Source organism: Neofelis nebulosa, chromosome 2, assembly GCF_028018385.1.
Source record: "Neofelis nebulosa isolate mNeoNeb1 chromosome 2, mNeoNeb1.pri, whole genome shotgun sequence".
Taxonomy (NCBI): Eukaryota; Metazoa; Chordata; class Mammalia; order Carnivora; family Felidae; genus Neofelis; species Neofelis nebulosa.
The window spans coordinates 143,948,281-144,524,996 of NC_080783.1; the positions used below are offsets into that span (position 1 = coordinate 143,948,281).

The 576,716-nt window shown below is 39.0% G+C and overlaps 4 protein-coding genes, 2 long non-coding RNA genes and 4 pseudogenes across 18 annotated transcripts; 5 read left to right on the forward strand and 5 right to left on the reverse strand.

Annotated features, from left to right (window-relative positions):
• Positions 1-15,841: 15,841 nt before the first annotated feature.
• On the reverse strand, positions 15,842-134,378 carry BTBD8 (BTB domain containing 8). Of its 6 annotated transcripts, none has more exons than XM_058716575.1 (18): positions 134,035-134,372; positions 128,830-129,027; positions 109,036-109,256; positions 106,018-106,156; positions 73,641-73,730; positions 64,937-65,017; positions 63,624-63,720; positions 56,544-56,632; positions 56,001-56,103; positions 45,755-45,937; positions 44,898-45,035; positions 43,883-44,012; positions 41,408-41,469; positions 36,713-37,424; positions 36,374-36,458; positions 35,367-35,506; positions 30,738-33,053; positions 15,842-16,124 (listed from the first exon to the last, which is right to left on the reverse strand). In XM_058716575.1, exons 1-18 carry the CDS (start codon positions 134,181-134,183, stop codon positions 16,099-16,101), a joined length of 4,959 nt encoding a protein of 1,652 aa, XP_058572558.1. In that variant the 5' UTR covers positions 134,184-134,372; the 3' UTR covers positions 15,842-16,098. The 6 variants fall into 6 exon arrangements, with proteins under 6 accessions (XP_058572558.1, XP_058572560.1, XP_058572556.1 ...); XM_058716577.1 differs by lacking the exon at positions 15,842-16,124 and adding an exon at positions 16,396-16,608; XM_058716573.1 differs by lacking the exon at positions 15,842-16,124 and adding an exon at positions 28,591-29,455 and having other exon boundaries at positions 134,035-134,378.
• Positions 134,379-147,434: 13,056 nt separating this feature from the next.
• Positions 147,435-149,661, reverse strand: LOC131491061 (lysophosphatidylcholine acyltransferase 2B-like; annotated as a pseudogene).
• A 757-nt stretch (positions 149,662-150,418) lies between these two features.
• On the reverse strand, positions 150,419-198,598 carry EPHX4 (epoxide hydrolase 4). Its single transcript, XM_058716598.1, has 7 exons — positions 198,254-198,598; positions 195,900-195,985; positions 182,646-182,803; positions 180,727-180,855; positions 170,663-170,766; positions 166,383-166,531; positions 150,419-151,937 (listed from the first exon to the last, which is right to left on the reverse strand). Exons 1-7 carry the CDS (start codon positions 198,482-198,484, stop codon positions 151,706-151,708), a joined length of 1,089 nt encoding a protein of 362 aa, XP_058572581.1. The 5' UTR covers positions 198,485-198,598; the 3' UTR covers positions 150,419-151,705.
• LOC131504381 (tigger transposable element-derived protein 1-like) lies at positions 185,796-187,916 on the reverse strand (annotated as a pseudogene).
• A 17,200-nt stretch (positions 198,599-215,798) lies between the features above and the next one.
• On the reverse strand, positions 215,799-296,994 carry BRDT (bromodomain testis associated). Of its 6 annotated transcripts, none has more exons than XM_058716591.1 (21): positions 296,756-296,994; positions 295,135-295,236; positions 285,141-285,281; positions 284,738-284,977; positions 283,808-283,945; positions 279,372-279,486; positions 274,068-274,240; positions 273,100-273,453; positions 267,966-268,094; positions 261,197-261,385; positions 260,437-260,606; positions 260,065-260,354; positions 259,865-259,978; positions 259,624-259,788; positions 251,639-251,697; positions 249,136-249,307; positions 245,616-245,657; positions 241,474-241,574; positions 221,906-222,111; positions 221,089-221,263; positions 215,799-216,012 (listed from the first exon to the last, which is right to left on the reverse strand). In XM_058716591.1, exons 4-21 carry the CDS (start codon positions 284,924-284,926, stop codon positions 215,944-215,946), a joined length of 2,850 nt encoding a protein of 949 aa, XP_058572574.1. In that variant the 5' UTR covers positions 284,927-284,977; positions 285,141-285,281; positions 295,135-295,236; positions 296,756-296,994; the 3' UTR covers positions 215,799-215,943. The 6 variants fall into 6 exon arrangements, with proteins under 6 accessions (XP_058572574.1, XP_058572575.1, XP_058572576.1 ...); XM_058716592.1 differs by lacking the exon at positions 296,756-296,994 and adding an exon at positions 295,331-295,441; XM_058716593.1 differs by lacking the exon at positions 285,141-285,281.
• On the forward strand, positions 243,633-244,010 carry LOC131504383 (protein S100-A11-like; annotated as a pseudogene).
• A 94-nt stretch (positions 296,995-297,088) lies between the features above and the next one.
• Positions 297,089-331,080, forward strand: LOC131504384 (uncharacterized). The gene is made up of 2 exons (XR_009257953.1): positions 297,089-297,233; positions 330,849-331,080. It is a non-coding gene; the product is annotated as an uncharacterized LOC131504384 (long non-coding RNA).
• A 21,538-nt stretch (positions 331,081-352,618) lies between these two features.
• Positions 352,619-559,698, forward strand: TGFBR3 (transforming growth factor beta receptor 3). 3 transcript variants are annotated; one of them, XM_058716600.1, is made up of 18 exons: positions 352,622-352,756; positions 366,939-366,992; positions 379,506-379,688; positions 439,250-439,434; positions 482,764-482,901; positions 505,732-505,915; positions 510,636-510,804; positions 512,544-512,691; positions 517,384-517,573; positions 519,718-520,052; positions 520,454-520,606; positions 523,188-523,328; positions 523,512-523,670; positions 528,644-528,943; positions 532,131-532,251; positions 542,028-542,069; positions 544,289-544,396; positions 556,237-559,698. In XM_058716600.1, the coding sequence occupies exons 3-18, from the start codon at positions 379,601-379,603 to the stop codon at positions 556,353-556,355; spliced, it is 2,580 nt and encodes an 859-aa protein (XP_058572583.1). In that variant the 5' UTR covers positions 352,622-352,756; positions 366,939-366,992; positions 379,506-379,600; the 3' UTR covers positions 556,356-559,698. The 3 variants fall into 3 exon arrangements, with proteins under 3 accessions (XP_058572582.1, XP_058572584.1, XP_058572583.1); XM_058716599.1 differs by lacking the exon at positions 366,939-366,992 and having other exon boundaries at positions 352,619-352,756; XM_058716601.1 differs by lacking the exons at positions 366,939-366,992; positions 556,237-559,698 and adding an exon at positions 556,057-556,171 and having other exon boundaries at positions 352,619-352,756.
• On the forward strand, positions 390,798-400,726 carry LOC131504387 (uncharacterized). The gene is made up of 2 exons (XR_009257954.1): positions 390,798-398,058; positions 398,305-400,726. It is a non-coding gene; the product is annotated as an uncharacterized LOC131504387 (long non-coding RNA).
• On the forward strand, positions 463,333-463,826 carry LOC131504386 (large ribosomal subunit protein uL22-like; annotated as a pseudogene).
• Positions 559,699-576,716: the final 17,018 nt, after the last annotated feature.

A 576,716-nucleotide genomic window follows, 5' to 3' on the forward strand; every position in this document is an offset into this window, starting at 1 on the left:
AGGCTCAATTCTTTTACTCTTATTATTGACAACATAAGGTCACAGTGACCTCAGGTATATCCAAATTATGAAAAAATGCTCACTTTTTCTTTTTTTTTTTTTTAATTTTTTTTTAACGTTTATTTATTTTTGAGACAGAGAGAGACAGAGCATGAACGGGGGAGGAGCAGAGAGAGAGGGAGGCACAGAATCAGAAGCAGGCTCCAGGCTCTGAGCCATCAGCCCAGAGCCCGACACGGGGCTCGAACTCACGGACCGGGAGATGGTGACCTGAGCTGAAGTCGGACGCTTAACCGACTGCGCCACCCAGGCGCCCCCTCACTTTTTCATTAGTAGCTGTAACTGTAACATATAGAAGCCTGTGTGTTTGCTCTTTTGGAATCCATTGTTTTCAACCTAACTGAAACTCAGCAAATTATTATGCGCTGGTGTTCACAATTGTAAAAATTGAAAAAGAAAAAGCCACCACTTGTCTAGAGCTTAATGGTTAGGATGCAAAACTATTTATGTCTTCCTTAGTAAAATATGTATTGCTGGGAAGAAAAATAGTGCTCCAGAAAAAATCCTTTGGAGCACACTTATAATACGGATTCATTATTCCCTACAGTAACTATTTTGTAAATTTTGACTTGTATACCTGATATTATTAAAATTAGGGGCACTCTTTTGCTGCCCCTGTTGGACAGTTTGTTAAAGCCAGGACAGGGCAGGTCAGATTAATCAAGACCTGACTCCAGCCACACCTGTGGATTTGGGCACTCAAGGAATTGACTCAGCTGCTGGTGGGGGCAGGAAGGTTAGCTTGCCAGAGGACCCTTCTTGGAAGGCCCTCATGTTTCTAGCTGGCTGATTGTAAAGGGGTAGGAGAGACATCCAAGAGTAAACTGCCGAGGCTCCCAACAAGTAAGAGTACAGGATAGCCTTCCCTTTCTACCTGTAATACCACAAGGAGATTTAGCTGGAATGAGAGCAGAGACTCTAGTTCTGGTAGTGAAACTGGCAAGTGCAAAGAAGGGTCCATTCTGGGAGGATACTGAAGTTCTGGGCAACTGACAAGAACAGAGAGGGAAAAGCAAACTAATCTTACTGAAAACCTGCATTGTACCAAGTACTATACCAGATACTTTGCATACATGATTCTATTAATCTTCTCCATAAATGCTATAAAGTATACGTTATTCTCATTTTAAAGATGAGGGAGCTAGGGCTCAGAGTGATTTAGTTGGCCAAAGTGATATAGCTAGTAAAAAAAGAGCTGAAATTCAAACCTAAATCTATCAGATGTCTGGGCCACATCCCTACTACTACAGTTCCTTCTCTGCACAAAGATCCAGTTATAAGATCTGGAAAACGTCATTTAGGTTACATAAGTATAAAAATGAGTTAGCAAAAAGCCACAGACTGTGGAGATAGCGTTGATAGTTCATCCTTCCTTCCTTTAATTTATCCTTCATCTTTTCAATCAACAAATATTTGATTGTGAAGAAAAATAGCCTAGTGTCTGGAGTCAAACAGCCTGGCTTCCTATCATGCCTCCACCATTAACTTAGCTATGTGAACACAGATAAGTGACAGCTTCTTGGTTTTCTTATTTTTTTTCTTTTTTTAAATTTTCCGTACCAATCTCTTTTTTAAATGTCTTTTAACATGTATTCATTTTTGAGAGAAAGAGACAGTGTGAGTGGGGGAGGAACAGAGAGAGAAGGGGAGGGGCAGAGAAAGAGGGAGACACAGGATCTGAAGCAGCCTTCAGGCTCCAAGCTGTCAGCACAGAGCCCTATGTGGGGCTCGAACTCACGGACTGAGAGATCATGACCTGAGCCGAAGTTGGATGCTTAACCAAGTGAACCACCCAGGCACCCCTCTCGGTTTTCTTATCTTAAACTAAGAATAATAATTGTGCTAGTTCATAGATCAATATATGTAAGCCTTCTAAAGCAGTGCCTAAAACAAGCACTCAATATGTTTAACATGCTATCGTTATTCAAATGTTCCTTTAGTGTCATCTGGCAGCTGTACAGTATCTGCCCAGTCCATTCCTTCTCCCACTCTCCTGCATAACTGTTTCATACCTTCTCCTTTCCTTAATTCTCTAGCACCTTTTCCTCATCCCTACTTTCAGCTGAAGGTCTTCCTTACTATTTAAATGAGAGAAATCAAAGCATCCAAAAGTAAACTTTCCACTGAGGCTCATGAGCACATCTACCCATCAATCATCATCTCTACCCACAGATTTTGTTTTCCTCCCAGTCTTGGTAGATTAACTGTGCATGCTCTTAAATAAGGTCAACCCTGCAGATGGACACTAGATCTCATCTCTTCTTGTTTACTCAAGAACATAGTTCCAACAATTTTCTCCTGTCTCTCTTACAACATCAGTTTTCTAGTCTGTACTGGAGCATTCCCATTAGGAAATAAATATGTCATTATTTCTCCCATCTTAAAATCTTTTGTTTTCTCTTTGCATTCTAGCTAACCATCCATTCTTCTACTCTCTTTTATAGTAAAACTCAAAAGGATTGTCTATAATTTCTGTTTCTAATACCTCTTCTCTAATTCTTTCTTACATTTACTATAAGGAGGCTGCCTTTTTCATTTCCACCATGCCAAAGAAATTGCTCTTGTCATGGTCATTGTTAAATCCAGCAATTTTCAATACCAATTTTACTTAACCATTTGTCACAGTTGACCCCTTTCTCCTCTTGGAAATACTTCTTACCCCATACCATGGTTTTCCTGTACCTCACTGGCCACTTTTTTTTTTCTTCAATACCCAACCTTGCAGGAGAACCCCCAATACAGTCCTTAGACCTCTTTTCTTCTCTGGCTATATTCACTCCCTTGGTGATCTCATCAATTCATGGCTTTAGATATAATCCATATGCTGACAAATCCCAAATTTGTATCTTCAGCTTTAGCCTTTCCCCTGGACTCCAGCTGGTATAAGGAGCTTCCTATTTAATATTTCCACTAAAAGACATCTTAAATTTCACACTTCTAAAGCTGAACTAATTTCACTCTGCAAACCTATACCACCCCTAGTCTTCCCCATCGCAACTAATAACTCACACTTTCATGTTGTTAAATATAAATACCTTGCTTGTTTCTTATATGCCTCACCTCATCCATCAGGATATCTTGTGGCCTGAACCTTCAAAATATATCCATATCCTCACCACCTCCCTAGTCTGAACCACCATCACCAATCACCTGGATTATTGCTATCACCTCCTAACAGATCTTCCTATTTATGCCTTGCCCCTTACAGTCCTTTTTCAACATAGCAGCCAGGGTAATCTTATTAAAATAGAAGTCAGAATTAAACCTTAAGTCCTTCTGATGACTGACAATGGCCTAAGTCAGCCAGTTACCCTATTACCTATCTAAACCCCTTCTACTACTAATTTTCTAACTTACTTTTTCTGTCCCAGATACATTCTGTTTCAGACCTTCCTGTCCTCATATCTAGGCATGCTTCTGCTTCAGGGCTTTTGAACCAGATATATTCATAGTTTACTCTCTGTTTCCCCTCCTTCAAATCTTACTTAGCTCAACCGTCGTCTTCCCAATAAAGCCCACCTTGACTTCCTCATTTAAAATTAGAATCACTCCTGATCTCTCTTAACCTGCTGGGTTTGTTTGTTTTTCATGTCATTTGCTACCTTCTAACATATTACATATTATGTTTTTTTGTTTGTTTGTTTATAGCCTTTCTTCTCTCACTAGAATGTAAACTCCACAAGAGCATGGACTTTTGTCTGTTTGCTGATAAATCCCTAGCACCTAGAACAATGTCTGGTACCTAATAAGCACTAATAAATCTAGTTAAATGTTGAAGTATCATTCACCCTGACATATAAAGCACCTTCTAGTTTGTGTCTCAGTGGTAACATATCAGACTTCATTGAATGTTAGTAGCCATAATATGAACAGTACCAAAGGGTCTTCTATTTTTATTAAGATTCTTAGCCTTATTACTGTTAGGCTTGAACTAATTTATTTCAAGCTTTGGTCTTCTGGTTCAGGCTAATTTGTCTGAGAGGTGTTTACTTGAAATAAATGTTCAGCAGCTAACCCTGCTAACAAGTTTTCATTTGGGAGTCTTATGTATTACTGTGATTCATTTATTAACAGAATAAATAAGCCTGTTTGAGTTGTGCTTTTAAAGGTCATCTACACAATTCAGGTCCAAATATATTGAAACTGACTACACAGATATATTTGGCAGTTCTATAACAGCTCAACTCTATGATTCACTACTCCCTAGAATTCCTACACAGAAATATGTTCAATTTACATTCATGTTTAGTTTCAGAACATCCCTAATTCAGCAGCTGTGAGAAAGTTATAATGAAAAATTAATTCTGTAAATTATTTATTCCTGAATGGAAAATGTAAGCTTGAACTTGAAAGCATAGAATCAATAAAAATATATATATTTCATAAACCTTGCAATGCCATATTTCCACATTAGTTGTAGAATGACAAGCTGTTATGAGACAGTGCAAAGAATAGCTTAATGTTTTTTGTGAGATGTCTCAGTTTCATAAGCAGCAGCAAACCTTCTAATCTACTTAGTGGCTTGAATGCTTTGATAGATCTATGATAGTCAATGTACTTCAATATTTTTCCCTTTTAGTCAGTTGCAAATATTGAACAAGCATTTTCTTTTGAGGCTCTACTGGATGTTCTTTTTGTTATCTGCTTCATTCCTGACATTCTGACCTTGATGTTCTAAACTGTCAAAAGGAAACACACACATACACAAAGACTAAGGGAACGTAGAGGAAATCTGATGAAAGAAAAGTGGCTGTTTTCAAATCTAGCCTTTCCCCAATTGTCGTTGATACAGGAACTGATACAGTACTATATTCTCAAAACTCACCATGTATATAAATTCCTATTTTTAAATGACTGGATGTGAACAGTTTATTGCCTGAAGCCTGCTTTGGATTCTGTGTCTACCTCTCTCTGTTCTTCCCCTGCTTGCACTCTGTCTCTCTCTCTCTCAAAAATAAATAAACATTACAAAAACACTTTAAAAATTTTTTTTTCAACGTTTTTTATTTATTTTTGCGACAGAGAGAGACAGAGCATGAACGGGGGAGGGGCAGAGAGAGAGGGAGATACAGAATCGGAAACAGGCTCCAGGCTCCGAGCCATCAGCCCAGAGCCTGACGCGGGGCTCGAACTCACGGACCGTGAGATCGTGACCTGGCTGAAGTCGGACGCTCAACCGACTGCGCCACCCAGGCGCCCACAAAAACACTTTTAAATAAAAGTAGCTGGTTGTTTGGCTTTAAAAGCTTTTTAAAAATAGGTTTGGGCATGTATGTATATGGTTTAGATAAAGCAAAATATATTCAGTTCTTTATTCAGACATTAAGAAAGAATTTTTGCACTCCTACCACACTGGTTCTATTCATCCTCTGATTTAAATCTCTCCTGAGCTCTCAACTGTCAGTGATAATCCCTTGTGTTGTAGCTACTGTTGGTTTAATGTGATTATTGAGTGTAGCTGTAATTTAATGGTTAATTCCTCAAAGTTTAGACACTTCGACAGATTCTTGTTTTTAGGCAAGGGAAATTGCCTTCAGTTCTCAGTCGTAATATAAAAGCAACCTAGAGGAAAATTCAACACAGCAGCAAAAACTACGTCTGAGAACATAAAAATTCCTGAATTTAAGGCATTTTGAACTGGATAAAGAAATTCCTACCCTTCAAAGCATAATCAAGTTTTATCATATAAAAAGGGATTTAAAAAATACATAATATCTATCTCTATCCCTGCATCAGATCAAGTGTATGTGCCAATTATAAATTTTGTGGTTACCACTTTTACCAGGTATGCACTGCTTTTTGAGGCAGCCAGAGCTCTTTTTTTTAAATTGAGGTATAGTTGACAATGCAATATTATATTAATTTCAGGTTTAAAACATAGTGATTTGACAATTATATACATTATGAAATGCTCACCACAATAAGTATAATTATCATCTGTCACCATACAAAGCTATTATGATATTACTGACTATATTTCCTATTGCTGTACTTCCCATCCCCGTGACTTACTTATTTTATAACTAGGAGCCTGTACATCTTACTCTTCTTCACCTATTTCACCCATCCCCACAACCCTCTCTCCTCTGGTAACCACCACTTTGAGTTTGTTCCCTGTATTTATGAGTTTCTGAGTCTGGCTTTTTGTTTGTTCATTTGTTTTTTAGATTCCACATATAAGTGAAATCTTATGCTAGTTATCTATTTCTGTCTGACTTATTTCACCTAGCATAATATATTCTAGGTCCATCCATGTTATTGTGAATGGCAAGATTTCACTCTTTTTATGGCTGAGTAATATTCATATATATATATGAATATATATATATATATATATATATGAATATATATATATATATATATATATATATATATATATATATATGGTGGACATTTGTCTCTCTTGATGGACAATTAGGGTGCTTCCATATCTTGGCTATTATAAATAATACTGCAATAAACTTAGGGGTGCATGTATCTTTTTGAATTAGTGTTTTCATTTTCTTCTGGTAAATACCCACCATTAGAATTACTGAATCATGTGATTGTTATTTTAATCTTTTTGAGGAACCCCCCATACTTTTTCCCATTGTGTCTGTACCAATTTACATTCCCACCAACAGGGGATAAGGGTTTCCTTTTCTCCACATCCTTGCCAACATTTTCTATTTCTTGTCTTTTTGATACTAGCCATTCTGACTGGTGTGAGGGAATAACTCATTGTGGTTTTGATTTTCATTTCCCTGATGGCAAGTGCTACTGAACAGCATTTCATGTGTCTGTTAGCCGCCTGTACATCTTTTGTGGAAAAATGACTATTCAGCTCTTCTGCTCATTTTTTAATTAGGGTTTTTTTTGTTTTTGTTTTTTTGGTGTTAAGTTGTATAGGTTCTTTATATATTTTGGATGTTTTTTTAACATTTATTTATTTTTGAGAGACAGAGCACGAGTGGGAAAGGGGCAGAGAGAGGCGGGACACAGAATCCAAAGCAGGCTCCAGGCTCTGAGCTGTCAGCACAGAGCCCGACGTGGGGCTCTAACTCAACAGACTGCAAGATCATGACCTGAGCGACTGAGCCACCCAGGTGACCCAATGTATATTTTGGATATTAACCCCTTGTCAGATATATCATTTGCGAATACCTTCTCCCATTCAGTAGGTTTCCTTTTTGTTTTGTTGGTAGTTTCTTTCACTGCACCAAATTTTTTTTAGTTTAATGTAATCCCAATTGTTTATTTTTGCTTTTATTCCCCTTGCCTTAGGAAATAGCCAGAGTTATATTAATTACCTCTTTATTTCTTCTTCCCTTTACCTCTACTATCTCTCTCTTGTACTACATCCATAGAGAGCTAGAAGGAAACAGTTGAGCAGGAAGGAGGGAGCAGGCTGCATGTTGGGAAGTGTATTGTCCCAATATATAGCATTGTAGGGAGGAGCAGAAAGACGACCCAAGAGCAGTGCAAACTGAGAATTTTGTAGTTTTTTATGTACTCTGTCATTTCAAAATCTTCTAACAGAAAATTAGACAATAGTATAAGAACAGCCAGTACAGGGAAAGTTCAACAGGTCAATGATTAGTAGACATAGAAATTGAAATAAGATCTGACACATATACAAGTGGAAAGGGAACAGGACCAAAAGAAACATACAATTCTATCTGTTGATAAACACTTAAGTCTGAGGAGTCTTACAGAAAAGTGAGTAAAAGAAGAGAAAAAATCAACATGGAACCTATGAAAAAATATTTCAGAACAAGGGAAAGGAAATGGCACCATAAAGATTGAAAGGAAAAGCATAAAAATGATCTACTGCATTATCCAAAAGAAAGCTTCCAGAGACTATTTGCATCCTTAATAGAGTACAAAAAGCCATGTGTGTTCTAAAAACATGCATCCATAAAGTGTGAGAAGAAAGATATAAACAGGATTAAATGGAAACTCAAGAAAAGGTTATGAATAAAATAAAGGACAGGGAATTATACAAAAATAACGCAACCACAGAATTAAAATCCCCACTGGCAATGAAGAAAGACTTGACTCTGCAAGAATATTGAATAAATAATGAGGGTTACTTGAGACACTCCTGGTGAACAGATAAAGATAAGAGGTAGGTGGAACAGATAAAAGTAGGGAAACAGAAAAGACAATTGGTATTCATGAAGAAGAGACTAAAACAAGTGGAAGAAAATCAAATATATGATGGGAAGGACACTTTCCTGATGAGAATAAAAAGCCCATAGATGCAGACAGAAAGAAATAGCCATGTTTTTGGCAAAAATAAATGACAAAGACCTACATGTAGACAAGCCTGAGAATGTTTTTAAATTACAAGGCTCCAGAAAAAAAATCTACAAAGATCTGTGAAGGAAATAAAAGATGTTTCCTAGAAAGCACAAGAAAACCATGTTCACTTCAGACTTCTGTGCTGCCACACTAAATTATAGGAGATAATTATTACAAGCTATTTTCAACTAACTGAGAGGTAAGGACAGGCAATGAGCACTCAAATGGGTTAAATGAAGACATACATATAAAGACTTATTAATATAGTCACAAAAGCTAAACACAGATGTAATGCATTAATTTATGCACCTCTTCAGATCCTTTTGACCCTTTGTTTCCCTGGTTTCAGTATTTGCTCAGCTTCCCAGCCCAAGCAGCCCATTCAAAGGCTCTTGCCATTCCTACAATAATAACTCCTGATTCCTCCAACTGGATTTTGTCTTCTGACACCACCAGCTGGATCAGCTTTCACAGGCAGGAAGGCTATTTTTGGCATGGGCTCCATCATATATGCTACAGTGGAAGCTGTATTGGCCCAATGAGATCCATGGAGGGAGGCCCTGGCTTCTCCAGTAGCTGCCAATAGGTGCCCAGGTCACAGTCTGTAAGTACGGAGGAATTAACTCCTATGGTGCAATGAAGAGAAAATAGGGAAGAGCAAGCACATAAATTTTCACCCTTCTTCCCCCTTATTGTTCTAAGATTCAGAAGCACCATTAGCCTCTCCAAAGGTGTCCTGTGTGACTAAGCAAGCAACTATTTCTCATGAAGCTGAGCATAGCTTGCCTCCTTGTATTTGCTTCCCTCCTTCCCTTTTTACTTTACTTTCTTCCTCACTGTTGCTTCCCTAGGATTGAACCCTCTGATAAAACATGAGTTCCACAAGCTTTGCCTTAGGTTCTATTTTCTGGAGAACTGGGCTAAAACAAAAGTCAAAATTACTCTTAAAAGGGAAGATATATCATGTAAAAATTCTGAATGATAATCTGGATCCAAACACTCAAAACATCTAAACAGTATCAGAGAGAGGAGTAAACAAAGGACATTAGGTAAGAGGAAAGTGGTGGAGAGAGAGGTGTGCTAATTTCTCATTTCCAATAGTGGAAACTCAAAAGATGTCATTACACATTGGATTCTTGTGGACTGGAGAAATATAAGGTAAAAAATGTTTTAGGGAAAATAGTGTTAACTGCATGGGGGAGTTAGAATACTAATTTTCTAAACATTAGAGAAAAGCAAATGAAATCTGATTTGTAGAAAAAAAGACACAAAAGAAGGACGGTTAAAACATAAAAATCTAAAACAAAATGAGAAAATTAACAAATTTAATCTTATAAATGATGTTGAAGATATTTAAAGAAAAAAAAAGATATTTAAAGAAAAATAAAAAGTATACACCATGAAATAAAAAAGAGAATGGTAGAGGTCATAAAACAATTTTGGAAGCTGGAAGCAAAAGAAGGAGTGACAATTAACCTAATAAATCCAAGATTAACCTAATAAATCAAATAAAGGTAAAGCCTAACTCAGCAGTGGGGGGAGTCAGAAAGCAACTCCGAACTCCCAGAGGCTTAGAAATTTGTTTCAGAGTTTCTGGTGTATCAGAGGTGTGACTTAGAGGCAGAATTATTGAAAGCCTGTTTTTTTTTTTTTTTTAATGTTTATTTACTTTTGAGACAGAGAGAGACAGAGCATGAACGGGGGAGGGCCAGAGAGAGAGAGGGAGACACAGAATCTGAAACAGGCTCCAGGCTCTGAGCTGTCAGCACAGAGCCCGACGCGGGGCTCGAACTCACGAGTTGTGAGATAATGACCTGAGCCGAAGTCGGACGCTTAACCGACTGAGCCACCCAGGCGCCCCTTGAAAGCCTGTTTAAGAAGCATTCAGAATCCAAGATGCCCTACTCATAGCCAGGTGACTCCTCCTCCCTGACTTCAGCAAATCAGAGGTTATTTCTCTGGAGAGGGTAGTCTGATAATCTTTGACGGGGGGACTACAGGTGCAACTGAAAGCGGATTTTGCTAAAAACGGGAGGATAAGAGAATACATACACACAGAAAGTGATACCCTCTTCCATAATGTACCATAATTGCTCTTAGAATGTTGGTATCAAGGTCATTTCTTCCAGGCAGGAGATAGGAAGATTTTTATTATATGAGGAATCTAAATAGATTAGATGAAAAGACCTCAAGATGCTGACAGTGGTGTTTCACAAAAAATGGGCCCAATCAGATTATTCTGCCAAGAAGACTACCATCAACAAGCCCAACTCACTTGCATATAATTTCCAAAAAATATTTGAGTCCCTCAAATATGAGAAAAAAGCCAAAGAATGCCTCTAATTTCAGTCTCTAAAAATAGACACTAAAACAAATAGAAAAAAGCAAATTGGGAGAAACTCACTGTGCAGAGTATGAAACTGTAAAAAAAATAATTTATACCCTCAGATGAGGAAAATACTGCATCCAAGGAACAAGAAGAAAATACTATTAAGAAAAATTTCAATGAACAAAATAAAAAATAAAATAGCAATAATGAAAATTCAAAGCTGAATGGAAGCACTGGGAGACAAAGTTAAGGAAATTCCTCAAGAACTAAAGGACAAAGAGATTAATTTGAGGGAAAAGGTATTAGTGTTCCCATATCTAATAACAGGAGTTTCAAAAAGACAGAACAGAGAAAACAGAGGAGGACAAAATCATTGAATCAATAATCTAAGAAAACTTTCTACCATGGAAGGACATGAGTTTCCAAACTGAAAGGGCCTCCCACATGTGTAGGACAATGGATGAAAATATACCCATGTCAGGTACATGGTCATACTATTTTATAATATCAAGGACAAAGAGAAAGTCCTAAAATTCTTCACACTACTTACAAAAATAAAAACAAACAAACAAAAAAACAAGAATCAGAATAGCATCAGACTTAACAACAACACTGGAAATAACATATTCAAAAATTGGAAATAAAATTATTCCCATTCAAGAATGTTATATTCAGTTAAGCTATCTTCTAAGTGCATGGGTAGAATAAAGGTGTTTTCTGGCTTTCAAGTTCTTAAAAATTGTGCCTCTCATGGATCCCTTTGGAGGAAGTACTCCACCAAAACTAGAATATAAAACAAAGAGGAAGATGTGGGACATAGTTAATGGGGAGTTTAATGAGGAAAGAAGTGAAGGAATCCTCATGTTGAACATGAAGGGAGATCCAGGGAGACAGCTTTACAGAACTCCTAGAGAATAAACTATCCAGACTGGAGGAGGATAAGTTGAAATGAATGAGTCCTTTTTTAGTTAGTTCTGTGCTTTTAAACTCATTTGACTTGGTGTGCAAAAACTTTTAATAATATTAAAGACTCATCTATGTTTTACCTATTTATCTTTTTTTAAATTTAAATCCAGTGTAGTTAATATATACTGTTATATTGCTTTCAGGTGTACAATATAGTGATTCAACAATTCTATACATTACTCAGTGCTCATCATGATAAGTGTACTCTAAATACCCTTCACCTATTTCACTCATTCTCCCCCTACCCATCTCTCCTCTGGTAGACATCAATTTGTTCTCTTTAGTTAAGGGCCTGCTTTTTGGTTGGTTTGTCTCTTTTTTTTTGTACATTTATTTTGTTTCTTAAATTCCACATTTGAGTGAAATCATATGGTGTTTTTCTCTGACTGATTTATTTCATTTAGCATTATACCCTTTACTAGATCCATCCATGTTGCTGCAAATGGCAAGATTTCTTTTTTTATGGCTGAGTAATATTCCACTGTGTGTGTGTATAGTCACACACACACACACACACACACACATATACACACCATATCTTTTTCCATTCATCTATTGATCAATACTTGGACTGCTTCCATAACTTGGCTCTTGTAAATAATGCTGTAACAAACATAGGGGTCCGTATATCTTTTCAAATTAGTGTTTTTGTTTTCTCTGGGTAAATACCCAGTAGTGAAATCACTGGATCATGTGATATTTCTATTTTTAAGTTTTTGAGGAACTTCTGTAATGTTTTCCATAGTGGCTGCACCAGTTTGCATTCCCACCTACAGTGCATGAGGATTCCTTTTTCCCCACATCCTTGCCAACGCGTGTTGCTGATGTTTTTTATTTTATTTTATCCATTCTGACAGGTATGGCATTGATAGCTCATTGTGGTTTTGATTTGCATTTCCTTGATGATGAGTACTGTTGAGCATCTTTTCATGTGTCTGTTGGTCATCTGTATGTCTTTGTAGAAATGTCTGTTCATGTCTTCTGCCTACTTTGAATTGTTTTGGTTTTTTTTGGCATTGAGTTTTGTAAGTCTTTATATATTTTGTATACATATCAGACATGTCATTTTCAAATATCTTCTCCTATTAAATAGGTTGTCTTAGTTTTGTTGATTATTTCCTTTGCTGTGCAGAAGGTTTTTATTTTGATGTAGTTCCAATAGTTTATTTTTGCCTTTGTTTTCCTTGTATGTAACTGTTTTCATTTCTCTTGCTGCTTTTAAAATTCTCTCTTTATAACCACTTTTAACCATTTTCATTACTACGTGTTGGTGTGGGCCTTCTCGGTTGATTTTGTTCAGGGTTCTTTGTGCCTCCTGGATCTGGATTTCTGGTTCCTCCCTCACATTTGGGAAGTTTTCAGCCATTATTTCTTCAAATAAATTTTCCACCCCTTTTTCTCTTTTCTTCTTCTGGGATCCCTATAATGAGAATGTTAGTATGCTTGATGGTGTTACTGAGTTCCCTAAGTCTCATTTCATTTATTATTATTATTATTATTATTATTATTATTATTATTTTCCCTTCTCTCCTTTTCAGCCTGATTGCTTTCATTACTCTGTCCTCCAGTTTACTGATCTGTTCTTGTGCTTCCTCTAGTCTATTTATTCCATCTAGTTTATTGTTTATTTCCTTTATTGAGTGCTTCATCTCTGATTGGTTTATGTTTTCTCTCTTTGTTAATGGTCTCACTGAAGTCTCCATCAGATATATTACTCATCTCTGTTTCATTTAGGTCTCTTGCTGTGATTTTGTCCTGTTCTTTCATTTGAGACATGTTCCTCTGTGTTCTCATTTTGTCTAATTCTCTGTGTCTGCTTATATGTGTTAGGAAAGCCAACTATGTCTCCTGTTCTTGAAGATACTGGGTTTATGAAGAAGAGGTCCTGTAGTGCTCTGCAGTGCAGTATCTCCTGTTCACCAGAATCTGCTGCTTCAGAGGTGTCTTCTATGTGTGTTGCACGTGCCCTGCTGTTATTGCCATGCTGCTTGTGCCTTCAGTCCAGTCATCTGCCTTGGTTCTCTGTGCCTGTTGTGGGCAGGGTTTGGTTCCTGTGTTGTCATTGGGCCATTCTGGGGCCATCTTGGGCTTGAGTTGAGTCAGACTAGGTATTTGCCTAGATGCAGTAGCATGGAACTTCAGGGTGATTTCCCTGTATTGTCCCCTGTGAAGCTTTTTTAGGTGGGCAGGGCCTGCAGTCAGACCTGAGGTCTACCCCCAGTACACTGCTGGGGCTGCAGTTGGACTGGTATATGTAGTTATCTTCCCCTCTCTCTGGGACAGGAGTCACTTTGGAGTGGTACTGGCCCCTGTTGGGACTGCTTATACACTGCCAGACCCGTGACACCACTTTGGATGGTCTCTTGCCAAGGACATATTGAAGGGGGCAGGTCTGTAGGAGCACATGAACGCAGGGTGCACTGTGCCAGCAAGGTCCACAAGGGACCTGCATCTGCTTGGGACTACTTCTCTGAGGCTGGCCAGGTTGGAGGGAGTAGACCTGCAGAAGTGCAAAGGGGTGCTGTTAGCAAGCTAGGTGGAGAGTGATGGCTCCGTGCTGGTTCCTGAAGGTGTTTTTGTATTTAGGCTGTGGGGCAGGGGAGGGAAATGGCACCTACTAGTTCTTTTGTTCTTGGGGAAAGTTCCCAAAGATCCCTGCCCCTCCACCACATGCTCAGTGATTAGTAAATGAATCTTCCTGTATACCTCAAGTGTTTTGTTTTGTTTTTTAAATTATATTTATTTTGAGAGAGAGATGCAGGAGGGGCAGAGAGGGAGGGAGGGAGAGAGAGAGAGAGAGAGAGAGAGAATCACAAGCAGGCTCTGCACTGTCAGCACAGAGCCCAGTGCACGGCTCAAACCCACGAACTGTGAGATCATGACCTGAGCTGAAACCACAAGTTGGACACTTAAGTGACTGACACCCAGGAGCCCCTACATCAGGTTTTAACTACTGCTTCTATGCTGTATCTCCATGTGGCTCTTTGCTGTGTTATCTCTTTAAAGGTGGGGACTCCACCCTCCTAGCTCTCCCAGAGCCCAGCCTGCTGATTTTTCAAGTTCCAGATGTTAAGCCCCACTGATTCTTAGGCCCTCTGTTTTTCAAAGCCAAATGTTATGGGAATTTGTCTTCTCCATGTGGGTTCTCCATGACTGGGGTGCCTGGTGTGGAGATCTGGTCTTCTCCCTTCTCCACACCTGCTATGTCCCTCCCTCCCACTTATAGTTCCACCGGACCGTTCAGCTCCTGATCGAGTCTCTGCCCTTCCTGCCCTCTTTGATGTGGCCTCTTCTGAACATTTGGCTGTGGAGAGTTGGTTCTGCCAGTCTTTGGGTCATTTTCTGGGTAATTACACTGACATGGGTGTTATCTAGTTGTATCCATGGGACAAAGTGAGCTTAGGATCCTCCTACTCTGACATCTCCCCTGAAGTCCCTATCATCTGTCTTTTTTTTTTTAAGTTTATTTATTTTAAGAGAAAGGGGGGGGTGGGTAGTGTGCAGTGGTGGGACCATGGGAGATGGAGAGAGAGAGAATCCCAAGCAAGCTCTGTGCTGAGATCATGACCTGAGCTGAAATCAAGAGTCAGACACTTAACTGACTGAACCACCCAGGTGTTCCCCTATCATCATCTTTTTTTTTTTTTTTTAATGTTGATTTGAGAGACAGGGAGAGAGAGAGCATAAGCAGGGGAGGGGCAGAGAGAAAACGAGAGAAGGGGAGACAGAGAATTCGAAGCAGGCTCCAAGCTGTCAGTGCAGAACCCAATACAGGGCTCAAAACCATGACTGTGAGATCACAAACTGAGCCAAAGTCAGACACCTAACTCACTGAGCCACCCAGGTGCCCCCTTATCATCTATCTTTTAAAGACACAAAATGAGATTCATCTTATGTGTCAATTATGTGTCAATTACACATATGTGTACCTTATGTGTCAATTACAATAGCTACAATTATGATCAAAATTGTTAGGAAAAATAATTCCCACCATTTTAAGTTTTATTAAAAAATTTTAGTATACCAGTAATTAATATATTTTAATTTCAATTTTATTTTTCTTAAGTAAATGCTACATCCAATGTGGGGCTCAAACTCATGACCCCAAGATCAAGACTTGCATTCTCTATGTACTGAGCCAGACAGGCACCCCAATACATTCCTAATGTAAAAAGCAGAAAAAAAGAGTATAACAAGAACACATTGGTATAGTTATCTTTAGTTATATATTCATATGTATGATAAATAGGATTAGGTCTGACTGCATAGAAGAGAACATTCAGTTAATAGTAGTTGAAAATGCTAAGTTTAATATACAAAATCCTCTTCCCTCATGTAATAGCAGTCCAGGGTTGGTCTGTAGGTAGTCCAGGGTTGATACAGTGGTTTCATGAGGTATTTAGGGACCCAGATTCCTGGTAGCTTTCCATTGTGCTATCACCAGGGTGTGGCACTCACCCTTATGGCACATTTATGCTCCAGGCAGCTTGACAGGGAAGAAGAGAAGGAAAACCCAACCTCTTTAGATAAACTTTTAGAAAGTGCTACTCAACACTGTTATTTCTATTTCATTGGTCAGAACCTGGTCACAAGGTTATAATTAGCTGCAAGTAAGGCAGGGAAATGTAGTATTTATTCCGAGTAGCCAAGTTCCCAGCTATAAATTCAGGGTTCTACAAGGAAAAAAAAGGAGAATAGATACTAGGGTAGGATATTAGTAGTTGCACCAGTCAGGTTGTCCAGAGACAGAGAACCAATTGGAGATACATAGTAAGAGATTTATTTTAAGGAATCAACCCACAGGATTGTGGGGGCTGCCAAGTCTGAAATTTGTACATCAGGTTGGGAACTCAGACATGAGTTGATGCTTCAGTCTTGAGGCAGAATTTCTTCTCCAGAAAACTTCAGTTTGTGCTTGTAAGGTCTTCAACTGATGGATGTGGCCCAGTCACATTATCAAGGATAATCTCCTATACTTGGTCAAGTGATTATAGAGGATAAATACATTTACAAAATACCTCACAGCAGCACCTAGGTTAGTGTTTGATTAAATTACTCAGTACTAGAGCCTAGCTGAACTGACACAAGAGACTATCATAGCAGTCTTTATCATAAATAGATTATACTATATATACATATATATACACACACACACATTAATATCTCCTTCATTTTACTGTGAGCATTTTGCAAATCAGATGTTCTTATAAAATACTTATTAGTGGTTTAATATCCCTATATACTGAAATAAAATAACTTATTTATTCCTTTATGTCAAGACTTTAAAAATATACACATATGAGTACGTGTATGTTTTCAACTATTTCTGATTATTCATTAAGTTTCTAGAAATGAGATTACCAAGTCAATGATTATAAAGATTTTTATGGCTCATATTCCTATTGCCAAAGTGCTTTCCAGAAAGTCTGCACCAATTTACACTTACACCAACAATACATGAATGTAATGCCTATGTCACTGTACTCTAGATATCATAGGTTTCATAATTTTGTTTATCAATTAGGCAGATGAACATGTTTTGTTTTGTACCTCTTTACTACTATATAAAAAATTTTATCATTCACTGTATTTTTATTGATCCTTTCTATTTTCTTTAATTAATTTTGTTTGTACCTTTTGCCTAGTTTTCTGCTAGGCATTCTTCTGATTGATATATAAGGTATTTATATATTAAGAATATAAATCTTGGTCAAATTTCCTGCAAATATGACTCCTAATTGCTTCTCTAGTTTTCTATTATGAAATATTTGGAATATAAATTATGTAAAGGAAGAAACTATATATACTTCAACTTTTCATTTAGGGTAAACAGTTGAAATATGAATAAAGATATAATATTATTGGTGATTAAAATAAAGGGAACTGAAACATGAAAATGAGATTATTTTCACATACAAATGAAGCATCACTCCCACAGATGACTCAGGTAACTAGTCAGTCACATCTTTACAAAAATGTACTTGGTAAAACTGACATTTTTTTTCCCTGAGAATTCTTACACATGTAATATTTTTCATTTAGTAGTATTACTAATTTTAGAATCTACTGACAGAATTGTTGTTTCTAAGATGTCACGTCAACATTATGTTCAAGTAAGTTTTGAAATGATCAGTAATTTTTAAGCAACAATTTATGGAAGATGAAACTAACCAATGAACTTATGATTTTTTCCTGCTTCTAAATAAATTTAAAAATTTAAAAGGCAAATAAGGGTGTTATATCTCTGATGGTAATAATAGCTGCTTGACAATGACATGGTACAAATAAATCTGTGTGGTAATATAAATTGACTCAGGTATTTGTGCTACATATGACAGCCCAAAATATTTTCATTTCCTCCTTAGTAATTTTTAGATTTTCTTATCTCATTGACTATGAAAAGCATAATCATCCCACACACTGTTCTTGAATTGAATTTAACGTAATCTTCCCAGAATTCTAGCTTGATTTTCAAAATTAAGTTGAAATTGAATTCCAAGCAGTTATCTGATTTGACCAATAATTTAAACTTGTATAGTATAGTAATACTTGGAATTATTTTTCTACTTTCATATATTTCAATTGGTTAATTGAATCCAATTAGTTCCAATAATTTTTTAAGCATCTAATTTGTTTTCATTTGTAATTTGTAATTAAAACGGGTTAGTGGATATTCACTTATTTTACTTATAATATTCTCACTTATTAAATATGTTACTGAATCTATATTTTCAAAAACTTTTATGGTTTTCTAGTGCTTTCATTTATTTGTTTATTTTTGAGAGAGAGAGAGAGAGTGAGTGAGTTCAGGAGAGGGGCAGAGGGAGAAGGAGAGAGAATGTTAAGCAAGCTTTACACCCAGCACAGAGCCCAACGTGGGGCTCGATCACATGACCATGAGATCATGACCTGAGCTGAAATCAAGAATCAGACGCTTAACCTAATGAACCATCCAGGTGGCTCTCTATGCTTCTTAATCATGAGTCTGGTTAAATACCTTTTTTTTTTTTTTAAAGTTTATTCATTTATTTTTGAGATAAGAGCACATGCATGCACAAGCAGGGGAGGGGCTGAGAGAGAGAGAGAGAGAGAGAGAGAATCTGAAGCAGGCTCTCCACTGTTAGCACAGAGCCTGATGTGCGGCTCAAACCCACAAACTGTGAGTGAGATCATGACCCTCAGGTCATGAGGCCAAAGTCAGAGCCTTAACCAACTGAGCCGCCCAGGTGCCCAAACATCTTTTCATTGTTTACCAGCTGTTTGCATTTTAATTTTTGTTAAAATGAAAAAATTTCCCCCCACTTTTATGTTTTGCTTTTCATTCTGTCTGTAGTATTTTGGGCATATATTAGTTCTAAATTTTATTTTATTTTATTTTATTTTTTTAATTTTTGTTTTTATTTTTTTTATTTATTTTTGGGACAGAGAGAGACAGAGCATGAACGGGGGAGGGGCAGAGAGAGAGGGAGACACAGAATCGGAAACAGGCTCCAGGCTCCGAGCCATCAGCCCAGAGCTTGACGCGGGGCTCGAACTCACAGACCGCGAGATCGTGACCTGGCTGAAGTCAGATGCCTAACCGACTGCGCCACCCAGGCGCCCCTACATTTTATTTTTTTTAATGTGTATTTATTTTTGAGAGAGCGAGCAGGAGAGGGTCAGAGAGAGGGGGAGACACAGAATCTGAAGCAGGCTCCAGGCTCTGAGCTGTAAGCACAGAGCTTGACATGGGACTCGAACTCACAAACTGTGAGATCATGACCTGAGCTGAAGTTGGACGCTTAACCGACTGAGCCACTCAGGCGCCCCTAGTTCTAAATTTTAAATAGCCAAATTATCAATCTTAAATTTTTTCAGAGTTTCATATTTTTGAGGTTCATGTGCTTTCTTATTTTAGGTTATATTAAGGGTGCCTCAGTGGCTCAGTCAGTTAAGCATCTGACTCTTGATTTAGGTTCAGGTCATGATCCCAGGGTTGTGGGATTGAGCCCCATGTCAGGTTCCAAGATGAGTGGAGCCTGCTTAAGATTCTCTCTCCCTCTGCTCCTCTCCCCTGCTTACATGCTCTCTCTTAAAAAAAAAAAAAAAAAAAGTTGTTATTTAAAAGAGAAAAGATTATATGAAAACCCTATGTATGTTTTCTTATAGTACTCTTTTGGTTTCATTGTTTCAAATTATTGGTACCATCATTATGGAGACAATGATATTATTTTTCTATATTTAATCTATTAATATGGATGTACTATACGAATAGGTTTCCTAACATTAAATCATCTTGCATTACTTAAATAAATTTCCACATATTCTATATTTCTGAACCTTTTAGGAATTTTGCATTCATTATTATAAGTGATACTATTCCATAATTTTCTGATTTATGCTATCTTTAGTCAGCTTTTGGTGATCACACTACGGTGGCTTCTTTAATTGCATCTGAGGGCTTTTCTTTTTTCTCCATATTCCAAAATGAAAGATTCTGAATGTGTCCTCAGTTTCTTCCAAGGCATATATTTTCTCTTTTTAAGCCTATTTTGGTAATTTAGATTTCTCTAGAAGTTGTCCATTTCATCCAGGTTTTCAACTCTTTTGTATGTAGTTGCACAAAACAGTGCTTTATCATTTTATGTCATTTCATCTCTAATATTGTGTATTTATGCTTTTCTCTCCATTAAGCTAGTGTGTGTTTTTAAAGAATCAGCTCTTAGAGTTGTCAGTTTCAACTCTTTCTCTGATTTCTTTTTAAGTTTATTTTGAGAGAAGAGAGAGAGCATGCATGTGTGAGCTGGGGAGGGGCAGAGAGAGAGAGGGAGAGAGAAATCCCAAGAGGCTCAGCTCTGTTGGCATGGAGCCTGATGCTGGGCTCAATCTCACAAACCGTGAGATCATGCCTGCGCCAAAATCAAGAGTCAGGCACTTAACCGACTGAACTACCCAGGCACCCCTCTCTGATTTCTAATTAAGTTCCACTATTGTTTGTATTAATTCCTTTCTTTTGGATTCTATTTGAAATTGTTTTTCTAACTTCTTAAACTTGAGTATTGTTCTTTATAATTCACTCTAAATCAGAAACTATAAGAAAGTACTTTATTTACCTTCTTGACTTTAAAGTAGCTTATGCATGTTTTGAGAGTTGCATGGATCTAAGTAAAAGGATAATTTTGTAAGGATGTTAGGGATCTTCTTTCCTAAACACGTAATAGTTTAAATGTAGATATAAATTCAGGGTGTGTGGGTGGCTCAGTTGGTTGAGCATCTGATTTCAACTCAGGTCATGATCTCACACTTCGTGGGTTTGAGCCCCTTGTCGGCTCTGTACTGACAGCTCGGAGTCTGCTTAAGATTCTGTGTCTCCCTCTCTGCCTCTTCCTGCTTGTGTTCTCTCTCAAAAATAAATAAATAAACATTAAAAAAATGTAGGTATATTTCTATTTCAATTTTTTATATAATTCTCTTGTCAGGCTAAAACTGAGCTTAAATAGGAAGAAAAGGGATAAACTTCAGTACATTTTATATGAAAACTCTTTTAGGGAAAAATATGTCATTGTGTGAAGGTATTTTTCTTAGTATTTTTCTGACTTGGAAATTACTTAATTTGTTGGGACATAAAAAAAATATATATATATATATAAAAAATATATATATATATATATATATATATATATATATATATATATATATAAATGTAGAATCAGAATTGAATTGAAATTCTCAGAATTAAAATTCTTATGCTAATGTTGGCTAAATTTGGAAGTGGTTAAGGAACCACTCTGAAAAATGGATCATGGACACTAAAAGTAACTCATGCCTTATTAACATGATAGAAATGTATACTTCTCATATCTAACTAAGCCAGATTCAAAGTACTCTTGGTATAAGAATTTACAATAAATTCTTGGTGGCTCAGTCGGGTAAGCGTCCAACTTCAGCTCGGGTCATGATCTCACAGTCCGTGGGTTTGAGCCCTGCATCGGGCTCTGTGCTGACAGCCCGGAGCCTCGAGTCTGCTTTGGATTCTCTGTCTCCCCTCTCTCTGTGCCCGTCCCCTGCTCTCTCTCTCTCTCTCTAAAAAATAAACATTAAAAAAATAAAAAAAAATTTACAATATGAAAATAATATAAATATCACTGGAGAAGAGTGTATAAGTAATTCTAAATTGAAAATAGCTCCTGCAATAGATCATTAAACTAAGCCAAACCAAGTTCCCACTTCCACCTGCCCAAATTCCCCCCCAAACTAGCAGAAGATGGGGTAGGAGTAGAAAGGTCATAGTTTGTTGGGTTTCTGAATTTTCAAAGACATTATATTGTGTCTCAGTTGTATCTCAAATGCAACATGTCAAAATTGAACATTTTGTGTGTATGTGTGTGTGTTTATTTGAGACAGAGACAGAACCTGAATGGGGGAGAGGCAGAGAGGGAGACAGAATCTAAAGCCGGCTCCAGGCTCTGAGCTGTCAGCACAGAGCCTGACGTGGGGCTTGAACTCACGAACAATGAGATCAAGACCTGAGCCAAAGTCAGATGCTTAACTGACTGGGGCACCCAGGCGCCCCTGACATTATCTTTTTTCTAATCAGGAACCATCAGCCTTCCATTATTTTACTTGTTAGAATTATGGAATATGGGGAGGGAATCAGTTTTATCCCTTTTCCCAAGTCTTTACTCTCACTTGACAACCACATTTTGTTCATTCTGCCTCCAGTTATCTCTCAAATCCATCCTCTCATTTCTATCCTTGCTATTACCTCCTAAGCTTGGGCCTCATTTTTTTCTTTAATTGTTCCAATGACCCCCTTACAGGTCTTCCTTTCTCCAGTCTCTTCTTGCCCCAAAATATTTTCACACTATACAGCTAAAGTAATCTTAATAAAGGTCCTATAATGTATTTGCCTTTTAAACAAAATTTAAATATTTTTGCCTAACTGGCTTGCTTATAGTCCTTAGCATGGCTTACAGGGTTCTTCGTGTTTTGGCTTGCCTGTACTTTTCCAGCTTTATTTTCCACTGCTGTACCACATGAATTCAATGCTTCAGTTATATTAAATACCCGAGGTTCTTTGAAGTGCCCTGTGTCAGCACTCTTTGTGCTTGATCCCACTGCCTCCTGCCTCTTCCTTGATGGTCCTAATTCATTATTTCCAGCTTCTTAGTTTCAAAGTGCTTAAGTTACTTCTATCTTAAAAACAAACTACCACTGTCTTCATTTTAGTCAGCTTCCTTGAAAGAATAAGTTTTACTTCTTTACCTTCTGCTCACATTTCTGCCCTTCCTTCTACTCTAAAAAACACCAACGGACAAAAGCTACCAGTAAAATCATAATGTCCAAATATAATGAACTAGTCTAGGTGTGCACCTTGACATCGCAAACAGCAACACTGTTAACTACTATTACTCACCCCAAAACAAACAAACAAACCTACTTATTTTTCTGTGCTTTGTAGAACACATGGAAAATATATGAGTTAAAAGGTAAAAATAATCAGTATCACTTAACCATAACCACCATTAACATTTTTATTTATTTCCTTCCAGTCCCTTTTTCCATATACCTGTAAGTATGGAAAACTGGGATATTACAAATATATATCCTGGGTTTTTTCTTTTGAGCATCTTCCCTTGGCATTAAACAGATGTTTTGCAAACAGTTGTAATCATTGCATAATGTGTTATAGATGTACCATAATTTATTTAGCCTTCCACTACTGTTAACATTTAGCTAGTTTTCAATTTTCACTATTGTATCTAGGTCTCAGATTCTTATTCTTTAAAAAAAAATTTTTTTTATGTTTATTTAGTTTTTGAGAGAGAGCACAAGTGGTGGAGGGGCAGAGAGACACAGAATCAGAAGCAGGCTCCAGGCTCTGAGCTGTCAGCACAGAGCCCAATGCAGGGCTTGAACTCACAGACCAGGAGATCATGACCTGAGCCGAAGGTGGACGCTCAACCAACTGAGCCACCCAGGCGCCCCTCAGGTTCTTATTCTTAATGGGAGAGCCCTAAAAGGGAAAGGACTAGGTTCAGATAGGAAGTTATAAACATTCATGATACAGATTGCCTAATTACTTACAGGAAAGGTAATTTATATTCCTGTAGCAACATACGATTATCCCAAATTTATCATTCTCTTGCTAACACTGAATTTTTTAAAAAATCCTTTCAGTTTGATCAGTAAAAATAGAATGATTTCCTTGATTTGCCCTTCTCTGGTTAGTGGTGAGATTATACATTCACCACTCTCCCCTCCTCACCTTAGCTTCCTAATTCTTTTACTTCAGAATATTCCTTTTCAGTCTCCTTCTCAGGCTTTTCTTTTTTCTATTCCACAGTGTTTTGTCCTCAGCCCTTTGAATGTCCCACAGGCAGATCAAATTCAGTATGTCCAAAATTAAACTCATCCTAAGATTACTTCAGTTTTTGGCTAATGACATCATCAACTACCCAGGCACCCCAGTCAGAGACCGGAGTCTTTTAAGATGACTCCCTCCTCTCATCCCCATGTCAGTCACTAAGTTTTTCCAACCCACATCTTAAATCTCTCAAATATGTCCACACCTCTCTATCTCCACAGCCATTCCTCTCGTTCAAGCCTTGGTTACTGTAATACTCATCACTGGTCTTCCTGCCTTGTCACCTGCTCCCTTCCATTCTACATACTGCTTCCAGAGTGATCTTTCTAAAGTGCAAATCTGATTGTGTTACTCCCTGGACTCTACATCCCCATCCAACTTTATCCCGTGTCCTTACCATCTGTTCCCTTCTCTCCAGCCATATGGAACAACCAGAATTTCCCATTGCCTCTCAACTCTTTCTGCCAAGAGTATGCCTCTTCTTTTGCCTTGTGAACTCCCACTAATCCTAAAATAGTACAGGAGCCTATCCAATTATCTTCCCATTATTTCCCTTTCCTTTATGCACTGACTACACTTTATACAGAACCTTATTATGACATTTAACATTACAATTTCATAATTTTTGTTCAATCTCTCCCTCACTAAACTGAGATGCTCTAGGACGGATACTATGCTATTCATCTTTTTATCCTCAGCACTAGCATAGTTCTCGGAATATCGTAGGCCCTCAAATATGTGTGGAATAAATGCTATTTTTGATAGCAATTATAAAATTCCTTTCCATATTCTCCCACCATCTTAATTACCTACCAAGTTCTATAGCCACAATCTGTAATGTCTTTGTTACCAAATCCTCCTCCGTTCCCCATTTCTAAGGTTGACAAAACTATTTTAATTGCAACCTGGGATTTGGGCGCTTCTCCAAACCAGGCCGTCTTCACTAGTGCTGACAGTTATCTTTCTGAAACACACCTGGCTTTGTTGCCTAACTCCTTAAAAAACAACGTTGATAACTACCCATTGTGATTGTAGGTGGTTATTTCCTCAAAACATGGAAAGCTTTTCTATTTAGAGTCAAAAATAAATAAAACGGGATGCCTGGGTGGCTCAGTGGTTAAGCGTCTGACTCTTGATTTCAGTTCAGGTCATGATTTCACTCTTCATGCGTTAGAGCCCCACATCTGGATCCAAGCTGACAGTGCTAAGCCTGGTTGGGATTCTCTCTTTCTCTGTGTCTCTCTCTCAAAATAAATAAACTTGAAGGAAAAAAAAAAAAAGAAATCGTTGTTAGAAAAATAAGTAAATAAAGGAATGCACCATGGAAGGAGACATAATGTCTACTAAATCCAGGGTTTGGACTAATCAAACACAATAGCATAGTTTTTTAATAACTTTAAGAATCTAACTCCAGCTCAGCCTTTCCTACCACTCTTCCTCCCCATCCTCAACACACATCATGGTCACCATTCCTTAATGCACTGTTGTGTCCAGAATGCCCTATCACCAAGCAAATTCTTACTCATCCTTGAAAGCCAGCATCTGGTTACTTGATTGCTCCAAGAGATGGTATAAAGGGGCTTTAAATTGTTTACATAATCTTTACCAGTCCTCCAAAGCAAGCCAAATCAAAATAAAAATAAGATTTTCTTGTTTTTGGCATGGACAATTGGGACTTTTTACAATTTCCAACTATGTACAAAGGCATCCTTTAAGAACATACCTATTTTTATCAATATATAACATACAATCTAAGTACAAGCGAAGTACTTTCTATACAAGTGCAGCTTCAAGCTAAGTCCCCTGGCCTACACTTCCAACTAGATTGCAGTCACTAAGCCCTTTATAGAAATTCTGAAGGAGTCACGGAATATTAGTTGCTCTAAGAAGCTTTCTCTAATCTCTTCCTCACAAGCTGTTGTGTTCATGGCTTCTCCCTCTAGGCTCACACAGCTCTGACCATATACAACTGTTATCTTACCAAACAATAGTATAGTGTATTATTTCTCTTTTAGTTTCTTCTATTAGGGTAGTTAATCCAGAGTAAGGACTCTATATTAGTTTCTTCATGTGAAAAATAAAGATGATAAGACAAATCTCATAGAACTGCTGTGAGAATTAAATGTGTTAGTGCATATTTAAAACACTTAGCACGGTATCTAACATATAATAGGAGCTAAATAAATGTTAGCATCATTTTTCGCTTTGTGTTTGTTAAATCATGAAGTACTAGCCCGAAGAGTCCCACAGTAAACAGACTGGTAGAGATATCAGACACAAAAGAGCATGATAAGAAAACACACATGTCCTGAAATTACCTAAGAGGTCACTACTTAAGCAAAATGCCTTCCCTATTACCTATTTGCAGATGTTACATGAAATCGAATGGCTTTTTAATGTCTAGTAGTTTAAGAACAAAGTTTTAAAGACCTTATAACTGAGAAAGAAGTTTCATTTATAAATTGTTGAACTTCTGAGGTATTTATTAAAAATAACACATAAAAGTAATTTCTCATTTGGAGAAAAGGAAAATAACATAATGTCTTGGGAATTTGCATGGTTTCTGACTCTATCATACATTACTTCTTTATGTATACGTAAAGAAGTACAAACTTCGTATAGATATACATCCTCTATTTGTAGAAATACAAACTACGTATAGATATACATCCTCTCAGGCTTTATGATAAAAATCAAATGTCTATGTTGTGTGGCAGAAATAACATCAAATTAAAATTAAGGAATATTAGATTGTAGCCACAAATCAGCTGTGGGACCTTGGGCAATCTTTTAATTCCTCTGGACTTCAGAGTCCTTTTTGGAATCTGAAGGGATTAGACTAATCTCTAAATTCTCATCCAGCTTGAAAATACAGCGTTCTTATAATACTACTATATTTTAATCTTTCTCTTACATGGTTTTTCTCCTCACTAGAAACTGAACTCTCTTTTTTTGGGTGGGGAGCAGGAATTGAACCCTATTTATCTTTGTACCTCAGTGCATAGAACCAATGCCTATTTCTTGACTGTTGGAATGAATGAGTGCCTCCTGCAGAACTTGTAGTTTAAAAAGGCATAGCAGGGGCGCCTGGGTGGCGCAGTCGGTTAAGCATCCGACTTCAGCCAGGTCACGATCTCGCGGTCCGTGAGTTCGAGCCCCGCGTCAGGCTCTGGGCTGATGGCTCGGAGCCTGGAGCCTGTTTCCGATTCTGTGTCTCCCTCTCTCTCTGCCCCTCCCCCGTTCATGCTCTGTCTCTCTCTGTCCCAAAAAATAAAAATAAAAAAAAAATAAAAAGGCATAGCAAATTTATGGTATAACAGGTTAGTGGCTAACGTTAACATAGTCATGTTATTATATAAGAATAACAAATGACTGTGCATTCATATGATTGTTGATATTCAATATATTCACTCTATGTTTAATAATTTGTTGAAAACCATTATTTAGAAAAGGAATTAGAAACAAAAACTAAGTTTTTCCTACTTTTGACATATTTTAGAGAAATTATGAGTTAGTTACATAGCTTTGAGAGAAGTTAACTCCACTAAATTTCATCATCCTAAAGGCAGTGTCTACTAATATCAAGTAGGTATCCAAGTGTTCATTCTCCAGTACCATTTTGTAGAAGATATTTTTATCTTTGTCTTGCTACCAGAATTACAGACTGAAAGACAATCTAATCAAGGAAGTAAGAATCTAGAATATATAGACACGTGGAGAAAACATACATGCGTGTATGTGCCCATATACACACACATGCAGTTTAACTCAGTACTCAATTGCCTCGTGTACCTGTTTTATTTTTTTTTAAGTTTATTTATTAAAAAAAAATTTTTTTAAACGTTTATTTATTTTTGAGACAGAGAGAGACAGAGTATGAACGGGGGAGGGTCAGAGAGAGAGGGAGTCACAGAATCTGAAACAGGCTCCAGGCTCTGAGCTGTCAGCACAGAACCCGACGCGGGGCTCGAACTCACGGACCGCAAGATCATGACCTGAGCCGAAGTCGGCCGCTTAACCAACTGAGCCACCCAGGCGCCCTTAAGTTTATTTATTTTGAGAGAGAAGAGAGAGACAGAGTGGGGGAGGGGCAGAGAGGGAGAGACAGAATCCCAAGCAGGCTCTTCACTCATGCACAGATCCCAACAAAGGCTTCACAAACTGTGAGATCATGACCTGAGCTGAAATCAAGAGTCGGATGCTAAACCGACTGAGACAAGCAGGCGTCCCCCTCATGTACCCATTTTAAAATTAATATTTAGTGCACGTTTATTGCTGGGACAGTCCCAAAATATCTCTAAGTGGAATGGAAAATGAAGAGCGATTAACTATAAAGAAAGTCTATCTAGGTAAAACAAATGGACAGTTTTCCCACCTCTTTTGAACGAGGGCAGATATCTCTTTTTGGATATACCTCAAAAAGAGTTACAAGGGATTCCATTTCTCGGTTTTAGTAACAATGTGATTGAAATTTGAGGTACATGTATTTCACAATTTCCTGGATCTGCACTGTTGGGAAAATGAAGGGTTTTTCTAATATTCACCTGTCAGGGTCAATCACACAAACCTGAGTTTGACTGTTACTCACTGATTAACTCTACATAAATTGAACACAAGCACAGTATGTTTTTTATTGTTAAATTACTGTTACCATATGCAGAGCAAAAAGTAAATGGACTGATCTACTTGTGCATTTACATTTTAAATTCTTGAATTATAAACAAGTGAACAAATGATCAGTTAGGAAAGGACAACTGAAGGGCTCGTTGTAAGTCCACTAATTTCTCTAATAATTAATAAAACATGCTAAAAAATTTTAGAAAACCATCTTTTTTCTACATGTGATATCATATTAATAAACAAACTATGTTACCTTAATAAATTAGAAAGACTCCTTCATTATTAAAGACAGTCTATCTCTGGCTAATGCAATTATTATTAGGATATAAGCATCAAAAATAAAGGGGGGGGCATTGTTAAAAATTTTCCAAAGTGTTAATACTCTTAATGCTGAGTTTCCAGTTCTAGAATTGTCCATTCCCCTTGGGGTGAACAATCTTCAGAGGAAAAACTAGCCATGGTGATACTTGCTGAGGAATCAAGTGGAGAGGTTAGTTCACTCCATCTGTTCAAAGTGTCAACATGTGCTTTACCCTGAGGTTTTGAGCTGTCTCGTGCTAAAAGTAATGTCTGATTGATTAGATACTGTGCTAAATTTAAGTCTTCAGGAACAGAATTCGTAATATTTAAGTTTGAATCCTGTTCAGACAGCAGTTGCTTTAAGAGTGTCCAATCTTGTTCTGCAAAGTGCTGATCATCTTCAAAATCCATGTCTGTAACATGTGTTTCTGATTCCATTTTCTGCTCAAATGCTTCTACTACATCCATCTCATATATTGGAGAGAGGGTTTTTGAAGGCCGATGGTCATACATGTAGGTTTGTGCCAGTGTGTCACAATCATCTATGTATCCTGAAATAATTCATAATACTATACAATGTAAAAATTGCACATGTTGGTACCCCCAGATTTTGTAGAACAATATTAAAACAATATAATAGTTATAGTCCAAAAAAACATAGAATGGGAAAAATAACATTTATACAAAATTGACAGGATTACTGAGGCATTTCTTTTTCTAAATTAAAAAAAAATAAAACAATTGAAGGATGTTTAGCAGCAAAATCAACATAGGCAACTAACAATAATTCTCCATACTTTAATTTGAAACTTGTGATACAAAAAAACCAACAAAAATTACTTAAACATAAACATAGAATGTGCACATGTGTCTAATTCACTACAATAGAAACATAAAGAGAAAAAAAGACATGGTAATTTGATGGTGACTTTTAAGGTAAGTCAGTTCCAAAAGGGGAATAAATACATTTTATCTAAAGCCTTATTTGTATATTGCACATGCAAAGGAGGATACAAGCAAGGACAAACAAAAAAGTACAACTTTAAAGAGTTCCCTCCCTATTGTTATGATTTTGCTGAACAAGGCTATTGATCAGTATTTTTCTTAGTTCTGATATATAATAGCTACTCTGTCAGCCACTATTGCATATTTTAAATGTGAGTCATTAGTTCAAATTACTATAATAAGACAAACACACAAAACAATTAGACAGGAAATCATCTATACATATGAAATAAGCCTGGGCTTTTTTCATATATTATCATTGCTTCTAAATATAATCTCTTTTAGGAAATTTATCTTTTTACTTGAAACTTTTAGAAGTATAGTGATCCTGAAAGTCTTAATCTCTGTAAAATGTATATAAATTATAATAATTAATCTAGTTAAAATAGTTCAGTGCTTTTAGTTACATATTACTATAATTATTGCACAGCCCTCTTAGATATATACTAGCATAGTCCATAAATCATATTCAATGTATAATAAAATTTCTAATAGTCAAGAATTCTATGTTAAATTAGACATAAATAACTCAATAATAGCAAACTAAGTTTTTCTCTTTATTCTTTCATGTAAAATCTCTTAATAGATTAGTTCTAATAATCAAATTTTTACTAGATCTTAATTCCACACTAAGATTTTAAGTGAACAATAAAGAGTAACTAGCTAATTTCATATTATTAAGAAATGTAGGTTTTCATTTGAAATTTGAATCTGCTGCTTAAGTAATTACTCTGTCTAAATAAAATACAACACTCAGGGCTACATCCAAGTTAAAATTCTATAAACTCATTTTCTTATGTATTTAGCATTTCTATTTCTGTACATTACCTGCAGATAAAGCAATATTAGCTCTTTTGGTAGCTGTAGAATGGTTCTCTTTTACTTGACCTTCCTGAGGCAGAAGATGACTCCGACAGGAGTCCAGAAATTTTGTAGAGCTGTTCTTTGGTATGTCAGAATTGGGTTCTCTTTGATGAAGCTCCAAATGACATGGTCTTTCTTGAGATTTTATATCACTATCTGAGAGTTTGCTGCGTTGCTGAAAGTCATTATCCACATCGCTTTTGCAATTTACCTTTCTATCTTCTGGAAGAAGCTGTCTACCTCCTTTGGACAGGACATCTACTGTGTACTTTTTTCCTGTGGCTGAAGTACTCTGTTTATCTCTTCTCAATGAGTCAGTACTACTGCGACCCAAGAGAGAGCTTTCGTTTCTGTATACACTATTGCCTTTATCTTGTTTACATTCTGAAATACTACCCTCACTTCCTTGTGAGTACCTGGAATAGCAGGTCCTTCCATGATGTTCATGAGAAATGCCATCAAAAACATCAGGTGACAGAGAATCTATAGAAGGCTGAAAAGGAGTATGGACTTCCCCTTCATCAGATCCTAGTTCTTCACATTCATCTACTGAAAGTAAAACGGATCTTTTAAAATTTTTAGTTGCAGAAAACTCGTGACTTTCATTTTCTGTTGCATCTTCAAAAGCTAAATTAATTATTCCCTGAAACTGCTGAGGAGCTGAGTTAGATGTAGAGAAATTTTCTCCAACATTTTCAGCTTCGGATCTTTCATCTTCTGTTTCATCTGCCGAGGAAGAAACCTGATCTACTTCCTGAGCAAACTGGACACTGCCTCGTAGAACATTTTCTTTTTCCCTAGGGTAGACTACTGTAGATCTAGACCAAATTTCTGGCCTTTTCCTAGGAATCTCATCATCGCTTGTTGAATTAATTTGGAAAAGATCATTACTACTTTGCTTTTTCATTTTCACTTCAATTCTTAAGTTACTATCGTATATTTTTAATTCTTCAGGAGTACTGGTATCACTGCTACTTCTCCCAAGAAAATCATGGCACAGCATTGTGCCACATTTAGAAATACCTCTGTCATTGGACCCGTCATCATCCTGAGACCCTCCAGCATCATAGTCTTCAGATCTGGGCTTTATGTCATCAGAGGATGTGGTAGCACTGCCAGTGTCAGATTCAGGACTCTCTCTCTGATGCATACCACTGGTACTCAAATTCCAATGACTCATGAATGGAACTTCCGGAGTTTCATGGCTCTCTGGAGTTTCTGTTGTTTCCATATCTTTAGGAGAAGTTTTTCCTGATATTTGTTCCAAAACAGACTTGGAGGAAATATCTGACTCTGCTGTAGCATGTTTGATTTCACTCATAGCAGAGTCATCAGACAAGTGACTAGGAACTGTCTGTTCTTCAACAAGAATTTTAGATTTCCTGTCATCTTGGACAGAATTTAAGGTACCATTTGTCCTTTCAGGAACACACGGTAAAACATCTTTGTCACATTTAATGTTTAATTTTTTGTTTGTATCTTTTCTCACTTCTTGCTTCTCTCTATCTGATACTGAAGGCCTTTGCTCTGCATCTGCAGAGTCTAAATCACAAACTGGATGAGAGTTCAGGGAGTTTACACTGGGATCTGAAATCGTGGATTTTAGGGCAGTGGTGTTATAAAATTTTGGATCTACATTATCACTCCCATCAGAATGACAATATATTTTAGCTGTCTTGTGCTGATGTGTTTCTTTGCTGGAAAATTTTGTTTCACTTTTATCTGAACATATCTGTTTTGATTCCAGTTCACATTTTGATTTTTCCAAATCTGAAATACTTTGGCATTCTAATTTCTCTTTCCCTTGATTGTTTAATGGCTTTTGTGGGTCAGGTATGCATGATGACTGGAATGCTTCTGTACTGCTGATTTCTAATGCGAGATTAATTAGCGGTTCATGAGGCTTCTGTTCAGAAATATTGTCCTTGTTTTTACTATCATGTACATCATGAAGCATGCTTTTTTGGATAACACATGTTTCACTTTTTAAAGGTCTTTGAGAAGAAGGCTGAGTTTTCAATGTAATCTGTCCAGGAAGCATTTTCTGTTTTGCATCTTTATTATTCAAAGCTTCACCTTTCTTAGACTGATTTAAGTTTTTAGGCATTGCCACTATTTTTGCATTAACCTTAGGCAAAGGTGTGTGTCCTTGCTTGACAATTTTTTTCTTAGGTGTTTGTTTATCTGTAGTTGTACTGTGGTCCAATTTTGTCACATTTTCATCAGACTGCCTTGAAGAGACTGAAGATTTTACTGAAGTTGGTGACTCTCCTTGAGATCCTAAGAAAAAAAAAATTAAAAATATATAATACACTTTCAATTTGTGAATAAAATGCAATACTTGTTTTTAAATTACTTTAGAAAAAATAAAATTAACAATGAAATGATGAAATATCTATGATAATGGACAATAAAAGATTAGGAGTAACATGATAAAATAAAAAATAAAATATTTTTTATTACAAATACAGGAGGAATAGTCCAGCCTCTTAGCAAAATTATTTAAATAGGATCTCTCTTCCTCAAGAGCCTTGATCCTCATGTCAGAACTGGACTTGCATAAATATATGAGGGTGGAAAAACTTGATTTTCTTATATTAAAAGAGCAGGAAGGGTCTTCCCCTTTAAGTTTTTTGGGGAAAAAAAGACTTGTGTTCCACACAGCTGAAAGAAGAATCAAGCTAAATATAAAATAGAAATGTTTAAGTTACTGCAGTTTGTTCCATCAAACACAAACAAAATTAATTTATTTCTCATAGCAAGATCGTGATTATTATAGATCACTTGGGTTAACAACTTAGCTGTGCAGTGGCAACTAAAATTGGTAACTGGAGAGAAAGGGTTAATTTGGAGATCCATTTGTTTACACTGGTTAAGTCCTAGTGATGACATTCTCAACATTTAAATCTACCAAACAGAACTGCCAAATCTTTTTAAATGTGTAATTTTTAGTTATTACTAGAACATGAATAATTTTTCTCTGGTTTGTTTGTTTATTTATTTAGGCAGCTCAAATGCATTTTTATTTATTTATTTATTTATTTATTTATTTATTTATTTAATTTTTTATTTTTTTAAGTTTACATCCAAATTAGTTAGCATATAGTGCAACAATGATTTCAGGAGTAGATTCCTTAGTGCCCTTTACCCATTTAGCCCACCCCCCCTCCCAGAATCCCTCCTGTAACCCTCAGTTTGTTCTCCATATTTATGAGTCTCTTCTGTTGTCCCCCTCCCTATTTTTATATTATTTTTGTTTCCCTTCCCTTATGTTCATCTGTTTTGTCTCTTAAAGTCCTCATATTAGTGAAGTCATATGATTTTCGTCTTTCTCTGACTAATTTCACTTAGCGTAATACCCTCCAGTTCCATCCACGTAGTTGCAAACAGCAAGATTTCATTCTTTTTCTTTATCCATCCACTGATGGATATTTGGGCTCTTTCCATACTTTGGCTATTGTTGATAGTGCTGCTATAAACATGGGGGTGCATGTGTCCCTTCGAAACAGCACACCTGTATCCCATGGATAAATGCCTAGTAGTGCAATTGCTGGGTCGTAGGGTAGTTCTACTTTTAGTTTTTTGAGGAACCTCCATACTGTTTTCCAGAGTGGCTGCACCAGCTTGCATTCCCATCTCCAGTTTATTTTTAAATTTACTTTCAGTATTAATTATCTAGCTCAAAATTGTTTTTAGGCTTTTACGAGCTCTTATCTACATGAATGCTTAATACATAAAGCAAATTAATTTTTTTTTAATGTTTATTTATTTTTGAGACAGAGAGAGACAGAGCATGAATGGGGGAGGGTCAGAGAGAGAGGGAGACACAGAATCTGAAACAGGCTCCAGGATCTGAGCTGTCAGCACAGAGCCCGACGCGGGGCTCGAACTCACGGACCGCAAGATCATGACCTGAGCTGAAGTCAGATGTTTAACCGACTGAGCCACCCAGGCGTCCCTTAATTTTTTTTTTAAAGTAGGTTTCATGCCCACCGCAGAGCCCAGTGCAGGGCTTGAACTCACAACCCCGAGATCACGACCTAAGCTGATATCAAGAGCAGGGTGCTCAACCAACTGAGCCACCAAGGCACCCCAAAACAAATTAATTTTTAAAATCAGTTATTAGCTTAGCAAATCATACAATCTGATCAGTATCCTTTCTTTCTTAGAACATAGCAAAACAATAGGCAACAGGAGGGAAAATTCTTCTTCCCTACATATCACAGCTTTCAAGACTGTACCATTACTATTTAAAGGGCTTATTAGTGCCTGTTTTGCACATGGAATTCCTACAGTTAACAATGAAACTGAAGAAACCTGGGCATAATATATAAAAGGACCAAAAGTACAGATAAACCAGTGACTCCCTTAATTATTTCTCATAAAAGACAATAAAAACCAAACCCACACCCTGGTAATACCAAAATACTTGTCAAAAAGTAAAGTGTAAAATCTCATCTTTATAGTATGACACACATATAAAATGAGTGAAACTATGTTATATTTTGTTTATTTGTTGTGAAAGTTCCAAATCAGAGTTCTGCTTATTCAATTTAAACACAGAAGTAATACCCAGGACTATTTCAGCTTTACCTTGAGTTTTAGCAAGATTAGATGAGGCATTTTTTATTCTCTGTTGAGCTGTAGTACATCCACTGCCATTTCCTCTTTTCTTTAAAATTGCCTGTGGTACTGGATCACTGTATCCTTTGTTAGTGACCTTCTTTAGCGCACTAAGACAAATGATTTGCATTCAGTATTGCACTCAGATTCCAACACATGAACTTTTATTTTTTATTTTATTATTTTTTTAAGTTTATGTATTTATTTTGAGAGAGAGATAGAGAGCTCATGAGCAGGGGAAGGGCAGAGAGATAGAGAAAGAGAGAGAATCTCAAGCAGGGTTTGTTTTGCACTGTTAGTGCAGAGCCTGATGCAGGGCTGCAACCCATGAACTGTGAGGTCATGACCTGAGCCAAAATCAAGAGTTGGATGCTTAACTGACTGAGCCACACAGATGCCCCCAACACATGAACTTTCAAAAGACCCATATATGAAATATATTTTTTCCCAAATTAAAAAATATATCTTTTGTTCTAAAAATCGAAAAATCGTATGTTCAGAAGTCTTTAAGTTCATAAGCTTGTGGGTCAAGTATGATAAAGCAATGCATAATCAAGTGCCACAAGTGTAATCTATCATTTTGCATCCATAGTCATTCTGTGTAAATATACTATTTCCTTTTAAGAAATAGTTTTAAAATATCATTGTATAAATACATTAAATTTTCTAACAAAAAAGAAAAGATATATTTCAAAAATATTTTTAATGTTTATTTATTTATTTTTAGAGACAGTGTGTGAGCAGGGGAGGGGCAGAGAGAGAGGGAAAGAGACAATCTGGCAGTGCAGATCCCAATGAGGGGCTTGAATTCATGGACCTTGAGATCATGACCTGAGTGAAATCAAGAGTCAGCTGCTTAACTGACTGAGCCACCCAAGTGCCCCGAAAAGATATTTTTAAAATATTTAGCTAGAAGTCAGTATACAATTAACTTAGAAAAAGCTAACGTATAGGTAAAATAATGAAGGGAGACTTACCTGTTATTTATACTAGTTTCTTCGTGAATGCTTTTTTTATTTGAAGTTCCATTGGTAACTTTTGAAACAGGTCGAGATTTTACTGCTGTAAATTAAGAAACAGTGAGTCATGAAACAGAGAACTGAATATGTAAAAGTCATGCATAAATTCAGTGGTCAGACACTATATCCAAAATTAAATGTTAATGTGGGATGAAGTATGGTTTCTCAGTTTGCATGAACACACATAAATAAGTGTTTTTTGGCATTTCAAACTAAATAAACATCCAAACACAGAATCATTTTTTGTAGGAACTTTAACTGTCAGGAGCTATTAAAAGTGAGGGTACTAAAACCCACCTACAGTAGAAGTTTTGATACTTTCCACACTGTTTTTCATGGTCTGTCCTGGAGATTCACAACAGGACAGTTTATCCCTAGAAGGCTTCTCTTCTCCTACTGATCCATTTTCTTTTGGTTCATCCAGACATTCAGTGGAATTCAATAATTCCATACTTGAATTTGTAGATCTGCTGGAGGGCCCTGTGATGCTGAGGCATGGAGAATCCTTTCCTGTCACTTTCTTCAGAGGCTTTGCTTTGGCTTGCGCATTTAAGTTTCCAGTGAGTACCTTGGGTCTGGCGCCGGTAATGTGCCCTTCCTGATTTCTTACTCCTTTCCCATTTAATGAATTTTTCTGTCCATTTGCTGCCACTGCTGCTGATCTTTCCACAGCTTGTCTAGGCGACATGTTTGCTGACTTTGCATTATCACCGTTTTCTGTTTGGGACTTTATTATAGTTTTGGGCTTTCCAGAAACATTTTTTCCCCCAGTTTTAAGTTCTTTTGTAACCTTGGATGCTGTTTTTGTACCACCCTTTTCCTTTAAATCATCATGCTTCAAAGTTTTATTTATAGTATTTCTGTTAGAACTTGATGAATGTCCAGATGCTCCTAATCCATCAGATTTCATCTTTTGCTTACTAGAGGGATAACTCCAACACTCCTTCTTGGTATTTCCTCTCCACGATTTGTTACTTATAACATCAGAGTCAGAAGCTTGTCTCCTTTGCTACAAAGAAGAAAAAATACTTTATAACTTGACTGATGTCTTTGACTTATAATACTTTGTTTCAATAAGCCAGTTTTTCAAAGAGAAAAAAGTAAAAATCACATTATGATATAAGACAGTTCAAAATTTGAATTATCTTTGATCATTTGAATGTGTCTTTGGTCACATTACCTTAATCAAATCTGAAATACAGCATAAAAAAATTAAAAGGCAATGTTATTTTAAAAAGGCATACTATTTAACTTTGTGAAGTTATACTATAGTAGAGATTAATACTGAAAGGTGTCACGATGCCTTTGGTCAATGATAACAATGTCCAACATTTTTTGAGGGTCCACTTCCAGGCTGTATGCTAAAATCCTTTTCATAGGTCATCTCACTTAATACTTACAACACTCCTGTGAGAGAGCTCCTGTTGTTAACTCCGTTTCTTAGACAGGAAATTGGGGATTAAGGCAGGTATGTGATTTACCAAGGTCAAATGCTGATAAGGACGGAAGTAGGACTTGAGTTCATGATTAACTGCTTTAAGCCGGCAGTCATCTATATGGTATAATTTGAGGGCCATGATAAAGGTTTTCACAAAAACTCTCTTCAATCCTATCCCAAATGCCAGAAATTTTATCACTAAAGACTTAATCTTTGGGGGGTTGGGGTTTGGAAGCCCCTGGGAAACAAGACAGTACATATGAAAAGTTTGGCTTTTGGAAGAAACAAGATAGTAATACAGCTCTGGCTATATGGACAAAGTGGAAGAAAAGGGATCCTAAAGACAGGTGAAGTAGGTAAAAAGAGGAAAATAGCAAGACAAAACACTGAAGACAAGGCACCTACATCATTTTGGTTAGAATCAACCTTGCTATGGAAGGAATAACAACATTTAAAAAATTGGTAGGAACTGGAAATAAAATTTTAAGATTATAGTTGCTACTCTTATGCCCTCCCCCGCCTTGAAAAGCTGTATGAAATTGCACAGGTCTGAGGAAGAGCCTGTGTTGTCTTCATCTTTGTATCCCTTAGCACTATGTTCATAACATACTGAATACTCAGAAAAATGTGATACATGTTGTTAGGGGCGCTTGGGTGGCTTGGTTGGTTAAGCATCCATCTCCTGCTTTCAGTTCAGGTCATGATTTCATGGTTCATGGGCTTAAGCCCTGTGCAGTGGGCTCTGCGCTGACAGTGCAGAGTCTGCTTCTGATTCTCTGTCTCTCCCTCTCCCTCGCCCCCGCCTGCATGCGCACTCTCTCTCTCTCTCTCCAAATAAACATTTTTTAAAAATGTGAAGCATGTTGTTAAATCTGAGCATATATTAATATACAGTTCAAGGACTAACTATTCCAAATGTGTCCAAGATAAAGATAACATATACATACATGTATGTATGTATGTAAACACACACACACACACACACACACACACACACACACACACACACACACACAATAAATCACCTAACTAAGTTTAGGGAAAAGCTAGGTGTAGTACTAATAAAAGAATCATTGGACTCTTGTCATAGCTTTACCTGTAACTGACTTAGGATATTTAAGAAGTCATTAACATCATTGAGCCTCATATTATTAATATTTAATTTTAGAGAGGGTTGGAGACTGGTCCTATTCAGTGTAGTATTCTAAGATTCTATGTAATATTTATAAAGTTCAAATATGTTTGGTCCTTAGTTTTTGTTTTCTTGATCAAATCTTAGCTCAAAAAATAACCTTTGTCTATTTTTATTTGTTTTTTTTTGGTGCAAAAAGGTGTTTTTGTTAAAGCATGGGGACAGGACCTATGGGCAGAAAAGAGCCACCTCTATTTTTAATACCTAAAACTAGGTAGACTTCTGATTTTAGATTTCTTCTCACCCTTGAAACTGACCCTACTTAATTTACTATATTGTTAAATCTATCTATTTTAAAGCACCATGTTATGGGTGAGATCTATGTAGTACATGGGGTAACCACACTCTTTTAGAAACTTCATATTAACATAGTATAGCATGATGAGGATTCAGAGTATACACACACCTAGGCATTCTCTAACTTACATCTGCAAAATTTACATAGATTTATTGTATACAAATGGCCAACTGGAAAGGTCACCACATGCTATTGACAAAAATGAGAAAAAGAAGGCAACCCTCCTTTTTGTTTAAATTTTTATTATAGTAAAGGTTACACACAATCAAAAGAAAATAGAATAGTATTATGAATCCCCACGTACCTATTACCCAACTTTAACAATAATCAGCTCTTGGCCAATTTTGTTTCATATATAACTACTACCATTCTATTTTGAAGTAAATTCCAGACATCATTACCTTAAGTATTCTGGTACCAGCACTCCTCTTAAATCTTTCTCTTTGTCTTATCCCATTAACTTTTCTCCTATCCCAGAAGAATCCACCTCTTTTTGGAAAACACATTTATTCATTCCACACTTATTGAGCACTTACATGCCAAATAATTGCACATAAATTATTTCACTTATTTTTCACAATAACTCTGCTAGGTTTTATTATTTCATTTTACAGACAAGCAAACTAAGACTCAGATATGGCAGAGATAATAAATGTGAAGTCAAGATTTTAACTCTTATTCTATGCCCAGCACCCATTTCAGTATACCACTGCCCTTTTTAAGGAAACATATTACCCTGTTTCCTTCCCACTGTGGTTAACAGTATAAATCCTTGGACAACCTAAAAGTCACGATGGTAAGGAAGAATAATGAGACTTTGTTCTATTTTACTATAAGACAAGGAAAGAGCAATAGCCTAGTTGGTAATAGTCAGTAGAACAGGAGAAAGCAAAGCAGGTAGGCTAATTCTTTGGGGGCCTAAAAAACCAACCAAACCAACCACCCACCCACTGGGGATAGCAGGGAACTAGTACATAGAGAAAAATGTCCTAAGGTACCACTTCCTAAAGTATGTTCTATGGAACTCTATAATATACTTAAGAATGGTCAAGGGGGAGTCTAGCAGTGTTTGGTGCTTAGGGAAAGAAAAATGTTTCAACATTGGTGTATAACAAATGCATCTTAACCATTTTTAAGTGGAAAGTACAGTAATATTAACAACAAATCTCTGGAACTTTTTCATCTTGTAGAACTAAAATTCTATACCCACTGAAAAACTGCCCTTTTCCTTATACCCCCAAGCCCCTGGCAACCACTCTTCTCCCTATTTCTAGGAGTTTGACTACTTTAGATACCTCATAAAAATATAGCAAGTAACTTTTAAAGTAAAACACAACTATACTCTTGATACTAAGTGCCTTTTTTCACACCAAAAATGTATTATGTGAATTAAAATCTTAGTATAGAGAAAACTGGGACAACTAAAATCTTTTGTAAGAAGTAGGTTAATTAGAAAATTAGACATTGAATTAGGTCTAGAATTTTAGACAATTTCTGATCTATTGGAATAGCTCCAATATGTTAGTTGCCAAAAAAGGTTTTCAAGGAAATAAAAAAGACAGACAATATTTCACTTTCTAAGACAGATACCATATGTTTTCACTCTTATGTGGATCCTGAGAAACTTAACAGAAACCCATGGGGGAGGGGAAGAAAAAAAAAAAAAGAGGTTAGAGTGGGAGAGAGCCAAAGCATAAGAGACTCTTAAAAACTGAGAACAAACTGAGGGTTGATGGGGGGTGGGAGGGAGGGGAGGGTGGGTGATGGGTATTGAGGAGGGCACCTTTTGGGATGAGCACTGGGTGTTGTATGTAAACCAATTTGACAATAAATTTCACATATTGAAAAAAAAATTTCACTTTCTATGCCAGCTGGACATCAAAAATTCACATAATTTAAAAATATATGGAATATTCACTTGATTAAAAAGTCAAAATTATTTTCATCAAGAAACAACTATAATTATGAAAAATACATTTTAAAAATCAATGAAATATAAATTAATACAATTTAAATTATTTAGTATCTTTTTTCATTTGGACCTATAAAATTTTTAAAGTTTACCTGAGAGCTACTGAAAACAGGCTTTTTGCCAAGTCTTCGATCATCACCTTTGTCAAATGCAGCTGTAGGAAAAACAACAATTTATTTTTATAGGAAACACTATTATTACCATAAAAATAGAAAAAGGTTATGTTTTAATGAAAGTAACTTAAAACAGGCTTAAAAACAAACTAGTACACATAAATAATTCCATATTATATTTTAGAACTTTTTTTTTAAAGAACCCTATTTTCAGTCTTATTTTCTGGTCTGCATTGAGTTTATGTTATTAAAATTAATAAGAAATGTAAAAAAAAGAAATGTAAAATCTCATGAGAGGACTTCATACATTTATAAAAAAAGGAATTTTCTCAAGCTGTGAAATTTTAGAGATAATTGGTTTCATTTAGTTTTACAAATTTACAAAACATTACAGGTTGTGGCAAATGTGGTAATTTAAAAACCATTAAATATGAGAAAATGTCCATCCTAAAAAATGTAAAAATACTCTGTTGAAATTAACTACAAATTTTTCCTGGTTTTGCAGGTATATCATAAGGAAGAAAAAAAGAGAAGGGGAAAAAATAAGGTTCTGTTGAAAATAAAACAAGAAAGAATCCTCAAACCCATATCATTCTTTTTAGAATTACATAAAAATTTATTTTGTAGTTTATTATATGGGAGTTATTGGAGAACTCATGTTTATATTCTGCAAATAAGAATTTGAATGACGTCAGGAAAATATACAGAAATAATGGGACGAGAGCTATAAATATAGTTCAGCTAATGTATTTCTTTCTTTTGAAGGTTACAGGGTTTGAAAACGTAGTTTGAAAAAATATATATAATCTCCAAAATTTATGTGATATTAAAATAGCTGATGAAAAAATATATTAAATTATTTGCAACACTACCATGCATCTTCTATTTGTATTCCATAGGATCTGTGGTATAAGACAAAGCAGGATCCTATAAATGGTATTATAAGAACTGATTTGTAGTAAGCAGATGACTCTGCACAGTCCTATACAAAAAGAAATTAATATAAGATTTCTCCCAAAGGTCAGTAACTCAATTAAAATATAAGAAATGTTATAACAAAAGACAACCTAGAACCACCCCTTTATATGGGGTTTCCCAATGCAGTAACTATGCATTCAACATGCTGAAGATTAAAAAAAATATATTATTACATTGATAGAATAGATTGAAAAGTTCTTTTTGACAATTTGTACAATTACCAATAATTTTGTTTTACATATGTATATGTTTATGTATGTATTTCCATGTATTTATAATTATCACTTTGTAGAATTAAGAAAAAGAACATTATTTAAGGCCCAACTTAACTATGAAATTCTTTAAAATGAAGAAAAACAAAGTTTACTACCAATCAGAAAAGAGTTGAATGACACCTACTCATGGAATGCTGATCTTTTTCTTCACATTGAATACATTTTGTAGTAAAAATAAACTGTTATCTAAAAATCACTACACAAATAGTCACAAGGAAAAAATTTCAAATTCCTGAAGACCTTGAGATTTTCGTTGTTTCATGATTTTGTTGGAATTTCTTTGAAAAGTGCTCTTGAGATCACATCTAGCTACACTATCATGTTATGCTCATAATGCAAGACAGAGCAAATCATATTCTGACTATTCCATTAAAGAATTTAACATATCTATGCACTATCAAGAATATATCACATATGGCTTTCATGTTTTATAGTACAAAAATGTTCACTTCCTAAAATACAGTTTCTTAAAATGTTTTTAAAAGTATACTTGCTGAATCTGCAAATATTTTTTCTAAGGCACCTGCTTTAACCCAAAAATAGTCATGAAGCCATTTTTAGTTCCACACCCTCAAAATTGTTTCTTAGTATTTTTGAAACAAACATATTCTGAGCAATATACATCTTTTTTTTAATGCTAATGTTTCAAATGGTACCTATTAAATGTCAGAGACCACTGTGCGGCTCCTGAGGGACACTCCGCAATAGCACACACCATATCACTGAACCAATCAATTGTGAAATAAAGCCATCTAATTTATACAAAACCACAAGAAATGATACCTTATGCAAAAGACAGAAAAGCTTTATGGCGAAATATATTTAAAAAGGAAGAGAAAGTAGGTTTGGTAATATGTTCTATGTGAATTACATTTTCCTATACTTCTAATCTCTTCATAAGAATGCTTTTAAGCAAATTTGGCTGGAACACTGCTGCTAATACAGAATACAGAATAGGATTAAAAACTGACATATATACATACATATATATATACATACACATATAAAGGAAATGAGTCATCTTCTAAGAACAGCAAAGCATGATTTGTTAAAACTGCCTAAACATACTATCACTAGTTTCAATTAGCAAGCTATTACTGAACAGAAGCAAACAATGTTAATCCTACTACTTACTAGAATCCCCTCAAGATATCTCTTGTTACAAAGATCATAAGAATAAGAAATCTCAAGGCTACCATACCTGCTTGAATTTTCTGTTGATCATCTGTGCTCATCAGCTTCCAGCTTTCTGTATGACGAACAGCATAGAAAGACTGAACCAGGAAGATCCACAGCTTATCACGCAGAGCCTGGATCTTGCACGTAAAACCCTGTGTTCAAGCAACAAATCAGCAGCTGGTGAGAGCCACATTGTCATAGCAACCAGTCATTATTCCTTTCCGAATCTACTTACTCCTAAGCTAGATCAATGATGTCATCACTTAGATTTTTAAAATCGTCGGGTCCATGTTATTTATGAAGGCTTACTCTTCAAAAACAGAATTTTATAGTGAACATGAAGCTAAACCTTATCCTTTCAAACAAACATTATTTTAAAACACCAATGGCCTTTACATGAATACCTTCTACAGCCTTTTCAAATCAACTATGACATTACAAGGTCAAATACTCTATCCAATAGTAATAAATATGATAAAATCTTTTTTATCATTCTTGTTGAACAAAAACAAAAGGTTAACAATTTGCAATAAGCTTACTATTATCATTGATTAATTGCATTTAAAAACAAATATTTTCATTTTGCTTTTTCCTAGTCAATCCAATTTCAAATGTTTTTTTTTCCTGAAGGCAAAAAGGAATTAACATATTCTGAAAATAAAAGACACTGATTATTAAAAATTCTAAAAAATTACTTAAAATTTTCAGTAAGTTTTACATTTAAGAAATTTAATATAGTAACATGGGAGAAATACCAGAGTTACGCCGTACCAATTAATATTGTTAAGCACCAAACTATGTTTAGAATTAGCAAGTCAAACTGCCAAATTTTGAACTTTTATAGTAAGTCTTCTTGGAGGTAAATGAAATTAAATTTTTATTTAGGAAAAATTCCAACAGACACAAAATTAGGGACTATAACCAACCACCCATCACCAAGTTTTAATGAATGCTACAACATTTAAAATGTGCATATATTTTAAAAACTTAAAGCAATTCAAATATATCATTTAAATGAATTCCATCACTTTCAATACCATTTCCTTTGTACTGTCAGAGTTCAGTAACATGTCCAGAGCCATAAGAAGAGAGCAGCTATTCTCAGTGGTAATGTTTTCTTCAATTGCTTTTAAAATTTTGTCCAACAGATCAGCTGTGCTGCTCATTGCTTGTGACTACAAAACACAGAAATTATATTTAATAGGAATACATGTAAAATGTGTAAGAAATGTGAAAGTCTGGCTTAACAACAAAACATTCATCATAACTGACCATCGGAAATCAGCCAGAAATCTTATTTCCTCTGATAATAATATAATAATTATATTTTATAATATATATTACAATTATGTAATTATAATAATAAGCATTATAAAAATCTTTCCTTTAAAAAAAAGACACACACACACACACACACACACACACACACACACACACACACACACACACAGAGTTCCTAGGAACCAAAATAGTCCTAAAAACAGAATTAGAAATAAATAATCAAAGTTCTTTATTTACTAACTAAATTTAGAGCAAGTGGGTCCCCAATAAGACAGAATTTTGCATGGACTGTAATGGTATTACTGACAAAACAATACATTAATGACTGGTTTCTAAAATATGGCTTATGCTGATAGAGGGCTATTGCTGGCCAGAGTTACATTACGTCTTACCAGTGCATTCAAACCTGTCCCCTTACTGCCTTCACTATCTTATAAGCCAAAAATCCTGTCCACCACTGCTGTAAATCCTATGCAAGCATGCCATCTGTTATGGAATTTATTTAAGTCATACTAATTTAATCAAAGGCAACCTGCATTTAAAAACTCTTACGTAACTATAATCAGAACACAAAGATGGGGCTAAATATAGGAAATACTTTTAGACATAGTACCTGTAAGAGAAGAGAAAAATTTTCACTGTGAATGATCTTGGAGAAGTTTTCTATAATAAATGCAATACATTCTTCTTGCAGCTGAGATGCCATAGTCAGGGCTACTTCTGTCCACTTCACTCTGGGTAAACTGATGATTAGCCTGTCACTTTCCATCAGAAGAAAAGCAGCATTCTTATCATTCTTATAATTTAAAAAATATTGGGAAAAAAGTTACTATTTATAAAATAACTTTTTAAACAAATCAAATACTTTTGTTTTCTTATGATGTTTCCTGCAAAAAACCAAAACTCCAGGTTGCTAATATCTTTGTCATGACATAAAATATTTTTTTATTTCCTCATTCTGAATTATCCAAAAAGGCAAATTTTGAACTGGGAACAAATCATCTCTAAAAGATAGCTAAAAGAAACCTGAGAGAAGAGCTATAATAGAACTACAAAGAAAAACTTGACCTCTCTGAGATTTTCCCTACTGAATTAGTTTTTGTGCTTATAGATATCATTCATAACTGTATAGCTACACTGACATAACCTTAATTCTTTCCTGACTATAAAATACATGCTCTTTATTACAAATTTAGAAAGTCTAAAAATTGCTTATATTCTCCAGTGATTTTCTTCCTCCACTCTAGTCAGGTAAAACTCTTTATATTTTATTCACCTAATGATGATTTATTGTTATTCCACAGGAAAAAAATATTCACAATACTGATCTCTATGGAAAGTGGAATGATAATTCACAAATACCATGTGCTCCAATGAAAAAGAAAAAATGGCAACATATAAATTATCATATTTGGCTTCTAGTTCTTAAAACAATGCTTAGTAAATAACTATTTGATGTGTAAAGAGTTACCTGATGGATTGTAGTAGACTGAAAAACATGGCCACCAGTTCTTTCTAGCTCCATCCATCAAGAGGTAGAATTTATTTACTCACCCCTTGAACCTAGGCACTTTTCACTTGCTTGCGCAAATATTGGTACTGTGCAAGTTCCAGAGCCAAGGTCTCAAAAAGCCCTGCAACTTGCAATTCTGGGATCACAAGGCCATGAAGAAGCTGGGTAAGGAAGACCACATGGAGTGGGAACCCAAGCTCCAACTGAGCCACCAGGTGAAAGCACCTGCAGGATGGAACTCAGGAAACAACCAGAATTACCCAGTCAACCCACAAAATTATGAGAAATAATAAATTGTAGTTTTAAGCCACTTCGTTTTAGGGTAGTTTGTTATAGAGCAATAGACAACTGATAAATCTGGAAGTGATAGACTGACATCCTTAACATAGGCTGCATGATGTAAACTTTGCACACCCTCTCTATGTTTCAGATCTCAACTCAAACTCTATCTGACCCTGATCTCTATCCCTATATTAGATTTCTTTTATATATGCCACCAGAGAACCTGTCCCTTTTTTTTAGAGTACTTAATTCATTTCTAATTATTCTATCATGAACATAACTACTGGATTAATATCCATCTTTCTCACTGGGCTGTATGTTTACTGAGCATGAAACCATGTCTATTTTGGCACACCATTGCATCCCAGGGCCTAGTACAGAACTGGGTCATAGTAGACCCTGAAATATTTGTTCATCTCTTAGCATCATCAGAGAGTGAGAATCCGTATGTGAATTCCTAAATTGTTTAATCCTTGAACAAAATTTTTAACATTTTATATTTTTAATGTTTATTTTGAGAGGTGTAGAGAGCATGTTTGCACAAGTGTGAATGGGGAGGGGAAGAGAGAAAAAAGGAGAGACAGAATCCCAACAGCCCCCAATGAGGGGTCTCAGTCTCAAGAACTGAAATCAAGAGTCAGGTACTTAACTGACTGAGCCACCCATGCATGCCGCCCCCCCCCCCCTCCCCTGCTTAACCAAGAATTTTTAAAAAATGTATTATATGTTTCCCTTGCTTTATTAGAGTAAAAAAAATCATGTAATGCTATAATTCTTTTGGGGGGGTACCATCACCCTTTCCCCCTCTGACAACATCCTGAGTAACTGTGCTTTTAGGCACTAAGCCCGATTTGTTCTACTCTAATGATTGTTCTGGTGGTGAAGACAAATGTAGGATATTCAAATAAACTTGGCAGATATCTACAAAGTGCTTACTACACATGTTATGTGATATGACAATAATTTTCTTAAAAATATAGATATAAAGTATAGTTATAATTTTGATTGGAAACTATTAAAATATGGACTAAATGATAACATAGGTGGTATGTAATCTATTCCATACTGATCTGAATATATAACATTAAATGTTAGATTTCAAAGAAGGTTGAAGCTCAAAGAAGGAAGAAAACATAATAATGCATTTCTAGACAAAACACATAAAATTGTAATCCAATAGTTAACATATTCTTCAAATTTCAACAACATATAAATGGCAGTACTAAGAAAAGTCTCCTTCCCTTTCCTGTCCCCAAGCCACTCATTTTCTCTCCTCCAAACCAATATTTATTTTCTGGGGTCCCCTAGGTGGCTAAGTCGGTTAAGCATCTGACTCTTGGTTTCAGCTCAGGTCATGATCTCATGCTTCATGAGTTTGAGCCCCACATCAGGCTTTGCACTGACAGTGCAGAGCCAGCTTGGGATTCTCTCTCCCTCCCTCCCTCTCTCTCTCTGCCCCTCCTGCACTAAGTAAATACACTTAAAAAAATATATAATTTTTCTATATCTTTCTAGAGTTATTTTATACATACACAGACAAAAAATATATGCAATAACCTTTATTTTACTCAAATGGAAGCATTAATGTGAATAATTCTCAGTATCTTGTCCTTTACACTTAGCATACATCTTAAATATTTTTATCAGAATATAAAGAGCCTTGTTATTGTTTTAATAGCTATATAATAGCCCACAATATGGGTAAGTCATTTAATCCTCTACTTATGTTTACATTGTTTCCAAATTTTTGCTGTTACAATGTTGTAATGAAAGATCTTGTAAATAATATTTCATACGTGTGTGTGAACATATCTATAGGATAAACTCCCAGAAACAGAATTGCTGGGTCAAAACTACTTGTCTTAACCTGGGTTCTGCCTAAACCCTGAGCCTGAGAAATAGGCTTGTATGCAGACAGTTTATTTTGGGATGTGATCCCAAGAGAATCTGAGGCATAATGAGAGTGAAACAGGGAAGGCAGAAAAGCCAATGGAAGGATATGTTTTCTAGCTTCTTGCTACTCAGTGTGACCCACAGCATCAGCATCCATTGGAGCTTGTTAGAAACATAGACTCTCAAGCTCCACCTCTGACTTACTGAATTAGAATCTAGATTTAACCAAGATCCTGAAATGTTTTGTATATATATTAAAGTTTGAGAAGCACTGATATAGTATTCACTATTACAGGCAAGTGGGACTCAGTCTTGCTGGGGACCCTCTGAAGAGCCACAAAGGATGCACCTTGAATTATTCTGCCCAAGGGACAAAACAGGGAAACATAACCATTGGCTCTAATCTCCCCTTAGTCAAGGCTTGTCCCCTGAGGTGTTAACTTCCTTCTACTTCCAGGTTTGCACAGGTATCAGAATTGCTGAGTCATAGGTACCCTGTGTGGAGTGATAGTGAAGCCTTAGGACAAGAAATGAGAAATAACTGTGATGTGGCTGACGGAAAATGCTGTCAGACTGCATGCCTATGAAGCTGTATGCTGCAGCAATGGTTGGCGCTCACACATTGGCCAAGAGGATATGAGGTGGGGCACCAGAAGTATCCTAAACATCACCAGTATATATTCAATGAAGGGCTGTTTTCCAAACTGTGGATTTTTCTCCTAGCAACCAACAGAAATATTTTTAGTGGCTTACAATCAGCATTAGAAAACAAAACAAAAAAATAGAGAAAAGAGAAAAACAGGAAATATTAGTACATCATGTAATAATGGTAAGCATTCTTTCGTGAAACTTGTTTTAGTTTTCTATGTGTGAGTGTACTGGGTTACAATGTAAAAGAAAATTCTCACTCTCGGTTACAGTTAAAAAAGTTTGAAAAACACAGCAAAAGATGTGCTAATTTATACCCTTCCCAATAATGAATAAAAGTACTTCTTTCCTACATCCTTACTAACCTAGTACACATTCCCTTTTTCTTTTCATTCTAAAAGATAGAAAATGGTTTGATACTGTCATTTTCATGTCCATTTCTCTTAAATGAAGTTGAGGATTTATTCATCAAATGAAGAAGTATCTGTATTGTCTTTGTGAACCATCTAATTTTGTCCTATATTTTTAAATCAACTTGTGAGAATCCTCTATATTAGGAAACCTAGAGTCAAAAGTATGATATAAACTGTCATTTGTCTTTTGACTTTGCTTGGTTGTTTTTACTACATAAAATTTTGTGTTTTTATGTAATCAATTTTTTAAGCCTTCTGAATTTTATATCTCCGCTCTCCTGTCAAGGTTACAATTCTCCCAGGGTGTACTGTAATATTTTAACGGCTTTTTCCCCCCACATTCAAACCTTTGATCTATTTGGAATGTAACCCTTGCATACCAGGATATGAAGTATAGATCCAACTGAAAATTCTTCCAGCCAGCTTCCTGGATAATACCATATATTGAATAAATACTATGAGTCATATTATTTCTTAATCCTTATGATATTGTGTTGATCAAATAGGTCTTAAGCTATCCTTTGGCCTTAGGACTAAATAGCATAATATATACAACTTTGTTTTACCCTACTGACCATCCCTACTTTTGTTTTAACTTCCCTCAATTTAAAAACTCTTCATAATTTGCTTTTATAAGGGCTTAAACATTTTGGCACAGCAAAATTTAATGTTTTGAAACAGTTCAAGTAATTACATTATAAAATTATAATTTTTCTAACACCTTTCTCTCTTGTACTCATGCCTTCACCCTGCTTTCTCTTCTAACCAAAAGCAATGGTTGTACGTGGTAGGAGGGAGCAGCCACATTTTACTGAACTGCTGCATAGACCCAGAAAGGGAAAAAAAACTCAAATCCCCTCACATTAATAAAAGACCAAGAAAATCCTCCAAATATAGTTCAATGTAGCACTTTCTTATCTCCCTTCGTATATGACAGTGTTGGGCATGTCACTGATGCAGTTAAGTGTCCACCATGGCACATGCTGTTGAGCTGAATTAGAACTAAAGAAAACTAAGAAGACTGCTGCTCTTTCACTTTTTGGATAACATATTTCAAATTTTAATTTGAAACAATTAAAAATTTTTCTTAAAAAATTTTTTAGTTGACACATAATGTTACACTAGTTTCAGGTGTACAACATATGTTGTGCTCACTGCAAGTGTAGCTACCATGTGTCAACATACAGTGCTATTACAATAGCATTGACTACACTCCCTATGCTGGGCCTTTTATTCTTGTGACTTATTCTTTCCATAACTGGAAGTTTGTACCCACCACTTCCTTTCACCCATTGTTCCCATCCTCCCACCCCTTTCTTCTAGCAACCCCCCAGTTTGTTCTATTTATAGGTTTGATTCTGCTTTTCGTTTATGCATTTGTTTTTTCAGATTTCACATATAAGTGAATTCATATGGTATTTGTTTTTTGCAGTATGACTTATTTCACTTAGCATAATATCCTCTAGGTCCATTCACATTGTCACAAATGGTAATATTTCATCCTTTGTATGGCTGTATAATACTCCTCTCTGTGTATGTACATCTTCCTCATCCATTTGTCTATCAGTAGAAACTTAGGTTGCTTCCATATCTTGGCTCTAATAAATAATGTAGCAATAGCATGTATCTTTTTGAATTAGTGTTCTCATTTTCTTTAGGTAAATACCCAATGGTGGGATTACTGGACCATATGGTAATTCTATTTTTAATCTTTTGAGGAACCTCCATACTGTTTTCCACAGTGGCTGCACCAGTTTGCATTCCCACCAACAGTGCATGAGGGTTCCTTTTTCTGAATATCCTCTCCAACACTTGTTATTTCTTGTCTTTTTGATAACTATTCTGACTGGTCTGAGATGGTCTCTCATTGTGGTTTTGATTTGTGCTTCCCTTGTAATTAGTGATATTGAGCATCTTTTCATGTATTGTTGGCCATCTGTGTATACGCTTTGGAAAAAATGTCTATTCAGGTCTTCTCCCCATTTTTAATTGGATTTTTTTTTTTTTTAGTATTAAACTGTATAAATTCTTCATGTGTTTTGGATATTAACCCCTTACTGGATGTATCATTTGCAAATGCCTTCTTCCATTCAGTAGGTTGCCTTTTTGTTTTTTTGATGCTTTCCCTCACTGTGCAAACCCCTTTTATTTTGATGGAATCCCAATTTATTTTTGCTTTTGTTTTCCTTGCCTGAGGAGACATATCTAGAAAAATGTTGCTATGGCCATGTCAGGGATATTATTTGCCTATGTTTTCTTCTAGGATTTTTATGGTTACCATTTAGGAAATGGTAATTTTTATGGTTAAAAACGGTTAACATTTTTAAGGTTCCACATTTAGGTCTTTAATCCATTTTGAGTTTATTTTTGTCTATAGTGTTAGCAAGTGGTCCAGTTTCATTCTTTTGCATGTAGTTGTCCAGTTTTCCCAGCACCATTAAAAAATATCTGATTTTTTTAATCAAAAGCGAAATATACTTTATTTATATAATAAAATATGAAAAATATATTAAGCTACTGTTTCTGAAAGCCTGACTATTCACAAAGAAAGACATAATTTCAGGGGCACCTGGGTGGCTCCAATTTTGGCTCAGGTCATGATCTCACAGTTTGTGGGTTCAAGCTCTGCATTGGGCTCGGTGCTGGTGGTGCAGAGCCTGCCTGTGATTCTGTCTCTCCCTCTCTCTCTCTTCCCTTTTCCCACTTGTACTCTCTCTCTCAAAATAAATAAAACCAAAAACTTAAAAAAAGAAAGACATAATTTCAAAATTTCAATTAAACTGCATGTTCAGCTGCTCTGATGTCATCTTTTCATCTGTCTTGAAAGTAAAAAACAAATATTCACAAAGCTTACAAAGACCTGATTAGAGTTATAAAATCAAAATATTGTAACAGAGGGAGAGGCATCACATGAAGGGCTTATTTTTCAATTAAACTCACATACTTACCACTTACTAAAAAATCAAACCTTTTTTTTTTTAATGTTTATTTCTGAGAGAGAGAGAGTGTTCACATGAGCGGGGTAGGGGTAGAAAGAGAGGGGGACAGAGGATCTGAAATGGGCTCTGCACTGACAGAAGAGAGCCCCATGCAGGGCTTGAACTGAGGAACTGTGAGATCATGCCCTGAGCTGAAGTTGGATGCTTAACTAACCAATTAAGCCACCCAGTGCCCCCCAAAATCAAACTTCTTAACAAGACAGTTAAGATCCCTCCCAATCTGGCCTTAGCCTCTCCCCAGACTTATCTCTTCTCATTCCAGTTATAGCAGAATATTGGAACTGTCTGTCTCCAGGTCTCTGGTCACAATTTAACAGTCTGTCAGGAATATCCTAATGTACTTGTTTTATTCTGAAATTTTCCTCTAGCTTCAGGTTCATCTCAAATTACTTCTCTCATCCTTCTAATCAGAATCAATTGTTTTAACCTCTGTGATCCCATGTACACACCTGAATTTTAACTTATTCTTTCATGTATTTACCTATTTGAAAATATATACTGAGTTGCAAATATGAGTCAGGCACTGTAAGGCTGAGGCTACCAGGGTAAATTAGACTGACAAGGAACTTAATATTAGTACTCATCATAGTCTAACTTGTATTATACTTAGTTATTTAAATGCCCATTCTTCCACCAATTTGTGAGATGATAAAGTCAAGGTCCACATTTCTTTAAAGAAAAATTTGCCCACAGTGAGCACCTATCATATTATCTTCAGAATGGCAGCAATTGGTTTCAAGATCTGTCTTTGGGGGTGCCTGGGTGGTTCAGTCAGTTAAGCGTCTGACTCTTGATTTCAGCTCAGGTCATGATCTCACTCACAGTTCATGATCTCTGCACTGACAGCACGAAGCCTGCTTAAGATTCTCTGTCTTCCTTTCTCTCTGCTCCTCCTCTGCTTGTACTCTCTCTCTCTCTCAAAATAAATAAATTAACAACAAAAAAAGATATGGCTTTGTCATTTACTGACATTTTGAATTTGAATAAAGCACTTCTGATTCTCTTTTCTCATATGTGAAATAGAGGTTAGAGTACCTGTCTTACATAAAATTTTAAAAATGCCAAGTATTTTTTAACTATAAAGGTCTAAAAACACCCACTAAATAATAATAATAATAATAATAATAACAACAACAACAACAACAACAGCAATAGTAGTAAATGATGTTTCTACTTCTATGAAGCTGAAGTATAGCTGGGACATGGTTTGCCTTCATGAACAGGGAGTAGCTATTCACTGACCAAAGAAACAAATGCAAAATATTAAGAAACTAAGCCACAAAGTCCTTCATTAGCATAAATATAGATTGAGATTTATTTTTTGCTGGTAGTATTTCACCAGCTGATGGCCTACACTTATTTTCCCAGTTAGGTTTAGATGTATCTTCTCTGTAACCCAGTGTGACGTATCATTTAGGGCTCAGAGAAAGAGAACCACTAGGAGTTAATTGTATATATATAAAGGAATTTGTTACAGAGATTTGACCTTATGTAATCGTGGGAGCTGGTTAAATGGTATTTGTAAATGAAGATATAGTTTGAAGACCACAGGGAAGGTAGCTGATATGAGAAGACAGGACAGCAAGGACATACTAACACCAAGAACACAAGCTGTAATCCACAAGGATGGACTCATTTCAGTTTTCACTGCCTACAACCTGGATGAAATAGGTGTCCTTCAGGCGATGCTGGTACTCTTCATCATGGAGGTAAACATATCTCTGGCACAGAGGTAAGAGCAGCCAAAAAAGGACACAGGGCATGGTGGAGTAGATATGGCCTGGCTGCTGTTTCACGTCCACAAGGTGAGCCAGTAAAGAAGCAACACGTATGAGATAAAAGTGCCTGCCCCAATAGTCCTGGTGTTATAAAAAAAAAAAAAAAAAAAAAAAAAAAAGGCTGCTGCTTCACTTTTACCCTCCAAATCTCATGCCAAATTGTCCCTTGTGGCCACTCCAAGTGGAAACATTCAAAGAGGGAAATTCTGGGAAACAGTTTATCTGAGCCAAGCTGACAATGTTACAAAATCACTGCAGTCCACCCCTGTGGGCTTGGCACCCATACACATCTCTTTAAACAATACTTAATTTCAAATGGAGACAATAACAAAGTTATGCTTTTGCCTGACATGGTGTAAGTATCCTGTATACAACAAACATGCTAGCCCTTCCCTGTAAGAGGATATAAAGTCTTTATTTTGTCTTTGGGAAATATTTATTGTTCTTCAGACTGATTCCCACTCCCCTTTGCTATCCTGTAACTTAAATATGGAGATATAAAGTTAACCATTATTAACAGGTCTTATATTAGATGGCAGAGATATGAAACAGTGGAAGGAGTACACATAAACAGTGGTTTATGTAAACAAATATTCATATAAAAAGGGGGAATTAATGTTTATATCATAACTACTAGAACCTCATTTCTGTAACTGGTAACTTGGTCATGGCTGGTATTTATCAAGCCAGTTGTTTCAGGATGACAGAAAACATGGTAAGACCAGTGAAATCATGAGCCAGACTTGATTTGCTGTGAAGTGAGTTCATTAGTCATAAGTGATGCTGTGTGAAACACCATGATTATGGGAAAGGCATTCTGTAAGACCACGGATAGTGGTTTTAGCAGAAATACTGGAAGCAAGGAAGGCATATCTGTATTTAGAGCAAATGTCTACTCCAATGAGAACACAGCACTGCCTTTTCCATGATGAAGTGGTCCAATATAATTAACTGGCCTCCAAGTAAATGGCTGGTTCTCGTGGGGAATGTTGCCACAGAGAAGTTTCAGCGCTGTACCAAATCTACCTTAGAGAGTAGAAATCTATGTTGTTGATACCAATGCATAACCTCCATCTGTGGCACCAGGCCCCCTTTGTTCATGAACCAAAATAGTGGTTCTGCTTCTCTGAACCCTAACTAATGAATTTGGTAGAGGGGAACAAAATCTTGAGGACAGGTTCTCAACTGGTTCTGGGTTATCTGAAATCGGTTCTCTCATCTTGCTTTTACCATAGAATTCTACATTTATGTTTAAAACGTTGAAAGTACCTACACAAAACTGAATAAACTTTTTGATGACAAATACAAACAAGGGTATTCAGTTTATACTTACTAAAGACTGAATCAACATGTTAAGACAACTTTTCTGAATCTCAGGAGGTACATTTGCAAAACTTCTCTCAGACCAAAACCTTGCAAAATGCTTTACAATCCACCTGTTAAAAAAAATAAAAGAATCTCAAGTTAGAGAAATGAAAATATTTTGGATTATAGTATTCAAATAACACTTTTATTTTCAATGATATAAGTTGTACATAAATATATGATGACTAACTCTTACCGTTAATTTTGTGAACTCTATGATGGACTTAATTGTCCTCCCTTTTCTGTAAACAAATATTTTAATTCTACTTTAAGTTTCATGCATAGCTTTTGACATAAATAACCATGGCTAGGCCAAAATAAAATAGATCCCAAGCATCTTGAGTAATATCTAAGTCAATAATACTTCTCAATTGTTACAACTAGTTAAGCATTAAGCTCCCTACAGTGTACCCCAGAAAACAGGCCAATTCCAAAATCTCCCAGAAAATTACAAGAATAGAAGAACAAAATCTTTATATTAATAGTATTGACACTACTTCAAATCACTTACTTCATGCAGTCAGCAAAAAGACTGTCTACTCCAACTGAATGAGCAATAATCAGGCATTCTAATACAGACGCCAACGTTCTGGGAATAGGCTAAAATTAATAGAAAACACCACATGTATTTTTTTTCAACTTTCAGAGGCTAAAAGTATTTGGTTCATAAACATGATCTGATTTGTATACCTAAACTGCAGAATAAATGTGCATAATTCAAAAGTCTATTCTTGTAAAACAGAGTATCACTAACAACCTTTAGTTTTATAGAATAGCATTTGAACTCTCTCAGCTATCAGAATGAACACAAGTTTTATTTTAATTTCATTTAGCTTATTTTTTACATTAAAATGGTGTAATTTCTAGCACATCACACTGCAATGCAACCATATGATCTAATCTGCTTCCTGAAGTATAAATATAACTCTAAGTGCATGTGCAATGGGAAGTCCTACTCTGACCTCAGACAAAATGACAGAAATTAGATCATAATTATATAATGTATTTTAAAAGTTCATATATGGAAGGAATTAAAACAAAAAATGTAGATATAAGTAGTGACAACAACTCATTGCTCTTGGTGTTAAGCCTCTTTGCTACATATTGCCCATATCACTTATTTTCAGGTTTTGGATTATTTTCTAAGCATATCTATTGCCTATTAGGGTGAATAGAGTTCAACTTCTCTTGGTACACATTCATTTGTTGTAATGTGGGGTTTATATACTAAATAAAGATCATCAATCAGCCAATTTGTGTATGTGGTCTCTAAGTGTATCTTTCTGAAGATCCCTTGCTCTCAGAGAAGAGCAAAGCTTCTTTAGAATTACACCCAGGGTAATCTTTCTAATAAGGTTAGTGATTTGCAACTTTTAAAATTATGAACTGCTATTAATTTGAGTTTCTAATACACTTCTCCTAAAAGTATTACATTAGTGTTCAATAAATTGAATGTAAATATTCTGCTTTGTATATGAACAAACTGGTTATTCCCTTTGCAATAACTGGAGGTACTCTAGGCTATTCTAAAATAAAAAAATGGTCAGTTGGTTAAGAGTCCAAGTCTTGATTTCGGCTCAGGTCATAATCTCATGGTTTGTGAGTTCGAGCCCCACACTGGGTTCTGCACTGATGGTGTGGAGCCTGCTTGAGATTCTGTCTCTCCTTCTCTCTGTCCCTCCCCAGCTTGTGCATTCTCTTTCTCTCTCTCAAAATAACAAAAAAAAGAAATAAAATAAAAAAATAAAATAAAATAAAAATGGCTGTCACTATATAGACGATACAGTGATAATTCTACCAAGTTAAATAATTTGGTTTTCTGAACCACTTCAGACAAGAGTATCAAACTCTTGGGAAGAAACTACTGGTATAAACATAAAAACACTCAGAAGTCTAAAAAATTATAAAAGTAAACACAAGAGTTAAAACGTCCAGGAATGTGGGGCACCTGGGTAGCTCAGTTTGTTCAGCATCCAACTCTTGATTTCAGCTCATGTCATGATCCCAGGGCTGTGCTCAAGTCCTGTGTCAGCATGGACCCAGCTTAAGATTCTCTCTCTCCCTCTGCCCCTCACCTTAGCTCATGCTCTCTCTAAAATAAAAATAAATACAAAAGTAAAAAATTTAAAGATTCTCTCTTCCCTCACTCTCGCTCAAAAAAAAAAAAAGAGGTCCAGCAATCTAATTTAGAATAACCAGCTCTTTACAACACAAAGTCCACCAATTGATGTATAAGAATAATTTCCACAAAAAAATTAAAATACAAAGTAATTTGCTGCTTAAAGCAGAGACTAGGGAACTATACTTGTGGGCCAATGTAGCCCATCACTGTTTTTGTGAATAAACTTTTATTGGAATACTACTATGATGTTCCTTTACATGTTGTCTGTAGTTGCTTCTGTTCCACAACAGCAGAGCTGAGTAGATGTGATAGAGAATGTATGGCCCACAAAGCCTACAATATTTGCTATCTGGCCTTTTACAGAAAAGGTTTACTGACCACTGGCTTAAAAGGTTACTTTAACTCTCTGAGAATTTCACTTATATAAAAATGCTAATTTCCAAGTATTTTGTAACAGGATGACAGACCTTTAGTCATTTTCAAAATCTGCTTGCAGAATTTGGGAAGAGATATATTTAAATCACTATCCAAGATATGTTTTTAAAGAAGTGGCAAAAAAGGGGCATCTAGGTGGCTCAGTTGGCTAAGAGTCCAACTCTTGGTTTCCACTCAGGTCATGATTTCATGGTTGTGTGAGCTCAAGCCCCACATCAGGCTCTGCACTACCAGTGCAGAGCCTGCTTGGGATTCTCTCTCTCTCTCTCTCTCTCTCTCTCTCTCTCTCTCTTTCTCTCTCTCTCTCTCTCTCTCTCTCTCTCTCTCTCTCCTGCTTGCTCTGTCTCTGTCTCTCTGAAAAATAAACTTAAAAAAAAAAGAAGGGATGAAAAATATATAATGTAAAGTTCACTGTAATTCTATAAATGAAGTCCAAAAAATTTAATTGTGTAAAAGGTAAAATTGTGAAGTTAATGAAATGACTAAAGCTTGTCAGGAGTTTCAGGGTCAGTTACCCATTACTTTCTAGACAAATTTGTATTACTGTGCAGTGTGTTACAATAGGCTTATCACATGCAAGTAAGTCACTGGCAAGAAACTACATAATTAAGATCTAGAAGTTAAAACTTTTTTAAATGTTTATTTCTTTTTGAGGGAGAGTCAGAGCATGAGCAGGGGAGGGCAAAGAGAGAGGCAGACATAGAATTCAAAGCAGACTCCAGATTCTGAGCTGCCAGCACAGAGCCGTATGCAGGGCTCAAACTCATGGATGGCGAGACCATGACCTGAGCCAAAGTCAGATGCTTAACCGAGCCACCCAGATACCCCTGAGATCTAGAAGTTAAAAATTATACTTTCAAAGATATATTTATAAAGTTATATATTATAAAAATATGTAAAGCAAAAGTTTAAAGATCAAGCAATAAAAGCAAAAATTATTCTCTCAAATATCTGTTACCACAATAAAATATATTAAAGCAAGTAAAATAAAGTGAAAAAAGTTTTCAACAAAGTATCATATTGATAATCTATTTAAAATTTCATTTTCTGTTGTTTTACAATGTTAACAAATATGCCTTCTGTGTTTTAAAAATCAAGTGAATTATTGTAAGTAAAATGCAAGAAGCTGCATACAACCTATGTATACTTACAAACATACTAAAAACTAGAGGCAATGGTCCAAAGACTATCCATAAAAGAGATTATTTTTAAAATGTTAGATGTATTGTATAGACTCCAAGTCTAAAGTTCTCTTTTGTCCCACAAGAGAGCGGACGCAGGATTAAAAGTGAGAGATGGCTAATGTCCAAGAAAAGACAAAAGCCCCGAATGAGGGTCCTTGCCCCATTTGTATTAGGATCAGAAGGCTTACAAACATGGTGATGGATGTGCACAAAGAGGCAATGAAACTATGAACACTAACTTATGGATGCGAAGGAAAGGGGGTCTTGAAGATATTTGGGGTTAGGGGTTTGGATTAATACAAAACAAAATCCTGGCCCCAGGCGGATGGTCAGATGATTGTTAATGGCAGACAGGAAGCACCATGTCTGTTTATCTTAGCCAGCGTAGGGGATAAGACAGATACAGCAAGTAACCTCAGGGTTAACAAGACACCTTTCTTTTGTTAATCAGCTCTGCTCTGGACAGCTTCACTGCAGCGCAGAGGTCTATAGCCCTATTTACCTACGTTGGTCCTTCCTTCCTGTGAAAGCAGCTTTCTGCTATAGTACTAAATTGGGGGGGTGCTTTCACCCTGAATACCTAATCTTGCTTACCTCATATACCTTTGTATTGGGGACATTTGCCCCCCTCTATTCTGGGGGCCTTTGCCCCCTACTTTATTCTGGGGGCCTTAGCCCCCCTTCTCTACCTTTATTCACCTAATCTTGTTTACCCAAACTTGGGTGTGAGCATCCTATGGCTTTGTAATTCTTTATGCCTTGTTAACCCATTGGTGCAAGCCCAGGGAATTTCTAAGCTTATTCCCCACAATGTATGAAAATGTATGATACCAGTCCTTCTCTAACTTATTTCACTCAGCATAATACCTTCCAGTTCCATCCATGTTGCTGCAAATGGCATGATTTCATTCTTTCTCATTGCCAAGTGGTATTCCATTATATATATAAACCACATATGTTTTCATTCATATGTGGATCTTGAGAAACTTAACAGAAGACCAAGGAGGAAGGGAAAGGGAAAAAGATATAGTTACAGAGAGGGAGGGAGGCAAACCACAAGAGACTCTTAAATACAGAGAACAAACTGAGGGTGGATGGGGGTGGGTGGGAGAAGAGGGAAAATAGGTGATGGGCATTGAGGAAGGAACTTGGGATGAGCACTGGGTGTTGTATGCAAGCCAATTTGACAATAAATCATTTTCAAAAAAGGAAAATAAAAAATAAAAAATAAAAATAAAACATTTTTTTAAAATAAAAAATAAATAAAATGTTAGATGTAATTCATTTATTGAGGAGTCTCAGTTCAGAGGAGATACTAACATAAAACTTTTTTCCCAGATAATGCTGCCAACTATGCTGTGTCAAATTCTCCTTTTTTCCATCCCTTCATGACATTAGGGGCAAATTCCAGTATTTTCTGGTTATTTTTTGGAATTGAAATCAGCACAGTACTATTTAGACACCTATCTTATATCTGGCTTTACATCTTTCTCTCCCCATCACTGATTACATTTATAGTTGGGGAAATATGGAATCAGGAGTAGAGCATGGTGTGGTCTCCTCTTGCTCCTCCATTTTCTAGGTCTAACTCCTGTGAAAGAGGGCTATGAATGGCCATATAAATAACCAGACACAGCATGGAAATAGGTTGATGTCACTGAGTTTGCTCTAATTAAGATGTTGATGGCCTTTGGGTCACCTGGGTGGCTCATTTGGTTAAGCGTCTGGCTTCGGCTCAGGTCATGATCTCACAGTTTCTGAGTTCGAGCCCTACGTCAGGCTCTGTGCTGACAGCTCAGAGCCTGGAGCCTGTTTCGGATTCTGTGCCTCCCTCTCTCTCCGCTCCTCCCCCGCTCATGCTCTGTTTCTCTCTCTCAAAAATAAATAAACATTAAAAAAAAAAAAAAAAGATGTTGAAGGCCTTTGCCAATGACTCTTTAGGAGCAGATTATATGTAACCCTAGCCCCTCAGTGGATAAAGATTCTTCTAGTGGTTCATGATGCGCAGTGATCCCTAGGTGGGACACAGCATCATTTGGCCCTGTACCAGCAACCTCTAATCTTCAAAGAACCACTAAGGTCTTCTTCCCTCCCCACGAACCAGGTGTAACGGGTGTGGAGTGGACTCCCCATACTTTTTTCTTTTCTTCTTTTTAAGATTTTACTTTTAAGTAATCTCTACACCCAATGTGGGGCTTGAACTCACAACACTGAAATCACGAGTTGCACACTCTACCAACTGAGCCAGACAGGAGCCCCTACTTTTTTCTACACATGACAACAGCTATTGTCCCTAATGGCCAAACTAGTACTGGCTTCTCCCTTTAGAAATCTCCACATATGAGGGTACTCTTACTGGCTTCTGAGGCATATTCCAAGAAATTCAGGCTCTCCCAAGAAATCTCTTACCATTTTCTTTTATTCTTTAATGGCAGCTCCAAAGTGGGCTGGTTTTACAGATGTGGCATATGTCCATCTGAAGGATAAGACATATCTCCTCATTGCAGATACCCTCTATCTTTAATTTTTATTCAGATATGCTTGGATCTCCCTCCTAACTTTCACTTGGCTGGGAAGATGAGGGAAGCAGACAAAAGAGAAGGAAAATCTTTCATCAGAATTATTCACTTTCTACAAAGTTCAGGATACCACAGACCACCCTCCTTCTAATTTCCTTACTTCTAGAGGCTGGAATAAATGATTGATTAAAGGTAGCTGAGGAGTTTAATGTTTCTCAGTAAACTCTGGGTGGTAGTGGAGATGGTGCTATAGGCAACTGTTCATGGCTCTCTTTTAGTACATGGGGTGCTTCTTCAGCTGCAACTTATACAGAGATAGGAAAGTCCTACCCAACACAAAAATATAAATTTACATGTTACTAAAATTATTAAAATTACCTAATTAAAATGCATACAATACATACTGTTGCCTCAAGTACCCAATAAGAAGGGAATATCGATGTAAAACAACTATTTTAAGATTTGCTTTTTTGTTGATTATAAAAGTAATAATATATGAGCACTGTAGAGAATTTAGAAAATGATTAAGTACATAAAAAATAACCTATAGTCACAGAGTAAGTTAAAACATTAGATAATCTAAGAATAATGTACAAAATGGCATCTGTACAAATGTGTAGTAGGAGATCTTTCTTTAGACAATAAATTTATGTTTATATTAACTAAAGTTAAAAGTTAGTATTCATACTCCACTTGATGAGAAGAGAAATATATTCCATCTCAAGTAGATGCTATAAAGAGAAGTGACAGGAAGGAAGAGCGTACTTTCAGGGAAAAGAACAAATGAAACACTTGTGATAAATGTGGTTTTTTTTCTCTGTTTATTTATTTTGAGAGAGAGAGAGAGAGAGAGAGAACGCATGGACACAAGCAGGGGAGGGAGGGACAGAGAGGCACACAGAGAGAGAGAGTATCCCAGGCAGCTCTGCAATGTCAGTGCAGAGCCCAATGTGGGGCTCGATCTCACAAACTACAAGATCATGACCTGAACCAAGATTAAGAGTTGGACGCTTAACTGACTGAGCCACCCACCCTGACTCAGTCCCAGCTGCACACTCCACCTTTGAATTATAAAGGATACTCCTATATCCTTTCAATAAACTCCATGTCAATTTTATTTTACTTAAATGATCTGAATTAATTTCTGTTTGTTTTTTTTTTTTTTGTAAGCATATCATATAAGCTATTTCTCAACTAGAGTTCCCATTAGTTAAATTGACTGAATATTTTTAAGATTCAAAGCACTATTGACTATCAGAGTTAAAAATCTAGTAGATAATAATGGGTGACTTTAAGCACTGGGTAAAAGATTTCTGAGACTCAATAATTACCTTCTGAAAGAAATTACAGTAATCTCTTCTTAAAATATAGATTGCTACTTCTTTTAATCCTTCTAGTCCATACATATCAGCCATATTGAGTATCTGACTAAAATAAAAACAGATAGACTGTTAATTCTCCAATTTAAAAACTAAGGACTAATACACAGTAATGTCTTAATAATAGCCTATTTAAAAAAATAATAATAATCTGAATTATTTTAACTCTAACTTTCTGTCCTACATAATAGATATCCTTTATGGATAATAAAAAGGACACAGGTCAAAGTTAGAAAGTACTGTCAGATGACTTGGTTAGTGGAGAATAACATGAAGTAAATTGGAGATGTTTCAAATTCCCCTCATATTGTCAGTGACATATTCAGCAAAGTCCTGGAAGCTGCTTCAAAGGCTGTAAAAGTTATAAAACTCTTTGCAAGAAATCTGTATAATAAAAACTTGGGAGGAGGGCAATTAATTGATGTTTATCATACTGAAAATACCTACAAATGACTCTAAGACTGAAAACAGTATCCAATGCCTCAGCGAGTTTCCACTGCTTCTTTCATTTGGCAAGAATTTCCAAGTACCACACTCACTTTAGGTACTTAGGAAACCTACAAGCCTTGAGGGCATGATAAAATTTCCTATAGGTTTCCAGGGGGATAAATTTCAATACTTAATCCCTGTGACTCATGACATTTTCCCTCCAAAATCACTCAGTTTGTAATTTAAAAAACCAATGAATATTTAAATTAAAAAGCAGCTTTCATTTGTTTGGTATGAAAACAGCAACAGAAGAAGAACACATCCAAAAAATTGGAAGAGCAAGGTAGATTTCACTCTCCACTACAGTTTCAGCGCTTACATGGCATTTCACTAAACAGCACTTAAGAACCATTGTTGTTCTTTAGGATGTCTATAAAGTAATTTTAAGGTTTTTCTTTTTACTTTTCTCTTGCTGTTTAAAAGAGTAATCCTAAAATTTGAAAACAAAATAGTAAGATAATTGTTCAAAATTTGATATTCAATTTTACTTTATAAAAACCTGTCGTTTATTTTCCAAAACAAATATAAGGTCTTTCTAACAAAATCTGAGTCAAATAAAGACTTTTCTTAATCTTATTACTGTGAGTTGCTAGATCATCTTTTCTTCTAAATAAGGCGACCTCCTGTTTTTAGATACTCCCCAAATACACATGATATGGCAAAATAATGAAAGTGAAGCTTCTACTGTATTGACACTTTAAAACAAAGCTCAACAAAGCAGACAACACAAAGTATTAATACTTTTATACTTAAAATGATTTAAAAATAATACATACCCAACATTAGTTTTCTCTGGAAAGTCCAAAGTTCCTCCATATATAAAATGCATCATAACATTCATTTCTACATGGTTTATACTGAAATATAAAAGAAAACCAAATTCAAATCCAGAAATAATTAAAGTGTAACTGATACCAACAATACACTCTATTTTCTCATAAAATTTTAGCTAAGATAAAGTTTTAATCTCACTTTTATCTGAAGAATATGTTCTTCAAATAACATCCATGCAGTTATTCCATTAATTTAAAATGAAGTATAACTACAGTTATAGATTTTTATATGTTATAAAATATTATTGGTATGTTAGCAAATCACTAATTATTTGTTGAGCATCTTCTTTAATGAACTTTTAGAGTTAGAAGGGATCTGAGAGGTCCCAGTCCAACCTCTGGCTCATTAGGAAATCCTCTCCTCAGCATCACTGACAAATGGCCTCTGGTCTTCTTAAAGCCTCTGATGAACAACTCTATTCACTAAAAAGATTCTTGTTATGCTGCACAGATTTCTTAATTTGTAATACCTATCCAGCACCTCTAGCTTGGCCAACATCCTTATTACAGATGAAAAGAAAAGATATGACTTAAAGAAGTAGTCTGGAGTGGTAACTTTTACGTCCTACTGACTACTAGATCTCAAACTGAGTTCATGGCCTCCTTCCTCTTTCCTACCTCTCCCAGCACCCCAGATTCAGTCTTTATTTATTTATTTTTTTGCTGTTCCTATTTTGTTCATAGCACTGTTACAGGGCTTCTTGCATCTGGTTCATGGACAATAACCACTTATCAATGGTCCAGAGAGACCCAAGATGAGAGGTAATGTAATTTCTTTTTTCCTTTCTTCTCTGCTGAACGAGTCTGAAGATGTGATTGGGAAAAAGTGCATCTGCTATCCAATTTCAGACTTTATTTCAGGTGGGTAGTCATAGAGGAGACACAGTAAGCAAGTCAACTTTGGCTCTTACCTTAATACATGTTTTACTACTTGAAGTGTTTTTATCAATAACAAAGAAAATGTTTTCTTACTTAATCTACTGACTCTTTCATATTATTTTGAACCCCGCCCAAAAATCTCAGCATCTAGATTATCATCTAGATACCTAAATTTTTTTTCTTAATTTTTTCAATGTTTATTTATTTTTGACAGAAAGAGAAAGAGACAGAATGAGTTGGGGAGGGGCAGAGAGAGAGGGAGACACAGAATCTGAAGCAGGCTCCAGGCTCTGAGCTGTCAGCACAGAGCCTGACACAGGGCTCCAACTCACAGACTGCGAGATCATGACCTGAGCCGAAGTCAGACGCTCAACCGACTGAGCCACCCAGGCACCCCTAGATACCTAAATTAGAGCATGAAATTCATCTTAATCCTCTCCCTCATTATATCTCATCACTTATAGCTTCAAAAATTTCTGGAAGTTAGCCTCTGCTGTCTGTTTCTCCTCTGACTGCTCTGGGAGAGGTGAAATTTTTTCTCTTATCTGTACTATGACTGTATCTTCTCTCTCATGTAAGTTTCCTACCTGAAATAATCTCTTTGCATCCCATTTCTCACACTGCTATTAGAGTGAAAACCCTTCAACAATTCTCTATTGCCCATAGGAAAAAAGTTCAAATTCCTTAGACTGGTGTATAGTGTTCTTTATCATCTGACCTCTAGTTCACCCTCTCTAGCAGCTGTTCCAAGATAAATGAACTACTCATTTCCTGCACCTGAACTACTTATAATTCCTTATACATCTATGCCTTAGTACATCCATATACTCTGTTTAAAATATTCTCCCTCTCTACTTACTTCATCTTTCAGAAACCAGACACGTGGCTCTTTATCTCTGATTGTTTCCTTAATGTTTCCAAGGGAAAAAAAAAATCACTGAATGGTAAACATAGTAATAACTAACATTTATTGAGCACTTATGAACCAGTCACTGAGCTAATAAGCATTTTGAGTGCCACTGGCTCATTTAATAATCGTAACAACTCAATAGGAGATACTATTATTACTCTTGTTTTATAAATGAAAAACTGAAATCAAGTAACTTGCCCAAGGCCAAATGGCTAGTGATACACTATCATTTAAATCTAGGCCTATTGACTCCAAAGTATGGGCTCTTAAGCAGTACACTATACTATATACTTCCATTATCACATTTATCAGACTGACTTGTGATATCTTTATTTACACATTTGTTTCTCCTTCTAGACTGAGTCCTGCTAGGGCAGGCTGTATCTTATTTATCCTTGTAGTTCTAGTAGCAACCGGATGTCAGCATTGATTCGGTACCCCCAGGATGAGAAGAATTTTCTTCCCCCACACAATATTGGAGCTCTGCAGTGGAAATCAGGGTGGGAACAGTGCTGATATTGTTAAGCTAGCTTAATAATATTATACAATCTTAAGATATTACAGTATCTGATCTGCTAAAAGCAAGAAAGAAGGAAAGAGAGAAGAAAAGAAATAGAGTTCCACAGGGTAGGACTCAGGTGTTTGATTCTATGGTCTTATATAACATATGCTCAAGACATGTTTGAAGAATGTTTAATGAATGGCTTACTTGGGCACTTACAGCATTGCCTTCAGAGGAATACTAAGTTGAAAATATGTAAGTATTTTTTAATTAATTTAATTAATTTAAATATGTATTAATTAATTTAATACATATTTACTGGCCCCCCACTATGGCTAAGTACTGGTTTATGCTGGTTCAAAAACTCCACATCTTTAATACTTAGGAAAAAAAGTCAAATCTCTTCTAATTTACATACTATGGATATGGCAAGATTTAATCTCAGAATAATCATGCCACATTATCTGCAGTCTGCTAATCTAAAACACTAGTGTAATTACTAGAATATATACTATCCCATGCACTTTCCATCAAAATTTCAAGAGCTATTCTTCTTACTGTTAATGAGGATTGGTCATTTATGGTTAAATAATAGTTTCTTTCCAGACCTGACTTTTCAAGCAAAAGATAATAATGACTAAAGAAAAACAATAGTTTTATTAAACTAGATAGGAACATCCAGACATTTGGGCCTATATATCAATATATGGTTATAAAAACAGCAAGAAAACATTTTCCCTCAGTTTTACAGATGTTTTACTAAACTGTATTTTCATCACAGTATTGTAACTCGTTTGTATTTTTACTAAAAGTATTTATAAAAACATGATCAAATGACCTAGAAAAACAACAAATCACTTCAATAGCCCACAGTTTAAATGGAAAGACTGAAAGCACTATCCCCATTTAAATGTAATCAGAATAGGGGTGCCTGGGTGGCTCAGTCAGTTAGGCGTATGACTTCGGCTCAGGTCATGATCTCACGGTTCATGGGTTCGACCCCTGCATCGGGCTCTGTGCTGACAGCTTAGAGCCTGGAGCCTGCTTCGAATTCTGTGTCTCCCTCTCTCTCTGCTCCTCCCCCCTGCTCATGCTCTGTCTCTCTCTCTCTCCTTCAAAAATAAATAAAACCATTAAAAAAATTTTTTTTTAAACAAATAAATGTAATCAGAAAAGCTTTTAGGAGATGAAAACATTACATATATTTAGGGAAGAAAGACCTATGAGAGGACAGAGCTCTAAGATCAGAGAATAAACATACATCTAGTCTACTAAAATCTCTGTGCTTTATGTGTGCTTCCTAAAGTTTCAGGGTCCTGTGTCTGTGGGCTAAGGTAACATAGGGACTCATTCATTCGTTCGTTCATTCACATTAAATTATTTATTGAATAATAGGCTCTATTCTAGACCTCGAAGATACAAGAAGCTTTCATTGTAGAGGGAGGCCATGGACAGTAAATATGTAAACAAATATATATAAAAAAGGTACTTTTAATAGTGAAAAGTGCCATGAAAACAACATAACAAGATAATATAAAAGAGGGTAACTGGAGAGTTGGGCTGAAGTTAATTTAGGTGGGATGGTCTGGAAAAACCCAGGAGCCAGATCATACAGGGTCTTATAGGTTGGTGGTAAAGATTTCAGTTTCATTCTCACTGTGATGAGATGGCATTGAGCAATTTTAGTCAGAAGAGAAATACATATATCTAATTTATATTTCGAAAGATCATTCTGAAAATTTAGTGTAATCCCAGGAATCTCCCAAGGGAGATGAGAAAATCCAGATTTATGTTCTAAATCCCCAAGCCACCAATGGAAGACTTTTGTTTATATAAAAATTGAAATGTGTGCAGTTATATAAATACTGGCTGTGGTTCAATGTCCAGTATAGGATGTTGAGAATTTCCACCTTTGTCCATGAAAACTGGACAACTTCCTACCACCTCCCAATACTGGGGCACAGGTAGAACTAGGATTACAGGACTCTACTATTCCTACCTCCATTTACTGAAGGCTATCCCTTTTGAAAAATATCATATGCATTATAGGTCTATGAGTTACCACCTCATTAAAAACACTGTAATTCTTTTCTGTGAGGACAGATAGGATTTCGTTCTAATGCAGGACAGGAAACATCCTGCAGACATACAACAGTGGCACAGTTCCAAAAAAGGCTGCTGATCAAGCAAAAGCAGGCAATGCTGTCCTGGTATTGGTAATGGACCTTGCTTGAACCCATTTCTCTCTAGAAAATGAGAACAATCTAATCTAGGGAAAAAAGAAAAGACAAATATTAATAAGCACTATATATTACATACCAAGCACTATATCTCATTTAATCCTTTCAACAACTTTAGGAAACTCAGGGAAGATACACAATGACCCTAAAGTCATGTAGCAAGTTAGGATTGGATACTGGACTACCTATAATGACACCGACGTCCATGATCTTTTTACTGTACTATATTACCCACACAAACATCTACCCAAGTACACAATACAAGCTAATGTGAATGTGAAAAAAGAATTTGTTTTGTAGATTGTTATAATATAAAAAAAAATTTTAAGGTGCAGTTTTTTAAAAAGCAAAATTTCTAAATCCTTTTTAGCCTCAATTTTCTTAAATTCCCTTTAGCCTTCCTATAGCTTTATATCCTATGATACTAATACCATTGTAGGTGGTAATTTGACACAGTCAATTTGATACGTGGTACAAGAGGGAAAAGCAAAAAATATTGTGTGATGATAATAAAGGATATGGATAAAACCCAGTATCTGTCAGGAGAAACTTTCTTCCTTCATTTTAGTATTAGAAAACTTTGCTTTACCAAACAAAACAGTTGAGCCAAAAAGAAATGTATCCTTATTTCCAATGTGAGATTTCCAGCAGTAAGCCACCACTGCTGACCTAGTAGCTATAGGAAAGATGAACCAGTGAGAAACAGAGCCTTGCTTACCACAACCGAAGAGAGAGGAAAATACTATAAGGGGAGTGAGGCTGATCATTGCTGTCACTACTACAACATACTTTTATTTCAATGACATTTTTTTTAGTATAGTTGACACACGACGTTACTTAAGTTTCAAGAATACAACACGGTGATTCAACCACTCTATATGTTATGCTATGCTCACCTCAAGTGTAGCTACCATCTGTCACCATGCAACACTATTACAATACCATTGACTATATTCCCTATGCTGTACCTTTTATTCCTGTGGCTTATTCTTTCTACAACTGGAAGCCTATATCTCCCACTCTCTTTTACCCATTTTGCCCACACCCACACCCTCCCCCTCTGTCAGTCATTAGTTCTCTGTATTTATGGGTTTGTTTCTGCCTTTTGTTTGTTTATTCATTTGTTTTGCTTTTTAGATTTCACATTTAAGTAAAATCATATGATATCTGTCTCTGCCTACCATTCATCAACTTTAGTAGCTTGCTCAAGGGAAAGCCAAACAGAACTCTAAAACAAGTTTGGCTACTTCTATTTGGCTTTCCCTTGAGCAAGCTACTAAAGTTGGTCAGTGGTAGTCAGGCCATATTATAACAGGAGATATTCATCCATCACATCCATCATAATAAAGGATGGAAAATTATAGGTTAAGAGAGTAGAGACCAGCAGTTGATGCTACTACTTCCTTCTTGCCTACTAACCTCTAAATAAACTGCATCTTTAAAAGCCTGTGTGTTTTGAATGTTTAATCTGATCACTCATGAGGGCTGATTAAGGACTCCCTTTATTCCTATAGCTAAACTCAGAGGTCATCTTAAACAATATAAAAGAGATAAAAGTAAAGCAGTTCTGGTTGAAGGGGCAGCCCTTCCTATATAGTTTTCCCCTCAGATCCCAATCCCATGCCATGTGTTTCCTAACATACTACCAAGAACTTTAGGGTTCTATGGGATAAAACTTGAAAATCAAGGATTTAAACAGTGGAGGAGACGAGTATGCACTAGCTCAAGAATACATGCCAACAGGAAACTTTTAAACTCTTTAGTGACTGTGGTGGAATCGACACTGAAGTACTTATCAAAATCATGTGATTTATATTCAGCATAAGCACTTATTTACCAGGTGACTCCAGGAAGACATTTAACTTAACTGATCTTGTTTTTACTCATCTGCAATATATGAATACACCTGCTCTCTCAAAGAGTGATTCTAAAAATCAAAGTGCATAGTAAATGTGGAAGAAGCCTAGAAAAAACATGGCATTACTATTACTCCTGAGGACAAAATCTATTTGGAGAAAGGAAGAAAGAAATAGCTACCTAATAGACATCAGATAGTAAAAACTGTCACTAAACCTACAAGGAACTAAGATTTCTTCTAGGAAAAAATCAGACATGTGCTTTCTGTAAATTACTTTCCCTTGCTGTAGAATGAGATCCCATAATCACACTCTTCTTTTGACTTTTTTCTCACTACACAGAATCACGTGATTTTTTAATGACTGTCAGAAGTTGCATTTTGAGTCAAACTAGTGTTCTCTCTCCATTTAAATTTCTGTTGAATTCATTTCTAAGGAGAGTGGATTGACAGTTTTTTAAAATGATGTCTAAAACGTCTAAAATTTTCCAAAATTACACCAATATAATTATCCCTAGGATTGGCACACTTAGAAAGATTCTAGCCTCTACTAGCACTATTTATTCAGCAGATATTTTAAATTCATCATAAAGGAAGAGATCTTATCAGTAGGATACGTATACTTTTCAGACTGTTTTCAATCGTGATAACAGAATGTCACCAACTGCTCTATCTATACATCCCTTTTACCCAGGATAATAAACTCTTTAGCTTGGCATATAAAATCCATTTTTTTATAGAGTGAAAAATTACAAAATGACAGGCATTTGGAGATTTGTTCTACTTAGTAAGAGAACCAGATGATTATAACCAAGAAGAACAAAAATTATAGGTCAGGGTGACAAATAAATGGTTAAGAATTTATCAGTAATTTCCATGCATCCATTTTCATGGAATTGCCACTATCACTATTCCGTACCCAAGATTCTGGCCAAGATGCAGGGCTGAGAGGTTCCCTCAGAACTCCCAGGCATTTTTCCTGATGAGAAAGCCCTTCCCCATACTGTACACTACAGAATCTCACAGTGATTATCTGTGACCAAAAAAGGGTCCTTCTTGGGGCACCTGGGTGGCTTAGTCGGTTAAGCGTCTGACTTCAGCTCAGGTCATGATCTCACAGTTTGTGGGTTAGAGCCCCATATTGGGCTCTGTGCTGACAGCTCATAGCCTGGAGCCTACTTTGGATTCTATGTCTCGCTCTCTCTGCTGCTTCCCCACACACACTCTGTCTTTCTCTCTCTCAAAAATGAATAAACACTAAAAAAACAAAGGGTCCTTTTTATCATTTAAGGTACTAGTTTATCTCTTAATAACTATCTTAGCAGTTTATATAAACTGCCACAAATTGTGTAGATACACCATTGCCTCATAAGTCAATGAAATCCACACCTATCCAAATTATTCTTTAAAAGATAAAAAAGGGGCGCCTGGGTGGCGCAGTCGGTTAAGCGGCCGACTTCAGCCAGGTCACGATCTCGCGGTCCGTGAGTTCGAGCCCCGCGTCGGGCTCTGTGCTGACAGCTCGGAGCCTGGAGCCTGTTTCCGATTCTGTGTCTCCCTCTCTCTCTGCCCCTCCCCCGTTCATGCTCTGTCTCTCTCTGTCCCAAAAATAAATAAAAAAACGTTGAAAAAAAAAAAATTTAAAAAAAAATAAAATAAAAAAATAAAAGATAAAAAAGAAACTACCTTTTACATACTGAATATTTGTGTTTCCCCACGCACCCAAATTTATATACTGAGGCCTAACTCCACAATGTGGCTATATTTGGAGATGGGGCTTATAAGGAATTGAGGTTAAGTTAGATAATAAGATGGGGCCCTGCCCTGAGGGGCTAAAATAGAAGAAACCAGAGAGCTCTCTCTGTCTCTCTCCCTCTACCTTCTTTTCACCTCCCCTTGCCCCCATGCACTAAGGGAAGGCCATTAAGCACACACAGAGAATAAGCTGTCTGCAACCCAAGGTAAGAGCTCTCATAAGACAAACCTTGCTGGTACTCTGATCTTGCCAAATTCTGAGAAAATAAATTTCTGTTGTTTAAGCCACTCAGTAGTGATATTTTATTTTAACAGTCTGGGAAGACTAACATGCTACCTCTATTACTAAATGTTCCCTACTATCTCTCATTTTCAGAAGATGTACTTCATTGAATCCCACAACATGAGAAACATTTCAATGAATATATGGAGAAAACAGATTCATTAGAAGTGTTTTGTATGAAGTATTATTTGCAGTCAAGCTGCCTTGTAAAAATTATGCTTACCCTTGAAGAGTAATACACTTTTGGGAGCTTTCAGCCCAGCAGCCACTCAGCATTGCAGCAAAATAACTGGATCTGGCACTTAAAATGGCTCTAAAGGAAAGGGAGAAAAACACAGGTAGACATTTATGTACTATGCAAAATGTAATTTTTAATGAAATTCTTCATCTTTACCTCTTAAAACATGATAACAAGCTATTTGCCTTGATTGTATTCACTGGAAGAATTATAACCATCATAAAAATTACAAACCTATATTTATACTTAAATATTTTGATTAGTTAATTAGAACATTAATTCCAATGTCCTTTTTATCTTTTTTTATTTTTTCCCTTGAAAACTCTTTAGCTTTATAATAACAGTTGAAACTATTTCCATGAATAAGAGAGTAATAAATAATTTACAAATGGATAAAGAAAAGATGTTATTTAACATTTTGAGGGAATATCAATTAAAAAGGCACTAGAACTATAAAGGTCCTGAATTCAAGTTCAGAACTCACCCTATTATGCTAAAGAACAGCTATATCTTAGCTATGAGAAATAACAGGGAAGATACTTTCTTCTGAATTTCCATTCTATCTTTTCACAGAAAATGTCAATGTATTATTCATTCTTTAATTTGACAAATATCTATTGACTAGGTATTTTTGTGCTATTTTGTGCTAGGCAGTATACTAAGTGCTAGGAATACAGCAGTAAATGAAATACAGAGAACAATATTATATTCTAGTGGAGAATGAGATGGAAGAGTGGAGGGGACAAGAAGAAAAATATACTTCTGGCAATGACTTACTAGGGTGTCTCAGAGCAACACTCCTGAAAATAGCTAAGAAAAAAAGGCAGACACATATAGATATAGACATGCACACAGATTTTTTTTAAGACAGCAGTTATGATTTGAAGGCCTCAGAAAGATACCATGGTCACAGATTTTGAGATAAGTTATAAGAAAGAAGACAAAAGAGCTGACTTAAGTATTTTAGGAAACTTTTTCCATTGAGTTGATTGCCAAATGAAAGCCAAAAAAAAATGATTGAGAGATAAGAAGCTGAGTATAGCTTTTGGCAATCTTTATAAGCTTGGAGGCATACAAACTGAAATTCGGGTCAATCAAAGAGGGGAGGCTTTGGTGGAGATCTCAAAATTTCAGTTGGATTCTGAAGGGCTATACCCTAAATGAAGAATGAACAGGAAATAGAAAAGCCCTTTTTAGCACTGAAGTACCACTTTGAATCTGCTCAATCCCTAACTGGATTAAAGTGATCTGCATCTAGCCTAACATCTGGACAGAAGCAGAAGGAAATTCAGTCTTCGTTAAAATAACATCGCCCAGAGTGTCAAATTATTTCTATAAATATTTGATAACATTTCTAGCAATCATCCAAAGATAGTCAGGTGTAATAGTGAACAACTAGAAAATGAAGGAAAGGACTTCATTTACACTAGTATCAAAAGAGGTCAAATAAATAGGGAAAAAAATGTAACAAAAGAGTGCAGAACCTCCACATTAAAAGCTATAAAACATTGCTGAAATAAATTTTAAAAGACCTAAGAAAGGGCTAAACTTTGCTCATAATTTGAAGATCCAAAATTGTTAACATATTCACTTTGCCTAAATTAATTTCTCATTTCAACACAATCTCAATCAAGTTTTTTAAGTGGCAACTGATAAGTTGATTTAAAAGGTACATGGAAAAACAAAGGAACTACAATAGCCAAATAAGCATCAGAAAGGAGAAAAAAAGTTGGAAGACATGATTTTCAGACTTACTATAAAGTGACAGTAATCAAGATAATATGGTATTTATGTAGGGACAGACACACAGATTATGGAACAGAGCTGAAAATCCAAAAACCGACCACACATATATGGCCAACTGCTTTTCAACAAAGTTGTTAAGGTAATTTGATGGGGGGAAAGACAGTGTTATCAACAAAAGGTACTGGAAGTGGAGATTTGAAGGGAAAGAAATGAACCTTAACAATTAACCTCACACCATACACAAAAACCTACTCAAAATGAACCAAAACCTAAATATAAAAGCTAATGCTATAAAATCTCTAGAAGAAAAAAGATGAAAATCTTTGCAACTCTGGGGTAGGCAAAGATTTCTTAGGGCAATAAAAAGCATGAACCAGTTTGTTAAAAAAACAAAAATTTTAGGGGCGCCTGGGTGGCTCAGTCGGTTGAGTGTCCGACTTCAGCTCAGGTCATGATCTCACAGTTCATGGGTTCGAGCCCCGTGTCAGGCTCTGTGCTGACTGCTTACTCAGAGCCTGGAGGCTGCTTCAGATTCTGTGTCTCCTCTCTCTGGCTCTCCCTGCTCGTGCTCTGTCTCACTCTGTCTCTCAAAAATAAATAAATGTAGAATTTAAAAAAAAGTTTTTTTAACATAAAAATTTTAAATTTAACAAAATTAAAAACTTTAGTCCTTTAAAAATCATTTGTAGGAAAATGGAAAGATAAGCAAAATATTCAGAGAAAATACCTGTAAAACATATATCTACCAAATAACTTGAATCCAGAGTGTGTAGAGAACTATCACAACCAAATACAAGCACATAAATAATCCAGGTAAAAAATGGGCATACACAAAAAATTGATCAGATAATATATTGACAGAAACTATCTTCCTTCAAAAAACAAGTTTATGCTCAGTTGTATAGCAAGATAGCACATCAAGTTTTGAGCATTAGATTAGGACTGAAAAAGCTATGGTCAGAACAGGACATGATTCCTGTTAAGGGGGGAAAAGATACATATCTGTTTCTCAATAGTTTACTTATATTAAAATTTGTGCCAAATCAGTTCCTTTAAGAATGCTTTAAAGGGGCGCCTGGGTGGCTCAGTCGGCTGAGCGTCCGACTTCGGCTCAGGTCATGATCTCGCAGTTCGTGGGTTTGAGCCCTGCATCAGGCTCTGTGCTGATGGCTCAGAGCCTGTAGCCTGCTTCGGATTCTGTGTCTCCCTCTCTCCCTGCCCCTTCCCCACTCATGCTCTGTCTCTCTCTGTCTCTCAAAAATGAATAAATGTTAAAAAAAATTTTTTTTTTAAAAAATGGGCAAAAGACCAGAAAAATCACAAGATATGCAAATGGCCAATAAGCTTATGAAATGATAATCAACATTACTATGTAGATTAGGGGAATGCAAATAAAAACCACAGTGTGATACCACTACACATCTACTAGAGTGGCAAAAATTAAAAAGACTGACAAATGTCAACTGGTGGTGAAGATGCAGAACAACTATAACACTTCCTAGCATGCAGTAAAATGGCACCACCTCTTTGAAGAAATGTTTGTCAATTTCACAAAAAGCTAACACTCACTTACCATAAACCTAGAAATTATCCCTAGGAATTTACCCAAGAGAAATGAAAATATATATTTACACAAAGACTTGCACAGAAAATCCACCTTTCTTAGTAAAAGCTAAATGCGAGAAACCAATATATCTAAAAACAGGAGAAAGAACTAATGTGGCATATCCAAAAATACTGCAAAACTTTTCACCAGTAAAAACTGAATAAAATACTGATATGTATAATATTCAAATATAAAGCTCAAAAACATTATACCAAACAAATGAAACCGGACATAGTATGTCTAAGTTCATTTACATGAAATTCTAAGACAGGCAAAATAACCTATGATTAAAAACACACAAAAATAGGAAAAGAACCCAATTTAAAAATGAGCAAAAGATATGAACACACATGCACCAAAGAAGATATACATATGGCAAATAAGCATATGAAACTTAATTTGTGGAGCTAGGGAGAGGGGAGGTAAACGGACACGGGAGAACTTTCAGATGATGAAAATTCTCTATCTTGATTGCAGAAGTTCCACAGGTTTATACATTAGTAACAACCCATCAGGACTTCCAGGTAGATGGCAATGTGCTAGGCTTCAATGTCTACCTCATCCCATGGATACAGCTAGGTAATACCCACGTCAGTATAATATCTCAGAAATGATACAAAGACTGGCAGAACAGTCTCTCCACAGCTAAAAGTAGAGAAGAGGCCATGTTGAAAGGCAGAGATGCCTTTCAGAGATGCCTTTCAGATGATGGCAGAGATGCCATCAGGAGCCAAACAGATCAGTGGGATTATGTGTGGTGGGAGGGGCACCACCAGTGCAGAGAGGGGCAGACCCCCTAACCAGACACCCAGGTAAGGAGGAACCTGCACAGGGAAGCCAATCCCCACAAAATTTGGCTTTAAATATCAGAAGGGCCTAATCATCAGTGGGACTTAACACCTGGAACTCTAAAAATTAGCCTCAGCTCTGCAAGAGCCAGGAACACAGAATCCCTGCCCTTAAGAGAAAGCACAACAAACAGCCCTGCTGAGATATAGCATAGAAGCACCAGTTTCAAAGACACCTGGGGTATATAGGTGGAGATTTATTTACTAAGCTCAGAGTATATGCTGGAGAGGCAGTGATAATTGGGAGACTTCTCCAAGAACAAAAGAGCCGGTAGGCGCCATTATCCTCCCCCACCCCCTAGCATACATACATGGACACCTGTGAGAACCAGTGAAACATGTACACTCTCCACCTAGCTTTGAATAGCATGTCCCACCCCCCAAATTCTCCTGGGGACCCATCTCCTTCATCCCAGCCTGCATAGGTGTTTTCCTGGGCAGCTGCAGGTCCCCTCCTGCAGTACAGTAGCTCAGACCTTCCTGACAAAGAGCATCCCACCTCCATGTTCTCCTGCGAACATGCCCTCTCCAATATGCCCTTGACAGGAGATTATCCAAAGCAGTGCCACAGGCATGGCAATGTGCAAGCACCCCTATAAGGGGCCAGCACCACTCCAAAACGCCTCCTGCCATCAGTGAGAGAGGAAAATAACTACACATACTGGTCTAACTCCAGCCCCACAAGTGGGCTAGGGGCAGATACTGGGTCTGAGAATGTGACCTAATAACCAAAAAAAACCTTCTCAGGGGACAACAGAGGGAAAGGGCCCTACAGTTCCATGCTACTGCATCTCTGGCAAATGCCTGGTCTGACTCAGTTAAGCCCAAGGTGGCCCCAGACTGGCCCACTAAGAACACAGGGAGCAACGCCTACCCACGACAGGTAAAGAGAGCCAAATGGACTGAGGCAAAAGTGGCTCAGCAACAACAGTAGGTCACATGAACACATATAGGAGACACCACTGAAGTACGAGGTTCTGATGAATAGGGCACCGCAAAGCAGAGCACTATAGAATCTCTTCTTCATAAGGGCACTACTTTCAAGACCATGAGATGTAGATGACTTTCCTACTACACATACACAGAGAGAGTTAGAAAAAATGAAGAGAAAGAGGAGTATGTCCCAAATGAAAGAACAAGACAAAATCACAAGAGATGTAAATAAAATGGAGAATTTTAAGTAATGGTCATAAAGACACTTACTGGACTTGAGAAAAGAGTGGAGGACCTCTCAACAAAGAGATAGGAAACATAAAAGAACCAATCACAGATGAAGAACACAATAACTAAAAGTAAAAATACATTAAAGAGAATAAATTGTAGACTAGAAGAAGCAGAAAGGATTGAGACCTGGAGGATAGAGTAATGGAAAGCAATCAACCTGAACAGGGGAGAGAAAAAAGAATTAAAAATAGACTTAGGGAACTCAGCAACACCATCAAGCACAATAATATTCACATAACAGGGACACAGGAAGAAGAGAGAGAAAAGGGGAGAGAAAAGAGAGAGAAAATTTATTTGAACAAATAATAGCTAAAAACTTCCCAAACCTGGGGAAGCAAACAGAAATCCAGATCCAGGAAACACAGAGTGCCACCAACAAAATCAACCCAAAGAAGTCCATACCAAGACACATAGCAATTAAAATTGAAAAAAGTAATGATAAAGAGAAAAATTTTAAAGCAGCAAGAAAGAAAAGAAAAGAAAAGAAAAGAAAAGAAAAGAAAAAAGAAAAGAAAAGAAAAGAAAAGTTACATACAAAGGAAATCCCATAAAGCTATCAGCAAACTTTTCAGCAGAAAATTTCCAGGACAGAAGGGAGTAGCATGACATATTCAAACTGCTGAAAGAAAAAACCCTGCAGCCAAGAACTCTATCCAGCAAGGCTATCATTCAGAATTGAAGGAGAGATAAAGAGGTTGCCAGTCAAACAAAAGTTAAAGGAATTCATCACCACTAAACTAGCCATACAAGAAATGTTAAAAGGAATTTTTGAAATGAAAGGAAAGACCATAAGTATGACTAAGAAAAGCAGGAAGCAGAAAAGCAGTGAAATAAAGTACATATATAAATATTGGTCAAGGGATTCACAAAATAAAAGGATGTAAAGTATGACACTTATATACCTAAAACGTGGGGGGAAGGGTGGCAGGGAGAAGTATAAAGAATGCATTGGAACTTAAAGCGATCATCAACTTAATACAGACTGCTATATGCAAAAGATGTTACATATAAACTTAACGACAACCATAAATCAAAACCAGTAACAGATATGCAAAAAAATAAAGAGAAAGGAATCCAATTATATCACTAAAGATAGCCAGCAAACCATGAGAGAAGAGAGTAAGAAAGGAACAGAGAAGAAATACAAAAACAACCATAACAAGTAACAAAATGGCAGTAAGTCCATATATATCAATAGTTACTTTAATGTAAATGGACTAAATGTTCCAATAAAAAGACATAGGGTGATGGAATGGATAAAAAAGCAAGACCCATCTATATACTGCCTACAAGAGACTCATTTCATACTAAAGACACATGCAGATTGAAAGTGAAGAAACATCATGCAAATGGAAGTGAAAAGAAAGCCAAGGGAGCAATATTTATATTGGACAAAATAAACTTTAAAACAAAGACTATAACAAGAGACAGAGAAGGACACTATATAATCATAAAGGGAACAATCCAACAAGAAGATGTAGCAACTGTACATGTTAATGCACCCAACACTGAGGCACCCAAATACAAAAAGCAGTTAATAACAAACATAATGGAAGTAATTGACAGTAATACAACAATACTAGGGGATTTTAACACCGATTTACATCAGTAGATAGATCATCCAAACAGAAAATCATTTAAGTAAACAGTGGCTTTAAATGACACATTGGAGGAGATGGATCTAACAAATATATTTAGAATATTCCATCATAAAGTATCAGAACACACATTCTTTTCAAGTGCACATGGAGTATTCATGTATGGATCAGTATTAATATACAGATCACATTAGGTCACAAAACAAGTCTCAACAAATTCAAAAAGATGGAAATTAAGCCATAGAGCTTTTCTGACCACAACGCTATGATATCAGAAATCAACCACAAGAAAAAAATCTGGAAAGAACACAAATAAGTGCTACTTCCAATGAAGGAGTCAACCAAGAAATCAAAGAGGAAATAAAAAAAATACATGGAGACAAATGAAAGTAACACAACAGTCCAAAATCTTTGGGATGCAACAAAAACCATTTTAAGAATAAAGTTTATAGTAATATAAGCCTACCTCAAGAAGAAAAATCTCAAATTAACAACCTAACCTTACTCCTTAAGGAGCTAGGAAGAAAAAAACCCTCAAAACCAGTAGCAGGAAAGAAATAATAAAAATTAGGACAGAAATAAACAAAACAGAAACTAAGAACAATAGAACAGATTAATGAAACCAGAAGGTGAATCTTTGAAAAGATCAACAAAATTGGTAAATATTCAACCATTCACAAAAAAAAAAAAAAAAAAAAAAAAAAAAGGTGGAGAGAGAGGACTCAAATAACATCAGAAATGAAAGAGGAGAAATAGTAACAGACACCACAGAAATACAAAGGATTATAAGAAAATATTTTGAAAAATTATATGCCAACAAATTGAACAATCTATAAGAAATCCATAAATTCCTAGAAATGTATAAATACCCAAAACTGAATCAGATGAAATAGAAAATTTGAACAGGCCAATTACCAGCAATGAAATTAAATCATTAATCAAAAATCTACCAACAAACAGAAATCCAGGACCAGATGACCCTGACTGAAGTCCAAAAAACATTCAAAGAAGAAGAGTTAATACCTATTCTTCTCAAACTATTCCAAAACATAAAAGAGGAAGAGCAGCTTCCAAATTCTTTCTATGAGGCCAGTACTGCCCTTACTCCAAAAGCAGTTAAAAAGCCCACAAAAAAAGAAAACTACAGGTCCATACCTCTGATGAATTTAGATGCAAAATCACCAACAAAATATTAGCAAACCAGATCCAACATGTATTTTTAAAAAAATCATTCACAATCAAGTGGGATTCATTACTGACATGCAAATATAAGTGTGGTTCAATATTCACAAATCAATCAACATAAAACATCAACACAAGAAAGGTTAAAAACCATACCATCATTCCAAGAGATGCAGAAAAAGCATTTGACAAAGTAAAACATTCATTCATGATTTAAAAAAAAACCCTCAACAAAGTAGGTTTAAAGGGAACATACCTCAAAATAATAAGACGTATTATTATTTACATAAAAATGTAAAAAACACACAGCTATCATCAAATTCAATGGTGAAAAACTGAGAGTTTTCCCCTAAGATCAGGAATAAGACAAGAATGTCCATTCTCATCACTTTTTATTCAACACAGTATTGAAAGTCAGACACAGCAATCAGACATCAAAAAGAAATAAAAGGTATCCATATCAATGAGGATAAGTAAAAGTGTCACTCTTTGCAGATGACATGATATATATATATATATAGCAAACCCTAAAGACTCCAAAAAAACCCTACTAGAATTGGTAAATGAATGCAACAGGGACAGAGGACACATAATCAACATACAGAAATCTGTTGCATTTCTATACACTAGAAGTAGCAGAAAGAGAAAGAGCAGAAAGTAGCAGAAAGAGAAATTAATTTACAATTGCACCAAAAATAAGAAGATACCCAGAAATAAACCTAACCAAGGAGGCGAGAGACCTGTACTCTATTACAAAACGTGATACAGAAAATGAAGATGACACGGACAAATAGAAAGATGTTCCATGCTCGTGTATTGGAAGAACAAGTATTGTTAAAAGTCTATACTGCCCAAAGCAATCTGCAGATTTAATGTAATCCTTATCAAAATACCAATAGCATTTTTCAGTAAATTCAAATAATCTTAAAATCTGTATGGAACCACAAAATAGCCAAAGCAATTTTGAAAAAGAAGAAAACTGGAGGTATCACAATCCAGGGTTTTAAGATATACTCTAAAGCTATTGTAATCAAAACAGTAAGGTAATGACACAAAATAGACACATAGATCAATGGAACAGAACAGAGAGCCTGGAAATAAACCATGATTAACATCTCACATGGATTAATTTTCAACAAAGGAAGTAAGAATATGCAATGGGAAAAAAGTCCCTTCAACAAATGGTATTGGGGAAATAGGACAGTTACAAGCAAAAGAATGAAACTGGATCACTTTCTCAGACCATATACAAAAATTAACTTAAAATGGATTAAAGACCTAACGTGAGACCTGAAAACATAAAAACCCTAGAAGACGGCACAGGCAATGATTCTGACATTGTCCATAGCTACATTTTTCTAGATATGTCTCCTGACACAAGGTAAACAAAAGCAAAATAAACTATTGGGACTACATCAAGATAAAAAGCTTGAGAAAGCAAAGGAAATAATTGACAAAACTAAAAGACAACCTACAGAATGGGAGAAGATATTTGCAAAAGACATATCCAATAAATAGAATCAAAAATATATAAGGAACTTATACAATTCAACACCAAAAAGCAAACAATCCAAGTTAAAAATGGGCAGAAGACATAAACAGACATTTCTACAAAGAAGACATACAGACATACATGAAAAGATGCTCAACAGCACTCATCATCAGAGAAATGCAAATCAAAACCACTATGAGATATCACATTATACCTGTCAGAATGGCTAAAGCAAGCAACAACCTCTTTGACCACAGCTGCAGTAACTTATTTGACATGTCTCCAGAGGCAAAGGAAACAAAAGCAAAAATGAACTATTGGCACCTCATCAAAATAAAAATCTTCTGCACAGTGAAGGAAACAATCAGCAAAACTAAAAGGCAGTCTACAGAATGGAAGAAGATATTTGTAAATGACATATCTGATAAATAGTATCCAAAATCTATAAAGAGCTTATCAAATTCAACACCCAAAAAACAAATAATCCATTGAAGAACTGCGCAGAAGACATGAACACTTTTCCAAAGACATCCAGATGGCTAACAGACACACAGAAGATGCTCAGCCTCACTCATCATCAAGGAAACACAATAAAACCACAATGAGATACCACCTCACACCTGTCAGAATGGCTAAAATTAACAACTCAGGAAACAACAGATGTTCACAAGGATGCAGAGAAAGAGGATCTCTTTTGCACTACTGGTGAAAATGCAAGCTGGTGCTTGCATTTGGAAATCAGTATGGAGGTTCCTCAAAAAATTAAAAATAGAACTACCCTATGACCCAGCAACTGCACTACTAGGTATATATCCAAAGGATACAGAAGTGCTGTCTCAAAGGGGCACAGGCACCCTGTTTATAGCAGTGCTATTGACAACAAAGTATGGAAAGAGCCCAAATGTCCATCAACGGATCAATGGATAAAGAAAATGTGGTGTATACACACACACACACACACACACACACACACACACACACACACACACACACTGGAATATTACTTGGTGATTAAAAAGAATGAAATCTTGCCACTTGCAACAATGTGAACAGAACTAGATGGTATTATGCTAAGCGAAATAAGTCAGTCAGAGAAAGACAAATATCATATGACATCACTCCTATGTGGAATTTAAGATACAAACAGATGAACATAAGGGAAGGGAAGCAAAAATAATATAGAAACAGGGAGGGGGACAAAACTTAAGAGACTCTTAAATACAGAGAACTGAGGGTTGCTGGAGGGGTTTTGGATGGGGGAATGGACTAAATGGGCAAGGGGCACTAAAGAGGACACTTGCTGGGATAAGCACTGGGTGTTATATGTAAGTGATAAATCACTAAATTCTATTCCTGAAATCATTATTACACTATATGTTAACTAACTTGGATGTAAATTAAAAATTAAAATAATAAAATAAAATAAAATAAAATAATAAACTCTTAAGGCTTAAAAAAGAAAAAAGTAAAAAAGAGACAAACCAAATAGTGGACTCTTAAATTATAAAGAACAAACACATGTTACGAGAAGGGAAGTGGGGGGGGGGGTGAAATAGGTGAGGGGGATTAAAGTACACTTATCAATTATGAGCACTGAGTAATGTATAGAATTATCAAATCACTGTATTGTACATCTGAAACTAATATAACACCATACGATAACTATAGAAGTAAATTTTTTAATTAAAAAATTTAAAAAACTCATTAAATTGGACTTTAAACTGTCTGCATTTGATTATGTGAATTCTAACCTAATAAACTTAACTGTAAAAAAAAAGAATAAAAATAAAAGCTACTTAATACAGAAAATTACAGGCCAAGATGACTTCTCTAGTAAAGTCAAATAAACATTTAAGGAAGATATAATATCAATCTTATCCAAATAAATTTAAAAAATAAATAAATAGAAAAAAAAAGAAGAAATACTTCCTAACTCATTTTATGAAGTTAACATGATCTTGAGATCTAAACATAACAAGGACACTACAAACAAAGAAAAAATTATACGGCAACTTCTCTCAGAAATATAGTTGCAAAAATATTCAACAAAATACCAGGTAACTTATCTAGCTATAAACAGATTGAGTAAAACATCACGTTGAAATTATTATAGGAATGCAAGATTGCTTTAACATTTCAAAATCAAGTAATATACTTCAGCACATTAAAAAAATTAAGGAGAAAACTGTGATCATTAAAAACAGATGCAGAAAAGCATTTGACAAAATTCAACACCACTTTATTATTTTAAAAATTTAGGTAAGTCTCATCAAAATCTCAGAAAGCTATTTTGTAGATATTGAAAAAGTGATTCTAAAACTTATATGGAAAGGCAAAGAACCCAAAATAGCCAACACAATGTTGGAAAAGAAGAACAAAGTTGAAGGACTCAGACTACCTGATTTCAAGAGTAACTATACAGCTACAGTACTCAAGACAGCATGTACTGTTGAAAGAAGAGACACAGAGACCAGTGGAATAGAACAGAGGCCAAAAACAGACCTACAGAAATATAGTCAACTGAGTTTTGACAAAAGCATCATGGCAATTCAATTGTGATAGTCTTTTCAACAAATAGTGCTGGAACAATTGGATATCCACATGCAAAAAAAGTAAACCTAGATACAGACCTTGTACCTTATACAAAAATTAACTCAAAATCGATCAGAGATATAAATTTAAAATACAAAACCCTAAATTTCTAGAAGAAAACATAAGATTTTGGGTTTGGTGATGAATTTAGATACAACACCAAATTACAACTTATAAAAGAAAAAACTGGTAAGCTGGGTTCTATTAAAATTAAAAATTTTAGCATGGCAACTACAGTCAAGAATATTTTATTATGATTATTATTATTACTATTATTATTACTATTATTACTATTTGAATTTGAGAGAGAGAGAGCACGAGTGTGGGAGAGGGGCTAGAAGAAGAGAGAGACAGAATCTCAACAGGTTCCATGTTGAGTGCAGAGCCTGACACAGGGCTCAATCCCATGATCTGAGCAGAAATCCAAGAGATGGATGCTCAACCAACTGAGCCACCCAGGTGTCCCTCAATAATATTTTATAGTATATTTGAATGTTGCCAAAAAGTAAATCTTAAAACTTCTCATCACAAGGGAAAAAACTTTTCGCAACTTTGTATGGTGATAGACGTAATTAGACTTATTGTGGTGACCACTTCACCATGTATACAAGTATCGAATGATTATGTTGAATACCTGAAACAAATACAATATGTCAATTTTAACTCAAAAAAGAAAATGGAAAACTTTTGCTCTGTAAAAGACACTGTTAAGAGAATAAGAAGGCAAGGCACCATCAGGGAGAAAATATTTGTAAATCACATATCAGATAAAGGACTTCCGTCCAAAATATAAAAGAATTCTTAAAATTCAACATTAGATAACAAACAACCGACTTAAAAAATGAGCAGAAGATATGAACAAAAAACTCCCAATGATATACAGAGACGGTAAATAATCCTATAAAAAGATTCTCAAGATCGTCTGTCATTAGAGAAATAAAAAGTAAAATGAGGGGTGCGTGGCTGGCCCAGTGAAGCGTGCAACTCTTGAACACAGGGTTTAAGTTCGAGTCTCACGTTGCGTGTAGAGCCTACTCAAAATAACAAATATTTTTTTTTAAAAGAGTAAAATGAGATACTGGTACACACCTATTAGAACGACTGAAATCCAAAACACTTGACAACATCAATTGCTGATGAGGATGAAGACCAAAAGGAACTACCAGAAATGCAGGTGCTATAGCCACTTTGAAAGAAAGTTTGGCAGTTTCTTAGCAAGTTAAACATAATCTTACCATATGATCTGACGGTCACACTCATGGGTATTTACCCAGTGGATCAGAAAACTATGACCACACGAAAACATGCACACAAATGTTTACAACAACTTTATTCCTAATCACCAAGTCTAAGGTAATCATAATGCCCCTCAACAGGTGAATCAATAAATTGTGGTACATTTGCGGGCGCCTGGGTAGCTCAGTCAGTTAAGTGTCTGACTTCTGTTCAGGTCACACTCTCATGGTCTGTGAGTTCGAGCCCCGGATCAGGCTCTGTGCTAACAGCTCAGAGCCTGGAGCCTGCTTCAGATTCTGTGTCTCCTGCTTTCTCTCTCTGCCCCTCCCCACTAGCGCGCTCTCTCTCGCTCTCTCTCTCACTCAAAACTAAACATTAAAAAAAATTTTTTTTAAATAAGTAAATTGCGGTACATTCTTTACAACAGAATATTACTCAGTGATAAAATAAGAATTAGCTATCAAGACAAACAAAAACATGGATGGATTTTATTTTTTTAATTTAATTTACTTTTTTAGTTTACATCCAAGTTAGTTAGCATACAGTGCAACAATGATTTCAGGAGTAGATTCCTTAATGCCCCTCATCCATTTAGCCCATCCCCCCTCCCACAACCCATCCAGTAACCCTCCATTTGTTCTACATATTTAAGATTCTCTTATGTTTTGTCCCCCTCCCTGTTTTTATGTGATTTTTGCTTCCCTTCTCTTATGTTCATCTGTTTTGTATTTTAAAGTCCTCAAATGAGTGAAGTCATAGATTTGTCTTTCTCTAATTTTGCTTAGAATACCCTCCAGTTTCATCTATGTAGTTGCAAATGGCAAGATTTCATTCTTTTTGATTCCTGAGTAATGCTCCATTGTATATATATAACACATTTTCTTTATCCATTCATCCATCAATGGACATTTGGGCTCTTCATACTTTGGCTATTGTTCATAGTGCTGCTATGAACATTGGGGTGCATGTGCCTCTTCAAAACAGCACACCTGTATCCCCTGGATATATACCTAGTAGTGCAACTGCTGGGTCGTAGGGTAGTTCTATTTTTAATTTTTTGAGGAACCTCCAGACTGTTTTCCAGAGTGGCTGCACCAGTTTGCATTTCCACCAGCAGTGAAAAAGAGATCCTCTTTCTCCGCATCTTCACCAACATCTGTTGTTGCCTGAGTTGTTCATTTTAGCCATTCTGACAGGTGTGAGGTGGTATCTTATTGTGGTTTTAATTTGTATTTCCCTGATGAAGAGTGATGTTGAACATTTTTCATGTATCTGTTCACCATTTGGATGTCTTCTTTGGATATGTGTTTATTCATGTCTTCTGCCCATTTCTTCACTGGATTATTTGTTGTTTGGTGTTGAGTTTGTTAAGTTCTTTATAGATTTTGGATACTAACCCTTTATCCGATACATTGTTTAAAAATATCTTCTCCCATTCTGTCGGTTACCTTTTAGTTTTGCAGATTGTTTCCTTCACTGTGCAAAAGCTTTTGATTTTGATGAGGTCCCAGTAGTTCATTTTTGCTTTTGTTTCCCTTGCCTCTGGAGACGTGTTGAGTGAGAAGTTGTTGCAGTCAAGGTCAAAGAGGTTTTTGCCTGCTTTCTCCTTGAGGATTTTGATGGCTTCCTGTCTTACATTGAGGTCTTTCATCCATTTTGAGTTTATTTTTTGTGTATGGTATAAGAAAGTGGTCCAGATTCATTCTTCTGCATGTTGCTGTCCAGTTTTCCCATCACCACTTGCTGAAGAGACTGTCTTTATTCCACTGAATATTCTTTCCTGCTTTGTCAAAGATTAGTTGGGGGCACCTGGGTGGCTCAGTTGGTTGAGCATCTGACTTTGGCTCAGGTCATGATCTCACAGGTTCATGAGTTTGAGCCCCGCGTCAGGCTCTGTACTAACAGGTCGGAGCTGGAGCCTGCTTCAGATTCTGTGTCTCCTTCTCTCTTCCCCTTCCCTACTCGTGCTCTGTCTCTCTTTGTCTCTCAAAAATGAATAAACGTTAAAAAAATTTTTTTTTTAAAAAAGATTAGTTGGCCATACGTTTGTGGGTCCATTTCTGGGCTCTCTATTCTGTTCCACTGATCTGAGTGTCTGTTTTTGTACCAGAGAACATTTCTACAAAATAGTTGCCCAGAACTCAAACTGTCCAAGTCATTAAAACAAACAAAGTCTATGAAACTGTTACAGCCAAGAGAAGACTAAGGAGACAGGACGACTAAATGTAATATGGCATCTTGAATGGATCCTAGGGGAAAAAAGGACATTAGGCAAAAACTAAATAATTCTGAATAAACTATGGACTTTAGTTAATAGTTTATTAACTAAATAATAGTTTATTAACTCAATGTTGGTTCATTAACTATAACAAATGTACCATACTAAATGTATACATAAGATGTTGATAATACGGGAATTGAGTGTGGGGGCATATGAGAAATCTCTGTACTCTCTACTCAATTTTTTGTAAATTTAAAATTGTTCTAAAAAAACGAAGTATATTGGGGTGCCTCGGTGGCTCAGTCGGTTAAGCATCTGACTTCGGCTCAGGTCAGTTCTCATGGTTTGTGAGTTCGAGCCCCACATTAGGCTCTGTGCTGAGAGCTTGGAGCCTGGAGCTGCTTCAGATTCTGTGTCTCCCTCTCTCTGCCCTTCCCTCACTCACACTCTGCATCTCTCTATCTCTCTCAAAAATGAATAAACGTTTAAAAAGTTAAAAAAAAAAAAACCCAAAGCGTATTAAGAAACTATCAGAGATTCTGCTTCTACTTTTGAAAGATAACTTTTCTACATTAACAAGTAGAAAAGTGAATAAAATAGGACACTGGAAAAAAGAGGCAGTACAGGACTAATCCCCAAGAGAAAGAAAACAATTGAGGTAAGCCCTGCAGTTACGATGTTTATTCCTTGTGGAAACAATTCCTAGATCATGGCACAATGAGGACAAACACAAGCAGAACCTGGTTGTCTTACTGAGTTGAAAAAACATACAGGAGCTTTAGGAAGACGACTCAGCTGGAATTTATGGGGCACAGTACTATGGAAGTGGGAGTTATAAGAAAAAGAGCTCCAGAAATTAAAGGAATGATCCCCTTGAGCTTTTGTCTGAATATAATCTGAACATACTTAGGGTAAATCTCATGAAGTAGGCAAAGAATAAAAGCCAGGAAGTATACACCTGTTTACACAGGACTGGCAGACATTCAAGTTCCTTCCAGTCAGAACTGAATACTTGGAGCACAAAGCTTCCAAAAGGGTCGCATCTCAGTAAAAGAGCTATGCAACATTTAGAGCAAAGCCTACACTAAATCCACCCTAACAAAGTTTAAAAACAAGTCTCATAAACATAAAGTGGATCCACAATAACTAAATTACCTGCTAAAACAAACTTCAACAACTGTCTTTTTAAAGACAGACAACAAAATTCAAATAATAACATAACATCCAGCATCTAATAAAAAATTACTAGGTATGTAAAGAAGCAGCAAAATGTTAACTATAACCACAAGAAAAATCAGTCAATAGAAACAGACCCAGAAATGAAAGAGATGATGGAATTAGCAGACAAAGCATTTTTAAAAACTATCACAGCTGTGCTTAGGTGGCTCAGTTGGTTAAGCTTCTGACTCTGGGTTTTGGCTTGGGTCACAATCTCATGGTTTTGCGAGCTTGAGCCCCGCATCGGGCTCCATGCTGATAAGGAGCCTGCTTGGGATTCTGTCTCCCTCTCTCTCTGCCCCTCCCCAACTCACACTCAGTATGTCTCAAAATAAATAAACTTTAAAAACATTAAAAAAAATAAAAAGCTATCATAGATATGTTCAAGGATTTTCTTAATAAGGAACATAATGAAGAAAAAATGGAAGATTCAAGAAAAAAAACAGAAATTTTAGAGATGAAATATGGAACATTTGAAATGAAGAAATTCATGCATGGGCTTAAAAGAAAATTAGATACTGAAAAAGAAAAGACTACTGTACCTGTGCACATAGCAATACAAATTATCCAAATAAAATTTAGGGAGAAAAGAAACTAAAAAAAAAAAAAAAAAAAGCTTGGGGCTCCTAGGTGGCTCAGTCTTAGGCTCAGGTCATAATCCCACAGTACATGAGTTTGAGCCCCATGTCAGGCTCTGTGCTGATAGCCCAGAGCCTGGAGCCTGCTTTGGATTCTCTGTCTCTCTCTCTCTCTCTCTCTCTCTGCCCCTCCCCTTCTTGCACTCTGTCTTTTCTGTCTGTCTCTCTCAAAAATAAATAAACATTTGGAAAAAAAAAGCTTAAGTGAGCTATGGGACTAACATACGTATTAATTGGAATTCCATGTGTAAAGGAGAGAAAGAAGGGGATTGTAACAAAATTTGAAAAAAAAATGATCCTTGTAAATTTTCCAAATTTCACAAGAAACCACAAACCCATAGATCTAAGAAGCTCAATAAATCATAAGCAGGATAAATATAAATAAAAGCACAAGGTACATTATAATGAAATTGCTGAAAACTAATTCTAGAGAAAAAAGCTTTTAAAGCAGCCAGAGAAAAAAGGCACATGACACAGTGATAAGCAAAACTAGGCATAATCACAGGCTTTTTGTCAGAAACAATAGAAGCCAGATAACAATAAAATTACATCTATAAGCACTGGAAGAAATTAAAAATTGCCAAGTTATAATTCTGTATCCAGCAAAAATATCTTTCAAAAATGAAGTCAAATGAAGACCTTTTCTAGACAAAAGCTGATAAAAGTCACTGGCAACTGACCTGTATTAAAAGAAATTTAAATACAGTTCTTTAAACCTAACAAAAATTTTAAGAGATGGAAACGTGGACTTAAATAAAAGGTTAAAATTGCAAGAAATGGTAATATGTGGGTATATATGAAATACGTTTTCCTCATTTAAAAAATTACCAAAAAGATAATTGTTTTAAAAAATAATTACTATTTATGGTAGGGTTTAGAATACATATAAAAGTGAAATGTATAACAGGAATAGCACAAAGGACAGGTGGAAAAAAATACATACATCTTTATATTAATTGAACATTAAAGGTGGGAAGTTAACAATGCATATGGTAAATAATAGAGCAACCACTAATAAACACACACTAATAAACACAAAGACAATAAACACAAAACATGGCTAATGTGTCAACACTAAAAATAAACTGTAACTTTTTAAAAATTTTTTAATTCAATTAATACAACAGAAAGGAAAAGAGAAAAAAGAGAACAAAGAAAAAATGAAAATAAATAGTAAATAGTAGACTCAAATCCCAACATTACTATAAATGGCCTAAATTATCTAATTAAAAGGAGATTATGAGATCAGATAATGAAAGTAAGACACAACTATATGCTGTCTACAAGAAATAAATTTTAAACCACTTAAAATATAGACACAGAGAAGTTAAAAGTGAAAGGATGGGAAAAGATATGCCACATAAACACTAATCAGAAGAAATCTAGAGTGGAATGGTAACTAGAATTATTGTAGTGATCATTTTGTAATACATACAAATATTGAATCAGTATGTTATATACCTGAAACTAATATAATGTTATATGTCAATTATACTTCAATCAAAAAACAAGATAGCTTCAAAATACATGCAACAATAACCAATAAAACTGAAGGGAGAAATAGGCAAATCATACTTAGAGACATTTTTCTCAGTAACTACCAGAACAAGTAGACAAAAAGTTAGTTTAGGATATGGAAGACTAAGACTTGAACAACACTACCAACTTATTTGACATCTATAGAAACCTTCACCCCAGTGCAGCAGAAGACACATTCTTTTCAAGTACATATGAAACATTCACTAAGATCCACATGCACTTGAAAAGCATACAAATCTCATCACAGCACAAAACACAGTAGTGGCATATACTAAGTGATTAAATAATTCTTAATGAAGAATGCTATTAGAATTATATCCTTCTATCTACTTACTTTACCTGATTATACCTAAAAGATATGCAGGCATACCTAGGAGATATCTAGGGTTAGGTTACAGACCACCACAATAAAAGCGAATATTGTAATTAAGCAAGTCAAATGAATTTTTTGGTTTCCCAGTACATATGATAGTTGTATTTACATGATACTACAGTCTATTAAGTATATATTATGACAATAGTGTGTTCTTATTTTATATGTAATATACATAAAATACATAATGCTATGATGTCTAAAAATGTGTACACCTTAATTTAAAAATACTTCAATGCTAAAAAATGCTAACTATCATCTGAATTTTCAGTGAGTTGTAATCTTTTTTCTGGTGGAGGATCTTGCCTTGATGTTGATGGCTGCTGATAGTGAATCCTTTCCAGAGGTTTTCAATTGACTTTGCCCAGATCCATCAGAGGAATCACTATCTAGGGCAACTACAGCCTTCTGTAATGTATTTCTTAGATAATAAGACTTGAAAGTTGAAATGACTCCTTGATCCATGAGTTGCACAATGGATGGATGTGTTAGCAAACATGAAAACATTTATCTGGTTGTACAACTCCATCAAAGCTCCTGGGTGACCAGGTACACGGTCAATGAGTAGTAATATTTTGAAAGAAAACTCTTCTTCTGAGCAGCTCTCAACAAGAGCATTAGTTTGGGGGTGCATGGATGGCTCAGTCCAGTTTAGCGTCCAACTTCGGCTCAGGTCATGATATCGCAGTTCATTGAATTTGAGCCCCACGTCGGGCTCTGTGCTGACAGCTCAGAGCCTGGAGCCTGCTTCCAAGTCTGTGTCTCCCTCTCTGCTCCTCCCCCACTCACACTCTGTCTCTCTCTAACATAAATTAAAATATTTTAAAAAGACAAAGAGAGAGAGAGAGAGAGAGAGAGAGAGAGAGAGAGAGAGAAATCTTGTCCTTTGAAGTTTTGAAGCCAGGCATTGACTTCTCTCTAGCTAAGAAAGTCCTAGGTTGCATCTTCTTTTTTTTTTTTTAAGTTTCAAGTTTTTATTCATTATCATTATTTTAGAGAGACAGAGCAGGGGAGAGGGGTAAGGAGGAGGGAGAGAAAGATAGAATGAGAGAGGGAGAAACAGAAATCCTAAGGAGCCACACTCAGCGCAGAGCCTAACATGAGGCTCATTTCCACAACCCTGGGATCATGACCCAAGTGTCCAGAGTCAGATGCTTGGGGAGCCTGGGTGGCTCAGTCGGTTAAATGGCTGACTTCAGCTCAGGTCATGATCTCACAGCTCATGGGTTAGAGCCTCACATCGGGCTCTGTGCTGACAGTTTAGAGCCTGGAGCCTGCTTCGGATTCTGTGTCTCTCTCTGCCCCTCTCCCACTCATGATCTGTCTTCCTCTTTCAAAAATAAATAACCATTTAAAATATTTAATAAAAAATTTAAAAATTAAAAAAAAGAGTCAAATGCTCAACGGACTGAGCCACCCAGGCACCCCTTCAAGTTAGTTAACTAGAATTTAATTTAGTAATATTAGTTTCAGGAGAATTTAGTGATTCATCACTTACATATAATACCCAGTGGTCATCCCAAGTGCCCTCCTTAATATCCATCATCCATTTAACCCTCCCCTTCAGTAACCCTCAGTTTGTTCTCTGTAGTTAAAAGTCTGTTTTCTGGTTTGCCTCTCTCTTCCCCTCTTCCACGTTCATCTGTTTCATTTCTTAAATTCCATGTATGAGTTAATTCATATAGTATTTGTCTTTTCTTGGCTTATTTCACTTAGTATAATACACTCTAGCTCCAAATGGCAAGATTTTATTCTTTATTCTCTTATGGCTGAGTAATATTCCAGCCTGTGTGTATACACACACACACACACACACACACACACACACACACACAATCTCTTCTTTATCCATTCGTTAGGCAACAGACATTTGGGCTCTTTCCATAATTTGGCTACTGTTGATAATGCTGCTAAAACATCAGGGTGCATGTATCCCTTCAAATCAGTACTTTTGTATCCTCTGGGTAAATACCTAGTAGTGCGATTGCTGCATAATAGGGTAGTTCTATTTTTAATTTTTTGAGGAAACTCCATACTGTTTTCAGATAGTAGATGCACCAGTTTGCATTCCCACCAACAGTGTAAGAGGATTCCCCTTTCTCTGCATCCTCCCCAAAATCTGTTGTTTCCTATATTGTTAATTTCAGCCATTCCGACAGGTTTGAGGTGCTATCTCATTTTAGTTTTGATGTGTATTTCCCTGATCATGAGTGACGTTGAGCATCTTTTCATGTGTCTGTTAGCCATCTGAATATCTTCTTTAGAGAAATGTCTATTAATTCCTTCTTCCCATAGCTTAACTGGATTATTGGTTTTTGGATACTGAGTTTGATTAAGTTCTTTACAGATTTTAGATACTGACCCTTTATCAGTTATATCATTTACAAATATGATTGCATCTTTTTTCAATAGGCTATTTTGTCTACATTGAAAATCTGTGGTTTAGTATAGTCACCTTCATGAATGAGCTAGATCTTGATAATTTGCTACAGCCTCTACATCAGCATTGGCTGCTTCAGCTTGTACTTTTCCGTTAGGGAGACAGCTTCTTTCCTTAAACTTCATGACCCAATCTCTGGTATCTTCAAAATTCTCTTCTACAGCTTTCTCACCTCTCTCACCCTTCACAGAGTTGAAAAGAGTTAGGGCCTTGCTCTGGATTAGGCTGTGGCTTAAGGGAATGTTGTGGCTGGTTTGATCTTTCATCCAAACCACTAAAACTTTCTCCATATGAGCTATAAGGCTGTTTCACTTTCTTATCATTTGTGTGTTCACTAGAGTAGCACTATTAATTTCCTTCAAGAACATTTCCTTGGCACTCCAGCTTGGCTAGGTGTTTGGCACAAGAAGTCTAGTTTTCAGCCTATTTTGGCTTTCAACATGCCTTCGTTACTAAGCTTAATTATTTCTAGCTTTTGATTTAAAGTGAGAGATGTGCAACTCTTCCCTTCACTTGAATACTTAGAAGCCCTTGTAGGATTATTAATTGGCCTAATTTCAATACTTTTGTGTCTCAGGGAAAAGGGAGGCTCAAGGAGAGGGAGAAAGATGAAGGAATGGTTGACTGGTATAGAAGTAAGAACAAACACAATATGTATCAATTAAGTTCACCATGTTATATTGGTGCAGTTCATGCCAACTCAGCACAATAAAAATAATAACATCAAAGATCACTGATCACAGATCACCACAACAAATATAATAATGAAAAAAATTTTGAAATATTGCAAAAATTACCGAAATGTGACCCAGAGACATGAAGTGAACAAATGCAGTTGGCAAGTGGCACTGACAGACTTGTTTGATGCAGAAATGTTCAATCTGTAAAAAATATATTATTTGCCAAGTGCAATAAAGCCAAGTGCATTAGAAGGAGGAATGCCTGCATAAACAGATAGCATGTCATGACTTACATGTGTGGTGGTCACGAGAATGCATCTCATTGATCTTTGACTGTGTAGTCAATACTACCCAAAGCAATCTACATATTCAATGTGATCCCTATCAAAGTAACACCAGCATTCTTCACAGAGCTAGAACAAATAATCCTAAAATTTGTATGGAACCAGAAAAGACCCGAATAGCCAAAGCAATCTTGAAAAAGAAAACCAAAGCAGGAGGCATCACAATCCCAGACTTCAAACTATACTACAAAGCTGTAATCATCAAGACAGTATGGTACTGGCACAAGAACAGACACTCAGATCAGTGGAACAGAATAGAGAACCCAGAAATGGACCCACAAATGTATGGCCAACTAATCTTTGACAAAGCAGGAATGAATATCCAATGGAATAAAGACAGTCTCTTCAGCAAGTGGTGATGGGAAAACTGGACAGCGACATGTAGAAGAATGAACCTGGACCACTTTCTTACACCATACACAAAAATAAACTCAAAATGGATGAAAGACCTCAATGTAAGACAGGAAGCCATCAAAATCCTCAAGGAGAAAGCAGGCAAAAACCTCTTTGATCTTGGCCGCAGCAACTTCTTACTCAACACATCTCCAGAGGCAAGGGAAACAAAAGCAAAAATGATCTACTGGGACCTCATCAAAATAAAAAGCTTTTGCACAGTGAAGGAAACAATCAGCAAAACTAAAAGGTAACTGACAGAATGGGAGAAGATATTTGCAAATGACATATCAGATAAAGGGTAAGTATCCAAAATCTATAAAGAACTTATCAAACTCAACACCAAAAAACAAATAATCCAGTGAAGAAATGGGCAAAAGACATGAATAGACACTTCTCCAAGGAAGACATCCAGATGGCCAACCAACACATGAAAAAATGCTCAACATCACTCATCATCAGGGAAATACAAATCAAAACCACAATGAGACACCACCTTACACCTGTCAGAATGGCTAGCATTAACAACTCAGGCAACAACAGATGTTGGCGAGGATGCAGAGAAAGACGATCTCTTTTGCATTGTTGGTGGGAATGCAAGCTGGTGCAGCCACTCTGGAAAACAGTATGGAGGTTCCTCAAAAAACTAAAAATAGAACTACTCTACGACCCAGCAATTGCACTACTAGGCATTTATCCTTGGGATACAGGTATGCTGTTTTGAAGGGACACATGCACCCCCATGTTTATAGCAGCACTATCAACAATAGCCAAAGTATGAAGAGCCAAAATGTCCATCAGTGGATGAATGGATAAAGAAAATGTGGTATATATATATACAATGGAGTATTACTCAGCAATCAAAAAGAATGAAATCTTGCCATTTGCAACTACATGGATGGAACTGGAGGGTATTATGCTAAGTGAAATTAGTCAGTCAGAGAAAGACAAAAATGATATGACTTCACTCATATGAGGACTTTAAGAGACAAAACACATGAACATAACGGACGGGAAACAAAAATAATATAAAAACAGGGAGGGGGACAAAACATAAGAGACTCAAATATGGAGAACAAACTGAGGGTTACGGGAGAGGTTATGAAAGGGGGGATGGGCTAAATGGGTAAGGGGCATTAAGGAATCTCCTCCTGAAATCACTGTTTCACTATATGCTAACTAATTTGGATGTAAATTTTAAAAAATAAAAAATGAAATTTTAAAAAAGATGAAAAAAAACTAAATGGGGAAAAAAAAAAAGAATGGTGATCTTTGACTGTGTAAGTAACCTATGGCTCCAGTAGAGTACTCTGTATTCTGTAGTACATGGGTGCCAAGGCCACTTTGTCACAGGCTGTTCCCTGCAAATGACTGAGCACATCAGGGACACAAAACAGGACTATTTCAGAGAGACAGGGCCTTTTCTGATGGGTGATTATGGCCTGGGAACTTTCTAACAGTCTGCCGACTTTCCCTAGAACTGCACCACAGCCTAAGCCATTCCTACCCATGCTTCCATCCTTCCCCTTCTCCTTCCCTCAGGTTCAGATCAACACAACAGTTTAACAGCTCCTCCAGTCACCTCTGGATTCCTTCCCACATTCTCTCATGTGCATTTACCTAATAAATTTCTTGCAAGTCTAACCTCAATCCTCATGTCTGCTTCTCAGAAGACTTGAACTAACACAGCATGCTATTTCCATTTAAGTAAGATTAAATGCATCTGAGACTTACACAATTGGCCTGACTTTAGGATAGAAACTTAGAAAACATTCCTACTTAATTAGGATACAAGCCTCCGTTTCAAAACTAATGCTGTAGATGGCACGGTGTATTAAAAATCCTTGCCAGATTTTTCACTTTCCAAAAAACATGCCGAAAACCATTTTCTCCTTTTGATTAAATTTAATCTCAACTGACAAGGCTGCTTCTGGCTCTGTCAAGATGCCCTAAATTCCCCCTTGCTCTTGCTTTAGTACACTGCTTGCTATTCAATACTTCCTGATGTTAGCTGAACTAGATTCACTACTCCAGGCATAATAGTGGCCTGGATTACTCAGAGAAGCTCTAAAGAAGGACTTTTTTTTACTACAACTTTTTTTTTTTTTTTTTTAAGTAATCTTGCTCCAAGAACACTTTCTAAACTTTTAACTCTACCAAACTAGATAAAGGTTAAGCCCAGGGTAGTGAATCCAAACATTCTGGAGTTGTCACTATTACCTAGTGCACTTCTTTGCAAACATTTTAGAAAACATAAACTATAAAAAAGCCTTCTCTTGAGACATCCATTTTAACATCCACTGACTACAGCTTTCATAGGATTAGGCTTTCCTAAGTTAAAAAATGATTTGTAGGGGTGCCTGGGTGGCACAGTCGGTTAAGCGTCCGACTTCAGCCAGGTCACGATCTTGCGGTCCATGAGTTCAAGCCCCGCGTCAGGCTCTGGGCTGATGGATCGGAGCCTGGAGCCTGTTTCCGATTCTGTGTTTCCCTCTCTCTCTGCCCCTCCCCGTTCATGCTCTGTCTCTCTCTGTCCCAAAAATAAAAATTTAAAAAAAAAAACGTTGGAAAAAAAAAAGAAAAAAAATGATTTGTAAAGTATAATGGATGCCCTATTATCCAACAAAATTAGGACTAATAGTTGTTTGGTTAATCAAAAAATTAAGAGGATTTTAAAAATTACTTGTATATATCATAATCATTTTGTTGTAACTTAAATATGGAAAAAGTATAGCATAGGAAATACAGACAATGATACTATAATAACTGTGTATAGGGACAGTGGTAACTACACTCATCATGGTGAGCATTGCATAATGTGTAAGTTGTTGAGTCACTATGTTATGCACTTGAAATTAATATAATATTACATGTCAACTACAATAAAAAAAATCGTTTTACTGAGTGTTAAAACAACTCCAGAAATTCCAAATTATATGGGTAGAAGTAAGCTAAAAAACTTCTATATTCTTCAAGGAGAGAATACCACCAGCCACTTGATAATGACTCTGACTTCTTGCAGGAAATTAACAGTCTCAAAAAAACTCTTTACCCCTAACACTGAACAATCCTTCCTCCTCTGAAACTCTCCAAACTGTCTGCTTGCTCGCTTACAGCCAACCAATCACTGACAAAAGTACCTGAAGACCAGTTAGAACATCTCTCCCACTTCCAAAAACCACATTTTAATAAAACACCTGCCAATTACTTAAAAAAGTACATATGAATTCACTCACAAATCTTTCACTGTAAGGTCATTCCCTCTTTTCTTTAATGTGAGTTCACTGACTAGAACCTTTTATTTCTTGCAAAAACTAGACGTACACACACCCATAATTTCTAATTCAAACTTCTTTAAGGTGAAGATGATGAGCACTTTGGTGGCTCAGTCGGTTAAGTGTCCGACTCTTGATTTTGGCTCAGGTCATAATCTGTGGGCTCATGAGTTTGAGCCCCGTGTCAGGCTCTGTGCTGTCAGTGTAGATAGCCCCTCTCTGCCCCTTCCCCTCTCTCAAAATAAGTAAATGAACTTCAAAAAAAAAAAAAAAAGTGAAGAATAAAATCTAAAACTTCTGTGAAGCAACTCAAGTATAGAATCATTTTAGATTTTCCTAACTTCCCCTCAAATTTTATATTGCTCACCTATATTAAATTCAACAGCAACTTTTAAAGCATCTCTCCTTTCCTGGATCTTTCCATTCACTTTAGTTTTCACTGGAACAATAACTCTTTTCATCTTCATGTATCATTGGTTTATTTTGTTAAGTTATGCCATGAAAATAATTAAGTTCAAATGGCATTAAATAGATTTGGGAACAACCCAAGTGACTCCTGGAAGACACAAACTCAGTGATAGGAACAGAAAAGTAGAAGCATACTAGAGAATAGCCTCTTACACCTGACAGTCCACCCACTGTGCTACTAGCACGTTCTATAAAGAATATCTGAAGAGCAGTTTTAGTCAAGTGTGGTTAAGGAGCTTCTACTGCAGGTGGTTTGTTTTCTTTCAGGCACCCAGAGCCTTTCGCTTTGGTTCCCTACTGCAACCTCCCTCAAAAGCCTGTGGCACCAAGGAATTTTATCTCTTTTCCCTCTACTGTTTGCACATCAAAAGCCCCAAGTGGACAAGGCTGACCATTTATCACTAACAAAGTAATTAATATTAAGATGTTAGTGACTCATTTTATTGCATGGTAATTTGGAATTTTATTATAATTATTTCATTAAAGGCTGCTGGCAATCTGAACAAGACAGGGGATGGAAAACTTTTTCTGTAAAGGGACAGGTAAAAAATATCAGATATAAGTATCAGGCATTACAGGTTACTGTTGCATATGGTTCTTTGTCTTTGGTTGTTTTATATAAAAAGAGAGCAGTGACCAGATCTGAGCCATGGTTTGCCAACCTCCACTATAAGATAAGGTACAATAGGCAACAATGTGTCCCCCTTCCAGGTACCTAATACACATTTGTAGCAACTAACATTTACTGAAAGCTTAGTGTGCCAGCTATTGGGCTGTTTTGTGTATATCACCTGATTCAATCATCACAGCCATTCTATGCTATAATGACTGTTATTATTCTTTTCACAGATAAAGAAATTGAGACTTGAAGACATTAAGTAACTTCCCAACCATTCTGTAAATGGGGGAGTCAGAATCTAAACACTGAAAGACTGACTTCTGAATAACTAAAATACACACTTCTGAAAAAGCTTTCATGTGAACATATAACTAATACATACCTATGGCACAAACTAGAACACTGATCCGATTCAGTGCTAATTTGCTAAATATTCAGGAAAAAAATTTTTAAAGGGAGAATTGAACACTTTAAATCAATGAATGAAAGTCTAATGGTATAATATCAGGCACTGAGAAGAAAGGTATTTTGGAAATGGTATCAGATCTAGAGTGTCAAAGCTAAAATCAGGACCCACTGCCAAACTTTTTCAATAAAGCAGCACAAGGAAATCTTAATTATGGAACACAGAAGTGCAACAAACAGACTATCTTAAAAATGTAACAGGTTTGGGGTGCCTGGCTGGCTCAGTCAGTAGAAGGTGCAACTCTTTTTTTTTTTTTTTTTTTTAATGTTTATTTATATTTGAGAGAGACAGAGCGTGAACAGGTGAGGGGCAGAAGGAGAGAGAGAGACAGAGACAGAGACAGAATCTGAAGCAGGCTCCAGGCTCTGAACTGCTGGCACAGAACCTGACATGGGGCTTGAACCCACGAACCATGAGATCATGACCTGAGCGAAGTCAGGGGCTTAACCAACTGAGTCACCCAGGTGCCCAGAGGGTGCGACTCTTGATCTTAGGATTGTAAGTTTGAGTCCCACGATGGGTATAGAGATTATTTAAAAATAAAATCTTAAAAAAAAATTATAACATTCAACTTTTCTCAGAAAACGCTACAATAATAAATAATGCCATAACGTAGGAGATCGGCAATAGATTGGATCAGGAACAAACTTAGGGGTGGGCTGAAGATGACAGAAGGAAATACAAGAAGACAGAAATGTACAATTCATCTAGTAATTGAGAGCAATTTGGGCAGGGAAGTAATGTTACAGAGGTCTACAAAAGAGGATAAAGTGTAGTAGTGTCCCAGGAAGCAATATTCAGGAAAGGAGTAACATAACAAACAGGATCAATGAACTCTAATGGGTACTCCTTTTATTATATATAACCTCCCTCCTCTCAAAAAGAACTCTCTTCAGTTCTCCTTTGAGTAGAAGTATTGGAAATAACAAGGACAAATGCGTGTGAAGAGTGAAGAGGATGCTTCAAAGGGCAAAAGACCTATGTAGATGGAGAAGAATACGGTAAATGTGACTTTTCCTGGAGGCCTATTGCTGTTCCACCATTCCTTGGGTTGGGGGGAAATGCAAGTGATCCAAACCATGTTTCTCTGCTTGTCCCACATAAGTAAAGTGCATACAAGCTGTTGCTACCATCTCCACAAAAGCTTGTATCAAAGGCCTACTGCCTGGATGAGAAAAGCAAATACCCATACAGTACTTTAAAGTAATTTAATCCTCATAATCACCTTGTGAGATGAGTACTTTAAGAATCTCCATGTTTGATGAGGATGGTGAAGCACAGAATGGTTAAATGCCCAAATTCACATAGCTAAAAGATAGTAGAGCTAGAATTCAAACCCACAAAGAAAGGTTCTACACACAGTTCACACACTCTTAAACACTGTTATAAAATGACTTCTTTGGCTTAATTGTGCCACCCCAAGCAAGTGAATGGCATAAGACTGTCTTGAAGCATTGCTATGAAGAGCTCCAGGCACTAAGCTGGGGATCAAAATAAAGACTGGACAGAGCAACTAGCAACTTGGAGAGATAATCTTGGAAGAACCAGATATCAGGGATGTTTTTGAGGGAGGACCTTGACCACAAGGGAAAGACAGGGACTCAAGAAAAGAAGAAACTACCTCATTACCACATCAATTTGGACATATTAAACTAGCAAACTAAACTGTTATAAAGACCTAATGAGAATGTAATTCTGATAATAAATCCTGGTATTTGTGAGTACTTGCCTGATATTTTAATATATCAGTACATATAAATTAAAAATTAAAACGGCCATATCACAAATGGATTTTTAGTCACACCACTAAGATAAATGCTGACATTGATTAGCTAGAACAAGAAGTTATTCAGAAAGTTCTGATGTTGGGCTTTAGACTACATGATATGAATATGTGTCTTCTGAACTACTGACATAATATTCCTTAAACTGAATAATAAAATTATTATGTACTAAACAGAGAGTTGTTCAAGTTTGGACTAGAATGGCAATCTTGAGATTGAGAATTTGCCACTGTAACTCACATAAGTGTGCTAACAACAAAGTAGGAAAACTAAAGCCAGATCTTCTTAGAACATATGCTCAGGAAGTTGCCTTTCTAGGGAGTATATATTTTTATTGCTTGGCGAACAAAATAAACCAGAAATGTGAGCAAGAACTCTCCTGGAATACAAACCTAATATTCTGGATCCAGTTCCTAAAACATAGTTCACTGTCAAGCAGCACACAGAGACCAAATACAAACACTGTTTGAGGATATATTGCAAATGATCACAAGGTCTTGCTTTCCCTGTATGAGAGCAATAACCTTAGGGCTCTATAAATAAAACTTTGGTAGAATGTCCATGTGGTTTCAAGAAAAACCTGAACACATCAGGGCGCCTGGGTGGCTCAGTCGGTTGAGCGACTGACTTCGGCTCAGGTCATGATCTCACGGTTTGTGAGTTCGAGCCCCATGTCGGGCTCTGTGCTGACAGCTTGGAGCCTGGAGCCTGCTTCGGATTCTGTGTCTCCCTCTCTCTCTCTCTCTGCCCTTCCCCCACGCATGCTCTGTCTTTCTCTGTCTAGAAATAAACATTAAAAAAAAATTAAAAAAAAAAAAGAAAAACCTAAACACATAATTAATCTTTAAAAAAAATTGCATTGCTTCCCTTCACCAAAAAGAAAGACACAAACACACACATGTACACACACACACACACACACACAATTTGGGAAATACATATACATGATATGGAAAATATTAATAAATCTGTATTGGGGCACCTGGGTGGCTCAGTTGATGAAGCATCTGACTCTTGGTTTTGGGCCAGGTCATGATCTTACGGTTTGTGAGTCCGAGCCTTGTGTTGGGCTCTATGCTGATAGCATGGAGCCTGCTTGGGATTCCTTTTCTCTCTCTCTTTCTCTTTCTTTCTCTCTCTCTCTCTCTCTCTCTCTCTCTCTCTCTCTCTCTCTCTCCCCCCCCCTATTTGTCCCCCACTCACGTTTGCTTTCTCTCTCTCAAAATAAACATTTAAAAGTATATATAATTCTGCATTATACTCTGCATTTTACTATGTATAATGCAGATTTCATAAAAATTTGAAAAAATGTGCATATGTAGTTCTTATAATTACAAAATACATGTTCCCAAGAGAAAAGTCCAAATTTTGAATGGTAAACAGTCTGATAAAAACTGGTAATCCTAGAGTTTAGCAATGTACTCCTGTCAATTAACTGGCAAAGCCAATATGATTTTTAAGAGCACAAACATCACTACTGGCGTCATGGCGGATTCTTATAATCTGAGCCCATTGCTAATTTCATCAAGAATGTGAACCCTTGAACCTAGAAGACTGCTTCTTGCCACTACTAATAGTCTGGTTCTTTCTCTTCAGGAGAACCAGAATAACTTATCAACATTCTATTTGAAACACAAAGAGAGGGAGAAAAAAGAGACCGGGTTCCTCAGTTTTCTGGTTCTGTTTCTAGTCCTTTGAGGTCCATCTGTACTTCTTTCCCTTGAATTCCAAAAGAAAATCTGTATTTCTTATTAAAATTTGTTCTTCTTTTCAGCAGATTTTAGTTACTTGCAAAAAAGAGTAGGCTTTAATTTGAAATCCAAAAGCCTAGAATGTCTAAGCAACCCAATTGTAAAGCACAATAATGGTTTTTAAAAAGTACATTGAAATATTAAACCTCCTAATCAACACTATTCATAAGAATATCTATTCTGAATCAAAGACTTCGAGCCAAAATGCATCCAGAGAAAATACATGTCATTCATGTAGAAGTAATCATTCTCAATACTATAATGCCTGTGAAATTAAAAACTGCATTTAATTACATTTTCTGTGACAGTGGCTTTCAAACCTATTTTAGGCAACAGAGTATTTTTTCCTAATGAAATCTTAGGTTCATGTCCAACGCAAAGCAGACATCTGTTCTGGCTGAAGCACGCACACATATCTGGGTGGGGCGATGCATGCCTGTGTGAGCCTCAGGCAGAATACCCTGCCTGATGTCCAACTTCCTCCCCTGTCAAAGGCCCCCTGCGGCATCACCATGAAACCCCTTTTACTTTTGTGAATAAGAGCTTGAAAACCACTGTGCTAGAGACAGCCACCCTTTTAATCTTTACTTTCACAACCAACACACCAAATCAATCACATGCCTATTTACCTGTGAGCTTTAAAATTTTTTCCATCAACATAAATATCAATATCTGGGCAACAATGTTTCACGTATAGTTTCAATAAATCTTCTCCTAATTCAGATGCAGGATCCAAGTCATAATTATCTTTAAAAGAGAAAAACAAAACTAAAAAATAGTTTATTATAAATATACAAAAATTTTGTGTTTTAATATTAACCTAATGTTTCTCCCCATAATTATCTTGATTAGCTACTAAGAGAGAACAACAGTAACTGAAATACTGAACTGGTAAATTCAAAATAAAACAATTTAAAAATCATCTATATCTTATTTTGAAATATAAACTTCAACTTATATTTAAATACAAACATATCTTTTAAAGTAGGTACATATTTAAATGTACATAATATACAAAACTATACACCAAAATTGAAGCCACTTTATGAACTCTTAATGCTAGAAAATTTTCCAATTTTGATATCCTTTTTCACTACCTAATTCCTTCTTACTCTTCTTCATGAATTTTTGGTGAGAATGACATTTAAACCAACAGATTCTCAACTGTAAGCAATGGGATTTGTTCAGCACTTAAGAAAATAAGTATTTTAAAAAGTATCTCTACTTCAAAAGATTCATCATTCAGAAAGTGAGGAGTGAAATGTAAAACATGTTTACATTTTAAGAAATTACTACACTATATATCATAGCTATATCAATCCAGAAACTTTAGTCAGTACATCTGCTGAGGATCTGTCATTGGGGACAGATTCCCACTAACCAAATTACAAATTTATACATTTATATATTTATAAGCCAGAATGTCATTATTGGTCCTATACCAAAAGACAGCCAGAATCCAACCACAACTCAGTATCTCCATAGCTACCAATGCAGTCCAAGCCACCATCACCTCGCACCTAGATTTCTGCAATAACTTCCCAACACATCTCCCACTCTTGACTCCCACAGTCTATTTTTGACAAAGCATTTAGAGGCATGTTTTAAAATGCAATTCAAATCCTGATCCATCCCAGTTCAAAACCTTATGGCTCTGTCCTTTTTTTTTTTTTTTTTACAGTAAAAGCCAAAGTCTTACAATGGCTTACCAGGCCCCACAACATCTGGCTCCTCACTATGCAGGTGGTTGGGGACTAGTCCGAGCTCTCTCATCCTGGAGGGCAACAGCTGCCCAATGCAGGCTGACAAGGTGCATACTGTGCACCTGACTCTTATCTGCATAACACTATAACCCTTAGTGTCAGAATTGAATTGTTGGATACCCAGTTGATACTGGATAATTGGTTGGTGTGGAGAAAAAAACACCCACATTTTGGTGTCAGAAGTGGTGCCAAGAAAAAAAAAACACAATCACTGAAACCCAAAACTCAATGTTCCTCAAGCTGAAGTCATCGTTCCACTCTATCCTAATCTTCCTCTGCTTATACTCCATAAGCCTGCCAAATAGTACCACCCAAACTCTCTAAAATGGCTTATAAGGAGGGGCGCCTGGGTGGCTCAGTCAGTTAAGCGTCTGACTTCAGCTCAGGTCATGATCTCACAGTCCGTGAGTTCGAACCCCATATCAGACTGTGCTGACAGCTCAGATCCTGCAGCCTGCTTGGGATTCTGTGTCTCCCTCTCTCTCTCTCTGCACCTCTCCTGCTCACACTCTGTCTGTCTCTCTTTCTCTCAAAAATAAATAAACATTAAAAAAATGGTTTATAAGGAAAGTGACTACTAGTCTTGGTTTGCCTGGGACAATCCCAGTTAATGCCTGTTGCCCCAGAGTAATTATGAACTGCAATAATAACTTTGCACTCTTTCAAAAGTATCCAAATTTGGACAATAAGAAATAAGGTCATCCTTTATATAAGGTTTTCAGTGATCTGGCTTCTGCTTGTATCTCCAGGTTCATCTCTTACTGTGACCATTCTTGTCCCCTCTTCCATCCCGGTCCTACAACAAAGTATTACCAGTCTTCAAAATTTGCTCTGTGCCTGGGGTCGTTCTGCCTCTAATAGGCAGGTCATGTTTTTTCCTTTGCCTGTAGTACTTCTCCCCTAAACTCTTTAGCCTAGCTAACTCCTGTTTTTTTCCACTGAGATTCAACTCAGATATCACTCCTTTCTATCTCTCCGTCTTCATCTCTAACTCTATATGCAGAGGAGGATGGGCAGATCTGCCAGAAACCTATGAAAGTCTCCTAATTTTGGTGTTCCTCTCTTGTGGTGCAATGCCACTGCATGTGCAAGGTAACATCAGGTCACATAACCTTGTGGGGACTGGGGGTTGGGAACTGGCACTAAGACACTATGTAAGTAATAAACAGTCAATTTTGTGATCCAGAGATTTCAAGGTTCCTGTTAGAATATCTATTACTATATCAGTATCATTTATACTTTTATCTATCTGTACCTATTCCTGTGCCCTTAACATCCTCCTTCTGCCAATTCACAATAGTTCACAAACTATAACCCTTCTGACACTCACCTCCACAAACTAAAGTTATTTTTCAAGGACAAACACCATATTTACTATACTATTTATGTATTTCTTAACATGTGTAAAACTGTATCATTTTTATTAGATTCCTATCTTTTTAAAACATAGCACAACAAAATTTTCAGTAATTTTTTTGTCATGATAAAATATAATGGTGATTTTTATGCTGCATATTGTTTTTAAGTAGTGCCTGTATTGTGTTATAACAGAACTGACTCTATAGTCTGCTAAAGCTTTCATTGGTATAGATAAGAATAAGGATGGTGACGTGGAGGTTTAAGAGGAGAATTGTGAATTATATGTGTATTTATTCAGATTAATACCATCTCCAATTGTTTGGGAAAACTAGGAGTTTCACTTACCCATAAAAAATTTACTTTCAGTTACTTTTATTACATCTACTTTCATTCTACCTTTATTTCATCTCCTATAAAAAAGAGATCAGAATTGATTTTTGAAATATGTTTTCTCCAACTGTATCAGAATATAATTACTTTCACAGCTATACAATTTTTATAAAAATCCACTAAAAAATAGCTCACCAGTAGAAATTAAATTATGTACTCCAACATCGACATCCTCTGGAACTTCATGCTTCTGAAGAGAACAATCAGATGACTCTACAGATGATCTTCCATCGTTGTCAGTGCAGATTCCAAAGCTGAAGTCACATTTCTTTTGTGGCACTCCCCTCACCACTATCTTTTTCCTAACAATTTCTTCTTCATAGTTTCTTATGTTTCTGTCTGATGAATATACAACCCTAAAAGAATATGTAAAGTATTACTAAAAATGTTAGTGATTCTTAAAAGCTAGTTTACCAAGCACTGCCTTCATATAAAACAACGACATAACTTTATAACTATTTTTATCTGGGCTAACTGGAAAAAAGATCAATCTCAAAGAGCAGAAAGTTTTAAAAGTAGTCTATAAAATATTTTAATGTTCAGAATATATAATACCATCAAACTAGACGACCCAGATGAAATGGACAATTCCTAGAAAGGCACACACTACCAAACCTGACTTAAGAAGAAATAGAATAACCGAACGGTCTGTTCAGGTATAGGTCTTATACCAACTAGAGAGACTGAGTTAGTAATCAAAAACTTCCCACAAAGAGAAATCCAGAACTAGATGGCTCCACAGGTGAACTTAACCAAATGCTTAAAGAATTAACACCAATCCTTCACAAACTTTTCCAAAAAACATAACTCAGAACACACTCTAACTCATTCTGAGGCCATTATTACCTGATACAAAAGCAGACAAAGACATCATAAGAAAACCACAGACTAATATTCCTTATTAATATAGATGAAAAAATTCCTTAGCAAAGTAATAGCAAACTGAATCTAGCAACATATAAAAAGTATTATACATTACAAATGGGGTTTATTTCAGGAATTCAAGGGTAGCTAAGCAAATAAAAATCAATATTATACATCATATGCTATAGTCTGAATATTTGTATACCCTCAAAATTCTCTAAGAGGTAATTAGGTGGAGCCCTCATGAATAGGATTAGTGCCCTTATATAAGAAGCTCCAAAAACATCCCTCTCCTCCTTCCACCATGAGCACAGTGAGAAGTCAGCATCTGCAACCCAGAATAGGGTTTTCACCAGAATCCTACCATACTGGCACTCTGACCTTGAACTTCCAGCCTCTAGAACTAAGAGAAATAAATTTTTTTTGTTTATATGCCACTCAGTCTGTAGTATTTTGTTACAGCAGCCCAAAGACCTCACAAAACCTTTTAAATTTAGTCCTCTTAGCAGCAGGACTAAGACACCATATCAACGGGACAAACACCATATGATCACCTCAATAGATGCAGAGAAAGCATTTGACAAAATCCAATACCCTGTCAAAATAATACACTCAAAAAAACTAGGAATAGAAGGAAAGTCCCCAACCTGATAAAGAACATCTATGAAAAACCCACAGCTAACACTGTATTTAATAGTACAAGACTGAAAGCTTTCCTTCTAAATCAGAAAGGATGCCTGCCTGTTCTTATTACTTCTATTCAACATTTAACTGGAGGTTCTAGCCAGGGGATTAGGCAAGAAAAAGAAGAGGCATCTGGATTGAAGGAACAAGTAAAGCTATCTCTATTTACAAATGGCAAACTTATATACAGAAATCCTTGGAAATCCACTACAAAAACTATTTGTTAACCACGTTCTACAAGGTTGCAGGATACAAAATCAATATGCAATAATCAACCATATTTTTAGATACTAACAATGAACGATCCAAAACAAAATTAGAAAATAATACCATTTATAATAGCATCAAAAAGATAAAACACTTAAGGACATATTTCACCAAAAAGCATAAGACTTGTATGCTGAAAACTATAAAATGATGCTGAAAGCAATTTTATAAATGGAAATACATTCCAGATGATTTAATATTGTTAGAATGGCAGTACTCTCTGGGGCACCTGGGTGGTTCAGTTAGGTTAAGCAACCCACTTCGGCTCAGGTCATGATCTCTCACGGCTTGTGGGTTCAAGCCTTGCATCTCGCTCTCTGCAGTCAGTGCAGAGCCCACTTCAGATCTTCTGTGCACCCCCCCAACCCCTCTCCCAACTAGCTCTTTCTCTCTCTTAAAAATAAACATTTAAAAAAAGATGGCAGTACTCTCTCAATTGATCTACAGATACAAGGTATTATCTATCAAAATTCAACTACTTTTCTGCAGAAATCAAAAAATGAATCCTAAAATTCAAACATAAATGCAAGGGACCCAGAATAGTCAAAACAATCTTGACAAAGAACAAAGTTGGACAATTCGTAAGTTCCCAAATTTCTAAGCTTCCTACAAAGCTACAATCATCCATACTATGTGGTAATGACATGAGAATAAACATATAAATCAGTGGAACAGAACTGACTATTCAGAACTACATATATATGCAACAAATTTTGACAACAGTGTTGTGATTTTGTGATTTATAATATGAAATATATATTTGGTCTTTGCCTACTGTTCTGGGCACATATTTCCTAAAACCCTTATAATTTCCTATGCAAGAGCCATAGAGACATCTTTTGTTATAATATTTAGCTTTGTTCTTAGCTTCTGAAATAAAAGGAATAAAAGTGAAATGGATGGCTTTTCTTGTTCATAACAAGCCCTTTGAACCACAGCAGAGTTTACATTAATGAACTAGGTGACATCTGGAAAGTCACCACGGATGGGCGCTGGTTGGCAAGAGAGAATCATCAATGGCCAATGACTTAATCCATCATGTCTATGCAATAAATCCTCCATATCTAAAGGATGGGATTTGGAGAACCTCTTGGTTGTTGAACACATGGAGGTGCTGGGAGAGTGGTGTACCCACAGAGGGCATGGGAGCTCCACACCCCTTCCCACATCCTAGCCCTTTGAATCTCTTCCATCTGGCTGTTCTTGAGTTATATCATTTTTTAGATAATTGGCAATCTAGCAAGTATAATCTTTTCCTGCATTCTATGAGCTATTCTAGCAAATTAATTGAACCCGAGAAAGGGTTTATGGGAACCTCCAATTCACATCTGGTTGGTCAGAAGCACAGAGAAGGAACAACTTGGACTTGCAACTGGCATCTGAAAAGGTTGGGGACAGTCTTATGGAACTGAACCTTTAATCTGTGGGATCAAATAATATCTCCAAGTAGTGTGAGAATTGAGTTAAATCTGTAGGACACCCAGCTGGTGTCTGGAGAATCTCAGAATTGTTTGGTATGGGGGAAAACTCCCACCCATTTGGTGACCAGAAAGGTCAGAAGTGACATATTCTCTGAGTAGAGTATTAAAAGTAAAGGAGACACACAATAACATGTTCTTCCTTTACAGGTGTCCAGAAAATCCAACAGGAAAAGACTAGGCTCTTCAAAAGTCGGTGCTGAGACAACTGGATATCCAAATGCAAAAAAGCTGGATATGAGCTTCACAGTACATACAAAAATTAATTCAGAATAGGTTAAAGATCTAAATGTAAGAATTTAAAAAGTATACAAAGGTATAAATCTTCATGACTTTGGATTAGGGAATGGTTTCTTACATATAACCCCAAAAACACAAGTAACAAAAAAAAGACAAAATGAAAATCACAGAAATTATAAACTTTTGTACTTTCAAGGACACTATGAACAAAGTTGAAAGACAACTCACAGAATGGGAGAAAATGCTTGCAAATCACATACCTGATAAGAAACTTATAACTAGAATATATAAAGAATTTTAAAAATTCTTTTATATAGAATAAAATTCTTACATAGAGACTATATAACAAATAAAAACAGGGCACCTAGGTAGCTCAGTGAGTTAAGCGGCCAACTCCTGATTTTGGCTCAGGTCGTGATCTCACAGTTTATGGGATGGAACCTCATGTTAACAGCACAGAGCCTGCTTGGAATTCCCTCTCTCCCTCTCTCTCTGCCCCTCCCCTGCTTGTGTGCTCGCTCTCTCTCTCTCAAAATAAATAAACATTAAAAAAAATAAAAACAAAAAATTAATACAGAATATATAAAGAATTAAAAATATAAATCATGTTCAACAATATAAAGATAAATGATTCAACTTACAAATGGGCAAAGAATATGAATAGAGATCAGGATGCCTGGGTGACTGAGTTGTTTAAGAATCTGACTCTTGATTTCAGATCGGGTCATGATCTTGCTGTTCATGAGTTCAAGCCCCACATCGGGCTCTGCTTGGGATTCTCTCTCTCTGTCCCTCCCCAGCTTGTACACATCCTCTCTGTCTCTTTCAAAATAAATAAACTTTAAAAAATTATATATAACAAAAAGAATGTGAATAGAGTTTACCAAAGAAAATATATAATAGCCAATATGCACACAAAAAAGATATTCAACATCATTAGCCATCAGAGAAATGCAAATCAAAACCACAATGAGATACCTTTCACACCTACTAAGGTGGCTATAATCAAAATGACAGATAACAACAAGTGTAGTCAAGAATGTAGAGAAATTGGAATCCTCATACATGCTGGTAGGAATGTAAAATGGTGTAGCCTCTTTGGAAAAGAGTCTGGCATTTCCTCAAAAGTTGAGGAATGATCCAGCAATTTCCCTCCTAGGTATATAACATGAGAGAAATGAAAACATGCTCACACAAAAATGTGCACATCAATGTTCAGAGTGGAATTATTCATAACAGCCAAAAAGTCAAAACAACCCAAATGTCTATCAACTCATGAATGGATAAACAAAATATGGTATATCCATATGCATAGAAGAGATTTAACATAGCAGCCCTGACTACTATCTTTTAAAAGATTTAATTAGGGGCGCCTGGGTGGCTCAGTCGGTTGGGTGGCCGACTTCGGCTCAGGTCACGATCTTGCGGTCCGTGAGTTCGAGCCCCGCGTCGGGCTCTGGGCTGATGGCTCAGAGCCTGGAGCCTGCTTCTGATTCTGTGTCTCCCTCTCTCTCTGCCCCTCCCCCGTTCATGCTCTGTCTCTCTCTGTCTCAAAAATAAGTGTTAAAAAAAAAAATTAAAAAAAAAAAAAGATTTAATTATAAGGTTAGCCCTTGGCTTGTATCTGAGAACATGACTTTAGGAGTTTTCCTGGAATTCTATAAATGACAAGGGTGGCTTGTTATGTTTAAACTATTTACACGAACAATATGGGTTATGTTAAACACCCGCTTGCCTTCCAGGAGTCTGGAATATGGATGCGAAATAGACACAGGGTGCCTACATGACAAATGCTTAGTAAAAACCCTGGGCACTGAGCTTCTAATGAGCTCCCCTGGTTGGCAACATTTCGGAAGTGCTGTCACAACTCATTGCTAGGGGAATTAAGCATGTACTGTGTGACTCCACTGGAAGAAGACTCTTGGAAGCTTGTACCTCGTTTCCCATGGACTTCACATCATGTGCCTTTTCTCTTTATTTCTTTTGTAATAAATCATAGCCTACAATATGACTATGTGCTGAGTCCTAGGAGCCCTCCTAGCAAATCATTAAACCTGAGGATGATCTGGATGATCCTTTATCCATCATACAATGAAATATTCAGCCATGAAAACCAATGAAGTACTGATAAACACCACATCAATGAACCTTGAAAACATCACACCAAGTTTAAAAAGCCAGACATAAAGGGATGTGTACTGTATGATTCCATTTATATGAAATGCCCAGAATAGGCAAAACCATAAAGGGAGAAAGTAGATTATTGGTTGCCAGGAACTGGGAGAAAAGAGAGTGAGGTGTGATTGCCGGGGGCATGGAATTTCCTTTTAGGATGGTGAAAATATTCTGGAATTGGAGACGTGATAGTGGCAAAACACTGTAAATATACTAAAACCACTGAATTTACACAGTTTAAAAGAGTGAATTTTAAGGTGTGTGAATTATAGTTCAATTTTTTACAAGACTGAGAATAGGAGAGGAATTGGAGCAGTGTAGTAAGTAACTCTTGAGCTTTAATATAAAAGGGAAAAGAGCATTAGAATACTCACTGGTAAAGTATTAGTTGGAAAGGAAATGAGGTCAAGAAAGGCTTCTGTTATTTTTAAGGTGGGGATAAAATATCATGTTTATATACCAATGAGAAGATGCAAGAGAAAAGGAACTCTTTTTGGGAAAGTGAAATTGCTGGAGAAATGTCCCTCAATAGGTGGAAAGAAATACGGTGAGATCTGGTAGACAAGTGGAAGGAATGGTTATAGAAGCACTGAAAGTTCTTCAATAGTAACAGGAGAGAAGACAAAATATATGGTACAAATGCAACTAAATGAATAGATGTGGGAACAGTTCGTGAAAGTTCTCTTCTAACTGCTTTGATTTTCTTAGTGAAATAGAAAGAAAGCTCATCAAGTGAGAAGGAAGATGGGGGAAGAGCAACTGAAGGTCAAAAAAAAAAAAAAGGTGGTGTGAAATAGTCTAGGAAAGGAGGAGAGCAAATGGGACTAGGGAAATAAAGTATGACTACATGCAGTATGACTGACTGACAGCACTAAGTGCCTACTTAAGGCATTGATTTAAAGTGAGACCATAGCCAAAGTAATATTGAAGAAGAAAACCAAAGTGGGAGGCATCACAATCCCAGACTTTAGCCTCTACTACAAAGCTGTAATCATTAAGACAGCATGGTATTGGCACAAAAACAGACACATAGACCAATGGAATACAATAGAGACTCCAGAATTGGACCCACAAATATATGGCCAACTAATCTTTGACAAAGCAGAAAAGAATACCTAATGGAAAAAAGACAGTCTCTTTAACAAATGGTGCTGGGAGAACTGGACAGCAACATACAGAAGAATGAAACTAGACCACTTTCTTGCACCATTCACAAACATAAACTCAAAATGGATGAAGGACGTGAATGTGAGACAGGAAACCATCAAAACCCTAGAGGAGAAAGCAGGAAAAAATCTCTCTGACCTCAGCTGCAGCAATTTCTTACTCGACACATCTCCAAAGGCAAGGGAATTAAAAGCAAAAATGAACTATTGGGACTTCATGAAGATAAAAAGCTTCTGCACTGCAAAGGAAACAATAAACAAAACTAAAAGGCAACCGATGGAATAGAAAAAGATATTTGCAAATGACATATCGGACAAAGGGCTAGTATCCAAAATCTATAAAGAACTCACCAAAGTCCACACCCGAAAAACAAATAATCCAGTGCAGAAATGGGCGGAAGACATGAATAGACACTTTTCTTCTAAAGAAGACATCCAGATGGCCAACAGGCACATGAAAAGATGCTCAATGTCACTCCTCATCAGGGAAATACAAATCAAAACCACACTGAGATACTACCTCACGCTGGTCAGAATGGCTAAAATGAACAAATCAGGAGGCTATAGATGCTGGAGAGGATGTGGAGAAATGGGAACCCTCTTGCACTGTTGGTGGGAATGCAAATTGGTGCAGCCGCTCTGGAAAACAGTGTGGAGGTTCCTCAAAAAATTAAAAATAGACCTACCCTATGACACAGCAATAGCACTGCTAGGAATTTACCCAAGGGATACAGGAGTACTGAGGCATAGGGGCACTTGTACCCCAATGTTTACAGCAGCACTTTCAACAATAGCCAAATTATGGAAAGAGCCTAAATATCCATCAACTGATGCATGGATAAAGAAGATGTGGTTTATATATACAATGGAGTACTACTTGGCAATGAGAAAGAATGAAATCTGGCCATTTGTAGCAACGTGGATGGAACTGGAGAGTGTTATGCTAAGTGAAATAAGTCAGGCAGAGAAAGACAGATACCATATGTTTTCACTCATACGTGGATCCTGAGAAACTCAACAAAAGACCAGGGGGGAGGGGGAGGGGGAAAAAGTTACAGAGAGGGAAGGAGGCAAACCATAAGAGACCCTTAAATACTGAGAACAAACTGAGGGTTGATGGGGGGGGGGGTTGGGGGAGAGGGGAAAGTGGGTGATGGGAATTGAGGAAGGCACATGTTGGGATGAGTACTCGTTGTTGTATGGAAACCAATTTGACAATAAATTACATATATATAAAAAAAAAAGTGAGACCAATTAGCATGTGTTTTTCTCCAGCCATTCAAGTGTGTGGATGCAGGAGTGGAAAAGTCAAAGAGCTGGATTTAAGGTTTGGGATTTTGACTTGCAAATAAGACAAATTCAGAGGGGACAAGGGAAGAGAGGCTATATGTAAAGGAAGTGATATAATGACAAAGAAATTTAAGCTAAGTAAGGATAGAACTGAGAACATGAGAAGATAAGAGACAATAAAAGTGTGGTAAAAGTCATTGCAGGCCCTGATGAAGCCATAAATCATTAGAGTTGGGAGTTTTAAAGGAGTAAGCTAGAAAGATAGGTAGAAGTCAGAGGTTGAGATGCTTGGAATCAAGATTACGAAGGGTTGCAGTTATTGGTAACAATACGATTTAGGATTTGACATGGTAGTGAGGTCATGTAGAGAACAGGATTATTGGAAGACAAGAATTAAAAGAATCAAGAGGCACATACTGGAAACAATACCTGTGTGACAACTGTAATAACCAAGAATTACATTACCAGAGAAATTGACAAGAATTTCTTTGAGAAATGAGGAGGACTGACTTCTGGGAAAGATGGTGGAGTAGGAGGATCCTAAACTCACCTTCTCCCATGATATAACTAAATAACACCCACATCAGTGGAAATAACCCAGGAAACGAACTCAAGACTGGCAGGACAGACTCTCCACAGCTAAATGTAGAGAAGAGGCCATATCCAAAAGGGTAGGAAGGGTGGAGATGCTGTCAGGAGGCAAACAGTTCTTGGGACTGTCCTTGGGAGGGAGGGATGCCATGGGTGTGAAAAGGATGCAACGGGTGTGCACTGCTATATGTGTAAGATGCCATATATAAACCTCATGGTAAACATAAATCAAAAACCAGTAATAGATATGCAAAAAATAAAGAGAAAGGAATCCAAGTATATCACTAAAGAAAGCCAGCAAACCATGAGAGGAGAGTAAGAAAGAAACATAAAAAACTACAAAAACAGCCATAACAAGCAACAAAATGGCAATAAGTCCATGCTTATCAATAATTACTTTGAATGTAAATGGACTCAACACTCCAATCAAAAGACATAGGGTGATGGAAATAATAATAATAATAAAAAAAAGCAAGACCCAGGGCACCTGGGTGACCAGGTGGTTAAGTATCTGATTTGATTTTGGCTCAGGTCATGATCTCAGGGTCACAGGATCGAGCTCCACATTGGGCTCCATGATGAGTATGGAACCTGCTTGGGATTCTCTCTCTGCCCCTTTGTCCCTCTCCCCTGCTCATGCTCTCTCTCTCTCTCTCTCTCAAATTAAAAACAAGTTTTTAAAAAAGCAGGACCCATCTATGTGCTGTCTACGAGAGGCTCATTTCAGACCTAAAGACACATGCAGATTGAAAGTGAAGGGATGGAAAAGCATTTATCATGCAAATGGAAGTGAAAAGAATGCCAGGAGCGTAATACTTACCATGGACAAAATAAACATTAAAACAAAGACTGTAACAAGAGACAAAGAAAAACACTATATAATCACAAAGGGAACAATCCAACAAGATATAATAATTGTACATATTTATGCACCCAAATACATAACACAGTTAATAACAAACATAAAGGAAGTAATAATCCATGGTAATATAATAAAAGTAGGCGACTTGAATTCCCCACTTACATCAATGGGCTGATCATCCAAACACAATCAACACAGGAACAGTAGCTTTGAATGGCACATTAGACCAGATGGATCTAACAGATATATTCAGAACATTGCATCCTAAAACAGCAGAATACACACTCTTTTCAAATGCTAATGGAACATTCTCCAGAACAGATCATATATTAGGTCACAAAATAAGCCTCAACAAATTCAAAAAGATCAAAGTCACACCAAGTATCTTTTCCAATCACAATGCTATAAAACTAACCATCAACCATAAGAAAAAATATGGAAAGAACACAAATATACGGAGATTAAATAACATACTACTAAACAATTGAATGGGTTAACCGGAAACCAAAGAGGAAATAAAATGAAGTCACATGAAAACATGATGGTCCAAAATCTTTGGGATGCAGCAAAAATGCCCTAAGAGGCAACTTTATAGCAATTTAGGCCTACAGTCAAGAAGCAAGAAATCTCAAATAAACAACCTAACCTTCCACCTAAAAGGAGCTAGAAAAAGAAGAAACAGAACTCAGAAACAGTAGAATAGTAAAGATCAGAGCAGAAAAAATGATATAGGAACAAAAACAAGCAATAGAATATATCAATGGAACCTGGAGCTGGTTCTCTGAAAAGATCAACAAAAGTGATACCTCTAGCCAGATTCATAAAAAAAGAGAGAGAGAGAGAACTCAAAATCACAAATGAAAGAGGAGTAATAACAACCAACACCACAGAAATACAACCTTTTAAGAGAATATTATGAAAAATTATATGCCAACAAACTGAACAGTCTAGAAGAAATGGATAAATTCCTAGAAACATACAACGGCCCAAAACTGAATCAGGTGACTCCAAAAATTTGAACAGACCAACTACCAGCTATGAAATTAAACCAGTAATCAAAAAAAAACCCCACAAACAAAAGTCCAGGATCAGATGGCTTTACAGGGGAATTCTACCAAACATTTAAAGAACAGTTAATACCTGTTCTTCTCAAACATTTCCAAAAAACAGAAGAGAAAGGAAAACTTCCAAATTCATTCTATGAGGCTAACATTACCCTGATACAAAAACCAGATAAAGACACAAGAAAAGAAAAACTATAGGTCAATATGATTAACATAGACGCAAAAGTCCTTAACAAAATATTAGCAAACCAAATTCAACAATGCATTAAAAAATTATTCATCATGATCAAGAGGGATTTATTCTCGCAACTCAATCAACATGATACATCACATCAACATGAGAAAAAATAAAAAACATTTGATCATTTGAATAGATGCAGAAAAAGCATTTAAAAAAATACAACATCCATTCACAATAAAAACCCTCAACAAAGTAGGAACAGAGGGAACATTACCTCAACATAATAAAGGCCATATATGAAAAATTCACAACTAATATCAACCTCAATGGGAAAAAACTGAGAGCTTTTCCTCTATGGTCAGGAACAAGACAGGGATATACATTCTCACCACTGCTACTTAACATAGTTCTGGAAGTCCTAGCCTCAGCTATCAGACAACAAAAAGAAAAGGCATCCAAATTGGCAAGGAAGAAGTCAAACTTTCAATATTTGCAGATGACATGATACTCTATATAGAAAACCCGAAAGTCTCCACCAAAAAACTACTAACTAATAAATGAATTCAGTAAAGTAGCAGGATACAAAATCAGTGTACAGAAATCTGTTGCATTTCTATACACTAGTAATGAAGCAGCAGAAAGAGAAATTAAGAAAACAATCCAAGGGCGCCTGGGTGGCGCAGTCGGTTGAGCGTCCGACTTCAGCCAGGTCACGATCTCGCGGTCCATGAGTTCGAGCCCCGCGTCAGGCTCTGGGCTGATGGCTCGGAGCCTGGAGCCTGTTTCCGATTCTGTGTCTCCCTCTCTCTCTGCCCCTCCCCCGTTCATGCTCTGTCTCTCTCTGTCCCAAAAATAAAAAACGTTGAAAAAAAATTTAAAAAAAAAAAGAAAACAATCCAATTTACAATTGTACCCAAAATAATAAAATACCTAGGAATAAACTTATCCAAGGTGGTAAAAGACCTGTACACTAAAAACTATAAAACATCGATGAAAGAAACTGAAGATAACACAATGAAATGGAAATATATTCCATGCTCATTGGGGCACGTGGGTGGCTCAACTGAATGTCCAATTCTTGATTTCAGCTCAGGTTGTGATCCCAGGGTCACGGGATCAAGCCCTGCATGAGGGTCTGCACCAAGTGTGGAGCCTGCTAAGAATTGTTTCTCTCCCTCTGCCCCCTCCCCTATTTGTGCGCTCTCTCTCAAAAAAAAAAGTGCATATATACATATGTACATATGTATAACTATGTATATGTATGTATATGTGTGTGTATACACAAACTCAACACCAAAAAAACAAATAATCCCATTAAAAAACGGGCAGAGGAGGGGCGCCTGGGTGGCTCAGTCAGCTGACCGTCTAACTTCAGCTCAGGTCATGACCTTGCAATTCGTGAGTTCGAGTCCCACGTCAGACTCTGTGCTGACAGCTCGGAGCCTGGAGCCTGCTTCAGATTCTATGTCTCCCTGTCTCTCTGCCCCTCCCCTGCTCACGCTCTGTCCCTCCCTCTCTCTCAAAAATAAATAAACGTAAAAAAAAATTAAAACCAAAAAATGGGCAGAGGAATTGAGTAGACATTTTTCCAAAGAAGACCGACAGATGACCAACATATGAAAAGATAGTCAATTGCACTCATCATCAGGGAAATGCAAATCAAAACCATTAATTAGCTATCACCTCACAACTGTCAGAATGGCTATAATCAAATACACAAGAAACAAGTGTTGGCGAGGATATAGAGAAAAAGGAACCCTCGTGCATTGTTGGTAGGAACACAAACTGGTACAGCCACTGTGGAAAATAGTATCAAGGTTCCTCAAAAAATTAAAAATAGAATTACTAAATGATCCAGTAATTCCACTACTGGGTATTTACCCAAAGAATACAAAAACACTAATTGGAAAAGATTATATGCACTCATATGTTAACTGTAGCATTATTTACAAGAGCCAAATTATGGAAGCAACCCAAGTGTCCATCAATAAATGAATGGATAAAGAAGATGTGGTGTATATATATATATATATATATATATATATATATAAAATGAAATATTACTCAGCCATAAAAAAAGAATGAAATCTTGCCAGCTGCAATGACATGGATGGATCTAGAAGATAGAATGCTAAGGGAAGTAAGTCTGCCAGAGAAAGACAAATACCATGATTTCACTCATATGTGGAAATTAAGAAACAAAACAAAAAAGAGACAAACCAAAAAGCAGATTCAACTATAGAGAACAAACAGATGGTTAGCAGAGGGGAGGTGGGTGAGGGAATGGGTGAAATATGTGAAGGGGATTAAGAGTACACCTATCATGATGAACACTGAGTATTGTATAGAATTGCTGAATCACTGTATTGTACACCTGAAACTTATACACTACTGTATGTTAAATATACTAGAATTAAAATTAAAAATTATTAACATATTTTTTTAAGTAAGAAAAAAGAAGAAATGAGGAAGACTGACTTGGGGGGGTGTCTATAGATGACCGACTAGTGATATAGACTGCCAAGATGAGATTCAAAGAAAAGCAGTTTAGGAAGATGGGAGAGAGAAAGATATAAAGGTAGCAATTAAGTATTCAAGTGTTTTAAAATGCACCTGGGAATTGGCTTTATTCAGGTGTGCTGAGGCCAGATGATTAGGAAATGAATGCCATTGAAAAAATAGTTTGTAATTTATAATCCCCAAGCAGAGAGAGACACACCCCAACCAGGAATGGCCACATGGAGAAGCAATAGGGTTGGTCTGGAGGCTGAAGGAGGAAGATGTAAAGGCATAGGCAGAACCCTTTTCTTTTGTTTTCTGAGGGAAGGCATGGGTGACATAAGATAAGCAGCTGAAGGAGCTTAATATTAGATAGTTTGAGTAATCGGAATTGGGGGTGGGGAGGATGGGGGGCTCTGGGCTATAAGGGTGACCTTTCATTTTCTGATACTTTGCCCTGGGAAGATTAGGGCAGAGGAATATTGCCTTTTGGAATATAAGAATCAGATAAAGGAGGTAGGTGTTCAAATGGATTCAGGATTACTTGGTGTGCTCACAGGAATTACCTAACCCTGGGAGGAGCAATCTCTTCCCAGTGAGGCCGCAGATGTCAGAACATCAATAATACAGAAAATATAGTTAAATATGGGTAATACAACAAAACACCTATCCCACCCACTTCCAGCCCTACTAGTATAAGAAATATGAGAGAGAAAATAACCACTACCTGGAAAAGCTGCAGAGGAAATACAGTGTTTTCTTCTGTGCTATTCTATGTGTTTACCTTACTGACAAGTTATCTTAGCATCCCCAAGTTATTGATGGTAAACTGAAAATTCAAAGGTCATGCCTCTTTGAAAAAAAACAACAACAATGGAATAAACAGTTGAAGTGTGAAAAAAGAAAGGTCTTTCCTCTTTTTTTTCCTCACACACACATGCACACACACAAACATATATACACTCTGACAACTATAACAGGGTAAGTCTTGGGAAATCAAAGATTTTTATGACACTAAGTTGAATTTTAACCATGAGGTCATGAAGCAAGAACTATGTTCCACTGCCAATTGTTTGAACCACATATGATGCCACTGTATATAAAACCATATTTCAAAGGCTGCATTTCCCACTCTAAAGTGTATAATACCAAAGGGCTCTACAATGAGTAGCAACATAACAATACTTCAAAAATTTTATTGGTTATCTAAAAAGAAAGAATGTGTGATGAAGTCACTAATAAGGACTGAATTTCATAAGTAAAAATTTTAAAGATTATTTTTCAGAAGTTTTACTAAAAAAAACTAATCTCAATATTTTAAATTATAATCCTCTCCTTACACTTTAATTAATATAGAGAAATTCCAATGCAATCTGCTAAAAAAAAAAAATGGAAGGGGTACATCACAAGCATTTTCTATGTGCAAAATACTATACAAAATACCACTGAGCATGTTCACATCCATGAGATGATCTAATTTCAAGGAGCTTACATAACCACAGACATATATGACTAACCTAATACAAAACAAAATGTGATTAAGTGCTTAAAATAGAGAGGGCTGTGAAGTGCTGTGAAGCACAAAGCCATCTACTCCAACCTCCTTGTTCTAAATATGAGAAAACTAAGGCTCAAAGAAATCATAACATAAGATAATGCACAGCCCAAAGGCAGATCTCTGCTTTGCTGCCAAGTCCGGTGCCTCCTCCACTCTACCCATGCTGTCTCTCAATCTTTTTATCTATCACTTCCAATGACAATAAATACAGGAAAACATTGATGTACTTTCCTCCTTTCTCGATATATAAAAATTTAACAGATCCCATGCATCTCATTTAAACATACACTCAAGGGGCGCCTGGCTGGCACAGTCAGTAGAGCATGCAACTCTCGACCTAGGGATTGTGATTTTAGGCCCCATGCTGGATGCATTTTTTTTAAAAAAGAATAAAATAATAAACTTACACATAAGAAATGTATCATGTCATAGGGCCAACTACTGTAAACACTTATTAAAATATATTCAGTGCTTACTATATGCCAAACCACTATGCTAAGTGCTTTATAAGCATCTCATTTAACCCTCACAATAACACTCTGAGGTAGATATTGTTATGTCCATTTTTCAGATGAGGAAACTAACAGTAAGTGATTAGTCAAAGTTCACACAGTTAGAAGTGGTATACCTGGCTTGACTACAGAGCTTGCTCTTATGACAATACCACTATACCACATACTAGAACAAAAAAAGTATACATTTTAAAACTGATAGTCAAAACTCAATGATGAGCCTATGATCTATGTTAAAAAATGATAATGATTTTTTAAACTGCACTTAAAGTATCTGTTTAAATTATGTCATACTATTCTTACACACACGGTGAGTCAAGGTTAGGCAATTTTCCATTTATGCTTATAGGAGTTTCATATAAGAAACACTGAAATAATAAAAAATCAGATCATTCAAGCATGTCAGAGCATAAAAAGAAAAAAAGTAAGCCAAATCACACAAATACACTTAAAATTTAATTACCCAAAAAGAATTTTCTACACTAAAGTCAATATGATTTGGATCACAGGCAAAATGTATATCAGCAAATAAAGACTAGCATCAAAAAACACTTAGGATCCAGGACATAAAAACACAAAAAATCCAACTTTGATTTCTCACAAAAGTCAAACTGACATTAAGAACAGACATACAGACCAATAGAATGAATCAAGAGACCAGAAATAAACCCTAACATTTACATGTGTTTTATTAGCTCGGGCTACCATGACAAAATATGGTAATGGATTATGGTTTAGGAGCCAGATTGACTTAAACAACACAAATTTATTTCTCACAGTTCTGGTGGCTGGAAATGCAAGATGAGGGAGCCACCATGGTTGGATTCCAGTAAGAATTCCCCTCATAGCTTGTAGACAGTCGCCTTCTTACTGTGTTCTCACACGGTACAGAGAGAAAACAAGCTCTCTGGGGTCTCTTCTTTTAAGGGCACTACTACAGTCTTGAGGTGGGACCTTCATGACCTCACCTAAATCCAATTACCTCCCAAAAGCACAATCTCCAAACACCATCACCTTGGTGGTTAGGGTTTCAATATATGAATTTGAGGGGAAACAATTCAGTCCATAGCAGTGGGCAAGTGATTTTCAACGAGAGTACATAGACAATCTATTAGGGAAAAAATAGTCTCTTTAAAAATGGTGCTGGAACTAGATATCCACACACAAAGGAATGAATTTGGACCCCTTCTTTACATTATACACAAAAATTAACTCAAAATGGATCACAGAACTAATGTAAGAGCTAAAAGCATAAAACCATAAAATTCTTAGAAGAAAATACAAGAATAAATCTTTGTAACCCTGGATTAGGCAATGGTTTCTCATTTATAACATACCAAAAGCACAAGTGACAAACAAAAAATTAGATAAACTAGGCTATATTAAAATCCAAAACAAAAAATAAATAAAAATAAATAAAATAAATAAAATCCAAAACTTCTGTGTTGCAGATGACACCATGAAGAAAGTAAAAAAACCAATACAATGGGAGAAAATGTCTGCAAGTCATGTGTCTGATAAGAGCCTTATAGCCAGAATATATAAAGAATGCTTATAATTCAATAATATAGACAAATAACCCGTTGAAAAAAATGGACAAAGGATGTGAACAGACAGTTCTCTAAAGAACATATAATATGGCAAACAAACACAAGAAATATGCCAACATCATTAGCCATCAGGGATATACAAATGAATATGAGGTACCACTTAATGTTCCCTAGGACGTTTATAATAAAAAAGAAGATAATATGTGTTACAAGGATGTGGAGAAACTGCAATCCTCCACATTGCCGGTCGCGATGTAAAACAGTACGGCCTCTTTAGGAAAAGAATCTAGCAGTTCCTCAAAAAGTTAAACAGAGCTGCCATATGACCTATAATTCCACTCCTAGGTATATACCTAAGAGAAATGAAAACAGGTTCACACAAAAATTGGCATACAAATGTTCACTGCAGCATTAGTCATAATAGTCCCAAAGTAGAATATAAGTATTCACCAACTGATAAATGGATAAACAAAACATGGTAGAGGCATACAATGGAGTATTATTTGGCAATTAAAAAAAATGAGGTAGTGATTCATGCAACTAAGCTGAAACTTGAAAACATCATGGTTAGTGAAATAATCTAGTCACAAAACCCCACAAATTTTATGATTCTATATCTGTGAGAAGTCCAGAATAGGCAAATCCACAGACACAAAAAGTAGATTAGTGGTGCCTCGGGCAGGAGGGTGAGGGAATGGACAGTGATACCTAATGGCTATGGGGTTTCTTTTGGGGATGTTGAAAACACATATGACTGTACAACTCTGTGTGAATACTAAAACCACCGAATTTTACACTTTAAATAGGTGGATTATATCTGTGGTATATGAATTATATCCCAGTAAAGATATTCTTAAAAACTGGTAATTGACAAATTTGTAGTACAATACAATGATGTCATTGCCAGTATTGGCTTTAAACTTAGTTCCACATTTACTTGTCATCATTAAGCACTCAAATCAAGAACCTACTAACCAGTACATACATAGCCCTTTACACAGAGCCCTGCCCATAACCGGGCACAATAAACACCTGCTGAATAAGTATATGTGAGGGGTGGTGTGACAGAAAACCACTAAAATATCATTTAGAACAATACCCAACTTCCATATATTAGAAAAAAGGGAAGAAATGGGAGGGCAGGATTTAAAAAACTGAAATGAAATACAAATAAACACTTCAAGATTTAAAAACATTAAAAACTTAGGGGCGCCTGGGTGGCGCAGTCGGTTAAGCGTCCGACTTCAGCCAGGTCACGATCTTGCGGTCTGTGAGTTTGAGCCCCGCGTCGGGCTCTGGGCTGATGGCTCGGAGCCTGTTTCTGATTCTGTGTCTCCCTCTCTCTGACCCTCCCCCGCTCATGCTCTGTCTCTCTCTGTCCCAAAAATAAATAAAAAACGTTGAAAAAAAATTTAAAAAAAAACATTAAAAACTTAGTGAATTTTTATGGTGCTAATTACGGCCCAGACATTTTACATCTGAGAAAATTCCAGGCACAGAGGGATTAAGTTTGAGGCACACAGCTACCAAATGGCAGAGTAGAGAATTTGAACTCAGGCATTCTAGCCTTAGAGTCCATGTCATTTAAATGTCATGAAGACTAAGAGATATAATTTTGAGGAACTACATTAGAAAATACTTCTCTCCTGGATACATTTAGCAAAAATGAATGTCAAATAATCACACATATGAGCATAAAATAATAAGGCATTAAAATGAAATTCTATTCAATTAGAATGGGGATTAAACTAATTTCTCCCATTATTTAGCTGATGAAATCTCTAAGTTTAGCAAACACAAGTCCCCAAAATTACAAATCAGTTCAATGGACATTCTATTTTCAAAAATTTTGACCATGCACAAGCCATAAGAATAAACAGTTATGGGGAGCCTGGGTGGCTCAGTCGGTTAAGCACCCAAGTTCGGCTCAGGTCATGATTTCGCGGTTCATGAGTACAAGCCCCACTGACAGCTCAGAGCCTGGAGCCTGCTTAAGATTCTGTATCTCCCTCTCTGCTCCTCCCTTGCTCACGTTCTGTCTGTCTCTCTCTCTCTCTCAAAAATAAACATTAAAAAAAAAAAGAATAAAAGGTTATGATCTCATATTTTTACAAACATAATCCATTTAAAGCTTTGCATACCAATAATACAGAAGTCAGTAGGGGAACTTGGGTGGCTCAGTTGGTTAAGTGTCTGACTTCAGCTCAGGTCATGATTTCACAACTCATGAATTCAAGCCCCGTGTCGAGCTCTATGCTGACAGCTCAGAGCCTGGAGCCTGCTTCAGATTCTGAGTCTCCCTCTCTCTCTGCCCCTCCCCCTCTCACACTCTGTCTCCCTCTGTCTCTCTCTCTCTCAAAAATAAACATTAAAAAAAATCAAATAGACATATATATAAATGGTTATATAAATATATATAAATTTATATATTATAAGAATATATAGCAATGGTTCTCAATAGGGGGATAATTCCACCCTCAAGAGGACATTCAGTGATGTCTGGCAGGCATTTTGGTTCTCACAACTTGGGGATAGAGGGAACTCAGGAAGGGTGCTACTGGCATCCAGGGGCCAGAGGACAGGGATGCTGCTAAACATCCTAAACTGCACAGCACAGCCCCCACAAGAGAATTACCCAACCCAAAATGTCAATAGAGCCACTGTCCAAAAACCCTGGCAAGGAGTAACTCACTTGAATTACCAGAGAACACACCATTTCTCCTCTTTCAGGCTCGATCTCAAATTAGTACTTAGTCTTTTCTAATACTAAGGCTCTAATACTCTAATACTAATACTTAGCCTCTACTAATACTAATTACTAAGATAATTTGGAATTTAAATGAATGGATTTTTCTTAGGTTATAAAACAGATATGAAATATGTTTACAAGATAAACAATTATATATTAGACTTAAATATAAGAGAAAAAAGATAAAGAAAGCACTTACTGTAAAAATGTTCTAAATTCTGAAGTTTCAAAGTTCTCTACAACAACAGGCTCATGATTTGTTAAATTATCTGATGTCTGTCCAATAGTATGAAAATAGAAGTCAGGAACCCTTGCTAAAAGGACTGCTTTGTGTGCTTTGAACAAAGTATAACCTATGGAGAAAATAACATCTGTATGGATTTCTTCCGTTAGGAGCCTGTAATGAATAAAAAGAAACCATAGTTTAATTAGTGATACTCAGAAATATATAACATACGCATTTTTATAAAATAACTTTTAAAAATAACTCAAACTAAAAATTAGAGATAAGTAACACAATAAAAATAGGTTAACATGAAAAGGAGTTTGTTCTTAGTTCATTCCAAAGAACACCGTTTAATATTAGCTTTGAATCTAATTTTCTGAAATTTATAGTGAAAACAAAGGTAATTATACCAAAAACAATAGGACTTTTAGAAAATTTCTTTTTAATTCTTTCTGGTAATAATAAAATTTATCTCCTGCTATTTATGTTGATTTTCCTTAAAAATGTACCTCCTTTAGACTTATTTCAGAAAAAGAACACAAAGTAGTATTGTCATTGACTATTGAAAAGAATCAATTTTTAAAAATCTTACTAAAAGAAGCAAAGAAAGTAAAATGTCAACAACACATGCAAACCAAATATAACAATAGACAATCCAGATTAGACACTGGTACATTTTGTTCCAACTATTGTTAAATACCAAGTCTGAAAAGGCAGGCTTGGCCATCAAGAATGTGACATTTAAGCCCTTTTCCATTTTTTTCCTCACACAAATAGAACCGTGCTCTAACCTATTATTAAAATGGGCTCCTGGAGTAACCCACTGAAATCCCTTTATTAACACACAGACATAGTTGTTGTAAAGCCCACTGATTACATGTCAAGTGATGGAAGAACAGAAATCAGCATCATAATACTGTCATAATCTTTTGTCCCTGTGAAAACTATACATTTCTACTCTAAATACTAATACTTCCTATTACTGTATCATTATGCTCAGCAAGGTATGTATTCTCAGGGGATTTCTGTATTGCAGGATATAACTGGCAATCACACCAGTACACTATAGGAGGTACAAGTAATGGATATAGATATCCATTACAGTGAAAGCTTCGAATGTTACCACTGACACTCACATTCCTCCAAGACCAAGTTAATGGCTCCTTCCTCTGATTCCAACACACTTGGTGCATACCTCTATTATAGCACTTGTCACTGCATCATTATTTGTACGTGTCTTTCTCTCTACTAGACGATAAACTCCCCAAAGGCAAAAACTGTATATTTAGTATGTAGAGCTCAGTATCTGCTTGTTGAATTTTGTTGTATTTTACCCTAAACAAAACAAATGCTTCAGAGCACAACTTTCAGAACCTTGGAAACAATGAGCAGACAGAAGCATTTTAGACAATATTTTCGTCAATATATCATTTTCATAAGTGGTTTTTAAAGTTATGCAAAAATAGGGGCACCTGGGTGGCTCAGTCAGTTGGGCATCTGACTTTGGCTCAGGTCATGGTCTTGTGGCTCTTGAGTTCCGGCCCCGTGTCAGGCTCTGTGCTGACAGCTCGGAGCCTGGAGACTGCTTGGATTCTGTGTCTCCCTCTCTCTCTCTCTCTGACCCTCCCCCCACTCACACTCTGTCTCTGTCTCTCGAAAATGAATGTTAAAAAAAAATTTTTAATTAAAAAAAAATAATAAAGTTAGGCGAAAATGTATTTGTCTCTCAAACATTAATTAAAAAAATTGTACAAATACTCAATTTGTTCCTTCCTCCCACCCACCTTCTCTCCATCCTACACTCAACCTCAAGTGAATAAGGAAACAATGCAGCTAGTAGCCATATAACCATCACTAGGGTATCTGCCTTGTTCATAATATATGCTCATAAGTATTTGTTAAATTAAAAAATTTAATGTGTTTAAAAATTGTTAATATGAAAATATAGTGCTTTTTTTTTTATAAAACCATATCAGTTACAAGTATATATTGTGTGTTAAAAGTAACAGAATTATCTGACTCAGACTGGCTTAACCATTAAAGGGGGTTTATTGGCTCATCTAATAGCAAAGTCTAGAGGAAGGACAGGTTGGAACAAAGCTTCAACCATGTCAAGGCCCAGCTTCTTCCTATGTCATTTCTCTGCCAACTATGCATTAACCTATCTAGTGCGTTTTGGACTGCTGATGATCACTAAAAATTTCCTGAACATGTACTATGTATCAAGCACTGTGGACAGATAATGACTAAAACATCGTATGTGCACTCAAGAATTTTATTGAATAGCAGGGAAGACAGGTCTGAAAACTACAGAGTGTGATATATTCAGTAACACAAATAAATAAATTTTTTTCTAAATTTTTTTTTAACGTTTATTTATTTTTGAGACAGAGAGCGACACAGCATGAACAGGTGAGGGTCAGAGAGAGAGGGAGACACAGAATCTGAAACAGGCTCCAGGCTCTGAGCTGTTGGCACAGAGCCTGATGTGGGGCTCAAACTCACAGACCGCGAAATCATGACCTGAGTTGAAGTCGGGCGCTTAACCGACTGAGCCACCCAGGCACCCCAGTAAATTTTTTTCAAAGACAGACATGAAAGAAGACCTTACAGAGGACAAAAAAAAAAAAAAGCATTTTAAAGATCAAGTAAGAGTTGGTCAGGGGAACAAGGCAAGGTCACAGAGAGTTCTTGGCTCCACATTCCTTGCTAAGGTATGTGTGAGTATGGAGTTACAAACTGGTCAGCAGAGAGTACTGAGGGTCTGAGAAGTGACAAATGAAGCTGCAGATAAATAAGAGGCAAAGAGTTTAACTCTGTGTTACAGTTGAAGAGGAGTCAAATGACTTAAAACATAGACAAATTCATATTTATCTATGATGAATCTATGAATCATCTATGAATAGATGATATATAATATCATCTATTAGTTGTGTAGAAGAGGAGTTTATTAGTTGTGAAAAAGAGGAAGTAGGGGGAAATGAGAACGAAGATGAGGAAATTGCTGCACAACAACAGATCCTCAACAGATCACTCAAATGTCACCTTAAAAAGCCTTCCCCAAACTCACCCCAGTCCCCATCACCTTTGTTTGGCTATTATCTCTCTTACTAGAGTGTAAGCACAGCACCAAAGCCCTGTCTTATTAATCTTTAATTCTTCAGGACCTAGTACAAATCTAGGTACATGGTGGGTGCTAGATACTTCATTAATATTTGCCGAATAAATCCATTATACTGCTGTGCTTGAAAAAGATTAATTTGGCACAGCAATTAAGGTGGCTGGGTGTACATATGAAGTTTTTCGTTTAAAAAGTCGGGGGGGGGCACCTGGTTGGCACCATCAGTTAAGTGTCTGACTCTTGATCTCTCGACTTAGGTTATGACCTCACAGTTTGTGAGCTGGAATCCAACATCCAGGGCTGACGGCATAGAGCCTGCTTGGATTTTGTCTCTCCTCTCTGCCCCTCCCCTACTTGTGCTCTTGCATGCGCACGCGCTCTCTCTCTCTCAAAATAAACTTAAAAAAAAAAAAAAAGAATTAAACAAACAAACAAAAGAACTGCTACATCTATTTTTATTTGCCTGTAACAGGAACTTGGGAGTTCAGGGTCCTATCCTTAATTATTCCTAGGATAAGCATAGATTGTTCACTTGCTATACCTTAATTTCATTTTCTTTATATAGACATGTTATCTTCCTTAAATTCCTGACACCTTAAGCCAGGAGAATAAAGCCACTAAAGGGAAGGAATGCCTCATCCTTACAGATTCACCCTAGAAACGGAACAACTTCAACTTCATTTTTCCACCAATTACATTAATCCCCCACTGGTGGAGTCAAAGCAGCATCTTTGGCAGACAGGCCCAAATTAAAAGGGAATTTTCTGTTACTTTATAGAAAGCTCAGCTTATAGCTGCTGGAGCCTTAAGTGTGGGCAACAGAAAGCACTTTTTAAAATGTAGAATGCGGGGCACCTGGGTGGCTCAGTCGGTTGGGCGGCCGACTTCGGCTCAGGTCATGATCTCGCGGTTGGTGAGTTCAAGCCCCGCGTCGGGCTCTGTGCTGATAGCTCGGAGCCTGGAGCCTGTTTCAGATTCTGTGTTTCCCTCTCTCTGACCCTCCCCCATTCATGCTCCGTCTCTCTCTGTCTCAAAAATAAATAAACGTTAAAAAAAAATTTTTTTTTTTAAATAAAAATAAAAAAAATTTAAAAAAATGTAGAATGCTGCACAACAGTTGGTTATTTAGTGGTAATTATGTTTACTCTAGTTCAGTAGTTCTTAAAGTGTAACCTAGGCCAGCAGCATCACCATCACCTGGGACCTCATTAGAAATGCAAAAGCTCTATCCCAGACCAACTGAATGAGTACTAGGGTCTGGGACCTAGTAAATCTAAATTTTAACAAGTCCTCCAGGTGATTCTGCTGCACACTGAAGCTCGGGAATCACTTTCGGTGGAAATGGCAATTGGCTAGGGTACATTCCTAAGCTTCATTTTCTTTATAAACTGAGATGTCAGTACCTGGATTCACCAAAGCCTGAGTTAAGGTTCATAACAACCCACCATTTGCTTGGGCCCTCATGGGAGCTGGGAGTTGCTGGGAGCTGTAGAGTGTTCTAGGCAGAGAGTGGAAGCCGGGTTGCAATCGGGAAGTATTTTGATGTAAGCATTTCTGGTAAACTGTTTAAAGAGAGCTCAGAAGAAAGTGACCTCCGAGACTACACTAATTGTTCTATTTTTCCTTAATCTAAATAAATATTCATTTTCATACAGGATTTTATCATTTTTCTTAAACTGTTTAAGGGTTTTTTTGTTTTGTTTTTTTCAAGTGTACGTTTCAGGACCATGAAACCTGGATCCGACACCACCTTAGCGATAGGTCTTTCAAGAACTAAGCCTGCTCGTGTTATTTCGGCATAGACTGGTGCCGCACGTAACTATGATGATAATTTTGGCTTCCTTTTTGTATCTGTTACATAGTCTCCGAGGTGCTCGGGACTGGTTTTTTAGGGCGAGCCAACGGCTCTGTAGTGAGGAGACTGGTACAAGTCCCTCAAAAGCCTGAGGCGAGGAGAACGAGGAGAGGAGGGATGGAGAGGCAGAGGAGCCACAGCTTCTGGGGCGGAGATGGATGCCTTAACAACTGAGGCAGCCAGGGTTCCCGCCTCCTCCTACCTGAGCAGATCCTGGCTGAGCTGCTCCGATATCACCGCCTTCAGTCGGCGCCGCTCACAGGGCCCCTTCTTTTGCAACCCCTTACTGCAAACTCCAGGGGACCTCAGAAGTACCACGGGCGTCGCGCTCCCCTCCCCACAGTGGGCCATGTCCCACAAAGGTACGGCGGCGCCCCGCAGGCCCAGTACTGGCTCTCAATTCCCGGCTGTGGAAGAAAGGGGCGTTTCCGACCCAACGCTCCTCTCCTACCCGAATCCGCCCCGCAGGGAAAGGTTGACGCCTCTGGTCTGTTTGCACACGGTCCCCTACAGCGGCCGGACAGCTCTCTAGGGCATTCTCAGAGGCCGGCGCCTGCACGTGACCCAGGAAGGGTGTGCGCAGGCGTAGTAGCTCTGTTTACTTCGGCCGACGGGCACCCCGCCCCGATTGCCCAGGGATCAAACCATCTCCCGGGTAACCAATCTGTGCGACTCCTTGTCCTCTTCCTCTTTGCGTTGCGGGTGGTGCTGGCCATTCATTTTAATAGATGTTTCATTACGAGCCGAGTTCAAATGAACCTGCGCGCTTTTCCACATTATGTCTTCCTGGGATGTCAGAGCTTTTTTTTTCCAGGAAAGAACAGGTAGATGAGACCTTTCCTGTAGCGAGTCACGCTCCCTCGCTTTGTTGTTTTGAGCAAGAAAAACGGGATGTGAGGAGTAGGGAAAGAACTTCGTAAAATCAGCAAGAGGTTAGAACATTCATGAATCCCCTGAAAAGGTGTATACAACGTCTAAAAGACCGCCATCGCTTTCTAATCCAAGGAGTGGCTCATATAACCTCTCATGAACTTTAGCTGGGAAATATCAGTATTCCAGCCCTTTGCATATAAAGCCATAATATTTATGACGAGAAAGTGAGGAGGTAAGGCTGAAAGGGCAAGGCCTTTAATTGAATGGGGAAGTGAATGGATTGGTGAGGTATAGAATTTTGGATATTTTGCCCTGAAGAAAATAGCTGGATGGATATCATTTTTAAATCTTTTGGTATTTTTAAAAATTATTTCCTCTAAAGGAAGAAGGCTCAATAGTTCTGCTTCATTCAGGAGCTCTGTACAAAGGTATCCTTTATGGTTGCTTGGTTTAAATCAGTTTTCAACGTTTCAGTGGTAATATTTGGTTCTTATGTCTCCTGAGTCTCTTCTAAACAAATACCAAGTATTTGGAAAATGTATGGACCTCGTACCATAAGATTGCGCAAAAAGTAGTCGTTTCTCCGAATAATGCCCCTTTCAGATATTCAGACACATTAATTATGAAAAGAATAACTGTTTAGCGGATTCTTAATTACACGTGTAGTATGAGGAATGCCAAAGAAAATACAAAAATAGCTAATGTTTATTGAATGCTTATTAGGTGAGGGAACTGCTTTACTTGGTTTATATACATTAACTCAATCTTTGCAACCACACTTAGGTAGGTACTACTATGAGCCTAATCGACAGGTGAGGAAGTTGAGGCATGACAAGATAGGGCAAGGTCACACAGCCAGTATAGTGGTGGTCTAGATGTTAAAACTTAGACTAGCACCCAACTCTTCCCTTCAAAGTCCTGCAAAATTTCTACCATGTCCCTTTACCAGCCAGTGAAGTAATATTCCAGCACTTTTATTATGCACAATTGTGTTTATTATTAACTCACTGGTTGGAAAAGGATGACAGACTGGTTTCCGGTTCATGTAATTTAATTCTCTTAAAACACCTTAGGCAACTGACTACATGAAATGATTAAAGAAAAAGTCCACCTTTAAAAAGCAAAACTCTCATCAATGATGCTTGACATTTCACCATTGGAGAATTTTAAAGCATTATTTTTATTTTAATTAATTCCGGCTCTGAAGTTATTTATACCTTAATGTGAGAGAAATTATCTGATTTTTTTTTTTCCTGAAAGACATTTAGGAAGAAAAGAGGATCCTAAGGAACTAGTAATGGGAGCTTTGAAGGTAGACACAGCTAAACACATAATTTTGGTTAGGGTTGGCCTTAATTATGATTCTCATGTGTGAAAATTTTAGGTAAAATTGCCTTGGAAGGCAAAAGACTCTTCCAAGGACTACAGTTTCATGAAAGAAAAGTGATTTTTTGGGAGCATTATTTTTCTTTCTTTAAAAATGTTTCATGTGAAATATTTCAATTTTTTGTTTTTAATTTTTTGGAGAGAGAGAGCACATATGAGAGGGGGAGAGGGGCAGAGGGAGAGAGAGAATCCCAAGCAGGCTCCACACCCAGTGCAGAGCCCACAAGGGGCTCAATCCCATGACCCTATGATCATGACCTGAGCCAGTATCAAGAGTTGATTGTTCAGCTGAGCCACCCAGGCACCCTTCATATGAAACATTGCAAACATACAAAGTAAAGAAATTTACTTCACTTTACCCATTTACCAATTTACCCATTACCAAGATTCAACAATTATCACGATTTGGGCATATATGCTTTATGGAGTCTTCTTTCCTTTTGGTCCTTTCTTATATTTTTCCTTCTTTCCTTCCTTCCTTCCTTTCTTCCTTCCTTCCTTCTAAAATTTTTTAAAGTAAAGGCACAGACATTAATTTTATTCCTATATACTTCAATATGCACCTCAAAAAAAAATTGGATGTTTCCTAACATAAACACATTATATAGCCACTAACATCATTCCTTACAAATTAATAATAATTCCATTTACTATATAGCCCATTATAAAATTTTCCTAACTGTCCTAAAAAATATCCTTTATAGTTGGATAAAGAATCAGTTTTCAAATGATTCAGAGGTCGCATTTTGTTCTTATGTCTCCTGAGTCTCTTCTGATCTAGAGCAGTTCACTCTCTCATTTTTATCTTCATGCCATTGATGTTGTGGCTGAAGCCTGGCAGACTAAGCTATAGAATATCCCACACTTAAAATTTTACTGTTTGTGTCCTTGTAGTATCACTTGCTATGTCCATTTATACCATACATTTCCTGCAAATATATGTTTCAGAGCCTTGATTAAATTCAGGTTCAATTTTTTAGCAAAAAATAAATTTAATAGATGGTATGTTAGTTTTCTATTGATGCTTTAATTACCGAAAATTTAGTGGCTTAAAAACAATACAAATTTTTTACCTTCAGTTCTGTAGGTTGGAAGTTCCACATGTATCTCACTGGGCTAACATCAAGGTGTAGGCAGGACTGGATTCTCTTATGGAGGCTCTAAGGGAGAGTTTCCTTGGTTTTTCAGCTTCTAGAGGCTGCTTATATTCCTTGGCTATTGGCTTCCTTTCCCCCTTTTTCCGAGCCAGTAGGTTGAGTCTTTCTCACATTGCATTATTCTGACGTTTTCTTCTGCCTACTCCTTTGCTCTTCTAAGCACTCTTTTGATTATGTGCAGTGCAATTGGATAATCCAGGATAATCTCCCTGTTTTAAGGTCAGCTAATTAGCAACCTTAATTCTATTTACAAGCTTAATTCCCCTTTGCCATGTTCTGGGATTAGGACATGGACATCTTTCAGGAGGGTGGGGGCAAGCATAATCCTGCCTACCACAAGTGGTAATTCATTTTGTATCATATCAGGAGTCATATAATGTTTGGTTATCCTCCTTTTAATGTTGCTAAAATGTATCATAGGTTTCATCTGATAATTTTGATAATTCTTGGTTGAACCAACTAAAGATTGCAAAATGATTTTATAATTCTATCATAATCTAAATTTATCTGCTGGACATTTGCTGGAAATCTTCCTTAAAGAAGAACTGTCCCTCATCAGTTAGAAGTATTGGGTATCCAGAAAGACATTTCACACTGTAAGGGCAGGATAAATGCTTAATTCTCTTATTTAAATTATCATTTTTCAAAGTAAGGAGTTGGTACCCTTGTTAATTCCAATATGTTCAGTTCATTTTTGTTATCTTCATGAACTCATTGATTTTTATAAATTTTACAAATTTTTATAAATTTTTATGAATTCATTTGTTATTGTTTTTGATGCTCAAATTGCTTTATCTGGCCCATGGGAGTTCCTTTATATTGGCTCCGATGTCCTTTTGACACATTCTTTAATCTGTGGTAGTATCCTTGCTTTCTGGCACAACCAGATACCAGATACCTTGTTTATTTCCCACTCCAGCTATTCCTCCAAAGAACTACAGTTCCTCCAAAGTGTGGAATGGTAGGTAGAGCCCACAATCTGGGTGCTAAGTGTGCTCACCAATATTGAAGGGCCATGTTGTTTCTAAACAATATAGTTTTATAAGAAAAAAAGTTGCTGGGGCACCTGGGTGACTTAGTTAAACATCTGACTCTTGATTTCATAGCTTAGGTCATGATCTCACGGTCATGAGATGAAGCCCTGCATCAGGGTTGAGCCTGATGGTGCTTGGGATTCTCTCTCTCCCTCTACCCCTCTCCATCTCAAGCATATTCTCTCTCTCTCTCTCTCTCTCTCTCAAAAAAAAAAAAAAAAGTTATATTTAAAGAAATTGCTGAATTTATACTATATCTGATTCAAATTTGACATTATGAGATTTTCAGATACTTTCTTTTTAAATTCCATTCTTTTTTTTTTTCTTGCACTGAAAAACTCTTGGTTCCTAACAACGTTAACAGAATTACTTATCCAAAATTTCCTATAGAAGTTATTAGAGTTTCATAATAATACGAATATTGCTACTAACAGACTGCATTCAATTTAAGGTATTTTGCATTATAATGATGGGAATATCAAGTTGGGTGGTTACTATAGAACTACTATTTGTGTCCTCCCCAAATTCATACATGGAAATCTGATCCCCAATGTGATGGAATTTGGAGTTGGAGCCTTTAAGAGGTGATCAGGTCATAAGGGTAGAGCCCTCATGTATGAGATTAGTTCCATTATAAAAGATACCCCAGAGAACTCCCTTGCTCCTTTCACCATGGGAGGACACAGTGAGAAGACAGCTGTTTACACATCAGGAAGCAAGGTCTTATAAGACACCAAATGTGCCAGTCCATTGATCTTGGACTTTGCAGCTTCTAGAACTATAAGAAATAAATGTTGGTTGTTTAAGCCACCCATAGTATTTTTGTTACAGCACCCTGAACTGACTAAGGCAGTGACGATTATAAAATATCACTTACTCATCTCCTTTCTTCAGTAAGAAATGCATGGAAATTATCTCAAACCAATATTTAGGGGCACCTGGGTGGCTCAGTGGGTTAAGCATCTTACTCTTGATCTCAGCTCAGGTCATGGTCTCACGGTTCATTGGTTTGAGCCCCATGTTGGGCTCCTCGCCAATAGTGCATAGCCTGCTTAGGATTCTGTCTCTCCCTCTCTCTGCCCCTCACCTTCAATCTCTCTCTCTCTCTCTCTCAAAATAAACTTTAAAAAAAATATTTATCTTTTTTTCTTTCTCTTTCCTTAAGCTTTCCTCTTCTGCTCACCTTCCCCTCACCCATCTCTTCTTCCTTCTCAAAATATCAGGAAGCTACCTAATGAAGTTTAAGCTTTAGGGGCCCCACTTGTACAAGCCCCTTCCAAGGCCCCAGTGGGGTCCCTAGAAATGTGTCTACTTTTTGTACTTTTGGGGGTATGTTTTTGTAAATTTAGCGAAGAAATTTTACCACGATTGATCAAGACTTTCCTCTTAGCCAAATGTCCCCCTCCTGTATGGTGGCACTGAGTGGCTACATTTTTGGGAAATGGCCTCAGTGAAACTAAGTTAAGGGTACAGTAGTTTGGGCTAGCAAGGGATGTTTATTGATTTGCAACCATTTCCACATCTAGATAAATTGTTGCTCCCTGTTCTGGTCCAGGAATGGCTTCCAGGAATACTTTGCTGAATCATCCTGCATAGTGACATGAAGGAATAGGGCCCAAGGCCACATCACATCACATCAAATGTGAATGTCTTACAGCAAAGGGTGCTAGAGGTATATCGATAGTAAGGAGGTATACAACATTAAGTAGAAGCTCCAGTTCTTGTCAGTCCCTAGTCAGAACAAGAGGAATATTCTCAATAATGCAGACTACGCAATTATAAACACAAATTTCCCGTTTGATGAGACTCAGACAAAATAGAATTTATCAGAATTCTTGTGTTTATATCTTATGTTTGTGATATTAGTGAGCTTTCCAGAAATTGTAGTCTGTTGTAATTTCTTTACTCATTCTAAATAATCACTTTCATATCTAGAAAAAAACAATTTTAAATAGCAGCGATACCATTGATAATTTTTTCAATGTTATTTCCAATACTATATCTTCCTGATGTTTCTTTTTATTTTGTCTTATAAAATATTCAGGCTATTCTCAGCACTCTCAACAATAGCCAAATTATGGAAAGAGCCTAAATGTCCATCAACTGATGAATGGATAAAGAAATTGTGGTTTATATACACAATGGAGTACTACATGGCAATGAGAAAGAACGAAATATGGCCCTTTGTAGCAACGTGGATGGAACTGGAGAGTGTGATGCTAAGTGAAATAAGCCATACAGAGAAAGACAGATACCATATGTTTTCACTCTTATGTGGATCCTGAGAAACTTAACAGAAACCCATGGAGGAGGGGAAGGAAAAAAAAAAAAAAAAAGAGGTTAGAGTGGGAGAGAGCCAAAGCATAAGAGACTGTTAAAAACTGAGAACAAACTGAGGGTTGATGGGGGGTGGGAGGGAGGGGAGGGTGGGTGATGGGTATTGAGGAGGGCACCTTCTGGGATGAGCACTGGGTGTTGTATGGAAACCAATTTGACGATAAATTGCGTATATTGAAAAAAAAATATTCAGGCTATTCTGAGAAAGAACAAAGAGGCATTTATCCAGAATATACTTTTTGGAGAGAATAAAAATGACAATTTAGTGTACTTATTTATTGCCAGTGAAGCTCTTAATGTGATATTTTCTCTGCAAAACTGAAGGACAGGTGACAAGCTATACTTCCTCTGGCCTTACTTTAGCACTAAACAAAATAAAGGCATTAACTAGAACAAAGTGAACAATGTTTATGAATAGATCTCTCTTTTTTATCTTATTTTTTAAGTTTTTATTTAAATTCCAGTTAACATACAGTGTAATATTAGTTTTAGATGTAGAATTTAGTGATTGGACACTTATATACAGCACACAATACTCATCATAACAGTGCCCTCATAATTCCTATCGCCTATTTAACCCATCCCCCTGCCCACCTCCCTCCATAACCCTCAGTTTGTTGTCTATAGTTAAAAGTCTGTTTCCTAATTTGTTTCTCTTTTCCCCGCTATGTTCATCTGTTTCGTTTCTTAAATTCCACATATGAGTGAAATCATATAGTATCTGTCTTTCGCTAACTGACTTAACTAGTTTAGCATAATACTAACTCCATCTGCATCATTGCAAATGGCAAGATTTCATTCTTTTTTATGTCTGAGTAATATGTCATTGTATGCATATATATATATACCACCTCTTTTTTATCCATCATCAGTCAATGAACACTTTGGCTCTTTCTATAATTTAGCTATTATTGATAATGCTGCTATAAACATCTGGGTCATGTATCCCTTCGAATAAGTATTTTTTTATCCTTTGGGTAAATACCTGGTAGTGCAATTGCTGGATCATAGGGTAGTTCTATTTTTAACCTTTTGAGGAACGTCCCTACTGTTATCCAGAGTGGCTGCACCGGTTTGCATTCCCACTAATGGTACAAGAGGCTTCCCCTTTCTCTGCATCCTCACCAACACCTGTTTTTTCCTGTGTTGTTGATTTTAGCCATTCTGACTGGTGTGAGGTGGTATCTCATTGTGGTTTTGATTTGTATTTCCATGACGATGAGTGATGTTGAACATCTTTTCATGTATCTGTTAGCCATCTGTATGTTTTCCTTAGAAAAACATCTATTCATGTCTTTTGTTCATTTTCTAACAGGATTATTTGTTTTTTGGGTGTTCAGTTTTATAAGTTCTTTATGTATTTTGGAGACTAACCCTTTATCAGATACATCATTTGCAAATATCTTCTCCCATTCCATCAGTTGCCTTTTAGTTTTATTGATTGTTTCCTTCATGGTGCAGATGCTTTTTATTTTGATGACATCTTTGTAGTTCATTTTTGCTTTTGTTTCCTCAGGAGACATATCTGGTAAGAAGTTGCTATAGCCAGTATAACCAAAGAGGTTACTACCTGTGTTCTCCTCTAGGATTGTGATGGTTTCCTGTCTTATATTTATGTTTTTAATCCATTCTGAATTTATTTTTCTCTATGGTGTAAGAAAGTGGTCCAGTTTCATTCTTTTGCATGTTGCTGACCAGTTTTCCCAACACCATTTGTTGAAGAGGCTGTCTTTTTTTTTCCCATTGAATATTCTTTTCCTGCTTTGTCGAGATTAGCTGACCATATAGTTTGGGTTCATTTCTGGGTTTTCCATTCTGTTCTCTTGGTCTGTATGTCTTTTTTGTGCTAGTACCATACTGTCTTGATGGCTTCAGCTTTGTAATACAGCTTAAAGTCTGGAATTGTGATGCCTCTAGCTTTGCTTTTCATTTTCAAGATTTCTTTTGCTGTTCGGGGTCTTTTGTGGACCCATATGAATTTTAGGATTGTTTGTTCTATCTCTGTGAAAAATGCTGGTGTAATTTTGATAGGGATTGCATTAAATGTGTAGATTGCTTTGGGTAGTATAGACATTTTAACAAGATTTGTTCTTCCAATATATGAGCATGGAATGTTTTTCCATTTCTTTGTGTCATCTTCAATTTCTTTCATAAGTGTTTTATAGTTTTCAGAGTACAGAACTTTTACCTTTTTGGTTCAGTTTATTTCTAGGTATCTTATGGGTTTTGGTGCAATTGTAAATGGGATGGATGCCTTGATTTCTCTTTCTGATACCTCATTATTGATGTATAGAAATCCAAAAGATTTGGGGCACCTGGGTGGCTCAGTCGGTTAAGCACCCAACTCTTGATCTCGGCTCAGGATTTGTGAGTTTGGGCCCTACATCAGGCCCTGTGCTGATAGCATAGAGCCTGCTTGGAATTCTCTCTCTTCTCTCTGCCCCTACCCAACTCATGTTCACTTGCTCGCTCTCTCTTTCTCTCTCTCTCTCAAAATAAATAAATAAACATTTAAAAAAATAAGTGCAACAGATTTCTCTGTGTTGATTTTGCATTCTGTGACTTTACTGAATTTGTGGATCAGTTCTAGAAATTTTTTGGTGGAATCTTTTGGGTTTTCTATATAGAGTATCATGTCATCTGCAAACAGTGAAAGTTTGACTTCTTCCTTGCTGGTTTGGATGCCTTTTACTTCTTTTTGTTATCTGATTGTTGAGGCTAGGGTTTATGTTGAGGTATGTTCCCTTTATCCCTACTATGTAGAAGGTTTTTATTATGAATGAATGTTGTACTTTGTCAGATGCTTTTTCTGCATCTATTGAGAGGATCATATGGTTCTTATCCTTTCTTTTTACTAATGTAGTGTATCAAATTAATTGATTTGAGAATATTAAACCACCTTGCAGACCAGGAATAAATCCCACTTGATCATGGTGAATGATTCTTTGAATGTGCTGTTGGATTCAATTTGCCAGTATTTTGTTGAGAATTTTTGCATCCATGTTCATCAGGGATATTGGTCTGTAGTTCTCTTTTTAGTTTGAGTCTTTGTCTTGTTTTGGAATCTGGGTAATGCTGGGCTCATAGAACAAGTTTGGAAGTTTTCTTTCCATTTCTATTTTTTTGGAACAAACTGAGAACAAACTCCCAAACAATACTTTAAATGTTTGGGAGAATTCCTCTGTGAAGCCATTTAGCCCTGGACTTTTGTTTTTAGGAGATTTTTCATTACTGATTCAATTTCTTTGCATCCACCTGGGTGGCTCCATCGGTTAAGCATCCAACTCTTGATTATGTTTCAGGTCATGATCTCATGATTCATGGGTTCAAGCCCTGTGTTGGGCTCTGTGCTGACAGTGCAGAGCCTGCTTGGGTTCTCTCTCTCTCTCTTTCTGTCTCTCTGTCTCTCTCTCCTTCTCTACCCCTTCCCTGCTCACATTCTCTCTCTCTCTCTCTTTCTCAAAATGATTAAACACATAAATAAATAAATAAATAAATAAATAAATAAATAAATAAATAAATAAAACATTAGTCTCTTGGGGCTCCTGGGTGGCTCAGTGAGTTAAGCGTCTGACTTCAACTCAGGTCATGATCTCATGGTTTGTGGGTTTGAGCCCCATGTTGGACTCTATGCTGACAGCTCAGAGCCTGGAGCCTGCTTCAGATTCTGTGTCTTCCTCTCTCTCTGTCCCTCCCCCACTCATTCTCTCTCTCTCTGTCAAAAAGTGAATAAACATTAAAAAAAATAAAATGAGTCTCTCAAGGGGAGCATATAGATGGGTCTTGTTTTTTTGTCCATTCTAATATCCTATGTCTTTTGATTGGAGCATTTAGTCCATTTACATTCAGAGTAATTATTGGTAGATATGTATTTAGTGCCATTTTATTGCTTGTTTTGTCATTGTTTCTGGAGATTTTCTCCGTTCCTTTCTAGTTTTTGTCACTTTTGGTCTTTCTGTCCCACTCAAAGCATCCCCTTAGATATGTCTTGCAGGGATGGTTTAGTGGTCACAAACTCCTTTAATTTTTGTTTGTGTGGGAAACTCTTTTTTTTCTTAATGTTTATTTATTTTCAAGAGAGGGAGACAGAGCAAGCAGGGGAGGGGCAGAAAGAGAGGGAGATACAGGATCCAAAGAAGGCTTCAGGCTCCGAGCTGTCAGCACAGAGCTTGACGTGGGGCTTGAACTCACAAACCGTGAGATCATGACCTGAGCTGAAGTCAGATGCTTAACTGACTGAGCCATCCAGGCACCCTGGGAAACTCTTTATCTCTCCTTCTATTCTGAATGATAGACTTGCTGGATAGAATATTCTTGGCTGATGATTATTTTTCCATTCAGCATTTTGAATATATCATGCCACTCCCTTCTGGCTTGCCAAGTTTCTGTAGAGAGATCTGCAACTAGCTTTACTGGTCTTCCTTTGTAAGTTAGGGACTTCTTTTATCTTGCTGCTATTAGGATTTTTTCTTTATCCCTATATTTTGAAATTTTAACTGCAGTATGTCTTGTTGCCCTGCTTTTGCTGATTTTGATGGGAGTTCTCTGTGCCTCCTGGAAATTAGATGTCTGTTTCCTTCCCCAGATTAGGGAAATTTTCACCTATTATTTCCTCAATTAAACCTTCTGGCCCCTTTCCTCTCTCTTCTTCTGGGACTCCTATAATACAAATGTTATTATGTTTGATGGAGTTACTGAGTTCCTTAACTCTACTCTCATGACCCATAATTCTTCTTTCTCTCTTTTGTTCAGCTTCATTAATTTCCATTATTCTATCTTCTATATCACTTATTCATTCCTCTGCTTCTTTCATCCTTATGGTCATTACATCCAATCTGTTTCAAATCTCCCTTATTATATTTTTCATTTCTGATTTTTTTAACTCTTTTATTTCTGTGGTAAGAGTGTCCCTTATGTCTTCCATGCTTTCCCAAGCCCAGCAAGTATCCTTATGATTGTTGCTTTAATTCTCTCTCAGGCATATTACTTATATCTGTTTCGATTAGATCCCTGGCTATGACTTGTTCTTTCTTTTGAGATAAATTTCTCCATCTTGGCATTTTGTCAATGTCCGTATCTTTTTCTGTGAGTTAGAAAAGCCTATTATACTTCCTGCTCCAGAAAGTAATGGCTTTATGAAGAAGAGGTCATATAGTGTCCAGGTCCTGGCACTTCAGGGAGTGTTTCTGGTGTGTGCTGTGTGCACTCTGCTGCTGTGTTTTGGCTGCTTTATCCCTCAAGTCAGTCATTTGCAAATGGCAGCATTTGGACCTTAGCAAGAGTGTAGTGTATTTTAACTAGGTGTACTCTGGTCTGCTTGTTAAATAAGACCTTGTGTGTGTGGGGGGGGGAGGGGCGTGGGGGGGGGGGTGTGGGTTGTGCTGGTCTTGTAGGAAAGAGGCCCACTGTGCTGGTCCTTGGCACACCTGACCAAGAAAAGTAGCACCAGCAGAGTGCAGGGTGGTGGGACTTGGTATAAGTAGGTTAGGCAGCCACTGTCAGTGCTGTGCTGCTTACTGAAGTTGGTTTTATGCTGAGGGGTGGGGGAGGGAAATGGCACCAGCAGCTCCTTTGTCCCCAGAGAGGGGTCTCCGTGCTTGCTGCTCTTAGGGAAGCACCCCCCCAGAAGATCGAATAATTTTCCCTCAACCACCTCAGGCATTTTTCAGATCACTGTTTTCACACAATCTGTCTCTAGATTGCTTGACTTCCTGGAGCAGTGCAGTGCCTTTCGGGCTCTATCCCAGCCAAGTCTGTTGACATTTAAAACTCCAAACTTTAGGGAATTGCTGTGCAGAGGGTCTGCACTGGTCTTCTGTGGGAGGGTTTTGCCACTCTGGGATGGATACAGGTTTGACGGAGAAGGGCAGTCACAACAGAGCACAGGGGCAAGGGATTTGGAGCAAAACAGACTAAACAGCCAGTGTCTGGGTTAGGCACCTTCAGCAGGTGTTTCTGTGCCTATGCTGAGGGGAGGGGGAGGGAAATGGTGCCTGCCAGCTCTTTTGTCTTCAGAGAGGCAACTCTGCAAATGCCACCTCTCACAGATGTGTTCCAAGAAAAGCAAATAGTCTCTCTCCATGTGCTTAGGTGATCCTCACATCAGGGCCATCTGCCCCAGGATTGCTCACATGTCTTCTCTTCAGTAGGGCAGTGCCTTCAGGGCTCTATCCTAACCAACACCACCTGATCTCTAAAACTCCAGTCTTTGAGCCCCAAAGATTACAAAAACTCATGAAGATCAACTCCTCTTATTTTCCCAGTCAATGACTTTGTGGAAGTGCTCTCCTTGTGTGATCCCCTGTGTGCTCCACTCTCATTTGCCTTTCTCTGCGACCATAGCTCCCTCCCCTCTGTAGCACTCCTGATCCATTTCTCCCCTAAACCAGTCTCTGCACTTCCTACCTTCCTCAGTGTAGTGTCTTATCTCCCTGTAGTTGTGCAGTTTGTCCTGTCAGTTCTCAGGTTGATTTCTTGGCTATTCAGAATGATTTGATAGTTATGTAGGTGTGTTCAGGGGATGAGACAAGCCTAGGGTCCTCCTACTATGTTACCATCTTAGCTCCCCTTATGAATAGACTTCTTGTTCTCCACCTTTAGTCACATTAAAGCAAACATATATTAAGCAACATAGGTACTATAAGATCTAATTGAAATATATATTTCTCAAGCATATTATACATAGCACAGTTAAGTGCTGAAAGTAAAAAACTATTGTGTTTTTCCTCAAAGGATAATTTTATTTCAATCATAGTTTCTCTCTGGAAGGTAACTTCACAATTTTCAGGGCTGACTTTAACATTTGAATTCAGCAATTAAACTGCTACTTGATGTGATAATGAATATATATAGGCTGCGGAGAGGTCCAAGTATGAATTTAGTAACTTGTTATATTCTGGATGCTTCAGGCAAATTTCTTAAAGTTCTTGTATAATATGTATTTTGAATTCTGTCCAGCTATTTTCTGAAAGAGTCTGGAAACATCAAGATCTGGCACTCTAAAGGCTGCCCAAAGTATAGCAGCTAACTAACTCCTGCTGTGTTATGAAACCAACCTCATCAAGATCAAAAAGCTTAAATGACATTTGTATAATTTTTTCAGTGTTGATAGAATTGCACAGGGCAGTCAGTCCTATCACATATTCTCTGAATTCTATGCTACCATCATTATTCCTGTCAAAGGGGGCAAAAAGTTGTTCTAAGGGCTCTGAAATTAGGATTTTTAAATAACTTGCAAACTCTTCAAGTCCTATCTTCTCTCCCTTAGAGGCAACTGTAATTGCAGCATATTCATCCAGATGCTGATGAATATTACACCAATCTCACTTCAATCTCTGGCTAATTTCTGTGAATTCCACCAAACTATCTTCCATGGGTAGTTAAAGGTTACCTGTGAAAATCATTAGTCTACAATCTTCATAACTATGGTCTGTCACAGACACTCAGAGCATTTGCCATGTTGATCCTCACTATATCAGCAAAAGGGATGTGTCTTTTTTTTTTCTTGATTATTTTGTATATAAATAGGCATAAACACCACTTCTCCTCTGGTGAAGAGTAGACTCAAGGTCAATATATAGACCTAAACCTGTTTATAGACCTGTAAACCCCTCCTAGATCTAGGTCACTGTGTCCAGCGTGTTTAGGTACCTAGGTAGCACTGGCTGAACAGGAACACCCAGAGAGAAGTCCCCTAGTTTAAAAGTGACCAGACAGGTACAATTGGTGCACACTCCTTCCAAGAAAATCAGGATCTGTGGCCACTTCCTTTCAGATGTGAATAGCTTCAGGATTTCATTCCATGTATTCTTCCTGGAACTGGGGTCCTATCAGGTTACAAGCAGAGGCTGTGTTGGCATTAGGAGTTTTCCAACCACTGGGGTCTGTGTGTTTTGACTTGCCTAGACCATCTAGGGTAACCCTGCCACCACACAGGCAGTTGGATCAAAGAAAGTGGAGTGCGGCACTGTAACAAAGATGAGAGCCTCATCTCTGGTTGCATTTTCCCCTTTCACTTTAACCAGGAACCCTACTAAACAGAATGTTGCCTGAAACAAGAATTTGAGGACTGGTTGCACCTGCTTCTTCCCCCAACTCGTAGTAGTGTTGGCTGGTTGAGCAGAACCGCCCTTGGTGGAAAGTGTGGCCACTGGCCAGAGGCCAATGAAGAGGAAGGCGATGCAGGACTCACATCCCAGCACCAGCACAGTCCCAGTGAGCATAAGACAGGCCCAGCGCCACCAACTGAGGTGCCTCTGCCGCCTGAAGGGGTTGGCCACTGCAGGTGGGTACGACATGCTCATCCCATGACTCACGGTGGACTCCCACACCTGCACCTCGAATTCCAAGCTTGGCTGAGCCCTGAGGCCAACTTCTCAGTGGTCTCAGGCTGTGGGTAGATTGGATCTGGGGGCAACCCTCAGAGCGCACTCCTTCCCCACATTCAAGTGCTCTTTCTGTTCACACATAATTAGAACTCTCAGATATAATGTGGGTTAATAGGAAATGAGGATGAATTACCTCTAAAATCAGAAAAGTTAAAAATGATAAATGGTGTAATAGAATCAAATCAAGAGTATAATCATTTTTGTTTTTTTTAAATGTTTTCCTTTTGACATATATGTTTAATAAATTATTTTCACATAATTTTTTTTAAAAATTTTTTTTTCAACGTTTTTTATTTATTTTCGGGACAGAGAGAGACAGAGCATGAACGGGGGAGGGGCAGAGAGAGAGGGAGACACAGAATCGGAAACAGGCTCCAGGCTCCGAGCCGTCAGCCCAGAGCCCGACGCGGGGCTCGAACTCACGGACCGCGAGATCGTGACCTGGCTGAAGTCGGACGCTTAACCGACTGCGCCACCCAGGCGCCCCATATTTTCACATAATTTTTGACATTTATATTAAGGACATATTATATACCTACTAGGGATATGTTAATTTAAATAGATGAATATTAATTACAAGTTTTTCATTTAAATGCCATTACCACTAAAGTTTACTTACTGTGAGATGCTTTGGGAGCTGGTAAGTCAAATTCATTTACTCTCCCTACAAATTGATTTCTACAGAGACAGTAATATCACTTCATGCTAAGAGGTTTAACTGATGGCACCCTTGAGCCTTTATATCCGTCACAAGCACTCTTCCACATGAATAGAAAATTAGAATATATCCATTATCATAGGCTGGAATTAGCCATGGCACATTTGATTCATATTCTTAACACGAGTCCACATGAACCAGTCAGCATTCCAAACTGACATTAAGTAACAACAACAAACCCTAAAATCACATTTGTCAGTAACAAGTTTTCAGTAAAATAAGTCAGGACTATTTTACTGGGTCAACATACACTGCCAATGAAGTCCTATTCCTCCCTTTGTTGCTGCCCTTCAGAAAGGATCAAGAGGAAAGCATAATCAAAGTTGGTGTGAACCCGGCTTTCTTCTATACCTTGTAAAATTTGCAACTCTGAAAGTGCTATATAGGATATTCCTATATTTGCTAATTACTAATATAACTTCCTTTTCCCAGGATTAAAAGTCAAATTGTAGGTTTCTGAGAAATGTTTCTATTTATTGGAGCACAGCAGGTTACCAATAAAACAGAAAGAGCAGTGTAGATACAAAGCCTGTTATCTTACTGGAAAGATTAGAGGCTTTATAACCAGATGAATCTAGGTCAGATTCTGGTTCCAACAGTTATGCTGTGGGCATTGGCCAACCTTGTTTTCACATCTATAAATTGGTAATACTCTATACCTTGCAATGTTATTATGAGGCACAAGCACAATGTATACAGAAAATTGGGTTTTTATTAATATATACAAGTTGCTTAGGATACAATGATGAGAATTCTTAGAGACATTCCACTTTCTTCTGTCACTATTAGAACTACACTTAGGAAGACATTTTTTTCACCAACTTAGTCTTGTTTAGGAACACAATTGTAGTTTCTATGGAACCATAATTTGGCGATGTTACTGGTTGTCTCCCATGCTAAAGGAGAGCAACCCAAGAGAATGAGTAGTATTCCCTTGAGCTTGTATCATTCTCTATTTTGTAACTCTTCCCATTCTTATTTGTAATGTTTATTTCTACTCTTGAATCCTTGTTTAATTTAACTGCGTTGTGTGTATGCTTCTTTAAGGGAAAGTTCCATGTTACCATGCCATCTTTCTTTTATATTTCCCTCACGTGCCTAGCAATGTGTCACATATGTTATTTATTCATTAAGCAAATATGTGAGTGCCTACAATGGAGCCAGGCCCTTATTCTAGATGCTGGATATATGCCAGTTAATAGAACAGTAAAAAACTCTGCCTTGTGGAGCTTAGATTCTAGTGCACATAGGAAATACTGAATTCAATTCTGGTTGCCTTAATGGGGCAAAAGGACATTTTGATCCTTTGTCTAAATCTCTCACCAATTTAGCTGGAAGATTTAGACAAGTAATTTGTTGGATGTGCTTTTCTACTTTGCAATGTTTAATACGTATGTATGTATACATGAGAATCTCTACATCACCTGTTATTAGTCTTTCCAGTATAAGTAGTATTATGGCCTGTTTTCAAAATGCATATTCTTCTAGTCATATTTGCCTTCAAACTAATAAATATACTATAAATCCAAGAGATTTGACAATAGAATTTTTTAATGGTTGAAAATAGTAAAAAGAACTTTTGAACAATAAAATGAAAATTTATATACCATTGCAGGTTTACCTTTTTTTTTTTTTAATATGGCACAGCTAATCTTTAATTTACATTTGTAAAAGGCACCAGATGTTAACAGGGCAAAGAATGCAAGAAACCAAAACTGAGCCATTTCCCCCAACTTCCTTTTTGTACTATTGCACACATTTTAAGGCAGCTGCTTTTCTGTGCAAAATTCAACAGAAGAAAATTGATATCATGTTACAAGTTCATACATTCTCAGATTTTTTTCAATATGATTTGTCAGGATACTTATGATAAAGCATATTAAAACAATTTTTTCCTAATAAGCTTAAAGAGGTTGATGAACAATTATTAAAAATTATTTAGAGATTTCATTACAGATCCCTCATAGAAGATATAGAAAAGTCAATCTTTTCTTCTTGTTTCTTCCTTCAGAAATGTCCATATCAATTTGTTCACTATGTCAGGTTGTTCTTGCTGAAGCCAGTGACTGACATCTGACAGTATAGTTAGCCTGAAATAATTTTTAACATAAATCTTTGTGACTTCAGCCATCTCAGCCTCCATAAATGCATCTTTTTCTCCCCACAGTAGGAGTGTTGGAGTGGTCACCATGTGATGCTTGAGAGGCAGGCAGCTATAAAAACAAAACACGTGGATTTGAGATTCATTGTAAAAATTAAAATAACATTTTTCCATTATATTCCTTTAGGCCATACATGCTCACAGGAAGCAATATTGTCACCAATGGGGTGAAATTTGGTTCTCGGGAGAGTGATAACAATATTACTTTCTTTATATATAGATCATGGTTATACACACAGTATATAAACAAATATTAAAATTTCATAGGGTGGGGAGCAATTGGGAAAAAAAACACATCTAAAATGGCTCCTTAAGGAGGTGATGATGAAAGAATGAATGGTTGAGAAACACTGCTTTAGGCAATCAGTCTATACAATAAAAAATTTAAAAGGCTATTTAAGAAAGGGCTCAATAAAATTTTTAATTGGATGAGGCTAACAAAATTTATAATGAAGGATATAAATTAAGTATGAAATTCACCACTATGAGGAATAATTTGCTTTAAAAGGATACCAGAATTTTTGAGTGGTATGATAAAAGAGTTTTAAATGATGTCACTTTAAATATATTCAAAATTGTTTTTTAGATAACATAATGCATTTTATATGAAATTGGAACTGAGAAGACAGAAAATATATATGGACTGAGTTTTACCATTAAATAGTACTGTATTTATTTTGTAAGAAGATTATATATATATATATATATATATATATATATATATATATATGAATGAGAGAGAGAGAGAGAGAGAGAGAGAGAGAGGCAGAGGGAGAGAGAGAGAGAATCCCAAGTGGCATCCATGCCCAGTACAGAGCCTGACATGAGGCTTGATCCCCACAAGTCTGTCACCATGATCTGAGCCAAAATCAATAGTCAGATGTTCAACTGACTGAGCCACCCAGGCACCCCAGAAGATTCTTTTTAAAACAACGTTTTATTGTTTATTTTCTTAAGTAAAGTATAAAGAACAAAATCATGCATAATTCCATCATTAAGAGATAACCTTTTGGCCATTTTCCATGCATACAGTTGAAACCATACTATAAATACAATGCAATAAATATACACAATATATATACAGTATCCATATTCAAATTTCACATTGCATTATAACTTGAGAATTTTCTCATTTCATAATGTTTTATATCAAAAATAATTATAAAAGATACTATTTTATGGTATAATTACCCATAAACAACCCATAAATGACTATTCTCCTATAAATGAATATTTTTAGATTATATCATTAGTTAAAACAAGGGAATGATGTTTTAAGTGATGCTATAATGAGCATTCTGTGCCCAAATCTTTTTTGGCATTTTAGATAATTTCTTTCAGCTAGATCCCTAGAAGTGGAATTCCTGAGCTAAAGACTATAAATATTTTTAAAGCTTTTGACAGCTACTGCTACACTCTTTTTCAGAAAGGTGGGATGGTATTAATTACAATCCTGTTGACTAAGCATGAAAATGAATATCTTACTAGACTACTCTGCAGCACTGACTTCCATTTTTGCTAGTTATCAAAAATCATGACTGTGGCTACTTGGGGTCAATAGGATGCTGCTTGAATGTGCAGGATATCACATATGTCCACTAAGGACTTAACTTTTGACTCTCATGCAGGTGGCCATTGTTTGGTTATAATGCTCCTAAAAATTAAATTCTTTGTGAATGGGTAAACTGATAGAAAATATATTCATTCTATGCATAATTTTGATACATGGATTGCTATACAAACTTGCCAGTCACTCAAATTCTAGGGCTCATAAAATATTCAAAAGTAAAACATTTTCTTTCTTTTTTTTTAACATCTTAAAGTTTATTTATTTTGAGAGAGAGAAGGAGAGAGCAAGCACACATAAGGGTGGAGGGAGAGGCAGAGAGAGAATCTTTAAGCAGGCTCCACTCCTAGCACAGAGCCCGACTTGGGGCTCAATCCCAAGAAGTGTGAGATCATGACCTGAGCCCAAATCAGGAGTCAGAGGCTTAACCGACTTGAGCCACCCAGGCGCACCCGAAAGTAAAACAGTTTCTAACAGTTATCTGCATATTTAACAATATGTGAGCATGTCATAATTGAATCAGTAAGGTAAGAGGAGTTTTAAAAGACAATTAGTTAGAAAAAAAAAAAAAAAAAAAAAAAAAGAAAGCAAAGAAAAATATAAATTCTTGACTCATATGTGAAATTTAAGAAACAAAACGAACAAAGAAAAAAGGAGACAAATCAAAACAAACAAACAAACAAACAAACAAACTCTTAACTATAGAGAACAAACTGGTAGTTGCCAAAGGGGAGGTAGGTGGGGGATGGGTGAAATAGGTGAAAGGGATTAAGAGTGTACTTATTATGATGATCATTGAGTAATGTGTAGAATTGTTGAGTCACCATATTTTACACCTGAAACTAAAATAACACTATATGGTAATTATGGTTGAATTAACAAAATAAACAAATAAATAAAATGAATTTTAAAATTTTAAAACTTTTTAGAAAAGAAAAAAAAATAAAGAAAAATATAAATTATTTACCAGATCAAATTGGACTTAAAAGGGAGAAGTTTCCAGAAAACTAAAAGAAGAGCACATTCTCTGGTCCTGAGGTTTCAAACTGCTAAACTTCACAGGAAGTATGTTACATATAAAAGAAAGTATGTACAGCATGGTGACTATAGTTAGTAATACTCCATTGCATATTTAAAAGTTGCTGGGAGAGTAGATCTTAAAAATTCTGAACACACAAAAACTTTATAACTATGTATACAGATTTTGACTTCTGGTGATTATCTCATAATATATACAAGTATCAAACCATTGTACACCTAAAATTAATGTAATGTTTTAGGTCAATTATACCTCAATATAAATAAAATAAATAAATAAAAAGCAAAACATCATTGTAGAAGAGTATGTTAAGCTGAAGAACTTATTGGGAAAACACTTGATAAAATATTTCTGATTAAAAGTGACTAATCTTAGTAAGTACAGAAGCAATTTGAAAAATCTGAAAACTGTTAACAGGTAGTAACAATTTCTGGTCTATACTGTTAATCATTCAACCTACCAAAATATATCTTAACATACCTATTTCAAATAAGTCTGATTTTACCATGTTACTCTTCCAAACTCTGAGTTATCAGCTAATGTGTAAGTATTAAGGCAGCAGTGTCCAGAATGTTATACATTCCATCCATTAGTTTTGTGTGTGGAAATATTTTATTACTATAAGAAGATAATGTGGAAAATAATCACACCCACACAATCACCACTAGCTTAAGAAGCCAAACATGGCAAACATGATAACATATTTCTGCTGACCTTTCTTTGATACCATTTTTCTTCACCTCACCCTAAGGCAGTGGTTCCCAAAGTGTGGGCAATAGACTAGCAGCATCAGCATCATCTGTGAACTTGGCAGAAATAATGCTTGGGACCCACCCCAGACTGACTGAACGGTAGGGTCCTGCCATCTGTTTTACATGCTATTGTAAAGAACTACTACCATAGGAGGAATGACTAGGTTCAATTTAGTTATTATCATCCCTGTGATGTTTTTCAACTTTTTTTTTTCAACTTTTATGTTTTAAGATAACCTCTCCCCCATTCCTTAAGCCCTCCTGGATTCTTGTCCCACCCCTGAACGATGAGTGACAGTTGTTGGTGCAGAGTACTGGACTAGGTGGGTCTATCAAATAATACGTCCTTAGGGTGACAGATTTAATCTCTTTCTCCTCTCTCTCTACCAGATAACGGAAGGCAATGACCTGAGAGGCAGAGAAAGTCGAGTTTGTTCTGCAAACTCTTCCACAAGAGAACTGATGTAAAGTTTAGACTAGCAATAGGGAATTAGCAAGACCATTCTCATATTAAGCCATAGTCTTCAATCTATCCTTAATCAGTAATGAAGGTGATGTTTTGGTTTTCATTTACTGACCCTTGTTTGATTTCTCAACTCGTTCAGAAATTAGTCAGGAAAAGGGGGTACTATTTGTCAGATATCCCCAAATACAGTACACAGATTTCTACAAACAATATATGGAGGTGTTTTGCATTTCTAGAACTCTATATAAATGGTATAGTACTGTACATATGCTTCCACACCTGTGCCTTAATAGTATATTTTTAAGATTATCTATTAATGATACATTTAGTTCTACTAAATTTTTACTCCTATATAGAATTTCACCTTATGATTATACCGTAATTAATCCATTTTCCTGTTAATGGCCATTTAAGGGGCACCTGGGTAGCTCAGTTGGTTAAGTGTCTGACTTTGGCTCAAGTCATGATCTTACAGTTCGTGAGCTGGGCTCTGTGCTGACAGCTCTGAGCCTAGAGTCAGCTTTGGTTTCTTTGTCTCCCACTCCCTGCCCCTCCCCCACTCATAGGCTTGGGCGCACTCGCGCGCACCCCCACTCTGTCAAAAATAAATAAGCATTACAAAAATTAAAAATAAATAAAAATTTCCAATTATTTTGATAATTCAAATAATATTGAACTTATGCTTGTACATCCCCTTGTGCACATATGAAAGCGTTTTCTTACTGTATATTCCCCAAAACAGAATTGCTTCTTCAGAGAGTATGCACATCTTCAACCTTAGTCAATACTGTCAGGTTGTTTTCCGAGCTGATTGTATGCTCCAAAGAAGCATGTAAGAATTCATTTTGCTCCATATCACTGCCAACACTTTTCTCAAAAGTTTAAATATTTCCAATAGAATGAGAGTGGAATACTTTTCACTTACCTGATGTGGTAGAGACTGCTCCCTAAAACCTCTTCCTTTCTACCACAATGATAGAAAATCTAGTTTTCTATCTGGGAAAATCTGGGACTACCCAGAATAAAGACTGCCTACATTTGCCAGAGTTCTTGCAGCAAGGTGAAGATATGAGAAACAATGTGTGCAACTTCTAAGTTGTGTACACTATGCCTTCCCCTCCCCTCTTCCCACTGACTGAAATGCAGCCATGGTGGTAAACCATCTTGGATCACACGAACAAGGGCGACACCCCAGGGATGGCAGAATAACAAGACATAAAGTGCCTAGGTCTCGGACCAAAGAGACAGTTTTGATGATTTCATGGAGCAAAGCCAACAAACCAACCTAGACTTTTACTTGTGAGAGAAATACATTTCTTTTTTTATGATACTATTATTTTAGGTCTCTATTACAAGTAGTGAAACCTATGTTCTATATCTGACTACTAGTAAGATTTGGCATCTTCAATGTTACTGACCATTAAATTCCTCTTCTGTGAATTGTCTTTTCATATATTTGCCCATTTTTTGATTGGGCTACCTTTTTATCGATTCGGAGGCATTCTTTATAAACTCTAGATATTGTTAGCACATGACTGTGTATTGCAAACAATGTTTCCCCATCTAAACTTGCCTCTCATTCTATGATATCATTTGATATATAAATGTTTTTATTTTCATGCAGTCAAATTTATCAGTCTTCTTCATAGTTTAAGCTGTTTATGTCTTATTTAAGAAATCTTTCCTACCTGAAGTTATGAAAGCATTTTCTTATCTTCCAAACATTTGAAAGTTTTGCTTATGTTTAGGTTTTTTATTTCCCTGAGGTTTATTTCTTGTTTAGTAAGAGATAGGGATCTAATTTCATTTTACTCTATATGGATATCTAATTGTTCCACCAACATGTATAGGATCTTTCACCACAGACTCAAAATGTTCTGTCATAGTAGGTTCCCATATGCGTGGTTCCATTTTTGGGCTTTCTTCTCTGTTTTGTTAGTCAATTTGTCTATCCCAGAGTCAATGCCATATTTTACTAATTTTATAGCCTCATTACAAGCCTTAATATTTAATAGGGTTAGTCATCCATCTATCCTTTCCTTTAAAACTATCTTGGCCATTCTCAGCCTAGGCTCTTTCATACAAATTTCAGAATCAGTTTTTCAAGTTTCAAAAAAGTTTCCTATAGTTTTGATTGAAATTAAATTAAATTAATAGTTTGTGAGAAATCAAGAACTTTATGATATTGAAGTTTTCCAATCATGAACATGATAAACCAGGGCTAATTTTCACTAGTTTATACCAGCATGTCTGTATGGATTGTTAAAATGTTAAAATACTTCTCTACTGATTAGTAAATATCTACTGCCCTGAGCCTATATTCTTGACTACTTCCAATAAGTTTTGACAATCTATAAAGGTGATCTTTTGTTAGAGTCATTCCTATACACCTAATTTTGTTGTTGTTGCTATTGTAGGGGTACCTATTTTTTTTTAATGTTTATTTATTCTGCGAGAAAAAGAGAGAGAGAGAGGGAGGGGCAGAGAGAGAGGGAGAGGGAGAATCCAAAGCAGGCTGTGCTGTCAGTGCAGAGCCCAATGCAGGGCTCAATTTTACGAACCATGAGATCATGATCTGAGCCGAAATCCAGAGTCAGACTGAGCCACCCAGGTGCCCTGAAGTATCTATTTTTAAAATACGTTTTCTAACTGTTCATTTATAAGATCATAATTTTTGTATATTGTATTTATGTATATCAACTTTGCTGAACTATTTTTGTTTAAATAACTTTTCTGTAGATTCTTTTTCTAGATTGTAACCACATTATCTATGAATTATCATGGCTTTGTTTGTTTCTTTCCTAATACTTACACTTTTCTTTTCTTTTTTTTTTCTTATGTGGCTAAAACCTTCAAAACAGTGGTGAATAGAAGCAGTTATAGTTGGCAAGTTTATCTTTAGACTTTATTTTTAGATAAAATGCTTCTAGTGTTTCATCATAAAGTATGATGTTTGCTATAGGTTTCTAAGACCAAAGTTCCCTTCTGCTTTGTTGTCATAATGGAATCATACTGTGATTAATATAAAGATACTAACAGACACAGAGAATATCAAGTGTAATGGCAAAGGGAAAATAAATCTGCAAAGGTGATTTTAAAAGCAAGGGATAACATATCATTCTCTCATATAGAGGAAAGACTTCCCAGATCCCCCAAAGTTTCCCATCCAGATACAGCTATTGGATAGTATCAAAAAGTATTTTCTGCTTTTAATGTGGGTTTTTTATCCTCTTGGTCCTGACTCCTGGAATATCTTTTTATGTGCCTGCCAGCTGTCCAGGTGCAAATAACCACTTCAAAACACTTTGAATACCTTATTTTTTGTCTCTCAGATAATTAAGTAAAGCAAAAGTCAATCTCCTACACTATCCCTTCAGGAGATTCAGGCTAAGTGGCCTAACTGAGCTCCACTCTTACATCCGCTATTCTAGTTCTAGATCACTAAGAACTGTTGCATAAATATGTGTTGAATATTATTAAATGCTCATTCTTTATTTGGATAATCATATTTTTCCTTTTAATCTGTTAATGTGGCTAATTAAAGTAATGAATTTTATTTTTTAAAGTAATGAATTTTAATGCTAACTTTGGCTTAATTTTTAATCTATGCTGGATTCAGGTCAAAAATATTTTATTTTAAATTTATGGATCTACATTTATAATGTAGTTTGAACTATAATTTTCCAGTTTTATACAATCTTTGTCTTCTTTTGGTATTAAAGTTATACCAGCTTCATAATGAGCCGAAGCCTATACCTTCTTTTTATAATGTCTAAAAGTGTCTATTAGAGTGGGAGTTCTGTGTTAGAACTTACACGTAAAGCCACTTCAGCCTATTTGTGTGGGTAGATGTGCTTTAAATTAATAATTCAATTTCTTTAATGGCTATGTCTATTTAGGTTTTCTAATTCTTCATGAGTTAGTTTTGGTTGCTATATTTTTCTAAAAAACTGCCCATTTTGTCAAAGTTCTTAAATTTGTTAACCTAAGTTTTATATTTTATCTCTGTTGTGTTTATAGCTATATCTATTTTCTACTTCCTAATATTGTGTATTCATGCTTTTTAAAAACCAATCTTGGCAGAAGTTTATATTAATAACCTTCAAAGAATCGGCTTTTGATTTTTTGATTCTATTGTGTCTTTGTTTTTGATTGCATTAATTTCTGCTTTTTATCTAATTTAAATTATTTTCCTTCCAATTTATTTTTTTTTACATACTGTTCTTTTCCTAACTTCTCAAATTGTACTCTTAGGTCACTAATCTTCTTTTCTATCTTCTTTTCTAATATATGCATGGAAAACTGAATATATTTCTTCCTACATATTATTTTAACTGTATTCCGCATTTTGATATTATTATTTTTTCTACGTTTTTACTAATTTCCATTATGATTTTTTTTAATGTCTCTTTATTTTGAGTGAGAGTGCACATGCGCACATGTGCAAGTGGGAAAGGGCAGAGAGAGAATCCCAAGCAGGCTCTGTGCTGTCAGCATGGAGCCCAATGCAGAGCTGATCTCACAAAGCGTGAGATCATGGCCTGAGCTGAAATCAAGAGTCAGACATTTAACCAACTGAGCCACCCAGACACTCCTCCATTATGATCTTTTTTGATCCATGAGTAATTTTTTTAAAGTTTCTATTTAAATTCCAGTTAACACATAGTATTATATTATTTTCTGGTGTACAATATAGTGATTCAGCTCTTCCATACAACACCTATGCCCTCACAAGTGTTCTCCTTAATCCCCATCATCTACTTCACCCGGCTCCCCACCCACCTCCCCTTGGGTAACCATCAGTTTGTTCTCTATAGTTAAGAATCTATTTCCTGGTTTGTCTCTCTCCCTATTTTTCCCCTTTGCTCATTTGTTTCTTAAGTTCTGCATATGAGTGAAATCATATGGTATTTGTCTTTCTCTGACTGACTTAATTCACTTAGCATTCTAGCTCCATTCACGTCGTGGCAAATGGTGAGATTTCATTCTTTTTTGGTTGAGTAATATTCCCTTGTATATATATACCACATCTTCTTTATCCACTCATCAATCAATGGACACTTGGGCTATTTCATAATTTGGCTACTGTAGATAATACTGCTATAAACATCAGGGCACATGTATCCCTTTGAATTAGTATTTTTGTATTCTTTGGGTAAATACCAGGATCATAGCCAAGAGTAATTTAGAAGTTTTTTAAATTTCTGAATATATGGAATTTTTTAGAAGTTTGTGTGATTGTTAATTTCTAATTGCATTATGTTCAGAGAACACATCCATATGACACTGATCCCTTGGTATTGGTTAGGATTTACTCTCTATTCCAGTATGTAATCAACCTTTGTAAACATTTCTATGTGCTTAAAAATAGTATATATTTTCTAATTATTGGATGCAGGATACTAGATTTGTTCATCAGATCAAAGATGTTAATTGGGTTGTTCAAATCTTTCACATTTTTATTATTATTTTTTCCCTGCTTGATTAATTTTTGAGAGAGGTGGGTTAAAATCTCTAATAGTGATTATGGATTTGTCATTTTCCCTTGTGTCAGTTTTGCTTTATTACTTGGTGCTTTGTTATAAGTTTAGACTTATTTATCTTTTTGCAGGTTAGATCCTATAACTAATCTAATTCCTAGTTCATTCATTCTGGTGAATGACTTAACTCCAAATTTTGGAGAGTCCTTGGATGAGTCTATGGTCCTGGGAAGGGTGATAAATGACAGTGATTTCCATACCTGAGTATATGTACTATACCTTATGTATAGTCATTATATATCGTATAACCATTTTTAATTATATACTTGGGCTCGATTACCCTAACATAAAGAAGCATTAGAGGGAGTCAAGTGACCTTCCAGAAGATTCCATATGACCTTGACCTGACTAGATTTAACCTATAGCAATCTAGTTTAAAACTTTCACCTTTATATAAAATTGTAAGTTTTGACCTTCACAGGTCTGCTTTTTTTCTCTTTCTCTCTCCATGCTAATTAGCAGGATTCTAGAGCTTACTCTTGAGAATGCAGATCCTCTAATGAACAAATGTTAATAAAATAACTTGAGAAACATCAGAATATTTTCCTCTTTTTCCTTGTAGCTAATTGTTTTGTATCACAAAGCTAGATTTTTGATAAACGGGTAAATCAAGAACATTTAACAACTATTATTTTTATCTCCTGTTCAAAATTTAAGCTTGTATGAAAATATATTGTTCTATTTTCTCTTATAATTCTCTTTACAAATGTTGTTTGTAAAAAACAAACAACAAATGACAAAACATGGACTTGAGACAATGTTGCTATATCCTATGAGATGTAACCTGCAGCCTCTGCAATGTCAGTCATTGCCTTGCTTGATAAATGGGTACCTACAAATACCTTTTAAATTAACATCTCTGTTTTATCGATGATATTTACATTTATATTTGTAAATTTTTTGTTGTTATTGTTAGTCAGAAAAAGGTTTCGGTTTACCTCTTCTCCCCTCATTCATATAATCTCTTGACTGCCCTTGGATTTTGTATTCAAATAATTTGATTTTGTTTTATTTAAAATAACACCTTTGGGGCACCTGGGTAGGCACAGTTGATTAAGTATTCTACTCTTGATTTTGGCTCAGGTCATGATCTCATGGTCATGAGATCAAGCTCCACTTCAGGCTCCATGCTGAGCATAGAGCCTGCTGGGGGTTCTCTCTCTCTCCCTTTCTCTCTGCCCCTCTCCCACCCACACACACTCTCTCTCCAAAATAAATAAACATTAAAAAATAAAATAAAATAAAAACAATTTCTTTAGGTGCACCTGGCTGGCTCAGTCAGTGGAACATGCAACTTTTGATCTTGGCATTGTAAGTTCAAACCCCATGTTGGATGTAAAGATTACTTAAAAATAAAATCAATTAATCAACCAATAAAACACCCACTATAACTTTTTTCTACCTTCCTACTATCAACCTTTTTATGTCCTTATGCTTTGTGACTCAATCCAATCTGATATTTTATTTTTTAACTGGAAAGTTTAATACATTCATATTTATTGTGCTTACTGACATATTTAAATTGATTTTGACATCTTATTTTGTGCTATTGACTGTACTTTGCTTCCCTTTTCTCTTTCCTGCCTTCTTTTGAATTGATAGTTATCTTGTCACCCTCTACTGGTTTGAAAATAATACATTCTATTTGCATTATTTTATTTTACTAGAAAAAAATTCTTAGCATCTATATATATGTATGTGTATCTAATTCTATCTATCACCTATCTATATAATTTTTTTTGGTTTGAGAGAAAGAGAGAGAGCACAAGTGGGGGAGAGTGAGAGAGTGAGAGAGAGAGAGAGAGAGAGAGAGGGAGAGAGAATCCCAAGCAGGCTCTATACTGTCAGCATAGAGCTTAATGTGGGGCTTGAACTCACAAACCATGAAGCAAAGTCAGATGCTTAACCAACTGAGCCACCCAGGCACCCCAATATATGATTTCTAATTTTACCCTCTATGTCAAATATAACGTTTTATATTTTCACTTCTTTATCTCTCTAAGCTATATTCTAAGTAATTTTTTCAGAGCTATCTTCTAATTCATAATTCTTTTTAGCTTGTCTGATCTGCTATTTAACTCACTTATGGAATTTTAGATTTCAATAGCCATATTTTTCATTTTCAGAAGTTCTTTTGTTCTTTTTCAGCTTTTTCCAGTCTGTCTTGATATTTCCTTATTCTTTTCTCATAATTTTTATTCTTTCACATATCTAATGATTTAAACATACTTTATAATCTCTGTTGTAGTATTTGAAATTTGTAAGAGTTCTACTGCAACTGTATTCTGACTCATTAATGGTGGATTAGTATTTTTTGTAATTTGGATTATGAACTCATCTTCAGGGGACTCTACCTGTGGGAATATTGTAAGTCTGAGTTGAGATGTATCCTCCAGAGAAATTCTGTCTTTGTTTCTACCAGGCTTGCTTGGAAGTGTTACCAGCTTATGATGACATTGAAATATATTTCCCTGAGATTCTAGTGTTATGGAGGTAGCATATATTCAAGGCTCTAAACCTTTTCAAGGCAGGCTGTGGTTGCTAATTCCCAAGGAAAATCTTTTTCTCCTGAGTCCAAACCTGAACAGACAAATCTCCATATCTTGTCTTTCGTTCTATACTTTCTCCCTAGACAATATACTCTGAGCAAAAGCTTCGTTTGTGTATATCAGCGACACCAAGATTTTACATAACTTCATCACAGATTCTCTCCTTTGAATTCCAAACCCTTGTATCTATCTGCCTATTTGAATATTTAAGACACCACATCAAACTCAACTAGTTTAAGGTCAATAAAGTTTATGACCTTCTCCTCAAAACCAGTTCTCTTCTAGTGTTTTCTGCCTCAGTGAATGGCATGAGCTATATCCATATAGCTGTTCAAGCCAAAAATTCAGGAGCCATCCTTGATACCCCTCTTCTTCTCATTCCTTCCCTGACCCTCCACCCCCGCCCATCTAACCCATCACCAATCCCTGTCAATTTTCCTCTTAAATATCTCTTAAATCTACCCATTCTCCCCATCTCTACTGCCTTCAGGCTATTTCAGGCTACCATCATCTTTAGCCTGGACCACTGCAGTTTCCTCACATTGAATGAATGTATACAAATACAGATTAGATTGTTACTCTTTCCTGCTTGAAATGCTCATTTACTAGCTTTACATTCATGGGTCTTAAGTACTTAATATGGTCTACATGGCTCTGTAAGACAAGCCACTGCCTTCTCTTGGACCCATTCTCATTTTATTTTCTTTTTCTGTGCTCTAGCTACGATGGCCTTCACTGTATTATTTAAAACCACAACTCTCTTATCTTCCCACACTGCTTTGGTACATGCTGTTTCCTTTTCCTGAAATGCCAATCCCTCTGACCCCAACTTTATTCAGTCAATATGTAACTCATCCTCTATTTCTCTGTTCAAACATCATTTGCTCAGTTCTCATCCCTTTCTATCATGGTCTTTGTTTGTTTATAACTGTATATTCATTACTGGGGTTATACAGTTGATGTCTGTTTTCCCCACTTGGCTAGTGATCAGGGACCTTTGTCTCATTTTGTTCAATACTATATCCTGAGTGTTGGCATAGACTAGAACATACAAAGTACTTAATATGTATTTCTTGAATGAATAATAATCATTAAAAATATGATTACAAACACATCTATTCACAATAATCCAAAGGTAAATAAGAAGTGGATATAGTTATGGATAAAACAAGTGACAACTATATGGGGATTCCATTATATTCTTCTCTCTACTTTTCCAAATGTTTAAAGTTTTCCCTAGAAAAAGACTATGTAACTTACAAAATGAACACTTTTGAGTCTTTGGATAAACTGTGAACTTAATCTTAAAAATAAAATATTGACGGGGCTCCTGAGTGGTTCAGCCAGTTAAGCATCCAACTCTTGGTTTCAGCTCAGGTCATGATCTCATGGTTTGTGAGATTGAGCCCTACATTAGGCTCTGCACTGACAGCTCGGAGCCTGCTTGGGATTCTCTCTCTCCCTCTCTGCTCCTCCCCTGCCTGTGGTCTCTCTCTCAAAACAAGCAAATAAGCTAAAAAAATAATAATAAAATATTGGCTATTGTTTATAATGTTGCTATAAACATCAGGGTGCATGTATCCCTTCAAATTAGTATTTTTGTATCCTTTGGGAAAATACCTAATAGAGCAATTGGTGGATTGTAAAGTAGTTCTATTTTTAACTTTCTGAGGAAACTCCATACTGTTTTCCAGAGTGGCTGAACCAAGTTTGCATTCCTACCAACAGTGTAAGAGGGTTCCCCTTTCTGCACATCCTCACCAACACCTGTTATTAATTTCAACAATAGCCAAATTATGGAAAGAACTGAAACAGTGACTGAACATTCAAACGTTGACTGTTGAATGGATAAAGATGTGGTATATATACATACAATGGAATATTACTCAGCCACAAAAAAGAACAAAATCTTGCCATTTGCAACAATGTGGCTGGAGCTCGAGAGTATTAAGCTAAGCAAAATCAGTCATAGAAAAACAAATGTCATCTGATTTCACTCTTATGTGGAATTTAAGAAACAAAACAAATGAACTTAGAGGGGGAGAAAAGAGAGCCAAACCAAGAAACAGATGCTTAACTATAGAGAACAAACTGAGGGTTACTGGGGGGAAGGTGTGTGGGGGAATGGGTTAAATAGGTGATGGGTATTTAGAAGGGCACTTATAATGAGCACTGGGTGTTGTATGTAAGTGATGAATCACTAAATTCTACACCTGAATCTAATATTGCACTATATGTTAACTAGCTAGAATTTTTTTAATGTTTATTTTGAGAGAGACAGAGAGGGTGTGTGCACATGTGTATACAAGCATGCAACTGAGGGAAGAGGCAGAGAAAGACTAGAAAGAGGACTGAGAGAATCCCAACCAGCATGGATAGCACAGAGGCTGATGCGGGGTTCAATCCCACAAACCCTGAGATCATGACCTGAGCTGAAATCAAGAGTCGAAGGCTTAACCAACTGAGCCACCCAAGTGCCCCTAAATAGCTGGAATTTAAGTAATATTTGGGAAAAATAAATAAATAAAATATTGGCTCCTTAGGGAATGAATATTTTATTTAACTAAAAAGAAATTATACTGACCTGAAGATATTTCGGTAATGGTTAATTGGACCATTTAATGCTCCAGGCTGGGAGAAGACATAAATATAAGCCTCAAGATCTTCTGTTGTTAATCGACATCCTTTTCTTCCAATACCAGTGCTATGACTGGTAAACAGATGTTTCAAAGCCTAATTTAAGTGAAAAGAAAATAATTACAACTTTTTAGTTACCTAACAATAAACCTTTGGCTTTTGAAAGAGAATGATGGTTAGTGTCAGTGACAACTTCCCATTTCTGCTCTAGCCAGGTAGGAGACCTGTTTACACACTATATACATTTTTGCTTTCCTGGCTTTACTTTTGGTATTCTTCCCTTCTAATACCCCATGTACACTTTACACTTATGAAAAGCAACCTATGTTCTTGGTGCCTATTCACATTCTATAAGGCTAAGTTCAGATACCATTGCTACCCTAAAGTCTTCCCTAATATTCTAGCTAATAGTAGTTTATCTGTTTACTGACAATCTACTCCCCCAACAATTGTTTGAACTTTTTTGGACTATAATCCAGAGTAACAAACACATTATATGTCATGATCCAGTTCAGACTCATACACATACTTTTCTGCAACAAAAGTTTAAAGAAATATCTCTTGAGGTCCTGGGTGGCTAGGTCGGTTTAGCATCCAACTTTGGCTTAGGTCGTGATGTCACAGTTTGGGGGTTTGAGCCCCACATTGGGCTCTGTGCTGACAGCTCAGAATCTGGAGCCTGCTTCGGATTCTGTGTCTCCCTCTCTCTCTCTGCCCCTCTCCTGCTTGTGCTGTCTCTCAAAACTAAATAAATGTTAAAAATTTTTAAAAAAAGAAAAAAGAAAACAGGATTTAAAAGTAGAATCTAGAGGGGTGCTTGGGTGATTCAGTCAGTTAAGTGTCTGACTTTGGCTCAGGTCATGATCTCATGGTTCATGAGTTTGAGCCCCGAGTCTGTGCTAACAGCTCAGAGCCTGGAGCCTGCTTGGGATTCTGTGTCTCCCTCTCTCTCTGCCCCTTGCCCATGCACCCTCTGTCTCTCCTTCTCTCAAAAATAAAAAACATGAAAAAAAATTTTTAAAGAAATATCCCTTACTCTTATTATAGTGTGTACTGATAGTTTCAATTCACTTCTGTTCTACTTTATTTTTTAAAAAATTCAAATTCAAGCCACTAAACTGATTTCGTGACTCATTAATGGGTCCCCACCCACAACTGAAAAACACTGCTCTATACTAGTGTTTCTCAACGTGTAGATCTAAATCACCTACATCAGAATCATTAGGATTCTTGTTTAAAATGCAGATCCCTGGGAGCGACTGGGTGGCTCAGTCGGTTAAGCGTCAGGACTTTTGCTCAGGTCATGATAACCTAATTCGTAGTTTGAGACCCACAGCAGGCTCTCTTCTCTGCTCTCAGCACAGAGTCTGCTTAGGAACCTCTGTCTGTCTGTCTCTCTCTCTTTCTGCCCCCCACTCTCTCCCCCACTCTCTCTCTCTCTCAAAAATAAACATTAAAAAATAAAATAAAATGCAGATCCCCGAACCCCCAAACACATCTGCAAAAATATGAAATGATTTATGCAAAAGGTGATTAATTGAAACATTATTTGCAGTAGCAAAAGACAGGAAATAAAAAATGTCCATCAGTGGGGCATTAGTTGAATAAACTATGATATAGCCACACAAGGGTGTATTATGCATTCTAACTACTCCAAGAGAAGATGGAGATGATTATGTGCTAATATAGAGTAGCTGACCCCAATGACATATCTTTAAGTGGGGGAAAAAATAGAAAGGGTGGAAAACAGTGTTTATAGTATGTTACCACCTTTTGTGTAAGAAGGAGTAGACAAATATATACACATGTCCTTATATTTTCAAAAAGAAACAATAAAAAAAATGAAACAAAAATTAACCAGAATAGTTTCTGTGGAAGAGGGAGGAAATAAGATGGTAGGAAACAGAGGCCTAAGCAAGACCTCTCTGTGCCTTGTATTAGAGTTTTGACTTGAACCATATACATGCTTTTTACAAAATATGAAAGTTAAGTAAAATTCTGTGGTCCTAATTTTGCCTGGAAATATGAATAAGAACACATTATTTTTTTCTCTCTAAAAATTATGTATGTATAAATTCTGTCCAACAGAAAGATGTAGAAGCAATAAAAACCCAGTAACAATGATCACCTTGACACCCAGACCATTTCCGACTAATAGGAGCCAGAGTTCCTTCAATAAATGATTGATTCCAGATCTGGGGCAGGGAATAAAATATGACCCGAGGACATTAAGAAACTAAGCTATTACTGACTGAAGGATTTATGTCAAAAGGACATAGGAGCCAACGTGAAGGAGTTTCCACTTGCCTGTTATGCCATATTGCCTAATATGAGACAATCTGAGCATCAAAAAGAATGACTGCAATTGAGTGATACATGTCAAATATATTTTTTAAAACTCATGAGCTCCTAATGATATAGCAAAAAAGAAAACTTCATTGGTTATCATTGGAAATTTCTAGGACACCGAGTCATTGCTCTGGAAGTTGTTTATAAAGATAAAGAATGAAGCATTTATCCTGCCATTCTTTTCTGTGAACTGTATATTTCAGAATAACCAAAGAGTAGATGTGGACCATTCTTCTTTAAGGAAGGATTCCAGTCAATAAAAGCAGGAAAAGATGATAGAAATAGAAAATCACCATTTTGCAGATTCTAATGAAATACAGATGTGGGCAATGATGATCAAGATATGCTAAAATTATTTGGTGGCAGGTTGTTAGGAAATTTAGATAAGCTGACAACTCATGAGCCCACTGGTCACTGTTAGTGTTACTAAAACTGAGACAACTAGACCTTATGTGCTTCCCTGATGTGATGCATTAGGAAATACACAGCACCACCTACGAGTATTCTTGTCAAATGAAAACTCATTTTAACCAAGCCTCTAGATTAGTAGCATCCATGAAGCATGAGAAATAAGAATTAGCAGAAAAAGTTAAATAACACCATGATGAAGTAGTCAGCCAAATCCAAAATGTGGATCATTCCCCAGGACAAATGACCAAATTTCTTCAGGAAAAAAAAAAAGTGTTAAAAAAATAAGAAGGAACTGTTATACACTGAAAAAACTACAATAATCAAATATAATGTGTGGACCTTGTTTGGCTCCTAATTCAAACAAATAAAGTGTACAAAGACAGTTGATCATAACCTGTTCAAAGATTAATAGTACCAGAGACTAATACTTAAATAGCAAATGAAGCTCTCATTTAGCAAATCTCTTGTTGGAAATTTTAACACAGTCTAAAATTTGTGCAGATTTTTTTGTACCCCAAATAAAGTCCAAAATTGGAAAAAAAAATAATTGAGACAGTTAAGGAAATTTGAATAGGTATTAAATGATAGTAAGGAGTAAGTATTCATTTTGTTAGGTTTGATAATGGCATTGGAGTTATGTTTTTAAAAAGTCCTTATCTGCAGAAGTTTTTCCAGGTAAAACAATATTGTCTTTTTTAAGCCTCCTTAAATATCTAATACCGTGTTAGGTACACAAAAAGCATTCAATAAACTTCCAAGAAATAGATACAATATATGACTCCTGGTTGTAGGTGTATAGGGTACACCAAACCCCTCATGTTTACTTTGTTTCAGGGTTTTGTTTGCACTCAAGGGCCTCGACTTCTGCCGTGTCAAATTCTCTCACCTGGTATTCATATTCCTTTGTCTCCCCATGGAATGTTCTCTAAAAAGAGGTTTGCCTATAGGGATACAGGCTCTCAACAAAAATTGAGCAACAACCAGGCACTCAAATATACAGAGACTGTAAAAATAAGTAAGCCTATAGATGAGGTCTTAGAAGCATTTATTAAATCTTAGCATTTGTCTATTTTTCTTTCTGAAGGATGGACTTTAAAATATTTTTCATTAAGAGTAATACATTATTTGCTTGACTTGCCTTTTTTTTTCTTGCAAAAGAGGAAAAGCCTAACAGTGGACAGCAAATAACAATCAATAAATGATTATTTTAAACAAATGACATAAACAGGACCAGTTATTTCTTTTCTTTCCTTCTTTTTCTAGTGCTGCTGTCTATCTTTATTTTATTTTTAACTTCCTAACTATGTCATCCTCTTGGACTCCAGTTTTTCAACTTTATTATTGAGGTATAATTGACACATAACATTATATTAGTTTCAGGTGTGCAACATGATTAAATATTTGTATAATTTCAAAAATGATCACCACAATAAATCTAGTTAACATCCATCACCATGTTTGACTTACCTTGAAATCATTTATTGAGAACATAAATTCTGGGAACCATGGTATTTGGAAGAAGTAATAATGGCTGGATTTGAACAGCTGGGCAGGGTGTCGTAAAATATATTCTGAAATTAAAATGCCATGTTAGACCTTATCCAAGGGGTATAAATTACTTACTATTGAAAGAGCTTCTTTTCAAGGCAGTTTCACCTTTGAGATGATCCCATAAAAGAATCCACAAGTAAGCCTTCTGTATTTTTCTCTTTGGAACAATTTCTATGTTCTTATATTTTATTAGGGACATTTCTAGTATTTAGAAAATTTATAGCACTTTAAATAAAAAGAAAATTTCATTATATAAAGACTTGACTCAGAAGGGAACAGGAAACCCAAATGACATTGCCTTTTCTCCAAGGTTATTATCAGTGACCTCACACTTTCCCTAGGGATAAATGGGGAGGTAATTTTCTGTTGTTTAAAAGATTTTGTTTACAGGTGGATTTGAATACCTTATTAATTTGGCCTCAACAGAAACTAACATGTTTCCTATAAATTCATTTATGGATCTAGAAAATTCCTTCATTCAAGGAATATTTTAATATCTACTGTGTGTGAGGGGGTTTAGCAGTTAATAAGACAGAAGAGGTTCCCATTAATAAGGAATTTATACAGTAAATAACCAATATTTAAAAAGATCACTTTAGATAGCAACAGTAATAAAAAGAAAATTAAAAGAAGGTAATCTGATTGAGAATTATTGGGTGATGTGGAGAGACTATTATTCAGCAGAAGTGGTCATAATAGGCTTCTCTAGGTATACGAAGTGTGGACTGAGTCCTGAAGGGTAAGAGGGAGTCAGCCATGCAAAGATCTAGGAAAAAAAACCCAGGCACAAGGGGCCACCTGGGTGGCTCAGTCGGTTAAGCGTCCGACTTTGGCTCAGGTCATGATCTCTTGGTTTGTGAGTTTGAGCCCCCAGTAGGGCTCTGTGCTGACAGCTCAGAGCCTGAAGCCTGCTTCGGATTCTGTGTCTCCCTCCCTCTCTGCCTCTTCCCTGCTCAAAGTCTGCCTCTCTGTCTCTCAATAATAAATAAATGTTGGATTTCGATAGGAAGATGGCGGCGTAGGAGGACGCTGGGCTCACCGCGTGTCCTGCTGATCACTTAGATTCCACCTACACCTGCCTAAATAACCCAGAAAACCGCCAGAGGATTAGCAGAATGGAGTCTCCAGAGCCAAGCGCAGACGAGAGGCCCATGGAAAAGGGTAGGAAGGGCAGCGAGGCGGTGCGCACTCCACGGACTGGCGGGAGGGAGCCGGGGCGGAGGGGCGGCTCGCCGGCCAAGCAGAGCCCCCGAGTCTGGCTGGCAAAAGCAGAGGGGCCTGACGGAGTGTGTTCCGACAGCAAGCGCGACTTAGCGTCTGGGAGGTCATAAGTTAACAGCTCTGCTCAGAAAGGGGGAAGGCTGGAGGACAAAGGGAGGGAGAGCTGCTGAGCCCCCGGACGGCAGAGCTCAGCTTGGCGGGGAATAAAGGCGCTCGCCAGCGCCATCTCCCCCGCCCATCCCCCAGCCAAAATCCCAAAGAGAACCAGTTCCTGCCAGGGAACTTGCTCGCTCCGCGCAAACACCCAACTCTGTGCTTCTGCGGAGCCAAACCTCCGGCAGCGGATCTGACTCCCTCCCGCTGCCACAGGGCCCCTCCTGAAGTGGATCACCTAAGGAGAAGTGAGCTAAGCCTGCCCCTCCTGCCCCCGTGCACCTTGCCTACCCACCCCAGCTAATACGCCAGATCCCCAGCACCACAAGCCTGGCAGTGTGCAAGTAGCCCAGACGGGCCAGGCCACCCCACAGTGAATCCCGCCCCTAGGAGAGGGGAAGAGAAGGCACACACCAGTCTGACTGTGGCCCCAGCGGTGGGCTGGGGGCAGACATCAGGTCTGACTGCGGCCCCGCCCACCAACTCCAGTTATACACCACAGCACAGGGGAAGTGCCCTGCAGGTCCTCACCACTCCAGGGACTATCCAAAATGACCAAACGGAAGAATTCCCCTCAGAAGAATCTCCAGGAAATAACAACAGCTAATGAACTGATCAAAAAGGATTTATTTTTTTTAAAATTTTTTTTTTTTTCAACGTTTATTTATTTTTGGGACAGAGAGAGACAGAGCATGAACGGGGGAGGGACAGAGAGAGAGGGAGACACAGAATCGGAAGCAGGCTCCAGGCTCTGAGCCATCAGCCCAGAGCCTGACGCGGGGCTCGAACTCACAGACCGTGAGATCGTGACCTGGCTGAAGTCGGACGCTTAACCGACTGCGCCACCCAGGCGCCCCTCAAAAAGGATTTAAATAATGTAACAGAAAGTGAATTTAGAATAATAGTCATAAAATTAATCGCTGGGCTTGAAAACAGTATAGAGGACAGCAGAGAATCTCTTGCCACAGAGATCAAGGGACTAAGGAACAGTCACGAGGAGCTGAAAAGCGCTTTAAACGAAATGCAAAACAAAATGGAAACCACGATGGCTCAGCTTGAAGAGGCAGAGGAGAGAATAGGTGAACTAGAAGATAAAGTTATGGAAAAAGAGGAAGCTGAGAGAAAGAGAGATAAAAAAATCCAGGAGTATGAGGGGAAAATTAGAGAACTAAGTGATACACTAAAAAGAAATAATATATGCATAATTGGTATCCCAGAGGAGGAAGAGAGAGGGAAAGGTGCTGAAGGGGTACTTGAAGAAATAATAGCTGAGAACTTCCCTGAACTGGGGAAGGAAAAAGGCATTGAAATCCAAGAGGCACAGAGAACTCCCTTCAGACGTAACTTGAATCGATCTTCTGCACAACATACCATAGTGAAACTGGCAAAATAAAAGGATAAAGAGAAAATTCTGAAAGCAGCAAGGGATAAACGTGCCCTCACATATAAAGGGAGACCTATAAGACTCGTGACTGATCTCTCTTTTGAAACTTGGCAGGCCAGAAAGGATTGGCACGATATCTTCAGTATGCTAAACAGAAAAAATATGCAGCCGAGAATCCTTTATCCAGCAAGTCTGTCATTTAGAATAGAAGGAGAGATAAAGGTCTTCCCAAACAAACAAAAACTGAAGGAATTTGTCACCACTAAACCAGCCCTACAAGAGATCCTAAGGGGGATCCTGTGAGACAAAGTACCAGAGACATCACCACAAGCATAAAACATACAGACATCACAATGACTCTAAACCCGTATCTTTCTATAATAACACTGAATGTAAATGGATTAAATGCACCAACCAAAAGACATAGGGTATCAGAATGGATAAAAAAAACAAGACCCATCTATCTGCTGTCTACAAGAGACTCATTTTAGATCTGAGGACACCTTTAGATTGAGAGTGAGGGGATGGAGAACTATTTATCATGCTACTGGAAGCCAAAAGAAAGCTGGAGTAGCCATACTTATATCAGACAAACTAGACTTTAAATTAAAGGCTGTAACAAGAGATGAACAAGGGCATTATATAATATTACAGGGTCTATCCATCAGGAAGAGCTAACAATTATAAATGTCTATGCACCAAATACCGGAGCCCCCAAATATATAAAACAATTACTCATAAACATAAGCAACCTTATTGATAAGAATGTGGTCATTGCAGGGGACTTTAACACTCCACTTACAGAAATGGATAGATCATCTAGACACATGGTCAATAAAGAAACAATGGCCCTGAATGATACATTGGATCACATGGACTTGACAGATATATTTAGAACTCTGCATCCCAGAGCAACAGAATATACTTTCTTCTCGAGTGCACATGGAACATTCTCCAAGATAGATCATATACTGGGTCACAAAACAGCCCTTCATAAGTTTACAAGAATTGAAATTATACCATGCATACTTTCAGACCACAATGCTATGAAGCTTGAAATCAACCACAGGAAAAAGTCTGGAAAACCTCCAAAAGCATGGAGGTTAAAGAACACCCTACTAACGAATGAGTGGGTCAACCAGGCAATTAGAGAAGAAATTAAAAAATATATGGAAACAAACGAAAATGAAAATACAACAATCCAAACGCTTTGGGACACAGCGAAGGCAGTCCTGAGAGGAAAATACATACCAATCCAGGCCTGTCTCAAGAAACAAGAAAAATCCCAAATACAAAATCTAACAGCACACCTAAAGGAAATAGAAGCAGAACAGCAAAGGCAGCCTAAACCCAGCAGAAGAAGAGAAATCATAAAGATCAGAGCAGAAATAAACAATATAGAATCTAAAAAAACTGTAGAGCAGATCAACGAAACCAAGAGTTGGTTTTTTGAAAAAATAAACAAAATTGACAAACCTCTAGCCAGGCTTCTCAAAAAGAAAAGGGAGATGACCCAAATAGATAAAATCATGAATGAAAAGGGAATTATTACAACCAATCCCTCAGAGATACAGACAATTATCAGGGAATACTATGAAAAATTATATGCCCACAAATTGGACAACTTGGAAGAAATGGACAAATTCCTAAACACCCACACTCTTCCAAAACTCAATCAGGAGGAAATAGAAAGCTTGAACAGACCCATAACCAGCGAAGAAATTGAATCGGTTATCAAAAATCTCCCAACAAATAAGAGTCCAGGACCAGATGGCTTCCCAGGGGAGTTCTACCAGACGTTTAAAGCAGAGATAATACCTATCCTTCTCAAGCTATTCCAAGAAATAGAAAGGGAAGGAAAACTTCCAGACTCATTCTATGAAGCCAGTATTACTTTGATCCCTAAACCAGACAGAGACCCAGTAAAAAAAGAGAACTACAGGCCAATATCCCTGATGAATATGGATGCAAAAATTCTCAATAAGATACTAGCAAATCGAATTCAACAGCATATAAAAAGAATCATTCACCATGATCAAGTGGGATTCATTCCTGGGATGCAGGGCTGGTTCAACATTCGCAAATCAATCAACGGGATACATCACATTAATAAAAAAAAAGAGAAGAACCATATGATCCTGTCAATCGATGCAGAAAAGGCCTTTGACAAAATCCAGCACCCTTTCTTAATAAAAACCCTTGAGAAAGTCGGGATAGAAGGAACATAAAGATCATAAAAGCCATTTATGAAAAGCCCACAGCTAACATCATCCTCAATGGGGAAAACCTGAGAGCTTTTTCCATGAGATCAGGAACACGACAGGGATGCCCACTCTCACCGCTGTTGTTTAATATAGTGTTGGAAGTTCTAGCATCAGCAATCAGACAACAAAAGGAAATCAAAGGCATCAAAATTGGCAAAGATGAAGTCAAGCTTTCGCTTTTTGCAGATGACGTGATATTATACATGGAAAATCTGATAGACTCCACCAAAAGTCTGCTAGAACTGATACATGAATTCAGCAAAGTTGCAGGATACAAAATCAATGTACAGAAATCAGTTGCATTCTTATACACTAACAATGAAGCAACAGAAAGACAAATAAAGAAACTGATCCCATTCACAATTGCACCAAGAAGCATAAAATACCTAGGAATAAATCTAACCAAAGATGGAAAAGATCTGTATGCTGAAAACTATAGAAAGCTTATGAAGGTAACTGAAGAAGATATAAAGAAATGGAAAGACATTCCCTGCTCATGGATTGGAAGAATAAATATTGTCAAAATGTCAATACTACCCAAAGCTATCTACACATTCAATGCAATCCCAATCAAAATTGCACCAGCATTCTTCTCGAAACTAGAACAAGCAATCCTAAAATTCATATGGAGCCACAAAAGGCCCCGCATAGCCAAAGTAATTTTGAAGAAGAAGACCAAAGCAGGAGGCATCACAATCCCAGACTTTAGCCTCTACTACAAAGCTGTAATCAAGACAGCATGGTATTGGCACAAAAACAGACACATAGACCAATGGAATAGAATAGAAACCCCAGAACTAGACCCACAAATGTATGGCCAACTCATCTTTGACAAAGCAGGAAAGAACATCCAATGGAAAAAAGACAGTCTCTTTAACAAATGGTGCTGGGAGAACTGGACAGCAACATGCAGAAGGTTGAAACTAGACCACTTTCTCACACCATTCACAAAAATAAACTCAAAATGGATAAAGGACCTGAATGTGAGACAGGAAACCATCAAAACCCTAGAGGAGAAAGCAGGAAAAGACCTCTCTGACCTCAGCCGTAGCAATCTCTTACTCGACACATCCCCAAAGGCAAGGGAATTAAAGGCAGGAATGAATTACTGGGACCTTATGAAGATAAAAAGCTTCTGCACAGCAAAGGAAACAACCAACAGAACTAGAAGGCAACCAACGGAATGGGAAAAGATATTTGCAAATGACATATCGGACAAAGGGCTGGTATCCAAAGTCTACGGGGAGCTCACCAAACTCCACAGCCGAAAAACAAATAACCCAGTGAAGAAATGGGCAGAAAACATGAATAGACACTTCTCTAAAGAAGACATCCGGATGGCCAACAGGCACATGAAAAGATGTTCAATGTCGCTCCTTATCAGGGAAATACAAATCAAAACCACACTCAGATATCACCTCACGCCAGTCAGAGTGGCCAAAATGAACAAATCAGGAGACTATAGATGCTGGCGAGGATGTGGAGAAACGGGAACCCTCTTGCACTGTTGGTGGGAATGCAAACTGGTGCAGCCGCTCTGGAAAGCAGTGTGGAGGTTCCTCAGAAAATTAAAAATAGACCTACCCTATGACCCAGCAATAGCAGTGCTAGGAATTTACCCAAGGGATACAGGAGTACTGATGCATAGGGGCACTTGTACCCCAATGTTTATAGCAGCACTCTCAACAATAGCCAAATTATGGAAAGAGCCTAAATGTCCATCAACTGATGAATGGATAAAGAAATTGTGGTTTATATACGCAATGGAATACTACGTGGCAATGAGAAAGAATGAAATCTGGCCCTTTGTAGCAACGTGGATGGAACTGGAGAGTGTGATGCTAAGTGAAATGAGCCATACAGAGAAAGACAGATACCATATGGTTTCACTCTTATGTGGATCCTGAGAACTTAACAGAAACCCAAGGGGGAGGGGAATGAAAAAAAAAAAAGAGGTTAGAGTGGGAGAGAGCCAAAGCATAAGAGACTGTTAAAAACTGAGAACAAACTGAGGGTTGATGGGGGGTGGGAGGGAGGGGAGGGTGGGTGATGGGTATTGAGGAGGGCACCTTTTGGGATGAGCACTGGGTGTTGTATGGAAACCAATTTGACAATAAATTTCATATATTGGGAAAAAAAAAAAAAAACAGGCACAGAAAGGTCCTGCGCTTGGCACATTCAAGAAGCAGAAAGAACATCAGTGTGGATGGTGTAGTGAATGAGGAGAAGGAGGTGGCATGAGATGAATCAGAGAGCAAAGCAGAAGTCCAGTCAAGGAGGGCCAGAGGATATGGACTTTAAGTGCTTTGGGAAGACAATGAATCTTTAAACTGGAGAGTAGTGTAATCATACATATCAAGTGTGCATACTTGTTTCTTGTGCACTGTTTTTTTAAAATTTTCTTTGCTATAGAGGTAATTTTTTCTTATTTCTAATTTTGTAACTATATTTAATAACATGGTTGTAAATTTTAGAACTATAATTCTCAGGTAAGTGGAGCATCGTTATGTTATACTTTTTGTAAAATCATCATTGAACAAAATTTATTCAGCCCTGCATTAAGAGATATCACTATAATTAAGCAGAAAATATAGGCATATTACTTGAAGACTTTGTATTAACCTGACTAGGGTTGAACTTATTATTGATAAAACAGTTCCAGAAATATTCCAAGAATATTCTTGCTGAAATGACCAATTACAACTTGTCCATACAGCAACATCACAATAACATTTATTCAAGGGTCCCGATCAATGGCTTAAGCAGGTAGCACAACTTCTGCTACCTAATGCAACTAAGGACAGTCTAGTGCATCTCAGTGTGATATTTGAAGCCTAAGCATCCATCTTGTCACCTCAACAGACATAGGACAATTGGGTATATCCAAAAATCAACTCCTACATTTATATTGTACAATATTTCAGTAGTCATGTTCCCTTTTCCCTTTTATGTAGTCATTTTTCCAACATAGATATATGTTGTTCTGAGTTTTTTGTTCCCTAGTGGGCTGCTGAGGGTAACAGCAGCACCTGAAGCTCCTGAAGCAGTACCTGAAAACTTGACAAGGGTAAACAGGACAAGATTATAATTTTTTCCAAAACTAAATAAAAATGTGCCTAGTAATGGTTCACAGGTCTTTGCACACTCTGAAGATTTTAAGAGTTCCCTTTATAGCAGAGGTTCTCAAAGTATAGTCCATGTGGACCTCTGGGAATCCCCAAGATTCATTACACTACTCAGACATTATTAGCTTTTCTCATCTGGTTGAGATTTGTGCTCATGGTACCAAAGCAATGGTAGATAAAGCCATTTCTGCCTGAGCACAAACCAAGACAGTGACACTGAACAATACGAGTAGTCATTATATTCTTCACCACCACACATTTGCAGCAAACAAATACAGAAATACATAAAGTTAAGTGCCATTTTCACTTAGGAATGTTCTAGATAAAATAGCAAAAGCTACTAATTTTAAATTTCAACTTTTGTGTACACAGCTTTCAAGTACCAAGATGAAACACAAAGAACACATAAAGCAGTTCTGTTGAACACCCAGATACAATGGTTGTCTCAAGGGATAGCATTTCTGCAGTTCTTTGCGTTGATTAGTTGAATTAGCTGCATTTTTTATGGAATACCATTTTTACATGAATGGATGACTAACAAATTATCATCAGTCAGACTTCAGTATCTGACAGTCTCTTGAAAATGAATGAAGTGAGCCTGTCACTTGAAGGAAAACAATCAACAGTATTTGTTGCCAATGACCAAATTCAAGCTTTCAAATGAAAATTAGAAGTTTGGAAGCATTTATTTGCTACTTTGAGCATGACAGCTTTGCAATACTCAATGACTTTTTGATGAAATTCGGGTGATATTAATGAATGTGGGTTCTTTGGTATAATATTACAAAATACGTCAACTTATGGAAGATCTGCATAACTCAATGAACCAATATCATCCACTGCATGATGATGCAAAATCATGCATGGGTAAAAAATCCATTCAAAGTGCTAAAGAGACTAATGGATTTTAATGTAACAGTACGAAAATCTCATTAATGTGACATTGGATTCTACATTGTTACTAACCTTTAAGAAATCACCAATTTTTGGGTTTGGTGTAGTATTAAAGAAGAAAATCCACAGTTATCTGAAAAGGCTATCAAAATACTCGTCCCTTTTCCAATTACAAATCTGTGAGGCCAGATTTCTTCATATACTTCAATTAAAACAACATATTGCAACAGATTGAATGCAGAAGCAGATGTGAGAATCCAGCTGTCTTCTATTAAGCCAAAAATTAAAGAGGTTTGCAAAAATGTAAAGCAATGACATTCTTCTCACTAAAATTGTGTTTTGGAAGATGTAGTTAGTTTTCATTAAAATGTTATTTATGTTAACAGTTACTGAATTTATTATTTTTTAATGAGTTAATAAAGAATTTTAAATTTTTTCCCATTTTTAATTTCTAATATAGCAAATATTTATATATGTAACCCATATAAACACAAACTAAATGGGTCTTTAATAATTTTTAACAGTATAAAGGAGTCCTGAAACCAAAAATTTGAGAACTGCAGCTTTAAAGAATGCTGTCATTCCTGATAGCCCAAGCAGTCAGGCAAGAGGAGAATTTATGTCTAGGTTGTCAAGATTCATTACTGTCAAAATAGTGTCACTGCATTTTTCCCTTTATCCCTCTCCAAGTTAGCAGTAAAATGTCCTTCAAAAAATTAAAATAAAATTATGCTAGCAAATATGAAGTTACAATTTATCAGGCTCTTGAAGAATATTTAAAGCCAAGGTATCTGACATTGTCATGTGCTAATATCATATTTTAGTCATTTAATGAAAAAAATACTGATATTCAAATTTTGCTGTTTTTAATCCAAAGTGTCAGTGACAATAGTGAATTGTCACATTAACAAAGATGTTTTAATGAAAATTTAAACTCACCTGTAAATACATTTGGATGAGGGAAGTTAATAACAATAAGCTTCATCACCATTTCGGGAAAACAGATGGCAATTAGCCAAGCAATCATTCCCCCCCAGTCGTGGCCAATAAGAACACATTTGCTATATCCTGTAACGGAGAAAAAAATGTTGACATCTTTGAAAAGAAACAGGTGGATGCATTATTACCTCATGTAAAATGGGTACACTTCTGAAAATAATCTTCCCATAACCCGACTGTAATTAGGCACTTAGTGCAGATACTGAGTTTGGTGTTTCCAAAACCTGTATGTACGAACCACCTAAGTAACTTTTTAGAAAATTTAGATGTCCAACCTCCATTCTAGACCTACAGATTTAGAATCTCTCCCAGGAATCTATATGAAAAAAAAAAATCGGAAACAGCTAGCCCAGCTCTTGTCCCACGAAACTGAGTTTGGGAAACCATGGTAAAGATTACACATAATTCGGTCATAAGCAAGATTATGTCATTGATTTGCCTAGAAAATTGCATGAAGATGAATTTAGGCCAACTCTGAATCATCACAAAAGATGAATGAAATATGGCTGTCAGAAATCAATGTCTTTGGGGCGCCTGGGTGGCGCAGTCAGTTAAGCGTCCGACTTCAGCCAGGTCACGATCTCACGGTCCGTGAGTTCGAGCCCCGCGTCAGGCTCTGGGCTGATGGCTCGGAGCCTGGAGCCTGTTTCCGATTCTGTGTCTCCCTCTCTCTCTGCCCCTCCCCCGTTCATGCTCTGTCTCTCTCTGTCCCAAAAATAAATAAAAAACGTTGAAAAAAAAATTAAAAAAAAAAAGAAATCAATGTCTTTGAGTCTATTTTATTGTAATCAGACTAAATGACAACACTGCATTGACACCCCCAGACCTCATTCATTTTTTTTTCTTCTTAGAATATTGGCCTGACCTATGCTCTCATTAGATTACTGTAGAAAGAGCTTTAATTTGATTTCATGACTTTCTCACTATATTGGCTCCATTAACATACCATGGTAGCAGCTGGATTTTAGTCAAAAGAGGTGTAGCAGATTCAATTATTGTTAAAAAGTATTTACTCCTCCCCTCTCCCCACTGCCATAAAAGGAGTATACCTTATGACCCCTTTGATATGAGACTTAGCCGTGTGATTTGCTGTGGTATGGTGGGCATATGACTTGACTTTGGGCTCAGCCATATGATTTGCTTTGACCAATAAGCTGCAAGCAGAAACTTGAAATATGCTTCCGCAGCTGGGCTCATCCTCTTGCCATTTCTGCCATTGCCAGGAGAAGAGAAAGAGCTACCACCAGGTAGCTACTCCCCTTTAGCTTGGGCTCCAGTCTAACTCAGAGGGAGAAGCCAGTCCCAGCAAGACCTGTAACTTGAGGCAAAGACCCAGGGGTCCAGCCTACACTTGACTTGTATATCCATAAGAATATGAATAAATGCCTACGGCTATATGCCACTGAGTTTGGGATGTTTGTTACACAGTAATATTGTGGCACTAGCTAATCAATACAAGAAAGACAGTGCAAGTGCTTCTGTATCTTATAACATTTTTAAATGAGTATTTAGATGTGGGTTCTGAAGAAATAAATTTTCTGAGTACAAGTATCAAATTTCTAATAATTAGTTCTGAAAATAATAAATTGCATACATTAGATCTATTTTTAAAAACAAATTTTAAAGTTATTCTTGGCTGGTGGACTGAATAGTCATTCCATATTGAAATAATAGTATTATTTTCAATTTCCTCTATAAATATTTTCAGCTGTACACTCGAAACCATGGTGACAGGATCCAGACAACAGCTCAGGTAAATGGAAAAGGCTTCCTCCCAAGAAATGAGGTTACCAATTCAGTTTGTTGACTGTTAGTCCCTTAAAAAGGATTAATACTGTGTTTTTTTTTAACTGACCTACCTAAAGAGTCTAAAATATCCTTTACATCTGTAATTAGACAGTCCAATTTATAATTCTCTCGATGAACGGGAGCATCTGTTTCTCCATAGCCTCTCAGATCAAGTGCTACAACTCGATATTCACTTTTAAATTCCCTTAGTTGGTGACGCCAAGAATACCTGCAGGAAATAAGAAACATTAAGAATACCTCAGTAACTAATCCAAAGAGTTACATTACAGCTTTTCTAAGTGGACAACTGTAAGAAACTTTTTATATTAAGAAAGGTTATGTAGGGGCACCTGGGTGGCTCAGTTGGTTAAGCGTCTGACTTGGGCTCAGGTCATGATCTCATGATTCATGAGTTTGAACCCCTGAATTGGGCTCTGTGCGGACGCCTCAGAGCCTGGAGCCTGTTTCAGACTCTGTGTCTCCCTCTTCTGCCCTTCCTCCCTGCTCATTCTCTCTCTCAAGAATAAACATTAAAAAAAATAAAAGAAAGGTTATATAGCTGTGTGTGAGCCAGAGGAAGGGACATGTTTGAGAAGGGCACATTGCTGTTTTTTATTAAAATTTATTGTTTTTTGTTTTTTTTTACCATATCCAGTGGGATATAACAAAGGGCCAATATTTACAGAAACTACAAAATATCTGATATTAAAATCAATATACTTCTTTTTTAAAAAAATTAATGTTTATTTTTGAGAGAGAGAGAGAGAGAGAGTGCAAGTGGAGGAGGGGCAGAGAGAGGGAGATACAGAATTGAAGCAGGCTCCAGGATGCCAGCAGTCAGCACAGAGACAGACACGGGGCTCGAACTCACGGACTGCAAGATCATAACCTGAGCTGAAGTCAGACGCTTAACTGACTGAGTCACCCTGGTGCCCCTAAAACCAATATACTTCCATATGTACTCAAGAAATCAATTTCTAAGCTTTTCTTAAATAATGCTGACAACTATCAGGGAATCTGTACTTACAAATGCTTCTGTATTGCAGAACCATGTAATTCATTAAAAAAAAACATTTATGAGATGAAGATGTATTTCCCTAAAAAGTAGATTTTATTCACTTTACTCCACTGTAAATATGGCTCCACATTTTAGTAATCATAATTTACTTATAGATGAAAAAGTCTGAAGATTTTTAAAAAAGATTATCACTAAAAGAATCCAATATAACAGTTGCTTAAGATAAACCTTTGTTTGCTAAAACCAAACTCTTCTGTGGAGAAGATCCTGAATGAGTACAAACAATGTGATATTAAAAACATTTAACAGGGGCACCTGGGTGGCTCAGTCAGTTAAGCACTTGACTCTTGGTTTTGGCTCAAGTCATGATCTCACGGTTTGTGGAATCGAGCCCTGCGACAGACTCTATGCTGAGAGCAGGGAGCCTGCTTGGGATTCTCTCTCTCTCTCTCTCTCTCTCTCTCTCTCTCTCTGCCCCTCCCCTGGTTGTGTGCATGAGCACTGTCTCCCTTTCTCAAAATAAATAAACTTTAAGGACAAAACAAAACAAAAAAACCATTGAACAGCCAAAATGGCACCAGCACTGACCAATTAGAATGGCCAGAGTGCTCTTGCCAGGTCCTGGAGGCCTCTGCAGGGCCAGGTAACCCCCCTTTGCTTGGTCATGGAACTGCATTATTGAACGAAATATAGAGATCTGTGAGATTTTCTTTTCTTTTCTTTCTTTTGTTTTCTTTTGTTCTTTCTTCCTTTCTTTCCCTTCCTCTTTCTTTCTCTCTCTCTCTCTCTCTCTCTCTCTCTCTTTCTTTCTTTCAGATTTTATTTTTGTGTAATCTCCATACCCAATGTGGGGCTCATACTTACGACCCTGAGATTCAAGAGTTGCATGCTCTACCAACTGAGCCAGCCAAGGCACCCTGGTCAGTGAGATTTTCTTCAAATAAGCAAAATCATTTGGATAACAAACAGATAAAAAAAAAAAAGACATGAATTTTTCAAAGTGACTCACATGTTGTGGAATTTCAAATATGCATTTAAAAAATGGATCTGCATGCATATCTGTTCATGGAAAGAATGTAGAATTATCTGACACAAGCCAACTGCGAGAAAATATTTTTGGAGTGCAATAGGCAAGTGTATACAGGGATCTGAGATTATAAACTAATAGTGAGAGAGACTTCAATGTCAAGGGACACAAAGCAGTAAGATCAATGAAACAAATTATGTATTTTACATCAACAGGTCATCAGGAAGAGTGTCAGACATGGATACAGAATCTATGATCTGTTATTAGAATATCTATGATTTGTGAAAATCTACAAAAGCATTACCAATTAAGACAGATTTGAAAATGTTAAAATAATAAAAAGTGTGTTTCTTAGTGAGGTCATAGCAATGCTATTAATTGTGTCTCTGGGCTGTAACAAATAAAGCAGTTTGTTTCCTTAAAGATACTCATTTGTCAACACATATGATATTATTTTTCTCATTAGCCCTACTTAAAATTTTCAATTGATTTTTTTTATGTCTTTGTAACTGAGGCCCAACTCTCCCCTCTTTAGGGATTATCTCATTCCCAATCAATAAAGTTCTGCAGATTTAACCTTTTAAATATTTATTTAATCACTTTTCCCATCCATCCCTACTATCATTACCTTAATTCAGGCTTCCATTAATGCAGCAACCTATCGATTGATCTACCTGTATTTCATTCCCCTTAGTTCTATCTTCTACAAAACCAGAGGGAGGTTGTAAAAACAAACTCTGCCATGTAATTTCCCTGTTTAACATCTTTTCTTGAATCCCTATTACATGTATATATCAGACATATTGTGGGTTTGGTTCCAGACCACTACAATAAAGCAAAATATCACAATAAAGTAAGTTAAATGAATTTTTGGTTTCCCAGTGCATATAAAAGTTATGTTTACATTGTAGTCTGTTAAGTGTGCAATAGAGTTATGCCTAAGAAACAATGTATATACCTTAATTTAAAAAGTATTGTTTGTGGGTCACCTGGGTGGCTCAGTCAGTTCAGCATCTGACTTCGACTCTGGTCATGATCTCATGGTTTGTGGGATCAAGCCCCGCGTTGGGCTCTGCACTGACAGCTTGGAGCCTGCTGGGGATTTCCACCCCCCCCCCCCCCCCGGCTCTCTCTCTCCTTCTCTCTCTGCCCCTCCCCTTCTCTCTGTCTCTATTAAAAATAAATAAACATTAAAAAAAGAATAAAAGCAAGAATTGCTTGTATATAACTGTTGAATCACTATATTGTACACCTGGAACTAACACAGTGTGTTAACTACACTGGAATTAAAATTAAAAATGTTATAAAAATTAAACAAAAAGAAAAAGAAAAAATACGTTATTGCTAAAAATGTGCTACCCATCATCTCAATTTTCAGTGAGTTGTAATCTTTTTGCTGGAGGGTCTAACCTCAATATTGATGGCTGCTGACTTATCAGGGTGGTGGTTGCTGAAGGCTGGGGTGGCTGTGGCAATTTCTTACAAGAAGACAGCAGTGACGTTTGACATATCAATTGACTCTTCACAAATGATTACTCTGTAGCATGGGATGCTGTTTGATAGCATTTTATACACAGTAGAACTTCTTTCCAAATTGGAGTCAGTCTTCTCAAACCCTGCCTGCTTTATCAACTAAGTTGATGTGATATTCTAAATCCTCTATTGTCATTTCAACAATCTTCACAGCATCTTCACCAGGAGTAGATTCCATCTCAAGAAACCACTGCCTATGCTCATCCATAAGAAGAAATTTCTCATCCATGAAAGTTTTATCATGAGATTTCAGCCATTCAGTCACATGTTCAGGCTCCACTTCCCATTCTAGTTCTCTTGCTGTTTCCACCACACCTGTTACTTCCTCCATTGAAGTCCTGAGCCCCTCCAAGTCATCCATGAGGGTGGGAATCAATTTCTTCCACTCCTGCTCATGTTGACATTTTGACCTCTTCCCATGAATCATGAATGTTTTTAATGGTATCTAGAATGGGACTATTCCAGAAGGTTTTCAATGGACTTTGCCCAGACCCATCAGAGGAATCACTATCTATGGCAACTATAGCCATATGAAATGTATTTCTTAAATAATAAGACTTCAAAGTCTAAGTAACTTCCTGATCCATGGGAAGCACAATGGATATTGTGTTAGCAGGCATACAAACAACATTAATCTGGTTGTACATCTCCATCAGAACTCCTGGGTGACTCCTGCTGCATTGTCAATGAGTAGTAATATTTTGAAAGAAATCCTTTTTTTCTGAGCAAAAGGTCTCAGCAGTGGGTTTAAAATATTCAGTAAACTGTGTTGTAAACAGATGTGCTGTTATCCAGACTTTGCTGTTCCATTTATAGAAAACAGAGTGGATTTACAATTCTTAAGGGTCTTAGGATTTTCAGAATCATCAATGGGCATTGGTTTAAACTTCTTAAGTCACCAGCTATATTAGAAACAAGAGAGTCAGCCTATCCTTTGAAGCTTTGAAGCCAGGCATTGACTTTTCTCTCTAGCTAAGAAAGTCCTAGATGGCATCTTCTACCAATAGAAGGCTACCTGTCTGCATAGAAAACCTATTGTTTATTGTAGCCACATTCATGAATTATCTGAGCTGAATCTTCTCAATAACTTGCTGCAGCTTCTACATCAGCACTTGCTACTTTACCTTGAACTTTTCTGTTACGGAAATGACTTCTTTCCTTAAACCTCATGAACCAAACTCTGCTAGCTTCAAACTTTTCTTCTGCAGCTTCCTCACCTCTCTCATTCTTCAAGGAATTGAAGAGAATTGGGGCCTTGCTTTGAATTAGGCTTTGAATGAAGGGAATGCTGTGGCTGGTTTGATCTTCCATCCAGACCACTACAACTTTCTCCGTACCGAAAACAAGGCTGTTTTGCTTTCTTATCATTTGTGTGCTCACTGGAGTAGCACTTTTAATTTCAAGAACTTTTTCATAGTATTCACAGCTTGGCTAACTGGCACAAGAGGCCTACCTTTTGGCCTATTTTGGCTCATGACATGCCTTCCTCACTAAGCTTAATCATTTCTGGCTTTTGATTTAAAGTGAGAGATGTGCCACTGTTCCCTTCGCTTGAACACTTAGAGGCCTTTGTAGGGTTGTTAATTGGCCTCATTTCAATGTTGTTGTGTCTCAGGAAAGAGAGACCCAGGGAGAGGGAGGAAGATGGGGGAGTGGCTTACTGGTAAAGTAGCCAGAACACATACCACATGTAGCATCAAGTTCACCATCTCATGTGGGTGTGGTTTGTAGCTCTTCCAAGACAATCACAGTAGTAACATCAGAGGTCACTGATCACCGAACACCATAACAAATATGACTATAACAATGAAAAAGTTTGAAATATTGCAAGAATTACCAAAATGTGATACGGAGACACAAAGTGAGAAAATGCTTTTGGAAAAGTGACTCTAACAGACTTGCACAACACAGGGTTGCCACAAACCTTCAATTTGTAAAAACCATGGTAGCTGTGAAGCACTATAAAACAAGGTATACCCATACTCATAACATGCAGCCCAAGCTCGTCATTTCGGCAGACAAAAACCTGTAAGGTTTGACTACTGCCCAATCTTCCAGCCTGGTTACTTTATAGTCTTTGTCGTTTGCTAGCTAACAAAAAGAGCTCACATTTATATCATTCTTACTACATGCCAGGCACAATTCTAAGTGTTTCACATATAGTGATGTTGATCTTCAAAGCGAAACTATGAAGTAGGTATTACCACGTTAGAGCTAAAGAAACAAAAACACAGAGAGGTTAACTGTGTTCCCAAAGGTCACAGAATTAGCAAATAGCAGAGCCAGGATTCAAACCCTGGTAGTCTGGCCTGAGTCCACGGTACACTGCCCTTACTGCTAAGGCACTTGCAGTGAATAAATGCGGTGTTGCGTTTTGCTTTTGACTTTGTTCACCTGATTTCCTTTGTCTGAAACATCATCCTTCTCCACCATTCCCCTCCTCCTCACAATCCTTGCTCTTCCCCTTCACTGAACTCCTTACGCTGAGCATGTCCACTTCCAGGAGACTTCCCAGGCCCCCCACCTTTACAGGCGGGTAGGGTGCCCCTTCACACTATCCCACTTGTACATACACTTTTCAGCATACTGGGCCTGTGTGTTATAATGAACCGGGGGTGTCTGGTGCTTCCACTCAATTGGGAGCTCCCTCAGCTCTCAGAATATTTAGTGTAGGCGCTCAGTAAAGATGTGTTGAATAAGTGAAACAACTAACAAATGAAAGCCCCGACAGTGCTAGAAATACCAGTTGTTCAATAAAGCTTGAACCGTGAGACAATGACAACTAAAGTTCCCAAGCTCCTGCTAGGAAATTTCTATTCAGTGTCCATGAAAATGTGCATTGTTTGAATAAGTATCTGTGTCTTCATTTAGAATTCATTTAATTAGTTGGGGCACCTGGGTGGCTCAGTCAGTTGAGCATCTGACTTTGGCTCAAGTCACGATCTCAAAGTTCGTGGGTTCAAGCCCCACATTGGGCTTTGAGCTGACAGTGCCAAACCTGCTTCAGATTCTCTCTCTCTCTCTCTCTGCCCCTCCCCTGCTCACACACTCTCTCAAAAATAAACATTAAAAAAAAGAATTTTTTTAAATATTTATTTTTGAGAAAGAGAACACAGCGGGGGGCGGGGGGGGTGGTGTGTGCGGGACAGAGGATCCAAAACAGGCTCCACGCTGACAGCAGAAAGCCTGATGCAGGGCTCGAACTCATGAACCATGAGACCACTGTTGAACACTTAACTGACTAAGCCACCCAGACACCCCCCAAAATTTATTTAATTAGAGATTTCAAGGCAGAAATCTGACTCAAAGTAATGTGTAGAATACTGCAATATTTTGCATTTAAAATTTCATTAGAGATTTTGCAAACATAATACCTGTGTATTTCATTCTCTTAATAATTTAAATTGCCTTACAAATAAATTCAACCATTGCTGTTATCCATGAGCAGAACCAAACAATGTCTTAAACATTTCTAAGAAATAGGGCATCTGGTGGGCCACCTGTGTGGCTCAGTCAGTTAAGCCTCTGACTCTTGGTTTCGGCTCAGGTCATGATCTCACAGTTCATGAGTTCAAGCCCCACATCCCGGTCTGTGCTGACAGCGTGGAGCCTGCTTGGGATTCTCTATTTCTCTCTCTCTGCCCCTCTCCTGCTCGCTCTCTCTCTTTCTCTCTCTCTCAAAATAAATAAATACACTTATTTAAAAAAAAGAAATAGGGCGGCTGCTATCTTAATAAATGGCAAGTTAAAAAAAAAGTTATCTTCCCAGAATTCATAAATAAAGCATATTTGATTCACACTTTAAACTGAAAAAGAAATCACCCCAGTGATAGACTGACGGCATTTCATTCATATGATATAAAACAAAAACGACCCCCGACACAGAAATGAAACATACTACAAAATCAGTAACTCCTAAAAATATTACAAATAAAGCTAGCTATTTTCATCCACATTTTTTTTCTAGGGCCTTTAGGTTATAGCAGAAGACACTTTTGAAAAGGCAACCTCTTTCCTAGTGATTACTCTTGACATAAGAGGGCTCCTGGTTTACCAGGCTAGTCACATTCAGATGTAAAATATCCTTTTCCCCTTCACAACAGAAAAAAGGCCACAGTCATCAGCCTCTGCTCAGCTGTGTGTACGAAGAGCCCTCCCTTGCCTCAGCACTTGAGTAATGACGAATGTATTCCATACAGCTGGTGATGAAGACAAATCAAAGAAACTGCCTGCATCAGCTCCAAATATTTTTAAAAGCAATGCAAATTGAGGTGGAGAGAGAGTGGGAGAAAAACCATCTTCTGACAATTTTATTTTGGGATAATTTAGCTAAAAAGTCTCATAGATGTATCTGTTTGATGTTTCCTTCAGCTTTTAAGAAAGAACACCCAGAATTTTTATTGTTTCCATGTAACATCTGATATTAAATGTCACCAATTCTTAATAGCTATTCTTAGATAATAATGATAAATACAGATAATATATTGCATTTGTATAGTGCTTTTCTGTTTAAAATCATTCTGACACACATTGCCAATTTAGGATTATTTTGTTTTCACAGTATCAAATATTCTGATCTACTCGATCTACAGATAAGCTTATAATTTTATGTGTATTTAGGCAAAACTTTATTAATAGAGGAATAATATTTACACTTATTTTAAAAATTATTTTAAGTTTATTTATTTTAAGAAAGTGAGAGAGAAAGAGCAAGTTGGGGAGGGACAGAGAAAGAGGGAGAGAGAGAATCCCAAGCAGGATCCACGCTGTCAGCACAGAGCCCGATGTGGGGCTCAAACCCAGAACTGGAAATCAGACACCTCGGTTTGACTACATCATACCCTAAACCAAGACCTCTATGTTGAGTCTTACTTTGTCTTTCCTTCCAATCAAATTACCACTATTACCTATTAGGAATCTAGTCAATTCCATTCAGTACTCCATTCAGAAAAAAGGCAGATTCAGAGTTTAGGACAAAGCTGTTTTGATTAAGCCACTTCAAGTCTCTCTCTCTTGGTGTTCCCTTCTCTTTTTCCCAAAGCCCCTTCTCTGGCATTTCATCTTTTTTTTTTTTTTTTTTTTAAGTTTATTTATTTGAGAGAGACAGAGACAGTGCTAGTCAGGGAGGGGCAGGAAGAGAGAGAGAAAATCCCAAGCAAGCTCCAAGCTACCAAGTGGGGGATCATGACCTGAGCTGAGATCAAGAGTTGGACACTTAACCAATTGAGCCACCCACGCATCCCTATTTACACTTATAAAGTAAATTTACATTGGCTTGAAATGTCAAAGTTTTTTGTTTTGCTGTTTTGGGCTTTTAAAGAAGACAGAGACATGGGGTGTCTGGGTGGCTCAGTCAGTTAAGTGTCCAACTCTTGGTTTTGTCTCAGGTCATGATCACACGGTTTTGTGGGTTTGAGCCCCGCATCAGACTCTGCACTGGCAGCTTGGAGCTTGCTTGGGATTTTCTCTCTCTCTTCCTGCCCCTCCCTGACTAGCACTGTCTCTGTCTCTCTCAAATAAATAAACTTTAAAAAAAAAAAAAAAGATGAAAATGCCAGAGAAGGGGCTTTGGGAAAAAGAGAAGGGAACGCCAAGAGAGAGAGACTTGAAGTGGCTTAATCAAAACAGCTTTGTCCTAAACTCTGAATCTGCCTTTTTTCTGAATGGAGTACTGAATGGAATTGACTAGATTCCTAATAGGTAATAGTGGTAATTTGATTGGAAGGAAAGACAAAGTAAGACTCAACATAGAGGTCTTGGTTTAGGGTATGATGTAGTCAAACCGAGGTGTCTGATTTCCAGCAATGTCCTTGTAGTTGCTTTAGGACTTTCCCTGAACAAATGGGTAGCTTTCAGATTAACAGCTGGGCAAAGCTCAGTAAATTCAATATGCTCTATTTGAGTAACCAAGTTATCAGGAGTTCATCGTTGTTGTTTTTAAATCTCCTGGAGTAACACATCCAAGACTTGACTTTACTGGAGCAAATGGGACTGGTGTCCAGGGGCCAGTGCCAGGCCTCTTCTAGGCTGTCCCACTCACTGAAGATTAGAGGACATGTACAAGAACCACCAGGCATTTCTCTTTTGCAAAAGAACTCGTATCAAGAGTAAATAATGGGATAATGCTCTGAAATATGTACAAAAAAGTATCATTCTTAAAATATGACAGAATGCATCTACTGTCCTAAATTGAAAGCGTATCACTGCTATTTGCTATTTAGCCCATCCCCCCCCACCCCTCCAGCCACCCTCATTTCTCTGTATTTAAGAGTCTGTGCTAATTGCTCTTTGAAACAATTACCAAATGGTTCAAGAGGCTGTAGGTTTATTTTTATTTTATGTAGGAATAGTTGACTGTTCCACATGTAAGAAGTAAAGTTCCAGGAGAATAAAGAACATGGACAATTACTGGGGTTGGTGTGGGGTGAAGAGACAGAATAGCTTTTAAATCTTTCTCTCTAAAAAGTTAAATATCAACCCCTACCCCAACAGATCATGAATTTTATTTAGAATGATGATCCAAAATGTTAAGGTGAGGTGTTCTAACATTGTTAGCTAACTTTTTAACACCCTCTTGAATGTTTCTATAAAGTGTGAAATTTGAAAGATGAAAATCAGTGTATATTATCAGATAATTATCATTCCTATATACCAAGAACAAGCAGTAGAGGTTAGCTCTGAAGTCCAAAAACAAGGTGTGCCTTAGGTTTAAATGAGATGATCTACACAAAACACTTAGAAGAGTGCCTGGCACACAATAAATGGTCAGTAAATGTTAACTGTCATCATCATCGCCAGAATCAGAAAATTATCTTTTTACAGGTCTGGGACAATGGCCTGTCTCCAAATTTCTTCATTACTATCACTTTTATTTAAAAATTAAATCCAAGTTAGTTAATATATAGTGTAATAATGATTTCAGAAGTAGAATTTAGTGATTCATCACTTACTTATAACACCCAATGCTCATCCCAACATGTGCCCTACTCAATGCCCATCACCTATTTAGCCCATCCTCCCCCACACCCCTCCAGCAACCCTCAGTTCTCTGTATTTAAGAGTCTGTTATGGTTTGTCTTCCTCCCTTTTTTTAATCTTATTTTCCCTTCCCTTCCTTTATGTTCATCTGTTGTGGTTCCGAAATTCCATGTATTAGTGAAATCATGATATTCATCTTTCCCTGACTTATTTCACTTAGCATAATACACTCTAGCTCCATCCACATCATTGCCAATGGCAAGATTTCATTTGTTTTGATCGCCAAGTAATATTCCATTATTTTACTATCACTCTTAAACCTAGAATTCCACTATCACATATTCTTCACCTCCTTTAAAATTTTAAAGATTTTGAAAAAAAAATATTAAAAAAAAAAAGGGATGGCACCTGGGTGGCTCAGTTGGTTAAGCATCTGGCTTTGGCTTAGGTCATGATCTTGTTGGTTCACGAGTTTGAGCCCCACATTGGGCTCTGTGCTCACAGCTCAGAGCCTGGAGCCTGTTCCATATTCTGTGTCTCCCTCTCTCTCTGCCCCTTCCCCACTCACACTCTGTCTCTCTCTCTCAAAAATAAATAAACATTAAAAAATATATTAAGGATTTTGTATCATCCAAAGTCCTGATTGAAAATGCAGCTAGCTCTCAAAGAGGTATGATCTCAAAGCACTTTAGTTAATACTTTATCAGTAAAAGGGACTTTATTAATAAATGCATGGAGGACATTAGTGCTGGCACATGGATCTCCACATTGAGCGAATGGGAATGAGGAAGAAAAGGAAACATTTACAGAATATTCTCTGGGGCTATGTAAAAGGCCTTCTGCATATTTTGCCTTTCTTTATCTTCACAACAGCTCTGCTAGATTTTTGCAGATGATCGTGCAGGATCCTGCAGCAAGTAAGTGATTAAGCCAGAATTCACCGCCCATGTTACTTTATGCAGATTTGACTAAGGCTTCAGACTTACATCTTACTGTGAGCCAATCATATCAAGCACTCCACTAAACGAGTCCACATACATATGGTTAAATTGCACTGGGTTGTTTACCACCTAATTAAGTTGTCTCCAGATGGAAGAACAGATAAAAGTTTAACATGAAAACGACTTATGTTTATTCATGTAGGCAAATCCAAGGGGAGGAAAATCTTTGTGAAGGGAATATCTCAGAAAAAGACATCTATAGCCTTTTTGCTCTGGAAAAATGATGAGGTAAATGGGGTCTTGCCATCCCCCATTCTTTTCTTCAATGCCTAATACTTCCTAGTGTGCTGGCATTCTCAATGTATTTATTAATAAACTCTCTTTCACTGATAAAATGTTAACTGAAGTGTATTAGGGTCAGACCTCTTTCAGAACCACGTACATTTATAATCAGGACTTTGGATAACACAAAGTCTTTAAAACTGCGAAGGAGGTGCAGAATATGTAATGGTGAAATTCTAGGTGTTAAGAGTGATAATAAGGGAGAAATTTGGGGACAGGGCATTGTCCCAGACCTTTAAAAAGATACCATATATTCTGCCTTTCCGTCAGCTCAGAGAATATGATGATTTTTCATCCATTTTTTTATGGTTTGTGAACTGTCTCAAAATCATAGCTCTGTGTTATCAAAAATCCAGTTTTCTTTTACCACCATATGTAGCATCGGTTAAAAAGATATTCTTGTAAATTTTTTAAAATGTTTTTATTTATTTTTGAGAGAGAGAAAGAGACTGAGCGTGAGTGGGGGAGGGGCAGAGAGAGAGAGAGAGAGAGAGAGAGAGAGAGGGAGACACAGAATCCAAAGCAGGCTCCAGGCTCTGAGCTGTCAGCACAGAGCCCGATGCGGGGCTCGAACCCATGGACCGCAAGATCATGACCTGAACCAAAGTCAGACACCCAACCGACTGAGCCACCCAGGCGCCCCCACAGGAAGATATTCATTTAAAAAAAAAAAAAAAAGTTTATTTATTTATTTTTGAGAGAGAGAAAGAAGAGGACAGAGAGAGAGAGAGAGAGAGAGAGAGAGAGAGAGAATCCGAAGCCGACTCCACACTGTCAACGCAGAGCCTGATACAGGGCTGAAACCTACAAACTGTGAGATCAGGACCTGAGCTGAAACCAAGAGTCAGACGCTTAAGCGACTGAGCCACCCAGGCATCCCAAGATATCCATTTTTTAAAAGTTTAATCATATGTTGTTTTCATCTGTACTCAGGTTCAAAGGAGAACAGAATATTTTCTCCTAGGTAACTAACAACTATGTATTTTTGGTTATAGGTTTTTTCCTAATGTGAAATATTCAGGTCTTTCATTTGTCCTGCATTCATATGAGCCTTTTGCTATGTGCTGGGAAATAGTTCATTCTCAATTTCCATGAGCCCTCTCCTCTCTCTCCACCTTCCTCTTACCCCAGGCTTCACCCGAAGCTTCCAGATAAACAGGCACTCTATGCCTTTGGTTTCTTCCAAATCTCCTTTTCCTACCCAATGTTGTATTTTGCTGGCAGCAAATACTATAAAAACTGTTTTGTAGCTAGTTCAGAAATTTGAAACACTAAACCATACTTCTTTTAGTTCTCAAAAAAAAAAAAAAAAAAAAAAAAAAAGGCTAGCACCATGCACTTTCCTTTAGAATACAAGGAAAACCATAGGGAAGGATAACTGGGTAAGTGGGCATAGAGTAAGGTCCATGAAAAGTCATAACAAGACAATGACACTGTGATAAGACAAGTCCTTAATGCACATGAAAAAGTTGGTTGGCGAGTTTACCAGAATTCTGGAAATCCATGAAGCAGCAGCATAAGTGGTTTGCCTCTTTCACCAGTAGCAACATAATGAAATCTTAACCCCGAATCCTGCAGTAGAAAATAGAGGGCATGGAATTTTAGTGATATCTTGTGTTGATTGTCAAAGTAAGTGCATTTAGTATTTCCATTTCATTAAAGAAAAAACTTGCATTATTTTTAATATCAAGAAATAAAATAAATATTATTGAATTTCAAAAAGGAAAAAAGTCCCATGATTTATTAATAGGGCAAATTAGATTTACTTTTCTAAACATTGCTCTTTGTAGTACCTTCCCTCTTCCCGTCTTGTTCTCCTTACAAGGTCAATTTGTATGTTATAAGCTTCTGGAACAGTGTCACAATTTGTGACTTTCATCTTACTGATGTGTCACATTCCATCTCATTCAAATTCTGCAGGACATGTAAATAATTCTGATCTGAATTTATATTCCTGCCGTGTTTACCTCCTAGTCATGTACTTTTCTCAGCTTGCCCGTCAAGAGCTGTGCCATCAGTTATATAATTCACACCTCCTTTCCTTATTTTTAGTTCTCTCCTTCCCACATTATTATTTTAAGTTGAGAGTTGTATGTACCGTTCCCCTTGCCTCCTGCTCCTCATGTCATGTCAATGCATTTCTAACAGCAGGATGCTCTGAGTGCTCAAGACTTTTCTCTGCATGCGGGAGACAAGACTGCCCAAGGAAAATGAAAAGCATAGGGGTGAGACAGGAATACAGCAAATATAAGGCAAGCTGAAAAGAGGAAAATGGAGAAAAAAGCAAGAAAAGAAAACAAAAACTCAGAAAGAAGTGAAGAAAGAAACCAAGAACCAAAAGCTGAGCCCAGAGACTGGGTGTTATATCAGGTAACCCAAGCAAAGGGGTTTTCAGATGTGAAGAAATCTTAAAAGGTCAATTAATTCAACCCCATCATTTTGACAGGTTAGGAAACCGAAGTTCAAAGATGTGAACATGGGTCATAAAGGTGGTTGGGAGCAGGGCTATGAGCAGAACCCCATTTTCTTCTACCTTGCAGGACAATGTTCTTTTCCACTCCATGGTTCTGTCTCTGGGGCAACTCTTTAGGGTGGCCAGAGTCAGGGGAAAAGCATTATGAGGAATTCCAGATGATTCTTTCTCACTGCTTTTCTTCCTCAGATAACAAACCTGACTTTACCCTCAATTGCAAAATGCCTTTCTAGAAGTTCAGTAACTTCTGTTATTGGTGATGAATCTTGGCCACTTGATTGGATTTAGTGAACAAATACTTTATTGCACTTACCATGTACTAGGCGCTGTTCTAAGTTTTTGTTTATTTGTTGTCTTTTAAAGTTTTTTCCCCCCATATATTAATTCCTTTTATTCTCATATCAACCCCAGGCTGAATAAGGGTAAGAAAAATGTGCCCGTGGTCTTTTGAACTCTAGCTGCTGGATACTCTAGCTCCTATTAGGAATCCTCCACTTGGTGACATAAATATCCCCTCATGTGAAGCTAGTTTTGAAAGTCTTGTGAGTCAGACTGCAGGGTGCATCATGAAAAGCTGTATCTCTTCACCACCTGGAGCCTCAGGAAATGGAATATCCATGGGCTGCCAGGAGGCTTGGGACAAGCATGAACAGTTCCAGTCTGAATGCATGGTTGACATTTGCTTTTTATTCCACTCCTTTGGTCTCTGACTTCATAAGTCTGCTTTCTTGCCCACAAACATATACCATTTGTTTATTGTTTCACACTGGTTAGGTCATCTGCGAACGCTCCATTCCGCTACTCTGAATAAAAGTCCTATTTCCAATGACTTACTCTATTTACTCTTTCAATCTCTAAAATTTGGACAAAGACAGCCTCATGAGACAGTAGGGCGCCTAGGAACAATCCCCTACAGCTGATCTGAGTTCTAAAGGGCAAAAAGGTGACACGAGACAGCTTTCCCTTACAGGGAGCAGAATTATTCTGGGTTGCTGTGGTGGAGCAGGAGGGGACAGTAATATATATAGGACCCTGATGAGAGACCCTCCACATAACCTATTCTCAGTTCCTCTCTCTCCCTCTCACTCCCTCCCCCCGCCCCCCACCTCACACACACTCACTCACACACACACACACACACACACGCGCGCGCGCGCGCGCGCGCGCGCGCACGCGCCCGACCCCAGTCCCGCCACACCTCGCCCCGCTTGCTTCCCCTTGGTATCTTCCCTGTCTCCGCCGCGCACTCTGGCGAGACCCAGGAACCCTAAGGGACGCTGGGCGTCATGGAAGGAGCAGCCCCGCGCGCTCTGCTCTCGCGGCGGTCACGTTCCCTCCCGATACCGCCGGGCCGCGCCGGCCTTCACCTTGATCCGCACGTAGCAGTGGGTACCCAAAGAGGGGTCGTTCAAACACGCGGGAGGGTGTTCCCGGGCGACCCTCCGGAAGGTCTGAGCGGGTCCCTTGCCGATGCTCCACAAAAGTTTGAGCAGGTAGATGGAGGCGCAGAGCCCGCAGTAGCAGTAGACCAGGGACCAGAAGAGCAGGGACCGGATCGTGACCGTCAGGCGGAGCAGGCAGTCCCGCAGCCTCGCCATCGGGTGGGGCCGGCGGCGGGGCCCGCTGCCCTTCCGAGGCGCAGGAGCGGCGGCGCTCACTCGGGCTGCGGAGCGAGACAGCCGGCGCGGCGGCGCGCCTCCCTGCGGGGCCCCGTGGTGGCTGCGCTCGGCCGGCGTCCCGTGGCCCGGCCGCGGGCTTCCGCGCTCACTGTGCGCGCTCGGGGCCGCTGCGCCCTGCCCGGGAGCACCGCGGGGCAGACACCCTGCCCTGCGGGTTCCGCCCGGGACTGGGCGAGGGCAGAGCCCGGCCTTCCTCCGCAGAGTGAGACCCCGGTTCGAAATTGCCAAACTGTGGGGAACAAGAAGGTGAGACTTTCCCAAATCATCCTCCGCTCTTACTTTGACCCGTGTTCAAGTCCTCCCATTGCCTGCTTAACTGCTGGCATTTTGTTAGGCCTTTTTCTGGATCAGAGAATTCTGGGGGCGCGCGGCCAAGAGAGGCAGTGAACGATTTCCATACTATATGACAGACGTTATTACTTTATTCATTCCTAACACTCTTCTGAAGGTGTTGATGTTCTCCAACAAGGTTGAGAGTGGTTATCAGCCCAGCTAGGCCTCGCCGGTTCCAACGGCACGCCTCTGGAAACCCCTGGTCTGTTTTCCATCCCTGTAAGTTTTCCTTTGCAAGACTATTATATAAATGCAATCATGAAATATGTAACTTTTTGTCTTTGGCTCCTTTTACCTAGCATAATGCATCTGAGATGCAACTATGCGGCTCCATATATTGTTTCTTTTTTATTGCTTGCTAGTGTTTCATTGAATGGATGTGCCATATTGTTTATCCATTACCCAGTTAAAGGACATTTGAGTTGTTTCCAGTTTTGTGGTTAGGAATAAAACCACTGTAAACATTCGTGTGAAGTTTTTTGGGTGAACTTAAGTTTTTCTTTCACGTGGGTGAGTACTTAGAAGTGGGACTTCTGGGTCAGGTAAAACGTGCATTTAACTTCATGAGAAACTGCCAAACTGGCTTCCAAACTGTACAACTTTGAATTCATACCAGCTACGGGTGGGAGTTATGGTTTGGTTATATTCTTGCAAGAAATTGGTATTGTCAAAAAAAAAATATTTTCAATTGTTGTAATTCCAGGAAGTGTGTAGCATCTCATTGAAATTTTATTTTGCATTTCCCTAGTGACTAATAATGTGTGGGGATCTTTATGTACTTGTGTGCCACTCGAATATATTCTTCTTTGACAACGTGTCTGTTAAAATCTTTTACTCGTTTTTAAAAGATTGTGTTGTTTGTTTTCTTACTATAGAGTTCACGATTTGTCTATATACTTTGGATACAAATCCTTTATCACACATCATGCGATTTGCAAATATTTTCCCAGACTGTCTATGCCTTTTCAGTCTTATAACGGAGACTTTTGAAGAGCAGAATTTAATTTGTATTTTAAATTTCTGTTTATGTATTTATTCTTTTAAAGTAGGATCCACACCCAGTGTGGGGTTCAAACTCATGACCCTGATATTAAGAGTGGTACACTCCACTGAGTCAGCCAGGTGCCGCCCAAAATTTCTTAATTTTGATGCCATCCAATTTATCACTTTTTGTCTTTTATAGATGATACTTTTGGTCTTGTATGTAAGAAATCTTTGCATAACTCATGGTTAACAGGATTTCTTTCTCCTCTGTTTTCTTCTAGAAGTTTTATGGCTTTATTTTTTACATTTAGGTCTATGAATAATTTTTTTCCAAAACTTTTTACTGTTTATGTAAACATTTTTAATTGCACTATAGCTAACATATGGTGTTCTATTAGTTTCAGGTGAATTCACCTGAAACTAATAGTAATTCAACAACTCTCTACCTTACTCAGGGCTCACCATGATAAGTGTTCTCTTAATCCTCTTCACCTGTTTCACCCATTCCCCCCACCTCTTCTTTGCTAATCATCAGTTTGCTTTCTATAATTAAGAGTCTGTTTTTTTTAATATATCTCCTTTTTTATTCATTTGTTTTGTTTCTTACATTCCACATGAGTGAATTCATATGTTACGAATTCAAAAAAATTTGAATTTGTCTTTCTCTGATTGACTTATTTTGCTTGACATTATACCCTCTAGATCCATCCATGTTGTTGCAAATGGCAAGATGTCATTATTTCTTATGGCTGAGTAATATTCCTGTGTGAGACAGAGAGAGAGAGACATCTGTTTTATCCATTCATCTATGGATGGACACTTGGGCTGTTTCCATAATTTGGCTGTTATAAATAATGTTGTAATAACACAGGGGTGCCTATATCTTTTTGAATTGGTGTTTTTGTACTCTTTGGGTATATACCCATTAGTGGAATTACTGGATCATATGGTAATTCTGTTTTTAATTTTTTTTTGAGGAACCAGGTTTATGATCCAGTTTGAGTTAATTTTTGTATAAGGTACAAAGTATGGATTGACATTTATGTGTTGCATGTGGATGTATAATTGTTTTGGTACGATTTGTTGAAAAGAGTGTTCTTTCTCTACTGAATTGCCTTTGTGCCTTTGTTGAAAATCACTTGATGTGCAGGACTATTTCTAAGCTGCTAGTCTGTTTCGTTGAGCTGTGTGTCTGTATTTTCTCCAGTACCACGCTTGTCACTACTTTTGAAAGTAGTACAGTAAGTCTAGAATTCAGATGAGTCCTTAAACTTTGTTCTTCTTTATAAAAATTGTTTTTGGGGGTACCTGGCTGGCTCAGTCAGTGAAGCCTCCAACTCTTGATTTCAGCTCAGGTCATGATCTCATGGTTGTAGGATTGAGCCCTGCAGTGGACTCCACACTGAGCGTGGGGCCTGCTTAGGATATTCTTTTTCCCCACTACCCCCACTCATTCTCTTTTTCTGTGTCTCAAAATAAATAAATAAGCATTGGGAAATAAATAAAAATTGTTTTGGCAACTCTTAAGTTACTTAACCTTTTCCAAAATTTTTTTTTAGTATTTACTATTTTTAGGCAAAAATTGTTAATTGAAATGCATTGTATCTATTGATTTTGGAGAAAAGTGATATTTTAACAATATTATGTTATTCAGTCCATAAACATGACATATCACTCCATTTATTTAGATCTTCTTTGATTTCTTTCATTAGTTTTTTTATTATTTAAAACATGCAAATATTGCATATATTTTGCAAGATTTATACCTTAGTATTTATTTTTTTATATTATTGTAAATGCTACTTTTTTCAATTTCCAGTTGCTTATTACTAGATTTTTGGTTTTTGTCTTGGATCCTGAGACCTTGCTACACTCACTTATTAGTTCTAGGAGCTTTTTGAAAGACTGGGATTTTTTATGTAGATAACCATGTCATCTGTGAATAGAAACAGTTTTATTTCTTCTTTTCCTGTATGTTTGCCTATTATTTCTTTTTCTTGCCATATTGCACTGGCTAGGACGTCCAGCACAATAATGAGCAGGAGTGGTGAGAACGGACATCTTTACCTTATTCCTGATCTTAGGGTTCAGAAAGCATTCAGTCTTTCACTGTCAAACATTATATTAGCTAAATATTTAATTAGATGCCATTTATCATGTTGAGGAAGTTCTTTTCTGTTTCTGGTTTTGGAGAGGTTTTTTTGTTTTGCTTTCTTTTGTTTTTCATAAATGGAGGTAAAATTTTGTCAAAGGCTTTTGCTTCTCTTGAGATAATCATAGTTTTTCCTCTTTAATCTTTTGACTTGGTTAATTACATATAAAATTTTTTAATGTTGAACCAACCTTTCATTCCCAGATTAAACCCTACTTGATCATGAAATATATATTTTTTGTAGCTTGTTGAAATCAACTTAATACTTGGTTGATGATTTTTACATCTATATTTCTTATCTATTTTCTTATATATTCTGGAAGAATTTATATAAAATTAGTATTATTTCTTCCTTAAATGTTTGGTAGAATTATCAAAAAAAAACCACCTAGGCCTTGAGTTGTTTTTTTAATTCTTTTTTCTCAAAGATTTTAAAATACAATTTATTTATTTAAAATATACTTCAATATGTTTAATAGTTATAGAACTATTCAGTGATCTGTTTCTTCTTTGCTATTTTGTCTCAAGAATTTTATCCATTTCATGTAAGTTGTTGAATTTATGGCCATAGCGCTCTTCATGCCCTTATTATCTATTGAATGTCTGTGGATTTGTGATGTCCTCCCTTTTACACTTGGCATTCATAATTTGTGTCTTTTGTTTTTCTTGGTAAGTCTGGTTAGAGGCTTATTTTATTATTTTTTTAGAGAAGAAAGCTTTTGGTTTTATTTTCCTTTTTTTTTTTTTTTTGCTATTAATTTCATTGATTTCTGCTCTAATTTCCTTTCTTCTGCTAGATTTAGGTTTAGTTTGCTTTTCTCTTTTTAGTTTCTTAAGATAGAAGCTTAAATGATTGATTTGAAATCTGTTATGTTTTAATGTAAGCATTTAACGCAAAAAAAAGAAATTTCCTCTTAGTGCTTCTACTGCATCCCATAAATTTGAATATGTTGTGTTTTCATTTTTATAAAATTCAAAGTATTTTCTAATTCTTCATGTGATTACCCTTTTTACAATGTGTTATTTAGAAATGCTTAATTGCCAGATATTTGAGGGGATTTTGTGGATATATTTTTTGTTGTTAATTTCTAGTTTCAATCCAGTATTGTCCAAGAATTTACCTGGGAAACTATCTATTCTTATAAATTTGTCAAAGTTTGCTTTATGTCTCCGAATATGGTCTACTTTGGTGAATGTTCCAACTGCATTTGAAAAGTTGTTGTTACCTGGAGTGTGGTATACATGTTAATTAGGTAAATTGGTTGGCAATGCTGTTCAGGACTGTTAGGATCCTTACTGATATCCTGTCTACTTGTGTCATCAATTGCTGAGAGAAGAATGTTGAAATCTATCAATAATGGGGGATTTGTCTGTCTTTCTACACAATCCTACTGTTTTTGCTTTAGATAGTTATATTTTGGAACATTTATAAATATGATAAAATGAATTTTTATAATTACCTCCATGTATGCCATTCTCAGTGTTCTTCATTCATTATATAGATACAAGTTTCTCTCTGGTATCATTTTCCTTCTATCAGAGAACTTTAACCTTTCTTGTAGAATAGGTCTGCTGGCAATAAATTCTTTCAGGTTTTGTTTATTTGAAAAAGTATTTATTTCTCCTTCAATTTTGAAAATATTTCCAGTGGATATAGAAGTTTAGGTTGACAGAATTTTCATTTCAGAACTTTAAAGATCTCCCTTCATTGTCTTATGGCCTTCACGGTTTCTGATGAGAGGACTGCTGTGTTTTTATCTTTGTTCTTCTGTATTTAATGCCTTTTTTACTTTGAGTTCTCAGTATTTTCTGTTTGTCTTTGCTTTTAGCAGTTTAAATATGATATATCCAAGTGTGTGGGATTAGGGGTGGGTGGGTATTTATCTTGTTTAGCATTTTATAAGCTTCTTGAATTTATGGTTTTGTGTCTTTCATTATGTGAAATAATGGAAAAAAAAATATGCTAGTCTCTGTCCCTAGTTCCTGTCACAGAGCTCCTGAAACCCTTGTAATTTCCTAAGTGATGAGACCATTAGGAGCATCGTTTGTTCTAATATTTGCTCTTTAACCTGTACCTGACACAGGGCTCCTAAGACCTTCATAAACTCATAGTGGTGAGAGCACTAGGAACATCTTTTGTTCTAATGAGGTGACTCTGAGTAGGCTCCTGGATGGCTCCTGGATGGTGACTGGTTACCAGAAAGGCCAAGCCATTATTAGAAGCTTGGACTTTCAGCTCCCTGCCTCCTCCAGAGGGAGAGGGGCTGGAAATAGAGTTAATAATTGATCATGCCTATGTGAGGAAGCCTACATAAAAATCTCAATTCTCTGGGGCTCAGAAAGCTTCCAGGTGGGTGAATATATCCATGTACCAGGATGATGTACCTCAACTTCACAGGGACAGAAGTTCCTAAACTCAGGACCCTTTCACAACTTGTCCTATGTATCTCTCCATCTGACTTTTTATCTCTATCCTTAATTATATCCTTTAATAAACTGGTAAACAGAAGTGTTTCTCTGAGTTCTGTGGGCCACTCTAGCAAATAATTGAATCCAAGGTGAAAGGAGTTCATAGGAACCTGTGAATTGTAGCCAAGTTGGATAGAAGTTGTGAGTAACCTGGTGACATACTACTTGCAATGGACCTCTGAGGTGGGGGTCAGTCTCATGGGATCTGATGCTATCTCCAGGTAGATAGTGTCAGAATTGAGTTAAATCAGAGGACACTGAGATGGTATTGCAGAGAATTGCTTGGTGGCGGGAAAACCCCTACTATGTGAGTAGTAAAAGAGGCACACAGGAGAAAGAACTGAGGGTTTCCCCCTACTTAGAAGGAAAAACTGGAGGCTTTTTCCAATACATAATAATCTTGAAGAATTCTCAGCTATTGTCCTTTCAAATATTTCTCTAATTCCATTATCTCTCTCTTCTCTGAGATTTCGGTTTTATGTTATACTGTTTAATATTGCCCTACAGCTTTTGGACATTCTGTTTTGTTGTTTCCACCACACCTTACTTTTTGTGTTTTTTGCTTTTTTGTTCTGGTGATTTCTTTTGATCAGTATTTAGGTTCACTAATTCTTTCTTTGGCTGTATTGATTCTATTGATAAGCCCATCAAACACTATCTTCATTTCTGTTACCGGGTTTTTCATGTCTAGCATTTCCATTTGATTTTTTTTTTATGGATTTCTATCTTTCTATTTGAATTACCCATTTTTAACTTTTTTTAAGTTTTATTTATTTTGAGAGAGAGAGAGAGAGAGAGAGAGAGAGAGCAAGCATGTGCAAGGATGAGCAGGAGAGGGGCAGAGAGAGAGAGATTGAGAGAGAGAGAGAGAGAGAGAGAGAGAGAGAGAGAGAGAGAGAGAGAGAATTCCAAGCAGGCTCTGCACTGTCAGCACAGAGCCTGATTCAGGGCTTGATTGCACAAACTGTGAGATCATGACCTGAGCCAAAATCAAGAATTGGATGTTCAACTGACTGAGTCACTCAGGCACCCCTGAAATTACACATTTGATCACACATTGTCCATTTTTCCTCTAGAGCTTTTAATACGTTAATCATAGTCATTTAAATTTTTAAAAATATTTTCAGCATGGATCATCCTTTAGTCTTTTTCTTTCTTTTGATTGCTTTACCTTTACCAGTGGGATTTTTGTTTTCCTTGATGTTTTGTATGTCTCAAGCTTTGTTGAAAGACATTGTGTGTAAGACTATAGAGAAAGATATCTATTTTTTGCCTGAAAATTAACACGTGTTTTCTTTTGCTATGCTTTTAGTATGGAGGTTGTCAGTCTAGTCAGATGTTGATTGGATTTGTTGGATTTGTTGCTATGGTTACCCCCAACAATACCATAAATTTCAAATTTCTCTAGTGTTACCCTGTGTTTAGGGTGGAGACTGGTTTGCCAGTGAATTTTTCTCAGTATCTGCTACATGCTCATCTTTAAGTCTTTCTTTATGCTTGGTGATAGAGAGATGGTCTCTCTCCATGCTTTTGCTCCTCTGATAGCAGTGGACTGCTTCTGTTACTGAATGCTTATTACCATGGTGGTAGGAAGTACAGGAGGGAAAAGGGCATTCTCTGCTGTTCTAATTCAACCTCACAGGCAGACACTATGGATATTAGGATATCAGAGCATCTTGGATTTCAAGGTGAGATCTTCTCAATGATCTTTCCTGTCCCCAGTGACAGGGTCTCTCTAATGGTCTAGAGCCATGATACATTTCCTGCCCCTGTCCCAGATTAGGTTTATTTCTGTTTTCTTCTCCCCAGCTGTAGTAGGTCATGATCAGTGTCCTATAGGTGGTAGAGTTTGCTGGGGTCATGATCTCACAGCCTGTGAGTTTGAGTCCCACATCGGGCTCTGTGCTGACAAGCTCAAGCCTGGAACCTGCTTCTGATTCTGTCTCCCTCTGTCTCTGCCCCTCCCCTGCTCACACACACACACTCTCTCTCTCTCTCTCAAAAATAAATAAACATAAAAAAAAAAAGTTGGTCTAAGTTCCTGGATAATATAGTGGTAGATTTCCTTGTGAGGTCCTGCTTTGTCCTTCACAACTTCTAGGATGTGAACAGCACTAGCAAAATCATTTAACCATCTGCATCAATTAACACAGAGTAGCGTCAGTGATTTTGGGTTTTTGAACCAGATCATAGCCAAGAAGTGTGTTCATCCCTTTATGACAATTCCCAGGCATCGATATCTGACTTGTTGAAGCATGTTGCCCAGTGAACATCAAACTCCTCATCTGTCTCATGTGACTCCTGGGAGCAGCAGGGAATTGACTGGAAAGTGGCCATGAGGCTGGAGGACAGAGCAGGGTACAGGAGGCCTCAGGGGCTGGCATTGGGGGGTGGCTGCTGCTGCACTGCAAAGGGGTAGAGTGGGCGCCGAGCATGATGGTGATGGCGGCACACAGTCTAAGGCTAAAGGGAAACTGGGTGAGGCTTTGTATGTTTTATTTATAAGAAAGTGACAACTGGTTTCTAGTGTGGCTAGATACCATTTTACATTCCCACAAGAAATGTATGAATGATCCAGTTTCTCTGCATCCTTGCCAGCATTTTGTGTAGTCACTATTTTTTATTTTAACCTTCCTGATAGGTGTGCAGTGAAAGCTCATTGTGATTTCAATTTACATGTCACTGATGGCTACTAATGATGGTGAACATGCTTTCATATGTGTGTTTGCTATATGTATATGCTGTTTGGTGAAATTTTGTTCATGTCTTTTGCCCATTCTAATTAGTTCTTTTTACTGTTGTATTTTGAGATATATCTATATCTATATCTATATCTATATCTATATCTATATCTATATCTATATCTATATCTATATCTATCTATATAGATAGATATTCTTATATGCCATTCCTTGTCAGACATGTAGTTTGTAAATATTTTCCTAATCTGTAGCTTACCTTTTCACAGAGAAAAATTTCTAATTTTGATGAGATCCAGTTTATCAGTTTTTTCATTTATGGACCATACTTTTGGGATCAAGTCTAAAAACTCTTTGCCTAACCGTAGAACCTAAAGATTTTTTTTTCTAAAATTTTTATAGTTTTCTCTTTTACATCTGAATCCAAGATCCATTGTGTGTTACTTTTTGGATAAGATACAAGTTTTACGTTGAGTTCCCATTCCCATGGATATCCAATTGCTCCAGCACCATTTGTTGAAAAGACTGTCTTTTCTCCATTGAATTGCACCATTGTCAAAAATCACTTGAGCCTATTTGTGTGGGTCTATTTCTGAGTTCTTTGCTCTGGGGTCAACTATTCCACTAATACCACATTTTCTTGATTACTGTAGCTTTATAATAAGTCTTAATATCGTACAGAATTATTCCTCTCACCTTTTTTGTCAATGTTCTTCATTCTAGCGCCTTTGCCATTCTGAGTTTTAGCATAAGCTTGTCTATGTCTGTGAAAAACTTCACTAGGATTTTATAGGATGTGCATTAAAACAGATTAGTTTGAGAACGGAATCTTTCCTGTGTTGAGTCTTCCAATCTATGAACACAATAGGTCTGTTTAATTTTTTCTTCAATTTCTTCCATAAGCATTTTGTAATTTTCAGCATACAGATCCTGTACATTTTGTTAAACATATACCTAAGTATTTCATTTTCTTTGGAGTGATTATAAATGTTACTGTTTTTAAGTTACCATATGCTCATTAGTAAGAGAGATCAGATTTATTTTTGTATGTTGATACTGTATCCTGTGACCTTGCTTATGTCATTTATTGTAAGTTTTTTGTAGATTTCTTGGGATTTACCATGTAGAAAATCATGTGCAAAAATTCAGCTAAATTAATTCAGAAACTGCTTAAATGTTACAATTACAAAAAAAAAATCCCATAGCTTATGGTGAAATCCTGTACTTTTCTTTAAAATTGTAAATAAGAATGATTACTATCGCTTCCATTATTTGATATTATTTTGGGAAAGTATAGCTAATGAAATTGAAAAAAACCCAACTGAGACAATCTGTATGACTTTTCTTTTTCTTGCTTTATTACATTGGGTGGAATTTCTAATTCTATGTTGAATAAGAATGGTTCAGAGTGGATATTCTTGCCATGTTCCCAAATTAGGGGGAAATCATGGAGTCTTAAGTACAACATTAGCTGCAGATTTTTTCTGGATGCTCTTTATACTTAACACCATTAAGTATAACATTAGCTGTGGATTTTTTCTGGATACTCTATCAGATTGAAGAAATTTCCCTGAAAAACTTGCTGAATCCAAACAAGTTGGATTTTGGATTACACTGATTAATTTCAAATGTTGAAACAGCTTTGCATACCTGGAATAAATCAATTTTTCATGGTATATAATTATGTTCATCTATTGTAGCATTTACAAAATTTGCTAATATTTTCTTGAAGATGTTTGTGTATAACTAAATTCATGAGAGATAATACCTGCAGTCTTTTTTTTTTTTTTTTTTTTGTATTTGGTTCTAGTATCAGGGTAATACTGGCCTTATAAAATGAATTGGGAAGTGTTCCTTCTTCCCAATGATAAAATTTGTCCTGTCATGGGACAAGTGGCTGGCTCAGTCAGTACAGCATGTGACTCTTGATCTTGGGGTTGTAAATTTGAGCCCCACATTGGGAATAGAGATTACTTGCAATCAAAATCTTAAAAAAGAAAATTTTTGTCCTGTTGATAAAAATTATATAACCAATTTCTGGAAGAAGAATTTTCTGGAATAGATTTTTCTGGAAGAGACTGTCTTAAATTAGCATTAATTCTTCCCTAAATGTTTGGTGTAATTTTCCAGTGGAACTGTATAGGCTTGGAGATCTCTTTCTCAGGAGCTTTTAAATTATGAATTGAAATTAATGTTACAGGGCTATTCAGATTATTTCATTTTGAATTTTGGTAGTTTATGATTTGAAGAATTGGTCCACTTCAATTTTTTAAATGTAGTTATTGGTAGTATTCCTTTCTTTTTTTTTTTTTTAACAGTTGTAGGATCTTTGGTGATATTCACTACTTCTTTCTTACTGTTGGTAATTTGTGTCTTTTTGTTAGTCTTGCTAGCTGTTTAAACACTTTACCTTTTCTCCCTCAACCACCAGCTTTTTTTGTTTGTTTTTTTCAATTTCATTAATCTCTGCTCTGGTCCTGCTTTGGATGTGCTTTTACTAGGTTGTTGAGTTAGGGAGTTAAGATTATTGATTTAAGACTTTTCCTTGTTTCTAATGCAAGCACTTGGCACTTCTAAATTTTAGTACTCTTTAACAGCATCCTACATATTTTAGTATATTGTATGTTGACATTCATTTCTGTGTTTTTAAAATTTTCTTTTAAGATTTCCTCCTTGGTGGTGCCTAGGCAGCCAGTCAGTTAAGCGTCTGCTTCTTGATTTTGGCTCAGGTCATGATCTCGCAGTTCATGAGTTCGATCCCCACATCAGGCTCTGCACTGGCGGCACAGAGCCTGCTGGGGATTCTCTCTCTCTCCACGCCCCCCTTGCTTGCATTCTCTCTGTCAAAATAAATAAACTTAAAAAGATTTCGTCTTTGACCCATCAATTATTCGTAAGTGGATTGTTTAGTGTTGTGATTTTCCTATTGTCTGTTATTGATTTATGATCTGATACTATTATGATTAAAGAAAATACTCTACATAATTTCAATTGTTTTAAATTTGTTTCATGACCCAGGAGATAGTGTCTTGGTGAACATCCCATGGATGCTTTAAAAAAAAAAAAGGGGGGGGGCATTCTGTTGTTGGTTATAAAATGGCAGTATCTATTTACACTCCCCAATAGCAGCATATGAGTTCCCATTGATCCTCTCCAACATTTTATAATGTTAGAGACCTTATTTTTGCTAATTCAATAGGTAAAAACTGGTATTTCTTATGGCCTCAAATTTTCATATGCTACACATAAGAAGGCTGAGTATCTTTTCGTGTTTATTAACTACACGAATTTCCTCTTAAGTGAAATGCCTGTGTATGACAGAGAATTACTTATATTCATATGTTGCTCTGTAGTCAAGTATGCCCAAGTGGGTTCTGGCCAGAAGGATATGAGTGCAAGAAGTCTAAGTCTCTACCAAGTCTGGCCCTTAAAAACATCCAGTGTGATCCTATCTTGCTCTGCCACATCAATATTAGAGACCATATGTTCCAGGTGGCATAATTACAAGATGGAATAGGGCATCTCACACTGCCATACTTTCCATGAAAATGGAATATCCTTTATACATTTGCTTTAGAGTAAAACATTTTGTAGTAAATTTTTATTTCACTTTCATTTTGATAGTTTTGCTGGGTACAGAATTCCAAGCTGGTAACTTTCTTTTTTATTTAATCAAAGACTAGTGATAAACAGATACAGCACAATTACCTAAGATCATTCTTCATACACACAATGTATATAGATTACATACAATCTGAAAGAAACCTGCATTCAGCAGTGAAATGTTTAGATTTTTCCTTCCCTCCCTAAAGAAATTTTTTTAACCACCCAAATTTAGAATTTCATCAATACACACTCTCCTGTGACAAACAGTTCCGACATAGAGATTGCAAAAATGAGATGCTAACATTATGAAACTTTGTTAATAAAAAAAAAATAAGTAAACAGAAGCAGCCATGATTGAGATACATTGTTACTGACAACTGTGTCCTAAGGGACAGTATCAAAAAGTTGTGATGCGAGGAAAGCTATATATACATACACAATAAGAAAATAAACTTCACAATTAACACATGCATGTTTAATTCTGGAAAAATCATAGCCCTCCAAAATTTCTTCGCATTTCAAGCTGACAGTTATTTTTCTCTCAAAAATTTGAAGATATAATTCCACTCTTTTTGGTGGTCATTGTTGCTAATAACTCATTATTTCTATTTGGTGATCACTCCATTTCTCTGACTGCCTGCTTATGGTATTGTTAAGACTATTGAAAAATAGGTATGGATTTCTTTGGGATGTACTCTACCAATCCCTGCTATAGATCTCTTAATAGCTCTTGCATTTTCTTTCTCCTTGTCTGTGCTATATCCTGGTACATTTACTGTATATAATTTCCAGCTGATTTTCTCTTTATGTGTCTAATTGTTTTAACCCATCCATTGAGTTTTGCTTTTGGTTTACTTCAACACTTTCTTTCCTACAAATCTTTTTCCAAATCTGCCCATTTTCCTCCAAAAATCTTATTTCTTTAAACATTTTACAAATAGCTAGTCTACTGCAGTCCTGGAAAGAGGATGATGAACTCTATTTGTTGTTCATTGTTTCTGCTAACTCTCACCCACTGTGGCTTGCTTTTTGTATCATTCATCTTTGATACAATTTCTTGACCTTAATTTGTGGTGATCCTGCTTGTGTCTCTAGCCAACCTGGGACCACTCCAGCTTCTTGAAGACAACATTTCCTCAACATTGGTGCTGGCATCTGACCTTAAGAGAGCCCTACCATTTCAGTTGCTTACTGCTCTCCTCCCAACTAAATGTGTGTGTGGCAGGGAGGGGGTTGGTCCTCAGAGAGTTTCCCCTGCCTCTGAGACTGGCAATGCCTTAAAAAATGGGTCTCATGCAGGATATATTTGTAATACTAGAAACAAAATTGGTAGGTGTCTAAACTTAATTATAATCTAATCCCAATCAAAATTCTAATTTTTATTTTCACTCAACTTTTACAAATTGGATAAAGTGATTATAAATTTCTTAGAGTGAGAGCTATTGCCATTCAAAGGTTCGCTAAGTAAACTGTGGCAGCATAATTGATAGTTCATTTAGAAAAAAAGAAATCTGGTTCCCTATCTCTTACTATATATAAAAATGTCTTTAATCCACCTGGAATCTTAGTGTAAAATTTAATTGTCTGGATTTTAAGTACAAAATAAAGACTATTTTATCATCTTGACGTGGGGGATACAATCCAAAACAAGGCAGAATAGCCAGACACTATAAAGGAAAATCCAGACATACGGCTATATAAAATTTTAAATTTTAATGGAAGAAAAGGCAATAAATCTCAAAAGACAAGCAGTAGATTGTGAAAAAATGTTTCTAAACCAGAGGGCCAACATTTAAAAAAAAGAAGAAGAAGAAGCAGAAGCAGCAGCCTTGTACACATTGATAAGCTAACCCAAAAGGAGAATGAGTAAAGGATATTATTGGTTACTAGGCAAGTCACATGGCTAACAAATACAAGAGAATCTACTCCACCTGTAGTCTGGGAAATAGAAATTTAAAAAGCCGATTATAATTTTTTCATTCAGATTAGCAAAGAATATGAAGGCAGTAATATCCAATGCTGGTGAGAATAATGGGGAAAATAGTACTTTCAAACTCCTAGGAATGTGACCTGATCTAACATTTTTTGGAAAAGTTATCTGGTACCTCCTATTAAAATAAAAACTACTCCCTTTGATTGTAACTTCTAACCCAGCAATCCCATTTTAAGAACTCTACTCTTTAGAAATAGAAGCACAATTATGCAAGGCTACATAAACAGTATATTTACTTCAGCATTGTTCATGGTAGAAAAAGACTGGAATCAACTGAATCAGTAGGGGATTATATAAATCATGATATGTCTGTTCTTTTAAAAAAAAAATGAAAAAATTTTAACGTTTATTTACCTTTGAGAGAGAGAGAGCGAGCCGAGAAGGGGTAGAGAGAGAGGGAGACACAGAATCTGAAGCAGGCTCCAGGCTGAGCTGTCGACACAGAGCCCCATGTGGAACTTGAACCCACGAACCATGAGATCATGACCTGAGCCGAAGTCTGGCACTTAACCGACCAAGCCACCCAGGCGCCCCATGATATGTCTGTTCTATGGAATGAAATACATACTTTTAAAAAAGAATGAATTAGTCCATGTCCATTTAAAGACCTAGAAAGATGCTCATGATGCATTAAGAAAAACCCAACTGTCAAGTAACATGTGTAAATGATCATGTTTTTGTAAAAACAACCCCCTCAACGTCCTGACATGTCTATATTTGGATGAGCAAAAGAAGACTGAAAAATCTTTGATCTCTCAATAGTTGGGGTGGAGAGGAAAGTGTTTCTTACTATCTCTACATTGGTAGTAAGATTTCTGGGCAGCATTATGGCTAACGAGTTTATGCTCATGAATTTGAAGTGAGACTGGTTATGGTTCCATGTGTTTCTGTAACCACAAACAGCTTCATGGGTGCAGAGCGGGCAGTCAGATTTAATAAAGATTTGAGTTTTGCCAAGTGAATACAACATGAAAGTAAATTATAAGGAACAGAAACTTGCATAAGGAAAGCAGTGAGGGTATGAAGGGGAGAGGTACTGTGAAAATCTATAGGATTAATGGATTTTAAGGTCATGGTGAGGTCTAACAATTGGAGTCAAGGGTTATCTGGAGTAAGCTAGAAAAAGGTATGAGGAAGTAGTAAGAAACTAGCGTGCTTGAAATTGAGATCAAGGAAAGATTTTAGTTATTGGCAATGACAAAGGAGTGGTTAAAGTTAATTAGCTATTTTGATCATTAGCAGGGAGGTCAAGGGACTGAGAAGCGTCCATTAGAGAGAAATATTGAGACAGAGACTAAAATCTCTGGGAAACAAGGAGTGAACCAGGGATGGTAAATGACTATGGGTGGTATAGTCTGATGATCATGACAAACTTAAAGCTGAGGATAAAAAGGAGGAACTGCGAGGGTGTGGGGGGGGAAGATGGTCTGCAAGTGGCACCCCAAAAGTAAGAAAAACACTAGTGAAGAAACGGACTAAATGAGAGCTTGCAAGGGAGAGCCCAGGTTCAGTCAGAGCAGTGGTTCTCCAACTTTAATGTCTATTAGAATCACCGTTCATCTAAGGATTATTGGACCCTGCACCCAGAGTTTCTGACTCAGTAATTCTGAAGTCTGAAAATTTGCATTTCTAAAACATTCTCAGATGATGCTAATGCAGCTGGTCCTGGGACCACATTTCCAGACAAGAAGAAAAAGAGGGAAAAAACAAGCAAAAACTTGATTATATCGGGACTGATCCCGAATCCCAGAAAACAGTATGAAACAGTTTTAGAAGTTGGAGAGTAGTAAGAGATGGGGACAGAAATGGGGTCCTCACAAAACTAGGCTTGAGTTGAAGGCAAATAAGTTACATGCAGTATTTCATGCGTAAAATTAACAGAAATAAACTCCATACAAGAAGTTAAAAAAAAGCGAAACAGTCTTTTACTAAAAAATAATGCCTAATATAGGAAGGATCAGTTAGTTAGTAAGCCGATATTTTCTCTGCTAATCACTACATATATCTGATATATCTTCCTTAAAAAAAAAATACACACACACAGATATATCTAATCTACAGATGATCTTTTAGGAAAATAACAATGCATACTATTCAGTGTATATATATATATATACTAATTTCTTGGTTAAAAAATAGCTATAGTTGAGTGGATATGATTACCACTTTAATTCTAGCTGTTTCCTGAAGGTGTCACCACCATTTTAGCTACTAGTTGATCGTAATTTTAAAAATGGCTGTAAAGTATTTCAAAAAATTATATTGATTATAAAACAAGTGAAGTCAAGAAAACTTTTCCTCTTTCTCTCAATAATACACACAAACTTTGAATTTTTACTTTAGATGGTATCAATACTGCCTGGATCATTTTACACTTCAAGAGTGCAAAATGTTAAAATATATGAAGCAGATACACATGATTGATACATAATTGCAACTTGAGGATGATGAAACAAAAATAATTTACAGATTTAAAATAAATACTATATAGTTAAGTAAAAATGTAAACATTCATTGCTATCATATATTCACATTAAGAAATGTATAAGCTCCTATAGAAACTTACATCATATTTACTATTATTTTGCTCAAATTTAACATCAACCAAACCATAGGTAACATTTTCTTTAAGCTAGATTTCATTATCAACTTTGCATACAGAATCAGCAGAGAATTTTACGTAACCTGATGCTCAAAGAAACCAAGTATTATTTGTTAGAGGTTCTAAATGTTTTTGAAGGCAGATAGATACTTGTTATAAAAGTTAAAAACTCAAGAGGAACTGGTTTTTATATACCTTTATATATTTTTTTCATTTTTAAACAAGGGGCTATCTCATTTGGATTTTCATTGCTTATACAGGCCTATAATACATAGCAGACTATTATTTACAAAATAAATAAAATCTGGGAATTTATTCAATTTTTAGGGATTCAAAATTATAAAATTTCCTGTAAATTACACCATTTAGAAAATGAACATATAGCTATTAAAAAATATAGTGAAAATTGTTTAATCATTTTAGAGCAGTCAAAAATACAATATAAGATTGGTATCCTGGTGTTTGAAAGCAATCATTTTACCATATGCATTTTAATCTTTTAAATCATTCATTTTAAGTTGACGGTTAATTTAAAAAATTTTAATCAAAGTTGTTTTCAAACATTGTCATAATATCGCTTTGAAGAGTCATATCAATGGTACCAGCCATCTGTAGAAAGAAGGAAACAATTCAATGTTACTTTTAAAAAATGTATGCCTTCATTATAACTATATAAAAATGATTACACAACATTTGAAACAAATTATACAAAATGAACACTATTTAACATAATGAGTTTATGCAGTTTTCTATTTCTGTTCAAATACTATCTGATTTTTGTTAAAATATTGCCCATATTTGGGGCACCTGGGTGGTTCAGTCGGTTGAGCATCTGACTTCAGCTCAGGTCATGTTCTTGTGGTCTCTGTAAGTTCAAGCCCCGCATCGGGCTCTGTGCTGACAGCTCAGAGCCTGGAGCCTGCTTCAGATTCTGTGTCTACCTCTCTCTTTGCCCCTGTCCTGCTTGCCCTCTGTCTCTCTCTCAAAAATAAATAAACATTAAAAAAAATATATTGCTCATGTGATAAGTAAAGGTTTTAAAACTTACAAGAACACTGAGAATAAGTTTAACTTCTCTCTTCAACTAAGAGAGTAAAGTCTCAATGTAGGCAAAATATTAATAAGAATGTGAACTGAGATTATATTGTTTCATCTACCTCTGTAATCAACAGTGTGCTAAGACACGTAAAATTATTTTCTGAATAAACCAATATCTTAACTATTAGAGAAAACTATTAACATTAAAGTTACAGGCTTTCCTTGATTCTGCCACTTACTATGTAACCTAGGACAAATTTTGTAACCAAGTTTATTTTATGTATTGTCAAATGTAGGTATTTATGAAGATCGAATCAGATTGCATATGTAACATTTAGCACACTGTTTTTCATTAAATGCTAAAAAGCCATTAAAAATAACAAAGTAAACAAAAAGCAAATTAAGACAAAGGAAATAAATGTTTCCTATATTTGAAGCCTTCTATAAATGCCCATGTGGTACTAGTCTTTGGCATCTGAAATGATACCAACTATGAAATTAAAATAAAATTTTTTTTATCAGTAAATAGTAACAGCCCAGAGTGATGGATAAATGTGCCAATTTGCAATCAATTGGTTAACTTCCTTGATGAGAATCAGTATTCTTATTGGCTATGTGGGAGAAGATTTAGAATTATGATTTAGCTACCAAAAGGATAATATATGTGACTCATAAACTATAAATATTTCTTTAAATATGCCATAGAAACAAAAGAATTTTTTTTTGAGAGAGAGAGTGCATGTGAGCAGGAGAGGGGTGGAGGGAGAAAGAATTGTGGGGCTCGACCTCACAACTATGAGATCATGACCTGAGCCAAAATCAAGAGTTGGATGCTTAACCAACAGAGCCACCCAGACGCCCCCAAAATAAATTCTTAAAATCTTTACCCAGACCACTTTTTTTTAAAAAAGGTTTTATTTTTTAAGCAATCTCTACACGTAACTTAGGGTTGAACTCACAACCTCAAGATCAAGAGCTGCATGCTCAGTTGGTTAAGTATCTGACAGCTCAGAGCCTGAAGCCTGCTTCAGTTTCTAGTCTCCATCTCTCTCTGGCCCTCCCCCACTCACGCTCTATCTCTCTCTCTCTCTCTCAAAAATAAATAATGGGAAAAGAACACTAACCATCTAGAATTCTATATCCAGCAAAAACATATTTAAAAAAATAAAGGCCAGTTTAAAACACATCCACACAAAAACCTGCACACAAATATTTATAGTGGTTTACTGTAAATGCTGTAAGCTGGAAACAACCAATATGTCTGTCAATAGATGAATGGATAAACTGTGGTACATCCATATAATGGAAGTATTTAGTCAGCCAAAAAAAAAAAAAAAAAAAAAGCTATTAAGCTACAAAAAGACATAGAGGAACCTTAAATTCATATTACTAAAATGAAAGAAACCAATCTGAAGCAGCTACATATTATATGATTCCAACTATATGACATTCTGGAAAAGGCAAAACTATGGAGATAGATCAATGGTTGGAAGGCATGAGTAGAACACACACAAGCAATTTTTTTTTTTTTAAGAAAAACAGACTTAAAAAAATGTTTTATTTATTTTTGAGAGAGCACAAGTAGGGTAGGGGCAGAGAGAGAAGGGGACAGAGGATCCAGTGTAGGCTCCATGCTGACAGCAGCAAGCCCTATGTGGGGTTTGAACTCACGAACTGTGAGATCATGATCTGTGCCAAAGTCAGACACTCAACCGACTGAGCTACCCAAGCACCCCCAGGTGACTTTTAAGAAAGGGAAATTACTCTTATTTTTTTAGCAGGCTACACCCCCAGCGTGGAGCCCAATGCAGGGCTCGAACTCACAACCCTGAGATCAAGACCTGAGCTGAGATCAAAAGTCAGATGCTTAACTGACTAAGCCACCCAGGCACCCCAGAAAGGGAAATTACTCCATGGGGCGCCTGGGTGGCTCAGTCAGTTAAGTGGCCGACTTTGGCTCGGGTCATGGTCTCGTGGTCCGTGAGTTCGAGCCCCACGTTAGGCTCTGTGCTGACAGCTCAGAGCCTGGAGCCTGTTTCAGATTCTGTATCTCCCTCTCTCTGGCCCTCCCCCGTTCATGCTCTGTCTCTCTCTGTCTCAAAAATAAATAAACGTTAAAAAAAAAAAAAAATTAAAAAAAAAAAAGGGAAATTACTCTGATGGTACTGTAATTGTTGATCTATGTCATCATACATTTGTCAAACCCATAAGAAGTATAACACTAAGAGTGAATGTTGAAGTAAACTATGGATTTTGCTTGATAAACCAAGGTTGACAGTGATGTGTCAATGTTGGTTCATGGACTGTGGGGTGCTGATGGTGTGGAAAGTTTTGTGTTGATGGGAGGAGGGGAGGAGTATGTGGAAACTCATTGTATTTTAGGCTCAACTTTGCTGTGAATCTAAAATGCTCTAAAATATAAAGTCTATTACTGATATAAAAAGGCCAAATAAAGATATTTTCAGATACACAGAAGCTGAAAGAATTCATTACCAACTGACCTACGCTACAAGAAATGTTAAAAGTCCTTTAGGAAGAAGGAAAATTGTATCATTTGGAAATCTGGAGCTAAATGAATGAAGAGCATTGGAAATGGTAACTACACAGGTAAACATAAAATTTTAACTTATTTAAAACTTTTAAAAAGATTATTTTATGGCTTAAATATTAGCATAAAAGCAGGGAAGGTAGAAATGGAAGTACACTGTTGTAAAGCTATTCTATCAAATGTGAAGTGGTATAGCATAACTCACAGGAACACTGTGCTAAGTTAATGTATGTACTAAAATCCTAAAGCAACCATTAAATAACAAAGTGTTAGTGATAAGTCAATGAAGGAAATAAAATGGGATCATAAAAATGCTTGATTAAAATAATTCAGGAAAAAAAGGAGATAAAAAGAATGGACAAACAGAAAAGAACAAGATGTTGCACTCAAACTTAACCATATCAATAATCATATTGAACGCAGTTGATCTACACACTCCTATAAAAGGCAGAGATTGGATTAAAAAAAAAAAGATCTCAATACATGTTGCCTACATGAAACTCACTTTAAATATAAAAACACAGGTAGGTTAAAAATAAAAGGATGAAAACATTTTTTAAATCATGCCAACACTAGTCATACAAAAGTTGAAGTGGTTAAATTTCAGAGTAAATAATATCAGCAATCAAGTACATAATTTTGTAATGAAAAGGGGGTCAATTAATCAAGAGGCCATAAAAATCCTAAATGTTAGGTCCCTAACAATGCAGCTTCAAAATACATGAAATAAAATAGAATTACAAAGATAAAAAGACAAATCTGCAAATCATACGCTCATAGATGCCAATGCCCCCTCTGGACATTTGGTAAAATGAGCAGGCAGAAAATCAGCAAGAATATAGGAGTCTTGAACAACATGCTCAACCAACTTGGCTACCCAACAGCACCAGAACATACATTCTGCTCATGTGCACACAGAATATTTACCAAGGTAGACCATAATGTGGACCATTAAAAAAGTCTCAATGGGGGCGCCTGAGTGGTGCAGTCAGTTAAGCATCGGTTATGAGATTGAGCCCTAAGTTGGACTCTGCACTGAGCTGAGAGCGGAGCCTGCTTGGGATTTTTACTATCTCCCTCTGCCCCTCCCCCACTCATGCTCCCTCTCTCAAAATAAAAATTAAAAAAAAAAAAGTCTCAATCCAATACATTATATATTCTGATTACACTGGAATTTAATTAGAAATTAATAACAAATTACTAGCCAGATAATTCCCAAATATTTGGAAACTAATATACTTCTAAATAAATAATCCATGGCTGAGGGGCACCTGGGTGGCTCTGTGGGTTAAGCATCCGACTCTTGATTTCAACACAGGTCATGATCTCATGGTTTGCAGACTGAGCCCCACATCAGGCTCTGTGCTGAGCCAGCAGTATGGTGCCTGCTTGGGATTCTTTCTCTCTCCCCCTCTCTCTCTGCCCCCTCTCAAAATAAAAAACAAAACAAAATAAAAATGAAAAAATAATCCATGGATGAAAGAAGAAATCCTAGTTTTTAAAACATCATTTTCTGTATATTAAGACTCCTAAGCAAGTCAGGTTTTTTTTCTTTCCAATCTTATTAAGATATAGTTGACATATAATAGAAGTCAACTTCTTCCTCTAGTGTTGAACTAAGAAACACTGACCTGGGGCAGTTATGCAGATGGCATAACTCTGGGCCACAATTTATAGATAGTTTATTGATTTTTTCAAGAGTAATAACTGTAAGTAGTGAACCACTTTATGTGCCAGGCACTTTCCTATGTGTTTACTACATGTAAATTCATTCCATCTTTAGAATAGGTATTATTTATTACCGACAAGTAGACTGAGGTACAGAGAGGTTAAATAAATTGCCAAGCCCAAAAGTCTAGAAAATGGGAGAACTAGTATTTGAACCACATAGTCTAGTAGCTCTAAGACAATACTCTATGATTATATTCTAGATCTTTGAGTATAAAATTTTTATTTTAGGCTCTGATTTTAAAACTTGATCCTCACTAAAGATGTAACTCCACTGTCACGGAAAATCACCCTGAATATATCTTTGAACATGTAAAAGACAGTACTCTGTTAAATCTTTCCTTAGATGTAATGAACTAAAATTTACTTACTGCTTCTCTCCTCCTCCGCTCTTGTTCTTTCTCCCTTGCTAAATTACGGTCTTGGAGAAGCAAGAGTTTGTGTTTATCTTGAGTTTCCAAAGACTGCTGACGTTCTTTCTGCTCTTTTCCAAGGCACTGGTTTTGCATTTTATTTGAAAAAGATTGTTGAATGCAGCCAAGGTCCCTTAAAGAAACAGTATAGCTCAAAGTGGGTTTCAAAAGTTCCTTAAAAGTTTTTATTACATTACAAAGATATGTCATTAAAGTATAAATATAAAGCAATGTTTTAGATTCCCCTTGTCATGTTGTGATGTCGGTTTTTGTTATAATGCCATTTTTAAGCTTAACTTTTGATGTCAAATTTAACAAAGACAAACTATATTAACAAAGAGAAGTTTACATAGAAACTGTGACCAAGGTTATATAGAACTGTATTACGTTCTTACACATAGAATGGAAACATTAAGACATTTCTGGAAAACAACGTCTTTCTAATTTAGTTACATTAGTATCTTTGATAGTTTAATCACTTGATAAGTTCTATCCTCTTCAAAGTAGATACTACTTGTTAATTAAAAAAATCAATAAAAATTTGCTTTTTGCAGTTATAATTTGCTCTGTATTCTACTAAATAGCTTAATCATGGTCACTTGACAAAAAAGAAATTTAATATATTTAAAATTAAATGTCCATCATAGGGAATGGAGATTGCTACACATAGTCAATGCATGCAGATATGAATGAATACTTGAATAAATAAAAAGGAACTGATAAATGGAAAAAAAAAGTCCGTATCTCCCAAGTTATAATCCAGTAAATTACAGACCTCTGATTTTCTTGCAATACTTTTGGTTCCTTTGTATTTTGTTCCACATGTTTCCGAATTAGTTCCTGTGTTCGAGCTTTTACTTCTTTTTCTATTGCTGCTTTTCTAAATTGGTTGAAGAGCTCATCTGAGGACTTTAGTATACCTGATGTTTTGACTGGTTTGCCTAAACTTTTCCAAGAGTCTGCATTCTTGATCTTTATATCCTAAAACAAATAGTTGATTCAGTCTGTGTCTACAGATGTCAACATTTTGGAAGGAAAACAATAATTTTTGATATAGTAATAGATCACAGTAAGATTCTAAAGAACTTCCTGTAATTTTATTAAACTTAAGTTAAAAGTAACTGATGTCAGAAAAAATATGAAAATATGATTAACAGATAAACTCAATAATCTAAGACCAAATTAAAATAGCATACTTACCAATTATTTCAATTTAATGTAAAACATATACAGTTGACCCTTGAACAACATGGGGATTAGGGGTGCCGATGCCTGCATAGTCAAAAGTCCATGTATAACTTCTGACTCCCCCAAAAAACTACTAATTGCCTACTGTTGACTAGAGGCCTTAACCAGTGACATAAGCAGTCAGTTAACATATATTTTCTATGTTATATGTATTACATACTATATTCTGACCATAAAGTAAGCTAGAAGAGAAAATGTTATTGAGAAAATCACAATGAAGATAAAAATATATTTACAATACTATACTGTATCAAAAACCTGTACAAACTGTATCAAAACCATATCAAACTGTATCAAACTGTATCAAAAACTATAAGGGGACCCACACAGTTCAAAACCTCTGTTGTTCAAGGGTCAACTGTATATTTAAAAAAATATATTTTTTAACATTTATTCATTTTTGAGAGACAGAGACGGAATGTGAGTGGGGGAGGGGCAGAGAGAGAGAGACAGACAGAATCAGAAGCAGACTCCAGGCTCTGAGCTGTTAGCACAGAGCCTGACACAGAGCTCGAACTCACGAACTGCGAGATCATGACCTGAGCTGGTTGGATGCTTAACCGACTGAGCCACCCAGGTGCCCCAAGGGTCAACTGTATATTAAGAGTACGAGAATCTGCAAGGAATATAAAAATAAGTAAACTAGTCACTGTAAATAAAGATATTTTTGGTCCTATAGGGAAAATAAACCAAATATACAAATTATTAATAAGAGGCAAAGAAAGATAATGCCATATTTGTTGGGAACCCTCTGACATGCCTTTGTCTTTCCTTTTTTAATAATTAACTGATTGTGACTGCTGTTCTTAAGGGAGATGTGTCATGATCTAGATCAGTGCAATCCAATAGAAATACATATAGTTTAAAATTTTCCAGTACAGGGATTATATCTGGAAGAAGGTGGAGGAGGAGGATCTTAAGCTTACCTTGTTCCATGGATACAACTAGGTAACAAGCATATAAATGTAAATAACCCAGAAAATCACCAAAGACTGGCAGAGCAGCCTCTACACAGCTAAATACAGAGAAGAGGCCATGTCAAAGAGGGTAGGAAGGGCTAGAGGTGGTGGGGAGCTAAACAGACCCAACAGACTCTCTGTGGGACTGTCTGTGGGAGGGAGGATGCTGAGCACAGGGAGAAGAGAGAAACGGACACCCTAGGCACCAGGAAGATGAAGCTCCATAATATTTGGCTTTGAAAGCCATAGAGGCAAAATTTTGCAAGTTCTTACAATCAGCAGGACTTTAACACTTGAAACATTAAAAATAAGAGGGCTCTGAACTCAGAAACCAGGAAAGCAGAGTCCAAGTCCTTAAATATTCCCTGGGCACTGAGACCATCCAAAGTGATGCCACAAGCCTGGCAGTGTGCAAGCAGCCCTGAAAGGGGCCAGCACCACTCCAAAGTGACCCCTACCATGGGAAGAGAAAAAGATAACCACACACACCAGTTCAAATGCAGCACCAGCAATAGGGTGGGGGCAGACATCTAGTCTGGCTGCAGTACCCAGCCACTAATGAAAGCTTGTCATGGTGGGGATCCTTGGTGGCTCAGTCGGTTAAGCGACTGACTCACTGTTCATGAGATTGAGCCCTGCATTGGGCTTGTGCTAACAGTACAGAGCCTGCTTGAGATTCTGTCTTCCTCTCTCTCTCTCTCTGACCCTCCCCCACCCTCTCCCTCTCTCAAAATAAACATTAAAAAAAAAAGACAGAAAGAAAGCTTGTCAGGGCAAAACACCTATGCTACTGTGTCTCTGGCAAATGCTGGGTCTGAGTCAACTCAAACCCAAGGCAACCAAAGACTGGCTCATTAAGAGCATTGGGACTAAATCCTACCTACAACAGGCAAAGAGAGACATTGCAGATGACTGGGCTGAAGGCAACAGTAAGGCACACACAACACACAACCTCTGAAACTCCAGGTTCTGGTGAACAGGGAGCAACTGCGTTGCAGGGCTCTATAGAACCTCTTTTTCAAAAGGCCATTACTTTCAAGTGTAAGAGGTGTAGCTGACTTTCATAACACACAGACACAGACATACAGAGTTAGACAAAACAAGGAGACAGAAGAATGTGTCCCAAATGAAAGAACAGGAAAAATACACAGCAAGATACCTAAGTGAAACAGATAGGTAATATGCCTGATGGAGAAGTTAAAGTATTGGTCATAATTATACTCACTGGACTTCAGACAAGAGTGGAAGAGACTTCGGTGAGACCATTAAAAAAGAGATAGAAAACATAAAAAAGAACCAATCAGAGATGAGAAACTCAGAAACTGAAATTAAAAATAAAATAGGTGGAAGAAATAGTAGACTAGAGGAAGCACAAGAAGAGATTAGTGACCTGGAGGAAAGAGTAATGGAAAACAATCAAGCTGAAAAGGAGACAAAAATATAAATAAATAAATAAATAAATAAATAATGAAACGACACTTAGGAAAGTCAGCAACACCATCAAAGGTAATAACGTTCACATTATAGGGATCCCAGAAAAAGAAGGGACAAAAGGGGGGCAGAAAATTTGAAGAAATAATAACTGAAAACTTCCAAAATCTGAGGAAGAAACCAGAAATCCAGATCCAGGAGGCACAGAAAGCTCCCAACAAAAATCAATCCAAGGAGGTCTACTCCAAGACATGTAGAAATTAAAATGGCAAACTATAGTTTTAAAAGCAGCAGGAGAAAAAAAAGTTACATACAAGGGAAAACCCCACAAGGCTATCAGCTGATTCTTCAGCAGAAACTTTGTAAGCAAGAAGGGAGAAGACATGATATATTCAAAGTGCTGAAAGAAAAAAAACAATCTGCAATCAAGAATACTCTAGGGGTGTCGGGGTGACTCATTGAGCATTAGATTCTTGATTTTGGTTGAGGTGATGATCTCATGGTTCATGAGGTCAGAGCCTGTGTTGGGCTCTGCGCTGACAGTGCGGAGCCTGCTTGTGATTCTGTCTCCCTCTCTCGGCCCCTCCCCACATGCTGTCTTTCTTTCACTCTCTCTCCCCCAAAATAAATAAATACTTAAAAGAGAGAGAGAATACTCTATCCTGCAAGGCTATCATTTAGAATATAAGGAGATAGAAAGAGTTTCCCAAACAAAAGTTAAAGGAATTCAGCACCACAAAACCAGCCCTACAAGAAATATTAAAAGAGGATTCTTTGAGTGGAAAGAAACATCCTAAGTAGGAATAAGAAAAGTAGGAAACACAGAAGTAGTAAAATTAAGTATAGCTATAAAAATCAGTCAAGGGAGTCACAAAATAAAAGGATGCAAGGTATAATACCACATACCTGAAACATAGGTGGGGAGGACAGGAGTGAAGAATGGGTCCAAACTTAAGGGACCATCATTTTAATATAGACAGCTATATATAGAAGATGTTATATATAAACCTAATAGTAACCAAAAATCAAAAACCAGTAATAGATAAGCAAAAAAATAAATAGAAGAGAATCCAAAGTCTGTCACTAAAGAAAGCTGGCAAACCTTGAGAGAAGGGAGCAAGAGAAGACAGGAACAGGGAAGAACTACAAAGCAAACATAAAACAAGCAATAAAATAGCAATAAATCCATTCCTATCAATAATTACTTTGAATATAAAAGGACCAAATGCTTCAATCAAAAGACATAGGGTTTTGGAGTGGATGCAAAAAAGCAAGACCCATCTATATGCGATCTCCAAGAGACTCATTTCGTACTAAAGATACATGCAGGGGTGCTTGGGTGGCTAAATCAGTTGAGTGTCTGACTCTTGAGTTCAGCTCAGGAGGGTTCCCCAGGGTTGTGGGATTGAACCTTGCATTAGGTGTAGAAACAGAAAAGCAGTTCTCATGCAAATGGAAGTAAAAGGAGAGCCAGGGGAGCAATACTTGTATTAGACAAAATAGATTTTAAAACGAAGACTGTAACAAGAGACAGAGAAGGACACTATATAATCATACAGGGAAAAATCCAACAAGATAGAACAACTGTAAATATTTATGCAGCCAACGTGGGAGTATCCAAATACATAAAACAGCTAATAACATAAAGGAAATAATCAATAGTATTACAATATAGTAGGGGACTTGAACACCCCACTTACACCAATGGATAGATCACCCAAACAAAAAATCAACAAGAAAACAGTGGCTTTGAATGACACATAGCACCAGATGGATCTAATAGGTATATTCAGAACATTCCATCATTAAACAGTAGAATACACATTCTTTTCAAGTGGAAACACAACACTCTCCAGTATAGATTTCATGTTAGGCCACAAAACAAGTCTCAAGAAATTCAAAAAGAAGTCATACTATACATCTTTTTCTGACTACAACACTATGAAACTAGCCATCAACCACAAGAAAAAAAATCTGAAACAACACAAATACATGGAAGTTAAATATCATGCTACTAAACAACAAATGTGTCAACCAAGAAATCAAAGAGGAAATCAAAAAATACATTGAGACAAAAGAAAATGAAAACATAATGGTCCAACTTATTTGGGATGCAGGAGAAGCTGTTCTTTTTTTTTATTCTACAAATTATTTTTTTGTTACATGTAAAAATTTTTTTTAATATACATACTAGTTAGCATATAGTGCTATAATGATTTCAGGAGTAGATTCCAGTGATTCTCCCGAGTATAACACCCAGTGCTCATCCCAACAAGTGTCTTCCTTAGTGCCCCTTACCCTATCCCCCCCACCTGCAAAAGCTCTTCTAAGAGGCAAGTTTTTAGCAATACAGGCCTACTTCAAGATGAAAGAAACATCTGAAATAAGCAACCTAAACTGACACCTACAGGAGCTAGAAAAAGCCTTAAAGCCTAAAATCATCAGAAGGAAGGAAATGATGAAGATTAGAGTAGATATAAATAAAATAGAAACTTTTCCCCTAAGATCAGGAATAAGGTAAGGATGTCTGCTCTCACCACTTTTATTCAACATAGTGTGGGAAGTCCTAGTTACAGCAATCACACGAAAGAAATACAAGGCATCCCAGTTGGTAAGGAAGAAGTAAAACTTTAGCTGTTTGTAGATTACATGATACTATATATAGAAAACCCAAACATTCCACTAAAAAAACTACTAGAACTGATAAATGAATTCAGTGAGGTCACAGGGTTACAAAAAAAAAAAAATCAACTTACATAAATCCATTGCATTTCTTTTTAAAAAAAAAATTTTTTTTAACGTTTTATTTATTTTTGAGACAGAGAGAGAGCATGAACGGGGGAGGGGCAGAGAGAGAGGGAGACACAGAATCTGAAACAGGCTCCAGGCTCTGAGCTGTCAGCCCAAAGCCCGATGCGGGGCTCGAACTCACGAACTGTGAGATCATGACCTGAGCCGAAGTAGGATACTCAACCGACCAAGCCACCCAGGCGCCCCAATCCATTGCATTTCTATATGCTAATAATGTAGTAGCAGAAAGAGAAATTAAGAAAACAATCCCATTTACAATTGCACAAAAAACAGTAAGACACATAAGAATAAACTTAACCAAGGAGGTGAAAGACCTGTACTCTAAGAAGTATAAACTGAAGATGACACAAACAAATGTAAAGGTATTTCATATTCATGGGTTGGAAGAACAAATATTGTTAAAATGTCCACACTACCCAAAGCAATCTACTGATTTAATGCAATCCCTATCAAAATATCTATAGCATTTTTCACAGAGTGAGAAGAAATAATCTTAAAATTTGTACAGAACCACAAAAGACCCCAAATTCCCAAAGCAATATTGGACAAGAATGAAACTGGAGGTATCACAATCCCAGATTTCAAGATATACTACAAAGCTACAGTAACCCAAACAGAATGGTACTGGCACAAAAATAGACACATTGATCAATGGAACAGAATACAGAGCCCAGAAATAAACCCATGATTAATCTTTGACAAAAACAAATCTTTGACAAAGGAGGCAAGAATATGTGCTGGGAAAAAAGACATTCTCTTCAACAAACGGTGTTAGGAAAAGTGAACTACTTTCTTAGACTATACACAAAGATAAACTCAAAATGGATTAAAGATTTAGACGTGAGTCTTGAAACCATAAAAATCCTTGAAGAGAGGAGAGGCAGTGATTTCTCTAACATCAGCCATAGCAACATTTTTCTAGATATGTCTCCTGAGGCAAGGGAAACAAAAGCAAAAATAAACTATTGGGACTACATCAAAATAAAAAGCTTCTGCACAGCAAAAGAAACAATAAAAAGAACTAAAACACAACCTACTGAACGGAAGAAGATATTTGCAAATGTCATATTGGATAAACAGTATCTAAAATATATAAAGAACTTAACACCAAAACCCACAAATAATCCAATTTAAAAATGGGCAGAAGACATGAAAAGGCCATTTCTCCAAAGACAGACAGATGGCCAAAAGATGCATGAACAGATGCTCAACATTACTCATTAGGGAAATGCAAATCAAAACCACAATGAGATCACCTCACACCTGTCAGAATGGCTATAATCAAACACACAAGAAACAAGTGTTGGCAAGGATGTGGAAAAAAACAGACCCTTGTGCAGTGTTGTTGGTGGACATGCAAACTGGTGCAGCCACTGTGGAAAACAGTATGAGGAGTCCTCAAAAAATAAAAAATAGAACTACCCTATTCCACTACTGGGTATTTATCCAAAGAATATGAAACACTGATTCCAAAAGATATATACACCCCTATTTTTATTGTAGCATTATTTACAATAGCCAAGTTATGGAAGCAACCCAAATGTCCATTGATAGATGAGCGGATAAAGAGGTAGTATATATACACAATGGAATATTACTCAGCCACAAAAAGGAACGAAATCTTACCAGTTGCAACAACATGGATGGATCACTTAGCATCTAGCTAAGTGAAATTAGCTATTCAGAGAAAGACAAATAGCATATTATTTCACTCATGTGGAATTTAGGAAACAAAACAAAAAAGACAAACCAAAAAACAGACTCTTAATTGTAGAATACAAATTGATGGTTACTAGAGGGGAGGTGGGTGGGAGGATAGGTGAAAGAAGTGAGAGGGATTAAGAGTACACTTATCATTATGAGCAATGAGTAATGTATGGAATTGTTGAAATCACTTTTTGCACACCTGAAAGTAATATAACACTATGTTAACTACACTGGAATTAAAATTTTTAAAAATATTCTAATACATTAACAAGTTTAAAAAGTGTAAAATTTTACTATTTATCCAAATATACTCAAAGCATTATTATTTCAACATACACTCAGTGTAAAAGTTTGAAGATAATTTTATATTTTTTGTAAGTCCAAATTGGTGTTTATTATATATTTATAGCATATCTCAATTCAAATGCTAAACTGATTGGAAACAATTGATTTGCAACTGCATTTCATGAAACATACAGCTGAAAAAGTAGATATGCACAATCAAGCTGTTCCAAACATACTTAAATGTTCCAAAAAGTGAACAGAGTACCTATTTTGAAATTTAATTAAATAAGGATTAAAACTTAGTTCTTCAGTTGCAGTAGCCACACTTCCAGGTTTCAATAACCATATGTGGATAGTGGCTACCATATCAGACATTGGACAATTCAGGTCTAGATGGCCCTTCTAACAGTTAACGTGCCACATCATCTAGTATAGATCATGTGCTATGCCACAAAACAAGTCTGCATAAATTTAAAAAGATTGAAATTTATCGAGCATCATTCTTTTTTTTTTTTTTTTTTTTTTTTTAATGTTTATTTATTTCTGAGACAGAGACAGAGTATGAACAGGGGAGGTTCCGAGAGAGAGGGAGACACAGAATCGGAAACAGGCTCCAGGCTCCGAGCCGTCAGCCCAGAGCCTGACGCGGGGCTCGAACTCACGGACCGCGAGATCGTGACCTGGCTGAAGTCGGACGCCTAACCGACCGCGCCACCCAGGCGCCCCTATCGAGCATCATTCTTAACCACAACATTATGAAACCAGGAATCAATAACAAGAATAAAACTGGAAAATTCACAAATATGAAGATTAAACAACATTCTACTACTGAACAACCAATGGCTCAAACAAGAAATCAAAAAGTAAAAAATATCTTGAGACAAATGAAAATGGAAATATACCAAAATGTATAGGATGCAGAAAAAGCAGTTCAGGAGGAAAGTTCACAGTGATAAATGCACACACAAAAAACAAGAAAGATCTCACAAAACCTAACTCAAGGTATATACCTCAAGGAACCAGAAAAAGAACAAAGCCCAAGGCTTACAGAAGGAAGAAACAAAGACCAGAGTAGAAATAGATTTTTAGGGGCACCTGGGTGGCTGGGTGGATTAAGCATCCGACTCTTGATTTCAGCTCAGGTCATGATATCATGGTTCGTGGGTTCAAGCCCCACGTTGGGCTCTGTGCTGAGTGTGGAGTCTGCTTGGGTTTCTCTCTCTCCATATCTCTCTGCCCCTTTCCCACTCACACTCACTCTTTCTCAAAATAAACAAACTTAAAAAAAAGAAAGAGTCCTAAAAGACATTAGAAAAGATCAGTGAAACTAAAAGCTGATTTTTTTTTGTAAAGATAAAGGAAATAGACAAACCTTTGACTAGACTCACCAAGAGAAAGAAGACTCAAATAAGCAGAATCATAAATGAAAGAGATATACAACTTATACCACAGCAATACAAAGGAAGATAAGAGTCTACTATAAGCAATTATATGTCAATGACATGGACAACCTGGAAGAAATGTATAAATTTCTAAAAACATAATCCTCCAAGACTAAATGATGATGAAACAGAAAATCTGAACAGAATAATTACTAGTGAGGACACTAAGTAATCAAAACCCTTCAAACAAACAAACAAACAAACAAACAAAATCTAAGACCAGATGGCTTCACATTTAAAGAATTAATACTAATCCTTTTCAAGCTCCCCCCCAAAATTAAAGGGGAAGTCTTTTTTTTTTTTTAAAGTGTATTTATTGTGTATGTGTGTGTGTGTGGGGGGGGGTGAGGGACAGAGAGAAGGAGACAGAGGATCCAAAGCAGGCTCAGTACCAACAGAGAGACCAATATGGGGCTCGAATTCACTAACTGTGAAATCATGTCCTGAGCTGAAGTCAGATGTTTAACTGACTGAGTCACACAGGTGCCTTGAAGGGAAAGTCTTTCAAACTCATTTTATGAGGCCAGCATTACCCTGATACCAAAACCAGATAAGGACACAAGAAAATTATAGGCCAATATCCCTAATGAACATACATACATACAAAAGTCCTCAACAAAATATTAGCAAACCCAATTTAACAGTACATTAAAGGCATCATATATCACAATCAAGTAGGATTTATTCCAGGGATGCAAGGATGGTTCAACATCCACAAATCAATATGATATACTAGATTAACTAAATGAAGAATAAAAATCATATGATTACCTCAATGCAGAAAAGGCATGTAACAAAATTCAACACCTGTTTATGGTAAAAACTCTCAATAAAGTGGGCATCAAAGTAAGATGCCTCAACATAATAAAAGCTGTATCTTACAAGCCCCACAGCTAATATAACAGTGAAAAGATGAATGTTTTTCCTCTAAAATCAAGAACAAAATAAAGATGCCCACTCTTGGCAATTCTATTCAACATGGTATTACAAGTCCTAGCAAGAGCAATTTGGCAGGGTAAAGACAAGGCAGTCAAATCAGAAAGGACGAAGTAAAACTGTCAGTACTTGCAGATTACATGATAGTATATATAGAAAACCCTATAGACTCAACAACAACAAAAACCTGTTATAACTATTAAACAAATTCAGTAGAGTTGCTGGACACAAAATTATATGAAAATCTATGCTGTTTCTATACACTAATAACAAACTGTCAGAGACACTAAGAATACAATGCCATTTACAATTATATCAAAAAAGAAAAAAAATACCTAGGAATAAACTAAGGAAGTCAAAGGCCTATACACTGAAAACTGTAACCATGGTGAAATAAACTGATGAAAGAAATTGAAGAAGACATAAATAAATGAGAAAATATCCCAAGCTCCTGGAATGAAAGAATTAATATTGTTAAAATGTCCATACTACTCAAGGCAATCTACAGATTCAGTGAAATCCCTATCAAAATTGCAATGGCATTTTTCACAGAAATCAATCTTTAAATTTTTATGGAACCACAAAAGACTTCAAATAGCCAAAGCAATCTTGAAAAAGAACAAAATTAGTATCATGCTTCTGAATTTCAAACTACATTATAAAGCTATAGTAATCACAACACTATGGTATTGACGTAAAAACAGACACATAGGTCAACAGAGCCCAGAAATGAAATTATACAAATTTGGTCCATTAGTGTACAACAAAGGAGTAAAGAGTATAGAATGAGCAAAGAACAATCTGTTCAATAAATGGTATTTAAAAAAAAATTTTATTTAGGGGCACCTGGATGGCTCAGTTGGTTAATAAGCATCTGATTTTGACTCAGGTCATGATCTCACAGTTTGTGGGTTCAAGCCACACATCAGGCTCTCTGCAGCCAGCGCAGAGCCTGCTTCAGATCCTTTGTCCCTCTCTGCCCCTCCACTGTTCATGCTGTCTCTCAAAAATAAGCACTTAAAATAAACAAAAATGTTTATTTATTTGAGAGAGAGAAAGAGAGCATGTGCATGCATGAGCACAGGAGGGGCAGAGAGAAAGAGAGAAAATCCCAAGCAGGCTCCATGCTGTCATCACAGAGCCTGACACTGGACTTGATTCCATAAGCCATGAGATCATGACCTGAGCCAAAATCAAGAGTCAGATGCTCAATCAACTGAGTCACCCAGGCACCCTTTCAGTAAATAGCATTGGGAAAACTGGATAGCCACATGCTTTTATAAAACAAAGGAAACCATCTACAAAATGAAAAGGCCATATATTGACTAGAAAAACTGTGCCTGTGTTCATTACAATACCCAAGACATGAAAGCAATCTATGTGTCCACTAATGGATGAGTAGATTAAGAAAATGTGTTACACATACAATAATGGAACATTACAAGTAAGGGACTATTATTCAGGCAACAAAAAGAAGAAAATCTTGCCATTTGTAATGACATAGGTTGACTTTGAGAGTATTGTGCTAAGTGAAATAAGGCAGATAGAGAAAGATAAATACTGTCTAATTTCACTTGTATGTTGAATTAAAACAAACAAAACCAAACTCTTGATAAAATGAATTGGTGGCTGTCAGAGGAGGGTAGTGACAAGTGGGGAAATTGGGTGAAGAGGGTTAAAAGGTAGAAACTTCTGGTTATAAAATAAGTCCTGCAGACGTAGTGTATAGCATGGTCACCATACTTAATAATACTGTATTATATTTGAAAGTTTTAAGAGAATAGATCTTAGAAGTTTGCATCACAAGAAAAACGATTTGTAACTATGTGTGGCACTAGACTTACTGTGACGATCATTTCACAATAAATACAAATATTTAATCCGATGTTGTACATCGGAAAACCAACATGTTGTATGTCAATTATTTCTCAATAAAAACAAAAGATTTAACCTGCCTAGCTATGGTAGGAAAGTATACAATACCTAAACATCCTCTGTTGAAATTTATTTTTTGATAATTTTCTCCTTAATAAGTATGCTTACTTACTCTTTTCACAGATTTCCATGAAATACTAGGAGAACTTGTCAAGAGTCCCAAATAAAGCATAAGAAAATTTATGACTATATATACTCACAGGCCCTTAATTTCTATCCTGAAGTACTAAAGAGAGTCAAACATCACCAGGAGTCACCTAGATATCCTTCACAAGTGCTTCCAAAATTGCCCATGAACCCTATTTTTGTTCTTACCCATGGAATGAGCTAAAAATGAGTTGCAGAATTCCTTTGGCTACTTAAGTGATTTAAAGCATGTCATCTTCAGGGGGAGGGGCCCAAGATGGCGGAGCAGCATGGAAGTTTTTTGCATCTCTGGCCCCTGAAATGCAGCTACATCAACACCAAAACATCTTTCACACCTAGAAAATTGATCTGAGGATTAACACAGTAATTTGCATAACCTGAACCACAGAACTCAGCAGATGCAGCACAGAGAGGTGAACTTGGGGAGAGAAGTTGCAGAGGGTAGGGAGCTGGTTTTGCTTGCAGAGAGAGGACAGAGATAGGAGGGCAGAGTATAGGAAAAGCACCCCCTCCCCCAAAAGCAGCTGAAGACAAAGAGTGCAAACACCCATAAGTGACTTAACAAGAAAGGGAGAAAGAAAAAAGGAGAAAGGAGAGGGTTTGGATACCCCTAAGACTCTATGAACAGGGGAGTGCAGAGTCTGAAATTCTGCAGCTCGATACCTGGTGGAGCGCTGGTGGGAAGGGTGAATCCTGAGGAGCAGACAGCAAGGTCTGAGGGGTCCTCAGGCCACATGGGGAGAGGTGGTTCCCCTGCTAAGAAGACATTTGGTAGAGGCTGTGCAGCCTCCACAGAGGCAAAGGTGCCCACGGACTCCAGCAAACAGCCACATTTGCTAGTGTTGGAATAAGGATGTTAGGGGGTGGTGAAGCTTGGCGCCAGATGTGTGTTGCAATTTACCATAATCCCTGAAACACTGCTACTACACGATTGCACAAACTTTTTTGGGGGTGGGCTGGCATCCAGCCGCAGGCTCTGGGCATTTGCGGCAGCGTGGCTGAGTGACCATTTCTGGGGGCAGGCCAGAACCTGGCCATTGCTCAGAGAGACAGTCCCACAGAGTGTCTGAGTGGGTCAAAGCCACAGGGCTCTCAGAAGTGACGGGTTTGGAAACACAGCCCTATCTGAGATAAAACTTGGGAGGGAGGTACTGCCTGGCAGGCTGATGGCTTGGTAGCAGATGGTGTAGAAGCAAGGAGTGGATAGAAGCTGGAGAAAAAGGAGAGGTGCTTGACTGCCAGTTGGGGAGAACACAGAATTCTGATACAAGAGACAAGGTAGCTGGGTGATGCCATTTTCACCTCTCCCAAGCATGCATATACAAAAATACATGCACCAAAACAATCCACCCCAGTAAACTAAGCAGCACCATTTAGTGGAGAATGGACCTGCTACACAAGCCCTGTCCCACTGTGCCAACCACAGTCTAGAAGAATACCACAAATCTCTCTGCCTGCTTAGTTTACAGACTATAGAGTGCTTCATAGTTTGACTTCTAGGGAAAACTGAATGTAATTCCAATCGTATTCCATTCTGTTCACTGGTCCATCTATTCAATTTTTTTTCTTTTTTTTTTCATGAATACAAAGAGAAAAAAATTATTTTTATTTTCTGTTTTTATAAAAACGAATTTTTTTCTATATTTTTTACTTTTTTGTAAATTTTTATTCTTTTACTTTCATCATTTCATTTTATGCTATTTATTAATTTTTTTTTAATTTTCAAACATTTTCTTTTTTTGTTTCCCTTTTTTCTCAATTCTATCAAATGTCTTTCAACAACCAGACCAAAACACACCTAGGATCTAGCATCCTTTATTTGATTTTTTTGTGTTGTTTTTAATTTTTTAATTTTAATTTTTTATTTTATTCTATTTCTTCCTCCAAAATGACAAGACAAAGGAATTCACCCCAAAAGAAAGAACGGGAAGAAATGACAGCCAGAGCCTTAACACAGATACAAGAAAGATGACTGAACCAGAATTTAGAATCATGATAATAATACTAGCTGAGTTGAAAACACAGAATCCCTTTCTGTGGAGATAAAAAGTAACATCTAGTCAGGATGAAATTTAAAATGCTATAACTAAGATGCAATCTTGAATGGATGCCAGGTGGCAAGGATGGATGAAGCAGAGCAGAGAATCAGTGATATAGAGGACAAACGTATGGAGAATACTGAAGTAGAAAAAAAAGAGGGAAACTAAGGCAAAAGAACACAATATAAGAATTAGAGAACTCAGTGACACATTAAATAGGAGTAACATCTGAATCATAGGTGTCCCAGAAGATGAAGAGAAACAAAAGGGGGTAGAAGGTTTATGTGAGCAAATCATAGCAGAAAACCTTTCTAACCTGGAGAAAGTCACAGACATGAAAATCCAGGAAGCACAGAGAACTCTCATTAGATTCAACAAAAAGTGACCATCAACAAGGCATATCATAGTCAAATTCACAAAATACTCATGAAAGGAGAGAATCATGAAAGCAGCAAGGGAAAAACAGTCCTTAACCAAAAGGGAAGACAGATAAGGTTTGCAGCAGACCTATCCACAGAAACTTGGCAGGCCAGAAAGGAGTGGCAGGATATATTCAATGTGCTGAATTGGAGAAATATGCAGCCAAGAATTCTTTATCCAGCAAGGCTGTCATTCAAAATAGGAAAGATAAAAAAGTTTCCCAGACAAACAAAAAGTAAAGGAGTTCATGGCCACTAAACTGGACCTGCAAGAAATTTTAAAGGGGACTCTCTGAGGGGAGAAAAGATGAAACAGAACAAAAATGACCAAAAGCAGCAGAGACTATAAAGGATCAGAGAATACCACCAGAAATCCAATCTACAGGCAACATATTGGCAATAAATTCATATCTTTCAATACTCACTTTAAATGTCAATGGACTAAATGTTCCAATCAAAACACAAAGGGTAACAGAATGGTTAAGAAAACAAGACCCATCTATATGCTGTTTACAAGAGACCCATTTTAGACCTAAAGACACCTTCAGATTGAAAGTAAGGGGATGGAGAACCATCTATCATGCTAATGGTCACCGGAGTACCCATACTTATATCAGACAAACTAGACTTTAAATAAAATAAAGACTATAACAAGAGATGAAGAAGGGCATTATATCATAATTAAGGGGTCTATCCACCAAGAAGACCTAACAATTATAAACATCTATGCTCCAAATGTGAAAGCACCCCAATATATATATCAATTAATCATCAACATAAAGAAACTTGTTTACAATAATACCATAATAGTAGGGGACTTCAACACCCCATTTACAGCAATGGACAGATCATCTACACAGAAAATCAACAAGGAAACAATGTCTTGAATGACACACTGGACCAGATAAACTTAACAGATATATTCAGAACATTTCATCCTAATGCAGTGGAATATTCATTCTTCTGCAGTGCACATGGAATGTTATCCAGAATAGATAATACTAGCACACAAATCAGCCCTCAACAAATACAAAAATATCAAGATCATACCGTGCATATTTTCAGATCACAACGCTATGAAACTCAAAATCAACCACAAGAAAAAATTTGCAAAGACCACTAATACTTGGAGATGAAAGAAGATCCTACTAAATAATGAATGGAATGAAAAGTACATGGAAGCCAATGACAATGATAACACCACAGTCCAAAAGCTCTGGGACACAGCAAAGGTGGTCATAAGAGGGAAGTATATAACAATCCAGGCCTTCCTAAAGAAGGAAGAAAGGCCTCAGAGACACAACCTAACCTTACACCTTAAAGAGCTGGAAAAAGAACAGCCAATAAAACCCCAAACTAGCAGAAGACAGGAAATAATAAATATTAGAGCAGAAATCAATGGTATTGAAACCAAAAAATCAGTAGAACAGATCAATGAAACCAGGAGCTGTTTCTTTGCAAGAATTAACAGAATTGATAAACCCCTAGACAGTTTGATCAAAAAGAAAAAGGACCCAAATAAATAAAATCAAGAATGAAAGAGGAGAGATCACAACCAACACTGCAGAAATACAAATAATAAGAGAATCATGAGCAAGTATACGCCAATAAATTGGGCAATCTGGAAGAAATGGACAAACTCCTAGAAACATATAAACTACCAAAACTGAAACAGGAAGAAATAGAAAATTTGAACAGACCCATAACCAGTAAGGAAACCAAATTAGTAATCAAAAATCTCCCAAAAAACAAGAGTCCAGGGCCAGACGGCTTTCCAGGGGAATTCTACCAAACATTTAAAGAAGAGTTAACACCTGTTCTTTTGAAGCTGTTCCAAAAAATAGAAATGGAGGGAAAACTTCAAAACTCATTCTATAAAGCCAGCATCACCCTGATTCCAAAACCAGACAAATACCCCACTATGAAGGAGAACTACAGACCAATTTCCCTGATGAATATGGATACAAACATCCTCAACAAGATACTAGCCAACCAGATCCAACAATACATTAAAACAACTATTCACCATGACCAAGTGGGATTTATACCTGGGATGCAGGGCTGGTTCAATATCTGCAAAACAATCAATGTGATACATCATATCAATAAAGGAAAGGACAAGAACCACATTGATCCTCAATAGATGCAGAGAAAGCATTTGGCAAGATAAAGCATCCTATCTTGATAAAAACCCTCAAGAAAGTAGGGATAGAAGGATCATACCTTGAGATCATAAAAGCCATATATGAAAGACCCACCGCTAATATCCTCAATGGGGAAAAACTGAGAGCTTTCCCCCAGGTCAGGAACAAGACAGGCATGTCCACTCTCACCACTGTTATTCAACACAGTATTGGAAGTCCTAGCCTCAGCAATAAAAGTCATCCAAATAGCAAAGAGGAATAAAGCAATAAAAGAATAAAAGGCATCCAAATCAGCAAGGAGGAAGTCAAACTTTCACTCTTCGCAGACGACATGATACTCTATATGGAAAACCCAAACGATTCCACCAAAAAACTGCTAGAAATGATCCATGAATTCAGGAAAGTTGCAGGATATAAAATCAATGCACAGAAATCAATTGCATTTCCATACAGCAATAATGAAGCAACAAAAAGAGAAGTCAAGGAATCTATCTCATTTACAACTGCACCAAAAACCATAAAATATCTAGGAATAAACCTAACCAAAGAGGTGAGAAGTCTATACACTGAAAACTATAGAAAGCTTATGAAAGAAATTAAGACACACAAAAAAGGAAAAATATTCCATGCTCATGGATTGGAAGGACAAATATTGTTAAAATGATGCTACTACCCAAAGCAATCTACACATTCAATGCAGCCCCTATCAAAATAACACCAGCATTGTTTACAGAGCTGGAACAAACAATCCTAAAATATGTATGGAACCAGAAAAGGCCCCGAATAGCCAAAGCAATCCTGAAAAAGAAAGCCAAAGCTGGAGGCATCACAATCCTGGACTTCAAGATGTATTACAAAGCTGTAATCATCAAGACAATATGGTACTGGCACAAATAAGAAAAAAAATAATAGAGATTACAGAGATGGTAGGAGACCTCCACTATAATAAATCTGCTGAATGCAAGAGAATTAAGAACAGAGATGAGTTAGTCTTGGTAACGAAACATCTTTTCCTGAGGCAGAAGAGAAAAACGGCAAAGCTAGGGCTTCCAAGTAAAAAGACAAGAGTCTGAGCGTTTGTTGAAATTCTTTTGGTCTTAGTCCCAGCTCTTATTTGGGCAGGATGCTTGAACCATCTGGGTTGCAGTTTATTCACATAGACTAATTCTCAAAGAGCTCTTCTAGCACCAAAATTCCATAGCCTCTCTTTTCAATAGGAGGTAATACTACTGACAGTGAGGGAGCAATGGTAGGAAATGTCAAGAATGGAAAGTCTGTTGTGGGAGAACAAGCCCCAGAATCCCATTCTTCCTTTAGCTTTCATGTCAACATTTTAGTTCCTGCTACATGCTAGACATTGGAAATAATCAGAGTGGTCTTATGTCACTTTCACCTATGGCACAAACTTCAACTGTATGACATATACTAGATGTTTTGCTGCTTATTTTTGCCCTTTTGGAAATTTTCTTATTGTTTTTAAACTTTATTTTGGCTCAATCAAAATTATAAACAGGGTTGTTAAATTAGAAACATAAAGATTACAGTAAACCAAATATTTAAGAAATTTTGGAGCACTGGGGCACCTGGGTGGCTCAATCAGTTAAATGTCTGTCTTTGGCTTAGGTTATGATCTCATGGTTTGTGGGTTTGGGCCCTACATCGGGCTCTGTGCACTCTCAGCACAGAGCCTGCTTCAGATCCTCTGCGTCCCTCTCTCTCTGCCCCTCTCCTGCTCTCGCTCTCGAAAATAAAATTTTTAAAGTAAATAAATTCTGCAGCACTATTCTTTCCATCGTAAAGGGGATAGGTGACACTTCTGTTATTAAAACAAAAACCAGGGGGCACCTGGGTGGCTCAGTTGGTTAAGCATCTGACTTTTGCTCAGGTCATGATCTCATGGCTCAGGAGTTCGAGCCCCATGTCAGGCTCTGCACTGACAGCTCAGAGTGTGGAGCCTGCTTCGGATTCTGTGTCTCCCTCTCTGCCCTTCCCCTGCTTACTCTCTCTCAAAAATAAATAAACGTTAAAAAAATTGAAAAATTAAATAAAACAAAAACCAGTAAAATAAAAAAATTAATGTTGGATTATCAGAAAAGACACTTTTTTTAAATGGTTCTTATCAATAACAAGACACCCAAATTAAACATAATCTTTGATGATAGTAATTATTAGCACATTATCAAAGAGAATTAAAGATACTAAGAAAACACAAGGACCAAATCAGTGTGTTCCTTATGGTAAAATCATATTCCTAAGTGTGCTGAAACAAAGAAATAATAAGACTTGTCCTCTGACGTATTTGCAAGGAAAAATAAAGGAAAGAAAGGGAGAGAGGGAGGGAGGGAGGGAGGGAGGGAGGGAAAGAAGGAAAAGACAAGGTATATAAACACCTCCTTTACAGTAAGTTTCTGAGAATGACTCAAATGCCTAGAATAGTAGCTGAGCTATTTAATGTATCCCAAACATCTATAATATTTGTCAAAAGGATGATCAATGTGTGGTTTGAGATTAAGTACACAAAAAGACTCCATTAGGAAATCCCCCACCACAAATTCTAAAAGACAGCTTTATGACATGCTTTAAAATCTGGATAGCTGGCAAATGCAGCATTATAAAACTTAAACACAAGCATGGGAACTGATGATAGAGGATGGGGGGCGGTGCTGCTCACAAGTAAATTTTTTAAATTTTATTAGATAGGTAAAATTTTTTTTTATTAAATAGGCTTAGAGATCCAAAATCTCATTAAAGTTAAGGCTTAAAACACCTCTTGTGCCACTTCTATATTCAATTTTAAATCCCTTCAAATTTGTTAGGAAAAAAAGTAACATCACTCTTACCTTCTGCACAGGTACCGGACCTTCAGATTCTAACACCGTTGTGTCATTATCACCAGACTGATGCATCATAGTTAGGCCATTCAAATGTTGCTCACAATCACCTAGATGCACACATTTTTAGAATAGTATAATCAAGATATTTCATCTTGTTTGTCCATAATTTGACTTCTTCTCCCCCCCAACCCAGGTCAGAAACTACGAAAACAAAAGGATTAATTTGTTTATGCTGTTTAACTTTGGAATATTCTTAGTTGAGGAATTGTTCTACTGAAAAATAAACATTTTTTTGCTTGGAACTTATGTCCTCTTGTTTTGTCTTCATAAAGGATAGCTGACACAGTGGCCACCCACCAAAATCTGTTTTTTCTGTCCCCATGGTATAGCAGTCCCCCAGTGTGCAGAATGACCTCTGCTCTAAAGATGGGTTTTCATTAGGCCAAATCAATCATGGTAATCCTACCCCAACACAAGTGAGTCATTTAGTAAAGAGCAGGCCTACACCAATGCAGGGATCCTAGGGAAAGATACTTCTTGGTGGTCAAATTGAAAACAAAGAAAACACAAAGAATGGAAGAACTAAGACACTAAATACCTAGACTAGCTAGTGAGAAGATAACATGTACGAAATGCAAGAGGTTGGCTTGACTCTGAGGTAAAAAGAACAAACTATGCAATTGTATTAGCTGTTAAACTTGCATACAAATGTTTCACTTATCACCAGTAAAGATAACTACAGAAAAATACCTTAAGCTTTGGTCAAACCATGCCTAGACTGACGTACCTTTGGACCAGTGGTTGTATATAACTAACAAAATTACTTACATCATTCATGTCATCTCGAACTGAGTTTTCTGGCATATGCAACCATGAATATCCTAATGCAGAAACTTAGTTGAGTCATTTCTCTTTCACTTCTCCCTAGTTCTTTACTATGGGCCCTAACAAGTAGCAAAAGGTCAGAAGAGACAAATGACAACTAAGTTACTATCTCTGTTAACTGATTCCAAGGTCACAAAATCCGGGCCACTTACATACTATAATGTAGGAACTTACATTTAACCTTCTACCATCCATCAATCCCTTGACTGATTCTCTGGCCAAATCCTACTAGTTGAGGTTGAGGCTTGAAAAAGAGAGGAATGTGAAGAGATGGGAGTGATCATGGAAGGGTGAGAAAAAACTGTTAAACTAGAGGCATGAATGAAAGAACAAAGTTTAAATTTGTATGTCCCTACATGGCCTAACATACCTATGTTTTCTCAGTTCAACAAGGAAGGGAAAAACAGGGAGTATAGCTTTAAGTACATAACTACATCCCTTCTGTGCTTGAGGCCACATATTATTTAAGATGTAGAAAGAGTATGCATGTCAAGAGAATTAAATTCTAAATGACTCAGTTTGCTGAAATAGGTGGTGGCAGTGCTGTTATTAAGAATGAAAGAGGAGCTGGGAATGCAAGCTGGTGCAGCCACTCTGGAAAACATTATGGAGGTACCTCAAAAAACTAAAAATAGAACTACCCTATGACCCAGCAATTGCACTACCAGGTATTTATCCAAGGGATACAGGTGTGCTCTTTCAAAGGGACACATGCACCCCCATGTTTACAGCAGCACTATCAACAATAGCCAAAGTATGAAAAGAGCCCAAATGTCCATTGATGGATGAATAAAGAAAATGTGGTGTATATATATATATATATATATATATATATATATATATATATATACACAATGGAGTATTACTTGGCAATCAAAAAGAATGAAATCTTGCCATTTGCAGCTACGTGGATGGAGCTGGAGGGTATTATGCTAAGTGAAATTAGTCAGAGAAAGACAAACATCATATGACTTCACTCATATGAGGACCTTAAGAGACAAAACTGATGGACATAATGGAAGGGAAACAAAAATAATATAAAAACAGGGAGGGGGACAAAGCAAGAGACTCATAAATATGGAGAACAAACTGAGGGTTACTGGAGGGCTTGTGGGAGGGGGGATGGGCTAAATGGGTAAGGGGCACTAAGGAATCTACTCCTGAAATCACTGTTGCACTATATGCTAACTAACTTGGATGTAAATTAAAAAAAAAAAGAATGAAAGAGGAGCAGTGCTGCCACTGCCTGGTCACAGGCTCCATGCCTGCTTCACATAGACATGGCAAAAATATCCAGCCCTACTGAGACTGAGCAGTGCATTGAGCTTCTGATTGCTGTTTCCCACAAGTATGCAGGAAAGGAGGCTAACAACTGCACCTCTCCAAGAAAGAGTTCCCAGCCTTCATGAATACAGAAGTGGAAGCCTTCCTAAAGAACTGGAAGGACCCTGGTGTCCTAGACTGTATGATGAAAAAACTAGACCTCAACTGTGATGGACAGCTAGATTTCCAAGAATTTCTGCATCTTTCTGGTGGAATGGCCATATCTTGCCATGACTACTTTATTAGGTCTACCCATTTCTAGAAGCAAATGTGAGGTGCTCTTGGGCCTGGCCTCCAGACCACACTCTCTCCTTCAAAAGAGACTCTCAATCATTATCCCCTCCTCACATCCTACATGTACCCTGAGCCCAGAGCATCCACTGCCCCATGTAGGCCAGCTCTATTGATAAAGTAATAGTGTTTTTTATTTCTCATAATTTATTTTTATCTTTTTTTTTTTTTTAATTTTTTTTTTTCCAACGTTTTTTATTTATTTTTTTGGGGACAGAGAGAGACAGAGCATGAACGGGGAGGGGCAGAGAGAGAGGGAGACACAGAAGCGGAAACAGGCTCCAGGCTCCGAGCCATCAGCCCAGAGCCTGACGCGGGGCTCGAACTCACGGACCGCGAGATCGTGACCTGGCTGAAGTCGGACGCTTAACCGACTGCGCCACCCAGGCGCCCCTATTTTTATCTTTTTAAGTTTATTTATTTTTGAGGTGGGGGAGGGGTAGAAAGAGAGGGAGACAGAGAATCCCAAGCAGGCTCTGCACTATCAGCATGGAGCCTGATGTGGGGCTTGAACTCACAAACCAGGAGACCGTGACCTGAACCGAAACCAAAAGTTGGACACTTAACCCACAGAGCCACCCAGGCGCACCAGCCATAGTGTTTTTTAAAGCAAAAAATTAAAAAATTAAAGAGGAAAGATTAAAATCGGGAAATTCAGTTTTGGCATGCTGTGCTTGACATACCTATGAGATGCTGAAGGAAAGATGGTCAGCACAGGTGTATAAACATGCATGGGGCCTCGATGCTTGATTTGTAAAAATGAGACCAGAAGTAACAGACACCAAGATCACTTAGGCACAATGTATAGATCACTGCCTTTCAACCTTTTACATGTTATAATAAGTAGAAAATGATCAATGTATGGAAAATCTGGGTAAATGGGAAGGCTGCTCCAAGCCTATTGCTATGAAAGTGGAGAGGATCACTAGCTCAGTAAACCTAGGCTTTGGAACATGGCTGGAAAGCCCTGAAGTAAAAAGATATTAAGGGCTTAAGGCAGATACAGAGATATCTGTAAGGAATATTCTGAGAGATGGGACGATCAAGAAAATAGTATCACAGAAGCCTAGGAAGTATGTTAAGGTCCAACTTTCTGAAAAACATTTTTATGGGGATTACCCTCTAGTACCCAAAACACTACAGAACTCATCTTTCCTAAGACTTATGTTCTGCAACCCGGACCAGTATCTAGCCCATATTCCCTGAGTCACTGAAGCTTATATTCCTTTGTTCTTAAAACCTAGCATATATTCATCTTTTGCAGACCTGCTTGTTTGACCCTTATAATTTTTTAGCCTTTCCCTTTTCCTTCTTTCCATCACTTTGTTTTTTTTTTTCTGCTACTGCAAAAACACAATTGCTATTTTCTTTCTGTTCCCTATGGCCCATTCCTCCAACTGGCCTACATAATATTGGCATATTAATTACTTTGAAGCACACCCTTTGCTCGAAAAAAACAAAAAAAACAAAAAAAACAAAAAACCTTCACTGGCTCCCCACTGACTATACCATTACCATTAAGTCCAAAGTCTCTAGATATCAAGGTTCTTTATGATCTGAACTGGTCTACCTTCCCAAATTCATTTCCCCATATTCCTGTTCATCCAACCAAAGGTTTAATCACATCCAATTATTGATTGCCTAAATACCTTCATTCATGTTGTTTTCTCCATCCAAAATGCCTTTCAGTCCTAGATATACATAGATAAGTCTTACTTCTTCCTCCAATATCCAGCTCAAATGATAACTTAATCTGTAAAATACACATCTGCCAAAGAGATCAGGTAATTTTGCCTTCCTCACCTCCTTAAATTTCATTTTGATTCTTTTAGGGAACATTATTTTTATTTTGCATACCCAATTGTTTATTTCTCCTACTTGATGGCTAACTCTTTGATTAACCTTTTCATTTGCCATGTTAATTCACAATGATATGACAGCGTAAGTATTTTTTTTAATTCTTAATACAACTGAGTGAAGATTTTTATAAGCTGGGAAATAGATAAGTAATAAGAATAAGACTAATAATCCTTTATAACTAAGAGCTTCAACTTATTTTAAGGGGAAAAAAAAAGAGGCTTCTTCTAGTTCATATGGAGATGATGGCAGTAATTTTGGGAAAAGCTGACAACACTTGATTCAATTTCTTAAAGCTTTTCTGTACTAACATTTTTCAAGCTTTTTTTTGTTAAGAAAACTTAAGTGAAAAAAATCTTTATTGTTTAAAAGACTTAACCAAAAATTTATTTCCATCGAGATTAAACTCCAGAAAAGTAAACTTCTATATATATTTTAGCTTGTATACATTTGTAGTTTCCCTTGGGCATAGTGCCACCTACAGTTAGCAAATGCAAACCACTGGGTTCTGAAAAACCTGGTTAGTGCAACAGAAGAGCATCTGTGGCATCATACAAAATTCCTTTTACACACTATGTTACTCACAATCACATATAAGCCCAAATTGAAGTAAAATACAATAAACTTACCCCAACTGAAGACTTAGATATTGAAAGCCTGACTTTTCATAGATAGGGTGTTTTCTCAAAATAGGAACAAAAGACCATCATGAATGCATTCTTTTGGTTTTCCATTGTCTATTTCTTCTTCAGGGCTATCCCTATCAATTGTTCTACAAAAGTGCTATAATGAAAACAGCAACCTTTCCCTACTATGGCTCTTTCTGATCAACCTTCAAACATGCTCAAATCTGATTCAAAAACTCAAACATAACAAAACAACTTCTCCCAGTCTGAGAAAACAAACAAAAAACAAAACACCAAAACCCCAAAAAACAAAACAAACAAAACCCCCACCTATTTTCCTGTTAAAGTTACAGCTATCCTCTCCAACAAACTTCTTGAAAGACTGGCTACATTCAGATTACTTCTCAATTTACAAAAATCTGGCTTCTACCTCAATCACAATGGCCACTAAAAAAACCTTTTGGGAAAGTAAAAAATCTCAACTGCCAACTTTAAGCCTCACTCCTCATCTTACTTTAATGCACTGTAGTATACTCTTGTGGCGCTTTTGTACTCTGGTGATTTGATAACATCGTCTTTTAACTAATTTTTTAAAATTTTTACTGAGGAAGTTTTGTTTCCTAGAATTTCGTCCTTAACCTTCCTCTTCTTGCTTTGTACATTTTCCTGGATGTTTTCATCCATTCTCACAGCTTCAAGTAGCTTCTATACACTGGTGATTCATAAATTATAGTTCTTGCTATACCCTATTAGTTCTAGAAACCTACTTCTAGTCATATATTTCTAATCAGATACTCTAGTACCTCAAATATGCCCAAAGTGAGCACTGCCTCTTATTTTCAATCTAACTATTGGATGATACCTTGGTGAGACATTCATTCTAACAAAGCCTATGTGCTGTGCCACAAAAATATTCTTCTAATTTATCCACATCTTTCCATGCTTACTGCCTCAGTTATGGTCCTCGTATAATTTCTCTCCTAGACTATATACCACTCAGCTTCCTTACTTGGTTCCACCTACATCAGAGCATCTTCATCTTAAAATCTGTCTGTCCCCTAAACAGTTAAGCAGCAATCAGTTCCGATTATAAAATCTGATTTTGTTAGGCTACTATTTAAAGCTACTTGTTGTTGAGGGACGCCTGGGTGGCTCAGTCGATTAGGTGACTGACTTTGGCTCAGGTCACGATCTCGCGGTTCGTGGGTTTGAGCCCTGCGTCGGGCTCTGTGCTGACAGCTAGAGCCTGAAGCCTGCTTAAGTGTCTGTGTCTCCCTCTCTCTGCCCCTCCCCTGCTTGTGCTTTGTCTCTCAAAAATGAATAAACGTTAAAAAAAAACAAAGCTAGGGGCGCCTGGGTGGCTCAGTCGGTTAAGCGTCCGACTACAGCTCAGGTCACGATCTCGCAGTCTGTGAGTTCGAGCCCCGCGTCGGGCTCTGGGCTGATGGCTCAGAGCCTGGAGCCTGTTTCAGATTCTGTGTCTCCCTCTCTCTCTGCCCCTCCCCCGTTCATGCTCTGTCTCTCTCTGTCCCAAAAATAAATAAACGTTAAAAAAAACAAAAAAAACAAAAGAAAAACAAAGCTACTTGTGTGCAAAATAAAAGACCCAAATGCAACACTTGCATTCAAGATAATTCATGACCTAGAATTAACACATCTTCAGTTATGCTCCTGCATACTTTGAAAACCTTTTTCCACAAAAGGATGGATATAAATATTTTATACTTTGGATCTTTGTTTGTTTTTTTTTTTTTCTTTAATTCCTGGGATGCCTTCCAGTGTTGCTTTAGGTATTTTCTATTTTGATCTCCATTCCCTTCTCCACACTGAAGAGCTATAACTTGAGTAACATACAAAATGAAATACTCAAACACAGAACAGAGAGCTTTCACTGGAAGCACTAAAGGAGGATCAAAACTTCTCTCTTCCTCCTAATCTGTACTGTAGTAAAACAATTTAGAAATTTCGTCTGCTTTGGAGAAACCCCTGCCCTAGGAGGGCCAAATAGAAACTGGTGGGCAGCCTACTAGAGGGAAGGCGACATGGATGAGGAATATTCACACCTGACTCTAGACTAGACCTGAATACTATCTCAAGGTTCAGGTACTCCTTAAGCTGGGCTCATCAGTATCGGAGAATTATTGTTTGTGGCATACACGGCAGGAGAATCAGGACGAGACAGGCAATAACTCCACTTCTGACAAGACTAACAGACAAGATATTTGTAGTCAAATGAATATAACAGTATAAAAATTTAGCCAGGTTTGGAAGATGATTTTGGTAAATGGGAACTACTACTAGGCAAGTATTTTTGTCCTAAGTTTCCTTAGCTGTAAACTACTTCTCATGTATAAAATTTATTTCTCTACCTATAAAACCTCTATCTTTTCCTTATTCCATCCTACCTTTCCAACTCAAATAGGAATCATGGAAATTAGAGCTACATTTCCCAAATCTGCTCAGAACTCAGTAGTATGGGCTCTGGCAGTGAAAGGTTTTAGTATTTGACCCACAAGCCAATGTATATAATCTATATGAAAGTAAATTGCATGTGAACTGTACATATAATTTTCTTATTCAAATGTAATGAATACCTTTAAAAATAAAGCAGATAAATTCTAACTATGTGCTTCAGTGATTATTTCTAACCTGAAATTTAGTAGTTATTAACTAGTTAATTTCTTACCTGAGGGAGGCAGAATTTGTAAAGACGAAATGTTTTGCACACTGTGTAAATGTTCTAATTCTTGATGATTAAATGCTAACTGATGGTGATCTGGTGGTGTTTCACATGAATATGAAGTCTGACAAAAAAGGGTAGTTTTTGCAGAGACTTCATCTTGTACAGAAGACTGTATCTGTTAAGACAAAGATAAAGACAATTGTCTTTCAGAGTTTTAACCACACAAGAAGTTTAACTAAAAAAGGAGAAACAGAGAGGAAAAGAATATAATTTAAAACTACCTTCAACTATGATATAATTATTTAAGTCATACAAACTTATAGGGTATAATTATCCCATTCTTACAGATGAGAAAAATAAGGTGTGGACAGATTAAAAGACTTGGCCATCCTATAGTTTTAGGTATAGTCAAAGCCTATAATCTTAGTTAATAATACATACAAACTTACATATGTTATTAAATAGTGCTGCTTATTTCCAAATGCTTTCCTGTAAGCTTTTATACCAAATCTAGAGACTAATCTGCTTTCTTTTACCCCCTTTACCTTACTGAATTATAGGCATAATGGGAAGGGTGGGTAAAAATCACATGATAGTTGACCTGTAAGACTATCAACAAAATTCTGATTTAGTAAGTAACAACTGTATTATATAGCTAACATTTATTAAATGCTTACAATGTGTGAGGCACCAGGCTAAACCCTTTATATAAAGCTCTTCAATTCTCACAATAATCTCATGAGTTCAATATAACTATTATCCCCGTTTATAGTTTACAATAGGACTCAGATATAATAAAAGCAACTTTCCTAGAATCTCACAATTATTTAGTCACAAGCTAAGTTATAGTACCAAAGCCCAGGTACCTTATCTACTAAGCTTTGAGTTGTAGATAGTACAGAGATCAGTAAGACAGTCTTTCTCCATCTAATAAAGGGGTTAGAGTGAGTAAATAAGGCAAGTGTATGAATACCTATGCTAGCTTGAATAAAACTGATGCCATAGAAATGTTCCAACAATAATATAGACCCAAGCTGCAAAGTTAAAGTCAAATGCTGAGGTTTAAATCAATAAAAAATCACTTTCTGAAACACACAAATATATGCATTTACTCATATTTCTAAAAAAATTCCCTCTTTTATTATCAACGGGCATTTTGTTCCTCAGTGAGTGACACTGAAAAAATTCTGGCCACAAACAGATTAAGAGAGCATTCTAGAGGCGCCTGGGTGGCTCAGTCAGTTGAACATCCAACTTCGGCCCAGGTCATGATCTCAGTCTGTGAGTTCGAGCCTCACATCAGGCTCTGTGCTGACAGCTCAGAGCCTGGAGCCTGCTTCTGATTCTGTGTCTCCCTCTCTCTCTGCTGCCTCCTTTCCTCCCTCCCTCCCTCATAAACATTAAAATAAAAAGACAGCATTTTATATGCTATGTATTGAGGATGCTTTCAAAGTTCATTGATATAATTTTGATTCCACTAAAATCTATGGCAACAATCTGTACCTTTGAGAACTCATTCTTGTCTACCAAATTAATTACCACTTCATCTAGGTGTTCAAAGCCCTCTTTATTATGTCCCCCAAGCCAACTAATCCCTGACAAATACCCTCTGCTGCCATTTTTCCCTGAACACAACTTCTGTGCTTCTTTGCCTCTCTTCGCACTACTACCTCTGTTTAGAAAAAGTAAGTCCCTAATCTGTGTCAATGTACTAACCATTTCTTTCCCTTCCCTGTAGTTTAAAAGCCATTTTAAGCATTTTCTCCTTCAGATAGTATATATATTCCTTCTACATTTTCTCAATTATGAAAATAGACGATCACACTAATCATGCAACCTCTTAACAGGATGATTATATATATCTCTTCTCATAATAGAGAGCTCCCTCAACACACGTATTTATGTTGTACATCTGTAACCTAGTTAGATGATGTTAATTTATAATTTAATAAAGGTATATACCTGTAATTCTATATTCAGGAAGGTATAGAGGATTAAAACTTTAATGAGAATTACAACTTGAATTAGTTTAGTAAGAGATAAAATTACTTCTATCCTTGTCAAAGCATGTCAACTACTAATGATAGATGTGCTAAAATTAGTAGCCGGTAATTATAAGCTTTATCTTTAGAAACCCTGCCTACCATTTTCCTACTTCCTTTAGAAATCCCACCTTACTGTGTGCACCCTACATCCTACTGTGTGCACATAGGGAAAGCAAGGCCTTTCTTCTGTATTTACTCTCAAGACTAACTCAAAACTTCTATCATTTGTTCTTCTAATATGATTTATAGAACAGTTATATCTTATTAGAAAAATGTAGCCAAATACTTCCTGTATTCAATTTTAAGAAGAAATCTTTGAGTATTTAGTTGACAAACTGAAAATGTGACAGCTCTTCGTTATAAACAAAATCAAAACAAATTTTAAAGAAGCTACTACTATACCAGTTGAGTTATAACATACATTTTTAAATTCTAAGGTAAAAAAGGAGGAATTAACTTACCTTTACTTGTTCTTTAGGAGAATCATTCTGTTTTGCTTCAGTAAATTTAGGAAACATTTCTGCAAATGTATATAAATAAATATTTCAATATTTGTTAGCTTAAAACCTTACCATTTAAATTATAAATTGTTTTCATATTAAAAATAAAACGGTCATCTCAGGAAAATGTCTTTAATACCAACCTCTTAAATCAAGAAATTCTTATAGTTACCAGGTTTTTGCCCTTTGAATCAGTCAAAATTCTAAAGAGATACTTGCGTTTTAAAGGGGATATTTTCTTTTCCACATAATTGAATAAATATCCACTCACAAATTTCGATTTGGATCATTTAGGCAAAAAAGAACAGCATAGTAAAGAGCTTGAATAAGCGACAGTTTAAACAGGAACAAGTTACAACACACATAAGGTTTTAAACAAGTAGAATGAATTATAGCAAAATCATCTTTTACCAAGTAGCCATAAATACAGCCACAAGGAACTTAATTAAAATAATTAAGAACTTACTATAAGAGAAGGATATATCACTGATCTGAGAGGATACAGTCTTTTATGAAAAGTGAAGCTATTTGATTTCATGGTAAAGTCTGCTCTGCTTACTAAGCATTATGGGAAGATCCCAAACAATTATTTATTTACTCTCTAGCTATTTGGCAGCCTCAACTATGTTGTAACAAATGGTTTTTATAGTACCTTCTTTACCTTTAGAAATACCTTTACAGCAGACACTGGTGGTACAGTAGATATAAACAGAGATCTCTGACATGCTACTCATAAGTTCCTTTCTTTATCTTACAATATTTTCTGGCGCTGTCCTCCCCAATCATAAGCCTAGGCCAGTGCAATAAAGCACCAAACTGCCAGTTAATGCCTTGACCCATCTCTCCAGGTGGGCATTGATGAGCCACCTTAGCATTATTTGTTTCAGGCTCCAGGGCACCAAAGCTGGTTAATACCAAATTTTATTCAAACTTAAAACGTTCTAATTTTAATAATTACCTTCTGCTTCCTGAAATGCCATCAGTTTCCACTGGATGTGTTACTGTTCTTTCCTCTCCTAAAATGTTTGATGCTGGACATTGTTAAAATTGCTAAATGCCACTCAATGACGTGCTTTAGTTTAAAGAATTCAAGTTTTGAAATGACACGAACCATCTTAATGTCACTCCACTAAGTATTATTTAAGTGTTGGGGGCGAGGTGGAAGGGAAGGGAAGAATATAGACAGGAAAGATTGAGGTATAGATCCAGGTAGCTTTCACATTTAGGGGATAAATTATGGTTTCAGCTTTGAACAAAAAAAACAGACTTCATTAATATGATCATATAATATATGCACATCTACACAGCTATCTTAAATATTCAAATATGCACCTAAACTACATTATTCTACAATTTACATAGACTCTTAAGTATAATAAAATATGACATATATTAGTGTTCTACTAAAAAATTCAAGGGCATTATCTTAGTTTTCTGATATAATAGCTCAGAATTTTAAAAATTCTCTGAATCTGAAGACACTAGGAAAAGGCATCAAAATTTTTTTAACTAGAATGGTAACTAGACTTACTGTAGTCATTATTTTGCAAAGTACACAAATGCCAAATCACTATGTTGTACACCTGAAACTAATATTGTATGTCAGTTATACTGCAATAAAAAAAGGTCAAAACCATCCGATACAGTATGTTTCATAAAAGTCTTAGACTATGGACAGAAGAATAATTAATGACAGCCTAAAACTCAGCATTTTGATTCTCATTCTACTTTTACATAGTTGACTTTCTAGAAACATAAAACATAAAACTGTTTATGAGTTCCTGGCCCTTGTAGTTAAAAGGCAAACATATACATTTTCACTATCGAGTTTAAGATCCCCTTTCAGTTAGTGAAGAAGCTCTTCAGGTCTTGCAAATCTTAATGAAACTGAACACTATAGTGACAACATATATACTGTCAACTAATTTCTCCAGGGAACTGTGATAATATGCATACCCACCTTAAGAGAATCAAATTGGGTAATATATGTGAACTACTAAACAAATGCATATTATGCATGTTATGTAATATGTTCTATTTTCACATCTCCCCCAAAACCTCAACATAAAACTCTGTTGGAAAAGTTTTTATTTTAGGGGCGCCTGGGTGGCTCGGTTGAGCATCTGACTTCAACTCAGGTCATAATCTCGCAGTTCGTTGAGTTAGAGCCCCTGTGTCTGGCTCTGTGCTGACAGCTTAGAGCCTGGAGCCTGCTGTGGATTCTGTGTGTGTCTCTCTCTCTGCCCCCCTCCCCTGCTCGCTCTCTGTCTCTCTCTCAAAAATAAACATTAAAAAAAGTTTTCATTTTAAACTAAGGCAAAAAATTTTAATTATAGAATAAAAGAGAGCTGGAATTGAATATTTGATTAAAGAGTTGGTTTAATATCCATCACCTATCAAAGCACTGAGATAAATGCTCCAGATATAGCAAATGTTATCAGGAAGACAGTATGGACTAAGAAAAGTTTAATAAGCTGAATATGAATATAATACCATAATGCAAAACCAGAACGTTATGCCATATATAGCGGAAAAAAATTACTGAAGAATTTTGAATTAGAAAACTAAATCACACTTCTGTTACACAGAACAGGGTTTAAAAAGGTAGTTGGAATTCACTACCTGGTTCTGTTACCTTATTTTATAGGAAAAAAGCATGTCCAGAGATGTTAAATGATTTGCCCAAACTTATCACCCAAGACATGGTCTGTTGGTTAAAAAACCAAAACCAACCAACCAAACAAACAAACAAACAAAAAAACCCAAATAGGCAATTTGTCTTTGAACTAAAAAAATGTGCTCCCTTTACAGACTGCTTTGGCAATTTTCATTGAAGTGTCTGGTACTTATTTTAATATATAAACACAACCCAAGTACAAAAAGTGGAAACTGGGGCGCCTGAGTGGCTCGATTGGTTTAGCATCAAACTTCAGCTCAGGTTTGTCGGTTCGAGTCCCACATTGGGCTTTGGGCTGACAGCTCAGAGCCTGAGGCCTGCTTCAGATTCTGTGGTCCCCCTTTCCCCAACACTCCCCCATTTGTGCTATCCCTCCCTCTCAAAAATAAATAAACATTTATAACAAAAAAAAAATTTAAAAAGGTAGAAACAAAAAACCCCCTAGGTCAATGGTTCTCAAACATAGCAGCGTATTAAAGTTACTTGGGATACTTAGATATCACATATATCTAGCCCCATTCTATATTTAATTCAGGTTTGGACACTAGTTTAAAAGTTTTGCAGGTGATTCTAACATACTGAGAAAATACTATTCTAGACAGCCTGCTTATTCAGGAAGACCCATTTTTGAACAGATAATTTTTAAATACACAAGACAAAATTTATCACTCTTTTTCAAAGACTCAAGGCTCAAGTGTGGACCTCAATATATATAGGTTTTTAATCAAAGCTGGGTCTTTGAATTTATCTTTCTAGTGCTTTGAAAATACTATAGTTGATGAGAAAGTCATCATAGTTTTAAATTTTTAAGTGATAAACTAATCATTTCTCTTAAATGCCAAAGAGTATTCCCCAACTGTCATTGTGTACTTCCTACATGCACTAAACCATTCTCCGCCTAAAAAAGGTATAACAAAATCTGGACTTGAACCAAGTCCATTTTGTCCTTTTTCCCCTTGCATGAAAAAAAAAAAAAATCATATCCTCATCACTTCTACAGAAAACCTAGGTTGTAAAACTAAAAAGAGAAATTGTTTTAGTCCTGTTTGTAAGTCACCCATAACTAAGGAAGTGTTTTTAAAAAAGAAACTGTTAAAGGGCTTCATAACTTTCCTCCTCTGAATATTACACTGAAGCCAATAAAAGCAAAAAGTCTAATGAATGAAGTGACAAATTTACTTTGTCTTAATCAGGTGAAGAATTGATGCCATAACCACTGAGTTTGAGTGTAACTATTAAACAACTGAAATTATAAACATTCCTGAAAAATATTCCTTTTTTTGTTTTTAATGTTTATTTTATTTTTGAGAGAGAGAGAGAGAGAGATTCAGAGAGAGACAGAGCATGAACAGGGGAGGGGCAGAGAGAGAGAGACACAGAATCTAAAGCTGGCTCCAGGCTCTGAGCTGTCAGCACAGAGCTTGACACAGGGCTCGAACCCACAAACCCTGAAATCATGACCTGAGCTGAAGTCGGACGCTTAACCGACTGAGCCACTCAGCTGCCCCCCCTGAAAAATAATTCTATTCCACACTAATCAAGTATCTGAGCTAACATTTAGACAGTTCCTTAAGTTATTTTCTTTAAGATTTCAATTAAAAGTACTACCACCAATGAGCTGATCCCATTTGATTATCAGTAATATTATCTATGGAATTGAATCTATTAGTTATATTCCTCCCTATTGTATCACTCAAGATAGCCAAAGCTGTGGAGAATTAGAAAACTATCAGTAGGAAAAAAAAAAAAAAAAGAAAAAGAAGAAGAAGAAAACTTTCAATAGGTTTTGTGTACATACTAGCAAAGCCCAGCTAACATAGGATATAAGCATCTGGAATTCATTTTACTGTCAAATCTCATTTACATATTTGATCTGATATTTGATGATATTTTGAAGGTTATGAAAAATCATTTAGAAAAGGGTTACATTTTTACCAATGTTTAATAAATGTTCTTGACTAAGCTACACATGACAATTTGCATACACTGATGTCAGTCAAGAAAATAATTTAAGTGATAAAACCAAAACACAACAAATCTGCAACCAAGTACTGCTTTTACTCCAAAGATATCTCATTTATATTTTTCAAAGATTTGGGATTTCATTCCAATTCCACCTTAGAACTGATTCAATATCTTGTTTGAAATTTTAATTAAAGAATTTTTAAATAAAACTTTCCTTGGAAATCACAGCTTGGCCATTTAATTAATCTTATTTAATAAAGCAGAATTGAGCCTGTATTTTTCAAAAGTGCATAAAATAAGGTTTGAAAATACATGAAATATAATCATTTATTTTATTTTATTTTTTAATTTTTTTTTTCAACGTTTTTTATTTATTTTTGGGACAGAGAGAGACAGAGCATGAACGGGGGAGGGGCAGAGAGAGAGGGAAACACAGAATCGGAAACAGGCTCCAGACTCCGAGCCATCAGCCCAGAGCCTGACGCGGGGCTTGAACTCACGGACCGCGAGATCGTGACCTGGCTGAAGTCGGACGCTTAACTGACTGCGCCACCCAGGCGCCCCGAAATATAATCATTTAAATAATGTGGAATAAACAACTGTAACACAATTTACAACACTTAAATGTTTTTCATAGATGTTACCATTCAAACATTTCACACATCTAAACAGAATGCTACTGCAGTAAAGACAGAGCAGCTCATAATAAGGATAATTAAAGAACTATGAATCAATATTAAGGAACTAATAAAAGTTAATTTAGAGCTCCATCCTTGATAACCAAAATTACAAAAGATTATGATTTTGCTAAGGAAATTGCATATAGCCAAACTGCTATAAAATTCTAGAAGGCAGGTATTAAAAAGATTAAGAAAAATTGCTAAAGATCAATATCTTTCTATCAGAAAAGTTTCCTCTATTCAAGTTTTGAAATGAAAATATATTCTTATCTCCTATCTTGAATAATCAAAAGCCTTATTAACCAGAGTTATGGCAATGAAGATATTCTAACTCTAAGTTTAAGTTCTGAACAAACCACAATAAATTTAAAAGCTACAAAATCTTATATATTTTTTCAGTTAATTTGTACTTATGTAACAGATAAAGTTTTTGCTGACATTCCTAATTTTCACAAATTGTATTTTCTCAGTAAGTAGCTCCATTTCCCTCTACCCTGAGACTTGATTTGGGATTTGTTGTCTGCTCTTTGATAATGTCATATACATAATTAAGAATAGCAGATGCTTTTTACTCTTTTGCATTAAGTATTATTATTGCTATGATATGACTTCATTATTTTTCATAATTTACAATCCTTTCATTTATAGTTTTTGTCAAGAAAGTAAAAAATGTTCTTAGCTTACACACCAGAAGTAAAAAGCCTTATAGTATTTTAATGGGTACAAGTGAAGTTAATATTTAAGACAAAGGTCCTATTGCTTCATTTACTAATTTATTTTGTTAAGCAAATAAAGCAAAAACAAAAACAAAAAAACAGGAGAGAACTTAATGCTCATTTAAGGTAAGCACTGAGTTTGCAATTTATAACATGCATGTAAGTGTGTTTCCAAGTACACAGTTTGAATGTTTATAAAACAATAAAAATTTCAAAGAAATTCACAAATTCATACTATCATGTAAGAAAAACTGACCTTAGTGTCACAAACCTATATACCCTCATAATGTAGGTTGAAACATAACAATGTGCTACTTTGATTTTAACAATGTTTTTAAAAACAGTACTTGTTATAGAAAGATAACATTAAACAAGGACATCAGTCATAAAATAAAAATTCAACACAAATGTGTTAAAAAAATTATAATTCTGAGGCCAAGTTATTCCACTGGAAAGTTAGGAAACCATATATAAGAACCATTCTAAGAACACATAGTAGATGATAAACATCTTTCCTTCAAGCAGTGTGTTGGAAGAATCTATCAGAAACTGAAATTAAGGTATTTTATTGAAGCACTCTGTATATATCACTTTTCCACTAATGCTTAAGGCATCTATTGATCAGTAGCCAATATATAATTAGATAACTCAAACAGCTTTATCTTACAAATAAAAGACAAAGTGCTGTAACTTATTAGGCCACAAATGCTTTATTAGATGAAGTTACAAATGCTAATTATTACAATTTAAAATTCTAAATGCAACTTTAGTTTTTCCAGCATTGTTTTATGCTTTATTGTCAAATATAAGAAAATAATGTATAATTACAGCCCTAAATCAATTTAAAAATTTTCTAGTATGACAAATCCAACAAAAATGTTTACCACTATATACTTTAGAAATGTAAAAACAAAATGCAGCAATCAGCACCACATAAATGCAAACTGAACAGAACCAAAAGTGAAACAAAAGGGACTGCAAGCCAGCAAGCCTTTACTACCACAGTGAAATAAGAGGGGTGTTCTTACAAAAGGTAAGAATCCCTGATGTGACAATATTCTGTGTAGGATTTTTTTTTTTTTTTTTTTGAAGAGAACTGAATCTCATGACAAACAAGAAGCATCTCATTCAAAATAAAGCAAAATTTGGGGTAGAAAAGTGCTCTATATTCTGAACATGCCTTCTGGTGGATAATGATGGAATGCCACTTGGGCATCCTTGGGGCAGTGATTACTTGTCAACTACATGACCATCAGTGAAACAGCACAAACAAAACATGAATGAGTTAAGCTTGATACAGTTGATGAAAATCTACCCAAGGTAATATGGTACTTCAGCATAACTGGAAATCTCAATTTGAAGTACATTTTTCTATGAATGGAAGATAATATTCTACAATGAAGAAAACACAGAAGTGAATAAAATTCTCCTTTAAACATTTTCTGGGATGACTGGCTTAATTCAAAATGATGAAATCATTCAATATATTCAGTCAGAATATATTGTCACAACGGGACATAACTGCAACATTACAGTAGTCTGATACATCACAGAGAGTAAATGTTCTCAAATAATCCTTTACTTTATAAAAAAATGAAGACTGGAATTTTATTATTTGTTATTTTCTCGCATTAAGATCTGGTGTTATATATTAAGAAACTATCCCACCTTTAGTAAACTTATTTTCGATGTTACACACCTCTAAGTCACATATGTGTAATATGAAGTTTCATTTTACACAGCATCTTTTAAAGAAAACAGTAAGATTTTCAACATGCAATTCAATAAGTGTGGCATCCAAACCATAGGTTCTGGGTAAGTGACAGACGTTTCTTAAAAATCGAAGTCTCAATAGTACAAGGAAAAAATTTCCGCACAAACCCAAGTACACTTAAGGGGACAGCTAACCTGATTCAGAATCACTGCTGTCTGAGGAGCCTGAATCACTGCTACTGCTTTCAGTCTCCGAGGAGCTGCTGCTGCTGCTGCTGCTGCTGCTGCTGCTGCTGCTGCTACTGCTTTCGCTTAATCGGGAACCACTTCCAACAGCCTTGGATGACTGCGTCTTCTCAGCTACAAAATAGGGAAGTACATTACAAGGCTACCAGAATTACATCATCAAAGGAACATTTAAAGGACTGCCACCTACATTTTGGTTGACGTTTTCTACAGTTTAACTGATTATTGACCTCTAGTAACCGCTTTTCCAACTCCTGTTTTTTCTGTGAATGAAATTCTTCTCTGGACTTCATTATCTTCTTACCTATAGGATTTAAGAGGAAAAAAGAGTATTCCCAAAAACAAAAACAAATACCAGACTGACCTCTACTGCTACACAGAAATACATACCATGAGGCTTTAGTGGTCTTTTTCTTAGACATGCAGCAACATACTTTTCTAGTTCTCGCAGTGTTGATGCTTTTAGTGTTTCAAAGTCTATCTCTATCTCATCAGGGTTGGAATTTCTCAGTGAAGGCTCTCTTGATTGTATTATATGAACAACCCGCCCAAGTTTATCTCCAGGGAGTTTGTTTATATCCAAGCTTAACTGCCTTTTCTCATCATAGTTCATAGGTTTAGCATTAGCATCATCTTCAGGTTTCAGAGCCAACACCTGCTGTTTCCTCTTCTTTGGCTGACTAAACAAAAATTAAATTTAATCAAAATTATTTGAGATAATATTATGATTTGAATAAGGCATTTTTAATAAAAGATACTTACTTGCTTTTAGACTTTTCCTTTAATTTCATTTGCTTAAACTTTTTCCTTGGATTTTCATCTCTGTTATTAACCTTTTCTTTCTTCTTTTCCCTTTTAGACTTATTCTTTTTCTTTAGCTTATGGAAAGGTACTTGGGATAGAACTTGTAGCTGTTGATGAACAGCTTTCAGCTGATAAAGAAAAAATTCTTTAAACATTCACGGCTCTAAGTAAAGACATCAGAAAAAAAATGAAGGCACTCAAAAGTCAGGACTATGCTGAAATTCATGTCCTTCAGGTTCTTATTTTATTTCACGAATTCATTATTTTGAAGGGCATACACTAAATTAGATACTATCATGTGCTCAACCCATAAACTTAGGTATTCATCTATAACCAGACCATGAAAATTAAATTTCCAGGAATCTTAACTTTTTAATTGTTTTTTTCAGGCTTGAGTTCAGAGAAGGTTAACCTTTTATCACAAAAGGTAGCAATGTTAAAATCTCATCCATAAAATATCTTGGATTACATCATATAAATCATTTCAATGAGAATCCATTCATTGGGGTTAAGAATATAAATAACAGAATTTTAAGATATATAGACCTTTGGGTAAGAAAGACTATTAAACATTATAAATGTGCCAATAAGTAAATAAAGCCACAGTTGCTAAGTGATCTAAATGTAACAGCTTTTAATCTACAAAAAGCATTTTATAATAGATCTGCCATCAAGAGCTCACAAAAATACCAAAACTTTTACCAATACAACCAACTACCTGCTCCTGAAGTTTTGCAAGACGTTGAACTCGTTCATCTTCAGAATCACCAGAAGAGTCATCTTCAGAGGAAGCTTCACTTCTGCTTTCTCTATCATGGACTTCTGTGGTATCTGTTTTGATGTAGCATACAGGCATACTCTCAACAGGTTCATCTGGGATCTTTGCAAAATGCATTTCAAAGACATCCTATAATGGTAAATGAGACTATAAACATTTTCTGTATTTCCAATTTAATGCAGCAATAACACCTTTTAACAAAAGTGTCACATTTTGATAATTCTCTTTTTCCTTGTGGTAATCGTTATATAATATATACATCAAGTCATTATGTTGTATACCTTAAACTTACACAATGTTAATTTACCAAAGAAGAAATATAAGACTTGTGCTTCCTTGCTTGCTAACCTTAGCAACTTTTCTCTTCTCTTCTAGGTCTCTTCTAAGACAGACCTCTCAAGTTGTGTAGAGAATGTTCTTTCAAGGATCTTCTGCCCATGTTTTGATCCATCATTCCACTACCTCCCACTGGGTCAGCCTCAACAGTCCTCGAGCTTTCCCTTCAGGGAGACATGGGCTCCAGTCAATCCTATCTCAGTTATCTACTATCCCCTCTTCGCTAATATTTCTCCAATATCTTCTATGTGCACAGCAGCCTCATAAAAAGATGTGCTAATGTATGCTATACCTCAAAAACAAACAAACAATCTCTACACTTTAATAAATTGTGCTTTATTTTGGGAAGTAGGGTGTTCTTTGTCTTTTCAGTTATGGTTCAAAAATTTCCAAACTGTTCAGAAGAAACTCACTTTCAGGAACACGGAAGATGGCAGCGTAGGAGGACGCTGGGCTCACCTCGTCCTGCTGATCACTTAGATTCCACCCACATCTGCCTAAATAACCCAGAAAACTGCCAGAAGGCTAGCAGAATGGACTCTCCGGGGCCAAGCATAGACGAGAGGCCCACGGAAGAGGGTCGGAAGGGCAGAGAGGCGGTGCGCACTACATGGACTGGCGGAGGGAGCCGGGGCAGTGAAGGGGTGGCCAGCCCACCCGGCAAGGCAGAGCCCCTGAGTCTGGCTTGCAAAGCGGAGGGGCCGGACGGAGTGTGTTCTGACAGCCAGCAGGACTTAACATCTGGAATGTTATAAGTCAACAGCTCTGCTCCGAGAGCGGGAGGGCTAGAGGACAACGGGAGGGAGAGTTGTTGAGCTCCGGAGAACAGAGCTCAGCTTGGTGGGGAACAAAGGCGCTCGCCAGCGCCATCTCCCTCGCCCATCCCCCAGCCAAAATCCCAAAGGGAACCAGATCCCGGCACAGAACTTGCTTGCACCGCAAACACCCAATGCTGTGCTTCTGCGGATCCATCCCTCCGACGGGTCTGCCTCCCTCCCAGTGCTGCAGGGCCTCTCCTGCAGGGGACCACCTACAGCAAAGTAAGCTGAGCCTGCTACTCCTGCCCCTGTGCACCTTGCAGATCCACCCTGGCTAATACGCCAGATCCCATCAGAGCAGCACCACAACTGTACCTGGCAGTGTGCAAGCAGCCCAGAGGGGCCACACCACTCCACAGTGAGTCCTGCCCCTGGGAGAGGGGAAGATAAGATACACACCAGTCTAACTGTGCCCCCAGCGGTGGGCTGGGGACAGACATCAGGTCTGACTATGGCCCTGCCCACCAACACAAGTTACTCCAGACAGCACAGGGGAAGTGCCCTGCAGTTTGGCGCCACCCCAGGAACTACCCAAAATGATGAAACAGAAGAATTCGCCTCAAAAGAAACTACAGGAAGTAGTGACAGCTAACAAACTGATCAAAAATGATTTAGGCTATGTAACGGAACAAGAATTTAGACTAATAGTCATAACATTAATCACTAGGCTTGAAAAAAGCATAGAGGATAGCAGAGAATCTATTGCTACAGAGATCAAGGGATTAAGAAATAGTCATGAGGAGCTAAAAAATGCTATAAATGAGGTACAAAATAAAATGGAGGTGGCCATGTCATGGATTGAAGAAGCAGAAGAGAGAATATGTGAATTAAACGATAAAATTATGGAAAAAGAGGAAGCTGAGAAAAAGATAAAAAAAAAATCCAGGAGTATGAGGGGAGATTTACAGAACTAAGTGATGCAATCAAACAGAACAATATCCGTATCACAGGAATTCCAGAAGAGAGAGAGAAAGGGGCTGAAGGTGTACTTGAACAAATCATAGCTGATAACTTCCCTGATCTGGGGAAGGAAACAGGCATCGAAATCCAAGAGGCACAGAGAACTCCCTTTAGATGTAACTTGAATTGATCTTCTACAAGACATATCATAGTGAAACTGACAAAATACAAGGATAAAGAGGGAATTCTGAAAGCAGCTAGGGATAAACAGGCTCTAACTTATAAAGGGAGACCCATAAGCCTAGTGGCAGACCTATCTACTGAAATTTGTCAGGCCAGAAAGGAATGGCAGGAAATCTTCAATATGATAAACAGAAAAAATATGCAGCCAAGAATCCTTTATCCAGCAAGTCTGTCATTCAGAATAGAAGGAGAGATAAAGGTCTTCCCAAACAAACAAAAACTGAAGGAATTCATCACCACTAAACCAGCCCTACAGGAGATCCTAAGGGGGATTCTGTGAGTGAAATGTTGCAAGGACCACAAAGTATCAGAGACATCACTATAAGCATGAAACCGACAGACATCACAATGACTCTAAACCCGTATCTTTCAAAATAACACTGAATGTAAATGGACTAAATGCTCCAACCAAGACATAGGGTATCAGAATGGATAAAAAAACAAGACCCATCTATTTGCTGTCTACAAGAGACTCATTTTAGACCTGAGGACACCTTCAGATTGAAAGTGAGGGGATGGAGAACTATCTATCATGCTCCTGGAAGTCAAAAGAAAGCTGGAGTAGCCATACGTATATCAGGCAAACTAGACTTTAAATTAAAGGCTGTAACAAGAGATGAATAAGGGCATTATATAATAATCACAGGGTCTATCCATCAGGAAGAGCTAACAAATATAAATGTCTATCAGCCGATTATGGGAGCCCCCAAATATATAAAACAATTAATCACAAACATGAGCTACCTTATTGATGAGAATGTGGTAACTCCAGGGGACTTTAATACTCCACTTACAACAATGGATAGATCATCTAGACACAGGATCAATAAAGAAACAAGGACCCTGAGAGATACATTGGATCAGATGGACTTGACAGATACATTTAGAACTCTGCATCCCAAAGCAACAGAATATACTTTCTTCTCGAGTGCACATGGAACATTCTCCAAGATAGATCACATACTGGGTCACAAGACAGCCCTTCATAAGTATAAAAGAATTGAGATCATACCATGCACACTTTCAGACCACAATGCTATGAAACTTGAAATCAATCACAGGAAAAAGTCTGGAAAACCTCCAAAAGCATGGAGGTTAAAGAACACCCTACTAAAGAATGAGTGGGTCAACCAGGCAATTAGAGAAGAAACTTAACAATAGATGGAAACAAATGAAAATACAACAATCCAAACACCTTGGGTTGCAGCAAAGGCAGTCCTGAGAGGAAAATACATTGCAATCCAGGCCTATCTGAAGAAACAAGAAAAATCCCAAATACAAAATCTAACAGCACACCTAAAGGAACTAGAAGCAGAACAGCAAAGACACCCCACACCCAGCAGAAGAGAAATAATAAAGATCAGAGCAGAAATAAACAATATAGAATCTAAAAAAAACAGTAGAGCAGATGAATGAAATCAAGAATTGGTTTTTGAAAAAATAAACAAAATTGATAAACCTCTAGCCAGGCTTCTCAAAAAGAAAAGGGAAAGGACCCAAATAGATAAAATCATCAATGAAAATGGAATTATTACAACCAATCCCTCAGAAATACAAGCAATTATCAAGGAATACTATGAAAAATTATATGCCAACAAACTGGACAAACTGGAAGAAATGGACAAATTCCTAAGCACCCACACACTTCCAAATCTCAAACAGGAAGAAATAGAAAATTTGAACAGACCCATAACCAGTGAAGAAACTGAATCGGTTATCAAAAACCTCCCAACAAATAAGAGTCCAAGACCAGATGGCTTCCCTGGGGAATTCTACCAGACATTTAAAACAGAGCTAATACTTATCCTTCTCAAGCTGTTCCAAAAAATAGAAAGGGAAGGAAAACTTCCAGACTCATTCTATGAAGCCAGCATTACTTTGTTTCCCAAACCAGACAAAGACCCAGCAAAAAAAGAGAACTACAGGCCAATATCCCTGATGAATATGGATGCAAAAATTCTCAACAAGACACTAGCAAATTGAATTCAACAGCATATAAAAAGAATTATTCACCATGACCAAGTGGGATTCATTCCTGGGCTGCAGGGCTGGTTCAACATTTGCAAATCAATCAACGTGATACATCACATTAATAAAAGAAAAGAAAACCATATGATCCTGTCAATCGATACAGAAAAAGCATTTGACAAAATTCAGCATTCTTTCTTAATAAAAACCCTCAAGAAAGTTGGGATAGAAGGAAAATACTTAAACATCATAAAAGCCATTTATGAAAATCCCACAGCTAATATCATCCTCAATGGGGAAAAACTGAGAGCTTCCCCCCTGAGATCAGGAACACGACAGGGATGTCCACTCTCACCGCTGTTGTTTAACATAGTGTTGGAAGTTCTAGCATCAGCAATCAGACAACAAAAGGAAATCAAAGGCACCAAATTGGCAAAAATGAAGTCAAGCTTTCACATTTTGCAGGTGATGTGATATTATACATGGAAAACCCAACAGACTCCACCAAAAGTCTGCTAGAACATACCTGAACTCAAAGTCACAGGATACAAAATCAATGTACAGAAATCAGTTGCATTTTTATACACTAATAATGAAGCAAAAGAAAGACAAAGAAACTGATCCCATTCACAATTGCACCAAGAATCATAAAATACCTAGGAATAAACCTAACCAAAGATGTAAAAGATCTGTATACTGAAAATTTTAGAAAGCTTATGAAGGAAATTGAAGACGATATATAGAAATGGAAAAACATTCTGTGCTCATTGATTGGAAGAATCAATATTGTTAAAATGTCAATACTACACAAAACTATCTACACACTCAATGCAATCCCAATCAAAATTGCACCAGCATTCTTCTTGAAGCTACAACAAGCAATCCTAAAATTTGTATGGAACCACAAAAGACCACGAATAAACAAAGTAATATTGAAGAAAACCAAAGCAGGAGGCACCACAATCCCAGACTTTAGCCTCTACTACAAAGCTGTAATCATCAAGACAGCATGGTATTGGCACAAAAACAGACACATAGACCAATGGAATAGAATAGAGACTCCAGAATTAGACCCACAAATGTATGGCCAACTCATCTTTGACAAAGCAGGAAAGAATATCCAATGGAAAAAAGACAGTTTCTAACAAATGGTGCAGGGAGAACTGGACAGCAACATGCAGAAGAATGAAACTAGATCACTTTCTTACACCATTCACAAAAATAAATTCAAAATGGATAAAGGACCTGAATGTGAGACAGGAAACCATCAAAACCCTAGAGGAGAATGCAGGAAAAAACCTCTCTGACCTCAGCCGCAGCAATTATTTACTTGACACATCCCCAAAGGCAAGGGAATTAAAAACAAAAATGAACTATTGGGACCTCATGAAGATAAAAAGCTTCTGCACTGCAAAGGAAACAATAAACTAAAAGGCAACCAACGGAATGGGAAAAGATATTTGCAAATGTCATATTGGACAAAGGGCTAGTATACAAAATCTATAAAGAATTCCCCAAACTCAACACCCGAAAAACAAATAATCCAGTGAAGAAATGGGCAGAAGACATGAATAGACACTTCTCTAAAGAAGACATCTGGATGGCCAACAGGCACATGAAAAGATGCTCAATGTCGCTCCTCTTCAGGGAAATACAGATCAAAACCGCACTGAGATACCACCTCACGCCAGTCAGAGTGGCCAAAATGAACAAATCAGGAGACTATAGATACTGGTGAGGATGTGGAGAAACGGGAACCCTCTTGCACTGTTGGTGGGAATGCAAACTGGTACAGCCACTCTGGAAAAAAGTGTGGAGGTTCCTCAAAAAATTAAAAATGGATCTACGCTATAACCCAGCAATAGCACTGCTAGGAATTTACCCAAGGGACACAGGAGTGCTGATGCATAGAGGCACTTGTACCCCAATGTTTAGAGCATCACTTTCAACAATAGCCAAATTATGGAAAGAGCCTAAATGTCCATCAACTGATGAATGGATAAAGAAATTGTGGTTTATATACACAATGGAATACTACGTGGCAATGAGAATGAATGAAATATGGCCTTTTCTAGCAACGTGGATGGAACTGGAGAGTGTGATGCTAAGTGAAATAAGTCATACAGAGAAAGACAGATACCATATGTTTTCACTCTTATGTGGATCCTGAGAAACTTAACAGAAGACCATGGGGGAGGGGAAGGAATAAATAAAGGTTAGAGACGGAGGGAGCCAAACCATAAGAGACTTAAAAACTGAGAACAAACTGAGAGTTGATGGGGGTGGGAGGGAGGGGACAGTGGGTGATGGGTACTGAGGAGGGCACCTGTTGGGATGAGCACTGTGTGTTTTATGGAAACCAATTTGACAATAAATTTCATGTTAAAAAAAAATTTAAAAAAAAAAAGGAGAAATTCACTTTCAGAGCACACCTATCAACTTACCTGGAGTGTTCTTGCCATTGTCACTACTTCATGATCTGGAGGATTGTACTTGTAGCAATTCATGAACATTAATCTAACATCTGCCGCAAATTCATATGCATCTTTATATTCTTGGTTGTCCATTTTTCCCTAAATTAAGGAAAAATTACAGGATTCACAAACAACATAGTTCAAAAATTATTTGAGCACCTACATTACTAAATAGTTCAAATAACAGAAGAATATAGACAATACCAGAAACAGATACCCACCCTCCAAATTTGACATATGTAAAAATTCTGCTATATTTGTTTTGGTATTTTTTGACTTTGAAAATATCCAATGAATTTTGACATGCAGAGATAAGGAAGGAGGACATTCCAAGTAAAAACAAAAACAAAAACAAAAAACAGAAACAAAATCACAAAAGCAGGAAAACAGTGCATTTCCAGGTAATCTTGGATAGACAAGTTTGATCCTAGGAAAGTGGTGAAAAGATAAATTCCTTAAATGAACCCTGAACATCTAAATGAAAGGTTTTTACTAAAATTCTCCTAAAAATGAAAAGACGTAAAAAATTGAACAGAATTGGTAAAAGGAAGGAAATAATAAAGATCAAAGCTGAAATAAATGAAAGACAAAAACAAAAACAAACAAACAAAAATTACAGGTCAATATCCCTGATGAATATAGATGCAAAAATCCTTAACGAAAGATTAGCAAAATTCATTCACCATGAGCAAATGAGATTTACTCCAGGAATGCAAGGATGATTCAATAATCTTATAAAACATGTGAACAAAATGAAGGATAAAAACCATATGGGCATCTCAATAAATGCAGAAAAAAATTGACAAACTTCAACATCTTTTCATGATAAAACTCTCAACAAAGTGGGCTTAAAGAGAACATACCTCAACATAATAAAGACCATATATGAAAAACCCAGTTAACACCATACTCAATGTGAAAAACTCAAAGCTTTCCATTTAAGACCACGAAGACAAGAATGTCCATTCTCACCACTTTTACTCAATATAGTACTGAAAATCCTAACCACAGTAACTAGACAAGAAAAAGTAAAAGACACTCAAAGTGGTACAGAAAAAGTAAAACTCACTTTTTGTATATGACATGATACTATATACAGAAAACCCTAAAAACTCCACCAAAGAACTATAAGAATAAATGAATTCAGTAAAGTTGCAGGATACAAAATTAATATACAGAAACATACTGCCTCTATATGCTAATACTGAAGTAGCAGAAAGAAAAATTAAGAAAAACAATCCTATTTATAACTGCATCAAAAAGCAAAAACAAAAACAAATTCCCTAAAAATAAATTTCACCAAGAGAGTGAAAGACCTTTACTTTGAAAATTATAAGACACTGATGAAAGAAATGTCTTTTCACAAATGAAAAGATAAACCATGCTCAGAAATTTGAAGAATTAATATTGTTAAAATATCCATATCACCCAAAGAAATCCACAGATTCAATACAATCCTGATGAAAATGCTAATCATAGTTTTCATAGAACTAGAACAAACAATCCTAAACCACAAAGACCTTGAATAGCCAAGGCAATCTTAAGAAAGAGGACCGGGAAGACTGGGTGGCTCAGTTGGTTAAGTGTCAGACTCTTGGTTTCAGCTCAAGTCATGATCTCACGATTTTGTGGGTTCGAGCCCTGCATTGGGCTCTGTGCTGACAGTGCAAAGCCTGCTTGGGATTCTCTCTCTCCCTTTCTCTCTGCCCCTCCCCACTCACACTGTCACTATCTCTCTCTCAAAAATATATGTAAAAAAAAAAAGAACAAATCCAGAGGAATCACAATCCCAGATTTCAAAATATACTACCAAGCTATAATAATCAAAATAGTGTGATATTGACACAAAAATAGACCCATAAATCAGTGGAGCAGGACAGAGAGAGCCCAGAAATAAACCCATACTTACATAGTCAATCTATGAGAAAGGAATCAAGAATATACAGTAGGGAATAGACTCTCTTCAAATGGTACTGAGGTAACTGGACCACTACATGCAAAAGAATGAAAATTGAACCGCTTTCGTACACCATACACAAAAATTCAAAAACGGATTAAAGACCTAAATAAAACCATAAAACTCCTAGAAGAAAACATAGGCAGTAATCTCTTGGACATGGGCCTTAGCAACATTTTTTTGGATGTGTCCTCAGGCAAGGGAAACAAAAGCAAAAATAAAGTACATCAGATGAAAAACCTTTTGCACAATGAAGGATATCATCAACAAAACAAAAATGCAACCAACTGAATGGGAGAAGATACTTGCAAATGATTCATCTGATAAGGGGTTAATATCCAAGATATATAAATAATTCATATAAGGAAACAAAAACACTAAATCAAGAAATATATATGCATCTCTGTTTATTGCACTATTATTTACATAGTCAAGGTATGGATGCAACCTCAGTGTTTATCAACAGATGAATGGATAAAGAATATGTCACACAGACAGTCACACACTCACATACACACACATATATCACACACAGCCATAAAAAAGGATGAGATCTTGCCATCTCTAACAACATGGATGGACCTACAAGGTATTATGCTAAGCAAAATAAGACAGAGAGACAAATACCATATCATTTCACTCGTATGTTGCATCTAAAAAACAAAACACACACACACACACACACACTTACTTTTCTCACATGTATAAAGTTGCTCCTTCCCTCCAATAAGACCAAAGTTACTGGGGATTGGATAACATTAGCTAAAATAAAACCAAGAAGTCAGAGGAGGAGTTCAGATATGTCAGCTCCATACAAACCTAGCTTTTGTGTATATTTAAAAACGGTACTGGGGTGCCTGGGTGGCTCAGTCAGTCAGGCGTCCGACTTCGGCTTAGGTCATGATCTCACAGTTCATGGGTTTGAGCCCCATGTCAGGCTCTGTGCTGACAGCTCAGAGCCTGGAGCCTGTTTCAGATTCTGTGTTTCCCTCTCTCTCTGCCCCTCCCCTGTTCACGCTCTGTCTCTGTCTCAAGAATAAATAAACATTAAAAAAAAAAATTTAAAGACGGTACTTACAAGGCACATCCAAAACAATTCCTCTGACTTTCAAAGAGACTAGTATTTGGTTCACATATGAAAACAAAGTCTCAATTAATTCTCAAAGTGCCATTAGTAGGTTTTAAAACTTACCCCTCAGAATAGAAGTAAATGGTGTTAAGACTTCTCAACCCGTGTGCCCATATGAGAACAGAAAATGAAAAGATCAAGAAGCAGCTTTTAGGAGAATTGTTCTATCAAGTGCCGGGGTTATAAAATATTTTAGGAATATTTCTGATACTTCTCAAGCAAACTTACAGGGCTTAAATTATAATAACTTCATTATGTGTTCAAATACACCTAAACATTTTGTTTATAAAGAAAAATGTGGGAAGACAGTGATGTAGAAAGAACAAATATTGTTAAAAGGTCTATACTACCCAAAGCAATCTACACACTCAGTGCAATCCCTATCAAAATAACACCAACATTCTTCACAGAGCTAGAGCAAACAATCCTAAAATTTGTATGGAACCACAAAAGATCCCAAATAGCCAAAGTAATGTTGAAAAGAAAACCAAATCGGGAGGCATCACAATCCCACACTTTAACCTGTATTACAAAGCTAGAATCATCAAGACAGTAGGTATCGGCACAAAACAGACACACAGAACAATGGAATAGAGAACCCAGAAATGGACCCACAAATACATGGCCAACTAATCTTCGACAAAGCAGGAAAGAGTATCCAGTGGAAAGAAGACAGTCTCTTTAGCAAATGGTGCTGGGATAATTAGACAGCAACATGAAGAAGAATGAAACTGGACCACTTTCTTAAACCATACACAAAAGTAAATTCAAAATGGATGAAAGATCTAAATGTGAGACAGGAAACCATCAAAATCGTATAGGAGAAAACAGGTAGCAACCTCTCTGACCTAGCCCACAGCAACTTCTTGCTTGACATGTCTCCAGAGGCAAGGAAAATAAAAGCAAAAATGAACTATTGGGACCTCATAAAGATAAAAGGCTTGTGCACAGCAAAGGAAAGTCAACAAAACTAAAAGGCTACTGATGGAATGGGAGAAGATATTTGCAAATGACATATCAGATAAAGGGTTAGTATCCAAATTGTACAAAGAACTTGCCAAACTCAACAGCCAAAAAACAAATAATCCAGTGAAGAAATGGGCAGAAGATATGAATAGACACTTTTCCAAAGAAGATAACCAGATGGCTAATAGACACATGAAAAGACGCTCAACCTCATCGATAGCACCACACACCAGTCAGAATGGTTAAAATTAACAACTCAGGACACAACAGATATTGGTGAGGATGTGGAGAAAGGGGAACCCTTTTGCACTGTTGTTGGGAATACAAACTGGGGCAGCCACTCTGGAAAACTGTGGAGGTTCCTCAAAAAATTAAATATAGAACTACCCTATGACCCAGCAATAGCACTACTAGGAATTCATCTAAAAGATACAAAAATGCTGATTCAAAGGGGCAGATGCACCCACAATGTTTATAGCAGCACTATCAACAATACCCAAATTATGGAGAAAGCCCAAATTTCCATCAACTGACGGATTAAGAAGATATGGTCTCTCTCTCTCTCTCTACACACACACACACACACACACACACACACACACACACACACACTGGAATACTACTCGGTGACGAAAAAGAATGAAATCTTGCCATTTGCAACAATGTGGATGGCACTGGAGGGTATTATGCTAAGCGAAATTAAGTCAGAGAAAGATATGATTTCACTCATATGTGGAATATGAGAAACAACAGACATAAGGGAAGGGAAGGAAAAATAAGATAAAAACACTGAGGGATTCAAATTATAAAAGACTTACAAACACAGAACAAACTAAGGGCTGCTGGAGTGGGGTGGTGGGTTAAATGGGTGATGGACATTAAGGAGGGCACTTTTTCAGGATGAGCGCTGGATATCATATGTAAGAGATGAATCACGGGTTCTACTCCTGAAGCCAAGACTACCCTCTATGTTAACTAACTTGAAAAAAAAATTTACAATGACAAGAATACTTTTATAATTAAGAAGTTCTTCCTATTAAGAAAACATTTACCTTAATAGTTCCAAGATCCATTGGATTTTTCACAATATCATAGTAGTTATGGAGCCCCAAAGCATTAACATCAACAGGATTATAAAAGGGCCATGCATAGGACAAGTGTTTCTTTGCAAGCATTTCTTTAAGAATCTCACTACAGTGCCTTAATTGTTCGGTCACTTCAACACTCTTTATGACTTTACATAGTTGCTGAGAATCTGGCAGAACAGTCTTCAGCACATTTTCTTTCATAGGTGGCATTTTCACTGATTTTTTTTCTGCAAGTGTTGGGGAAGATTCACCACTTGCGTTAACTACTGAAGTTGTAGGAGTCGTGGTATCTGCTTTCCTCTTCACACCCCTTGTAACCTGAAACAATTCAATAACAACAACTGTAATTAAAGTGACATTCACAGCAACAGTTTTCAAACTTTTTTTGATGGTTACTCCTACAGTTAAAAAAAACAACAAAAAAAAAACAAAAAAAAGGAAAAAATTATCAGTACCATGTCGTCTATATATTAAATATTAGTAAAAGTTAATTTCTTTTCTACAGGTAAATTAATAGCTCAAATATTTTCTTCCTACATCCCAAAGACTGGTCTTATGCAAACCTTTGAGATCAATGAGAGATGGGAAACAATAAAAGTCACTGTTATGCAAAAACAAGTTCTGAATACCTGAAATCGGCTACGGTATACAATTTTAAATTATCAACCCATCAAGTTATGATTCAAAAGAAGTTACATAACACACAGAAAATAGGTAGTTGGGCAACTGATACTAATATAAAAACATATAAGCCAGTTCAAATTCTACCTAAAAATCTCTAAAATTTGGTTCACATTCTAGATCTGTTAAAAAATGTACACAAAGATTGACTGTGGTATACTGAAGACCAATTTTCAGATCAACTTAAAAAAAGGTTTAGTCATTACAACAATCCCTTACACTGAAACATTTTAAAGTCATAGTAAACTTACTTGGGCCACTGTTTGTGAGGTAGTGTTGAATGGAGTACCTTGTGACATGTTTGAAGGAGAAATAGATGTCTTAGGAAATACAGAGGGAATCACTTGCTGCTTAAATACTTTGTCCAGTGCTTTTGGGGATTGTTTTTCTTTACCAGAAGGAACTGCTACATTATGTTGAATCCCTAGTAAAGTGTGAACCAGAGTAAATATGAGTAAAATATAAAACTATTTTTCTATTAGTATTCTATTTTAATTCACTTAGTTCAGCTTTTTAGTAATATAAACACAGGAAACTCCCATTCTCCTTTGAAACCCTCCCACAGGTACTTGCTAACATTTGTTAGACCAATTTAGATATAATATTAGAGACTTCAAACCTGATATTAATGGAAGCCTTATCAATTTTATTCAGAAAGGTGCCTGGCTTAAATTTACACTAATAGAGATCTGTGAGTAGCTTCAGTAAATTTTAGACATCGTGGAGACAAACTACATAATACTATGTGAGGTCTCCAGAATGCTCTGCATAAATATCCAAGAACCTTAAAACTATGACAGAGCCCATCATTGGTTAACACAAAACAATAGATATGAACATAATCTTCTTATCAATATATCCTTCAGATGACTCTGCCGGAGGAACCACTGTGTATGGTCTTCTGCCTTGTATGTTCCCAGAGAACACCAACCCTTAAGACATTTGGATCACATCGCTCTGAAATCTATTATTTCAAAAGTCCATCCTTGTATCCAGGTAACTCCATTCTTCAGACTATGAGACTAATGTGCTGCCCACTACACCAAGAGGGCTGCTACGGTAACTCCACTCTTCTAATCACTCGCACCATAAACCTTGGAGTCATCTTTGACTCCATGGTTGTTCAAACCCAATATCCCCATCCATCAGCAAACTCTTTTGGCTCTATTTTCTTATCCAGAATCTGATTACAATTACAAGTGGTAATCACCCTGGTCCCAGGCATCAATTCTTAACTGGATTTCTACAGTAGTATCCTATGAGCCCTTCCTTCTTCTGCTTTTACATCCTGTAGTCTGTTCTCAAAATAGCCCTCGAACTGATATTTTAAATTCAAATAAGATCATGACACTTCTGTTCAATGCCCAATGACTTCTAATCTTTTCTTTTCAAATAAAAGCCAAAGTCCCTACAATGCCTTGTAGGGACCTGTGTCATCTCTCTACCTATGCTCCTCCCCCATGTCCCCACCTCTGCCCTCCTTCCAACCGCACTTCCTATCACTCCACCCCTTCACTAATTTCACTTAGCCTACTGGCCTACTGTCCTCAAATTTGGTAAGCATAAGCAGACAATTTGCTCTGCCTGTAAGGAGATAGCCTCATCAGCTCACTCCAACATTCCCTTCATGCCTTTGCTGAAATGTTACCTTCTCAAGCTACCCTATATAGAACAGCTTTCTCCTTCCACTCCCACCACTTTCTTATTCTCTTATTCTTATTTTTTTCTTTGCCCTTATCACATTTGACATAGAATATATAGATATCCCTGACCCTCCAAATTCTCAACAAACTCAGGAACCAAATATTTTTGAATATATTTTAAGACAGGGCTGGTATTCCTCAATCTCTTATTTCTCATTACTCACTAACTAAAACTTAGGAACCAAAGAGACTGAGATAACCTCCTATCTTTTGATATTCCAACTGTGGCTCTTTGAACTCAGGAGCTAAACAGATAAGTATAATGAGAAATACTTACATTTACTTAATGTTACCAATTTCCTCAACAAAAACAAAAAGCTCTGTGAGGGGAAAGGAACTTTGTTTTGATCTCTACAATATCCCTTGTGCCTAATACAGTACTTGGGACATAAGAGGACTCAATGGATATTTATTGTATGCTTATTATGTATCAGGCCACCATTCTAGGTGCTCAGGCACAATAATGAACAAGATAGACAGTTTCTGTCCTTGTTGACCATATTGTCTAGTATAAGAAATAGAAAAAAAAAAAGTAATCAAATTGATTACAATTGATGCTATGCACTAGAAAGGAAATAAGTGGGAGTACTGACAAAAGACAGAGACCTACTATAAAGAAGATAGCCAAAGAAGTCTCTTTGAAGAGGTATCAATTCAGATGTTACTGGAAAGAAGTAGCCAGCCAGAGAATGGGGTGGCAGTAAAACTGTATTCCAAGACAATCAGTAGGGAAAACTTCAATGAGTGAGATGAAAGTAGTTCAGGATGAGAATAGAGAAATGGGCAAAGATTTAATCCCAAAAGGCCACGGTAGGAATTCAGACTTCATTTTAATATGAGAAGCTATAGAGGAGGTTTTAAGCAGGTTAATGATGTATTTTTATTTTTTGATGTATAGTTTATTTTTAAAAGACTGCCTTTGCAGGGCACCTGGGTGGCTCAATCAGTCAAGCGTCCGACTCTTGGTTTCAGCTCAGGTCATGATCTCGTGGCTCGTGGGTTCAAGCCCCACATCAGACTCTGTGTTGATGGTGGAGCCTGTTTATGATTCTCTCTCCCCTCCTCTCTACTCCTCCCCTGCTCATGCTCTCTCTCTCAAAATAAATAAACTTAAAAATAAATAAAAATAAAAGACTACTTTTGCTATTGTGTAGGGAACACAGAACAATCGAGATCACAGGGGCTAAGAAGATTGTAGCCCAAGTTAGTATTATTGCAAAAACAATCTTAGGATTGAATTCAAATGATTACTAATGAACAGAAGGGGAGAAAGAATCAAAGAAGGAAGGAATCAAGAACAACTTCTACTATTCTGGCTTGAATAACTGTTTATTAGTACCATTTTCTGTTATACAGAATAACCTAAGAAGTTCAGTGTTTAACTATAAGCAAGGTAAATGAAAGATGTGTATCTCTCATCCAAGTGGAAGACATCCACGTGGAAATGTCCAGTGACTTGAAGATAATAATTGGTTTCTCAGGGAGGACTGTGTTAGAGATATAGATTTGAAGATTAATAGCATACAGATGGAATTTAGAAAAAGGATACTAATATCAAGCCCTGAAAAGAAAACCCCAATACTTTAGAAATCGAATAGAAAAGAATAGGGGCACCAGGGTGGTTCAGTCAGTTAAGCGTCTGACTCTTGATTTCAGCTCAGGACATGATCTCATGGTTTGTGAGTTTGAGTTCCATGTCGAGCCCCATGCACTAAGAGTGCAAAGCCTGCTTGGGATTCTCTTTCTCCTTCTCTCTCTGCCCCTCCCCTACTCTCTCCCTCTCAAAAAAAAAAGTTTGTTTTCAGTATTTAGAAAAGAATGATAATGCCAAGAGGACTACAGAATGGGAAGTAAGCTCACACAACTAGAGTGTGCACAAAGAATAAAGGCATTTCAAGAAAGAGACAGTAGTCTTCTAAAGCAAATACTGATTAAGATCAAGTAAAATGAGAATAGAAAAATATTACTTAAATATTGTCACATGAAGACTGATCCAGCTCATGAAGGCAATGGCCCAAAGTGACAGGGAGGGAAAGGATCCTTTTATAGACCTTTGCTCTAGCTGATCCCCCTGCCTGGAATGTTCTTCTTTGTTCAAATCTTAACTTCTCAATGAGGCCCACTCTAAACCCAACATGCTTGTTTGCCTCTCTTTTCCTACTACAATGTAAACTCCAAGATGGCAAAAGTTTTTGTTTTGTTTGATATATCTCAAGAATGCTGACCAGTGTGGTGGCACCTAAAAGTTACTCAAGTATTTCATCTATCAATTCAGTTTAATGTACTAAATTTAAATTTCTTCTTTGCCATAATGTATCAACACATAACTACATTATTTGGCTGTCATATGACAATTTCCCTACCACTGTGCACAAAAATGACATGACTCTGGCAGTAGAAAACTCCTAAAAAAAGTTATTTGGAAATTCTACCAATCCATCAAGACCAAACTCAGCTTCTATCACCACTAAAGCCTTCCCCAGCTTTGCCAGTGTGAATTTCTTACTCTTTTGGACTATAGCACATACTATGTGTAATTTCATCTGACATCTATTATAATGCATGTCTTATTTTTTTTTAAGTTTTATTTCTAACTAAAATGTGAATTGAAGCTGAGAGTTAGGTTGGTTATACATCTTTGTAACCATCACAATATGTGCATTTTAAGTGACAAACATCCAAATACATAATGACAGAAAAACAAAGTCAAAGAACTTTTGACGGAATCTTATGCTTTTAGCAATAATCTGAGCATCTGAAACAAGTAGCTACAATTTAACCACCAAGAAAGTATTAAATCTTTTTTTAAGGGAAGCATTCTAAAGATAAATAATTTTTACCATGCTTGATAATTTAAGTCAGCAGTAATTATCATTTTGCTTTAACAATTTAAATGGCATACTGATATACTCTTGCAGAACCCTAGGCCATTTACTGTCAGACTTAAGAACAACCTTTTCCAAAAGTGAGAATCAAATAATAACTTTAATAAACAGTGAGTATCTCACAGGATTGGGTAAAGCTTTAAGTCATGACCCATCTTAAAGATCTATCAACAACAAGGAAAAAAGCACACATTATTATCAATTAAAACAATCTTATAGTGGTATAAGTCTCCTATATCCCAGCCACTTAACTATATACTTTACAAACACAAAAGCTAAATATTTTCCTGATATTATACATGAAGAAACTAACATGGAATGGTGATTAAGAAACTTAGCCAAAATGTACACCTGCAGTGATCTAAAAATAAACCAACATTTCATCTATGACAACTTTGGTTAACCTCTACAATAAATCCAACTGAATACCTAAGATTAGTTTTGTAACTCCATATTTAAATATTATGATTATTAGCTGTAAAATATTTCCCTCTAAAGTTTGTTTGTTTGTTTGTTTGTATGTTTTGAATTAAAAGATAGGAGAATCCTCAGACACAACAGTAACATTTCTTTCTTAGCTATGGGATCTTTGGTACAAGGAACATTGAAAAGTTTTGCCCTCTTATTAGTATAGCACAAATACAAGATCCACTAAAAATACTAATAAATTTATGGGGTGCTTACTATGTGAATGGCACTGTGCTATAGGAAATCTCAGACTCCAAGGCCATAAATCGAGACAATCCTCTCTAATCTTATATGATAGCCATCCTTGTTTTCAAAGTTTGCCTTACTGTTTAAATGGACACCTTATACCAATAAATAGGATATAGAAGGACTTCGGATTGCCTATCTCCTTTAAGGGATTTATTTAGTTCTAGTCATTATATTTATACATGCACAAGTACACATGCATATAATATAAAACACAGAGAAAGAAAGAAAACATAAACCTTTTCTGTCTTACCTTTCTTTATTCTTTCCTTACCACCTATAATTTGTTCTTCTTGTGGCATCTGAGATAATTTCTGCCTAAACAACTTCTCTAGAGCTTGTGCCATAAGAACAATGTCATCTCCAGGCTAGAAAATATATAAGATTACAACATGGTCAACAATTCAGGCTACCTTAGAGAAGACAGTGACACAGTACTCTTAGTATTTACTAAACAGTATTTATTGCTTCTAAATTAAGTTTAGAAAATAGTGCAGCGGCTCATATTTTAAATTCTAACAAGTCACGTTAGAATGTAACATGTAACTTCTAAAAATAACCCAGGTAGCCTTTATGAGTAATAGAGGATTACAATCCAACCAATCATACTAATACAGAAAGGTTTTAGAAATTAAAATTTCTACCTCACAAATAAGTTAAAATATATTAATGGCTGTGCAAAGTACATGACTTGACTTGATGTGATTGTTTTCAATTAACTATAAGTGATAAAATGACACTGCAAAGCTAATTTAGTTTTTAAATCTTTTTTTAAAATTTATTCTGAGAGCATGTGTGCATGGGCGCAAGCTGGGAGGGACAAAGAGGCAGGGAGAGAAAGATTCCCAAACAGGCTCCACCCTCAGCAGAATCCCAGGGTGACCTGAGCCTGACCTGAGCCAAAATCAAGAGTTGGTCATTTAAATGACTGAGCCATCCAGCTGCCCCTTTTTTTTTCTTTCAGTTTTTAAATCTTAACTACCTGCTTGGAAGTCTTCCACTTGCTTTACTCACTACTGATAAAAAGCCTAAAGCAGAGAACACTGACTTCGAGTTAGGTATGTCAGGAAAATTACTGAACTTCATTTTAATATGTTAAATGTAAAAATACACTTGACATTGTTAAATTAAAATGAAGTTTCCAATGGCACTTTCAGAATACCATTAGTTCTGATTTTTTTTAAAAATTCATATTGACTAAGAGTCTTAAATTTTTTATTTTTATTATTTTATTTATTTTTAATTTTATTTTTAATTTTTTAAAATTTACATCCAAATTAGTTAACATATAGTGCAACAACGATTTCAGGAGTAGATTCCTTAATGCCCCTTACCTATTTAGCCCATACCCCCCTCCCACAACCCCTCCAGTAACCCTCAGTTTGTTCTCCATATTTAAGATTCTCTTATGTTTTGTCCCCCTCCCTGTTTTCATATTTTTATTTCCCTTCCCTTATGTTCATCTGTTTTGTCTCTTAAAGTCCTCATAGGAGTGAAATCATATGATTTTTGTCTTTCTCTGACTAATTTCACTTAGCATAATACCCTCCAGTTCCATCCACGTAGTTGCAAATGGCAAGATTTCATTCTTTTTGATTGCCGAGTAATACTCCATTGTGTGTGTGTGTGTGTGTGTGTGTGTGTGTGTGTGTATACACACACACATACATATATGCCACATCTTCTTTATCCATTCATCCACCGATGGACATTTGGGCTCTTACCATACTTTGGCTATTGTTGATAGTACTGCTATAAACATGGGATGCATGTGTCCCTTCGAAACAGCATACCTGTATCCCATGGATAAATGCCTAGTAGTGCAATTGCTGGGTCATAGGGTAGTTCTATTTTTAGTTTTTTGAGGAGCCTCCATATTGTTTTCCAGAGTGGCTGCACCAGCTTGCACTGCCACCAACAATGCAAAAGAGATCCTCTTTCTCCGTGTCCTCGCCAACATCTGTTGTTGCCTGAGTTGTTAATGCTAGCCATTCTGGCAGGTGTAAGGTGGTGTCTCATTGTGGTTTTGATTTGTATTTCCCTGATGATGAGTGATGTTGAGCATTTTTTCATGTGTTGGTTGGCCATCTGGATGTCTTCCTTGGAGAAGTGTCTATTCATGTCTTTTGCCCATTTCTTCACTGCATTATTTGTTTCTTGGGTGTTGAGTTTGTTAAGTTCTTTATAGATTTTGGATACTAACCCTTTATCTGATATGTCATTTGCAAATATCTTCTCCCATTCTGTCGGTTGCCTTTTAGTTTTGCTGATTGTTTCCTTTGCTGTGCAGAAGCTTTTTATTTTGATGAGGTCCCAGTAGTTCATTTTTGCTTTTGTTTCCCTTGCCTCCAGAGATGTGTTGAGTAAGAAGTTGCTGTGGCCAAGATCAAAGAGGTTTTTGTCTGCTTTCTCCTTGAGGATTTTGATGGCTTCCTGTCTTACATTGAGGTCTTTCATCCATTTTGAGTTTATTTTTGTGTATGGTGTAAGAAAGTGGTCTAGTTTCATTCTTCTTCATGTTGCCGTCTAATTATCCCAGCACCATTTGCTAAAGAGACTGTTTTTATTCCATTGGATAGTCTTTCCTGCTTTGTCAAAGATTAGTTGGCCATACATTTGTGGGTCCAATTCTGGGTTCTCTATTCTGTTCAATTGATCTGAGTGTCTGTTCTTGTGCCAGTACCATACTGTCTTGATGATTACAGCTTTGTAGTATAGCTTGAAGTCTGGGATTGTGATGCCTCCTGCTTTGGTTTTCTTTTTCAAGATCGCTTTGGCTATTCGGGATCTTTTCTGGTTCCATAAAAATTTTAGGACTATTTGTTCTAGCTCTGTGAAAAATGCTGGTTTGATAGGGATTGCATTGAATATGTAGATTGCTTTGGGTAGTATTGACATTTTAACAATATTTGTTCTTCCTATCCAGGAGCATGGAATCTTTTTCCATTTTTTTGTGACTTCTTCAATTTCTTTCATAAGCTTTCTATAGTTTTCAGTGTATAGATTTTTCATCTCTTTGGTTGGATTTATTCCTAGTATTTTATGGGTTTTGGTGCAACTCTAAATGGGATCGATTCCTTGATTTCTCTTTCTATCGCTTCATTGTTGGTGTATACGAATGCAACTGATTTCTGTGCATTGATTTTATATCTTGCGACTTTGCTGAATTCATGGATCAGTTCTAGCATGTTTTTGGTGGAATCTTTTGGGTTTTCCATATAGAGTATCATGTCATCTGCGAAGAGTGTAAGTTTGACCTCCTCCTGGCCAATTTGGATGCCTTTTATTTGTGTTTTCTGATTGCAGAGACTAAGACTTCCAATACTATGTTGAATAACAGTGGTGAGAGTGGACATCCCTGTCTTGTTCCTGACCTTAGGGGAAAGCTCTTAGTTTTTCCCCATTGAGGATGATATTAGCATTGGGTTATTCATATATGGCTTTTATGATCTCGAGGTATACTCCTTCTATCCCTACTTTCTTGATGGTTTTTATCAAGAAAGGATGCTGTATTTTGTCAAATGTTTTCTCTGCATCTATTGAGAGGATCATATGGTTCTTGTTAAGAGTCTTAAATTTAAGGTGGCACTGATAGTTTGGGAACCAAATTTCTATTACATTTCAGCATCACTAGTGATTTTGAGTAAATGGGATGCAAGTTTTAAAATATTTAGATATGGAACAGTTTAAAAAGGATGCAGTGCTCTAGGAAACAGGAATACTATATGGAGAAAAAGCTTAATACACAAATCCAGTTTTACAGATGAAAGCAAAAGTGAAAATTAGGGTCAAAATGTCCACATACAGTATCAGACAAGCTAATGCATCAACACAAATGCAAACATTTCTACTGGAATAGAACACAGTATCTTTAGGTTAACTTGTCATGTCATGAAGTTTAGATGTACGTAATTTGTTTGAATCCATACCATGAACATTTAACTTAGATTGGTTTATCATTTATAACTGAAATGGCAGAAGTATGGTAAAGAACACATAAATGATACTTTATTCACAGAAACCAGCTATCATTGGCATTTTGGCTCAGGTTATGTTCTCATGGTCTGTGAGATCAAGTCCCACGTTGGGCTCTGCACTGACAAGGTAGAGTCAGCTTGGGAATTTCTCCCTCCCTCTCTGCCCCCCTCCCATTTACACACATGCTCCCTCTCTTTCCAAATAAATAAATAAACATTTCAAAAAATGAAAAAAAAGAAAACAAAAACCATTACAGGTATTCAGGCAAAATTATGGCAAATAGATCGTGAAAAAATATCGATACATGAAAATTATGAAATCAAGCAAAAAAAATACCCCTATCCTTAAAAATATGTAAAATACCCCAGGGGCGCCTGGGTGGCTCAGTCGGTTAAGCGTCCGACTTCGGCTCAGGTCATGATCTCGCGGTCCGTGAGTTCGAGCCCCGCGTCGGGCTCTGTGCTGACAGCTCAGAACCTGGAACCTGTTTCAGATTCTGTGTCTCCCTCTCTCTGACCCTCCCCCATTCATGCTCTGTCTCTCTCTGTTTCAAAAATAAATAAACGTTAAAAAAACATTTTTTTAAATAAAAAAAAAATATGTAAAATACCCCAAATCAAGGTATGAAAACTGAAATCAGCACACTTTTTATGCACATCCTCTATATGTAAGACCAAAAAAATAATCAAGTATAACATAAACCTTACATACCTTGTTGTATAAATAGCAATTTGAGAACATTATGTTGAAGTCTTCTATACACTCTGAAGCCTTCATATAATATTTATGTTCTAAGCGCTTCTTAATTGTATTTAAATCCATTGGGGTTTTTATAATGGTGTAATAATCCTGTGGTTTTCATGAAAAAATTCTAAATGTTAGTAGTAAGAACAAATTCATTACAACTATTGGTACACAAAGAAATTTAAGAAGCTATATACGTGTAACTAGAAAGAGCAATTGATTACCTTTAAAAGGCTATAATCTAGAAAACAAAACTTTTGTGATGAGAAACAAAGCTGACTGCCATGGCATTTTTCTTCAGAGAAAAAAACAAACAACAAATAAGACTAACAAAGACAAGAGCATAAGAGTAGAACTATCCTGGAAAATAAAAAGTGAAAGGCATGAAGAAAAACCTAGAATTTATGAAGTATGACAGACCCAGAGTATAATCCCAGTGCCATGGTTTACTACTTAACAAATTACTTAACTGTTCTGTTACCAGATGGCTAAAAATTCCTAACAGAAGACCTAAAATTGAATTCTATGTATGATGCCTCTAAGTCTTATGTATGATGCTTCTAAGACAAAAGTGTCAAGAGCAACTTCATGGAGAAGGTGACATTCATGACAACCTTGCATCAAAAGGTCAAACGACACATTCAAAAAAAAGTCAAGTGACACATTCTATAACAAGAAAGCATTAACTATAATTTACTACAAACTGTTAAAATAAGAATTAATGCTTAGAAAAATGAGCTTTGTCATTTAAAAAAATGCTCATTCGGAAATTCTTCAGTGGTACGGAATAAATTGTCTTTATTAAAGATATTTTATAATATTAAAGACTAGTTTATTTCTTTTAGAGATTTATGGAATTTTTCTTTTATAGCTAACATAATCATAGGACACACTTACAGGCAACTTTAGTTTCACAGCATCGACAGGCTGCTGAAAAGGCCAGGAAAAATTATGCCTCCATAAAGCCTTCAGGACAACTTTTTGTAGATACTGCAGTTGATTTGTCAATCGCCCATTTTTCTTAGTATTTATATATTCTGGTGGTGGAGGGTTAACAATTGCTGTTTGTCGACTTGACAGAGACATTCTTAACTGCGTCAAACACTGATAGTACAATGTTGTCTACAAATACACGTCCTTAAAACACAAATACAAAACTAAGTTACTTTCAAAGCACATTTAATATAGTTTCTATAGGAACTAAAAAGGGTTAAAGAGTGGTATTATATTTTGCAGTACATCATGATTAAGACAAAAAAAGCCAAATGATAAATGAATCCATTTTTACACAAATACAAACCTTTTTCTATGTAAGTACTAAGAGTTCTTTCATTATGTATGCCTTAGTTTTGGATGATTTAAGGTATTTAAAATTTCACAGTATTTCTTCTGCCTTTCTAAAACACAAACTGAGGTCTTAACAGGAAAAGTCTGTAAGTTCCTGGTAAAAAAGAATTAACAGGAATGTTTATAGTTACTCTACAATTATTAATTCAGTAAAAGAAGAAAGGCAAAATAAAGGATTTTTCTGGCTAATTTAAGTGATTTATTTTTTTTTAAGTAGGCTCCATGCCCAACGTGGGGCTTGAATTCATGACCCTGAGATCAAGAGTCACATGCTCCAACAGAGTGAACCAGCCAGGCACCCCTAAAGTGTGCCTTTTAAAACCTATTAGAAAGAAATATGACACATATTAAAATGCTAGTCTTTAGTGCATATTACTATATCTAAAGTAAAACTTCGTATTTCTGTAAGACAATATCTAAAATTCCTACACAGCATTATTACTTTAAGGATAAAAGAGCAAAGGTACTACGAAGTACATCAATGAAACAAAAAGCGAGTTTAAATAAATTGTCCATTTTTTTAGAACAGTGTTAGATTTAGCCAGTGTATTTGTTTGCACTAAAGCAGTGTTAGTTAGGGGCACCTGGGTGGCTCAGTCGGTTGAGCGTTCGACTTCAGCTCAGGTCATGATCTCACAGTTCATGGGTTCGAGCCCCGCATCAGGCTCTGTGCTGACTGCTTGCTCAGAACCTGGAGCCTGCTTTGGATTCTGTGTCTCCCTCTCTCTCTGCCCCTCCCCCACTCACACTTTGTCTCACTGTTCCTCAAAAATAAATGTAAAAAAAAAAATTAAAGCAGTGTTAGTTCTCAACCACGTATTAATCACTTCTGGATCTTTTAAAAGAAATTATAATAAAATACATAAAATTTACCATTTTAACTATTTTCAAGTGTACAGTTCAGTGGTATTAAGTATATTCATTTTTGAGCAACTAATTTTTAGAACCTTTTCATCTTGCAAAACTGAAACTCTATACCTATTAAATAACTCCTCATTCTCTATTCACCCCAGCCCCTGGCAACCACCATCCTGTTTCTACGAATTTAACTACTCTAGGTATCTAAGTGGAATCATATAATATTTGTCTTAGTATAATGTCCTCAAGATTAATCTATATTGTAGCATGTCAGAACTTCCTTCATTTTATAAAGTTCAATATTTAATTATCTGTATATGTCACATTCTGTGTATCCATTCATTTCATCAACAGACACCTGGTTAGCTTCCACCTCTTGGCTATTATGAATACTGCTGTAAACATGGGTGTATAGTTATCTCTTCAAGACCCTGCCTTCATTTCTTATGGATACACCCCAGAAATGCAGAAGTGAGAATTGCTGGACCACATGGTAACTTTTTTTTTTGAGGAGTCCCATACTGTTTTCCATAGCACCAGCAATATTTTACACTCCCATCAACAGTCTACAGGGTTCCAATTTTCTCCACCTCCTCACAACGCTTTTATTTAATTTTATTTTTTTTACTTAAAAAAAAATTTTTTTTTAACGTTTATTTATTTTTGAGACAGAGAGAGACAGAACATGAATGGGGGAGGGGCAGAGAGAGGGAGACACAGAATCGGAAGCAGGCTCCAGGCTCTGAGCCATCAGCCCAGAGCCCGACACGGGGCTCGAACCCACGGAGTGCGAGATCGTGACCTGAACCGAAGTCGGACGCTCAACCAACTGAGACACCCAGGTGCCCCTAATTTTATTTTTTTAATTACCAGCCATTATAATGGGTGTGAGGTGTTGTGGATCATTTTAAAAATACCAATGACAAATGCCCAGGCCCCTTGGAGACAGGGCTTGCAAATCAGTTTACTCTTTACATATCCCCGGTGCTTGTGATGTATAGCCAGGATTAAGAACCACTACACTGAAGTGAATTAACTTGGAGGCGATTAACAATCTTATAATTTATTTCACTTCATTACACTCTTCTCATGTCATACAAATGTGAACTTTTTTTAAAGTTTTTTATTTATTTTTTTTAATGTTTTTATTTTTGTGAGAGACAGCATAAGCTGGGGAGGGGCAGAGAGGGAGACACAAAATGTGAAGTAGGCTCCAGGCCTACTTCAGCTGAGCTGTCAGCAGAGCCTGACACAGGGCTCGAACTTGTGAACCACGAGATCATACCTGAGCTAAAGTCAGAGGCTTCACTGACTTAGCCACCCGGGTGCCCATGGACTACAACCATTAATGTTATTAACAAAGGGGATAGTCTAGTGTTACAACTGAAACTGGTTCTGTTTTGCAATTATTTAAAGTTAACCTATCTTTGGAGTGTCCCAATTACTAGACCCTCTTCTTCACAAAGATAACCACTAAGATAACTTCTTTCCCATAGATTAAATTGTGACTGCTTTTGACCTTTACATAAATGTAGTATTATTTACTATGTATTACACTGCATATGGCCTTTCATCAATATTATGTTTATAAGATTTATCTGTTATTTGTTCATCTTCATTGCTGTATAGTATATTATGATTGAATTGGACTATACAATCAATCCAACTCATCTTGCAACTTTTGGATTGCTTACAGTGTCTGACATCTTTGTACATGCTATGAACATGCTTGTGGTGAATATGCACATACATTATTTTGGGTATAAACTCAGAAGTGAAAATGTTGGGTCATAAGTTTTGTGTATTCAACTTTAGGAGATACCAGATTTCAAAAACGTACCAATTTATAGGAGCAGCAGTTTGAGAATCCCACTTATTCCATATCCTTGTTAATATGTAGGGTTAGCAGGGTGCCTGGGTGTCTCAGTTGGTTGAGCCTCTTTGACTCTTGTCATGAGCTCATGGTTTGTGGGTTCCAGCCCGCATCTGGTTCTGCATAAGCAGTGAGGAGCCTGCTTGTCTCCCTCTCTCTGCCCCTCCCCTGCGTGCTCTCTCTTTCTCAAAAAATAAATAAAAACACAAAAAAAATTGTTTCAATTAAAAAAAAATTATCAGTGCGTTCCATTTTAGCCATTCTGGTGAGCGTATGATGGGATCTCACTGTGATTTTTATATTTCACTGAGGATTCATGATATGAAAAACCTGTTTAATGTCTATTGACCACATGAATATCTTCTTTGTCAATCACCTGCTGAAGTATCCTACCCATTTTTCTATTCGGTTGTCTGCTATTATCTTACTGATTTTTAGTTCTTCATATTGTCTGAATACAAAACCTTTGTTATGTGTGGTCCAAGTATTTCTCCATGCTTTTCCTTCACAACGTCATTTTAAATAGGCATTTAAAAAAATTCTTTTGTTTTATTTATTTTTGAGAAAGACAGAACATAAGTGGGGGAGGGGCAGAGAGAGAGAGGGAGACACAATCCAAAGCAGGCTCCAGGCTCCAAGGTGTCAGCACACAGCCCGATTCGGGGCTCGAACTCACATACCGTGAGATCATGACCTGAGCCAAAGTCAGACACTTACCCAACTGAGTCACCCAGGCACCCCATAAATAGGCATTCTTGTCTGCAATGTTAATCCATCAGCTATTACTGTTTTGCCACTACCTTGTTTATCTACTGGTTTACTACCTGTCTCCCAAACCCTCTCTCCTGCTTTGTTTGTATTGCTATAGGGCAGACTGAGGTCTTGTTTGACTAATGCCTAGGACAGAGCCTACAGAGGCTGAATTAAAGTGTTCAGATTCAGTTTTATGTTAGAGATAGAGAAGATGTGACTTTTTATATAGGGAGAAATAGGGAAAGAAATCAAGAATGTTTTACTTTTGGGGCACCTAGGTGGCTCAGTCTGTTAAGCATCCAACTTTACCTCAGGTCATGATCTCATGACTTGGGAATTCAGGCCCTGTGTAGGACTCTGTGGACAGCTCAGAGCCTGGAGCCTGCTTCAGATTGTGTCTCCCTGTCTCTCTGTCCCTCCCCTTCCCATGCTCTGTCTCTCTCAAAATAAACATTAAATTAAAAAAAATTTTTTTAAAGAATGTTTTACTTTTAAGTCTTGTTGCTCAGGAATCTGCCTTAAAAAATAGATGAACGGGGCGCCTGGGTGGCGCAGTCGGTTAAGCGTCCGACTTCAGCCAGGTCACGATCTCGCGGTCCGTGAGTTCGAGCCCCGCGTCGGGCTCTGGGCTGATGGCTCGGAGCCTGGAGCCTGTTTCCGATTCTGTGTCTCCCTCTCTCTCTGCCCCTCCCCCGTTCATGCTCTGTCTCTCTCTGTCCAAAAATAAATAAAAAACGTTGAAAAAAAAAAAAAATTAAAAAAAAAAAAAAAAATAGATGAATGAATGACTTAATGAATTCTTATCAGTTAAAAAAATGCCTTTTCCAAACCTGTTCCCCTCATCAAAACCTCAACTCCACTATACCCTTTTGCAAAGGATCTCAGTTTATAAGAGAAACCCTTTATTTAAAAAAAATTTTAACATTTATTTTTGAAAGACAAAGAAAGAGCACTAGTGGGGGAGGGGCCGAGCGAGAGGGAGACAGACAGAATCTGAAGCAGGCTCCAGGCTCTGAGTTATCAGCAGAGCCCGATGTGGGGCTTGAACCCACAAACCGAACCGTTAGATCATGACCTGAGCCGAAGTTGGATGCTTAACCAACTGAACCACCCTGGTGTCCCGAAGAGACACCCTTTAAAAATTAATTTCCCTTGACTTCTTTTACTTCCTGTTCTATTTCCTCTTACTTCATAAGTGCCTCCCCTTTTCCATGAAGATCTTTCCCCTTTTCCAGAATCCTATTATTTCATTAATAATTCCTTCATTTCTGCTATTGTAGGTTCCTTTTTTAATTAGGTTTAAGAAAGTTTTCCTCTAAAGATTATACAATACATAATTATATTTCCTGCTCTTAAGACTATATTTTCTATAGTCTTATTTGTAATTTGCCTTTACAAATTAGTTATTTATAATTAATTTCTGCTAGTATTTGTCTGTAGATATGCTCTAGTCAGCCTTAAATTTTTTCCTTAAAAACACCTTTTCACACAAAAACCTGCACACAGTTGTTTATAGCAGCTTTATTAAAACTTTGCCAAAACTTGGAAGCAACCAAGATGTCCTGCAGAAGGAGAATGGATAAACTGGGAAACATCCAGAAAACGGAAGGTTATTTAGCGCTAAAAATAAAAGAACTATAAAGCCATGAAAAGACATGGAGCAATCTTAAATGCATATTAAGCAAAATAAGCCAATCTGAAAAGGCTACATACATACTGTATGATTCCAGCTATGAGATTCTGTAAAAGGCAAACTATGGAGACAGCAAAAAGATCAATGGTTACCAGGAGTTGGGGAGAGGGAAGGAGAAAAAGATGGAGAGCACAGAGGATTTTTAGGGCAGTGAAAAGACTTCATATTAGATCATAAAGATGGATAAATGCCATTATACATTTGCCCAAACCCTCAGAATGTACAACACCAAGAGTGAACTCTAAAGCAAACAAAGGACTTTGGGTGATAATGAGCTACCATTGTAGGTTCATCTACATATTTTGCCAAAAATATCTAACAATCTTTTAGATTTAATTTTCATGTAACAAAATTAAAGGGTTAGGGCATCTGGGTAGCTTAGTGGGTTGAGCATCTGACTCTGTTTCGGCTCTGGTCAGGATCTCACGGTTTGTGATTTGGAGCCCCATGTCAGGCTCTGCGCTGACAGTGCAGAGCCTGCTTGGGATTCTCTCTCTCCCACTCAAAATGAAATAAATAAACTTAAAAAAAAAAATTAAAGGGCTAGAGCTGCACTGTCCAATATAACAACCTTTAGCCACATGGAAGTATTTAAGTTCAAATTAACCAAAATTTCCTAAGTCAAAAACTCATCCACATTTCAAATGCTCAATAGCCATAAGTTATAAGTCTATTGGCTACTATATGGGACAATGCAGCTATAAAACATTGCTATCACTGCAGGAAAGTTCTGTGGTACAGTGCTAGAAAAAAAATGAAACAAAACCATTAAGAAAACAGACAAATGTAGAATATATAATATTCTATAAGACAAATGACCTAAAACAAATAAAAAAAGACAAATGGTCTATCTTTTATAAAAAGATTATAAAAGAAAATGTCTGAAGACATAACAGAACTCAATTTTATCATCCTAGATCAAATACTGGTTTGAGATCAACTATTAAATATATTTTGGGGACAACTAGGGAAAATTATGGAATTGTTCATTTTGACAGGTTTGAGAATACATTATGATAGATATGAGAATAGTATAGTGATTATGTAAGAAAAGTGTTTAAATGTATGCTCAAAAAATTTGATGTGAATAACAACATTAAAATAGGTTCTAAATGATTTGGGAGAAAAACCTATATACACAAGCAAACAGGGCAAAATATTGACAATTGTTGGTAGATATACAGGTGTTCTTGGTCTATTTTTTCTATATATTAGAAATTTTGGGGCGCCTGGGTGGCGCAGTCGGTTAAGCGTCCGACTTCAGCCAGGTCACGATCTCGCGGTCCGTGAGTTCGAGCCCCGCGTCAGGCTCTGGGCTGATGGCTCAGAGCCTGGAGCCTGTTTCCGCTTCTGTGTCTCCCTCTGTCTCTGCCCCTCCCCCGTTCATGGTCTGTCTCTCTCTGTCCCAAAAATAAATTAAAAACGTTGAAAAAAAAAATTAAAAAAAAAAAAAAAAAAAAAAAAAAAGAAATTTTAAGCAATAAACTTATGGTACACTGTGGCTGAAGGCTGCAGATGGACTGATCATGAACAAGAGCTCTGATTTATCATTGGGCAAAAGAATAGTTAATTATTTCCTTTATAAAATATTCTTTGTAATTACCCCAGTCTTTCTTTTAAATGTATTTTAATCTTCCATTTCTTATTAAAAAATTTTAGTTTTTTAATGTTTATTTATTTTTGAAAGATAGGGAGGGAGGGAGAGAGAGGGAGAAAAAGGGAGAGAGAGGGAGACAGAACCCAAAGCAGGCTCCAGGCTCTGAGCTGTCAGCACAGAGCCTGACATGGGGCTCGAACTGACAAACTGTGAGATCATGACCTGAGCCAAAGTCAGACGCTTGACTGAGCAACCCAGGCACCCCCTTATCTAAAAAAATTTTTAAAGGAGTTGTGGTGGGGGCACCCGGGTGGCTCAGTCGGTTAAGTGTCTGACTTCAGCTCAGGTCATGATCTCACAGTTTGTGAGTTCAAGCCCCGCATTGGGCTCTATGCTGACAGCTTAGAGCCTAGAGCCTGCTTTGGATTCTGTGTCTCCCTCTCTCTCTCTGCCCCTCCCCTGCTCATGCTGTGTGTCTGTCTCAAAAATAAAACATTAAAAAAAATTTTTTTAAGGAGCTGTGGTGTTTTATATTTGGCAAATTTCTGTTCACTGACACGATTCTACTTTCTCTAAAGCCTTTTATTATTAATCCTAATAATTTTATTATTAATTTTTATTAGAAAATGTTCTCAGTAATAGAAAACAAAATGCCAGCATAATAGTTCAGCAACACAAACCCCCAAAAGATTTTCACCTTATTTGATATAATGGTAGGTTCTAATCAGCTGAAAGGTGTCACTTACTTATACTCCAACATGATTAAACTATGGAGTTACAAGTATACTGCCAAATATACATAACCTGTAGCCTCCCTTATCTCTGTGAAAGTTCACTGTTGTTTCCAATGTTCATGGTGAGTTGTCATTTTATTGTTTCTGCTTTCAGACACTTTTTATCCATGGAAAGACAGTGAAGGCAAATGAAATCTTATCTCTTAAGAATTCATCTCTTAAGAATTCAATGTTATGTAACAACCACCACTGACAATTGCACAAAGACAATGTAACAAATTCTGAAAAGTTCTGGTTTACTTTGATGAAGATAATCACATAATTAGTATCACTTTGTCAGATCATTCTATGGTTCCATGAAGAAATTGGCTGAAAATCAGATGTTTATTTTATTTTCTATTTTAGAGAAAGAGCACATGCAAGCAGGGGAGAGGGACAGAGAGAGAGAATCCCAAGCAGGCCCCACACTCAGCACAGAGCCCAATGCAAGGCTTCATCCTATGATCCTGGGACCATGACCTGAGCTGAAATCAAGAGACACTCAACTGAGCCACCCAGCTGCCCTGAAAATCAGACCTGTTTTGTTCACTTAATAGCTCATTATAAAATAATCTTTTGAGTTTTGGGAAAATTCTTAAGGATAATATACTATTTATAGACTTCATTAAAAAATGAGTTTATTTGAATTTTAACATCCATGTGGCATACAAAGTTTCCTTTCCCATTCTTGTTCCTTAGCCAACTAGGACCCCTCCTTACTGTTAGTTTCTTGTGCATCCTTTTAGCAACTTTTTTACACTTAATTCATATTAGAAATGGTCCCAGGGCAGCTCCATTTTTAAGTTTATTTATTTTGAGAAAGAGAGAGAGAGGAAGAGGCAGAAAGAGAGGGAGAGAGAGAATCCCAAGCAGGTTCCGCACTATCAGTGCAGAGCTTGATGTAGGGCTTCACCTCACAAACCATGAGATCATGACCTGAACAGAGATCGAGTCACTTGCTTAACCAAATGAGCCTCCAAGTACCCCCAGCCCCTCTAGTTTTAATGGCTTCCCATTAAATATATATAATGTTGCAATCAATATCCTCATAAATACATCATTGCTTTCATCTGCCAATACCTATTAGAGATATATATATTTTTTTGGCCTGGCCTTTGGATATATTTCTATTAATGATTTTTAGGACAACACTTTTACATATTGCTATATGTTTAATTACCGTTGAGAGATTCTAATTTATATCTCTACCAACATACAAGAATAAAAACTTAAACTTCTAAGAAACAAAAGTCTTTGAAGTGGTTGTGAATATTCCAGTCATTCCTGACAAAAGTTATAAACCAAGCCAAAGGTTTCCTGAAATGCACAAATGAGCTAAAACATGTTTCCAAAATGTTACAAGAAACATACAAGTTCACCTCAAATTCAATGTAGGCACAGACATATCAGGAAGAGTCTGATCTCTTTGGCAAAAACCAACTTCTTGAGTTTGCCAAGAAAAAAATGTTTACAAAATTCTTCAATTATTGCCACCTCAGTGGTGCAAGTATTAAATTGTATTGCGCTATATGCTTACTGAAGTCTCAAGGAATTGAGCTGATTGAAAAACAAAATAATTGGGTGCCTGGGTAGCTCGGTCAGTTAAGCATTCGACTTTGGCTTAGGTCATGATCTCACGGTCTGAGTTCGAGCCCCGTGTCGGGCTCTGTGCTGACCACTCAGACCCTGGAGCCTGTTTCGGATTCTGTGTCTCCCTCTGTCTCTGACCCTCCCCCGTTCATGCTCTGTCTCTCTCTGTCTCAAAAATAAATAAACGTTAAAAAAAAATTTTTTTTTTAAAAAGCAGCCAAACTGTTTAAAAAAAAAAAAGAAAAACAAAATAATGTAAATTAATATATTTTGAGCCTCAATTTTGGATGGAATTGAACTTTGAGGTTTTGAATAAAGATTGTTCAAAAACATCTTCCATCATTTCAATAAATAGCAGAGAATAAGTTATTCTGCTGTGTGGTGGTACTTCTGGTTGAACTTCATGGTAGATTTTACACATGCAGGGAAGCAGTACAGCAAGGAACTCAAGAGTTTGGATTCTGAATACCACGTGGTTCCAGGGCTCAGAAAGGTCAAAGGCAATCCACCCAGTGTGAGCTCACATAGGGACTCCAAATCCTGCCTCATCAAATGAGCAGCCTCCAATTCAAGGGAGAAAATGGTTTCTTCAAATTAAAATCAGGCTTCACTTAAAGTCAAACAAATAATTTCTAGAAAATGTATACTCTTCACAATGATTCAATCTTCTCGTCTACTCCTTTCATTCTAGAAATGGGACACGGACACCTTCCCTGTCTAGAACTTGGTTCCCAGGTACTCTACATAATGAGATAACAACAGTCCTTGATCTCTCTTGCTTGTATCATCAACATTTCTATACTAGCTTACCCTCCATATACACTTTCTCAAGTCTCCTTAAAAATTCTTCTCGATCTTATTGTCTCCTTGAAGCCTCAATCTTCTCTCTTCTGTACCTCACACCGGAGCATCCTAAAAAATGACACTGTTTTTACTCCCCACCTCACACTCAATTCTGTCCCAGCCATGCCTCTAAAATTCCCCCTACACTAAGGCTAATACTTACCATACTTAGTTGTTAAATGGATTCTTTTTGAGTTACATCTTTCTTGACCTCTCAGCAATATCTGTCACTAGACTATCTTGACTCTCTTGAAATTCTTATCTGGTTTCCAGGATACCACTATTTTCTTTTCCAGATTCTATTTGTTCTTTTATTACATACTTATAAAGCACCTACAATGGTGCCAAGCACTGAACTAGGAATTGAGGATACAGTCTCTTTATAGAGACTTACAAATAGGTAATTACAACAGGATACTGATAATTACTGCTTTGACAGAGATAGGAACTGGGTGATATGGGAACAAATGGAGTCAGGCTGGAAATCCAGAGGATGTTATCTCCTTCATTATCTCATTTTCTGCTAACCTATTAATATCCTCCAGGGTTCTTCCCTTGCTCTTTGGGTTTTTGTTTTTGTTTTTTTTTTTAACTCCATCTACACACTCCCTGACTCTGGGATATAAATTTACATATTCTGAGTACATAGGGTATTTCTATTTTCGATCCCCCAAACCACTTTTTTTGTTCAATCACTTGTTACTCCCACCTGAATTGATACAAAAGTGAGGTTTTGATTTTTGTTCAGTAATTTACAACCACACTGTTCAACCCACTGCTGTTCATGATATACACATATATAAACCCCCTTGCCTGTCTCATTAGACTCATGTTGCTACTATCCCAATCCCCAACCTGCATAAGCCACACCCAAAAATTTACACTTCTTCACTGACCCCCGGCCCCCACTTTGTGCTCACACCTGTCCATGGTTTTGAAATTTTTCCCCTGCTTACCAGAGCTCCTCCCATCACTCTTTAGGCTAATTTCTATCTGTCTTTCAAGACCCAGCTCTTTTATCACTTCTACCCAGATACCTCCCCCATCCCCTTCTACCCACTCGGGTCCTTCCCACGGGTCCCAAAGCACCACGTAGATACTTGTAGATACTTCATCTGAATTCTTAACGTAAGCCAGTGCCTTGAGGTTAGGTGAGCCTGACCTGCCGCACTCAACAGGATTAATTAAGCATGTTAAGAGCTTAATAATGTTAAACGAATAAATAAAGGAATAAATCAAGGCTGGGGATCTTCCTGTCCCAAACGATGATACCCAGGATGAACAATAAAATGCCAGCAACAGCTAAAGCTCCGTACTTTCTTCTGGACACCCAAAACTACAGTACATCCAGAGACCCACCAATCCTAGGCCTAAGAGCTGCACAAAGACCAGGAATGTTTTTCAAGAGTTGGGAGTAGGCGGTTGTGTAACCGGAACGTCACCCCCCTCGCCCTAACCTCCTTCTTCCCACCCCTTCCTTGCAAAAAATGCCAAAGCTTTTAAGAGGAAGGTCCCCAGTTTTTAAAAGGGTCCACTGGGGCAACAAGCTTGCAGTTGGTAAGCCAAAGAAAAGCAACTGGCAGCTCACCTGGGCAGCAACGCACGCACGGGTATGGCCTCCCCAACTGCCTCGCCAGTCGCAGTGTTGATGGGGGAGGGGAGAAGAGAAAAAAACGGTTGTTTCCTACTCAGGGTCCCGCCGAGGGCCCGGATCCCAAAGCAATGCTCCAGGTAGAGGCTCTGTCACCTTTGGTGAAAAAGACCTTATCTGATCGTCCCCTCCAGCTTGCACAAGATGAAGCGGTGCGAGGTAGCAGTCCTTCACCGACCGTCGCCGCCAGCTCTCGCCCTAATGGCGGCGGCCACTAGCCGGCAGTGACAGGCGCCTTTATGGGAGACCTGCTGCAGGCGGCCCGCCCATTGGCCTGAGCGTGTCACGTGGCCACGCCTGGAGCCCGGCGGCGGGTAAAGTGCGCGAGGTATCAGCTCCGTAGTCCGGCTTTCGCCGAGGTTCAAGGTCTTTCACCCTGGGAGTGCACGTTTGTTGAGCCTTTACTGAATGCCAGGTATGGTGCAAAGAGCTGGGGGTTTAGGAGAAGGAGTGCCACCCAAGAGTTTATCATTAAAACAATTTAATGCATCAGACCTGTGTTGTTTTGGGGGGAGGGGGTCCTGAGTTTTGGCTTGCATTGTTTTCGTCGTTTTCGTCCTTTTCTCCAGTTCCCCCCAAAGTTCCCATCTCTTGCACGTAGTGAATGCTCAGTATTAGCAGGTGAGGTGGGAGCCCACATGAGCTCATTGGTTTTAAAATGGCACTTAAGAGTATTTTAAAGACAGCTGCGTGAAGAGAGTGATTTAAGATTTTGAGAGTCTTGGCGACTAACTCCGTTTTATTTGTGGACGTGTATTAGAAGAGTGTATTTAACACCGAAGAGTCAATACCGTAGCGTATACTTGGTTTAGATTTGATGTTTGTGTTCTTGTTTTTGTTGTTTAAACCCTTATTAGGTAGGAAAAAGATTGGAACTAGGGTGTGATCTAGGTATAGACCTAGGGTGTGACCTTTATGCTGGGAAAGGCCTAAAGGAAGTCAAAGGAAGTAAAAGCCAGGAATGACCTGTGCAAATCTTGTTCAGCTGTCAACTTTTTGGCTCTCCTCCTGAGAACCAATATAAGGGAGAAGCGCATAGTCCACACTCCAGTGATCTTTTAAAAAGCTAAATCTCATTTTGTTAACACCCTTAAAACCTTTCAATTACTGCCCATTACTTTTAAGATAAATATCAAAACCTTTTAGATGAACTACAAGAGGGGGCACCTGGGTGGCTCAGTGGGTTAAGCATGCGATTCTTGATTTTGCTGCAGGTCATGATCTCACAGGCTCAGGTCCAGATCTCACATTGGAGCCCAGGCATTGGGCTGTGTGCTGATGGCCTCAGGGCCTGCTTGGGATTCTGTCTTTCCTTCTTTCTCTGTCCCCCTCCCCCACCCCATGCACACACGGGCTCTCTTTCAAAATAAATAAACTTAAAAAAGAAATGCTACAAGGCCTACATGAATTCTCTATCTCCAGCTCCAACCACCCCACCAACAGTTCCCGTATTTCCAGCCACACTGACCTTTTAGTTCTTCCCAGTACTCTATTACCCTCTCCTCCCTTCCTTCCCCCTCTCCCCCCAGGGCTTCTACGATGGTTTCTTCTCTCTACTCCCATCCTACCCTCAGGTCTCAGCTCAGTCATTTCCTCAAGGAGGCCTCCACTAGATTGGTCTTCCTATTATACACTCTCATTACAACCATATTACATAGCACCCATTACAATTGTAATTATACAGCCAGGCAAATAGTTAATGTCTATTTTCCCCACTACACAGTAAGCACCATGAATGCAAAGTATCAAAAGTCAGAGTGTATTATCATTAAGTACATTATCCTTTGATCCTGCCAAGTTTTAAGGACTGTGACAAATCAGATTTGAATTAAAGGTGGGGGAGGTAGTGAGGGGGAGAGATTTGAGTTTTTTAAAGAAACTTAAAATGGTTGTAAAATGGAGAATCTGGAGAATGGGTTTATTTGGGAGGTAGACTCCCAAAGATTTGCTGTTAGAGTGGATGTAAAGATGATATGGTGTTTCTGGCTTGAGCATTTGGAGGAAGGCACCATTTACTGGCAAGGGAATTGTAGGAGGGGAGCAAGTTTGGGGGAGGAGGAAGATAATGAGTGCAGTTTTGAACATGAATTTAGGGTGCCCATAAAATATCTGGATAGAGGTTTTGAATGGTGAGTTTATTATACAGCTCAAAATTCAGTCTAAGTTAAAGATGGGAGAGGAAGGCAGGAAAGAAGTTACAAGAGTAAAATAGTTTTGAATATTTTTGAATAGTTTTGAAATAATGTTTATGGAGAACAGGAGACAAAATTGACTGGGAAAATACTTTGAATATTTTTGAATAGTTTTGAAATAATGTTTATGGAGAACAGGAGAAAAAATTGACTGGGAAAATGTCTTAGTAAGACATATCTGAGACAGTTAAGATGGAGAAATTTGTAATTGTTCATGGAGAAGATAATTGCTTTTCCCCAGTATTGAGATTTTCCAAGGAATGTGTGACAGATAATACAGAAAAGTTGCTTCTAAATTATTGGTAAAAAAGTGGCTGAAGACCAGCAACAGTATAATACAGTAAGACTAGGATATCACAAGGCTATTCTGTGACATAAAATAGTTGTACTTATGGGTTTTTTTTAGAAAAACATAAAAAAGTTCCATTTTAGTTTAAATCAATATATCACATGAATATAGATGAAAGACATTTTCAACTTTCCATCTTACATTCTAGCATCACATTCAACAAGAGGAAGCCCATCTTTCTGGGCTCCTATGGATTTACAAGGATCCCCAGATAACTGAGAGAATTTAAATTTACAGGGTGTCTACGTGGCTCAATTGGTTAAGTGTCTGACTCTTGATTATCTGGCTCAGGTCTGAAGTGGGTTGTGTGCTGGGTGTGGAGCCTTGTTGGGATTCTTTCTCCCTCTCTCTCTACCCCTCCCCCACTCTGTCTCTTTCTCTCAAAATAAATAAACATAAAAAAAGAATTTAAATTTGTAAATGGTTTTGTATAGGAATTTGGAAGCAATTTAATACATACAGCTATAGAGGATAATTTGTTACTAAAAATAAAAATATGTTAACTCTGTGTTGCTAAATCTGAAAGTCAGCTCTTGCTAGTTCTTTCTTCTCAATGTTGGAATTATCCAATGCTCACTCCTTGGACCTTCTCCCTACTGAAACACCCTTAGGAACAGCACATCCAGTCTCAAGGCTTATCTGTCCTTGGCTCCCAAATTTACATGTCTATCTTGAACCCTTTTCCTGAACTCCAGACTCATACTTCCAACTGCCTACTGCATATCTCCATGTGGAAAGTCTAATGAGCATCTTAAACTTGGTATTTATGTCCAGACCTGAGTTCCTGATAATCCCCCTTCAAACTGCTCTGCCCACAGTCTTCCACATCTCAGTGTATGGCAGCTCCAGTCTTATAATAGTTACTTAGGCTAAACATTTCGGGACTCCTGGGTGGCTCAGTTGGTTGAGCGTACCACTTCAGCTCAGGTCATGATCTCGTGGTTTGTGAGTTCGAGCCCTGCATCGGGCTTTGTGCTGACAGCTCAGAGCCTGGAGCCTGCTTTGGATGCTTTGGATTCTGTCTCCTTCTCTCTCTGCCCCTCCCCAACTTGTGCTCTGTCTCTCTCTATCAACAATAAATAAACATAATAAAAATTAAAAATTAAAAATTAAAAAAAATTCAGTCACCCCCTGTCTCACATCTTACAGCCAATCAAGTTTAAAAGGATTTGATTCATCAGCAAATCTTTGTGGCTACATTTTCACAACCTATCCAGAATCCAAAGTAGTCCAAGTCCCTATAATGTTTCATCTAGTTTATTGCAGCAGACAGATCGCCAGTGCTTCTGCTTCTCCCTTTGGTCTTCTTCAGTCTAGCCTCAATACAGCAATAGAATGATCTTGGTAATCATCTCATGTCACTCCACTCCTCAGAACTTTTCAATGGCTACCCATGTCCCTCAGTGAAAAAGTCTTGCAGTGATCTCCAAGGCTCTACACCATCTGCCTATTAGTTGACAAAGCATGGAAAAATGTTTTGAGTCAAATAACACATACACTTAACTCAAGGGGAGGTATGGCTTGTAGTCCCAGTCTTGCTTCCTCCCTATTCAATTTCATAGTTGAAAACTTTGACCTTTTACTTGCCTTAGATATCAATATTTTTACCAGCAGACTTTCCATTCTATTTTAAAAGTAAAATTAAACGAGGGGCACCTGAGTGGCTCAGTCAGTTAAGCGGCCGACTTCGGGTCAGGTTGAGAGGCCTGAGAAAACTGAAACTTAAAAGCTTAAGTTACGGGAAACTGAAACCTAACGAAGCCTAACCAGCTTGTTCCGCTTCTGTACAATTGCTTGGCGTGCCCGTGTATTCCTGATCAATCATTGTTGCTTGGCACATCCGTGTATTCCTGATCAATCACTGATACCCGTACCCCCGGTTGTTGTCTGACCTAAAGGCAGGAACCAATCGAATACTGCTAAGTGTCCAACTTTAAACATCAACCAATTGCAGCTCTGTAACTGTGGAAAATCCCTGGTTTCCCAATGACTTATTTGTACCTGTCTATAAAAGGGGTGTAAAAACCTCTCTCGGGGCCTCTTAGCGTCACCGGCAACGAGTGCGCAGAGGTCCAGGTTCGAACCTGCAATAGATGACCCTTGCTGCTTAGCTTTGACTCTGGACTCTGGTGGTTCGTTTTTGGGGGTCTCTTGGACTCTGGGCATTTCAAGGTCATGATCTCAAGTTCAGGCCCCTCATCGGGTTGTGTGCTGACAGCTGGGATCCTAGAGCCTACTTCAGATTCTGTGTCTCCCTCTCTCTCCGTCCCTCCCCTACTTGTACTGTCTCTCAAAAATGAATAAACGTTAAAAAAAATTTTTTTTAAGTAAAATTAAATGAGTTTTTAAATGTTAAACATTTTAACAAAATGTGTAATGTTTTTCCATAGGTATAAGCGTGTAATTTCCTTTATCAAATTTATTTTGGAAATAGCATTAAATATAATTGAATATATATTTCTCAAATGTAACTTAAATGTGTAGAAGATTCAAATTTGGATGTGAATGTACATGTGTAACAAACAATGAGTTATCTTAATATAATCATTTCAAATAAAGATTACAAATAATTTTGGGGAGGTGGGCAGTAATCATGAGCCCCATCTGTGAGAAAAGAGCCACAAATTTTATATAGTAGTACCACAAAGCTTGAGTTTAGTTAATCAGCTTAAGATTTATTTGTAAGATTTTGTCCCATTAACCCTGTCAATCAAGATTTTGTAAATAATAAAATCACAATGGAAAATACTAAAAGTTAATTTTGCATCTACAATGCTGAAACTATATGATATAAAGAATTTCTATCAGCATAAAAAATATAAATCAGGTCCAGTAGGAAGTTACAGAGAATCTGTGAAAAGGCTATAACCTAATCTGGAAGTCCTCAGAAATTCCCAGCCCTCTAGAGTAGCAAGGATGCTTGTCTGTTTGGCTTTGATTGCACTTTCAGGCTCTTTATGAGAAGACCCATTATGAAGTGTCCATTTGTCCAAGTCTAGATTCCTAAAGGGCTGAAGAGGGGTGTTGATGAGCCACATACTCCAAAATAAAAATGGAGGATCAAATTTCAGTGGGGCTTCTGATTTCCGTCCCAGGACAGTATTAGGAACTTAAGGACTGACAATCCTGCACCTCCTCACTTAACCCATTAATCCTATCACCTTTTTGCTATCCTTCCACCTACTGTCCCCTATTCCCTTCTTATCCAGCTTTCATATTACAGCCAATCATGATAATCCCTTCTTGCAATCACTCCTAACTCCTCTACCTCCTCTTCCTTATTTCATGCTTGGGAAGATTACAACGTTTATTAAACCCTTATTAAACCTTAAATTTAATCCTTTTTAGGTCTACATCTACTCTTTGCCTTATAGTTTAGTGTGACTGAAGGAAAAGTCACAACAATGCTTGTCAAGCTGCCTTTTAAAGAAAAGAATAGCTACCACTGCCATCCCCGCACTCCCGAATCATTTTCTGTCCTATAGTTTTCTCCATAGCACATATAACCATCTGATACATTATAGAATCGTTTACTTAATATATCTCTCTCTCCATAGAATGGAAGCTCGGAAAATAAATTTTTGTCTTTTGGGGTGCCTGGGTAGCTCAGTTGATTAAGTGTCCCTTTGGCTCAGGTCATGATCTCACGGTTGCTGAGTTAGAGCCCCGCATCCAACTCTCTGCTGTCAGCACAGAGCCAGCTTCAGATCCTCTGTCCTTGTCTCTCTCTGCCCCACCCCCGCTCCTGCTCGTATGTTTTTTTCTCTTTCAAAAGTAGGTGATGGGCATCGAGGAGGGTACCTGTTGTGATGAGCACTGGATGTTGTATAGAAACCAATTTGACAATAAATTTCATATTAAAATAAATAAAATAAAAAAACATTAGAAGAAATTTTTGTCTGTTTTGTTCACTGCCTTATCCTCAGTACCTATTAGAGTATCTGGCACATAGCACGTATTCAATTAATAGTGGTCTAATAATGAATAAATGATTTATGCCTGAAGACCTACTCTTCACCAAAAGGGACAAATATGTAAAGTGATATATATTTCTCAGTTGAGAAATCCACTGTCCAAAGTGAAAAGTAAGAGATGGTGCCCTGACTTATGCTTGAGAAGAGGCCTGAAGTTCCCTGACATGGCCTGTATTAAGTACAGGAGACTATCTTGTATTGGAGTGGGTTAGGGAGTTCCTAAATATTTGCTGGTGTTGCCCAGCAATTTAAACAGGCTACCAGCTTTCAAATGTCATTGAAATTATGAAAACTCTATGGATCTAAACCCCTACCAATTGGCTGGAAATTGGCACATATATTTTCTATTGTACTGAAAAAGCAAAGAGACCACAGGAAAAATTTACGTGTGTAATAATGACCAGTCTTTTGGCTCCTTTCAACAATTATAATCCATATTAGGAGACTGAAGAAGATCTCTTCAGTGATACAGTGGGTCTTTCCCATATCTGAACTCTTTTATCAGAACTAAAATAAGTTATTCAAAAGGGTGAAATTCCCCTCTGATAGAATCAGAGAAAGAGCCATTAGTAAAATGAGAGCACTTAAATTCAAAGGAAACCAGACCTTTTTGTCAAGATTCTTTTGTTGTCTACTCATTGCTTATTCTTTGTTTCTTAGAAGCCTTTTATGTTAACTTTAGTGAATTCTGACCCCTTGTCCTGACCTAATACATTCTAGGGATTCGTTTCTATTGGAGAATTGCACATTGTAACTCAGCCACTTCCTAAAAATTGTTATTGGCACATAGGTAATTTTTACAGTGTACACAAAGGCTCCTCAGAGAAAAATAAGCAACAGAAGGATTTTATTTTGACAAAGTGGAGTACAGATCATGAAAGGGGAGGAAATTCTTATTCACTCATTTTGGTTAGTTTTCCTTTGAATTTGTTTTACTTTACTTTGAGAGCTAATTATTGACATGTGGATAAATTTTACGTGTTATTAGTGGTTAAAAAAAGGATTTTTGACTATGTTTAAAATGGTAAAATTTTTTATTTAAAAAATTTTTATATAGCTGAATCTATAACTTCTATGTATTCACCTAGAAATGCTGAGGTTTGAAGTCAGAATTAATAATGCCTATATTTCTTTCTTTTTTTTTTTTTAAGATTTTTGTTTGTAAGTAATCTCTATACTCAGTGTTGGGCTTGAACCCACAACTCTGAGATTGAGAGTCACATGCTCCACTGACTGAGCCAGCCAGGCACCCCATTAATGCTTGTATTTAAGAAATTTTTTTGAGTGTAGTTGACACACAGTGTTACACACATTAGTTTCAGGTGTACATGATGTAATGATGCATCTCATCTCTATAGCTTATGCTGGGCTGGCCACGAGTGTAGCTACCAACACTGTTACAGTATCAATGCTTATACTTCTTTATCCTAAGTTCTACCAGAAGATGAAGCAATTCAAATTATAAGTAATGAGATAATGTGTTATAACCTATGATCCCTTAGGCTAATAGAATAAGCAAATTGTCTCTCAAAAGTACAATAAGGTAATATAATTTCAGAGAGATAATGCTACTTATTTAAAAACCGTATATGCCTTTCATTCTATTTTGATCAATGTTGTTACTGTCTCTTTTATAAGCGAAAGTCTCCAATGTGATAATTGTTGAAAATGAACAGTTTTGTTGTTTTTTTTCACTATCATCTATTTAACAAATACTTGAGTATAGAAATCTAATAGGTGTATGCTTTTTATTCTTCTGAATGTCATTCAAAGAACTTATTAAGTTCAATTTTTAAGAAGTCTTAGCATCCCAGATGATAAGTTTCAGCTGTAGGGCTTTGGATTGTGTCTATGGGCTATGCTCACGCCTTATGCTCACGCCTAAGTATGTAAGGAACCTCTAACCAGGCCCTGCGGGGCACTCTGCACAAAAAAAATGAGGTCAGTAGCACGAAGGACTCTGGGCTCTGAAGCATTTGGAACAGGGTTTTACAACCCTTTCCCAATATTAGATCCTTTTTAGGCAAAGGATCAGGGAAAGAGAAACCGGAAATGAGGTCATCCAGCTGGTTTGATAAAAAAGAGAAGGGCAAAGGGACCAGAGTTACAATAGGGAAAAGCAGGTCAACAAACTCAGGTGAAGGGGAAGGAAGAGGGATGTGATCAGAGAAAGGAAACTCCCTTTGAAGCCCTGGAGGTCATGCAGTTCTGAGTGAGGGCTGGGTCCAAGGTGGATGGGTGAAAAACGGTAGAAATGAAAGTCTCTGGAGTTGAGGAGATTGAGAAACAGGGAGGCAAGAGTGTCCTGGAAGGAAAAGCCATCTCTGCTCTTCTCTTTCTAGCTGTATTCACTCATTTCCTTGTATTTGTGTCTTCTCTACCTCTGGTGCCTTCCTTTAGTTCACTAAGTGACAAAAACACGTAAATAACAGCTGATGGCATAAAGTCTAGGTTTTTCATTAACGCTGATTTTACTTAACATGGAATCTGTGTTGAAATGCTGCAAATCAATGGATTAAAGTGTGGGAAGAACTCACTGGTGAGTGATTTGAGATGCTTCACAGACAATAGCAATAAAAAACAGGGAGTCACAGCATCATGAAATTATTACATGTTTAATTCTCTTTCACCCCTTGTTAAACCCAAGAGAATAGGTCAGTTTAGTGTTGGTTTGTCTTGAATACAAGGCTCAAGAAATAGCATATAAGGGGTACCCTGGAGATTCTGATGTACACATCCATAAATAACATTTAGAAAACACTGGCATAGACCAATCCAGTTTGTGTGTGTGTATGACCAGGTATCCCATGAGTAAAAATTTTAGCATACACCCGTAATATTTAATGTAATAAGTGATATAGTCAGAGTAATGCATTTGTACATATTTGTTGCTTTTTAAATTAATGTTTTAGATAATTTTTTGCTTTTTGCTTTTTTTTTTTTTAAGTTTATTTTATTTTTGACAGAGACAGAGTGTGAGCATGAGTGGGGGGGGGGGGGCAGAGAGAGAGGGAGACACAGAATCCGAAGCAGGCTTCAGGCTCCAAGCGGTCAGCACAGAGCCCAACACGGGGCTCGAACTCACAAACTGCAAGATCATGACCTGGGCCGAAGTCAGATGCCTAATCGACTGAGCCACCCAGGCGCCCCTGCTTTTTCCTTTTTTTATTGAAGTCTATTGTACATACAAATTACATTAGTTTCAGGTGTGCAGCATCGTGATTTGACACCTCTATGTGTTATGTGGTGCTTACCACAAGTTTAGCTACCATCTGTCACTATACAATATTATCATAGTGGCATTGACTGTAATCCCTATGCTGTCTCTTTCACCCCTATGACTTATGCATCCCATAACTGGAAGCCTGTACCTCCCACTCTCCTTCACCCCTTTTTACTCATCCCCTCCACCTCCCTGCCCTCTGGCCATCCTGAGTTCTCTATATTTATGGATCTGTTGCTCCTTTATTTGATTTGTTATTAAGATTCCACATGTAAGTGAAATGATGTGGTATTGTCTTTCTCAGTCTGACTTATTTCACTTAGCATAATACCCTCTAGGCCATCTGTGTTGTTGCAAATGGCTAGCTTTCATTCTTTTTTTTTGTCGGAGTAATATTTCAGTGTGTGTGTATGTGTGTGTGTGTGTGTGTGTGTGTGTGTGTCACATCTTCCTGATCCATTCATTTATCAGTGGGCGCTTGGGCTGCTTCCATATCTTGGCTATTGTAAACAATGCTGCAGTAAACAGAGGGATGCATATATCTTTTTAAATTAGTGTTTTCATTTTCTTTGGGTGAAATACCTAGTAGTGGAAGGGCACCTGGATGGCTCAGCATCTGACTCTTGATTCCAGTTAAGTTCATGATCCCAGGGTCATAGGATCGAGCCCTGCATTGGGCTCCACACTGAGCATGGAGCCTGTTGAAGATTCTTTCTCTCTCCCTCTGCTCCTCTCCCACTCGTGCTCTCTCTCTCTTTAAATTAAGAATAAAAATTTAAAAAAAAAACCCAGCAGTGGAATTACTGTGTCATATGATATTTCTATTTTTAATGTTTTTAGGAACCCCCATACTGTTTTCCACACTGGCTGCACCAACATACATCCCCACTGACAGTGCACATAGTTACTTTTTTCTCAACATCCTTGTTTTAACTTGTTATTTCTTGTTTTTTTGACACTAGCAATTCTGACAGGTGTGAGGTGAAATCTCATTGTGGTTTTGATTTGCATTTCCCTGATGATTAGTGATGTTGAGCATCTTTTCATGTGTCTGTTGGCCATCTGGATGTCTTCTTTGGAAAAATGTCTATTTGGATCCTCCACACATTTTTAATGGGATTATTTGGGGTTTTTTTTGTTGAATTGCATAGAGGTCTATATTCCTATATTTTGAGTATTAATCCCTCACCACATATATCATTTGCAAATATTGTCTTCCATTTAGTAGGTTGCCTTTTTGTTTTGTCGATGATTTCCTTTGCTGTGCAAAAGTTTTTTATTTGGGTGTAGTCCCCGGAACTTATTTTTGCTTTTGTTTCCCTTTCCTGAGGAGACATATCTAGAAAAATGTTGCAAAGGCACTGTCAAAGAGATTACTGCCTTTGTTTTTTGGGGTTTTTTTGTCTTAATGTTTATTTATTTTTGAGAGAGAGAGAGCGAGCAGGTGAGGGGTGGAGAGAGAGGGAGACACAGAATGTGAAGCAGACTCCAGGCTCTGAGCTGTCAGCACAGAGCCTGATGTGGGGGCTCAAACTCACAAACTGTGAGATCATGACCTGAGCCAAAGTTGGACACTTAACCACTAAGCCACCCAGGGGCCCCTGCCTCTGTTTTTTTTTTGTTTTTTTTTTTTTTTAATGAGTTTTATGGTTTCAGTCTCAGATTTAAAGATCTAGTTCAGTTTATTTTGGTATTGGTTTTAATAACAATTCTATCTGATAAAGATATCTCACCAAGATACAAAGATTCAAATGGAAATACACTGTTGCCCTTACTTAGTAAGTCTTTTTTTTTTTAAAAGAGAGAGAGAGAGAGAGAGAGAGAGAGAGAGAGAGAGAGAGAGGATGCAAATGAGTGAGGGGCAGAGAGAGAAAGAAGCGGGGCTCACCTGAAGCAGGGCTCGGGGTCACCCAATGTGGGACTTGAACTCACGAACAGTGAGATCCTGACCTGAGCCGAAGTCAGATGCTTAATGACCGAGCCACCCAGGCACCATGTACTTAATAAGTCTTGATACTCATTTTTATAATTCATTACACAAATTTCTCAGTTTTTAAGACCTGGCTAGTAAATTTCTTTCTTTCCTGATGTTAACCAATGTTTTTGTGAACCAGGAGATTTTGCATTTTTAGTATTTTTAGCAAATAGTTTCAAAACCTGTTGAAGTTTTTAAACAAATCATAAATTACATCTCCAAGTCTTTTTACTGTCCAGGCAAGACTTTAGAGGTAACAGTTACATCATTTTGGGGAACAAAATTGCCAAACAATGGAGATAATTTTATAGATCAGCTTTCAAAATATTCTTTCCATAGCATGAGTTTTTAAAAAGCAGATATTTTCTTCTTCATTCTATAACTACTTGTTATATCTAATCAAGTGCCACAGTTTTTACCTGGAAAACTCATAATATACTTCTGTTTATTAACACTGCTGTTTATTAATACTTCTGTTATAATACTGCTTCTGTTTATTATTTTCAGTTTGTGTCTTATTTGCAGAAACCTTTTAAAGTCAAACTGTATAATGTGTGATTTTTCTGACACCAACAACCAGTTCTCCAACAACAACAGGGTTTCTAGTAATTTAATTCGATTCTGACACTGTCAGGAGTTAGCACAAACCCAGCAGGTTAAGGGCTCAGTCCCTTACGACTGCCCATACTTTAGATGCCACTCACAAACGGGGTACCCAGGCCATCCACACTTCTGCCCGTGGGGTTCCCATGACCCCTCCTTAAATGCATAATTTGCTAGAATGCCTCACAAAACTCAGAAAAATACTTTTCTTACATTTAGAGGTTTATTATGAAGGATACAACTCAGGAACAGCCAAATGGAAGACATGCACAGAGCAAGATAAGGGGTGGAGGTGAGGAGAGCCTGTGTGGAACTTCCATACCCTCTCCTTGGCAGCCAACCTTCAGACCCTTCAGTGTGTGTTGACTGACAGGGAAGTTCCCTGTACCTTCTTGTTCAAGAGTTTTTACGGAATTCAATCTCTGGTCCCTACTTGGAGGTCGGGGATGGGGCTGCAAGTTCCAACCTTCTAATCAATGGTCTTTCTGGTGACCAGCTCACATTTTGAAGCAATCTAGGGGCCTCACGTGGAGCCACCTTGTTGGCACAAACTCGGGTGTGGTCACAAAGGGTTTGTGTTGAATAACAAAGGCACTCCCATGCTTCTATCCGGAGATTCCAAGGGCTTTAGGAGCTCTGTGCCAGCATTGGGGAACAAAATTAAATACCTATATTTTATTATGCCACATAATATCCTATGTGACTCTTAAGCAGAGCCATGAAAATTGCAACTACAGTGTGCTTAAAATGAACGATTTTATTCCTGTTGATACTCACTATTGAGTAAGGTTGCGACTATTAGCTCCCACTTACACTCCCAATATCTCGCTGTATCAGAGTTTCTAATTGCGAAGAACAGAGTCTACCTTAGCTAATTTAAGCAGGAAAAGGACCAGATATTAGGGAGCTCACAAAATTGTTGAGAAGTCTAGACTCAAAGCTAAACTTCAGGAATACTCCACACCTGCTGTGGAACTAGCCTTAAATGAAAATTGCTGCTATCAACTGCCCCACTATACTCAAGTTGCTCCTTCTGTCTTTCACGGTGACCTCTCTGCATCAGGAACTTGACCTTACAGTCCTCGCTACCCCCCCCCCCCCAAAGTTGGATGCCTCTGCCATCAACTGTGCCATCAAGGATAGACATTCCTTTCAGAGCCCAATTAATTTCCTTTCTTACTTACTCCTGGATCAATGAATCGAAGTCTGATGGTATCACTAACTGGCTGAGCCACTGCACCTGCTGTGTGTTCAAGCGAGGCGAATGGCCTCATAATGTGGGAATTTCTACCCATGTGGAAAGGCTAATAAAAAAATGCTGGGCATCCATGAATACAACAAATGTCTACCTACATTCCTTAGTCTAGGTACCTGTGTCATTGTGTATATTAAATATTACAATAGTTTACTTTCTTTTTTTGTTTGATTAAAAAGCAGATATGGAGCAGGGGACAGAAGCCCTGTTAGCTCCACCACTGAGGAAACTCTTCAGGTGTGTGGAATGTCTCTGCTGGGGCTGTGGGTCCCTCTGGCACCTTTGAGCCCCAACTGCCACAGCAGATGGCTGCAAAGGATTGAGGCCAAAATGAACTGTCCAAATAAAGAAGATACTTGCTGGTGCTAAAAGCTCTTGTTAAGATATTGAGAGGTCATGGCAATGCAGCAGGATCTCTTACTGAATAATCTATGGGTCTAAACAAGTGAATAGAGGAGATGAAGCAGTATTAAGAAGATGTCTAAGAACTTAATAAAGTTGAAGACATTAACTATAATCCACACTATTAATACGTAAGAAAAAGACAAATCAGAATTGCAATAAGAAAACAGGATTGTGTATGTTGCCAGAGAAACTTAACATTTACTTCAACACTTAAAATGAATGAGTACGAAGAATAGAAGTTTAGGTTGCTAATACCTAGCAAAAGAAATGACCCTTGTATAAAAAGCAGCATTCCTAGGGGTGCCTGCTGACTCAGGAGAGCATGCAACTCTTGATCTCGGGGTTATAAGTTCAAGCCCCACAGTGGGTGTAGAGATTAGTTAATATTAAAGAAAAAAAGCAGCATTCCTAGGTTGGCATATGTTATAACTACGCCAAATTCTTCCTTGATAAATCCTTGAAATACCTCAACATGAAGGGCTTGCAAGCAAATCAATAAAATACATAATGTGACCAAAATATGGAAATGGCAGCAGTCATTTGAAAACCTGATGAGCAGCATCAGGAAAGAGATTTTCAATTGGAACGAAAAAACAAAGGGTTGAGAGACATCTCTCAAATGACTCCAGAATCTGTTTTGAGCCTCAGGAAAGATGATACATAATGACCCACAGTGGCATGAGCTTGAGAAGAGCTTCCACATTTCTGAACTGCTTTTACATGGTTCCAAACTGTCATCAGAGTTGGTCTACTTACTGGACTAATTGAGTAACAGAAAAGCACAATCCCAATTAAACCTTCAACTTTATTTTTCTACTATGTTGATCTCTTAATCTCTCAACAGCTTTAGCACCTCACTTATTTATATAATTCTCTGACACTAGCGTTTATAAGGAGAAGGTAGCACCAAATACATAGTTAGTGGTCATGGGTCATATTCCTATTAAAACATAACTGAGAAGCAGAAATTTAAGCCATTGTTAATAGTGAACATGTAGAAAGCCTGGGTACTCACACTTCTGCCCAGCAGACTAAAATTTAGGGGTTTCCATGAAGCCCCTTGCCCCACCTCAAGTTTGATAATTCCCTAGAATGACTTAGCACAGAAAAAAACACCTTATTTATTATACTTACCAGCTCGTTATAAAGAATACAACTCAGGAAGAGCCAAACTGCAGGGTTGCATAGGGTGAGGTATTGGTGGGAGAGGTGAGTGTGTGTGCACAGACTTTCCATGCTGTCTTGAACAGGCCACCCTCTGGGCCCATCATCGTGCTTACCAGCCTGGAAGCTCCCAGACCCCATCATCTAGGGGCTTTTATCTAGGTTTCGTTACACAGGCACAACTGATTAAATTATTGGCCATTAGTAATTGAATTCAGTCTCCTGACTCCTTTCCCCTCCCTGAAGACCAGGGAAGTGGGGCTAAAAGTTCGAACTCTCTGGTTACCCAGTGGTTTATTTGACGGCTAGCCCCCCATCCTGGAACTAGCTAGGGGCTCCCACCTTGAATCATCTTGTTACCATAGAAAAGTTACTCATCGCTCTACAGATTTCAAGGGTTTTAGGACCTCTATGCCAGGAACTGGAACAAAGAACAAATATTTAATTTTTATTATATCACAATCTCATTTTAAAATTACAAAATTTGGGGTACTTGGGTGGCTCAGTTGGTTAAGCATCTGACTTCATGTCAGGTCATGATCTCACCATTTGTGAGTCAGAGCCCCGCGTCGGGCTCTGTGCTGTTAGCTTGGAGCCTGGAACCTGCTTCGGATTCTGTGCCTCTGCACCGCACCTCCCCCCCCCCCACCCCGTTTCAAAAAACAAATGAATAAACAAAATTTAAAAAAATAAAAAAATAATAAAAATACAAAATTTGCCACAGTTTTGTGAATGAAAGATTCTCTTCTAAGTTTTATCCTTCCTGTTAGATGTGGAAGTTAACAAATGGCTTGTGTAATAAAAAAAATTTACATATAGTGATTTGACTGTCTACCTTCCTACTGATGCACACATTTTTATCCAAGCAAAGTCCATTTTAAAAGCAGAATAATGATGGGGCACCTGGGCGGCTCAGTTGGTTAAGCATCTGACTTTGGCTCAGGTCATGACCTCACAGCTCAGTGAGTTCGAGCCTCATTGTGGGCTCTGTGCTGACAGCTCAGAGCCTGGAGCCTGCTTCAGATTCTGTGTTTCCCTCTCTCTCTGCCCCTCCCCTGCTCACACTCTGTCTCTCTCTCTCTCCTTCAAAAAATAAGCATTAAAAATTAAAAAAAAAAAAAGCAGGATGATGATTAACGTACCCACTTCAACTTTTCTTAAGAGAGAGTCCAAACAAAGCATCATAAATCCAGTGAAATTAAATTACCTCTGTATTTGGTTCCTGGTAAAATAAATACTTACATAAGATAAAATCCAATGAAATTAAAATACCTCTGTATTTGGTTCCTGGTAAAATAAATACTTACATAAAATAAAATAAAATAAGAATGATGAATGAGGTTCTAGAACAGGCAAAAGGACGAAAAACAATCAGAAAAGTAGTGGCTTGGGAGGGGTGGGGGTGGGGGGGTGGGAAATGACCAGGAGGGGTATGAGGAAACCTTCTTAGGTAATGTTAATATTCTATATTTTGATAGAGTTTAGGGTGACACAGGCATATTACTTGTCAAAACTCTGAATGTTCACTTAAGATCTGAACATTTTATTGTATGTACATTTTACGTCAAAAGAAATTAAACTGAAAAATATTTGACACTAGTCAATTATACACACGTTGAAGTATGTAGGGGGAAATGTACTGATTTCTCAAATTTACTTGGAAATGCATCAGAAAATTAGATGGATTAATGGATCAACAGAGGAATGGATAGGTGATAAAACAAGTGTACAAAAATGTTAATGGTAAAATGGTAGAGAGTGACATACTGGTACTCACTTAAATTTATTTCATCTTTGCTATTTGTTTGAAAAAATTCATAGTAAAGTACCGGGAAGAAATAGACACACACACAAAAGCAGAATGAATGTTTTTTATGCACAATAATCAAAAGAAGTGCTTTAATTTTAACTAATGTCTTGCCATAATTGGTACTTGCCTAACAATTGTACATAATTTGTTTAAAGTGGACAAGTATATAAGATACAATCTCAGAAGTAAAAGACAAAGCAATCGTACTTTCTAAGAAGGTAGACCTTATAAAATACATAACCAATAGGTTAAAGAACTCAAAAGATTAATTTTAGGCTTTGGGTCTATCACTAAGATATTTTCCTCTTCCCTGCTTGATTTTTAAGGCTATTTATGTGACATTTATCTGACAAAGTTGTTTTTTTTTTTTTTTAACGTTTATTTATTTTTGAGACAGAGAGAGACTGAGCATGAATGGGGGAGGGTCACAGAGAGGGAGACACAGAATCTGAAACAGGCTCCAGGCTCCGAGCTGTCAGCACAGAGCCCGACGCGGGACTTGAACTCACGGACCGAGAGATCATGACCTGAGCCGAAGTCGGCCGCTTAACCGACTGAGCCACCCAGGCGCCCCATGACAAAGTTTTATATAACTAGCTGGGAATGAATTTCAGAGTAAACTGGGAATCTTGTGATTTAGAGAGGCATTTACTCTCTTTAGTAAAGACAGTTACTCTTTTTATTTTTTTTAATTTTCTTTAATGTTTATTTTTGAGAGAGAGAGAGAGAGACAGAACATGAGTGGGGAAGAGGCAGAGGGAGAGGGAGACACAGAATTTGAAGCAGGCTCCAGGGTCTGAGCTGTCAGCACAGAGTCCCACGTGAGGCTCGAACTCAGGAGCTGTGAGATCATGACCTGAGCCGAAGTTGGATGCTTACTGGACTTAAGAGATACTGTATTTGTTTGCAAATACAAAGTACCACGGGCTGGATGATGGGAAACAACAGAAATATATTCTCCCATAATTCTGGAGGGTTGAAGTCTGAGATCCTGATGTTGGCAGGGACATGCTGCAGGGGAGAATCTATCCATGCCTTTCTCTTAGCTTCTGGTTTGCCAACAATCCTTGGCATTCCTTATCTTGTGGACAGTTCATCTTACATCTCAATTATGTCTGCAAACACCTTATTTCCAAATAAGATGACATTTACAGATAATGGGGATAGGGAGGTTAGGACTTGCATATACTTTTTTGGGAATACAATTTAATCCACAACAAATACCAACAATAATAAGTAAAATTATTATTATATTATTTTCATGGATCAAGTCTTGGGCTTCTGCTCATTGCACCCCATTTTTAAAACCCATTAGAAAGGAGCTGAAATGTCCGTGGATTTAAATTTCTGCTTAAAAAATTTTTTTTTCAAGATTGCAAACTTTATGTAAAAAAAAATTTTTTTAAAGATTACCAAATTCAGGAGTAGGCTTTTACTTGACACAAATTGGAAAAACTTTTTCTTGCTTTGTGCTGATTATAGATATAGGGGAGGAAAAATAATTTTCTCTGTACCTTCCTGGGTTCCTAGTTGAGACCCTTGTAATGAAAGATTAACAAAAACAGAAGTTTATTAGCATATATGCCTCATGTATTTATGAAAGATACCCAGGGAAAAATGAGTAACTCTGAAGTGGCTTAGAGTTTAGACTTAAATTTCATCTTAACAAGAAAAGAGGAGGGGGAAACATAGGCCCATTAGGGAAGAATAACTGATTTTTAGGAGAGGTGAATGAGCCCTTGGAAGAACAGATCTGAGGTATGACAGCTTGTGACAAAGGTTGTTAGGGTTTGGTGTTGGCTTCTCATCTCCTGTGACAAGGGTCAATCCTCCCTGGTTGATGAAACTCCTGGGGAGGGGATTTGTGACAAGTGAATTCCTATTAGAGGATCTGTCTTTAGGCACATATTAGTTCAGAGAAAACTTTTCCCTGAATTTGCTGTTTCCAAGTACATACAATCAAAATAATCAGTGTACCAAAGGGGTATATTTTAGGGTGGTATATTTTGCTACCCTTCATAGGATAAAGGGGGTAAACCTGAAAGAAGAGTGAAAAATAAGTTTGAATATAGTATACCGACTTATAATAAATGTATATTAAAATTAGCACAAGTGAAAATAATCACATTAACAGATTAAAGAAGGAAAACAACACAATCTTATCAATAGATGCAAAAAAAAAAAAGCATTTGATATAATTCAATTTCCATTCATATATCAACTCTTAGTAAATAAGGAATAGAAGGTGTTATAGGCTGAATTGTGTAACCCCCTTACCCTGCAAAATTTGTATGTTGATGTCCTAACCCTCAGTACCTCATAATGTGACTGTATTTAGATAGAGCCTTAAAAGAGGTGATTAAGTTAAAATGAATCTGGGGTGCCTGGGTGGCTCAGTCGGTTAAGCGTCCAATTTCAGCTCGGGTCATGATCTCACAGTCCGTGAGTTCGAGCCCTGCGTCGGGCTCTGTCCTAATAGCCTGGAGCCTGCTTTGGATACTGTGTCTCCCTCTCTCTGCCCCTCCCCTGCTCATGCTCTGTCTCTCTCTGTCTCAAAAATAAATAAAAACGTTAAACAACATTTTTTAAGAAGTTAAAATGAGTCTGAAGAGAGCATATTGATGCAAACACTTTCAGAAAGTTTGGCATTCTTTTCTTTTTTTTTCTTTTTTTTGTATTTTTTTTAATGTTTGTTTATTTTTGAGAGAGAGAGTGAGAGCATGAGCAGGGAAGGGCCAGAGAGAGAGGGAGACACAGAACTGGAAGCAGGCTCCCGGCTCTGAGCTGTCAGCACAGAGCCTGACGTGGGGCTCAAACCACAAATCATGAGATCATGACCTGAGCCGAAGTCAGACACAACCGACTGAGCCACCCGGGTGCCCCATATTTTCTAAAATTGAAATTTCACATACTCTACAACCCAGCAATTGCACTCTTAGATATATCCCCAAAAGAAACTCCAGCCCATCTACACCAAGAAACATGTAGAGAATGTTCCTAACAGTACAGTTAACAATAGCAGACACCAGGGAATAACTCATCTGCTGACAGGAGTGTGAATGAATAAACTGACATATATACATACTGGCATATCATACAACAGATTCAGTGAAAAAATATATGTCCCAAAAGCTTATGACATGGTACTCTTTGAAGAAAATAATAAACAACTAAAAAGTACTTTTAGGAAATATTTATCATCTATCTGTTAAAACAAACCTATTAAAAAGAAAAGTAAGGAGGGGGCGCCTGGGTGGCCCAGTTGGTTAAGTGTCCAACTCTTGATTTCGGCTGAGGTCCTGATCTCACGGTTCAAGAAATCGAGCCCCTGTCAGCTCCGTGTTGGGGATGGAGACTACTTAAGATTCTCTCTCTCCCTCTCCCTCTGCCCCACCCCTGTGCACGCTGTCTCTCTCTCTCTCTCTCTCAAAAAGAAAGAAGGGGATGCCTGGGTGGCTCAGTCAGTTGAGCGTCTGACTTCAGCTCAGGTTATGATCTCACAGTTCGTGGGTTCAGGCACCATGCTGGGCTCTGTGCTGACAGCTCAGAGCCTGGAGCCTGCTTCCGATTCTGTGTCTCCCTCTCTCTCTGCCCCTCCTCCGGTCATACTCTGTCTCTCCCTGTCTCAAAAATAAACATTAAAAAAAAAATTTAAAAAGAGCGAGAAAAGAAAGGCAATTATGGAGACAAGATTGAGGAGCAGGATTCCCCCTGGAGGGTGAGGTAGGGGATAGGAAGAAAGGTGTGCACAGATAGACAAAGTTAAGTGGTAGGTTTTATGTTGGGGCTGGGTTCATGGATGTTTATTTGCCTTGTTAAAACTAACTAGTTAGTTTATTATTTAATAAAGGATGATCCAATGATGAGAGTATGTCATGAAACAAGGATTATTCTCAATCCAATTCTATGCACCTGACAGTCTTTAAATAAGCAAAAATAGCAAAAATTTAGCTTGTCATCCAAGGCTCTTCAGGTTTTCACCTACTTTTCCAGTTTCATTTCCCATTCATTCATTCATTTTATGTTGCCAAGGACCAGGGAGCAGCCCATAGACAAAGAGAAAGGTCCTCCATTTATAGAATATACCTTCCACAACTAGTACATTAAACATTTAGTGCTCTGTCAAAGTCCTTACTCTCTTCTTTATGTTTAAGATATTTGCCATACACATTCTCTCCTCACCATCAGACTCAGAGCAAGACCTAATGTGACCCAATGTCCCTTTCATTTTTTGCATCTCTTGTAGTGACTAACACTGTCTGCTTGGCATGAGTTCAACATTGTTTAATGAATGAAGATAACGGAAGAGTGGAGAAGTGAAAAGAAAAGAGAGAGGAAAGTGCACCCAAGTTAGCCTTGATTCTTGTCCTTCTCTGGGACGAATAAGATTTGGCTCTCAGCTCACTTTCCTCCTATAAAAAAAAAGAAATTTTTTTTATATTAGAGAGAGTGTGCGTGCGTGAATGGGGGAGGGGCAGAGAGAGATGGGGAGACATAATCCAAAGCAGTCTCCGGGCTCTGAGCTGTCAGCACAGAGCCCAATGTGGGGCTTGAACTCATGCACCCTGAGATCATGACCTGAGCCAAAGTCGGTCGGTCAACAGACTGAGCCACCCAGGCACCCGAAATATCTGTTTTTTAAAGTTTATTTATTTTGAGAGAGAGAGCAGTGCACAAGTGGGGTGGGGCCAGAAGAAGAGGGAAAGAGAGAATCCCAAGCAAGCTCCACACTGTCTGCATGGAGCCGGCCGAGAGACTCGATCTCATTAACCATAAGATCGTGACCTGAGCTAAAATTGAGTCAGACGCTTAACTGACTGAGCCCCCCAGGCTCCCTTATAAGTGTTAAATATCTTATGTAACTGATTGAATACTGTACTAAAAGTGAAACCCGGATAGTTGTATGGGTACAGTGTAGTTGTAGGTGTATTGGCTTTGTACCCTTGTGATTGTGTGGCTGAGTGGGAGCTTCGGCTCCCTGCCCAGCATCACGAGAGAGCATTGTACTGCATATCGATAGCCTGGGAAAAGATCACAATTCAAAATTTAAAGTGTGCTTTCTACTGGATGCATATCACCTTTACACCATTGAAAAACTGTAAATCAAACCATTGTAAGTAGAGTATCATCTCTCTATTGCGAAATGATCACCACAATAAGTCTAGTTAACAACCGTTACCATACATAGACACAGATTTTTTTTTTCTTGTGATGAGTTTCTTCCAGTTCTAAAATTTTGTGAGTCTCTTCTTCCAGTTCTAAAATTTTGTGAGTCTCTAATTCCAGGCACAGCTTCTTGACTTTTTTGGGTTCTGTCCTAGACCCAGGCCACCTCTCCTAGACCCTGCCCCTACCGTGTTCCCTGCCTCAGTTCCTGCAGCTCACAAAGCCCTTTCTCCCATGAACTGTGGCCTTGGCACCAGCTCCCCTTCAGCATTTATACATTGCTTTGTGTTGTCTTTTATGTGCATGCCTTTTATCTCCTTAGATGTCTTCTGAGTGCTTTTAAGGTTAGAGTCCTGTCTTGTGTGATCCAAACTGAACTTGCCAGGTCACCTACCTGTAGTGGACATTCAGTAAATATTTACTTTCTGCGTTGAAGAGTGTCTTCAGCATTTATGCACAATTGTTACCAAAGTTTGTGTTTTTTTTTTTTTTTTGAGGCAATCATGAGTAAAAATAACTCTGGTTTTCCTGACTTCACTTATTTCAGTGTAAAGATGTTATGCATTCTTCTTGTATCACCCTCCCTGTGAGTTCCCTTAAAAGAGCTGCTTGTATAAACGTTTTGAGAAATTTATGTTCTTACGGGAACCGTTTCTCCCCAGGCATTCCATTAAACTTGTCTGTCAGGTTATTTGGTATTTTATTTTGTTTGTCAGAGGGTTACTCAGAATGATTAGGTCATTCCACTACTCATAACCCTCCAATGCCTTCCTATTGGACTCAGGGATGCCAATGCCAAATGTGAATTTCTAACCATGGCCTCTACCAACCTGGCATCCCCACCACCCCCTTATTCTCCGCTCCACTGGCCTTGCTGTTCTTCAGTCATGTCAAACTTACACCATTTTCAGGATTTTGTACCTTCTGTTCCCTCAGAGTCAAATACTCTTGCCTCCCAAATTTTAGCATTTTTCTCTTTCACTTCCTTTAGGTTTCCTTTTTTTTTTTTTTAATGTTTATTTTATTTTGAGAGTGTGAGCACGAGCAGGGGAGGAGCAGAGAGAGAGAGAGAGAGAGAGAGAGAGAGAGAGAGAGAATCCCAAGCAGGCTCCATGCTGTCAGCGCAGAGCCTGAAGCCAGACTTGATCCCTCGAACCATGAGATCATGACCGGAGTCAAAATCAAGAGTTGAACACTTAATCGACTGAGCCACCCAGGTGCCCCCACTCACTTTAGGTTTCCTGAAGAAAACCTGAGAGGCTTTTCCTGATAATGGTATCTGAAGTGGAACGTGTACTGCCTTGCCAGTCACTCTCTATTCCCCCTACTCTGTTTCTTCTCATACAACTCGTTATCAACTAACATATTTTATATTTATCCGTTGATTGCCTCTGCCACTATGATGTAAGCTCGCTTAAAAGCAGGAACTTTGTTTCATTGCCTGTTGTAGCCCTGGCACAAGGCAGCACCTGATAACTACTCTCATGTTAAATGATTATATGCTGGGGTAAAAAAACCCAGATCTGACATGGAAAAAAATGTGGTGTTAGGCAGGTTATAAATTTTAGTTCAAATAGATTACTGTTTTGTAATTATGTTTCTGATGATTATTTTTTCTGCTCCATCGGTGATACAACATAGAGTCAGAAAAAGTTGATGGGAGATTTGATAAGTTGAGTGGATTGGGTCAAAGTTTCTAAAAATATTAACAAGGTTTATATCTTTAATTTGATCTTAATACCAGGAGCAAAATTAAAAATAACTTCATGTGGCCACTAGGTGGCAGGATATGCATATATACTTTGCAAATGGAGGCTTTTTTTTTTTTTTTCCCCTCAGGTTCACCTTTTGGGAGCAGTAATATTAATTAATTATTTGAGGAATACTTTATAGTAGGCAAAATACTTTCACAAACAATATCTCATGATGCCCCTGTGAAGTAGGCATGACAGATATTTTTCTGTTTATTATTTATTTATTTTTAATTTTTAATATTTATTTTTGAGAGAGAGAGAGAGGGAGAGGGTGAGCAGGGGCGGGGCAGAGAGAGGGAGACACAGAATCCGAAGCAGGCTTCAGGCTCTGAGCTGTCAGCACAGAGCCCAATGTGGAGCTCAAACTCACAAACTGAGATCATGACGTGAGCCGGTCAGATGCTTAACCGACTGAGCTGCTTAGGTGCCCCTCTGTTTATTTTTAATCTGTTTTCTTTTTCAAGCAGGGAAACTGAGGCTCGAGTTTAAGGGATTTATCCAAGTAAATAAGCTAAAACTGGAGCTAGAACTAGAACCCATGTCCTGGGCCTTGTAGTCCAGCCCTCTTTCCACAGTTTCACTCAAATTGAGGGAAATGACCTTCCTGGAAATTTGCTAGTCAGTCTAAATTTCCCATGGTGAAAGAGTCTGAAAATATAAATCCATTTTAGCTTTTAAAAAGGAAACAAACCAGGGGCTCAGCTGGTGGAGCATGTGACTCTTTGTCTCGGGGTTGTGAGCACAACCCCGTGTGGGGTGTAGAGATTACTTAAAAATAAAATCTTAAAAAAAAAAAAAAAGTAAACAAACCATAAATGCTTTCCAACCTCCCCTTTTGGCTTGGGATTGATCCTGAAATGCATCTTTTTGCATCTTCCCAAACTTCAAAGTATGTTCAGGGGGAAAAATAGTTTGAGTTATGAAGCTTACACACTATGTCTGCAGACAGAGTCAGTGGGTAGCAGGGTGCCTAGTCACATGACTTCTTGTGCCTGACTCTTGGAAGTTTCTGTCTCTTAAATGGCTGAGTGCTTTCGGGTGTGTTTTCTGTGAAGAGCTGGCGTGTGCGATTCACATTAGTATTAATGAGAACCGCACATGCACTGAGCCCTGGATGGATCTGGAAGACCACTCGAGTGGAATAGCAGAAACTATCACTTCAATTCATCCAATGATTGTTCTTAAGTTTTCTAAGTTGCTAAGTTTTCTGTTGGTATATTTTTAGCTTACATTTTTATTGGCAGAAACGTGATTTGACAATCGTTAATTGTACCTTGCTGCAGTGTGGTGTGGCATATTAGAGACAATTTAGGCTAGGAGGCTCAAGTCTTGGGTGTGATCCTTGTTTACCTGCTCACTTGGTTGTGAGATCTTCAGCAAGTGATTCAGCCCCCCTGAACTTCACTGAACTTTCACTTGTGTGAAAAATAATATAATAATACCTGCCTCACAGAGTTGGTACGGAGGTGAAATAAGATGATTATGGAAAGGTTTATAAACTAAAATCCCTGTAGGGGCGCTTGGCTGGATCAGTCAGCGGAGCATGCAATTCTTGATCTCAAGGTTTTAAGTTCGAGCCTTGTGTTGGGTGTAGAGATTACTTAAAAATAATAAGATCTTTGGGGCCGCTTGGCTCAGTCAGTTAAGTATCTGACTCTTGATTTCGGCTCAGGTCATGGTCTCACAGTTCCTGAGATTGAGCCCCGTGTCAGGCTGTGTGCTGACAGCATGGAGCCTGCTTGGGATTCTCTTCCCCTCTCTTTGCCCATCCCCTACTTGAATGCACTCTCTCTCTCTCAAAAATAAATAAATATTTAAAAATAAATAAATAAAATCTTAAATTATAAAATCTCTGTATGTAAGGTGACTGTTATTATCACAGAGTCATGGGAAAGCTTGTTTTTTTTTAAGTTGGAGGTCCTGGGCTTTGTCATTACCTGATGTTGACCTTGGGTTACTTTATTTAAATCGCCAAGCCTTCATTTTCTTGCTGGAAAAAAAAAAAAAAATGAAGTAACCAGCAACTCATTTAGTGAGGGCTTTCTCAGTTCCTGGCACTCTTCTGAGTTCCTTATATAATAACTAAATCTCTATAGCCACTTCTGAAGCAAATTTGTTAAATAAATTGATTGATTATTAAAATTTTGTCATTTTAGGGCTAAAGGAGGCTTTACATAGTATGGTCTAACCCCTTATTTTACACATAAAGAAAATAAACTGAGAGGTGAGGTAAAGTGCTCCGGGTCACATGGCTACTTGTGGACAGAACTGAGACTAGAAAATAGTCCCAGCTGGTTTCTGGGGCATTGCATTGTCTCAGTTCCTATAATGTCGATTCAAAGAAGCATAAAACAGAGAGTTACTCTTACACCTTTTAGTCCAGTTGGAGGCAAAGGTGAGAATCACTTAGAACAGTTTGTGCCACAAAGTAGCCAGAAGAAAACAGAGGTGGGAGAGAATAACATAGGTGGAGGTGATGTCAAGAGGGCTTCCTGGAGGAGGAGAGATTTCAAATGGTCTAGAAAAACAACGAAGATGTAGTAAGCAAAAGGAGGGAGTAGACATTCCTGAAGGAGAAAATGGCATGAATCAAAGTGGGAAGATAAGACAGAATCTGTAGAAGCTGGAGCTTCCCACTGAGAGTGGCCCATGAGCAGCATAAGTGGTAGGTGGTGACTAGAGGCCAGGGACCTGGAATGCCAGGCAAGTTTTGTTCTTAGTTCTATAAGCAACGGGAACCATTAATTAATCAGCTCAACCATTTGTTTAACAAATTACGTATTGGGCGTCCACCATGTATTTAGCCAATCACTGGATATATAGTGCTGAATAGGAAGGGCTTGGTTCCTACCTCTGAGGGGTGCAGTGCCAAGAGATGGCGGCTAAACTGGTAAATGAATTCCAAGTGGAGAAATGCTAAGGGGTCACGGATAGGGTGCTGTGTTAGAGGGTAGCCGAGAACACCTTACGCAGGCAGCCAGAGGCAGCCTCTCTGGCCAGTTAGAAGGAGGCCCACATGGCTGGGCCTGTTCGCAGGAGAGGCTGGTGGATGGCTGGGTATGGGAGCAGGCACTGGATAATGCCACATTTTGTACTAAGTGCAAAGGGAGTTCTAAGTGCTTTGGAAGTTTCTAAGCATGTGAGTGATATGGTCTGATTTATATATTTAAAAAGCTGCTCTATAGGGAATGAACTCTGGAGGAGGGGGCCAAGAGTAGAAGAAGCCAGAGACCAGTGCTGCTAGGCAGCCATTGCAGAAATTCTCAAGAGACACAAAGTACCTTTAGTGGGGGTCGTGGCAATAAAGCAGTGGAGCATAGCATCTTCATAGCAATGAGGAGAGATGGCTGAGAGATAAAAATTGAAGATGCATTCTCCAGGACTTACGGATGAATTGGCTGTGAGGGGTAATGGAGAATGTATTGGATTGAGTGGTGGCCCCCCAAAGATATATAGCCCCCCTCAGATTCCTCCCATCTCTGCCATAGCCTGGAAACTCACTGTCAGACTTCCCTCTCCCCCTGGTGTACTGCTGATGGAATCTAAACTGGCAGACTCTTTTCCAGAATGAGAAGAAAAGTGGAAGAAACCCCAGTGACACAGCAGATGGCTTTACTCTATGATGAGAGAAAATCTATTGCATGGAATTTGCAGCATTTTAAGGGATGAAGTTTCTACTTTCTCCAAGGTGATGGTTACATTTACTGGCCAGTTGATATTACCTTCTCTTGTCTCCGCTGCTCCCGTCCTCAGTTTAGCAGCAGGCCCCCTGTGACTCTCCTACAGCAGAAACACTACAAGAGAGCCCCACACCTAGCCCCACTGTCCCAGACCCTCCTGCGAGCTCTGCTGCCAGAGTGAGGATTTCAGCATGCAAGCACACTTCTCACCCTTCAGTGTCCTTGGAGAAAAAACCATAAAGCTTTCCTTGATCTAACAATTGCCTGTGTTTCTGAGTTCATCTCCTCTTCCATCCCTATCAGCTTTGCATGTGAGATGCGGTTGCACTGACATTTCTCCAGCTCCCCGGGCACCCTCCTCACTGCTCCCTGAGTCTGGAATACTTTCTTTTCCCCCATATTCTTACTTTATTAGGGAAGCTAATAATACACCCACTTTATTAGGGAAGCTATCCTGACATCTCTCTCTTCCCACTACATCAAATCCCCTATTTTCAGCCTTATGGCGCTGTATACTGTTTCTGCCTAGTCCTTACGATAGTTGTGTGTAGATATGTTTAGGGTGTCTGTGTTTGTGTGTGTGTGTGTGTAGTGTACATATATGAATATAGTGTACATATAGTTACCTATCAGTGTCCACTTACGAACATCAGTTCCCACACCCAACAGAAGAAGACACATTCTACATTCTTTCAGGCCCCAGGAGAAATGGTCTTGCTTTTGTGATATGCCTGTCAGCATACAGAGCCAACCCTCACCCAACACTCACACCTTAATCATATGCATGGTTATTTGGCAGTGTGTTTGGCTTCCCTAGAAGAAGAAAGATGATAACCAAACTCAGTTACTTCAAATAAAAAGGAGAACACGGGGGCAAAGCTTGATAGAATTACCAAAAAACATTAATCTAGGAGAAGAGTCAATAACATGTCTCAAACATAGTTCTTTTGAATATTAAATCTCCAAATAAATGACTCTAGTCTTCAGAGTGATGAAAATATGGTGTACATCTGTACATTTGTTTTCTCATGGCTTGTGTTTAATTATCCACAAAGAAAAATAATTCACAAAATATTTCATGTTCTTCTCTTTTAACTGCCAAAATAGGAACTTCTGAGGCTGACAGAATTGGTTGCAACCCCTTTGAAAGTTTGATTAATGTAGACAGAGTATGTTTTTAATCTTTTGTATTTTGATGACGAAAATGTATTTTCTATGATTCGTTCATGCTTGCTTCTACCATATTTTAAGTAAACAAGGAGTCAGCAGTTTTGCTTTGTAAAACATATTGGGCTTTTTTTTAATGCAGAGCTAAGATGATTAATGAACAAACTAAATATTAAATCAGAGGACTCTACTTTGTCTAGGACAGAAAGGAAGTCTTCAGATTCTTTGAGAGATTAGCATCTACATTCATTTAATATAAACATCAGAGACATTCCACTGTGAGCATATTTCTTTCCTCTAAAAAATAATGCTGTATGGATGCTGTGTTTTCTGGGTATTTGTAGATGTAGAAATATAAATAAATGAAAGTGCTTACTTTTTGGTTTCAATTGATATTTTGGGTGGGCAGTTGAAATTTAAAGCAACAAGTGTTTTTAGTAGAGTACGAAACATATTAGTACTCTTAAACTAGAACTATTAGTTTTAAATATATAAGTGTGCATGAGAAAATATTGAATACTGCAGCTAATCTTTTATCATAATTGTCGTTGTTATTCATATTTTTCAAAGCTTCATTCCAGTTTCACAGATCTCATTGTTTGGGGTGTGTTCGAAGTGTTTGGAGCATAAACAGCTGGCTGCTTATCAGTAGATGTCTGAACAGAAAAACAAGATGTCTTCTCTTTGAGATGAATCTGTAAAAAGAGTTTATCTCAAACAAAATAGAATTTTGGGGTTAACAGTCTCAAAATTGACTTATAGTTTTACTGCAATGCCCAAACAAGAAGGTGCTTTAGCAAAAATAGAGGTCAAAACATTTTATTGAAATAAAGTAATCTCTTTTTTTTAATAAAAAAGTTTATTTTTTAATTAGTGATTTTGACCTTGTAGAGTTAAAGCCTCAGATCCTCATTTTTTTTCTTGTTATTGTTAAAATTGCACTATAATCTATACAAAACAAACAAAAAAAACCTAGTACTTGACTGGATCCTGCTTGTGTTACTAGATTTTACAGAGACATGAACCCTCTTGCCTAACATATCTATCATTTAAGGGTTGAAAAGAATGCTTAGTAATGGGAAGTTGCCCAACAACTTGTAAACATCAGGTGATCTGAGATAGGAGCCCTGACTGCATATCATAAAGAACCGTTTTCCATCATCCTTTTGTTCACTAATTGAGCAAGTATTATAGGGCTTCCCACATACCAGGCACAGTTCAACATGTTGAGGACACAGAAGTGAGCTAAAGAGATGGTTTTGGGTAGCTTTTATGTTGGTAGGTGGAAGTGAAATGCTTAACATTTAACCACATCTTAATCTAAGTATAAATAACATGCTATCAAAATGCTCTTGAGATCATTATAGATTGAGTCCAAGAACACCTATAGAATAAATATATCATGATATATTATTTTTCTTGATTTAAAAAAGTAGGAAAGTTCATCACATTAGCTCATAGTTTACTATATACAAGTGATTGTTTTCTCTATGATTAAATCTATATACATCTCCATAGAAAATTCTGCTTTTCTCTGTAGGAGAGCCAAAAAGTTTAAGATTACTCAGCTAGCTAGTGGCAGAGCTGGTAACAGATTTTGCTGTTTTTTTTTTTTGCTATCCCTTGATCTAATTAGTCACTTTATCTTCAATTTAGAACCTTGCCAGAGCGATCTGTTCTGGATTAGAGAGTGAGAACTGACATTTATAAAGTATTTGCTATGAGCCAGTACTTGACATATATGGAGAGGCAGGTCTTATCAGACATAATTCACAAAAGAGAAGACTTTTCTGAACAGATAAATAAACAATAAATAACAAGACTGAAGTTTGGACAGGGGCGCCTGGGTGGCGCAGTCGGTTAAGCGTCTGACTTCAGCCAGGTCACGATCTCGCGGTCTGTGAGTTCGAGCCCCGCATCAGGCTCTGGGCTGATGGCTCGGAGCCTGGAGCCTGTTTCCGATTCTGTGTCTCCCTCTCTCTCTGCCCCTCCCCCGTTCATGCTCTGTCTCTCTCTGTCCCAAAAATAAATAAAAAACATTAAAAAAAAAAAAAAATTTAAGACTGAAGTTTGGACATAGTTCCTCAGCTTTCCTCTGTGCCAGGCTACAGCGGAGTGAAAACCATACATCTCTTTACATTTAGATTGCCTTTTGAATCCAAAGTAGGGATAATAATCAACATTTAAATTCATGTCTGACAACAAGTTCTAATGATAATTGACATGTAATAGCACTTATTGTGCTGGGTACTTTACATGGAGTGTGTCATTTCATCTTCACGGCAATAATTACTAACCCCCAATTATGGCTGAGGAAACTAAGCTTCAGAGAGATTCAGTGGCCTGTGGTCACAGAATTAGCAGAGCCAGGACTCAAACTTGACATTGTTGTTGGGCTAGAGCCCAGACTTCTAACCTATTTTTTCAATGAATGTCACCAAAAGGAAGTGGTGAGGGGGAGGGGCAAATGAGGGAACACTGCTTAATCTAGGACAACATCCCACGTGATCAGAGAACCTCTTCCCTAGTAGCCAGGTCCCTAGTAGGATGCACACCGAAGTGGGCTGTCCCTCTCTTTCCCCTTGGATTCACTGATCTAACTCAAGGGGACCTAAAGGAAGGAAACTTTGGGGTACCGGTAGCTCTGTTGGTTGAGCGTCTGACTCTTGCTTTGGGCTCAGGTCGTGATCCATCCCAAGGTCACAGCATCGAGCCCCAAGTGGGCTCTGCACTGAGCATGGAGCCTGCTTGGGATTCTCTCTCTCCCTCTGTCCCTCTCCTGCTTGTGCTCTCTCTCTCTCTTAAAAAAATAATATCCCTTAAAGAAAGAAAGAAACAAAAACGAAAGGAAACTTCAGCTGGAGACTTGCTGACTTGCTGTTGTAAGTTGGGGCAGATGGGGTGAGGGTCTGCAGTGGGTTTACATGGAAGGTAACAGAAAGCAGTAGTTCTCTGCTTGAGCCATGAGCATTTCCTGAAGGCGCCAGTGAAAGAACAGAATGGTTTCCTCATACTCATTCAGCAAAATAGGGGTTGGCAGCATAAATGCTGGCTAAAAATGCGTGTTGGGAACAGTATCTTCCCTTTTTTTGGAACTTTTTGGGGCTTTTAGTCATTCACTTAAGGAATGCTATCTGAACACCTAGGCATGAGTGGCTGTATGCTAGACAAAGTGGCGGACCTGAAGGCATACTTTAAGGGACATATGTAAGTGAAAAGAAGGAGCTACAACAGAGTGAATCTTAATCCAAATCTAAATGGATTGAAAAATCTGAATCAAAAATGAAAGAGTTTACAATGAAATTAGAATGTTAAGGAAAGAAACTCCATAATTCAAACACAGATCTAACATGGAATTATACAGAGTAGAATAAGTATCTGTCTTAATTGTATTGAGTGAATAAGCTGTCCAGTCTACCTTTCACATTTGGTTATATAGACATCATGACTAAAGGCTGGTGGTGTTACACTATACCCTATTTAGGTAAATTGAAATGGTACAGATAAGGTACCAAAACTGTCAGGATAGAAGTTAGGAAATAGTTTTTTTTTTAAGTTTTTATTTATTTTTGAGAGAGAGCACAAGCAGGGGAGGGGCAGAGAGAGAAAGACACATAGAATCCGAAGCAGGCTCCAGTCTCTGATCTCTCAGCACAGAGTCCAATGCGGGGCTCAAACTCACGAGCCATGAGATCATGACCTGAGCCAAAGTCAGATGTTTAACCGACTAAGCCACCCAGGCATTCCTAACTTAGTAAATATTTTGAGAATAGTTGAGGAAAAATTAGATTTTCATAAAGTGATACTAGTAACTTACCATGTATGATAGGGTGTACAGTGTCCATTGACCTTCAAAAGGGCTCTGGAGATAAGCCAAAAAAAAAAAAAAAAAAAAGAAAAGACAAGAAAAGAAAAGTCTTGATGTTCAGTTTACGAGTTGCAAAAGCTTCCTCATTGCGATATTTCATTTCTGGGATGCTAGTTTATTACATATTAATTAGTAAGTTGATGTTTGGATGTGATACCTTTCATATGGGATTTTTAATGTAATATGTTGGTGATTTAGGGAGACACTGTGCACTAGATTGATAATAAGGCATCAAATTTTGGGTGTGTCACTCTTGGGAGGGTGTCTTCATCTCATTCTTTTTCATGTTTCCATTGCAAAGGGTGGCTGTTTTTTCAAACCTCTTCCCCATATTCTGTGACTATTCCCTATTTGGATTGTATCAGAGAGTTTATATATATATAGCATGGATTTCTTTTTGATTTTTAGAAAAGTTGTATTATGGGGCTTATGTAAATATTTTCCTTTTTTTTCCTCCCTGATCATAAACTTGCCCTCACTCCTGGATTTGGAATGTAACCAAGCTGAAAGATGAGATCATGTTTGTAGAGCAAAGTGAGGTCTCAGCAAGAATCTTCTAATTTGAAAGGCATCAGTATTTTATGAACTTGCTTACTGAAATGCTGGGGAATGAAATCAGGAGTTTAAAAGTTGTTTTCATCAATGGGGCTAAACAAAGAAAGTAGAGTTTTCCTTTTTGCACTTTGTATTCACAGTAACTTATTTTCCCTTGCAAAAAGAATTGTACTGTTTCACTTAGAAAAATGGACTCAACAGTCATCTGCTAATGCAAGTAATGCTAATGTCTTCTTTTTGTTTTATTTTTGGTATTATGTAAATCGGTTATAGAATGCTAACTCTTTTGTTCTTATTTTGAAGTTCGCAAAATTTTAGAGTATTATTTATTAATATCCCAATGTCCTTTTTTTATATGGAGGCATATTTCCTTTGTTTCTTTTTCATTAATTGTATGTGATTATTATTTATTAATAGTATTATTTGCTTTTGCAATATGGAAAAATAATTTCCTTTTTTTCCATGTAATCACACACATACTATACTGCTTAAGATACAGAACACATGAGGATAACAAGTTCTTTTTTTTTTTTTTTTTTTTGCAGATGTTTACCACATGTGGAGCTTAGCATGAAGCTAAGTCATGAGTCAAGCATGTCCCATCCCAATGCCCTTTGAAACATTTTTATGTGGTTCCATGAAATAGTGTATATTTTAATAGATGCCGTGATGGCCTTGCTCAGGTCCTTGTTTTCAGACAATCCAATTCAGACTATCTGCTGTGGGTATCTCTTGCTTTACCATCCTCCTTTGTCAGGAATCAGATCTTGATTTTCTTTTGGGAATCTCCTCTCCCCAGGCCATGTGGTCCCAGTCAGATGACTGCAGTGCCCCACCTACTCTGAACTAATAAGAATCTTCTCTAAGATTTCTTTCTCTCCGATCTATAGCTGCCAGGAGAGAGAGGAGCTCCTTTTACTCTGTGCTGTCAAGCTGAAAGAACCACATAAGCCTGCAGCTTATGGTCCTAACCCCAGGCTTCATGGAAGAAGCTCTCTGCAGAATGATGCCAACACACGGAGGGAGCCAGAGCTCTGGCAACATTTACCACCATCTGAAGCTAAACCAACCCTTCAACTTTCCAGTTGCTGGAGCCAATACATTCCCTTTTTCTTAAGCTAATTTGAGTGTCATTTCTATCACTTTCAACCAAAAGAGCTTTGAATATTGCTTTCCATCTAGAGGTGAGAATGATCAACTCAGTACAAGCAAAAGTAACTCGTTAACAGTTGTGAGTAATAGAAAATCTTATCAAAATTTCTTTTGGAAAAGTATTAAGTTTTTGTTGGTTTGGAATACTAAATTTAGAAAGCTCAAATAACTAACATTTTCCTGTACCCTAGAGACAAGTGTTAAGTAAACTGACCCTAAGGATTATTCAAATATGTAATTCTAAGTTATGTCAGAGTGTCATTACAGATTCAGCTTAATCACCTATATCTTCAGCCTTAATAGGATTATTCTACAGGAATTGATGCCAAGAGAAATGATCGGAAGGCTCTGTGCTAATAACAGTTACAATGTATTGGCACATTCTATGTGCCAGGAAGTGTGCAAAGCCTGTCATTGTTTTACATTTAATTCTCACAGAAATTCTAAAAGGTAGATGTTATTATTTCCCTTTTACAGGTAAGGAATCAGGGTCAGCAGTATGCCCAAGTTCACACAGCCAGCAAGTAGGAGAACCAACATCTAAGCCTGTATCTTTCTAATTTCAAAACATAGGCTTTTACCACTGTTCTCTCTTTAAGTTTCCAAACTTCGTAAGAATTCATTCAATTATCAAAATTTCCAGCATATTTTGGAGATATTCCTGGCTCCTAGTGGATATATCTATATCCATATACAATTATATAATATGTAATATATGTACTTCCCAGTAGATATTTCTTATGAACTTATATGTATATGAATATATGTATGCTTTTTATACCTACTATGAGCCAAGTTTAAGAATTTATAATTCACATGAGAGTCCTATTTCAAACCTCTTATGGGTAAATCACAATTTGGCATCAGCAATTCAATATCTGAATTTTATTTATTTTTATTTTTTATTTTATTTTATCTTAGTATTGATTGATTGTATGATATCTGAATTTTAAATTCTTTCTCTTATGAGAGAAAGAGGCCTAGGCTGGCATAGAAAAAAAAAAGTGAACTAACCAATCCGTTAGACTTTTAGCAGAACCTTGGGGTTGCTGTTGTTTCCAGAATTGCACAAACCCTCAGTAATTTTGGAAGCCTTGGAAGGCATCTCTGCTGATCTATGAGATTCTAGGCATAGCAGGCAGGAAGGGAGTGGAAAGCATGGCACTGGTCCTCATCTACAAACTTCTTCTTTCATAAGCCAAGTCTCTTGTGTGGGTGTGGGCTGCTGACCCCTGTCATCTGGATGTGTGACAATAACTTGTTTTCATGTTGACTCTTCATAACCGGGAGCTGTATTGGCATTGCATGTTTGCTTTAACTTCCCACACAGAGACTAAGTCCAAAATGTAATTAATTGAGCCCTTATTTGAAAAAAGAAAAAAAAAATGTTCTGTGTATTTAGAGACCCCAAAATGATGTGAAAAAATATTTTCAAAACTAAACTAATCCAAATAGAACTATGTTTTCTCATGGAGGAGTGAAAAGAGGGATTTGGAGAGAGAACACCTGGCTTTAAGTTTCAGCTAACCACTCATATATATGGTTTTGGACAGATAATTTGTACCTCAGTTTTTCTTTTTCTTTTTTTTTTTAAGTTTATTTATTTTGAGAGAGAGAGAGAGAGAGAGAGAGAGAGAGCATGAGCAGGGGGAGGGGCAGAGAAAGAGGGAGAGAGAGAATATAAGCAGGCTCTGCACTGACAGCGCAGAGCCCAACCCGGGGCTCAAATTCACAAACCATGAGATCATGACCTGAGCCAAAATCAAGAGTCGGACACTTAACTGACTGAGCCACTCAGGTGCCCCAGTACTTTGTAAGTTTTAAAGCACTAATATTATAATAGGCCCTCCTACTATTGATAGGAAAACTTCTTAGAAATCTCTCAAGTATCAGAGAAACACACACCATTCATTCTCATATGTTTATTTCCATAGAATTTCAAAAACAGTTGAAAAAGTCAGCTTAATATCTTTAAACTTATTATAATGCAGTATATCATAGTGTTTGTAATGTTCAAATGTATACAATGCTATTATCTGAACAAATAGCTGACTAAAAACAAATTCAATTTCTTACTATTTTAATTATATAAAAGATCAAGCAATTGCAAAAATGATTCACTTGTTTCATTCTGATTTTTAAATATAGTTTACCTTAATGTATATTTGTAATTTTGGTTCTTACTGTGATTTCCTTTCATATTGGAGAAACTACTTATTTTTCTTTGGAGACCACTTGTCTGTGTTCCAGGTAATTAAAATATTTGGACTGGGGCGCCTGGGTGGCTCAGTCGGTTGAGCGTCCGACTTCAGCTCAGGTCACGATCTCGCGGTCTGTGAGTTCGAGCCCCACGTCGGGCTCTGGGCTGATGGCTCAGAGCCTGTAGCCTGCTTCCGATTCTGTGTCTCCCTCTTTCTCTGCCCCTCCCCCATTCATGCTCTGTCTCTCTCTGTCTCAAAAATAAATAAACGTTAAAAAAAAATTAAAAAGAAAAATTTGGATTAATGAAGAGTTGTTATATTTTTTTCATAAAATAAAAGCCAATAAAAATACACATAATAACTACATAAGACTGTAAAAAAAAAAAAAAAACAACAACAACCAGAAAATAAGTGTTGTGAGGATGTGGAGAAAACCCTTGTGCTCTGTTGGTAAGAATGTAAAATGGTGTACCCACTGTGGAAAACAGTACAGAAGATCCCCAAAAAGTAAAAAATAGAATTACCTGACAATCCAGCAATCCTACTCCTGGCTAAATAGACAAAAATGAAAGCAGACTCTCAAAGAGATAGTTGTACCTCCATGTTCATTGTAGCATTATTCACAATAGTCCAGAGTCAGAAGCAACACAAATGTTCATCAATGGACAAATTACTAAATAAAATGTATATAATGGGATATTACTTGGCCTTAAAAAAGAAAATCCCATAACATACTACAACATGAATAGACTTGAAGACATTATGCTATGTGAAATAAGCCAGTCACAAAAGGACAAATACTGTATGATTCCATTTATAGGAAGAATCTAAAGTAGTCAAATTCATAAACACAGAAAATAAAATGGTGTTGTCAGGGGGTGGGGGAAGGGAGAAAGGGGAAGTTGTTATTCAATGGGTATAGAATTTCAGTTTTACAAGATGCAAAAGTTCTGGAGATGTGTTGTGCAACAGTGTGAACACTGAACTGCAAACCTAAAAATGGTTAAGATGATAAATTTTAGGCTATGTTTTTTCTATCACAATTGAAAAAATACTGTATATGAACCTAGTTTAATTTGGGGGGTGATTCAGAATACTCCTTTAGTATCTTAAGGCCTGATGGTACTTTATCTTCACACTGGAGCTCAGGAGAAGCAGCCCAGGTATTTGACTCAGATTACAAGGAACTGAGGTACAGTAGTCCTCAAGCCTAGTGTTTGATTCAAGGTGGGTAGGTGGGCAGTATCTCAGGTCAGAGAGTTTCTTGCCATTTTATAAGGACTAAATAAAGGCCATTTGTAGGGCATAAAGGCAGACAGGGAAGGAAAGGGTCTGATTGTTGGTCTAGAACTCTTTCTCTGAAATGTGAGCCAGGGACAACATTCTGGAACCTCATTCTGGTAGATATCAGTCACCAGTAGAGGAAATATTTGTTGATGAAATACACTGATGAAATGCATAACTGTTTAAATCAAATAATAAATTATGTTTTTTATCTTACATCAGAGTTTCCCAGACTATGTTCTGTAGAATATTAGTTCTATGGGTATTATATTTTATTTTAGTTTTTTTATTTTTATTTTTTTATTTAAAAAAAATTTTTTTTCAACGTTTTTTATTTATTTTTGGGACAGAGACAGACAGAGCATGAACGGGGGAGGGGCAGAGAGAGAGGGAGACACAGAATCGGAAACAGGCTCCAGGCTCCGAGCCATCAGCCCAGAGCCTGACGCGGGGCTCGAACTCACGGACCGCGAGATCGTGACCTGGCTGAAGTCGGACGCTTAACCGACTGCGCCACCCAGGCGCCCCGTATGGGTATTATATTTTAAAAAGGACACTGGGGTCAAAAAGTTTGGGAAATGTGGGGTTAAAGAGTTAAAAATGGAATTTTTTTACTCTAGAACTTTTTAGAGGCGTTACTATGTTAATGTTAATGTAACTGTTCCAACATTAAATATTATATGGTAATATTTAGTGGTTAATATGTTGGCATTAATGTTAATGCATTAATATCCACGTGAATATATATTTTTTATTTTTAATGTTTATTTATTTTTGAGAGTGAGAGAGACAGAGCGTGAGCAGGGGAGGATCAGGGAGCGAGAGACACACACAGAATCTGAAGCAGGCTCCAGGCTCTGAGCTGTTAGCACAGAACCCCACACGGGGCTCAAACCCACTAACCATGAGATCATGACCTGAGCTGAAGTTGGATGCTCAACAGACTGAGCCACCTAGGTGTCCCCCCTCCTTGTGAGTATATTAATATGTTTTTCCTAAGTCCATTTGACCAAGGAAGCAGTCCTTGGCAAACTAGTGTGAGAATGCTGCCCTACATCATAAAAGGCATGATATTTTTGTCAGCTGCTTTCCTTAAGAGAGTAACTTTCTTTCATTTCTCCTGAGTTTGCTGTGAAGTCCCTCTCTTTCACCGTGAGCACCATTGGGGAAATAAAGAGAGAGTGGGACTGCAGCAGTTTTCATAGTTATTATTTTGAGATACTGTAAAGCTATATGATGATTCAGCTTTTCTGTAACCCCAACTATTTTCTAAACAGCTTTTTTTTTTAATTTTTTTTTTTTAATGTTTACTTATTTTTGAGACAGAGAGACAGAGCATGAACGGGGGAGGGGCAGAGAGAGAGGGAGACACAGAATCGGAAGCATGCTCCAGGCTCTGAGCCATCAGCCCAGAGGCCGACGCGGGGCTCGAACTCACGGACCATGAGATCGTGACCTGAGTTGAAGTCGGACGCTCAACCGACCGAGCCACCCAGGCGCCCCTAAACAGACAGCTTTAATATTGGACCACCTTGTTGATTTTGCAAGGGTGTCAACATAAAATAGTGAGTCAAGAATGCGTATTCCAAGGTGAAAATAGTCAAGGTATGGAGTTTCTTGTATGGGATACTTTACAGTGTTGATTTATAAGAAAAAACTAGCTGTTGTATTAGGAAATTACAGTTGGCATATTTTGAATTCTCATTACTAGATATTTTGAATGTTACTAAAATAATGACAGTTAGCTTAGAAATGGCCCATTTAAGGGGTTCCTGGGTGGTTCCGTTGGTTAAGCGTCCAACTCTTGATTTCAACTCAGATCACGATCCCATAGTCTTGAGATCAAGCTCCACATGGACTCTGCTATGGGTGTGAAGCCTGCTTAAGATTCTCTCTCCTTCTGGGGCGCCTGGGTGGCGCAGTCGGTTAAGCGTCCGACTTCAGCCAGGTCACGATCTCGCGGTCCGTGAGTTCGAGCCCCGCGTCAGGCTCTGGGCTGATGGCTCGGAGCCTGGAGCCTGTTTCCGATTCTGTGTCTCCCTCTCTCTCTGCCCCTCCCCCGTTCATGCTCTGTCTCTCTCTGTCCCAAAAATAAATTAAAAATGTTGAAAAAAAAATTAAAAAAAAAAAAAAGATTCTCTCTCCTTCTGCCTCTGCCCCTCCCCTGCTTGTGTGCACATGCACTCTGAAATTTCTCTCTCTCTCAAAGAAAAAAAGAAAGAAACAAACAAACAAACAAAAGAAGTGGTCTATTTAAGAGCTAACAGATTAGATTTAAATAATTAAACTTAGTAGGAGTAGAGTGATTTCTAGGAGGAATATATTTCAGAATCCTAAAAAAACAAAACAAAACCCAGAACCCTATTACAGAATTAAAGAATTAAATGTGAGACCTGAAACCATAAAAATACTAGAAGAGAGCATAGGCAGTAATTTCTCTGCCACTGGCTGTAGCAACTTTTGTCTAGATATGACTCCTGAGGCAAGGGAAACAAAAGCAAAATTGAACTATTGGGACTACATCAAAATAAAAAGCTTCTGCACAGTGAAGGAAACAACAAAACTGAAAGGCAAGCTATGGAATGGGAGAAGATATTTGCAAATGACATATTCAATAAAGGGTTAGTATCCAAAATATATAAAGAACTTAACAAAACTCAATACACAAAAAAGAATCCAATTAAAAAAGGGGCAGAAGATATGAACAGACATTTCTCCAACAAAGACAACCAGATGACCAACAGACACATGTAAAGATGCTCATCATTACTTGTCAGGGAAATACAAATCAGAACTGTAGTGAGCACACCTGTCAGAATGGCTAAAATCAACAACACAAGAAGCAACAGGTGTTGTCAAGAATATGGAGAAAAAGGAACCCTCTTGCACTGTTGATGGGAATGCAAACTGGTGCAGCCACTGTGGAAAACAGTATGGAGGTTCCTCAAAAAGTTAAAAATAGAGAGGTGCCTAGCTGGCTCAGTCAGTGGAGCATGGGACTCTTTAATTCCTAAGTTTTAAGTTCAAGCCCCATGTTGGTGTAGAGATTACTTAAAAAAAATTTTTTTTAAATAGAACTACTCTACAATCCAGCAATTCCATTACTGGGTATTTATCCAAAGAATACAAAAACACTAATTCAACATGATTATAGCAGCATTATTTAAAATAGCCAAGAAGCCCAAGTGTCCATCAATAGATGAATAAAGAAAGAAGATATGCTGTATACAATAGAATATTACTCAGCCATAAAAAAGAATGAAACCTTGCCATTTGCAAAGACATTGGTAGAGCTAGAGAGTATAATGCTAAGTGAAATAAGTCAGTCAGAGAAAGACAAATACCATGTGACTGCACTCCTGTGGAATTTAAGAAACAAAACAAATGAGCAAAGGGGAGAAAAAGAGAGACCCATACCAGGAAAGAGACTCAACTATAGAGAACAAACTGATGATAATCAGAAGGGAAATGTGTGTGGGGATGGGTGAAATAGGTGATGAAGATTAAGGAGTGCACATGTTGATGAGCACCAGGTGATTAAAATAAAAACTTAAGAAGAAACTCTTTTACAATAAGTATCTGCACACAAAATTCAAGTCGACAGAGTCAAGAGTCAAAGCAGTTTCTTGATATTTTAAGACTCCTTACATGTGCTACCTTTTCAGCTTAAAATTCAGGGTTGCTATGACTACACTCAATTAGTGTTGTTTGTTTTATTTGTAGTCAAAGCCAGGACACATCAGAGGGAGGACCTGAAATCCTTCTGTGTAGACTTTTCATAGTGAGTCCCTGATAAAAGTCACCTTGGTTAGGGAAATAGTCAATGTAATAGTGGTGTGTGGTGACAGATGGTAGGTGCATTCGTGGTAGCAAAGCACAATATTTGGACTTGTCAAATCATTGTGCTCTACGTGTGAAATTAATGGAACATTGTGTGTCAACTATATTTGAATTTTTAAAAAGTCACTTTGCTTAAGACATTAGCATTGGAAGCATTTATTTTGAACCTAAAAAGTAGAGCCACCAGAGTCATTACAAGACATAATGTGATTAGGAGAGAGTAGTACTGACTGTGTATTTTTAACTTTTTTTAGTATATAGTTTTATCTTTAGCAGAGCACTATTTCTGACATGTTCCTTCTAAAATTACCTGTTGCCTTACTCCGAAGCATATTTTTATTTGCATTAAGAAAAATTAAGAAAACCAAAGCTGGAGGCATCACAATCCCAAACTTCAAGATGTATTACAAAGCTGTAGTCATCAAGACAGTAGAGTACTGGCATAAAAACAGACAGATCAATGGAACAGAATAGAGAACCCAGAAATGGACCCACAAACGTATGGTCAACTAATCTTTGACAAGGCAGGAAAGAATAGCCAATGGAATAGAGACAGTCTCTTCAGCAAGTGGTGCTGGGAAAACTGGACAGAGACATGCAGAAAAATGAACCCAGAACATTTTCTTACACCATACACAAAAATAAACTCAAAATGGATGAAAGACCTAAATGTAAGACAGGAAGCCATCAAAATCCTCGAGAAAGCAGGCAGCAGCCTCTTTGACCTCAGCCACAGCAACTTCTTACTCAGCACGTAAGCAAAAATGAACTAGTGGGACCTCATCAAAATAAAAAGCTTCTGCACAGCGAAGGAAACAATCAGCAAAACTAAAAGGCAACCGATGGAATGGGAGAAGATATTTGCAAATGACATATCAGATAAAGGGTTAGTATCCAAAATCTATAAAGAACTTAACAAACTCGACACCCAAAAAACAAATAATCCAGTGAAGAAATGGGCAAAAGACATGAATAGACACTTCTCTAACGAAGACATCTAGATGGCGAACAGATACTTGAAAAAATGCTCAACATCATTCATCATCAGGGAAATACAAATTAAAATCACAATGAGATACCACCTCACATCAGTCAGAATGTCAAAAATTAAGAAGTCAGGCAACAACAGATGTTGGTGAGGATGTGGAAAAAGAGGATCTCTTTTTCAGTGCTGGTGGGAATGCAAACTGGGGTAGCCACTCTGGAAAACAGTGTGGAGGTCCCTCAAAAAATTAAAAATAGAACTACCCTACGACCCAGCAATTACACTACTAAGTATACATCCAAGGGATATAGGTGTGCTGTTTCGAAGGGACACATGCATCCCAATGTTTATAGCAGCAGCATCAACAATAGCCAAAGTATGGAAAGAGCCCAAATGTCCATCAACGAATGAATGGATAAAGAAGATGTGGTATACACACACACACACACACACACACACACACACACACACACACTGGAGTATTACTCAGCAATCAAAAAGAATGAAATCTTCCCAACTATGTGGATGGAACTAGAAGGTATTATGCTAAGTGAAATTAGAGAAAGACAAATATCATATGACTTAACTCATATGAGGAATTTAAGATACAAAACATGAACATAAGGGAAGGGAAGGAAAATAATATAAAAGCAGGGAGGGGGACAAAACATAAGAGAATCTTATATAGAGAACAAACAGAGGGTTGCTGGAAGGGTTGTGGGAGGGGAGATGGGCTAAATGGGTAGGGCGGATTAAGGAATCTACACCTGAAATCATTATTGCACTATATGCCAAGTAACTTGGATGTAAATTAAGAAATTAATTAATTTTTAAAAAGAACAATTAAAGCAGTTTATTCCACATGATGCACAAAAATGAAAAAATGTTTTAAGATAGCAGTTCGAACAGTAACTAATTATGTCAGGATTTTAATATGATTGCTTTTTGAGATACTAGTTTATAAATTTTGTTTAAGTTTTGCTTATTCTAAGAATGGAACATGTATCACAAAGAAAGAAAATTGAGTGGCTAACATATGAAACCATGTTTGACTTTACTAGAAGTCAAGGCAAAGCAAATAACTTTATTTTTTATATTTTTTAAATGTTTATGTATTTATTTTGGGAGAGAGAGAGAGAGAGAGAGAGAGCACTAGCAGGGGGAGGGGCAGAGAGAGAGGGAGAGAGAATCCCAAGGGGGCTCCATGCTGTCAGCATGGAGCAGACACAGGGCTGCATCTCATGAATAGTGAGATCATGAGTTGAGCAGAAATCCAGAATTGGGTTGCTCAACCCACTGAGCCACCCAGGTGTCCTGGGAATTGATAAATTTAAAATAGTATACTAATACTGTAGAATATTATCTAGCAGCTAAGAAAAATGAACTTAGTCCACATATGCAACACAGATGGATTTAACAATCCTAACTTTGGCGGCACTTGGGTAGCTCAGGTGAGTTCGTGAACTCACAAACCATGAGTTCAAGCCCCTCATGGGCCTCCATGCTGCTGGTGCTGAGGAGCCTGCTTGGGATTCTCTCCCTCTGCCTCTCTATTTGCCCCTCCTGCACACTTTCCCCCCTGCAAAATAAGTGATAAATAAGCTGTAAAAAATAAAAATCATTACTTTGAATGAAAAAGTAAGTTTAAATTATATGCTACTTATGTAATGTGAAATAGACACATTCATACTACAAAGCATTGCTCTCTCCCTATATATATTAACATATGTATATATATTATATACAAACACACATGTATGTACATGTAAAAGTATAGCAAAACACTCTGGAAGGACACACTTAATTCATGAAAGTGGTTTCCTCTGAAGAGATTGGGAGGGTAATCAGTCTGAACTGGACTGGAGCGGGAGATCCAGGAGACTAATTTTATCTGCAGTGTTTTATTTCTTAACTGGAAAGACAATGAACTATTAAAATGTTAACAGTTACCAATTCTGGGTGTTGATACGTGGGTATTTGTTAGGTTCTTCGTATTTTGAAATTTTCTTATAAATAAGAACTTTTTTGTTTTTGTTTTTTGAGGTCGGTCTTCTACTTTGTGCCTGAGTTGGTAAGTTGCACCCTTTTCAGCCCACACAATAGTAATAAACGGGTCTTGAAACAAAACATGTGTAAGCCTCTGCATAGCTGCCGAGCCGCATTCTCACCAAGCCAGCCTAAAAATAACTGAAGAGTAAAAGTATTATTGGATAGAGGGCCCCTCAGCTGACCTTCAGGATTTTGGATTGTCCATTCAGTTAATCTCGTCACAATCACATAATTATGAGGTTGGTTTGAGCTTAATGTACCAATATATACAAGGAAAATACTCTGTAACCAGAACCGTCCCACATCAAAGCTCTTGGGACAAGATGCTTTTCTAGTGTTTCTACATGAGGTTTTCCTAAAGATAACAAAGCCTTTAAAAATATGCTTTTCAGGCATATCACCCTTTCCAACTGATATACCTCTTCCCCAGATCAAGTTGTATATTCTCCAGAATGTGCTAATGCTGCACGTCCACGGTATGAATACCCAGATGCTGCACGATACCTTAGCGGGCTACAATAGTTTGGTGGAACGACACCTGTAAAAGCAGCAGAATTCTATGGAAGAGACCATTATATCCTCCTCTTAAAGATCATCGCATACGCTGAAATACCAGTCAGTTAAAAAAAAAAAAAAAAAAAAAGAGGAAAGAGAAAAGCAAGCAGGCGAGGACACAAGTGCACTCGAGCGACGCTTGAAATTCCAGCTGAGGTGAAGTTGGAGTTATTTAAGAAAAGTATCTGAAGAACCAGTTTGGGAGCCTCAGTCTTTCTTTTTCTTTTCTTTTTTTCTTTTTCTTTCTTTTTTTTTTGTTTTAAGATACATACCACTTAGCTCTCTGGAAAAAAATGTTGAAAGAGATTTCCATCCAACAGAATGAAATCTGAGACTATCCCAGGTCATATGCAACGTTGTAGTTTAGAATTCCCAGTGAAAGTTTTCTTCCCTCCAAACTTTGTATTCTGAAATTTTTCAGGCCTTGAGAAGAGTTGAAAGAATACCCAGTGAAGTTTTGAAGATATTTGGCACAATGAAAGACTGGAAGATAATTCGTATGAGGGAAAAAAAAAATCTATGAAACTTGCTAATTTGTATGTAAGTTTTTACAAATGTTCATGAACTCTACAAATGTAGATACTTTGCTTATGCATTTAAATTAAAATTTTATTTTCATTTTTAATTAATCTGTATACTCGACGTGGGGCTCAAACTCAAAACCCTGAGAATTAGAGTCACGTACTCTACCAAGTGAGCCAGCTAGGTACCCCTGCTTATGCATTTAAATTTAGTAAAATTACATTTAAGGAAAAGCAGGAGGAAATTTGGTGAAGGGAAAAGAGAAGAAAAAAAAAGAGAAGAAAAAAGAGGAATATAAAGCTTTACAGAATGCACAAAACCCTAGGAGCCTTTTGATTTTTAAATAGGGCCTGAACAATTGATTCCCTTGATTTTTAAAACAGAGTTGAAGTTGTTTCCACATTCTATAGAGAAAGCTATTCTATAGAGAGTAGCCCCTACTAGTGGGGCTGTGTAGTGAAGTGGACCAGAGGCGAAGAAGAAAGTATGTTGTCCTTTCTCCAAGGGAAAAGGTGAGTGGGAAGGGAGGAGACTTGAAGTTAATGAATGCTTCCTTCCTTTCTCTCACACTTGGGGAGTAGCCAAAGATCCTTTAACTTCTGTTTTTTCTCCTACAGTATCAGTGCCTTTAGCCTTTCAAGATGGCCAGCATTTTCCAGCAGGATGATAGCAGTATGGATATGATTTTTATCTCTCATAGAATAAAATAAGACTGGTATGCTAAGGCATTACATATTATTTCCACTCTTTATGGCACTTAACCCTTTCTCTTCTTTCAGTTAACTTTAGTTAGTGTGTTTATTTGCTATAATCTGGGGGTTTGGTTTATCTGTTAACAGGTCTGGCTGAGATCAGGAAGCCCCTTCCTCGTGCTAGAACCTCTGGCTTCCAGGTCAAGCTTCATTCATGTTTATACCACATGCTTCATGTCTGGATAAATCGGTGCCAATTCTTCCAGATTCACTGTATTCTGCTGTCTCCCAGGTCCTGGCCTACATAACATCCAAAGCTCTTGGGTCAGCCTCATGTTAAGCCTTTAGAGGTGCATCTCTCTCAATGGTTGTTGTAAAATTTCACTGTTCTCAGTCTCTCAGCTGTGGGTATCTATCTCTGGAATGAAGCCATTCATTAATTTGGTAATATTTCTTGGGTACCTGTTAGATGCAAGACATTCTGCCAGGAGGAGGGAATACAGTGCTGATTAAGATAGTCATGGTCCCTGCCTCATGAGCCTGTAGTCTAATGTGATCTTATATAGGAAGCCTGATCTACGTAGGAGCCAGGTTATTCACCAATATGAATTGTACATAGAAAATACTGAATAAATGGGGTGCCTGTGTAGCTCAGTTGGTTGAGTGACTGACTGGCTCAGGTTTGATCTTGCAGTCCGTGAGCTCGAGCCCCACCTCAGGCTCTGTGCTGACAGCTCAGAGCCTGGAGCCTGCTTCGGATCCTGTGTAAACATTAAAAAAAGAAAAGAAAAGAAAATACTAAGGATGTATGTGTGCATATATATGTATGTTAATGGGTAGGAAGCAAGGTTAGAAGCAGGGAGACTAGAGCTATCACAATTGTATAGGTGAAAAAAATGGTTTAGTGATTATGGTATTTTAACTACAATAGAAATAGTGGGAAGTAATAATTTGAAGGAAGAACTAACATGTGATTTTTCTATTGAGCAAACTGAGGGGAGATGTTGAGATGCCAACTAAATACGTGAGTTTGGAGTTCAAAAGAGAGGTCTAGGCTAGAGATAAAATTCTGAGGATCAAATGTGTAGGTACACTTAATGAGATGGTTCTAGATGATAACACTTTGAAGAAAAAGAGATCAAAGACACTACCCTTGGACAAGCCAACATTTAGGTTCTGGGAGCAAGGAGAAAGCCAGCATAGGTGACTTAGAAGGAAGAGCCAGTGAGTTAGGAGGCAAAACACTAAAAAACACTAATGCTCCATATTCCTGCAGCCAAATAAAATGTCTCAAAAAAGAAAGAGTGAGCTCTGGGTCATAAGCTATTGAGTGGCTAAGTAAGATGTAAAGTGAGAATTTGTCACTGGTCTGGCCATGGGGTGACCTTGACAAGGGTGATCTGACTGGAACTGGTTAAGGAGGAAATGGTGAGTAAAACATGGACAAGAAATGTAGATACCCCTTTTGAGGAGTTTTACTACAAAAGGAGTAGAGAAATGGGGATGAGATGCGTATGTGGGGTCAAGTAGGATTTTCTAAAATCAGAAACTTTATAGCATGTTTGTAAGCTGATGGGGATGATCTGAGAGAGAGAAATCTGAGAATGCAGGTGAAGAGGAATTATTACAGGATGAAATTCCTTAATTAGTTGAGGGAATGGAATCTAGTGTGCAGATAGAGGGAGCAGGACCAATTCATGCAGGGTAAAAAGAAAGAAATCAGAGCAGAGAAAAATAGACACAGATAAATCTGCAGATGTGGTGGCAGGAAGGTGAAGACATTTTCTTCTGAGGACTTTAATATTCTTAGTAAAATGTGAAGCAAGGACATCAATTGAGTTCAAGTAGGGAATGGAAGGTATGAAGATTTAAGGAAAGAGGAGGAGAAATAAAATAACCTCTTGGGGAATAATAGTGAGCTGATAAGGAAAAAACAGTAAGATTGCAGAGCAGCACTAAGAACCTACTGAGGATTGTGGTCTTAAATTTAAAGTGAGACCACACATGGTGGTGAACAGTGAAAACGTGGTCAACGGATTAGAGATCCTGGTGGCGGGGGTGAGGGGGGGGGTGGCCAAAGAATTGTTGGAGCCAAGTTACTGGAGGCCGGTACAGTTAGAACAGTAAAGACTGGGGGTCAGAGAGAAATGCTTGAAACTGAGATTTGGGAGGTGGAACAGTTATTTCTAATGAAAAGACCTGGACATTATCTTGGTACTAGGCAACTGGAGTAGGATGGAAAAGCAGCTTGCTAGAAGGGAGAAAGTCAAAGAACTGAGAACCCAGAGTTTCCCAGAGGTGGAATATACAAGGGATCTTACTGTTAATTTGTCATAAATTTCAGAGGGCAAACTGGAAGGTTGAGAAAAGGAGAAATTGAATTAGATTAGGGGATGTTGAGCCATATAGTGTCAAGAATCCAGGTAATGAGCAATGACTTAGAAGCCTTAGATGGAAAAAGGATTGTGAGCCCACCACCCGCCACCCAGCCTCTTACAGAGTAGTGAATAATCCATTCCTTTTCTAGGTTCTTCCTTGGGACCAGTCTCTCATTGTTCAGAATGTTTTTTCCATTGTCTGCATCCACTGAATATCTTCAACTCACTTCATACCTTGCTCTGATCATCTCAATTCTTTTAGCACTTACAGTCACATTTGATAGTTAACATATAACACTTTTCTGTTCCTTAGTTGTCTTTTTATTTCTATTTCCTGTCACCTCTCTATGCATCTTTTACCTTTTAATATGGCTTTGCAACTTTCAATGAATATTGGTTGGGTTTTGGAACATGAAAGAAACTAACATCTTCCAGAAAGCAGCATAAATTGTAAGAGTAAACTGGAGAAACTTTAAAGAAATTTTAATTAAAACTTTTATAACACATTTCTCAAACGTTAACAATGTAAGGACCCTTTTTAAATAAAAAATTCTTAGTGAACTCTGAGGATACATTTCCCACTTTGAAAAACACTGATTTAAGAAACTAAAGTCTTTTATTATAAGAAAGTCTGTTGTTTTTTAATTATCTCTGCCCCCCCCAAAAGAGAGTAAAAAATTGCCTTTTAGATATTATCATTATCATTAAAACAAAAAAATAATAACAGCAAATTTCTTTTTTTTAATGTTTATTTTTGAGAGAGAGAGAGAGAGGAGAGAGAGCATGAGCGGGGGAGGGGCAGAGAGAGGGAGACAGAATCCAAAGCAGGTTCCAGGCTCGAACTGTCAGCACAGAGCCCAATGCGGGGCTCAAACCCACAAACCATTAGATCATGATCTGAGCCAAAGTCAGATGCTTAACGACTGAGCTACCCAGGTGCCCCAATAAAAACAAATTTCTTATTGAACTTATTGAAACCAAAAGAATATGTCTGCAGGACCCAGTTGAGAAATTCTCCTGCTTACATTGCATATGAAAAGAACAGTGAGTGACCTAAAGAAATGTTATAACGGGTAATTTTATAACGAATACATGGAAATATCCATTTTCAAAATATGTTTGGAAATGAATTTTATAAGGCCAAACTTAAAACACGGTCTTGAACAGAGTAAGTCAATAAAGGGTAATAAAGGGTCAATAAAGGGTAATAATAATAATAACATCAGAGGGCGCCTGGGTGGCTCAGTCAGTTGAGTGTCTGACTCTTGGTTTCGGTTCAGGTCATGATCTCACGGTTCATGGGTTTGAGCCCTGTGTCCAGCTAGGCACTGACGGTGTGGAGCCTGCTTTGGATTCTCTCTCTTTCTTCTCTCTCTGCCCCTCCCCTCTACTCAAAAATAAATAAATAAACTTAAAAATTAATAATGACAGATGGTTGATAACAAAGGCAATAATAATTTTAAACTTGGGGTATTTTTAAGAAGCAGAGTTTCTTGTATTTGTTAAAATGAAAGCAATGAGATTTGTAATATTCACAGATACTAATATATGTCCTGGGTGCTCCTTGTCTTTTTTTTTTTTTTTTTGGTTTCCCATATAAAATAAGGTCCTAGTTTGTGATTTTTGTCTTCCTTCTCCAGGCCAAAACAAAAGTGCTCTGCAGGGCAGCTAAGGAGGTGGGGGGCGGGGGCGGGCAGGGTAAAGTCTTCCCTCTGGAATCCCTGCTCCCTGACACAGAAAGAAAGCAGTCACTCTGCCACATTCCCTAAGGAGGGAAGAACGCAGGGATCTCAGGGGGTTTTGTTGTTACTTTGAAATGGTGTGAGGTTTCCTGCTTTGTCGGAAGCCCTACTGAGGGGGAAATTGAAGGTGCATCGTGAAAACCTCCGTTGGAGGCACAGGAAATGACAAGTTTTCAGGAACTCTGTGGTTACTGTAAGGGAATTGGCTGTGGATTTTTATTTCTAAATCCTCTGAATTTAGGTGTCTCTTTTAGGCTCTGCTCTGCATGTAGGTTCATCTGACAGTACTCTTCCTCTTTAATTTGAAATTGGCTAGCCTCAAATTTTATCAGTGAAAACCAAATTCAAATCTTGGATATAGATATACAGAAAATGCAACTTTAGATTGTGGCCTTAGATTACGATGATACAAGTATGAATTGGAATCTTTATAGGCAAATTTTAGAAATAAAGTAGTAAATCTGTCTGTGGTAATATGTCAACTGAGCAGAAAATAGGAGAACATACCGTAGTTTGTAGACCAGTATCCTGTCACAACACTTTTGGGACATTTGGCTTATATTCTGTCACACATTCTTAAGAATAGTTATGCAATTGCCTCCAAGATGTTGGCTGTTTTAGACAACCTTTAAAGTTAGGGTCCCTTCTCCCCTCTTTACTGCATGAAAGTAATTTATTTTTATGTGGTGGTAGAGGGTAATATTTCTCCTTAACAAACTTTTGTTTTTATCTTTTGAAACTTTTAAAGGATTGAGCTTAAAAAAATAAGACCCTCGGGGCGCCTGGGTGGCGCAGTCGGTTAAGCGTCCGACTTCAGCCAGGTCACGATCTCGCGGTCTGTGAGTTCGAGCCCCGCATCAGGCTCTGGGCTGATGGCTCGGAGCCTGGAGCCTGTTTCCGATTCTGTGTCTCCCTCTCTCTCTGCCCCTCCCCCGTTCATGCTCTGTCTCTCTCTGTCCCAAAAATAAATAAAAAACGTTGAAAAAAAAAAATTAAAAAAAAAAAAAAAAATAAGACCCTCTCTCCCTGAGTGGAAGGGGGATCACTTTCACCTATCAAAGCCCAAAGTGGAGGTTCTGAGCAGACTCTGGACTTAGAGAACCAGACCCTGTCACTTGTGTGATTTTGGAGAAGTGACTTAAGCTCTCTGCGCATGTTTTCCAATCTGTAAAATGAGGAAACTAGAGCTATTATCAGGATTTAATGAGTTACAATTTGTCAAGTGCAAAGCATGTGCTAAATACTATATGAGGACTTGTTAAAAAAAAAAAGTAAAAAGCAAAACCAGGGCACCTGGGTGGCTTAGCCAGTTACATGTCCAACTTCGGCTCAGGTCATGATCTGGTGGTTCGTGAGTTCAAGCCCCATATCAGGCTCGCTGCTGTCAGCACAGAACCCACTTCAGATCCTCTGTCCCTCTCTCTCTGCCCCTCCGCTGCTGGTACTCTCTCAAAAATAAATAAAACATTAAAAAAAAGGCAAAACCAAATGATTTTCTAATGATATAGTCTTTCAGAAATTGGAGGTGTTCACTTCTGTAAGGAACAGTAACAGGTTAGTCTGAATTTGTTCAGTTGTCTGCTAATCAACAGTATCTAGAGATATAACACTGAATATGAATCCTCGTAAAATGGGTGGGTCTGCACTTGTAGCAGGGGTGTTTCACACAGCCTCAGTAAATTACTGAGGCTTTCACTGTCAAACATTTTTATCCAAGTGCAGTAAAGTGTACCTCTTTATTTCAGCCCTCTACTTACAATTCTTTTTGAAATATTTCTGAACAAATAACCAAGACACCACCTTGGGCCAAAAGAATCTTGTGTCTTATGGTGACAAATATTATAACTTGAATGTAGTCCTGATTTGTAACCAGTGAAAGGAGAGGCTTCATTCCCCCAAATCAGTTAATATTGCTGTTAATAAAGGGTAGGGGTATCCTTTTTTTTTTTAAACTTTGCTGGAGAGCCAAAAATTTATTTTAAAGCTTTGCTCAATGCTTCAGGGGTCTGGATTTATGCAAATAGTATCACATTATTCGTGTAAAGATTTAAAGAGGGGGCACCTGGGTGGCTCAGTCAGTTAAGCATTCGACTTCGGCTCAGGTCATGGTCTCATAGTTTGTGAGTTCGGGCCCCACATTGGGCTCTGTGCTGAGAGCTCAGAGCCTGGAGCCTGCTTTGGAATCTGTGTGTCCCTCTCTCTCTACCCCTCCCCCACTCATTCTCTGTCTCTCTCTCAAAAAATAAATAAATGTTAAAAAAAATTAAGATTTAAAGAGGAAACATCTCTAAGACATTGTCAGTTTTGTAAATTTCCATATAATTTCTTGTATTTTTCCATATCATCTACTGAACTAATTAAATAAGCCCTGAATTTTATTTTATTTATCTTTTCAAAAAAGTTTTAATGTTTTACTTATTTTTGCAATAGAAAGTGCAAGCAGGGGAGGGACAGAGAGAGAGGGGGACAGAAGATCCAAAGCAGGCTATGTGCTGAGAGCAGCAAGCTCTATTGGAGGCTCAAACTCACCAACTGTGAGGTCATGACCTGGGCAGAGTCGGATACTCAACCTACTGAGCCACCCAGGTACCCCAAACAGCCCTGAGTTTTAAAGATGTTTTGCCAAAAACAAACAAACAAACAAACAAACTCACAATAAAACGCAACCAACCCCAAATCTCTCAAATCTTTCATTTTGCCAATATGTAAAGTTTTGTGGAGAGTATGTCCTGGTAGTTGAAGACTTGGGCCAAGAGCTAGATGGATGTAGGTTTGAATCCTGGCCCTCCCACTTATTAGTTATACTCTCTTGACAAGTTATAAGGCCTCACTATATATGTAGGTTTGTTGACAGGCCTCAGTTTGTATATAGCCTTATAGGACTGTAAGAAGTAAATATATTTACAAGTATAGAATATTTTGGACTCTGCTTGGCACAGAGTAATTGTTCAATAGATTTCGATGGTTACATGACTGAGAATGTGGCTCCATTGTGAACAGTCACTTCACTCTTAAAAGACAAGACACTCCTAAGAATTAAGTTACTTTGGTTTTTCTCTCTCTTCTTCAGCAATGCCATTTTATCTAGAAATTAAAAAGCCTTCGGGCACCTGGCTGGCTCAGTCAGTAGAGCAGGCCACTCTTGATCTCAAAGTCATGAGTTGGAGCCACATGTTAGGGTAGGCTTTACTTGAAAACAAAACAAAATAAAAACCCTTAAAAAATTAGAGAGCTTTAACATGACTGATACATTTAAATGTGGGATTAGATATTCATACCCAATTCAAGTGTTCATGTCTGCACTTGAAACTAAAACTTGACAATGTGAGGCATGAATACTATGTAATTTGAGTCTATGTGAAATCTAAGGCCTTAAATCTATAAAGACTATATCAAAGCTGAGGCTAACTTCACCTAGACTGTTTCTTTCTTAAGGGTAGTATGCCTATGTATATCTCCAAGGACTAGCTCAACCCTCTCAAGCTAGGTGGTCCATAAATATGGGTAAGGAACAAATGGTTCATGGAGGAGGTTTTTACAGGTGATTAGGTAACCCAGGTAATCAGAGACCATTTGACCTTTATAAAATATCTCGTGGATTCCCTCTGTATCGGCACAAGACAAAGGAGGATAAGAAATACTTCCTCTTCAAAGAAGGGAGTAGGAAATGTAGGAAAGGGAAGTAGGGAAATCGAATAACTTCCCAAATAATGATATAAACAATAATGTAAGAAACCTCCCTATTCCATTCCAGTATATTAAAGGCCTAGGTCCGGAGCACTTTAAAGCTGGGAGAGGGGTCCTAGGCCAAGGTCCTCATTTCGCGGAGGAGAAAACAGCCTTGGAGAGTTGAAGTTGTCTGTCCAAGGTCCCACAGCTGGTCTAAGGGTGAAAAGACAGGACTGGAAGTCCAGTCTCAGAAACTTCTCACCACATGATCATTTCAGCAGCCTGTTGGTAAAACAGTGTCCTGTGCCTTAAGCATGTCTTGTAATAGAAAAACAAGGTGTAGGGGCGCCTGGGTGGCGCAGTCGGTTAAGCGTCCGACTTCAGCCAGGTCACGATCTCGCGGTCTGTGAGTTCGAGCCCCGCGTCAGGCTCTGGGCTGATGGCTCGGAGCCTGGAGCCTGTTTCCGATTCTGTGTCTCCCTCTCTCTCTCTGCCCCTCCCCCGTTCATGCTCTGTCTCTCTCTGTCCCAAAAATAAATAAAAAACGTTGAAAAAAAAATTAAAAAAAAAAAAAAAGAAAAACAAGGTGTAAACGGTAGTGTCAAAGTGGGGTTCTGATTACTGCATTCGTCACTCTTGCGGTGTACAGTTCGCAGGCGCAGGTACGCAGAGGCTGCACCTTCGTTTGCATCGAGCGGACGACAGGATCACGCCAGTAGTGTTGACTTAGCTCCTCTATTTGTATTCATGTATTTATCGAGCACGGAGAATGGCCGGGTAACGCGCTGTCCGCTGTTAGAGAGGCGGCGGCAAGACCCCATTGGCGCCCACCCTCAGAGCGCCACTTGAGAGAACAAGCAGGATCGGAGGTGGGAAAAACAAACAGGGACAGAATGAAGGTGTGCATGAAGGAGCTTTGCTAAAAAGTGGGCAGGAGGGTGTGATCAGTTTACTGGAGGATTTAGAATTTTTATATCGAGCCCGAGGTAACCAAATAAAAACCCAACTCCTCCAGAGACCTAGAAAGTTTGAAGGACGTAGTTTGAGGGAGCGAACCCCTGCAGCTAGCGAACCCCTGCAGCTAGCGAACCCCTGCAGCTAGCGTCCGCGGACCCCCACCGCCCGCAGGACTGAGACACCCACTCGCCGCCCCACCTCGGGAGCGCAGCAGCCCGGCCGCTTCGCGGTGCTCCTCCTCTCCTCCACCACCCTCAGCCCGAAGGGAAACGCTGGCTCCAGCAGCGCTCGGGGCTCATCCATCAGCCGGGGAGGAAAAGGGGGAGGGGGAAGGGGCGGGCGGCGGGAGGAGGAGTTTCTCCGCCGCGCGGAGCCCTCGGTGGGGCGGCGGGGGAGGAGCGCCCCTCCCCCCGCGCGCTGATTGCTGCGGCGTCCCGCCCGGCCCCGCCCGCGTGTGTGTGTGAGGGAGAGCTATAGCGCTGGGTCGGCCCGATGGGGGTAATCGAGGGTTTCGGGGACGCGGAGTGGCGCTTTCCTCTTCCCAGTGAGTGAGGGAGGGCATTCGGCGGCTCTCGTGCTCGGCCACTTTCCCTGGACGATTCCCGGAGCTCCCTGCAGGAGGTGAAAGTCCCGGCGGGTCCGGATGGCGTAGTTGCGCCGCGGCGCAGCAGCTGCTGGAGCTCACCGCCGCCGAGAGCTGGGCGGGGAAACTTTCCTCCGCGTTCCTCCGACTTGCGGCGGGTGGATCTCTGCGTGACACGCCGCCTCCGAGGTACGTGCGGGCCCGGCCCCGCGGCGCTACAGCCCGTGCCGGGACGCCCCTGGCCGCGCCACTAGCCCTGCACACGTTCCGGCCTCGGGCTCTGCAGGCTGCGCGGTGCCTGTCGGCGCTGCACGAGGCTCCGTGTCTGTTCACGGCCGGGGTCGCTCCGGCCGCACGGACCCCTCGGGCTCGGGAGGGCGGCGTTGGTCCAGCACTGTTTACGCTCGGAGGAGCCGCGACCCGTGGCCAGCGGTGCGTGGGGAGCGGCCGTCTTGGGTCGGGTGGGCAGCGCTCCCGGCGATGCGCTGTCCTGGGGAAGACGTCTCCTCCTCCACGCCTGTCCTCACTCTTCCTCTCCACGGTTTTTTCCGATCCCCGCGGGGCGCGCCGGCCACTTACCCCGGGGCGCGTGACAGCGTCGGTGGGAAAGGTTTGTTGTGGGTTTGCATTCAATTGCAGTTGCAGAGGCTGCGCCCGGAGACTCGCGCACCGACGGGAGCTGCGCTCCCCTCAGCCGGCGCCCTCCGGGTTTAGTGAGGGCGGCGCGGAGCGCTGCAGACCCGGGCCCCGCAGAGAACGCGCCCCCTGTTAACGGATTAGCCCCTTACCCAGTTCATTTTGAAGGCTTCTCTTAGCATCTTCATTTGGTTAGAACAAACTGGAAATCTTGGGCTGTGGCTACAAGAATCTGCTTGCAGACTTGTTATTAAAGTGGGCATTTGCCCACTTTCCAGAATCACGTAGTGTAGGGAGTCGGCGTGGTCAAGCGGGAATTACCTGGGCACAGTGGAACTTAGTTGAGTGTGTACCAGAAGAGCTGAGAAAAGAAAATCACTCAATATTCTTAGCTGTGAAATGGGAATAATAATAGGTCTGGTCTCATAAAGTCACTGTGAGGATTGAATGATTTAGTATGTGTAGAGTATAGAACAGTGCCTGGTGCCGAGCAAGCGCTACACAGGTGTGAAAGCTGCTTGTCCGGAGACGGAGGTGATGGGAAAAGAGCAAAGAGGGTGAAGGATGCTAGGAGTGACAGCCGGAGATGGGGAACCAGGCATTTTCTGAACATCTCCCATCTAAGAAAAGTAAGTGAGCGGTTTGGGTGGAAAGAAGCATCTAGAGGTAACAAAGCACATGCCAAGACTTTTAGTTGTCCTGAAATGATACTTTAAGGCTGCAAACAGTTACTTCCCTGTGAAATCGGCTATTTCTCTCTAGTAATAATAGCTACCGTTTATTGAGCCCAAACTGTGACACTCTCCTGCATGCCTTGAGGACCATTTAAACCTCATACCGACTCTGTGGTAAAAACATTATCAGGGCCATTTTACAGATAAGACTGTAGAGGTTAGTAATTTGCCCAGGCTAACGCATAACTTTCTGTTAGTTCTGACTCCAGAGCTAACTTAGCCAGGGAGAGCTAACAAGTGCAGTCAGATTTGTGTGGGGTGAGCCAGGCATCTTCTGTTGTTCAGGTTCCCATTTGAGTTGGACATATCTCTTGAAACAGTAATAAAGTATCTGTAATTAATTTAGGTGATATACTTACTGGGATGCCAAATTACAGCTCTGAAACTGGATCCAAGTAATTAGAAACAGAATCTTGATTTGGATTAATTCATATGAATATTTATTCTTAATTTCTTCTATTCTCTACACATTGTCAGAGTTACTTGGCTTCCTTAGGAAACAGCTTGGGGTTGGCACAGGAGGCAGGGAAATAATTCTTACCCCCTTAAGGGCTATTAAAATGAAATTGATTTCATGCCATTGTGTCAGTTAAAGGATGTTGCTCTGTTTCTTGGTGTTCTCTGCTTTTGGCTTGAATTCTGCATTGTTTAGTGTTTCAAGGCTTCAGCATAGTTTCAGCCCTTCACTTTGTCTTTGTCATTTGTCAACTTTAATTTTTCCTGTTTTGATGGAATCTGACCATTACATGGCAGCTTTGCTTAACAACTGTTGATCCAGCTCATGTTTTTAAATATAAAAATCACCAACTAACTTTTGAACCCCAGCACTTCAAAGGCAACCCTGGGGGAATTCACTGTTATTTTGAATATTAGCCAATAGGGGGAGTATAACACACTATTGATGTCTGTCAGACACTTAAACCAGTTTTTAGGGTATTAAAAATACATTTAAGAAGTGGGAAATGTGGCTTTATCTAGCGAAATCACCAAGTTGCTTTCTGAGTTTACATTGGAAAACTGGGTTTAATTTCAACTGATTATAATAAGAATGACCTTGAGGACCAGGCCTATATGTTGGATATATGTCAACTCTCTCGTGGCTGGACAGATATTAAATACACGTGCATGTAGTTTTTTCCATTTGTTTTCCGTAAGAAGTGTATGTAAGATAATTTTGTGTAATTTTTTTTTTTTTTCAACTTTTTTTTTTTTTTTTTTTTTGGGGACAGAGAGAGACAGAGCATGAATGGGGGAGGGGCAGAGAGAGAGGGAGACACAGAATCGGAAACAGGCTCCAGGCTCCGAGCCATCAGCCCAGAGCCTGACGCGGGGCTCGAACCCACGGACTGCGAGATCGTGACCTGGCTGAAGTCGGACGCTTAACCGACTGCGCCACCCAGGCGCCCCTAATTTTGTGTAATTTGAACAATATTTCAATTATCCAGGAGAACTGGGAGTCCAGAGAGATCCATTGTGTATCCTTTTGTAATGGTCCTCATTTGTCTTTTGTAGAAAATTGGATGTAGTGAGTTTGTTTTCGGGAAGGTTGGTACACTCACAATCCTGTCATTATAATTCTTCATTAGCATCTTCCAAGTGTAAGACTGAAAGACTGAGGGATTGTTATCCTGAGTAGCAGCAATTCTAGGCATTCTTCAGAGGCTTATATTTTGGTACATAGTGATAGTTCAGACATATTGTATTTGTCTTGTAGAGGTGTGACGTGTCTATAGACACTGATCTTGTAAATAAAATATAAACATTATTTAAGAATTAACATGCCTGGCGGCACCTGAGTGGCTCAGTCAGGTAGTTGTCCGACTTTGGCTCAGGTCATGATCTCACTGTTCCTGCGTTCAAACCCTGCGTCCTCCTCTAGGCTGGTGGTGCAGAGCCTGCTTGGGGATCTCGCGCTCTCCTCCCTGTCTACCCCTCCCCCGCTGGTGCTTTCTGTCTCAAATTTTAAAAAACTTAAAAAATTAACGTGCCTGGAAAAACAGTTAAACTGACTTTTAAGCAAAGTTTTCAATCTTTGCCTGCAGTTTGGTAGGCCAGTTTCCCTCCTCCTCCTTCTTTGTTTATTTATTTATTTATTTTGAGAGAGTGTGTGTGTGATTGGGGGCTGGGAGGGAAGGGCAGAAAGGGAGGGAGAGAGCTTGATGTGAGCCCATACCTTGACTGTGAGATCATGACCTGAGGTGAAATCAAGAGTTGGACAGATGATCAACTGACTGAGCCACCCAGGTGCCCCAGCTTGTTTCTTGTGTATTATGTAGTTTTGACTTTATTTCATTTAGCAAGTTAGGATCATGTGGATCCTTTTAAAAAATAACTTTAAAATTTAGTCTCTCCTTTCAAAATCTCAGCATTGCAAAAGCTACTTCAGATTAGCATTTTATTTAGGGTTTAACTTAATTTTCCATGCTCTCATGTAGTTTACACTCCTTTAGCAAACATTTTTCAAACCCCCTACTCCTAATAGGCTTCTGGTTCCTAGTCTTGGAGTTGGCGAATTAGCTGTCCTCTTTCAAGCCTCTGATAGCAGGGGGCCAAGATGCCTTAAGGCTTCCTAAGGCTTTGTCTTGGAAAGCCTTTATAGATTGACAGAATTGGTTAATTTAAAGGAAGGGATTGTCCAATTCTTTTTAAGACTCAAAGGAATTAGGGTTACCTGGGTGGCTCATTCAGCTGAGTGTCTGACGCTTGATTTCGGCTTAGGTCCTGATCTCACGGCTCATGGGTTGGTGCTGACAGTGAGGAGCCTGCTTGGGATTCTCTGTCTCTCTCTCTCTGTCTCTCTCTCAAAAATAAGTAAACTTAAAAAAAAAAAGATTCAAAGTAATTAATCTTTCCCTTTTGCATGGAAACTTAGTTGTAGCTTGTGAAAGTCAGGTGAGTTTCCTGCAGGGAGAATCTGGGCCTAACCTCTCAGGGAACTCAAAGTGTCCTTTTGAGTATGCTGCTAAGGTGATCTCTGCTGACTTCTTTAGTACCTAAGTGATCACCAATTTCCTGGGATCATAAATCTGTGGAAAGTTCTGACTTTACATTTCAGGCGTAACAGAACAGAACAGTTAGAATTCAGACTGATAAGTATTACATTGCTGTAATATATTTTTCTGGATGAATTTGCTGTCGTCATTTTCAATTATCCCTATTCTTGACAATCTATCTTGAACATGTTTCCCGCCCCCCTCCCCCTTTGTTGCTATTGGACAAAAACTAATTATAATTGTCAGGTTCATTAGTTAATGAGGACAGCCTTCCCTTTTTTTTTTCTTTCTTTTGCTCTTAACAGCTATTTGAAAAACGATTTTGTTACTTTTATTCTGTATATTGGAGCATTTTCCTTGTGTTTTTTTAACTTGAAATTTTGAAACTTAAGAAATATTAACTACTTTTTGAAATTTGCATAACTCAAGTAAGCAAATGTTTTTAAGGATCTTTAACTTATAAGTAACTTTGTATCACCTGTAGGAATATTGACAGTTTGCAATGTAAAAGTAATTTGCGGTTATATGAAAAACTAGCCTTTCACAAATAACAGTTAGCCTTTAACAGTTTCAGCAAGAGCTGTTGTGGTTTTGGAAGAAAATTACTGCACCAAGATACACAGCAGTAATTTCTCTAGTTACACATCTTCAGAGCTAATACTTGGAATGATACAGCATTGTCTCTTTGTAGCATTGCATAAAACAAAAGCTATTGCTAATTTGTTTGGTTTCCAGTCAAGCTGAAATAACACAGTTTGGAAGGACTTTATAAAAAATGATCTAGGTCCATTTCCTGGGCTCTGTTCATTTCTGTACCTTTTTGAAATACAACACTTGTTTGTTAACTGACATTGAGCTTTCTTTTCTCTGTTTGCAAAGCCCTTGCTAAAGATTTAGGACAGATTTCCAAGCAATTTTCCTTCTTTCAGAGAGAATAATGATTTTTATACCAACCAAGATGTGCACAGTATTTAGTGTTTGGAACAGCATTTGTAAAAATTCTGCATGAGGCCACTCTCATTTGGACCTTACACATTTTTTTTTTATTCTTTAGTTTCCTAGGCCAACCATCAAGACTTATAGAAGGACAACTAAGGGCATCTTTATTTAATTTATTTAATCTTCAATTATTATTGAAGGTCTGAAAAAAGACCCCTAGAGTTATGCCCTCAGGCCATCCTGATATCTCCTGCTTAGGGTAATTACAGGGGGGAAGAAAAAAAAGATTAACACTAGTGTTTGTGCTGTAAGTTTCTTCAAGTCTGGGAAGAGGACTCTGAATAAGAGTAGAGCATGGCAAAGTTCATTTTTTAGGATTTACTGTTAAATTGTTGCCACAATAAAAATTGAAGATAAAATCTAAAATGCAAGCTCTATCTCTATGAGAAAGGATGGTAATACAGAAGCATATAGTCTCCCTGTGTCTTGGGCACTGGACTCCAGGGGGAAGGGGGTCAGAGTAGGGTGCTCTTTGTGGAGGAAGAAGCACCTGCTGGCCTTTCCTTCCAAGTACCATAATTAATTTCCCTGGTACATGCTGAAGGTCAGGATTTTGTGTGAAATTGCAAATGGAACATTTGGAAAAACACGTGTAGGTTGATTAGTCCTTGAAAGAATGATCTTTAGAAAACAGTCTTTACAGATACTAGTCCTTGAGCTTTCCTGTTGATCGGATTGCCCTGTGAGACAAGGGCTGCAGTGTGACAGGTGAGATGACTAACCTCCATTGATGGGTAAGGACACCACATGGACCAGGTGGATGGTCTACCAAAGAAATCTACTTTGGATTTCTTATTTTGTTCTTACTGTTTTATTAATGGAAACTTGGTGAATACTTAATTTCAACTTGGCACATGAAAAGATTCCCTTTTGAGAGTATACTTCTATTAGCATTTTTAGTGATTTATGTGTCTTGACAGTATGAAATTGGTCAATGAATGCAAAAATACACGGGTGTGTATTTGCAAATTTCATTTCATCATTCACTGTATGATGGTTGCTGGAGCAGAATGTGGCTCCCCTCCTCCCCCATAATTGGAAGGTTATTTTAGGTGAAATACTTAGATTCCAATGTGATACCCAACTCCTTTTGTGTGGTATTGCCTGTGTTGTTATACGTGATCTCTTTTCTGTTTTTCCTTTAAAACAAACATACTCAAACACAGAACTCTCTTCTGAGTGTCCATAAAGAATAAATGTCTCCTTTTGTTATATTAGACTTTGTGCAGTTGGCTGGCAAATTAACTTCAACTTTGAGGGAAAGCACCACTGACTCATTACATACATTTTGTATTATTACATTGTAAGGTCTTCCCTATGTGTGTGGGAGAAGTTTCTGATCTTCTAAATCAGCATTGTGTACTATTGTTGGTCTGTCTCCTTTTGTCAAAGCCTTTCTGAGCAGACATTGCTTAGTTTTTAAATTTTTTATAGAGATTGTTACCTGTCGTCGTATTCATAATATACCATCTGAATCGTGAAAAAAATATTTAAGATGACAGCCAACTTTGTGAAGGCACTCCTGTCTTTTTCTTTTGACTTCATCATACTCATCCATGACAATTGTTGCATCATGTTTTTGGAGCCTGAGGAAGGATGACCTACTTTGATACATTTCATATTCTTTTGTATTTATGCCTTTTTCAGTTTGTGACATCTTTATTTCATTATTAGAGTGGTTGCTTTCTAAGATATTCAAGATTTTCATTTCATTCAGTGTGTGGGCAAACAAGGAGTTTCCTGTAGAACCCGTCCTACTAAATTCTTAAAAATAGTTCCGGAAGGTACCCCATTTAGATACCTTGTTGGGTGGAGGGCTCTTGGTAAAGTTCAAATGGGAGATAATTGAACACAAAGCAGGATTCTGTTTAGTTTAACCAGGTAGAAAAGGGAAAGTAGCATCTAATTCATTAGGACAAAATTCACTTTTGTATAATAATGAGGGATTTAAGTGTTTTCTTTGGAATTAATATATACTTTAACTACTTAAAGGTATAGGTAAAAAGGTTTGCAAAAGAAACTTTGCTAAGGCTGAGGTTCTGGAGTTGGCAACTCCTGTAACCCCAAAGATCCTGTTCTCTGAAGCCAGGAAAAAGCGGTCTGTTTCCAATTATATATCACAAAAATAGGGAAATTAAGCCAAGAAAAATGATCATTTGGGGGTTGGGCTGCTTTTTTGTAGAGGGTAAAGGAGGAAAGACTATAGATGAATATTTTTTAAAAAATCTGTCTTTTCTGGTTGGCTTTCAGAATTTTCTCAAGTGGTCTCTATTGGAAATGAAGAATAATTTTGGGATTAAAGACTCCTCCTTCAGTTCCTTTTTGTTTCTCACAGAGCAAACGGAAGAGTAGTCAGGCAGCTTCTGCTGACACGAGGGTGTTTGGTCCCAGTGTTCTGGGACCTGGCTGGTATTTTTGGTAAAGCCTTTTCCAGTCTGAATGGTGCCATGCTATGGGCTCCCAACATCATACCAGGTAGTTGGTGCTGTGTTTTTTTGGTACACGTTTTACCAGACTTGAATGGAAATGTGGTCCCTGATGCCAAGCATCATTCTGCTAGTGAAGAAAGAAAGGCTAGGGATGCTGGTGTGAGAAGCCTAACTGGAAGCTGGATGATGTGTGGGTGCATATAGTGTCCTCAGCACTTGTCAGAAGCACCTAGCCATTCTGAGTGCCTACGGCTGGTTTCGGGATTAGTGGTCCTGTGAGACCCAGGTGTTAACTAAGAGATCTCCTTTCTACCACCAGAAGATCGCCCCCAGCAGGTCTTAGTTCCTGTTTCTCACACCTTACACCTCCACAGAGTGTTGAATAAAACTTTCCTAATGGTACAGAATCTCTGGTAACAACACAGTTTGTCGGGGCTAGTGGTGTTTGGCTATTGGCTCATTTTTTCTCACCTCCTATTGAAGTCCTCGGCCTGCTGCAGGCTGGCTCCCACACCCACCATATACCAAGGCAGGGTGTGAGAAAAGGTGCAAAGTGCGAAACTTGTGCTTGCTTTAAGTGGTGTCTGCATTGTCCTCTCTCTGGGGCCTTTGCTGCTTAACTCTTGTCTTTCCCCCACCTTTTTATCATCTTAGTTTCCTTGGAGCTCATTCTTCCGGTTTTCTCCTTACCTTCTCGATCTCTCTTCAGGTTGCCTTTCCAGTGCTTGATTCCTATGTGTTGGCATTCTCCAAGGTTTTATATTTTCCCTTTCTCTTCTCTTCTCTTCTCTTCTCTTCTCTTCTCTTCTCTTCTCTTCTCTTCTCTTCTCTTCTCAGTTTGCATATAGTTGCTCGTATTTCCATGCCTCAATGGCCATGTTTCTGCCAGTAACTTCCAGTTTTATATTTCATACCTTTATTTCCAGTAGCTACCTTGTTGTTCTGTAGGTCTTTCTGTTAAAAGCAAGTCCCAAACCCAACCTACTATTTCTCTGTGCTCTCTAGTCTCAATCCTTTATTTCCTGTGTCAGTAAATGGCACCAGTTACCAGGCTAGGAGCCTCAGGCACACTAAACTTGCTTCTGCTTACTTCCCTGGGCCGAGTAATACCAGTCACGTGTAGCTTACCTTTAGCAGATCTCAGTTGACATTTTCTTTTCCCTTTCCAAATCATCATCTCACGTGCACTATTGCAGGGGTCTTCCAGTTGGTTTTCCTGGCTTCATCATCTCTGTCTTCATCTTTTTATCCATTTTGGTTGGTACCTTCTAAAACACAGATCTGTGTTTTCATTTCTTGCATTTTATTTTAAAGTTTATTAATTTTGAGAGAGATTGAGAGGAAGAGCATGTGTGCATGTGCAAGAACTAGAGAGGGGTTGAAAGAGAGAGAGACAGACAGACAGAATCCCCCAAGGCTCTGCACTATCCACACTGAGCCCCTTGAGGGGTTCAGTCTCATGAACTGTGAGATCATGACCTGAGCCGAAATCAAGTGTGGGGCATTTAACTGACTGAGCCACCCAGGCACCCCATGTTCTCTTGCATTTTAACATTTGTTTTTTTTTTTTTGTTTTTTTTTTTGTTTTTTTTTTTTTATTTTTTTTTATTTTTGGGACAGAGAGAGACAAAGCATGAACGGGGCAGGGGCAGAGAGAGAGGGAGACACAGAATCGGAAACAGGCTCCAGGCTCCGAGCCATCAGCCCAGAGCCTGACGCGGGGCTCGAACTCACGGACCGCGAGATCGTGACCTGGCTGAAGTCGGACACTTAACCGACTGCGCCACCCAGGCGCCCCTGTTTTTTTTTTTTTAATTTATTTTTGAGAGAGAGAGACAGAGCATGAGCAGGAGAAGGGCAGAGAGAGAGGGAGACACAGAATCCAAAGCAGGCTCCAGGTTCTGAGCTGTCAGCACAGAGCCCAATGTGGGGCTCAAACTAACAAACTGTGAGATCATGACCTGAGCCGAAGTCAGATGCTTAACCGATTGAGCCACCCAGGCTCCTTTTGCATTTTATTTATTTATTTAAAAAAAAAAAATTTTTTTTTTAACGCTTATTTATTTTTGAGACAGAGAGAGACAGAGCATGAACGGGGGAGGGGCAGAGAGAGAGGGAGACACAGAATCGGAAACAGGCTCCAGGCTCCGAGCCATCAGCCCAGAGCCCGACGCGGGGCTCGAACTCACGGACCGCGAGATCGTGACCTGGCTGAAGTCGGACGCTTAACCGACTGAGCCACCCAGGCGCCCCTCCTTTTGCATTTTATTTTATTTTATTTTATTTTATTTTATTTTATTTTTTCAACGTTTTTTATTTTTTTATTTTTGGATAGAGAGAGACAGAGCATGAACGGGGGAGGGGCAGAGAGAGAGAGGGAGACACAGAATCGGAAACAGGCTCCAGGCTCCGAGCCATCAGCCCAGAGCCCGACGCGGGGCTCGAACTCACGGACCGCGAGATCGTGACCTGGCTGAAGTCGGACGCTTAACCGACTGAGCCACCCAGGCGCCCCTCCTTTTGCATTTTATTTTATTTTATTTTATTTTATTTTTTTCAACGTTTTTTATTTTTTTATTTTTGGATAGAGAGAGACAGAGCATGAACGGGGGAGGGGCAGAGAGAGAGGGAGACACAGAATCAGAAACAGGCTCCAGGCTCCGAGCCATCAGCCCAGAGCCTGATGCGGGGCTCGAACTCACGGACCGCGAGATCGTGACCTGGCTGAAGTCGGACGCTTAACCGACTGCGCCACCCAGGCGCCCCATCCTTTTGCATTTTAAAAGTCACTGCTCTCCCATTATCCTTGGCGCAAGATGTCTGGTTATTAATAATGTAGCCTCAGCTGCTTTTTCAAGCCATTTCTCCTACTTCTCCCTAAACCTCTCTCTTCCCATACCAGAGCCCTTATGGATTACAGAGCATGCTGGGTGCTCTCAGGCTCCTTTGCTTTTGTACTTGTCTCTCACCTAGCATATCTTCCCTTCCTTTCTCTCCCGCTTACTCATGCAAGGTCTCTATCTACATTGTTAGAGTCTGTAGGGAAGCTACACATGGCTCTTCCTGGCAGGTGGTTGGTTGCATCTTCTTTTAATTTATTTTACAGCACTTTTGCTACCTCTGGAGAGCTTATTTTCTTTGTCTGCCAGATTGTGGACTTTCCTAGAGCATTATCATGTCTCATCATCTCTGTATCCTGGGAGTGTGGCATGGGTTTGGTATATAATATATATTATCACATTGAATTCTCCAACTCAGTTCCACTTCAGTTAAAGGTTTGGAGAGAGGCAAAGCTTACAGTGGATGTGACCTGTAACCATACAGAAACTGCAAAGGAAATAAACTCAGAATCATAGAGTTTAAGGTTAGAGTGGGGGTTAGAAATAATCCTCTTTAAGTACCTTGAAAGATGAGAACAGGGAGGTTACATGCCCTGCCCAAGATCACACTCTGCCCAAGATCACACCGCTGGGGAGTAGTGCTTTTTTAAAAATTTCTCTGCAGTATACTCCACCCAACGGCCAAAATGGCCCCGATGAAGCCTAAGTCAGATCCTGTTATTCCTTTGCTTAAAACACTCTAATGTTTTTATCTTAGAGTAAAAGCCAGAATCCTTACAATGATCTGTAAAGCCCCACACAACTAGCCATCACTCCCTTGTCACATCCATTACCTTTTTGATCTCATTCCTGTGCTCTCTGGTTCACTCACTGTGCTCCAGCTTCCTGGCCTGCTGTCTGTTTCCTAACCAGGTCAGACATGCTGTCTCAGGACCTTTGCATGTGCTGTTTCCTTTGCTTGGAATATTTTTCTCTCAGATATCCACAGAGTTCATTTCCTGTAAGTCCTTACCCCAACAAAGAACCAAACCAAAGACCCCAAATATTTCCTTTCCCTCTTCTCTGCTTTGTTTTCTTAGCATTTATCTCTATCTCAGACACAATTTTATATTTTGTTTATAATTTGTCGCCTCTGACTAGAAGGTAAGCTCCATGAGGGCAGGGATTTTGGTATGTTTTGTTCCGTATTGAATCCCTGTATCTGGAACAGTGCTGGCATGGAGCAGGCACTTGATAAATATTCGTTAGATGAATAAATGAATGAGAAGATTTTGTGGATTTCTTATAGCTCCCGTTAAATGTACGCTTATGGCATTTCAAAGGGAAAACTATCAGATCTGTCTAGAAGGAGGAAAATCTGATGTTTAAAATGCCTCATTCAAGACCTGTCATACTAGAACATTGACCTCTTTTTAATTGACTGAAAACAGCAATCGTGGGCTCTCCCCAGCCTTACAAGTGGTTTGGGAAGACTCCCAGTTTACCTCTCACAGGCTTGGGCTTGCTGTGGTTTCTCTCTGCCTGTGATTTGCCCTTTAACCCATTGGGCTGCATAGATGAAAAGTAAACATAGCATTAAAGAAAAGAGCACGGGGAGAGGGTATAGGGCAGAGGAGCAGAATTTCCCTGCGGCCCTGACATCTTCCCTTGGCTCTGGGCCCATCTACAGGGCCACTCACCGACCTTCCTGAGTTGCTTCGGGGTACGCTCTAAGGAATAGTCTGGAGCCGGCAGGGCCAGATGACTCTTGAATTTGCTTTGATGTTCTAATTTCTTTGAAAAGAAAGTTAAGTTTAGGCCAAAGGGACAATGGAGAAAGGTTTTTTTTTTTTTAATTTTTTAAATTACCATCTTCATTTTGAAGAGAAGTTTTAACCCTTCTGAAGACAGGATTGCAGTTGAAATTACTGCCTGCTTCTGTCAGTGATGCTAGTGAGGAGTTAAGACTGGTGGGATCTGTTTTATGAAACCAGTGACTTAAATCCAAGGGACAGTAAGTTACAGTTCTGAAGAAGCATTTGATTCTTCAGGGTAGGGGTTATGTTGAACGAAGAGCATAATTTGTATTAGTGTAACAGTGATGTTAGAGTCATTTGCCTCCTGCCTCTTTTTTTTTAAGTTTATTTATTTTTGAGAGAGAGCGAGAGTGCAAGTACATGCAGGGAAGGGGCAGAGAGAGAGGGAGGGAGAGAGAGAATCACAAACAGGCTCTGTACTGTCAGTGAGGAGCCCGTTGTGGGACTCAAACTCACGAACCATGAGATCATGATTCAATAACCATGAGATCACGACCTGAGCTGAAATCAAGAGTCTGAGGATCAACCATCAACTGATCAACCAGACTGAGCCACCCAGGTGCCCTTCCTCCTACTCTTTTTGTGATAACATCATTGTGGTTCCTCATCAGGACAGGAAGCCCAGCTAAGGAAGTCAAAGGCTTAGGAGGAAGTTATTGGCCATGTACAAAGCTAACAGCATGATTTAACCCTTGGATTCAAAACTATCAAATTGAGAATAAATTGTCTTGAATGGAGATGTTATCAATGACCTGGTTAAAAATCATCATCACTACCATTTCCTGAACCCTAGGAACAAACTAGGTATTAACATAAAGCATTAACACATGCTTTATGTGTTACTAATTTACTTAATTCTAATAACAGCCCCCTTAGGAAAATAGAATCATTATTTCTATGTTATAGATGAGACTTGGAGGTATTTAGTAAGTTCCTCATAGTTCCACTGCTAGGAAGAGGCAGGGCAGGGATTTGAGGGCCTGGGGGCAGGGTTTCCCAACACTTCGCACTATGCTGTATGTAATCTCCAACAACACATCAAGCACACGCTTTATATTTACTAACTGCACTGTGTGCGATGCTTTTCTTTCTGATGTTGTCATAGCTCTGTCTTGCTCTGTCATAGCTCTGTCCCTGTGCTCAAATGTCACCTCATCTGAGAGGCCCTCTAAAAACGTTTCTGGTAACCAGTTCCTATATGTGTGTGGGGCTGTCTTCCCACACACCACTAATTCTGACACTATTTACTCTCTACCTGGAGAGATAACATTCGATTCCACAGTCCCACAGGACTGCCTTCTGCTTGACAGGTCACAAGCCCAGGCTGCAGGTTGGAGATTCCCACAACCCCTCCTTGGGTTTGATTAACTTGCTAGAGCTGCTCACAGAACTCAGAAAAACATTTTACTTACTAGATTTCTGGTTTATTGTAAAAGGATATAATTCAACAATAGCCAGACGGGAGTGATACACAGTGCAAGGTGTGGAAAAAGGGCATAGAGCTTCCATGTTACCTGGGCAAGGCACTCTCCCCAGTCTCCAAACCCCATCCTTTTGGGTTTTTACAGAGGCTTTGTTACATAGGCATGATTGATTAAATCTTTGGTGATTGGCAGTTGAGTCAACCTCCAGCCCCTCTCTGAAAAAGAACTGAAAGTTTCCACCCTCTAGTGAGCTGTTGGTTCTCCTGGTAAGCAGCCCCCATCCTGAGGTAGGGTCCAGAAGTCACCTCATTAACAGAACAAAAGACACCTTTATTCCTGTCATCACTTAGGAAATTCCAAGGATTGTAGGAACTTTGTGCCAGAATCGGGGACTAAGACCAAATGTGTATTTCTCGTTATAAATCACAATATCACAACTTCCGTGACCACCCTAGGTCTAAAATAATATTCCTCCTCTCAGCACTCTCTCTCCTTAACCTGCTTTATTTTTCTTTCATAGGACTTCGATCACTTGACACATTACAAATTTGTTGTCTTTCTCCCCCATGAGAAGGTAAGCTCCGTGAAAACAGTGCCGTGTTTAGTTCATTGCTATGTCCCCAGCTTCCCCAGCACTAGCCTGGCACGTGGTAGGTGCTAATAAATGTTTAGTGAATGAATGAATGAAGTGAAATAAAACCACCCATTGAGCCTTGCCTCTCTGGTTTCAAAACAAAATAACTTGTCATAGGTCGGATCGAATCATGCCCACTACAGTGCAGGGCGTGGTTGGCATCCATAGAGGAGGAGCTCCCATTTGTAGTGTTAAGAGAATCAGACAAACCTGGGCTCCAAATCTGGTGCCAGGACTTAGTAGCTGGTGACCCTGGGGCTGTTGAGTGTCTTGAAGCCTCACTTTTCTCACTACAAAGTAGTATTCTTGGGTTGTTGAGAGGATGAAATGAGAAATTGTGAAAAACGCAGTAGGTGCTCAATAGGTGGTAGCTGAGATATTTTGTGGGGTCAGAAGAGGAAAGCAGGGTGTTAGCCTCTACAAGGAAGGGGAACGTGGAATAAAAACATGAACAACCACAGAATAATTACAAAGCAGCATGCGGACAATTCTTGGCTGTGCTACAAACTAGCTGTGTAACAGTGGGCCAGTCACTGAGCCTTTCTAATTCCTGGTTTGTTAATCTGTGAAATTAGAGAGCTGGAGTAGATGTTATCTATTTCTAACATTCTGGGTTGGCTCTGAGTAGAAGATAACACGGGACAAATTATCCACAAAATGTCAAGGAGACTGTGTTTGCAGTGGGATGGGATTAATTAGATTGTTTTTTGGAATGAGGTGAGGGGGATGAGTAGAGTTCTTGGAGTTTTAGGAATAGAGTAAAAATGGCAGTTTTGATAAATTGGGCAGATCTGACAATATTTAGGTTTTGTGTGTGTCTACATTGCTCAGAAAATAACGATTTAAATATATTTTGTTGGGGCGCGTGGGTGGCTCATTCGGTTAAACATCTGACTCTTGATTTTGGCTCAGGTCATGATCTCACGGTTTGTGGGATTGGACCCTGCGAGTGGGGCTCTGCATTGACAGTGTGGAGCCTGCTTGGGATTCTCTCTCCCTCTCTCTCTCTCTACCCTTCCCCCTGCTCATGTGCTCTCTCTCAAAATAAACTTAAAAAATATTTTTGTTTATATCAGCTATGTATTAAAAGTAGTTACTATAGTCTTAGTATTTTATTTACACTTAGGTTGTCAAATTGAATGTTTTTCTTGGCTAGTGCTTTCCAGTTTTGTTAAGTCATTCGTGCTAGCCATTACATGACCACGTATTTCAAATTTCCACAAGTGTGTTTGAAGTCTCATTTTATAGGAGGGATTCAGGATTAGTTGTTATACATATAATGACAATTATAAGTACGGTATAGAACAAAAGATTTTCTTGTTTAATCTCTTCGTATTAGAGATGAAGACATTAAAGCCCAGAATGGAGTGACTTGTCTAAGCTTGTAAAACATGTTGATGCCAGAACTCCTGTCTTTCCTGTTCCTTTGCAGCTGCCTGAGATATAGGTTCTTTCTTACACACAGCTGTTATTTGTCAGTTTATCATTTATTATTGAGAAATGTTTTGATAATTCACCATCTTTCCATCCTTTTGACTGTAATGTACAGAATTGCGTTTGATACTTGCTACCCATTATGGTACCTTCATTGGATGCCTACTATATGCCACATAGGTAGACTACTGCTGCTAGCCGGGAGACTGCAGTCCTTCTTTCTAGAGTGAACAGATGTAGGAAAGCCATGCCTGGAAGGAAATAATCACATAAACATCTATCTGCAGAGTTGACTTGAACTACATTCCAGGTGTCTAAGTTTAACTGTGTCTGAGGGAATCATAGGAGGCTTCCTTAAAGAAGTAATGCTTATACACAGAGTTGAGACCTGAAGATGTTAGTAAGTGGCTGTGTTAGGGAGATTACAGAGGATCACTGAGTTCTGACGGGGTTGGAACATTGCTTCTGAAAGCAAGGGCTTGGCCCTTTTGTGGGACTGAATTGAGGCAGGTGTGGCTGGAGCATACAGAGAATGAGGTCAGACTAAATAGGCAACATCCAGCAGTCATGGGAAGGGTTTTGGTCTTTGTTCTTGACAGCAATGGGTGACTACTGAAGGATTTTAATTTTTTTTTTTTTAATTTTATTTATTTATTTATTTATTTATTTATTTTTTACATTTATTTATTTTTGAGAGACAGAGTGACACAGAGCACGAGCAGGGGAGGGGCAGAGAGTGGAGACACAGAATCCGAAGCAGGCTCCAGGCTCTGAGCTGTCAGCAAGCACAGAGCCCAGTGTGGGGCTCGAACCCACGAACCGTGTTTCATGACCTGAGCCGAAGTCGGATGCTCAACTGACTGAGCCACCCAGGTGCCCCAGGATTTTAATTTCTAATGTTTCACATGCCTCAGCTGCTGAGCCCTTTCTTTACCAAATAATCAGTTAAATAATTGAAATGTTGTGTATTAAGGGATTACCCCCATTTAAGAGAAATAATGTTTTATTGGAAGTCAGTGGAAAGAAAGAAAAAAATGTGCTGAATTGTAATTAGCAGACTAGAATAGTCTATTGCTGAAGTATTTATTCTGAATTCATTTATTTGCAGAATCCCTGTGAATGTAAATAAATGTGAATAAAATATTTTAGTAAATTACTAAATTACAAAATAGTCTAATGGAAGTCTAGTAGATGTAGCTTTCCAAAAGTTTTTTTTAATGGCCTAGTGCTTACTAGGGCCTAAGGGATGTTGACTGGTGTCCTGATACTCAGCTGTGCTGACTTTTGCTGGAATAATTGCAACTTCGTGATTCAGTAGGCCCTTTTGGTGATAGCTGATTCCTCACTCCAGGCAGCTTGGTTGGTGCCATTGCCAGCAGGAGTTCCTCAGCCTCCAGCTAAACCCCTGAAGCTAAATTGGGAATGGTAAGGTAGAATTGAGGAGGGCCCTGCAGCCAGATTCCTGAAACTTACACCAGTGCTGTTGAGGCAGTGAGTCGCTTTAGCACCCTTTCGCAGCAGCTTTGCAGTATTAGGACTATCTTTAGGACTCCTATCTTGTATTGAGTTTGGAGTCATTGTTTTTTGGTAATGGAGGTATTTTTTTGGAATTCTAGATGATGAAGTCTAAAATTAATACTGATTTTTGGTATAAACTATATTATCTCACTACTAGTAGTTTGCTTGGTTTTTTGAAAGCCTAGGGGTATTTTAGCCATAAAAAACTTCAGTGACTACTATTTAAAAAAAGTTTTTTTGATATTTATTTTTGAGAGAGAAAGAGAGAGCATGAACGGGGAGGGGCAGAGAGAGAGAGAGACAGAGAGAGAGAGAGAGAGAGAAACACAGAATCTGAAGCAGGATCCAGGCTCTGAGCTGTCAGCAGAGCTGGGCACCCCACATGGGGCTCGAATTCATGGACCGCAAGATCATGACCTTAGCCAAAGTCAGACACTTAACCTCCTGGGCCACTCAGGCGCCCCACATATACATATATTTTTAATGTACTTTGGGCCAGGTATTGTTTTAGGTAACATGCCCATATTCTATCTCACATATTATAATCAGAATGTCAGATAAGGGAGTGGTAGAGGCTGTCCAGTGTAACATGTCTGGGTAAGCCAGGTTTGGAATCCCCAAGTACAGTTCTCTATTAATTAGCTTATAGTTATGAGCAACAGCAATCTTTGAATCCAAAAATATTAAGTGTGAAGGATTGTCCTTGAAATATTGCAAGGGTGGGTGAAAAATCTTTCCTTTGTGAACTTGAATAAAACGTGGTCTTTTACAGCAGTATGAAGTGCATCCCTTTCTGCTGTATTTTGCTTGAGTAGTGAGATCTGTTGTGCTTGGGATAGACAGAGGGGCTTCTAAGGACTGGCTGAAGGTTAGCCTCAAGGTAACTAAGGATTCTGGGGCCAGAGATGTGTTGGTCATACTCTGGGTCAGGAATGAGGGTGGGCCAGGCCCTGGAGGTGCCGGGGAGAGCAGAGTCCAGCTTCTATGAACATCTTGTAACCTCCGTGCCTCCTGCCTCCCTTCATGTGGGAGTCTTCATGTGGAATTCCTTCCCATGTGTAAGGTAGTTCAAAAGTAATTCTTCTTTTCCTGCCACTGGCAGCCACAGAATGTTGGAACTTTAATCTTAGGCCTCAGGATTCATTCTCTTTGGTAGAGATAGCCTGCTGTGACAAATAATGATAGCTTTCATGCTGTTACACGTACAGTCTTATTTGATTCTTGCAACGACCCTGTTATGTAGGGAAGGTTATTTTCTTCTAAAAAATGAAGAAACCGAGTCTCCATTCTCATCTAAAACTCTTTTCTTGTGTGATCTGCTTCTAAGAGTCTTTTTTTTTTAAAGATTTTATTTTTTTAATGTTTATTTTCGAGAGAGAGAGAGAGAGAGCATGAGCAGGGGAGGGGCAGAGAGAGGGGAACAGAGGAGTCAAAGTGGGCTCTGCGCAGCAAGCCTGACATGGGGCTTGACCTTATGAACCATGAGATCATGACCTGAGCCAAAGTCAGATGCTCAATCAGCTGAGTCACCCAGGTGCCCCAAGATTTTACTTTTAATAACCTCTGTACCCAACATGGGGCTCAAGCTTACAACCCCAGGATCAAGAGTTGCATGCTTTACCAGATGAGCCAGCCACGAGGAGTCTCCATGGATTTTCCATGCACTCTAGGCTCCTTTCAGTATATTCTCAATAGGGTACTCAAGAAAATGTTTATTTATTTTTATTTTTGTTCCTGTTATATTGAGATATAATTGACATAATGTTGTGTAAGTTTAGGGTGCAAAACATAATGATATGTGTGTATATATAGCAAAATGATCACCACAATAAGTTTACTTAACATCCATCACCTCACTTAGTCACAGATTTTTTTTTCTTGTGATGAGAACTTTTAAGATTTACCCTCTTAGCAACTTTCAAATATGTAATACAGTATTGTTAACATGTAGTCATCATGTTGTATATTACATCCCCAGGACTTAATTGATCTTATAACTGGAAGTTTTTACCTTTTGATCATCTTCCCCCACTTCCTCCACCCCTAACCTCAGGCACCATCAATCTGTTCTCTGTTTCCGTGAGTTCAGTTTTTAGATTCTACATATAAGTGAGCTCATAGACTGTCATATGAAATGTCTGAGTTATTTCACTTAGCGTAATGCCCACAAAGTCCTTCCATGTTGTTGGAAATGCAGCATTTCTTTTTTCTTTCTTTCTTTCTTTCTTTCTTTCTTTCTTTCTTTCTTTCTTTCTTTCTTTCTGAATAGTATTCCATTGTGTATATATACTGCATTTTTAAAAAATCCATTTACCTGTTGATGGACATTTAGGTTGTTTCCAGGGTCTTGGCTATTTTATTTATTATTTTTATTTATTTATTAATTTATAATTTTTTTAATCTTTATTCACTTTTGAGAGACAGAGACAGAGCATGAGTGGGGGAGGGGCACAGAGCGAGGGAAGATACAGAATCTGAAGCAGGCTCCAGGCTCTGAGCTGTCAGCACACACAGCCCGACGCGGGGCTCAAACCCGCGAACCGTGAGATCGTGACCTGAGCCGAAGTCGGACACTCAACCGACTGAGCCACCCAGGCGCCCCAAGGGTCTTGGCTATTTTAAATAATACTGCAGTGGACATAAGGGTGCAGATATCTCTTTAGCACAGTGGTTTCATTTCCTTTGGATGTATACCCAGAAGTAGAGTTACTAGATCATATATGGTAGTTCTATTTTTAATTTTATTCCGGAGACAGAGCGCGAGCAGAGGAGAGGGATGGAGGAGAGAGAGAGAATCTTAAGCAGGCTCCATACTCAGTGTGGAGTCCAGCGCGTGGCTAGACCTGACCTGAAATCAAGAGTCAGACGCTCAACCAACTGAGCCACCCAGGCCTTCCCCCCTGCTTTTTAAAGTAAACTCTATGCCTAATGTGGGACTTGAATTCATGACCCTAAGATTAAGAGTTGCAACCTCTACCCACTGAGCCAGCCAAGCACCCCTATAAGGGGGAAATCTTAACCCAATGGATCATAACTCTTCCCTGCTTAAACCCTTTCTTGAACCTTATTTCTGTCTCTCTCTTTTCTTTTTTGGCTTTGCAGCCTCTTTCCTTCCAGTGCCAGGGGCCTTTAATAGTTCCCGTACCTGGAAATCTTTTAAACCTCACTGTTTTAAACCTCTACTTATCCTTCAGGTTGTGGGTACTTTTCCTTTAGAGCTCTTATCATAGCATGTAATTACAAATTTGTGAGCATTTGTGGGTATCCCACCAGACTTTAAGCCCATGAGGGCACAGAACGTATCTTGTTCCTTGGCTGTTATATTCCCATTGCCTGACACAGAGTAAGCAATAACTAAAGACCTACTGAAGGAAGAAATAAAGCTCAGAAAATTAAATATCTTACCTAATGTCACAATAGGTGTTACTTCTACTAAATACAAGCTCCATGAGGGCAGGATTTTTGGTTCCTTTTTCAGTGCTGTAGCCTTGGCATCTTCAACAGCACCTGGCTCATCGTAGTATTTGTTGAATGTTGATTGCGTTTGAATGTGATTCCAAAGAGTTCTTATCCAAATCCAGAACTTTCCCCCTTTCGCCAAATCTGTCTGAAAATGGGGATTTGGAATTAACCAGTTTCTTTGTATAGTAGAGAAATCTGAGACTTGCTGTTGTGATTCAGTAAGGTGGCTTTGCTTTCTCTGTGTACAGGTCTTAAAGGGCATCCAAATGTCATCAGACAAACAACAGTATCTCTTCTACATCCTGTATACCCCTTTTTATAAGCTGCCAAGCTAGATATTGATGTCATCCATCCTGCCTCTTTTTTTAAATCCCCTGAATAACATGTTGAATAACCATGAGATGAATTCCTTTACCAACTTTTCTTTAACCATTTACAGACTTAGCAGTATATTTTCTCCCCAGAATTCACGTACATGGCCAACCAGAAACATTTTAATGATCCATTAAAAAGTAATTTCATGTTTAAGGGACCAGAAACTCAGGTGTTATTTTGGTGTTTTTTAAAATTCCACTCAATGGTATTTTTTTTTTTTATTCTACTCAATATATTTCTGTCTTGAAGATCTTCAGATTTGTTGAATATTTTCCTCATTGACCAAAGTCTTAGTGTTAAGATAGGACAATGCACATGTTTGTGCTTCATCTTGCCCTTTGCATTTTCAGAGAGCTTGGGAGTCATACCACATTACCATGGATTCTTTATTTATTATAGTTGCCACCTTTAGTCCTGAAGTCAAGTCGTAGTTTGAGGTCCATAATGGTTTGTACAGAGGGTATATGTCAGTGTGGAAGTCCCAGTGTGTGATGGCAGCCCTGTCAGGCTTCTCCCTCTCTTGGAAAAACTGTTTTCAGAGATTGAGAATTGAGGGGGAGAAAATGGTGTCTTGTTTTTGGTGACAGGTCTGGATCTGGGAGGTAGAGCCTGCCATGGGAAGACCTGGTTTCTACTCTTGAAGCTGCGGTATTATTTTGGGCAAGTGCTGGGCTTGGAGACTGTGTTCCTCTTCATCATTGAAATCATGTTGCTCTCTTCTACCTTTAAAAGCTATGATGGGGGCGCCTGGATGGCTCAGTCGGTTAAGCGTCCGACTTCGGCTCAGGTCATGATCTCACGGTCTGTGAGTTCGAGCCCCGTGTCGGGCTCTGTGCTGACAGCTCAGAGCCTGGAGCCCGTTTCAGATTCTGTGTCTCCCTCTCTCTCTGACCCTCCCCTGTTCATGCTCTGTCTCTCTCTGTCTCAAAAATAAATAAACGTAAAAAAAAATTTTTTTAAAGCTATGATGTATCTCTAGCATGCTAATTCCTTTAATTGAGAAATAGATCCACTCCAAGTTAATTGTAAGTTCTGATTTTGAATAATCTTGTGGATATAGCCAGAGCTATTTGATCATCAGACAGTGTGGGGCAGCATGCTCTGTTTAATGGCCTCAGAAATAGAGGAACTCTGAAATTAGAAGAATTAGGGGTGCCTGGGTGGCTCAGTTGGTTAAGTATGCTACTTTTGATCTCAGCTCAGGTTTTGATCTCAAGGTTATGAGTTCAAACCCATGTTGGGCTCTGAGCTGGTCATGAAGCCTATTTAAAAAAAATTAGTAACACATTCGTGTGTGTGTGTGTGTGTTTTAAATCCATTAAACTCTTACTTAGAATTTTTTTTCTGCTCATTTGTAGGTACTAAAAGTTCTGGTACCCTTTGAATGGAACACATTACTTTGACATGTAAACAAAATGAGTGGACCCCACATTGTTCTTTCAAGATTGCAGAGTACCTTATTGATATTTCTAAAAGAAGCATTTAGTTCATGAAGTCCAAAGAGATTCAGTGAGTTTAGAAAACCAGGGTGGTGAGTCTGGTCTTTACAAATTGAGTGTGATAGAACCTTACAGAAAAAAGAGGAGTTTTTATTTCCTCAGTTTTATTTCAGATCTACAACTTAAAAAATTTTTTTTAATGTTTATTTTTGAGAGAGAAAGCGCGTGTGCAAGAGCATGAGCAGGGGAGGGGCAGAGAGAGAGAGAGAGAGAGAGACAGACAGACAGACAGACAGAATCTGAAGCAGGCTCCAGGCTCTGAGCTGTCAACACAGAGCCGGATGTGGGGCTTGAACTCACAGACCATGAGATCGTGTCCTGAGCCCAAGTTGGATGCTCAACCGACCGAGCCATTCAGGCACCCCTCAGATCTGCAATTTTTTAGAAGCCTCAGTCATGCAGCATTGTTCTAGTTGGGGAACTGATCCCTAAACTATATGCTGATATGTGCAAGTCTTGGCCAAAATTGGAGTTTCACAGAACGGGAATGACACGCTTCCCTTTTTATTCTCCTCTGCCTTAGGATCCTGTCACCACTTTGAGAAGATTAGACAAAAACTCTTTGCAGTTTATTTTCTTTTTGAACAAGTTACATTACGAAGGGACTTTTAAGCTACAAGAAGAAAGGCTCCCTCTTTGTTAGAAGCAGCAGTGTGCAGTTTCAACTTGTCCTGGACTTCCTCGGAGATGTTTTAAGATCCGGTGTAAACTTGCTGTGGTTTGCCTTTGGGCATCAAACTGTTTAGCTTGGCTCTGTTATATCTGTAATTGCTGCATTTTAATAATTGCCCAATATTCTTGTCAGCAATTTGCAGTCTATATTTTTAATAGAACGTTTTGCCTTTCTTTTCCCCAGGTTCATTCAGACCTGGTTTAAGCCCCTGGATTAATTCTCACAGTCCCATAGACCCTCTGCAGCTGTGGGTAGGGGGTGACACATGCTCATTAAATATTCCCACAAGCCTTGTGCTGGTTATAGTTTATGTGCTCCATAAAAACCCTCTGGGAAGCCATCTTCTCCTCAGATCTCCTTACAGGCTTTGCTTTGCAAAAATTGCCCTTAGCATTTGCTCAAATAACATATTCTTCTGGAGAGAGTTTTCCTTATCAATCCATTCAGGAAATTTAATTTTTTGAAGGGAAAAAATAGGGACAAATTCTTTGCCGTGATTGACTTTTTAAGTTCACGGAGGAGACTTCCATTTCATCTGAGGTGAATGTGGAATTATGGTGACAGCAGTGTTGGATTCAGGGGATGATTGAAGTCAATTTCATGGCTTCCAAAATTACCTAATTTAGTCAGTTTTGAGACAGACCGTTGTGTCACAATGACTTGTGCCTCTACTTGACTGGCAATTTTGTTCTTTTAGTGATTCTATTCTTTAGCTTCTCTCCTTTTTGTGTCTGTTAAAGTGTTCATTTTTCAGTAAACAAAAGATTAAACTGGTTTTTACAGTAGCTAAGGATTATATTAATAACCACACCCGAATTTCTCCACTGTATCGAGGTATAAAAATCCCTCAAAAGTAATGCACAGGTAGCATTTATTGATTGCTTATTATGTGCTCTGCGCTGTTCTAAGCTTTACACACACACACACACACACACACACACACACACACACAATCCTCACAATAGCCCATATGATAGGCTTATGCATGCAGAATAATCTACCCAGCATAACCCATTTGGTAGGTGACAGAGTAAATTCATACCTAGGCAGGCTTTTAACGGTTACCATAATCCATGTTCTATTCATACTGGGCTTTTAATCACTCTCTCTCTCTCTCTCTCTCTTTTTTTTTTTTAACGTTTATTCATTTATTTTTGAGAGAGAAAGCACAAGAAGGGGAGGGGCAGAGAGAGAGGCAGAGAGAGAGAGAGAATCCCAAGCAGGCTTCGCACTGTCAGCCCAGAGCTCGATGTGGGGTTCCATCTTAAGAACCCTGAGATTATGACCTGAGCCAAAATCAGGAGTTGGACGCTTAACTGACTGAGCCACCCAGGAGCCTCTTTGTAATCACAATATTACATCAAAATTGAACAACCGTACCTCCTGCATATATAACAGTTTAGTTTCAAGGCATACATAAATAATTCTCTTTGATATTAGGACCTGATTGTTATTATTTCTGGATAGGTAATACCTGCAATACCCCAATGGTACAAAACTCAAATGAGAATCAGTAAAAAGGCTCCTGTGCTCTCCCACCTCTGTCCCCAATCGACCTCTTTCCCTCCTTCTCACAGGCAGTTAGTTTACTACTGAAAAGAGCCATTTTAAATATCTTTTCTCGAACACTTGATTCCATGAACTAAGATCACTTAATTAGAAACTCATTTTGCCGTTATCTTTTTATATTTTTGTACTGTATCTACAAGTACCCAAACTGGCTTTATCTGTGAAGTTAGCAAGCTGGTTCTGTAGATAGTATTTCCTGCGTGAGGGTAACAAAGCTGTAGTCCCCAGCTATTCGAATTGGTTCCTGAAAACTCCATGATCTTATCTGCTCAGCACCTAGATCAGGCAGGGTCTTTGTGCTTTTAGCCATGCCCTTACACAGTGCCTGGAACATAGTAGGTGCTCAATAAATGCTTGTTGAATCGAACAACTTCTGTGGGTTGTGCCAGGATATAGGGCTGGAGAATATATTTGGTGCTTCTAAATGAGGTAATCTTTAGGGCCATAGGAGGGATATTCAAGTTAAACAAACCACCATAAAACTTGTTCTTCAAGGCTCTGGTTAGCATAAGGTTAGAAAGGACCTCTGGATCCTCTGGTCCAGTAATCAGAGAGAGAGTCTCAGAGGGGATTGAGAGACAGGGAAGACTTTCCTCCTATTAAAATGTTGTCAGACAGTTGACATGAGAATCTCTCCTTTTGATGGTTCTTTTTTTTTTTTTTTTTAAGATTTGTTATTAATGTATCTTAATTTGATGCTTGTAATGACTCTGTCATTATAACAACAGATTGAGTCTCTGATCAGAGTTCTTTGTATTTCCTTGTTGACACTAGGAAATTCATATATCAAGTGTCATTGATTACTTTGGTGCCACAGCGTAACTGGTAATATTCTATTGTAGATGCACCTTGATTTTCTTCTGTATTCCTGAAAATATTATATAAAACCAAAGGTTTAAAGTGTCTGGGGCACCTGGCTGGCTCAGTCAGTGGAGTGTGCAACTCTTGATCTCAGGGTTGCAGGTTTGAGCCCCATGTTGGGTGGAGAGATTACTTAAAAAAAAAGGGGGGGGGTCAAAAATAAGCATTTCTTTATAAAAGTATTTACTTTAAAAATCTTTATTAGGTAATTAGCACCCCCCAATTCAGTTCCTGGAGTGCTGTCTAAGCATGTTTTAAGATAAATTTATCTTACACCCTTTAGAAATTCTTTTATTATTATTATTTACTTATTTAAAAACATTTTTTTAGGGGTGCCTGGGTGGCTCAGTCAGTTGAGCATTGGACTTCAGCTCAGGTCACGATCTTGTGGTCCATGAGTTCGAGCCCCACATCGGGCTCTGGGCTGATGGCTCAGAGCCTGGAGCCTGCTTCTGATTCTGTGTCTCCCTCTCTCTCTGCCCCTCCCCCGTTCATGCTCTGGCTCTCTCTGTCTCAAAAATAAATTAAAAAAAAAAAAGTTAAAAAAAAAACAAAAAACATTTTTTTAATGTTTATTTTTGAAGGAAAGAGAGAACCTGAGCAGGGGGAGGGGCGAAGAGAGAGGGAGACACAGAATCCAAAATGGGCTCCAGGCTCTGAGCTGTCAGCAGCAGAACCCAGCGAGGGGCTTGAATTCACAAACTGCGAGATCATGACCTGAGCTAAAGTCGGTCGCTTAACGGACTGAGCCACCCAGGTGCCCCAAATGCTTTTTTTTTTAATGTTTATTTATTTATTTTGAGAGAGAGATCAAGAAAGAGCATGCACATGCCCAGGAGGGGCAGAGAGAGAGAGTGAGGAAAGAGGGAGAGAAAATCCCAATTGACTCGGGGCTTAATCCCACAAACCGTGAGATCATTACCTGAGCTGAAATCAAGACTCAGACACTCAACCGACTGAGCCACCCAGGCACTCTTAGAAATTGTTCATTTCACTTTAATGTGTTTTTGAAAAGGTGTTTCTGCGTTAAGTTTTCTTCTTGAAATATGTTTATTTTTACAGGCAATTTGAAAATTGGAAAGAAGGATTTTTTAAGGCCACTTCTGATTTGCAAAGTCTGTCTACAATCTGAAGAAGTCTCGGCTGAGGGTGACTAAATGGGGCACGCTTCTGGAGAAATCAAAATGGCTTCTTACTATGTGATTGCCATGTTTGCCTTGCTGAGTTCCTGTGTAGCCACTGCCGGTGAGTTGTATAATATAGGTTGCAGGCTCATTATTCTTCTGGGTATATTTTTCCTCAGTCTCTTCAGTTTGGAAAAATTTAGGAAATGTGATGCTTATGCAAAACGTATTTATGTTCTTCGAGGAAATAAAATATTTGACCACAGATTACATAGTATGTTTGCCTGTGTTACATTTTACTAGACTGGTGCTAGACATTCTCATGTTCGTGATGTAGATACCTAACTAACCATCAGTGGTGAGATAGGTAGAGAACAAATATGCTAATGTTTAAACCTGCTTCATTTTGTTACATGCATAGATTACATTTCTTTTCTTGTCCTAAATGAAAATTTCAAGAAAGCCTTTTTGTTCTTTATCATAAAATAAATAGATCTTGTAGATAGAGGTGACATTCCATCTCTGCAGAGATGCTTAGGAGGTTATTAATTTTGTCTATTCAGATATTTTAATGTGTAACTTTAGGAAAAGTACAGAACTGTGCTTCCTGGAGGCCATCAGAGTATGAGATTGGAGATAAGAAGAAACAAAAGATTTGGTGGGAACATTGTCGCTTCAGTAAGAGTATTAGATCCCCCACGCCAACATCTTAGCGTTCCCAGTCAGGGTTACTTAACAAATTTGGAAGCTTAATTTGCCCTATTTTGTGGTAATTTGCTTTGTGTCTGTTCTATAATGAGCTACATGAAAGAATTTGTTGGACCAGTTCTGTGAAGTGGCTGGTCTCCACAAGAGTACATGCATTAACTTGGAAAATGATTAGCCTCTTGGTTTTGGCTATTGAATTCACCTACAGATGAGATGATAGTGATCATAATAATAACCATTTATTGAGTGTGCACTACAGCCAGGCACAGGGCTAAACAGTTACAGGATATAACAGTGAATAAGGATGTTATTTCATGAGCTCTCTTAATCACAACTGTAAGGTAGGTAGGATTATTTTGTCCCATTTTACAGTTGATGAAATGAGGTATGGAGTGATTAAATAATGGGCACAGCATCGTGCTGCTGGGAAGTGGAGGAGCCAGGTTTTACCTCTATGCTCTTATCCTCTGTGCTCTACTGAAGAAGCCAGTAAGAAGCTGTTAAGGCTCCAGTAGACTCAGACCGGGAGTCATTTGGAGGCACAGGCTGAGTGAAAGTCAGTTTGTAGAACTTGGTTTATGGGATTGGACAGCGGATTGTCCCTCTTGTTGCAAATACCTTGGGAGAAAGTTGCTAGTTTTTTTGTTTTGTTTTTTAAATGATGGTGTGAATTTGAACTGCCCACTCTCTGTCAGCAGTTTCATTTTGCCTCATGATTGAAGAGTTATTTGTCTTTTAGCCTCTATGTCAAAATTGATCTTAATTAAAATTTAATTGAAAAGTAGTAGCGAGAGAGAGAGGGAGGGAGGGAGGGAGGGAGAGATGGCTTGATTGAAAATGTGCCTTTAAAAAAAAAAGTGTTGTTTTGATGACAAGAGGTATAATCATACCTGGTGGGTTTGAGGCAGAATTTTCTGCTTTCACTGATGCCTGGAACAGACTGAAAAACATAACTGAAGAAGATACTTCATGGGAAAGTGGTGAGTTTGATGACTCTGTATAACCTTGATGTATTAGATAATGAATCAGTTTTGGTTAAGACCTTCCTTTTTCTTCCAGGCCATCGGTAAAATATTTTTTTGAATTGTATACATAATAAAAATTTTGCTGAGAATTACAGTAAAATTGAAGGTATAGTAGAGTTACAAATTTTGTAGCAACCTGAAGCAAGTGATTAATGGTAGAGGTAGAGATACCTTTTTTTAATGCTAAATTTTTATTGAAATACAGTTTACATAGAGAAATGTACACATGAAGTGTGTAGCTCAGTATATTTTCACAAACTGAACACAACTACGTGAATAGCACTAGAGGTGCCTTTTTGAACAAACTATTGCCTAAACGAATGAATAAGAAGGAAGAAATGTTTTGTATATACTGATAGCCAGTAAATCACATATTCACTGAGTCCTTCTAAGTGCAAAGCACAGCACTGGTCACTTAGGGTCATACAAAGGAATGTTAAGATTCATCCCTTCCTTTGAATCATTTGTACTTTAGGTATATAAAATAAAACCATACAACAAAATAATCAGTATATGGTGAATACCAAATAAAAGCCAAAAGACCTCAGAGAGGTCAGAAGGGGAAGCCCTGGTGGATTGGAGCAGCTAGGGAGAGCTTTGTGGATGTGCGGATGTGCTCCATCTTTTTTTTGTTTTTTGTTTTTTGAGAGAAAGGGAGAGAGTGTGTGCATGCGTGAATGTGCAGGAGAGGGACAGAGAAAATCTTTTTTAAAAATGTTTTTTATTTTTTATTTTTGAGAGAGGGCACAAGTGGGGGAGGGGCAGAGAGAAAGGGGGACAAAGGATCTGAAACGGGCTCTGTGCAGACAGCAGTGAGCCCAAAGTAGGGCTGGAACTCAGAACTATGAAATCACGGGATCGTGACCTGAGCTGAAGTCGGACACTCAACTGACTGAGCCACTGAGGTGCCCCAAGAGAGAGAATTTAAAGCTGGCTCCATATCCAGCATGGAGCCTGACCCAGAATTTGATCTCATGACCATGAGATCATGACCTGAGCCAAAATCAAGAGTCGGACGCTTAGGGACTCCTGGGTGGCTCAGTCAGTTAAGCATCTGACTCTTGGTTTTGGTTCAGGTCAGGATCTTACAGTTCCTGAGATCAAGCTCTGTGTCAGGTTCTGGGCTGACAAGGTGGAACCTGCTTGGGATTCTTTCTCTTTCTCTCTCTCAAAATAAATAAATAAACATTAAAAAAAAAAAAAAGAGTTGGACGTTTAACTGAGTCACCCAGGTGCCCTGATGTGCTCGATCTAGAACTCTGTTTTGAAGGCCAGTCAGAATCTAAAAAGACAAAGGCACGGGGTTGACCAGATGGGGGGAACCATGCCTAGCATGATACATGGCACATAAGAGCTCGATGTGTTTTTAAAGGGTGGATGACCTGGAGAAGTGGTACGGGAACATAGCAGGAGGTCTTTTTGGAAGGAGGGATGGGAGTAGATTGTGGAGGGCCTTAAATGTCAGAGCGAGGCTTGTGGTTTTCATTTTGAGGTTTGGATTCTCTCTTTTTCCATTCCCATGTAGCCAAAGATATATACTGTTTAATCTTAGAATTCAAACTGTGGCTTCAGAAAGTGAGGCTGAGAATATGGTTTCATTAGCTTCAAAGACAAAACTGATTAGCATATAGGCCAATAATTTATCAAGGGCTTGCTTTCTGCTAGCTAATTTCTTTTGTCTTTATAAGAAACCCTATGAAGTGGGTGTTAGTATTATCCTAATTTGCATTTTACAAATGAGGAAACTGAGACTCAATTTGGTTAGTAATTGTATGAAGACCCATAACTAATAAGTGACAGAACTGGGACTTGAACTGAACTCGGGCAGTTTGCTCTAGAATCCAGCCCATCCAATATTCCACTGGTACCTCTGTGTAGGAGCCACCAACGAGTCATCCTGGGACAAGGTTAAACTTTCAACTTAGAAGAGATATCTAAATCATCAGAATGGAAGGACCCTCAAATAATGGGTCATCTTTATTTGCGTTCTTATTTCACTGACATGACTGTAAAGGTCTATTGTAGGGTTCTTGGTAGTGGAAGGGATAGTTAACCAGGGAGGGCAGAGAACAGCACAACACATAAAATGAACTCAAGTCAGGATACTACGCCTGTTCTAGCTCCATAGATTAGCCTGGGCCTTTAGTGAAAGCCTTTCCTTCTCTGCTGTGTTTGAGGGTGAAGGAGGCAAGGAAAGGCCAGCAAGCCGCCTCCTAGGGTTAGAGATTGCTTTGACAAAACTCATATTTTTCCTCCCCTCTCTTTTTCCTGGGTCATCTTACAGCACTGTGGGTAGGGAGGGCCTTGCTCTTGGTGAATAAGAGCTGTGTGAGGACCATTAAGCTTCCTGGTTAGAAATTATCTTAGGTTTTTGGCACCTTGTCTTAGGTTCTGCAGTCTCTCTAAGAAAAGTGGAAAGTTAAAAACATAAATGCTTGCTCCTGTGGGCTTAAGGCTAAGTTTTCAGTTTAAGAATTGTTCGACTACACATCTTTTGAAAATAATTAATTTCTCTCTCCGAGGCTTGCCAGAGTTAGATAGGGCTACGTTTCCAGGAGCCTTAATAATGAGAAAAAGAGGCACACGGAATTCAAGGAAATCAGTTTGGTTGGAAGGCATGGACTTGCCTGCAGTCCCCTGGCCCCTCGTGCCAGGTCCTAGGGCACTGCTGCGGTGCGCTCTGCAGACACCCTCCTCGCCTCAGTGCCAGCAGCATGTTGGTGGGACGGCTGTTTCCCTCTTTCCATTGTTGCCATTCCGTGCCTAGATGCATCTTTTTGGAGGCTTGTCCATGATCTGCTCACACATTTCTACGGAGCAAACATTTCTTTTCATCTCTACTGAGTGTACCTGGAGCTCCAGGTGTAGTCCACTGGACAATAGAGATGCTTTTATTTGGAGCTGTTTTCCTGCTGCTACTCTTTTTTTTTTTTTTTTTGAGAGAGAGTGATTGAGTGCAAGCAAGGGAGGGACAGAGAGGAGGAGAGAGAATCCTAAGCAGGCTCCTCATCAGGCTCTGCCCGATGGCAGGCTCAAACTCACAAACTGTGAGATCATGGCCTGAGCTGAAACTAAGAGTTGGACTCTTAACTGACTGAGCCACCCAGGCACACCTGGAGCTATTTTCCTGCTAAGAAAGCTCTGAACTCTTTGTGTCCATGGGACAGCAAGCAGAGAGATTAACTGGTTAATACTTAGTTTGGAATGGGACCAGCTGGCAGCCTTGTGGGGAGGCTAAACTATTGGTAATGTCATTTTATATTTATAGTTTTCAAATGCTCTTCTACATACTATTTCATTTGATTCCCGTAGTCCCTGGGGTAGGCAGGTATTGTTTTCTTTATTTCCAGAATAGGGATTATGGGACTCAGAGAAAGTAACTTAAAAGATGGTTTGATTCTTGGTCAGACCAGAACACAACACTCTTCTGCAGACAAGCTGCACCCAACAAGTCTTCTGGTCTTTATGTGGCATTACGCCCCTTAGCACCTCTTGAAACGGTGCTAGCTGGGCACTCTGCTTGGCGCTCTACACCTGTTGTTCATCTGATCCTTACAGAAGAAAAATGTAATATATAATGAGAGACAAATCAGTTAAAAATTTTTTTTTAAGTTTATTCATTTTTGAGAGCAAGAGAGACAGAGCATGAGTGGGTGAGGGGCAGAGAGTGAGGGAGACACAGAATCCAAAGCAGAGTCCAGGCTCAGAGCTGTCAACACGGAGCCCGACGTGGGGCTCAAACCCGCGAACCGCAACATCATGACCTGAGCCAAGGTCAGAGGTTTAACCAGCTGAGGCACCCCAAGACACAAATCAATTTTAATAAAAGTTAAAGTGGTCATTTTTATGCAGTCATACCAGTAGTAGCTGGCAGAGAGGCATCAACTCCAGAGTTCATGCTCTTTCCATTATGCTGTCCAGGAGGAGCAGCCATGCTTTCTCCTGGACTTGAGATGAATGCCCAAGGACTGCAGAGGTGGCTCTTCCACAGTTTTCTCCTCTCTGCCACCTGTGTGATCAGAGGCTGCAGCTCATAATGGCACACGGTGGGGAGAGTTCCAGTGGGGGCGACCACCAGAGCATATAGAGGGCAGAGGAGGGATAGACTTAAAGATCCAAAGCAAACCTGGCAAGGCCTTCTCTTGCTGATACTACGTCTCTGGACCCAGCTAGTTGATTTGGTCTGTGATTATTCTTGTTTTCGGGTTGTTATTATGACCACTTTTGAGTTTAATTCCTCTTTTGGATATCTAGGGAAAAAGATGTCAATTGTGATGCCAGCTTTCACCATGGTATGAACTTTCTATTTATCTTAAAGAGTAAAGAACTGTAATTAAAAGACCCAGAATGGAGAGAGTGACCTGTGTTTTATGTTGTGTTCTTTTTGGGGGTACCATGCCCACCCAAGCACGATGAGGTCCCCCCTGCTCCATGTTTTTGCACAGAAATGGTAAATGAACATGCATGTGCATGCACACACACAAAGCTGCAACACTTAGCAGTCGTCAAGTAAACAATGGATTTTTTCTCAAAGATTCCCTTACCCTGCATCTACTAGGGTGTGTGTGTTGGGGAGGGTGGGCAGGGTGGAATATGACATGATGTGCAATAAAACTTTTTTTTTCATTTGCAAAGATGGTTTACCAGCCGATAGTTGGGTGACTAGCTATGCATAGACTAAGAAAAATGTTCACCAGGAACACGAGTAAGATTGTACATAGGCTTGATGTCAGACAAGTGAATAGAACCCAGGTTTCTCCCTCCTTTGCATCCTTACCTTAAACTGTATAACTGCTGTGCTGCTTTATGGATTCTTGATTTATTGGGGTTATTTTAGGTCACTGGCAGTGGTCTGTTTTATAAACACTGATCAACATTTCCACCAGCACAGAGCTATCTGTATGTACCCACACAGCTGTTTGATTGCTCAGAGCCTACACTTTCACACACTGTGGATGTAGGAAATGAGGCTTTCTCAGCTTGTTTGCTTTGATAACTAATCTTTCATGCTCTGGGGCTACCTTGAATCATTGCTAGAGCTCTGAGCTCCGAGTGCTGGTTTTGGAAGCATTGTAGGATCAGGGAGTGTTCCAGGAAGGATTCCAACATGAGGCCTTCATTTAAGATGGCCCTGCACATGGGCATTGAGGTATTGAGGTGCTTGGCCCTCCTGGAAGATTGGCCCGGACTGCACAGCATCCCTGTGAGCTGCTGCTTGCTGACTTATGCTTTTTTTTTTTTTTTAAACCATTCTCTGCCAGAGTGGCCTAAAAAAAAAAAAAAGATTTATTCTGAAGTCCAGTATAGTCACATTTTTGTTCTCCGAGAGGACACTGTAAATCAGGCAGAATTCTAGAGGGCTTAAAAAATGCACTTGTTCTCAGAATGTTCCTTCCAGGGACCAGGCAGCAGGTGGTCTGGGGACTGAGGGCCAGCTATTCTCCTACCCTATCCTGCCAACTCATAGCAATCTTACCAAAAAAAAAAAAAAAAAAAAAAAAAAGAAGAAAGAAAGAAAGAAAGAAACAAACCCAAAACCCAAAAAACCTAGAGTATGGAAAATCTTAATGCCTTCGAAGGAAAATTGATTTTTCTTTTTAAGTTATTCTCTGTGTTGGCAGTGAAGGGAACTTTATAGTGAGAAGTTGTAGTTATGGCAGAAGGAAAGAGTTCCAGTGTAACTGCTTTAAGTTCTTTGCATTGCTTCCCTTTGTCCTCATATGTTTGGATGAGTTAGTCCTAGTCTAGATGATAGACTAGAACTGTAGGAGGAACAGCTCCCTTCCTGCTCTTCTGCCCCATCCAGGAGGATGCTAGGGTAGCCCTGCCTCCGGCCTCTGGGGAGAGCAGAGCACCAGCTTCCAGAGTTGCACCTGGACTGTTGTTTCCATCGGTGACGCACTGAGCTGCTATAGCACTTTGCTGTGCAAGTTTTCCCAGTGGGATGCGTCTGTGTGTGCGCTCTTGTTGCCGCATGGTGAAGCACAATGCCTGCTCCCACCTGCCCCTTTCTTTTGAATGAGAGGAGAGCACCATTGATCGTTTCACCTTTTCTTTTTTAATTTAAATTTTAATTTATTTTTAAATGTATCTCTACCTCAGACATAGGACTCAAACCCATGACCGTGAGATCAAGAGTCAGACGCTCCACTGACTGAGCCAGCCTGGCACCCCTCATTTCACCTTTTCATTCATCTTTTAAATAACTGCTGTGTTTGGATAAGGACATGTAGTCTGGTCAGTAAACTTGACCTGCCTAACCAAGCCTCATGTACTTTGCTAGCTTCTGAGGCACAGAAAGGGGAGAAGTTGGGTAGTGAAACAATGAGTTTTTTCTACCTCGTGACATGGTTGTTTCTTAAAGAGTTAACTGATTTATTTATTCAACAGGCATCTATTGAGCATTCTAGACACTATTCCAGGTGTGGGAGGTATAGCAGTGAACAAAATAGACAACAGTTGTTGTCCTTCTGAAGCTTACATTCTAGTGAGGAGAGACTGACCAGGAACAAAAGAATTATGCATAGGTTAGCAGGTTCAGTGGAGAAAAAGCAAAGGGGCTAGGGATTGTTAGTAAGGGACTACAGTTTAAAGTAAGGTGGATAGGGGCACGTGGCTGGCTCAGTCAGAAGAGCATGTGACTCTTGATCTTGGGGGTCGTGAGTTTGAGTCCCACATTGGATGTAGCTATTGTTAAGAATAAACTTAAAAAAATAAAGTAAGGTAGATAGGGAGCACCTCACTGGAAAGAGGATTTGAATAAAATTTTTGCAGAAGGTAAGCTAAGTGGCTATCTCGGGGGAAGGAGCCTTCTAGGTAGAAGGGAAAGCAAGTGCAAAGGTCCTGATGTGGCAGTTTGCCTGATGTGCTCAAGCAGAGGAGTAAGCAGGCCAGGCAGCTGCTAGAATGGAGAATCCAAGAGTTTACCAGGGGCAGGTGCAGGGCTGCGTATGCACCCTTGTTGTCCTTGTAAAGTCTTTTTTTTTTTTTTAATGTATATTTATTTTGAGAGAGAGAGTGTGAGCACAGGCGTGTGGCAGGGAGAGAGGGAGAGAGATTTCCAAACAGGCTCCTGGCTGTCAGCACAGAGCCCAACGAGGGGCTCGATCTCATGACCCTGAGATCATGACCTGAGCCGAAGCCAAGAGTTGGATGGTTAACTGACTGAGCCAACCAGGCGCTCCCATTGTAAAGTTTTTACTCTGAGTGAGACAGAACCACAGCATTTGAGCAGCAGAATGATATGATCTGAAGGATGTTTTAACAGGATCCTGTGGCTACTGTGTTGAGAATAAACTGTTGGGTGAAGGTGCATTTGGGGATTACCGATTGATGGCTATTGAGATATTTGAGCAAGAGTTTGACGGGGGCCAGGATCAGATTTTAGAAGGGAAGACCCTTGGGAGTGATATGCTCATGAAATTAAGAATGATTTTGTGATTTTTAGTTTTACTTTTTTCAAAGTTTATTTATTTTGAGAGAGAGAGAGGAAGCATGAGGGAAGGAGGGGCAGAGAGAGAGAGGGAGAAGGACAATCCCAAACACTGTCAGCACAGAGCCCAGTGTGGGGCTCAAACTCACAACCCGTGAGATCATGACTTGTGCTGAAACCAAGAGTTGGACCGTTAACTGACTGAGCCACCCAGGCACCCCTGATTTTGTGATTTTAATGTGTTTCTTTAGGGGGAAAAAAAGGATAAAGACTTGTATCTCATATCAGTGAAATACTATGCTATAACCTATTAGTAAAAATAATTACTTCTGCATAACAGTAAAAGCTGTATCTTAAACCATCTAAAGAAAATCTCTTTGCATTGTGAATGACTGTTCTTGAATATTCACGGTCTCAAAAGCCTGGACCTTCTCTTCCCAATTTACTGACTCTCCTGATTGCCACGTCTCATTCTTTTCATTCCCCATGTGGTCTTAATTTCAGGATTATGGATTTTGAGGATCTTACCACTTTTTGCAAAAGTGCTTCTCATAACAAAACTAGTGTTTGAGGTAAATACAGTTGTGCCCATCTTTATATAGTAAATGAATGTGTGTAAAGTCATTTTTATAGATTAAGCTGTATTAAGCTTAAGGTTGATTTAGCAGGTTTTTTCCTGTGAAGAAAATAATCAATTTAAAATATGTTTTATAATATGGATATTTATAGTGGTTTTGCCTGAGAGTGGGGTATACCCACCTTGCTTTTGGAGTTGGAAATTCTAAACAGACCAACATTAGAACAGTTCTTTCTAAACTTTGATGTGCATACAAATCATCTGAGGTCCTTGTCAACATACAGATTCTGCATTAGTAGTTCTTTTTTTTTAATTAAAAAATTTTTTTTTAACATTTATGTATTTTTGATAGAGACAGAATGTGAGCTGGGGAGGGGCAGAGAGAGAAGGAGACACAGAATCCAAAATAGGCTCCAGGCTCTGAGCAAGCTGTCAGCACAGAACCTGACGCAGGGCTCAAACCCATGAACCATGACATCATGATCTGAGCCGAAGTCAGACGCTTAACCGACCAAGCCACCCAGGTGCCCCTGCTTTAGTAGTTCTTGATGGGTCACAGACTATACGTTTTTAACAGGTCCATATGATGTTGATGCTGCTGGTCTGTGGACCACATTTGAATGCATAGGTCATCTATTTTCTGGGTGGACTAATTGTAACACAGAACCTGTAAACACTTTCTAGAAAATTCTAACTCGTAAATGGAAGTTTGGTGTTAGCTTGCTTGTGAAACAGCTACCTTTAAAACCTTTCAGTAAACTCCTTCACCTCCAAGGGATTTATGTGCTGGAGAGGAAATTAGTATGAGGGGGTGAGCTCCTCAGACACCTTTAGCTCTTCAGCTGTTAAGTGTGATGCACCCGTAGAAAGCAGGTGCATCTTTATTAGCTGGGGCTACACCTTGACACAATCATTATAGTTATTAAGGAATTTTCCCTCAGTTCTTCCTTTCATGTAACTCCTTTGCCTTCTCCTATTTTTTGCCTTGTGACTTAGTAGACCAAGGCAGGAGACTTTGTTGATTCACGGAGCCTGGGAACATGGTCACAGGCAACTAAACTGAGGAGACTAGGTAATGAAGGATGGTACCAGCTGACTGGATAAAAGGGGGAGTTGAGGTAGGTTAAACACGGTGCTAAAAAAATTAGTGTTAAGTTGGGCACACCTCATTTCTGCTCTAGCTGTTTTAAATTCTGGCTTCCTCAGGGGCGCCTGGGTGGTGCAGTCGGTTAAGCGTCCGACTTCAGCCAGGTCACGATCTCGCGGTCCGTGAGTTCGAGCCCCGCGTTGGGCTCTGGGCTGATGGCTCGGAGCCTGGAGCCTGTTTCCGATTCTATGTCTCCCTCTCTCTCTGCCCCTCCCCCGTTCATGCTCTGTCTCTCTCTGTCCCAAAAATAAATAAAAAATGTTGAAAAAAAAATTAAAAAAAAAATTCTGGCTTCCTCACTAATTCCTTTTTTTTTTTTTTAAAGTTTATATATTTTGAGAGAGAGAGAGAAAGAGTTCATGTGTGTGTGAGCAGGGGAGGGGCAGAGAGAGAATCCCAAGCAGGCTTGTCATTTTTAGTGCAGATCCCAACTTGGGGCTTGAACTCATGAACCGTGACATCATGACCTAAGCTGATACCAAGAGTTGGACACTTAATTAAGCCCCTCAGATGCCCGTCCTACTTATTCCTATTACCAGTTTCCAAGCTAGAACTTCAAAAAGTTAACATTTTTGAGAAGGGAAAAAAATTTCCCTAAATTTTCTAAGTTGTTGATATTTATTAAACATCTTGACACTGTATTTATTTACCACTTAATTTTAAAGATTTAATTGGTTTTATTCACTGACTTATGAATCAGGCAGCATCCCATTTAGCAGACAGAAGGGAGCTCCACGGAGCTGTACAAAATGATAGGAGGGAGTGAATAAGGACATTGTAGCAGTAATAAGTGTATTGCTTGTAGTAAGGTCACTGTTCTTTAGGGGATGGCAGGGGTCTGCCAGGCATATTACCTCACTAGTGCTGACCAGGTAATTCCTGAGTAACTGGTTAAAGATTCTGTTTCTGGGAGAGCCAGAACTATGATTCAGTTAGTTTGGTGATGTGGGGCTTAGCATCAATGACTCCATTTTCAGTCTGTTTTCTTGTTTGTACCTATTATTTATTTATTTATTTTGAGAGAGAGAGAGGCAGAGAGAGAGGGGAAAAGAGAGAGAATCCTAAGCAGGCTCCACGCTGGCAGCGTGGAACCCTGTGCAGGGCTCGATCCCACAAACTGTGAGATCATGACCTGAGCTGAAATCAAGAGTCAGATGCTTAACCACCTGAGCCACCCTGGTACCCCAGAGATTTTTTTTTTTTTTTTTAAGTACACTCTACCTTCAATGTGGGGATTGAACTCATATCCCAAGATCAAGAATTGCATGCTCTACCAACTCAGCCAGCCAAGCACCCTGGTCCAGTGCTTTTATGTAGCTGAATTTCACCTTCCCCAGAAGTGTTAATCTAGGTTCAGCAAGTGCTGTTGGCTATAGCACAGGCTAAAGGGTCATCAGTGATTATCTTATTATCAAGAACAACTTTGGCCAGAGTCCTGGGATTTATGTTGGGCAGCTATTGTGTTAGCAGTAGATTTTCCAATATCTTCAAGAGTTAAGGAGCTGACACTATATTTATTAAAAATTGGGATAAGACTCAGAGAAGCTTTAACCTCTGTGCCTGAAAAGCTGTCTTTTAAAATAACTTTTATTTATTTGTCCATGGTTTATAAGGTTTTCTGATTTGCCTTCCCGGACCTCATCGCCATCTCTGGTGGAGGAGAGCAATGAGCAACCTAATGCAGCCCTGGAGCTTGCCTCAGGCCCCAGGTGGTGGTCATTCTGATTTTGAAATTGGACCAGAAGAATCCAGAGGAATGCAACAACATTTTTACTTCTTGCTCCCTGCTAGCTTTTTTCTGGGCCTCCCCAAAATGTGTTTATTTTGCCGGCCATGCATGTGGAGCAGTCTGGAATTCTGTGTGGCACTAGATAGTGAAAAAAAGTGGAAAGATTTCCACATGACAGAGGTTATGGGAGTCGGAAATCTTGGATTATGCAGGACTCTGTGATTGAAAGGAAGAAATTTGGGAATGAGATTTATTTATTTTTTTAAATATTTATTTTTAAGAGAGAACAGGGAAGGGGCAGAGAGAAGGGGGACAGAGGATCCGAAGTGTTGACAGCACAGAGCCTGACACAGGGCTTGAACTCATGAACTATGAGATCATGACCTGAGGCAAAGTTGGACCCTTAACCGACTGAGCCACCCAGGCACCCCTGCACACTTTTTTTAAATTTGAAAATAAGTCTAGGGGGTGGAGATGTGGACTAGAAGCAGTTCCAAACTTTTAAGTATCAAATTAAGAATTTTCACTCATTAGAAGAAAAAAAGGCCTTTACTGTGAAAGAATTATCTGAACTTCAATAGCCGGTTAATGTATACTTTGAGAGCAGTGTCTGTCATATTGTAAAAGACCCTGGGGGCCTGACCCCAGCAGACCCCCCTCACCACCTTTGTCACCCCAGGATTGTCTCCAAGGATGGCTTCACTGTCACCAGCCAGGTCTCAGCCTGGCCCTCTCAAATGCCCAGCAAGTCTGTGTTCTCTGTTTTGCCATGTTTAATTAGCTCTGGAAATAGGCTATCAAAGGCTATCTGGCAACGGTTCGTTAATGGTACGAGGTGAATTCAAAAGCACTAATTAATTGGTTTAGATTATTTGCAAAGCCCATGCTGAAAAACCTAATGCCTGTAGGAGAAAGTTGGCAGAAAGACTGTTCAGAGATTAACCTGGACCTTACCCAGCTCAATTGCCTTTTGGAATTAGGCCAAGAGGGGAGTTGTTTTTCTTTTTGGAGAAGTGCTTGTGGTCACATTGTTTCCTAAATTCCCAGTTTACTGCTCCAGGGTCTAGTCTGATGCAGCTCAGATGGACCTTGCTGAGCTAGGGAACTCAAAGAGCATCTTCTAGAGGTTTTGTTTGTTTTTTATTTTGTGAGAGAAATGCAATTACTTAACATTCATTAACTAAATACTTCCCAAGGGCCTCTTCTTAGAGAAAGGAAAGGGAGCTCTGGTTTGTTATGAAATAATTCAGGTTTTAGTGTTAACCATTCAAAGCACCAGGATCAGGCCTTAAGTATCTCCCCCACCCTCCTTAAAATAAAACAAATCAGATTCCTCATTTCTCCTGTTTGGCTGGCCCAGGACAGCAAACTGCTACTGCATTTGGAAAATGGTGTTCAGAAATTTCAATTTGCAATCAAGTGCGTGCCAATTTAAGTTCAAGGTAAATTGTATATACGAAGGGGGAAAATAGGCTTGCATTTTATATTTTGTATTTTGCTACATTTGACATGTCTTATAAAATAATAATACCTAGAATTAGCTCAGCCAGATGAATTAGAAGGATAATGGAGGTCCCTGCCCCTTAAGATGAGAGAGATTTGAGGCTTTTTGGGCCAGGTGCCAGTGCTGGTGACTCTGAGAGCACTGCAGTCAGTTGAAGATGAAAATAGAGAAGAGTATTTTGCATTTATCTCAGAGCCAATAGAATGTTATATGAGGAAGCTGTTTTCTAAGCAGTATATAGCACTGTTTGAAAACACCCATCCAGAAATCTGCCAGTCCCTGGGCCTGGCCCTGCCTCCTACTGACAGACCTCAGTGTTTTTTCCCCATCCTTCTGGGCTTGAACAGCCTGTGAGTCAGTGGTTACGTACAAATCTCAGGCCAAATCGTACTTTATTATCATGATTCAGGAGAAAAGAATTCTAATGAAAAATTTCAGAGGCCTGTGCTGGGCTGTTTCATATTGTCAGATCTTCCTGAACTCAAGGAAGGCCCAACAAAATCTGTTATTTTCTGTTTATTACTCAACTTGGAATCTGCTGGAAAAATCTTACAAGAAAACCTCAGGAGAGTGTGTGCTGGTTGAAGAATTTGTTTCTGAGTGCACAGTGGCCTCTGTTTACTCTGTGTGATGCTGGCTATGCTGAGACCTTGGGCAACCTGCCTCCTCCTCAACCAGCAGATCTGGAGTAGGGACTTCGAACTTTTAACCCTTTTTGCACATAGTTCCCCTGGCAACTTGATGGAGTTGGTTGGAATGCAGATCTCAGAGCTGTGAGATAACATGAAAGATATTTTTTAAATTGGTAATAGAGCCTTTGAACCAATAAATGACCATGGTTTTTTTTTTTTTTTCTTTTTTTTTTGGTCTGATTACACTTTGATTTTAGAAAGTAATTTTGTGCCTCAATGTCAAGACTTACTAGTATATTCCACATAAGTTGTAAGACATTATGGATAATGTTACAACTAATAGTTAAATTGATGTCTTAAAGAGTGATTTTATTTAAAAAGATACAAAAAAAGTTACTCTAAAATAACCATGATTATTTATATTTAAGTCCATTTGAGTGGAAGAGAAAGGGGTTAGGATTGCCACTGATAGAGTGAAAAGTACACAGCATCTGTAATGTGTCATGTAGTAGTTTTGCTGTCCATGAACATGGTATACCTCTCCATTTGTGTAGGTTTTCTTTAATTTCTTTCAGCACTGCTTTTTGTTGTTTTCAGTAGTTTATTTTGAAGACTGTAGTGTGTCCAAATATGAACAGTGTCCCTCATGCATGTCTGTTTCATTAGAAGTAGGTATGAGAACCTCTCTTTAGAGCTGTAATTCTATCTTCTTCAAATTACTCTCCATTAATAATGGTGAAAACTAATTCTTCCTCTGGCCATTTGGAGAGTGAGCTTAGTCATTGATAATTAAAGCCACTGATGAAGTGAGTTATTGATCTGGCTAGCTTTGCTGTAAGTTGTCAGAACTCAGAGTTCAGTGTGTACTTAAGAAATATGTTCTTTAGTTAAGGCTCAAACTGCTGTTGCTGACCAGGGATAGCCATAGCATCTTTTCACTGAGGTGAAATGAGCATCCTTGTTCCTTTGGACTAAAGGTCAGTGTTAGAGGCAATATCAGAATGCAAAGGTTGAAAGTTTTATCCTTTTGCTGGGCTCTTGGGTTTTCCCAGCATATTTTTCTAGAGCATTATCACTCTGGTGAAGCTTTATTTGAGACTTGTAACTAAAGAGTTTTGTAGAGATTTTGTGCTCCAAATGTGAGGAATGCCTGAGGACTTTAACAAGGGAAACCTGTTGGACTGTTACACTCTTACTTAGTAAAAGTACTTTACCACCACAGTGTTCATTCTTGACAGAGGTTGTACGGTAGTTGTTCCTTTGGGCTGTGGATCCAGACACAGGTTCAGGCCCAGATGTTGCTATTTGCAGGCTATATGATGGCCTCAGTGTCCTCACATAAAAATAGAGATATCAGCAGTATCTACCACACTGTGTTCTTGTGAGGATTATAAATAAGATAATGCATATCAATCATAGGGGCATGTTTATTTTACATAAAACTTTAAAAAATAGTGTTCTTTGAAAATGTTAGCATGGTGAACATACTTACTCAGTCTTTTAAGTTGCAAGTCTTACTACTCAGACATATTTTTTTGATGCAAGAATCAGATCTGATTGTGAAATACAATTTTGCAGATAAGACTCTGTCAATGCCCAGTTTCTTTATTTTCCTTATGTTCTGCTCAGAGCAGTAGTGTCAGAGTACTGATACGGTATAAGGGGTGCAATGAAGCTGGGAGGAGGTTGTGAATAAGCTTTCTTTTCTTCTTGTTTTGGAGATTTGACAAGTTTATGACTTTCAGAGTTTCTATTGCCTGATCTGTAGGATACTGCTAATTATACTTAGTCTGTTGATTATTCTGAGAATGAAATGCATATAAAGCAACCAGCAATTTGTGGCACATAGTAAGTCTTCAAAAAGTTAATCATTACTTAGAGAATCTGTATATTTTGGAAAAGAAAGAGCTAGAACCGACTTATGATGGGCAGAGTGAGTTTATTGTTCAACTGTGTGCTCCCAACAGAGATAAGGCAGGTCAGGGTATTTCTTTGGGAGATGGCTGATTTGCTGTTGGCTGAGCTAGAACTCAGGTGGCTTTGAAATGAGCATAACAGCTGAAGGGCTAAATCTGGAGCCAGGATGGAAAAGACCTTGCTCCTCTGGAGGAAGTGAGTTGGCCTTTAGCATGAATCCTCAAGAAAGGCAGTAGTGGCACTGAGGAGTAGGGCTGGGGGAGAGGTCGGAGAACCCAGAAGCAATGGAATGAGACCACCTAATGGTAATTTTCCTCATCTGTGTAGTACCTCTGGGCTCAGTCCCACCATCCTACTTAAAATTGAAATCCCTCTGAACCCCTGGTATCTCCCTTCTTTCTTACTTTGCTCTGTTTTTTCCCTTATAGCACTTATCATTTTAAAACATGTTTATGATTTACTATTTTTATTATTTATCTTCCCCCACTAAAATGTAAGCTCTACGAAAGTCAAGTCACTTTGCAAAAGCTATGGTGCAGCTTTTCCATATATATGAAAATTCTCAAGTAGAAGAGTTTGCACATTGTCTTTGTCCCTGCTTGAACGTCCTCTTTCAGGGAGAGGGCAGGGACTGTTCACTGATAAATCCCTCGTCCCTTGCACGGAGTGGCTGCTTAGTATTTATTCAATAAATCAATAATTAAAACCCTGTCTCATTCATAAAGTACGATAAAGAGAAACAACTTTGCTAAAGTAACAAGTCTGAATCTTAATGTATTTTATTTTGGAGGAAAGAAAAAGTGTTGGAGACTATTCTGTGGACACCAGGTGAGGAGTCACCGTTTAGATTCTTAGATAAAACAATGTCTGAGTGACCTGTGGTGGTTGATTTAAAGGCAGGTACTGGATCTGTCACAAGATAATGTCTTTGACAGCAAAAAGATATTGCTTCTTGGTAAACACTCTATAAAGCTTAGCATAAGACTCTTTAGTACTCTGCACCTTGGCTTAAGAATTGGTGGTATATTACATTCAGGAGCTGAAGGTTAACTCTTTAAACCAGTGGTCCTCAAAGTGTGACCACAGATCTGACACCTTTTCAAGGGGTCCGTGAGGTCAGAAGTATGATAATGATAATTCTAAGTGGTCTTTCACAAGGTTAACACCGCAGTGATGGTGTAAAAGGAATATTGGATAAAACAGCTGGTGCCTTTGTGGGGATCGAGACAATGCCACACATTACTTTCAGTTAAGAATGTTCTTGCCGAAGGAGTTAAAAATCCTCAAATACATGTCTTTTTCATGTTTTGTATGATGAAATGGGCAGTAGGCAAGTAGCACTTCTTATTCCAAAGTGCAGTGGTTGTGCTGAGGAAACACTTGTGCAGTTGTTTGTATTGTGAGCTGAACGAGTCTGTTTTTCATGGAATGCCATTTTACTTGAAAGAGGCACTGACAAACGATGGTTATCTAGCCTTCAGTGCTTGGCAGCCATTTTTTGAAAATGAACAAAGCGATTCTGTTATTTCAAAGAAAACAGTGTACAATATTAGTTGCCAATGAAAAATTTTATTTTTCAAGCAAAAATTAAAGTTTTGGAAAACTTACATTCATCACCATGATCATACAGTTTCTCAATAGTTAATACTTTTTAATGCGATCAATGGAAATATTCACAAATATGATTTTTTTGATATCATATAAGAAATATGTCAATATTTTTCATATTTACATAACTCAGTGAACCATGATTTTCCAGATGGCCGATACATGATGTTACAAAATCATGTGTGGGTAATAAAAGATCTCACATCTTGATAGTATAAGAGCAATTGATTTTTTTTTTTTTTAATTTTTTTTTTCAACGTTTTTTATTTATTTTTTTGGGACAGAGAGAGACAGAGCATGAACGGGGGAGGGGCAGAGAGAGAGGGAGACACAGAATCGGAAACAGGCTCCAGGCTCCGAGCCATCAGAGCCCCAGAGCCTGACGCGGGGCTCGAACTCACGGACCGTGAGATCGTGACCTGGCTGAAGTCGGACGCTTAACCGACTGCGCCATCCAGGCGCCCCAAAGAGCAATTGATTTTTAAAAACTTTATATATTCAGATAATTTTGGACTTACAGAAGACTTATATAAGTAGTACAAAGAGTTCCCATATACCCTTTACTCAGCTTCACCTTATGATAGCATTTATATGCCCTTAGAACAATTATTAAAACTACAAAATTAATCTTGGTACAATATTATTAACTAAAGTATGGAATTTATTTGGGTTTCACCAATTTCCCCCTTAATGTTTGTTTTCGATTCCAGGACCTAACTCAAAATTTCAAATTGCATTTGTCATGTTTCCTTGGCCTCCTCCAGTCTGTGACAGTTCTTTTAGTGACATTGCCACTTTTGAAAGAGCGGTCACTTGTTTTGGAACATGCTCCTCAATATGAGCTTATCTGATATCTCTCATGATTGCATTAAGACGATGCATTATTGGGAAGGGTACACAGAGATAATGTGCCCTTCTCAGGGCATCAAATCAGGGTTACATTAAGATGATACGTCTGGTTACTGGTGATGTTAGCCTTTATCAGTTGGCTAACGTGGTCTCTGCCATATTTCTCTACTGTAAAGTTACTACTTTTTCCTTTGTAATTGGTATTTTCAGAGCAATGGATTTTAATGTAACAAGGTAGGAAAAGTTTATTATACGATTCAGATTCCACATCACATCTAACCTTTAAGTAATGGCTATTTAATGAGTTTAGGTAAAATATCAAAGAAGAAATAGCTAACTACAAGTGTATGAAAAGACTATTAAGATTTGCTTCCCCTCTCCAACTGTATATCTGTGTGAGGCCAGATTTCTTCATATCCTTCAACCAGAATAATGTATCACAATAAATTGAATGCAGAAGTAGATCTGAAAACCCAGCTGTCTTCTATTAAGCTAGACATTAAAGAGTTTGCAAAAATGTAAACCAATGCCGCTGTTCTCGCTAAGTTGTTTTATTTCAAAAAGTTATTTTTCATAAAAGATAAAATTTGCATTAACATGCAGTAGGTTTATTATTGTTGGTTTTAAATGAATTAAATATTAAAAAAATTTTTTTTAGTTTTTATTTTTGAGAGAGACAGAGACAGAATGCGAGTGGGTTAGGGGCAGAGAGAGAGGGAGACACAGAATCTGAAGCAGGCTCCAGGCTCTGAGCTGTCAGCACAGAGCCCAACGCAGGGCTCGAACTCACGGAGTGTGAGATCATGACCTGAGCCGAAGTCGGACGCTCAACTGACTGAGCCACCCAGATGCCTCATGAATTAAATATTTTAAAACATTTTCTCAGTTTTAATTTCTGTTGTGCTAAACGTTAGTAGCTATAACTCATACCAACAAAATCTCTTTAGAGTCTTCAGTAATTTTAAAGCACAAAGGGATCTTAAGACCAAAAAATTTCAGAATTGCTGCTTGCTAAACAAAAGAAGAGATATCTTGGCATGTGGAGGGGGAGAATCATGTCTTCTGGCCCAAATGAAGTTTTGGTGAAGGATTTTACCCAGAAGTCTTGCCCTGGGGAGGTTACTCACTTAGTACCTCTGTATCTGTTTTCTCACCTGACAGATGAGGGATTGGCCTGAAGATTTTTGGTTTCTTTCAGCTCCCAGATTTTATGATTCCAAGTCACTGTTGCTGTCAAAGATCTCGCTTAGCAGCACGGGCATTATCGAGCAATATAAGTAGTTTCTAGAGAGTGGTATTTACAAAGTTAATGATGAAGAAGATCATATCTGGAGGATATGACATTGTAATATTTGTGAGGCTGGGATTTGAGAGTCTTGTTCTGACTTTTTAAAAATTAGTTCTTTCAGTGTCCCCTTCAAAAAAATTGTAGTTTTAGGTCTTAAGTGGTTTTTACTATACTGAGTAGGAGAAAGATTTTTAATTATTGCTGAATATTTTTTTTGTCAGTTTATGTGTATCGCAAATTAAAAAGTGCATGATTTCCTAGGATTTTTGTGCTATAATGTTCTGTGTATGTATGTGTAAACTTCTTTTGTGTGGAGATTTATAAATATTTACATAAATCATTTTTCTTTGTTATGGGTTCTTCATATATCACTGATGTCTATACTGAAGCAGGCTTGAGTTGTAATATTCATTATATACTTAAAACCTTCATGAAGTTAATTATTTTAGTACTTGGTTTTTTAAAAAAAACTTGATTTTTTTTTAATGTTTAGTTTTGAGAGAGACAGAAAGTGTGAGCGGGGGAAGGGGTAGAGAGAGGAAGACAGAGGATCTGAAGCTGTTAGCACAGAGCCCAATGTGGGGCTCAAACTCATGAACTATGAGATCATGATCTGAGCCAAAGTTGGATGCTTAACTGACTGCGCCACCTAGGCGCCCCTAAGAAAACTTGATTAAGACGCTTGAGACATCCTTGATATTTACAAATGTGAACTTTAAAAAAAAAAAAAAAGCCACCTGGAATGTATTGAGAATCCCAAACTTTGGAACTAACATTTTCCTTTCTTAGTTTAAATGGAAGGAGACTTGATGACTTTGGTTTTTAAAGATGAAGAAACACAAGGGAAGGGGAAGCCAGTGGTATATTGTCCTATTAAGTATCAGCCTCAATCAGTTTTTAAACAGGATCCTGAATTCCTGTCAAGTGGATTTTGTAATGGAAACTGCCACAGTTGAGGGCCAGCCCTGTCATGTTCACCAATTTGGGCATCTCTGATAGTTAGCAGAAATATAAATATCTAATGTAGTGTGTGTTTGTTATACTGTCATATCATAGGAAAATTTTGTAATTGATTTGAGCCAAATTCTTCCAGTGCTTAAGCTACTACTTGGAAATAAGATTTGGAAACTGAACTTTCTTCTTTTTTTTTTTTTTTAATTTTTTTAAATGTTTATTTACTTTTGAGAGACACAGAGACAGAATGTGAGTGGGTTAGGGGCAGAAAGACAGGGAGACACAGATCTGAAGCAGGATCCAGGCTCCGAGCTGTCAGCACAGAGCCCATTGCGGGGCTGTCACGAGCTGTCAGATCATGACCTGAGCTGAAGTGGGACGCTCAACTGACTGAGACATCCAGGCGCCCCTGAACTAACTTTCTTTAGCACTTCTACGATTTGGTAAATTATAGTAAGTTTAGTATGCATTATATCTAAAAGAGAAATTTTTGATAATCTTACATCAGAAAAGTTTCATTCATCACATTTCAAGAGTCCCTTTTCAGTAGTTAATTATTTCAGGTTATTTATACAACCTGGTCTAAGAGGAAAATGCTCGTCACCTGCAATGAGGCAGCTTAACAGAGTATACGCTTCGGAACACAGACTTGAGAGCCAGCTGCCTAGGTGCAAATCCCAGGCCTGCCACTAAATAGCCTTGTAACCTCTGTTTGCTTCAGTGTCTTCATCTATAAAGTGGAGCTAATATAATAATAGTATCCATCTCACTAGATGGTTTTGAAATTTAATGAGATACCATGCTTCACCTGCTCAAAACCTGCCTAGCACTTACTAAGCTCTGCTAAGCCATAGCTTTTAGTATTTGTGTGCTATTAACATTATTAGTTAACATGTGGTATATTTTAGGTTGCTTATTTCTTCCTGACATCTGAATTTCTATCTCATTAGTAACATTATCTGTAAGTAATGTTTTAGGGTAAGTTACATCTGGGTAGATTTTACATTCATAAGGCACACTGCTAGAGTTCTAGATTTGTGGTATGTTCGTATTTTAAGGATCCTTAGAGATGATCTGGTTCAGCTCAGCCTGATACATAAATCACCTTTGTAATATCCTGTTGACTGAGCCTCTAGCCTTGACTTGAATTTAAAATATCCCCGACCCTTGGGAAATTCGTCCTTGTGTTGTGCAATCCACCTGGCTGTAAACCCCCACTCTGAGCTCCTTTTCTGCCCTGTAGAGCTGCATGGAATTTGGTTAACAAATAACCCACCTGACTGGTGGTAAATGAATTCTGGATAACTAAGGGTTGTCTAAAAGTGACCAGAATGCTGCATCAATGAGACTTAAAGTACTTTGCTCCCTGTTGGTAAAAGAGTAAGGCTTGTATTTGTAGACAGAGTTGCTTTGAGCAGTTGGGTACACATTTGGCATAGAAACTTGTCCCACTGAGCCTGTGGTTGGGGCAGTGAGCCAGAGGGGAAAGGCAGCACCTGGGTCTCTACACCTCACTTCAAAACACCCCCATGCATTGTTGTACAAGTCCTTTCCTGGAGGATGATCTTCTTTGTGTTTAAAAGTTTGATCTGCACTATGTTTTTTTTAAATTGCCTATTTCTCCTGTGTAGAATGGAAACTCCATGAAAGAAGAGGAGAAGGCTGCTTACCTTGTTTACTGCTATATCTGTAGCAGCTACCAGAACCTGGGATATGTAGGCGCTCAGTATTCAAATGATGGGATTACAGATTAAACACTCAAATGTGAATATGTTTTCAATTTAGTGCAGGGAAATAAATGTCACTTTTACTTGTATGTCGTGGCCCATTCTTTGCGCCTGAGCTGAAGGAGAACCTGTCAGAGGATAGGAAATGAGGTCTCAGGAAAAATATTAATACTATTTTTATTTGCAGCTTTCATATACATTCAGAAAATGTGTTTTTTTTTTCTGTTTTGATATGTGACGATTTTCTAGAAAGGAAAGAAAGTTTTCTAATTTTATCAAAGGCAGAGGTAAACGATGCTATGATGCTATCATAAAGATATATGATGGAAGAATTGGGTTTTGAAATCTGCTCAGCTGGATAGCAGCTTCAGACTGTAGCCCCAGTGATGTTATATGAACTAAGCTCTACTCTGAGTGCTAATGAAACAAATTGGCCAGAAATATGAATTGTGAAAAGCCATCAAAAGATTACAATTTAGGAGAAAAATGTCGTGAAAATTCTAACATACAAAATCCAAATAGTTCCTTTTTCTGAAGGCTTTAAACATTTTTCTTAGGTTATAGAAAATATATTTAAAATTAAAATGACATTAGCTGAGAATTTTGCATAGTTAATTAAGGAAATCTGAGCTTCCTTTTTCCTTTGGTGTATTTCTCTTTAATGTGCCAATAGCTGAGTTTTCCATAAAATGAGGACATACATTTAAGTTAGAACTCATTGGCATATTGCTTGGTTATCTTGGGTCAGCATTTTCTCTGGGAAGAAACACCTTTTGAGTTTGGAACCAGAATGCCAGTTCCTGCCTTCTAGTCCAGGTACCATCCTCCCTGCATGCCTCTGCTCCCCCTCCCCCACTAGGGCTGATGTTGGCTTAGTCACTTGACTCAGTCAGTAAGTCAATATGACTTTGAGTGAGTTACTTAACATCATTCTACTTCAGTGTTTTCAGCTGTAAAATGAAGACAATTGTATATGTCAAGGTGGTTTTGAGGAATAAATACATAAATACAAGTAAAGTGCTTGGAAGATGGCCTGGCACATAATAACTACTCCATAGATTGATTGATTATTTATTTATTTATTTATTTATTTATTTATTTATTTTTGAGAGAAAGAGAGCACAAGCATAGGAGGGTCAGAGAGAGAGAGAGAGAGCGCGAGAGAGATTGAGAGAGAGAGAGGAGAAAGAGAATCCCAAGCCGGCTCTACATTCAGCAAGGAGCCCAATGCGGGGCTTGATTTCACATCAGTGAGATCATGACCTGAACCAAAATCAAGAATTAGATGCTTAATCAGCTGAGCCCCCAGGTGCCCTAGATGATAATATTACTATTGTCAAATGTGGATATTTTGAGGAAAATATAGTGACAAATAGATTCTTAAAAAACTTTGGAAATTACCCTCTACAAATTCCAAGGAATATGAACATTGTCTCCATGAGGCCTTAGTGTTTGTAAAGTTCTTTGCCATTGAGGCCACTTGCTATGCTTCCATTTATGCTTCCCTGTGTGAGGTATGGAGTTCATTTCTGAGGTGTTCCATTAATCATGAACAAGGAATGCTGTAAAGAAAAGAAGGTAGTTAGAAAATGAAGTAACATTTAATTTCCTAAAGCTAAACCTTTACTTGGAATTTTAACTTTGTTGAATTTCTGAGTAAGGAGATAAAAAGCTGTTCCATTCTTAGATTCACATTGTTCATAGGCAAAATGGAAAAAGGAATAGATAAAAATTACAATTTTGAGGGGAAAAGGACTTAAAAAAATTTTTTTAATGTTTATTTTTGAGAGAGAGAGACAGAGTGCAAGTGGGGGAGGGGCAGAGAGACAGAGAGGGACACACAGATTTCGAAGCAGGCTCCAGGCTCAGCGATGTCAGCACAGAGCCTGACATGGGGCTCGAACTCACAAACCATGAGATCATGACTTGAGCTGAGGTTGGATGCTTAACTGACTGAGCCACCCAGGTGCCCCAAAAGGACTTTTTTTTATAATTGTCTATATCAATCAAATTCCATTAAGATGTTGTCTTAATGATCATTTTGTGTCTTCAGAGAATTGAGCAGATTTTGAACATGCTTCCCCCCCCCCTTAAAATATTTTGACCATTATATTGAACAGTATTTGGGTTTTGTAAAAATAGAGGTAATTAATTGTGGAGTATTTTGATGTTCATCAGGCAAAGGAAACATATTACTTTGTATAAACTGAAGTTAATATGGAGTCTTTGAAATCTAAATTACTGAGCTATTTGCCTAAGGACAGACGTCTTAATGATTTACATTTCCTTTGGCCTGTAATAAACTACAGTGGTGGGATTATCACAGAAGCATCCTGTGTGTGAAACATTTGGGTCCTGTTTGGAAAGCATGTTGAATCCAAAATTTCAGGTTTACCTTTGGAGTTACACTGATAAATTAGGAAACTTTCACCCCATTTTACTCTTCTTGCTGTGGTCTAATTGGTTCATGGTGATAAAGACAGAAGCGTATGTTTTTGAGAAAGGTAAGCCTTCATTTTGATTAAGTTTTAAATGGTCACCATCTCTGGAACTGTCACTGGGACCAAGGAATGTTTATTACTTCCATGTTGTTAACACGGGATGGGTCTGAAAGATGTGAAGTGAGGTTTATGTTTGGTCCTATTTTGTGGCTTCTTTGGGCTCCAGCCAAGGTAACTTGGTTTTGTAAGGGCCAAGAGGACCTGCCTTGTAACCTCTTTTTTATAGCTGTTTTTATGTTTGTATCTGAAATTATCTGCCTTAAGGACAGAAGCTCTACTTTGCAGAGGAAAAAAACCAACTGTTTCTGATCTTAGCCAATGGACAATGATGGGAGTGGCCATGGGTGTATGTGTTTCCAGACACAGTTGTGTTTCATACCTGCTGTAGTTGTATTCAGATTGCCCAAGCAGATCTTGTGGCTTTTTGGCAGGGTTGCCTTGGGAAGATGGAAACACAGTAGGGATAGTTTCTAATTAAGAAAGACCTCTAGGACTTCGGTCCGGAGGTCTTCTTTTCTGACCTGTGTGTGTCAGGTGGGGTGCGGGGTTTCCTGCTGTGGAGTGGGGAGAACCGTGTCATACCTTCACGGAGAAGGGAGAAAGCACCTGAGTGGCATACATGATTCAGAAGTGTCACAGACCCAACTCCATCTTTACTTTTCCAAGGTTCTTCCTGTTGCACAGAGCTCTGGCCCTGCCCCTGGGGACTGTGGAACCCTCAGGGAGGAAGTTGCCACTCCTATGCCCTTTATTCTTCCTGTGCCCCTGGCTGAGATCTGTCGTGTGGGTCTGGGCCCCACCTTGAAATCACATTAGTACTTAGCAGTTTGCTTGGTGGTTCCTCCTCAGTGTCTGGCCTCCTGTAGGAAGTACTGGCTGGCGTGACTGCAGCTCCTGTTGACCCACAGAGGCACAGGGACAGATAGCCCAGACTGTAGAATCCAAAGAAAGCTCTGGGTGACCTCTGCTATTTAGCAGCTGCTCCTAGCACCAGTCACTGTGGCAACTGGGCTCTGTTTATGAAAATGAACGAGGACCTCAAGGCTGGGGCATTCACACCATGGACAGAGCTCCCCCTGGAAATACATTGCCTGCCAGATTGCCAGGGCTAAACCCAAACAAAGACATACCAAACAAAAGTAGCTGGAGAAGTGTTCTGCCCTTGGGGGACATGCACATGGCCTAATTTGCCTGGTATCCTCCTTTACCCAACAGAACCATGCCAGAATGAGCTTATCTTGGGTATGCCAGAAAAAGGAGACAAAGACCCTGGTACTCCTATGGGTAATTTTCTGAGCATACACTTGCGTTGCAGGGCTGGTGTCTAGCTGTGGGTTTAGAAGGAAGTTTAGTACGAAGGATCTGACTTTTTGAAAATCTTATTTTAGGTTCTGCTTTTTGTAAACTGTAAAGCTATTTCTGGGTCTGCACCTTTAGAATTGACCTTTGTCTGGAGGAATAACTGAGTTTGGAGTTTGTCCTCTTTGAGTCCTTGGCTTTCACAGGGATGATCCAAACATTCCCCGTGGGAAATGGTGAGCGATAGACATCTTTGAGCACCCTCTGAAACCCAGAGCTTCCTTTGAGGAGACTGCTATGTTCTGGGTGCTTCTAGCATTCTTAGGTTTTATGACTCCATGGCTGGGCCCTTCCAGCATATGTGTCTTTTAGCCTCATTTATATGCTCACTGGGGTATAGATAGATGAAGCTATAGTCTGCATTGAATGTTCCCAGAGTTTGGAGCTGGAAGGACCCATAAAAATCATCAAACCACACTCCCCTATTTTGTTTTTTTTTTAATTAATTAATTTATTTTTAGAGAGAAAGAGAGCAGGAGCAGGGGAGGGGCAGAGAGAAGGAGAGAGAGAATCCCAAGCCAGCTCTGCACTGTTAGCCCAGAGCCCAACACATAGCTTGATCCTGTGAGCTGTGAAATCATGACCTGAGTTAAAATCAAGAGTCAGACGCTTGGGAGCACCTGGGTACCTCCGTCAGTAGAGTGACCCACTTCAACTCAGGTCATGATCTCCTGGTTTGTGAGTTTGAGCCTTGCATTGGGCTCTGTGCTGACACCTCAGAGCCTGAAGCCTGCTTTGGATTCTGTGTTTCCCTTTCTCTCTGCCCCTCCCCTACTCGCTCTCTCTTTCTCTCAAAAATAAATAAACATTAAAAGAGAGAGAGAGAGATGCTTAACTGAACCACCCAGGCTCCCTGCACACTCCTCTGTTTTAAAGATGTGTAAGCCAAGGCTAAAAGGTCACTCAGCTAGTTTGGCAGAGCTGGGTGCTCGGGTCTTTTAATGCTGATCCAGAGCTCCCTTCCCAGCGCTATGTCTTGTCACTGTGAAAGGCTGATTGGGCTGTGGGTTAGGTGTCCCGGTAGAGGAGGGACAGATGGGGAAGTTGAGAGGGCTGGCTTTGATTTGCCAACAGAACAAAGATATTCAGGAATGACATATATTCAGAGAAAGAGGGACTCTCACATGTAAGCCAGCCTTAGCTTTAAAGTTTAAAATATCCAGGGTTCCTGAGTGGCTCAGTTGGTTAAGCATCTGACTTCGGCTCAGGTCATGATCTCACAGTTGGTGAGTTCGAGCCCTGCATTGGGTTCTGTGCTGAAAGCTCAGAGCCTGGAGCCTGCTTCAGATTCTGTATCTCCCTGTCTCTCTGCTCCTCCCCAACTTGTGTTCTCTCTCTCTCTCTCTCAAAAATAAATGAATAAATATTTTTAAAAAATTGTTAAAGTTTAAAGTATCCATTCACAGGGTACCAGGCTGGCTCAGTCTGTAGAGCATGCAACTCTTGATCTCAGGGTTGTGAGTTCAAGCCCCACATTGGGCATAGAGCTTACTTAATAAAAATAAATAAAACAAAAAACTAAAATATCTATTCAGTGCATTGAGGAGGCCTTCAGGCCCCCCACCTGCTCTTCTTGATCTGATCAGATGTTAAGGAATTGGGATAAAAGGACCTGGGGTGGGGGTGCTACTAGTTGTGAGTGCTGTGAGAAGAATGTGAGCTTAAACCAGAGTCCCTTCCTAGAGGGATTCAAGCCTGCTGTACCCCATCAACGCTTTACTCCTTAACTTACCCTATATGTCCTGGGGTTTGAACAGCTGCTGTTCCTCATGAAGGTGACCATCCTGAGGGACCCTTCACTGCAGGGAAGGGAGTGAAGCCAAGTGTACTGGGTCTTACTTCAATACTCAGGCCTTTGCCATTACTGGGGTGGCTGCCACTATTTGCTCATGATAATTCTTTATGAACTCTCTGTTGATACACCAAACCAAATCAGTAGTGGTCTTCCTTTAGCTGAGGATTTAAGTTAAACTATAATCATAAGTACCCTTGTTGGTTTCCATTCATTTCAGTACTGCACATTTGTATTTTGGGGCATGGAGGTGATGTTTCTGCCCTGTCTTGGCTGAGGTACCCGAGTGAAATGTGAGTTTGCCATTTGGTAAACTCTCCTCCAACCAGCTGATGAAGCTAAAGTACCGACAGGGTTGATTGGTCATATTTGAGAGTTCATCATGGGCATGAATATTGGTACAGATGAATCCCGTGCTTCACCCTGTATAATTATAATCAAAGGAAGAAGCCCACTTTTCCAGGTTTATTCTGTAACTATCAAGGCTTTCAAGTTGTCCTGGGGAAGGGATAAGGAAGAGGACTGCTACAGTATGCTCTGTACTGGTTCTGTCAGGCTTTGGAAAACAGACCTCAGGGTGATCTGAAAAGCCAGTACCCTGAACTAGCTGAAGCCATTAACCAAAATGATGTCTGGACAGTCTGGAGCTGAACAGGTTTCTGTAGTATCTATTTACAGTTAGCCAGTGAGGTTAATAACAACTTAGCCGGGAGCCAGTGCCTGCACTGGCCATAACTCACTTGTGTTCTGGACAGGGGTCAGAGAAACTGAATAGATTTATTCATTCAGGGAGCAGTGAGTAACAGCAGCCTTAGCTGCAAAACCAGCTCTTTTCAGCTTTTTGCTGACATGCACGATGATTGTTTTTAACAGGTTGGCTAAAAAATGAACCTGTGAAAGTCAAGGCTTTATTCCTCTCTGTCCAACCCTCACGTGCTTTCTCATAGCTTCCTGTAGTCATTCAGTAAACATTTATCAAGTGCCTACTGTGTGCCAGGAACTGTGTTATCACAAACCAGTAACTTATTCTTAGTTAATGAATGATCTTATGCAGCAGGCACACAAAGAAGCCTTAAGAAGGGGTGGATAATTGGGATCTTTTATGTCTCTTCCTGCTTATTCTTTGGTGCCTTCACATCGGGGAAAGGAAGTGGAAGTCAACTTAAATTAGTTTATTTTGGTAATAGTTTTAGAAAAGGTTTGGAGAAGGAAATTGAAACTATTGAGAAGTAGGAGGTTTGGGGATTACTGCTGGAGTTTTCCTATTCCTTCTAGCCCAGGGACTTTGTCCCAGTTACCACTGATAATGGACCCTTTTCATGTTTAACTGTCTTGTCAGTAAGTCAGTGACACATGCTGAGAATAGAAACCAGTACCATTCCATGTTGTAATCGCCAGTCTATACACGCCCTACTGGTTCTGTTGTTGTGATTGTTGCTATGATGCTTAGCTTCAAATGCTAGCCATTTGCCTGGCATTTGACATCACACCTACAGGGTCCCTACTACAAGCTTACCTTCCTTGGAATCCCAGGACCTTTTCCACATTGACACCACAGGAAGTGGTGGAGGAGAAGGGATAGGAGCCTTCCCTTGATAAAATGATAAAACGTGGCCTTTGTTTGAGGCAATAAAGGGAACTGTGTTCATCTGTTTTAATAGAGAAGCCCTTTGCTTAGGTAATTTTTTTCTGTTAAATTCTGTTTTTTCAAGTATTTAGGGTTAAGTGTAACTTTGTCCATTGTTTTCTGTTCTTCCGAAATATGTGACTTGCAATGGTTGACTATATGCTAGATCTTCTGGTAGGAAATTAAACACAGATGTAGCCTCTAGTCTTTGCTCCATAGATGCTCCCTGACCCATGAGGGAAGACGGAACATCAGATGGCATGTTGAGAAGCTTTAAAAAAAAAAATGTTTATTTTTCAGAGAGCTCAAGCAGGGGAGGGGCGGGGCAGAGAGAGAGAGACAGAGAGACAGAGGATCAGAAGTGGGCTCTTCGCTGACAGCACTGAGCCCCTCGTGGGTCTTCAACTCATGAACCTTGAGATCATGACCTGAGCGGAAGTCTGATACTCAACTGACTGAGCCACCCAGTTGCCCCAGGCTGTTTTGACTTTACCAGGCATAGGGTTATCTTAACTGAAAACAGATCTCCTGATGGTTGTAGGAATGTCTTAGTAGATATCAGTGCTTGTTCATAGTTCCAGGAAGAGTGATGTGATGCTTTCTTTGGCTCTCTTAAGGGTGATAGAGCCTCTTTCTCTTTCCCCAACCCCCCAGCATGCCTCTGCCTCTCTTCGCACTCATTGGTGAATTGATATAGTGCCATCTATCCTTGAACCAGCCACTGGCAATGAGTAATAGAGTTGCCATGACTGGCTTAGACTGATCAGCTAGAAAATCAATGACGTTACTTACCATAGGGGTCTCCTGCGAAAATAAATGCAGTTCTTCTTCCAGTAGAAGAAATGCACATCTAGTAGGACCCTGTAAGGATAAGAGGTCAAAGACAAAGTAATGGAGAAGAGGTCCTGGCTCTTGTTGGTGTTCCCTCAGTTCCCTAGATATCCTTATAGGGGGCCTTCTAATGTGGTGCTACACTGTGTACCTGCCTGTCTCCCTACTTCTAGAGTGTAGTTTCGTAAGGCTAAGGTACTCTGTCTTTCTCAATATTTGTGGTCACCATACCTGTCATATATGGGATTTGAACATATTGAATGAAAAGAGATGTTTTAAATTTTTTCATGTTTAACTTTTATCAAACATTCCTTGAAATAACTGTACCATTGACATCTTATTTGTTAAATATTTTATAACACCTTAGAAATACAATTCACATACTGTATAATTCATCTATTTAGAGTGGTTACAATTCACTGGATTTTAGTATGTTAATTCACAGAATTGCCCAACCACCACCTAGTCAATTTTAGAACATTTTCATCACTCCAAAAAGAAATACCATACCCTTTAACTGTCACTCCCCACTGTACCCCTCCTCTAGCACCTGACAACCACTAATGTATTTTCTGTTTCTATGGACTTGCTTCTTCTGGACATCCCATGCAGTCATTCAGTCTGTGACTTTTTGTGTCTGGCTTCTTTTACTTAGCATAATGTCTTCAAGGGTCATCCATATAGTAGCCTATATCAGCACTTCACTCATTTTTTATGGCCCTATAGTATTCCATTGTATGTGTGTAGCACATTTTCTTAATCCATTATCAGTTGATAGACATTTGTGTTGTTTCTAGTTTGGGGCTATTGCAAATAATGCTGCTAAGAACATTTGTGTACTTGATGTGTGGGCATATGTTTTTATTTCTCTTGGATCTATGTATACCTAGGTGTAGAACCGCCGACTCAGGTGGTAATTCCATGTCTAACCTCTTGAGGGACTGCCAAACTGGCTGCCTCAGTGGTTACATTTTACATTCCCAGCTGCCACATATGAAGCTCTAGTTTCTCTACATCCTTGCCAGCCCTTGTTGTTATTTGTCTTTTTGATAATAGCCATCCTAATGGGTATCAAGGGGTATCTCCTTGTGTGTTCATTGATTAAAAAAAATAAACAAACATTTAGTTGGTTGTGTCAGAAGCTCCCTGTTAGATGTGAAGACATAGAGATGAGTAACTTGACCTTTTCTGCCTCTCTGATCTCACCTTCCTCATGTCTTTCCTCTTAATTGGTGTTTCATACCACTAAATTGTTTTGTAGTCTCTACACTACCATGTTGTTTCTTACCTCTAGACCTTTGCTTGTGTTCTTCCCTCTGCCTGGAATATGAATACGAATGCTAATGCTAAGCATAATAGTAGTAATACTGCTCAACTCTTTTTTTAATTTTTAAAAAATTTTTATTTACTCTTGAAAGAGAGAGAAAGAAAACATGAGTGGGGGAGGGGCAGAGAGAGAGAGGGAGACACAGAATCTGAAGTAGGCTCCAGACTCTGAGCTGTCAGCAAGCCCGATGTCGGGCTTGAACTCATGATCTGTGAGATCATGACCTGAGTGAAGTTGGTTGCCCAACCGACTGAGCCACCCAGGTGCCCCAATACTGGTTAAGTCTTATACAGCCAGTAAATCATAGAGCTGGCAGTTGGCTCCAGAGTCTGCGTTCTTAGTGCATAAGTACTGTGCTATATATTTTTTAAGTTCAGCTTTGTTGAAGTAAAATTTACATAGACTAAAATGCATACATTTTAAGGGTACAGTTTGATGAGTTTTGATAATATGTATATAGCTCTTAAGCCACCACTTCTATCAACTTAGGGAAGATACAGGTTTTTTTCCTGTCACTCTCTCCCTTTCCTCTTCGCCTGTGTTCCTTTGTGGTGAGTATCCCCGTTCCCAGGCATAGTGACCTGCTTTCTGTCACTAAAGACTAGTCTTGCCTATTCCAGAATTTCATGTACTCTCTTGAGTCTGGCTCCTTTTGTTCAGCAACACGTATTTGAGAGTTAACCAACCAATTGTTTTATGTATCAGTGGTTTGTTCTTTTTTGATGCTGAGCATATCCATTGTACAGATATAACTCAATTTGTTTATTCATTCACCAGTTGATGGGCATTTGATTGTTCCCTTTTATTATGAAAAAAATGGTATAAACATTTTGCAAACATTTCTTTTTTATGAACATATGTTCTAATTTTTCTTGGATAAACACCTACAAGTGCAATTGCTCTGTTGTATGGTAAGTGTATGCTTAGCCTCATAAGAAACTGCCACCCAGTTCTCCAAACTAGATATATCTATATTGATTTACATTTTTTAATTTAATTTTTTTAAAGTAAGCTCTGTGCCCGACGTGGGGCTTGGACTCATGACCCTGAGATCAAGAGTTGCATGCTCTACCAACTGAGCCAGCCAGGTGCCCCCTATATTGATTTTGATACAGATTTGTCCTTTCTTCTCCTTTTTGCTTGTGTAACTTCAACCAATTTTTTTCTTTTAATGTTATCTTTTAAAAAGTTTTATTAAGTAACTTCTATACCCAATGTGGGGCTCGAATTCACACCCCCAACATAAAGACTTGCTTGTTTTTCCAACTGCGCCACCCAGGCACCCCTCAACCGAGTCTTAGCAGTTACCTCAGACACCACCTGTTTGGAAGGCTTTTTTGACACTTTTCATCTTTCCCTTTTTTGAGGTAGATTAGGGAGGTTCCTCTTCCATGTCCCCGTGGCACCTTGGTTATCGAAATTGCTCACTTGCCCATCTTTCCATCAGACTGTGAGCTTCTTGAAGATGGAGAAAGTGCTATTATGTCTGTATCCCTAGCACGTTGTGTGATACCTAATAACATCTAGCTAGAGACTCAGTAAATGTTTGTGAATGGGTGACTGGCACAGTCTTCAGCTTACAAGAGAGTTTATGACCCTGTAGGGGAGATAAAACAGGCATGCAGATAACTGTAATGTAAAGTAGAAATTGATAAAGGTGAACAAGAAACTCTGTGGGAATTCAAAGAATTATTTTTTTTTAAGTTTATTTATTTTGAGACAGAGAGAGAGAGAGAGCTAGAGAGTGCTGGCATGTGCTCACAGGCAAAGGACAGGCACACGGAGAAGGAGAGAGAGAATCCCAGGCAAGCTTTGTGTTAACAGAGCCCAACACTGGGCTCACCCTCACGAACCCGTGAGATCATGACCTGAGCCAAGGTCAAGAGTTGGATGCTTAACCGACTGAGCCACCCAGAGAGATGGCTTTTAATGGCGATGGTTTGGGAAGGTTAGTAAGGGAGGTGGAATTTCAACTGAGCCCCAAAAGATAGATTTAGATGTATAGAGATACTATTGATTCTAAAAGGATTTAGCTTGAATTTCTGTTCCAAAAGATCAAGGAGGCCAGAGGATGAAGGCTGTGCCTGGGCTGGTTATACCAAGATTCTGTTTTGTAATGCTTTGCTATTCCCAGCAGGGACTAGGTACTAGGTACTAGTACCAGCAGGTGTTAGGAGATTCTGTTTGTCAGGAGAATATGAATGTGTCTGTCTGTGTGTCTTTCTGTCTATTATCTCTCCAAATTCTCATAGCTTCTCTTATCCTCTTCTCACTCTGCGATGTGATAACCGTCACACAAGTCAACACTGCCAAGGCCCTGCCTTGGAGGTTGTCTCATCTCTATGGTCCCAGACACCTGGCTGCACTTTTCAGCATGTTTGTCTACTTCTCTTTTTTATTGTATGTTCATAGAATATTAGAACTGGAAGCTTCCAAAATAATCAGATATCAGGATCTCATATTACAGATGAGTATTGACCTTGAGACCCATATAGTTGCCTGGTAAATAATGGTATATTAAAAGCTGCCATTTGTTGAGCACTTTAGTCTGTGTCATGTAATCCCCATGATAGCCTTGCACAGTATAGATATGTCTGCATTTTACAAATGAGAAAACTGAGGCAAAGTCTCTGATGGTACAGAATTGAGGAGTCAAAGCCAGGTTTTTTTTTTTGTTTTTTATTTTTTCTACTACTACCTCCTACTGAGCCCAGGCAAGCTCCCAGGTCTGTTGGGTCAGTGGCCATAGAGAAAGAGGAGGTTGGGCCAAAGCCCTCAAGTAGAGGACAGGCTATTGTCACACAAGTGGTGTAGACCAGGATTCTCTGCTGCCTAGAGAGATACTGGAGTGGTGGTTTCTTTGAACCACATATGATGCTGCCCAAAATAAGACTTCCAGAGCAGAAAACTAATCAACAGCATTGACTTTAATCAAAACTATTTGTATGACAGAGTATATGTTTTTAGTTTTTAATTAGGTACATAAAGCTGTTTTTAGGGCACTTGGGTGGCTCAGTTGGGTGGCACCCAACTCTTGGTTTCAGCTCAGGTGATGATCTGATAGTTCCCTGAGTTCGAGTCCCACGTCGCAGAGGGGCTCCCTCCCTCTCTGTCTCAAAATAAGTAAATAAACTTAAAAAAAACTTTTAATTATACAAGTAATACTTAAAATCCATTTGCATGGTAAAAACTTAAATAACGTAGAAAGACAAAGAGCAAACTCCCAGTGGCCATTCATCTCCCTGACCCCACTCTAGCACCACCCCCACCATAGGTAAGAACTCTTTACAGTTAGAGTTACGTATTCAGTCCTTTTTCTATGCCCTTATCTACCTATACACATCATTGTAGGAAGTTGATAGGTCATATCATTCTTTACATATTTTTCTATAATTTTTTAAAAAGCTTAACAATATGTCATTAAGATGTTTCTGTCAGTACAAATAGCACTGTTTTAACTGTAGTGTATATATTTCATGGTACAGATGTACCCTCATGAACATTTAAGTTATTGCTAGTATTTGTCTATTGTAAATACTATGGCAGTTAACACCTATGCCTGTAACACTGTAATACCTTTACAGCTATGTTGTAAAGTTATGGTGTAATTACAGTTATGGTGTAATACCTTTACAGAGGTTTTGGGCACTTTGGTTGCTGCCCAAACTTGGCTATTTGGCAAAGGGCTCAGAATATTCTTATTGGCCTTTATTATTGAATGATCACACCCTCTGAAAAGTATTAATTGAGCTTTCTGATTGCTTCATAGGCAAAACGTTAGTAACTACTTAATACGTGCTAGGTTCTTCCTTATGTATTATCTCATTTAAATCTTTTAAGAATTGCATGAAAAATGTGCTACTATTTACCATTTATCTGAAACTAAGACTTGGGAAGATTGTGACTTGCATACAGTGACATGCTTTCTGAGAAGCTAATTCAGAATTTGAACCCTTGTCTTCTGATTACCAATTCAGTGTCTCTTTCTCCATTGTTCTGAAGCTGGTCCATTCTCTTCTTAAAGTCTTTAAGGAGAAAAATTATAGGAAGTAAAATGTCTTTGGAATAATGCATGATAACGTGAGTAGAGAAAGCAAGAGTGGGCATCCTCTTGATTGGGGGTAGGAGAAGTGAAGCCTCTTTTCCTATCATCAGGCTTGGAGGTGTGATTCATGTCTTCAGGAGGCTGTAATAGAGGCTACACTGGACAGGCCTTGGTGCCCTGACAGCAATGTCCTGCTTTTGTAGAGCTGTGGATTTACTATTCATGCTAAAAAAATAAATCATCACTAGGAAACGCTGTATGTTTAGAAGCACCTGACTCATGGAGGCCCTCCCCCAACAGGAGAATGGCCCTCAGTGGACAAATTGTCTTAGCTTCCTTTGAAAACAAAAGTTTTCACTTCTGTATGGATTAAAGGTTATTTTCAACCTGTGGGATGCCTTAGCTCATTGAGAAGTGGCCCTTTTTACAGGGACAATGAAGTGGAGTGATGGTCAGAATTGAAGGGTTGAATTTTTGTTTTGTTTTTAATGTTTATTCTTGAGAGAGAGAGAGAGAGAGAGAGAGAGAGAGAGAGAGGAGGCGGAGTGTGAGTGGGGGAGGGGCAGGGAGTGAGGGAGACACAGAATCCAAAGCAGGCTCCAGGCTCTGAGCTGTCAGCACAGAACCTGACGCGGGGCTCGAACCCATGAACCATGAGATCACAACCTGAGCCAAAGTCAGATGCTCAACGAACTGAGCCACCCAAGCACCCCTGAAAGGTTGTTTTTAACTCTTCCAGGACCCTGTGTTTGTGGGTCTCCTGAAGTAGGTGTGAGCAGCCTTTCCTCCTAGAGGTGAAGTTTGAGCAATTCAGAAAGAGGAATCAGTTCTACTCTTCTGGCAAAATGTCCTGTGTTCATGGAGCATCCTATTGGCAGTAAAATCAGAAATTTAAAAATAAGTCATCAAATATACTCGAGGAGGAAAGCTAAGAAAACCTGAAAAAATGGAAACACAACAGAATATAAACCCCTCAGAGAATAAATAATGTTCTTATAATGAATGTGTCAGCATTTTAACAGATGTGTGTTCAAGTGTGTGTTGATTCAGTATGTATGTAAAAGTCACAAGTACAAATGTAGTCAATGTTTACATTAAACCCCCCACCTCCAAAACACACACATGAAAGGCCCCTCTTGTGTATGTGCAATTACATCTCTGAATACTCCCTTGGTCCCCTTTTCCTCCTCCTTTCCCCAAACACATATTTTGCTTACTTCCCTAAAGATACATGATATATATGAGAGAACATACTCAATTGACTCACACCTCTCCAAGTAGTGTATAAAGCATAATGTTTTGAAACACCAGGGGCACAGGTCCACGGGGAATCCGAAATGCCATCTTCCAGCCACAACTGTGCTGGAAAGAAAATAGAAAACAATGAGGCATGTGCAGAGTCAGCTCTTTGTGTCTCAGCTCAGCAGTTTTCCTGCTGTCCTAAACTTCACTTAAAAAAAAAAAAAAAGCTGGGCAAAAGAGGAAATGATCCAGTTTTTAGAAATTTTGATATAAAATAGCAGTTTAGGGTTGTGGGGACACTTACTAAAAAAACAGAGCTTAGTTAGTGGTGAGAAGTCTCACTGTTCTTTGCTTGTTGTGAGGACTTGTGTGTGTGCACACATAATATAATACACACCTTACCACATGCATAAAAATAAATCCAGCCGTGAATTTTCTTGGTGGTGTGGTATAAGCTGCATTTGGTCATCATGAAGCATGGGCTTTATTTTTGCTTCTGCTGCCCACTTGCTGTGGAATCTTGGAAATGCTATTTTATTCCTTAATCAATCAAATAATTCCATTTAGGGGCGCCTGGGTGGCGCAGTCGGTTAGGCGTCCGACTTCAGCCAGGTCACGATCTCGCGGTCTGTGAGTTCGAGCCCCGCGTCAGGCTCTGGGCTGATGGCTCGGAGCCTGGAGCCTGTTTCCGATTCTGTGTCTCCCTCTCTCTCTGCCCCTCCCCCGTTCATGCTCTGTCTCTCTCTGTCCCAAAAATAAATAAATAAATAAATAAATAAATAAATAAATAAATAAATAAATAAATAAATAAAATAATTCCATTTAACACATCCTTTTTGAGTGCTTATTATGTGCAAGGCCCTATCTAGGGGCTGGGGAGGTGTGTGTGTGTGTGTGTGTGTGTGTGTGTGTGTGTGTGTGTGTGTTTTAATTTATTTATTTTGAAAGAGGGTGAGCAGGGGAGAGGCAGAGAGAGAGATGGGGAGGATCCCAAGCAGGCTGTACATGCTCAGCATGGAGCCCAACATGGGGCTTGAACTCACAAACTGCAACATCATAACTTGAGCCGAAATCAAGAGTTGGACGCTTAACCAACTGAGCCACCCAGGCACCCAGGGCTGGGGGCATTAATAAGAAAAGGCTTTCTTGACTCTAATATGCTTAGATGCTGGTGGAATCACACAGCTTGGTGCTTTGGTCTATGCCCATCAGAGAAGAACCCGCCTGATGTAGGAATTCAGAGAAAGGGTTAAGGTTATGTCTAGCGTAGAGGCTTCATGGAGGCAGTGAAGACCCATTAAGGTGAGCTTTAGAGTGCGCATGGGCCTTCAGCATATTAGGGACGGAGAGTGAAGATTAGGTGCTGAATCTGGGGAAACAGGAGGTCTTTTAGATGACCAGGCCCCAGAAGAAAGTGGGGCTGTGTTGTGGTAGGTTCTGAGTGCCAAACTAAACTGTCCCTTAATTTCTCTGGGCCTTAATTTCCTCATCTGAGGAAATGTGTTTTTGTTTCAGTGTGCCAAAGAAAGCGAGTATTATGTTTGCCCCATAGGCATGCAAATCGCCACTGGTCTTGTACCTTAGTGGTTGAAGACAATTAGGGTGTTAGCCCTTTATGAAAAGTAGACAGCAAAACTCCCCGCACCCCGCACTTGCCTTCTTGTCTTTCCATTTCAGCACCATTATCACTAGCATACTATTTACTATAGGAAGGACTTACAGAAACTTGCTTGGTAAATTGGAAGAAAACCCTAAGTGATGTGTCCAACCATTTTCATGAATGCTGCAGGAATCCAAATATACATTCTGTAGTTTACATTGAAAACTTCATTAGTGAAGTGTTATTTCAAACATCTGTATATGTGTCTGTAAAAGGAGAAAAGCCAAGGCAGAGGGAAATGTGAACATCAAATACATTCTTGTTTTCTCCCTATTATCAGTAGCATCTTTCAGAAAGTACTGATTAGAGATGAAGGCTGTTTCCAGTTGTTGGTTTACTTGCCTCATAGCATACGAAGTCAAGGCTGGGCTGGGGGCCACCTTCCAGAAGGCAGGGACTTCCTTTCTGACTGGAAATAATCCTGGTTTGTTTTTTTTTTTTTTGACCTTCAGAATACTCATGGCCTTGCTGGAGTATATGGGCCAACATTTGCCCTGGCAAGGCCAGGGCAGTTTAAGATTGGTGTCTACAGAGATTGCTTTATAGGCAGTTAAAAGTAGTGGGAGGAAGGTGACTGTAGTAACTCAGACATTTACATCCTTTCCGGCCTAAAAATCAAGGGGATGATTTAAAATGGGCAGTATTTGAAAACAAACAAACACCAACAATAACAAAACACTTCTTGCAGTTCCTATTTGTCTAAATTTTTAAGAACTTTGCCAAGGTCAGAGTGTTCTTTTCCAAGTGACCTTGTCATGAAGAGGGATTGCATCTTATTTATTACACTGCACTAATATCTGCAGTCTTCTCCTAAAGATTGGCAAATATGGACGTTAGAAAACACAATTTCCATGCCTTTTGAACAGAATGTTCTTTATGATGCTTTGTTTGTAAAAATACTGTCAGGTGGCTAGGGATTTTAATTAACACACTAATGCTAACTGGAGTTAGACTTCATGGTAGCTTTTTTTTTTCCCCATCAAGTTAGAAGCCGAGTCCAAAGCCTAACATAGAGCTAAAAGTTATTGTTCTTATTTTATTTTATTTTATTTTAAGTTTTATTTATTTATTTTGAGAGAAAGAGAGAGAGAGAGCATGAATGGGGGAGGGCAGAGAGAGAGCGAGAGAGAGAATCCCAAGCAGAATTCTCAAGAGAATCCTGAGCCCCCGTTGCAGGCCTCAAACTCATGAACCTTGAGATCATGACCTGAGCTGAAACTAAGAGTTGGACGCTTAACCAACTAAGCCATCCAGGCACCCCTGTTCTTATTTTAAAGCAAATATGTAACTAGAGTTCTTGTTGTATACTGGGTTCTTGAGTTCCCCGTGAGGTCAGTAGTTCTCACTACTTAGGGTCACAGTTTGATTCTTCCAGATACATAATTGAAGAGATGATAAATGATAAGGTACTCAGTGATTATATTAATTCATATGTGGTAACATGAAGATGTTTTCTTTAATAAGAATATCTGTTATATGGGAGTAAATAAAAAAAAAAATCCTATCCTAGTAGAGTTGAAATCCTATATTAGTTTAGGGAAAAAAGGGGTGAAATAAGTATGTTTTATTCTGCTTACATAAAGGGATATAAAAAATGCATGTTACTAAATTTCTTAATACTTCATTTTGCTCTTGATATGCTCCTACCAGGTAAAGCTATATGTGAAAATGCTTGTGGCATGAGTCTAAAGTTTCAGTTGAGGCCAATAGGTGGAAACCATAGTCTCTAGTGATTTTCAAAATAAAATCCCATAAAGGCCTCACTTTAAAGAAAGTGAACATTTTGGAGGCGCCTGGGTGGCTCAGTCACTTGGGCATCTGACTCTTGATTTCAACTCAGGTCATGATCTCACGGTTTGTAGGTTCAAGCCCTGCATCGGGTGCTATGCCGAGAGCATGGAGCCTGTTTGGAATTCTCTCTCCCCACTCCTCTCTCTCTACCCCTCCCCCCCCAAATAAATAAATAAACGTCCTTCTTTTTTTAAATAAAATAAAATATAAAAAAAAAGTTAATATTTTGGAATCTAAGAAGAATCTGACTGTCTAATCGCCGTTGGGATAATTCCAACATCGGCACTGTGCACTAGCTCATTTTGTTGGCTTTTAGTTGTGTGACTGTTTGCTGGTCACTGAGTTACAAAAGGGAAAAATTCGATAAAAAAAAGAATAGATACAGAAAACTATGTTGTACAGTTTTATTCAGTCCATAGTTCTGTGTATTTGCTTACTGTAGTTGAGAAAGTCAGGAGTGGTAAGTGAAGCGCAAGGGTTAATATGAAAAATAATTGAGAAAAATGAGTAGAAAGAAAGAAAAATAGATGTTTTGATACTTTGTCAAATGTTTTTCCAAAGACCAGCCTCAGATTTAAAGTATTATGCAGCTGTAGGCTTTGGCCTCCAGTACTTTTCTGATAGGAATTCAGCCTTGAGTTGAACTTTCAAATAGGTTATTTTCTTTTCTTTTTTCTTCTTCTTCTTTTTAATGTTTATTGATTTTTGAGAGAGAGAGAGAGAACACAGGTTGGGGAGGGGCAGAGGGAGAGGGAGACACAGAATCTGAAGCAGGCTCTGGGCTCCGAGCTGTCAGCACAGAGCCTGACGTGGGGCTCAACCTCACCAACTGTGAGATCATGACCTAAGCCGAAGTCGGAAGCTTAACTGACTGAGCCACCCAGGTGCCTCTTCTTTTTTTCTTTTTAATTACTAACTGACCTATCTGTTGTAGTTTGTTGATCTATTTTCTCCTCTTCATCCCCTCCTGTTGCTTTCTTCATGAGCTGCTGTCTGTTCTGGAATTCTGGGCATCCACATGTAGAATTCGGGTTCCCTGCCTCTGCCTTCACCAGGGATGGAGAAAAATCTGACCCAATATTTCACGTTACAAGTTTAATTGTGGAAAATGTTGGGGTTCGAAGCTGACGGCCAAGAAAGAATTCTTGAGACATCTTTGGTGCAAAAAGGTGGTTTTGTTAAAGTTCAGGGCAGGATCTGTGGACAGAAAGAGACACGCTGGCGTTGTGAAGAGTGACTGATTATTTACCTTCAGGTTGGGAGAGGGTTAGGGATAGCAGAAGTTGCTAAGGTATTTTGGAAACAAGGTTTCCCAGGATGTAGAGGGGCTAGCTGCTGTTAGGAAAAGGTCATTTATTGCTGTTTAGTAAAAACTCAGTCATGAGTCCATTCAGATGTACTCAGGGGGCCAAAAGCTTGGAGTAGGATTGCCAACATGTATTTTGTTGGGGGTGGGGGAGTAGAGATAAAGGAAGTTTCAAAAGTAATTTTTATATGTTAAAGTAGACTTACAGGGTCTTGGGGCGTTGGGATAATGTTAAGCCAAGATTCCCTTTCACCTTTAGGAAAGTGTCATCATTGAGGCAGCTGAGCTCCTAGACAGTCACTGTCTGTTTCAAGGATTTGACTGTCAGTGGGCTGTGAGTTGTAAGGAAATTTAATTTTTTTTTTTTTTGCCTTCATTTCTCACATCAGATTGGACTCGAAAGGGTTCTAATCCACAGTTATTTTTTCCATGTTCCTATTTATTTTGTTAAAAAAATTTTTTTTGATGTTTATTTTTGACACAGAGACAGGGCATGAGTAGGGGGAGGGTCAAAGAGAGAGGAAGACACAGAATCCGAAGCAGGCTCCAGGCTCTGAGCTGTTAGCATAGAGCCTGATGTGGGGCTTGAACTCACAGACTGTGAGATGATGACCTGAGCTGAAGTCGGACACTTAACTGAGCCACCCAGGTGGCCCGTCATGTTCCTATTTCTAAAGCCCCCTCTTTACATAATTAATACTTGCATTTCCACTGGGGAGGGTCCTCCACTCCTTTGTCTTTGCTTAGCCTTTTTTCAGGAAGGGTCTTTTAGGATGGGTCTTAACTGCAACCAGTTTCTTTCCTTGTTAACCGATTATATAATAAAGCCATTAAAGTCCAAACTTTTTGTTAGGCAGTTCTAATTGATCAGTCTCTTATGTAGGTATCTTGCTTTTAAGCTTCTAGAATTCTTTGCTATCTATTACTTTAGTTTGCTTTAGCAATATAGGTAGTATTAGCCCTAGTTTGTAGGTGGCCCACGTCAAGCAGCTTGTTACTGGCAGGGCTGAGACTAGAACCCCAGTCTTCTAACCCTGAGTTCAGCCTTCTTTCATTTAAATTCTTAAGGTCTGTTATGTTGTGAGCTGCCTTTTTTTTTTTTTTCTTTTTTTTTTTTTTTTTGAGAGGGAGGGTAGGACGAGGAGAAAGGATGTGATTTTCTACTGATTTTTCATATATTTATTGGTAATATTTTCATATTTGTGTAGGGGTTCCTGACTTAATTAAAGAAAAAAAAGCTTTCAAATGCCTGATCTCATTTGTTTCCTAACAAGCGTGGAGATTAGCCAGGATAAGTATTATCCCTGTTTTAAAGATGAGAAAACTGAGGCTCAGGGAAGTGATAGGTTTTTAGTGAAATTGGAGTTGTGACCCAGACATGGTTGGACCAAGACTAAAGTGAATGAGAATTACATATGAGATTTTCCTTTCTGGAACATACATGGATGGAGCCCCTGTTATGTGTCATTTGCTGTGTTGGATGTTGTAGACTCAGAAATAAACTGTTTTTAGATTGGTATAGTACAGGTTCTTAGAGTTGACTGGGGTAGTACTTGTAGTTAGCTTTGTTTAAGGAAGTAATGTGTCTAGTATGGAGGAGGTGGTGAATTTGCAAGACTTTAAGTTACAAAACTATAGCCAGATGTATGTTTACCTCTGTGAGTGCCTGTTTTATTTGCTGGTTTATTCATTCCTATGCATTAGGATAAAAAAATAAATATGGTTCTGTTTTGGCTCCCTGAAATAGTTTTTATATTTTCTGGAATTTCCTCACTTATTGTCTTTAATATTCCAAAGTTTTATTATGACTCATTTGGGCCATGCAATAATAGAAGAAGTAGGAGTAGGCCTGTTTGAAGAGGCTCATTAAGTAATTTGGAGGAAATATATTTTTGAAGCCTGTAAATGCTAATTTTGTTCTTGGTCGTGAGATTTGTTTCATGAGTGTCAGTTCTGCATATTCTTGTATGTTTTGGATGAGAGAGGGTGAAAATTTAGGAGTTAAAAGAGCATAGTTAAATTTTTCTCTTTGGCTTAAATATGTAGTTTTACTATAAACTACTGAAAGTTTCCTGTTCTTGTTTAATAAAAAAAGTGCACTTCCATTCATTGTTTCCATGTAACTTCCTATGCTTTTTACAGTAAAAAAAAAGGTCAAAATTTAGGATAAATTATGTGTTATCTCTGGGGCAAAGAAACCCTATTTCATTTAAGAAAAGAGCTTTACAAAGTGAGCCTCTCAGAGTCTGTGATCCTGCAACAGTCCTCAGTATGTGCCTTTTAAAAAAAAAAATTTTTTTTTTTTAAACATAATCGTGGTTTGCAAGGATTGCAGTCTGACCCGTACTTCTAACTAACATCAGAAGGCAGGGAAGATTCCATGTCATGACTTGATTTTAGAAAGCTGCAGATCATAATACTGTTCTAAGGAGGGCCTTTTTGAATGGCTTTGTGTGTTTTCTTTGTAACGTGGATGTTCAGCCTGCAGCCTGCCCTACACTGTTCTGTACACAATAGATCATTTGTACTGACTCGAAAACAGGGACCCTGGTAGCAGTGTCTGGTCGCAGTGACAGTGTCCACTATCACTGGTGGGAGAGTGAAGGCGGGAAGGAATAGTGATTACAAGTTCCACTGAGGAACTACAGTGTAGAAGAATGTGCAGATGATGCTAAAATTGTAATTAATCTGGGATGTGTGGGTCAAATATGTGTTCATCCTGAAAAATAAAAAAGAGGGGGAGACATCATTAGACCCTTCCTTCCTAACTTCCTAACTCCCTTCCTTCTTTCCTTCCTTCCTTTTCTTCCTAACTTTCCTTCCTTTCCTTCTTTCTATACCTACATACACATACACACACACATACACACACATGAGACCTAGTCATGTATTTGCTTTCTCCTTCTCTTGAAAAGAGAATATTTCTAAAACGCTTGAAGCCTTAGAACAATAGAAGAGTAGGACCTTTAGCACAGTTTTTGTGTGAACTCAATTCCCAGCACTTCACCCTTAGTGCATACGTTTCACTTTCTTTGATGGCTTGCCATTCAAATTAGATTTTGTGTGGAGAGTGTCACTAATATTATTGCTAATATTGTCACTAATGTTGTTACACAGTGTCACTTTTATAGTAGGTTTGTGCATCCATAACACCTGAAGGAAACCAAAGTATTTGGTGAGTTACAAGGAAGATAAGTGTCAGAAGTCCATAGAGGTTACTCGGTAGGTGGGACTGCCCTTGTCCAAGCTTGTTGACTTAGAATTGAGTGTGAAAGGTGATGTGTGATGGGCTTGGGGCAGAGAGACAGACCTGCAGTCAGTTGAGGAAAACAGAAGTATAAAAAGTATAGGCAGAATTATACAACACAAATAGGGGACCATTTGGTGTAGAGACAAAAACGAAATACCATAGCAAAGTTTAATAGCCTGTCATTAGTATGCATAATGATGACCCCAAGTACTCAAAAAAATTAATGGTATTCAGGATGCTCAAAATATTTAAGGTGGCTAGGAAATAATTTTGTATATAGTACATTTTAGGTAGATTTCCCGCAAAAACTACTTAAGTCACTTTCTTGAAAGGAGTAAAGCCTTACTTATTTGGAAGATTTGCTTATGTGGGTATCTCATTCCCAGTCAGTGCTGAATAAATGAGGCATTTATTGTGTGGTGGTAAGGTGATTCTTTGGGCCAGATGAAGTAAGGTGGGAAGAAAGGAATACGATGTAAAATACTGGGCGAAGGAATTAATTATTACCTTAAATAATGGATGAAACTTGGGTACATTTTTCTCTGCAAATCTTGAAACAAAGTCCTTTTTGTTTTAGGAATTGGCATGCAAAGGATTTCATTTTCAGATTGACCATTTGAAAGTATTAGAGCTTGTCTACATGTGAGAAAGGTGAATTCCCTCTGGCAGAGTGGTTTCCGAAGGTTCACTTGGGAGGAAAGGAGAGGAGCTAGTTGATCCAGAGTGGAAAAACACCGAAGAAAAGTTTCCCCCTAAAGAACACACAGATTTCCGAAAAACAGAAATTGCTTTGATTGAATGTGACAAACTTAAAAAAAAAAAAAAAGTCAAGCTTTGAAACATCCTATGACACATCTGTTTTGAAAGGTTGCTTTGTCAGATACAGATGTGTGTTTGACAGTACTTTACTGTGTGTGAGGTTTTGTTATGAGCATGCTCAGTAGGTGTTTTTTCTGAACAGGTATCCCTTTATCTCAGTTCTAAATTTTGGGGAGAGTTTACTCAACAGCAGTACAATTATTTCTTGTATTTGTCTTTAGGTTAAACACAATTTGATTGAATCAAATCCCTCCCTTCTAGCATTTTGTTAAACTGGTAACTCTGTTTAGATTTTACCTTTTCAGAAATTGTTTGTTGACCCAGCATAGCAAAATCTAAAACTTTTTTTTGGGGGGGGGGACTTTAAAAAAAGTAATCTCCACACCAAACTTGGGGCTCAAACCCACAACCCCAAGATCAAGAGTCCCACGCTCTGCTGACTGAGCCAACTAGGCACCCCCCCAAATCTGAAACTTTTGATTAACTGAATGGCTTTTTTTTTTTTAATCAGGATCAGAAAATCCCCCAAATGCTTTTAGCAAACTAATGCCACTTTGTTTTTTGCCTTCAGACATACATTGATGTAAATTATTGGTTTAAAAAAGTAAAAACAAAAAACAGAAACAAAATAAAACCTCTTCTAATTCTAGAAAAGGAATGCTAGAGAGAATTGCTTGGACCCCTGAATGAACTTCACTGTAGATTGTATTTTCTCTATTTTTAATGAAGCCATTGAAGAAAAGTTATGCGCCTGTGTTTTTTGTAAAATAACTTTTGAAATCCCTGATCCTTGCTTCATTACAGGTCTCTGAAATTCAGACTTAGGAAAAATATTTTCTTATCCAAAGAGCTGATTTGTTTCCTTTTTATGAGATCTTGTAAGCATCACATTTTCTCCTTTACCTTGACTACTGGGAAGCTCAAAACTAGGTGAGGTGCTCACATGAAGTAGTTTCCTTTAAGTTCTTTTTTTTTTTCTTTTTTTTTTTTTTTAAACATTTATTTATTTTTGAGAAACAGTGAGACAAAGCATGAGAGGGGGAGGGGCAGAGAGAGAAGGAGACACAGGATCTGAAGCAGGCTCCAGACTCTGAGCAAGCGGTCAGCACAGAGCCTGATGCGGGGCTTGAACCCACAAACTGTGAGATCATGACCTGAGCCGAAGTCGGAGGCTCAACTGACTGAGCCACCCAGGCGCCCCTAACTAAGTTCTTTTGATGAGATTTCTCTTCTGTCATTACCACTTTTCAATTGATTGGCAGCTTAGGTGGGTTTCTAAGCCCATTTAACATTTTTTCTTACAACCCCCTCAATTTCCTTTCTAGAAGTAGTTGAGTATATAAATTATAAAGGAGTATATAGCATGACATTTTAGTTGGATCAGGAATTTTCTTTTTCTTTAAAAAAATTTTTTTTATTTGAATATGGTTGACACATATGGCTGACATATAATCCACACAGTAGATTAGGAATTTTCTAGGAGTACAGCCACTAAAACTGAGGTACTGGTCAGACCTATCTTGGTACATTAATTTTGCATTTCTTGGACCAGAAGTTGTGGAAAACCTGTCTGAAAACTAGGAAGGATTGTAACAGAAGGACTTTATATACCAAATAGTTTATACAGGCATACCTAAGAGATATTGTGGGTTCAGTTCCAGACCACTGCAGTAAAGCCAATATCGCAATAAAGCGAGTCAAATGAATTTTTTGGTTTCCCAGTGCATATAAAATTTATGTTTACACTTTACTGTAGTCTGCTAAGTGTGTGATAGCATTATGTCTAAAAAAACCCAATGTACATACCTTAATTTAAAAATACTTCTCAAAAATGCTAGCCATCATCTGAACTTTCCATGAGTCATAATCAGTGATCACAATTCATCATAAGAAATATAATAATGAAAAAGTTTGAAATATTACAAGAATTACCAAAATGTGACACAGAGATACAGAGAGAGAAAATCCTGCTGGAAAAGTGCCATTGACAGACTTGCTCAACCCAGACTGCCACGGACCTTCAATTTATAAAAAACAGTATCTGTAATGGGACGCCTGGGTGGCTCACGAGGTTAAGCATCCGACTTTGACTTTGTGAGATTGAGCCCCACATTAGGCTCCACACTGACAGTGCAGAGCCTGTTTGAGATTCTCTCTCTCCCTCTCTCTCTCTGCCCTTCCCTCTGCTTGTGTTCTCTTTCTCTCTCTCAAAACAATAAGTAAATAAACTTAAAAATAAACAGTATATGTGAAGCACAATAAAACAAAGTGCAATATAATGAAATATCCCTGTAGAGATCCCTTATGTCCTGTGGGTGACAGTGAAGGTACTGATGTACCTGAAACTCGGGTTCCTGTAAACTCTGATATTCCGTGATTCCTAATGCGAAAGGACGTTGAGATAGGCTAAAAAGTTTTTGTTTTGTTTTGTTCTTTAGGACACAGGCCATAGCTGGACAGGTGGTAATAATAGTAATTATAGTTGTATGATAATACAAAGGAGTTAATCCTCTAAACTGTCTTATGGGGGCAGATACTATTATTATCCTCATTGTAGAGATGAAGAATCCAAGATATGGAGTGGTTAAGTAACTGCCCCAGGTTACAAAACTGAAGTGTGGCAGGGCTGAGATACAAACCTGAGACACTGGCTTCATGGTCAATAGAGAATTAGGATTTTGGTTGTTTGAGGAATTCATCACCCAACATGTCATTATGAGCACCTGTCACATGCCAGGCACTGTGTCATGCTCTGGTATAGTTGGAGGATAAGCAAAAGAAACATACATGATCCTTGCCCTCATTGGGTTTCCAACTAAGTAGAAGACATAGAAACATACACCCAAATAAATGAATGGCTCACAAATGCCCAAATGGATTTATAACCAAAAGTAGATACTGGCTATAAAGGGAAAGTGTAATAGTTGTAACTAGTTTATGGAGTCTCTTAGTTTAATCAGACTTAAAAATGTGGCTCTGGGCCAGGGCTACTTAGTTGGGCACAACCCTCTTGTTCCCTGGTCTACACATGGTGATCTTATCAGTGGCACTGCTTGATTGGCCCATACCTGCTGCAAACTCTGGAAACGCCAGCTCCATAGATTCTCCTGAACCTTTTAGCTTCACTGTGAAAGGAGCAACAAACAGCACACTAGTTGTTCATAGATTTCTCTCCAGACCATTAGCTCTGTTTTCCTCATAACAGAGACACCTGAGCAGTGAGCTACCTGGCTAGGAGAGGAAGGAATATGGTTTATTATTATAATTGAGTTTGACATACATACATCAACGATTGATAATTTGGCATTCACATTAAACATTTCCTTCATGCCTTTAACAGCCAGTTGTTGAGGGGCATCTGAGTGGCTCATTCAGTTGAGCGTCTGACTCTTGATTTCAGTTCAGGTCATGATCTCATGTGGGATTGAGCTCTGTGTTGCACTCTGTGCTGTGGAACCTGCTTGGCATTCTCTCTCTCCCTCTCTCTCTGCCCTTCTTCCACTCATGTGTGTTCTCTCTCTCTCAAAATAAACATTAAAAAAAAATTGTTGAGTGCCCTGATTATATATAAAATCCTTAAATTAAATGTAGTTCATGGCCCAGTTTGTACACATGGCTGTAATTAGTAATATTTGGCATGGCCAGAACAAAAGTTGGTAGATTTTTCTTTTTAATCTCTTGTCTCCTATCTATAATCAGGACCAGTGGTTACAGGCTTTAATTCAGCTCACCAGCAGTTATGGTTTTCTCCTTCCATCGTTCCTGACTATATCCCCACTTACAGCTTCTTGTCTTGCCACTTACCCAGACTCTGCACCCCAGCCCTACCTGAGGGCTCACCAGTCCCAGAGAATGCTCACTGTAGCATGTTATGCCTTTGTGTTTCCGTGCACATCCTTACCTCTGTTTCTCCCACCTTTTCTTTTTCATCAGACACCAGTTTGCTAGAGGTTAAAGAAGAGAAAATCCATTAAGTAACTATCTTAGGCTCAAACTGAGGTCTGGTTGATGAATGGGTTTGGCAATGTGATCCCTCAGGGTTAATGAGAGGCAGCTTCCCAGCCTTCCAAGTCCCACTTTGCCAGAAAATACTGCATTAGTAGGAATTAAATTATAATTTTTATTGGTTATGTGCCTAAATTGCATTTAATATTTTGAATCCAGATCAAATAAGTATTTTTTTCTTTTAGTAAAGAAGTATACTTTCTTTTAATAATTTTGTGTGTCTCAGACTCACACAGGAGAAAATAGATTGCATTTTCTTCCATCCTTCAAATCTTCATATTCGTTCTTGGTCTCAGTGCTGACCATTTAGGCAATAACATCCCATAAATTCTACTTTCCCCATAAATGAATACCAAAGGGGAGTTAGTGTCCTCTTTATTCCTGGCTTCCTTTAGATCGTGTCAGAACAGGAATAGATGTACCATCTTACAGATCAAAAGTAAACAACAAGAAAGTCAGCCAAGGTGATGCCAGATTACTCTCTGGATTTTAGAAATTCCCTGGAGGTAGAAAAATGGACTGTTCTCACCTTTGGGAGTTATACTTCCGGAATTTGCTCAGAGAACAGGAATTTTTACTCCAATACTGCACAGCTTTATTTTAAATCTTTCCACTGCAATTCTTAGAAGTAATTTTGGGGGAGAAGTGGCTAGGGAGTAGTATAAGAACATCTTATCTTAGATATTTTATTAATCATTCTAAAAGCTCAGAAAGAAAACATTTTTTCAGTGGAGAAAATATTTTCATTCATTTACTTCTCCTCCTCCCCTCAAGGGACTTTATGTCTCTAATAGTACTTGAAATTTGTAAAGCATTGGCATGTATCGTGTCTCATGATATATGAGCCTCTCATAAAGTAAGAGAAAGAGAGATTATGGGAAACTTCCAAGACAGGGTCCCATAACTGGTAAGCAGCAGATCTGGATTTAAAATGTCAGCTCTCACATTTCCTGGTCCAGTTGGCTCTAATATGGGGACCCTTCTCTTGCTATGCCTAGTGGTGACTTCTGGAACATACTTCATCAGCTACCTGTTCTCTTCAGATTATAAAAAACACGAAACAATCCCACTGCCTCCCAGAACTGCATGAATCCCCTCTTGATATTTGTTGGTTGTATAGGGTATCTTGCTCAAATGGAAAAGTGTGTGCCCTTTATAACCAGGCACTTCCCAACACTTTGAGAATTTAAATTCTTTTTTTTTAATGTTTTATTTATTTTCAAGAGAGAGAGAGACAGACAGAGTGCAAGCAGGGGAGGGGCAGAGAGAGAGGGAGACAGAATCAGAAGCAGGCTCCAGGCCCTGAGCTGTCAGCACAGAGCCTGATGCAGGGCTTGAAGCCACGGGAGAACCGTGAGATCATGACTTGAGCTGAGGTCGGTCACTTAACCCACTGACACCCAGGTGCCCCCAGAATTTAAATTCTTAAAGGTACCCTGCCCTTTGTTTCTTTTTGGACTTGTAAAAACAAACTTGAACATGGGAAATTCTTCAACATGGTTGCACCATGATTTGAACACAACAGTATACAAATAAGCATTGGCTTTTGACCCAGCTGGCAGTTGACTTCTTGGAAGAGGGCTAGTTGGTCCAGTGGAAGGTCTGGATTTACATACTCACTTGGGGGATGAAATAAACTATGATAAGACATGCCTAAGGAGTTGTACTATAGAAAAATCTGGCTGTTTTTTCCTGAGAAACACAGATTACAGGTTTTAGGCCACTAGAAACTCTTCTGCTTGTCTTTTTTCTACTAAGGATAAATTTTAGCCTTAAGTCAAGTTTTATTGTTGAAAAGCCTAGGGGGGACTTTGGTAGAAGGGCCCCCCTTTGGATCTTAATGGTGGTACATTCCACAGCTCCATCCCCAAAGGGTTGTAGCTCAATGAGTTGTAATGTGAGATGGTATAAACACCAGCCTATGCTGTGTACACAGCAGGCACTCTTGAGCTCAGGCCTTCCAGGTGTTTTTTCCTGGAGCTTTGTTTTGCATCCTATCCTAGAATATGTCACATTCCCTTGCATGAAGCTCACTTAGAGCCCGGCTGTGCTATTGCTGAGAAATCATCTTGGGTGCCCTTTCCTACAGATTTTCGCATCCCATTGGGGGTTGATGGAATTTTCAGCTCAGGGGCAGAATAGATCCTGCAGTGCCCAGGCGCACAGTCTATGGGAGTTTGTCCCTCTTCACAGCTGACAGCATTGCAGAATTCCCTGTGGGACAATAACAGAAACCCTTATTAGCCAATGGTGTTGTTGGAATAAAATCTCCCCACTGCAATGTCTTGGTCCCAGGCTATAATGTTACCCTTCCATTCCCTCTGCATCTTTACCACTTTTTATTGCAGCTGAACACACGCTCCTCATTAGTACCCTGGCTGATATGGGGAATCAGTGTGCTGGAAATTATGTGCAATAGGTACCAGATGTTTGTGTCAACTTGGTATGCGTTGGTATTTAAAATGCTTAAGGATCACATTTATTAAATGTGAAAATTACTTATTGCACCTCCCCCCAAACAATAACTCCCCCACCCCCAATATTTTACTCTCTGTTGCATGAGGTGTGATAATAATTTCTTTGGGGACAGATTAAATTTAAAGTGTGTGCAGCAAATGCATCTGTTCCCAGATGCTTCGTCTGCATTCTGTCAAGCCTTAGGGCTGGCCTGCAGCCAGCGTGGATGTGGGGGTTCTGTAACAGAGATTGGAATGCTGTGTTGTAGCTAAAGGACATAATGAAAGGGTGAGTCCATTTGCATTTTTTTCTTTAAGTGGAACTGGGAATTTAGACATTGATGTTATAGCCAGATCTTAGGAACATTTCCCATGTGTGCAGATAAGCAAACATGAGTGAAAAAGAGGAAGATGACATTTGGTAAAATGAGAAATAAGTTTGTGCTTTCTCATTGAGTTTATGAAATCTTTTAAATCAACTAAAAGTTTGCAAGTGCGAACTAAGCAGTCTGTTTTATCAAACATGAGTTAATGTGTAGGTTTGGCCAATAAGTCTGCTTGTTCATCAAGCACTGAGGTGAAGGACAGGAAAATGCAGGGTAGAAGCCAGCGGTGACTATCCGAGGGAAAAGCTTAGACCTGGAGGCTGAGAGACGGGGTTCGAATCCCACCCTGCCCTCTACTGGTGGTGTGTGACCTTTGGCAAGTTACTTAGCCTCTAGGGGTCCCCGTTTCCACCACTTTAAAATGGGAGTTTTAACAGTACCTTTACAGTGCTGCAATGAGGATTAGAAACAATATGTGCATAGTGTGTGGCCCAGAGAAGGTGCATGATAGCCGTATACATGAGGAATTAAACCCTGGCTTATCACAGGAGGTGGAGGCCTAGGGTGTCACCATATGCTCCACAGTGTTGCCCCAGGTGGCCCAGCTGCTGAACACAGGGCTCTGCTTTGTGAAGGAGGCCACTTGGTCTGGGCCACCTGGTGAGCTTCTCTCCACAGGGTTTACTTAAATCTGTGCTGTCTTCAGGTCAGTGAATGTTTTTAGTCAAGAGAAGTAGCATCTTGTGAGTGAATTGGGGCCATGGGTCTGTCCTGGTGGCTGAGGAGGGTGTATTGAGAAGGAAAAACACAGTCTGACTTCAGGGTAGGAAGGAGGACAAGTCAAACAAAACACAACACCCAGCAGGATTTGGGGGAGATCAGATTGCTTGTGTAGCCAGCAGAGAAGGATAAACTCAGCTCACGCTATCAGACCAAGGGAAAGTTAGACTTCTTTGAGAATTACCCACGAAGAATCCTGGATGGGGCAGGTGGAATAAAAAGAAATATCTAGATGGGGAGGCAACAGTGGGAAATGTCTCTGGAGGCGGACCTGTATGTACATTACTGTTAAGAAGCAGTCTGTCGAAGTATGCACCCAGCTTTGTGGCTTGCAACATGTGATAGTGGCAATTATATCTGTTCTGTACACATTAGAGAGTTTCTGTGAGGCCTCTGATAAAGAATCTGTACGATGTTCTTTTTTTTTTTTTTTTTTAGTAAAATGCCTTCTGACTATAAACATTGGTGCAAGGTGAACAGGAATGTGCATTTATGATATTGTTGCCTTTAGCCAGCATTTCTTTCTGTATCACTTATGCCCTGCTTGACCCTTACGGTGGTAAAGTAGCTTTTGCTGTGCTGATTGGCATCATCACGGAGCACGCCACTCATTTGCCTCATGACTTGGGGGAAGAGATAGCTCAGGGAAGGAAGGGCTGTGGGTTTCCAGTGGTGGCCACAAGAGAAACTCCCAGCCTTCCGATGCTGTCAGTGAGAGCCTGTGTGAGCAGTTCCTCAGCTCACAGGTCACCACAGAAGTGAGCAGATGAGTCAGATAGGGTTTCAGAACATGTTTTCCTAGTTTCCAAGCCTTTGTGGCTATGAGGTGCTGCACTTGGGCCCCTTGGTGGCCACCTTGCTAGCTTAGGCTTGTGTAGTAGAGCCTGGGGGTGGGTCACACTCTTCCTAGGTGGAAGCTTCCGTCTGGATGTGGCTCTGGCCTTGTGTGAGCAGATGCAGTAGAAGCTGCTTTGAGGCCAGTTGGGAGAGACGGGAGGCCAGTTCCTAGAGGCTTGCTCTGGTTTCAGGAGAGGGGCAGGAAGGCCTGCACCTGACCAGAGGTGGCAGGAGGCTGGAGGCTTGCTGATGGCAGAGGGGAGCATTGTGCCACCTGGAGAACACAAAAACAAGTTTGTGTTTCCTGCCTGCTGTGACATTTGAGGGTGGGGAAGTCCCAGCTGGGACTTGATTCTTAGCAACCAAAAATGCCACCTCCTTTGTATCATGATTGATTCCACCACCCCTCCCCCCACTCCCTTATTATAAGATGGAAGTTTTATCTACTAGGTAAAGAGTGAAAGGAAGAATTCTAAGATAGAGTCTCCTATTTGTATGAAATCCTTTTTTTAAAATGTTTATTTATTTTTGAGACACACACACACACACACACACACACACACACACACACACACACACACACAGAGTACGAGCAGGGGAGGGGCAGAGAGAGAGGGAGACAAAGAATCCAAAGCAGGCTCCAGGCTCTGAGCTGTCAGCACAGAGCCTGGTGTGGGGCTCGAACTCACAAACCGCGAGATCATGACCTGAGCCGAAGTCGGGCGCTTAACCGACTGAGCCACCCAGACGCCTCTGTATGACATCCTTTGAGCATCTTGTGGTTCTTTCCCTTTCCTCTCCCACCGCCTTCCCTCATTAACATTTGAGTACGTACTTTATGCCAGACGTTATGCTGGGATAAAGGATACAGCAATAATCAGAATAATAGGGCTCCGTTCATCTGTGATGTTTGCAGTCTTTGGGTATATGTAGACATTAAACAAATCATTGGACAAAGGATTATATAAGTATAACCACATGAAGTGCAGTGAAGAGAAATGAAGAGTACCATGTGAGTATTTAAAAATGTATTCTCTGATGTAAGAGAAGTAAGAGAAGCTGTCTTGAAAGATCAGAAGAATGAGTAAGAATTTGCCACCCCATGGCAGGGCAGAGGAACAAGAATGGTGGGAAAGTCTTCCTGGAGGATACCTTGTATATGAAGTCTCTGGTGGGAAGAAGGTTAGCATTTTTGATGAAATAAAATAAAGGTAGATTAAGCTGCAAGTGTCAGAAAACTCAAAATGATATTGGCTTGAAAAAAATTACACGTGTTCCATATAAAAAGAAGTAGTCCAAAGCTGATCCAGTAGCTCCATCTTCATCAAGGACCTAGGCAACTTCTGTCTTATTGCTTTGCCCCACTCAGCATGTTGTTTCCATTTTATGGCCCAAGATGGTTGCTCTGGCCCTACTCATCACATCTGTCTTCCTGCCCCCAGGAAGGAGGAAAGGGCTGAAGAACACAACTTGCCTTCGAAAGAAATCTCTTGGAAATTTCATGTGTCACCTTTGGTTATATCTTCTTAGCCAGAATTTTGTCACATGGCCATACCTAGCTGCAAACATTAGCTAGGACTTCCAGTACAATATTGAAAAGGAGTGGTGATAAGGGACATCCTTGCCTTATTCCTGATGTTAATGAGAAAGCTTCTAGTTTCTCTCCATTAAATATGATGTTAGCTATAGGTTTTTGGTGTTTTTTTTTTTTTCACATGCTCTTTATCCACTTGAGGAAGTTCCTATCTATTAGTTTGCTCCGAGTTTTTATCATGAGTGACTGTTAGATTTTGTCAAATGCTTTTTCTACATCTGTTGATAGGATAATATGATTTTTCTTCTTCAGCCAGTTGGTAAGTTGGATTACATCAATTGATTTTCAGACATTATGGATCTGGGTTGAATCCCACTTGGTTGTGGCATGCATTTCTTTTTTAGATTGTTGGATTTAGTTTGCTTATATTTTGTTGAGGATATTTGCATCTGTGTTCATGAGAGATATTGGTCTTTTCTTTTTTAAAAATTTTTTAAATGTTTATTTTTGAGAGACAGAGATACAGGACATGAGCAGGGGAGGGGCAGAGGGAGACAGACACAGAATCTGAAGCGGTCTCCACGCTCCGAGCTGTCAGCACAGAGCCTGACGTGGGGCTCGAACTCACAAGCCATGAGATCATGACCTGAGCCAAAGTTGGATGCCTAACCGACTGAGCCACCCAGGCACCCCTAGTCTTTTTCTTGTCTTGAGATATCTTTGCCTGGTGTTGGTATTAGGGTAACACCTCACAGAATGACTTAGGAAGCATTCCCTCTGCTTCTACTGAAAGAGATTATAGAGAATTGGTGTAATTTCTTCATTAAACGTTTGGTAGAATTTTCCAGTGAACCCATCTAGATCCAATATGTTTTTATGAAATAAAATATGTTTTTTTATATGTGCTCAATTTATGATAATGGAAAAGTCATGGCAGGAGGCTGTGAAACCAGTTCCCCAGAGTTGAGTAGGAAGTAGTAGGAGACTCTGGAGCTTTGGGGTGTGAGATATACCAGACACCCCTCTGCAGTTGGTGAGGACAGGAGGGGAAACAGTAGGGGGAGCACCTGCTCATACTGTTTGCCCTACATGGGGACTTCAGGGACTCCTATGTCCAGTACCTGATGCCTTTACCACTGTGACATCTTCCTTCACCACCGCTGTTTCTCGGAAAGCAGCTGGGCACAGTACAGCAGTACAGAGAACAGCAGTGATTATTTGAGAAGGTACATACTTCATTTCAGACCAGATATCTATTATCAACCTAGACAATTTCCATGAGTTCTGAAATAGACTTGGCACACTAGGCAGGGTGTCTGCTTATAGTATAGCAGTGGGGGTGCAGGATTGCCTGGTTCTGAACGACATTTGCATTTTAATTTTGCACTGGGTCTGTAATCCTGGAGAGTAGTTTTGCTATGTAATAAGTCAGGAAGAACTCGTTGGGAGTGAGTTTAGGTCTCTTATCAGGTTCCACTTGGAAGGCTGCGGTTTAGTGGATGCTATATGATCAAGTCTCAGTCTCCCCACGTATCCAATGGAGACAACACCAAGCTTGCAGAGATATATTTTGGGTCCCTCTTTCTTGGATGTCTCTTTCTGTCAACCCAGCCAGTGTGCAATGAGGCCCAAGTAGTACCTCACATCACTCTTGCCCATGTTACCTCCTTACAGCCGAATCCAAGTCTCTAGAATGGTGCCTCAATCAACAGTCAGGGAGGAGGCAGTTGTTGTTGTTGTTGTTGTTGTTGTTGTTGTTTGTAAGCCCAGTGATTCCCTTCACAAATATTTTTTGAGCATCTTCTACATGCCAGATGCTGTGATCGGTGCTGGGGACACAAAGATGAGTAACCCACAGTCTGGGAGGTCATACTGTACTAGCAGGGACAGATGTGTATACACTGGTGGTTACAGTGTAGACAATGAAACCGCAGAGATGGGCAAAGAAATTATGAGAGGATGGAGGAAGAGTACCTCCCTCAGCTTGGGGTGTTTGTTGTGGGGACAGAGTTCGAGTGGAAGAGGAATTTGGGTAAAAGAAAAAAACTTGAATAAAGGCATGGAGTTAAGAAACATCATGGTATCTTTGGAGAACTTTCAGCCAATTGGGGTTGCTGGAGTAGGGAGGGGTGAGGCTGGAGAGAGAGGAAGGGACTGATCAAGAAAGGCCTTGTGTGCCTGGTGGAGGAGCTTGGGCTTTCTTCATAGGCCAGAAGTCCTTAAGGGACCGGACATGCCCACAGAGATGGGAGGGGCAGGCATTCATATTGGGAATAACCATCCCATTGAGCACCCTGGGTAACGTGGGTGGTGCTTGCATGGAAGGTGGCTTGGAGAGCTGGAGACCAGAGTCACCTTTTAGGAAGATCTGCAGTTGTCTAGAGACAGAGGTGATAAGAATCACAGAAGGTAGAGCTGGGCAGGGATGGATGTTAGGATTTAAGTTTTGATGATTAGAGGAAGGGAGAATCAGGAGGCGGGAGCCAAGTATTTCCAGGATTCTAATTTTCCTATTTGAAGCTCTACTCATATGCTTTTCCCTCTCTTGGGAGGATTCTTCTGACCTCTGGCCCAAATTTTGCCATACAATGCTGGCCCCAATTAGCCCTGCTCATTATATCTTGCTTTGTATTGTTCTTAAGTTTGTTTTGCTCTAAGAAGGGGGAAGTGCTTAAAAAGTTGAGACTGTATCTTATACTTTTTTGGTGCAATTTTAGGTGTTTAATGTTATTTATGCATACTGTTATTGGGCTTTAGGCAATTTATTCCATTTACTTCTGGTTTTCTTCTACGAGAGGAAGGAATTGAACACAGATGTCAAACGGGAGGTTTCCTCCATCCAGAGGAATACATTCGTGACTTGTGTATCTAAAAGGGAATTTAAATAATCAAATACACATCAAAATCATCTGAAAGGAATTCAAGAGATGGGGGTTTTAGAATAGGTTAAGCTTTTTTGCCATTCAGTTCTGGAAAGAACTTACCTGGAAAGGTTCCTAAAGGTTGGCAGTGGCTTGATCATCCAGACTAATTAATTTAACTGTAGCACAGTTAATTGCTGTTTCTGAGGGGTTTGTGTTTATGATTCTTTCTGCAGATCCAGAGCCCGGGACCCAGTGTGAAGTGTCGCCTGTCAACGCCTCCCATCCTGTCCAGGCGTTAATGGAGAGCTTCACTGTCTTGTCGGGGTGTGCCAGCAGAGGCACGACGGGGCTGCCACAGGAGGTGCACGTCCTGAACCTCCGCGCTGCTGACCCAGGGCCTGACCAGCCTCAGAGAGAGGTAGGCGTAGGCACCAGCTTTCTACTCACTGCCCCTCTGAGTTTGTAAAGACACTTCTCTGTTTTTCCATTCCGGGTTTAGCAAGGATGCTCATGTGTGAATATAAGTGGGGAGGAGGGGACACAGTGTACGCAGATTGCTCTCTAGACTGGGCAAGTCTAGGACATCATTCTGGAGAGATTTTTCAGCCTTGTAACTTTCCTGGCTACCCCTATTGGAAAGAATGTTCTTAAGAATTTCGTCTTTTAAACATGGCTGTCAAAAAATAAAATAAGGTGCCTTTTTTCTGTAATTGTAAGATGTCTTTCTCATCTCCTCCTGTGTCCCTGTGTTTCTTATTTCTTTCCTTTGTCTTATGAACCTGCTGCCCCTGCAGGATGAGTCGGTGGAAATTGGAGAACTCTCTGAAATAAAGATGGTGGTACTTTGTACCTGAATGAAGTGTGCTGGAGGATAGCTCCTTACGCTATCTAGGCAGCTTCTTGAAGATAGTGCTGGCCTAGGTGATGGTGACGAGCCAAGCTCGTAGTGACTCAGTATTTCATCTGTCCTCAGTGCTATTTGAAGCACTCATACACTTAGCCCACGAAGTCCTATTATTATCCTCCTTTTACAGGTGACAGGTGCAGAAGTAACTCACTCACACAAGGTCATCACTTTAAAAGAAAAATGGCCTCCTCTTTCCTGTGGCTCAGAAATGACCTAGTTTGTGGGTAATGGTCGTCACACTGGAATATAACACACAGTTGCCATTCTTTCTTTTTTTAAGCTTCTGTGTGTCAGAAATGTTATCAATCAGGTATTATCCCTCCAGGGAGAGAGAAATCATAGTAAATCCTGATCACAGCGAAGTGTAGAGAAACTAATGCAGAATGGAATTTGTCTTTGCGTTTTCTCCTGATCAAGGAAATTCATTTCCAGAATTATTTGTTTATGTGCCTCAACCACTCTGCCTTTTGTGGGGAGTAGGAATAGGAGAGGTGAGGTGTCCAGAAGGAAGAGCAAACTGATTTTCATCTCATGAAAGTGTGCAGAGTTGGCTCATTTCAAAGACAAAGCATCTAACCTTTTCAGCTACCCTGGAAATTATTGTTAATACACTTGGTTGCTTGCCATTGTTGCTGCAACACATATTTCAGGTCAGATTTCTTTATCCTAGCAATGTGTCTTTAATTCTTAACTTATGGGGGAGATTTGTGGTGGGAGGGAAAGGAGGAGGAGGAAATGCAGTTCCTGTGAAGCGTTGCTGACTCCAGCAATTCCTTAGCAGCAATAATTACTCATTTTATATGTGCTCTCTCAGAGGAACTAAGAAAGAAAAGAAAGTTTGAGCTATTACAGAAGCAGCAACAGCAGAAATTCTGGATGTTAAATTGTGCAGTACTGTTGTTGACTCTGAAAATAGATTCCAATAAGATGATTGAAGTAAAAGAAAAACACCTCCAGGAATGATAGCAGATTTCTCCACACTTGCATTTACTACGTTAGATTAAAATGTTCATGGCAGTGGGGCACCTGGGTGGCGCAGTCGGTTAAGCGTCCGACTTCAGCTCAGGTCACGATCTCGCGGTCCGTGAGTTCGAGCCCCGCGTCAGGCTCTGGGCTGACGGCTCAGAGCCTGGAGCCTGCTTCCGATTCTGTGTCTCCCTCTCTCTGACCCGCCCCCGTTCATGCTCTGTCTCTGTCTCAAAAATAAATAAACGTTAAAAAAAAAAAAAAATGTTCATGGCAGTAAATTACTAAATCAGCTCTTTCCCCCGGCTTGTTATTGGTGCAGGATCAACTCTAAGATCTATTATAAATCCACCCTTCTCTGACATACATACTCTGAGGGTACATACAACTAGCTGGCATCCAGGGACGTAGTGTGTTCAGTGAGGGAGTAAAGAAATGGGGCCTATAGGGGATAGTCTCAAAAATTTGTTTAAAAACCTAAACATTACTCTCCTTTCTTCAGTATTCATATAGTACATGTATATGTATGACTTGGGGTTAGTGATTTGAAGATGTTTTTGAGATGAGGCAACTGAGGGAAATTGCATCCTTTCTTTCTTTCTTTGGGGACTTTTTAGGAATTAGATGGTTGCAGTTCATTCCTTTTTGAAAACAAGATTTTGGGATATGTGATCTTTGGAAATTCTATCTGGCACTGAGTTGCTCTCAGACGTTGGAGTATTTTATGTACAGATGTGAGTGTAGAGTACAACATCAGAGTGGTTGGACCACGAGAGGACAAAAGAATGATGGCAAAATGGGGGTGGAGAGATAGTAAATATTAAATCTCTCATCTTCTCCATGTGTGACTGTGCAGCCACGCAGTTTTTAAAATCATTTGAACTACATGTCCCAGCAATTCCACTTCTCTGAGTATTTACCCAAAAGACATGATAACGTATGCCCACACAAAAACTTGTCCACAAATGTTGATGGCAGTGTCATTCGTATGAAAGAGTGGAAACAACCTGCATGTCCATCTGCTGGTGAATGGATAAATAAAATGTGGTCTATCCACCCGATGAAGTGTTACTCACTCATAAAAAGGAATGAAGTGCTGCTGTGTGCTGCCGTGTGGATGAACCTTGAAGACATGATGCTAAGTGAAAGAAGACAAGACAGACACATATTCCGTGAATCCATTTATATGAAATGTCCATAATAGATTTATAGAAACGGAAAGTAAATTAGTGGTTGCTGTGAGCTGAAGGGCAAAAGAGAGAAATGGGGGTTGATGGCTAATGAGTACCGGGTTTCTTTTGGAGGGACAGAAATGTTCCAAAATTCAGCGGTGGTGATGGTTCCCCAACTGCATATGAATATACTAAACACCACTGATAAATGTGAATATACTAAAAATGGTTGGGTTGCATGGGTGAATTGTGTGGTATGTGAATCTTAGGACATTCAACCTGCTAATGTTGTAATTAGCCTGTAAATTGTACCTTAACTGTATTCACTTTTTTTAAACCAAGATTGCTTACTACCCCAACCTGAGGTCACCTCATTCTCTTCTCACTGGATAACTTGGTTTTTATAGATATCATGTGGTCTGTGCTAAAAATCACGGCTGATCCGTTTTTGGAGTAAGAGAGGAAGGACCAGAGGTAGCCTTTGTGCACGTCTCTGCTGAACAGTGAAGGCAAATACTCGTCAAAGTGAAATGATGCCCTTATGTATAAATTAGCAAAAAGAGTGCCATGCTAGCTCCAAGGTATAACTGACCTTGACTCTGATGACCAAGGTAGTTGTTTTTCACCATTTCCCCCTTAAGTTACTAAATCAGCTCTTTCCCGTAGCTTGTTACTGGTGCAGGATCAATACTAAGATCTATTATAAATCCGCCCTTCTCTGACATTTTGCTAAATTACTACCTCCTAGGCATCTTAAGGTTCTTCAGCTGAAGAGAGGCTGCTGCTATTCCTGTGTGAAGGAGGTGACAGAGCCCTACACCTGGAAGTAATAACTGCAGCAGGTTGACAAGATTTGGGGAAATAGTTACGCTTAAGTCAGAGAAACAGTTTTAGAGGCCAGCAGAGAATTTGTGTCAGAAACTCGCTTGTGGCAATAATGTATACAAAGCCTTCTGTAGCAAAGCACTGCTTTGCCACTGGCCTCCCTGCTGGGTTCTCCTCAGGACAGTGCAGAGACCTATAATTGTATTTTTCATCTGAGACCACACCTCTCATTTGTAATCATTGGTTTTGGAAACAACAGGCCTGGAAGTGAACAGGAAACTTGAAAAAGACTCTCTGGCGACAGAGAAGGGCAGAAGACAGTAAACAGCCCAGAGAGATCAGTTTTGTCTTTAGGAATAAGCAGACACCGGTGACATCATTTTCATCCTGTGAAAACCAGCTCCCGCTCTTTGACTTCTAAAACGTACCCGTCCCCCTGTCAGAGTTTGGGCCCTTGGGGTGTTTCCTGATTCCTGAGAAGGGTTATAGCACCACCAGAGGCTTGCTTACAGTAACGTACTTTCATTAGTTGCTGGAATGGCAACAATTTTGTTTCCTATCTAATTTTTATTGTGACTTGCTTTTATGTGGCCATGTGTCTTTTCTATTTCCGACTTACCTAATTGCCTGTTTACTATGAAAAGCTGCTGAGACCAAGCCCCTAGTTAGCATTACCTACATATATAAAAGACATGGTGTTTAAATTTATATATTTGTCTTGACATTAAAGCAGTAACTCTTAATGTCTATTCCAATAACTGGTTGTATGGAGGAAAGATCTGGAAGGCTCATTGTCATGGGAAAGGGACCGGGTTTAATAACTTTATCCCTCAGAAAGTTCAGAACCGTTCATACTTTCATGTATTTGCTTATTCTCTGCCTCATTCCAAAGAAAGGATTTGGGATAGGCTTACAGTAGACATCTCAACAGTGTAAGCAGAAATGCAGGATGAGGACAAAGCAAAAAGAAAAGCATAGTTGTTGGCTCTATGGGTTAGTGTGTTTGGTATGGTTGAGTATGAAATTTGGATCCACACGTCTTGGCAGGCGGGGCCAAATGGGATGTGTGGTTAATCACACATGTGGCTCCAAATCACTTTTACTTTGTATCTTCTCAAGGACTGTGGCATAAAGTTGTTCCTTCCCTGCTTTTTTAAAAAATAAATTTTAATGTTTATTTAGTTTTGAGAGAGAGAGAGAGACGGAGTGTGAGCAGGGGAGGGGCAGAGAGAGGGGGAGACACAGAATCCGTGTCAGGCTCCAGGCTCTAAGGTGTCAGCACAGAGCCCGACAGGGGGCTGGAACTCAAGAACCGTGAGATCATGACATGAGCCTAAGTCAGATGCTTAACCGACTGAGCCATTCAGGTGCCCCCCCTGCTTCCTTTTGAGGGCAGGAAAGACCACAGTTGGGAGAAAGAGAAGCAAGTAAGCACATCTCTCTGAAATGCTAACTGTTCTGCTTGCTTCTTAACGGTTCCCATGCCCACTGAGTTACAGTAGCAGTGACGACCATGGCGATGGTGGTGGTGAAGTGCCTGCTGGGGGCTGGCCACCTCCCTGGCACTTGTATTTTTTCTGCCTGTCCTCATTGTCACCAGAGAAAGGAGCAAGGGTTAAGGAGGCATTGGACGCTGGGTTGGTTGGACTCTTCTAGCAGAGAGAGAGGTGCAGAGAGAGAGGGAGACAACAGAATCTGAAGCCGGCTCCAGGCTCCGAGCTGTAGGCACAGAGCCCGACATGGGGCTCGAACTCATGAACTGTGGGATCATGACCTGAGCCAAAGTTGGACACTTAACTGACTGAGCCAGCCAGGTGCCCCATCTTCCCCCTCAGTTATTAAAATACAGACAGAGCAGCCCAGGGGTGAGTGGAATGAGCTGTGTCTTACCTTTATTCATCACCACCCAAAGAATGGATACAAAATTACAAGACTGGCTTTTTGGAGACTACCTATGTTGGAGCAAAAATATCAGATGAACACGAAAACAGTAGCATACTAGCTACATTCCTTCTCTGCCTGGGACATTTTTTCCTCTGCAGTTATTCATGAGTGATTTGCCAGTGCTGGTCTTGTGTATGTGCAGAAAAAATCCAAATAAACTCAAGGCTGTTAATGTTTCAGAGATCTTACATATAGTATATGCTTAGCAAGTGTCAGAGTAAACCGCTCACACACAGACATTGTATATTGGTGAAATTTAGTTACTAAACAAATACCTTCCATGTATAAATGCTGCCTGGTGTTTGTTCAAATGGAGATTGTTTTGGAAATCACTCCAGCATTTTAGGTGAGATTACCTCTGAACTGACCATTTTGTGCAGATCTACAGCAGATATATCAGAAAGTTAAACTGACAACAAGGGTCACATTTCTCTATTCATTTGAGTGCTGCTGTGGAATTTACTAATTTGAAAGACAACTGAATCTGACTCCCATGCAGGATTGGAGGCTCTAAATAAACAGGCCAGTCACATCATTTGAAGGGAGCTGCCCCTTCACCTGAAGATACTCAATACAGTTTTTTTAAGTTTTTACTTCTTTATTCTTGAGAGAGAGAGGGAGAAAGAACAGGCGGGGGAGGGGCAAAGAGAGGTAGGACAGAGGATCCCAAGCAGGCTCCAGGCTCCATGCTGACAGCAGGGAGCCTGATGCAGGGCTCTAACCCACGAACCGAACCGTGACATGACCTGAGCCAAAGTCAGATGCTTAGCTGACTGAGCCACCCTGGTGCCTGAGGTACTCAATACACCCTGCTGGGCACTATGAAGGTGCTAGGCTAGGAGCAGGGTTGGGGACAGCAAGGCAACTAGACCTGGCTGCTGGCTCAGCAGAGGACAATGCAGGCCAGTTTAGAACGGGCCACACTAGTGAAGGATGGTTTCTAACATGTTGGGGCAAGATGTTGAATCAGAAATTATAGCCAACTCTGAAATAAGAACTCTTCAGAAACCCCATTTTGGAAGTGTAGAAAAAAGTAAAAGCAGAAATCAGAGCGATAATAGTAAACATCAGGGGTTAGCAAACAAATCGGGGCACAAACTAAGCGAAAAAGTTACAACATTCCTACCAAGATGCTGGCTGGCCACATTGCTTAAACCCTGTCGTTTATCATAGTAACGTCCAGATGCTGTAAAATTGCCCTCCGAAAGCACTCCTTCTTGCCCCACCAGAGGGACTGAGCCTGGTTGGTCTCTGCCATTTTAGCATGAGGTAATGCCGGGTTAAGTTCTTTGCTGCTTGAGAGGTGACAGATTAAAAAAACCTTTCATGATTGCCTCTTCCCCAGTCTGGAGAAGAGACTGCCTGGACCCCCTCTAAAATTTTTGCAGCAGCATTTTCCAACCAGTGTGGTGTTTGTCTTTATGGAGGTTGGGATTACAGCCCTGATCCATACCGTTGTTGCCATGGTAATTCCTCTTGACTTTTAAAAAATTCTAATTTCCTAAAAATGTTGTCAGAAAATGTTTTTACAGGAGCCCCCTCTGCATTTGAAAATGGGATTTTTTTGCTTTTAGGACTTTTTGGAGAGTATTTTAACAAGCAGTAGACCAAAGTACGAGGCAAGTCTACAAATCTGAGACCCAGATGTGCTGATTGGGCAAATGCCCAGCTTGTGTGTGCAGTGTCCAAATCTCTTAACTTGTACTTTCTTGTTTTCCTTGCTTATCTGCTATCTTGACATTTTGTTTGAGAGTAAAAAGAAATTTACTGCTAATATCTCTGATTTAACTACTCAAATTCTGCAGAAATGTTTCTTAAATCCCTTTCAATCGTTCCCCCAGTGTGTTTTCTGAGTGTTTCTGTGAAAATGAGCACAGAAATTATTTAATTATTTTACTTTATTTATTTTATTTTTACTTTTAATTGCTTTAATTATTTTACTTTTCTTTCTTCCACATTGAAGATGCCAGGTGTAAATGTGGCACTGCTGATCATCTCTCCACGCTACTGTGTTTCTCTTATCCTTGTCTCTCCCACTTCTTGAATGAGTGAACATCTGTGTGTCCTGCCTTTGCCTTCTTTCCTCTGCAGCCTGACTTCTGTTCTCCTGAGCTGATCTCTGATGATGCCCTTCAGACCGACTCATGGGATGCTGGGATTGGAGGGGTGCCCTGGAGACAGTCTAGACTTAACTACCGTACAGAGGAGACCGGGGCCAGGGAGTAAAGTGACGACTTGTTCACTGTCAGACAAGAAGTTGGTGCCAGTGCCGGACTGGAACGCAGACGCCCTGATTTCTGTGGCAGAGCACTTTCTACCCCAGCACCTTTCCCCACTGTTACTCCTCCTCGACTCCTTTTTCTGCACCCCCTTTTCTGACATCTCTCTCTGGGCTCCAGGATGTTACCTTAGCCTGGTTCTCCTCCTTCCCTACCATCTGTTTTTCTGTTTCTTTCCCAACTCTTTGTTCCTTCTCAGGGGTTCTTGACTGGAGTATGGTCTTTGGCCTTTTTTTTTTTTTTTTTTACACCCTGTCTGTTGTCCCTGGGTCACTCATCTATTCTGGATTCGCACCTCCATGCGAAAGACTCCCAACACTCCCTCCAGGCTTCTCCAGTGGAGCTCCAGTCAGGTCTCTAAAGAACCCTGCCTCCCTGGTCTTACCTCAAGCTCCCAGTCACTTCCCAGACGTGTGCCTCTTGGTGAGTTACTTCATTCTCTAAGCCCCATTTGCTCATCTGTAAAATGCAGATGATAGTAGCAATTCCTTAGCGAGTTTACTGAGGCTTAGAGATGGCAGTATGGCACTTAGGGCTGCCATGTGTGCCTGGCATACAGTCAACAATCAAATGCTAGCTCTTTTTATCATCTCTGAAATGGAATGTGAGCCGGACTTCTTCCCCCAGTGCGGTTTATCAGTCCAACTTCCCTGTCCCATCAGTGTCACTGCTGCCATCTGGCCATAGGTCCTTTGAACCATCTTGGATTTACCCATCCCTTTCAGACCCTGTATTGGTCAGCCACCAGGTTTTATTGACATTTTCTCTGAAATATCTCTTGAATTTCTGTGTTCTTCTCCACTTACCCTGCAGCTTTTTTTTTTTTTTTTTTTTTTTTAATTTGAGAGAGACAGAGAAAGAAAATCTTAAGCAGGCTACATGCTCGGCAGTTCAGGGCTTGATTCCAGGACCCTGGGATCATGACCTGGCTGAAATCAAGAGTCGGAAGCTCAACTCACTGAGCCCACCCAGGCACCCCTTACCCTGCAGCTTTTTAAACCAGTTTCCTGGGACTGATTGTTTCAGTCTAGCTTGTGAACCATTTCTTTTTATTTTATTTTATTTATTTTTTTAATTTTTTTTTTTTAACGTTTTATTTATTTTGAGACAGGGAGAGACAGAGCATGAACAGGGGAGGGTCAGAGAGAGGGAGACACAGAATCGGAAACAGGTTCCAGGCTCCGAGCTGTCAGCACAGAGCCCGACGCGGGGCTCGAACTCACGGACTGTGAGATCATGACCTGAACCGAAGTCGGCCGCTTAACCGACTGAGCCACCCAGGCACCCCTGAACCATTTCTTAAAACCAGTTTTATCTACATAACATCTCATAATTCATTTGTTTACAGACGCATTCAGTGAGAACCTACTGCCTGCTCGGTAGACATTCTGCTACATCCTCTTTTAAAAATGTTTTATTTATTTTTGAGAGAGAGGGAGACAGAGGATCTGAGGTGGGCTTTATGCTGACAGCAGCGAGCCTATGTGAGGCTCGAACTTACAAACCATGAGACCATGACCTGAAGTCAGACACTCAACTGACTGAGCCACCCAGGGGCCCCAATTCTGTTACATTCTTACTCATGTTTATGTCTTCAGAATTTACTGAGGACTGAGAGCAAATAAATTTTAATGCAGTGTGACAAATAATATGACCATTATTTGTTCTAAAATTAACAAAATTTTTCAGGAGCCCAACAGAGGCAGTGGTAATTCTATCTGCAGGTGTGGGAACGATTCCCAGAAGAGAGCATTTAATAAAGGGTTTGAAAGTCAAGTAGAAGTTTCTGGGCAGAAAGGAAGAGAGGCCTCAGTATACACAGAGGAGAAAGCAGAAACCACATGTAGAGGAAAAATTCCGCCATGTACATGTGTGTGGCTGGGGTACAGTTCAAGGAGTGCAAAACTGGCCTTTGGGCCAAATTCTGCCTGCTGCCTATTTTATATGTACATAATTTACATACCATAAAGTTTATTTTTCAGCTCTCCCAAAAAAAAAAACTTTGTACCCGTTAGCAATCACTCTCCATTGCCTGTGGTCCTACCCCCTGCCCTAGACAACCACCTTGAAGTAGAAATAAAGTCTACTTTATTTCTTTATTTTGGGTATTTTATATAGGTGGAATGGTATAGTGCATGTGATTTTTATGACTGGCTTCTTTCACTTAACATAATGCATTTGAGATTCATCCATGTTGTAGCATGTATTAGTTATTTTAATTCCTTTTTATTTCCGAACAGTACTCCATTGTATGGCTGTACCGTTTTGCTTATCCATTCACCAGTGTGATACCTATTTTTGTAAATTAAGTTTTTTTTGTTTTTTGGGTTTGGGTGGGGTTTTTTTGTAAATAAAATAAAGTGTATTGGAATATAGCCGTGCCCATTCATTTATCATCTGTGGCTGCTTTCTTACTACAAATGGCAGAGTTGAGTAGTGTGACAAAGCCTGAAAGATTGATGATCTGGCCATTTGCAGAGAAAGCTTGCCAACCACTGGAATAGAGGATGGGGACGGGGTGGGTAGGGTGGGCTGGGGCTCGAAAGTGGAAGATGAGAGTGGAAAGGCTGCATGAGTGAGGGTTTGGACTAACCCTGTGGATCCGTGTTTCTCCACGTGTGTGTGGTATGTGAACCCTTTTCTTCCAAATCCCTTAGAGATGCTTCAGTGCAGATTCCTGAGCCTCATCCCTGACCTTCCAGGTGAATCCATTGCTCCACACCTTTCTTCCTAATTCCACCTGAGCTTCCCTCTTAACTCACTCAATCTGTGCCATGTTAGAAGCCCATTTCTAAGTCTTAACTCTATAGCAACTCTTCCTTGGTCCTTTATCCCTCTCCCTCTCCCTCTGTTCTAAAATTGCTCATTCCCAACCCCAGCACAGTCTGTACCTCCTCAGAGTATGGGATTGTGTATCTTCTTGTAGTATTTGCTGCTGAATCATGTGTTAATCTTGCACACCCAGCTGATGAGTGGAGTCCTTAGGGGCAGGAACCAAATCTTGGACCTCTTTTGCTTTGTGCATATTAGGTTCTTGAATGATGCCAAGGTGTTATTTAAAAGTATCACTGTAAGTCTTCTGAAACTACTCCCCTTTTCCACAGTGTACTTTTATTTGATTTGCATTGTATTTGTGGACTTGGTGTTTTTGTTCTCAGGCCTCTCTTAACCACTCTAGCTAAGCAGGTATCCTCCATTTTGTATTATGGCTTTGATTTATTTTCCCTAATTAAATCTCATGCTGTTGCAGTTTAAAGTATCCAGAGCCCTGGGTCAGTCTTTCCCCAGTCCATTTCTGAATTTTTGTTACATTTTTTCTCTACTCTTACAGATTGTAGTCATCTGCTAGTAAACTAGTTAGTCCTTACCCTCAGCTGGGTAAAAAGCTGTACATGGTTTTCAACTCCATGCAGCTCCCTTGGGTAACTCATGACCTGAGCCAGATTTGAAGTAAGGCCATTAACAATGATCTGTCCTGGGGCCACCTGGGTGGCTCAGTTGGTTAAGCGACTGACTTCAGCTCAGATCATGATCTCACTGCTTGTGGGTTTGAGCCCCACGTCAGGGCTGTGTGCTGATAGCTCGGCGCCTGCTTCAAATTCTGGGTCTCCCTCTCTCTCGGCCCCTACCCTACTAATGCTCTGTCTCTCTCTCTCTCAAAAATAAACAAAATTTAAAAAAAAAAAAAAAGGAAAGAATGATCTGTCCTCATGATGTAGGGGATGATTCCCAGCCAATTCTTAATATGGCTGGAATTAATTAGCCTTGATTCCGCCAATTGAGAGAGGGCATTTTACTCTACCCTGTATTGTTAAATATCTAATAACTTGATTTTTTTTATTTTGTTTTTTTGCTCAGTGAGCACTTAAAATATCCCTGCCTGTATAGTAATTTGTTCCCTGTTTAATGTGGCTTTTTCCTTTGTTTACTCTGGACTCAAGTCTTTGTAGCTTGTTTTCTAAGTCAGCTCAAAAGTTGCTGGTCATTGGATTTGGCAGCGTTTTCAAGCTTTACCCACCAGAACCCTACAGGAAGTGGTGTGTCGGCCAGAAGAGTCTGTTTATTTAAAGCATGGTGTCCAGCAGAAGCAATCCATTTATGAGGGTCTGTTCTTAAAGATGCAGGGATCTGAATCTGTGTTTGGAAGACCTGTTGCTTTGACTTCTATTGCAAATGTGTGCTCTGTCTTTTCCTTTCCAGACTGCCAGGGCACCTCAGCTAGACTGGTGGTTAATTGAAATAGTCCTTTCTGAGCTTCTTGTCCTTGTCTGAAATGCTAAAGTATCAATGTCCAGATACTAGATAGCTCTTTTAATCTCTTAAGAATAGGGTTGAAAAAGATATTTTTTTATGAATTGCCTTTTATAAGTTTATTGGTCACTATTTGTTTAATGTTTATTTTTGAGACAGAGAGAGAGAGAGAGAGAGAGAGACAGTGTGAGTGGGGGAGGGGCAGAGAGAGGGAGACACAGAATCTGAAGCAGGCTCCAGACTCTGAGCTGTCAGCACAAAGCCCAGTGTGGGGCTCCAACCCATGAGCTGTGAGATCATGGCCTGAGCCGAATTAGATGCCTAACCAACTGAGCCACCCAGGTGCCCTACCATTTAAAAATATTCTGATAGGGTTTTGCTCTGCATGCCCTCTTGATTTAGAATGCTAAAACTAAGTTGAAATGGCTATACTTTGACTCCTGGGTGTGGTTCCTTGCCCACAGTCATCTGGTATTGTCTGGGTTCTAGTCCAAGACTCTCCTGCAATAGTGCTTTATATTAATGGCATTTTTTACCCAAACTCCACAGAGTCGCTTGGCTGAAACTAGAATTTTTATACCCTTTGGGGGAAGACAGGCAAATGGCAGATATGATTTGGCTTCTATTGAAGATAGAAAGACTAGCTGGGTTTAACTATGAGCCAAGGAGAGTCACCCACAGGATCCAGGATCACTGCAGTAGCCTAATTCTTGCCTGGAGCCCAAATACCACATTGCACCCATTAAAGTTTAAATTCTCTTTGTTGATAACATGTGTACACTTAATCTGATTCTTTCTGAACTTGCTACGGCAAATTGGTGATGTGGATGTAGTTTGTATGTGCCTAGCACTGGGCTTGCCACAGGGTAGGTACTCAGTACCTGTACACTGATTTAGATGGAAAGAGCATTCATTATCTTAGAGGTGAGCCCTTGGCAAGTGTGGCCTCCTAGTGATGTGCACACATGTGCAGGTTCCTTGGGAGAGAGGGAAAAAGAGACCTCGCAGCTGAGAGGACTAAAAAATGGAGGGTGGAGAGAAGATGGGATGTCACTTAGCTGTAACCATGCTGCGGGGTGGGGGGTGGTCTTTTAGTGGTCTACAGTTGGATCCTTTTGTGAGGTGGAAGTTGTATTGAGATTTCTACTTCCAAATAGGTACAAAAGAGCTTTGACTTGCTCGAAGTCGGCAGTAAATTTAACAGTTAAGTTAAGAACAATATTTTACACATCCCGCTGCTACTCCTCTCAACCTCAGGTCGATAGACATGCACTAGTGCTTTCCTTGGGAATCAGTAGTTTCTGAAGATCAAGGACAAGTCTGAAGTCTGAGGGAGCTGAAGGTCCATCTGGATATGGACATGCACACTTTGGTGTGGTATTTCTGGGTACTTAGGGTGTCCCCTTTGCTTGCCACTTTGAGTTGTAGATTTGGGGACCTTCCAAAGTCAAAGGCGATTGAAGAGTTTAATTTCCAATGATGAGTCACGCTTGGGCATTTTGCCTTTGTCATCTGGCCCCAGAGGACTTAGGGGGGCCAATTTTTCTCCCTTGTATTCTGAACATCCCCCCACCCCATCCTCACCAATTTTATCTGGTGCAATTGGCCAAAAGGCTCTACCTGTTCCCCACCATTAGTTCTTTCTGCCTGGCACCATTTAGAGGTTTTAATACTGGCCCTTTATGACTCTGTAAGTTATTAGTGCGTGTGTTGCTGCTTTGTTTCCTGCTTTCGTATGGGCTGAAGATTCCACTTTTTCTCCCCCTTATCGTTGCTGGTTGTTAAGATAGTGAGAATGTAAATGAAATGGTAATATTACCATTGTGAACAAGTCTTTCTCTGAACAGATTTTTTTTTCATTTTTAATGCTGTAAATATCTAATTCCCAGTGTTTTAGTTGGAAGCTGTTCAAATTTCCCAAATCATAAAATCTTTCAAAGCCTTCCCCAAGTTACTTTTTCTTGATTCCATTCTCCTCCTTTTCTGCGTAAAAAAAAAGAAAGAAAGAAAGAAACCCAGCCTATTTCCAAATAGGGAAATGACCTCTGTTTATTAGAGACCATAGTGGCATGGACCCCTAACTTGCTGTGAGCTTTTTTGATGTGTTTTGGAGCTGTGTACAAGAGTCCTATTTAGTCCTGTTTTTGCCATGTGTTTTTATATACATTTCCTAAACACTTTCCCTGGCTCGGTACTATTACTGTGTATACGTCCTACATGTGTTTCCTATTTTTTATGACTCATACTTACGGTACTCATAAAGATTTATCCTTTATCTTGGCTCTGAGTAATGAGTCCACTTGCACGTTTCCAGCAGAGATGTGGGTTGGGACTTTTGTATTTAATCTTGCAGGGTAGGCCTCTTCAAGGCACAGTGCAGGAAACATGACATATTCATCTGAAGGCACTACTCACTTCTCCTCCCCAGGGGAACAGTCAGCTCAGTTTTTGTGAATTTATTAATTTGTATTTTCCAAGTTTTCCTTTCCCTTTGGCCCTTTTAGCCATTCTGCTGCTTATTGCGAGACCACCATGAGGCAACTAGATGGAACAAATGCTCTGCTCCTTTTCCCTGCTGGTCACTTTGTTAAAGGGTTTGGTGGAGGAAGAAACTGAAATAGTTAAGCTGAAATGATATCTGTATTACATGTGGCAGCAAACACCCAGGGGGTCTTCTTGGGTTCAAATACACATTCAGACCCAAGAGCCCGTCACAGGCCGCAGGTGGCTTTAGTCTACTTAAAGAGATCTAGGGTGGGGACCACAGCTTACAGCTGGGCAGCCTGACATCTGTCTTTTTCGGATGCCTTGTGGCTGTCTGCACACCAGTTCATATCACCATCCAGAGCTGTCCAGTAGATGGCTCAAATGCCAGGAGATCTACATGGTATGAGTTTGTGTGTCTTGTCCTGGTTTAGAAACTTTATACTTCTGGGGCACCTGGGTGGCTCAGTCGGTTAAGCATCCCACTTCAGCTCAGGTCATGACCTCATGGTTTGTGAGTTCAAGCCCTGCGCTGGCCAGGCTCTGTGCTGACAGCTCAAAGCCTGGAGCCTGCTTTGGATTCTGTGTCTCCCTCTCTCTCTGCCCCTCCCCTGCTCATGCTCTGTCTCTCTCTCTCTCTCTCTCTCTCTCAAATAAACATTAAAAAAAAAAAAAAAAGAAACTTTATACCTCCTGGGAGCTAATATGTGACTATGCTCTATAGGAATAGTGTCCATAGTGGCCATGAAGGAAATGCCTGATTTATGAGAGTCACTGCTCTCAGGGAAGCCCCCAAATCTCTCTTCCTATCAGGTATTTTTAATCTTTCCAATGCTAATACAGTTTTCCAGTTAGGGATAGAATTCTATCATGAGCAACTTGCCTTTTATTATAGTTGGCATGTTGTTGTAGATTACCAGGGTTACAGAGTTAAGAGAGTTAACAGAAGATCAAATTCTCATGTAAAGGAGGAATACATTTTGCCAACTCTTTGTCCACACCTGTGGTAGGCTAAAAAATGGCTCCCAAAGATATGCCTACATCCTCTTCCCCAAGATGTTACTACATGAATGTTTTATAGAAAATGCTACTATATGAATGCTTTATAGAACAAGTCTTGACAAATGTGATTAATTGAAGGATTTTGAGGTGAGAAGATTTTCCTGGATTATCGGAGCAGTGTCTAAATGCAATCACACGTTTCCTTGTAAGACAGAGGTTTATTATAGACAAAAGGGGATAAGGCCATCTGACTGTGGAGGCAGAGATAGGAGTGACAGGGCCACAAGCCAAGAAATAACAACAGCTGTGGGAGGCCGGAAGAAGCAAGGAGTGGATTCTCTCCTAGAGCTCTGGAGGAACAATGGCCCTGCCGACACCTTGATTTGGGCTCATTAACCTGATTTGGCACAGACTGATTTTGGACGTCTGGCCTTCAGAACTATGAGAGAATAAATTTCTATTGTTTTAAGCCACTGAATCTTTAGTAATTTGTTACAGCAGCCATAGGAAACTAATACACTCCCGATTTCACATTAGCTTGGGAGATTATCTTGAGTTCCTTCCATGTAGTTCTCCTGCCCCCATTTTGTTCACTGCATGTGTTCTTCATCTGTATAAAAGACACTACCACCCAGTTGCCAAGCCCAAGAACCTTGGCATTATCCACGATCTCCTGTGTTTTCTCACATGTCATGTCCAATCTTGTTTATTCGACCATAAAAATATACTCTGAATCAGCGTCTGCTTGACACCCCCCAACACACACACCAACCCTCCCCTCTTCAGTGGAGCCACCATCACATCTTTATTTGAGACACAGTGAACCCCTAGCCCAGATCCCTTCAGAGAGCACAACCCAGAGCTAGGGTTCTTGCCTTGCAAACTTGGCTCCACTGTTTATGAGCTGTGTGACTCTGTGCAGGTTTTTAAATAATAGTATCTACTTCATAGATGCTATGCCAATAAAACAGTTAAAATGTGACAGGTGCTTTGAACAGTGCTTGGGCTGTAATCTCACAATGAGTGTTAGCTGCTATCGTTATTAACTAATAAGATCTATTCTCCACACAGCAGCCTCAGTCATCCTTTCAAGTCCAAGTCACAAAAGTCACCAGCTGAGCTTCCTGCAGTGACTTCTCATTACATTTAGGATAAAATCCCTGGCACAGTGGTCACCCTTCGCCCAGCTTCTCACCAATCTTATGGCACTGCAGTTGTTGGGCCTGATGTCCTCCAGAGGCACAGAGCACACTCCTGCCTCCAGTCCTCTGCCTGGAGCGCTTCTTCCTTTCATCCAGTCCCTGCCCTGCTGGTAGCTCTGCAGAGAGGCCTTCATTGACCATCCCATTCATTCATTCATTCATTCATTCATTCATTTATAATTTTTAAAATGTTTATTAAAAATTTTTTTAACGTTTATTTATTTTTGAGAGAGAGAGAGACAGACAGACAGACAGACAGACAGTGTGAGTGGGGGAGGGGCACAGAGGGAGACACAGAATCTGAAGCAGGCTCCAGGCTCCGAGCTGTCAGCACAGAGCCTGACGTAGGGCTGGAACTCAGGAACCATGAGATCATGACCTCAGCTGAAATCAGACATTCAGCTGACTGAGCCACCCAGGCACCCCAATGTTTATTTATATTTGAGAGAGCAAGCTGAGGAGGAGCAAAGGAGGGAGACAGAGGATCCAAAGTGGGCTCTGTGCTGACAGCAGAGAGCCCAATGGACCTCCTCCTTTAAAATAGCCATACTCACCCCTACTGTCTCCAAACCGTGTTTTACTTTTTAAAAATAACTCCTATCATCTGGGGCGTCTGGGTGGCTCAGTCAGTTGAGTGTTCAACTTTGGTCAGGGTCATGATCTCACGGTCCGTGAGTTCAAACCTTGTATCAGGCTCTGTGCTGACAGCTTGGAGCCTGGAGCCTGGAGCCTGCTTCGGATTCCGTGTCTCCCTCTCTTTCTGACCCTCCCCCACCTATGCTCTCTCTCATTTTTTTTAAATAAATAAACTTAAAAAAAAAACAAAAACAAAAAAATTCCTATCATCTGATAAAATATGACCTGATATTTATATTTAAATGTGTTTGTTGTCTGTCCCTTCTACAAGAATATCCATGAGATGTTTTATTTTGTGCACTGAGATCACCAGTAATTAGAACATACCCAGCATATAGTGAACACTCAATAAAGATATGTGAAATAAATGCTTGAGTGAATGTGCAGAAGTTGATTGTAACAGTCGAGTTTTATTAAATAGACTGTTAGAAATTTTTATTTCCAAAATTTTATTTTGGAAATAATTATGTTTTCTGAGCAATCTGATTATTGATATTAGTATGTTTGGTTTAGTCATGAAGTAGTGTTTCCTTAAAAAAAAAATTTTTTTTAATGTTTATTTTTGAGAGAGAGATGGAACGTGATCAGGGGAAGGGCAGAGAGAGAGGGAGACACAGAATCTGAAGTAAGCTCCAGTCTCTGAGCTGTCAGCACAGAGCCCAATGCAGGGCTCAAACCCACAAATCGTGAGGTCATGACCTGAGCCAAAGTCACCCTGAGCCTTAACTACTGAGCCACCCAGCTGCCCCAAGTAGTGTTTCCTAATTCAGGTTTCAAGGTGTAGTGAATTGTGAGTGCTAATAGAGAACTTGGCCCTCCATTTATCAAGATATTTTTTGTTTAAACTTGAGCAAATCTATAGAACCATGTGAGTCTCAGTTTCTTTATTTGTCAATAAAAAGAGACTGGGAAGATTGAGATTCAGTATTTCTTTCAGTGCAATCTTTTGAGTTTCTTTTCTTTCTTCTTCTTTTTTTTTTTAGTCTACATTAAGAGTTATGGTTATATTTTTAAATATAGTTAGTTAATTCAGGTCTCCAAATTGAAAAACAGCAAAACTTGCATTTAATACAAAACATCAATTGAAATGTAGATAAAAGTGTTTCTTGGATTGTTAAACTAGAAAATGTTTTTAAGGAAACCCTTAGCATCCAGTGGGAGCCACTTAATAGCTGAAATGTAAACTATGTGTATCTCATATCTTCATGTGTATGTGTGTTTTAAGAAAACCTGGATTAAGTAGGGTTTACAGATCTGGGACAAATCTAGCCTCCAAATACTTGGGAAATGCTTTTGAGTTTGACTGCTTAGATCTTACTGCCTTGTACAATAGAAATTTCATGATTTTCCAAACAGTTTTGCTGTTTTATCAGGACAGGGTACACACAAAGAATTTCCCACTCTTTTATTTATTTGAAATACCGAAGATTAGAAGAACTAATCATTTCAGTTTGCCCGAGCAAAGTCCCTTCCTCATGTAATTAGACCCAGGCAGCTGGACAGTCATCAGCAGCAGCCTTCGTAGACTGTGCACCAGTGCAAAGCATTGTGGGAGTGAGGAGAGCAGGAGCTCGTGGAGCTTGTGCTTGGATGTGTACACCAGGACAGAGAACAACACCTGTAAACAGAAAGGACAGAGACATTGAAACATATTATTGCTCTAAACACATATGATAAAAACTTAGCCAAACAGGCTTAATCAAGGACAGCTGGGCTGAGATAAACACAGAAGTGCTAAGGAATCAGGCATGTTGGAAGGATGTGGGGCTGGGGCTGGAGGAGGCTTGTTGCTGGAGTAATTGGAGCCAGGTGTGTTAGCCTGGCAATGGTTTTTGGAGGTGAGAATTTGGAGAGGTTTGAAATAGGGATGTGGTTTGGCTGAGAGCTAGAGGGAGAATTTTCCATGACTAGGGGAGGAGGCTGGTAAATAAAATGGAGCCAGTTGAGGAGTATGAAATACGTTGAAGAAAGCAAGTACCTTGGCAGCTGTGAAAGCTTGTGCTTGATAGCCTTGCCCGTTGGTGTTTATGGTGGAGAATGGGCGTTCAACCATGTACTCAGGTCTTCAAAGTTGGATGAATTGGTATAATCTTTAACACTGGGAGGGGCAATTTAGATAGACCTCTAAAGACAAATGTTTGTCCCCAAACCTCCCAGCCACAGATTGGGGAAAATCTCTAGCTCTCCCTCATAACCTGGTGACTTCAGCTGCCTTGGAAGGAGTTCATGGTTTTAGCACTTCCCAAGTGTGCCTATTTCTCTAGAGTCATATTCCAGATGGAAAGGCAGGTGACTGAGTTTCTGTTCATACATTTGAGGTTGATTTGGAGTAGATGAGGTGTTGGGGTTAGGTGTGGAATGAATGTGGTATTCTCAGGACCATGCATTCTTTGTTGGATTCTGAAGTCCCCAGAATTGCAGTGAAATTTGGAGAGTAAGAGTTGGGTCTGCCCAAGTTAGCCTTGCCTGAACAGGAAGATGGTGAAGAAACCTGTGAATTTGTGCTGTCCAAGCTCTGTCTCTTGGGCCTGGTCTTTAAGGAGACCCAAATCCCAAAGGTTGAGGGGAAGGCTGGGAAATGGCAAAAGAAATGTTCTTTATTTGGAAGCCAGGTGGCTTAGGATCAAGTATGCAGATGTCATTGGTTTCTCATCCTACTTCAAAATCCAAGTACCTACAGGCAGGAGGTAATAGTAGCACACTGATCAGGGCCAAAATCAAACACTGGTAAGCTGCTTCTTCAGAGGATTATGAAAACTGGCATTTTGGTCCGTCTTCTCAACACCCTTGCAAAGGACTTGTTGTTAGCTCTAGTTTACAGGCATGGAAATTGAGGCTGAGAGGCTAAATACTCTACTCTAGGTCCGGAGTTTGGAAGTAGTTGGCAGAGCCCAAGCTTGTATCTGCAGCACATAATTCCTATAGATGGGGTCAATGTGCAGTGAGTATCTTTGGGCAAGGTGGGTTTTCCCAAGGTTTAGACATTTATTCAATCATTGAATCAGTATTTATTAAGCGCCTGTTATTGTCAGGCACACTACCAGGCATTGGTGGCCCTGACACTCCTAATCTTGAGAATTTGCCAAAGGTAGCAAAGATATAGCAGATAGTGAATTCTTCCCCTGATCTTGCTCCCATTGAGATGATCTCAGTCATTTTGCTTTCCTTAACCGTGAGCTTAAATATTGCTCCTGGTGTTGTTTGTTGACTCAGTCATATTGGAAAGGTGGGTCTTTGAACTACAATGAAATAGCCATCTGGTAAGTATTACATGTAAATAGCTGGGTTGTCATCTATAGGTTAAGAGCTTAGAAAGAGGGGCAGGTTGGGACATCCTGTTACTAACGATAGTTCTTTTCTATACAAACAACTCTCTCTACTGGATTATCTGTGCCAAAATATTACCAAATAGCTTGGAAACAGGTTAGTGTTTTGCCCTTTAGGGATAAAAAGACCATGGAGTTGAATTTGGAAAGGAATCTTGGAAAATGTTTCAATAAAAATATATCATTCACATGCCCAAAAATTCAGCACTCCAGGGCTCCTGCTGGCAGAATCAGGTGAACTTTGAAATATATTATGACTTGATCTTGGATTCTTGCATATCTCAAGTAGGCTGAAAGTTATTTTTGTTTTATTGGCAATGACCTTTTATTAGAAATACCTAGCAGATATGCTTTAGATAGAAGCCAGTGGGCTTTCTGGTAATTTTCTATATATACAACTGCCTTCTTTCCCTTTCAATTTTATATACAAACATAAATGGAGAGATTTCTCAGCATCATGTTTTGGAAGCTACCCCATATGTTGGTTCATTTTTCCTTTGTCTTTCATACATTGATTCATTTATTCATTCTAAAAACGTATGAGTGTTTACCAGGTGCAGGCATTGTTCTGGGACTAGAGATACAGTGGTAAGTAAGGCAGAATTTCAGCCTTCATAGTGCTTATGTTGTTTTGAACATAGGGTACCCATTTAGGAGACAGGGAGGGGTGGTTGTTAGGGTGGTTAGGAAAGGCTTCTTTGAGGAGGTGCACTTGAACAGAGACTTGAATGATGAAAAGGAGTCATGCAAGGTCCAAGGGAAGAATAGGCCAGATGAAGGACCTGCTGATGTCAAAGCCCTAAGCTTGGAAGCAGCTTGTTGGAGGTAAGTACGAAGGCTGGGGTGGCTGGAGTAGAGTGAGCAAGGAGGAAAGCAATAGGAGATGGGATGGGTTAGTTAAGGGACAGATCATGTGGTGCTTTGCAGGGGGCAAAGTTGTTTCTTGGCGTTTCTTATGTTTCTGTGTTCTTATCCACTAGTTAAAGGCTGGCTCTAAATTCGGAAGACTTGGGGAGCCCTTCTTTTCCAATAGTAGAGAGTTGGTTCTGTAAAGAAAGACGTAGATAGTAAGATAGTAGTTAGTAAGATAAGTAGAAGCTAGATTACTGGAATGGTTATTTGAGTTCTAGTCTCCATGATGCCATAACCAGCGTGGAACTTGGGCTTACCATTACCTCTTCAGGTTTCAGTTTCCTTATCTACAACAAATATTTGAAGTAGAATATCTCTAACGTCTCTTCTATCACTAAAAATCAGTGGCTTTATTATACACAAATTTGATTTTGTGTTTTTTCCTCTGGCTTCTTTTTTTTTTTTTTTTTTTTTTTAATTTTATTTTTGGGACAGAGAGAGACAGAGCATGAACGGGGGAGGGGCAGAGAGAGAGGGAGACACAGAATCGGAAACAGGCTCCAGGCTCCGAGCCATCAGCCCAGACCCTGATGCGGGGCTCGAACTCACGGACCGCGAGATCGTGACCTGGCTGAAGTCGGACGCTTAACCGACTGCGCCACCCAGGCGCCCCTCCTCTGGCTTCTTTCAGAATTTTATCGGCTCTGTTTGCAGTAACCAAGTCCAGTGGTTGTAATTTCACCCTTTTCCCTATTCTTTTGCTTCTGAACAGACAGTAAAGTATTTGGGGGAAAAATGGCAGGAAGAAGTAAAACAAGTGGACTAAAAATGAGAGAACTTCATAACTTTGCACCTTGGATCCAGAGCTGGCCAGTGTGCCTAACAGTGACCATTTAGCACATTGCCCATTGACCGAAAAGAATTCCCAGTCACCAAATGAGTCAGTTGTAATGACTGAGACTTGTTCCCAGCCTAAGGATTTATGGTTAACTAAGAGCAGCCATTGTCTTTATTAAGGAGGATTATCCCAACAAAATTATGTTTTTAGAACCTGACGGTGTAATCATGTTGTTTGCATTGACTCTTCTAAACTCATGTTTTTTTTTTTATTTATCGGAAGTTCTGTATTTCAATAGTAACTAGAAAAATCTGCCAGTCTTCCTGCAATTTGGTCTAAATCATGAAGCTCTCTCATTGAAAAGTATGTCTAGAAGAAATTAGCAAAATCAAATAAATTAACTTGTCTCATTATCTTGTCAACACTACCTATTTTGAAAGACCACTATAAATCTTGATTTGCCCTTAGGATTAACTTTGAGTATTTCATGATTTGTTTTCTTTCTGCCAAGCATAAAGGACTACAGGGCATACACTGACCCGAAGTTAAAGTAAAAATTAAAAAAAAAAAAAAAATGTGGTGTGGGGTAGGAAAGAAATTCTCTAAGACATGTTCACACTGGTCTGAAAAGTTCAATAAATTCATTTTGGAATATTTTCAGTTTTTGAAAGAGGAAAAATCTTCTGTTTTGTTCTTTTGTATTTACTTTGGCAGATTAACCTAAACTTCTGTCAGTCTTTTCATTGAGTACACAAGCCATTTAGTGTGACCTGGCATTTCTGAACGGATGGTTCAGTCACATCAGGCCATTTTTTCTTGTCAGCTACATCTCTTCCTAGGGATCTGACATAAAGACTGTTACTGTCAGTTGCTCACATAACTAGGCTTTGTTCTAGCCTCTTCATTTATGAGGAAACTGAATCCCGAAGTAAGATTCTTCGGCAGAACTTTTCCTTACCCCCAAGTGAATGCTATGTCCAGAGTCTCACACTGGAAGGAATACAAGATTGGGAACCATCACTGTTAGTGGTCGTGTAGTAGTGAAAGTTCCTTTTCTCCATTTCTCAGCCAAGGATAATTAACTGCCTCTCCCTGACGGCAGACAAATCATTTTCTGTAAATCAGACAATCCTGTTTTCGTTCCAGAATTGCTTACCAACAGTTTACTTGATTTTTCAAAAAGTGGGAGAGATTATGACCCCAAACTGTTTCAGGTTTGTACTAGAAACTTGTTAGGTCTTGTGAAGACTTAGGAGGGCGTCTCAAGAAGACATTCCTAGGATGAAGAATGTCAGAGCTGTTTTCCTTTAGGGAAGGTAAAGTAGAGGCAGAGATAAAGGACTGTTGGACGTACTTCTTCTACGGGAGAGAACAAAGGATCGGAGATAAAGATTTTTGCATATAACTGAGCCAGAGTTACCAGGCCCTGTGAGTTGTTCCTTGTAAAAAGTGTTGAAGGCGGAGTGCGCGTGAATTCTCCCAGTAGCCACTGCTCTTCCTCTTCCAATAAGCGGCCTGAGGTGATCTCTGAAACTGGTTTGCTATTCACTTGGCCCGGAAAACCCGACAAAATCATGCAAATCAAGAGGTTCAAATCTTTGTGTTCACTTTAAGAACACATGGGAAACTGCCCAGGCCATCAAGGGTATGCATATCCAAAAAGTCACCAAGTATCTGAAAGATGTCACTTTGCAGAAGCAATGTGTGCCATTCTGATGCTACACTGGTGGAGTTGGTAGGTGTGCCCAGGCCAAACAGTGGGGCAGGACACAGGGTCGGTGGCCCAAAAAGAAGTGCTGAATTTTTACTGCACATGCTTAAAAATGCAGAGAATAATGATGAACTGAAGGGTTTAGATGTAGATTCTCTGGTCATCGAGCACATCCAGGTGAACAAAGCCCCCAAAATGCGGCGTAGAACCTACAGGGCTCAAGGTCAGATTAACCCATACGTGAGCTCTCCCTGCCACATTGAGATGATCCTTACTGAAAAAGAGCAGATTGTTCCTAAACCAGAAGAGGAGGTTGCACAGAAGAAAAAGATATCCCAGAAGAAACTGAAGAAACAAAAACTTATGGCCCGGGAGTAAATTCTGCATAAAATACATGCAAATAAAAGTAAAAACAGAAAAAAAAAAAAAAAAGTGTTGAAGGCAAGTAACTCAGAGTAGTTTCTGATTCTTTGATTGTTTTTCGGTTAAAATATACCCCAAACTCATCAAGTGTTTCTTGAAGGCTTGTGAGCTGGGAACAAACCCAGGGAATGAATTCTTTAGGCCCGAGAGACTTGGATTTGAGGAGTAAAGTTTAATTTCCTTACCTTGTGAGATACTCCTTGGTAATTCAGTAATGACACCATATAAAATTTGGAACAGGATCCAAAATGGGATTTTTTTTTTTAAACTCAATTACCAATATATATTCTTTTGGGCAAATAAGTGAAGCAAATTGAAGTGGATTTAATAAATTAATGCATTAATGTGATTAAGTGATACCTGATATGCCAGAAATAGATGTACCCTTTATTTTTCAGAAGGCAAGCCATGGTCACAGGTCAGTGAATTATATTACATGCTATTCTTTCTTTGCCTTCACTGATTAGTTAAGCTTGGCTTTCATGGCCCATTGATATCTGGCTGCAGTCTACCTTTCCAATTTTATTTCTCTATATTCTTTTCTACATTTCCTCAGCTTCATGTGAATTAAATGTTCCCCACACCTCTCCATGTTCCCTCCCCTGCTTTGATATTTCTCTTGAGGCTCTCCCTGCCCTTGTCCCCTTAATTCTTCCTGTTCTGCCCTGTTTACCCTCAGGGCCCAGTGAAGTGACCCCCTTTCTCCTCCCATATTTACATCTGTATATTATCTTTTTGCATCCTTTAAACTGTGAATTTCTTGAGAACAAATTTTGTACCTACTTTGCATTTGAAGTCCTTACAGAGTGGCATTTCCCAAAAATACATTTATGTGTTCTGTCTTCACAGTTTTTGCTGAGTTCATATACTACCTGTATTATTACCAGCATTTCTCTTTAAATTAAAAAAAAATAAAAACTGGCTTTACCCTAACATCCTCAACGTGAAACTATGTTTTTAATACCCATGAAAATGAAGACATAAACTATATATAAAAATTTATTCTTTCTTTTTTTAAAAAACTTGTTTTAATGTTTATTTATCTTTGAGAGAGAGAGAGAGAGACAGAGAGAGACAGAGTGCGAGCAGGGGAGGGGCAGAGAGAAGGAGACAGAATCCAAAGCAGGCTCCAGGCTCTGAGCTCTAAGCACAGATCCTGATGTGGGGCTCAAACCCACGGAATGTGAGATCATGTCCTGAGCCAAAGCCGGACGCCCAACTAACTGAGCCACCCAGGCACCCCCCAAAATTTCTTATTTCTTAACATTTCTTAGTTGTCGCCATGCTTTGGGAAAGATTGATTTGCCAAGTGCCTTACACATACTAGCTAGCCATTTAGTATCTGCCAAATGAAAAAATGGCTGCACAAAACATATGAAATAAGAACCTTTTCTCCCTGTTAGCTTAGTAACTTCACAGCTATTAACCTGGAGATGAAACAAGGAGAAGCCAGAAAAGACACAGCAAGACTTTAAGTGGAGCCATTCATTCCTACCTGTGAAGCAATTTGTGTTAGATATTACTAATTACTTCCTTATGTAATCCAAACTGCTGGGCCAGTGGGGCCTGTGGATAGCTGACTCCCTGCTGATTGAGTGAGCATCTTGTTTGAAACCCCAGAAACTGTGCAAGGGGACCCCCTCTCCACAATAGGTTCAGGAAGTAGCACTATACATGGAATGCATCTAGAGGAGAGGAACGTGATAAGTGTGTGCACATATCACATTGTTCTAATCAAATTTCTTAATGTTCTGTTCAAGGTAATTTGAGTTACAGATCTCTCCCTACCAATTTTTGTTTATGAATGCATTGTGTACTGCCAGTATAATTGAGTTCTGAAGATATTTTCTATAAATTCTGGCTAACAGAAATTATATATTTTCTTACCTTTTGAGGATGTTGTCAGGCTACTCAGGTGTACCACTTTGAGCTCCTTAAAATAATACATTACATTACAATACAATACAATAAAATGTTCTGTGTATTCAAGCTATAGTAACATAGTTAATAATTAACTGCAATAATGTTAATAAAACTTAAAGGCTTTTGTAAATCCCTGAAGAAATTTGTTTCTGAGTTGCTATACTTTATAGTTGCTGCTTGTATATAGTAAAGAAGTAATAAATTATAGTTCCTTATTTGCTTTTTAAACTATAGCATAGGGGTGCCTAGGTGGCTCAGTCAGTTGAGCATCCAACTCTTGCTTTTTCAGCTCAGGTCATGATCTCACAGAACTGTGATATCGAGCCCCGTGTTGGGCTCTATGCTGACAGTGGGGAGCCTGCTTGGGATTGTCTCTTTCCCTCTCTGTGCCCCTTTCCCACGTGTACATGTGATAGAGAAAGTGCAAGCAGAGGAGGGGCAGAGAGAGAAAGAGAGAATCCCAAGCAGGCTCCCAACTATCAGCACAGAGCCCAATGTGGGGCTTGAACCCACAAACTGAGATCATGACCCTAGCTGAAATCAAGAGTCAGACACTTAAACAACTGAGCCATCAAGGTACCCCAAACATTAAAAACAAACAAACAAACAAACACCAAACTATAGCATAGATTATTAAATTAGAGACCCTAGAACAGGTTGTTCTCTTATTTAGTGTTAAATGAGGTTTAGATTATTTTTTTCTTAAATTTATAGAAAGGAATTAGTCCATGTAAGGTCAATATGGCATGAAGTCTAAGGTTTTTATCAGAAAAACCTCTCGCCCTCCTTCTCCCCCCGCTCCCTCTTTCTCTGTCTTTTAAATCCAGGGTTGGGATCAACAGCTGTTCTAGCATGGGCAGGGTAACTTGATATGATGGTATACATTTTTACCCTGGTCTGCTCTCAGAGCAAATTTGAAATGGTTGTTTTGGAAAATGTGCTATGAATTTATCTCTAGACCTTCGCACCAGAGCAGTTAGTTCAGCCCAGCAAATCCCTGGCACTTGATGTGCATCTTTCATAACAGAACTCTGATGCTGTGACTTGATGCCTTGAAATCAGCACAACAAAATGGTGCTTGAAGACCAGTGTTTACTTTGATCATTTTTCAACTTCTGTGCCCCAGCCTTTTCACGGAGTACAAATTGCTTTACCAGAGTTATGGGGCTGAAGCCCACGGACTGTTTTTGTAGTCTGGTTGCTGTGGTGATTCTTAGCCTTCCATGAAACTCCATCTCCAGGGAAACAGAAACCTTTGCAGCTGTCTCAACCTTTTGGTATCGTATCTGGTAGAGGTCTTCACTGAGCTTGTTGCATGCCGGAGAGTGGTCAATAAACAAATACGTGGAAATAGGGCATCTCATTCAGGACACGTTGTATTATTTCCAAACAAGCAACTCCCTTATCCTTCTTGCAAATCATAGGGAACTTTGAAGTATCTCCAAGGCTGGCTGAAGCCAGAGTTTAGTAAGCCGTGGAGATGTTGGTCATGATAATGATATGAGTAAGAACTTAGGGAGGATGGTTGATGACATTATAGAGTTGCCAGGTGGGGAAGAAAGAGTGGTGGCAAAGGAAAAGCTTAATGGGGCTTGTGTGTGCTTGGAGAGGAGAAGTTGGTTTAGGAAGAGGGTTTGGGCTCAGTCCAAGGATGCCAGCAGTTTGGTGTTTGCAGGACTGTGAGGAAAGCTATTTTGACCTTTCGTCTCAGTGGAGGGCAATATAGACAAGACCTTCTTTCCATAGGAACCAAGAGAATGGAAAAAAAATAGCCATGATTTTAGAGGGTAGAAGTAATAGTAGCTACATTCAGAAGAGCACTTACTGTGTGCCAGTCACTGTTTTAAGTGCTTTCCACATATGGCGTGTTTAATCCTTTGACATCTGATGGAATAGGCACAGGTATTATCCCCACATTATAGTCAATGAAACTGATGCCCATGGAGTCTTAACATGTTCAAGGTCCCAGGGCTGGTAAGTGGAGAACTGAGATTCCAAATGGCTCTGAGTCACTGCTATTAACACTAGGTCAAACTGCCTGTAATTTAGAAAGGAAAGCAGAGTGACCCAAAGGATCGAGTTCCAGGGGACACTGGCCAACTTGGAAGAAAACATAGATCTTGGAAGAGATTAAATAATGCCTTAAAGTGTGTTTATTGATTGTTCATTCATTCATTCATTCATTCATTCATCATTAAATACTTATGTAGGACCTACTAAATGCCAGGTATTAGACTAGACCCTGAGGTAATAAAAGGACAAGTCCCAAACCCTCCTCTTAGATGGTTGATATATACAAAGTTGATGTAAAACAAGGCAGCAGGTGCTCTGTGCTCTAAGAGAAAGATCGTTTGGATGGAGGTCAGGAGCATTCACTGGGAAGAGCTTCCTTCTTCTGAGGGCACTGATAACCAGAAAACTTCTTAAAGGACATGCCATTTTTTTCTGTGAGGTAAATAAACTTGATCCCGTATGAAAATGAAACTGTAATTTTTTTTAATTGGAAATGGAAAGGAGATTTTATTTTTTAAATGTTTTTATTTTTGAAAAAGAACGAGCAAGAGAGAGAGAGAGATTGTGAACAGGAGAGGGGCAGAGAGAGAGGAAGACAGAGAATCTCAAGCAGGCTCTGCACTGTCAGTGCAGAGCCCAATGGGGGGCTTGAACTCCCGAACCTTCAGATCATGACCTGAGCTGAAATCAAGAGTCAGATACTTAACCAACTAAGCCACCCTGGCACCCAGAACTATAATTAAATTATGTTAATACATACCGTTACCTCTTTCTAAACAGAACTTAGAGGTCTTATTTGCTGCGTTTGCATACAGCTTGTCCTTGAGAATTTCCAAACCACAGTAGAGCAGTACGTCTACTTTATATAAAGAGCTCTGGTAGGAGTGGGTTCCAGAGTAGTGAATGGAGAGCACTCCACAAGGGAAAGGGTTTGAGAAGGCTGAGGTAATCCATTGTTATAGGAGAAACTTTCCGTGATGCCTCGGGTGATGACTGTGCAACGTTCCTAAAATCTGGTGAAGGCCTTTCTGTAGTACATAAATTCTTAACTATGGGCAAGCATATTAGTGCTTTAATTCATTAAAATTTAACTCATTTCTTTCTCATAATAACTGTAAAAGGCAGGTACTGTTATCCTGGTTTTTATATAAACAAGGTCAGACAGGTAAAGAATGGAGCTGAGGTTCAACACAGGGAGTTTGATGCAAGTGTCCATCCTGTGCTGATTTCACTTTTTGGGTTCCATAGTAAGCCATAAAGTAATCAAAAGGCAGTCTTTCAGACACTAAGATGTTCTTAGAGTAGCTTGAGGCTGATATAAGATTCCCCCTTCCCCATGAAATATCTGGTCATTAACTGTCCTAAGAGGGACAGCATCTACTTGGCACATCACCCACATTTTTTTTCTCAGTGCTTATTGGGAACCTCCCATGGTGAGTGGAAAATTAATAGGAGAAGAAACACAAATTATATAGTTTTGCTACTTGTTAGCCCAGGTTAAAAAGTTTGTTTGCTTAAGGAGGTGGTATCTGATGATGACTTTGACTTTATCAAGTTTCTCTCTTTTTTAAAAAAACTTTTTAATGTTACTTACTTTTGACCGAGAGAGACAGACAGAGACAGAGCATGAGTGGGGGAGAGGCAGTGAGAGAGGGAGACACAGAATGCAAAGTAGGCTCCAGACTCTGAGCTGTCAGTACAGAGCCCAATGCGGGGCTCGAACCCACAAACCGTGAGATCATGACCTGAGCCGAAGTCAGATACTCAACTGACTGAGCCACCCAGGCGCCCCAGATTTCTCTATTCTAAAAACAAGGATATTTTACAATATTATCCAACTGTAATGGACTGAAAATTTTGAGTTTCATCATCTTTCTTTGAGAGAATAATAAAATTTTCTATCACATTGAGTTAACCATAACTTTGTAATAAGTAAAAATTATCTAACTTCAACAGTTTTGCGTGATTGCACTGATTTCTTTTAAGGTTAGGGGGATTTAATTTAATAAATTTTGAAGAATAATGGCTTTTTCAAAGCTACTTCTAATTTTAGAGTCTGGGCCCTTAAGCAGGAGACAATAGACTTCCACACGCTCACATATATACACCAAGACAGATGTGATCAGAACCTACCACAGTAAGATTCTGAACTCTTTATAACTCTCCTCACTTCCCTGACAGATTTGCTCTATCCTAGTATCATTTTCTTTTGAAATAATTACTACTGAGAAATACTCTTGAGGACTTTACAGTATTGCTTATTAAATATATGGATTTTATTTATTTATTTGTTTGTTTGTTTGTTTGTTTATTTATTTATTTATTTAAATTTTAAAAATTATTTTAGAGAGAATCTTAAGCAGGCTCCAGACTGGGTGTGGACACGGGTCTTGATCCTATGACCCTGGGATCATAACCTAAGCTGAAATCCAGAGTCGGGGACACTCAACCAACTGAGCCACGCTGGTGCCCCTATGTGTATATGGATTTTTAAAAACAAACTTAAGCAAACTTCTTTAGGGAAGAAATGAAATAGGGAGTGGATAAAGCGATTCTGAAAGTCTCAAGCAAAGTATTCAATAATTTAATCACAGAATTCCTAGACTCTAGGGTCAGAAGGGGTCTTAGTGCTCATCCAGTCAGGCTTATACTTAGCTTGTGAATTTTGTTTCTAAAATATCTCTGACAAGTGGTCATACAGCCCATCCAAGTAGTTCTGGACATTGGGAAGAGGGGAGAAACCAGAAGATCAATCATGTTGACAGATTTTGGCTGTTTGTTACATAGAAGTTTGGATTTGATTTGTCCTGCCTGCTTGTTGCCTCTCCTGACCCTTGACATCCTCTTCCCTCCCCCACACAGCCTGGACATATCTCAGTCTTGTGTTGTGTTACAATCATCTTTTCATGTGTCTGGCTTTCCTCTGGACTGTGAGGAAATTGGTGAAAGATAGGCTGTGTCCTACTCATCTTCTTTTGTCAACATTAATAGAAATAATTGTCATGGTGCCTGGCACATCATAGGGTGCCTAACTAATGCTGTTTGAATAAATGAAAAAAAAATGCATAGGAAACACGTTCCCATTTGAAGATAGCTTAGTGTGTGACTTAGCCTTGACTGTCTTAGATGAAGGAAATCCTGAGGATTGATGGGACCTTTCAGCTCTTCTGAGATAAACTGAGTTCTTTGTATCACGTGACAGTCTTTCCAGGTGAGGTTTGAAACTGAAGAGTTAGTCTGGTTCATCCCATGTGTAAGTTCAAACCACATTTTTTTGGTGTGTGGTGAAAACATAGTAAAATGTTAGCCAAGGGCTACCACGTTAGCCCTTTTGGAGTGTATAGTTCAGTGGCATTTGTACATTCACAATGCAGTGCAACCATCACCACTGTCTCATTCCAGAACATTTTCTTCACTCCAAAAAGAAATACCAGAACAATTAGCAGTCACTTTTATTCTCCCCTATCCCTAGGTCCTAGTGATGACTAATCTGCTTTCTGTCTCGGGATTTGCCTGCTCTGGACCTTTCATATGAATATAATCATACAACATGTGGTCTTTTGTGTCTGGCGTTTGCACTTCACATATGCTGTCAAAGTTCATCCGTGTTGTAGTATGTATCAGTGCTTTATTCTTTTTATGCTAAGTAATATTCCATTGTATGGATATGTCACATTTGCTTGTTTTGAATCACATTTTTATGGCTGGGTAATATTCCGTTGTATGTGTGTGTATCACACCGTCTTGAACCATAAAAAAAGATGTGATCTTGACATTTCAACAACATGGATGGGTCTAGAGGGTATCATGCTAAGTTAAATAAGTCACATTGAGGGAGACAAATGCCATATGATTTCACTCATATGTGGAGTCTAAAAAACAAAATAGATGAATAAATAAACAAATCAGACCTGTAAATACAGAGAACAAACTGGAGGTTGCTGGCAGAACAGGGAGAGGGTGGGGGTTTGGCAAAATGGGTGAAAAGGAGTGGGAGATACAGGCTTCCAGTTATGGGATGAATAAGTCATGGAGACGAAATGTACAATATAGGGAACACAGTCAACGGTATTGATACAGCATTGTCTGATGACAGATGGTAGGTACTCTTGGGATGAGCATAGCATAGCTATAGAGTTGTCAAGTCACTGTGTTGTGCACTAATGTAACATTGTGTGTCAGGTATAATTTAAAATTTTTTAATCGCATTTTTATAGAGAGATTTGTCATTATGATGAATCAAGTTTCTTATTTCTGCCCAAGCATCATGAATGGCAAGGAGTCTTAATTATTCTTACAAAATCCTAGTAGTTTTGTAATACTTAAATTTATAATCCAGGTCTGAGTATTTTGTAATGCACACCCCCCCCCCCCCCCCCATGCTTCTACTTTTCCCGTTTTGGTTCTACTTACTGCTCATTAGAGAATGAGTCAGAAACAGAATGGTCGACTATGGTAGTTTTGCTGAAAATGAGAATTAGAACGCTAGCAGCTGTTGACTTAATAGGCATTTGGGACTTGACTGAATTATGAAACAGAGCTTAAGTTGTTTGATCTTGGTATCTTTTAGGACCTTCCAGACTTTGGTCAGAATTGGAAAATTTCTTCAGAGGTGTATTAAGAAAAAGTAACTTGTACCTTCTGCATTTAAATGAGAAACTAAGCCTTTGTAATACTTTGAAATTCTCTTTAAATACAGGCGCTGTTGCTGTACTTATAAACATGTAAAGCTTACATGTTTAATACGCTGAGTAAAGTTCAGAGTAGAACCTTTTTTCCCTCATTCCCATAAATCTCATAAGAAATGAGATTATATATAAAAAGTTAAGACACTGTTAGTATTTTCATATGTGAAGGCAGAACTCCATATTTCTCGATGTCAAAAGGGGGAACAATTTTGGTTATTGTATTGAAAATGAATTGCTGTCATCCCTTTTTCTTTCTGTTTCTCTACACATTCACTAATTCCCAATAATATAAATTGGTTTATCAGGCCTTAAATTTGCTGACTATGTGTATGGTTTTGACAGGATTACAGTATCTTTATTACTGGGAAATGAATGGCTGGATAGTATTAACTCTATAACTTGAAAATGTCTGGGTTAGAATTTGTACTTGTTTCATTCTGACATAAAATCCATTGCTAGTTGGTGCCATGGCACTCGCTGTTGATTTATCTGTAAACAAATGTTGACAGGACCATTCTTTTTCTTTTTAATTTTTTTTTTAACATTTATTTATTTTTGAGAGACAGAGAGAGACAGAGCATGAGCGGGGGAGGGGCAGAGAGAGAGAGAGAAGGAGAGACAGAATCTGAAGCAGGCTGCAGGCTGTGAGTAAGCTGTCAGCACAGAGCCTGATGCAGGGCTCGAACCCACAAACCGTAATATCATGACCTGAGCCGAAGTCGGATGCTCAACCGACTGAGCCACCCAGGCGCCCTTTGACAGGATCATTCTTGATCTAATTAAGGAACATTATTTCTATGACTTAGGTCTTTTCCTTTTTCTTTTAGTTTTTGTTTCCCTTTTTTCCTTTAGGGTATTAATCAGTATTTGAAGATAGAGAGAAACTTCAATAGATTTGTTACCAGGTATCCTGATCTTTATTGTAGCTTTAGCCCTTTCCAGTTAGAACAAGTGTATTGAACTACTTTTAATGCTGTCTTCAATACTGGCTTTAGAAGATATTATTCCATCTCAAACACTTAACTATAACATGCCAAATTCTGTATGCATATTTTGGCAATTTTCTGTTTACTTCTGTGATCACAGGTCTTACCCTGAAACTGCAGGACTCAAGGAAAATTGATTGTGTGGAGGAAAATAGGCAAAAGTACTGGACTCTAATGTAAATGCTGCAAACTGAATTTGTTCTATTGTCAATTAGGCTTTTCTGGCAGAGTTCATTGCATGAATTAAAAGCATTTAAAATTCCATGCCTCTGAAAGATAGTGGAACATTCAATCAAAGAAAATAATGTTGCTGTTGTTGTTTTCAGGAAAAATGCTCCCAAAACACATAATGATAATATGTTCTCCCCACTTTGGCTTCTGGGTTATTTCTCTCTTTCTCAAGATAGACCATGTAACATTGAAACTAAAGTTCCTTGAAAAACATTTCCACTTAAAATCATAACCTGGCTGGATGAGACCAGAATATCCTTAGGGGGCCGGTACTGTGAACTTCAGGAGTTGTTTTTGTTAGAGTTTTCAAAAGAAACCAGACTTTACAGAATTCCCAAGGCTTTTCCACCCTGACCAGAATTTAGTTTCCTTAGAGAGTAATTTGGTCTAATCCACATATCAACCAGGAGCCCCTGGAGTTCAAGGAATGATTTAGTCGCACCTCTGCTAATTCAGTGACTTGTAGAAATACAGTGGGTATATTTTTGCAGACTGCCAGAGCTTTAAAGTTCTCATGGCCCTGTCCACTTCCTGGTTTTGCAATTCGACATGTGGTCTGGGATACAGCTGATTCGCTCAGATGTGAAATGCAGCTAACGCCATTTTGAGTTCCACAGTGCATTCGTTCATGAGAATTACAGTGAGCATTACTAAAGCTTTTGTAGAGGAGATAGAGGAGGATTTACATCAAAGCAACTCACAACTTTAGCTGGCAGTGTAGACATCACAGTTCATAAAAATGCTTGTTGACCCATCCCTGTGGAGTTTCACTTACCTCCCAGCTTGTGCTTAGCTTCCCATCATCTTGCTCACAACTCATTGCCCTTCCTTTCTTCCTGATCTTTTCTTTTCCAGGAGCAAAATCATTCCTGCCTCTTACTCCTGTAGAGTAGGCTGCTGTCCTCTTCTTGGCCTCAAGGCCAACACTGAAGGTTAAGGTACAGTGGGAAAGTAGGGAGAAAAAAAGTGAAGGACAATGGGAGATATTCACTCTACCCCTAGCGTTGCCACTCTCTGGCCATATGACTTTGGGAAAATTTTTTACCTCTCAGCACCAGCTTCTTCACCTTTAAAATGGAAATAATTAGATAATTAGACAGAATCTCTTCTGATGGCAAATCTTTACCCAGTAGAAGGCTCGTGGACTTGCCTATGTCTTTCCTTGGAAAACAATGATGATGGCTGTCCCTATTCTCACTGTTATTCATATTAACAACAGAAACACAAATGCAGTGTTTGAAGTCCATGCCTCAGTAATTACTCCTCTCCAGATTTCTCTTTTGTGCTGAAAAGGTGACATTGTATGCCCATTCACAGTTCTTTACCAGCTTCAGGTTAATGTACTGGTCTGGGGGAATCCAGGTGTTCTCCTTTTATAAAGCTTAACGCATCTTAAATCACTGCCTGAACACCAGTGCATTTTGTGTTTTTTGCTATTACAAATTCACTAACTTTAAGAGGGTGATTAAGCAGCAATCTTTACTGAGATCTATGACCGCAGTTGGCAGGTGGAAATGATTAATTCAGCACTCAGATCATGTGAGAATTGGCTTCTTGCTATGCCTACTTTTTAAATTAGCTCCCCTTGGTCACCTCAGTGATTCTCTTTATTATGTAGTTCAGTTCACCACCGTATTGACAAGCCGGCCATTCTGACATCTTATTATTATAGACATATCATGTCAAAATACTGGTTTATTAAACAGTTAAGTAGCAAAAACAGTTCCAAGCCCATTATAAAAAGTAGAAGTTGAAAGGAAATACATTTGTGTAGTACATGTAGTACATGGCACTTTGGTTATAATAGTAGTGTTAAAAACTAATAGTGTTTGGGATGGGTCTGTTTATTAAGTGTGACAAGGAATATAAAAAATAAAAGCAGGCTTTTTTTCACATTAATCGATGTGCAAATATTGAGTTCCTTCAGTTTGTCTAGAATTGTACTTTCTGATGATTTTCACACACTTCTTTGCCTAAATGAAAAGTGTTTAAAATTCTGTGCTCTAAGAGAGGGTAGAACATTTGGTCAAAGTTTCTTATCTTTGTTATTTATCCCTGAGAAGGAAAACCTGCTCCAAAGGCTTTTTCACATTTTATCTATTTGTATATTCATAACTGTTAAAGATAACAAAATAATTTCTGTGTGTTGTTTGTTTGTTTGTTTGTTTGCCTAGTGTGGTCCCCAGACGTGGCATAAGTGCTGCTCTGCCTTGTGCTGTACACACAGCAGAGGGTGATGATCAGGGTCACAAAGCCTAGGCGTGACCTTGGAGTTCACCCCAGCATATATTCCCAGCAGCCACGGCCATTCGTTTTGGTAGCATGAGTTGGAATCTGCTTTTCTCAACTGTGTTTTAAAGTTCAAGTCAAACTTGATAGTGAAAGTTAACATTCTTTTTGCTAGATTCACCCTCACCCCTTTTGGCGAGAAAACCATGACAGTATGACTCTGTAACCATTATTTGAAGCACATTTCATGAGTAACTTTTATTTATTCTTTCAGAAAAGTTGTTGACTGCTTGGTGGATGTTCAGCTCTGTGCTAGGCCCAAGCATGCAGAAATGAGTGTGACTCAGGTTCTGCCCTTGAAGAATGCCTTGAGGATTTCACAGGGTGTGTGTGTGTGTGTGTGTGTGTGTGTGTGTGTAAATGACAAACGTCTAAACTGATTATTGTAGTGCAACACGGAGGTAGTAACATGAGCATGGTCTGTGGGAGCACTGTTCCTCCAGCCTGTGTGCGGATAGGGAAGGATTTTACTGATTTTGAGCTGGACACACCTGTCTGACCAGGGGCTGGCAGGAAGATGCTGAAGGCCAGAGTCCTAAAAGGCTATGGTGGGTTGATGACATACACTAAGATATTCAGATGGCAGATACTTAATACTAAAGGATGATGGAAAAGTGCCAGTCCAGTGTTAGACTTGCCATCAGCAGTGGCCTGCTGAGGGTTCCCACAGCGCTTCTATCCCGGAGCATGCCCACATCCACGGTCCCCCCTTTCCCTGCCTCTCTTCCCCATAGTGACTGAGCTGCGGGCTACTCTGGGAAGGAAGGGCCAGGGTCTCTGGAATCCCCTTGCAACTCTCCCAGGACCCCTTTAGAGGGCCATGACCTGTAGTTTCAGAAATATTCTTCTGTTTATATCAGCTCTTGTCCCTCAACCCCCAACCCAAATTTAGTTCCGAGTATTTTTCCAGGGCATTCAAAATATAGAGCAGAGAGGGCAGGCTTATTTCTGCATCAGATTTCAGACTTTTATTTTAGTGTTTTTTTTTTCCCCCTGTTTTGTGGTCATAATAGATTATTTTCAGAAGCTCCCAGGGAATCCTGAATCCTGTCCTTGTTTTTAGGGGGAGGAATTAGTTTTGGAATTGAGTTGCTGTATCCCTCTCATCATGTTAAATGGTTTTAAGACAAAACCATTGGGAAAAAGAGCTCGCTATCATTTGCCGTAGCAATGTGAAATCTCTGACCCTAGTGCTGAGAGAATGGCCAGTTGACTTCCTGGGTGAGGGTAGAGACATGAAAGGGGTCAAGATTCTTTGAATTCAGCACCAACTGATTAATGTTTTTCTAGAAATTCAGAGAAATGTGAAAATAATATAATAAGGAAAAATGTTTAAAGGTCCAAATCCACCCCTCCAAGAATATTTTAAGGGAATCTTTTTTTTTAACTTGTCTTATTTTTTTTTTTTTTTAAATTTACATCCAAATTAGTCAGCATATAGTGCAACAATGATTTCAGGAGTAGATTCCTTAGTGCCCCTTACCCAGTTAGCCCATCCCCCCCGCCCACAACCCCTCCAGTAACCCTTAGTTTGTTCTCCATATTTATGAGTCTCTTCTGTTTTGTCCCCCTCCCTGTTTTTATTTTTGTTTCCCTTCCTTAAGGGAATCTTTTTATACCAATTCCCAAATGGCAGAAGATAAGCGACGGCAAATAAAATGTCAGCTGTAGGGGATCCTTAGACCAGAACATATTTTCAAACACCGCAGCAGCAACTAACTACTATTTCCCATTCACAGCAATTGGTTGCACATTTTGGTTGCATCTCGGGTCAGATTTGAGCTCCTAAAAGTCCTATTGCCCAAATAGAAGTGAAATTTGAGTTCAGCTGTGGTACCTCAGCATCCTGAAATAGATTTGTGTCTCATTGTACGTCTGTGTAAATTATGGGTGCTATGAGACCCAGATTCAGGATGTTTTCAGTTACTACCAACACTGTTGCTAAGTGGATGTCTCCTTACCTCTGAAGAGGGGATAGATGATGGCTATATACAGACCAAGGTGTGATTTTATGGGTCTTGGTTATAGACACACTGCTAGAGTTCTTTTCTTATCTATCTACTTGTAAACTGATTATTGGATCTTTCATTTCAGAGCATCTGGTCTGTTTTTAGAGAACAGGAGTCTCTCTGGTAGTGGTTTGGATGACTTCATTGTTTCATAGGTCCATAGGGACTGTTACAAGAATCAGAAATGTTGAAAAGGAACCTCACTGACACTTTAGCAAAATCAGACAGCTGTTAGACTCTCATATCAGTTGTTTTGCTGGCTTTCCTTATGTTTGTTTTAAAAACCCCATGAGTGGGGGGGAGGGTGTCTAACAGGAAAATTTTGAAGTCACTATGATAGAACTACCTTGCATCTCTACTGTGAACCCTTAGAAATTCAAAACAATTTTCATATGGCATCTTTCCATAAAGAGAGTAGAGATTTTTTTCTTTCCTGTAAGTACATAATTCATTTCCATGAAGTGATTTACAAAGTTTGAGACAATATATAGTTTTTGCTTATAAGAGATCATTTTGGGGGGTACCTGTGTAGCTCATTCGGTTAAGTGTCCAACTCCTGGTTTCAGCTTAGGTCATGATCTCACAGTTTTGTGAGTTCGAGCCTCATGTCAGACTCTGCACTGGCAGCTCAGAGCCTGCTTGGGATCCTCTCTCCCTCTCTCTGCCCCTCCCCCACTCACACTGTCTCTGTCTCTCTCAAAAGAAATAAACTTAAAAAAAAAAGAAGATAATTTTTGGAAAACTGAGAGACCTTCACCCTAATAAGGTCCAGAGAAAATTGTCATTGTTTTCTGGTCATAACGTGGACAAGGACAGTTTTCCTAAGTGAGAGATACGAAGTTTGTCTTTCCACTTGGGGGCTTTATGCTCCTTGGAGTTGGCCTTGATTTTGGTCAAAATTGTATTCAGATTCCCCAGGAAAGTACTCAGAAAAGATTTACTTTGCATTTCTTTATAAAATAGGAGAAATACATTAATTACATCTGGTAGTTAAAGTGCACAGATAACCTCAGTAGACCTAGTATAAATAGATGCCATAGAACAGATTAGCGTTCTCTTAGCTCAGAACCAGTGAGCTTTTATTCATTTAGGGGAGATCAGCAATGTATGAGGGACAATGTCTACATATGGGATGTGACAGATTAGACTTCCTTGCATTTTCTCACACCGTGAGGAAGACTGAAATGCAGCACTGTTGAGACAAACATGGTTAGAGCAAAACCTCTTGGACAAGGCTTTATGGACCACTTTATGGTCAAAGTATGGTTTTAAGAGGTCACTGAATCCCCAGAAACTGCATGTACAAGTGTTTTATTTCTGAATTGTCATCTAGTAAGTTCGTTCTCTGAGAGGATGACATGTTAAAACCACAGGTATAATCTCTAGTTTAATTACATGGAGTCATTTTGTTTCTGTTTCTGCCTTTAAAATGTTCCTACTCTTCTACAGTGGACTCCTTAACCTGACTTAATGGGTACTTAACCTGGAATTCATGGGCCCTGTAGTGACTGTGTTTTCTCTGACATTGCTTGCAAAATGTAGTGCACATATGGGTTTTTCTGTGTGTGGTGCATCTTGCATTAGGTTCTCAAATGCTTTATTACTGCCGAAGATGAACACAGAAGCCACCTATTTACAGACTAGTCGTTGTTCCCTCATTTGGGATGCATCCCCTTTAGTCCCATTTGCCTTCACGGCCACATGGCCCCTAGGTTTAGTTTGTTATTTCTTATGAAGACCATGGACTAAGTGGTGACTCTTACTTTCATGTAGACTTAACATAGGATTGAGAGTCAACCCTCAGAACTACTGTTTGGATTGCCAAGCTGGAAATCATTGGATACCCACTTGTATCATTTCTCCACAGCTGTTTCTTTGCTGTCATCTGCCTCAGCTCTGGTCGTGAGACCATGATCATGGGGCAGTAATTTACCCAAGAAAACCTTTAGCAGAATGTTCTTATCCTTGTAACTGTAGTCTATCCTAAGTTACAATGGGTTCTAAAGAGGATTTTGTTTTTTCCTTGGCTTTTTTTTTTTTTTTTTTTTTTTTTCCAGCCTGAGAGAAAGTAGGCACCTTAGCCAGGAATTCTTTCAGAGATATTCCGGGTATGTTCTCCCCACCGTTTGGAGAGCTTTTATACCTTCATTCTTTTGTTGGTTGTTTTTGGTTGTCCTCTGTATTCCCTTCAGCAAGATTTATTCCAGTAGAAGAAGGTTGTTGAGGGATTAGGTGAGTGGGTGCTTGGGGGACTCTTTGTTCATGCCAAATGATCTTTTAAAAAACGTATTGAGTATTTTTCTTTTAATTTCCCAATCATAGTGTGAATTCTTCTTTGCCAGATGGTTTTTGGGGCTTTGCCTGGGTCCTGTGTGCCAGAGTCGGGGATTCATCTTGGCCAGACGCTGCCACATATTGAAGAGGGAGCCGTTTCCAGGAAAGCTCAGAGCTGTGGCTCCTAGAAATCTTTCCTTGATTGTGTGAGCCAGGCCTCGACACTTTTGACCATCTGGAAGATTTTGGACCCCAGCACCAATATCTGTCTCATACACATTTTTCTTTTCATTTCCTAAGTTTTTTTTTTAATTCTTGTTCATTTGAGATATATATTTATTTCAATTTTATCTACACACTTCAAGAGTGGTATGCCTGAGGGCTGCAAAGAAAATTAACAGAAAAAGAGTTGACATCCCTCTGTGGATACCCATGGCTATTCTTCGTGCCATGATGGTGCTCAATAAACAGTTTGGAAGGAATAAATCTGGAAACTTTTTACTGACACATACTGTTCATGACAGAGTGTTTCTTAGCAATTTTTCAGGTACTCTTGTACAAGTAATGACTTCATCTCTCCTTTCTTCATTTTCCAGAGTATATGCTTTGTGTAGTGTGCGTCTCTCTGTTAATACTGCAGTTTGAATCTTTGCCCCAAGCCTGTCTTGTTTACAGTGGCCATTGATCTGTTTATTTCTAGATGCGGACAGCTATGTGAAATGCTGTGAGGTAGAGTTTGTACAACCAAGAAATGTGTTATTATGCTGTAGCTGTACTCAACATCACTTTTCATTAGTGCTCTGCTTTTAGTAGTTTGCATATGCCAAATGTAAAGATGATCCTAGCTGTGTTGCAGAAACAGGTCATGATAGTATTGCTTGTGTTCTGAAATTTTTCTATAAATTAGCTAGCTACGTCTCTTTGAACCTATTAATATATTCAGCTTTTTTCACCTTTTCGGTAACACAAATTTATAAATTTGCTGTAGTAAATCAATCCTTTAAATAACTGTCTACCCTCTGTTTCAGCACAGTATTATAGTAAGACATATCTTTGCCTACTGAGTGTTTGCAGTCTGTTTCAGAGATTAAGACACACGCTCAACAGTTAATGAATAGAGATGGTATTATACACCAGAGTGTAAATTATTAATAGAATAAGGTACTTCCATGGCATTGGAAGTTAGAGAATTAGATATCCAGTTGGTACTCACCGAGTGCCTACCCTGTGCTAAGCTAAGGCATGGGTACTGAAAGTAAAGTTCGAAGTTGTATTATCAGTGACCCGAGAGGCTGTTGTGATAAGCGACATTGGTGTCAAAGGCAGTCCCTACAATAAAAGGCAGAGATATGTTGAGATCAAAGTGGGCCAGCAGCCACTGGAAGACGTAAAATAGTCCAGCTTTGAGTGCTCTATCCCTAATGGCTGTATAGACTCAGATCATAGATCTAGGCCATTTAATGCTCGTAAGGATTATGGCTGAGATGTTCCGTTATTCCCAGTGTATTACTCAGTCTCTGTCTTGCCAGCTAAAGTCATTTTTCGTGCTTTCCCTCTCATCACTTTCTGGTGCTCTTGGGTGAGTTCAGCTTGTTAAAATATGTGCTTCTTGGGTCTTGCTTCACCCCTCTGTACAGAAAGCCAGTATGAGACATGCTTCTATGAAAGCATCTGTTCAGTATTTCTTTATTCACCCTTTTGCTTCTCTGTGTTCATGTTGACCTATCTTGGCTGGTATGCTCCGGGAGGATGTTGAACCCACTGTTTCCAGCTGTCCTCATAGGTGCTTTTTGATGATGTTAATGATGATAGTGATAACCTATAATAGTCCTTGATCCACTATCAAAAGTGGTCACAGCTTTCTTATCCAGGCTCATGGTTTTCTTTGCTGTTTTGTTTTTGTTTTTGTTTTGGACCAGGTCTGCATACAGTCAGTTTTTATTCTGTGTGTTCTCTATACTTCATTTTTTTTTTGGAAAGCCCCCTTAGGCTAATAGCTGGGTTGATGAAAACTCCCCTTGGCAGCCCCTTTCCTGCAGCTTTCAGCACTTTTTTTTGGCAGAACTCACTTCACTTTTTAGAGGTTGGTGCTCACCTGGAAGAGAAGAAAGTCCTTTCTCTGGTGATCCACAGGGATGATCCCATGGCATTCTGTAATCCCAGTTTTTAGCTTAATCATTTGACTTGAAAGATAAGGCAGTGTTGAGGGAGGGTAACTTTTGCTCTGTCTTTGCTAACTTTGGGGGGGGGGGAAGTGTTCTGATTATTTGTGTTCCCCTGTTACTGGGAGCTGAATCATGTTTTCGTTGAGATTAGTGTGGGTTGCCATTTTTGTAGTAAAAATTGGTCAAATACTGGCAGCAGCATCTAGTTCAACCTAATATATCTTATCCATAGAATCTAAACTACCTTATAGCTTCTTTTAATGGTGAGCCATGGAAAAGTATTCCAGATGCTGTGCTATGTGATTTTAATGGAAAGTCAGTGTTAAGATTTCTCTTTCTGTTGCTTCCTAGGTCACTCTGCACCTAAATCCCATCTCCTCGGTCCACATTCACCACAAGCCTATCGTGTTTGTGCTCAACTCCCCACAGCCCCTGGTCTGGCATCTGAAGACAGAGAGGCTGGCAGTTGGGGTCTCCAGACTTTTCTTGGTAAGTGTTTGAAACCTTCCCAAAGTGTCCTTAGCATAAGGATATAATGACCCTAAAACTTTGCAAGGTTTTTAAAAGGCTTATTTCATTGAAATAACACCAGAGTCCACAGTGTATTAAATTGGAAGAATGCTCTTAGTGGTATTTGGGCAGTGTAGGTAAGCAGTCACGGAAAACAAACACCGCACGTGTGCGTCTGACTGTGGATGGAGGATCTGGTCTAGTTTCCACGTTAGAGCAGGACCTGCAGTCATACTCTGTGTGGCCTGGGCTTTGGTCTCCACTCTGAGACTCCTCTGGTGGCATCAGGAGCAATGTAAACATTGTAAACAGCCACTAGGTGTGTGGTCTCTGACCGCAAAATAAATACACACAAACCCATTCTATTTGTATATAACACAGGCCTACTTTCTGATATGAGGATCTGTTTGTTGAGAGAGTGACACAGCCAGTTCCAAAATGAAAACATTTGTATTTTATAAAAAAGCTGGAACCCAGCTCTTGTGGAAAGATCCAAATATTACCTACTATTTGTAAATCATGTCCTTTTGAGTTTGCCAGAACATTCAAGTTTGCTGGTTGTGGAGAAATTGATGGGTTGTTTGGATGGAATGTTTGGGGTATGATATCATGTCTGATGATGCGCAACACTGCCCTTCGCAGTGATAACTCACATTGTCTACTGCTAGAGCTCCATGCTGATGTCCTTAATTGCAGAGCCTTAGGCTTTTAAGCCTCATCGCCCCAAAGCATCCAAAACAAAAAGAGGCCTCAGTTAATAGTCTTTTTCTTGTATAATGAGCATATCTGTACTTACATTTGAAGAATACACTTAAAAACTCAAAGGTACCTGTTGAATAAAGTAGGAATCCATAATCAGTACAGTTAATATGTAGATAAATAAATGAGTAAAGAGGGATAAGGGACAGCTCTTCATTATAGTCAGATGCCAATCAGTGATATAGAAGGATAATGGAGTTAGAAATTCCTGGTTTTGCAATCATCATAGTAAAAGTTTATTGGGCAGGAGTCATCAGTAGAAGCTAAATGTAGCAGAAGTGGAGGGAGTTTGAGGAACTGTATATTTTATTTAAATTACCAAAATTACTTACTAATACCAACAGAAGGAACAATAACTATATATAGTGGAGATACCCAACAGTACCTTAACCAAATCTTCAAAATCAACATCACCAGTATGGTGCACATGGACATTGTGTGCCTTTAAATGTGATAACCGGCATCATTTATGTTCTATTCTATCCAAACATGCACATAACCTGGATCTGGTCATGATGAAGCATCAGGCAAAACCAAATTGAGTGACATTCTGTCAAACCCAGATAGGACTTATACAAGAAGCTCTTACCCCAAACTGGCTCCTTCATACTCAAAATCATTGTCAATCTCTTGTAACTAAAGGTATTTGTGATAGTAAGTAATAGCCATGATCATAAAGTCTTATGTGCATTTAGCCCTTAGAGTGCCGAGCTATATTGTGCAATACTGTAAACAGTAGCTATAGGTGAGCTATTTAAATTTAAAATAACTAGGGGCGCCCGGGTGGCTCAGGTGGTTAAGCATCTGCGCTGACAGTGCAGAGCCTGCCTGGGATTCTCTCTGCCCTGCCCCACTTGTTCTTGTTCTTGTTCGTTCTCTCTCTCTCTCTCTCTCTCTCTCCCTCTCAAAATAAATAAACTTAAAAAAGAAAACTTTTTTAAAACTTAAAAAAACTTAAATTAACTAAAATTACAAATACAGTTCCTGAGGCATACCAACCACATTTCAGGTGCTTAGTAGCTACATGAGGCTACCACACTGGGCAGGTTATGGACAGGTTATGAGTAAATGCTTTGCCCACCCGGCTTTGAATCCAAATAGTAACTCAAGGCAAATTATTTTATTTCTTTAAGCCTGATTTTCCTCACTTGTAATAAAGGAAAATTAATAGTCCCAGCATCATGGGGTTGTTATCTTGATTAAAAGAGATTACATGTAGCATGTTTAATACAGTGCCTGACCCCGTTCATAGATATTACCTGTTGTTGTTGTGGCTATTTATTAATAGTCATAGTAAAGAACACTTGGAAAAGATGTTGAATTTCTATTTTTATTTATTTAGAGAGAGAGAGAGAGAAAAAGAGCATACACAGCAGGATAGGGGAAGAGGGAGAGGGAGAGAGAGAATCCCAAGCAGGCTCCACGCCCAGCACTGAGTCTGATGCTGCACTTGATCTCAACCATGAGATCATAACTTGAGCTGAAATCAAGGGTCAGATGCTTAACTGACTGAGCCCCTCGTTTTATATATAATATGTATATATATTATAAAATATAATTTATATTTCTAATTATAAATGTCTAGCTTGGCTTATCCAAGATTAAAAGGAGTTCCTATTTCTCTGGGCTATAGGTCCAGATGAAAAGTGAGGGCTACATATATCATAGTTGTACTGGTCACTTTCTGGATTCTTCATGAACCTACCACTCAATGGGTTATAATGGAAAGTATCTTACTCCTAGTTATTATTTATTTGCTTTAATTTTAAGATCTATAAGAACTGCGTCTTGGCCATCAGTTTAAAATGCACTAACAGTTAAAAAAGGAGACAGTTTTAGTGAAACAACTTAACATCATCCCTCTTTGGAGTTGATCCCATGTAAGGAGATTGCAGATCAAGTGATGAACCTAAAATTACCAACACAGGGGAGACAGCATTGGGAGAAGCCAAGGATTTACATTCCGGGACACTTGAACTCTACTTTATTATCCAGCAGGCTTTCTTTAGGTAAAATGGTTTTCTCCCATCTGTACATGTCTTCAAGGCCTGGAAAAGCTAGTAGAACATGTGTTGCTCATTCATTTTCTCAGGTCCGTGGAGGAGGTATACAAGCTCTCTCACAAGCCAGGTAGCTCTCCCTGACAGTGTATGAGGTGAAGAGGGTAGAGGCAAGCTCTTCCCTTACTCTGTGTTGCTGGAAAGGAATTTCAGGGTCTGTGCATCCACTGGACAGCCATTGCAGCAGAGGGGTCTGCTGCTGGACGACAGACACACCAAGGATGAGGTCTGTTGATCCATGTATAATAGCTAAGAGTTCAAATTTAGAAACAAGACCGTTATATTATTTTACAAACACATGAGAAGGCCTGTGGGACTTTCAGACACTGGGACTTAGCCGTTTCCATCACTGTCTCCTCCCAGGTTACCCAAAGAGCTCCGAGTTGTGGAGGAGAGAGGCCGTCTCTTGATTCTTTGTCTAAGATGTGTATTACTGTAGTGCCTGCATTACTGTCTTAAAGCTATCTTTACTTTCCAGGTAAAGTTACAGCACTATACAGTTCTGTTTTTTGATTTTTGTCTTAGTTTTTATTTATTTTTTTTAAGCAGGGTGGTGAGAAGAGATGAAGCAATGATATCTACTCATCTGTTCAAGATGACGTTTTAATTTAACTTGACATGTCTGCATTTATTATAGATGCCCAAATTTAAAAGGGAAACATTTCATAATTAGTTAGTAGGAACTTGTGTTGCTCTGAATGTCTCAGCCACCATGAGAATGACTAAAAATATTATACTTTAATACTGTCTGATGAAGGTGTCTGGCTTTTTTTCTGTCAAATCATTCCAGCCCTCCTTATGATTTCACAGTGCAGGCAAGAAGGAGCGTGTCAGGCAGGGAGAAAATGGGATTGAGTTTCCTCTGCGAATGTAGTTCCTTTATCTGGTTGTTCTGGTTATGTAGGAAACGGAATGAAGGGTGATTGTGTCATTGTCAAGCAGTGAGTCTTTGAGTACGAGTCTCACACACGTGTATATGCACGTGCACACACACATGCATGATGGAGTTGTCACAGCTGTATAGATTTTCTTCTGTAAGGTGTCTGGATGGCCCAGAGAATATTGAGTAGGTTAGAGCTGTCCCTCAGTGCAATTAGAAATAAGAATAATCCTAACCTCTCAGTCTGTCATGTTGAAACTACAAAGAAAAATCTCTTAGAAGGATTTTTATTTTTGCAATTATTTCCACCTTGAAGAAGAAGCATAGTTCAGTGGGGCAATAAATATCTGAACTTCCAACCTGAGTTTGCCTAAAAAAAAAAAAATCATAACAATACTAGTTTTTGTTAAGAAACATGATGCAATTTGAATAGACATTTTTCACAAAGAAAAAACACAAATGGGTAATAAGCACGTGAAAAGATGTTCAATATCATTAGTCACTAGGAAAATGCAAATTTAAAACCACAATGAGATGCCACTTCACACCCACTATGATGGGTCTAATAAAAAAAGGCAGATAATGACAAGTGTTATTGAGGATTTAGGGAAATTGGAACCCTCATAAATCACCAACAGTAAAGTAAAATGCTACTTTGGAAGACAATTGGGCAAAACCTAGGTGTACAGAAAAAAAATCACCCACAAATGTTCTCAGCAGCATTATTCTTAACAACCAAAAAGTAGGAGAAACAGCCCAAATATCCATCAACTGATGGAGGGGCTAAAAAAAATGTAGATCCAGGGTGCCTGGGTGGCTCAGTTGAATGTCTGACTTTGGCTCAGGTCGTGATCTCACAGTTTGTGAGTTCAAGCGCCACATTGTGCATGGAGGCTTCTTGGGATTCTCCCTGTCTCCCTCTGTCTCTGTCCCTCTTGTAGTGGGGAGGGGAAGAGAGAGAATCCCAAGCAGGCTCGGTGCTGTCAGTGCAGAGCCTGACGTGGGGCTTGATCTCACAAACCGTAAGATCATGACCTGATCCGAAGTCAAGAGTCAAACACTTAACCACCTGAGCCACCCAGGAGCCCCTAATCTTGTTTTATTCTATTCTAAACCTGAGTGCGCTCTCCTGCAAGGTCTACAGACTCAGAGCCTTGGGACAAGCAGAAAATCTCAAGATGACACATAAAATGTCTAATCCAGGGGCCTTACGCAGCCTTTTAATGTCAGGCTTAGTTGCTTTGCATGCTTATAAAGAAGAAAGGTATCTAAGATAAGGAAACCTCGAAAAATAAGCAGCGACTTCTTCCAATCTCACTTGTTCTTGGGATTACTGTGCTGCAACTTGTATTTTCCATCCATTGACATTAAAAAAAGAAAGAAATGTGTGTATACATGTATATGTTTGAGTGGAGGTGTGGAGTGGGAGGGGATATTGGTTTCTAAGATAAGGTTTCCAGAGTTAAGAGAGATACAGGATGCCCATTAAGTTTGAATTTCAAATAAACAACAAATACTTTTTTTTTAGTATGCCCATATGATACTTGGGACATATTCATACTAAAAAATTATTCATTGTTTAACCAAAACTCAAATTTAATTAGCTATTGTGTATTTTATCTGACAGCTGTACTCAGAGGTAATTCAGGTTTTTCTTTCTGGTTAACAGCCTGGCCTGGGTACCAGGAGGCCTGAGCACTAAGTGGCTCTGTCACTAACTAGTTCTGTATTATTGGGCAAAATCACTTACTTGGGCCTCAGTTTCCTCATCTCTAAAGTAAGGAGGTGGTACTAGCCAGTCTCTGAAATTCCTCTCAGCTTTTAAACTCTCTGATTCGTTGATAATATGAATGTTAGATATTATATCCCAATTTAATTGGAAACAGAAAATGGTAATCTGAACATTGCCTCTTCAGCAAATCCAAGTAAATATCAGGGCAGGGCAGTTGGAAAAAAAAAAAAAATGAGGGAAACCAAACGCAATGCTATTGGCTTTGGAATAAAAACAAATCAAAATTTAATCCTAATGAAAAATGTAAATTAATACCAGTTACAGGCTTAATATTTAAAATCTAGTTTTGTGTGTCTGAGAAGAAGGGAGGGGTAGGTGAAGAGGCGGGTGTTGCCAAAATCTGGTTTATTCCTTTTACTTGCACTTGGGGGGTGGGGGGGTGGGGTGGAAAGGTCTAAGTTTTTGGGCCTCTGCCACCAAACCACAGGCAGTTCTCTGGTCCGCACTGCAGTTTGGATGACTGACAAGGCTCAGTGAAAAACAAGTGCTATTTGTTTTCCTGTGCCCAGTATTTAACTGGAAATCAGAAGGCAAAATTTCCAATCAGTTGTTAAATAGCCCCAGATGTGTGCTTAGCTCCACTCTAGGAAGGGACGTGCACAGCCTAAACCACAGCGCATGTCCAGGCCTTCCTTTTCTTAACTCCAAGTGATGTGTAACTGAGAGTTGTAGTATCCAAAAATGCCCTTTGAATAACTCAGGCATTCAAGTTTGGTTGTGAAGGAGGGAACTTAAAAAAAAAAAAAAAAGAAAGAAAGAAAATCCCTGTATTCTCCACGATGTTGCATTTAAAAATCTGGAAATGATTTTTTTCTTTTCTAAATTCCTCCTTTCCCTTGCTTGGCACTTCTCCCCACGCTTAGAAAAACATTAGATTAGCATACCTGCTATGACGGTTTCTGTATCCGCTTGTTCATTCATCCAACAACCAGTTTTGAGTGCCTACAGGATGCTGGGGACTGTGCTAGGTATGGAGGGTTCCAGAGAGAAATGGAATGGACTGCCTGCCTTCCAGGAGCTACCCTTTACATAAGAGAGATGGTTAAGAGATTGGAAATTGCATTTCAAAATTTTAAAAATGTTTTTATTTATTTTTGAGAGAGGGAGAGCATGAGCAGGGGAGGGCAGAGAGAGAGGGAGACACAGAATCTGAAGCAGGCTCCCGGCTCTGAGCTGTCAGCTCAGAGCCCGATGTGGGGCTTGAACCCATGAACCACGAGATCTGACTTGAGCCAAAGTTGAACGCCTGATAGATTGAGCCACCCAGACACCCCAGGAGTTGCATTTCAGTGTAAAATGTACCATTGTTGGAGGAGCACCTGGGTGGCTTGGTTAAGCTTCTGACTTCGGCTCAGGTCATGATCTCACAGTTCTTGAGTTCTAGCCCCACGTCGGGCTCTGTGATCACAGTTGATCCTAGAGCCTGCTTTGGATTCTCCCTCTCTCTGCCCATCCGCTGCTCTGTCTCTCTGTCTCTTTGTCTCTCTCTCAAAAAGAAACATTAAAAAAAAAAAAAAAGGAAGTACCATTGTTGGATCCTGAAAATTGGAGAAAACAAGAATTCTCTTCTTCCAAATGCAATGAAGGCAGCTCCCTCTGTGAGGCTGACGGAGGAGCAGCATGGGTCGGGGTTGCGGACACAAGAACAGGTTTTTGCTCAACCAGGAATGTCACTCCTGTGTACTAGGAGTGTATAGACTAGGGCTCTAGATATACCATTTTGGATTTTCCAGTTAGGCTTTCCCCTAAACAAATTCTCTCTCAAAGACAGATTAAATAACTAAACATTTCAAGATTGGTTCTTCTTCTTTTTAAAAAATGTCTCTTGTGGAATGACTCACTGTGCCCTTTGGGATATTCCGAGTGGTTGTGTACCATGCATTTTTGTTCCAGAGGCTGCTTATCTGTTGGTTTTGTGGCTTGTCCATAAGAGCCCTAATTGTAAGGGGCTTGATCCTCTCATGAACTAGGGTCAGTCAACTACCATATTTCCTAGGAATGAGTTTCTGGCCCATTTGTGGTCAAGAGAGCTCTTCCTAAATGTCACTGTGGCAATTAGAGCATTGGAATGAGTCCAGTTTCAGTTGGTAATCCTGGTCCAGAAAGAGTTTTTTGGAAGACTTCCTAGGATTATCTTAACTTGCTGGGTTAAGGCTTGTGAATGTTGCCAGTGAGTGGCCCCTTGGCCTTGTGAGGTTTGCCTGGGTGTATTCTTCCTGCTCGAGACATCCTGTCCTGGAGGGTTCACGCAAGCGTAGACTTTTCCTGGCTCCACTGGACTTTCTGTGTCATGTCTGTGTGCAGGCCTGGGCTCCAGCTCTGTGAAGGCTTTGCTTTCATTCAACAAATCGAGGTTAAATAAACTCTATTTTACCAAGGAGAGAAGGCAAGTTTCTTCGTGTAGAGTCCCATTCCTTCCTTTAAGGCTTTGCTGTCTAAGGCTACTCTGGCAACCCGATGGATCTGCCCTTCCCAAGCTTTGGGCAATTGTATCAAACATCATATGTCTGGTGCCCTTGGTTAATGTGGTAGGCAGCTTGCAAGGGGCTGTTTGGTAGAAAAAGTGAGTGTTTTGTTAAAGGAGGTTGCAGAATATTTTTTCGTGTAATAGGACGGGGAGAAACTTATCTCCTGGGAGATTCTGGTGAGGTCAGCTTGTGGCTGTGCCATGGTCCTCTCACTGCAGACAGTGAGGCCCTTGGTAAGCATTCCCCACAGGTGGCCTGCAGTCCCCATCTCTAATGGGGACTGCATGATGGCCTGACTCCTTCCTGGGAATGGAGTCATTAGACTTATTTGAGGCAGCCCAGCGCCAACACTCTAAACCTCCATCATCCAAACCCCTACCTTGGAAGCTGATTTCTGCAGAGGAGGAAGGGTTCCCTTTAGCCTTTCTTGTTTCTTTGTTCAAGGTAGAATTTATATCCCGAGAACAGTTTTTGCCCTTGGTTTTTGCCTTTGGTGCTAATACCCTATCCTCAGATGGCCTCTTAATGCCACCAGGCCAGGGAGTCCTCCTTACTCTCCTTCTGCCTTGTCCTGTTTCGGTGGCAAATGACACAACTGTGATCCTGGGACCCAGGGTATACCTGAAAGTCAGGGGCTTAGCCATCTGCCACCTCTGCCAAAAGCCCACAAAAGCTCATTTGATCTCTAGCCCTTCTGTGTTTATGACATAGTCTGTTCTGGAGATTCTATAGTTTCTGGCTGATACAGGCTGCTGGGTGATGTTCAGAGCTACTGTTTGGAGCCAGCAGTGCTCCAGCCCTTGAAAACAGGGTTCATATATCCTTTTCTGGAAGTTCAGACAAGAAGGCTACAGTCCAGGCATAGTGAGGAATGAATTATGGCCTGTCAACCTTATGATCTGTCAGACAACCCTTGTGGCCCATTGTGAGGCTATGTATACATGTATGTGTACATTTGACAAATACTTAGTGCATGAGCCATGTGCTAGGCACTCTTCCAAGTACTTCACATATATTACCTTATTTAACCTTCATAACAAGCCTGTAAAGTAGGTACAATTATTATCCTCATTTTAACATGAGGAAATCGTTTCCACAAAGGGAGATTAAGTTAATTTGTGCCTGATCACACAACTAGTAAATAAATGGCATCTATAACCCATGTATAGTGCTTAGAATAGTGCCAGGCACATAGTAAGTGCTTGATAAATGTTAGCAATAATAATAAGTATTTTTTAATGATAGGGATTAGTAGTTTGGGTTAGCTTTTTCCCTACTTTCTCCCTTTTATCTCCTATCTTGGACTTTGATCCTGGGTTTGAATGGGAGCAAATCGGTGTAGCCAGGGATATTGAAATTTAATTGTCCACTGTCGTCTGGCCCAGGGCTTTCCTTTTGCAGAGGGAAGGTATTTAGGTTGAACGATTTCCCCTGAGATCTAGATACAGGACATTGCCCTGATCACAACCAACTACATATAACAATAGTTTTCCTAGATACCCTGTGAAGCTTTTGAACCAGTGTCAGCCATTGCCCTCCCGCTGACTGGAGGTTAGTCACTGAGGCTGCCACCTTAAAAATAGCATTCCAAAAGCGATTAACCTCCCCTCTATCCCCTGGTGTTTTGAGCTGTTTTTTTCTCCAGTTGTTTTCCCCTTTGCTTAGAGCCCCTGCCATCATCTCTCAGTCACAGATAGTGCAAAGAAGGTAGCTGGATGGCCTCCTGAGGGACGTACATAATCTAAGTGCCCCTTGCTTTTCAGAAAGGTAAATGGAGACCTCACTGGGGACAGTCACACCACTTGATTCAAGGGTGTGACTTTGATGTCCTCTGTAACCCTGGTCTCCAGCCTGGAACCACTAATGACTGTCCCAGCGACAAGGGCTTCAGAATTGAACCTGAAGAGCCAAATCAGGGTATCGCTCACCAGATCCAGTGAGGAGCTGGCGTGAAATTGCCTCTCTGGTTTCATTTTAGCAGAGTGTGTTGTGAATGGCTTGCTACAGTACTGGGATCTAGGTAATGCCAGTATTTCAGTTGGGTGTGGGTGTTAAAATTGCTTCTTGATCCTATTTCCAACAACATTGTCCCCCGGGCTCCTCTGGTTAGCTTGTCTCTGAATCAGCTTTACCAGAATACCCTGCATAGCCCTCTGTCTTTCACCCTCTAGGATCATTTATTTCTTCATCCGGGGTGGCCTGGAAAATGGAGGTAAGTGTAGAAACATGGCCTGCCTTTGGTTGAGAGCTAATGTTAGGAAGGTCAAGAGGGCTCCAGCCATTCTTGGGGCTGAAGGCCCTACCTCCATCATGCACCCCTGAAGGAAATATCCTTTAGAACCTTTTTTTCCTAAACTGTTCTTAGGTCTGGGGTTGCTAGGCCAGAATATGCAGCTCCATTTCTCTTGAAGCCTTCATCAGCCATTCACAGAAGCTGTAATAGTCAGTGGTTATCCAAAGAAAGAGAACCAGTAGGGGATATATATAAAGAGATTTCTTGCAAGGAATTGGTTTATGCCGTGTGGAGACAGACAAGGCATGGCAGAAATCTGCAGATTGGTGATCAGGAAGGAGGGCTGGAACTCTCCAGCCTGAGTGGAAGCTGCTGTCCACAGGTGGGATTTCTTCTCAGGGAAGCCTCAGCCCTGCTCTTAAATCCTTCAACTGATTGAATCAGGCCCACCCAGATTATCTAAGATAATTGCCCTTATTTATTTATCTGATTATGGCTGTGAATCACACCTACAAAATACCTTCACAGCAACATCTAGATTAGAGTTTGATTGAATAATAGGATATAATAGGAATAATAATAGCCAAGCCAAGTTGACATATAAAACTGACCATCACAGGGAGCATTTATATCTTAAATTTATACACCCTGATAATTCTTGCCATCCTAGGTCTACCATAGTTTCTCTTCAAACGATTTCAGATCCTTTGGCAGCTTTTATTGTTTACTATACCCAATCTTTCTTCTTCCCAACAAGTAATTACTTTGTTCCCATAACAGTCATCACTATTTCTGTCTGCCCCTTCCATTTCCATTCTCTCTCCCCTACTTTTTCCAGCTGAACTCCTTAGACTGCTGGGGAAGGGGGAGAAAGAGAAGGAAATAACCAAACGGAATGGGGGAATCTCTATGCAAACGTCAGAAAAGGACATAGTCCCCTGCTTTGTCTTACTGCTTTCCCTTTTCACTCTCTTAAAAGCCTGGATTTGTATTGCATAGTTTTTGGAGTCTAATAGACATTTTAATTCTGCACTTGTCTCTTGCTAAAGCTATGCAATCTGGGGCTTTATGTAACCTCTCAGAGCACTAGTATCTTCAGTTGTCCCATATGAAGATTCAGAATCTATGAAACGTTCACTTAGTAAGTGATCAGTAAGAACCTTCATGACTCTTCTCTCCCAGTGTTCTGTTGATAGGAGGCTAAGGTGGGGCTCTGTCTACCCAGATCTACTGATTTCTTGAGTTCAGTAGCTGACCACTCCATGGTAGTGGAGTAGAAACAGCTCTCTAGTGGGAAAGAAAGCCTCTGGTTCCGTTGTCAGCCTGCTTTCTACCAGCTGTGTGCCTCAGGCTGATCCTGTAGCTTCTCTGAGCGTTAATTTCCTTGTCTGTAAAATAGAACTTAGATTATCCATTTTGATGAAGAGGAACTCTATAAAGAGAATTCTAGGAACCTATTAGGAGCCAAGCACTTACAAAGTTCAGTTTGTGCTCTTGAACCTGGGTTGGCAGATTGGATATAACTTAAAAGAAAAATAAAAGAATCTTCCCTAGCTAGGGATTCCCAGAAGCATGTTTGGAGGGCAAAAACAAATAGAGGATCATGGCAAGTGATGATAATGATGTCAACATTTTATTTTTTCCTGGAAAAATACCCTTTAGATGGCAAGTACGCTTTGAATTTTGAATCATGCTCATCCTAAAATCCTGCTAACACTGGCAGATGAGAAAGGTAAGTTTAGGAATCTGGAGAGCTCATTTTGTAAGACCATCAAGGGTCCCTCTGTGACCTGGGACTCTACTTTGGAAAACTCTACATTGTAAAGCAGCTCATGCTTCATTAATTTGGTAACCTGTGTGGACTGAGTCTGTCTTTCAGATGCAGTGACATATTTTGCTTCCCTTTGTATATTCACATATACCATCGTTTCTGTAACATTTCCACGGGAGATTAGAGGATTGCTTTTGTAGTGGCTTACATTCAAGTTTGTGCATGTTTATAGTGAGAGGGCTGCATCTCAGAGCTTTGTTCTTGGCATGTGTAAACATGTTGGGTGTTAAGAACAGAGGGCTGTTTCAATCCTTTAGTTCTCTATATTCCATTTCAGCAAAAATAAAAATTAAAAGCAGAGGGTGACCCATCATGAATGTTTTGAGAAAAAGCGTTGAATATTAGTTTTAAGTCATTTTAAAGGAAGAAGGTAATCTGGTTTTAGATACAAAATTAAAATCACCCAAGATTTTTAAATGGTTGCATGGATTTGTGTTTCTTGAATGCACGATTGGCAGATGCCATAATCACATGCTCATGAATATGTAGCATTACAAATTAAGACTGTAGGTTCATGGGCATGGAAGTTATTATTTCTTTGAAACAAACTTAAAAAAAAAAGCATTGAGTCATGATATATGGTTAATAGAAAACATGTTTCAGATCATATTTCACATCACGTGGCTTTGGAGGAAATAGGCAAGCACAGCCCTCCCAGGAATTGGGTAGGAAAAACGTGTGATTTTCCTCTTTCAGAATGTAGGGTTTAGTCCTCATTTGGGAGGTAAATATTTCAGTACTGTTCCAGTACTTTATGTTAGTTTGTTTTTACTGGATGGACTTTGTGCACAAAATACACCAAAGCATCATCTCAATGCCTTTCTGTGTGGGCACTGTTAGATGAATTCTAGGACCCATCTGCCATCAATACTATTTATATAAAAACCTAAATTCAAGAGAAATGCCTATTCTACTTTACGTCTTTTTTCCCTCTAGAATGGAAGGAACTAGCAAATACTTGACACCACAGGTGTTTTGGAAATGTCGATGTGTTTTTCTTTGCTTTTTTTGTTTTCCTTGTTATGCTCTATTTTCCCAATCAGGCAACTCCAAAAAGAGATTTGTCTGCACAGGAGTCAGGGAAAAGGAATAGGAATGGTAAAAGTTATGGTTAGGGCAAGATAGAAGAGGGAGAGGAGCTGATCCTGATTGTCCACACGCTGCACTTTCATCAATGCCAAAGTCATGTAAATGTGTGAAGCTGGGTGTGTGAGCAGAGCAGCCCCACGGAGCTTTGTAACCTGAATAGCAGGCGCTCACCAGCCACAGCTCAAGCTCCAAATGGACCACAGCTGAGCTATAGGGCCTGTGTATGTGATTCCTGGAACAGATTTTCCTCTGCGATGTCAGCAGGCTTTTCTTCATCTTTGGGGAGCTGTGTCTCCTCTGATTTCACAAGGCCCATTTCTTTCTTTTCAGATGTGCAAGAAGATGACTCTATCCATGACTTGGCTTTACTCTCTCGTCCTGTTTTTTTTTTTTTTTTTCTTTTTTCTACCATTGCAGAGAAGAAGATTCATACTTGATCACCATGCTGCAATCCTGTTCCTGCTTGCTTCACAAAGATTATTTGAAATTTAAATAATATTTGTATCTATGGCCTACAGCAATGATCCTTAACTATGCATTGGAATCATGGGATGGTGGGAGGAAGGTTATAATGCAGTTTCCTGGACCCCACATTCCCACCCATCCTGGAATCTCCAGGATGATTATACTGGTCTAAGGATCACACTTTGTGAAGCATTGGATTTGAGATGGCTTCTTGACATTAATTTATGTTCTGAGACCAGATCAAGAAGCAGATGGATAGATGGGTATTATCAGTGTTTCCTTACAATCATATTGGAGGAGGTTCTGGAGTAATACTGTCCAATAGAAATAAAATGTGAACCACAGAGGGAATTTAAAATCTTTTGTTAGTACATTTAAAAGGGAAAGGAAAGGCACCTGGATGGCTCAGTCACTTAAGTGTCTGACTCTTGATTTCGGCTCAGGTCATGATCTCATGTTCGTGAGATCGAGCCCCAAGTCTGGCTGTACACTGACGGCATGGAGCCCTCTTGGGATTCTCTCTCTCTCCATCTTTCTCTCTCTGCCCCTCCCCCCGCACATGCTCATTCTCTCCCCCTCTCTCTTACTCCCTCTGTCTCTCCCTTTCAAATAAATAAACATAAAAATATATTGTTAAAAAGTAAGGGAAATAAGTGAAATTATTTGTAATGGCATATGTAATTTAACACAGTATATCTACATAATAGCATTTAACATAATCAATAAAAAATTGTTGAGGTTTCTTTAATCTTGTACTATATGACACAGTACAAAATCTAGTATGTATTTTGCAGTTACAACACAGGTCAGTTTATTTAGCAATATTTCAAGTGTTCAATGGAGTGTGGCTACTGTATTGGACAGCTATAGAGCAGGTACAGGGTGCTCTGAGCCATTGGCAGACACGTGACTGATCGAAGTGCTCGTTCTCATTTCTCCACTACTTCCGTATGTGAGTGACCTCAGAGTCCTTCTTAGCACAGAACTTTAGGCAGGTACTACCAGTTGATTGGACCTCAAGATTCATTCATTCACTAAATACTTCTTGAATATCTTTTCTAAATACAGCACTATTTTAGGTGCTTGAGGTATACCCATGAACAAAGCAGACAAAGATCCCAGCTTCTGAAGGAGCTTACATTCTGGTAGGAGGAGATGGACAATAAGCATAATAAATAAGTAAATTATATGGTAGTTTAGAAGGTGACTTTCCAAGAACATGGAAGGCAGTTTTGGGGGTGTATCAGGGTTGCTAGAGTGGGGGCTGCTGGGTGGTTGGATTGTAATTTTTAATTGGCCCCATGAGAAGATAACATGTGACTGGGTGAGGAGAAACTTCAGATGAGACTTCTTTTTTTTTTAATGTTTATTTATTTTTATGAGACAGAGCATGAGTAGGGGAGGAGCAGAAAGAGAGGGAGACATAGAATCCAAAGCAGGCTCCAGGCTCTGAGCTGTCAGCATAGAGCCCAATGCGGGGCTTGAACTCACAAACCACGAGTCATGACCTTAGCCGAAGTCAGATGCTTAACCAACTGAGCCACCCAGGTGCCCCTAGATGGGACTTCCTTATCAGGACTGTTCATCAGGGAACATTCTTCATAAGGTGAGGGCAGTGGGGAAGGCATAGAGGAAGGGGAGGGGAAGGGCATAGGATGACTGAATCCTTATAGTATGGTGCTACCTTCTCTCTCCCCCCTCACCGAAGACCAAACTAACTCGGGGGAGGCCCACAGGGATACTGTGATGCAACCACCAGGCCTCTGAGTCAGCTGATGTGCTGAGTTAAGTGCTAAAACAGAGAGCCTCAGTTCCAGGAAAATGGTGACTGCACCCATCGGCCAGGATTTGTTCACCTCACTAGAACTTGGGAGATAAATCTTGAGGCTTCCATGGATCTGCTTAGGACTTTAAGAGTTAAAGTTTAAATGCAGGTGTGGAAACAAAAAGGGCTGGTTGCCTCTTTGCTTTTTTCTTGCTCTTTTGGACAAGGTTGTTGAATCCGATCCAGAAAAAATAATAAACTTGGCTCTCGTTGCCTAGCCGTAAGTTCTTGTAATAAAACTCCCAGCACTGGCAGATAGAGTAATGTTCTGCTCTTTAAAAAAAAATCTGGTAGCATAACCAGAATCTACAATACAAATGTCGTGCATGGTTTAAGTAGGGAAGAGCATTCAGGAGGTGGCTCAGTGTGCATCTCAGTAGCCTGGGGTTTGTTGGGCAGTAAAGTGCTTCATGTTTGCCCCTTCTTGCCAAGGATCGGGATTCTTAAAGCTCTATGCTCCGTTCATTCCCACAGGGAGATGTTTGTCATGTCAGGGAATGTCAGAGGATTGGGTTTTAATTAGCAAGCAGGAGGAAAGTTCGCTGAATTCAAGGGAGGACATGGAATGATGTAAGAATTTGTTTTTAGGTGGAGGTATTGGGTGAAAAGGCAAATCATGGGCTTTAAATGTTGGCTGAAAGAGCATTTCCACAGGCAGTGAGGGAAGTAAGGAGTTTGGGTTACAAGAATGAAGAAACTATGGCATATCCTTTCCTGTAAGTAACAGAACCGATTCTCATTCAGCAAGCAATTATGGAGTCCCTGCTTTGTGCCAAGCTCCATGCCACGAAAGCCCCGGAGATTTAGAATGAGCAAGGTGCTTGATTGACCCTTGAGCTGTTTTTCTTTATCAGTTTTGCTGATAAAGAGTCACATTTCATGTGAGAGAGGGGCTCGACTAGAGGTCTGACAAGGCACCTCTGTGCTGCTCCACCCTGAAGACAGAAGGGGAGTCTGGGAGGCTTCACAGAGAAGGTGGTTCTGTGGAAGTTCAAGGAGAGTTACCAGATGAGGAAGGCTGGAAAGAGCAGTCCAGGTGGGAGGGACCTGGATGTAACAAGACTCAGGAGCCTCAAGTAGCAGGATGTGTTCTGCCACCAAGCGATTCCATATGGTGAGTACACTGGGGAGTGGTAGCCAGTGGGGCAGGCAGAGGCCCTTTCTGGTCATATGCCATTTAAGATGCTTAGATACTGTCCTGCATCATCATGAGTTTACTCTTTAGAAAGATCTCCCAGCAACAGGGTGGAGGAGTGATGGAAGGAGACCAGATTGGAAGATAGGGGGCTACTCTAGTAGTTGAGATGCAGGTGTCTTGAGATACAGGGCCAGAAATGGGGTGGCGGCATGGCAAGAACCCACCAATAAGGTGGAGTAAATAGAAAATACCTGCCATTTTATCCAAATATAAAATCCTTGCTCTTAACATTTTTTAAAACATTTCCATATTCACCCCTAGTTATTTTCCTTGAAGTTGTGATTGTAACCCCTCCTTGTATTAGAAAAATATTGTTTTTTGCTATTCTCTTTATGTCTGTGTTCTTCCACAGACTGTAACCCAATCCAGACTCTAATACGGATACCATACCATGAAGATCAGGTAGGAGACTAGAGTGCCAGATGGTAGAGGGGATGACAGTGATAGATCATGTGTTTATTTCAGCAGGGTTCTTAACAGGTTCTAGCATGATGCCCTTACAGACCAGGTGAGGACAGTTCTATGGGGTTACTTTGTAGTTGGTGAACAACCTGGGACCCCAGCATGTGCTGTTTAACATCTTTGGGTCAGCATGGGAGTATACCTGTAAGTCACAGACCTTAGCCTGGTCTTATTCCACTGCCCAAGTGTTTAGATGAATGTATAGAAGGCACGCATGTGAAATTCAGTGATATTGACAGCTAACAGAATGAGGATTTTCTTAAATGTTTATTTATTTATTTTGAGAGAGAAAGAGAGTGCAGGCATGAGCGGGGAAGGGACAGAGAGAGGGAAAGCGAGGACCCCAAGCAGGCTCCATGCTCAGCACAGAGCCCGATGCGTCACCTGATCCCACCACTGTGAGGTCATGACCTGAGCCGAAATCAAGAGTCAGACGCTTAACCAACTGAGCCACCCAGGCGCCCCCAGAATAAGGATTTTTATGTGTCCGACACAGATTTGAAATATGGGTCTAAGGAATAAATATAAGACTTTGTGTTTCTATGAAAGAATTACTGCTGTAAGGGAAGGATGGAAAGAGCCTCAACCCGGTAAAATGAGCCCTGGGGATTTAGGTGCCACCATCTCCACCACCACCTCCCCGGCGTGAGATGCTGCTCTTTCTCCCTGAGGTTATTGCAGAAGCCTACTATTGGTCTCCTGCTCTTGCCGCTCTTCAATCTAGACTGGCCACAGCAGCCAGAGGTAAAAATTTTTTAGATGTTTTCATGAACTCTCAGTGGTGTCCCATCTCACCCGGACTAAACACCATAGTCCTTAGTGGCAGTCTGCAAGGTCAGATTGGACCTTCTCAGCTCTGTGACCTCTCTGACCTTTTCATCTACCTGTCCCTCCTGCTCCATCCCCGTGCTCCAGCCACACCGGCCCCGCCTCTCTCCTTTCCGCTTGCCAGACCTTTACATGCGCTGCTGCTTCAACCACAGATGCTTTTCCTTCTGACATCCGCAGGGCTTTATGCTGTGACTTTCTCAGCTGGACTTTCCCCATGACATTTAAGCCTTCCCTTCTCTCAGTTTATTTTGCTCCATAGCACCTCTTGGGATACTACATATTTCGCTTATTTATTGTGCTCCTCTGGCTTCCTTAACAGACTGTAAGCTCCACGAGGCCGGGGAGTTTCATCTGTCACCTTTCTGTGCGATTACCCCAGCACCTCCAACACAGTGCCCGGCACAGATGAGGCAGGTGCTCAAGAAATATTTGGCAGGTGTATGTTTGAAGTATAAATTAATGAATATGAGATAACAGCAGGGTTCAGCTGATAGAAAACCAAATGTGATTCTGGGCTGCATGCAGTATCCACATATATGTAGAAAAAGATTTATTGTAAGGAATTGGCTCCCGTGATTATGGAGGCTGGCAAGTCCAGAATCTGCAAAGTCCATGCCCCAATTTGAATCTGAAGGCCAGCAGGCTGTTGTAGAACCTGGAAGAGCTTATTCCGGGGGTGGGGTCAGGCCTTCAACTGATTGGATGAAGCCCACACACCTTAGGAAGGGCAGTCTGTTTTACTTAGTCTACTGATTTAAATGTTAATCTCATCCACAAACACCCTCACAGAAATACTCAGAATTATGTTTGACCAAATTACTGGGCACCCTATAGCCCAGGCAAGTTGGCACATAATTAACCATTGCGGTGCATTTGTCAGACCACACCCCAAACCCCAAGTCTTGTCCTGAGCACCACATTTCAGAGACTATGCTGGTGAAGAACTGATAACCACAGTATCTGAGGAGGAGGTGAGGGGGCTGGAAATAGTGCTCTGAAGAAGTAGAGTCAGGATTGGAGTCAAGTGACATCTTCAGATGCTTGAAGGCTTGTCTCGTGGAGGAAGGAGGAAGGAATTCTTCATCTGGAAGGCATAGCTCAGACACATGGGTAGAAGGCAAATCTTATAGATAGAACAGAAATCTGCCTCGGGAGCTAATGAGGTCTTCTTTCTGGCAAGGTTAGCACAGAGGCTCACTGTGACCAGGAGTCCAAAGTCTCCTGTTTGGTCTTGCTCCCATGCCGATCCTCTGACCTTGTGTGTGCCATTTAGCTTCTCTGAGGTTTCTTCCTCTCCACTGTGGAAATCCTAGTAACCTAGCTCATAGGTCATCCTGAGGATCAGATGGAAATAACAACACCTTCTAAAACTCGGTGGGGGTTAGGGCCGACTTTTGTCAGCGTGCAACTCTGTCAGAGCCAGGAGAACTGGTGATCAGGAGGAGTGCTGACTAACCCCGTGCCGCAGCAGAAAATTTCCACTGACCTGCAGTCAGGGACATTTCACTGCCTCTGGCAGCTTGGCTTTCTTCTTATTGGAATGTGCCTGAGGAGCGGCAGTTAACTCCTTTTCCAAATTCCTCAGCTGTGAGTGGATGAACCTTGCTGCTGGCCCCCGGAGAAGACAGACTGGAGCAGGGTTGGTGGTACATGGAGGGATCAGCCAGGAGTTGCCCCTTCTTGAAGAATCAGCCATGCCCTAGTATTGCTTTTCTGTTACTTTCGGATGCATTTGGGAGTTGCTCCTTATTTCTCTCTTACGCTGTATACCCCACCTTCTACTCTGAAGAAATGTACTCTAGGTACATGGTGTTTAAAACTCGAGTGCTTTATTTTATGGCTGTAACATGAATGAGGACAAAAGGAGCGGAACATCCAGGGATACTTGCCGAAACATTCAGAACTGTGCTGGCAGAGGGACAAAGGCCTTTGCACTGTTGTGGGTTTTTTGGTGACAGGCTTGATAAAAATGACTTTTTAGCACAAGTGGTTTTCAGTGAAAAGAAGATTTTACTACAGTGCCTCACTCATAAAAAATCAGATAAACACTGAAGTTCAGTGTTGGTGAGTAGCTAATTCTCAGAGGGTTTATACATATGTTGGCATGGTTATTGTTTGGCAGGTAAATGGTTCAGGAACTTTTTCTTCTGCGGGCATTGTTCAAAACAAGGTTAAAACTGGACAGTCCCCACTGATTTTGTTTATATGTAACTGGCATCAGGACATATTTAGCAAATGTCATTAGCATTCTTCGCAGCACTTCGTGGTACCTGATACATAGTAGGTGTGCATGAGGTGGTAACTATTGTTAGAGGCCATGGTTTATGTCCAGCTTAGTAATGATTAGTTTTGGGCTTCCTAAACCAGGAAGCTTCTCTTATTCTTTATTAAGTACCTAACGGCCCAAATTCTGGCATAGAGATGACTGTCAACTTGAGGATTCAATCTGGGGATCCAGTAGACGTTTGAATGTTAGCAACATTCAGTCAGACCAGGATCTCTCAGGGGCAGTACTGTCGACATTTTCGGTCATCTTTGTCATGGGGGCTGCCCTGTGCACTGTAGAACGTTGAGCAGTATCCCTGGCCTCTTTGCCAGATGCCAGTAGCTCTTCCCTCCCAGTTGTGACAATCAAAAATATTTCCAGATGTTGCCGAAAGTCCTCTGGGGGACAGAATCACCCCAGTTAAGAACCACTGGTAGAGAGGAAGCTGCAAGGTGCCCATGCTGCCCCTGACCCATAATAGTGCTTTTAAAATTACAGATCACTCAGTCCCAATTAAGGAAGGGCTTCTCAACCAGGGCTGACCTTTGAAATCACTCAGGGAGCTTTAAAATGATCTGAGGTCTGGGTCCCATCCCAAAGGTTCTCATTGGTCTTGAGTGTGGCCTGGACCTCATAATATTTAGAAGCTCTTAGATGCTTCTGCTTTTCAGCCAAGAGTGAGACCACAGCATTAGTAGGTCATGGAATCAATTTGGCGAAGAACGTCTTTGCTAGCATTTAAATATACACAGTAGTGCCTGCTGATCTGAAAGTTTTGCTTTCCATGGTTTTAGTTACTGTTGATCAGTCGCAGTCTGGACGCAGATGCTCCTCTTCTGATGAATTGTCAGAAGGTCCGTAGTAGCCTAACACTGTGTCACTTTGCCTACGTCCTTTATGTTGCTTCATCTGCTCACGTAGGCATTTTATCATCTGACATTGCAAGAAGAAGGGTGAATACAGTACAGTAAAATGTTTTGAGAAAGGGAGACCATATTTATTTACAACATATTGTTTTATTTGCTCTATTTTATTACTAGCTATTATTGTTAATCTCTTACTGTGCCTAATTGATAAATTAAACTTTACAATAGGTAGTTATGTATAGGAAAAAACATGGTGTACACAGGGTTCATTGCTGTCTGTGGTTTCAGGCATCCACTGGAGGTCTTGGGAGATATGCCTCAAAGATAAGGGGGGACTACTGTACCTGTGTATAATTGAATAGAAAATAACAGTGCCTAGCACATAGTTGGGGTACGTACTATGTTGTTTGTGCATTAAGGTTGCAAACATCGCTGTAAGCAATAGAACCCTAAGCAAAACCCCTGCCCTCAGCCTGCTTTTAGTCTGGTTATTTGTAACCCCCTTCGGAAACTCCTTTGCTCTTTGTTAATGAGAAATAGTTAATGTGAAATTTAATACATTTATAGCAGTGTGGCTTGGGAATTTGTGAACCTTGTTGCTGACAGTTTGAGGTTTCACCCTGACATTCATAAAATCAGTTACTTTTATAAATGCTAGCCAATTAAGATGACATGTGCATATTTTCACCAGGACTAAATTTGATTGCAGTGCAGCAGCAAGATGATAATTTTCCTCCTTTGTATGTGTTAATTATATATACCATGATGTGCTAGGTCAGCGATTGTCTAGATGCATCCAGCAGGAATGTGGTGCTTGCATAACTCATCCTGAAAGTTTTATTAGGATCAGTCTAACAGCCTCTTGACTTCATTATCTGTGGGTGTTTGGGGGTCTCACAAAATAAATTGTAACATACATTCATCTCACTTCTAGGCAGCAGTTCAGTGTCATAGAAGACTGACAGCCTCCAGCCATTCTCTTTATCTCATTGCCCAGGACAGCACAAACCAGTGTCTCTGGGATGGTGGCTGTCAGTAGAGGCTGCAGTTATGGAAGACCTGGACATCAAGTTTACTTGCTAACTGGACTTTGGATTGCTTGCCCTGATCTTTTTTTTTTTTTTTTTTTTTTTTTAATTTTTTTTATTTATTTTTGGGACAGACAGAGACAGAGCATGAACGGGGGAGGGGCAGAGAGAGAGGGAGACACAGAATTGGAAACAGGCTCCAGGCTCCGAGCCATCAGCCCAGAGCCCGACGCGGGGCTCGAACTCACGGACCGCGAGATCGTGACCTGGCTGAAGTCGGACGCTTAACCGACTGCGCCACCCAGGCGCCCCTGCTTGCCCTGATCTTGAAGCCCATGACAAGCCCATGATCACACTCCCTAGTTTCCACTAGGCTAGAAACTCTTTACTTGAAAGGTTGGCCTTCAACTGAGATATCAGGAAAGATAGCAATGATCATTCTTGTGATGACTCACAATGCACTCTGCAGTCTCTTATCACAGAGTTCTTTACAAATTCTAATGGCACAATCCTGTGTCACTCGTTTCTTAAAAATACCAGTGGTTCTTTGCGTCACTGGTAGCTTTGTTGTTTCCTGGGAGAAGTAGCCTTGGGACTGTTTCTTGAATCAGCTGCTGAAAAAAGATCCACCTGTATAACAAAGAGAAGAGGTTGGATTGACAAATACCCATTGTCTGATAAGTGCTTTCTCTAATTATGATTCGGCTCCAGGTGACTACACCACATTAAACATGTACATTGTTCTATTTCCTCTAGGTGTCTCAGGGTTCCATGGTCCAGTTTTCATCAGGAAACTTCTCCTTGTCAGCAAAAACAGAAGAAAAGAGATTCCCTTATAGAAACGACCGTCTGCTAAGTTGGGCTCGAAAGGAGTACGGAGCAGTCACTTCATTCACTGAACTCAAGATAGCAAGAAACATTTACGTTAAAGTGGGGGAAGGTAAATTTTACGTGGTTTCAGTTAATGACTGATTTATGACAGTCACTTGTTTTCTTTTCAGAGACCAGGTGGTTAGGGCAAGGAATCCTAGAATTACAGAATGTTGTAGCTGGCAGGGACCTGAGAGATCACCAGGCCTGCTCCCCTCACATTTCTTCCTTCCCTTCTTTTTTTTTTTTTCTTTTTTCCCTGAGGAAACAGGCCTGGTAATGGCCAAGCAGGATGTTGGGAGTAGCATGGTTGAGAGAAGAGAGGAGGCTGTGGTGCAGGGTTTAGAAGACGTCCACACACATAAATCGGAAGTGAATGAAGGGTGAGAATCCGAAGTGAAGGAAAGGAGGTGATCGCTAATGGAATAGAGGGGGAGTTGGCTAGCTGAGCCAACAGTTAGGGCTTCCTTTTACCTGTTGATCTGCAAACATTTGAAGCCAGTGTTGGTTTATGGTCTTGAGACGTGGGTTAAATTTTGGACAATAGCAGAAGAAAAGTGCTTAAATATATTTTTAATACTAATGCCCATTACAAGGACAAATTATTGGAGAAAGGAACTGTGTGGCCTTGATAAGAGATTTGCCCGTTTTAATTTCCTTGCCTTGCAGAGGGATATAAATATCTGGTAACTCAGTTTGAAAGCACATTTTTAAAAATACCTTCTTTCATCATAATTTTTAGTTGTGTATATTTGGAGACCCCATTTGTTACTAGAAATAACAACTCTTGTGAATGAGTCCTTGTTATAGTCAGGTGAGTATGTGAAAACTGCATTTCAGGTCTTCAGCTTCCATCTGCTTTCTGTTGAACTCGACAGTACTTGTCACCTCTTTCACAGACAGCATGGCAGCACAGCCTTGCTCGTTGAATGCTTGTTTCCAGCCCGTTCTTAAACCTGGGCTGTTTGACAGATGCAGGAAAGGTGGACTCTGATGTTGGAGTATGTGCTAAGTGCAAAGGCCACATCAGGTGCTTTCTTTTCGCAGGTACCCCACTTAACCTCACCAGTAATCCTACGAGGAAACCATTACTTCCACCCTTTTACAGAGGGGTTAGTGGTGGGTTAAGCTAGCTTGCTCAAATCCGCATTATTAGTAAGTGGTGAAGTCAGAATTCAAACCCAGGTTTCCTGACCCTCGAGTCTAATGCTTGTTTCCTGATGCTGTATTTTAAGTCTTAGCTAAGTAGGCACAACCTGATAATACAAGTAGGCCAACTGGGTGGAAAGACTTGTTTAGCAGAGTAGAGAGAAGAATTTTAGGTGAGTGTTGGATACAAAAGCTGGAGTTTGTTACTGAACTCTTAGGTGGTTAGGTAACTTGTAATAGAGGTCAGCTCCCATTGGAACAAAATGCAAAACCTCTTTAACAAAGGTTCTAAGCCCTGGCGAATGGCCTGCATTTCTGAAGCAGAATTCTAGTAGCGTAAAAGGATATTGATCCCCTGCCCCCCTCCCACTTGGAATTTGTTACCATAAGAAAATGTGTTATAGTAACATTTAGAGCTGTTGAGTTGTTCTCTTGACAGTGCAGGAACTTTTATGCACAGCTGTTGCCTCCCTTGAGAGTGAGGGTTAGTTAAGTGACTTCCCCAGGGCCACACACTGAGTCAGGAACGAACTCAAAGGCCCCCATGTTCAGTCCAGTTCAGTCCAGTAAAAACTGGTGACTCCTTGGTAACACCTTTGGAGCCCCTGAAACTTAATTCCAGACACGAGTCAGGTATAAGTCACTGGTATACACCGTGGAGAACAACCGTTGGGGGAAGTGAGGTTCCTTGGTTAGGTCAGTGGACCACAGGGTGATGTTGTCTGTCACCATGGATCAGGCTTCACTGAGCAGGACTCATCAGCCAGCTTCCCAGAACCTGCCCATCTCTCGCTAGCTACCTCTAGGGATCCCAAGCCAAGATCCCAAGCAAGAGGAGCAGAGTCTCCTCTTGTTCTATCCCCAGTGGCTCTCAAATGTGGTCCGTGCCCCAGCAGCATCCTCATCACCTGGGAACTTGTTAGAATTGCCAATTCTTGGGCCCGCCCAAGACCAACTGAATTGAAAACTCTGGGAGTAGGGTCTAGCCGTCTGTGTTTATTTAACAAGCACTCCTGGTGATTCGGATATGTGCTCACGTTTGAGAACTGCTGCTCTAACCAGTACACCTAGAATGGAAGAATTGAGGATTTTCCGTTCTTACTCCAACTTGTCTCATTAACTGTGACACTTCCAGCACCCCTCTGATTTGCCACGTAAGCCTCAGTTTCCACAGCAGGAAAACAAGGAGTTTGCATTACTTCCTAGGTTCCCAGAGTATATCATTCCAAGTCGCAAAGTTAGTCGTCAAACCTTTCCTAAAATACAAATAAGCATGTGACTTCCCCCCCCCCCCCAAAACTTGCCAGGTTTCTACCCGGGGATTCCCCTTTGTGGTTTCCTTTCTACTTGGCAGTTGGTATAGGTTTTGATGCCAGGCATGCGGAAGGTCATTTGGGGGGAAAAGAACTCGGGCACACACATGTATACGCAACAGAAAATGATCAGTTTATTCAACCTAGTGACAATGGCATCTGGGACTTGAGCCCTTAATAATAGCAACTTTTTTTTTTTAAGTTTTGTTTTATTTATTTTGAGAGAAAGAGCGCCCAAGCAGTGGAGAGGGAGAGAGAGAGGGAGAGCGGGAATCCCAAGCAGGCTTCCGCACTGTCAGGACAGAGCCTGACTCGGGGCTCGATCGCAGGAACCCTGAGATCGTGACCTGAGCTGAAATCAAGACTTGGACCCTTAACCGACCCAGCCACCCAGGCACCTCAATAATAGCAACTTTTAAACAAACCTTTCCTAGTGGCTTAGGAGGGTCACAACGTGGGTGAATTTTTGGTATTTGTCTCAAATCTCACCTCATTGTTTGTTAATTCGGGACACCTGTACCATATGCCTACTACATGCCAGATGCAAACCAGACCCAACTATGAACTGAACTGAATACACAGGCCAGAGTCCCAAGAGGGTCCTAGTCTCTTGAGTTCCAGACTAGCCTGTCGCTGGCCCATGCACACACCCCCTGATTCTTGATTAAATTTCAGTCTTGCTACCGTAGTATCATTTTCCATCCTGTGATCTGGGGGAGGCGTCCGCAGGGCTGCAGCTATGGGGTGTGCATTCGTCATCTGTTCATCCGGGAAAACCCTCAGCAGACGTGGAGGGGAGGCCACTCCAGCTGCCTCAGTGGAGCCCTGGCCTCTTCTCTCTAAGGGGGTCTTCAGGGAAGAGTGCAGAGGGAGGATCCAGGTCTGTTGTGCAGGAGCCTGCATCCTGGGGCCTTGTGAGCTCCTGTGGTCCCCTCTGTTCTAGGCCTGGTGCATGGAGCCATGATGCCACAGTGTGCGCTGATACCCAGGCTTGGTGGGGGTTGGGGGCAGGGCAGTACCCAGCCAATCTTGGGACCTCCTGGGCTGATTCCTCTCTCCTGAGTGAGACTTGCATGTGTATTTGAACCCTAACATCCTGTCCATTAAATGAAAGAGGCAGAAGTTTGTTTCATTACAGTGCCAGGGCTCTGATTAATTACCCCTTCTGAAAAAAAGTTTGCTACACCTAGAACTTCCTTGACACTGGTCCCAGCTGTCACCCTGCCAGCAGTTTCAAGTTCTGTTTAAACATTTAAACCGCTGGCTGGAAATCCCATCAACCACAGTGCTGTGTAAACGGCATGTGCCCTTGTGGGAGTATCTTTAGACTCTTGGTACTTGTATCGCTTTCCCTGGTGGAGGTGATGAGCAGCCCTTAGCACAATGAGATGATGTTTGCAAAAGCACCTTGTAAACTGTAAAGTGTTATAAAAGCATTAGTCATCTGTAACGAGATTGTGAGAAAGAGTGAAAGTCTGCCCTCACTGTTTCCCCCAAACTCCCTCCTTCAGTCTTTAGATCTGTAGTGCTGTGACGAATAAATATGAGGGAATAATTCATTCTACATAGCAGGCCAGAGAATTGATTAGGTGGTTGATCCCCCTATTAATTGAAGTAGCAAATATCCAAGGAGGAGCCTATCTGGATAGATAATTGATTTCAGTGTTGAGTATGTGGACTATGAAATAACTATTGGATTTTTTAGGTGAGAGGTACTTGGTAGACAGATGCCAGCCCAGGACTGCAACTCAGAAAAGGAGTCATGATCTAGGTACAGGTTGAAGCCCTAGGAGCAGTTGAGGTCATTTGGGAAGATTATGAGACAAAAAGAAGATTGAGGAAGGAATTGAGTTCTTAGCCTTGGTTTTGTATCAAGATCAACTGTGGAGCTTTTCAAAAAGAAAGCTGCCTAGCACCACCCTGCCCCCCAGATCTTCTGACTCAGAATCTCTGGGATGGAGTTCAAATAGGTGGATTCTGGTGTGCACCCAAGATTGAGGATCGTTGGTGTCTAAAGAATGGACAGAGGAGGGGGAACCAGTAAAAGAGATGGGAGGTAAGTCAGGGGATGTGGATGAGGACAACACAGTATCACAGAGAACAGGAAAGGAAAGGATTTAGACCAAGAGAGGCCACTAGAATTGGTCAGTAGGAGGTCACTGGTGACCATAGGGGAGGTATTTCAAGGCAATGGTTGAGTTCTAAGGCCGTCCCTAGGGCTTGTGGTTCCCTGTGTCCTGCAGTTGCTCAGTTACTATCACCTTCTTCCCTTCGAGTCTGATAACGTGTAGCTCAGTGGTGTGATGAATTATCCTGTGTTTCTTTCAGATCAAGTGTTCCCTCCCACGTGCAACATAGGGAAGAATTTTCTCTCGCTCAATTACCTTGCTGAGTACCTTCAGCCCAAAGCAGCGGAGGGTTGTGTGATATCCAACCAGCCCCAGGATAAGGAAGTACACATCATCGAGTTAATTACCCCCAGCTCTAACCCCTACAGGTAAATGAGTGACTGTGTGTGTGTGTGTGTGTGTGTGTGTGTGGGCGTGCGCTGAACTGAAAAGAAATGAAAATAAAGATATGTGCTAACTTGAGGCAGAGACAGTACAACCCTACTTGTGTAGGAGGGAGGGAGCTGTTCATGCGTTGGGTGAATTAACAGAAGTTTTGAAGAAGGGAGTGAAGGCACCAGTGGTATATTTTATTTTCGGCATCTGTCTCTAGATCCCCTATATTCTAGGTGAGTTTCTGAAGCCTATTTTGAACTTTCAGGCACTAATTAATTACAGGACAAAATAATTCTTGCTCCATTGTTATCTCCTTTGACTGAGGTTATTCCTGATAAAAAATTATAAAATATGCCTGTTAACATAATTATAATTTTAATCACATTCTGTTTTTAATAAAATTCCATTCACAGCATCCTCAGAGCACATTTGCATTCAAAGCTGTGTGTGCTATGAAGGTGTGTGTGCATCGGGGGTGGGGGAGTGAGTGTGGGTGTGTTGGCGCATGGCCCTCCGTGGCGACACACCAAAGAGCCATTAGATACAACCTGCCTCTCGCTTACGTTCTTTTTCTCCATCTCCCACCCTCAGCTTCCTGCCCCAGGACTAGCAATTTAACCCTCCCTATCAAGAATGATTAGGGAATTAAAAAGGGGATAAAAGAGGAAAAGTGCCTCTTTCTTCTACTCGAGTCTGCATTCCTGTGGACCACTGCCTTAAATTTATATTGTAGAGGGATTTCAGAATTAAAATTCTAATCAAATTTTGCTTTCAAAGGTGAATAAACTACGCATCAGTTTGGGGAAGATTCCATTCTGTCCCACATGAAGAATTTTGTGGAAAATTAAAAGAGAATGGGAATAGAATCAATCTGGCAAACATGCTTAGATATTAAGCCTCAGGCTTCATTTGAGTGTATCATTCATCATGTGCTTCACAAGTGTGTAAAACCAAATGGAAAGAAAGACTTTCCTTTAAATTCAGAATGACAGAGATGTTATTGTTTGGTTAAAAAAAATTCTCCTGTATACTGAATTCTTAGAAGTTTGGGTTGTCTTCATCAATTTTCCAGTAATCAGTTGGTTGACCATCTGTTTTCTTTATTTTAATAACTGTATATCCAGAAGTTTGGGAAAGTGAGTGTAGATATGATTCTGTAGCAAATGGTAATGGCTTATGCAAACCTTATATAAGTCAAATTCTCCAGCCTTTCACCTCTTATTTCATCTTAAGTGTCCTAGTTTTTTTGTTGTTGTTGTTTTTGTTGTTTTTTTTTTCTGTTTCAGGGGTTTGTTTTGTTTTGTTTTTTTACTACCAGGCGTCCCTCCTCCCTGCCACCTTCAAGGATTTTGAGCATATGCAAATTGGAAAGTTACACACTGAAGGTGTTGAAGGTTGAAAACCAACAATTCTGCTTTAAAAGTAAATTCCTGGTTGCCCAGATCCATTTCAAACAGTGGCTGCTTTAAGTAACTGTCTTTTTTATTCCCCCCAAAGAAGGAGAAAAATTTTAGTGTCTAATTATCAGCAGGCGTATTTTTCTATTGTTATGTAAAACTATTTTGTTTTGTGTGCACTAACAATCTGTTTTGCACATGTCATTTGCCTGGGATCAACTCCAGCTTTTTAATCAACTGGCCAGACACTGGAAACATGAAGACTTGGAAGAGAGGAGATAGTTGCAACTCTCTGGCATTTGGGTTCTAACTTTGCCTTTGTTTTCCATTCACAGTGCTTTCCAGGTGGATATAATAATTGACATAAGACCTTCTCGAAAGGATCTTGAGGTGGTCAAAAATCTCATCCTGATCTTGAAGTGCAAAAAGTCTGTCAACTGGGTGATCAAATCTTTTGATGTTAAGGGAAACCTGAGAGTTGTTGTAAGTTTGCTGAGCATTTCTTTGTTTTGATGCATGGCAACAATTTAAGCTGTGCTTGTATGTGTTATTTTTGTGACGTTTTTGCTTTATATGTATTATTTTTGTGAAGTTTCTGCTTCTCTGAGCTCTCTGTGATTTTTCACTTTATAAAATAGGCTGCTCCATGGTTTCTCCTGACAAGGGCAGACAGTGTGGTGGCTAAAAGCATGGCCTCTGGGGTCAAGATCAAGATTTGAGTCCAGACTGCCATTTACAAACTGTGACCTTGGGCAAGTCCCTTAACCTCTTTAGACCCCAGTTGCCTCATTTGTGAAATTCCTGAAATGTATGAGTGTGCTTTCCAGTCAGAGTAACTGTAAAATAATGAGCACAATGGGGCCTTTCATGGTTGACAGTCCTGTAATGGCCTCATTGTCATGGTACTGAATATCAGCTCTTAATTTGGGGTTAGGTATTTAGGGAAGGTGTGGAAAATTGGGCTGACCCCAGCTCACACTGTTGTCTTTTCTTTTAGAGATAAATACATGGTATTGGCATGCCTTTTTGCTTGCTTCTAACTTCTGAGGGTGAAACACTGATGCTAGAATCACAGTAATGGGGTGGTTAGTGAAATAATATAGGAAAAGTACCCCCAGCCTACTCCCTAACTAAGCATTACTTCCATGAAGGAGATATGCTTAAGAAGTTTATTAGTTGGTTGGCATGATAGGCAGACAGCAGCTAGTTTCCTAAAAAATTAAATGTTGAAATTTGGTAAAATAAATCTTTTTCAAATATGTTTACGGCATTAACTGTGTGACAGCATGTTGCACAAATTACATTGAAAGTTCAAGAAAACCCCCCCCTCATCACTTTTAAGAAGATAATTACCTTAGCATCTCTTTTGTAGGCTCAAATTTTTATGTATTGCCTTTTTAAAAAGTTGTGTCTGATTCCCTCTTTCAGTACCTGCATTGAAGCAATTGGAGAGGGTTTTATGTTTTCCCCATTTTGGGGGAGGGATGCCTCTGGTTTTGGTGCTGTTCATTCATGGCACCTTTAACGTGGTATAACAGTGGACAAAGCCAGTGCTCCGCTGGGGCTACCTCATGTACAGGCACTCACCAGGAGCAGCAGGCAAAGCCACAATCATACACATCTTAATTTTAAAGTACTGTAATTGTTTCTGGTTCCTGTGGGTTTTGTTTTTTTTTTTAATTGTGAGAGGATCCAAATAAGCCATCCTGTGTGAAGGTGATACATTAATTTGGTGTCGAGAACAAAGCCCAGCCGCAGTTTTCTGAAGTCAGAGCTGTTACAGTTGCTTTCCCTGGCTTGGCCAGAGGGGTGTTGGTGACCTGGGATGTCTGCAGCGTTTGCTGCCTGGCACACCAACCAAATGTTTTTAATTTCAGAATAACAAAAACAGGAAAGGGAATTATGCTTTGAAAGGCAAAAAACATACAGTACATTTTAATTCCCTGCTGGAGTTGTGTAAATGTTCTTTCGGCCCTGACCCTTCAGTGGCTCTTTCTGTACCTGAGCATGTATGTGTTCCTGGTCCATGGCAGTGCTGGAGTTCACTTTGAATGTCTTCACTTTTCATATGAGTAAGACAGACTAGAAATGAGATTGCTCATCCCAGGGCAAGATCTGTTTATATTCCTCTCTTTGGCTGTACTCCTGTTCCAGGCCAATTTTGGACAATGCATGACAACATTACTAAACAATTAGGTAATGTTTCATGATGTTCTTTTTTATTCTCCCAATCAGTTTCATGCTTTTTGATTTCCTAACTCCCAGTCTCAGATGTGAGTTCTGACTATGCTCTGAAGGAAAGGTACCCACTATTAAAAAAGTATACATTCATGCTTAGAAAAGGGAAATGGTTCATAGTGGCCTTGTTTGTAGTATCTTCTTTAGAGACAGCCTGGTAGACAGGCTGTGTGCACAGGGTGAGTTCTCAGCCACGTGTGCTACTTAACTTCTGAGTGAGGGGCAGAGAGAGAGAAAGAGAGAGAGGGAGAGAGAAGGAGCAAGAGAGAAGTAGGGCTCACCCAAAGCAGGACTCGAGCTCACTGGATGTGGGGCTCAAGCTCATGAACTGTGAGATCATGACCTGAGCTGAAGTCAGATGCTTACCTGACTGAGCCACCCAGGTACCCTCCTTATATTTTAGAGGAGAACTAAATAACATATGTAAGGCTTCTAGCATAGTGCCTGCCATAAAAAGGGAATTTATCTTCCTTCCACAGGAAACTTTTCAAAAGTTTGTCTATAGGAGCAATTAACTTCTCTAAACAAAGTGAAAAAATGTCTGCTGAAGGAATTATAAGGCACTTGATTGGGTAAATGTAAAGGAGAGTCCCATTAAACACAGGTGGCATGTGTGTGCCTGTAGGGGGTGGGTGCACAGGCAGAGTGCACCCTCCAAGAGCCACAAAGGGCAGTACTGTGGACAAGAACTGGAATACTAGAACTGTCCTCATTACTGTGCCCAGCTCTGGGTTTTTCTTCAGGTCCCTTATGGACCGTGCATAATCACATTTTGGAGGAACCTCCAAAACAAAAGAATAGATGGAGGAAACATTTGGTTACACTATTTCAAATGGCCTCAGCCAGCTTATTCTTAGAGAAGACATGTTTTAATCCCAGTGGGAATGGACTACATCTCTGACCAACCTCTCCTATACCCCATCATTTCTGATGCAAGTGTGTGTTGGGCAGTGGAGGGGAAGGGGAAGAGGGAAGTGCTCAGACTCTACCTTGCTCATCATCCTTCATGAAGATGTGGCTGTGGTGGTGGAAATATGGTGTGGAAATATGGTGGTGGTATTTGGAGACCCCCTTGAACACTCCCATTTGGAGTAGCTACACCGAAGCCTTAGAAAAGCCTGGGGACTCCCTGTATCCCGAAATAGAGGGTGAGGAATTTGCTCATTGCTGGGAAGGAACCAGTTTGCCAAGGCTTGCTGTTTTACAAACGTGTAGATAAATTTCTAGCCTTGTAAGTCTTGAGGCATAATCAATATGAGTTGTACTGACAGCTCCTAGATTTAATGTGGAAAGGTGTAAACAAATCATTCCATATTGGTACAAAAAACACAGGTGGCGGTTGTGATGATAGTATTCTGGAAATACAGTATTTTCTCAGCTGTCCAACAACATGAAAGACTAGGGCAGATGAGGCCAAGCTGTGTTGTTTAGGCCAGTGTTACAACTCCCGCCAATCAAAATGACATGCTGCTTTAAAAGACTAGAAGAAGCTGCACCTAGGAAACTAAGTTTAAAGAACTACTTGGATCCTTCCTTACCTCATTTTAGTTTAGTTTTTTTTTTTTTTTTAACCCTTCCTTCCTCTAAGGAATTTTCTCTAAATCAGGGTAAGTGCTGGAATATTCCAAACCTGTCAAGCTGAGTTTTTCACAAATGGCTACAAAGCGTGGTTAAAACTCTGTCTGGTTCCTTTGCATGCATTATTGTGACTGGCCGCTCTGGAAGTTTCAGATAATCACTTTGGGTCACAGAAAAAATATACTGGGGGAGATCCTTTAAGCTTTGAATTGAAAATATGTGTCCTTAGCCAATATCCCACCACCGAAGAGGCCAAGAGAACTTAGAGCCTGTGAATCTTCGATGGTTTTATAGTGGGAAAGGATTAATATTTAGTCATGTTCGGGGCACACAGAATGGGAAACAAATGGAGAATTCAGGAAAAAATGCTGCATGTATGCAGGAGAAAATAATTGGGCATGGAAATTAAAGTGATTTTTATACGGCGTGAAAATGGCCTAATCTTCATGCTGGAAGGGCTTTCCAGTCTTCTTGGAGCAGTTGTTGAAACTACGGTGCCTTCGCTTTGGGATCTCCTCTGCATCCGTCAGCTCCTTCACTGTCTGACAAGGTCACTGCTGTAGGAGCCAGAGGATGTGGAAACTAACCATGTCCTGGTTACTCAGTCCTTTCTCGGAAGGATTCCTATCACTCAGTTCTAATTTTGTAATTAACTACCAAGTGAAAGTCAGCTTACTGGTATTGCTGGATAAAATATTGGCACTTAGAGGGACAGTAACCCAAATCAATTAATTAATTTTTGGAACATAAAATCGAAGCATCTTCAGTTAATAAAATTGACAAATGAATACAATTACAGGATTGCTGAACTGGCCATAAATTATAACTGAAATCTCAACACTGGTTGTTGCACCATATGGAATTTAATAGTTTACAAAGATGAGATGGTCTCCACAGTGAAGTAACTGCATTGTGCCTTCTTTCATTTAAATCTAGGGTGCAGAAAATAGAAGCATGGACATATTTTTGGCAGTATAACATGCACATTTGTACACTTTATACATCATTTTAAATAAAAATAAGGGAAAGTTTGGTACTATATATATATATAATTTAAACATTTAACTAACTCTGGTAACCTAGTAGGTATACTCAGTATGTAGCTACTTATCGATCATTGGATTATTTTTATCAACATAAGCAACCCAAATGGTAAGATCAAACAACATGAATAAATTTCTCTTAATCTGCTGTTAAAGATTTTCACATCAGTGTTCTTAACCCAAGGAAAGTAGGGATCAAAAGAATAAATAGTTCCTTCATATGCAATGTAGAATCTGTTCATTCTAGATATTGAATTTGTACTTAAAGCACTGTTTAGTTTTAGACTCACGAGTGAAATTTTGCTGTTATCTTCAGGCTCCTAACAGTATTGGCTTTGGGAAAGAGAGTGAAAGATCCATGATAACAACCAAATCAGTAAGAGATGACATTCCTTCAACCCAAGAGAATCTGTTCAAGTGGGCTTCGGACAATGGCTATAGTCCAGTAACATCATATACAGTGGCTCCTGTGGCTAATAGATTCCATCTTCGGCTTGAAAACAGTGGTAAGTATGGATTTTTTTTTTCTTCTGTAGTAAAAATATCCCCTAAATGAGGCTTTCCAATGAGGAACTCTCATTACATCTCATATGTTACTGTTTTTCTGTTGTAAATTTTGATGATTCATTTGACTGCATTTTACTATCAAGTTTAAGAGTATCTAGAATCATGATAGATTATTTTAAAGCAACGATCTTTGGTACTTTCGTACAGATTTTTCTGTACTAAATTCTTTTGGTACAGTTGATTGCATGGTGGAGAACTTTGTTGTAGATCACATAATTCACTGTGATTACATTAAGAACAAATTAGCCTGGCTTCTTCTCTCAGAAGTGCCTGCTAATCACTGACAGCTGAGATGCAGAGCGGCTGGAACTACGGGGGAAAAGTCCTGGGTCAGACTGCATCTTACAGGACAGTAGTCACGAGGTGCTTCCTCTTCCTCACCCAGAGGGGATGCAGGAGTCATTACCCCAGTTGGATGGAGCAGAAAGTGGAATTTTAACAGGTTCTTGAGGTTTTGCCAAGCCTCTAACTAGTGAGACTCAAATCCAGAGTTTTCTGATCCCCAGACCTGTTCCTCACCCCCTGGTACTGCCACCAAGGACAGTGCCTATAGATTGAAGGTTAGGAATACGGACCATTTGTTCACTGTTTGAGGGCAAGTTGCTTAATTTCTGAGCCTCAGGTGGTTCCTCCTCAGTAATATGGGAGAGCAAATAGGCCCTACCTCAAAGGGTTGTTGTGAAGGTTTTTGTCAACGTACAAATTTAAAACCCTCCAAAACTCTGGCCTCTTTTGGACCCATACAGCTGTGCCGTCTGCCATCTTTTCCCGAAAGATAATATTGAAGGAGAGTTAATGTCCCCAGTCATGTTCACTTCCTGCTCCCACTGAGATGGATTGACCTCAGGCGTTGACTTTGAGACTGGATGGATATAAACAATACTGGGGAAATGTCTCTTCCCTAAATTGTTGAAAATAGGACAGAACACTGAGTATTGATTATATGGAAACAGGTCTTTCCCTTTGAAGGAATAAGTGTACCTAAGCAGTTTTTTCTTTTCTCCTTCAGGACTAGGCCAGGGTGCTCAAATACCTGTTAGAATTTAGCAGGCAAAAAGGAGGTAGCAAATACTATTTTAAGAAATCCTTGAAGAATGTATTCTAAAGAATCTCTAGATTCAAGGGAAGTATTACAATGGCACTTGAAAATATTGTCTCAATAACTTATTCAAATCATGTATTTTTTTTAAGTTTATTTATTTATTTTGAGAGAGAGAGAGAGAGCAAGCTGGGGAGGGGCAAAGAGAGGGAGAAAGAGAATCCACACTGTTAGCACAGAGCCTGACTTGGGGCTCAAACTCACAAACCATGACCTGAGTTGAAATCAAGAGTTAGATGCTTAACCCACTGAGCCACCCAGGAGCTCCTCAAATAATGGATTTTTATATCTTTTTTTTTTTTTTCAACGCTTTTTATTTATTTTTTTGGGACAGAGAGAGACAGAGCATGAACGGGGGAGGGGCAGAGAGAGAGGGAGACACAGAATCAGAAACAGGCTCCAGGCTCTGAGCTGTCAGCACAGAGCCCGACGCGGGGCTCGAACTCACGGACCGTGAGATCGTGACCTGGCTGAAGTCGGACGCTTAACCGACTGCGCCACCCAGGCGCCCCTGGATTTTTATATCTTACAGGGCCTTAGAAATTATCTAGTCCATGGTTCTCAACCTTGGCTGTATGTTGGAATCATACAGGGAGCTTTAAAACATGTTAACGATTAGATACCTCTCCATAAAATCTGATTTTAATTGACCTGGGGCACAGCCTGGGTATAGGGAATTTTTTTCAGTCTCCCCAAATAATTTTAATGTAGAGGACTAATGATCTAATCCAACCTCTTAATTTTAAAAATTAGAAAACTAAGACACAGAGAAGTAAGCCACTGGCCCAGAGACAGTCAGTCAGTTAGAAAGAACACCAGGACTGGAATTCAGGTTTCCAGACTCCTTGTCTCCTTTACACATTGCTTGATAAGAGTAATTTTACACACACCCATTCTGTGCCAGTTCCTCTTGTACTTGCCTCTAATGATGATGACTGTGGCCTGGCATCAAACACTGACAGTGTTGCCTTCTGTCACCACCAGAGGAAATGAGAGATGAGGAAGTCCATACCATCCCTCCTGAGCTACGGATCCTGCTGGACCCTGGCAATCTGCCTGCCCTGGAGAACCCACCCATCCGGGGAGGGGGAGGCCGAAATGGAGGTTTCCCCTTTCCTATCCCCGATATCTCCAGGAGAGGCCAGATGGAAAGGGGAGATGATGGGATCCCCCAGCCAAGGGACCCTATCGTCCCCAGCTTGCGGCTGTTTCCTGGTCCCGAAGAGCCCAAGGAGGTGCAAGAGAATGTGGATATTTCCCTGTCAGTCAAATGTGACAGTGAAAAGATGGTCGTATCTGTAGAAAAAGAGTCTTTTCAGGTCAGTGCAATTTCTTAAAGGAGAGAAGAGAAAGCCACCTCCCTCCCCATCTTGCCCCAGTATGTGTTATTTCCCTCTAGCTCTTTCACTTTTGAACTCTGGGGACCTGATACTGTTTTCTCAGTTGGATGGGCTTACTTCCCCTTGGCTGTGTTTCTTACCCGGGTCCTGTTATTCTCAGTTAAAGGGGGTTCCAGATCCTTGTGTGTCAATATTTTGCTATTGAATTTCCAAGGCCAACAAACACAATCCTTGGTAGGCTGGGAAGAGGTAAGGGGGGAGGGGGAAGGCAGGCCTCCAGCAACCAATACCATATGGGAAGACCAGGCCAAACACGTCACCTGTGTGCTGCAGAACTGCCTGTGGGCCCTCCCTTATGTCTTTGGTGGTGGTGGTTTCAGGCCAACAACTACTCGGGGATGGAGCTCACTCTGTTGGATCCTACCTGCAAGGCCAAGATGAATGGCACCCACTTCATTTTGGAGTCTCCCCTGAGTGGCTGTGGTACTTGGCACCGGCGGTCAGCCCCGGATGGAGTGATTTATTATAACTCTGTAAGTGTTCCCCAAAACAAAGCTTGGCCCTTTGCCAGATCCTTTCCGGGTGTTTCCTTAAAATTAGCCTTAAAATTTCTATGAAAATGTGCAGGGGCATATACCCTAGGCCTAAAAAAGCCAAGTGTCAGTTCTCAACAAATTGGGTGTCCTTTGACCTTGAGTCTACACAGCTGAGCTAGCCAGCTCCATGGTCTCTGTGGCCTCATTTCAGTCTTGTCCAGAAGTAGGAGGACTTCTCCCTTCCTCATGAACAAAATAATCAAGAGAAATCCAAAAATGGCCCTCAAGAAATTATTATTAAGTCTGTCTCCAACTTGAAGAAAAGAGATTAAATTGAAAAAAAATCCCTTACTTTTGAAGTTCCCCAGAGGAAGATTCCACAGATTCCCCCAATGATAATCCACTGTAGTAGCTATCCTGCACTTTTCAGAAATCATTCTTGTCAGTTCATTCATCTGAATCTTTTTTTTTTTTTTCAGATGAAGCCTATTCTTGCAGAAATAGACACTAGGTAGTACATATTAAAAGAATTTGAAACATGAAATTTCAAAAGAACTTTATAGTGTTAATTTTGCAGTTCAGGTTATACTTTTGATGGTAAAAATAAGGCTCAAAAATCCGTGTCTGGCTTTGACATGATGTGTGTATCTATGCTCCCAGCACCTACTCCAGCTTTGCCACGGGCTGGGGAGGGCATGACTCTCATTCACGTGCGTCCCACTGCCCTTTGGTAGATACACTTGACCCATCCAGAGGAAAGACTGGAGATCAGGTGCTCTGTCACTGTGGCTCATGTGGGGACTGACTCTATGGGCCCAAGTTTATTATTCTTCAGACTTAGAGTGTTTGATCTGGAAAGAACCTTAAGATGATCTCATTCAACTTCCTCATTTCACAGGTGAGGAATTTGAACTCCCGGGAGTTAAGAGACTTGCTTAGATTTGAGGAACTAGTTAACGGCAGAGCCAGGACTGAATCCAGCTTCCTGACCTCTCATCCACTAATCTTTCCCCGACACAAGGCTGGCCCAACTAATCTCCCTTTGTTCCTGGAATAATTTATTAACCTTTGACCTCTATGATGAACACACTCCTGCCAATTCCAACATTAATTTTTGTATATTACCCAGTTTTTCCAGATATAATGAATAGCATATAGTACTGATATACTTGATTTTGGAATTTTAAATTTACGTCTAAATTAACACCAATAAGAGGCTCTGGTTATCTGTTAAGTAAAAATAATATCATTTTCCTCAGAAGAAAAAGGTATAACCCAAGCCCTTAAAATCTCTTTCTTCTGGTGTGTGCACCTGTGTGTGTGTCTGTGTATGTGTCTGTGTGTGTATTTGTGTGTATATTATGATGATAATACCTAGGGTAAGAAATGTCCTAGGTACTTGCTTCAGGTACATCAGTACTTTCTTGTGAGGAACCGGTAAATGGAGAGGTGGTTTTTCTACATTCTCTTCCCTTTAGTGAATATTTTAGGTGTTCGTTCCAGTGATAACTATTTGTAGCAATTTCCAGACTTACTATATACTTTTGTTTTGCAACATATTGAGAAATTAGGCACATGACACGAAATCAGACCAAAAAATATGACTATTCTATATACACAAAAAAATTAGGATTTTTATTTATGGAGTCACAGTCCTCAGGTGAATTTTTCATGTTATCTAGAACTAACCTAGGAATAATCATCTCAACTAACATTAGGATAGACTATCATAGAATAAAACAGGATTCTTTCCTCCATCTGTATACCATACAGAAAGATACGGGGGAAGAAATGAGGAAAAGGTAGAGGAGTACAGAGATAAGATAAGGAGAGGCTGGCATAATAGTAAACATTAGGTACTTTGTTTCCAACTCAAACTTGATAGAAATCTCAAAGGATACAAATTAGCCAGCTCTTAATATTTCTTAGAATTTTTGATATAAAGAGAAGCCCCCTAAGGAGAAGGCCCCTTCCCCTACAGGCTGGCCTGCTGACAACCCCATTCAACCTTATTCCAGTGCCTAGTGTTTTCCTACTGTTTGAAACAAGTTTTATTCTTTCACCAGGAAAGATGCATACTTTAGTCGAGTTTTAATTCGAATGTACTTTGGGTTCCTCTTTATTTTTATCTCTTTGAAGATAAAATCCTGAAACACTTGGAGGTTTTTCTTAATTTTATTTTGAGAGAGAGAGATGGGGGGCGCAAGTGAGCAAGGCCAAAGAGAAAGAAAGAATCCTATGAGGAGCAGAGAGAGAGAGAGAGAAGGAGGGAGGGAGGGAGAGAGAGAGAGAGAAGTGGGGCTCACCTGGGGCTCATGTTTTTACCCAAAGCAGGGTTCATGTTCACCCCATGTAGGACTCAGACTCACCAACTGTGAGATCATGACCTGAGCCAAAGTCAGATGCTTAATGACGGAGCCACAGAGCCACGACCCAGCCTCCACTCAGGAGCCCTGTTTTGTTTTAAGTCAGGTTTTCAGTTTGCATCTGAATTATTACATTGGTGTTGGGTGAGATAGAACCAGATCATGTGACTGGGTGTTTCAATGACCATGTCTGCACTTTCTTTGCCTTTTAGATTGTGATGCAGGTTCCATCGCCTGGGGATAGTAGCGGCTGGCTAGATGGTTATGAAGATCTGGAGTCAGGTGATCATGGATTTCCGGGGGATATGGATGAAGGAGACACTTCCTTCTTCAGCCGGCCTGAAATTGTGGTGGTATGTGTTTGTTTGTGGTAGGTAGTTTGTGAGAATGTTGTCCTTTTGGTCGGCTTTAATTAGGGACTGTTGGGAGTGGGGGGCAGGGATTAGATGTTAAAGGCCAAAGGTTATAAAGGTCTAGGGTGTTCATCCTTCATTTGACTCTGATTTATCTCTGTTTTGTTTGTTTGTTTTCACTAGTTTAACTGCAGCCTGCGGCGAGTGAGGAATCACAGCGGCTTCCAGGACCCACTCCACAGGAATGTCACTTTCAACATGGAGCTCTATAACACTGACCTCTTTCTCGTGCCCTCTCAGGGGGTCTTCTCTGTGGCAGAGAACGGACACATTTATGTTGAGGTATGCTAGTTATGAACATTAACTAGCCTTAGGCTTTTAGGTCAGGGCTGAATTATAGTAGCTCCTGGGGCAGACCTCATCGTGTTCTTCCCCACACCCCTTAACCAGTTCTGGGTAAGGGCTTGGCTCAGAAAATGCATCCAGGTTGATTTCTTTCTTTTTTTCATATTTATTTATTTTTGAGAGAGACAGAGACAGAGACAGAACATGAGCAGGGGGAGGAGCAGAATGAGAGGGAGACACAGAATCCAAAGCAGGCTCCAGGCTCCGAGCTGTCAGCACAGAGCCCGACGCGGGGCCCGAACTCACGAGCTGTGAAATCATGACCAGGGCCAAAGTCAGATGTTTAACCAACTGAGTCACCCAGGTGCCCTGCATCCAGGTTGATTCCTGACCAAAGCAAGACATTTCAGGATTTGCTACATGGAGAGAGTGTTTTACAGATGAATGGTTTTGTTTTTGTTTTTGTTTTTGTTTTTTTAATCAGCAGTGTGAATTCTAATAAAGTCCTGTTCTTGCTTTGTCCTTAGTATTTTTGGAACAGGAGTTCAGTATTTGCACTGTTAGAGTTAACCAGGAAGATTTCACACCACCTCTTTTTTTTTTTTTTTAATTGTTTTAATGTTTATTTATTTTTGAGAGAGAGAGAGAGACAGAGCATGAACAGGAGAGGAGCAGAGAGAGAAAGACAGACAGACAGACAGACAGAATCCGAAGCAGCCTCCAGGCTCTAGGTGTTAGCACAGAGCCTGACGCAGGGCTCAAACCCACAAACCACAAGATCATGACCTGAGCTGAAGTTGGATGCTTAACCAACTGAGCCACCCATACGCCCCTCACATCACCTCTTATATTATCTTTTAAATTGAACACACCTCAGTGAAATGCTGTGCGCTTCCATATCTCATGAAAATTGGGTTTTTTTAGGTCATTATCTAAATGTATCTATAAATGTATGAAACTATTTTGTATACATAATGGTAATTATTATGTATAGCATATATCTGTGGAATAACTATGAAAATATTAGGTAGTGGTGGGAATAATGAAATAATAACAGCTAACATTATTGCAGATTTATTTTGTGCCAAACTCAGGTTATAAGTGTTATAGTAATTGACTCTTCAAAGCAGTCCGATGAGACAAGACTGCTGATATCCCCATTTTAGGGATGAGGAAATTAAGGTACAAACTTGTCTACAATCACATAGTAACTAATGGAGCTCAGAGTAGGGTTCATACTCAGGTTGTCTGGCTCTAGAGCCCATAATGTTATCTACTAGATGCTACTATCATATATCCTCAAAGGGTCACTTAAAGGGGAAGAAAATGTAACCCTCTCACCAGTGCAAATATCCAGGTTCATGGATTAGATTCTAGAAAAAGATAAATATCTCTATGGCCCCAGAACACCTGCTGGTCTTACAAGAACATCATCCTCTGATGAGCTAGTTTTGGTGCTAAACTGCAAGCTGGTGTTCTGCTTCACTGTGGGAGGATTGAGAAGCTTACAGGGTGGAAATGGGGTACTTCGACACATTGAAAGTGACTTCAGAGCACATATTTCTATTTCAGAAAGACAAAGAACTCTCACCTTTGTCCTCATTCTGGGATGGAGCCCACTGGCTCTAGATGTTTTCCTGGATCTCTCCTCCTTTTTGATTCCTTATTCTGAGAGGTCTTCTCTTTTTTGGGGGTATACCTTTTTTCTCCACTGGGGAAAATATACTGCTTTCTACGTGCTGTTCCTAATTATAGATCTCTTCTTATCCAAGATCATTTTTTTCTTCTTGCGTTTCTGCCTGCATAGTCCACATGCACAGTTGGTCAGTGACCCTCTGCTGTGCCCTGGATTTTAGGGGCCCTGCTTAACTGCAGTTTGTTCTTTTTCAAACGTGTGCCTGCTCTGCTGACCTCCGGCTTTGCTGCCATATACTCATCAGTGGCCAGTCTTCCTCCTGTATCCTACCCTGGGCCTTTTGGTTTTTCTCCCCAGTCCACCTAATGCTGGCTTACTTGAAATGCTTTTTTTTTTCTTACTTTCACATTTATATCTTTTCATATATTGACTATATTTTCATCCTCTTTTTAAAAAAATTTTTTTAAGTTTATGAGAGAGAGAGAGAGAGAGATGGAAGGAGAGAGAGAGAGAGAGAGAGAGCGAGCGAGCACAAGTGGGGGAAGGGCAGAGAGAATCTGAAGCAGCTCCAGGCTCTGGGCTGTCAGCACAGAGCCCGACGCGGGGCTCAAATTCATAAACCCTGAGATCATGACCTGAGCTGAAGTTGGATGTTCAACTGACTGAGCCACCCAGGCACCCCTTCTTCTTCTTTTTTTTTTTTTTTTAAATTTGAGTTAGTTAACATACAGTGTAGTCTTGGCTTCAGAAGTAGAACCCAGTGATCCATCTCTTACATGTGACACCCAGTGCTCATCCTAACAAGTGCCCTCCTTATGCCCACCACCCATTTAACCCATCCCTCTACCTACCTCCCCTCCAGCAGCCCTCAGTTTGTTCTCTGTATTTAAGAGTCTCTTATGGTTTGTCTCCCTCTCTGCTTTTACCTTATTTTCCCCTTCCCCTGTGTTCATCTGTTAGGTTTCTCAAATTCCTCATATGAGTGAAATCATATGATCTCTTTCTCTGACAGACTTACTTTGCTTAGCATAATACACTCTGGTTCCATCCACATTGTTGCAAATGGCAAGATTTCATTCTTTTTCTCTGAGTAGTATTCCATTGAGTGTGTGTATGTGTGTGTGCGTGTGTGTGTGTATGCAAGGTACCACATCTTCTTTATCCATTCATAAGTCTGTGGACATTTGGACTTTTGCATAATTTGGCTATTGTTGATAGCACTGCTTAAACATGGGGTACATGTGCCCCTTCGACTCAGCAAATGACAGCTTTTCTGTTAGTTCATTTTTCTTGGGGGCATTAAAAAGAACTGTTTATAACCTCCAAAATTTACATCTAGAATAGAACTACTAATTATAGCTGGCATTTATTGAGTAGCTGAGAACTGTTGTTTGTATGTAATTGTGACTTTACACATGCTCACAATAACTGTTTCTGGTAGGTATTGGTGCCCTTATTCTGTGTGGGAGGAAACTGAGACTCAGAGTTCACAGGGCACAAGTCACAGAGCACGCGATTTCCTGAGGCTCATCTGCTCATCTCCCTCCAAGGCCTGTAGTCCTTCTACCACTCATTTCCAGGCCATTTTAGAGTAAAAGACTTACTGACCATAGTTTTTCCTCCAAAACAATTTTTTGGGATACCTTAGACTTTCTGCTACTATGTACTTTCTTTGAGATTAGAGAAAAGATTTGCATTTCTTCTGTCTACATTTTTGCATTGTGGGTTCTGACTTCATGTTAAAGGCCACTTTTTAGTAATAGGATATATGTAATTTTCCATCTTTCCAAGATATCTTATTTTTTAGAAATATTGCCAAAACAATGATCTGTGAATATTTATGGACTACCAAACACTATTTCCTAGAAAGATTTCTGACTAGGTGATTTCCCAAGGCCACATCTTGGGTTTGGTTGAATTGACCCTGTGGCTACCATGAAGTACTTTAGAGAAAATGGACTTGAGGTCAGAAGGCCTGGGTTTTAAGCCCTGGTTTTATCCAGCACTTGCAAAGTGGGGTTTTGAATGAGTCATCCATCCTGGATGCTGTTTCTCCTCCATTTATAAAATGGAGATGAAAATATTTATCCCACAAGATTGTTCAGAGGGATTGAGCTTTAAGGCCCAACAAAGTGACATGATCACAATCATCTTCACTGTTGAGTGTCTTGTAGTTAACCACGTAGGGATATTTCAAAATAGTGCTGTGCCCTATGCGATGTCAGGGATTTCCCCTGGGTTCCCAGAATGGAAAGTGCGTTTATATCTCCACGCCTTTTGAAAGGATTCTGGGGCTATTGGCTTATGATTAAGGACTAACTTTATTTCTAAAGTGTTTAAGTTTATTTTGACCCTAAGTTTAGTAAAGGAATGAGGCATGAGGGGAAAGGCAGTTCACACAGTTTCCATATGTCACCAAATGGAGAATCCACTCTGGTCTGAGGATTTTAGCTGAGTTCAGGATAGTTGAGGTTTGAATTCTGTTTACACTTGGCCAAACACCACTTCCTGTTTCTAAAGAAAAGAACCTTAACAAGGTTTGGACGTAGCCCATACAAATGTTTTGTAAGAGGGAAGTATAATGAGTTGGAAACGTTTCCAGATTAGATTTCCCTTAAAATACCCTTGGGCTTAAAGAGTGAAGGGAGAGTACTTGGCAAGGCCTATTTTGGACCTGTGAGCAGCTAGGACACTTTGCCAGGCTCGTGATCGCCACCAGATTGCACGGTTCCTGACACCAAACTGGGCCAGCTCTGCCTGCTCACCAGGAAGCAGGACTTTAGATGAATCTGTAGCTTTATTGCAATGTTTTAGGGTCATTCTGACTTGCTGCAGTTTAGAAGTTCAGTCCTCTCTGCCTAGGTTAAATAGATTTTGCCCCTGTACCTTATTTTTGAGCAATTTCAAAAAATAGCTTGCGCTACAGGTGGTATACTATTAAGACATGATACAGTATTATGACATCAGGGATTTTTCCTGTTGGTGTTTGTTTATTTTGGAAAATCCATTTTAGGTGCGCGCTGTGCTTTTATTTTTATTTCCCAGAGGACTTAGGGGAGGTTGACAAGATTTATTCATCTTGTGTTGGAATCTTCCAGACTGACATTGGAACCAAATAATTCACCATAATCATCCATATCAAGTTTAAATGGGAGACATCTTTTTTCAATAAGTATATATTACTTTTGTAATTAGAAAGAAGACTGTATAAGTACGCTATGAAAATAAAGCAGGGTCCCTCATCCGAAGCACTGTGTTGATATGTTACCTTTGTGTAATAGAGTAAAAGAGAGATGCCAACTTGCTTCTGATTGGTCTTTCTATTCTTTTGTAGGTGTCTGTTACTAAGGCTGACCAAGAGTTGGGCTTTGCCATCCAAACGTGCTTTATCTCTCCATATTCAAACCCGGATAGGATGTCTGATTACACTATCATTGAAAACATTTGTCCTAAAGATGAATCTGTGAAATTCTACAATCCAAAGAGGGTGCACTTTCCTATTTCCCAAGCTGAGATGGATAAGAAGCGATTCAGCTTTGTGTTTAAGTCCATTTTCAACACCTCACTGCTCTTTCTACAGTGTGAGCTCACGCTGTGTACGAAGAAGGAAAAGGACCCCCAGAAGTTACCTAAGGTGAGTAGGCCTTCATCCATCTGTATGCTATTTCGACATTTTTAGGTGAGGCAGTGACCTACCAGAGAAGTTTAATCACGAGTTATTGCAGGTTGAGGTTTTTGGTTTGGGAACTGCCCAACTGAAGTAATAAAATCTGTGTTAGCAGGGAACCGTGAGTTTTGTGGAGTCTTAGAGAATAAATCCTGACAGTATGACTTTTTTTTTCCATGCATGCTACTTAATAGTATCTTACAAATGATAAATCAAGACTGTTTTCCATTGAGGGAGAGGTCTGGCTTTATCTTTGCTATTCAGATAGCGTGCAGTGCCAAAAGTACAGAGCCGAAAGGACAAGTTCAGTGTGAGGATTAATTTTTCCAGGTCCCGCTGAGACTTGTATTGCAATTGTTTTTTGACCTTCTCTGTGTGAATTATAAGGTTGACTTGTCTCAAGAGGACCTCTAAGGGAAACTAACAAATATTTTAATTTTTCTCAGCTTCATACTGGTTCATCATGTTTACCTTATGTCACTCCCCATATTGAACCAGTACATTCTGTTGCCACAACAGACATCAGAACACTTTGACCTTGTTGGAATGGCTGCATAGGGGGGATCTGCAAGGTTAATTACAAACCCTCATTAGTTGGGCCTTGTGCAAGAAGGGTGTCTCTGCCACAGTTTTGTTTCTGTGATCTTCCATAGTTATGTATAATTCCTTACATGCATTTCATCTGTAGAAATCTCACACAGTGTCAGCTGACTTATAAAACTTTTGTAGTCACATATAAATCAATGTCTAAAACTAATAATTGATTGGTATCATTAATAGTGTAAGTGTGGAGTTCTCTCTTAATACATAGGTTGTAAGACGTAGATATAGAGGGAAGAGGAACAATTAAATCATTATTACAGGATAAATTACCACTGACCTGAATGCTTTACACTGTTATATTCCCTTGGGCAGCCATTTCTCCGATAACATCAGAGAACATTTTATAATACATATGAAAATGTAGCAAATCTGGTCATGATCATTTGGGAGCATGAATACATAAGATGATTTAAACTATGTTCTTTAGGTTGCTTTTGGAAACATTGATGCCTTAGCCTTGTGGGCATTCACCTCCCAGTGGCCATTTGTGGACTTGTGGTAGAGAGGCATGGGAAAACTTAATGCTTGGCTGTGACACACAGCTGGTCCCTGCAGCTGGTGGAAGACTTGTAGGAGTTTGGGATCTAGGAGGGGAGGCCTGGCAGTTACTAGGCGTCTTTACTGAAGGCTTTGGTTATTACCTCTCGCTGAGCCTGGCCTGGATAGTCCATAGCGTATCATTCTGTGAAAATTAATCCCAGTACTTCATTGCAGAGAATTCTAAGGAGAGTTCTAAGGCCCAGCAGATGACATGGGATATGACCCTAAACCTAAAGTCTCTCTTTACGCCCAAGGCAAGAGAAAGTAGAAAGAGCATAAGGACTGAGCAGGAAGGCCCACTGCTTACTAACAAGATTTTAAGCAAGTCCCCTGAGCTCTCAGAATCTGCATGGCCTCATCTATAATTGAAATAATAGTAGGGGCGCCTGGGTGGCCCAGTTGGTTGAGCGTCTGACTTTGGCTAAGGTCATGATCTCACGGTTTGTGAGTTCGAGCCCTGCGTCGGCCTCTGTGCTGACAGATCAGAGCCTGCAGCCTGCTTAGGATTCTGGGTCTCCCCCTCTCTCTACCCTTCCCTGGCTCACGCTCTGTGTCTCTCTGTCTCTCAATAATAAATAAATGTTAAAGGGAAAAAAATGAAAAAAAAAAAAAAAAAGAAAGAAATAATAGTAGCTGGCTTCCCTTAGGAACAGAGGAGCAAATGAGACAGTAACAACAGTCCAGCATTTATAGTGCAGTGGCTTCGGATGAACTGTTACCACTCTCCTCATGTTTACTGCTTGTAGGTAATATTTCCACAGTTCTAGCGACTTCTCAGTGCCTTCTATGATGATAGAGAGGGCCAAAGAATCTTCCTAGGAGGAGTACTCAAAGATCATTGGGTCCATCCCTGCCCTTAGCTGATGAAACTAAGGCCGGAGTTAAGTGTCTTGCCCAGGGTTGAGCTGTGAGTTGGACGTAGAATCGTAGACTCTTACTTATCTGAAGAAATAACAGCAAAGTAAGAAGGCTTTTCCTAACATGCAGATCTTTTCAACAATGAGGCCTTTCCACAGAAAAATCTGTTGTTTCCCTTTATAAGGAGGCTATTGTAAAGGCTTCCTCTGGGTTTTGGGGGAAGGGAAGGAATTATTTTCTTATAATATGCTGTTCAGAGCAGCAATGACAATAGAGCCTTAAAAGCCTTTGCTCTTTTGTGATTGGAAGAGCTGGAAGTTCATTAGCTTTTAGGGATGGCTTGCTATAGACTTCTTAAAGGGTTGATACACTTCTTGCAACAAAAACAAGCAGATGCCATGTACATCAGAGTTTTACGTATTGATAAGCATAGACAAGGAACTGAAGATGTTTTAAAGAAAAAGGTACTGGAGTGTGATTACACTTTTTAAAAAACAGATATGCCGGGCTTGGGCATGCTAATCCTAAATTTAGGGCCTTAAAATGACTGGAAACAGCTAATCTCATGGTCCCCACACCTGGCTACAACTCCCCAGGACTCCAGTGTGGAACACTATAGCAGGTGACCCTGGTCACCTATACCATTTTGAACGAGCCTATACCAGGATTTTAAAAAATCAAACAAATTTGACAACATTATTATCTTTTTGGACAACAGATGTAAAATCTGTCACTTTCATAATGCCGTGCATGAAGTTTCCCACAATCACAAATCACAAATATGAACCATTTATGTGAAGCCAGCTTGGTGAAGGGCCAATATTCGTCATATAGGTTTTTTTTTTATTATTTTTCAGACTAAATAACACTAAAACCTCTAGTTGTTTTGTGGGAAGATGAGGGGAAAAGGCAATGTTTATAAGCCATCCAGTGATATTTGAATCTTCAAGTGCAGCTGAGAATATCCTGGGTCTGCCACTATATCTCCCAGATTATTTATGGTTCTTTGGAAAACGCCCAAATCTCCTGTTTTTCTCTGGTAAACAGCTGTGAGCTGTCTGATAAGGGGCACTGGCCAACTGTGCAGGCTGAGCTGGTGCAGGCTCTTCGGGGTGACCCCTGACCCTGCTTTGCTGTCTCTGCCTCTCTGCAGTGTGTGCCTCCAGATGAAGCCTGCACCTCGCTGGACGCCTCAATGATCTGGGCCATGATGCAGACTAAGAAGACCTTTACCAAGCCCCTTGCTGTGATCCACCAGCAAGAAGAAGTTAAAGGTGCGTTTCGGAAGGCTCGCTCAGAGCCTGGGCGTTGCCCATTTTAAGAAGTTCCAGTACTAGACCCCTAGGATGAGCCTGGGTAGCTCAGTTGGCTGAGCATCCAACTTTAGCTCAGGTCATGATGTCACAGTTCACGAGTTTGAGCCCCACATCGGGCTCTGTGCTGACAGCTCAGAGCCCACTTTGGATTCTCTGCCCCTCTCCTGCTCATGCTGTTTCTCTGAAAAGTAAATAAACATTAAAAAAAAAAAAAGCTCCAATACTAAAAAAAATACAAAAGAAGCAGCAACAGCTCCAATACTGTAAATCAAAGTACATTTGTATTCAAAAGATAAATTAAGGGCCAATTAGTAACTTTAGAAGGAGTTTTGCCAAAAGAGCCTTTTATTTAGTTAGGTCCACTCTGACATGTGGCTGAGTTATTAGTGATATGTTTGCCAATGATTTCCTCTTTAATATTATATCAGAGTCAAAGTTGTCCCTATCCCAATGTCACTCTCCCTTGCCATTCAAATATGCTCCCTTGAGTATGCAAGAAAGGCTCCAAGTTCCTCCTGGCATGCCCAGATTGAGCAGCCCACAGCCCATCTTTCTGTGGTCTACTACCAGTGATTCTGCCGAGTACAAGCAGTCCCAGGGCTGTATCAGGATTGCAGATGCCTTTGGGGAGAGTGTTAGGTATATGAACACCATTCATCTTAGGTCAGAGCAGAAAGAAGGTTAAGAACCACTGTCCAAATGCATTTTTATAATTCAGGTTTCAGAATGTTACCCAGGCACATTTGTTGCTTGAAGCCAAGGGTGCCTCTTCTTGCACACCCAGGAGCATCAGCAGTCTGCATCTTCTTGTGGGAGAAAAGGAGGGACGTGCCCTAAGAGGTGTGGCCTCAGGTAGACAGGCAAGGCAAAGCCAAACATGGTGTAGGCCAAGTCAGCCAGACCAGCGGAGAAACCGAGCTGGGCTCCATGGAGATGTTAGGAATGGACATGAGGTCCTGTGGACTGTGGAGAGCATCTGATGGGGACGGGCATCACAGCCGAGGGGCATGGACAAACAAGAACACATCAGGCAGCTGGCAACATCTGAGGAGGTGGAGCCAAATACACATGGGCTATTTGGGCAGCTACATTTGTCACTGTCTAGAAACAACCTATGACTATCTGGAAACATTGTCTAGGGGTGCCAAACGAAGAGAAGTCTGAGAGTGAAAGTGGATTCCTAGCTTCTGGGGTTAGCTATTTCAGGGCTAGGTCCCCATGCCACCTTCCACCACCAAGGGACAGAGAGGAGCTTGGCACTGGAGCCTTGATAGAAGCCAGCAAGCATACTGTCTCCTCTTGGTGAGCATTTGCTAGGAGGCCTGCCAGGTGGAGCTGACACCTGATGTAGGCTTGGGGGCAGCGCTGGGATGGCGTTTCTGATGTAAGCATTGTTGAATTTGGCAAGACAAGGCAGTGGGGGCTAAGAGGATAGGCGCACAGGACCTAATAGAATAGAGGCATGTGGATGTGTCTACTTTCTTCTTTGGTTGAGTGACCTCTGTGAAAAGAGCCATTCTTACTGACATATCTGTATGTCATTTGCCCTCTTCCTACTGCTCACTTTGGAAAGGCAGGAGATACAGTGAGGAGGGCACTGGCTTAGAGTCAGGAGCCTGGGCCACAACTTAACTTTACCTGCTGTACTGTTTGAAGAAGGAAACTAGGTTTTAATTCATTGCCCAGCCATTCTGAAGGTGGTGCAAAATGGACATACTAGATGTTTATTGGTTCCTTATTAACACGTTTTGTTGTTGTTTTACTCTCACTGATTGGTTTTCAACAATTTGAAACCGTGTAATAGCCACAGTCTTTCTGTAAATGGATTGCCCAAATAGTTCCCTGTTTTGGGGGACCAGGGGAAAGAAATAAGTTAATTATGTTGCGAAGTATATCACAGTTGGGCAACATCTGGCTCATTTTGTACTTTTGCGAGTGGTTTAACAATAACAGCAGCCACTTGTATTCCATTTGTTACTCTTACCTTTTTTGAGAGAGGTAGTTCCGCTCATAATTGAAGGCAGCCGCTTGCTTTTTTCTATGCCAAAGAATAATTAGGCATTAATACACAGCGGTATAACTTCCAGTAATTCATTCGTGCTTCTTTTAAGTTTGGTGGTATTTTTCCAAGTAATTCCTCTTGCAAATTAGGTAATTACTTTTGTTTAAACTTAGTGTAATTATCCTGAAAGTTCGGTGGTGTTGGTTTTTTACATGAAAGTTCAAGAGGAAAATTTTACCAAATATCAAAGCAGTTTCATGAGATTTGCTGATTGAGACTAGATTTTAGCGGAGAAGCTTGTGGTGAAGAAAGTTGATTGCTTAGGGTTGTTAAACAAATGCAGGTTAGACTGTCAGCCAGCTTCCCTTGGGCTGTGTGCAAATAGGCTTTCTGACTTTGCACTGAATGGCAGTTCTGGCAGTTTTCAGCTCTCTGAGTGACTCCTCCCACCCTTCATGTTTATTTTCTTTTGATTCTGAAATCATTTCTTCATGATGCAGGCCATTGGAGTCTGTGTTTTCCCTCTGCCTCTCAGTAAATTGGAATAATCAGTTGAAATGGGGATGTGACCATTTGCCTAATAGCACTAGGTTATTTGAATAATAACTGGGTCATCATGAACAGTCTTTCTGCCAGCTTTGTGTGTTACTTTTGTAAGCCACAGAACCTATAGTATCTCCAGGAGTATCTCTTACTGGGACGAATTTGGGGGTAAAAATTACCCAACCAATGAGATGTTTGACTGCCTTTTTAGCCACACAGGTGCTCTTTGAAGGCCGTGCTGAAGTTCCAGGTCTTCCTGGTCATTGGTGCATCTTATTTCTCCACACTGGATTTTCTGGGGCAGCAGCAGATAAAGGCTCAGGTTATCAGCTTCTCAGCCAAGCAGAGAGCTGGTCTGTACTCCCAGTGCTAATGGCCTGGTCACATTTCAGGTGGTGTTTCTTCCTCCTATGGACATAGAGAACAGGCGGCCAAGACTAAATAATTCTGGGTCCCTCCTCTGGGCCACTGGTTTTTTTTGTTTTTGTTTTTCAATTTATTTATTTATTTTGAGAGAGAGAGAGAGAGAGAGCCCCTGAGTGCGCACATGCATGAGGGAGGGGCAGAGAGAGGGGGAGGGGCAGAGGGAGAGGGAGAGAGAGAAAATCCCAAGCAGACTCTGCACTGTCAGCACAAGAGCCCTACTTGGGCTCGAACTCACAAATCGTGAGATCATGACCTGAGCCAAAGTCCAGAGTTGGACGCTTAACCCACTGAGCCACCTAGGTGCCCCTGGGCTGCTATTTTTAATGGAATATATCTGAGCTTCCACAGCACATAATCACCACCTTAGTCCCTTGGGAGCTAGCTTTGGGTTAGCATTATTTTGCTGCTAAAACTTTCAACAGATGATTGTGCTGGTGGTGATGATAGTCATGGAGATGATAATGATTATCTAACATTTACGGGGCATTTGCTTACTACAGGGCTCTGTGCTGAATGCTTCATGTGGGTAATCGTATTTAATCATCATAGCCCCTCTGGAAGGCAAGTATAGAGCAATACTGGATAACCTGACATAAATAAATGGTGGGTCCGAGATTCAAATCCAGACACTTTGATTCCAGGGCTTGTGTTCTGTAAACCCTATGCCTTATCCTAGGTAGAGGTTGATTCTAGGTTTTAATAAAAACTACAAGCAACATAGGTATCTATCTCCTCACACCCTTTTCATACCCCTTCTCCTATTCATGCCATTTCACACTGGCATTCAAGTTCATACTCAAATACTCTAATGATTGTGAACTGAAAAGATGAAGAATTTTAGGAAAAAAATCTGTTCCCCAAAGGGTAAGATGTTCGGACACATGTAAGCCGTTTAAGAGAGTATTAAAATTGAGAAGTTCTGTGACTCTGAATTGTAACTCACAAAAAAGCCCAGAAAACATGAATAGTCGATGCATATTATGGTTTATGGCAAAACAATTAAAATAGTTGAGGTAGTGCCATCCTACCATATTTTCTGAAATATTTTGAAGTATAGGCACGTTAGTGCTGTTTGCTTTGGATGCTGTGACCATTTTTGTGGCATTTGAGAACACACTAGGGCTTGCACAATAAAAATGGCTCTACCACAGCAGTGATGATTCTTTTGAAAATGGTGAAAGGGAAGATAATCATTTGTCTGAGATTTAGGGCACATATAAAAAAAATGAGTGAGAAAGAACAATAAACATCACCCCCAAGTTTGCCATGATTTATATACAATATGTAATTTTTAGCAAGTTAAATGTTCAAAATACTGAATTTCCACTACATAACTTTTTAAAAATAAGTGTGCTCAGGACAGCACCTGGCATATCATGGGCACTTGGTAAATGTTAATTTCCTTTCCTTCCTCTTAACCTCTCAGCCAAACTGGGTTTTTGTGGGGAGTAGGGGTGGAAGGGGAATGAAAGGGAAAGCTGTAAACGTCAATTGGAAGTTAATCCAAGAGAGGCGTTACTTTTTGGAACATACTTGATTTTTCCAGAACAAAAATACTCTAAAGCACCCAGCCGGGTTTTGTCCTCAGGCTGAAGTAGAGATGAGGGGAAGCTGAGTAGAAAGATGGTAGAAATGCTTAACTGACAGACCAAGACATTCAGTCTTTATCCAGTAAGGGACAGAGGTATCTAGGGACTTTTTACTTTGGAAAATTTTAAATATATACGAGAGTAGGATAGGATAGGATAGGATAGGATAGGATAGAATAGAATAGAATAGAATAGAATAGAATAGAATAGAATAGAATAGAATAGAATAGAATAGAATAGAATAGAATAGGAGAATGAACTACTATGTATCCTCCGTGTAGTTTCAGCAGCTACCAATTTACCGCCAAACTTGTTTTACCACTTTCTGTCCCTGGATTGTTTTGAAGGAAATCCAGACATTTCATCTCTTCCATAAATATTCCAGCATGCACCTCTAAAAGTTAAGAACCATCGAAAAGATTGGGGTCTCTGGCTGGCTCAGTTGGTGGAGCATGTCACTCTTGACCTCACTGTTGTGGGTTTGAGCCCCACGTTGGATGTGGAGATTACTTAAAAATAATAACATCTTTAAAAAAAAAAAAAAAGACCTTGGGTAGGGAACCAATGATCAAATCATTTAGGAAGACTACTCTGAAAGCAGCATGAAGGTTGTTTTGGGGAGATATACACAGTATAAGATATACATGATAATTACAGTTAATTCAAACAATGTTTATTGGTACCCACTATATGCTCGGCACATAGTAAACCCGTCTGTAAGGCCTTGTGTAGTGCAGAGGTTTACACCTTGACTCTGTTGATGTTTTGAGCTGGGCAACTCTTGGGGTAGAGGGCTGTCCTATGTATTGTAGGATTTTGAGCAGCATCCTTAGTCTCTGTCCACTAGATGCCCATAGTAAACCCCTCTACTACCCATTGTAACAACCCAAAATGTCTCCAGATATTTCCACATGTCCCAGTGGGATGCAGGGGGCAAAAATCACCCCAGGTAAGAACCAGTGATCAAGTGGAAGGGTGCGGATAAGTGACAGGGTAATTGGAATGAATGCCATAAATATTGAAAGAACCAGCAAAGGGGTTCATTTACAGTGAAGTTAGTAAAAACTGCACGTTAAATGGGGTCTGCACAGAGGCCTCCTGAGTCCCCAGCTTCTTCATCTTCCTATCTTTCCCTCTTTGCCAAACACCAATAGATGTGGGTACCAAGTAGACACCTTGTTTCCCTGTGGGCCTGCTCAATCCTACCATATTTAGGAGAACTAAATTGAAAGCTGGAAGCTCAAAGCTGTGGTCAGTTACTCATGCAAAACCCCAGAAATAATCCCGTTTATGAAAACCATGCCCAACAAACTGAAATTTGGTTCTAGAGGCAGACCAAAATTTGCTCAAGAGTATATGAAAAGATTTCATTCAGAATGTTGATTATAGTTTGTTCTTTCTGCAAATGAATCTCTATTGTTAAAATTCTCTTTGCAGCAATAGCAAGGATTCCTTTCTTACCATCTTACCCTTAAACCAAAAGTAAATATCGCCGTGTTCCCGTTTTCCTTTCGGCATGCCAGCTCGATTATAGGGTTCCGGCGGAGATCAGGCTCCTTTAGTCATACACAGGGGTTATTGGGGACTTTTGGAGCCAAAAGGAGGATAAAATCCTGTAACCTCAGTGCTGCAGCTTGTACTTGTTATTGTTTATGGAGGAACTTCACCCCGGGGGAAATAAGCACCAAATGTTTCTGTTTAGCTGCGAGAAGGCCCCTATTTGGGGTGGGGGAAAAGGATTAGATCATAGGCTAAGTCCATTAAGAGTTTTAAAACAATGCCATCCATCACAGAGGCCTTGCTCTAAAACCCAAATTCTCACATGTGAGGTCTCCTCTGGGGAGAGTCATTATTTAAAACCACTTAGGGATTCTGAGTGAAAAAGTTTAGCCATGGGCGGTTGATTGGATGGAACTCTTCCCAGACGCGTGTATATTTCTCACATGATGAACACTACAGAGACCTTTAAATGCCTTTGGACTTAGTTCAGCGAATCAAACCACTGCACCTTGGAACTAGAATTTTGTGGTTAGATACCCCTACTTCATAGGGTTCTTGGGAGTTTAAAATGAGAAAATCCAAGAGAAGGCTTTTTGTCAGTTGTAAAATACTATACACATGTATAAATGTAAGACATCACCTTCACTATTTTATCACTGCCAATAGGCTGATAGGACCAAACCCCTAGGAGACAGTCTCTTGTGTGCATTTTGTAGTCGGTGTGTGTTCTGCCTACTGAAATAGATTTTCTTAAAAACACACAATCATTTTAATTTTAGTAATTCTATTTCAGTATAACCTGCACATGTCCTCACCCTCGTGCCCCCGTGTTGCACAACTCCAGGGGGCAGTGTTCAGTTGTGGTGGCTTTGATTCATCCGGGAGCATTCCTTCCCCTAGGGCTGGACTAGGATACTTGTGCTGCAGCCCAGCTGCGATGGTTAATCCTGAGAATTTACAATCCTGTGTAGCTTCTTTATTTTTATAAACAGTGACCTCGAATGCTGCTTGTTTGGTCAGTTTTTCACAAGTTCTTTTCACTCCACTGTGGATTCCAGCACAAGGTGTGTGTTCCTTCTTTATGGAGTGGAAATGGAGGTGAAAAGAGAGGTGCTAAACACTGACCACTTGAAACTCTAAAGAGCGGGGGAGAGTCTGTGCCAGGACTCAGCACACTATTTCCCTAAAGGGCCAGATAGTGTTTTTGGTTTCTTCCTCATACAGTCCCAGCCCTGACTACTCAGTGCTGGTCTTGCAGCGTGTAAGTGCGAGCAGTTGTAGACAATACAGGAACGATGAGCATGGTTATGTTCAAAGAACACTTTATTTATGGAATAGGTTTGAATGTCACATAATTTTCATATGTCATAAAATATTTTTGGGTTTTTTTTTTTTCCAGTCACCTAACAATATGAAATTTAGGGCACCTGGGTGGCTCAGTTGGTTGAGTGTCTGACTCTTGATTTCAATTCAAGTCATTATCCCAGGGTTGTGGGATAGAGCTCTGCTTCGGGCTCCATGCTGAATGTGGAGCCTACTTAAGATTCATTCTCTCCCTCTCTCCCTCTCTCTCCCTCTCACCCCCTCCCTCTCCCACTCCCTCTCCCTCTGTCTCTCTCCCTCTCTCTCTGTCTCTCTCCCTCTCTCTCTGTCTCTCTCCCTCTCTCTCTGTCTTCCCCTCCCTCCCTGCCTCTCTCCCCTGCTTGTGCATGCTCTCTCTCTCTCTCTCTAAAAGATGTATATATATATATATATATATATCGATAGATATATATAGATATCTATATCTATCGATATATATATATAATAAAAATAAATAAAGGTGCGCCTGGGTGGCTCAGTTGGTTAAGTGTCCGACTCTTAATTTTGGCTCAGGTCATGACCTCACAGTTCGTGAGGCTCTTTGCTGACAGCATGGAAACTGCTTGGAATTCTCTCATTCTCTCTCTCTCTCTCTCTTTCTCTCTCTCTTTCTCTCTCTCTCTCTCTCTCTCTGCCCCTGCCCTGCTTGCTCATGCTTTCTCTCTCTCCCTCCCTCCCTCTCTCTCTCTCTTTCTCTCTCTCCCTCTCTCTCTCTCTCTCTCTCTCTCTTTCTCTCTCTCTCTCTGCCCCTGCCCTGCTTGCTCACGCTTTCTCTCTCTCTCTCCCTCCCTCCCTCCCTCTCAAAATAAAGTAAATAAAATTTATTCTTAGTTCATGATCTAAGCTTTTCTCACCGTTAGTCACAGTATCTTCTTAATCAGTGCTTTCCTGTTAAGGACAAAGTGACATTCCCTAGTCATTAGCCTACTAAGTAGAATCTGGAATTTGGGATCAACCCCTGCCCTGATGCTTTCCAGCTGTGACCTTGGGCAAGTCACATGATATCAGAGTCTCAGGATGCTCATTTGTAAAATAGTGATAAGAATTCTTTTTCTGCGTCCCTCACAGGGCTGGTGTGAACCTCAAATGAGATTTGAACACGAAAGAATTATGGGAATGTCAAAGCATCTTCTATATAGTCTTATTCCAGGCTTCTTCTATTGTGTCCATTTTTGAAAAGCATATCAACAATCTAATGATCCTTCACTGAATATTTCTGGTCAGCCTATTCTATGCTAGGCTGAGCCTTGAAGATGTACAGATAAGGAAGAACTTGACCCTGCCCTCAGGGCAGAAAAAAATGTAGAGAATTACGATGTGATGTAGTATACATACAAAAACTGTGGGGTGGAATCAGCAGAGAGGGTAGAGACCAGCCCTGCTGGGGTGGAGGTTGGGGCAGTGGGAGAGTCAGAGAAGTCCTCCTGGCAAAAATACCAACAGTGCAGGTCTTGGGGAGAAGGGGTATTTCAGGGAATGGCTTGCAAAGTGTGATGACATACAGCAGCATGGAAAAGTTAGGGAGCTTAAATAAATATGGGTGAAGGACCCCTAGGAAAGGAGACTATAGACAGGTCGGTAGAGGAGGAAGGCGGAACTTTGTGTGCTCTGCTAGAGCTTGGATTTTCTTTCCTATAAGTTCAGGAAGTCATGGAGCAGTTTAATCAGAACAATAACTTAATCAACTCTGGACTCTGGAAAATTCGGTGTGGGGGAAAATATAGAGGAGGAAATATTTGGGGCAGATGCAGCAGGGCAGTGGGTGGAGACAAGGAGACCAGTTAGGAAAGCTCTGTAACCAATGCAGATGTGTGATGAAAAGGAGCTGCACTAGAGGATAATAGCACTAAGAAGAATAAAGACATTTTTACAAAATTTGTGTACATTAAAGTAAAAACTTTTTGAAAGTGGAAGAACATCATGAATACACTGGAGAATTATGGTATTTGAAAGTATCATATCCTCTTGTTAATATAAAGGTGTGTACACACACACACACACACACACGCACATTGTCACACTCAAATTCCTTAAGTTGGCCTTCAGGTTTTCTTCAATTTGGAGAACCTATACAATTGATTGTTAACAAAGTGCAGTGTTTAAAATTTCTGAGTAACCCATGTTACAGTTTTGACATCTAAAGAGGATGATTGACAAAGCTTTCACCGAGTATTTATTAACAAATAGGAAAGTGGCAGTCTCTGCTCAGATTTTGATGACCTTTTGCTTAAAACTTGGTTTCTCTGTGGAATGCATCATGATTTATGTATTTTTTCTTTCTTTCTTTCTTTCTTTTTTTTTTTTTTTTCCAGAAACCAGTCTAAGCATTAAGGAACCGAATCCAGTTCCTCCACGTAAGTCTTTACGCATCTATTTTGAAATGAAGCCTCCTGGGCTTTTTATAAGAATGAGTTGGTTATGGAGCATTTGGCAAACTTTGAGTTTTGATAAGGAGACTTCTGCTCCCATTCCCCTTCTCCCCCATTTTTTCATAATCTCGTACTTTCTTTTTCCTTTCCTCTGTCCTTCCTTCATCCTTCTGGGTTTTTTTCCCCTGTCTGCCTCTTTTAAATATGAATTTGTTGACCCACTGGCATGTGTGGCCTTACTTAGCTTTAGAGAGAAGAGTTCATTATTTGCATACCTGTATCAGCTGTGATCTAAAAGCATTAACTTACAGCTATGGGAGTGGTTTGCTTATGCATCATCAACAGTAATTACCTTCTCAGAGAAGTAGGGCTAAGGGAACTAGTTGCTGGGTCTTCTAGACAGTCTCTAGTCCAAGGGGGGCGAGGGGTGGTTATGGAGGCCCTGGGGAGACATGTGTGAAAAAAAGAGAGAGACCAACTGCTACAACATGATGCATTGGAAATCGTCCGGGCCAATTTTGTCACTCGCTCTGGACGAAAACTCTAACCAAAAGATTTAAGTAGATTTGCCTGTGGTTGTAATTGGCAGTCAGACAGGACTAGAGCCTGGGCTTCCTGCTGTATACCCAGAAGCTCTTCTAGATGGTGTTGCCTTGTGAAGAGAATCTCTGCTTTTTTTTTTTTTTTTTTCTTCCCTACGACTGTCTGGGTCAGTCTCCATTACTGACCCCATCACATTACACATGAAGGTCTAGTGAGTTCCTTTATGCAAAGCACTATACTGTTCTAGTTAAGGATCTTACTTGAACAATATTGTGGAACATTATCATGAACCCACAAAGAGACACATATGGGCGCATTTCTCTCATACTTACCCAGTCTAATTTTCATAAATGACATCTCTATTTTTAGAATTTCGGAGAAGTTTTACTAAAAACTTTCATTCATGCCTCTCTTTTGCATCTGTAAGCATAAAAAGGCAAATCATCTTTTAATACCTGCAGACTAGACTAAATTGTTTGATGACTTGGTTCATCTTAACCTCTAGAGTTCTTCCCAATTCTTACTCCTTCCTCAGGATCCCAGACCTTTTACAAACTCCTTTTCTTCACTCCCTGCCTTCAGCAGGTGAAGTAGTGCAATCCCCACTTTCCAGAAGTCAACACACCAAAGAACACATGGCCTAGAAGAGTAGCCATCAGGTTGGGAATTCCTAATTTCTAGAATCGTTGCCACCATGACCTACTTTTCCTGAGCCCTTACGAGTTAGTTCTGGGGCTACTCGGGGAGTCATATTTGTCTACAATTAGATCTTTTACACTGAAGTGAGATGAAAGGCAAAGTGATTTAATTCATATGGAGATCAGCTGGAGTTGCTTCTGACTGGAGAGGAACATGGTATTGAAATATTGGGGAGATTGTACACCTGAAATTTATATTAAAAAAAAGACACCTTAGAAATTTTATCCTACTGAAAACCCTTCTCTCTTAGAAAGTGATTTTAACTTTTTATAAGTGATTCAAAGAAGGTGGTTCTCAGGAAATGTTCTATTTCTGTAGCCTGGAATTAATTTCAAGTATAAACATCTTTGCCAAGTGGAGGAACAATTGGTTCTATTTATGTGTTTTGCTGACCATAAAACTGACATCCCTCCACACCGAGACATGTTTCCGTCCCCCTCGTAGAAAGATCACGGTTGGAAAAGTGTTAAAGAGTAGGTTGTTTTAAATGATACAATACATAATTGTTAAGATGGAGGGTTTGAACTGAGACCACTGAAAAGTTAAAATCTATAGGAAGAGTCGATCCTTACCTCATGTTTCCTCCTTGGCACTCCCTTTCTTCCGGTCATCTCTCATACTTGTAAATGTTCATGAAAACATGTTTGTAGAGTATTTGAAGTGTGTTTTCTTGTATCATTGTTCAGAGTGTTTGCTGTGGGTCACATTTCGATCATGGAAGCCTCACACGGAGGCTGCAAAGTGAGGAGGATATCTTGGAAATCGGATCATTTTATTTTCATTTTGGGGGGAAAAAAAACATGCAAGTTTCAAATACACTGCATTTTCTTGGAATCCTCATTTCACCCTTGTTTTTATTAGTCAGGGCTCAGCCTTCCCAAAGTGCTTGTGGCACAGATATAAAATTGTAACGTATAATGCAGATTCACTGAAAGTATGCGTTGGCTTCCCTTCCTTTGTAGAGATCTTCCATGGTCTGGACACCCTCACCGTGATGGGCATCGCATTTGCAGCATTTGTGATCGGAGCACTCCTGACAGGGGCCTTGTGGTACATCTATTCTCACACAGGTGAGTGTGACTGTCAGATAGTAGTTGCTGTGAATCCTGTATGTCTGCCACACAGGCGACCTTTCAGGGTTTCGTTGCATGAATGGATGGACTGACGAATGAGAGAGAAAGTTCATCCCCACCGTTTGCACATGAACGTATTTGGCATAAATGGGGTTTTGCAAAAATACGGTGTGCCTGAAGCACCATTAGAAAAGGAATGTTCAAGGGTGCCTGGGTGGCTCAGTCGGTTAAGCATCCAACTTTAGCTCAGGTCACTATCTCTCCCTTTGTGGGTTCAAGCCCCTCGTTGGGCTCTGTGCTGGTGGCTCAGAACCTGGAGCCTGCTTCAGATTCTGTGTCTCAGTGTTTCTCTGCCCCTTCCCTGCTAGTGCACTTGCTCACTCACTCTTTCTGTCTATCTCTCTCTCTCTCAAAACTAAACATTTAAAAAAAAAGAAAGAAAGTAAAGAAAAGGAATGTTCAAACTATGTTAATTGCAATTGAAATGTTGGTCAAGTTTAGCTACTAATAAAGCTATTTTGTGGTTAGGGTTGAATTAAAGACAATTAATGTAGACAAACCAGAAATACAAACCCTTCCCTCAAAGCTAAACACTTCAGTGCAGACATATGAATGGGCAGGAAGTGAAAAAGGAAGCGAAGATTTTATTATCCTCTCTGCCAAGATGTTGCGCACTGCCCACCAGAATCCCCAGTCTCGGTGGCTTACACCAGAATTTCTTGACCCTTTTAAAACCCATGCCATGCCCTCTTTGATAAGCATAAATTTCTCATGTCTTTCTTCTATAAACTTGTTTAAATTTTTAAAATATATTTTCATGAGGGGCACCTGGGTGGCTCAGTTGGTTGAGTATCTGACTTCAGCTCAGGTCATGATCTCACAGTCCATGAGTTCAAGCCCTGTGTCGGGCTCTGTGCTAACAGCTCAGAGCCTGGAGCCTGCTTCAGATTCTGTGTCTCCCTCTCTCTGCCCCTCCCCTGCTCATGCTCTGTCTCAAAAATAAATTAAAAAAAAAAAAGTTAAAATATATTTTCATGATTTGCAAACAAATAAAAATGGTGAAACAAGGTACTTTGTTTTCAAGCTGTGCTCCTCCTTCCCCCAAATTCTGATGTGCCACACCCCCCTCCCCTTTCCCCTTCCCCTCAATCCCAAGGTTGAAACATTCTGGCCTGAACAGAGAACCTGTTCTGACCCCAGTACAGAATGCAGGCCTGGCAAGGGGCGAGGCTAGTGCGATAGGGGAGAAACAAATGGACCTTCCTTCTGTTGCTTCTTTCTTAGTTTCCTTGCAGATAGACATAGGAAAGAAAGACATCCATTTTGGGGTATGTCTAGAGAGCTACTTAGGCTTATGTGTCCTTGGATACTTTGAGTTTATACTATGAACCTAGGTAAATTGTGCTTGATTGATCAGCCCGAGGCCAGTGGCAGGTCCAGCCTTTCTATTTAGAATTTCATTGATTTTCCATTGAACAAATGAGCGCCATGATCTTTGGCCTTACTGTGGGCCATTCAACCAGACAAGCTAAAAAGATGACTGCTTTAAAGGGAGATGAAGCACAGAAGGGCATTTTGAGAAGTCACCTCTTAATCCCTAAGCAGAATTTTTACTTTAAATACTGCATCCCCTGGCTGAGATATTTTAGATTATGGCCGAAGGAGATCAGATCCATTTGTGCCTAGCATGGAAAGTCACACAATCCAAAGCAAAAGCTTAGGAGTTGTGATAGTGGAGCTTTGAGTCCTCAAACTATTGTTCCCAATTGGAGATGTTTGAGTGAGGTATATATCATGTGAGAGAGAAAATGAGACTCTTAATCCTAAATGTAATGATTCTAAGAATATACAAACCCCTGGGAATCAATTTAGGCATATTCTTCCTCATGAACAGTTCATATAAGCACCAGAAGGGACGGCTTTTAGCAGAGTAGTATTTTAGAGTAAGTAATGTGTCAGAGGTGTACTGACATGTTCAGATCTCATGCTAGCAGTTCCTTTTAATCTTTCCCAATCTCCTGCCTGGCTGTGAGGTTCTAGGGCCGTTGGCAGCTGATGCTGTATTTTGGGAATGAACTTGGAACTACGCCAAAAAGACTCTGTCGCCCTGAGGATTTTATATGGGCTGGTTATCCGCCTATGCTTAACATGTGCCTGCTGAGAGCAATGACTGGCCTTGGCCATGGAGCTACACCCTCAACCCTGGAAGTTCATCTCAGGCCGGGTAGGGCCAGGCAGCCAGGTCCAGGCAGTATCGGGCTACCACATGGCACTCACTATTGACACACACCCCACTAAACTCACTCCGATAATCCCAGACTCTTGCGCACAGCCATGGTCACAAACCTGATAAAAAGCAAAGCTTGGTTTTATGGCATTTATTGGTCTGCTCATTAAATTCCAAGGTTTGTCGTTCCTGCTCCCTTCTCCCACAAACCAGACACTGAAGGGGAGGAGTTTTTACATTTTGTTAATATATAAATAGGTTTGGAAGTAGATTAAAGAAAAACAAAGCCAAAAACCCTTCCTGTTATGGTTTCCAAAGCAATATAAATTACACTGATTTGGAAGTTAAAAGGTTTATAGACACTGTCATTTGGGCTCTAACCCTGCTAGCATCACATATGATACAGCTTCAGAATGACTTTTTATTAAAAGCTGTAGCCTCTGGTTCATTTTAAAGACTTCTCATAAGGAAAACCAACATCATATAAGTGTGAAAAAGGCCCACTTCAGAACCCAGTCGTACTATCCTGTCCAGAACTCCTTCAGTTTCCTACCTGGATCAGCTAACAGCAAGGTTAGATGAAAAGAGATTCTAATGCAGTAGTCAATGGAGAGAGGTGTATACATAGACTCAATGCATTCAACATCCACAATAGTCTAAGCTGTGAAACTCAGACCTTGTATATTTGGGGGTTCAAGCAGCATCTGCCTCTGTGTCAAAAACAGCCCCTAATTCAGACCAATTCTTTTTATGTTCTTCATTTCCATCCAAGCACAGAGCACCAAACCAAGTCATGTGTTTGAATTGTGGATACATACTTCCATACCTGGAACATGTGTTAGTCTAAAAAAGCTGGGTCCGTCCTCTGTCATATCACAGCTTTGGGCGCCATAAGCAATACCTCCTGAGGGCTATATTAACTCTGGAAAACTCCATTCCTAAAACTTACATTATCTACTAAGATACCACAAAAAGGAGCAACAGTCAGAAAAGAAATGGTGCTGGAAAGGAACCATAGAATCTTCATGCTTCTGCGAGTCTGGCTAGTGCAGGAGTCCCAAACTTGTAGTTCTTTTTTTTTTTTTTTTTTTAATTTTTTTAATTTATTTTTGGGACAGAGAGAGACAGAGCATGAACGGGGGAGGGGCAGAGAGAGAGGGAGACACAGAATCGGAAACAGGCTCCAGGCTCCGAGCCATCAGCCCAGAGCCTGACGGGGGGCTCGAACTCACGGACCGCGAGATCGTGACCTGGCTGAAGTCGGACGCTTAACCGACTGCGCCACCCAGGCGCCCCCCAAACTTGTAGTTCTTAAAGGTCCCAAAAATCATATGCAGAATTGTATCTGTCATTTTTTTGATCTGAGGGGCAAAAGTATTTACTTTTATTTTTTAGTAAAACTTTTTAGCCCTATTACAGTAACATATGCACATAGCTTAAAGACTGAAATAGTTCTACAAGACTTATTAGAAGAACATGAGCCCCCTACTGCCCCACTCCCTTTTCTTGCTTCTCAGAGCACCATTCCTGACTCTTAGCTGATTGTTTTGGACATTAATCTATATATTGAAATAATAGAAGTATAGTATTGCAACCTCTTGACTTAACAGCTTTAGGCTTTTTCTTTCAACAATGGAAAAATTATAATTCAGTTCTTTGTCATCACTGTGTCCCAATTATACATTCACGCCCCTGATTGTCCCCCAACCCTACCATCCTCTTAACAGAATTATAGTCAAATTTTGGGTAGATCAGTATTTATTGTTTATATTATAACTACCTAAATGCTAATCACAATTTAGCTATATAGTATATTATTGTTTCTCCTGCATGATTTTTAATTTTCCCTAGAATTGATGATTATCTCTCCCCTCCTTCCCCACATTAGTTTTGTTTTTTAACCCCTTTTTAATGTTATTATTTATTTATTATTTGAGAGAGCAAGACTGCTCACATGAGCAGGGGAGGGGCAGAGAGAGACAGAGAGAGAGAGAGAGAGAGAGAGAGAGAGAGAGAGAGAGAATCCCAAGCAGGCTCCACACTCAGCACAGAGTGTGATATGCAGGGCTCCAACCCATGACCCTGGGATCATGACCTGAGCCCAAACCAAGAGTCAGATGTTCAACTGTCTGAGCCACCCAGGCAGCGGGCTTAGTTTTCTGTACGCTTCTCACTAATTCATCTGTTGACCCTCTGCCAGTTGTCTCAGTCTCTTCTGAATGCATTCAGACAACAGTATTCCACTGATTCATTTTCTTCACTAAATCTTTCCCGGAGCCTTTTTACCTGTTCATGTGTGAACTCGCTGCCCTCTGTATTGGACACTGTTGTCTTCTTATATTCCTTCACTACTGTTCTGGGAATTTCCTGCACCTTGGGAGTTTTGAATGGCCTGTGTCATTCATTCCATGTCTTCTCCTCCGTTGTTGAAAGGGTACATAAGAAGTAAATGTTTGTCACACCTCGCATATCTGAAAATATCCTCAGTTTATACAAACACTTGGTGGACAGCTTGGCAAGGTACAGAATTTTAGGTCATAAATAATTTTTCTTTAGAATCTTAGAAGCACTCCTCATTGACCTTTGGCTCTGAAGATTGCTTTTGGGAAACTCAGAGCCATTCAAATTGCTGGCTTGTTTTGTTTGTTTTGTTTTCTGGGAGAAATTTTACAATGACAGTCCTTGACTTAGGTGGATTTCATACATTATGGAGCTCTTTCAGTCTAGAAATTCATGTCTTCCAGCACTGAGATTTTTGGAATCATTTGTTTTTACTCCTATTTTCTCTGTTCTCTCATTCTAGAAATCATTATAAAGATGAACCTCTTGAATGGTTCCCCAATTTTCCTTTCTTTTCTGTTTTCTACTTTTTTCCTTAATTTTCAAAGAGATTTCATCATCTTTATCTTTTCATTTCCTACTGAATTTTTAACTACTGCATTCAAATGTTTCAATTCCAAGACATTTTTCCTATGAATTAAAAATATATATCTTATTCCTACGGGTGTAATATCTTATCCCTCTGAAAATATTAATATAGGATTATTTAAGAATGAGTAAGTTTTGAGGATATAGATGGGATATACTGATTGTGAACTTCCCTTAGGGTGATCTGGCTGCCTTTTATTGAGTAACTCCTAATAATTCATCTTTGGATCTTTCCTCTTGAGGTTTCCTCACCAGGTTTTCTATAAAATAGGTTTTCTTATTTTCTTCCTGGGGAGTGCAGGTCTGGCTGTCAGCGTTCTAGGCACCACAACATCCAACCTACAGGACATTCATTTAATCTTCCTCTTTGAGTTGGGTTCTCTGCTCTCAGCTGTCCTGGTGTTGTTCACTCCTGGAAACCTCAGTTTCATATTCTGGAGAGTAAACTTCCTGTCTCCCTCCCAGATAAGGATGGGCAGGGTCCCACTCCACAGGGTAAAGAAGGGGATCTAGAAAAATCTCACTGCTGCTTATACAGCAGCAGTCAGTCAACCCTAGTGCTTGCAGCCTCAAGTTTGCCGTCTTTGCGAGTAACTGGTGCTACCATTTCCTGAATTTTTGAGGGTTCTGTACTATAACTTGGTTGTTGCTCATCTGTTCTTACTGTTGGCTTAGGTTCTGGCTCTCTTAAATCTGCTACATCACTTACTACTCACCCATTTCTTCACCAGCTTTCAATATTTTATTGATGTTGTCACCACTCCTGCTTTTCTTTTTTCTTTCTTGTAGGTTGATGCCTTTTAAAAATCTGTAAAGTGTCAGGGCACCTGGGTGGCTCAGTCAATTAAGTGACCAACTCTTGATCTCAGCTCAGGTCATGATGTCACGGTCTCATAGGTTCGAGCCTCACATCAGGCTCTGCATGCTGACTGTGCATGGAACCTGTTTGGGATTCTCTCTCTCCCTCTCTTTCTGCCCCTCTCCCACTCTCTCTCTCTCTCTCTCTCAAAATAAATAAAGAAACTTTAAAAATAAAATCTGTACAGTGTCATTTTGGTGAGATTTTTCTCTTGGCCTCCGTGTAGGTTGTCATTGTGCACCAATGTCTCAGTCTCTTGATATCTTAATTGGAATTATTTCACTATCTCACCCCTGTAAGAAGAGTGAACTAGATTGTGTTTAGTTTAGAGAAGTATTCAGTCACTGTTTATCGTTTACAAAATTGAGCCTCCCCATTCTCCAAGCTAAAAGACCTTCCTTTTGCAGACAAAACTGTGCAGGAGGGTGGGTTAGAGGTTGTCATCATTTATCTTTACTTTATGTAACTTGCCTTTGTGGCCACTGAACAGAATGTACTCACAGTGTGATGATAATAAGAGGAAGAAGAGACGAAGACGGAAGAGGGCAGGGGTCCGGGGCGAGGCTGCCCTCCATGTGTGTCTCTGTACAGCCCTGGGACTTGAAGATCTAGTTTGTTCAACTGCTAGTCTTGTTACCTTACTATGAACCACGTTTCCCTTTAGTAAACATAGACGTGACCCCTTCTGCCCAGGGTCATTGGCGGTGAGAGCACTTAAGCAAGAATGCATGTGAAAAGTCTTATGAACTCCCAAGTCCTACAAAAATGTAAGATAATGAACGTTTCTCAGATATGTAGGCAGAACAAAAATCTAAGAGTGGAAGGAATGCTGCATTCCACAGAGCAGTATAAAATGCTGAGGTCTCAAAGTAGGCATGCCTGTCCCAATCCCTCAGGTTTCTGTTCAGCAGTCCTCAGTTGAACATACCATGTGTTCTTAAAGTGAAAGTCAAGCACCTACTTAGGTTTACCTGAGTCAGGTAAGAGCTTTTAATTAGGAGCATCTCTAGGGGCTTCAAATGTTTCCAGAAGTCTGAAGTTTCTTCAGGCTCCCAAGTTTAGTCCAGGTGCAGAGAGAAGCAGCAGGAAGACAGGTGTGACTAAGGTAGGGGGCAAGAGGCTGAGTCCCAGGGATCAGGAAGATGCAGCTGGAACAGATGGGAGCCCTGGTACGACTGTAAAGAAGGCAGGAATCCACTCTCGGCACCCATGTGCTCAGGTTAAGTTAAAGTAAAATAAGCCACAGAAAACCAAAATGTGGGGGCAAATAGGTTGGCTGTATTGCAGGAATACAGAAAGAAAATGATAGGCAGGACATTTTGAAGGGTTTTAATTCCTGCCTTGGAACCTCTCCCCCCTTCCTCATAAATTATAACAACATCAGACGTACTCCTCCTGATGAGTTTCGCCTGCAGAAGGAAAATCTTTTAGCTTGGAGAGTGGAGACGGACCATTTTTGGAAATGATAAATAATGAATGAACATTTCTATAACTAAAGGTAGTCTATCTAGTTCACTATCCTTACGGGAGCAAGCTTGTAAAATAATTACAATTAGGATATCAGGAGGTTGAGACATTGACTGGTCCATAATTACAACCAACACATAGGCCTTGCAGACAGTATCTTTTTCTTTCCAGCATCAAGTAATATTAAAGCTAAGCCATCCCCAGGCATATGGTTTTCAATCCAATGCTTAAGTGTCTTCCAAGAAAGAGATTCCATAAATTCCCCTTATAACTAACCAATCCCCATAATCAGCAAGTTCTTTTCTCTGTGACCTAAATCCTTAGTGCTACCATTTAAACTCATTTCCTCATGTTCTGCCCTCAAGAGAGATAAAGCACAGCTGTCTGCTCTTCTTTATAATAATCCTCTTTGGGTGATATTTGCAAACATTCTCCTTTGGGCTAAATAATTGAGATTCCTCTCACCTTTCTTTAAAATTCTTCTGTTGTTGTTTCCCCGTGGAGCCTCTCCAAGTTATTCACATCTTTCTGAGATGAAGTTTCTTCCCCAGGACCTGCCATGCTGCAAGATGCAGAGATAAGAATCCAGTTGTAAAGTAGACTGCCAAAGAGGTGGCAGGAAATCAGATCTGGACAACTCCATGCCAAGCTAAAGAAATAAAACAGATTATCCCTTAAGAAATATATTTTTCTGTTTCTGAAAGCATCTCTGGCAACATCTTGGCTCAGCCACAGGCAAATATGTGAACTGGGTGGAATTATTTCTAATACACCCTCTTCCAAAGGCCTCCTCCTCTACTGTCCTTCCTCCCCACATCTCTCTTCCTTAGTGGGGTTTGAAATTTTAGGAGCAAAGCGTGAAGACTGAACACATTTCTCCTGATGGCCAACTATGATGTTCATGAGTAAGGATCCTTCCTTCAATTCCTTACATTTGCTAAGTGGGCCTATTCTGCTTAGCTCTGGGGTCTTCCCTGCCCTTCTTCTCCGGAAGTAGGGTGGTTGTATTAGTCACCCAAGGGATATGTTACGAGTTAGTGCTCCAAGAAATCAGAGGTCACTGTGATAGAGAGCAGAAAGCCAAAGGGCCCATCTCAGAAAACCCAGGGGAACTCCATTGGCTTTTTAAGCAGAAGCATCTGCACATCAGACTTTTGTTTCTCAGGGTGACTGTTTCTGTCGCACCACTTCCATCTGACAACAAAAAATCCTTGTCGTAATTTGTCAGAAGGTGAAAGCTTTTGGGGCGCCTGGGTGGCTCAGTCAGTTAAGTCTCCGACTTTGGCTCAGGTCATGATCTCGCAACTTGTGACTTTGAGCCCCGCGTTGGGCTCTGTGCTGACAGCTCAGAGCCTGGAGCCTGGCTCAGATTCTGTGTCTCCCTCTCTTTCTGCCCCTCCCCCACTCATGCTTGCTCGCTCACTCGCTCTCTCAAAAATAAATAAACATTAAAAAAAATTTTTTTAAAGAAGGTAAAAGCTTTTAACAACGTGAGAGAAATCTCATCCATGTGAAAATAGCCACCACAGTAGGAGAAGGTATTTTTAATATTTCTAAAAACAGTATTTTCAGTATTTCTGACCAGATTCTCAGACAAAGATTCTCCTTGGCTTGGCACATTATTGGCTCAAAGTCAGTAGGTTGGCTTTTTTTTTTCCTCATTTTTTTTCCTGAAGTATAGCCGACACACAGTGTCACATTAGGTCAGGTGTCCAGCATAGTGATTCCACAAGTCTGTATGTTTTGCAACGTTCACCACAGGTGTAGCTACTTCGAGGTCAGTAGATTATTAGGTTAAGTTGACTTGTCCACCGTGGTGAAATACATCCTGCAATCTTGAGAGGAGAGGGGACTTCTTTGTTTGGCTTTGCTTGAGTTTTCATTTTAGACAGTGTTTTGCGTTAGCACAAGAGTTTCCAAAACTGGAAGCTGAAAGACCTTTTTAATGGGCACTGATTAAAATCAACTGGCATGCCAACAAATTACATTCAGCAAACAGACATCAGAAAGCAAGTACTCATACTTCCTGGGCAGGGAGTAGTATTGGCACTTTTCCTGACTCTGAATAATCAAGCCCGTGTCCAATTCTGGATGAGACAGACTTGCTCACTGTCAATAAATGAGGCAAGGCCACCTTGCTTTAGCTGCTATCAGGCTGAACAAATGAAGTCCAGGTGAGCCAAAAAGGGAAGGTGGAGTGTTGATTCCTGCTGCTTTTTAAATGGAGAAAAGTGTTGCAAAAATGTGCTTCATGCACGGCCCCATCAGTCCTTCTAATAGCATAACAATGCAGCTGGGTGTGGATCAACATGTGGGTTTAAGGGAGCTGAATTTTTAAAGTATATCACAAGTTGTTTGGGTCCCTGGAGGCTTTGGGGTTTTTTGTTTGTTTGGGGGTTTTTGTTTTGTTTTGTTTTTTTGACATCAGAATAGCTAAGAGATTTGATTTCCTTCTAGAAATAAGCTCCCACTCTGGGGAAAGTGAATTTCTGGCAGAAAGTCTCTGTCATAGAGGCAAACTTCTCCAGATCTTTAATTACATACATACATGAAGGGCAGAGGGTAAAGCTGGGGAACATCCAAAATATAGATTGCCTAAAAAAACCAAGAAGAGTGGAAATACAGTTTCTCTGCCTCTGAGGAATATTGGCCCCCTATCCTCTCTCTATCCCACCAGTCCCGGAAGAAAAGATAATCAGAGGAAAGACAGCACGGGCCAAACAATGCAGCAAGCACACAAATGCCCTGAGGTTGATGCAAAAATGTGTGCTGTAGTTGTGTGGTTTGTAAAATGGGTGACAGGGGAAGCTGTAACCAGACGCGAAGGCATGAACGGGTTCTACATTTTGCAGAGCTGCTCTTTTGGCAGAGTCCTTTGAGGGGCCCCAGAAAGGGAATGGAAGTAACAGGCTGAGATCCCGCCCTTGAGGAGTCGAGCCTTTGCTCTGTGTTTTGTTTTAATGAAGCAGGCAGAGGGTTGCTTATCTCTCTGGCTGATAGCTGTGTATTGCAGCAGGACCGGGAAAGAGGAGGCTCATTCATAAACAGAGCTGGCCCTCTGGGGCTTCCAACATTAGAAGAGGGCGACTGCTGACCAGAAGATTATTAAGTTTATGCTCTGACTTTTCAGAGAAAATGCAGTGTTTTTCATTGGAGAGCATTGATCCCTTTTCCCTACACAGAGCCATTTTTTGAGGGCTGCCCTGAGACCAGTTTCGCTGAAGAAAAGACTTCACTTTTGCAAGTGTTAAATGCAAACCATGTGTGTGGGTGACCCAGGGTTTCCTCCTCCTCCAAAGCACTGCACATTTGGCACAAGGAATGGGTTTAGCTAAAATTCAGTGGGATGTGTAATGAAAAGTGGGATGCGTAATGAAAAGTGGGATGCTTAATGTGTTAGGAGATATTCTCACTGCACCCCCAGTGAACTGCAGGATGGAGGAGGTTGTTCCCAGGCAACCACAGTTCCCTGTGTGCCAACAGCTAAACTGCTTTCCCAAAAGGTTTTTCCAAGAGCAGGCTTGTCCTGCCTCCATTTCTCAGCTGGGTTGTGTTCATGGGCCGCACAGCATTTGGCTGTGCTGTAGCTCGGGCAAAATCTAGGCTCACCACCCCCATTTTGAGCAAGTATATTCAGAAAAAGGCCCCCGTACTACAGACCTCTCTCAGTACAGTTTAAAGGTCTCACCCTCTTGGGGTGCCCGGGTTGGCTCAGTCAGTTACGTGACTTGGTCTCAGGTCATGGTGTCATGGTTTGGGGGTTTGAGCCCCCTGTCAGGCTCTGTGCTGACAGCTCAGAGCCCGGAGCCTGCTTCCGAGTCTCTCTCTCTCTCTCTCTCTCTCTCTCTCTCTCTCTCTCTCTCTGCCCTTCCCCTGCTCGTGCTCTCTCTGTGTCTCTCAAAAATAAATTAATGTTAAGACTTTTTTAAATAAATAAATAAATAAATAAATAAATAAATAAATAAATGTCTCATCCTCCAAACCTGACTGTATCTTTATGAGAAGAGATAGGCTGTGTGTCCTGAATACAGGGGCTGGTCAGTTGGTACCAATGGTGGCGGTTTCTTCAAAGGTCCTGGGCACTGAAATCCCGGGGATTTATTGTCATCTGTCAGAGTCTTAGCCACTAACACTGCCTATCATAGGTCAGCTTGTAAACAGTTCTCTTTTCACCAGGCAAAACAAAACACCAACAAACAGGACCACTTTCTGTGTAAGGCCTGGTCTACCTGCTTCTGACCCCGGAGGAGAGAAGCATCAGATAGAACAGAAAAGGGGGGGGAAATAACTGGCCTTGTCACGGATGCGCACACGTAACACGCGTGTTTCTTCGTCCCTTTTCTTCATTAACCGCAGGGCAGACGGCAGGAAGGCAGCAAGTGCCCACCTCCCCGCCGGCCTCGGAGAACAGCAGCGCGGCGCACAGCATCGGCAGCACGCAGAGCACGCCCTGCTCCAGCAGCAGCGCAGCCTAGCTCCCCGCCTCCGCCCGGAGGGGACCGGCGGCCTCCCGCCCGCCCCGCGTGTCCGCGCCGGAAGGCAGCAGCGCGGTGCCATTGCGGAGAGAGAGTGAATTCCAACACGCAGGCCACCTGTTGTATTCCTCCCCCGCCCAGGGCTAATACACGTGTGCCCCCTGGGCTTCTGTAACACACTAGAACTCCTGTGAGAAAGCCAAGGTGGTGGCCTTCTCCACCAGCCCCGCCCGGGCTTGGGGGTTTTCAATGTGAAACACGTGCCAGTTTTCAAAATGCTGCTTTGTCCAGGTAAGACTGTCCATAATTTGGGGCCCCGAGATTTACCCTGACTCGAGGAGTTGGTGAGAGGATGATAACCAGACAGTAGGACCAGTGAGGAGATATGGCCAAAGAGCCTTGTATAACTGAACCAAGATGTATAACACAAGAAATACTTCAAGATTTTCTCAGTGTGTTCCTCCGTGTCTAATTTGCACCTTCTGGACACACACTTCTCACTTTGCTGTCACACCCTCTGGGGGCTGATGTTGTCTGCTTGATGGGTGCCGCCCTCAGGGACTGCACCCTGACACACATCACAACAACATTCCTTTCTAGGGCCCTGGGCCAAAACCAGTGCTGATAACCTTACCTGCTCCCCCCTGTCCCACACTCGCACACCGACTGCAAAAATGTCTTAATGCAAAGTTTGTATTGCTTCATAAGCATATAGAAATAGAAAATGGCCAAAATCTGGGACTGCATGTTTGTCCCCATTTATGACATTGCATTCTGAGAAAAATTATAAATTGGGGCAAATTTAGTTTTAAAGTTGGAGAGGAATTTGCACAGTAATATATATGCAAGTACAGGTATAGACCATGTCATCTGGCACATTTGTTTTCTCCGTTGGAAAAGAGAAAATGCATTCCCCTTTTTAAAAGACCCTGTGTCTTCAGAGTTGCAACTTAAGTGTATTTGGGAGAATTAGTATTTCCACTCAAAACGTGTCAACCTTGTTAATAGACCCTTTTGTGAAAAACGAAGCTCTTGTTCGTGCAAATGCACGGCAGATCCTGTTGGTTTCTGGTTGGTTATCTGAACAGTGTCACCGATTCTGCCAAGAAAGTGCTGAGATCTGGAAAAGGGCACTCGTGTGGACTGCTTTAGTTCTCTTGCCTTAAATATATTCCAACCTCAAAAAAGGATTTGAGATGGATTTCATTAAAATGGAATAATATCATGCCACTTTGCAGCTAAAATAAGCTCAACTGATAGTCTGTGTTAAAAAAGAAGGCCGAGGAAAGTTGCCATGCCAATTCATTTACTACTGAGAATAGCTTCGTTGCAAAGAAATATTCATCTTCTTCCAGAATTCTCCCCCAAATGACTCCAAATCCTACAGAAAGAACAGGCTAGTTTCTACTCCAAAATATTCATAAGTGAATCTCACTGCCCTTAAAATAAGGAAGTTGTGCCTGGTTCTCTGAATGGAACCCTAAAGACCTGAGGGCAGTGTCTGTCAGCCCACAAGTAGGTGGAGATACTGACAGTCATTGATATGATACTGATCTGTCATGTTGGTCACTGATATGATAGACATATCATCCAATCATAGAATAATACTCTGATTTGATAAGTATAGATATTCAATCTGCATAATATTAACCAGAACAGATTACTTGAGGGCTAAGATTTCCAGGCTGCCTGCATTGATTTATTGAAAATTTTGCAGATTTCCACATACAAATGAAGATACGAGATTAGAGAATTGATTTCCTTCAGTTAATTTTTTAACATAAGGGTATCAGAGTGGAGGACCTAGATTATGCTACCTGTGTTTGAAAATAATGCGCTTTGCCTAACCTTCAGCAGAATGTATTGTTTTAGCATATTCTATGTATAAAAAAGTTTAAAGATGTCTTCAAAGAAGACTAGAGTCTTTAAGTCACATATAGCTATATTTTACTACAAAAATGTGTGTATAAAGATATATTTAAGTGTTTTAGATAAATTTAAATTACTCCATATGAAATGTTTAATTTCAGTTACTGTGAATTCTTTTGATCAGTTCTTTGCTGTTTAAAAAACCCTTTCCATCCTCTTAAAAACAAAATCATCTATTAAGAGGTATTAAACAGATCCAGTTCTTTAGATGGACAGGGTTAAAACCTTTTGTGATGATTATATTTAAATGTATATTTTTGAGAGAGATGCTACATTGCCAATGATTTTATAAATAATTTAAAATTAATTTACAAATTTATGGATGCAAACCAAAAGATTTTAAAAGAAAGAGAAGGAAAAAAAATCACCTTTTAATTGTTTGGGTCTTACTGTCAGAAGTATTATTCAGATCAAGAAATCTGTGTTGATAATAAACCCGGTCCCATGTTCACTGGAGAGTGAATGTCATTAATTAAGTATCTCAGAAATGTTTCTAAAAAATGTTTTTTTAAAAAAAGTGTTCTCTCCCCAGTTTTGTATTACAGCATTTCTAATCACTTCATACTTCACAGTTTCAATACAAAGTACAAGCTCTAGTTTATAACAAGTTCTGCAAGTTTCCTTAAAGCTGTTGTTATATTCCAGTTAAATGCTTCTGTCTACAAAGTCTTTCATTACTTCTGCCGGCTACACTCTAATTCACAGAGATCATTTTTGTTGTGTTTGACCAAGCCAAAGCTATTGTTGAAATGCTCCAAACTCCCCAGGCAGAGTGTCTGTGGGATGGATACCTTATAGCTTTTCACCATGTGGTATTCACCAGCAGTTCCTCTGTTTTTAAAGTCAGAGGTGTCTTCTGTCTGAGCTGCTTCTAGAGCATTGTCTACACAAACAAACAAAAATGGTCTTTTCCTTGTCTGTGATAAGACTGTAAACCCATGTTCTGTGTGTGTTCTGTAGGGGGCGTGGTTGTGAGTGTGTGTGGGGGGGTGCGCACATGCGTGCTGGTCATTTCGTACAGTAACTACCTCATGGTGTGAGTGATGGTTGTGGTAACAGAGCACATTTGGTTGGGCGAATTGTGTGTGTGTGACCTTTTTCCTGTTTGTGTTATCTGGGGGTTGTTCATGAAACTGACAGATGTTTTTCTAAAAAGGACTATTATCAGTTTCCAAAAACAATGCTTGTTTCTTCTGGGTTTTCCTGAGTGAGCCTGATTTTGTTGCTGTGTTTCATCTATCAGGGTAAAAAGAGTACCCTTAAAATCCCTGTGGCCAGTTTGAACACCCCTGTTGTATTCTTTTCTCTGTTCAATGTGTTGGCAATTTTATGAACATGCTTAGATGTATAGTTTTGATAACCACAGTTTTAAGTCCTTTATCTGTGCATAATAAAAAAGATACATATCAATTTATTAACGTGTGTCTTGTTTTATCATCATTAAATTCTACCCTCAGGATGACATAACTTTTTCCTTGTGACTTTGTTCTAAATGTATCATCTGCTCCAACTGTGTTGGTGAGGAGTCAGGAGGGAAAAGGCTAAGAGAAAACCCTAGCTCAGTAGAACAGAGGGAAAGAATGGACAGACCTGAGGAAGTAGACAGCAGGAGCTGTCTCTGTTCTTGGAAAAACATGGTGGGAGACCCAGAAGTGGATGTCGGCCCCTGAATCCATTCCTGGCCTTTCTGTCCATCTCCTAGAGCCAAGGAATGGGAAAATATGTATTTGGATCTCCAAATACCTCAGTGTTGCTTCCAGCATTCTCTATGGATATGGCACTACCACCACCACCTTTTAGCTGCCCAAGCCAGAAATCTGGAAGTCTAATTTGACTCCTCTCTGGCTTCCCATGAATTAATAAGTCCAAGTTTATTGAACCTCTAGAGTATCTCTTTCTCCAAATCACCTGCTTATTTCTACTCCTGCTGCTGTTACCCAGAATCCAAGGCCCATTATCTCGTAAACTGAATTACTGCAGAGACACCTGGGTGGCTCAGTTGGTTAAGCGTCCAATTTCAACTCAGGTCATGATCTCACAGTTTGTGGGTTCGAGCCCTACATCAGGCTCTGTGCTGACAGCTCAGAACCTGGAGCCTGCTTCAGATTCTGTGTCTCTCTCTGTTTCCCTCTGCCCCTCTTCCCCTTGCACTCTGTCTCTCTCAAAAATAAACTTAAAAAAAATTTTTTTTTAAACTGAATTACTGCAACAGCCTAACTGGTATGCAGACTTCAGATTTGCTACCCCCTAATTCTTTCTCCACTATGCAACCAAAAGAAATGAAAAAAGGCTCAAATCATGTCACTTTCCAATTAAAGCCTTTAAGTAGTTCCCCCACTTGCTTTCAGAATAAAGTTCAACCTCCTAAGTATGGCTTAAGGAGAATAATCTGCCTACCTTCCCAGAAACTTCCTTCACCTCTCGGAAGCTCAATTTCTATGTGGCATACCCCACTAGACATTTGTGTCGTGAAAACAACAGCTTGGTTTTTTCCTATTAAGGATTAAATTATGATATCGAATATATGTTTACAAACTGCTGTCACGTGTCCCTACCTTCTCCTCCCCTTTTGAGAATTAGTGAAATTAGGTGGTTGCAAACAGACCCACATGGTATTGAGGCCAGTATCCCCCTCTCCCCAACACTTCACACAGGTAGGTGTCCACAGAGCAGGAGCAGGTGAGGGGCTTAAGTAGCATTTCACTCCAGTGAGGTCGAAGTCCTCATTACAGAAGAGAGTCCAGCCACTTTCCAGATCAGTATTGTGTCCTGGAGCCAGCGCTTCTCAGAGGATGGAGAAATTGGCAGATCAAATAATTTTTCTGCCGTTAAAGTGGGGAGCAGAAACCTAGGCAATCCATAGATTAGCTTCAGAGATTCTATTAACTACCTGAAATTGTATGTAAAATTTTGCATTGATGTGTCTGGGGTTTTGTTGTTCTGGGGTTTTTTGTTGTTTTTTGTTTTTTGTTTTTTGTTTTGTGGGGTTTTTTTGGTCCATAGCCATTTTATAGTTGCATCCTCTCAAATTTTTTCCTGCACATTCAATTAATTTACATGTATAAAATGAATGCAAATAATATAGACATGTAGCAGTGAAGCAGTCCCCATAATTCTCACACTTAAAGGTGGTAATACTGATTTATTGTGTATTCCCAGGCATTTCCTTATGTTCGTATCAACATGTACATGTCACTGTAATGCATAAGATTGTATCATAGCATTTGTGACTTGCTGTTTTCACATGGCATATCTTCCTATCAGGTTTTGTGTGTGCTGATCATCACTTTTTTTTTACTAGACTTTCCTTAAATTGCCAAAGTAAAGCATGGTCATTGTAGGTGGTAAAATAAAGCAAAGTTGTTAATGCTCTTTCCCAGGCAGGCACCTCTCTGGAGGAAGTGATGTTAACAGCCTTTTTTCTTTTTTCTTTTTCCTAAAGTTTATTTATTTGTTATTTATTTATTTTGAGAGAGAGAGAGAGAGCAAGCATGACCAGGGGAGGGGCAGGAAGAGAGAGAATCCCAAGCAGGCTCCACACTGTCAGTGCAGAGCCTGTTTGGGGCTCAAACCCACAAACCGTGAGATCATGACCTGAGCAGAAATTAAGAGTCAGATGCTCAACCAATTGAGCCACCCAGGCACTCCAAGAGCCTTTTTTCTAACTCAAACATACGAAGGTTAATAGACCTAGAACAAATTCATGCTTTTTAATGGCTGTATAATATCTCATACAATTAGCCAATTCACTGGTGATTGACATTTAGAAGTGTTATTTTTAGGGTTTTGTGAAGATACTCTGCTGCTATTAATATCTTTATAAATGTCCTTAAATTCTAGTGCTGTAAAGCAAACAAAGTAACAGTGTACCATCAGTAGATTTTAACATAATACTTTCAGAAGTTCATAAATCACAAAGATCTGGATATGGAAGATTTGAACAATGCAATTAAGTTTGATCTAATGGCCATATACCTAATGGCCCCATATAATGGGGGAATCCTGCACCCCCAAATTTGAGAATTTTGTGCATACAGAATATTTACAAAAATGGACTACTATTAGACCATAATGGAATTCATAGCAAATACCACAGAACTTAATTATACTGGTCAAGTTTTTTAACCACAACCCAAGTAGTTTAGAAATCAATAAGAAAAGGATAATTTAAAAATACTCAATACAGGGGGACCTGTGGGCTTAGTCAATTAAGAATTTCTGCTCAGGTCACAATTCAGTTTCTGAGTTTGACTCCCGGGTCAGGCTCTGCGCCGACAGTACAGAGCATGCTTGGGATTCTCTTTCTCTGCCTCTCTCTCTCTGCCCCTTCCTCACTTGCACTCTCCCTCTCAAAAATAGATAAATAAAATTAAAAAATAAAATAAAAATACTCAATAGATTTGGAAATTTTTTAACTCCTAAATAATTCATGACTCAGAGTAGTACTCTTAATAGAAATTGGGAAATACATAGATTTGAAAAATAATGAAAGTACTAAATTCAAGCATGCAGCCAAAGCAGTAATTTAGAAGAAATTTATACCTGTAAAATGCTTATATTGGGGGGAAAATGTTAAAAATGGAAGCATATCCAGTATAGCAAGTTAAGAAAAGTTCCAAAAACTAGTAATTGAAAGATTACTAGAGATAGATAAAAATTAAGAAAAATAGACACATGCGTTAGGAATGAAAGAAGACAAAACAAGATTCTGCAGAGATTTTAATAAATAAGGAACCAAGATAAACAGCTTCATCTTAAGAAGTTTGAACACTTCCTGGTGATGTGCTGTTGGGGCCCTTGTTGGAGGAACAGAAACCACACTGGGTATTTCAATACAGAGAAATTAACATAAGGAATTGGTTAAGCGGGTGTCAGGTGGCTGGAAAGGTAAAAAGAGGACACTGAATTAATAAATGTAGGAAGAATTACATCCCTGGGGCTGAGGACTGTTGGAACTTGCAGTTGGCAGGGGTTTGCTCAGTTCCAATACCAGGAAGAAAGGGGTAGATCAGGAACTGGGAGGCCACAGCTTAGAAGATGGCATGAATGATTTCCTGGAAAAACTAATTTGCCAAAATCCATTCAAGAAGCAACAGAAAATAGGAAATACATTTAACCATTAAGAAAAATCAATGGTTTAAAATCTACTTACAACAAAACAGAGTAAAATTTAAAAACAACATTAAAAAAAAAACCACTGCCAAACTCAGATGGTTTTACAAGTAAGTTCTACTGAAGAATCAGTAATACCAGATCAAAGAATCAGTAATCAAAGAATCAGTAATACCAGATCATGGTGATTCTTTTGTCTGGGGGATGGCAGGTCAAAAGGAATGAGTTTTTTTAATATTCATACCTATTACCACATTACTTTCTCTAACAGTTGTAGCAAATCACACTGCCACAGCCTTCCCATCAGCACTGGACACATGAAACAGAGCTTGGGCTCTGGGCATCAGACTACCTGGGTTTAAATCTTGGACCTGCCATTTGCTAGCTGAGCTTTTTCCTTAATTTAAGAGAAATCTATTTCTTAGCATCGTCATAAATATTAAATGATATAAATCCACATAAAGTATTCAGGATATGCTAATCACTTTAATAAATATCATCTAGGGGCACCTGGGTGGCTCAGTGGGTTAAGCGTCTGACTTCAGCTCAGGTCATGATCTCGCGGTCTGTGAGTTCGAGCCCCCTGTTGGGCTCTGTGCTGACAGCTCAGAGCCTGGAGCCTGTTTCAGATTCTGTGTCTCCCTCTCTCTCTGACCCTCCCCCATTCATGCTCTATCTCTCCCTGTCTCAAAAATAAATAAACGTTAAAAAAAAATTAAAAAAAATATCATCTACTATTATTGTTACCAGCATTAGGTACTTTGAATTTGGCCAATCTGATAGTTGAAAAATTATGTCACGTTATTTGAATTTGCATTATCCCCACTGCCAGTGAGTTTGTTTTGTTTTAAGCTTTATTGGTTTTGAGAGAGACAGAGCTGTCGCAAGCAGGGGAGGGACAGGGCGTGGGGGGGAGGGGAGAGAGAGAGAGAGAGAGAGCGAGAGAGAGAGAGAATCCCCAGCAGGCTTTGCTCTGCCAGCTGCGGCAGAACCCGAAGTGAGGCTTGAACTCATGAACCTGTGAGATCATGACCTGAGCCAAAACCAAGAGCCTTTCACTTAACAGACTGAGCCACCCAAGCACTGCCCCCACCCCCCACCCCCCGCCACTTATTTTTAAAGTAAGCTCTACACCCAGCGCGGGGCTTGAACTCACAACCTCAACATCAAGAGTCACATGCTCTACCAACTGAGCCAGCTAGGTGCCCCATTGCCAGTGAGGTTTAAGTTATAAAATTATTAGTCTTTGCCAGGTCCTTCTATACATTAACACTTCCTTTGCCCATTTTTCTACTGAGTTGTATTTTCTTAATAATTTCCATATTGGTGATATGATCTATCACACATCACGTATGACAAATATTTTCCTAATCCATGATGGTTTTCTCATTCATCCTGCTTATAATGAATATTCCCAAAATAAAGTGTTTAATTTTATGTAGTTGAATATTTCTGTCCTTTCCTTTTGGCTTCTGGGTTTCCTGTCGTGCTTAGGTTCTAACTAAAGTTAAATGCTAATTCTTGTGTTAATTTATTTTTAAAATTTAGATCTTTATTCCATATTTTTGTGATGATATCAGGATAGAGGTCTATTTTTGTTTTCTTCAGATGATTACTCAGTTTTACCAGAAGCTTTTATTAAACAGTTCATTTATTTCCTGTTGGATTAAGATTTTGAAAAAGAATCGTGAGAGTGATTTGGCGTTAGCAGATGTTAACATTTAGTATAAAATCTTATAATAAGAATATTATGGTAGTAGCATAAGAAGAGTTAAATAGATTACTCAAACAGATAAATCAGAAAGAGATCTAATTCATTGGGACCTTAACATACAACAACTAGTCATTTTCATTAGATTCTTAAAGGATTCTGTGACCCATAATAAGACATATAGGTTGTCTGGTTTTCCTTGTAAAAAAAACCAGATCTGATTTTTTTCCTGTTATTTAAAAACATTTAGGGGAAAAAGTCTGAAAAACAAACATTTGATTAATATTGGGCCTATCTGATATTTTTCACGGTTCCACACGGTTTAGTCAGAGGGTGGGTGATGTTGTTACCCAAATGGGTCTGGAGGGCAGAGCATCAAGCCAAAGAGGATTGTTCTCAATCCTTAAGATCTAGGAATTTTTCTTGCTAGGGTTTGGACTTGCTTGAGACCTGTCACCTGTTTGTTCTTTCCTGTTTCTCCCTCTTGGAATGGGAATTTGAGGGGAGGAAAATAAATTTCCCTCCACCTTTCTGAGTTCTTAGCTGCAACCACTATAATAAAAGACATACATACCAGAGGAAAACAAACACGTTTATTAACATGTATACCTCATCTATACATGGGAGACGCCCAGCAAAAAAATGAGTAACTTAAGGAGGTGGCTTTAGAATTCAAGATTAAATACCATCTTAATAGGGAAAGGGGAGGGGTGATAATAGGCCTCTTACAGGGGAGTGAATGGCTTTTATGGAAGATGAATGGGCCCTTAGAAGGCTAGATGAGAGCTTTGATAGTTTGTGACAAAGTTGGGTGTGGTGTCAATTTTCTGGTCTCCTCTCCTATGATGAGTCAATCTTCCCTGATTGATAAAATTCCCAGGAAGAGTATTTATGACAATTGGGTTACTCTTATAAGGTCTGTCTTTAGCCTGATAAGAGGGAGTCCAAAGAAAGCCCTTTCCTGCACCTGCTGTTTTTCATGAAACTACAACTCGAAATAATCAATGTACCAAAGTGGCACATTTTGGGGTGGCATGTCCTGAGCTCCTACAGACATATTCTGGGTGGTGTATTCTGCTACCCTTCAGAATGTCTACCCATGCTTGTCCCACTGTTGTATTTTGGAAGCACATAACTTGTCTGGTTGCACAGGTTTACAACTGGAGAAGAATTTTGCCTCAGGATGAGTCATACCTACTTCATTTCACACTCATATATGATTTAGATGATATTTAGATGAGACTTTGGACCTTTGATGCTGGAATGAATTGATGCTGGAATGAGAACTTAGGGGTCTGTTGGGCTGGAATGGATATATTTGGCATGCGAGAAGGGCATGGATTTAGGGGCCAGGGGTGGAACACTATGGACTAGATATTTGTCTCCTTCCATATGTTCATATGTTGAAAACCTAATCTCCAGTGTGATGCTATTTGGATTTGGGCCTTTGGGAGGTAACCAGGTCATGAAGGTGGAGCTCTCATGATGAGATTAGTGCCCTTATAAGAAGAGAAAGGAGAAAACTTGCTTCCTCTCTCCCTCGTGGGATATGATGAGAAGACAGACATCTACAAGGCAGGAAGTGGCCTTCACCAGATACCAGATCTGCCAGCACCTTGATCCTGGACTTCCAGCCTCCAGAACTGTGAGAAAGAAATGTTGTTTAAGCCACCCAGTCTATGGTACTTGATATAGCAGTCCAAGCTAACTAAGACAAAAATGCATTTCTGTTACTCCTCATCTTCCTCCCCTCCCCATAAATACTTATAGAATAATTAATATTATAAGTATATAATTATAATAATTAATATCAAACACCATTTATAAAGTGTTGATTTCTTCCACTTGTGAATGTTATAATTCTGTAAAGAAGAAATATTACTAGTTGGGTTTTTTTTTTTAATTTAATTTTATTTTTTTTAACGTTTTTAATTTATTTTTGAGACAGAGAGAGGCAGAGCATGAACAGGGGAGGGGCAGAGAGAGAGGGAGACACAGAATCGGAAGCAGGCTCCAGGCTCTGAGCCATCAGCCCAGAGCCCGACGCGGGGCTCGAACTCACGGACCGCGAGATCGTGACCTGAGCCGAAGTCGGACGCTCAACCGACTGAGCCACCCAGGCGCCCCTAGTTGGTATTTTCAAGACAAATGCAGATGTCTTATTTGTTTCAGAGCAAGCCAAACCTATATAGAGCATTGTTCTTCCTAATGCAATGTGTTTAAAAATGGGCAAGTAGCTAGTTTAAATTTTATAGATGTCATTGATGATCTAAAGTTTGAGTTTTGACATGTTAGCTGCATTTGTGTCTAAATTTCTATCTCAACTTTTTCAGAGGAATGAACACTGCCCTTTATGTAGATTTGATTTCACACTTAAAGGACATATGATATCACCTCTCTTTCTGTAGAATGTCATAGCTTAAATTGATTTTTAAAGACCTTCTCCAATTACTGCCTCTGAGATTTCATTAAAAAAAAAAAACAACTTTCGGGGCGCCTGGGTGGCGCAGTCGGTTAAGCGTCCGACTTCAGCCAGGTCACGATCTCGCGGTCCGTGAGTTCGAGCCCCGCGTCAGGCTCTGGGCTGATGGCTCGGAGCCTGGAGCCTGTTTCCGATTCTGTGTCTCCCTCTCTCTCTGCCCCTCCCCCGTTCATGCTCTGTCTCTCTCTGTCCCAAAAATAAATAAAAAAAAAAAAAAAAAAAAAAAAAATGTTGAAAAAAAAAAAAAAAAAACAACTTTCAAGGTAGATCCACATGACTGAAATGAATTCTATCGTCACTTAAAAAGAAATGAGGGTCGGGAATGTGAGTACAAATACACACACACACACACACACACATGCACACACACACTTACATCTCAGCCATTTTCTGCTTTCTTTTTTATTAACATGTTCTTAATATTTTCTTGCAGCTCAGAAGCCCCAGAACATGATCCTTTTATAGACCACAGCACACCATCTGTACAAGAAGGATGGGCAAGAATTTCTCAGCTTTAAAATCCAACTTGGTTCCTCCCACTTGATGGATCAAAAATCCAGAGCTGAAAGTCTTCATAAGTGATTTGGGTGGAGCAGCTTTTGCTGGTCTGTTACTCATCCTGGTTCATAAACTGCCTATGACATAGTTCCTGCAAAGAACACAGAGCACTGGACAAGAGTGTTGAGATAATGCTGAATTTTAAAAGGAGAAAAACACATTGATTTTGTTTGGTGAAGGGGGAGGGTAGACAGAAGACTGGGGGCACCTGGGTGGCTCAGTTGGTTAGGCATCCAACACAGAACCTGCTTAGGATTCTCTCTCTCCCTCTCTGCCCTTCCCTCACTCTCTCTCTCTCAAAATAGAGAAGTAAACTTGAGAGAGAGAGAGAGAGAAGATTGGATTGTTGGTGTTAAAACCCAACCCAGATAATAACAATCTACTCCAAAAGTGGAAACCAGAGCTTCAAATATCTTCTTGGTCAGAAACACAAACTTCTAGGGTCACTGCTCTTGATTCAAGATAAGTACAGTATCTACAAAAGAGTCTTTCCAGAGGGAAGTCTAGTTATCAAATCTTTTTCTTAAGTGGAGAGGAGAGGTGAAAACAAAAAGCTTCTTAGCCTACCAATTAGCCTTAAAATTAGAAGCATCTGCTGGAGCGTCCAACCTGGACTCCAGGGAAACCCAGCATTCTTCACCATTACACTACAGTTCCAAGAGAAGGTAATTCAGTTATTGTGAGCAAACGGCAAAAAAGACAAATCTTTAGCCCAGCCTGATTTTCCCCATTTTGCCTGATTGATTTTTTCCTTTCAATATATTCTAAGAATGCCAATGTGTGTGATAGAAACTCTTTAGTTTCTGCAAGGAAATAGTCACAGGAAGTGTAGGAAGCAATTAGGAGAAGTATGTCATGGAAATAGGATTTGGTTTCAAATCATTTCATGCCTGTGGATCTAAGCTCAGCTGCAGTGGAGAAAAATGGAAGCAACTCTTAGGAGAGAGACCCACCCCACTCTGCAGGGCAGAGCCCTCCACTTGCTGCCTGCCCTCTGCCCTCTGCCCTCTGCCCCCTGCCCCCTGCCCCAAGCCCTCTTCCTATCCATCCACAGTGACCTCTCACCATGTTAACATCTCCTTGCATCCTAATGTCCTTCATGGCTCGGCTGGTACACATCTTTCTCCGCAGAACCTTCAGAACTGCTCCACCTGTGAGTTATTTACCCCTTTCTGAGCTCATGGCACAAACCTGTTACTATCTATCAGCAAGTGCTGTCGATTTCACTTCCAAAACATATTCTAGGGCTTTCCGACTGCACTTTGGTCTAACTCATCCTGACCCCTCACGACTGCCCCTCACTCCTCAACCCCCACTCCACCCACAGACCTCCGCATCCCTCTTGTCCTGCTACAGTTTGTTCCCTGTGTGGCTGCTGGACCATTCACTTCACAATATGCTACATCTCGTCAAACCCTCATGGAAAATTCTACAATTTCCCAGCACACTTAGAATAAACTCCAAATTCTTTATCAAAGCCTTTATTGGTTCTTAGATTAATCGGTAGGTTTTCTCATTGATTCATTTTTGTGTCTTTAACTTTTTAGATTTTTAAGTTTTGACTAAAAATATAATTCGGATAATTTGAAAATTTAAGTGATATAAAAAAGTGTGTATTAGTAAGTCTGGCTCCTACTCCGGTGTCTACCCAGCCTATTTTCTCCATAGGTAATTAAGTTTTACAAGTTTGTCATGTTTCTTAAAATGCAAGCAAATGAATATTTCTTCTTCTTCTTCTTTTTTTTAATGTTTATTTTTGAGAGAGAGAGAGAGAGAGAGAGAGTCAGAGCATGAGCAGGGAAGGGGCAGAGAGAGAGGGAGACACAGAATATATCAAGACGCAGGAATATATCAAGAGTAAAGTTCCGGAAAAAGGTTAGTAGGTGAATTACAGAATGAGTGCATTTCTACTTGTAACGAATATTATAAAATTGTATACTATTAAAGTTAGACCTTACTTTTTTTTTTTTTTTTTGCTCTTGCTTACTTGGATGTTATAACCTAATTATTTTTTCTTTTATTTTTTATTTATTTTTAAAATTCCAGTATAATTAACTTCCAGTGTTATATTAGTTTCAAGTGTACAATATAGTGATTCAACAATTCTGTACATTACTCAGTGCTCATTATGGTAAGTGTACCTTAGGCCCATTCGTATATTTCACCATTTCCCCCCACCCACTCGCCTTCCCTCTGCTAACCATCAGTTCTCTATAGTTAAGACTCTGTTTTTTGGTTTGTCTCTTTTTTCCTTTGTTCATTTGTTTTGTTCCTTAAATTCCATAGATGAGTGAAATCATGGTATTTGTCTTTCCGTAACTGACTTATTTTGCTTAGCATTATACTCTCTAGATCCATCCATGTTGTTGCAAATGGCAAGATTTCATTCTTTTTATGGCTGAATAATATTCCATTGTATGTATATATACCACATCTTCTTTTTTTAAGTTTATTTATTTATTGAGAGACAGAGAGAGCACAAGTGGGGGAGGGTCAGAGACAGAGAGTAGAGAGAGAATCCCAAGCAGGCTCCACACTTAAGTGCAGAGCCTGATGTGGGGCTTGAACTCACAAACTGTGAGATCATGACCTGAGCCGAAACCAAGAGTCAGACACTTAACTGGCCACCCACCCAGGTACCCCTGTTTTAATTTTTTGAGGAAGCTCCATGCTGTCTTCCATAGTGGCTGCAACAGTTTGCATTCCCACCGACAGTGCACAAAGTGTTTCCTTTTTCTCCACATCCTTGCCAACACTTGTTTCTTGTGTTTTGATTTTAGCCATTCTGACAGGTGTGAGATGATATCACATTGATTATCAGGGAAGCGCAAATCAAAACCACAATGAGATATCACCTCACTTCTGTCAGAATGAAGTTGCACCATTTGTATCAACAATACCTGTTTTCCCACAGCTGCACCAACTGAGTATTTTAGCCGATCTGATGGATAAGAATGGTATCTTAATGTAATTTAACTTGTATTTTTCTTATGAATGAGGTTGTGCATCTTTTTACATATATAAGAACCATTTATTCTTCTCGTTTGTGAACTGTCTGTTCTGCCCTTTGCCTGTTTTTCTTCTGGGTTGTTGTCCTTTACCTTCTCAATGTCTACAAATTCTTTATATATTAGGGAGATTAGCCTTTTATCTGTGATTATCTTGGCATTTAAAGCCCTAAGGATCTGACCCCTCCTCATCTCTGTCCTCAGCTAGTATCAGTCTCCTGCCCACCTGTTATGCTCTAGCCACGATGTTCTGTGATCTTTTTCTTGCCTGAAGGACTTTGTTTGCCGTCCTTCTGCCTGGAATGCTGTTCCCCAGATCATCACACAGCTGGCTAGTCCTTATTATTCAGATCGCAGGTCAAGTATCACGTGAGAAAGGCAGATGAGTCAGCCTACAGAAGACACCCAGTTCCTCTCCATCACGTCACTCGGGTTTGACTCTCTAAGTAGCACTCATTCCCCACTAGTGTTTTTGGGGTTTTTTTGTGTTTTTTTTTTTAATTTGTTTATTGTCAGTATCTCCTATCCAGAATTGGAAGCTCCAGGAGAAGCAGGGTCTGTCTTGTTCATCACTGTCTCCCCACAGCTTCAAACGGTGCCTGGCACAGAGTAAGTGTGTCATATGCAGATTGTGTAATTAATGGATACTTTCCTCCTTTTCTTAGGCATTTCACGTGCCTTTACAATGAGTGTTATCTGTCATATCCTGTAGAAGGAAGATAGAAAATAACATTTTTTTTTAGGCTGCCAGTATGTGCCAAACACTGGACTAGGCTTTAGTATACATCTTATTCAATTCTGGTCACTTTGAGCTGGCTGGTATTATGTCCGTATTTATTAGTAAGGAAGCTGAGACTCAAATAAGCCCCCAAGGAAGCTATCTGAGAACACATGTTTTGTATGTGACAATCCAAATGAGGCCGGCTAATTTCAAAGCTCACTCCCTTCTTGTGAGAGTTCTCTTGTTCTGTGGTGTGTAAAATTTACTTGCCCCCAAAACTAAATGACCCCAGAATGTTATATATTTTTATACTATTCCTGGGGAAAAAAATATGATGGCTTGTAATGCTCAAAGAAACTCAAAAGATACAAATTAACTGATGTAATAATTAGATCTATCCCTGGTGCGACTCACTAAATCACATAGTATCAGTAGGAAATAAAACAATAGCCAATGGTACAGGCCCAGTGACTGGAACATAAGTAGATATTTGATAAATATAGCCTTCTTTTTTTCTAGGGGAGCTGCTTGAAGCCAAGTCCTATTTTAAAATCATTTAGTGAACTAGTTATTTAAAGGATTCCTGTGGTGAATCCTTTTCCAAAGCAAAGGGTCCTTTTGTGAAATGCATAAACTCCTCCTAATCTTTTTATAAATATAGATTTTTATATATTTGGTTGGCTTAATGTGTTCTGTAAGGAATTTGTTTGCTAAGTCCAAGTGTGGGTGTGGATGTGGATGTGTGTTTGGGAAATGGGTAAGGAAGAAGGGGTTTGGTTGTGCCGTGTCGTAAACCTTGTTGGTCTGGGTAGAAGCCATGAGGTTTTAGAACTGTATTTTGAATGAGATGATAAGACAATAACAAAATACAAGATGGGAAGTCCCTAGACTGCACACACACACAAAAAAAGAGGCAGCTAATGTACCAGTTTCTGCTGCTACCTATTGACCCCCTGGGTTTTTACAGAACACTTTCCAAGAACCTACAATGAAACTTGCTGGGTCATGTCTATTCCATGACATTTCACGCGTTCATTTGTTTATTCTTGCAAGGAATACTTAATTTTTTTAGCATTTTATTTAAATTTTAATTGTTTAAGTAATCTCTACACCAAACGTGGGGGTCGAACTTGCAACCCTGACATCAAGAGTTGCATGCTTTGGGGTGCCTGAGTGGCTCAGTTGGTTAAGCGCCAGACTCTTGATTTCAGCTGAGATCATGATCTCACAGTTCATAGGACTGAGCCCCACATAGGGTTCTGCACTGACAGTGCGGAGCCTGCTTGGGATATTTTCTCTCTCTCTCTCTCTCTCTCTCAAAATAAGTAAATAAACAAACAAAAAAAAAGAGTGAGTTGCACACTCTATCGACTGAGCCAGCCAGGTGTCCCTGAAGATTTTAATTTTTTTTTAACGTTTATTTATTTTTGAGACAGAGAGAGACAGAGTATGAACGGGGGAGGGTCAGAGAGAGAGGGAGACACAGAATCTGAAACAGGCTCCAGGCCCTGAGCGGTCAGCACAGAGCCCGATGTGGGGCTTAAACTCATGGACCGCGAGATCATAACCTGAGCCGAAGTCGGGTGCTTAACCGACTGAGCCACCCAGGTGCCCCCTGAAGATTTTAAAGTAATCTCTGCACCCAATGTGGAGCTTGAACTTACAACCCTGAGATCAAGATCATATGCTCCGATCTGAGCCAGCCAAGTGCCCCCAATGAATACTTATTGAGTGTTCGGTATGTGTCAGGTACTATTCTAGGTGCTGGGGACACATCAGTGAATGGCAGACCTGCCTTTAGAGAACTTACATTCTAGGCGGGAACGCAATCAAATAAGCCAATGCTGTGCAGAAAAATAGAGCAGTGTTAGAGTGATGGGAATAGGTTGGGCTAATAAGAAATGCCTTTTTGATATAGGGAAGGGGCACCCACAGAGAGCACATTTAAGCAGAAACCCAAAGAAAGTGTGTGGGGGGAGAGTATTAACTATCTTTGAGGAAACAAGGAATGCAAATGCCTGAAGCAGGAGCAGTATTGTTGGGGTGCTGAGGACTGGCAAGGAGGCCATGTGGCTAGCATGTTCGGGTAAGAGAGGAGTATAAGGGACAAAGTTAGAGGTTGGAGAATGCCAGAGCAGGTAGTCGGATAGCCACGGCAAGGACTTTGGATTTTATTCTGGATGAGATAGGAAACCATTGGAAAGTGTTGAATTGTGAGATATGATCTTACGTTTTAATATGTTGGGTGTTTTTGTTTTTGTTTTTTGAGAGACAGAGCTCAGGCTTGCATGCGACCAGGGGAGGAGCAGAGGTAGGGAATGAGAATTTTAAGCAAGCTCCATGCCCAGCATGGAGCCCAGCATGGGGCATAATTTCATGACTGTGAGATCATGACCTGAGTCGAAATCAGGAGTTGGACGCTTAACTGACTGAGCCACCCAGGCACCCTGATCTTACATTTTAAAAGGATCACTCTGGCTATAGAGAAGAAACCGAGGTGAGAAGACCAACGCAGTGGCTCTTGCAAAAGTACTCATGAGAACTGTGGCAGTTTAGGCCAGGATAGGAGCAGCGAAGTTGGTAGGAAAGGGTCAGATTTTGCACGCATTTCAAGAGCAAGTCTGGCAATATATGCTAAGTGATTGGATGTGGGGTATGAGAGAAAATGCAAAACCAAGGATGACATCAGTTTCTGGCCTGAGTGATTGGAAGAATGGAAAGTGCATTGGTAGGAATGAGGGTGGTGAGATTTGGTGGAGTACTCAGAGACTCTGGCAATATGTAACAGTAAGGGAAGCATTGGGCCTACTAAGGAAAGAACGGGACTGTAAGACCTGGTCAGTGTGTACTGATAGAAGCTGGGAGAGTGTGGATGAGACTGGATCTTGGGAGTGCTAGACCAAGGGGGTTGGATGGGAAGAACACAAGGTTGGAAAAGAGTAAGTGTATTAGCTACCTATCGCTACATAACAGTACTACCACAAACTTAGCGGCTTACAACGATATACTTTTATTCTTCTCACAGTTTCCATAGGTCAGGAGTTCCAGCACAGCTTAGCTCCATCCTCTGCAAAGCTGCAATCAAGGTGTCAGCCAGGGGTGGGATCTTATCTGAAAGCTCACCGGGGAAGGATCCACTTCCAAGTTCACGTGGTTGTTCGTAGGATTCAGGTCCTTGCAGATGATTGTAATGAGGGCCTCAGTGTCTTGCTGACTGTCTGCCAGAGGCCACCGTCAGTTCTTTGCCACATGGCTCTCTCCTTAGGGAAGTTTATAACATGGCATCTTGCTTCTTCAAAGCCAGCAAGGGAGACAGTCTTATAGCAAGATGGATGTTATGGTCACATGCAATGTAATCACTTATATCTCAGCATGTCTGAATCACATTCAAGGGGAAAGACCACACAAGAGTGTGAATACCAAGATGCGGGGAAATAAATTCTACTTACATAAATGGGTTAGAAAAAAGTTTAGCGTGGAAAGCTGCCACCACAGGGTGAAAGTGTCCTGTGGTGAAAGAGGTTAGCTAGTGAGGTATTGTAATGGGATCACGAGTACCTTGTCATATCACCCGCAGAAAATTACTTTCCATCTGATGCCAATATACTATTGTACTTTGATCATAAACTCCACTTGTCCCCCAGACCCTTTGCTTCTTACACACACAAGTTAATGATTACCGTCTGATTGTTTTCTCCACATTCACATGTAAATCTTGTTTTCTTCACATTCGCCATGTGGGTAATATCCTGTGAGCTCAATAAATATGGAGTCGAAACCTGTTCAGGGTTCTTGTCTCCTCCCAGACATTAGCCTCTCTTGTATTCAATTCTGCATCTGCTCTCTTGCTGGACAAGAAAGAACTCCAGACTCATAGTCTGCAACACCAAGACGCATGATCATGGAGGTCACCTTGAGTCTCTTGTCACAGAGAATTTATTGGTATGGGAGCATTCTCCCATGATGCAGGATTTAACACTGGTAAGGCCTCTGGGCAGGAGTGCTAACATGCTGCACTGTCCCAAATTAAGTAAAGTAGAAATGTCAAAATTTCTGGCAGAAATTCTGGCAGATGGTGGAAGGGGGACCAAAAGGCTCAGAGTGGTGGGTGTGCAGGAGTGGCTACACTATGTAAGGCAGGGAAACCCCACAACTCTGTTCTTCAGGAGGGCCCAGAGGATACTGTGTTTACCCAAGTGATAAACAGCGCACTGTAGAGAGGCTGCTGAATGTCTGCCTCAGAGGCTAAGGCACTAATCAAGGTGCAAGGAAACTGGTCTGGACAAGGGAGGATATGGTGGAAGTGGCGAGAAGCAGGTAGATTCTAGAATGACGAGATTTGACAGGTTGGATGTGAGGTGTGAGAGAGGAATCACAGATGACTCTAAGGTTTGGGGGCTGAGCAGCAGAAGGTGGAAGGTACATTTACTGGCATGGAAAGAACTGTAAGGACAGGAGATTTGTGGGTGTCAAAACCCAAAATTCAACTGAGCGTTTTATTTGCTTTATTCAATGATTGTGGGTCAGGCAGCATCCAATCTAGCAGATAGACAGGACCTCTGAGGAGCTGCACAAAATGAGAATTATAGGCAGAAGGGAGAGGAACAAGGAGGTTATACTGGGCAAAAAAGCAGGCCGGTTGTTGCAAGGTACTTTCCTTTCAGGGATGGCAGGGGTCCATGAGGCAGATTATCTAACTAGTGCTGATCAGGCAATTCCTGATTGACTGGTTTAAGATTCCATTTCTGGGAGAGCTGAAACTATAATTAAGTCTAATTAAGTCGTGATTTGGAGATGTGGGGCTTATGCTAAGTAAGCAGCTCCATTTGGGGCCGTTGTC

Coding starts and splice junctions, on each gene's coding strand:
- EPHX4 (XM_058716598.1), bottom strand. CDS start 198,484: ATGGCGAGGCTGCGGGACTGCCTGCTCCGCCTGACGGTCACGATCCGG. Junction 182,804..195,899: donor CATGGATTTCCAGAATTCTG/GTAAACTCGCCA, acceptor TATTTCCTGCAG/GTATTCTTGGCGTCACCAAC. Junction 170,767..180,726: donor TCATCCAAATGTATTTACAG/GTGAGTTTAAAT, acceptor TTTTAATTTCAG/AATATATTTTACGACACCCT.
- BTBD8 (XM_058716573.1), bottom strand. CDS start 134,183: ATGGCCCACTGTGGGGAGGGGAGCGCGACGCCCGTGGTACTTCTGAGG. Junction 65,018..73,640: donor AAGTGTATTACTCTTCAAGG/GTAAGCATAATT, acceptor TTTATATTTCAG/TATAAACCATGTAGAAATGA. Junction 35,507..36,373: donor GAAACTAGTATAAATAACAG/GTAAGTCTCCCT, acceptor CATTTGTCTTAG/TGCGCTAAAGAAGGTCACTA.
- TGFBR3 (XM_058716599.1), top strand. CDS start 379,601: ATGGGGCACGCTTCTGGAGAAATCAAAATGGCTTCTTACTATGTGATT. Junction 520,053..520,453: donor TAGAAAAAGAGTCTTTTCAG/GTCAGTGCAATT, acceptor TGGTGGTTTCAG/GCCAACAACTACTCGGGGAT. Junction 542,070..544,288: donor ACCGAATCCAGTTCCTCCAC/GTAAGTCTTTAC, acceptor CTTCCTTTGTAG/AGATCTTCCATGGTCTGGAC.
- BRDT (XM_058716595.1), bottom strand. CDS start 284,926: ATGTCTCTGTCAAGTCGACAAACAGCAATTGTTAACCCTCCACCACCA. Junction 274,241..279,371: donor TAAGGAAAGAATAAAGAAAG/GTAAGACAGAAA, acceptor ACACTTTACTAG/GGATTCAACATAATGTAGCA. Junction 245,658..249,135: donor ACAAATTCTGCCTCCCTCAG/GTAAGAAATTAA, acceptor ATGTATATCTAG/GACTGAAAGGCATTTTGGAT.